This window comes from Macaca nemestrina, chromosome 8, assembly GCF_043159975.1.
Source record: "Macaca nemestrina isolate mMacNem1 chromosome 8, mMacNem.hap1, whole genome shotgun sequence".
Lineage (NCBI taxonomy): Eukaryota > Metazoa > Chordata > Mammalia > Primates > Cercopithecidae > Macaca > Macaca nemestrina.
Genome location: NC_092132.1, coordinates 137153259 through 137729974, shown reverse-complemented (window position 1 = coordinate 137729974; position 576716 = coordinate 137153259). Strand labels below are relative to the sequence as shown.

The window sequence follows — 576716 nt, the reverse complement described above, 5'->3', positions numbered from 1 at the left end:
CCATTGTGGGGAATCACTAGTTGGGTGACCTCAGGCAAGTCAGAGTCTAGGTTAATAACCGATGTTGTCAGAATACTGAAAGATTAATAAGATTATAGAGAGAATACCTAGAACATTACAGATTCTCAACAGTGTTTCAGTTTACTTACATTCCTAGCGAAAATAAGAGCAACAGCACTCTTCCTTACAAGATGAACATCACCCATCTACTCCCATCACTAAATGCTTTTATTAAGTGTCTGGGTGAGAAACAATGTGACACAATGTATAAGTATATTTCAGCAGGGTTATGCCTTCTTTAGGAATGCTGTAATCCAAGGTAGAGAAGACAGATGAACCCTAAAGCGCACGTATACAAAGCGGATACCCATTTCCATAAGAGTTTTTATGTGCTACCCTAAAAAATGGTATCCTGGCCTTCAATAATGAGAACTTGCCTAGTCAACTATTCATCCTTTGTTCAGTGAACATGGTAGAAAAACAAATGCCTTAGGACATAAATTACATGTTTATTGTGTATTATTATTATTATTATTTCAGACGGAGTTTCGCTCTTGTCAACGAGGCTGGAGAACAATGCTCAATCTCGGCTCACTACAATCTCCACTTCCCGGATTCAAGCAATTCTCCTGCCTCAGCCTCCGGAATAGCTGGGATTACAGGCGCATGCCACCATGCCCAGATAATTTTTGTATTTTTAGTAGAGATGGCGTTTCACCACATTGGCCAGGCTGATCTCGAACTTCTGACCTCAGGTGATCTGCCCGCCTTGGCCTCCCAAAGTGCTGGGATTACAAGTGTGAGCAACCACACCCGGCCTGTTATTAATTTTTTTAATGATAATTACTAAAATTAACAGATACCTAGGAAGAATATAATAGCATGCAACCTATTTTAAAGAAGTGTTTTATATAAATGTGTATGTGTTTGTTTATGCATCCACACAATCATATATTTTTCACAAATTCTGCAGAATATTTCATGTGACATATGGAAATACATATAATGCAAATGAATAAAAATATTTATAATCAGAGAAATAGACTGTAGGGGTAGAAAAGATCAAGAGAAAGTTTAAACAAATAAAAGCAGACCTCACTGTCCTTAAAGTCAGTTACTAAATTTCAATTGCTAATTTGGCTCGGACTTTACTAGTCGGCAACAGAGGGCAAAGCACAGGGAAAACACTGTAAGACACAGAAGCCAAATGATTGTAAGACTAAATATCCTGCTTGCACAGAGAAGCAATGCTTTTCCTTTCATAAAGATCTAACAGAAGTTTCTCCAGGGAGGTTTCTCATAAATGAGATATTAAAGGAGGAAGTGGACAATATTTACCACAGCAACCCCTAGTAAACAAAATAGATACTTTTTTTTTTTTTTTTTTGAGACGGAGTCTTGCTCTGTCACCCAGGCTGGAGTGCTGTGGCCGGATCTCAGCTCACTGCAAGCTCCGCCTCCCGGGTTCCCGCCATTCTCCTGCCTCAGCCTCCCGAGTAGCTGTTTTAAACTATATTCTGAAAATATTGTAACGCAAGACTCATGAACTGAAGTGAAATTGACTACATAAAAAAGATAAATCCTCTGAAAGAAATGTGACGGGTCAGACTATAAAATTCAGCATAAAAGAACAAGCGCTCCTGTGTCTCATTCTTCTCATTTATAAAATGAAGAAAGTAGACTAAATTTGTGCTAAAATTGTTGACTCAACAAAGCCCCTTAAAGTAGCTAACCTGGATTCTTGGACGCTATATGTTTCCATGCAATAAATAACAAGAATGTCATTAATGATGCTAACTGAGAGGGAAACGTTTGGAGAGGAAGGAAATATTATTCTGGGCTGATTGGCAACCTATCCACTTCTCTGGGTAAACCACATGAAAAGAAAAATAGGCCAAATTGCCACAAACTGGAGGCCTCTGGGTAAGTTTGCTTTATTTGACTCATTCTGGCAAGGATGGTGTTTTCACATTCTTAATTCATTGGGAATTTTTTAATATTGGAAGGTTTCACATACCAATGTGGATTTCTTGCTTCTAAAAGAGTCAGAAATAGTAAGAATCAACTGGAGCTGCTTATCCAGTGTCCCCTTTAGCCAGGCCGTATGCTCTCTACTGTGACACAGTCGCTGTCATTCTCTGCTGTGAAATTGTGTCAGCTGCCTTCTATCCTTGTGCCTGTGCTATTTTTCTTCCTGTTGTAGATTTCGAACAAAGCACTATCGTTTCTGTTACATCCAAATCTCCCTTTCAAAAGTAGGACGATGACAGACTGATGAAAAGAGTAATTAGTTTCAAGAAAAATTAGAGACTTTATTTCTTAGTGGAAGTCATGAAAATGCCTACATATTTAAATACGCTCAGTTAATATGCCCTGTTTTTATGCCTGGTATATAGAGAGGTGGGAGGATTGCTTTAGTCCGGGAGGTCAAGGCTGCAGTGAGCTGTAATTGCCCCACTGCACTTCAACCTGGACAACAGAGCGATACCTTGTCTCAAATAAACAAACAAAAAACTAAAACAAAAACAAACAACAACGGAAAAAAACTGGTGACATAATACCTGAAGGCACTTCCATTGTACCTTATATGTAGAAACATACATATAATGTTTTATATGTACTTGATGTATTTGATTTTATCAAAAAATGTAATGTATTTGATTTTATTGTATGTATTTGATTTAATGTAATGTATGTATTTGATTTTATTTATCAAAAAAGTATATACTTTGTATTAACATGTTGCCTTTACTTTAAATATCCTGGGACAATCAAGAAAAGAACAAATGATAATATTTCTAAGAGAAATATTTAAAAATAGGAGGGAAAAGAAATTATCTCAAAAACTCAAAATTCAACTAACTTCCAAAAAATGATGAGCATATAATTTTCTTTAAAGTTTACCTGAATGTGAAAACATATTATAGTTTTTTTAATCATATAAAACTATTACAGCTTCAAGTGGGGAAACACGTATATATATGTATGTTTATAAACACACTCACATTGGCTATTTAACAATTACAGCAGTAGAATGCACTAGAGGCTTAGCAATGTATTGTTTTCATTATAAAATTAAAATTTATTAATATAAGTTTGAGTACGAACTCTGTAACAAAGATAAAACCTGGCTAAATAGCTATAATAATTCATGTCAACAAAAGACAACTTTTAAAGTTAGAAAGAATTGCTTAACAGAGTGACCTGGATAGAGAAGTTACATGTTATCTTGAGAAGTTAATGTTTTTGTAACATGTATGTTAATCAGTTAACCTCACAGAATAGAAAAGATAGCCATACTGTGATGGACATAAAACAAAAGTAGAAAAATTGGCCGGGATGTAAATAAAGTAAGCTCCTGGCCAGAGGTGGTGGCTCACGCCTGTGATCTCAGCAGTTTGAGATGCCAAGGCTTGAGGATCCCTCGAGCTCAGGAGTTTAAGACATTCTGGCCAACATAACAAAACCTTACCTCTACTGAAAATCAGAAAAACTACCCAGGCATGGTGGCACAACCTGTAGTCACAGCTACTTGGGAGGCTGAGGAAGGAGGATAGCTTGAGCCAGGGAGATTGAGGCTGCAGTGAGCTGTGTTCATGCCACTGCCCTCCAGCCTGGGCAACAGAGTAAGACTCTTATCTCAAAAAAAAAAAAAAAGATCGGGTGCAGAGGCCTGTAATCCCAACACTTTGGGAGGCTGAGGAGGGCGGGTCATGAGGTCAAGAGATCGAGACCATCCTGGCCAACACGGTGAAACCCTGTCTCTACTAAAAATACAAAAATTAGCTGGATGTGGTGGTAGGTGCCTGTAATTCCAGCTACTTGAGAGGCTGAGGCAGGAGAATCGCTTAAACCTGGGAAGCAGAGGTTGCAGTGAGCCAAGATCACACTGCTGCACTCCAGCCTGGGTGACAGAGCAAGACTCCATCTCAAAAAAAAAAAAAAAAAAAAAAAAGAAAGAAAGAAAAAAAGTAAGCTTCAATTAAGAGGAAATTCTGTATTTAATTAAAAGTAGGAACCAAACATTTATGGAGTCCCTATTGTAAGCAAGACATTGAGCTTGTCACCCTACATTTATTAACTCATTTGAACTCCTCAATCCACCTGTGATTAGCTATTTTCTCCAAAATGCTCTCATACACTAAGAAGGAAGGATCAAAGTACTTAGAAAGAGGGTGAAAACAAAATAACCCTAAAATCTATAAGAAAGCGCGGCACACAGTAATGTTACTACAGAGAGTATAAACAACATCGGTTTCTCATTCTGTTCATCTCTGACCAAACTTGTACAAATACTTCTCCCCCGCTGACTGACTCCAGAGCAAGGGGCTGCTCAGGTGAAACAGGCAATATCTGAAGCACGAAGAACCATCCTTCCTGCCTCTATTCTTTTTACCAATATAATTTTCCAGTGGTGAGATTCAAAATGCAGTAAAACCTCAGAAATGACACTAGAGTCCTTAATTAACTGCTTTTTTCTTACAATTTTGGGAGACCGTGGCAAATCACACACACAAAAATAATGGTATGCTAGATTTAACTAAACAAATGCATACAACTTTTACATTATATCCTGAGTTCAGGATAAATTTAGCCTCAAACCGTGTGAACCCTGTACATCCAAATCTGTGCAGCAAAAAATTGAACTTCAGAGTAAGGCTAGCAGGCAATATAGCCTACGTCCTAGAATAAGAAAGGCCTGTGTTCAAATCCTGACTTTTCTGCTTGCTACATTGTCAGACTTCAGTGCATTCACTCGTGTAAAATGGGAACAATAACAACAACAGTATCTACTCCATAGGGTCATTGTGATAATTAAATGACAGGATCTATACCGAGCATGTAGGAGGTATGCATTATAATATCATCAATTTAGTTTTACTATATTAACTCTTTTAAAGCACTCACACAGTGTGTGTATGTACGTGTGTGTGTGTGTGTCTATGCGTGTGCTAGAAATCTTTTGGTAATAAAGTCAACCCAATGCAGATTTTGTGAATGAATATATTCTAACCTAAAAATGCAATTAATTCTAACACCGTGTTACACAATTCTTTCCTTTTAGCAGAGAATTTTTTTTTCTTTACTGAGAAGCACGTGCCATGATGAAAAAAGAAGCTATCTGAGCATTGATGAGTTCAGGTGAAAACTCTAGCTGTCACTCATTAGCTAGCAATTTCAAGTCACAACTTTCCTGTTCTCAGTTGTCTCATACTTTGCATAATCTTTGGTATGAAGATTAATGGAACTACTTGACACAGATTGGGCCCCAAAGAAACAGTAGTTTTTATCATTATCATTGTTGTTATTCAGTCTTCACCTTCTTATTTCAGTGCTCTATATTAAATTTGTATCATAACCAAGACTGAATATTAAAAATGTGTGAAGGACATTTTAAAGTCCTTTAATAGAATATGTCTTCATCTTATTACCAATTGCTGTGACATAAGAGATCAACTTAATTAGAGAGATAAATGCTGTATAATTTGCCAAATTATTGGTATTTGTTGAGCCACACGCCCTCTTCCCTCGCCTAATAGAAATGTTAACTGATTGTTTTCAAAAGGAACACAGGATATTGAAAATGTTTCAGAAAATCTCTGTGGTCACATGTTGACACTATGGAGTCTTGGAAAGCTTCCTGATACATTTCCATGAGATGCAAACACAAGAATTGTTTTTCCTTTTGGGTTATGCTCAGACATGAAGGTAATTCAAAGCATGATAGATACACTTTTCACCTGGATTTTTCAATGACAGTAACGTATTTGGGTATAAGGAATACAAAGTCAGTATTATATTAGTTTGGCTATTTCAGAAAAAAACAAAAAAGCCTGCAGTGACCTCCAGTAATAATAGATTTTTAAATCGACAGCTGGTTAACATTATCAGAATGAATCATGGAGCAGAAGTGACAGCTGGATTCAAGCCAGGGAGGCCAAAAGATACCAAAGGTAATTTCTGTGTTTTAAAAGGAGATTTTTTTTTTTTTTTTTTTTTTTTAGTGCCTCTGACCTGGTGCTACATACGTCTTAATTTAAGGCGACAGGTAGTGTGATAAAAAAACAAAGTACAATTATAGCTAAAACCCAAAGGATCTGAACAAATACAAGTGTCTTAAAAGCAGTATATTTTGCAACCAGAGCAAGGCCTCCAGTCTGCCCAAGAACTCTTGGCTAAATGCTGGAAATACCTAGTGTTCTATTTAGAGCGGTTTAATGTTTTTTTAAGATAAGGAATAAACTGTATCTGTTTTTATGGTCAAGTTAAAACAAGACTCCTACCTGTAAGCTTGACAGGTAAAGCCACACCAATCTTTTCAGCTTTAAAACCAGTTAAAAAAAAAAATCTGTTTTATGCTTCTCAGCGTAGACAACAAAGTTATGTAGGTTTTTTCCCTTCAGATTTAGTGTAAATGTCCCCACCTGACACACGCAAACCCAAACTATCAAACAGAATGATGATGCTGATGTGAAACACCTGTACTTTCAGGGCCTCCAACAAAGGAAGACAGAAACCTCTCCATACACACCTGCTGGATGGATGGACGCCTTTAACCTCTTCTTCTCCTGATGGGTCTCCACAAGGCAGAAATGGAAAAGAGGACTCGTCAGAGAGGCACTAAGAAGGACAGGCAAACAAAACTGCCCTTCATTACAAGATTTAAATATTTAATTATAGAATATATCTGGCAACATGCTGGGAAGGAAACTTTATATTAATCAAAAAAATAAATAAATAACAGAATTCACAATTGCTCCTAGCCAACCTGGAAAAAAGAAAGAAAAGTAGGTTCTTAAAAACACCAAAAGAAGACAAGTTATCATTTAAAGCAAACAAAACTTATGACATTTTGTAGCACGTATGGTGTATTAGTTCAGTCTCACACTGCTGTAAAGAACTGCCCAAGACTAGGTAATTTACAAAGGAAAGAAGTTGAATTGACTCACGGCTCCACAAGGCTGAGGAGACCTCAGGAAACTCACAATCATGGCCGAAGGGGAAGCAGGCGCCTCTTACATGGCAAGAGGTGAGAGAGCTTGTGAGAGAATGCAGGAAAAACTACCATTTATAAAACCATTAGATCTTGTGAGAATTCACTCACTACCATATACAAGCAAGCTCACACACCAAACCAGCATGAGGGAAACCAGGTCATCATCCAATGACCTCCCTCCCTCAACATGTGGGGATTACAATTCAGGTTGAGATTTGGGTGGGGACACAGAGCCTAATCAATTCGTTTGGTATGCAATTCTTATTATATAATTTCTAGATAGATCATTTCTAGATAATTAGATAATTCTAGAAAATTTATCAAGCATAAATGCAGCATATATGTCTCCGAAAAAAAATACTTTTGAAAGACGAAGACATGTCGTTTACAGAGCTTAAACATTTGCATACTTAATTTGGTATCTCATGTATTCAGACTATTTTTTAAATAATACATAATTGTTTTAATCTACTTTTTTTAAAAGTTGAATTGATAAATAGATGAATCATGACAAAACGAACAAATATACTATCTTTTTGGGAAAATGTTTAATCAAACTACTTAAAGTACAAGAAAAATTTTTAAATCTAATGATTGTACAACCTGAAGTACCACATTATAGAAAAAACAAAATTTTCCACTTTGCAACACCATTTGAAAGAACACTATGCGTAATAGGTAATATAGTACTGAGACTTTGTATATGTTAAGGCAATTGGAACTTAATTACACTTAAAAATAGTTTCAAACACTGGATTAAATTCCCACATCATCAAACAATAAGATGTCTTTTAAGTATCTTAATTTATAAAACAATTGTCTTCAATTACTACATATATGGTATAGCTAGCTGGTTTTTACAAAACAAGATTTTTGTCCAACATTAATAGTTTGTATACAGAGAAATCATTTATTTCACTGATAAAAAAAAAATAGGAATACTCAAATACACCACCCTCATTTGTTACACTGCAATCCGTTTCAAGGCTTGAGGGGGGAAAACTCAAAGGTTGTGTGTATTTCAAGTGTTAGATGTGGGCAGAAACAGAATCCCTTTGGAGTTTCTGGAAGATGAAAGAATGAACAACTTTCTTTCATGCTCTTTTCTCATCAGAGATAGAACAGATTTGCAAAGTTACCACCTAGCCAAATACTATTCTAAGCTCTGGAATTCTTCCCAAAAGTTGCAAGCGGGTAATTTTTTTAATCAAATAAAGTGACTTAGTTATTTGTGTGATATCATCATTTAAGAGAGCAAGTCCTCATACCAAACAAGAGCGTTATTTTAACAACCCCTATTTCAGTGGCCACCCTTCTAACCCACGACTGAACTTTGGCAGTAGTTAAAATTCAAATCGGACTGTCCACTACCTATAAATGAAGCTACAAAGGGTTGACAGTGTGAGGATCAGTTTGGAGCAAGCTAATAGGTTTTAGTGCCTGAAACTTTTGATAATCTGGCTTTAAGTGTCATGGGTCTTTCAAGGTGGATTCCATCTGTCCTATAAAGTTATGTATTGAAACATAATGCATCCCTTTGATCTCCTTTGTAAAAACCCTATGAAGTCAACAAAATGCCCCCATTGACTCAACAGCCAGATCCCCAACCTGTTGACATGAAAGATTTTAACAGTTGTAAGTGTTTGTAAACAGTAAGTGAGCTGTGTGTTGAAAGTCTCTCAATAAAAAGGCACAGAGATGGGCTGAGTCTTGCCATAGGTACAGGCTGTCCTACTAATATTTTGTACCACAATAAAACAAAAGAGCGCAGCTCACCCAAGGATTAGGCCTGATAATGTCCATTACATAAGTTTCCAAAGTCATTCTTCAATAACGTATTTATCTTGAAAAGCATAATAAATTTGATTTTCAAATCACTTATGTTAGTGAACAAAAATATTCCAACAACATAGGTATATACCATGGTAAATAACACAAATAAGATATACATGTGTATATTTATGTATGTATTTATATGTATATATGTTTATAGTACAAGTATTATAACACATGAAGATATATACAATGTATACCCAAGACAGACACATAGAGGAAACTACGTACAGTGAAAATGGCACTGATTTTTGTAGTCAGAAAGATGCAAGTCTAAATACTGGTTGTTACTACTGAGTAACCTTGAACATTTTTCTTATCTTTAGAAATGAATAGGTGCTAATACCCACTTAAACTGACTGTTTGGATTAGTTGAGATCAGTTATATTAAGCACTTTGCAAATAGTAACAATCAACATTACTGTTTCTCTTTTCCTTCTCCATATCAGCATCGTACCCATATGTAAGTTCCAGTTTTTATTCAATATTAGAATTTAATGAGTCTCCTGCATCAGTATTAACATATGTCCTCATGTACTTGCATCATGGAACACAGATTTGAGGGGCTGTCTTTGAATAGCAAGGAAATTGTGGTCTGTCTGAAGTCTGCAATTCCCTGTTGATGTATCTCCTAACAAGGGAAAATCTTGTCCATCCTTCAACACTCAGCTCAGGTGTCACCTTCTCTGTGATAACTCTGTGATAACTCTCGCAGCCCTGCTGGACAACAATAATGAACTGTTCTTTGCTCTCCAAAATCTTGGCTTATGCCATTATCATAATACTTTTAAATTGCATGTAATTTAATTTAACTAAATTATAATCAGTTCTTGTCCAGCCAGCTTCCTCTAAGAGAAATTGAGTTCCATGAGATCAGATCTGTATCTTAGTCTTCCTGAACCCCCTGGCATGCAGCTCAGAGCCTGGAAGATAGCAAACACACAACATAAAGAGAGAAGGAAGGGGAAAAGGAAGCCAGAAGTAGTATTTGCCCATTTTTCTTACATAGTGCCTATGATCACCTCCTCAACAATGAGTAAGACTTAAACATAAGTAAACAATGGCCATTAACCTAAAGAATCAAATAGTTTTAAGTCCTTCTCAAATCTTGGGATTATCACTCAATATTATTTCAGCATCTTACTCCTCAGCCACCTCAAAGATCTGCTGATTTTCTAACACCATCTAGCCAAGCATCTGACAGATGGCTCTGAGATCTGCACTGTCTTTATGTGTGTAAACCAACAAATGTTCCACCCAGTGGCATATGTGTTCACATATTATCAATGCTAGATGCTTTGAGCTTGCAAACAGAGCCCTGCTGAGGAAATGTACATCTCTCGTGGATTCATCTAAACACATAAGCCTTTTATTTAATTTGAAATTAGTAATCGTGTATAGCTGACCATTTACAGATTTATTCCCTGTACACATATTTTGCCTCATCTTCCACAGTGATTGCCACCAAAGTGATCTGCCTAAAGCTCATATCTGATTATGTCATTTTCATAACCAAAAATTCTATATCACCAATGATAAAATCTAAACTAAATATGAACCAATCATTAACAAACTACCTTCCACTTGCCAAATGTGCCATGCTTGCTTGTGTCTCTATTCCTTTTCAAATATTGTCCCACATCCTAAAATATCATTTTCATTGTTTTCCTATGAAAAAAATCATTTCCCTTCCTCTTGGTTCAGAAAAACTCTCAGCCACTCTGAAAACACCGTAACACTTTCTCCCCTTACCCACTGATGACCTCAGTACCCATCCACTCTGCTGCTGGGACAGGAAGGGCAGAATGTAGGTGTATATACCATGCCTCATAAGACTGCCCTGTAATTATTTTTATACGTACATGCGGGCATCGCAAGGTCATATGCTATTTAAGAATAGAAACTGAGTTTTGTTCATCAGTTATATACTCAGAGCCTGGAACACTGCATGTGCCTAATTATTTGTTAAGTAAGTGAATTATTATGGAGATCAGATCTTTATTGTCCATAAAGAATTTACAGTAACTTTGTATAGATAAGCATGTAATCACAAAGTTTAAATAAAACACTACAAGATATAATTGAAACTTTGGGGATCAGGACTAAGAAAGTTAGCAGAGTAGAGTGGGCTTAGTCACCTACAAAAGGATGCTTGAAATTATGTCAGGTTATTTCTTTCATTGAGATCAAGTCAATTTGAAACTTTTACACAACCCCCTTACTAGCCAAGAGTTCCTCGAGACTACCAGATCATATAAGAGTAGTCACAAGTACACATTTCAATGGAATGCATTTTTGACATCATAGCACTAGTAAAATTTCAGGGCCAGGCATAGTGAGTTACATCTGTAATCCTAGCACTTTGGGAGTCTGAGGCAGAAGGATTGCTGGAAGCCAGGAGTTTGAGACCAGCCTGGGCAACATAGCAAGACCTCATCTCTACAAAAAATACCCCATCTCTACAAAAAAAAAAAAAAAAAATTTAAATAGCCAGGCACAGTGGCACATGCCTGTAGTCCCAGCTACTCAGGAGGCTGAAGTGGGAGGATCACTTGAGCCCAAGAGTTCAAGGTTGCAGTGAGCTATGATAGTGCACTGCACTCCAGCCTGGGCACCAGAACAAAACCCTGTCTCAAAAATCAATCAATTCATTCATTCATTAAAATAAAAGTAAATTTTCTAAAGCCCAGAGCAGTAAGACACTGGAATAAGCGCAGGAGTAGACAACAAATGGTTCTTCCCCAAGAACGTGGGGCTCTGGGCTGCTACTGGCAGTGCCAGAAAAGCACATCCTCCTCTGACTCTCTGGAAAACCCAGAGCAGCAGCTTTCAGAACAGTGGGAGTGCGGGGATGCACAGGAACAAAGGCTGGCACATAAACCATTCCCCCCAGTTCTGCCTGAGAGGTGTTTTCTAAGCCTGGATCCGTGCCATCAAGCTACATCAACCAGCCTCAGAATTCCAAGATTAAATAATGCACTAGACTGTTATTTTGTCACAAATGAGATATGATAAATGCTTGACATTTTTGCCTCCCCAGAAACAGACCAGCTACCCCAGAAAGCAAGCAAGGCCTTGACTCTCTCTGTAGAAATGGAAAGAAAGACAGAGATTTCAGGTAGACAGGCCATGAGCAAGGAACTTGCACCTGCTTGATTTGTTACTCCTGAGACCTGGTATCTTTAGGGAGTAATGGAAGAAAACAAGTAGCTAGCTGAAGATTATTCAGAGAATAAAAAGCAGAGTATAAAGTCCAGCAGTGCACTTGCAGTATTGCTAACTGAAGTATTCTAATTATCCTAGTGGCTTGATTCTGGCATTGGGATTCTAGATTTTTCCTCCTATTTATACTTTTGTCATAGATAGATAGATAGATAGATAGATAGATAGATAGATAGATAGATAGACAGACAGACAGACAGATAGATATGATTCGTCATTTTCTAAGGGCTCATGTTTCTTGACTTTACATTTTTTATTGGGTGTCAAGATCTCTAGGGCAGCCACCATCTCTAGTTGTCTTCTATTCTTGCTAAAGAAAAGACAAATCTCTGTGTCCACAGTTATTGAAGAGTCTATGGCATAACAAAAACTGATAAATAGGAATAAACTATTCATCATCTAGCCAAGCCCCCTCATCTATCAAATGAAGGAATGGAAACTCATGGAAGCTAAGTTACTTGTTCAAGGTCTTTGTATTCACTAAATGGAATAGCTGGAGGTTGAGTCTTAACCAGTGATCACACTTTCCACGACACCTTGCTGATTCTGCTGCCTCCTGCCAGATTAGCAATTCTCTTACGGTGGGGATTATTTCTGTTCTAAATTGTTATAATTAAAGAAGCTGCATCCCCCATTAGCTCACCTTTAATGTGTTCCAGCCCTTGTTACTTCACACGTGTGTTCTTTTCTGACATGGTTGTATGGAAGCAGAAGAAGAGATCATATCTGAACATAAGCTGTGCTTATCACTGGAAATCAGACATGCCTAGTTACACTAAAGCATTTTCTGGCACAAATAAAAACTATGTCATCGGTTCTATTTATTCAACAATTATTTACTGAATATTTATTATGAGCTAAGAACTGTGTGATAGTCAATGAAGATGCAATAAGCAAAAAATACTTTGTTTCAGCTCTGTAAAATTTACGGTCTAATGTGAGAGAGCCACACACAAATAAGAACATGCAAAAAATCCTTATTTTGCTCAATAAGGTGACAAATGCCCAGAGTTGAAGATTAGGTTTTGAAGGAAGTTACATTTTAAGTCAAACACTAAAGAGAAATAGGCATTTTGCTGCAAGACAGGAGCATTTATAGAACTGTGCTAACGAGGAAGTCTATTGTTTGGAACAAAATTTTCCCTATTCCTTGGTAACTGGCCAATACCATTATTCTATGTTGGTGATTATGCACTGCCTAGAGCTAATTCTAGTTGTTGGTGATGAATTCAGTAGTATTCTGTTTCCTCATTAAACATATGGGTTATTTGTTCACTTTAGACTGCCTCTATGAAATTTGGCCTTTTAACCACATCTCGTCAATAAGGATTAGACCAACCCTGAGGTCCACAAGGCTGACCAAATTCTACAACTATTCTTTTTTCATGCTCTGGTTCAGAAATGGGTCACACATATTCAATGCTCTTTAATTATTTGCTGAAATCGGAAAGATTCAATTATCTTCTGACTCAGTCCTTTTTTGAGTTTACAGCAAGCATTCATAGTCACTCATGTTCTTGACAAGAGATGGTTCTCATCTATCTGGGAGGGTTAAACACTTCAACCAAATGAACAATTTGGGGAGGAATGAATAGAAGATTTGAACAGGGAAAAGGATGCCTGACAACATCTATAGTGAGTTTCTGCTTGTTTCGAGTTATCGCATACTCTAAAATATATGCTGGCATTGAAACAGAAAGAAGAAGTAGACTATCTGAAGGTAAATTTCACACGATCTGAAAAAGACAAAAATTTCTAACAGCAAAAGGTCACGAAAGATAATAAGCATCTATAACAACTTTTCACTTTGAATTGCACATTAATCACCTTGAGGAAACAATATAATACATAACTCACATTTTTCCAACATAAATGTCAACTGAGAAACTTCCAAAAAGCTATCAATAGATTGCTATTACTTCTGGGAATATAAAAATAAAATGGTTTTATTTTTTGTTTTCGTATTATAAAATGATGTAATTAGTATTTCATTCCAGAAACAAAGTCAAGACTAACAACATCATAAGAGACAACTCAGTTTATACAAGCAGAGTCTTTTAGGTTACTTAGATCAGTGTTTTTACCACTCATATAATACTGTAGATTATTATAATTCTCTAGTGTAGTCTTCAGGCATGAGACAGAAGAAGACAGGAAGAATAGAACTGAGCTTTAACCACTCAAGTAGGCAAAATGATTTATAGAGGAAGAAGAAACAGAGAGCAAAAATTTAGGTCAGTTGAAATACTGACCCAGAGGCTCCCTAAGGGTTTGTCATACTACAAGGGGTACCAATCAAAATATCAATGATCTGGAATTATATGCCAATGTTTTCTTGGTAAATTTATTTTTACATAGTTGATTTAAAAATAACTGGAAGACGCTGGGCATGGCAGCTTTCACCCGTAATCCTAACACTTTGGGAGGCCAAGGTGGAAGGATCACTTGAGCCCAGGAGTTTGAGACCAGTCTGGACAAGGTAGTGAGACCATGTCTCTACAAATATTTAAAAAATAGCAGGGTGTAGTGGTGCACACCTGTGGTCCCAGCTACTCAAGAGGCTGAAATGGTAGGATCGTTTGAGCCCAGGAAGTCAAAGTTGCAGTGAGCTATGATTGTTTCACTGCACTCCACCCTTAGCAACAGAGTGAGGCTCTGTATTAAAAAAAAATTAAAAAAAAAAACAAAAGAAAAGAAAAAAAATAGAAGAAGAAGAAAATCCCCAAAAAGAAAAAGAAAGAAAAAGAATAAAAAAGAAAAAGCATTGAAAGAGAATGGATTTATTAAACTGCAATTAAGTAGCAGTTTGGGTTTTGCATAGAATTTTAGCCAGGATGCTGATTTTCAACTTTGTATCTGATGCCATTCAATCACTAAAGGTCAGGGAATTTTCGATTAAATTAATTTGGAAGAATAAACAAGCCAAAGGCCTTAACATTATTATTTCGGATTTATTATTTCGGATTATCATAATAAATAATAATGACATGGTTTTGTGGTTTATAAATAAAGGTGACTTTTTAAGACATCAATTACTAATTCAAGATTACATATGTCCTACACAGTTTAAGTTAAAAAAAATCAAAAAGTAGAGAAAAGTCCTTTTTTAGCAATCATAAAAAACACCAGGAAAAATGAATTAAGGTGGTCTGTGAAATTACCGACATATTGTGGTTAATTTTTTAGCCTATGAGAGACTCTCATATATTCCCATAATACATTAAGTGATAGGCATTGGATCCATAGGAATAAGTATAATTGCTTTAATTTTTTAAATTTTTTAAGAGACAGATTCTCGCTCTGTTATGCAGGCTGCAGTGCAGTGGTACAATCATAACTTATTGCTGCCTCAAACTCCTGGGCTTAAGCAATCCTCCTGTCTTGATCTTCCAAAGTACCAGGATTACAGACATGAGCCACTGTGACTGGCCTAAATTTTTATATGATATTTTAAGTTATGAGCGAGTCTTATTTAGTTGATCCAGAATGTTGCTGCATACTCAATCAAGGTCATGAAATAGACTCTGCCCCGCTCAGTATCTTCCTTTGTCACAAGGTTCTCAAAGTTTAACCAAGTCCGTAGACCTGCAAGATATTTCATGCAAAGTTGGCTTCTGAATAAAATCAGTTGTGGTCTACTATCTCTAAAAGTCCAGCCCCAGGTGAGCTTTAGATTCCCAGGTGTAGAGAACAAAACACAGTACTTCACTTTCACTCTCTTACATCTCCTGCAAATCTTCCCTGGAGGCTCCACTTTACGGTTAAGAAATTCCCCGTGTTTCAGGTCAGTACAAGGTCAAACTAGAGGTTTATTTTGTAAACAAAAGTGTGACCCATAAAATGATTTGTTTCATTTTCTTGTGCAAATGTTATTTGAAGTAGAGATAATACATTTGTAATTGATATAATCTTTTACTCTGCATCAGCTTTGTACATTGGGTGCTTTCAGACTTCAAGAGAACTGTTTGCATGCTTCTACTTGCATGCATTCAAAGATCTGGATCTGATTTTGCTAGTTAACATTCCCTTCAAGGCTGTAGAAATAGCAGAAGGAAATGAAATTTATGTAATTTGTATTTACCTCATTAGATGGCAGCACACATCCAAAACTAAAGTTAACAACTTGATGGGAGATATGATATCTCCTAGAAGTTGCAAAAGAAAATCAGATATGCTAAAAATAGGGATTTGTGTGCAATTTCTCTGTGTTTTTAATGTATCCATCTAAACTCAGATGTAACTTTTGAAAACATTTAACATCACACGAAATTACATTCATGTTCATTTGTTCTTTCAAAAAAAATGTACTGAGCACTGACTCAGCGTGAGATGCTTCATTTCTAGATACTTCAGTTACACATCCGATCCAAACAAAGATCCCTGCCTGCCTGGAGCTTACATTCCAAAGGTAGAGGACATTTAAAATGCCATGGAAGTAATATATTAGTAAATGATCTAGTATGTTAGAAAGTAATGAATGCATATAGAGAAAATAATGTAGAATAGGACAAAGAGAGAATCAGGAGTGCTGAGGTAGGAAGTCAAAATGTAGCATTACATAGGAAAATCAGCATAGGTCTCAGTGAAAAAAAAAAAATGACATTGAGCAAAGACTGGAAGGAGGTGAGGGAATTTGTCAGGTAGAAAACTGGAGGAAGATTGCTCCAGGCAGAGGAAATAGCTAATGAAAAGGCTAGCATATTGCTGAAATAAAGTGAAAACAGCTGGATGAATAAGAAATGGAACCAAAGAGGGGAACATGTGACAAGAGAAAGCAGATAATATAAGGCTGATATGATTTGGCTGTGTCTCCACCCAAATCTCATCTTGAATTGTAGCTCCCGTAATTCCCATGTATCGTGGGAGGGACCCGATGGGAAGTAATTGAATCCAGGGGCGCTGGTCTTTCTCATGCAGTTCTTGCGATAATAAGTCTCACGAGATACGACGGCTTTATAAAGGGGAGTCCCCCTTCACATGCTCCTTGCCTGCCCCTATGCAAGACATGACTGACTTTGCTGTTCATTTACCTTCTACCATGATTGTGAGGCCTCCCCAACCATGTGGAACTGTGAGTCAATTAAACCTCTTTCCTTTATAAATTACCCAGTCATTATTAGCAGTGTGATAGCAGACTGATACAGGGGTCTTGACAGCTAACCTAAGAACCTTGGCTTTTACTATGAGTAAAATGGGAACACTTTGCAGGGTTTTGAACAGAGAAATCATCCTATCTGAAACAGGTTTTAAAAGCATCGCTCTGACAGCTGTATTGAGAATTGAGCAGCCAGTAATTGGGGGTAGCGGTAAAAGCAGAGAGACCAATTAGGAGACCACTGGACCATCCATGCAATGATGACAGTGGCTTGGACCAGAATTAGAGCAGTGGAGGTGATAATAAAAGGACAGCCTCCAGATATAATTTGAAGATAGAACTGACGGGGTTCTAGGCAGGTTGCATTGAAGATGTGAGAAAGTGACGGAAGTGAAAAATGAACCCAAGGTTTTTAGCCTGAGCAAGTGGCAGAGTGGAATTGTCATTAAATGAGATGGCAAAGCTATGGGTGAAATAAGTTTGAGAGGGAAGAGTAGTAGTTTTGAGACTGTCAAATTTAAGATTAAACATCAAAAAGGCATATGCAGAGGGCATTTGGATATTTTGGCCTGGGGTTCAGAGAGAAGATCCAGGTTAGGGATATGTGACTGGGAGTCACCAGCTTATCTGCGATATTTAAAGCCGTAAGACTGGATGAGGTCATCAAGGGTGGAGTGTAGAGAAAGAAAAGAAGATAATCAAGATCTGAGCACTAGAGCATTCAAAAATTAAAAAGTTAAGGAGGAGCTACCAGCAGAGATGAAGAGAGAAGCATAAGTGACGCTGGAGAAACCCGAGGGAGCATCGATGTCTAATGTTGATGCAAGAAAGAAAATGTCCTGGTAACTGGTCCAAGAAGTGGGATCAAGAGAAAGTTTACTATTTTTGTTATTAAGATGGGGAAATGACAGCATGCTTATGTGCCAGTTTGCATGATCCAGTAGAAAGAAAAATATATATGCAGGAGAGAGAGGGGAGAATTGCTGAAGCAATGCACTTGAGCAGATGAGAGAGAATAGGATCTAACACAGGAGCAAAGGGATTCATCTTAGATAGCAATGCAAACAGTTGAAAAAGCAAAAAAACAGAGTATCTAGGTAAACATGCTAACAGGTGAAAAAAGTGTCTAAGAGAGCGGTACAGTGAATGCACCAGGGAAATATAGTGTGATCGCCTAGCATTAAGGGACCACCTGAGGTTCGTGGTCATGACTCTAAAAGTAAGACGACAGTCAATGTGGTCAAATGTCTTTCTCCAGCCACATTCAGCTTCCAAGGTGCAGAGAGAGAATAGGCAGAGTTGAACTTAACCAAGACTGGGATTTTGGCAAGGGAGTACAAGTTCAACAAAGCAACAGGGGCAACGAAGTCATCATAATGATTGGCCATGAAGTGCAAGTCAAGTAAGAAGAGGAGTAAGGACATGAAGAGTATTAAAAGGATGGTAGGATGAATAGACTGCAGGCACCAATGGGGTGGGAAGATCATTGTGTACAGGACACTGACGGTGGAATGAAAAGATAGACAATGGTGGTCACCACATGGGATGCATGGAATTGAAATTATAGAGAGGTTACAGTTATTGTAAAGTGTTGCTGAGTATATGAGGCACAGAGGCAGGGTTTGATAACTATTAATATTATATGTCACTGTCTGTGGTCTTCATCATTTTGGAAACACTTTCCCTATTATCTGAAATGCCTCTAGACTGTTCATATATAACAGCGAGGATTAATATTTTATTCATTCTTCATAAAATCTCTTTCAATCTCACCTCAGTAGGTGGATTTTTAGTAACGAATTAACTAGGAAGAGAGAGTAAATTTCAACTGTGCTATTTTACCTACATTACCTACTTCTTTCCAGCATACTAGTTACATCACTGGTTTCTATCATCTCATTATTGTTCCACATTGTGTGGTCCACATGGAGTTAGGTGACTATCTTTAATTACAGCTGTCAATACTTCTCATCAACTTGTATCCTGATATTATTAATGAATGACATTTCAGCATGCTATGATACAGTATCTATTACTGGTTCTTGAAATTCCTGCTTTTCTAAGTTTACCTGTTGTTTGTTCTAAAACACACTATGGATCTGAGAAGCCACATACAACTTCATTTTGGGGGTTATTTTTGTAGGTGCTTCCTCTGATTTAAAGATTTCAGAACAGAGGGATTCTTTAAATGCTATTTTATTGACACAAAACACAAAGAGGCCTCCGATATTGGTATCTATTAATTATGTATTTTAAAAAGAAGATGCAGTTAATTAATCCATTATTGCTGACATTTTCATCTGAATGCAACCTGATTTTCATTCATGTAGACCTTATGGAAGCTTAGAGGGATGGTTCTTCTTCTCCCTAATTTCTTACAAAATTTACTTTATTTAGCAGAAGGAACCATTTTTTTACTTTTTCTGTTCTATGGTATATTTCAGAAAAGAGAATAGTTATTTTACAGAATCTAACTATATATGTGCCATTGTAGTTTCCTCTTACACCCATTACAATAAACTTATTTAGAGGAGATAGTTTATTGTCCACAGATAGAACTGCTGTTTCTAAATCTAAAACCTCATTTCTCTTACCAAATATAATTTGACCTGTTGCTATTTGACTGCACTTACATAGGCAAAGCAACTGCATTATTTAATTTCAATAAATTCTTGCATACTTGTATGTCTAAAAAATATACAAGTATTATACATTTTATAGAACTGTCCAAGCATAATTGAGTAACAGTATTAAAAATAGAACATTATTTATGCCATTCCCCCACTTCTGAAAAGGATTGCAAAGAAACTTTAGAGCGGCAAAACAAGTAACTCATTAACTTTTTTCATGTGCTTTTTATTTACTTATTTATTTTATTATACTTTAAGTTTGGTGTTACATGTGCAGAACGTGCAGTGTTGTTACATATGTATACACAAGCCCTGGTGTTTTGCTGCACTCATCAACCCGTCACCTACATTAGGTATTTCTCCTAATGTTATCCCTCCCCTAGGCCACCTCCCCCCAGGTAGGCCCCGGTGTGTGATGTTCCCCTCCCTGTGTCCATGTGTTCTCATTGTTCACCTCCCACTTATGAGTGAGAACATGCAGTGTTTGGTTTTCTAATCTTGTGATAGTTTGCTGAGAATGATGGTTTCCAACTTCATCCATGTCTCTGCAAAGGACATGAACTCATCCTTTTTTAAGGCTGCATAGTATTCCATGGTGTATATGTGCCACATTTTCTTAATCCAGTCTGTCATTGATGGATATTTGGGTTGGTTCCAAGTCTTTGTTATTGTGAATGCTGCCACAATAAACATATGTGTGCATGTGTCTTTATCATAGAATGATTTATAATCCTTTGGTTATATACCCAGCAATGGAAAGCGGGGTCAAATGGTATTTCCAGTTCTAGATCCTTGAGGAATTGCCACACTGTCTTCCACAGTGGTTGAACTAATTTACACTCCCACCAACCGTGTAAAAGTGTTCCTATTTCTCCACAACCTCTCCAGCATCTGTCGTTTCCTGGCTTTTTAATGATCGCCATTCTAACTGGCATGAGAGGGCATCTCATTGTGGTTTTGATTTGTATTTCTCTAATGACCAGTGATGATGAGCACTTTTTCATGTGTCTACTGGCTGCATAAATGTCTTCTTTTGAGAAGTGTGTGTTCATATCCTTTGTCCATTTTCTGATGGGGTTGTTTGTTTTCATCTTGTAAATTTGTTTTAAGTTCTTTCTAGATTCTGGATATTAGCCCTTTGTCAGGTGGATAGATTACAAAATTTTTCTCCCATTCTGTAGTTTGCCTCTTCACTCTGATGATAGTTTCCTTTGCTGTGCAGAAGCTCTTTGGTTTAATTAGATCCCATTTGTCAATTTTGGCTTTTGTTGTCAATGCTTTTGGTGTTTTAGACATGAAATCCTTGCCCATACCTATGTCCTCAATGGTATTTCCCAGGTTTCCTTGTAGGATTTTTATGGTCCTAGGTTTTACGTTTAAGTCTTAGATCCATCTTGAGTTGATTTTTGTAAAAGGTGTAAGGAACGGGTCCAGTTTCAGTTTTCTGCATTTGGCTAGCCAGTTTTCCCAACACCGCTTATTAAACAGGGAATCTTTTCCCCATTGCTTGTGTGTGTCAGGTCTGTCAAAGATCAGATGGTTGTAGCTGTATGGCATTATTTCTGAGACCTCCGTTCTGTTCTATTGGTCTATATATCTGTTTTGGTATCAATACCATGGTGTTTTGGTTGCTGTAGCCTTATAGCATAGTTTGAAGTCAGGTAGTGTGATGCCTCCAGCTTTGTTCTTTTTGCTTAGGATTGTTTTGACAATGCGGGCTCTTTTTTGGTTCCATATGAACTTGAAAGTAGTTTTTTCCAATTCTGTGAAGAAAATCAGTGGTAGCTTGATAAGGATAGCACTGAATCTATAAATTACTTTGGGCAGTATGGCCATTTTCATGATATTGATTCTTCTTATCCATAAGCATGGAATGTTTTTCCATTTGTTTGTGTCCTCTCTTATTTCCTTCAGCAGTGGTCTGTAGTTCTCCTTGAAGAGGTCCCTTACATCCCTTGTAAGTTGGATTCCTAGGTATTTTATTCTCTTAGTAGCAATTGTGAATGGGAGTTCATTCATGATTTGGCTCTCTGTTTAAAAAAATATATTCACAGACACTCAGAGATGGATTTCAGCATCCCACAAGCCTTATCCAGTAACTCACCTTGTTTTAATTGCCCACTAGGTATCCACTGTATTTGGCAAAGAGAAAACATAAGTAAAAGAAAACATTGCCCATGTTCCAAGGAGCTCATTATTTAGTGATGTAGACAATACTTACATAGCTCAGTTCAAAACAGAAAGATATGTGCTGAAATTGAGGCATCAATAAAATATGGGTAAATCAAGGAGCATTTAACCTGGCAAATCAATGGCATTTAACCCGGGTCTTGAAAATTGAGTTTATTTAGGTAAGAAGGAAAAACAGATTTTTTTCAGGCATAGAAAAGTGGTGGTCCCCAACATTTTTGGCACCAGGGACTGGTTTCGTGGAACCAACTTTTCCATAAACCCTGGGGATGGACGGTTTGGGGATGAAAACTGTTCCACCTCACACCATCAGGCATTAGTTAGATTCTCATTAGGAGCACACAGCCTAGATCCCTCACATGTGCAGTTCATGATAAATTTTGCGCTCCTATGATAATGTAATGCCATTGCTGATCTCACAGGAGGCGGAGTTCAGGCGGTAATGCTTGCCTGCCCGCTGCTCACCTCCTGCTGTGTGGCCCGGTTCCCAACAGGTCTCAGTGGCTGCTCAGGGGTGCACTAAAGAATGTTTTTAAAAACGCTTTTTCAGGAAACGGAAAGAGTTTTTATATACTTGGAGTCTCAGGTGTGTGAAAGAAAGGGGATTTTTTTTTTTTAAATAAGAAACAAAAAGCATAGTTCAAGCATGCATTCAACATACATTTGTCTGCCTCCAACTGTAGCCCTGATTTGTAGTGGGCACTAGAGTGAAGAGAACTGATGATGATGAAAATAGCTTATTACTATAGACAAGATGATTTAGTGAGTAAACCAACTGGTTGAATTAAAACTACTTGTGTTCAAACCCCACTTAGGCTCATTGCTAATTATATGATCTCAGCTCAGTGGCTTATCCTCCCTGAGTCTCAGCTCTTTGGTCTGGAAAATGGCGGTAGTAGGATGTTTGCCTTGCAGGGATGTCATTAAGAAATATGAGATACCCCACGTAAGGTGTTTGATATGCCATCATTGTGCTCAGTGCTGTATCAGGCGTTGTACCTAAGGCAAAAGCAACAGCAATTTAGAGGAAAAGCTAGAATCAAGAGTCACTTCTGTGGTGGAACTGCCTCTGCTTCTACCTACACCATGGTCCTTCCAATCTCCTGATAAAAACCAAAGAGCTGAGGTTGTCAAAAGAAGAGTGAAAGCAGGGGTGTGTCTTGGGGCTTGATCACACCACACAAACTTCAACTATTGCAGCTATTCCCACGCTTTGCACATGGCACTTGTGCCTCCCTCTTGCAGGGTTGCCTACAAGATCTGGTTCAAGGTGTCAAATGTTATTACTCTCTCTCTTCTGAGTATGGGATAATATCCACGGTCATGACTGGTAGGATGTGCTAATGTTCATAGTCAGGCAAAGCTTTCATTAAAAATCAGACAGCTTAGTACCTTGATACTGTATGAAAAATGTCTATATGTTAAGAGGAAATAATTGAGGTAGCAATTTGCTTAGATTTATATACCTTATCACTATCATTAGTGACAGTTTTAAATAGTAGCTTCATAGATTAATGATATTATAAAGTTTGCAAAATTATGTACTGATAAACGTGGCATCTCCTATAGGCCAAAAGTGTCTCCCTGCTAATTAAAGGCCTACTTAATTTGTAATATGATTTTTCCAATCTTGAATTATATCTGAACCATATTTTGGCCTGTTACTTTATATATGTCTTCTTTTTCCTGGAGACCTACAGCTTTTCTTTTAAAATATAGACTTAGAAAGGAGGATTTTTGCTCCTTTTTCCCTTTTTTTTTTTTTTTTTTTTTTTTTGCACTACATTACTTCCTTTTTAGAAGCCTTGAAGATTTTTATGTATTTCCTTTGGTTAGCAGCACAAGGTAACTCACTGTGTAATTTGTTGTGATTGATATGTTTTTAAACTTCAAATACTTTTTGAAAGTAAATAATCCTATGAATATGAATTAGTTGAGAAACAGTTTTTATCTTCATTTAAGATTGATCATGCCATGAATTATTTGAAACATGCATGAGAATGAGAATTTGCCTTTAATGAGAATGAAGCTGTTTGTCCCCAACTGACTCCTCCTCCTCACTATCTTCATGTTAGTTACTTCCATGGAGTGAACCATGGTCAGGAATTGCAATGTTGCAACAGGAGACTTTAAGTAACCTATAAGTAACCTATCAATGTTGAAGGATGGCAACTCCAATTTTCCAGTTACTTATGTTTTTCTTGGTAATTTTAGGTTGCCCTACAGGATCTGGTATCCCAAAGAAGACTTAGATTTCCTTGACCCTACGGGTCTATGACTGACTGAATCTCTGAATTTATTATCTTCTGGGGTTAGAACAATAGAATTTCTTTAGAAGGTTAACACTCCTCCCCTTTTTACTACCTTCTCCTTCTTTATTTTTCATGTCTCATCTTTCAGTTTTGTTTTCTCTCTGTGCTCTCTCTACCTCCCTGCAAGAAGTGTTTTCTGTGAGAGCTATGTGTTTGAACAAATCAAAGGGGGTCAACCTATTTGTCAGTCTGACTTAGAGCTCTGTTAGAATGTTGTGAAGGAAGAAACTAGTTGATACAGTTCTGTGCTTTGATGGTTTCCTAATTTACTCAGCAGTGATTCAGCCTGTAATCACCTGATTTCATCACTACCCAAAAACATTCCTCGAAAGCAGTACTCAGGTGAATTTTCTTTCAAATGGGTAATCTAAAATAGTAAAACAGCTTGGAAGATCTGGCAGTATGCACATAAAACATTCTTGTTTTGAGTTACAAGATTTGTAAAAATGAATTTCTTCATTTCATGATTTTTGTAATTAAAAATATATGAGGGGCCAGACGGTGGCTCATGCGTGTAATCCTAGCACTTTGGGAGGCTGAGGCGGGCCAATCACAAGGTCAGGAGTTCGAGACCAGCATGGCCAATATGGTGAAACCCCGTCTGTACTAAAAATACAAAAATTAGCTGGACGTGGTGATGAGCACCTGTGGTCCCAGCTACTCAGGAGGCTGAGGCAGGAGAATCGCCTGAACCTGGGAGGCAGAGGTTGCAGTGAGTCGAGATCCCACCACTGCACTCCAGCCTAGGTGACAGAGCGAGACTCTGTCTCAAGGAAAATAAATAAATAAATAAATATGTATATATATATATCTTATATATAAAATGACATTTCAATAACCTTTGTGATTCAAAGAACACTGAAATGTTTATATCAGCCCAAGTCAATTTGAGACTCAAGAACCAGAATGCGTTAAAAAATCATCAATGCCTTTGAGAATGGACTAGTAGTGTATGTGACAGTGATATCAATTTAAATACATGCCTAAAAATACAGCTAAGCAGCAATCTATCAGCTCTTCTAAGATTTATGTTATTGCCAAGCTTTAGCTTCTTATTTTCTTTCTCGATTTAACAATTATAGTAATTACAGTCATCATAGTCCTTAAAGAAAATGTGGAATACAGGAAAAAATTACATGAAGGATAAGAGGACATTATTGATTCATTCCTACTCACAAATACTATCTCTATAAATGTTTTAGCTTGCTTCTAAACTCTGTTCCTATGTTTCGGTGATTTATACGTTAGTTTACTGATTTTATATTTATCCAGTCTCTTTCATTTTTTAAAATGCATATTACTACACTTCGGCATAATTTTAAACATAATTGTAATGGTAATTAGTTAATCACCATTACATTAATAAGCATAATTAATAATGCTCATTCAGTGGATGTACAACCTCTCATTTAACCATTATTTGAACATTGAGGTTATTGCCAAGATCTTTTTCCCTATGAGAAACATTTTCATGATGGTCCTTTTTGTGCTCACATAGATTTGCCTCTCACATACACACACATTTCTGATTATTTCCTTAAGACAAAGCACAGAGAGGGAAATATTTTGAAAAGAGTTTAAGAACTTCTAGAGACTATACATTTATTACATATAATTAGTTATAAATTTATTATGTGTAATAAATACAAATTACATATGTATTTATATTTTATATTTATATATAAAGTATATTTATATTTTATACTTAATATATTTGTATTTTATATTTAATATACAAATATATATTTATATATAATATATCACATACAATTATATATAAATATATAATATATGATATAAATATATGGTTATATATTTATAACTTTCAAATATATAAATATTTCATATCTATGTGTATATGTATCTATATTTAAAAGAGTTGTTCCAGTTTATATTGCCATCATAAAAGTTTGAAGTACCCATTTCTGCTTGCTGTAAGAGTTAACTTAGGCTGGGCGGGGTGGCTCACGCCTGTAATCTCAGCACTTTGGGAGGCCGAGGTGGACAGATCACGAGGTCAGGAGATAGAGACCATCCTGGTTAACATGGTGAAACCCCGTCTCTACTAAAAAATACAAAAAATTAGCCGGGCTTGGTGGCAGGTGCCTGTAGTTCCAGCTACTCGGGAGGCTGAGGCAGGAGAATGGCATGAACCCGGGAGGTGGAGCTTGCAGTGAGCCACTGCATTCCAGCCTGGGCGACAGAGCAAGACTCCGTCTCAAAAAAAAAAAGGAGTTAACTTAGATGCTTCACGACACAGGACCATCCTCCAGATCTCTCATTTAAACATTGTCTCAATTTATACTCCCTCAATTCTGTTTAGTGCTGGTCTATTGTTGACCTTCCCTATATGCCAAGCACCACACTAAGAGTAGTAAAAAATACAAAAAAATTCTGCATCATCAAGGAATTCATAGTGTAGAAGAGAAGATGAGGTTTGTTTGCAAATAACATAACATCACAAACAACAGTGGCTTCAACAAGACAGAAATATATTTCTCAACCACAACGAGATAACAACTCACACCACTCAGAACAGCTATTATTAAAAAGTCAAAAAATAGCAGATCCTGGCAAGGTTGTGGAGAAAAGAGAATGCTTACACACTGTTGGTAGGAGTGAAAATTAGTTCAACCATTGAGGAAAACAGCGTGACAATTCCTCAAAGACCTAAAAATACAACTACCATTTGACCCAGGAATCTATTACTGGGTATATACCAAAAGGAATATAATCATTCTTTCATAAAGACACATGCACGTATATGCTCACTGCAGCACTATTCGCATCATCAAAGTTATGGAATCAAGCTAAATGCCCATGAATGGCCAATTAGATGAAGAAAATGTGGCACATAGACACCAGGAAATATTATGCATCCATATAAAACAACAACATTAAGTCTTGTGCGGGAACATGGATGAGCTGGAGGCCATTATCCTTAGCAAATTAATGCAGAAACACAAAAAAACAAAAACCACATGTTGTCACTTATAAATGGGAGCTAAGTGATGAGAACACATAGACACAAAGAAGAGAACAACAGACACTGGGGCCTACTTGAGGGTGGAGGGTCAGAAGAGGGAGAATATCATAAAAAATAACTATTGAGTACTGGGCTTAGTACCTGGGCGACAAAATATTCTGTACAACAAACCCCTGTGACATAAGTTTACCTATATAACAAATCTGCACATATACCCTTGAACCTAAAATGAAAGTTTTTCCAAAAGAAATCTATTTCTCACTTAAAAATAGAAAGAAGTCCAGAGTTAGGCAGCTAAGTACTAGCACAGGGCTCTGCAAAGTTGTTAGGGGTTCAAAGTGTTTGCAGTTCACTGTTCACTACCACTAAAGTGAGGTCCTCAGCTGCCTGATCCAAAAAGGCTCCAGAGTTCTAACCAACACCAAACTCCAGGGATAATGAAATAAAAGAATCATCTCTTTGAGGAAACACCCAGGAAATTGACTTAACTCCTCTACTCATGTTGGCCAAAATGTAGTTACATATCCATACCTGACTACACAGTAGACTATAGAATTTGGTCTTTTTTTGTCTTTTTTTTTTTTTTTTTGAGTCAGAGTCTCCCTCTCTGTCCCTCAGGACGGAATGCAGCGGCACAATCATAGCTCACTGCAACCTTGAACTGGGCTGAAGCAATCCTCCCACCTCAGCCTCCTCAGTAGCTAGGACTACAGGTGTGTGCTACCACATCTAGGTAAATTTAAAAAGAAAAAGAAACTTTTGTAGAGACAGAATCTTGCCACACTGCCCAAGCTGGTCTCAAACTCCTGGCCTCATGTGATCCTCCTACCTGATCTCCCAAAGTGCTGGGATTCCCAGCATAAACCACCACACCTGGCCAGAATTTGTATTTTTTGTTTGAAGAGAAGTAATATTTCCTCAACAGGTGAACTAATTTTCACTCCCACCAACAATGTGTAAGCATTCCCTTTTCTCCACAATCTCACCATCATCTGCTATTTTTTGACTTTTTAATAATAGCTATTCTGACTGGTATGAGATGGTATCTCATTATGGCTGAGAAATATGTTTCTGTCTTGTTGAAGCCACTGTTGTTTGTGGTGTTGTGTTAAAGAGACCAAGGTAGGAGGATCACATGAAGCCAGGACTTCAAGATCAACCTGGGCAACATAGCGAGACCTCATCTCTACAAAAAATACAAAAATTATCCAGGCATAGTGGTGCATGCCTGTAGCGCTAACTACTCAGGAGGCTGAAGAGGGAGGATTGTGTAAGCCTAGAAGGTCAAGGTTGCAGTGAGCCAAGATCATGCCACAGCACTCCAGCCTGGGCAACAGAGTGAGACCGTGTCTCTAAAAAGAAAAAAAGAAAGCTGCATGCAGTTTAGTGCCACTAGAGAAGGAGCAGAAGGAATGAATATCAAGAGATAAATATAAATATGTAGACAGAGCCAGATACTGAAGAACACTCCATATTTAGTACTTGCAAACGGATTGATTTCAGTGGGTTTTGTTACAGAGACTGATGCTACTGTATGAATTTATAAATAAGTGAGCTCTGTCTAATTTAACATTAAATCAGGCTTTCTCACTTGACTTCTCACTTGACTTACATCCCGGTTATTCACAGGGGAAAAACTTGGACCATTATATATATATAATTGCTTGAATATACTTTTATCTCAAAGAAATTTTTTTTGCTATACCAATAGGCATTCTATTTTTTTTTAACCTCTGTTCAAATCCTGGGAATATGTTAGTCATATGGACAATAAGCCACATTCTTTATACTTCTGTATTTAAATGCATTGTTCCACACAGTTAACTTTTTATCCGTTTTGCATTCATTTCACCTCCATAGCACTTGTATTCATAAGCAACCACAATGACTAAATATCACAATCCGTCTTATTTAGCACAATACATAAGCTAAAAGAGGTGTTTTCTAAGCAGGTTTAAAGTAGTAAAGTACCTATGATAGGACAAACATACTATTAATAAATTTTTTTCAAGGCTGAGGCAGGAGGATGACTTGAGCCCCAGTGTTTGAGGTCACAGTCAGCCATGACTGCCTACTGATCTCCAGCCTGGACAACAGAGCAAGACCCTGTCTCTAAAATAAATAAATAAAACTGTTACAACTGTCAATCTTAAAAAAAATAAAGTTTTTCTCATGTAATAGTTAATTTCATTTTTGTCATCTATACTGATTTGAAAAATTTCTCATATTGATTAAAAACTATTTACACCAATAAATGGCCCACAAGTAATTTACAATAATGCAAATATTAGTCCTTTACCTTTCCCCCTTTGTGTCTGCTCTACTATCCCTTGACAATATTGAGTCCTCTGACTTCTCAGTTTTCTCCCAATCCATCATTCTCTTTATGGCCTCTCTGGCTGCCCTCCAACCTAGACACCCAGATGCATCATTTCAATTTTTCTCTTACTAACAACATCAGCATTTTTTGACATCTTATCTTTTTACACTATGTCCTCAGATCATCTGGCTTTTCTGCTCATATACCTGAGATGGCAAATGCCCCTAAATATACTATACAATCATGCAAATATATGATCTTCTATATCAGTTTTTAAAATTTGGAATCACTTACGACTGTGTTCTATGTAACACCCGTAATACTTACTCTGAAGCTTCATTCCCATCCTCTCTTCACTAGCAAGTCAGCATATTTTATTGCCTCCTGCTTTAAAATGGAGTTACACCCAACCTCCTAAACCACCATCTCTGCACAGAAACCCACCCACACTGCTTTCTATAGGATTATAGTCTTTTCAAGCGCATTTGAAGATTCACCAAGATAAACCACATTCGGGATCACAAGACAAACTTTATTAAATTTGATAGAATTGAAATCACTCAAAGGAAAATTTCTGGCCATAAGAGAATTAAGCTGAAAAACAATAACAGAAGATAACAGGAAAAGCAGTGGTCTGCTGTTGTTGAGTGGAAGGCTCTATAAATGTCAATGAGATTCATATAATTGATGGCATCATTTCAATTCTTCTATGTCCTGACTGATTTTCTGTCTACTAGCTCTATTACTGAAATAGGAGTGTGGACTTCTACATATATAATTGTGAATTGTCAATTATTCTTTTCAATTCTATAAGGTTTTGCTTTGTGTATTTTGAAGTTCTGTTGTTAGATTCATACACACTTAAAATTCTTATTTTTTCTTGATGAGTTGATTCTTTTATCATTATATAATGTTCCTCTTTATCCCTGGTAACTTTGTTTGTTCTAAAGTCTACCTTTTGTGATATTGATCTAGCCACTCCAGGTTCTTTTGATTAGTTTGTATGGTATATCTTTCTCCATCTCTTTACTTTTAATCTTGAAGACAGCATATATTTGGATCATTTTTTTTTTTTTTTTGAGACAGAGTCTTGCTCTGTTGCCCAGGCTGGAGTGCAGTGGCACGATATTGGCTCACTGCAAGCTCCATCTCCCAGGTACACGCCATTCTCCTGCCTCAGCCTCCCGAGTAGCTGGGACTACAGGTGCCTGCCACCACACCCAGCTAATTTTTTTGTATTTTTTTTAGTAGAGACACGGTTCCACCGTGGTCTTGATCTCCTGACCTCGTGATCCGCCCACCTCGGCCTCCCAAAGTGCTGGGATTACAGGCATGAGCCACCACACCCAGCCACTTGGCTCATATGTTTTAATCCATTCTGACAATCTCTGTCTTTTAATTGGTATGTTTAGGCCATTTGCATATAATGCTATTGTTGATATCTTTTAATAGGTATTTCATTTATTCCTTGGTTTTTTTGTTCTGTGGGTTTTTTGTTGTTGTTGTTTTCCCTCCTATTCTCTTTTCCTGTCTCCTTTAGGGTTATGTAAATATTTTTATTATTCCATTGCAATTCATCGTTTTTTAATAGTATGAATTTGCATTGATTTGCTTTTCAGTGGTTGCTCCAGGGATTACAATGCACACAGTTAACTTTTTACCATCTACTTGGAATCAATATTTTACCACACAAAGTGAAATGCAGAAATTCTAGACACCGTCTAGATCCCTTTAGTCTCCTTCCTTTTTTGTTATAGTTGTCTTTTACATTACATTTACAGTTTGAATATCTTATTAGATAATGTTATAATTTTTGCCTTCAACTGAAAAACCTATACTAAAGAATTCAATAGTAGAATAGTCTACTATATTTACCCAGATAGCCATCATTTTCATCTCTTTCGTCACTTCTTATGTTTCAACTTTCTTCTGTTATTATTTCCCTTCTTTCTGAAGAATTCCCTTTAGCAATTGTTTCAGAATAGATCTACTCAGTTTTTCTTCATCTAGAAATGTCTTTATTTCACTTGGATTCCTGAAGAAGAGTTTGCTTTCAAGATTTTTATTTCTCTTTGTCTTTAGGTTCAACAGTTTGATTATGAAGTGCCAGGGCATGAATTTCTTGGGATTTATCATGTTTGGAGCTGATTTAATATTTAAATAACATTTTGGCCAGGTGCCGTGGCTCATACCTGTAATCCTAGCACTTTGGGAGGCTGAGGCGGGTGGATTGCCTGAACTCAGAAGTTCGAGCCCAGTCTGGGCAACATGGTGAAACCCTGTCTCTACTAAAGTACAAAAGCCATGCATGGTGGTGTGCACCTGTAATCCCAGCTACTTGAGATTATTATTAAATAAGAATACATTTAATAAATAATAAATATTAACAAACTTATTGTTAGATTAATAATAAATTAATACATAAATAATAAATTTATTGTGCTAGATTATTCTTTTGAATTGATATCTCTTTTTGATGGATCAGGTAAAACAAATAATCCTTAGTTAATTGATATGAAATTACTAAAATTTACTATTTCTTTTCCTAACTTTGCCAAAGGCTATTGCATTTTATGTATCTAAATACCTTTGTGGCCTTTTTTTAAAGTAGTTTATGATCACCTTTATTTTCAATTCTCTAGTTGTGACATAGTGGTTAAAGTGGTTAACCGTTTAGTCTCTGAAGTGTTGACAAACTGAAGCAGAAGGCAATTATCCAAGCTGTATCTGTATCAGCTTGGATAATTTAAATATCTTGGGCATGTTCTAGGCTTAGCTTCTTATCAGTAAGATAAGAATTCATCATTACTTTACAGCATTATAGTGAGGACTAAATATGACAATACTTAGGACAATACTTCAGGAAATTACCATGTACCTGAAACAGAGTAAGCACTCATTACAAAATAAGTGTGCATTGGGAGTTAGTTGGTTTATTACCACTGTAATCATGATCATTACCATCATCTTCCCTGTCATCTAGGCAATAAAGAACACAAAGCCTAGTTTAAGAAGAATGCTGGAATGCCGTGACATTACAACTACACCACTCATGAATGAAACTCAGCTTTTTGCCCCATTGTGAGACCATCAAGACTTGCCATTTCATTCATTATTTAAATCGACATTATCTGTAGAACTGTTTATCTCTCTGATATCCATATGTAATTTATGGTATTGAGTTCCATCACACATTTTTTGCTGATTTGCTCTCATAAGGCATTGAGCATAGTTAAGTCCAAGTCAGATTGCTACAAGTCTTCAAAAATGAGCTTTTTCTGTTTTCCACACCAGCATGTAAGGTGCTTAGAAGTGGCCAGTCCATCCTAACAACAAGAAAACACCTGAACTAACTGAAATATTAATACAATGAACTCTTCTAGTCTGAGAGTTAAAAACTCCAGGGGGACCCGGTCATAAGAGGGCTCCCACACTTTTGGAAGTTTTACTTCCAAGAGTTCTGCCAGGTCCTCGAGGTGAATATTAGAGAAAAATCCCCTCCTGCTTCTGGCTTGGAAACGGAGGCAGTGCTTGAGGGGCTGGAAGTAAACATTTTGAGATAGGACAGAGCTTTCTGTTCTTAACAAGGTCTGCCCTCAGGTAAAACTATTTTACCACAGCCTAACCTGCTGGAGTTTCATCAGAGCCTAACCAACCTGGAGGAAGGGAAATACCCGTCTCCAGCCCCCGCTAGCCATTTTGTTCTACCTTGGTGGGGTGGGGGAATATCAGAAGCACTGGTGAAGTTCACAGTCCAAGGGCACAGGCTCACCGAAAGACAGAGAAGTAATTATACAACCAACACTCCCTCTCCCCAACACCAGATCACCACACTAACAAAGAACTATAAACTGGAATTTCTTTCACCCAGTACATTACATCCACATTTCAACAAAAAAATTGCACGTCATACTAAAAGGCAAAAAAAAAAAAGAAAAAAAAAAGAAAAAAATGTTTTAAGACACTGAACAAGCCAGATCAAATGCGGCAGAAATGTCAGAACTATAGACGAGAAATTTACTACAACTATGATAACTCTGATATTCTAAGGGCTTGATAATGTTTGGCTGTGTCCCCACCCCCCATCTCATCTTGAATTGTAGCTCCATAATTCCCACGTGTTGTGGGAGGGACCATTGGGAGATAATTGAGTCATGGGGGCCGTTTCCCCCATACTGTCCTTGTGGTAGTGAATAAGTCTCATAAGATCTGATGGTTTTACAAGGGGTTTCCACTTTCACTTGACTCTTTCTCTCTTGCCTGCCACCGTGTAAGATTTGCCTTTTGCCTTGACCGTAATTGTGAGACCTCCCCAGCCAGGAGGAACTGTGAGTCTATCAAACCTCTTTTACTTCATAAATTATTCAGTCTCAAGTATGTCTTTATCAGCAGTGTGAAAATGGACTAATACAGGGCTCTAATGAAAAAGTAGGACAACATACAAGAACACATGGGTAATGTAGGCAGAGAGATGAAAATTATATGAATGAATTAAAAAAGCATCACTAATGACCAAAAACACTGTAACAGAGATTGAAGAATGCCTTCGATAGGCTCATTCTAGACTAGACACAGCTGAGAAAAAAATCTCGAGCTCGAGGAGATAATAATAGGAACTTCCAAAACTGCAAAGAAAAAAAAGAACAGAATATCCAAGAACTGTGGGACTACTGCAAAAGTGGAGCCATCCACATAATGAAAATAACAATGAAAAGGAGAGAAAGAAACAGAAGCAATATTTGACGCAAAAATGACAGACAATTTCCCCAAATCAATGTCAGATACCAAATCAAAAATCCAAGAGGCTCAGAGAATAGCAGGCAAGACAAATGCAAATACACACACACAGATACACACACACATGCACACTCCACCTGGATATATTATAGTCAAACTTCAGAAAATCAATGACAAACAAAAAGTTTTGAAAGAAGCCAGGAGAGAAAAAAAACACTTTGTATATACAGGAGCAAAAATAAAAATTATACCCACTCGACCTCTCCTCAGAAACCATGCAAGCAAAAAGAGAGTGGAGTGAAATATTCAAAGTATTAAGAGAAAGAAACCCACCAACCTAGAATTCTGTATCCTAAAAAGAATTATGCTTCAAAAGATACAGACTTTCTCGGATGAACAAACATTGAGAGAATTTGTTGATAGCACACATGCCTACAAGAAACGTTAAGAGGTCCTTTAGGACAGCAGTCCCCATCCTTTCTGGCACCAGGGACTGGTTTCATGGAAGACAATTTTTTCACTGACCAGGAATGATGAAGGGATAAAACTGCTCCACCTCAGATCATCAGGCATTCTATTTTCACAAGGATTGCACAACCTAGATCCCTCACATGCACACTTCACAATACTGTTCGTGCTTCTGTGAGAATCTGATGCTGCCACTGATCTGACAGGAGGTTGAGCTCAGGCGGTAATGCTCGCTCACCCACCACTCACCTCCTGCTATACAGCCCAGTTCCTAACAAGCCACAGACTGATTCCGGTCCGTGGCCTGGGAGTTGAAGACCCCTGCTTTAGAGAGAAGAAAAGTGATATAGGTCAAAAACTCAGAACTAAATAAAGAAAGAGCATCTGAGAGAAGGATTAAGTGAAGGTAAAAATTTAAAACTTTATGTTTCTTATTTTTAGTGTTCTAACAGATAAAAGACTGTTCAAAATAATAGCAACAGTGTATTTGATGCCGTAAGACATTATATATGCTATATACTATATGATATATTATATGTGCATATATGTTTATGTATGTTTTCACAGAAATAGTGTATAGTGAAATGAATGATATATTTTATATATATATGCACATATATGGTTATGTATGTTTGCATAGAAATAGTGTATAGTGAAATAAATGACAGCAATGGCACAAGGAAGGGAGGAAGAGATTAGAATTATCTTGTTATTATTCAATACCTGCATGACCCATGAAATGGGATAGAGTTATTTGAAACTTGGATTAGTTGTAAATATATATAGCAAACTTTAGGACAGCTGCTACAGAAAAGTACAAAAAAAGAAGTACAACAGATATGCTAAGAAAGGAGAGAAAATGGAATCATATAAAATGCTAAATTAAAACTACAAAAGGCAGAAAAAGAGAGGAAGACAAAAATAGGAAAATGGAACAAGAGTAACAAAGAAAACAATAGCAAATGTGGTTGATAGTATTCCAACTATATTAGTAATCACTTTAAAAGTATGCAGTGTAAATACACCAATTAAAAGACAAAATTCAGGTGTGGTGGTGCATACCTGTAGTCCAAGATACTCAGGAGGCCAAGGAGAGAGGATCCCCTGGACTCAGGGGTTTGAGTCCAGCCTAGGCAATATGGTGAGGCTATCTCTAAAAAAAAGGAAATAAAAAAACAGTAAAAACAGAGATTATCAGGGTAGATTAGAAATATAAGACCCAATTATATGTTGTTTATGGAAAACTAAAGCAAAGTAGAAGTAGCTATCTTAATTTCAGATACAGCAGACTTCAGAGCAAGGAAGATGCTCAAAGATAAAGAGAAGAATTACATAATGATGAAGAGGTCAGTACTCTAAGAGGAGATAGCAATCCTTAAAGTTCACGAAGAAAACATCACAGCATCAAAATACGTGAGCAAAAGCTGACAGAACTGCAAGGATAAACAGATGCATCCACTATTGTAGTTGAAGACTCTAAAAACGTTTTTTTATCATAAATGCACAGATCCAGCAGGCAGAAAAACAGTAAGAATAGAGTCAAACTCAACAGCACCATTAGTCAACTGGATATAATTAACATCTATAGATCACTTCATCTAATAAGATTAGATTACACATTCTTCTCAATATGACATGGAACTTTCAAAATGACCATATTCTGGGCCTTAAGTCACAACTTAAAATTCAAAAAATAGAAATCATACAGTGTCTGCTCTCTACCCACAAAAGGAATTATACTAGAAATCAATAACAAAAATATCTCGAGAAAATCCCAAAATGCTTGGAGATTAAACAAGACACTCCAAATAACACAAAAGTCAAATATGAACCTTCAAAAGAAATTTTATAATATTTTGAACTAAATGAAAATAAAAATACAACTTATGAAAACTTTTGGGATGCAGTAAAAGCAATTATTAGAAACGAACTTATAGCACCGAATGCATATATAAAAAAGGAAAAACCTAAAACCATTCATCTAAGCTTCCACCTGAGGAGACAAGGAAAACAAGAACAAATAAACCCAAATTAAACAGGAAAAAGAACACAAATTGGACCAGAAATCAATAAAATTTAAAAGAGAAAATCAATAGAGAACATCAACAAAATTAAAAGCTTGTTCTTTGAAAAGATCAACGAAATTAACAAGCACCTACTAAGACTAAGAAAAAAAGGAGGACACAAATTATTGATATTGGAAATGAATGAAGAGACATCACTCCAGATCCCACCAACTTTAAAAGGATAACAAGGAAATATTATACGTAACTCTATGCCAACAAATTTGGCAACATAGATGAAATAGGTTGCCAATTTCTTACAGGCACAATCTGTCTAAATTTACATAAGAAGAAATGAACAATTTAAATTGGACTATATCCATTTAAAAAATTAATCAATAATTAATAATCTCCCAAAACAAAAAGGACCAGGCCCAGGTGGGTTCATTGGTGAATTCTACCAAACATCTAAAAAAGAAATTAGGCCAGTGATCTACAATTTCTTTCAGAAGATAGAAACAAAGAGAATGCTTCCTAACTCATTCCATAAAGCAAGAATTACCCTAATAGTAAAACAGGTGAAGGCATTAAAAGAAAAGAAAACTATAGACCAATATATCTCACGAACATAGATGATGAAATCTTCAACAAAATATTCACAAATTAAATTCAACAACGTACAAAAAGAAATTGGGAATGGTGGCTTACACCTGTAATCTCAGCACTTAGGGAGGCCAAGGTGGGTGGATCACTTGAAATCAGGAGTTCCAGACCAGCCTGGCCAACATGGTGAAACCCCATCTCTACTAAAAATACAAAAATTAGCCAGGTGTGGTGGCATTTGCCTGTAGTCCCAGCTACTCAGGAGGCTGAGGCAGGAGAATTGCTTGAACCCAGGAGACAGAGGTTGCAGTGAGCCAAGATCGCACCACTGCACTCCAGCCTGGGTGACAAAGCAGAACTCTGTCTCTCAAAAAAAAAAAAAAAAAAAAATTGTATACCATGACCAAGTCAGATTTATCCCAGTTATGCAAGGCTGGTTTAACATTCAAAAATCAATTAATACAATCCATCATATCAACAATCTTAAGAAGAAAAATCGCATGCTTTTATCAATAGATGCAGAGAAAACATCTAACTCTTTCCAATAGTCATTCATGATAAAAACGCTCTACAAACTCAAAATAGAGGGAAGTTCTTCAACTAAATGAAGAACATCTACAAAAAGGCGTAGTTAAAATCATACTTAATAGTGAGAAACTCAAAGCTTTCCTAACATAAAGAATAAGGCAAGAATGTCTCCTCTCAGCCAGGTCCAGTGGCTCATGCCTCTATTCCCAGCACTTTGGGAGCCCTAGGCAGGCAGATCACAAGGTCAGGAGATTGAGACCATCCTGGCCAACATGGTGAAACCCTGTCTCTATTAAAAATACAAAAAATTAGCCAGGTGTGGTGGTGTGTGCCTGTAGTCCCAGTTACCTGGGAGGCTAAGGCAGGAGAATCACCTGAACCCAGAAGGCAGAGGTTGCAGTGAGCTGAGATCACGCCACTTTACTCCAGCCTGGGTGAGCAAGACTCCATCTCAAAAAAAAAAGAATGTCTCCTCTCACTACTGGTTTTTTAACATCATATTAAAAATTCTTGCTAATAGAAAATAAGAAAAAAGAGTATACAGACTGAGAAGGAAGAAATAAAACTGTCTTTATTTTCAGATAACATGATCATTCATGGAGAAAATCTCCCCAAATCAATAAAAATCTCTGGGAACTAATAAGTGATTACAGAAAGTTAATATACAAAAGGCAATCACTTTCAATGCCTCTTACATTATCACTCAAAAATATGAAATATTTAAGTATAAATCCAATAAAATATGTACAAGATCTATATGAAAAAACCCTATGAAACTCTTGAAAGAAATCAAAGAACTAGATAAATGGAAAGGTGTTCCATGTTCATGGATAGGAAGATTCAATATTATCAAGATTTTAGTTCTTTCCAAGTTGATCTACAAATTCAGTGCAATCTCAATAAAAATACCTTCAGATTATTTTGTGAATATCAACAAATTGTTTCCAAAGTTTATATGAAAAGTCCCAGAATAGCCAATTCAATATTGAAGGATGAGAACAAAGTTAAAGACTCACACTAACCAACTTCAAGACTTACTATAAAGCTACAAAATTAATGTAGTATTGGTGAAAGAACAGACAAGTACATCAATGAAACAGAATAGAAAGCCCACAAATACATATACATTAGTATAGCTATGTGATCCTTGGCAAATGAGCAAAGACAATAAATACAGTGTAGCAAAGACATTCTTTCCCACAAATGGTGCTGGAGCAATGGGATGCTCATGTGGGGGAAAAAAATGAATCTAGAAACAGGCTTTACATGCTTCATAAAAATTAGCTCAAAATGGATCATAGACCTAAATGTGAAATGCAGAACTCTAAAACTCTTAAAGATAACATACAAGACAACCTAGAAGACCTTGGGTATGGGTGATGACTTTTTAGATACAACACCAAATACATGATCAAGAAAAGAAATAATTTACAGGCTGGACTTTATTAAAATGTAAAACTTCTGCTCTGTGAAAGACAATGTCATGACATGAGAAGACATGCAACAGACTAGAAGAAATATTTGCAAAATACACATCTCATAAAAGACTGTTATTCAAAATATACAAAGATCTCTCAAAAATCAAGACTGAAGAAACAGAAAGCTTGATTTTAAAAACTGACAAAAGACATGATTTCACCAAAGAAGATATACAGATAATAAGTAAGCACATAGTAAGATGCTTAAAATCACATAACACTAGGGAATTGCAAATTAAAATAACAATGAGAGGGGACACAGCAAGATGGTAGAATAGAAGCATACATCATTCGCCCCACTCCATCACCCATAATACCAAATTTTAACAACTATCTGCACCTAGAAAGGCACCACAGCATCACAAGAACCAAAAATCAGATGCAGGATCACAGCACATAGTTTTAACCTGATATCACTGAAAGAGGCATTGAGAAGGGCAGGAGAGATCAACCCTCTCTCATCTTCCAGCAGCAGCCATGTGGCTCAAAGAAAGACTATGTGCACTTTAGGGAGTGAGAGCACAGCAACTGGGAGATTTTACATTGAATGCAGTGCCACCCGGTCACAGAGGAGAATAAAGCCATGCTAGGCTCAGCCAGCACCTGTGCATGGAGACAGCTATTGGCTAGCCCTAGCCAAAGGAGAATTGCCCATTTCAATGATCAGAACTTGAGTTCCTCAGCAAGCCTTGTTACTGTGGGCTGAACTGCTTTGGGGTCCTGGGTAAACTTGAAAGGCAGTCTAGGACACAAGGACTGTAATTCCTAGGCAACTCCTAGTGCTAGGCTTGGCTTAGAGCCAGTGGACCAAGGTGGCATGTGACCTAGGAAGACACTAGCTGGTGCAGCTAAGGAAACGCTTGTGCCATCCCTCCCCCAACTCCAGACAGTGCATCTCACAGCAATGAAAGTGACTTGTCCCTTCTGCTTAAGAAGAGGAGAGCAAAGAGTAAAGAGGACTTTGTCTTACATCTTGGATATCAGGGTAGAGTCATGAAACCCCAATTTCAGACCCCAGGTCCCAGACAACACTTCTAGACACACTGTTGAAAAAGGAAACCTACTGCCTTGAAGAGAAGGACCCAGTCCTGTGAGGATTTATCTCCTGCTGACTAAAGAGCCCTTGGGCCCAAATAAGCAGCAGTGATACCCAGTGAGTACACTGTGGGTCTTGGACTCTGAGATGTGCAGGCTTCAGGAATGATCCCGCTGTGGTAGCTAGGATGAAAGACTCCTTCAGTTTGAGAAAAGCAGAAGGAAAAGTGAAAAGGACGTTGTCTTGCACCTTGGTTCCAGCTTGGCCACAGAGGGGTAGAGCAACATTCCGGCTCTTGGGGTCCCCAAGTCCAGGCCTAGGCACTTGGACAGCTTTTCTGGACATGTCCTGGCCCAGAGGGGAGTCCACTGCCCTGAAGGGTGAGTCCTAGGCCTGGGAACATTAACCAAAAGCTGATACAAGAGCTCTTGGGCTTTAAGTGAATATTAGCAGTGGCCTGGGTAGAACTCCCCTTGGACCAGTGATGGTGGTGGCCACAGAGAGAGGCTCCTCTGCCTGTGGAAAGGAGAGGAAAGAGCAAGAAGGACTTCGTATTGTGGTTTGATTGCCAGCTTAGCTGCTGTAGAACAGAATATCAGATACATTGCTAAGATTTTGTTAGTTTAATCTCTGGCTCCCAGACAACATTTATGGACATTCCCAGGCTTGGGGGAGCTCGCTGACCTGAAGGGAAGGGCCTTGGGAAAAACCCAGTGCTGTGCTCTCTTCAGGTCTGACCCGGTACAGCCCCAGTAGTGGTGACCACAGGGGTGATTGCATCACCACATCCCCAGTTCCAGGTTACTCATCACAAAAATGGATACTCTGTTTGTTTGAGAGAAAGTTAGAGAAAAGAGCAAGAGTCTCTACTTGGTAATCTAAAGAATTCTTCCGGATCTTATCAAAGACTACCAAGGTGGTACTTCTCTTGAGTCTGCAAAAACCACAGCAATTTTGGCCTTGGGACCCAGTTTCCTTCAAATACCTGGAAAGCCTCCCCAAGAAGGACAGGCACAAACAAGCCTAGACTGAAGACTACAATAAATACCTAACTCTTCAATGCTCAAACACCAACAAATATCTATAAGCATCAACACCATCCAGGAAAACACAACCTCACTAAATGAACTAAATAAGTTACAAGGAACCAATCCTGGAGTAATGGAGATATACGACTTTTCAGAAAGAGAATTCAAAAATAGCTGTATTAAGCACTCAAAGAAATCCAAGATAACACAGAGAAGGAGTTTAGAATTCTATCAGATAAATTTAACAAAAAGGTTGAAATAATTAAAAAGAATCAAGAAGAAATTCTAGAGTTGAAATATGCAATTGACATGCTGAAGAATGCATCAGAGTCTATTAATTGCAGAATTGATCAAGCAGAAGAAAGTATTAGTGAGCTTGAAGACAGGCTATTTGAAAACACACAGAGGAGACAAAAGAAAAAAGAACAAAAGACAATGAAGGACATCTATAAGATCTAGAAAATCGCCTCAAAAGAGCAAGTCTAAGAGTTATGGGCCTTAAGGAGGAGGTAAAGAAACAGGGGTAGAAAGTTTATTCAAAGGGATAAATATCAGAGAACTTCCAAAACCTAGAGAAATATATTCACATTCAAGTACAAGAAAGTTATAGAACACCAAGTAGATTTAACCCGAAAAATACTTTCTCCAGGCATTTATTAACCAAACTCCCAAAGCTCAAGCATAAAGAAAAGACCCTAAAAGTGCCAAAAGAAAATAACAAATAACATACAATGGAGCTCCAATACATCTGGCAGCAGACCTTTCAGTGGAAACCCTACAGGCCAGGCAAGAGTGGCATGACATATTTAAAGTGCTAAAGGAAGAAAATTTTTACCCTAAAATAGTATATCCGGTGAAAATGTCCTTCATTTATGAAGAATAAATAAATATTTTCCCCAATGAAAAGGGCCTTCATCAATGCCAGACCTATCCTACAAGAAATGCTAAAGGGAGTTCTTCGATCTGAAAGTAAAGGATGTTAATGAGCAGGAAGAAATGATCTGAAGGTACAAAACTCACTGGTAATAGTAAGCACACAGAAAAATGCAGAATGGTGTAACACTGTAATTGTGGTATGTAAACTACTCTTGTCTTAAGTAGAAAGACTAAATGATGAGCCAACCAAAAATGGTAACTACAACTTTTCAGGACATTGACAGTATAATAAAACATAAAGAAAAATAATAAAAAGTTAAAAAGCAGGTGGACAAAGTTAAAGTGTAGAGTTTTTATGAGTTTACTTTTTGCATGTATGTCTGTTTATGCAATCAGTGTCATTATCAGTTTAAAATAATGTGTTGTAAGACAGTATTTGCAAGCCTCATGGTACCCTCAAATCAAAAAACATACAATAAGTACACAAAAAATAAAAAATGATAAATTAGAACACACCATCAGGGAAGATCATCTTCACTAAAGGGAAGATGAGAAGAAAGGAAAGAAGGAATCAAAGACAACAAAACACCAGAAAACAAATAGCAAAGTGCATAAGTTCATACTTATCAATAACACTGAATGTAAATGAACTGAATTATCCAATCAAAGGAAATAGTACAGCCGAATGGATGAAAAAACAAGACCCAGTGGTCTGGGGCCTACAAGAAACACATTCCACCTATAAAGATAAACATAGACTGAATATAAAGGGACAGGAAAAGATGGTCCATGCCAATGGAAACCAAAAAAGAGCAAGAATAGGTATATTCATATCAGACAAAATAGATTTAAAGACACAAGCTATGAGAAGAGGCAAAGAAGTTATTACATAACGATAAAGAGGCTGATTCAGCAAGAAGATACAACAAGTATAAATATATATGTACTCAACACTGGAGCACCCATATATATAAAATAAGTATTATCAGAGCTAAAGAGAAAGAGACCTCAGTACAATAATAGCTAGAGACTTTAACACCCCACCTTCAGGAATGGACATATCTGCCAGACAGAAAATCAACAAAGAACCCCGAATTTAATCTGCACTATAGAAAAAATGGAGCCAATAGATATTTACAGAACATATCCATGGCTGCAGAATACACATACTCCTCCTCAGCACAAGGATCATTCTCAATGTTAGATCATATGTTAAATCACAAAACAAGTCTTAAACCATTCAAAAAATTGAAATAATATCAAGCATTTTCTCCGAATACAATGGAATAAAACTAGAAATCAATAACAGGAGGAATTTTGGAAATTATATAAACACATGGAAATCAAACACTATGCTCCTGAATGGCCAGTGTGTCAATGAAGAAATTAAAGGGGAAATTGAAAATTACCTTGAAATAAATGGTAATGGAAACCCAACATACCAAAATCTACGGGATACAGTGAAAGCAGTACTAAGAGAGAAACTTATAGCCATAAATGCTTACATCAAAAAGAAAAAAAAACTTCAAATAAATGACCTAATGATGCATATTAAAGAACTATAAAGCAAGAGCAACCAAACCCAAAATTAGTAGAATAAAAGAAATAATAAAGATGAGTAGAAATAAATTATTTTAATATGAAGAGAACAATATAAGGATTAATGAAACAAAGCTGGGTTTTTTTGAGAAGATAAACAAAATTGAAAAACTCTTAGCCAGATTAAGCAAAAAGAGAGAAGACTCAAATAAAATCAAAGGTAAAGAAATAAACATTACAAATGATATGACAGAAATTCAAAGGACCATTAGCAGCTACTATGAGCAACTATCAGCCAAAAAATTGAGAAAATCTAGAAGAAATGAATAAATTTCTAGACACATACAACCTACCAAGATTAAACCATGAAGAAATTCAAAACATGAACAGACCAATTAAAAAGTCTCCCAGTAAAGAAAAGCCCAGGACCTGATAGCTTCACTGCTAAATTCTACCAAACATTTAAAAAAGTAATATCAATCCTACTCAAACTTTTCCAAAACATAGAGGAGGGAGTACTTTCAAACAAATTCTAGAAGGCCAGTGTTACCCTGTTATCAAAACCAAAGACACATAAAAAATTAAACCACGGGCCAATATCTCTGATGAACATTGATGCAAAAATCCTCATCAAAATACTAGCAAAGTGACTTCAACAAGACATTTAAAAAAAACACTCATCATGACCAATTTATCCCAGGTATGCAAGGATGGTTCAACATATGGAAATCAATTAATGTAATGTATCATGTCAACAGAATGAAAGACAAAAACCACATAATCCTTTCAACCGATGCTGAAAAACTATTTGATAAAGTTCAACACCCCTTTAACATCAAAACCCCCTAACATACCTCAACATAATAAAAGCCATAAATCACAGACACACAGCTAGTGTCATACTGAATGGGAAAAAAACTGAAAGTCTCTCCTGTGAGATCTGGAACACCACAAGGATATCTACGTTCACTGTTATTCAACATGGTATTGAAAGTCCTAGCTAGAGCAATCAATATAGAAAAATCAACAGCATATCTATATGCCAGAATCAACAATCTGATAAAGAAATCAAGAACGTAATCCCATTTACAATAGCCACAAATAAAACTAAATAACTTGGAATTAACCAAAGTGCATCCAAATTGGAAAGGAAGAAGTCAAATTATCTTTGTTTGCAGATGACTTGATTTTATATTTGGAAAAAAACCAAAGACTCCACCAAAAACGATGAGAACAGACAAACACATTCAGTAAAGTTGCAGGATATAAAATCAATATACAGAAATCAATAGCATATCTATATGCCAGAACCAACAATCTGAAAAAGAAATACAGAAAGTAATCCCATTTACAATAGCCACAAATAAAACTAAATACCTAGGAATTAACTTAACCAAAGAAGTGAAAGATCTCTACAATGAAAACTATAAAGTACTGATGAAAGAAATTGAAGAGGATACACCCATACACACAAAAAATTCCATGTTCATGAGTTGGAAGTTTCAATATTGTTAAAATGTCCATACTACCCAAAGCAAACCACAGATTTAGTGTAATCCTTATCAAAATACCAATGACATTCTTCACAAAATAGAAAAAAATACTAAAATTTATATGGAATCACAAAAGACCCAGAATAACCAATGCTATCCTGAGTAAAAAGAACAAAACTGGAGGAATCACATTACCTGACTTCAAATTGTGCTAAAAGTAATAGTACCAAAACAGCATGGTACTGGCATAAAAACCGACACATAGACCAATGACAGAATAGATAAGCCAGAAACAAATCCACATACCTAAAGTGAACTCATTTTCCACAAAGGTGCCCACAACATACATTGGGGAACCAATAGTCTCTTCAATGAATGGCGCTTTGAGAACTGGATATCCATATGCAGAAGAATGAAATGAGACTCATATATTTTGCCCTACACAAAAATCAAATGAAAATGGATTGATGACTTAAATCTAAGATCTCAAACGATGAAACTACTACAAGAAAACATTGGGGAAACTATCCAGGACATTAGTCTGGAGAAAAAATTCTTGAGTAATATCCCACAAGCATAGGCAACCAAGACGAAAATGGACAAATGGGATTACATCAAGTTAGAAAGCTTCTTCACAGCAAAGGAAACAACAAAGTGAAGAGACAACCCACAGAACGAGAGAAAATATTTGCAAACTACTCATCTGACAAAGAATTAATAACTAGAATGTATAAGGAGCTGAAATAACTCTATAGGGATCAACATAATTGAACTCATGGAGATTGAGAACAGAAGGATGGTTATTAGAGGCTGGCTGGTAAAGGTAGTGCAGGGGTGAAAAGAGGTGGGGATGATTAATGGTTACAAAAAATAGAAAGAATAAATAAGACCTAGTATTTGACAGCACAACAGGGGGACTATGGTCAATAATAATCTAATTGCACAGTTTTACAATAACTGAAAGAGTATAATTGGATTGTTTGTAACACAAAGGATAAATGCTTGAGGGGATGGATACCCCATTCTCCAGGATGTTATTATTACAAATTGCATGTCTGTATTGAAATACGTCACGTAACCCATAAACATATATACCTATTATTTACCCACAAAATTAAAGGTAAAAAGATTGTTAAAATAATAATAATAAAACAACAATGAGATGCCACTGCACACCTATCAGACTGGCCAAAATTCAAAACACTAACACCAAATGCTGGCAAAGATGTGGAACAACAGGAACCGTCTGTCATTCATCGCTAGTGGAAATGTAAAATGGGACAGGTACTGTCAAAGATGATTTGTCAGTTTCTTTTAAAAGTAAACATACTCTGGCCGGGCGGGGTGGCTCACGCCTGTAACTCCGGCACTTTGGGAGGCCGAGGCAGGCGGATCACGACGTCAGGAGATCGAGACCATCCTGGCTAACACGGTGAAACCCCGTCTCTAGTAGAAACACAAAAAAATTAGCCGGGCGAGGTGGCGGGCGCCTGTAGTCGCAGCTACTCGGGAGGCTGACGTGGGAGAATGGCGTGAACCCGGGAGGCGGAGCTTGTAGTGAGCCGAGTTCGCGCGACTGCACTCCAGCCTGGGCGACAGAGTAAGATTCCGTCTCAAAAAAAAAAAGTAAACATACTCTTACCATACAATCCAGCAAGTAAGCACCTTGTTATTTACCCAAGTGAGTTGAAAACTATGTCCACACAAAAACCTGCACACAGATGTTTATAGCAACTTTATTCATACTTGACAAACCTTGGAGCAACCAAGATACCCTTCTGTAGGTGAATGTACAAATAAACTGAGATATATCCAGACAGTGGAGTATTACAATGACTTAAAAGGAAAAGACTACAAAATGTGGGAGGGTGGGAGGGGGTTGAGGTTGAATAAATTACTTACTGGGTACCATGTTCACTATTTGTGTAATGGATGCACAAAAAGCCCAGACTTCACCAGCGGGCAATATGTGCATGTAAGAAATCTACACTTTCAGCCTCTCTATACATAAATTTTTTTTAAGAAAAATAAAAAGAAATGGCTATCAAACGTGCAAAGACACAAAGAAACTTAAATGGATATTACAAAGTAAAAGAAGTCAATCTGAAAATACTACATACTGTATGATTCCAACAATATGACATTCTGGAAGAGACAAAACTATGGAGACAGTAAAAACATCAGTGGTTGCCAGGAGATGGGGTTGGGGAAGAAAGTTGAATAAGCAGAACAGAGGGTTTTTAGGGCAGTGAAAATACTCTGTGTGATACTATAAGACGCATATATATCATATGTTTTTCAAAACCTAGAGAATGCACAGCATCAATAGTGAGTTATAACGTTAACTATATATTTGGGCTAACAGGCATATATCAATGTATGTATGTCAATGTCTCAATTGCATGTCAACAAATATACCCACTAGAATGAATGGTGTCCATAGTGGGAGAGATCGTGTGTGCTTGGGTACACAGGGTATGTGATAACTCTCTCTACTTTCTTTTTTTTTTTTTTTTTTTTTTGAGACAGAGTCTTGCTCTGCCGCCCAGGTTGGAGTACAGTGGCCGGATCTCAGCTCACTGCAAGCTCCGCCTCCCAGGTTTATGCCATTCTCCTGTCTCAGTCTCCCGAGTAGCTGGGACTACAGGCGCCCGCCACCTCGCCCGGCTAGTTTTTTGTATTTTTAGTAGAGACGGGGTTTCACCGTGTTAGCCAGGATGGTCTCGATCTCCTGACCTCGTGATCCGCCCGTCTCGGCCTCCCAAAGTGCTGGGATTACAGGCTTGAGCCACCGCGCCCGGCCAACTCTCTCTACTTTCTGCCCAATTTTTCTGTGAAGCTAAACCTTTTCTAAAAAATTAAGTTTATTAATTTTTAAAAGATGATACAAAAGGTTAAAACACTGTGTATTTAATTGCCTGGTAAAATCCATGTTTCCAAAATCACAGATAGTATTTAACAGCATTTGTTTAACTCTTTCATCTTACAGAAATCTAACAATCTTCACAATAAAGGAAAAAGTCAGATTTATTCTCATTTTTTAAATTAATAAACTAAAGCATGGAATAGCATTTGTAAAATTTTGAGATAATTTATCACCATTATTAAAAATTAATTTTGTTAAATAAAACAAGATGGAAATTATTATTTGGAGATTTGTAAAGGTATGCAGATTTGAGTTTCATTAATTCTAGACTCTCTTTCTCCTACATAGGAAGAATTATTAATATTATAATTAACGGTTGTTCTAAAGACGATTCTAAAACATAAAGCTCAAATACCCCAAAGTGATAAATGACACCCCATTTACAAATGCAAAATAATTTCATATACGTATATTACCACCCTTGATCCTCTCATTGACTGCATGAAACAAGCAAGATTATTACTATACCCCTTTCCATAATGAGAAAATTAATGCTAAGATTATTTATTTGCCTAAGATCATGCAGCTAATAAGCGGCAAAATCAGAACTCAGACTCATATTTTCTGACTCCAAGTCTATACCCTTTCTCCTACATCTATAGATGCACACAGATTACAGGACTTTTCATCTATGGCCTGATGTTTTTTGAAATAGGAAGTTTATCACATGTGCATAACTAACTTTTAAAAAATCAACATCTAAAACTCATGGGAATTTTAATCACATTGATAACTTGCTTCTGAGACTTTGGGAAGACAGTAGTATGTCTAGGTTCTAAAAGTTGTTTTGAGTTTCAATTGAACTGCAGGTATTTTAAGACTTACGGGGCATAGACAATTTTTAAATCTTAGACTTCTCTGATATTTCTCACGTGGATTAGTACCAGAAATCAAACTGCATGTCTCAGCTTTTTTGCATAAAACAATCATTAGAATCTCTTACCAGGAAGAGAAAACAAAGCACATGTCTTCCCTTTCCTTTAATATTCTACTGGGTGTTTTATTTTCTGTAATTAGTCCTACATTGTCTGGAATTATCTTTTCCTCTTTGTTCACTAGAGAACCTTGAATTTAAATTTTGACTCTGCTACTTATTATCTATATGTGCTAGGAAAGTTAACAAGAGATGAGGATAATATGGATATCGTAGAGGTTTTGTGATGAGTAAAGAAGTAATGTATTTTAAATGTCGAACCGAGGCTGGTGTATTGAAACTTTAATTAACCTTGATTTCCTCTTTCTCTCCTAATATTTGAGAACAGAAAAGAAAAAGGGTTTTCTATATGTATTTATTCTCAAATTAAGGAGCATAAGAATCACATCAAGTTTGTGAAAAAGACAAATTTCAGGGAAGAAATACTCCAAAATTTGGATGCAGTGAATCTAACTAGGAATCTAGCTAGGAAGTTTTCATTTACACCCAACAATTTAGGTGATTCTCATGAAGATGATTCTCAACCTAGGTGATTCTAAATGTAAGTTTAAAATACGTTAAATAATCCAGAAAACATAGTAAACCTAGGAAATGTCTATTTAGAATAAAAGAAATGAATAATTGAGATTAAAGAGGAACAGAGAAGATATAAAGTTTATAGAAAATAGTATAATGTCAGACACATATATTACCTTATCAATAATTGCATTAAACTTAAATGGATAAAACACTTCAACCAAAAGGCATATATTAGCAGAATGGATTTTTTAAAGGGATCCAACAACATGCATGTGTCTACAAGAGATACACTTAGACTTAAAAACACAAATGAGTTGAAAATAAAAGCATATAAAAAAGACCCATCCTGCAAACAGTAACTAAAAGAGAGCTGCAGTGGCTACACTAATATCAGATAAAATAGATTTTGAGACGACAATTTTTATTAGAGACATAAAGGACATTTTATAATAATAAAAGAATCAATCCATCCCAAAGACATCATAATTATAAACCTACATGTGCCTAACAACAGAGCCTCAAAATACGTGAAGCAAAAAAATCACAGAATAGATACGAGAAACAGACTATTCTACAATATTAACTGGAGACTAAAAGCAAGCTTCCAGACTCCGCAATCCCTCCCTCATGTAGCCAACATAAAATGACTCAGGAAATTAATTGTCTGAATCCAGGTCTGAATCAGACTCTGAGCTTTCATGCCAAGGTAGTGCCCATGCTTAAGTCCATAGTGTACGTGGGTTAGTCCTTTGATATCATGCAGTAGGTTGCATCATCTCATTCTCATCATTACCATTCACACATTTCTGCAGGGAAAAAGTTTAAAACTAAAGATTTAAATCATAGGCGTTTAAAAATTATTTTTTTAATTTTAGTAACTTTCCACCCCTCACTCAACAGCTATTCAGTGACTTTAACTGTTCCTTTGAATTTTCTATCAACACTGTTCAGTCAGATTCAGAAACAGTTTTATGCTATGGCTATATGCAGTTCAGAAAGTTATCGTGATTCATGTACTGTATCTTCTCAAGCAGATCAGTGTTAATTTTCAAATGACCTTTCCTGTTGTCCCAAGGGCTTTAAACTTTCTATTTCAGTACGAAATAATCAGTTATGAATTTATATCAAAAACTTTGTTTATCTCTTGACATTTTTTCCTTGAATCAAAAAATATCTTCAGGCGATAACATTGGAAAAACCCTTCTAGACATTGGCTTAGGCAAGGATTTCATGACCAAGAAGCCAGAAGCAAATATAATAAAAACAAAGATAAATAGCTGGGACCTAATAAAACTTCTCCTCACCCGAGTCATCCTTAATCTTCCCTCTTCCTATTTCCCACATCTCATTTTTCTCCCAATGCCATCAATTGTGCCTCTAAAATTCCCCAAAACATCTTTGATAGATTAAAAATAGATGCAAATTATTTGCCACTCCTCCCATCCTGAGGTGTAATCTAACTCTCCTCCTACTTTGACTGGATTTGACCGTGTGACTTGGTTTGGCCAGTGGGACATCAGCAAATGTGATACAGGTAGAGTTCTGATAAGCACATGGACCTTGGGGCTTGTGCTCTTGAAACTCTGCTGTGAGACCACATGATGACAGGAAGTTAGTCTAGCTTCCAGGAGAAAAGGTCACATGGAAGAAAGGAGAGATGCCTCAGCCCACAGTTAGCACCAACAACCAGGCACGTGAGTAAATCCATCTTGAACCATGCAGGCTTTCCAGCCATAATGTGATTGCAACCACAGGAATGAGCCCAAGAAAGATCAATGGTAGAATTATCTAGCCAATCCATAGACTGATAAGAAATAATAAATCATTCTTCGCGGCATCCACTCAGTTTGGCGTGGTTTACTAAGCAACAAAAATTAGCAGAGACACCATCCTTTCCTATCTATGTTGTCAAGCCTACCTGAGACTCACCAAGTCTCTTCTGGGTTTGGAAACAGCAAGGTAACTGATTTCTGTAACTCTCACACTTCCCCTTCGAATTTATCCAAAAGTCACCATCTTCATTACATTCATATACATTATTTCTATACTAAGGAACTTTTATTAAGAACATTGCTATGAATAACAGCCCAAATCATTCATACCTTTTATATTATCTGCTCAATTTACTATTCCAGCCTCATTCTCACTTCATCCACATCCCATATTCTATAGAACTTTACACATTTTCACTACGACATTTATCGTCTATTTGCATAATATTTATGTATTTGTTATATTTGTTCCACTATTTGTAGTAAACTATAGGTTACTACAGTACCTAAAACAAAGTAGAGATTAAATAAGTGCCTGTTGTATGAATGCTTTACTATGACCAGGATATTTTGTTTTATATTGTTTCATTTGAACTTCAGTCTTGAAAATAAGACAACTTTATGTCAATTTTACAGATGAGAAAACAGATTCAAAATAGTTATGAGCCCTACTTTGGTCTCAGAACACTAGAGCCTTAAATAAAAGTACTCTGATTCCTAGCAGAGTACACTTTGCCTTAATTAACTACTTTCCATTTTCAAAACACTATGTATCTGCATACTTTCCGAAAGAAAATTTAAATATTCCACCAAAATCCAACTTTGTCAGTGTTGTATAATTCTGTACAATATTTCTTTGATTTCAATTTATAATATTCACTTCTTTCCTTTAGTCTAATATAAATTTGCATGGTAACAAAATTGTTAATTTATGCTTCTTATGATGATCAGTCCTTAAATAGCCCAACTCCCTCTCCAGTATCTTCAGAGAAAGCTTATCATTACAGTAGGCTCTGCCTGGTAAAATCAACATATTTAATCTTCATGTGTAACAGTTGGCTGAAAGCCAGCGGAATCAAAAGGGCAAGTCTGAGCAAGGAAGAAAACAGGCAAGAGTAGATGAGCACAGGGGTAAAACATCCCTTTAATAGATGTAATAGTAAGTACATTTTATTTTGTAGGGAATGAGTGATTCTGATGAGTTGAGTAAGTCACCGATGGTTTCTCCCATTTACCTGATTATCACCTTGGGTATTTTACTTAACTTCTCTAAGTCTTAAATAACTTGTTTGGAAAAACAAGAGTAATGTTGTTTCACAAGGTAGTTGGGGGTTTGGCTGAAATATTGTATACACAGAGCACATTATACCATGTCTGGCATAGCAAGAAAGCAATACATTATAATAATTATAATTCTTTTTATGTTAGATAGTGAAAGATTTTTCAGGGTAGACTAATTGCTTATAAGTAGTACCAGAGTTTTGAAATTATACCCCCAAATTAAAAATGTTTTGTTAAATGTGACAATATTTTATTAGAATGTGGGTATTATCCTACGTTAAGACTGGGAGGAAGATATTGGCCAGATTGTGTAAAATGCTCATGGATATACCAATCATATAGCAAGATGAATGAGACTACTATGACTGATGTGGACAATACCAATTCGCTCCCTACAATTTGGAAGGTGCACAAGTTCTTTTAAGGAATCTGACCACTCTGATACCACTGAAAGAACAGGGGTTCCATTAGTATTGGGGAAATAGCAGTGGGTAAAAAAACAATAGTATTCACCCCACTTGTCTTACATCTTTTCTCCCCCTGCTCATCTTGCTTTCACTCTTCCACTCACTTCAAAATAACATCTGTCCCTCTTGTTCTTGAAGTCCTCCGCTGACTCCCATATAGCCAAATGTGATTAATAGTTTTTTAGCTCTCATCTTCTTTGACCTTCCAGTAGCACACAACACAGTTGATTACTCACTCCTAGAAATACTCTTTGATCTATGTGATGCAAAACTTTCCTGATTTTATTCTTATCTAGCATCTCCTTCCCTCTCTTTAAATTATCTTTCTCTTCCATCTGACATGATGTGACTCAGGACTTTCATTTTTTTCTGGCATCTATATGCCAATAACTCCAAAATTATATCTCTAGCCTACATTTCCAGATCCATATATATTCAATTGCTTACTTGACCAATTCACTTGATCATCTCACTCGCATCACAAAAAGAACACTTCAAAACTGAACTTATTATTTTCTCCCCAATATTTATCCTTCAGTCTTATATTATTTCAATAAATGAGACTCCCTCCCTCTCTCTCTCTCTCTCTCTCTCTCTCTCACACACACACACACACACACACACACACACGCACGCACACATCTATTTACTCAAGCCAAAAATCTGGGGATATCTTGGTACAGCTCTCTCTTATCCACACATGTAATATCTTACTGAGATCCACTAATTTTACCTTTAAAGTACCCCAAGTCCATCCATTACTCTCCCTTCTCATAGCCAGCATACCATTCCAAACTGTCCCAACTCTTTCACCTAGGCTAATGCAATTTTCTCCAAACAATTTCTATTTTCTTCCACTTTTACCTCAATCCAATTCAATGTTTATTTTGCAGCCAATGTGGTTTTTGGGATTTTTATTGTTGTTGTTGTTTATTGAGATAGGGTCTGGGTCTGTTGCCCAGGCTGAAACACAGTGACATGATCTCCACTCACTGCAACCCAAAACTTCTGACTTCAATGGGTTCTCCTGCCTCAGCCTCCCAAGTAGCTGGGACTACAGGCGTGCACCACCATGCCTAGCTAACCTTTGTATTTTTTTTTAAAGGGATGGGGTTTCACTATGTTGCCCAGGCTGGTTTTGAACTCCTGGGCTCAAGCAATCCTCCTGCCTCAGCCTCCCAAAGTGCTGGGTTTACAGGTGTGAGCCACAGATCCTGCACCAATGTGGTCTTTTAGGTGTATAGATGAAATGGTGTCACTCTCCTGCTTAAAATCCTTCTATGACCTTCCATTGCACGATAGAGACACTCAAATAACTCACTGTGGCCCATAGGGGTTGTCATGATATGGCCCATCCATGTCAATCGCTTCAATTTCATCTCATGCTATGCTGACCCCCTACCTACTTAGCCATCCTGGCCTTCTTTTAGTTTCTGGAAGATGTCACACTCTTTTCCAACTGCAAGATCTTTATCATGCTATTCTCTAGATTGCTGTCTATACACAGCCTGCCTCCCACATCCAAACTGCACAAACTGTTTTGAACTCCCATTCATCCTTCAGAAAGGTCTTTTCCGGTTGTCTCAACTAAAAGAGATGCCTCTGTGATCTTCCTTTCTGTCTTTCTTTCTTTTTTTTGGCGGGGGAGGACAGAGTTTTGCTCTTGTTGCCCAGGCTGGAGTGCAACAGTGCAGTCTCAGCTCACCGCAACCTCTGCCTCCTGGATTCCAATGATTCTCCTACCTCATCCTCCAGAGTAGCTGGGATTACAGGCATGCGCCACCATGCCCGGCTAATTTTTTGTATTTTAATAGAGATGGAGTTTCTCCATGTTGGTCAGGCTGGTCTCAAACTCCCGACCTCAGGTGAGCTGCCCACCTCGGCCTCCCAAAATGCTAGGATTAGAAGTGTTAGCCATCTCGCCCAGGTGATCTTTCTTACAGTCTTGTTCTTTTCTTTTGTAGCACTGACCACAAACTGTAATTTTAAAATTTATTTTAATTTTACAAATAAATTACAAATGTGTAATTATTAAAAACTTTTTCAGCCCAGTGCTGGTGGCCCATGCATGTAATCCCAGAAATTTGGGAAGCCGAGGCAAGAGGATCACTTAAAGCAACCCACAGCCCACGGGCCGCATGCATCCCAGGACGGCTTTGAATGAAGCCCTGGACAGCTTTGATTGCCCAACAGAAATTCGCAAACTTCCTTAAAACATTATGAGATTTTTTTTGCGATTTTCTGTTTTTAGCTCACCAGCTATCATTAGTTTATTTTATGAGTGACCCAAGACAATTCTTCCAATGTGGCCCAGGGAAGCCAAAAGATTGGACACCCTGGCTTAAAGCTAGGACTTCAAGACAAGCCTAGGCGACGAAACAGAGACCCCATTTCTACAAAAACACTTTTACAAATTAGCATCGTGGCGTGTGCCTGTAGTCCCAGCTATTCCCTACTCAGGAGGCTGAGGTGGAAGGATCGCTTGCACCCTGGAGATCAAGCCTGCAGTCAGCTATGATTTTCCCATTGCTCTCCAGCTTGAGTGAAAGCATGAGACTGTCTCTTAAAAAAAAAAAATTATGTTTTTGCTGTCGGGTTAAAACCAGGTGTAATTTAGAGTATTTGTTAATTTAATTACCTACATGTATTTATTCTTTACTAGATGCTTGAAACCCATCTCCCTTTGAAGTTATCATTGTAAGCACACACACACATATACATACACATACACATATACATATACATATACATACACATACACATACACATGTACACATACACATGTACACATACACATACACATATACATACACATACATATACACATGTACACATACACATACACATACACATATACATACACATACACATACACATATACATACACATACACATACACATGTACACATACACATACACATACACATGTACACATACACAGAAACACATGAGAATGCAGAAGGCTCCCTACAGTTTAGGGAACTCGTGAAATTATAACATTTCATATACATCACCATGGTATCATAAATGCCACTTTAATCCAACAACATTCAGTCCTTGCTAAAAGTTATTTCATTCTTATAAAAAATACAGATCTAAGAAAAGAAATATAAATTCGATTACATTCAGTTTCAAGTTTCACTGTCAATGGTGAATCAGAAATCTTTAATATAACTAAATCTGGTATATTTGACTAAGTATATGCCAGTAAAATACTTATAGATCTTTATGGATCTCTGTCTTGTTTTTGATTTTAATTTATTAGAATGTATCAATTGACCTACATCAATTATTTTATGGGAAATTGTATCAGTAAGATTTTTATCTTTAACATCCCAAATAGGAAATCCCCATCAGTGTAATAAATAATGTATTTGGCAGGGAATTGGCAAGCCATCTTAATCAGAAAACTTCCTGGCTGACAATCACACAAAATTGAGACCACAAAGCATATCTTAAATGTTTCAGCACTTGGATTTTCCTAAATACTTCTTTTAAGTTCTTTCTGAACAACTTGCACAGAGATCAAAACATGCTAATTTCATCATTGCTAGCCAAAATCATAAAATAACCCTATAAAGGCATATGGATACACTTACTAACTTATAAACAACAAACTGTTTGATGGTTTTATTGAAGAGTCAATAAAAGATTTTCCTCATTTGTAAAATGAAGAGATTGAACGAGATAATAGCTAAGATATCTTCAAGCTCGAAAAATTCTAATATTTGTGATTTTAGAATAAATAGTGCATATTTTTCTTTTCCCACAAGGAAAAGTAACAGTATCTATTATTCCCATGTTTTACCCTTTTTTGGGTGTAGTAGGAGAGCTGGGGTCATTTGTACCTCTCTGAGGAGTGGAAATACAAGAGAGTGACTCATTACCCCTTCTTAGCTTAAAAATGAAGCCAGTTTGAAGGACTTTTACTATCCCTCTATACTCTTCTTCTCCAGTTTCAGTAAACGTATATACACATACCCTACCACCACCCCTACCGCCACCACCAGGATGTCCTTTATGGGCATAAGCATTCCTAGTCTATTAAACACAGCAGATAGTATTCTCCAGAAACCACAGAGTAAACACAGCCATTCCCAGAATCCATATCAGGTGTCTCACCTGACAGCTCAACTAAAGCTTCTGTCCTGCGAAGTCACTTTGCTCAGATCCTTATTCATAGTCCTTGGAAATGGTGCCAAAAGAGTCACAGAGTTAAAATAAAATCAAGCCAAAGACATTCCAGGACTGTTTGTCAGAATCAAACTGTGCCCTGCCACTTGAGCCATCAGATCCTCTTATATTAGAGGTATAAGTGGTTGGGAAAGATACCATGTGGAATCTATGGGAAGTCTCAGTGGGAAAAATCACATCACAGGCTCCTGGGGTGCTAGAGCAAGGTCACATAGCTTGCAATGGAGAATGTACAACTTTCGAAATGCAACTCGTGGCATGTTACTGAGCCATCGCACAAATTGTCAGCCAGGCTATGTGACACCATGTGACCATGTGGCTAGAATTTCCCATCTTGACCTTAATCCTATCATATCCACCAGCTCAGCTAGGCTCAGCCCACATGTCATGCACCACTGTTGCACCAAGACCTCTTCCTCATCTCACTGCCATGGCCCAGAAGGGGAATCCCTGAGGACTAGCTGACAGATGATCAAAGTGCCCAAGACTAGTTGACAGACAGGTCAGTTCAGTATGTGGATGCAAGGCACTACAGTCTAACTCAGAGAGAGTTATTTCAATTGGCAAAGTTTGAGGCAGTACATTTGCCATCCACTTTGTGTAATAAAGTAGTAGTCTGAGATTAGAACATATAAGGACTCCTGCATAGTGGCAAATGGAATAGCTAGCTGGTCAAAATCCTAGAAAAAAAGAAAGATTGGAAGATCAAAGACAAAACGGTCTGGCAGAAAGGAATATAGTCAGCCATCTGTATCCCAGGGTTCTACATTTGTGGATTCAAACAACCATGGATGAAAAATGTTGAGGGGAAAAAAATCCCACAACTTTCCAAAAATCAAAATTTGAATTCTGTCATGCAGTTGAATCCACTCAAATGAAGTAAGGTATAGGTATTGTGTTAGGTATTGTAAATAATCTAGATATGTTTTAAAGCATACAGGAAAATGTGCCTAGGTTATATGTAAATATTATACTATTTTATAAAAGAGACTAGAGCATCCATAGATTTTGGTATCTATGGGGGTCCTGGAACAAATCTCCCATGGATATCAAGCATTACTATATATATGGATAAACAGGAATTGGCATAAAGTGGGAAAATCTTCGTATTAAAAGTTAACACCAATCCAAGAGCTCCCACCACGGAAGAGGCACTTAACAACAAAGTAGATAAAATGCCTCAGCCGGTTGACACTAGCCAGCCTGGCTTTGGCCATTCCAGTGCTGGAACAATGGACACATTAAAAAGTGGTCAAGGTGTTAGAGACAGAGGTTAGACACCAGCACAGCAGCATGGGCGGCCACTTTTCCTGATGAATCTCACTACTGCTGCCTCTGAATGTCCAGTCTGCTAGCAACACAAACCAATGCTAAGTCCATGATGTGAGATCATTCCTCAAGGACACTATCTAGCCACTTGAACGCAAATTGTCTACACTAGGCCCCTTCTATCCTAAAAAGATCTGTCATTGATTCTGATCAATCACAGAAGAAAGAGACCTTCTGGGTATGGATTTCCCTTTCTTGCCCACAGAGTGCTTCTTCCACCTACACAGGGTCCCACATACAGCAGAGTAGACGTGGGAACAGGCCCATAACACAGAAATGCATCAGTAATAACAAGTTCTAATCCATCTAGAAGCTGCCATCCTGACGGAATATTGCAATAACCTGGTGACAAGATCATGGACACACCAGCTCAGAGGTGATACTTTACACAAATGATGCAACATCCTCCAGAATGCAGCATACACCATGGTTCAAAGATTTCTACGCTGTGCAGTGTCCTCAGTAAGAAGGAAGTGAGAAAAGTAGAGAGACATATCCCTCTTTGCCATCACTCTAAATATCACTTGTGGAATTTATACATCCTGCCCCTTCAGTCCTGCAACATTGAAGGTCCTGGTACTCAAAGGGGAATACTTCTTCTAGTGGACACAGCAGAAGTTTCATTAAGCGGGACTTGGCACTATGGCTGCTCTTGGCACTTCATTTTCCTTGTGTCCAGGAACCAGAAAGTAAGAAGAGGAAATAGTCATTTTGACAGAGGCAATAAGTCTTGATCATCAGGGAGGAATGGGCTGCTGTTACATTGCTGGAATATGGAGAAATACACACAGAACCCGGGTGTGGATATCCTTAAAGACTCCCTGAAAATTGTGAAAGCAAATAGGCAAATGAAACAACCCCAGCCTGAGAAGGGCATGGTGACAAGGGTCTTCAAGTCCTTAATGTGAGGGTCTGATTCTCACCACCTAAAGTCCCCCAGAGCAGCAGAGGGCTGAGAAAGGGCTAGTCTGGATTGAGTAATGCTATGGGGAGGCAATGAGTGCCAGTTATGGCTCTGAGACCAGCTTTACCAACAAGGATTAACATTCGTCCCACCATTCCTCCTCTTCCAAGTTTCCCGCGGGAAAAGAAGCCTAATGGAATCCTGGAAGAGTGTTTTCCAAATATTTATGAGAATGTGGATCTGAGCAACAAGGGGTAGACTGTAATGGACATGGAGATGTGCTACCTACCTTCTTTGCAAGAAAGAGTTTATTGCCCCAACTGTCCAAGTGCTGTCAGCCCCTTCAGGAACTACCTGCCCTTTCTGGGGTGACCCACATCCAGCAATGGATGTAATCATGGGTAAAAGTTTTCAGCCAATTCAGCCCAGAGAGTTAGAGCCATTTCAGTCCAAGAGCTCGTTGTCAAGATTATCAAGCTTGATGTCATGTCCATATCACAAATCAACTTCTCCTGTCTCGTCTTATGTTTTTGCCTTTGCTTCCACAGTGGATCCCAAAGGCATTGCTTAATAAACATTGCCTACTTTTTATTATCTCAGAGTGTAAAAGAACTCAGCCAGGTGCAGTGGCTCACGCCTGTAATCCCAGCACTTTGGGAGGCCAAGATGGGTGAATCACCTTAGGTCAGGAGTTCGAGACTAGCCTGGCCAACATGGTGAAACCTCGTCTGTACTAAAAATACAAAAATTAACTTGGTGTGGTGCCGGGTGCTTGTAGTCCCCACTACTTGGGAGGCTGCGACAGGAGAATTGCTTGAACCCAGGAGGCAGAGGCTGCAGGGAGCTGAGATCGTGCCACTGCACTCCAGTCTGGGTGATGGAGTGAGACTCCGTCTCAAAAAGTAATAATAATAAAAAAAAGTGTAAAAGAACCCCACTTGGATTATTTTTTCTAAATGAGACTCATCACAGAGAGTGAGTCATGGGAGATCACAGAGTATAGCTCAGGACATTTTCACAACTCTATACAAACATTTCTAGTGTATGTTTTAAAATTACTCTTAGGTTTGTACTTTTAGCACTATGATAATTGAGGTGGCGTGTATATAAATTATCAAATATCTTTAGCTGATATGTATAGAAAATGTACATAATATATTTTAAAATTCTAAAAAGTTCCCAGGTAAAAATTATCTCAAAACGGATCATTGATCTAACTGTATGACTTAAAACTAGAAAAACTTCAAGAAGAAAGCACAGAAGAAATTCTTAGTGACTTTGGGTTTGACAAAGACTTCTTAAATACAAAAAAAAACAGCTTGAAAAAATCAATAAATTAGATTTCACCTAAATTTAACTTTTGCTCAGCAAAAGACACTTAATATTTTAAAAATAAACCGCAGATGAGGGGAAAATATTTTCAACATCTATATTCAAAAAGTATTTGAATATGTAAAGAATTCTCACAACTCAATGATAAAATAAATAGCCCAATAAATATGGGCTAGGCATCTGAACTGTTGCTTTACCAAAGGAGATGTACAGATGTCAAATACAAGCTCATGAAAATATGTTCAACACCATTAGTCACTAAGGAATTTAATTAATTAAATTAGAGTGCATTTTAAATGCAAATTAAAACTACATGAGATACTAGAATTTCTAAAACTAAAAAGACTGTTCATAGAAAGCATTGATGAGGATGCAACTAGAACTCTTATACAATGTTCTTTTAAATGTAAAATAAAACAATTGCTGTGGAAAACCAGCTGGGCGTTCATTATTAATACAACTCAGCAATTTTACTCCTGGATATTTATCCAAGAGAATTTAAAACATATGTTCATAACAGTTTTATTCATAATAGACCTAAACTGGAAACAACCAAATATTCATCAATGGTTGAATGGATAAACAAATTGTGGTACATCCTTACAACAGAACAGAACTCAGCAATAAAGAGGATGGTACATCTGATACATGCCACCATAAGGATGAATCTCAGAAACGTGAAGAGTTCATAGTGAATGATTCCATCTATACTAAATTTTAGAAAATAAAAGCTAATCTCCAGCGACAGTAAGTAGGTCAGTGGTTTCCTCTAGCTGTGGGTCAAGGTTGGGGTGGGCAAAATGGATAATGACCCACAATTAGGCAAGGGGAAACATTCTGGCTTGCAGAAAATATTCTACATGATGAATGTGGAGGTGGTTACACAGGTGTATATATTTTTCAAAAGTCATAAAACACTACCTTAAAATCTTTGAGTTATTCTATGTAGATCACAAAGTTTTTTAAGAAAAGAATGTTTAATTTTTTAAAAGAAGGAGTAGCAAACAAAATGCAAACAGAAACTTGAACAGATATTTATATATTCATGTCCATGGCAACTTTGCAAAATAGTCACACAGTGGAAACAATCCACATGTCCCTCAACAGATGAATTGATAAACCATGTGGTGCACAAATACAATGAAATATTTTTCAGCCTTAACAAAGGATGAAATTCTGACACTTGCAACAACATGGATGACCCTTGAAAACATTATGCTAAGTAAAATAAGCCAGGCACAAAAGGACAAATATTTTATGGTTCTATTTATATGAGTTTCCTAGAGTAGCCAAATTCATAGAACGATGTTTACCAGGGGCTAGGGAGAGAGGGAAATGGGGAGTTAGTAACTAATGGGTACAGAGTTTCAGCTAAGGAGTATGAAAACGTTCTAGAGATGGATGGTGATGATGGCTGCACAACAATGTGAGTGTATTTAATGCCATAGAACTGCTGATATGGTTTGGCCATGTCCCCACCCAAATCTTATCTTGAATTGTAGCTCCCACAATTCTGTGTTGTGGGAGAGACCTGGTGGAAGGTTATTGAATCATGGGAGTTGGTCTGTCCGGTGCTATTCTCATGATAGTAAGTCTCATGGGATATGATGGTTTTATAAAGGGGAGTTTCCCTGCACCAGTTCTCTTCTCTTGTCTGCTGCCATATGAGACGTGCCTTTCACCTTCCACCATGATTGTGAAGCCTCCCCAGCCACATAGAATTGTGAGTCTATTAAACCTATTTCTTTTGTAAATTGCCCAGTCTTGGGTATACCTTTTCAGCAGTGTGAAAATGGACTAATACAACTGTACGCTTAAAAATTGTTGAAATGGTAAATTTTATGCTACATGTATTTTACCACAATAAAAAAGGAAGGGTAGTGAATACAGTATGTGGGGGGTGGAGGACTGGAAGTCCCAATTAAATAAATGCTATGTTTCATGGGTAGGGAAAGCATGGAGACCAACACAAGCTGATTTGCAAGGAACAGTGAAGCAATCCTGGCCACGAAAACACAAAACATGTAAACAAAGGATCAAGGAGATTTGAAAGTAGGAACTTCAAATAGCTACTGTCCTGACGAACAGGATAGGTGAATCCAATGACCTGATTATCACCTTTAGAAACTCGCATCTTAAGTCCTCTCCCAGAGGGTTATGTTTCTATCTCCCCAAGGCTTTTAATGGAAGCATGAATTTCACGAGAGATTGCTGCAAAATTGGCTAAATGGAAATATTTGGGTTTGGATTTGGTCCCGTCTGCACAATAATTTCCCTGTGGCCTAAGACAAAAGGGTCATTAGATTTGGGCTAACATGACCCCAAATTCATAAGAGGAACACCGGCAAGTTGCTAAGATTCACAGGAGATCAACAGGACACAAGAATCAGCTAAACTTGCAGGCACTGCAGCTATGGCAACAACCTTGGCAAATCCTCCACACAGATAGTAACAAGCCACTTCAAAATCACTGGGAGTGGAGCCAAGAGAGGGAACACTGAGACAAGGACTTTGTAAATCTTAAGGATAAACTCCTCCCCAAACAAGAAAAACAAAGACATCATCTAAAGCATTTTCTTTGATTTTTTTCTGATCTCTCTAAATTTAAGAAGCCCGGCCTTAAAGTCTGGAGGATCAAGCCCAGCTTCCCAAAGGGAAAGACAAATTGTCCAAAAGTCCTTAACATTCAGGTCTATTAAACATCAGATCTGTCTGGAAAGACCCTAAACCTTATGACCTATTTTGAATGAAGGACGATATTCAACAATATCAGGAAATTTCAGATACAGGATCAAAGATAACATTAAATCTAGGAAGCTTGACTACAAGGAGAGAAATGCTTTTGACTATTGAAGGATGTGGAAAAAAAGTGGCTGAAGTTGCTGCATTATAATTGCTGGACATACAGAGCCAAAGAACTTTTCCTGGGGAGGTATCTCCTTTCCATGAATGTGTAATTGCAAGGAATTCATTGCAATTTTAGGAAAGGTAAGAACCTTCTTCTCAAAAAGTTAAAGAGTAAGAGCCTAACAATTGGCATTCCAAAAGGGAATCTCTAGAGCAGCCCAGTATCGCCACAATTGTAAATATGAAACAGTACCAAGTTTCATTAGAAGTTCACCAAACTATAAAATAGGAACAGATGTTGAAAAATTTTACCTTTATTGTACTACTACAGGAATAAACTCCCTAACACCGCCTTATAATCTAATAAGGTAAAGTTTAAACAGGAGCCTTGCCCTAATTCAAGAAGAAATTTCATCCTTTTCATAGATGTCATATTGATCAGCCGTCAGAAATAATCATAACTGAATCTCTGTCTTTCCTCATCAGTTTGACGACTAAAAATGCTAGAACAATTTAACAGGAAAAAAAAAATTCAAGGGCCCTTCACCAAGCAACAATGTTTGTGAGAGTAGCGTTATTTGGAGCAAATAAATTATGCATTGAATGAGACAAAAATTTTATCATTGAGATCCATATCACCAAACAGGAGGCAAAGAAATCGAGTGTCATGTGTGGATATTGACACATCTGGGTGTTAGGCTGCGGTCTCATCATTCGATTGCACAGCATCCTGAACAACAAAATGTCTTAAAGCTTGCACAAGAAACTTTCTGACGTCTCTGCCCTTGATGTGGAACCATCAGCACGTCCCAAATCAAATGACAAAGCTGTCAAGTCTGCCAAACAGTGTTCTCATTTTAAAAGTCAACTGCCAGTCACTTATTGTGCCACAGTTAAAACATCAATTCATAAAGAGAACATCAAATTCTTTTGCTACCCCCATTAATTGCATTATATCTGAAACCTCATTACTCTCAAGGAGAAATGAGCAAATGAGATTTCCATTGTTTAATGGGAACAGTACAATCAATAGAGAGTAATCTTCATCTCCAAAGAGATATGAAGCCATCACAGATTGCACTGCCCTGCTGGAGACCAGCGCTTGGCAAGGGCACCCTTAGTGATTCCAAAGGTACATTGCTTCTAAGAAACACTGTTCTTGATCTCTGCACTTTTTATTCTAATATGTCTCCAAGACCGTTATTTCAAACAGTATAAGTTATAATCACCCAAATCTCAGTTTCAGGGCAAACAAAATGATTGCAAGTAGAGTCTTACTCAAAAAACTATTCACCTTCTCAGTAATTGCTCCTTTCACAGTACCACATGTCATAACTCAGGCCCCATGGCAAATAAGATGAGGTAACAGTTAGCCTCAGACGTAGTTGACCATGTTCACCACCATGAAGAGATCCGATGTAGTAGAAAATGAATACTCCTGAGTTCTTCTTCATTAAAACACTAGAGAGAAAGTACTAGAGCTGACTTATTTACTGAATTGGGAAAGAGAGTAATGGTTCATTGGCAGAAAAATTAGTTGGTTAAAAAAGTAAAAGGAAAGGAATGGTTCTAAGGGTTTTTTTTATATTTTGACCATGTTGGGAAAAATTTTGTTGATGAAAGGACAGATATTGTTTCTAAGTGCCAGATGTGTTAAAATAAATACTAAAATACCCGTTGACAAAATGGCTGAGAAGGTACATGTTAACCACCCAGAAGCAGAAACGTAAAAGGGGCTTTATAGGCTGAGGAACCTGGAAACACTAAATATTTTGCCAAAAAGAGACAAAGGAACTTTAATTTTTTAATGTACTTTAAGTTCTAGGGTACATGTGCACAACATGCACGTTTGTTACATATGTATACATGTGCCATGTTGATGTGCTGCATCCATTAACTCATCATTTACGTTAGGTATATCTCCTAATGCTATCCCTTCCCACAGCCCCCGACAGACCCCAGGGTGTGATGTTCCCCTCCCTGTGCCCATATGTTCTCATTGTTCAGCTCCCATTTATGAGTGAGAACATGTGACGTTTGGTTTTCTGTTCCTGTGTTAGTTTACTGAAAATGATGGTTTCCAGCTTCATCCACATCCCTGCAAAGAACATGAACTCATTCTTTATTATGGCTGCATGGTATTCGTGGTGTATATGTGCCACATTTTCTTTATCCATTCTATCATTGATGGTCATTTCGGTTGGTTCCAAGTCTTTGCTATTGTGAATAGTGCTGCAATAAACACACATGTGTGTCTGTCTTTATAGTAAAATGATTTATAATCCTTTGGGTATATACCCAGTAATGGGATGGCTGGGTGAAATGGTATTTCTAGCTCTAGATCCTTGAGGAATCACCACCACATGTCTTCCACAAAGGTTAAACTAATTTACACTCCCACCAACAGTGTAAAAGCGTTCCTGTTTCTCCACATCCTCTCCAGCATCGATTGTTTCCTGACTTTTCATAATCCCTATTCTAACTGGTGTGAGATGGTATCTCATTGTGGCTTTGCATTGTATTTCTCTGATGGCCAGTGATGATGAGCTTTTTCTCATAAGTTTGTTGGCCGCACAAATGTCTTCTTTTGAAAAGTGTGTGTTCGGCAACCTACAGAATGGGAGAAAATTTTTGCAATCTACTCATCAGACAAAGGGCTTATATCCAGAACCTACAAAGAACTCAAACAAATTTACAAGAAAAAAACAAACAGCCCCATCAAAAAGTGGGCAAAGGATATGAACAGATATTTCTCAAAAGAAGACATTCATACAGCCAACAGACACATGAAAAAATGCTCATCATCACTGGCCATCAGAGAAATGCAAATCAAAACCACAATGAGATACCATCTCACACCAGTTAGAATGGCGATCATTAAAAAGTCAGGAAACAACAGGTGCTGGAGAGGATGTGGAGAAATAGGAACACTTTTACACTGTTGGTGGGACTGTAAACTAGTTCAACCATTATGGAAAACAGTATGGCGATTCCTCAAGGATCTAGAACTAGAAGTACCATATGACCCAGCCATCCCATAACTGGGTATATACCCAAAGGAGTATAAATCATGCTGCTATAAAGACACATGCACACGTATGTTTATTGCGGCACTATTCACAATAGCAGAGACTTGGAATCAACCCAAATGTCCATCAGTGACAGACTGGATTAAGAAAATGTGGCACATATACACCATGGAATACTATGCAGCCATCAAAAAGGATGAGTTTGTGTCCTTTGTAGGGACATGGATGCAGCTGGAAACCATCATTCTCAGCAAACTATCACAAGAACAGAAAACCAAACACTGCAAGTTCTCACTCATAGGTGGGAACTGAACAATGAGATCACTTGGACTCAGGAAGGGGAACATCACACACCGGGGCCTATCATGGGGAGGGGGGAGGGGGGAAGGATTGCATTGGGAGTTATACCTGATGTAAATGACGAGTTGATGGGTGCTGACGAGTTGATGGGTGCAGCACACCAACATGGCACAAGTATACATATGTAACAAACCTGCACGTTATGCACGTGTACCCTAGAACTTAAAGTATAACAAAAAATAAATAAATAAATAAATAAGGTTAAAAAAAAAAAAGAAAGAAAAGTGTGTGTTCATATCCTTCACCCAATTTTTGATGGGGTTGTTTGTTTGTTTTTCTTGTAAATTTGTTTAAGTTCTTTGTAGATTCTGGACATTAGACTTTTGTCAGATAGATAGATTGCAAAAATTTCCTCCCATTCAGTAGGTTGCCTCTTCACTCAGATGATAGTTTCTTTTGCTATGCAGAAGCTCTTTAATTTAATTATATCCCATTTGTCAATTTTGGCTTTTGTTGCAATTGCTTTTGGTGTTTTAGTAATTAAGTATTTGCCCATGCCTATGTCCAGAATGGTATTGCCTAGGTTTTCTTCTAGAGTTTTTATGGTTTTAGGTCTTACGCTTAAATCTTTAATCCATCTTGAGTTAATTTTTGTATAACGTGTGAGGAAGGGGTCCAGTTTCAGTTTTCTGCATATGGCTAGCCAGTTTTCCCAACACCATTTATTAAATAGGGAATCCTTTCCCCATTGCTTGTTTTTATCAGATTTGTCAAGAATCTGAAGGTTATAGATGTGTGTTGTTATTTCTGAGGCCTCTGTTCTGTTCCATTGATCTATATATCTGTTTTGGTACCAGTAACATGCTATTTTGGTTACTGTAGCCTTGTAGTATACTTCGAAGTCAGGTAGCAGGATGCCTCCAGCTTTTTCTTTTTGCGTAGGATTGTCTTGGCTATACAGGATCTTTTTTTGTTCCATTTGAAATTTAAAGTAGTTTTGTCTAATTCTGTGAAGAAAGTCTATGGTAGTTTGATGGGGATAGCATTGAATCTATACATTACTTTGGGCAGTATGGCCATTTTCACGATATTGATTCTTCCTATCCAGAACATAGCATGGAATGTTTTTCCATTTGTTTGTGTCCTCTCTTACTTCCTTGAGCAGTGGTTTGTAGTTCTCCCTTGAAGAGGTCCTTCACATCCCTTGTAAGTTGGATTCCTAGGTATCTTATGCTCTTTGTAGCAATTGTGAATGGCAGTTTGCTCATGATTTGGTTTTCTGTTTATTATTGATGTATAGGAATTCTTGTGATTTTTGCACATTGGTTTTGTATACTGAGACTTTGCTGAAGTTGCTTATCAGCGTAAGGAGGTTTTGGGCTAAGACGATGGGGTTTTCTAAATATACAATCATGTTATCTGCAAACAGAGATAATTTTACTTCTTCTTTTCCTATTTGAATCCCCTTTATTTCTTTCTCTGGCCTGATTGCCCTGGCCAGAACTTCCAATATTCTGTCAAACAGGAGTGGGAAGGGAGTGCATTCTTGTCTTGTGTCAGTTTTCAAAGGGAGTGCTTCCAGCTTTTGCCCATTAAGTATGATATTGGCTGTGGGTTTGTCATAAGTAGCTCTTATTATTTTGAGATATGTTCCATCAATACCTAGTTTATTGAGTGTTTTAATGTGAAGGGGTGTTGAATTTTATCAAAGGCCTTTTCTGCATCTATTGCGATAATCATGTAGTTTCTGTCATTGGCTCTGTTTTATGTGATGGATTACGTTTATTGATTTGCATATGTTGAATGACCTTGCATCCCAGGGATGAAGCCAACTTGGTCGTGGTGGATAAGCTTTTCTTTTTTCTTTTTTTTCTTTCTTTTTTTTTTTATTATTATTATACTTTAAGTTCTAGGGTACATGTGCATAATGTGCAGGTTTGTTACATATGTATACTTGTGCCATGTTGGTGTGCTGCACCCATCAACTTGTCAGCACCCATCAACTCGTCATTTACATCAGGTATAACTCCCAGTGCAATCCCTCCCCCCTCCCCCCGCCCCCCTCCTCATGATAGGCCCCGGTGTGTGATGTTCCCCTTCCTGAGTCCAAGTGATCTCATTGTTCAGTTCCCACCTATGAGTGAGAACATGCGGTGTTTGGTTTTCTGTTCTTGTGATAGTTTGCTGAGAATGATGGTTTCCAGCTGCATCCATATCCCTACAAAGGACACAAACTCATCCTTTTTGATGGCTGCATAGTATTCCATGGTGTATATGTGCCACATTTTCTTAATCCAGTCTGTCACTGATGGACATTTGGGTTGATTCCAAGTCTCTGCTATTGTGAATAGTGCCGCAATAAACATACGTGTGCATGTGTCTTTATAGCAGCATGATTTATACTCCTTTGGGTATATACCCAGTTATGGGATGGCTGGGTCATATGGTACTTCTAGTTCTAGATCCTTGAGGAATCGCCATACTGTTTTCCATAATGGTTGAACTAGTTTACAGTCCCACCAACAGTGTAAAAGTGTTCCTATTTCTCCACATCCTCTCCAGCACCTGTTGTTTCCTGACTTTTTAATGATCGCCATTCTAACTGGTGTGAGATGGTATCTCATTGTGGTTTTGATTTACATTTCTCTGATGGCCAGTGATGATGAGCATTTTTTCATGTGTCTGTTGGCTGTATGAATGTCTTCTTTTGAGAAATGTCTGTTCATATCCTTTGCCCACTTTTTGATGGGGCTGTTTGTTTTTTTCTTGTAAATTTGTTTGAGTTCTTTGTAGGTTCTGGATATTAGCCCTTTGTCAGATGAGTAGATTGCAAACATTTTCTCCCATTCTGTAGGTTGCCTGTTCACTCTGATGGTAGTTTCTTTTGCTGTGCAGAAGCTCTTTAGTTTAATGAGATCCCATTTGTCAATTTTGGCTTTTGCTGCCGTTGCTTTTGGTGTTTTAGACATGAAGTCTTTGCCCATGCCTATGTCCTGAATGGTACTACCTAGGTTTTCCTCTAGGGTTTTTATGGTATTAGGTCTAACAGTTAAGTCTCTAATCCATCTTGAATTAATTTTCGTATAAGGAGTAAGGAAAGGATCCAGTTTCAGCTTTCTACTTATGGCTAGCCAATTTTCCCAGCACCATTTATTAAATAGGGAATCCTTTCCCCATTTCTTGTTTCTCTCAGGTTTGTCAAAGATCAGATGGCTGTAGATGTGTGGTATTATTTCTGAGGACTCTGTTCTGTTCCATTGGTCTATATCTCTGTTTTGGTACCAGTACCATGCTGTTTTGGTTACTGTAGCCTTGTCGTAGAGTTTGAAGTCAGGTAGCGTGATGCCTCCAGCTTTTGACAAAATTCAGCAGCCCTTCATGCTAAAAACGCTCAATAAATTCGGTATTGATGGAACATACCTCAAAATAATAAGAGCTATTTATGACAAACCCACAGCCAATATCATACTGAATAGGCAAAAACTGGAAAAATTCACTTTGAAAACTGGCACAAGACAGGGATGCCCTCTCTCACCACTCCTATTCAACATAGTGTTGGAAGTTCTGGCTAGGGCAATCAGGCAAGAGAAAGAAATCAAGGGTATTCAGTTAGGAAAAGAAGGAGTCAAATTGTCCCTCTTTGCAGATGACATGATTGTATATTTAGAAAATCCCATTGTCTCAGCCCAAAATCTCCTTAAGCTGATAAGCAACTTCAGCAAAGTCTCAGGATACAAAATTAATGTGCAAAAATCACAAGCATTCGTATACACCAGTAACAGACAAACAGAGAGCCAAATCAGGAATGAACTTCCATTCACAATTGCTTCAAAGAGAATAAAATACCTAGGAATCCAACTTACAAGGGATGTAAAGGACCTCTTCAAGGAGAACTACAAACCACTGCTCAGTGAAATAAAAGAGGACACAAACAAATGGAAGAACATACCATGCTCATGGATAGGAAGAATCAATATCGTGAAAATGGCCATACTGCCCAAGGTTATTTATAGATTCAATGCCATCCCCATCAAGCTACCAATGAGTTTCTTCACAGAATTGGAAAAAACTGCTTTAAAGTTCATATGGAACCAAAAAAGAGCCCGCATCTCCAAGACAATCCTAAGTCAAAAGGATAAGCTTTTCAATGTGCTGCTGGATTTGGTTTGCCAGTATTTGACTGAGGATTTTTGCATTGATGTTCATCAGGGATATTGGCCTGAAATTTTCTTTTCTGTTGTGTCTCTGCCAGGTTTTGGTATCAGGATGATGGTGGCCTCATAAAATGAGTTAGGGAAGATTCCCTCTTTTTCTATTGTTTGGAATGATTCTAGAAGGAATGATACCAGGTTCTCTTTGTACCTCTGGTAGAATTTGGCTGTGAATTTGTCTGCTCCTGGTCTTTTGTTGATTGGTAGGCTATTAATTACTGCCTCTGTTTCAAATCTTGTTATTGGTCTATTCAGGGATTCAACTTCTTCCTGGTTTAGTCTTGGGAGAGTGTACATGCCCAGGAATTTATTCATTTCTTCTAGATTTCCTAGTTTATTTCTGTAGAGACGTTTATAGTATTCTCTGATGGTAGTTTGTATTTCTGTCAGATCAGCGGTGATATCCCCATTATCATTTTTTATTGTCCCTATTTACTCTTCTCCCTTTTCTTCTTTATTATTCTGGCTAGCAGTCTATCTGTTTTGTTAATCTTTTAAAAAAAAACAGCTCCTGGATTCATTGACTTTTTGAAGTGTTTTTTGTGTCTCTATCTCCTTCAGTTCTGCCCTGATCTTAGTTATTTCTTCTGTTCTGCTAGCTTTTGACTTTGTTTGCTCTTGCTTCTCTAGTTCTTTTCATTGTGATGTTAGGGTGTTGATTTCCTAGTTTCTTCTGTGAGCATTTAGTAGGATAAATTTCCCTCTAAACACTGCTTTAGCTGGATCCCAGAGATTCTGGTACATTGTGTCTTTGTTCTCATCAGTTTCAAAGAACTTATTTATTTCTGCTTTAATTTCATTATTTACCCAGCAGTCATTCAGGAGCAGGTTGCTCAGTTTCCATGTAGTTGTGCGGTTTTGAGTGAGTTTCTTAAACCTGACTTCTAATTTGATTGCACTGTGGTCTAAGAGACTGTTTGTTATGATTTCCGTTCTTTCGCATTTGCTGAGGAGTGTTTTACTTCCAATTATGTGGTCAATTTTAGAATAAGTGGCATGTGGTGCTGAGAAGAGTGTATATTCTGTTTATTTGGAGTGAAGAGTTCTGTAGATGTCTATTAAGTCTGCTTGGTCCAGAGCTGGGTTCGATTCCTGAATATCCTTGTTAATTTTCTGTCTCGTTCATCTAATACTGACAGTGGGGTGTTAAAGACTTCCACTATTACCGTGTGGCAGTCTAAGTCTCTTTGCAGGTCTCTAAGAACTTGCTTTGTGAATCTGGGTACTTCTGTATTGGGTGCATATATATTTAGGATAGTTAGCTCTTCTTGTTGCATTGATCCCTTTACCATTATGTAATGCCCTTCTTTGTCTTTTTTGATCTTTGGATTAAGATCAAACCAGGATTGCAACCCCTGGTTTGTTTGTTTGTTTGTTTGTTTTTCTTTCCATTTGCTTGGTAAATCTTCTTCCATCCTTTTATTTTGAGCCTATGTGTGTCTTTGCATGTGAGATGGGTCTCCTGAACACAACACACCAATGGGTCTTGACTCTTTATCCAATTTGCCAGTCTGTGTTTTTTAATTGGGGCATTTAGTCCATTCACATTTAAGTTTAATATTGTTATAGGTGAATTTGATTCTGTCATTATGATGCTAGCTGGTTATTTTGCCCATTCGTTGATGCGGTTTCTTCATAGTGTAGATGGTCTTTACATTTTGATATGTTTTTGCAGTGGCTGGTACCAGTTTTTCCTTTCCATATTTAGGGCTCCCTTCAGGAACTCTTGTAAGGCAGGCCTGGTGGTGACAAAAATCCCTCAGCATTTGCTTGTCTGTAAAGGATTTTATTTCTCCTTCATTTGTGAAGCTTAGTTCGGCTGGATATGAAATTCTGGGTTGAAAATTCTTTTCTTTAAGAATGTTGAATATTGGCTCCCATTTTCTTCTGGCTTGTAAGGTTTCTGCAGAGAGATTCGCTATTAGTCTGATGAGCTTCCCTTTCTGGTAACCCGAACTTTCTCTCTGGCTGCCCTTAACATTTTTTCCTTCATTTCATCCTTGGTGAATCTGACGATTATGTGTCTTGGGATTGCTCTTCTCGAGGAATATCTTTGGTGTTCTCTGTATTTCCTGAATTTGAATGTTGGCCTGTCTTGCCAGGTGGGGAAGTTCCCCTAGATAATATCCTGAAGTGTGTTTTCCAACTTGGTTCCATTCTCCCTGCCACTTTCAGGTATACCAATGAAACGTAGGTTTGCTCTTTTCACATAGTCCTATATTTCTTGGGGGCTTTGTTGATTCCTTTTCATTTTTTTTTCTCTAATTTGTCTTCTTGCTTTATTTCATTAAGTTGATCTTCAATCTCTGATATTCTTTCTTCTGCTTGATTGATTCAGCTATTGATACTTGTGTATGCTTTACAAAGTTCTTGTGCTGTGTTTTTCAGCTCCATCAGGTTATTTATGTTCTTCTCTAAACTGGTTATTCTAGTTAGCAGTTCCTGTAACCTTATATCAAGGTTCCTAGCTTCCTTGCATTGGGTTAGAACATGCTCCCTTAGCTCAGAGGAGTTTGTTATTACCCACCTTCTGAAGCCTACTTCTGTCAATTTGTCAAACTCATTCTCTTGCTGGCAAGGAGTTGTGATCCTTTGGAGGAGAAGAGGCATTCTGTTTTTTGGTATTTTCATCCTTTTTGCACTGGTGTTTCCTCATCTTTGTGGATTTATCTACCTTTGGTCTTTAATGTTGGTAACCTTCAGATGGGGTTTTTGCGTAGCCATCCTTGTTGTTGACGTTGATGATATTGCTTTCTGTTTGTTAGCTTTCCTTCTAACAGTCAGGACCCTCTGCTGCAGGTCTGCTGGAGTTTGCCAGAGATCCACTCCAGACCCTGTTTGCCTGAGTATCACTAGCGAAGGCTGCAGAACAGCAATGATTGCTGCCTGTTCATTCCTCTGGAAGCTTCATCCCAGAGGGCCACCTGCCAGATGCTAGCCAGAGCTCTCCTGTATGAGGTATCTGTCAACCCCTGCTGGGAGGTGTCTCCCCATCAGGGGGCACAGGGTTCAGGGACCCACTTGAGGAGGCAGTCTGTCCCTTAGCAGAGCAAGAGTGCTGTGCTGGAACATCCGCTGCTCTCTTCAGAGCCAATAGGCAGGAACATTTAAGTCTGCTGAAGCTGCACCCGCAGCCACCCCTTTCCCCAAGTGCTCTGTCCCAGGGAGATGGGAGTTTTATCTATAAACCCCTGACTGGGGCTGCTGCCTTTCTTTCAGAGATGCCGTGCCCAGAGATGAAGAGTCTAGAGAAGCAGTCTGGCTACAGTGGCTTTTCCAAGCTGCAGAGGGCTCTGCGCAGCCCAAACTTCCCAGAGGCTTTGTTTACACTGTGAGGGGAAAACCACCTACTCAAGCCTCAGTAATGGCAGATCCCCCTCCCTCCACCAAGGTCGAGCATCCTAGGTCGACTTCAGACTGCTATGCTGTCAGTGAACATTTCAAGCCAGTGGATCTTAGCTTGTTGGACTCTGTGGAGGTGGGATCTGCTGAGCAAGACCAGTAGGTTCCCTGACCTCAGCCTCCTTTCCAGGGGAGTGAATGGTTCTGTCTCACTGGCGTTCCAGGCACCACTGGGGTATGACAAAAAAAAACTCCTACAGCTAGCTCAGTGTCTGCTCAAATGCCCAGTTTTGTGCTTGAAACCCAGGGCCCTGATGGTATAGACATCCAAGGGAATCTCCAGGTCTGTGGGTTGTAAAGACCATGGGAACAGCATAGTATCTGGGCCAAATAGCACTGTCCCTCACAGGAGAGTCCCTCATGGCTTCCCTTGGCTAGGGGAGGGAGTTCCCTGAACCCTTGTGCTTCCTGGGTGAAGTGATGCCTCATTCTGCTTCTGCTCACCCTCTGTGGGCTGCATCCACTGTCTAACCAGTCCCAGTGAGATGAACCAGGTACCTCAGTTGGAAATACAGAAATCAGCCACCTTCTGCATTGGTCTCTGTGGGAGCTACAGACCAGAGCTGTTCCTATTTGGCCATCTTGTCTGGGAATCCAAAGGAACTTTAATTTAAAACCTAGAAATTTTCTAAAACTAGGAAGCCCTTGGCTATTTTTTTTCTAGCATAGTTCTCGAATACTTCTACTCCATTGATGGATATTACTATATAAGACGAAGATATAATTTCACTAGGCCCAACTTGTCCCAATCTACTGCACTTTGGGGGCCTGAATGTAAGGTTTCTGACTCTGATAAGCAAAGGCTACTTTCAGCATATATGGAAAACTTTAACAGTCCAGCCGTTATGGACTGTTTGATATGTTTCAGCCTCCCATGCCATAGGTTCTACATGGAGAAGAACCATGGTCTCAATACATTAATTATATCCAATCATATAATGAACAGCATCTATAGGCAATGACTGGGACATAGGAAATACACTCAACCAGTAAAGAGATCAATCTGTTTTATTACAGCAACTACAGAAGCTAATTAATGCTAATGAAAATTGAGTTGAAGACATTCTAGATAGTCTCTGGGAAATTAGTGTATCAACATGATCAAAAAGAATACTAGAATATTTTCAGCAATACTATAATGTAAATTGAATATTTCTATTTAGTGAGTAGAATATTCAGTAAGAACATCTTGCCACAAGTCTCAAGCAATGCAGGGGCTCCATATAACTGAAACATTACATTGCAATCTGATGGGGCATCTAGGGGAGCAATGTGAAAGCCATGAAATAGAACAGACCCTTTAGAGTCTCATTAGATTTAATTGGCTTTGGACTAATACCCAGATTACCCTGACACTATCCAAATGTTAAAAATCTTGTGGCATATGAAATTTTGGTTAAGCTGCAATAGAATTATGATAGCACACCTAACTTCTATGAGAAACAGTCAATTCTTCCAGAGACATGAGGATACTCTAACAATACTATAAGCCAGACTTACAATAAGCCCTCAACAGGATTCCCAAGAGAATTCAACCGTTTAAAAAAAAACCCATTATGTGTAATACATCAGCTTCTATACGTCTAAAATGGTATCAGATATGTTCCCTGGGAGAATTAAAAAACAGCCACTGTCATCATTTTCTATAGAGCTTAATTCTCTTATAGAACTGCAGTTAAGCAAAGCTAGTCAGTCAACATTTGACCACTTTTATGAGTCAGATCGTGCAAAATTTATTTGTGCCCTTAAACCAGAGTTATGTTGGGAAGAAAATAACCATAAGAGCAATGTAACTTACTCTAAACTGCTTTAGAAAAAAATAAAAAGCAATGTATCAAAATAAATCATATTGTACACTTTGTAAGTACATGCTGGGAGATGAATTGCTACTAGTGATAGGGAGAGGAGGCAGTGAAATTCTAGGCAGAAAAGGGTGAGTTTCCAACAAAATCCCACCCTTAATCCTGAAACTGCAACCCAAAGTAAGAACTTATATGACTGCAACTTGAATGTTGCCTTTTCCAAAACTACCCATGGTCCACCCTATCCCCCATTCTGCCAGGTTCAGCTGGCAGAGGGAGGAGAAGCATCCGGACTTTGGAGAGAAGCAGCTTGACTTCAGTGGGATGACCTGATGGTGTAACTTAGGAGAAGAATCTTGCCAGAGATGGCCGGACTTCAGGGAAGACTACCTTCCCACTCCATCCCCTTTTCAGGTCCCCTTCCCACTGAGAGCCACCACCATCGGCAATAAAATCCCCTGCATTTACCATCTTTCAACTCATTCATGTGACCTCATTTCTACTGGGCACCAGACAAGAACTTGAGATCCACAAGTGCTGATGCAGAAGGCTGTCACACTTGCCCTTTGCCCTTGCTGGCAGAAGGCAGCCTCCTCATGCAAAACAGCAGAGGGCCCACTGAGCTGTTGACACTGAAGCCATCCATGGATGGCAGAGCTAAAAGAGTACTGTAACACTCCCTCTGGGGCTTCAGGGGTTGCAAGCACCACCCACTCCAATACACTGCCACAGGGCTGGCACAGAGTTGGCTCTTACAGATGCCAGAAAGCATTTGTCCTGGCTCCTGTGCCCATTCACCTGCATGCTCCCTCCTGCAAGGGGTGGAATGCAGCAGGTCGAAAAGAGTAGAGTTCACTCCTGCTGGCGCCAGGATAGCCAGCTGTCTCCAGTGCTTGTGTACTGCAGTTCCCACCTGGTTCACTCGCGTGCTCCCTCCTGCGAGGAGTTGAGAGCTGTGGGCTGAGTAAACAGAGCAACCCCTTCACAAGTCCCACAAAGGTGTCAGGGAAATATCCTGGTTCACTAGGTGTAAACATTGTCGATCAAAACGGTTCCTTCATTTAGTACCATATTATGGTATTATTTATATATTTTCAGCCATTTAAAAGAAAAAAAACTGTTAAGGAGCTTGCAACATCCACGTGTGGCATGTAGAAGCATTCTGTTCAATAAGAAGTGAAACCGTTGAGCCCATTTAATTAATATGTAGCTACCTTGTCTACTTCAGCTTCTTCAGCCTTAACCCTGGACACACTACTCATACACTGTAGGCTTGGTAAATAGGCTCAGCTTCGAAATCTTAGAATAGTATTAGTTATAAGTTCCATAAAAAGATCTGGATTGGCCAGGTGCAGTGGTTCATGCCTGTAATCCCAGCACTTTGAGAGGCTAAGGCAGGAGGATCACTTGAGCTCAGGAGTTTGAGACCAGCTTGGGCAACATAACTAGACCTCATCTCTACTAAAAGTTTTAAAAGTTAGCTGGGCATGGTGGCACATACCTATGGTCCTGGCTGCTCATAAGGCTGAGGCAGAAAGGATAGCTTGAGCCCAGGAGATTAAGGCTTCAGTGGGCTATGATCATACCACTGCACTGAAGCCTGGGTGACAGAGCAAGACCTTGTCTCAAAAACAAATTTTGTAATCTCAACCTATTCTAAAGAACTAGAAGTGTCATACTGGATCCCTTCTCTGTCAGTAGGAAAAGGCTGTGCAATCTAACATCGGGACAAAGAATTACATGCATCAAATAAATTACATTAATAAACATTATAATATTCACCAAAATATCCTAATTTGGGTGGTATTTTGAATACAGGAAAGTGAAATATATCTACAGGGCCAAGATATCATCTCTGCTAATGTCTGAAACCAAAAGTCTGAAGTTAATTAGGCCCAACTTCTGGTTGTAGATCTTTGTTGGAAATGAACTGAAATAGAACCACCTTATAAAAACTGCATGCTAGATGAAAAGGCCATTAGAAATAAAAATAAATAAACTTGAAAACAAGAATATAACGCCCCAATAAATAACCAGTTCAGCACTTGTAAAGAATGATCTTCTAACTGCTTCAGTAGAAGTGTCCATCTTGGAAGTTTGTGCCCTTGTTATTGATGGGCCAGGTGTCATTATTTTGCCTCTTTTAGGCCGTTGTTAAATTAGAGAGACACAAATTCCCTTCATCCATCTTACTTTGGATAATGACCAAACGTAAAATAAAATGATGCCTCAAAGAATATTGCATTCATTCATTCCCAGTCAACAGGAAATTCGAGGGTGGAACGTGGTAGGACAAATCCTTCATTTGCAGGCTGGAGGGACTCTTGATCATTTGAAACATGATAAAACTGCCTTCATCTGGGAAAATATGGACCAATGTTCCATGAGAATGGTGCCAACAAGGCCTGGACCATTTAATCACCAAAAGATAATTTGAATAATATATAAAAGAGTTGGAAACAAACATGTGAGATCTCTGTATGTCGTGAAAGATCATACATGCCTGCTCCTTTGTAATATTTATGTTAAAAAGCAGAGGAAGCTGATACCTGAGTGCGCCAGATGAGAAAAACATAAATTTGATTTAATGTCATCATTATCAGCACTAGCAGTCACCTCAGTAAAAAAGGAAGAAGTTAAGTTACTTCATTCAGGCAGAGAAGTAAGCACACCACAATTATGGGGCATGTCCAAGAATGCATTTCGTTTGAGTAACAGTTCCAAGGCTAGGGTCAGAGATGAAGGCATATTGTCTTCATTGCTTAGAGTATAGAAATTTAAAAAAGAAAAACAGACACCAGCAAATAACTCAGAATGTTGGGGTCATATATGATTACAATAAATGTTCCATGCTTTGGAAGGCCAAGGCAGGCAGATCACCAGAGGTCAAGAGTTCAAGACCAGCCTGGCCAACATGGTGAAATCCCATCACTACTAAAAATACAAAAATTAGCCAGGCGTAGTGGTGCATGTCTGTAATCCCAGCTACTTGGGAGGCTGAGACAGGAGAATTGCTTGAACCTGGGAGGTGGAGGTTGCAGTGCGGCGAGATAGTGTCACTGCACTCCAGCGTGGGAGACAGAGAAAGACTCTGTCTCAAAACAAACAAACAAACAAACAAACAAAAAAGCCAGTAAATGTTCCCTTGAGTTAATAAATGCACGTGTTGCCTATTTCTGTGAAATACATTATTATAAACTTAGTGGCTTAAAATAATATGCATTGATTATCTCACCATTTCTGTGTGTCAGGAGTTCAAGCAGGGTTTAGTGGGACCCTCAGCTCAGGGTTTCACAAACCTGTAACCAGCAGACTGCATTTTTATCTTGAGGCTTGACTGGTGAAGAATCCACCCCCAAGCTCACTCAGCTTGTTGGCAGAATTTAATTTCTTGCTGTTGTAGGACTGAGGTCCCCAGCTTGTGGCTGGCTATTGACTGAAGGCTGCTCTCAGCTCCCAGAGGCCACCTGCAGTTTGTCACTACTCCTGCTTTTCCCAGCATGGCGGCTTTCTTCAACTCAGTGATGAGTGTCTAGAGCAAATCTACTAGCAAAGCAGAGTCTTATTCAGCATGATCATAGGCATGACAGCCCTCCCCTTTGCAATATTCTATTTGTAGAAGTAAGTTACAAGCGCATAACAGGGAATTACACAAAAGCACGAGTACCAGAAGGCAGGGATTGCAGGGAGGAGCACTTTAGAATCTGTCCACTACAGTCTACTCCTGGCTCCAAAGATTCATGTCCCTTTTGCACGAAAAGTACACTCACTGTCTGCCAAGTTTCTCCAAAGTATCAACCCATTGCAACATCCGAACATCCAAAATGTCATTATTTTAATGTGGTGTAGCATAGACATAGAGAATGAATAATAGACGGTGGAGACTTAGAAGGTGGAAGAGTGGGATGGGATGAGGGATGAAAATGGACACAATGTACACTACTAGGGTAATAGCTATACTAAACACCCAGACTTAACCACTACACAATACATCCATGTAATAAAATCCATAAGAACAAAAAATAAATAAATTTTAAATTTAAAAAAATAGATGTAGATTCAGAGGAGATTCCTGGAGCATAGGTAGTTAAGTACAAGAATTCTAGCACACTTCTCTCAATCTATGGCCCCATGAGACTACACGAGACTAAAAAGACAAGTTTTAATCCCCCAACACACCCAACACACCCGAGGGTAGAATAGGCTTAAAATTAACGCTATCAATATTTCTATTCAAAAAGAAAGAAATGGAAGCTAGAAAGGAGTTACTTGTTTATAGCAGTTCTCAAATCTGGTCAGAACAATGCTGGGAGTTCCTTGATGAGGTTTCAAGACCTGGGAATAATGTTCCATGACCCTGCCTATCTATCTGTCCTACTTTCTTTAGTTTTGGCTTTAACTTTGGTTAGGGTTTCCCTTCAAGGCAGCACAGATGGACCTAACGTTCTAAACTTTTAAGGTTCTAAATCCCTGCCATCTCAGGGGCGAACCTGACTTTCTTTAGAGTTTCAGCAGAAATACCAGGCAGGACTTTGCTTGGAATGTTTGGATCACATGCCAATCCTTAATGTAAATACTATGCCTACCCAAACACAGAGGCTCACTCCTGTAATCTCAGTACTTTGGGAGGCCGAGGTGGGTGGATCACTTCAGGTCAGGAGTTCAAGACCAGCCTGGCCAACATGGTGAAACCCCATCTCTACTAAAAATACAAAAGTTAGCCAAGTATGGTGGTGGGTGCTTGTAATCCCAGCAACTCAGGAGTCTGAGACAGTAGAATTGCTTGAACTCAGGAAATAAAGGATGCAGTGAGCCAAGATTGTGCCACTGCACTCCTGCCTGGGCTACAGAGCAAGACTTCATCCCATAAATAAATATATAAAATAAAATAAATATACTGTGGCCAAGATCATATGTAAGACTGGTCAACCTGGGCCATGTATTTATCTCTAGAACTTAGGGTTAAAATAACTGTCTCACTAGAACTGGACAAATTTTAAAATCCACCATCTGGCTGCTAAAATGTTTAGTGGTATTACGCAGAAAACATTATGGCCCTTCATTACAATGGAGAGATTTTCAGATTTGGCTCCAAGCAACCAAAATTCCATTTACATGCAACTGATCCTCTGACTTCTACTTCAGCTTCTCCATGCCGACTCCTTCACTGCCTCATAGATAATTAGTTCTCTCATTCCATCTTTACACATCTGCAATGGGTAGATGTAATTCCACCTGGTTCTCCAGCCCAACAGAAAGAGCAAAGACAGACTAGCAAGCCCACCAATCAAAACCATTGCATTTGGTTTTTAGACAAATGCAACTTCAAAACAAGGAATCTATTTTATTTTATTTTTTTATTTTACTTTAAGTTCTAGGATATATGTACAAAACATGTAGGTTTGTTACACAGGTATACATGTGCCATGGTTTGCTGCACCCATCAACCTGTTATCTAGGTTTTAAGCCCCACATGCATTAGGTATTTGTTCTAATGTTCTCCCTCCCCTTGCCCCCCACCCCCCAGGCATTCAATAGAAAGAATAGGAGGGACGTTCAATACAAAGAATATATTTGAAGGAAACAAAACTCCTGCAACCCCAGGCAGTGTGAACTTTAAATATCTTGAAGTGAACTTTAAATATTCATGGCTGCAAAAACATTGCCTGGTCATTAATATCTTTGAAGACATTAATGGGAGGTATTGAAAATGTACAAAATATGATTTCAGGAAACCTGAGCAGAGAACCCAAACAAGCCTTCTTGGCCGCTGACCAATAGAGCTGTGAGATAATACATGGATGTTGTTTTAAGCATCTGCATTTGCTGTAATGTGTTACATAGCAATGAAAAACTAATACAATCCTATATACCTACTCCTATAACTGTGAGTCTCTCAAACTGGTGCTTAACGCTAGAAAAGATTAAATCTCACCCAGAACCCTCCCTTTAAAAAAACACAATAAAGGGTCAACACTATTTTACAGTAATTGATAATCTAAAAGCTCCCACTTAAAATTTTAAAATATGATTTAGAATGCAAATATATGCCAAAGGATGCAGGAGCATCTCTTAGGAACAACAGAGCTCAGTCCTCTTTGAGGCCATACCTTTTTTTATTAATCTAACATACCTTTTTTTATTAATCTGACAGTGTTGACTGTCAGAATCTTGAAATCAGGATTAATTTGGACTAAATGTCTCTGGCTGCCCCCGATTATTTTTGCTAGTGGAAGCAATATGCACTGAACACATAAAGGTTACTTAATGGACTGATTTCTCACTTACCAAGAATATGTAATGGCTTTTAAAAGTTGTATTGTTGGAAATTAGAAAGCATGTGCAGCAGGTCCTCACATAAAATCATTTCATCCAATGTCGTTTTATTATAAAGTTGATGAGAAAACAACTGGTTCTGCAGCACAGCCACTGCCTGTGTGGAGTTGCCACGTTATCTCCATATTTGCCTGGGTTTTAGCCAGGTACTCTGGTTTTCTCCCACTTTCTTAAAATGTGTATGTTATGTTAATTAGTATGTGTCAATGGTCCCCGTCTGAGTGTGTGTGAGAGTGTGCGTGTGCATAAATGTGCCCTGTGGCGGCATGACATCCTATCCAGGCTGGTCTCTACCTTGTCCCTGGAGCTGCCGGAATAGATTCCAGCCACCTAGAACCCCGAACTTGAGTAAGAGAGTTGGAAAACAAATGAATGGACACAAATTATTGTAAAATGAAAATCTGTCAAGTATACAATAATCGTATCAGTGCAGGACAAGAGATGAGATAGGGAAGTGCTCAGAAAGTCCGCCACATTTATTGTTTGTTTGTAAACTGCATGGTGGTAAGAGGTGCTCCTAAAAATTTTTGCTTTGCAAACATTTATTCCTTGATTTAACCTACTACCACTAAAATCACCGTCATTTACTGATTCACCAAATATTGAGTAAATAATTATCGTCACATTACGTTTTTATTAATCTATCTTAAATGTACATGTGACTCACATTTATTTCAATGTTCAACATCAAAAGGAATTTGGGTCATTAGTGTGAAAGTTAAGCATATAAGCTGAGTCATTCTTGTCATGCCTAACTAAAACAGAGTCAAGAAACCAGAGGGAAGAAAGCACTCAGGGCATATAACATTGCCCCAAGAATGTAATTCTCTGCAAGCTTGGCTGCTGAAACTGCCTGCTATAACTTGAAACCAGTTTCGTCTAGTATCTATGGAAAAAACCTGTTAGAACTCTAAGACTAGTTTTATCCACTGCCTTCACTCACCAATCAGAACTTGCCAGCTCCCCACATTTTACTAGTGCCAATTGAACTTTCTTTCAAAACGATACAGAATATTTCTCCTTTCTGTAAAACCTCTAACCTTCTCTTTGTTCTTCGGACATACGAAAGACCCACATTGCTATTCTTGCTTCCCTGACAAAATGTTAAGCTTAAAGATGCATCTCTAAATTTGTATTTTGATTTCTACATTAGTCAGAGGTTTGGTGATATTTTTGTGATCAGAAATATGCCATAGGAATGTAACTCTTATTATATCAATTATCTCACAGTAAAATTGGTTTCATTATATGTTGTTTTGCTTAATATCATGGTTTCCAAGAATATATCAGCAACATTAAGTGAGGACTCATTGTATCTGTAGGCCTAACAACTTTTCTATTGAAGTCAGGCTTTTGGTATATATGAGATATTTCTGATGGTTAGCTAATTCACAAAACTGGAAATTGCCATAACTGCATTATAAATGTAAGTGATAGCCTGCATGGCTTTCTTACTTTCATACGTTAAGTTTATGATAGATCTATAATCTTACAAAGTGTTGGTGGCCTTAAATTCCTTGTTTTGTAACACAGGAACAGAAAACCAAACACTGCATGTTCTCACTCATAAGTGGGAGTTGAACAATGAGAACACGTGGACACAGGGAGGGGAGCATCACACACCAGGCCCTGTTGGGGGATGGGGAGCAAGGGGAGGGACAGCATTAGGACAAACACCTAATGAATGCGGGGCTTAAAACCTAGATAACAGGTTGATAGGCGCAGCAAACCATAGCATATATATACTTATGTAACAAACCTGCATGTTTTGCACATGTATCCTAGAACTTAAAGTAAAATAAAAAATAAATAAATAAAATAAATTCCTTGTTTTGACGTTGCATTTGTCTAAAAACCAAATCCTTTGGAATCGACAGACCAAGAGTTTTCTCCATCCCCATGTACTTAGATTTCTCTTATCATTACAGAAAATGTGGAGGAGTTTGGCAATTGGTTAATATTCCAAGAAAAAAAGAATAAAAACTGTAAGTTAATTTATAATTACTAATACAACATTTTTAAATGAAGAAAATAAGGAGACGAAAAGGATAACAGATGAAGTTTCTCACTAGCATCCTGAGAATATAATAAATTGGTTTCAAAATATCAATTTGATAATAAACCAAATTACTCTTATCTCTCCATGTATGAATTAATTAACATGTTGACATATCACTTCCATTAAGTAGTATCGAGTAAAATCTCTTTGGATACCCAATAATCGTTTCTTCAAATAGTGTCAGTTCAGCAAAGGTAAATTATTTTTCTGACATAGGAATGAATGCCAATATATAAACATAATAAGATTAAAAGATATAGTGACTTCCTAGTTTTCTACAAGTTTATAAAGCCATTGCTCTAATCACATTTCATTCCTCAAATTACTACAAGTGTCTGCCACAATAAAATGTTAGACATATATTCCTGTTATATCTCAAAAAATTTTTGATTGAAAAACAACATTTATTTGGGGTCATCTTTGATAAGTGGACTGTCTTTTTAAATGTATACAATTTCCCTCATAGTTACAAGTTTAGACACCAGAACCACTTTGCAAGAGACTTAAAATATTTGCTTAATGCTTGCTTTAGAGCATGTACTTTAAATATGGATGTCAAGCATTGAACCAAAAGTAGTTTTTTACTTTTTAGTTTATAAATAAAAGGAAAAATGAGGTTATTTTGAAGATTATTAAAGTACTACTGCTAAACTATTTTTACTATTTTTTACATTCATAAAACCAAGAGGTTTTGAGCTAAAACATTTCCTTCTCTCTCACATATACACACCCGAGTGCACACCTAACTCTTCACATACACCAACATTCACATGTAGCTTTATTAAAGTCATATGTTGATCTCTCTCCTCTCACCCTACACATCAGCACTAATTTACATAAGTAATGAGACAGTGAACGAATATAGAAATAAGATAGCATTAAAGCAATAGTCTTGTCACTCAAAGTATGCTTCAAGATCTAGCAGCATCAAGCATCACCCGGGAAGTTGTAGAAAGGCAAAATCCCAGAACACCCTCTAGTAAGAACCCCCAGGTGATTCATACGTACGTTAAGTGTTAGAAACATTGTTCCAGACTGGTGGCTCTCAAAGTGTGGTCAACATCACCTAGGAAACCAGGTGAAACTAGAAATGCAAATTTTTAGACCCCACCCCAGAACTACACATCAGAAACTCTGGGGGTAGAGGCCAGCAATCCGTGTCTTACCCAGGTCTCCGGGTTGGTAAAGAGTGGCAGCTGGTCCCATTATCATGACCACATGCCCAACCATGAGGGCAGCGGCATTGACAGCTGCTGGGCACCAGGAAATACAACCTCAGAAGAACTTTTACAAATCTAGCAGAATTTGTATCTGCTTAGCTTTCTAAACTCACCTCTGCCACTCTCCCAATAGCTCACTAAGCTCCAGCCACAAAGCTATTTTCTGCCTTAGGAACCCCACATTAACTGTTTCCTCTCCCTAGAAGGTTCTCATCCTTCTCTTTACCTGGATAGCCCCTTCATACCCTTTAGGGCCCATCAGAAATGTCATCTCCCTAGAAAAGCCTTCTCTGAGCCATCCTAAATTTGTTCTTTCTTTTTTTCTGTCTGAACCTTGTTTTCCTCATAGAGTAAATCATCATTCATAGTTATGGCATTTGTTAATTTACTTGTTTACTATCTTTCTTTCCCACCACCCATTAACCTCCATGGTGTAGGGCCCACCTCTATCTGGACCACCCCATTTCCCCTAGTGCCTAACACAGTGTCTGGTGTATAGTAGACTTTAATGAACATGTGCTGTGCCAGGCATGGTGGCTTACGCCTGTAATCCCAACACTTTGGGAGGCTGATGTCGGAACATCATTAGAGGACAGGAGTTTGAGAGAAGCGTGGGCAACATAGCAAGACTTCATCTCTACAAAAAAAAAAAAATTTAATTAAAAAAGAAAACAAAAAAATAAATGTTTGCTGAGTAAATGGCTAAATAAGAGAGATGATGAAAAGAACACCAGACTCAGGTAGATGTAAATGTTTGCTGAGTAAATCGCTAAATAAGAGAGATGATGAAAAGAACACCAGACTCAGGTAGATGGGGACTTACCATTGTTAATGGAGGTGGTACAAAGACTTATTCTTTCTACAATCGTATTGGGTGAAAGAAATGGTCTTTGCCACACTGAATTAAGAAAATAAGTAAACATAAGTTGACCGTAATGTTCAATACTTTTCTACATTAGAAGTTCTTTAAATACTAGAAGTTCTTTCTCTAGAGCATTTAATATTTTGTCATTTTTTAAATGTTATATAAATAAAAGAACTTTCACCTGAAAAGCAATGAAGCCAAAACGTTACATTACAATGTTTAATTCCCTTTTGAATGTGTGTTGAATTTAATACAAATCAATAAAGCACTTTTCTAGGCCAAAAGGAACCAATGTTACATTTAGAAGGCAATTGACTGCATAAAAATATAATCTACACTATATTTTTTAAAAGAAATTCAAAATCTGATTCTACGGTTAATGTGGTATAATAATGTCTTCTTTACAGAGCAAGACACCACAATAAAGTAATGGCACAATAAAGGAAGTTTTGTTTTTTTTACTCTTGGTATTATCTTCATATCCCAGTAAAAAATAAACTCTTTAATAAATAAATATATATAATAAATATTTTCAAATTGAAAATGTATAAATAGGTCCATTGTTTTAAAAAATGTTCTGTCTTGGTGTGGCACGTTTCATAGTTCATGTTTCACCCAGGTGTTGTTTAGTTTTTTGGTTTTTTTTTTTTAAACATATAATGCTATAACCTGTGAATTCTACAAGGTCCTCAGAGTTTATGTAGCAATGATCTTGGTTAAGTCAATCCATTTCTTCAACATGAATCCTCTAGTTTTAACATAAATTTTAAAGTAAACATAATCCAGAGAGGTGAGGCACCAGCAGCAACCATGTGAGGGTTCCCGTTATCCACAATTCAAGAGATTTTTGGAGTCAGTCTACTGGTAAGGGCGAATCCAACATATCTAAGGGAACTTAATTCACATATAAAGAGTGATCATGATCTATTTCTGGTCAAGACTTTTTTTTTGTTTTTTTCTCAATATTCTTTCCAAATCCAGTCTCCCAGTAGAAAATTGACTTTAACATTCTGAATGTCTTCCTGGGTCATTATTTTATGATGGGAACTATGATAAGAAAGAATGGTTGTGGTTTGACTCCTCCATAATGTCACGATCACACTTCAAGTGTACATCAGTAGGTCCTTGTACAATTCTGGAACTCTTTCTGGATCCACTGGTCTAGGTAAGAAATGTGTGAACTTCTGATGTCTTTTGGACCTGGCGCCATCTCTTGGAGTCCCGTCTTTGTTAAGTGCCACAAAATACCTGCGGCCAGTGTCTCCATGTTTATATGTATTAGAAGAATAGGTGTTATACCAGTTCTCTTCAAATTGCTCCCTAAAGATGCATTCAGAAGTAAGTTTCTCCTGAAAGAGAGAAGATAACTATTATTTTTTTAAAAATACCTTTGAGATAATTGCCTCACAAGTTTCAACTCTTTATTTTCATTTCTTTGCCTTATCCAAGAAAGAAAAAGGTTAAATTGGTTTTGCTTTATTTTGTTTTAGTTAATATGTCATCTCTGATTCTTAGTGCAAGTGACTTGATCTGGCAGTGTACTTTAAAGCAGCAGTCCCCAACTCTTTGGCACCAGTGACCAGTTTCATGGAAGACAATTTTTCCACGGACCAGGACGGGGAGAGGAGATGGTTTCAGGGTGATTCAAGTGCATTACATTTATCGTGCACTTCATTCCTATTATTATTATATTGTAATATACAATGAAATAATTATATGTAATATATAATGAAATAACTCATCATAATATAGAATCAGTGGGAGCTCTGAGCTTGTTTTCCTGCAACTAGACTGTCCCATCTGGGGGTGATGGGACACAGTGACAGATCATCAGGCATTAGATTCTCATAAGAAGCACGCAACCTAGATCCCTCACATGCACAGTTCACAAAAGGGCTCATGCTCCTTTGAAAATTGAATGCCACCACTGATCTGGCAGGAGGCAGAGCTTACGTGGTAATATGAACAACGGAGAGCAGCTGTAAAATCAGATGAAGCTTTGCTCACTTGCCTGCCGCTCACCTCCTGCTGTGCAGCCCAGTTTCTAACAGGCCACAGACCAGTACCAGTCCATGGCCCAGGGGTTGGGGACCCCTCCTTTAAAGAACTTGAAGTCAAATGTCAATTCCCAATTTTATTTTCAAATACCTAATAAATACCCTGAATTTTCTCATGTCCCATATTATCACCCTACTACTCCCATCACTACCAAGCAGACCTGTAGTTTATCTTTTTCCATCGTTAGATGCCACAGTCCTATCTATCGAGCCTCTACTCTCAGCTTGGAACATTTCAAGATCTTGCTAAGAACCAAATTCCAAATTCATGATCATCACTCCAAATCATATATCTTCTCTTTATGAATTTACTAATTGTTTGATGATACAGTCTCCATGATTTATATCTGGATCTCTTACGATTAAGATAAAAGCCCAATGATTTATTGTCTTTTCAAAATGGACTATATATTGTCCTAAGGGATAAACCACAGTTGCTTTTTTTAAAATCCAACATATACATGAAGACTGTGTGCATGTTTTTTTTCTGTTGTACTTCTATTAATTTTATTGTAATTCTACACTTATGATTATTACACATTGCATTGTTTTTCTTTGTTCTGAGCTGACAGGAAGCCTAGAAATAACAAGTTTTACCCTTACGAAGGACAAATATTCATCTGCTTCTGTATCATCACCAATTCTTCTCAGTGTATATTAAGATGCTAGCTGAATATTGTGGTTCCAGTTGAGATTTTAATAAAAAAAAGTTACCACATAGTGCCGTCTGCTTAATCATACAAAGTCAATTCTTGATGGAAATAATTATAGAGACTTGAACCTCAAGAAGAGAGTCCACGTAAGAAGAGGAGTGGGATACTGGCACACATTTTTATCTTACCAATTCTTGTAAAAGCATATAAGCAACTGTGAACAAATGAAAAATGTTAACAATGAAAGAGAGAAATCCATATTGTGCTGTAAGGTAGAGTGTGATATCATCCTGCTCTTTTAATTCTTGTGTTGCTACTGCAGCTTTGCTCTAAAAAAAAAAAAAAAAAAAGCAACAACAACAAAAAACTTATACTGATGAAATATTAACCTGAGAAGTATACCTTATGTGGCATATTTAAACATACATAGTAGACCCACAGATGTGCACTTATCCCTAGGAGCAACTTAAAAATTGCCCAATACAACTTTGAGTGAGCCCATGGCTACTGTAATTTTCAAGACTACAGGCATAAAAGAACAGTGTGTTTGCCATCTTCTCTTTTTACTTGTAGTATCCCACAACTTTATTCACTTATTTCTTACATAAAAAGGTCAGCAAGTGAGTGATGTATATTTAGCTGTGGAAGATGATAACAGGTAAACAAAGTTTACCTTAAATAAACATAAAGGTGAGAGAGTCTAACATGGCAAGAAAAAAATATTCTCCCATTTATCTCTGTCTCTGGAGGGAATTATTAAAATACAGAGAAAACTAGAAAGACTCAAGGTAATGAATAGGAAGAACTAGTGAGCTGAAGGCAATAATGGTTGGGGGTTTCAAAAATATAACTGAGTTACTATACTATTGCTCAGACACATGGAAATTTAGCAGGATATAGAATTCAATGTCTACGTAACTATGTTTTATACACTTCTAACAGACATTATTGGTAGACATTTTAATTGCATAATAGATAGTCATTATTTTAAGAACTACAATAATAATAAAAAATACACATAATACGTACTGATCCATAGAGCTCTCCTTTGTCATTCATTCCAAGATAGAGACCACTGTCCACACCTCTAATACTGACCAGTCCCACTGCCACACTGATGAATTCCAAGATACCTGCATATGTAAACAAATTCATAAAAACATCATGTTTTGTATTTATGAATGAACATATGACTAACAAAAATCTTCCGAATAGTAGCGGTAGTTGGCCATTATTGCTAAATATAATGATGTATGTGTAAAAGTCCTTTGTAAATTGAAAACAGCTATGCAATTGTTTTATGACAGATGAAAAAAAGACAAAAAAGGAAAAAATTGTTCATCATGGTGAGACAACCAAGTATAAAGGGGTTCCTGGAGAAACTCTGACCGGCCTGTGTGCCGGGATAACACGATGGCTCCTCGGGAAGTTGACGCCCTTTGCGGCGGGGAGGAGCCTGGCCTCTACTGTAATGGGACGGTAACCTGGGATTCAATCTGTGAGATGGGGGCCTGTTAATAGGAACCTCTCTTTGCTTAGTTTTTTTTCTTTATGCTCAATAAATTCAATTTTTCTCACCCTTCTATGGTCCATGAGCCTAATCTTTCCTGGTCATGTGACAAGGACCTTTGCTTTTAACTGAACTAAGGAGAAAGTCCTACAACAATGGTATAATGTGAAGGGTGTCAAATCTTACACCATACTGAGCTGGGTTTGAATTCCAGTTCAGGAACTTACTAACTAGGTTGAGTAGGGGAGTCATTTGTCTTCTTTGAACTTTAACCTCTCATATGCAAAATGGAGGAAATACCTCCCTTAAGGAGATGGGTGAGGACTGACACATTTAGGCATTCAACAAATGGAAGCTATGATTATCATAAATTAGTACATAATAGAGGTATTCTCAGTTTTCCATGATCCCATCAGTTAGTTATAACCATTTTCTATTCATTGTTTTGTTTTTATTTACAATAAATCAAGTCAATCTGTTTCTAGGAGCAGCAGCATCCCTTATTGGGTATAACAGTGTTTTACAGTTAATAAAGGGCATCTGTTGGTATTTTCTCACCAGGCCCTAAAAAACCAGCCCTTAAAATAAATAGGGAAGATGTTATTATCCCCATTTTGCATATAAAGAAACTGAAGATCAGAAAGGTTACTTGATTTGCCTAAGGGACATGATATTTATAATTGGTACAACTGATATTTAAACTTACATTCTTAGCCCTAATCCACTGTTTCTACTTCAGGACACTGTTTCTTGAGGAAAATACAGTAGTTTCAAGACTTTACAGATTATGTAATATGCTATGTTTCCTGCTATGTAATTTTAAAAATTAAATTGTATAGTTCAGAGAAGAAAAAGGACTTTATAATTCATTAACTATGATAGCAAAATATAATAAATTTAGCATGCAAGTAGATTTGCTATCAATAACTTTCCAGAATTATTTCCATTTATCAGTAAACTAGGATCAAAAACTCTTCCCTAAATACACCGATACACTATAGTTTAAAAAAGTAAAACTTAACGCCTCCCTCTGAATCACCCTTTTTTTTCTACACACACTAAACTTTGGACTAATGCCTTTGTCTCATTCTTCCCTCTTTGACTCTGCTGAAAAAGCATAGCTGTATTTTCTATGCTTGGAACTGCGTTCCTCAATAGCATTCTACCTTCACCCCTTCACCCCATCCTGAGCTCTACAAACAGTATAAATGTGTGCCATTTAGCCTGACTCTTGCTCTTAAGTCATTTCTTGATTTATTGTACAAGTTCCTGTTTAGACACGTGATACTCCCAAGGCCAAGGGAAAGTACAGAATCTAACTATTCGCTGATATGCAGGGCTCTATTCTATCCAAAGCCTAATTCACTCTTTGTCAGAAACAGAGATTCTTAGCCAGACAAATGAGCTCTTTCAAACTATTAGGAGATCATGTAGAACACTAGAGCTATCAAGGATCTTACAGCAACAATACACTGCTAAATAGTCTATAAGTGGCTTGAAAGAGCCAGGATCCCTCATTGAAAGCCTAAGGCAGAGAGAAGATAAGATATAGCAAGAAGGCTCAGACTCCATAGGACAGCCATCATAATGACAAATACAGAGGTGGGGAGTGAAGGAAAATCAAACTCACTGCCAAGTTCGTTAGCAAAAGAGTCCTGCCAGGAACAAAAACATAGGCCCAAAACATAATTGGTAGAAAATATATATAGTAATGTAATTTCATTCAGAATATAATTACAAATGTATAATTACTTTGTATTGACTGTTACATTCAAATTAAAATGTGTGCTGTGGCTGGAATGCAACTTAATTCCCTTTAAGTATCTGATTTACATTAAGATTCTCTTGTCTTTCAAAGAACAGGAACTGATTAAGTGATTAGAATGTAGAATAGAACAAGTTTTCAACTACAATAAAATATGGGTTTAATTTCCATATAAGCTAATTATATAACAGATCTCATAAAGTGTTCCTTTTTTCTCGGAAAACTCAGAGGTAAACCACCTATACTTTAATTCTTATCTTAATGCTGTCATCTTGCCAAAAAAATATGTAGCTGTAGAAAGACAAAAGATGACTTATATTCTTAGAATAATTATATGCAATAGTTTTAACTTTAGTAAACAACGTCCAAAACCTTATATATAACCAGGCATAAATAATTTTGCAATGGCTCATGGGACTGATGGGAAAGAGGTTATATGTTTTGTGTGTATGTTCCTCTTAAAGATTTTAGTCACACTTTTAAATTCTGATCCTTTTTCTCCTTGAGGAAATAGTATACCACGTAGTAATTTGTAATCATTTGATTCTTAAATGAGATTTGACAAGTCTTTCTTATTTATAATACGAGGTGGCAACTAAGCTAATTCCTTTACAAAGAGTAGACATGAAAAACTTTCCTTAAGAGGTAATCACAGATTTTAGATAGATTTTCTAATGCCCAGTGTCCCATAAAAAAGACTTGGAAGTACTTTGTCTTTCTGGTATCACTTTCAAAGCCAGTCTTTTTAATAATCATAATAAACAGGTGAGTCAACCCACAATGCAACCACATCAGACAAATCTATGGAGAATAGGGGAGAATAAAGGAAAAGCCTTTAAAGAAATATGTTTGATCTCAGGCTAAACTTTTTTTTCTTTTCAGAAATGATTCCATGTTTACGTATTAGGTAAGGTGTTCCTGCTGTACTACTGTGCAGGAAAACTCCATTATAAACACAGAGATACCTCATGGCCAAATTAGTATAAAATTGGCAGGAAAAAAAAAAAGTTATTCCCTTTAACATCTCAAATAGCCATCGTTGAGTTTTCAAAACTGTCACTCTGATAGCAAAGATAAGAGTTTAAAAAAATAAAATATAGGCCGGGCGCGGTGGCTCAAGCCTGTAATCCCAGCACTTTGGGAGGCCGAGGCGGGCGGATCACAAGGTCAGGAGATCAAGACCACAGTGAAACCCCGTCTCTACTAAAAATACAAAAAATTAGCCGGGCGCGGTGGCGGGCGCCTGTAGTCCCAGCTACTCAGGAGGCTGAGGCAGGAGAATGGCGGGAACCCGGGAGGCGGAGCTTGCAGTGAGCCGAGATCGTGCCCCACTGCACTCCAGCCTGGGCAACAGCGTGAGACTCAGTCTCAAAAAAAAAAAAAAAAAAAAAAAAAAAAATATATATATATATATATATATATATAATTTAATAATTAGTAACTGAAGCACTAGCAAAATAAGCCAAACATACAGAAACACATAATCTTATATAGGTTGAACATAAACTTTCTTCTTACCTACACTCCCTTAAAGTAAATTATGATGTCTAAGCTATCGAAGGCCACTAGTATGCACTATAATATATCATAAGGAGGCCATTCACTCCCAGACTAATCTGGGTTATCTTCCTTTTGTTTAACAGTGAGTATTTTGTTCCTATACATAGCCTCCCACTATAGAGTGACTTACACTGGCGCAAATTCAATCTGTCATTTTCTTTGCAGCTACTAAATCATTAACACAAATTTAGCAAAAACAAAATGTGCTAGCCAGATGACAATTCTGATATTCAACTTCCATTCCTAAAAAAATGCCATTAAATGCCATTAATGAATGTTATCGAGTCTACAAATATTTACTAATCTCTCCCCATTGGGTTAGTCTTATAAACAGACACAAAGCAGAAGAGGCCTTTTTTTTTTTTTTTTTTTCCTGTCACTAGGAAGATTACAGTGTAATTACAAGGTTTTTTGTTTGTTTGTTTGTTTGTTTTTTGAGACGGAGTCTTGGTCTGTCACCAAGGCTGGAGTGCAGTGGCGTGATCTTGGCTCACTACAATCTGTGCCTCCTGGGTTCAAGCAGTTCTCCTGTCTCAGCCTCCCGAGTAGCTGCGATTACAGGCGCCCGCCACCACGCCCGGTTAATTTTTTTTTTTTTTTTTTTTTTTTTTTTGGTATTTTTAGTAGAGACGGAGTTTCACCATCTTGACCGGGCTGGTCTTGAACTCCTGACCTCATGATCCACCCGCCTCGGCCTCCCAAAGTGCTGGGATTACAAGTGTGAGCCACTACGCCCGGCCACAAGTTTCTTAAAAGTAGAATTTCCAAGGCTACACTGTGTTTGGCAGGGTGAAATTCTGACTACTACCTAAGCTTAACTTCTACCTGCTATCTACCTATAAGTATTATCACATTTGTGTTTATTTCTAAATCTTTCTGGTAGTTGAAATATTTTTGTGCAGTGAGCGCAGTGAAGTCATCCTTAAAGGCAAGAGAACTGAGCCACCTGGTGTCGGTAAAGTTCTTTAGAACCGAAATCTCAGGGCCAGGCACAGTGGCTCACTCCTGTATTCCCAGTCCTTTGGGAGGCCAAGGCGGGAAGATTGCCGGAGGCCAGGAGTTAGAAAAATCTCAAGCCTCCCCAATTTAAAAACCACTTTCTAAAAGTGACCCCAGGTTGGCCACTAGGTCATGACACTCTTGACTGATAGTCAATGGGAATTTGGAAGAGATCAGTGGAAGCTGCAAACATGTGGGTTTTAAAAAGTTAATTTTCTAAGCCTTTAAGTGCTACCAAATGACCACCACATGCTTATTTCTACATCTAGGGTTACAAATGCCCCCTCAAACTGAGATTTACACTTCTCCAAAGTTTTAATGAGTCCTACAAGTCAAAAAGGGAATAATTATAAGAACAAGGGTGTGAGGACACGATAAGAGAGGGCCATTCAGAGATGGGGTGAATTCTCAAAGAACTCTATAGCGCTACAGATTGTGGCTGACAAATTAACAGTATCTTTTGTAAAAATATAACGAATTTTTCAAATAATGTCAAAAGTCTGATGATCAAAATCCTTTGAGATTGCTAGCAGGTTAACTAATAGAACGGAAACTTCAGCTATGGGGAAAGATCCTGAGCCATTAGAACGGGAGAGCACCCCATCTTTGTACAGAAAAGAAAACTAAGCCTCAGACTGATGAGGGGACTTGCTAGTTACACAGCTAGTTAGGAAGTCATTAACAGGAGAGACCCACCCGATCCAGTATCTCTTAACAGACACTGCCTTAACAATCATTCTCTTGTTTCTTTTAACCCCTTCTCTTCCCAGGTACTGCTGGAGGTATTCTGAAACCCGTCCCTCTGTGTTCCCACCCATATCTTCTTTCGCTTTTCCATTTCCTCTTTCCTAAGGTCAATACCAAGATCCTTGCTTTCAGGTTGCAGAATTTCTAAAGAGGAGCTTGGCTGAAGAACTAGGCATGCTCAGTAGCCGGGTGGTCGTCCCCCTCCCCGCCCCTCCCCCCTTTCCTTTTCTTTTCTCGCCCAGATAGAACTTAGGAGCTCAGGGAACCTCAGACAGGTGAGCCCTACAGTAGCGAAGGTGCCCACGGAAAGTTAATCTGCTAACTCTTCAGGTGAACATTTGCAGGTCTCTAGGTAGACACGTAAATGCTCGCAATCCATGTCAAGAGCAGCCCCGGGTGCAAATCAGCTGCATAAGTGTGGGGCATGTTTAAAGAAGCCCAGTGCTTCCTGTTGTTAATTTTTGTAAAGTGGACGGCATGAGGGAAAATGAGAAACGAAATCGGAGAAAAACATATAAGGATTTTTTTTTTTTGACTGCCTGCGAGGTAAGCAGTGCAAGAACTGTGTGATGCCCAGTGCACCAGGTCTTGGTGTGCCCGGCAGTGGGAAGGGCAATGGGGAAGGCAGGAAGGAGCTTGCGGAGCGCCCACCCTTTCTCCTCCCTCCCCCAGCGTCTGGAGCTGCTGCCCTGCTAGAGGCAGCGGCGACAAACTGGCAGGAAAATTTCTCCCCGCGCCTACTCTGGCCCGCCCTTCAGCCCCAGTCTGCCTCTCGCACCGGCTGGGTCCAGGGGAGCTCCGGGTTCCGCGCAGCGCCGACGTCCTTGGCAGGCAAAGAGGGAGGTGCACCGGCAGGGGACGAGGAGCGGAGCTGGGGCGCAGGTGGGGGTGGGGTCGGGATGCTAGTACATACCGAAGAGGCTGTGGTCCTGCCGGGTGCCCTGCACGCTGCCGTCGGGCAGGATCTGCAGGTGGAAGCCGGTGCGGCAATACAGCTGCCGGCGGCGCAGGATGCCGTGCAGGTGCGCCAGCTCCGCAGCCCCCGGCCCTCCGCGGGCGCTCCGCTCCGCCGCGCCCCTGCGCTCGCCCAGCAGGGGCGGCCGCTCCCCGGCAGGAGGCAACAGGAAATGCGAGCCCACCTGCTGGCCCAAGCCCTCCAGGCCGCCCAGAAAGCCCCCGACTTCGGCTAAGGGAGCCATGGAGGGGGAGATCCGGAACACAAAAGACTCCCCCAGTAAAGAGTGTTGCGGGGGTGAGATGGAGGTGGATAGAGAAAAATTATAGCAAAACGAGCGCAAAAAGTTAAGGCCCGATTACTCCTCTGAGGTCGCTCCGGAGGGACTTTGCACTGAAATGGCAGGGAAGCTCTCACTGTCTTGGAGCGATCTTCTCTCCTTGGGTAGGTGGGAGCCGGCTGCTGGCTTTGCAGAAATATCTATAGCTGCCGCTGCCAATACTAGGACTAGGGCTGGGGGCTGGGGCTCCAACTCCGCAAACTGATCAGATCAGAGTCCTGTGTACATACACACCGAGTATATAAGCTGGTCCTCTTGACATATGCTAATCAAGTCCTTTCATGCGCGCTGGGGAGGTTCTGTTTGAAATCTTAAACCGGTCTCCTCTCAACACGTTTTTGCTCTTCAGAAGTGACCAAAAGGGGCCCTTGGCACTTCTCCATCCATGCCCTCGCAAAAACCATTCCTGCACTTGGCCAAAGCCAGCCAGCAACTTCGAGGAGGTGCAGTCGAGGCCCCTCTTTGGGGTTGTCTTTGGGACAGCGGTGATGCTGTTCAGCTGCAGCCGTGCAACCGCCTTTGATGTGAGCTTTGCAGTGATAGATCGCCGCTAAAAGGAGCCCAACTTGGCAGGTATATAGAAGAAGAGGAAGGGAGGAGGGAGGGAAGGCGGGGAGAGAGAGAGAGAGAGAAAGAAGGAGGGCATTGGTAGGAGGAAGAAAGAGAGGAGAGGAGAATTGGATTCCTTGGGAGCCTGCAGTGGACAGGTGCAAAGAAAGGTAAGCGAGGGAGAAGGAAAAGGGCGTTACCTGAGGCTTACAGACCTGCCCAGACACACATGAAAGAAAAATCAAAGCTTTGACAGTTTAACTCACTAATTTTAAAACACTAATAAAATGTACAAGCATTACTCCTTTCTTTTATCATTTAGATGGGGGATTTTTCTTTACATAATCAAGGTTAGGTAAGGAACACCCTCCCTCCCTCCTTTACAATTTCTCTTTAATGTTTATCTTTACTCAGCACATAATATAACCAAAATTGCCGTATATATGCATATACACATATGTATTTTTAATTGTATGCTGAGGCCATGAACTTCTAATTAGTGTAAAATAATAACATAATATAATCACGAGTCGAAGGATTTAGAGTAAATCCAAATAGGCTGGAAAGAAATGGTTTACATTTCTGTATTTTGCCATGAATAGAAAATGAGTATCTGGAACATTGTCCTAAAGGATGAGTGGCCTTTTGGGCCCTTATACAGTCTAAGAGCACTTTCCTGTTTTTCTTAGTTGCGTTTTTGTAAAAGCTAGATTTTTTGTTTACATTTGAATTATAAAATCTAAAAATAACTCAATGGAAATAGTCTTGATGCTTGACGTGTTTTGACACTTCAAAAAGTTACTGGTAAAATTGAAGAGTGCTTGGGCATATTTGTAAAATCAAAAACCACGGAAGCGAAGGAATTAGATATATGTCCATTTAAACATTGAAACTGGTTTTGCACCACTGGTTAAATTCAAGGTCTTTCTGTTAAAATTTTTCAGCGGTAGAAGGGTTGAGAATCATTGGGCAGATTCACACTTCCTCTGAGTGAAAAGTTTTAGGGAATTGATGAAGATTACTTTCTCAGTCTTGTTTCATGGTCTGTTCAGAAAAAGCATCAACCTGGGAGCTCAGTTGGATTTGACTGGTTTATTTTATTTGCTCTGAGGAATTTTTTTCTAATTAATTAGCAGGTGCTTTAAAGTGGGTATAGTTACACATTTTCATCACTACAGGCCTAACTACTGACCCTTGTGTAACCAAGTTATAAAAGAGTCCTTAAAGCATGTGATTTACTGTCGATAGATATAAAATAAAACAAAAACACTGGCTAAAAACAATAAAGAGATAAATCACTTTAGAAACGTATATTGCTAAATCTGTTTTAAAGGTTGTACCAGGTAAAAGTTATATTATTTCACCTTTCAAATAACAGCAGTCTGTCTTGTGGTAGGACCCCAAATCCACCATAATCAAGATTTCAAAGCACATCTGTGTAAACATTATCACGTCAGTGTAAAACATCAACCAATGAGCTTTTACTTTGAACCAAATCTTCTTAATTGCAGTGTTAAATCAAAGAAAGTTAGATCAAAGTTGTGTGAATCTCATAGCAGGATAACTGAAGTAGCCAGTACATCCACTGATCACTTTTAAAGAGGAGATACTTAAGGGTTTTAAACTTAGATCAAGTGCCTTTTAATGAGGTTTGTTTCAAGGTCCAAGTTCTGTGCAACATGTAATGTTGTTAATTATTCCACAATGGAAATATATTATCATCGCCTGCTTCTAAAGCTACTAGTTCAGTCTATAAACTATTTTCCCACATGAACACTTTAGTCCTGCTGTGTGAGCTATAGCTCTTAGACTGTTCAAATCTCTTGTATTGCATATATATATACTAAAATATGGGGAATTTCTTATTCAGAGTCATGAAACTTTAAATACTTTCATAATAGAATTGCCTTCTCTTTGTACACCTTGGTATTTATATGTGTCTTACCTCATTTGATCACCACAATGACCATACAACATAGGTACATCCTGCTTTACAGAGAAAAAACGTGGTCCTAGATTCTAGTTTAGTCCAGAGTCCAACATCCCAGGCCAATTTCCTTAAATTGTCTAAATGCTTTTATTTTCTCTTTTGTAAAATAAGGATAATATAACTCCAGCCTAGCTACTATGCCTACAGTTGCTGTGAGACTTAAATGTAAAAACATATAGGAAAATGGTTTTAAAACTATAGTTTTCTATGCATAGAACATACTAGAAAACTTTAGTTGTTGTGAAAATTTTTGCTTTATAACTTAACAAATATAATTGGTCTGAAATACAAAATAAATCTTTTTTTCCCAAACCAAACCTTTAATGTGTAAGTTTTGAATGGTGCTTAATGCCGTTTTATAAAGGACCAGACTAGAAACAAAAAGATAAGGATTTCTTTTGTTTGCACTAGTCATGTGACAGGAAAAGATAACACTAAAGAATTTTTTTTTTTTTTTTTTGCACATGCCGTGATGATATCATGGGAAGTTAAATAATTTTGAAGAGTGTTTTACAAGAGTGCATTATTCAACTTTTAAGTATACACTGCAATCTAATCAACTTTACCTATGCTTCCTAGAGACCACACTTGCCTTGCTGTTATACAAATACGTGGTACAACTTCTACTTCCACAAAATGTAGTTAGAGTTTTCCAGACTATATAATCCCTATATAGGTTTTCGGATGATATATTCTCATGAACCTATGTTTTTACACATGAGGAGTTCATACCTTTTGATGCTGCTACATGTGTTCAATTTGAGAAAAAGAAATAGAGCTGATTTAATAGTCATGATTTACACCCCCAATAAAATAAGAGTATATTTACACATTATTCATTATTTATAATTACAAAATATTAGCAACCACATAAATTTCCATACATAGGAAACTGAATAAATTATGGTACATTCACACAGTGGAGCACTATACAGCTGAGAAAGAGCTCTATGAATGATCATGGAATATTCTCAGGATATACCGTTAAGTGAAAATAGCAAAGAATATATATTGTGTCTGCCTTTTCTGTAAGAAAGAAAAAAATGAGAAAAGTCTACATGTATATGATTATTTATTCTAAAAAATAAACACAGAATGGATAAACCAAAAACTAATGAACTTGATTACCTGGTTACTTGGTTACCAGGGGATGGATATGAATGGAGTGGAAGGGATGGATGGGTGACACTGGTCTGAGAACTTTTTATAGAGTTTTGACTTTTGGAGAAACGTTAATGTTTTACATTTTTAAAAAAGTAAAATAAAATAAAAAATGAGAGAGAAGTGGGGATGGAATAAAAGCAGGAACAAATGAACCTAACTATTAAAGTGAGTAATATAACCACAAAGAAGGGATGAATAACATATTTTAAAAAAAAAGAAAGAAAGAAATTCAAGTAACTATCAAATTCTGTCTTTTGATGATATAATCAAGGTCTAAAGAAAAACTACATAAACAAATCTCGAACTTCAATGAGAAAGATTGTTTTCCTCAGCAGCAGGGGTTAGAGTAGTGTATTGTAGGATTGAACAAATGAATAAATATATTGAAGATAATGAGAACTAGGGGTTTCATTATTAAACAATAGAGTTCTAATATGAAAAGAAGGAAGATTGGAATGAACCTTGTAGTGTGAAATTGGAATCGCTACTATCAGTATTAATACTTGGTGCCTGTGTGTGTGTATGTGCATGTGTATGTACATACCTTAGCCCTGTCCACTAAAAGGGCCTAGAAGCAAACATATCCCAAGTCAATGAGCATATGTGACATGTAAGCCTTGGTTTCTCAATTCAATCTCCTACTAAAATGATCAATGGAACCTTGGAGAAATGTCTGGTTCCAGGACTGGGGCATTATTTTATGTGCCAGAAGGCAAGGAAGTACTGAAAAAAAAAAAAGAATAAGGACATGTCCAGGGGACATAAGCCAAATCTGGGACAATTTGAGCATCAAAATAAATAATTATAGGAACAAGTTATTTATGAAATAAATAAGAACATTTGAGTGCCACTGTTTAAGTACACAAACTACCAATCAAACAATAAGGGAGAAGGGAAAACTTTTTCTCATGGCAGAATATCAACTAATATATAGTGAAAGAATGATGGAATTAGAAAAATGACCACTTTGCATCCATCCTAGGGTCATTGCTGGTCCAGACGAAAACATCAATGCATGCTAAAACTTGTGGATAAAAGTTTGATAAAGAAGAATATTACAAAGAGAAAAGAACAACTTTATAGTGAATTAATCTAGTGAGTACAGTACTATCTTAACCACGTGATAAAAGTGAGTAACAGTAACGGGACAAGCCAACCCCATATGCCTCTTCATACTCTAAGAAGAGTACAATGTCACTTACATGTTGTTACTATCAAAAACGCATAATCTGAATCCAATCATGAGGAAACATCAGATAAACCCCAAATGAGAGACATTCTTCAACTGGCTGTGCTCTTCCAAAATGTCAAAAGTCTCTTTAGGAGACTACAGGCCAGGCACGGTGGCTCATGCCCGTAATCCCAGCACTTTGGGAAGCCGAGGTGGGCAGATCACGTGAGGCCAGGAGTTCGAGAGCAGCCTGGCCAACATGGTGAAACCCCGTCTTTACTAAAAACACAAAAATTAGCCAGACATGATGGTGCACGCTTGTAATCTCAGCTACTCAAGAAGCCAAGGCAGGAGAATCGCTTGAATCTGGGAAGCAGAGGTTGCAGTGAGACAAGATGGAGTCACTGTACTCCAGCCTGGGTGACAGAGCGAGAGTCTGTCTCAAACAATTAAAAAATAAAAAAGCAACTAAAGAGACATGAAAACTCAATGTGACAGATGGTCTTGGTATGGAGCCTGAACCAAAAAATAACAGTAACAATGACAGAGAACATTATTGAAACAACTGGCAACATTTGAATGTGGAGTGTGAATTTGAAAATAGTACTAATAAATGGTGCTGCAATAATTCACTAGCCATATGCAGAAGATTAAAACTGGACTCCTTCCTTACATCATATACAAAAGTCAGCTCAAGATGGATCAAAGACTTAAATGTAAAACCTGAAACTATAAAAACCCTAGAGATAACCTAGGAAATACCATTCTAGACATAGGACCTGACAAAGATTTCATGATGAAGATGCCAAAAGCAATTGCAACAGAAGGAAAAACTGACAAATGAGACCTAATTCAAAAGCCTCTGTACAGGAAAAGAATCTACCAACAGAGTGGACGGACAACCTGGAGAACAAGATTAAACACTTGCAACCTATCCATCCCACAAAGGTCTAATATCCAGAATCTATAAGGAACTTAAATTAAGCAAAAAAACAAAAACCCCATTAAAAAGTGAGCAAAAAGGATGGGCACGGTGGCTCATGCCTGTAATCTAATCCCAGCACTTTGGGAGGCCCAGGTGGGCAGATCACGAGGTCAAGAGATCGAGACCATCCTGGCCAACATGGTGAAACCCCATCTCTACTAAAAATACAAAAATTAGCTGGGTGTGGTGGCATGTGCCTGTAATCCCAGCTACTCAGGAGGCTGAGGCAGGAGAATTGCTTGAACCTGGAAGGCGGAGGTTGTAGCGAGCCAAGATCACACCACTGCACTCCAACCTGTGTGACAGAGCAAGACTCCATCTCCAAAAAAAAAAAAAAAAGTGAGCAAAAGATATGAACACTTTTCAAAAGAAGACATACATGTGGCCAATAAACACGTGAAAAAATACTCAGCATCACTAATCATTAGAGAAATGCAACTCAAAACTACAATGAGATACCATCTCACACCAGTCACAATGGCTGTTATTGAAAGGTAAGAAAAATAACAGATGCTGGCAAGGTTGTGGAGGAAAGGGAATACTTATACATTGCTGGTGGGAATGTAAATTAGTTCAGCCATTGTAGAAAGCAGTGTGGCAATTTCTCAAAAACCTTAAAACAGAACTGCCATTAGACCCAGCAATCCCATTATTGGTTATATAGCCAAAGGAATATAAATATTTCTAACATAAAGACACATGCACGTGTATGTCCATTGTAGCACTATTCATAATAGCAAAGTAATGGAATCAACCTAAATGGCCATCAGTGATAGACTGAAAAAAGAAAAGATGGTATATACACACAATGGAATACTAGCAGCCATAAAACAGAATGAGATCATGTCTTTTGCAGCAACATTGATGGAGCAGAAAGCCTTAATCCTAAACTAGTGCAGGAACAGTAAACCAAATACTGAATGTTCCCACTTATAAGTGGGAGCTTACACAGGGACACAAAGAAGGGAAGAACAGACACAGGGACCTACTTGAGGGCGAAGATTAGGAGGAAGGAGAGGATCAAAAAACTACCTACTTGGGTGACAAAATAATCTGTACCTCAAATCCCCATGACATGCCATTTACCTGTATAACAAACTTGCACCTGTGCCCTTGAACCTAAAAGTCAAAAAAAAAGAAAATAGTATTATACCATTGTTAAAATTCCAAATTTTGATAATTGAACTGTGGTTACATAAGGCAAAGTCTTAAGAAATACAAAATAAGACTTATGGATAAAGAAGCATTATATCTGCAGAATTATTCTTGTATCATTCAGAAACTATATATACATATTTATTTAAATATAAATATATAAATATTTATAAATGTATATTTATTTGAATTTAAATAAATATATATATAAGCTTACAGAACAAGAGACAGAGAGAGCAAACGATCAAGCTGATGGAGTGAAATGTTAACAATCGGCTGAGTGTAGTGATTCATGCCTATAATTCCAGCAATTTGGGAGGCCAAGGTGTGAGGATCACTTGAGGCCTGGAATTTTAAACCAACCTGAGTGACATGGGTTGCCTTGTCTCTACAAAAGTTAATTTTAAAAAAATGTTAGCCAGGACTTGGAGGCTGAGGCGGAAGGATCACTTGAGCCCAGGGGTGCAAGCCTGCAGTGAGCTATGATTGTGCCACTGCACTCTCACCTGGGAGACATAGCAAGATCCTAACTTTAAAAAAGAAGAGAAGAGAAGAGAAGAGAAGAGAAGAGAAGAGAAGAGAAGAGAAGAGAAGAGGGAGGAGAGGAGAAGAGAGGAGAGGAGAGGAGAGGAGAGGAGAGGAGAGGAGAGGAGAGGAGAGAAGAGAAAAGAAAAGGTTAACAATTGAAGAATTTGAGTAAAGGGTATGTGGAGTTCTTTGTACTATTCTTGTAACTTTTCTGTAAATATGGAAGTATGTCAAAAGTTTTATGTACATTTTTAAAGTCATAACTTAGATATTAGATGCTCTTTCATATAGGAGAGAAAAATCTAACTTCAACAGGTATTATTTAAGATAATTGTGATAAATCAGAGTTCCTGAATTTGAACGACTTGCATAGAACATCTGCAATCCACACAAAATCCCACACCTTAACCAGAACAGGCTGGGTATTTTCCATGGGAAGTATTCAGTACACATGAAAAGAGGAATATTAATTGACCATGAGGTCACATAATTTGAGGGATCGCATTCAAGCAGAATGAAAATTTGGCACAAATTGAACATCTTGGTTATTATTTGCTTATTTTAGGAAAGGCAGCTACTGTAATCCAGAGCATTTTATCCCCCACAAAGAACAGGAAAGACTAATAACACATAATTCAATTTTGTTACCTTGTATTATTTTTCCCTTCTCACCTTGCTAAGTATAAGCAGAATATTGATACTCACTAGTTAAGAGACCTTGGGAAAATTGCACCACCTTCTTGGAAATCAGTTTTTTTCCTCTAAAATTAGGATAACAACACGTGGTCTATCCAACTTGCAAACGTGATATAGAAATTATATGGATAAATGGGTATGAAAATCCATTAGTGCTACAACATTTAAGTTATCATTTTAATGGTGATAGTCATTATCAATTTTCCCTGGGTTTTAACCCACTTAAAATTCCATTGTTCTGCTCCAGGAAGCAAAAAAGTAAAAATGATTTGTGGAATTATAGCATCATCAAAATTAACAATGCTCTTTATTTGGAGCACAAAAAAATAATTTTTATGCTTCCTACAGTGAAATGTTAAATGTTAAAATAGCATTTTGAGATGGTTATGAAGGAATTAAATATACTTCTAAAATAAACAAGCTATTTCGGAAGTGGCCTATTTTACAGCACCTGGCTAAATACATTCATTAGTGTTACATATTCCTATACATTCATTCATTAGTGTTACATACGATCTTCTGTTATTATCATTTAAATATATTATAAAATTATATGGTGTAAGTATTTTATATTTTTTTCACTGTATAAAAGAAACTTGCCAGATCACCTTAACCAAACACCTTCATTTTACAGATGAGGAAGATGGCTTTCAGATTAATCTCACCTAGTTAATGGGAAAATCATAATTGAAATTAAAATGTTTCACATCCAATTTCAATGCTGTTCTCACCAAATTATGCTGCAAATTTCCAAATAGTAATATACATTGATTCTCTAGAGCAAATGAAGTATACCTAAAAAAATGTGGTTCAAATTGACATCACTGTTCACATGCATTACTATACTTGATTGTTCCCAGAATCAACAACTGAACAATGGGGCAAGAAAAGTAATTATAGATGGCATTTTTCCATTCCTTTATTACTTACTTATTATGAATGTATCCACAAATGCTATTAAGCCTCTTTGTTCTTAGTTTTTCCATTTTCAAATAAACAGTATTTTAAATTAAATGTGCGGCATTATTGTAAAAGATAATGGCGATGTAAACGTGAGAGGAGTATTTTTATTATAAGAATTTAAAAATTAAATAATCAACATTCAGCTCTGGCAGTTTTGTGGAGGTTAAAAAACTTTTTTAATCAGGTAAATTGCCTTTCCAAGGGTATAAAATTGCCATCAAAATTCTGATTTTTTAAAATTGTACTCTTATAAAGAATCTATTCATGGTGAGGTATGGTTGCTCATGCCTGTAATCCCAATCCTTTGGGAGGCCGAGGTGGGAGGATCTCTTTAGCCCAGGAATTCAAGACAAGCCCGAGCAACAAGATGAAATCCCATCTCTACAAAATACAAAACTTACCTGGGCGTGGTGGCGCACGCCTGTGGTCCCAGCTACTTGGGTGGATGAGGTGGGAGGATAGCTTGAGCCCAGGAGGTTGAGGCTGCAGTGAGCAGAGATCATCGCACCACTGCACTCCAGCCTGGGCCACAGAGTGAGATTCTGTCTCAAAAAAAAAAAAAAAAAAAAAATATATATATATATATATATATATATATATACACACACACACACATATATATATACACACACACACATATATATATAAAATCATAAAATTTAAGAAGTCAGTAGATTTATGTAATTAATGTATTTGTTCATTGTCTCTCCTTAGAATTTGCTAGAAATAAAAAAAAAAAAAATACCATTACAGGAATGGAGATACAAATGTTTAATCTATGGTAAGATCAAAAATATAGATTAATTACATTCTCTTTAAAAGTCAGAAAATGGCATGATGATTTATTAAACTACATTGAAATTTCATTCTCTCAAGCAAAGTGATGGGAGCAACTAAAGCCTTGTTTACCCATTTCTGTGTCCTAACTAGAGGCCTGAGGTAATTAATCCTGTTTATACTGAACTGAAATCTAGCCTTAGGCAAGAACTGCCCCTCCAGAGTTTACCCAAATGACTGCTGGAGGAGCAGAAATAAACCTCCATCCCTTATAGGGAGGTGAACTGGGAGAAGAGAAATAGAGAAAGGACTAAAAAGGGCGTTTCTTAAATTTTGGCACACCATTTTAGAAGACATAAATAGATTTCTATAATGATCACTCTGGAGTAAGAAACACTAGTGGATGGGAGCTGAGTAACACTTCTGAACGACAAGGCATGATTGATATGTGATTAATACATGATTATTAATATGTGATTAATATGCAATGTGTTGTCACCAGCTTAATATGTGATGTGTTGCCAGTCACTTCCTACTTGCCCTGAAGGGGGTGTGGAGCAGGTAAGACAAAAACAATTACATTACTGAATATTCGGAATACGGTTTACAGAACACAGAATATGATTATTGAAATATGTCACATTTAGAAGAAGTCTGATTTGAGGATAGCCTGGGAGAAACTCACATTCATTCGTGAAGTCCTCATACTAGAATGAAGCTCCATGCAGGCAGGGATCTTTGTCTATTTTGTTTTTTAATGTACATCAAGCAGCTACAACAGTGCCTGGCATATTTTACATACCTGATAAGTATCTGTAGATTGATCAATATGCTCCTTAAGACTGTTTCAGATATCTGAAATATTTGCTTCGATTTCTTGAATTAATTTTTATGTTTCCTCCAACTAAGGATAGTTCTAAGTTATCGGATGTTTGTTTCAAGACATAAAATGTAACTTGATCGTTAGAAAACAGGTGCTTACTAAGAAAAATATCCTTTACCTTAAAAATAACAACCTCTAGTCATAAAGCCATGCCCTGAAAGGACATTCTCTGCCACAGAGCGGGAGTGGCCACCGGCCTCTCATGGGGTCAGCCACTAGAGGACGATGTGGTCACATACGCTGCCAAACCCTTGATAAAGCCAAGAGGAACCTTGATACGCAGGAATGAGTGCTTCCAAGTTTCACTTCTCCAGCTTCCAATCACACTGTTGGTAAAGTCTTCATTCAAGTCTCACTTCCAAAAATGAAAAAAAGAAAGAGCACAACTATCATGAGTAGGTCGTTAGTGAAGATAAAAATCACAGAAAAATTGTGAACATGTCAAAGTCTTGAGGAGGAATAAAAAGCGGCTCAGCAGATACTGTACAGCTGTCAGGATACCGCGAAAGTGTTGACGCTGAAAATATTTGACTCAAGCTCTTCCTGCGAACAAGGCTATAAGTTTCTAGCTGGCAATGAAATTGTGAAACGAGTTTAAGGACAAGGAGCTGAGTCAAGTAAATGAAATGGCAAGGAACTGGATTTGGAGTAGTTTGCTGTCATGCAAAACAAGTAAAAAGAGAAGCTCTGAGAACTGCATCACCTATAAAACTGCATTTTATCAGAATCAGCAACAAAAATACACAGTCACATCAGCAAATAACCTCTGAATTTTTTAAAATAAGAGATGAAAGATTCAGACAGCAGCCTTTTATGATTGACTTCAGTAAACTCAGATCTGCTATTATTTCCTTAAAGTTACACATATAATACATGGTAAGTATTTCTAATGAGGGATTACAATAGAGATGTATTTTTCAGGACAATCTTATTTTGATCTAATAGATGATTGACTTGGGTTTCTGAATTTTGAACAATGATTCAATCCACAGCTCTATTATCCTGAAGAAAGAACTTCTATTCAGGTTAAATTTGCATGGATTCTCAGTAATTTTACAAAAACAAATGCTGTATTTGTCATTCATCCAAAAAATATGTAAGTTCGTGCTACACAATAGGGAATGTTTGTGTTCGTTAAAAGGCAAATATGATTTCTGTCCTCCTGAAGCTTATAGTCCAGCTGGTGGAGACAAGCAAGTAAAGGAGCACATTACATTCTAGTTGTAGTGCTATGACTGGGGGAGTTCAAAGTGCTTTATTAAAAGTAGGTAGCAGCTATCGCGAATAATGCTGCAGTGAACTATTCATACACATGTGTTTATAATGAAACAGTTTCTATTCCTTTGGGTATATACCCAGTAATGAGCTTGCTGGGTCTAACAGTATTTCTGTTTTTATGTCTTTGAGGAATTGCCACACTGTCTTCCACAAACTAACTCACACTCACACCAACAGTGTATAAGTGTTCCTTTTTCTCCACAACCTCACCAGCATCTATTTTGACTTTTTAATAATAGCCATTCTGACTGGTGTGAGATGGTGTCTCACTGTGGTTTTGGTTCGCATTTCTCTAATGATCACTGACGTTGAGTTTTTTTTCGTATGGTTGTTGGTTGCATTTACGTCTTTGTCTTTTCTTTCTTTCTTTTCGTTTCTTTCTTTCTTTTTTTTTTTTTTTAATTTTTAAGTGGAGTTTCACTCTTGTTGCCCAGGCTGGAGTGCAATGGCGCGGTCTCGGCTCACCGCTACCTCTGCCTCCTGGGTTCAAGCGATTCTCCTGCCTCAGCCTCCCGATAGCTGGAATTACAGGAGCCCGCCATCACACCCGGCTAACTTTGGTATTTTCAGTAGAGACGGGATTTCGCCATGTTGGCCAAGCTGGTCCCGAACTCCTGACCTCAGGTCATCCACGAGCCTTGGACTCCCAAAATGCTGAGATTACAGGCATGAGCCACCGCACCTGGCCGTATGTCTTCTTTTTTATTTATTTATTTATTTATTATTTTAATTTAATTTTTTTTTTTTTTTTTTTGAGACGGAGTTTTGCTCTTGTCACCCAGGCTGGAGTGCCATGGCACTATCTCGGCTCACTGCAATCTCTGTCTCCCGGGTTCAAGCAATTCTCCTGCCCCAGCCTCCCGAGTAGCTGGGATAGCAGGCATGCACCACCAGGCCCAGGTAATTTTTGTATTTTTAGTAGAGACGGGGTTTCACCATGTTGGCCAGGGTGATCTCAAACTCCCGACCTCAGGTGATCCACCTGCCTGCGTCTCCCAAAGTGCTGGGATTACAGGTGTGAGCCACTGTGCCCGGCCCATGTCTTCTTTTTAATGTGGTTGTTTTTTTCTTGTAAATTGGCTTAAGTTCCTTATAAATGCTGTATATGAGGCCTTTGTTGGGTACACAGTTTGCAAAACTTTTCCCCCATCAATGATAGACTGGATAAAGAAAATGTGGTACATATACACCATGGAATACTATGCAGCCATAAAACCAATGAGATCATGTCCTTTGCAGAGGGGAACTGATGAAGGTGGAGGCCATTATCATTAGCAAACTAATGCAGGAACACAAAATCAAATACTACATGTTCTCACTTATAAGTAGGAGCTAAATAATGAGAACACATGGGCACATTGAGAGGAACAACACACACTGGGGCCTATCGAGGGAGAGGATCAGGAAAAATAACTAATGGGTACTAGGCTTAATACCTGGGTGATGAAATAATCTGCACAACAAACCTCCAAGACACAAATCTACCTATGTAACAAACCTGCACATGTGCCCCTGAACTTAAAATAAGGTAAATAAATAGATAAATAAAACATAGGCAGCAACATGTGCTAACCCAGTCTTGGGAAAGGTGAGGCATTTTGGAAGAAGTTCTGTTAGAGAGTGCCAGAAAAAGGATGGGAAACAGACAGGAAACAGATCAGGACATTTCCCCTGGTAAGATGTGATTCATTCTTGTTTCCTCCTCCCTAAAACACGGTCCTTAGATTCGATTATCTCTGTGGTTCCATTCAGTCTAACATTCTGTGAAGGGAATTTGAAGGCAAAATTTAATAGGAAGAGATAATTCAATAACTTTGCTTTGCAGACTAATTTTCACAAGCCTGTCCCTTCAAATTATTTAAATTCTCCTTCCCTTAAAATCAGAGCTTTAAAGAAGATAAGGAGGGTTCAAATTATGGGACTTCTATATTGATTTGATATTTGACCGATTTTATCACAACAAATATCCAGATAAAATACTTTTATAGATACCTGACTTTCCAATTTCCGAAGTTCCCTTAATCCTAACACGTATTTCTATAGATGTATCTGCAAGTTCCTACTCGTTGTGATATAAGCGCTATGTAATTTATAAATTTTTGACTGCAACATAATCCGTTTACTGCATATGTGAACTTTCAAAGCTTTTTTCCTTTTTACTAATCTCACATTTGAAACTCATTTAAATTCCAATACAGGGCTCCATGCAGTAGTCAGTTACCACCTTTAACACCTCTCTCCCAAGGCTATAGTTTCACATCTCCAACTGCCCGGTTGCCCTTTCCGGTTGACTGTCATCTCAGTCCTTCCTAATTATTGAAGAAAGATTAGAAGAAAAGTTAATTTTAATATACAGACTGGAAGTGAGAACAAAGGAGCCTTCACACCATATGCTGAAATTCATTTCTCGTGTGTTTCTACTTTCGTTGGACTTAAAGTGATGAAGTGTTCTGTTAGTACATCTTTCAGCTCTTCCTTCTTCATTTGGTTAATTCTCAGTTTTAAAAAGCACCTGATTTGGATAATAACCTCGAGTTTTATACACTGCTTTTATTATTGCTTGGTGTTCCTCTATATTTAAAATTCACTTTCAGAGACAAACTCTTCACAGGCAAATAGGTGTTTGTTTAATAAGTAAATCAGTGTAACATTTGTGTTTAGCCATAGACTTAGTTCACTGATTAATTCTAGATATCACGGAGTATAGGTCTTCATTACATAGATTTTGATCAAAGCCTATGCCCTGAAACAAATGCTACACACAATGAAATCCTAATGAAACCTGGTTTCCCAGTATAACACTGGAATGATGGAGGAACAGGCCATCTTACTCTGAAATACTTTGTTCAAGGAGACCCGTGCACCTGTGTGATGATGTTAGTGTAGCTAATTTAGTGGTTTTCTACAAAGTCTTGTCATCAAGTGAAAGTTTTACTTCATTTCCCTTGATGTGGTGGTCCGAGGTTTGCAGGTTCCTGAGCATAAGATTTGAGATCATCGTGAAAAAAGAATTGCAATCATTTTTGAAGAGCAAGGGTTTTGATACGCTTCAGTTGCCAAGGAATTTATGAACACCCATATTTTCAGACTCTGCTTTTAGATCAATATCTAGTGTTTGAGGCAAACTAATTTATTTTAACAGAAAAATATATTGCATAGTGACCTAAACACTCAGTAATTACTTTGGCTTTAGAATGAATACCTTCATGTGGACAAAATATGAAATTTAAGTATAATAAATTTAAGAATTGATTAGATGTATTTTATACTTGTGAATTTGAAATCATATATTTTGATCAAGCCTAAAAATTGACCTTAACCTAAAGCAAGACTTAATTACCTGGCAATATCAAATGAGAGCTGCTCCCTATTGGATATCAGCTGTTAAAAGCATACCTTTTTAACTGAATACCTACAAACTCAGCTCAAGAATAATTTCTACCTCATCTGAGTAGTTAGTTGTACCTGTCCAGTATCTACAGACTGAGATGATTCCTTAATTCCAAGTCTTTGGAACAACAAATATAATTAATTTGAGAGAATAGAAATAATTCCATAGTAGTATCTGCATATACATTGATTGAAACCAATTAACAATCATGGGAGGGTGAGAAGGATTGTTTCCCTCCTCTTCATTAAAGGATGGCTAAATTCATTTTGCCCTTTGTGGCTAGTGGTAAATTCTTTATTACTTTTATTTGTATTTATTTTTTATTTTTTAAGACAGGGTCTGGCTCTGTTGCCAACACTGGAGTGCATTGACACAATATTGGCTCACTGCAGGCTCTGCCTCCCAGGTTCAAGGGATCCTTTGGCCTTATCCTCTGGAGTAGCTAGGACTACAGGGACACACTACCATGCCCTGCAAATTTTTTTTTTTTTTTTTTTTTTTTTAAGAGACCAGGTTTCACCATGTTGCCCAGGCTGGTCTCAAACTCCTGGGCCCAAGCAATCTCCCTGCTTCGGCCTCCCCAAGTGCTGGGATTACAAGTGTGAGCCACTGTGTCTGGCGTATTTTTTTTTTTTCTTTACTCGTTTTTGGAGACAGAGTCTCACTCTGCCACTCAGGCTGGAGTGCAGTGATGTGAATGTAGCTCACCGTAACCTTGAACTCCTGGGTGCAAATGATCCTTCCATAAACGCAAATTCTTAATCCTAATCTTTTTTGGCTTAGTCATATGTCCCACTCACCCCGTCCTTTTCTTATGTCAGAAGCAGTCTTCAAGAGCCTCCAAACTCAGGTAGAGATGGTGATCTTTAAATACCGTATTGGTGGACTGGAGCCAACTTGCACTAACTCACTAGAGCTGATTGTTAAATTTTCGGGAGTTTTTGAGCCAGTTGTTAGAGACGTTATTAAAAATTAAATTATGTAAACTTACAATTAGATAATTATATTAAACTTAATATAATTTATATTTATTTGATAAATATATTATAAAATGTAATAAGTACCTAAAAACATCACTTTTACTTTACCATTATCTATTTTGTCTTTTATATGATGTAGATCGTGGAAATTATACATGATAATATGCTACCATGCATCTCTTCCCAACTGTGCAATCAGTAATGTCATACTGGTAGCCTGAAATCACCATGGTGGGAGTATTTATGCCATGGAAATCTGAAAACACTACAAGTTGGGACTCCCCACCTCTTCTAGCCCAGAACCCATTGTTAACACTTTACCAGCACACCACTGGTACCTGTCCACAGGGCCTTCTAAGGGAAGTTGTTCTCCCTTTCCCAGAAACTGCATCTCCGTATGACTCCACACCTTTCCTCCCAGACACAGCTGGCTGGCCTAGGAGTGAAAAACTAACAAAGGAAGAAAACGTTTATAGGCCAGACCAAGCTAATGCTTTCTCTTTAGAATTTGCATTAAGATTCATAGAGACTTGTGGAATTAGTAGCCAAGTCATGCTCACAGCAGTGTGCTAGAATGAATGGCCTTGAGCTCTTGTGATGTAGGTCCCTAGAGCTGACCTGGTTAACACGCCTCCTGACACCTCATAGTACCACTTTTCTCTGGATTCTATACAATTTTATCCTTAAAATATGTCTTTTACTCGAGCTAATGTAATTGCTTTTCTATTCCTTGCAAATTAGTGTGCCTTAAGAAAAACTGTTTTAAATTCTCTCAGTTTCTGATGATTCTAATACAGGAACTATCTAGATGTAGGGCAGAATATCTAGGCTCAATTTCTGGCAGTATAACTCAGAGAAAATTCTTTAACCTGGCAACCTCTCAGTTTCCTCGTCAGTAAAAATTGAAAGAGTGTATATTTTAGGGACATTTAAGCCCCAATAGTCTACAAAGGTACTTCAAGCTCCACTGTGGGAGCTGAAAAGTAGCCTTTAAATGGACAAGGTCCAGATTTCCCTCCTTTTCAACAAAAGACACTGTGCTGTTATCTACTTTGTATTTTGGGGTTTAAGAAATAAGATTTCTTTTGACAAACAGTTTTTACTAAGCACTCCCCTCCTCACCCCACGCCCACCACTCCCCAACAAAAACTTAGGAAGATTAGAAAATTCCCAGACTAAGCTATCTCTAAATTCTTTTCGGTCTTCTATAACATTACAGGGTAGATATTAAATGTTCCCGTGCATATTACAAAAACATTTGAATATTTTTTTGAGATTTTCCATTCCTGCTGTTGTTTGCATTATCTTCTCTTAGTAGAGCGTTTCCAAAGAACCGTGGTGGACTTAACAACTCAACTCAGTCCCAATCTGGTAGCCCAATCTTAGCAGAGATACCCACCTACTTTTTTCTGTGAATTCTGGGCCTGGCCTGATAATTTTGCTTAGCACAGTGTTCTGGATAACTAATACCAATCAACTGAAGTTGGCAGGGGATGAAACTGATCGGCCATCCCACTAAACTTCTGCAGGTATGTACACTGACTAACCTTAGGCTATTCTTGATGTCTCTAATGGCTCCCTCTTTATGCTGAGCTTTCCATCCATTCTGAAGACTGCACTTCTATTTGGTTATCTGCTCTTGAAGCAATTTCCCCATCCAGCACCTGACAGTCTGGGGTTAGAGCCAGAAACAAGCGTATGTACTGGTTGCACTAGGCCTTACGACCACATACCTACTGGGTCTGTCCATGTGGACATTTCAGAGGAGAAAATGCTTCAAGTTAAAGAAGATGAAACACTACACTGTTTGCTTAAAATACCAAGTTCCTTTGGGCCTTTTCCTTAATAAATAAGAAAAATCACTAATAGTGTCTTCTTAGTAGTCTTCAAGTAGTGAAAGAAATTTATTAAAATACTCCTTGGTTAAATCTCCTCAGGCTATATCAAGCTTATGTAACTTTTCCTTTAGTTTCCAATTCTTCAATCAATTTTATTGTTCTTAGTTGAACTCTTTTCAAGCTCTACACATTCCTTCTAAGTTGCAGAGTTCATAACTGAGCAAAGTCCTCTAGTAAATAACACATTAGTATAAGAGCATTAGGAAGAAAATCTATGTTTTCTTTTATATAAACTTTTTATTGAAGTGTTGCATATATAAAAATGTTATAAAAATTGTAAGTGGACAGCTCTATGAATAGTTATAGAGTAAATACACATATCATTGGCACCCATATCAAGACACAGAACTCCCAAAGCTCCTTTTTCTCCCTTCTGATCACTTCCCTGCACCTAGGGAAACCACCATCCTAATCGCTAACATTATTTATATCTATTTGTTGTTGTTGTTGAGCTTTTAAAATAGAATAATACAGTTGATTCTTCTGTGTCTGCCTTCTTTACCTCACTTTTGCTTTAAAATTTATCCCAGTGATTGCGTGTAGTTGCAATTCAGTAATGTTAATTGCTTTATATCATTTGATTATATGAATATGCCACATTTTTAAATAATCCAGGCCACTGTTGATGAATATATGAATAGTTTCTGGTTTGTTGCCAATTAGAAATGATGCTACTATGAATATTCCTCTATATGACTTTTTTTTTTTTTTTTGAGACGCAGTCTTGCTCTGTCGCCCAGGCTGGAGTACAGTGGCGTGATCTTGGCTCACTGCAAGCTTCACCTCCAGGGTTCACGCTGTTCTCCTGCCTCAGCCTCCCAAGTAGCTGGGACTACAGGCACCCGCCACCATGTCTGGCTAATTTTTTTAGTAGAGTTGGGGTTTCACCGTGTTAGCCAGGATGGTCTCGATCTCCTGACGTTGTGATCCTCCCGCCTCGGCCTCCCAAAGTGCTGGGATTACAAGAGTGAGCCACCATGCCTGGCCTTCTTTATAAGTCTTTTGACGGACGTAAGTACTCATTTTTTTTCATGAGTATTTCACCTAAAAAGTGAAATTGATGGGTCATAGATATGATATGCATATGCCCAGCTCTAGTAGATACTGCTTAGCCCAGCGGGCCCAAGCAAAACTCAGGCAAAGGCACCATTGGCCACAGAGGTTTCTGGACAGGAAAACGACACCCCAAAGATCCCATAACATTTTGCTACCAAAGTGTCATGCTTGTGTAATGGGTGATCATTATGTTAGTAGGAGGTTATTCTGCACCAGAAGACACCTTTTGATGAGCATAGAAACTTTAATCACCATCAGACTTGAAAATAGGACATGACAAATGAGAAAGAGCTTCCTTGTTTTGGGGTGGGAGGCTTTGCTGGTAGTAAGTCCGTTCCATTATTGCCTGTGTCCCAAGTACATAAGAAGTCACTACCACCAAATGGAGAAAAAAGACACAGGGGATTGCGGGACTTAAACAACAGGAATTGAACAGTGAGACACCATCAACAAAGTCCCTGGAAGTTATGTCAAACAGACTGGATAGATGTAGTAATCAAAGTGAGGGTGTTACTGGTCTGGAAGTTAGGTAGTTAAATGTGTACAACTGCCAGCTTGGTTATTGTCACTAGTGAAAGATCTAAGAACAAAAGGGGAGGTGTGGCCAGTCAAGTCAGTGACGTTTGGCTATGGATGATGCTGCACTTTCCTCGGAGAACCAAAAGAATGGACAGAGTCAGCTGGGCACAGTGGCTCACGCCTGTAATCCCAGCACTTTGGGAGGCTGAGGCGGGCAGATCACAGATCAAGAGATCGAGACCATCTTCATCAACATAGTGAAACCCCGTCTCTACTAAAAGTACAAAAATTAGCTGGATGTGGTGGTGCATGCCTGTAGTCCCAGTTACTAAGGAGGCTGAGGCAGGAGAATTGCTTGAACCCAAGAGGCGGAGGTTGCATTGAGCCGAGATCGTGCCAGTGACAGAGTGAGACTACATCTAAAAAAGAAAGAAAGAAAGAAAGAAAGAAAGAAAGAAAGAAAGAAAGAAAGAAAGAAAGAAAGAAAGAAAGAAAGAAAGAAAGAAAGAAAGAAAGAAAAGTAAAGAAAAAAAAAAGAATGGACAGAGTCAGAGTCTTGGGGGAAACCTATTGCTTTCAGGCTCTAGTTCAAGAGGATACCGCCAAACAATATGTAACAGGATAATTTCAGTGCTAGAATCTTGAAATCACAAAATTTGTTCTTGAATCAAGCCTTCTCCGTGATCATACTTTGTTCTCCCCCCACCTTTTTTCAGAGGGTCTTGCTTTGTCACCCAGGGGCTGGAGTGCAGTGGCGCGATCATAGCTCACTGCGCCTCGAACTCCTAGTGCAAGCAATCATCCCACCTCAGCCTCCTAAGTAGCTGGGACTACAGGCATGCACCACCACTCCTGGCTAATTTTAATTTTAATTTTTGTAGAGACAGGTTCTCACTATGGTGCTCTGGCTGGCCTTAAACTCCTGGCTTCAAATAATCCTCCTGCTTTGGCCTCCCAAAGTGCTGGGATTATAGGTGTGAGCCACTTTACCCAGCCCACACTCTGTCTCTGATTCTTCTTTGCCAATCCCTTGCTTTTTCCCTTTGGCCTCCCATCTGTGTTGATTGCATTTCCTGTTTGATGTGCTGCTTGCTTTGTCAGCTTCTTTAGTGTCTGATGCCCCACTGTGTTTTCTTGTCTCCTAACTTGCCTTCCTGTGTTGGCCTCTACCTTCCCCTCTTCTCAAGATGTTGCCTTTCATTTGGTAAATATAATTGAGGTCCTAATGTGTGCCAGGAACTGGGCTAAAAGATGCATGCCCTGGCCTCATGTTGCTTAGACTCAGCTTGGCTTTGCCTAATGGAAAAAGGGTGAGAGGCAGATCACAGTCGTTGGGAGTGAGAGCTCATCAAAACAGAAAACAGACCCTCAGTGTCTTGGGTAACTTGGTTTCCATAGCCCTGGATGCTGAGGAATTGAGTTCCAGATTGCTGGTGGCTAGCACTTTGAAGAAAACAGAACAAGAACATACCTTCCCCAACACTGTCTCCTTTGTTAATTGTCCCCTAAGGAAGACAGCATCGAAGGTGGGAGACAATTTGAGAAATTGATCACAACTTTCCCAAGAGGGACGAAGATGGTTGCAGCCTTGCTCTCTGCTGGTAGACTTGAGTGGACCTGGAGATGGGGCGGTTCATGTGCCCTAATATAGATCTCAGATATAACTGCTACTCTTTTAACTAGTCAAGAATCTGGAAGTCACAATGACCAAAATAAGGAAAGCAGTCTATTTCAATAGAAGTTTTGTTAAACAAGACATTCCTGCCTATTACACTTATATTTTACATTTTCAAACTTTTCAAAATTACTAATGTATTTTCAATTTTAAATGCAGTAGAACCTTAAAATAATTAGATAAGGGAATGAAAATTTTTTTTTTCTTTTTTTTTTTAAAGAGTTTTGCTCTGTCACCCAGGCTGGAATGCAGCGGCTCAATGATGGCTCACTGCAACCTCCTTTTCCCCGCTTCAAGCAATCCTCCCATTTCAGCCTGCCAAGTAGCCGGGACCATAGGCACGCACCACCATGCCTGGCTAATTTTTGTATTTTTTGTAGAGATGGAGTTTTGCCATGTTGCCCAGGTCGGTCTCGAACTCCTGAGTGATCCGCTCAGCTTGGCCACCCAAAGTGCTGGGATTACAGACGTTAGCCTGTGTGGTCAGGGGATGGAATTTTAAATTGAAAGAAGAAAGCAATCATAGGCCAATTGTAGATTTTCAGAAGAGAAATGATATATGAAAAATGCTATGAAGTATCTTTCTATGGTTTACTGATATACTTGGAGCATTTTACTTCATTAGAAAGATGCGTTCAGAGGTGATCACTGATTTCAACTCCACTATTTTAGAGACTGTGGCTTCCAAAGCATTATAATTAAAATGTAGCAAATCCAAGGCTAGAGTCCAGATTTCTTGACTTCTAATTTATTACTTATCCACCGAGGTATATGCTTTCCTAAAAAACGCTTTTTGGCTTAATCCCCGCTGTTTTAAACATTTTTAATGTTTCAGAATATTTCTTTTTATCTAGACCATAGTGAATGTTAAGGATATTTCTTTCAAGGTGTGGGCTCTCACTGTGGAGTAGGGGCATTTGGGGGGTTATTCTTAATGCCCAGTAGAAATGACATAAAAGGTAAGGGATATTGGGCTGACTCTATATTGCTCCAACAATATTATCTGAAATTTCAAAAAAAAAAAGATTCCAAATTCCTAATATTCCATTTTCTTAAAAATTTTCCTCTAGGAATTAAACTCAGAAAAATACCCACATAACAAGGGAATTTGGTTATTTTTGTGTAGCTATAGTTACAGAGCATCAAACGTGGGAAGAAAACAGTAACTATTCTTAAGGAAATTTGGCCTTTAGAGGGAAGGTACTGTTGAAAATTATTAGTAAAGTTACTTTTGCACATGAGAGATATTTTATCCAAAGCTCTCTGACTGCTTTACACACCTAAACTTAGCCCTTCTCACATCAGTACTTAGCTTCTAACCAGAGAAATTGTTTGCAGGAGCTCTATCAAATTTAGAAAACTGTAGAGAAACTACATAGAAATCTATACGTATGTGTATTTGTCACCTTAGATGAAGAACGCCATTTTCCTCATCTGTAATGTGATGTTATTGTATTACCTCCCTAATCCTGTTTAGAGCTACTTAGCTTTTTTTAAAATTTTTTTATTTTTTATTTATTTATTTATTTTTTAGACGGAGTCTCGCTCTTTCACCTAGAGCTACTCAGCTTTTAACATGCAACTAATAAAAATTGATCAGTCTGTCCAAGAATTCCGGCATTAGGCTACACCGAGAATTTATGAGAAAATCAGGAAATCATGTTCAGTTCAAGGTAAACAATGTCAGAACTATTATAATTTTTTTTTTTTTTTTTTTTTTTTTTTTTGAGACAGAGTTTCGCTCTGTCACCCAGGCTGGAGTGCAGCGGTGCAGTCTCAGCTCACTGCAACCTCCACCTCCCGGGTTCAAGCGATTCTCCCACCCCAGCCTCCTAAGTAGTGGGGACTACAAGTGCATGCCACCACGCCTGTCTTTTTATTTCTTATATTTTTAGTAGAGACGGGGTTTCACTGTGTTAGCCAGGATGGTCTCGATCTCCTGACCTCATGAGCTGCCCGCCTCGGCCTCCCAAAGTGCTGGGATTACAAGCGTGAGCCACCGCGCCCTGTCAATATAATTATTATATTACATATAATATATATAATTATTACCCAGAAAATAAATAATTTGGGGAAACTAACATTTTCCAGAATATAGAGAAAGCATAAATGGAGGAAAATTTGGTGATAAAGCAAGAAGCTATCACTGAGTCTTCCTTAGGCATTGATTACATAAAACCAACAGGCTGAAACTGAAAAAAACCCAGAGACGGGTTTTAAAATAGACACAATTTGTTCATCTGCTACAGAAGATTTTTCTTTTTACCACTTTTAGCAGCTTTAAGAGAGCAAAATGCTATTAACCTCTATTAAAACAAGAGGTAACGGGGTGTACCTGATGGGCTACTTACATGCAAGGTGTTAGGAACAGAAATTGCAGGACATGAGCCAGAAAAAAAACTCATTTAGTCGTCTCTGAAAGCCTCTAGTCTTTATAAGAATTGCCAGAATCAACTGATCTTGTATTCTCTTGTCACTGCAGCCCGACTGAGACCACTGTATTTAGTTGTCTATCCCCTTAGATCCACAATATTTTAGGGGCTCCCGGCACTATTCCATAGTATGAAGAAGAAAGCTAACATAATTCAAGTTACCGAAATCGGGGTCTGGGGAGAGAAACTGATAGGAACATCACCTACACTTTCTCATAAAAACTGATACTGACAATATAGCAAACAAAAAGTACAGCAAAAACAAAAAGATGACACAATACGCTTATCGTTTCTGTATTTTATATTTATACCAACAGCCCTTCCCTCAAAAATCAGGGTATCATTCAAGGTTTTATCTTATTCACAGAAGTTTTTAAATCCTTCGTTTTATAGACGCAAGACAGTTCCGATTTGTTGAATTAAGTGACCTCGGGTGTGCTAATGGCTTCTAAAAAACAGCATCAGCCTTCTCCCATCAAAAGTCCGGAAGCTGCCCTTGAGTCGTCAAAGTGTTTGCCTTAATTTGCAATCGTTATGACTTGAGCCAAATGCTTATACCTCATTTTTGTCATATATCTGAAGATACAATTGCAAATCGTTCACGACCTTGAGTCTGGAGATCAGGAGACCGTTAGAAGATGTGAGCGTCCCAGACGGGCGCTGACCCCTGCTCGGAGACCCACCCAGCCCGTAGCAGCGGCGCGGGCCCCAGACAGCCTGGGGCGCCCGGCAGCCCCGCAATCTGTCACGCCTCAGTTCCGCTGACTCGGCTGTGCCCGAGGTGTCGCGCTGCCACGTAGCCAGGTGTCGCCGGGGCCGGCGCGGTAATTTATGACTGCGTGGTTGGGCTGGGGGTTCGGGGCCGGGGAGCAGAGCCGGGATCCGCGGCCTCTTCTAGGCTCTCCCCGGGCCGATCCTGGAGTCCCCTGCGTTGACGGTGGCGTCGCGGGTCCCCGTGGCCGCGCGAGTATACGGGTAGCTCCCGGCCGGCCGCGAAGCTCGCGGAACCGACTTCTCGCGAGGCTTCGGCGCCCCCCTCCACCCCCGCCCGTCCGTTCTCCGCCCCCTCCCAGCTCTGAAGTGGGCAGTCACAGCGATGGCTGCGCTGCGAAGGCTCCTGTGGCCGCCACCCCGGCTGCCGCCTCCACTCTGCGCTCACCAGCCCCTCCTTGGGCCGTGGGGGCGGCCTGCGGGGGCGGCCCTGGGCCTTCCTGGCCGGCCCTTCTCCTCCCGGGAGGATGAGGAGAGGGCTGTGGCGGAGGCGGCGTGGAGGCGGCGGCGGCGCTGGGGGGAGCTGAGCGTGGCGGCGGCGGCCGGCGGGGGGCTGGTCGGCCTGGTGTGCTACCAGCTATACGGGGACCCCAGGGCCGGCTCGACGGCGACCGGGCGGCCCTCGGAGAGGGCGGTCGCGGAGCCCGAGGACCCGCCCCGCGGCCGGGGGATGCTGCCCATCCCGGTGGCGGCTGCCAAGGAGACGGTGAGTGCGCGGGCGCGCGTCACACCTTCGCGAGGGCTGTGACCTTCGTGCCGGGTGCTCAGGACCCCGGAGACTGTGGGGACTGTGCGGGCGCTGTGGCCGCGGGTGGGGAACTTTCCGTGAGCGAGGCTGACACCTAGGCCGGACAGCCTGGGATCCGGTCACCCACGTGTTGGGAAGACAGGTCATGCTGTCACTGATGCATCAGGACCTTAAAGGTGGCTGCAGCTACCAAGTATCATTACAAACCCAAAACCAACACCCCTCCCCCCTTACAAAAAAAGATTCAGAAATGAAGGCCATGACAGGCGAAAAGTGGACCGTTGTAGGTGTGGGGAAAAGGAACACCTAGATTGCGCAGGGCGACAGCAAATGACCCAGGAGGTCTGTTGCATTAGGATGAGGTTCGAAGCAGTGGTCTGAGATCTCAAAAGCCACTGCATTAGCATATGGGAATTTGTTAGTCCCAAGAAAGGAAATGCTAAACCTGCATGCTAACCTCCTTATACCCAAGGAACGATGATGTTACCAGGTTGGAAAATAAAAAAAAAAATTGTTCAAAAAGAGACATGTATTTCTCTCTTTTTCCCTCCCCGACTAAAGCCAGAATCCCATTAGTAGGTACAATAAAACACAAAATGGATAGGATAGCAAATGTAGGAGGCTGTGAATGACGCTAACTCCTTCAGAAGAAAGTCACATAAAAATGTTCAACTGTCATTATGTAGTTAATAATATAAGGTAAAGGTGTGTGAAAGGCAACAGTGAGTAAAGGAGCGTGATTTTTTTTTGTCACATCAGTATATTTAATAGTCATGTAAATGATTAGGAAAATTGTCTAGGGAGATTTTCCTTTCAAGACTCGAAGAGTGTGAAAGGCGTAGATGAAAATAATTTAGGAAACAGGGAGCTATGCTGTTTTTAACTTTAATGCAATTTATATAGCCTGTGTTCTTTTCGTAATACACAGTGGTGATCTGATGTAAGTTCGTCGTTCCTTTGGTGGAGGTTGTCAGTACAATTAGGTTACAGAATCTGCTTTATGGACCATCAGCAGATCACAAGCACATAATGTAAAGTCCTTTTATACATGAATATTCAAAATACTAGGAAATACCCTCAAACCTCCACCCCCACCCCCTTCACACATACACATACTCTTTTGTGGCTTGGCAAGGAACATAGCGTTATTCGTGATGACAGAACTTTTAATTAACCATAGTTGAACTGGGAACAGATCAGCAAGGTAGGGAATTCAAGTAGTATTTTCTTTTCTTTCTTAAAATTAATTTTACTTTTACAGTTGAGAGATGGTATCGCACAGTTTTTAAAAAGACCACGTTCGGAAAACTAGAACTTTGACTCCACCACTTGCTACTTGTGTCATTATGGAGAAATTACTTGACCTGTCAATGTCTGTTTCCTCACCTGTGAAATGAGGCTAATAGTCTCCTAGGGTGTTATGAGAGTTAAATGAGTTAACACAGTATATTTAAAACAATGGTACTACTAAAGAACGTTCAATACGTTTATTTTTTGGCTGGGCGCGGTGGCTCATGCCTGTAATCCCAGCACTTTGGGAGGTCGAGGCAGGTGGATCACCTGAGGTCAGGAGTTCGAGACAAGCCTGGCTAACATGGTGAAACCTCATCTCTACTAAAAATACAAAAATCAACTGGGCACGTGGTGGTGGGCGCTTGTAATCTCAGCTACTGGCGAGGCTGAGACAGGAGAATCCCTTGAACCTGGGAGGCGGAGGTTGCAGTGAGCCAAAATGACACCTCTGTTCTCCAGCCTGGGTGACAAGAGTGAAACTCCATCTCTCTCTCTCTCTCTCAATCTCCCTCTCTCTCTTTCTCTCTCTCTCTCTCTATATATATTTTTTATTCGTTTATTGTCTACTTTTGTGCACTTATGTTATTATTGCTTAGTGTTTATGAAAATTTCTGTTCATTGTTTTAGAAGTCAAATAATGCTAAAGTCCTGTGCCTTACCCTTCCCTAGTCTCTAGTCCTGCATTCTGATTGTCGTGTCTTTTGTATTTCCCTCTCCAAAAACTTTTATGATCTTCTCTTTATCTCTGGTACTTGAAATTTTCACAGTAATGAGCTTCGGTGTGGATATTTTTTCATTGATTGTGCTGGGTTCTTAAGAGGCCTTTCCATATGGAAATCCATGTCTAAAAAATTCTGTGTAATTTTCTTGTATTATTTCTTTAATGATTTTTCTCTTCTCCCTCTTTCTATTCTCTCTTTCTGGAACTGCTGTTTGTTTGAAGTTAAATTTCCTGACAGATCCTAATCTAATTCTAATCATTCTTATATTTCATTTTTTAAAAATCTTTTCGTCTGTTTGTTTTTATAGGAGATATCCTGGACTTTATCTTACAACCTTCCTACTGAATTTTTTTTATTTCTGCTATTCTACTTTTTTAATTCAAAGAACGATTTTGTGTTCTCTGATGTTCATGAGTTATAGCATTCTATTTTGCTTCATGGCTGCTATATTTTCTCTTTTTGCTGTAGGGATGTAAATTATATCTTTGTTTTGCCTTCTAAGGATATAAATTATAACTTCGTTTTGACTTCTAAGGATATAAATTATAACTTTGTTTGGCCTTCTCTGTGCATTGCTTTGTTTCTTCCAGGTTCCTTTTTATTTCTGTTTGATTCTATAAGCTCTTGCTTTCATTTTGGAGGTTTTCCTCACATATTTGTGGTTGGTACCCGTCTGTTACTTGAGAACCTCTCAGAAGGTCTCTGTGCATAACATGTCCTTTCGTTTGGTGATCTGGGCATTTTATTAATGTAGCATTGAAATGTCAGTATTTTATAGCTCTTTTTCTCTGATGCTGTTGAACTTCTACAAAAAATAGGAGAGATGGGAGGTGCAGTAGTCTTCTGGAAGCAGACACGTGTGCACATATATGTAAGAGCATGTATGTTGGTGAGTATCTAATGATATACTTAGGTATTGTTATCTCATTCTCTGCTTTTAGCCCCACTACTTACTCTGACTCCATAGCTCCATAGTTCCCAATAGCCTTGTCCATTTTGGGATTCTGTATAGCAAATATTAATACCTTACTTCCATTTGGTCTTCTCTGCAGAACTCAGGTAGTGCCTCTGTTCTCTTAAGTCAAGTATGACTCCTCCATCTCTTCAATTTTGTAAAAATTTTATAAATTCTCTTGAGTGTTTTAGTTTCCCCTCCTTTTCTCTATCTTAGCTCTTTTGTATTTTTACCTTTTTATACTCGTTTACTGTGAATTTAATGTGGTTAGGGGAAGAAGATGTTGGAAGAGAATCGTGCGGTCAGTCTGCCATTTTTCAGAAATATTATTTTAGTGGCATGTGCCTGTAGTCCCAGCTACTCAGTGGGGCTGAGATAGGAGGATCACGTGAGCCCAGGAATTCAAGGCTGCTGTGGCTATTTTTGTACCGTACCATTTCAGCCTAGGGGACAGAGCATGACTTGTCTCAAAAAAGAAGAAGAAATTTTATTTTAAACCTGTGCTGCCACTTCATTTATTATGATTATGATTATGATTATGATTATTTTGAGACATAGCATCGCCCCATCGCCCAAGCTGGAGTGCAGTGGCGTGATCTGGGTCGCTGGAACTTCTGCCTCCCAGGTTGAAGCAGTTCTTCCACCTTAGCCTCCCGAGTAGCTAGGATTACAGGCGCCTGCCACCGTGACCAGCTAAGTTTTTTGTATTTTTAGTAGAGACAGGGTTTCACTGTGTTAGCCAAGCTGGTCTCAAACTCCTGACCTCAAGTTCTGCCTGCCTGAGCTTCCCAAAGTGCTGGGAATACAGTCGTGAGCCACTACACCCAGCCCATTTATTATTTTTGATTTTCCTGAAGTGATAGAAATGATTCATTTTGATGTTTAAAACTATAGCTAAGAACTTCTGATTTATAAAATCTCTTTTAAGTATAATATGCTGCTGAGCATAAGCCTGGCATGTAAATTAACCTGTATGTGTTATCAGAATAATTTAACTGATGGAAGTGACCAGCAGTAATTTACAGAAATACGGTTCTCTTATATGATAGCCTTTGAAGATTTTTATGTCAAAGACATTGGCTCTGAACTCGGAAGGCCTTCCCTGACTCCATAGATTTGTTGAAATATCTCTCTCTACTTTCAGATAATGACTTTTTTTTGATTATTTAGTCATTGTTTGTCTTCTTTACTTGTCTTAGCCCCTTAAGGAGAGGCACTGTGTTCATCTTTGTCACCTTTATATCTTCATTGCCTGGTAAGCGTCGTAGCCTGATAGGCACAATATCTATTTGTTGAATAAATAAGCTCATGCTAAATATTTGTATGGAACATACACTGAGAATTGAGTTTAATATTTTGTTCAGCTAAAACAGTTATTTTTAGCATTTGAATTGGGATGACTTCAGTAAAGGTCAAAATTCTAGGCTTTGGGAGATCAGGTCACGTGGCACTGTATTTATTTTAATTGTGCAAGTTTGGGTTGCCAAATTTTTTAGTGAACTATGGTTTTGACCTTTATATATATTATAAAGAGATGATTCTGATTAGAACCTCAAAGTTTTAGCCTTAAAGCACTATTTTTATTAGTGGGAAAAATTTTTGTTCTAGAACTGCCTTGTTTTTCAGGCCCAAAATAAAAAAATGATTAGATTGCTTAACATACTTCAGTGTTTTACTTAATTGTACAGAAGACATGATCTTATTTTATGATTTGTTCACCTTAAGAAGCTTCAAGCAACATATTTGAGTATTACTCTGGAGTGGAAAACTAGTTAGACAAATTTTGTATCTCTTTCATATCTATAATAATCGCAAATAGTCATACATTATTATGTTTCTTTATATCTTTTCCAGCCTCTTTTCTCAAGGCAGCATATCTTGAGATGTGAGGATATGCTTGCTTTTACCCAGAATATTGAAGAATTTGCCAGATGCATATAGGCATATGTTTTGTTGTGCTTCATTTTCTTGTGCTTCACAGATACTGCATTTTTTACAAGTTCAAGGTTTGGGGCAACACTGAATTAAGCAAATCTGTTGGCACCATTTTTCCAACATTATATGCTTACTTAATGTTTCTGTGTCACATTTTGATATTTCTTTTAATATTTCAAAGTTTTTCATTACTATTGTATATTATGGTAATCTGTGATCAGTTATGTTTGACCTTGCTGTTGTAATTGTACCATGCATCATGAACCACACCCATATAAGACAGCAAAGAGTAAATGTTATGTGTGGTTTAGTCCATGGACCAGCTGTTCCCTAGTCTCTTTCCCTCTCCTAGGGCCTCCTTGTTCCCTGAGTCACAAAAATACTGAATTTGGGTCAGTTACTAACCCTAGAATGGCCTCTAAGTGTTCAGGTGGAAGGAAGAGTTGCACATCTCTCACTTTAAATCAAAAGCTACAAAGGATTAAGCTTAATGAGGAAGGCATGTTGAAATACCACATAAGCCAAAAGACAGGTCTCTTGTGCAAAGAGTTAGCCAAGTTGTGAATGCAGCAGAAGAGTTTTTGAAGGAAATTAAAAGTGCTCTTTGTGAACACACAGATTATGAGAAGACAAAACAGCCTTACTGCTGAGATGGAGCAAGTTTTAGTAGTCTGTATAGAAGACCAAACCACAACATTCCCTTAAGACAGAGTTTAATCCAGAGTAAGGCCTTAACTATCATCAATTCTTTTAAAGTTGAGAAAAGTAAGGAAGCTGTAGCAGAAAAGTTGGAAGTTAGCAGAGATTGGTTCAGGAGGTTTAAGGAAAGAAGCTGTCTCCATAACATAAAAGTGCAAGGTGAAGTGGGAAATGGTGATGTACAAGGTGTAGCAGGTGATCCCGAAGATCTAGCTAGGATAATTGATGAAGGTGGTTACACTGAACAACGGATTTTCAATAGAGATGAAATAGCCTTTTATTGGAATAAGATACCATCTAGGACTTTGATAGTTACAGAGAAGTCAATGTCTGGCTTCAAAACTTCAAAGGATAGGCTGGCCCTTTTGTTAGGTCTAATGCAGCTGGTGACTTGAAGTTGAAGGCAGTGCTCATTTACCATTCTGAAAACACTAGGGCCCTTAAGAATTATGCTAAATCTACTCTACCTGTGTTATGTAAGGGGAACAGCAAAGCCTAGATGACAACACATCTGTTTGTAGCATGGCTTACTGAATATTTTAAACTCACTATTGAGACCTACTGCTTAGAAAAAAACATTCATTTCAAAATATTACTGCTCATTGACAATGTACCGAGTCACCCAAGAGGTCTGATGGAGATTTACAAGGAGATGAATGTTTTTATGCCTGCTAACACAGCATCCATTCTGTAGTCCATGGATCAAGGACTAATTTTGACTTTTACATCTTATTATTTAAGAAATACATTTTATAAGGCTATGGCTGCCATAGATAGTGATTCCTCTGATGGATCTGGGCAAAGTGAATTGAAAACTTTCTGGAAAGGATATACCATTCTAGATGCCATTAAGAACATTTGTGATTCATGGGAGGAGGTAAAAATATCAACATTAGCAGGAGTTTGGAAAAGTTAATTCCAGCTTTCATGGATGACCTCAAGGTATTCAAGATTTCAGTGACAGAAGTAGCTGCAGAGGTGGTGAAATAGCAAGAAAACTGCAATTAGAAATGGAGCCTAAAGATAAGACTGAATTGCTGCAATTTCATGTTGAAACTTTAACAGACGAGGACTTGCCTCTGTGAATGAGCAAATTAAATGGTTTCTTGAGATGTAGTCTAATCCTGGTGAAGATGCTGTGAAAATTGTTGAAATGACAACAAAGATTTGGAATATTCTGTGAACTTTGTTATAGAGCAGTGGCAAGGTGATATAATTTGGCTCTGTGTCTCACCCAAATCTTACCTTGAAGTATAATAACCCCCACATGTCATGGGAGGGACCCAGTGGGAGGTAATTGAACCATGGGGGCTGGTTTTTCCTATGCGGTTGTTGTGATAGTGAATAAGTCTCACAAGATCTGATGTTTTATAAAGGGGAGTTCCTCTGCATGTACTGTCTTGCCTACCACTATATAAGACATGACTTTGCTCCTCATTCACCTTTTGCCATGATTGTGAGGCCTCCCCAGCCATGTGGAACTGTGAGTCAATTAAACATCTTTCCTTTATAAATTACCCATTCTTGGGTATGTTTTTGTTAGCAGTGTAAGAATAGACCAATAGAATAAATGAGTACTGGTAAGAGTGGGGTGCTGCTGTAAAGATACCCAAAAATGTGGAAGTGACTTTGGAACTGGGTAATAGGCAGAGGTTGGAACAGTTTGGAGAGCTTAGAAGAAAACAGGAAAATATGGGAAAGTTTGAAACTTCCTAGAGATTTGTTGAATGGCTTTGACCAAAATCCTGGATAGTGATGTAGACAGTAAAGTCCAGGGTGAGGTGATCTCTAATGGAGACGAGGAACTTGTTGGGAACTGGAGCAAAGGTGACTCTTGCTATGTTTTAGCAAAGAGACTAGTGGCATTTGGTCCCTGCCCTAGAGATCTGTGGAATTTTGAGCTTGAGAGAGAGAATTTAGGGTATCTGTTGGAAGAAATTTCTAAGCAGCAAATTGTTCAGGATGTGATTTGGGTGCTGTTAAAGGCATTCGGTTTTATGTATTCACAAATATATGGTTTAGAATTGGAACTTATGTTTAAAAGGGAAGCAGAGCATAAAAGTTCAGAAAATTTGCAACCTGATGATGTGATAGAAAAGAAAAACCCATTTTCTCTGGAGAAATTCAAGCCAACTGCAGAAATTTGCATAAGTAAGGAACCAAATGTTAATGGCCAAGACAATGGAAAGAATGTCTCTAGGCAAGGTCAGAGATCTTCACAGCATCCCCACCCATCACAGGCCTGGAAGCCTAGGAAGAAAAAATGGTACTATGGGCTGGGACTAGGACCTTGCTGCTTTGTACATTCCTGAAACTTGGTAGCCATGGCTAAAATGGGCCAATGTATAGTTCAGGCCATTGCTTCAGAAGGTGCAAACCCCAAGCCTTGGAGGCTTCCATGTGGTGTTGGACCTTTGGGTGCATAGAAGTAAGAATTGAGGTTTGGGAACCTCTGCCTGGACTTCAGAGGATGTATGGAAACGCCTGGATGTCCAGGTGGAAGTCTGCTGCAAGGACAGAGCCCTCATGGAGAACCTCTGCTAGGGTAGTGCAGCAGTGAAATGTGGGGTCAGAGCCCACACATGGAGTTCCCACTGGGGCACTGCCTAGTGGAGCTGTGACAAGAGGGCCACCATCCTCCAGACCCCAGAATGGTAAATCCACTGATAGCTTGCACCATGCACCTGGAAAAGTCACAGACACTCACCACCAGCCCATGAAAGCAGCCGGGAGTGGGGCTGTACCCTGCAAAGCCACAGGGGCAGAACTGCCCAAGGCTGTGGGAGCCTACCTCTTGGATCAGCGTGACCTGGATGTGAGACATGAAGTCAAAGGAGATCATTTTGGAGCTTTAAGATTTGACTGCCCTGTTGGATTTTAGACTGGCATTGGGCCTGTAGCCCCTTTGTTTTGTCCAGTTTCTCCCATTTGGAATGGTGTATTTACCCAATGTCTGTAGCCCCATTGTATCTAGGAAGTAACGAACTTGGTTTTGATTTTATAGGCTCATAGGCAGAAAGGACTTGCCTTGACTCAGATGAGATTTTGGACTGTGGACTTTTGAGTTAATGCTAAAATGAGTTAAGACTTCGGGGGACTGTTGGAAGGCATGATCAGTTTTGAAATGTGATTTGAGAGGTCCCAGAGGTGCAATAATGTGGTTTGGCTCTGTGTCCCACCCACATCTCACCTTGAATTGTAATAATCCCCACGTGTCATGGGAGGGACCTGGTGGGAGATAATTGAATCATGGCGGGGGACAGGTTTTTCCCATGCTGTTGTCATGATGGTGAATAAGTCTCACAAGATCTGCTGGTTTTATAAAGGAGAGTTCCTCTGCACATGCTCTCTTGACTGCTGCCATGTAAGACGTGACTTTGCTCCTCATTCGCCTTCTGACATGATTGTGAGACCTCCCCAGCCATGTGCAACTGTTAGTCAATTAAACCACTTTCCTTTATAAATTACTCACTCTCAGGTATGTGTTTATTAGCAGCATGAGAACATACTAATACACAAGGTTTGAGAGGATGGACTCCAGTTTTGGAGAAGTTCTACACCTGCTACAGAGAAATCTTTTTTTTGTGAAAGGAAGAGTCTGTCGATGTGGCAGACTTCATTGTTGTCTTATTTGTAATCCCAGTACTTTGGGAGGCTGAGGCAGGCAGATCACAAGGTCAAGAGATGGAGACCATCCTGGCTAACATGGTGAAACCCTGTCTCTACTAAAAATACAAAAAATTAGCCAGGGGTGGTGGTGGGTGCCTGTAGTCCCAGCTACTCGGGAGGCTGAGGCAGGAGAATGGCGTGAACATGGGAGGCGGAGCTTGCTGTGAGCTGAGATTGCGCCACTGCACTCCAGCCTGGGTGACAGAGTGAGACTCTGTCTCAAAATAAATAAATAAAAATGAAAATATATAAATAAGAAATTGACACAGCCACCTCAAATTTCAGCAACCACCATTCTGATCAGTTAGTAGCCATCAACATCAAGGCAAGACCCTTCAGTGTCAAAAAATTTTGATTTGCTGAAGGCTCAGATAATCATTAGCACTTTTCTAGCAATAAAGTATTTTTAAATTAAGATATGTACTGTTGTAGACATAATGCTGTTACATGCTTAATAGGCTAATTGTAGCATAAACACAACTTTTATTTGCCCTGGGAAACCAGAACATTTATGTGGCTCACTTTACTGCAATATTTGCTTTATTGTGGTGGTGTGGAACTGAACCTGCAGTATATGTATATACCTGTAAATGGAGAAAAGTCCCAGTTTTTTATAGTAAGGGAAGTTACATACACATGAAATTGAAGGTAAGCTAATTCTATGTGGAATAGCATTGTTGCATGAGAAGCTAAATAGCTGATCCCCTCTCTTAGTTTCTTTAATCACCTTGTCACAAGTCCACGAGAGTCCTGATGCCTTATAATGGCCTGACCATCTAATAGATTCACGTACAATGATTTGAGTAGAGATTACTTTTCAGTTCTATTAAATATTTGGGTTTAATGTGACTTCTTAATTGATTCTCACATATAGTCCTATTTTTAGGGTTATACATACATAATTTGGGGCAGGACTATTTTATAACTACTAAGTAATATGTAGCTGCCCTCTTACAGACTGAATATGTAATTTATCTCTAGTAATTTTTGAGATATGAATGCTGTTTTCTACCCAAAGATTAAAGAAAACATTTGAGATCATTAAACAATGACATTAACCCTATAAAATAATTTTATATATTTATGGCACAGTGTAATATTTTGATATGTGTATATATTGTAGAGTGATTAAATCAAGCTAATTAAGGTATACATCATCTTACATTGTTCCTTTTTTTTTTTTAGATGGAGTTTCGCTGTTGTTGCCCAGGCTGGAGTGCAATGGTGCTATCTCAGCTCACTGCATCTCTTGCCTCAGCCTCCTGAGTAGCTGCGATTACAGGCATGCACCAGCACACCCAGCTATTTTTTGTATTTTTAGTAGAGACGGGTTTTTTCCATGTTGGTCAGGCTGGTCTCGAACTCCTGACCTCAGGTGATCCGCCTGCCTCGGCCTCCCAAAGTGTTGGGATTACAGGCGTGAGCCACCGTGCCTGGCCCCATTATTGTATTTTTAACCTTAAACTTTTTCAGTGTTTTTTTTTTTTTTTTAATTATTATACTTTAAGTTCTAGGGTACATGTGCATAACGTGCATTTTTCAGTGTTTTGAGGAAGATTTTTTTCGTTACCCATGCTATAACGGATAAGTCTTGTATCTAAAAAGATTTTAATAAATCCTTATTTAATGACCGAATTAATTAAAAATCCAGAAATAAATTACAGTTTTTCTAATTACTACAGTTCTTTCGAAATCTTGCTTTTACAAAATCATTTCATTCATGTAGATTTGCGTTGGACTTTATGGAGATCAGAAGATCATCTAAATACTCTAGCAGAAGGGGAAAATAATAGATGTCTGTTACCTTGTGTTACCTATGAGGATTAATGATTGGATACTGAGTCATAGTAGCTTTAGCGGTAATGGTGAATTTAGTAACTAATTACAGTTTCATGAAATAGCAAATGCAGAGATTATATGTTTTTATTTTCTTCCCCATAAACAGATGAGAAAAAAAAATTCACTTTCTTTAGAGGCATCCTTAGACTTCAGTATTAGTGGCTTGTCAAATGCTTTAAGGTTTTTCTTATTTTTAGATAGTGGCATATGTAAAATTATATGTGGTAGTCCTACTGTATCTGCAGGTTAACTTTCTGTGATATCAATTACCAGCGACCAACCTCTGTCTGAAAATAATAAACGGAAAATTCTAGGGTTTTAGGGTCAGGGAAATGGAAGAATCAAGGGTGTTATTCAATAAGTTTTCGTCTTGGGCAACTGGGTGGATTTGCTGCAATTCACTGAGACTAGGCCCTCAGTAGAAAAAACAGGTTGGGAATGATGGGCATGGATGATAAGTTTGTAACTTGTACAATAGATCAAGGTGTCTTGAACAGCTGAAGGTAAATTTCCATTTGGATGCATAGGTCAAAAGCTCAGGAGAGAAACCCTTACTATAGAAATAGATTTGGGAATCATCACGTATTAAAATCTAAGAGTGGATGACATTGTTCAGAATATGTAGAATGAGAAGAGAAAAGCATCTAAGGAGAGAACTCTGGTGAGCATCCATGACTTAAAGTACTGGCAGAGAAAAGAAAGTCTGCAAAAGCTGAAAAGTTGAGTCCAGACAGGTAAAAAAAAAAAAAAAAAAAAAAAAAAAAAAGTCAGGGGGTGCCTAGGAAGTCGAAAAAAGATAGTACTGTACTTTCAGAAAGGAAGCAGTGAGTTATACTGAAAGCTACCCGAGGAGGTCGGCTGAGATAGAAATAGAAAGTGTGCATTGGATTTAGCAACAAGGGAGTCGTGGGTGATTTTGTGAAGACATTAGAGGTGAAAATCAGATTACAGTTGGATAAGCTGAGTAAACGTGAAGAAAAGGTAACGTGGACAAAGTGAGGTGTTGACAGCCATATCAATAATTTGGCTCTGAAGAAGAGAGAGGATAGTAGCCTGAGGGACATGGAATTGTTTTTTTTTTGTTTGTTTTTTTTTAAGATGGAAGACCCTCGATTGTGTTTAAATGCTGATGGAAAAAAGAAGATTAAATTTAAAGGAAAGAGAGAATAATTGATTTGATAAGGACCCAGGTGGGAGTAGGAGATAAAAATTAAAGCACAAGGAAAGAGTTTAATCTTAGATAATCGGAGGGATGCTGTTTCCATTGTGACAGGAGGATGGGATGCAAGGACACTGTATATATGCTTAGTGGTAAGTAGTTGAAGGTGTTCTTGCCTGACGGCTTCTATATTCTCTGTGAAATAGGAGGTGATGTCATCTTCTCAGAGCAAGATACAGAAATATGCAGAGTAACTATGATAGACGTTTGGGGGAAGTGGAGGATTGACTTAGCCACTGCAAAAAAAACTAGAAAACCATGAAATCTTTACATTTGTTCATTTTTTGTAACTGCAAGTCTCAATATGAGCTTTTTAACAAAGTGGTTTTTAACTTGCTCATGAAATGCAGTTTTTACCTGGTCACAAGTTTTACTGTTTTGATTTATAAGTTGTTGATGTTATCTCTTTTTTGATTTGTGTAACCCTTAGTAATCTGATCTAATTAGTACTTTTTTTTTTTAACTCATGATGCAATATTTAACTTACACAGCAAATGCACCAAACTTATAATACAATACAGATTTTGTTATTTTTGTTTAAACTTGATAGACAAGTTTAACTGGATAATATTAGATCTCACTGCTCTCCTGTAATTGTTGTGCCAAACACTGAGAATGTAACTTTATTTTATATAAACAGTCTTGTGATAAAGAAAAAATGTGTTTAAAAAATCAAACCATCTCAATTTATGGCATTATCTAGCATTAAAAAATATGCCTAGTCATTTGTGTTTAGACTAAACAGGATTTTCTAGATTTATTATTTTCTTCCCTTTCTTCTTTAAGTAAGTCCTTACCTCTTTATTCTCTGATGTATTAATATATTATGTAATCTAAGTAAAATATGGAACTTTAGTGCTGAATTGTTTAATTGGTTAGCATAGTAGTGCTACCATAGCGTAGTAGTGTTTTTGCTCATTAAAGTTATTTTTCTAAACTAGAAAAGTAGAATCTGTATTTTCTGCTTTTTTTCCTATTTACTAATTAATTGTCTTTTAACCATTTTAATACTCAAACTCTATCTCTAGAATTTAGAGTACAGGAAGTGTATATATAAGAATTTCAAAACAATCCTTTTTTCCTGTCTGATAAGGATGGTATCTGTCCAATTGACACTGTAAGTATTGACTAGGTGAGATATTTGGTTTGTCCCTTTTCCTCAAAAGGGTGTAATAGATGGTTTAAACTGCTTGTAGCAATTCAAAGTGAATTTTTCTAACTGGCTTCACATCGGATCAGAAAGGTCCAAGGTCCTTATAATTTAGGTACAGTTTAAGCTAGCTCCAACCTATTAAAATTAGTTATTTTAAAATAATATCATCTAAACCTCTTTCAACTGCTTTAAAATTATTCTTACTAATCTGACAATGAGAGGTTACTTGTAATTGTCCATATACGTACATTGTCCTCAGGAGATTGAGAAAGGTTTTGAGACATTACTACCATGAAGCTTAAAAATATAGTCATAAGGACAGTGATAGGCAGGTTTTGGACCAGGGCTTGGGGTGAATGAAGATCAGTGTGATTTAAACATTATTTCCTTTCTGGACTCAATCTTTGTTGTCACATGACCTCCTCCAGACTGCTTTCTATCCAAATAAATGGGTCACATTAGGATTTTATGTTCTCATACTAAAGAATACATTTAGTAACCTTTTGGTCCAGTACTGTGCAGATGTGCTATCAAATATGTCTGTCTGGTTCTCTCTACCTGCCAGCTTTGTTGATCTTCATAAAAGTCAGGTAAGAGTTTTGATTGAAGTCTTTTATAATATGGACTTAACAAATCAAAGTCAAGACATCCTATTTGGAGAGAAAGGTAAAATATATATTTCATACTTTGATTCAATATTCTAAATTTTGTGAGTTATAAGAACAAATATTGGGTTCTAATGTGCATTAAGTAGTGAACTATGAAAAATAGCCCACATATATGTCACCAAATAATTAAAATCCTGAAGTTCTTCTGAATTATAGTAGTTGTAAATATTTCTAAAACCTTAGGCAAGAAGGCACACTTAAGGTTCTTGCCTTTTGCTAGCAAGTGATAGGAGAACAACAGTTTGTGTCTTTGTTCCCGTACCCACACCTCTCACACAGCAGAATTTGGAACATGGTTAAAGCTGTAGATTGGATTGAACGTTGATGTTCAGTAGAGTGGTCAAAATGGGAAGGATATGAACCTGAAAGTTCATTATCTGAATGTCAGATACATAAGAGCAGAAGTTACTCAGGAGGGTATTGTTTGATTACAAGCTAATACAGAAGTCATGAAAACATATCTCATATATTTTGGTGATAGGTTTTACTCAGGAAGCAGCCTCTAGGATCTACAGAGAAAGTAGCATTCTTAGATGGTACTCTGTAATTCAAGTATCTTCTTCAGCAGTGTTTTCTTAATTTTAGGAGAGCAGAGTAGCTCCCTAGAATTGCCTAGGAATTTTAAATTTTTTTTTTTTTTTTGAAAAGCAAAGCTCTGGGAGACAGAGGGATCAGAGGAATGTAACCTAGAAAAATTGGTGAAAACATTGTGGTATGTTGATTGACTGATTCACAGTACTACATCCTAGTCCAAAAGCAGTGTGGATCGTCATGTAGTTGTTTCGCTTGTGCTTGGGAAAATATAGATCTTCCTCCTTTTCCCTTTCCACATGTCCTCACTTTACAGTGACCTCCTTGCCTATTTCTACTTACAATTGCCCTGTACAGCAGCTTGAGGCTCAGAGATTACAATGATTAAGGAAATAACATAGCCTGAAATAAGTGAAAGCTGGTGTAATAAAGAGCAGTTGGCTTGGGGTGGGTCAGAAGACCTGAATGAAAATCGTGATGCTGCCATTCCTTACCTATGCTCCTGGAGCTAAGGGAACACCTTTTAAGTGGCCTTCCAGAAATTCTCAAAAAACAATTTTATCTGTGCTTGGGGTGGGTCAGGAGACCTGAATAAAAATCATGATGCTGCCATTCCTTACCTGTGCTCCTGGAGCTAAGGGAACACCTTTTAATCGGTCCTCCAGAAATTCTCAAAAAACAATTTTGTCTGTACTTCACTGGCCAAAACTTGGTCAAATGGCCCTGTCTAACTGCAACACAGCCTGAAAAAGGTAACCTTTATTTCATATGTCTGGCTAAAAAGCAGGGCTCTTTTATTTTTTTTAACGGAAAATTGGAGAATGAATAATGGGAGATATCTGCTAGTCTTTGTTAGATGAAGCCTATTGTATTGAGAAAGTGGCTTTTAAACGAAATGAAAATGCTCAAAAATAAATTATGGGATACTTTGATGTTATAAGATAGATAGATAACATAAGTTTTTGTCCACAGTTCCTGGCTCATAACTACCATAGTCCTTGTTACAGTAAACAAACTCTCTCTCTGACTTTCTCCTGCCTTCCTTTCACCTTCCCACAGCAGGACTCTAATCTGATTGAGGATCATAAGACTCTCATTACAGGGAGCATCCTGCCCCATACTTTGGAGGAAGGAATGCTGCACAGAGAGTTCAAAAACAATCTGAACAGACAGGTCTGCTGGGTTTAGATCATACCTTTTTTATCCAGTCACATTTCAACATGGTTGTCCATGTTTCAGTCATGCCTATGAAGTCCCCATAAAAAGACCTCATAAGAAGTCACCAGTGAAGTCCTGATAAAAAGATCCAAGAGGGCAGAGTTTGGGAGTTTCCAGATAGCTGAACATGTTGAGGTTCCTGGAGGGTGGCATACCCAGGATAGCAGGGAAGCTGCTTGCCCCTTTCCCCATACTCTATCCTACACATATGTATTAGTCTGTTCTCTGCTGCTAATGAAGACATACCCGAGACTGGGTAATTTATAAAGGAAAGAGGTTTGATGGAGTCACAGTTCCACAATCATGGCAGAAGGCAAAGGAGAAGCAAAGTCACATCTTACATGGAGGCAGGCAAGAGGGCAAGTACAGGGGGACTCCTCTTTATAAAACCATCAGATCTCGTGAGACTTAGTCATTGTCATGAGAACAGCACAGGAAAGACCTGCCCCCGTGATTCAGTTACCTCCCATTGGGTCCTTCCTGTGACACATGGGAATTATGGTAGCTACAATTCAAGATGAGATTTCGGTGGGGACACAACCAAACCATAGCATCTCTTCATATTTATGCTTTGCAGTATCCTTTATAATAAATCCATAAATGTAAGTAAGTGTTTCCCTGAGTTCTGTGAGCTGCTTTAGCAAATTATTTGAATCCAAAGAGGGATCACGTGAACCCCATCTTGAAGCCAGTCAGAAGTTCTGGAACTGAGCCCTTAACCTGTGGGATCTAGCACTATCTCCAGGTACACAGTGTCAGAATTGATTGGAGGACACCCAGTTGGTGGCTGCTGCAGAACTGATTGACTGCTTGGTGATGGGGAGAACCTCCTCCCACCTCACATTTGGTCACAGAAGTCTTCTGTGATGATTGTGTTGGTCTGAGAGCAGAGGAAAAACATGGTTTAAGCGTTTACAAACACCTATCTGATAAAATAAATGGTTTATCCTTTTGGTTTTGGTAATACAGAATCAGTCATAAAAATCTTTTAAATATAACTAAATACCACACTGTACTTATAAGAAATTGAGGGAAATTGCCAGGGACAGAAATAAAGAAGGAACTAATAACTACAATGGTGTGTGAACTGTGACTTACTTAGGGGAGGAGAGGGGTCATGATTCATGGAATTCTAGGCTCTTGGACTTTAGTGCTCATGTGGAGACAGGAAACTAGACCTTGGGAAGTTGGAAGTGAGATGCCACCTACTGAAAGCCAGAATTCTCATCAAAAGGATGGAGAAGGAAAAAATGTTATGTCTGGTATAAGTTGATGACATGAAACCTGCAAATTTCCTCCTGCACTCAGAATAGGAAAGAAGAGTCTCCTGAGAATGTATACACATGGCTCCATACCACCTCATATAGGTTCAGAGTTAGAACTTACATTACCCAAGCAGAGAAGGAGCAGGCATAGCTGGCAGAAAGAAATGCAGAACTTCTTTGGAAGGAAAAGCCCTTAACACTGGCCATATGTGATTCCTATGGATAAAATCTAGATGAGAATGAGCTCGTAATCCAAAGTACAAAATATATGAAGTTCTGTGATCAAGAGTCAGTAAACTCAATGATTGGATTCCTAACATCTGGATAATAGGATAATTTGGTTGGGTCTGTAAATTAAGTATATGCAAAGTGATTGAAGATACAATTAAAAATTAGCATGAAAAAGCAGATTGCTATAAAGATTAAAATAGAACTTCTAGAAATGTAAATATAGCCATTGGAAGCCAAGTAGGCTAGACAGCATATAAGAACTATAGCAGCAGTTAATAATCTGAAAGATAATTTTGAAGAAACTGCACAGAATGTAACACAGAAATGAAGATATGTCAAATATTATGAAATACTTTTAAAATGTGGAAAATAGACTGAGACAGTCTAAAATTCATCTATTAGGGGTTACAGATGAGGAGGAGAGAGAATGAGAAAGGCAGTATCCCAAGAGATAATGGTTGAAAAGTTCCCAGAAAGGCACAAAGACATTAATCTTCAGATTCATAAGTCCTTAGCAGGATAAATAAAAATATTTAGTCACATCGAAGTGAAACTGTAAAATCAAAGATAAAAAGAGACAGACTTCCTACAAAGGGACTGCGGTTGGCCTGATTATAGACTAATGCACTGCAACAGACAGAAGCCAGAGGACAGTGGGCTATATCTTCAAAAGTGGGAGAAAATAATTGCCACTTAGACTTCTATACCTCAGAAAGTTATTTAGGAATGAGAACAAAATAAATTTATTTTCATAAGAGACTGAGAGTTTACCAGTATCAGATCATCATTGAAAGAACCATTGAAGAGTGAGTATCAGGAAGAAATGAAATGAATTAACATAAAAAGGGGTGAAATTCAAGAAGCAATGGAGAACAAAGAAAGTAGTAAAGATGAGAGCAGTTATTAACCATTAATTGTATATAGCAACAATAATTATTATTTTAAAAGAAGTTACAATGAAGTGGATTTCAAATAGTGAACAACTGATACACAAGACAGTGAGGCATGATGAGTTAAAGTGTTTAATGGGGGAAACCAAAATCCCTGCTTCATGTCATAATTATCCGGATGGATTAGAATCCTACATGTGATAAGTAAAACTTTGAGATATTTAGAGGAATATGTATGTTTTGGTGTTTGAAACAAAATAAAAAACAAAACCTAGAATGGAAAATATTACTATATTTACTTCATTTAAAATATTTAATAAAATAAAAAGAAGTCCTGGAATGGAAGAAGATATTTATAGTACATAGCCCTCACAAGGACTACATATCCTAAATGCGTAGATCTACAAATTAATAAGAAAAAGGAAACACAACAGAAAAATGAAATTCACTGGCCTTAAAGAAGGCAAAGGAGTAGCAAAGTCACATCATACATAGAGGCAGGAAAGAGAGCATGTGCGGGGGAACTCCGCTTTATAAAACCATCAGATCTTGTGTGACTTATTCGCTATCACAAGAACAGCATCGGAAAGACCCACCCTCATGATTCAGTTACCTACCATTGGGTCCCTCTCATGAAACTTGGGAATTATGGGAGCTACAATTCAAGATGAAATTTTGAATAGAATCTTCTCCACAACTACCACTTATGTATTTCATTTTGTTTTATTGAGACAGGGTCTTACTCTGTCATTCAGGCTGGAGTATGGTGGTGTGATCACCCCTCACTGCAGCCCCAACCTCCTGAGCTCAAGATATCCTCTTGCCTCTGCTTCCTGAGTAGTTGGCACTACCGCATACATCACCACACCCAGGCAATATATGTTTTAAAAAATTGTAGAGACAGGTTGCCACTGTGTTGCCCAGGCTGGTCTCAAACTCCTGGACCCAAGTGATCCTCCCACCCCAGCCTCCCAAAGTGCTGAGATTTTTAGACGTGAGCAGTGCACCCAACCTATGTCTTTGAACCTGGTCTAGGTGCGTATACTCCGTAATGTGCTGGAAATTTATGAGCTTATTATGGATCCATGCAAATAAACAGTACACAGTTCTGTATTTTGGGGATAGATAACTTAATTTCTTTGAACGTCAGTCGTTTTCTCTTCTTTCATAGGTAACTGAATATTTCAGACTGGGAACATTTCAGACTTTTAGATGATGAGACTAAATTTCTAAACAAGACTCTTTAAGTAAAAATTTTAGCCCATTTATGCCTAGTGTTCCGTTATATCCTGGGACACTGAACCACGAAGACTGAGGGAAGGGTGGTAGAGCATGAGGCAGTGAGACCCACAAGAAGCAGCCAGGCAGTTGGAATAGTTTTATCTCCTCTCACGTGTTTGGAGAATATCTAACTCATAGTGCTACAGAGGTTCTAGATATTTATAAACTTTGGGCCTGAAGTTGAGGAGCCAAACACTATTTCTGGACCTAGCTAGTTAATAGTACATCAAGAGGCAGATTCTCTCGATTCTGTGGGCCAAGGGAAGAGGCAGTATTTGCATGTAGTTTTCATTTAATCTTTACAGTCTGTGGGCTTAGTATTTATTTGTCCATTTTATAGTTGAAAATGCTAAAGTTTGCAGAAAGTAAATTATTTTTCCCAAGGTTACCTAACTAGGAAGGAATGAAGCTGGCATTTGAACATAGGCCGGAAGGATTGCAAAACCCGTATACTTTCATTCCAGTATACCAAGCTGTGTAATGTGAAAAAACACTGGGTTGTGTGTTGCAGTACTCAAGTTCTGGTCCCAGACCCATTTGCTGCCTGTGTGACCCTGTTGAAGGCCCTTGTAGATTAAGTTAACTCTTTTGTACAGTTGCACTAATAATATATGTTCTGTTTGCCTTTTAAAAAATAGTACTCCATTCCAAAATTTATCTACATCTTTACATACATATATTCCTATAAAATGTGAACTTTTGTTTTTTTACCCATTTTTCTACAACCTGTTTTTTTCACCCTAGTGTGCATCTTGTGACTGTTTCTATGGTAGTACCTCTAGATCTACCATACCCCTTTTCATAGTCACCAGCTATTCCATGGGTGTGCCATAATTTATTTGACCATTGTCCTGCTGCTGGAAAGTTTGATTGTTTCAATTTTTCACTATTGGAAACATGCTGCAATGACTATCCAAGGATCTTAAGTACCTGCAAATATTAAATTACTGGGTCTATAGCTATTAAATGTTAATAGAAACTTAAAATTATCTTTCAGAATGGTACACTAAGATTTACTTCTACATTTAATAAGTAATAAGCAGTTTTCTTACAAGTGCTGTATCCCTGAACAATATATACATATTTTTGTAAATTTTAAAAATAATATGTCCTTCTATAATGTATTTATTTTATTTAATATTATATTTAGGAAATTTATACAAATTGACATGTACTTGTAGTTAATTTACTTTTCACGACTGTAAAATATACTACTTTATTAATATTTCATTACACTGATGTAATTAACATTTTTATTGATATTTTTGTGAAGATTGATCAGTGATCAGTTTATGTAGTCCCTGTTTATTAAAAACAAAATTAACAAGCACCTTATTCTGTTACTCAGATCATTTTTCTTACTTGGCTTCTCTATTTGATCTGTCCATTTCTAGTTGAGATCTATTCAAGTCTCAGCCATGATTGTGAATTGATAAATTTTCATTGCCATTCTCTAACAGTTTTTGCATTATGTAATTTTAAGCTGTTTAGTTCATGTGTGTAATATCTTTTTGGTGATTGCTCTTTTTCATTGGGGGAGTTTAAACGTGTCCTATTTGTTGTGATTGAGAACATGTTTGCATTTATTTTTGCTGTATTATTATGAGCATGTGTTACTTCTTTATCACCTGGCATTAGAATGGTCCTGTTTCTTCTTATTTTTCTCCCTCTAGTAGTTTGAAAGTCATACATCCTGTTTCTGGTCTTCAATTGGTTACACATAACAAAGACTTGTTTATATACATCTGAAACTTGAGGAAAAATGAGTATCAGAAAATTTTTTATTCCAAAAAAGACAGTTCATTGAACATGTTTTATCACATGGCCCTCCCCACCTCATATTTTTCTGAAGTCGACTGCAGAATTAGTACCACATAGCTATTGGTTTTTTAATATTATGTTTTAATTTTTTTATATTTTAATTTTTAAAGGAACCACAATTTAACAATTATAGTAAGCTTTACACCCACTTTCACTCATTCATTTATTCAGCAAATATTTGAGAGCCTGCTAGAAGCTAAAAACTTTTGTAGGACTGGGGAAACTAAAGTGTACCAAGTAAACAAAAAATTGCTACATTCATGGAATTTATATTGTGGAATGCAGGAGATAAATTTTGTGTTTCTCAGCATATTTATAATATTTGAAGGCTAGATGAGATCATCAAGTGGGTAATTGTAGATTTAAAAGAGGAAAGGAGGTCCAAGGATGGGCCCTAGGGCAGTATGTAGTTGGGAAGTACCAGCAAAAATACCAAAAAGGAATACCCGGAGGGATAGGAGGAAAAGCAAGAGAGTGAAATCTTAGAAACAGAAAATAAATTATTTCAAGGGGAAAGGAGCCACCAACTGTGTCAAATGCTATAAGATGAAAACTGAGAAGTGACTTTTGGATTTAGCAACAAGGAGGTCATTGATGACCTTGACAAGCAGTTTTGGTGGCATGGTAGAGGAGAGAGCCTTGCTGGAGTAAGATAAAAAGAGAATGAGAGGAAATGTAAACAACACTCTCCAGTAGCCTTGCTGTAAAGGGAAGGAGAAAAATGGCTGGGAGGAGAACAAAAAGGTAGCTAAATAGAGACGTGGGACATGGTACTTTCTCAGGTGGGAGGAATAGGAACGTGTGTAAGCTGAAGAGAAGTATACAGTGGAAGAGGAAAAAATAGGTTGGCAGGGCCAGGGTAGTATTGCTGAACCAAAGTCTTTGAATAGGCAGGAAAAGAGGAGGTCTACACACTGAACCACTATGCTATACTGCCTCTAGAGAGAAAGACTTTCATTTATGTTACCTTTCAATTAAATAATGAGATGATGTATGTGAAAGTACTTTAAAAACTTCGAAATAATCCTATAATGTAAGCTACTATAATAATACAAGTAGAGAGTTAATTTTTTCTTGTTTTTTGACATAATACATGATATTTGTATGTATTTATGGGGTATGTGTGATATTTTGATACATGAATACAGCATGTAATGATCAAATCAAGGTATTTAGGTTATCCATCCCCTTGAACATTTATCATTTCTTTGTGTCAAGAACATTTCAAATCTTCTAGCTCTTTTTTAATATATGAATTTTATTATTAATTATAGTGACCCTACTGTGCTATTGAACTCTAGAATTTATTTCTTCTTACTATGTTTATACTCATTAACCAATCTGTCTTCATTTCCCCAACCCCCACTCACCCTTCCCATAGTCTAGTAACTATTGTTGTACAATTAGAGGCCTTAAAAATTATAAATGGTCAGTTGTTTTATCTAGCAACTTTTAAAATCTTTGATCTCAGCCAGGGAGATACTATTGGCTTGTCTTCAGCTGTGTGTATTTCCACACAGACACATTTACTAAGCATCAAAACATTTCACTTAGAGTACTTGGGATTTTCCCACACTGGGAATTTGAGGTTTAACCTTTCGACCACCCAGCAAGCAAAGAACATGCTACTACTTTTATCTTCAATATGCCTTTAAATAGGCCTGAAGCCATTTGGGAAAACCAAATGTAATACTTCCATGAAAATCTTTTTTAGCTACTTGAATAGAATCCCATGCAAGTCCATAAGATTCTTGCCCAGATAATATAGTGTAGAAATATAAATTTACAAGATTGTTTACTTTGATGTTTTATAAAAATGTTGGTACAGTTGCCAACATGAGGTAAATCCTAATAGCAGTGCACATTCCCTACATGAAATTAATACATTTTAAAATCATTCTTTATTTTTAAAATTTTTGATTTGATTTAGTATAAAACAAATGTGTCTTAAGAAACTAATAAGGATGAGTAATCTAAATAATTTTGGTGAATACAAATGGTTTTAGTTTTTTCTTCTTTCATTGTTCATTGTCATTTCTCTGTTTCGTGGTTGCTAAAAGGTAAGGTATTATGCAGAGTAAGGTATTATGCAGTTTAGATAATTGATATAATTGTTTTGAATTGCCTCTTTTAGGGTATTATCAGCTGGTAGGCGTAAGTTTCTCTAATTGTCAAGTAGTGAATCCTTTATCTGGCATTTAATCTTGCCTCCCTGGGAAAACTAGACCTTACCACCGAGTAAATTTTTGAATTGCTGACCTGAAGTAACGTGAGCCTGTGCCTTGGCAGTGAACCTTTGCTTTCTGTTTTCATAGGAAGGCTAATGATGTACTCTGTTGCCTGAAGGCCCTAGCCTCACTACTTTAACAAGTAACATCTAAGTACTTGTTGCAAAGGTCTGAGTTTGGAAATTCCAGAGAGGGTAATTGTATTGACACTGTATTTTTATTTCTCTTGGAAAGATGAGGTAACTTAAAAATGAAACTTTTGTCATTTTTTAAGCTTATCATCTTAGTTCTGTCAGCATGACTTACAGCATCCACACAGTTACCTAAAAAGAATTACTAGTTAATTTTTATGAAGCAATCATGTATATTTTTTATTATTTCCACATAAATTCTCATAAATAGCTCACAAGTTCTCAGTAAAACAGACGAAATAGAGCTTTCTAGAGGTAGAAAGAAGATTCCCTAAACGTTTTTAGCAAATGTGAAAAGGGTGTCAGACAATTCCCGTAAAATAATTTCCTAGAAGGTCTAAGGTGTAATTTTCTAGAAGGAGTAACATGAAATGGCAAATTTCATTTATCGTTTAGCTCTCGATTTCTGTGATTTCATGTTACTACTGTGTGGCCTCACACTTATAAATAAGATAAGTCATGTGCCAAATCTGTGGTCTGTGCTTGGGCAGTTTTCTGCAGGAGCTTTGCAAGGTCTTTTTGATAGAAAAAAAGTTCCATTTCAGGAAAATTTTCCACATCTAAAAACACTGCAGTGATACCTCACCTTGAACTTTACAATGTCTTTATTTTCCTATTTGGTGAAAAATAGCACTATAAAAAGTTTCACATATCTAGTTAGAATATTCCCATATGAAGCCAAGAAATTGTAATATTATTGCATTTAATAGGTAATGTTTGACAAAATCATACATGCCGTGATTTCATTACTTTGAAGTTTGATGATTATATTGTATTTTCAGAATGGATTTTACTATATGAATGAAAGAAGTGAAGTTGTTAGGATTTAAAACTTAAGTTTATGTACATATATGTATTTGCAGGGAGTTTTATATTTTGTTTCTGTTACTTAGATTTTAGATTTAGAATTTTTTGGTTATTTTTGTTAGATACTTTGAGTATAACAATCTGCTGCCAAGTTTAGGAATAATTCAGTTGTATAATTATAGAGCAAAATGTGAAGACCTATAGGTAGTTGAGTTGGTTTTTGTAAATTAAACTGTAGGTTAGTAATAATACTTACTGTTCAGTCTCCCTTAGATAACGTGGGTAGGTTTGTGGAGGAAGAGCAAAAAACATTTGTTTACATTCAACATCTGTCAACATTCAAGGACTGAGGACCAGACCCAAATGTTTTCTTTTTCTTTTTCTTTTCCTTTTTCTTTTCCTTTTTTTTTTTTTTTTTTGAGATGGAGTCTTGTTCTGTCGCCAGGCTGGAGTGCAGTGGCACGGTCTCAGCTCACTGCAGCCTCTGCCTCCCAGGTCCAAGCGATTCTCCTGCCTCAGCTTCCCAAGTAGCTGGGATTGCAGGCGCCCGCCAGCATGCCTGGCTAATTTTTGTATTTTTAGTAGAGACAGAGTTTCACCATATTGGCCAGGATGGTCTCGATCTCCTGACCTCATGATCCCTCCGCCTCAGCCTCCCAAAGTGCTGGGATTACAGGCATGAGCCACCGTGACCAGCCCCAAACGTTTTCTTAATCTCACTGCAGTGTTTTGAGAAAAGGTCAGAGTTACAGAAGCATTTTGCCAAATTTGGAAAACAAGACCAGGGAGCATACAAGTGCAAATATTAAATTTCAAGCCGATGGTGGCTATGTCTAAGAATTTGGGAAGAGAGATATAGTCTGCAGAGGCCAAAATGTATGAAACTGTCAACCTAAGTGAATCACAGCAGTTTAGTGTTTCCTGAAACATTGATGAAGGTGGTTTAGAAGTGTTACCTGCCATGAGGCTTTTAGTTCTACAGATGTAGTTGGTTTTGGAAGTGAGTCTCTCCAAGTCTTTCTTAAATTTACTCTAATGTTTTTATTTTTAGTCCTTTATATTCCATGAGTCCCTGATGTTGTTACCTGAAGTTGGTATGACAGAGACTGCAAACTGTTGGCCACAATTTCTTCTCCTTTTCCGTAATAGTTAGGGTATAGATGTCCAACTCTTCTTCATTTTCCATCATTCCTTGCACTTAAGTGTGGCTGTGTGGCTTACCTTCTCTTAAGTTGAAGGTGAGCAGAAGTGATTTATACCACTTCTAGGCCTGGCTTGTAAAAGCTTCTCACATGAACTTCTCCCATACTTTCTTTCCCTCTCCCTTGGTTGATAATGACAGAGACATCATCTGCCTCGGTCTCTGAATGACTATACAAAGCAGAGCTCCTTGATCCAACTCCCAGCCCCAGTCCTAGTATGTTCTCTCAGAACTCTTATATGACAAAGAGATACAAACACTTGTGTTGTGTTGGAGCCATTACATTTGAGAAATTAGCCTACACTGTCTAATACAGTAGAGAAGGGATTAATTGGTGAAGGTCTTGATCACTGAGAAGAGAGATGATTATTTCTGGATAGAGGTGAATTAACTGTCAGCTAGACGTGTCTTTTAAGTTCTCCTAGTACGAAAGTTCACCTAACTGCCTGCCTGTAGGTTCAACCTCACCACACACACTAAGAGCCACAGAATATAAGGAGCTTTAGATTAATAGCTAATTGGCCACTTGACATTATTAATGTAACTTATTGATCCCTGTGATTTAGCCCCAGTCTTCTATCCCAATCCCATGTTTCAGATTCCTACCTTAGAATGTCACTTAAAAAATCCCAGTCACCTTATGCCAGTTCCACAGGGACTACATTTCTTCTTCCTGAATCAAGGCTCCTCTTACCTAGTTATCTCTTCTTTGAGTAGTGGGCTTCAGTCAATTTGCCTGCTGCTTGAACCTCGTTGTAATCTCCTCTGTTCCTGGCTGAGGTCCGTAGTCTGGGTCTTGAAGGTGGTTTAGGATTGTGCCAAATGAATCATACACTGCATCTCCCATACCTTTCCTGTCTGGCTTCTTGTTCCCTCCACTGCTGCCTGCTCCTGCAGTCCTCCATGTAGTGCTCTCCTCAGTCTTGCTCATTTGAACCTCTTCCAAGTGATATTTATGTTTTTCTTTTTCTCGCAAGAACTTAGGGCTCAAGGAATTCATGATTGAATGGAAGAGACAAATAGATAAACAGATAATTGCAACCTGGTGTGAATGGAGGAAAGGAGTACAAGTGATATAATAGGGATATATAAAGGAAATCACTAAGATTTATCCAGATACTGTGTTGGCTTACAGGAAAGCTGTCAGGGTCTAAGGTGTGCTATTGCAAGGGATGTGATTAATTAGGAATCTATGTGGAGCAGTAGCTTATACAGTAGAGAGGGTGTGGCAGCACCAGTTTTCTGGAATGTGGCCTTCCTGAGAGTCTGAGTAAAAGAATCACATATTTCATTTGATATGGAACACCATGGATTCATTTCCTTGGCAATAACTGGAAAAGTATTGGAGTCATCGCCAGAGAAATTGCAAATTTAAGCAGGGAACTGAAGTAGATCTAAAATATTCTTGGAGCTGGCCATGGCGGAGACCATTATAGTTTCCAGAGTTTATCCTGTGCTCTGATGCAAATTAGACTCATTCTTGTTTCTGTCAACAGGTTAAGCCTAGAGTTTGGTTAGTATTAGCTTAGTTGATTTTATGAAGCTCTATCAGTAAATAACCGTTGAATGTGTTGATAACTAGCAGAGCTCTAAACAGACAGAGTTTAGAAAGAAGCATTAAGGAGATCTGGTAAGTAGCAGCCTAACAGCAAGTCCTGGGGTGGGTAGGTAAGCATGCACTGCAATTCCAGAGGGAACCTGTGGAGCAGGAGGAAGACGTCTCAGGCACAGGTTGACAGGAACCCAGGTACAGACACTGGGAAATCAGGGACGGGTTAGTTCTAAGGATAGGGAGCAAATCAGGAGCTCAGTTCTTGTTCCCAGAACATAACAGGCGACACCTTGATCTCTGGCCTGAGAGTATGTGGTTACCTCCAACTTGGAACAGGATTGGTTCCAAAACTCATATGAAAACAATAATTCAAGGTTCAAACAGTATTAATTATATTCAATCTCTAAGAATTTTTAATTAGAGCAAATTTTTAACATTGATAATCGGCTATAACTTAATATGTTGTAATTAATATAAGTTATAATCTACAGAAATTAAGAATTTTTCTCATATAATTCCTTTCTTCTCTAACTCCTCTCAGTCTCTTCCTTACCCATTTGCAAATGATCTCCTCCTACGTTACCAGTTTTGAAAGGCATATTTTAAAGTATATAACACTGAATTGATGATAATGATTTTCAGTTTAGCAGTATATGGTTTAACAAATGAATGAATATAATTCAGGTTTTCTTCGCTTTAAGGTTAGCTTTCTCTGTTGACCTTTTTTTCGTTTTTGTTGTTGTTGTTGTTGTTGAGACGGAGTTTCACTCTTGTTGCCCAGGCTGGAGTGCAATGGTGTGATCTCAGCTCACTGCAGCCTCCACCTCCCAGGTTCAAGTGATTCTCCTGCTTCAGCTTCCTAAGTGGCTGAGATGACAGGCACCTGCCACCACACCTGGCTAATTTTTTTGTATTTTTAGTAGAGACGGGGTTTCACCATGTTGGCCAGCCTGGTCTCGAACTCCTGACTGCAGGTGATCCCCCCGCCTCGGCTTCTAAAGTACCCTATTGACCTTTGACATACTATACTTACAAGTTTTTACTGCATTGGCAATTTGTGATGCCAAAAGTACCATTTACTGAAATAATGCATAGTAATGAAAGATGTTTCAGTTGATTTTAGTAGGATTTTTAAATTAGAAATAAACGTTTAAAAGATATATTGGATCTAGGTAAGCAAAACAGGTACTTAAAAATGAAGTAGATCAGCCAATGAAACCTATTCCTAGTAATATAAGGATATACCCCTAATCACAGAACCACAGATTCATTGAGCTCCAGTGAAATGGCTATGTGTGTTTTTTAAAAGGTCCAGAACATGAATGTGATACAAGATCATTGTCATTTGTAAGCAAGAAAGACTCACAAGAGGTTTAGTAAACTGCTTTAATGTCTTGTTCCGCTTTTATTATTTTTTTTTAATTGAATGTTTGTAATTGTGATGTTAAAACTTCAGAGAGTGTGGGTTTTTTTTTTGTTTTTGTTTTTGTTTTAACGTTGGAAAGTTCAGAAGCAAAGCTAAATCTCTGAAAGGTCTGAGTTCCTTGTGACACTTTGATAGTCTGCTGGCAAGCTGCTGCCTCTTTCTCAGAGGTTCCAGTAGATGGAGTATACTCAGCAGAACTTCATGGACTGCTCCAAGTCAGTCTCCTATGCACTCTGAAGTTTAACTTGGTCAGAACTGTATCATAGTAACAAACGATAAATTATTCATCTTATGCCATTAGATCATTCTCTAAGTAAACAGTCTATTGACAAACTACAGAGAAATAAGCATATGGATTCTTGAAGTGTTTGACAGTAGTTAGGTGTATGTAGGCAGAACATGATTAAACCAAGCTTATTTACTTGTTTTTGTCCTAAAACAGTTTTAGTTAATGTTGGTAATCTTCCAATTGACTATTTTATAATATTTCATTTGTATGTAATAGGCACACAGCAAGTACCTGTTGAATGAGTGAATGAATTTACATTAAGTCATTTGTTGACATTAAATATTCATCTTAGAAACTATACAGGCTTAAAAGAATGCAAATAATAGAGTTTTGTCCAATATAGTTTGAGTTTTTGTTTGAGGATTCCTATTTATGCTGCTACTCACCCAACACATTTTAAATATTTGCTTGGGGACTAGTATTTACGTTTCTATTCTGATAAAAAGGTGAAGAAACAGGACCAAATGATCTCTAAGGACCATTCTAACTCTAAACTCATTTTCAGAGAACAAAGGAGGCCAGATGAATACCAATTCCTGATAAAAGGTAGAAGATAATTATCAAAACTAACAGCAGACATTGCTTTTATTGGCAGTTCATTAGAAGCGTTCTCTTCAAAACAGAGAAAAAGTCAAGAGTGCTTAATATTACTGATAATATTCAACATCATTTTTATAGACCTACAACTCTAGCAATTAAGGCAATGAAAATGAGATATAAATGCTGAAAAGGACAAGCTACAACTGTCACCATTTTGAAAGAATTTGTGATTACCTACTTAGCAAATCTGAGAAAAAAGTTAAGATTAATGAAGGAATTTATTAAGATAGTTGGATATGAAGCAAATATACTAAAGTTAATAGCCTTTCCACACATAAAAAATAACCAACTGAAAGTACAATAGAATAAAAGATCCCATTCCCGATTCAGATTGCACAGAAATTATGAAATGCTCAGGAGTAAATCTACCAAAATATTTTAAATTTATATGAAGAAAACTACACAACTTTACTGAAAGACATAGTTGAAGACTTGACTAAATAGACATCTGTGTTCCTAGGTTGGAAAAATCAATATTGTGAGACTATCAATTTTCCCAAATTTCATGTCATCTCAAACAAAATACTAGTAGGATTTGTACAATAGGAATTTGATACATTGATTTCAAAGTTTACTTTGAATAGAAAATTACATATCTGTCATTACATATATTTTTAAAAAGATTGACAGTAAGGTACAGTCTTGTTTTAACGTCAAAACATATTCAAAAGATATAGTCATTAAAACAGTATGGTATTTGAGTAGAAAGAGACAAATAAGTCTGTAGAAGAGAATAGAGAACTTAAAAACCAACACAAGTATTGTATTCCTGTTCTGCTTTCCATCCCGTCTCATTCTCCCACCAGACGAGCTGAGTTCTCCTAGTTGATAAGTAGACTATTCTGGGATCAGACGAATTTACTGGGTTATCATGGGGAAATTGTTTACTTGTTGCTTTTTTTGAGACGGAGTCTCGCGTTCTCACCTAGGCTGGAGTGCAGTGGCATGATCTTGGTGCACTGCAGCCTCCGCCTTGCGGGTTTCAAATGATTTCAAGTGATTCTCCTGCCTCAGCCTCCCAAGTAGCTGGGATTACAGGCATGCACCACCACACCAGACCAATTTTTGTATTTTTAGTAGAGACAGGGTTTCACCATGTTGGCCAGGCTGGTCTCGAACTCCTGACCTCAAGTGATCCGCCTGCCTCGGCCTCTCGAAGTGCTGGGATTACAGGCGTGAGCCACTATGCCTGGCCGTTACTTACTTTTAACCAGTCCATTTTTCATCTGAGTGGTATTAATGTGTTTTATTAGACTATGTGCTTTATTACACTAAATTGAGCAGAGACAATGGAGGAAGCAATGAGTTGGTGGTACTGGCAAGCCCTTATAAGCACCAGGCCTCTGGTTATCTCTTTTATACATACTCTTTTTTTTTTTTCCTGGGGCACAAACCCGTTCCAAACTCCTTCCTGACCTTCCTTTAAAGTGGTGGTAGATATAAATGTGGGCACGGACCTAATACCATTGTCAAAAGCCCCACTTAATACTATTGCTAAGACAACAGGAGTGGATTCGTAAAGTGGAGTTTTAATGAAAACCTTCAGCTTTGCTGAGTGAGATTTCTTCTCATACCCTTGCTCAGGTGGTTAAAGAATGCAAACTTTTCTACAGTTCTGCATGTTTTCTCTCACTTCAGCATAGGATGGATTAGAGGTAACAATCACAGTTAGGGCATTACTATAAAACTGTAGGGAGGTAGTAATGAGTCCCTGAACAAAGGTGGTGGCAGTGGTTTTGATGTGTGAAATTAGAGGACTACAGACTTTGTTAGTTGACTGTTAGTAGAGGTAAAGGAGGAGGAGAAATTGTCAGCATTAGCTCATAGAAGGTGGATCACATTCCCAGCTGCAGTGGTCAGGCGGGTTTGGTAAGCTGGGGGATTGATAGACTATGCTTAAGGAAAGAAAGTTTGATGAGAAAACAGGCATCTCAGGAGCAGTAGTAGCACCAGGTAGAAACGGAAGCCACAGATCAAGTCTGTATTAGGTCAGAGCAAATAGAGATGTTATAGGCAGAAACTTGGGGTGCAGAATGGTAGACCGAAGCATGCTTCATCCAGATCATGGTGCAGAAACAGTGGGAGCTCCAGGCTGAGTGGTCTCCATGAAATTCACTGGTGATAAATCATGGTTGATTGATGTCACCTAGGCCCAGCGAAATGGGCCTAGCAAGAAAAAGGCAGAAAAGTAAGCTCTAGTCACAGACAAGATTGGTTTCCCACCTTGAGAGGAAGAAGAATCCCCTGGGATATGCGTGTACAAGGGGACTAAGATGGTAGTCTGATACCCAGGGACTATTCAGGGATATTATTGGTCGTTTTTACCTGTGAGCTGTTCAGTATCTCATGTCTCACGCTCGACAGAGCCAAAACAATTTTCCAATACCTTTGGATACCTGAGCAACTGTTATCAATGTACTGCTGAGCCAACTTGTCTTTGGTACCAGGTTGCTTTATCTTTCTAAAGCACCATTTTCTTTGAATCATTGCTTCACTTAAGAATCTCCTAAGACCATTTGTTTACTATCAGACTAAACTCCAGGGCTTTAGTCTGGCATTCAGAAATCATTAACTCACCATCCTTTTACTACACTTTTCCATGAATGTTAATCCTCTGCCCGGGAAGATTATGGCCATCTTTCAGATATGCTGTAGAAACCCCAAATGTTCATATCTTTTCTTGGCATTCAAATTTATAATTTTTCCTGAAGCCTTCTTTTTAAGCCCGACGTATAGCGCCTGTCTTGTATTTGCTTGCATTTAACCCATTCCATTTCTCTGTGCCTTTTGTCTCTCCAGCTAGTATTCTGTCTTTCCATATAGATTGATACTCATTCCTTAAAGACAGACACCACAAATTTCATTTCTTATGCCATTAAAAGTGGGGAGCGAAACTTTTTTCCAGTTTTTATTTGACTACAACTGTAATGTTTTGAGAAGTCTTAGTCTTCAGAATGATGGAAAAGATTAATCATTTGCCTGGCTTTTTGTTTAATAAGGTGTAACTTAGAAATAAAGTAGTGTTCTTGCCAAAAGTTTCTATGGGTTTTTCTGTTATGGCTTCTCAAGGTGCTAAATATTTAAACAGTTTTTTCTTGTAAGAAATAATTTTATGAAATATGGGAAAATACAATTTGTGTGTTACCGACAATCGTGTAAATTGCTATAAACTCCCCGAAGACAGTCTGACTAAAAGGTCTTCTTTGACCTATCAGTTTCACTCCTAAGGATTAAGGGAGGCTAGGCAGGAGAATCACTTGAACCCACGAGGTGGAGGTTGCAGTGAGCTGAGATCATGCCACTGCACTCCAGCCTGGGTGACAGAGTGAGACTCTGTCTGAAGAAAAAAAAAAAAAAATTTATCCTGAGGAACTATTTATGGATATTTCTAAATATTTTCAAGGTTGGTCATTATACCATTGTTTTGTAATATCTAAAGATTAGAAATCAACTGAATAACCTTGTAGAATTGTTTATGTTTCACTATAAACATTTACTATGGAATATTATGCAGTTAACAAAAATGGTCTTCTACAGGAATAGTGACATAGGAAAATTGCCCTAAAGTTTTAGTAAGTAAAAAGGTCAGATTACTGAACAATATATATGGTATAATCCCATTTTCTTTGCCTAAAGAAAACAAAAACAGTTCTATCTATAAATTTTTATATTCTGTCTTCCAATTTTATACAGTAACTACTAGAATATTTAGTGACATAGAAAAATGGCGCTGATAATTGATAAATGAAAAAGATCAGGTTATTGAACAGCATGTATGGTAAAATCCTACTTTTTTGCCAAAAAGAAAACAAAATTATACTTAACAATTTTTTAAAAATTCTGTCTTCTCAATTACATGTAAGAGCTTAGCATTTCTCTTGTAATTAGGAAAATAAATCCTTTTATTAAAAAAATAAATTTGCTTTAGTTACTTCAGAGAGAAAATAACAATGGGAAATTATCTACAAGGAAAGGTCTTGAAGGAAAAGAGACCCCTCACCCCATATACAAACACTTTCTAATTCTATTAATTTTCAGCAAACTGGAGTTCTAGGTAAAATTCAGACCAATGATGGTCACTATACTGTAGTGACCTAGAATTAGCAATTTCACTTCTAATCTAAATATTACCGCTAAATGGTTTCCTTAGTGGTAGTTACAAGTAGCCTATTGGGATTTTATTTTATTCTTTTAGAAAATTAATGGATGTTAGTGAATAGACTTGTAATTAACTACATTGGCCTATAAGAGTGCAGAGTAGGAATTCAGCAGGTGTTGGTGTTCCTTCTACAGGTACCACTGGCTCCATAATTTAATGCTCTGTAAGACTGAAGCTTAAGAAATAAACCAAAAACATCACAAATCACTTCTTCAAAGTGCCAGTTTAAAATCCTTAAGCTCTTAATGATATTTATTGTAGAATCTTTCGAATATTAATTAATTTTATTTATGTGAATAATTTATTTATAAAGTGATTAACGTTTTTCAAAAGATGTTATTTTCACACTTCCTCGTTTACTCTGTTAATTCACTTTCAAAATAATTAAAAGTGTCTTCTAGAGGGAGGTATTACTTCACATGATCCAAATTTATTTGCTTTCTTAACTTAGGTTGCTATTGGCAGAACAGACATTGAAGACTTAGACCTCTGTGCCACATCTCGGGAGAGGCGATTTCGTTTATTTGCTTCTATAGAATGTGAAGGGCAGTTATTCATGACTCCGTATGATTTTATTTTGGCAGTTACAACAGATGAGCCCAAAGGTAAGTATACCTCTGAAATTATCTTAATAATTGTATATTTTTTTATCACTAGCTTGTAAATGTATGGAACAGTATAAGTTTTTTAGAAGAACTGAGTAATGTGGTATTTCACATGATATTGTGCTATTCAGTGTTACAGACTGATATTTCTTACAGACTCTTACTCACGTCTCTTTTCAGAAACCTTCAATTGCTCTATCTTTCTCAGCTTAACACCACCTTACTTTTGATACTTTTTATAAAAGACTCATATTCTGCCTATTCATTCTTATATCAAACCTGAACAGAGTAGTTCAGAGGACTGGCTTTGAGGTTAGCACTGGGCAAGAATTCTACCTGTATCTCTTCTGCATTTGTCATCGCTCCTGCAGTGTAAATATATTAATAGTTTAATTGTTTCTCACCTTTTCATATATTAGAATAATAGTTCTCAAACTTTTTGGCAGTCTGTACATTCTTGCAAATCTCTTAATATCTAACTTAACAGAAGACAGCTGTATTCTCATATGTGCTTTTTTATTTGATCTGTTACAATATGTTATTTTCCATGAAGTATATGAAGAAAAGCTACCTCACAGATATAGACAGTAAAAAAAGAGTATTTTAATCGCCTTTTTAGATAATTATAGATACTGTCCTTTGATACTGTATCACAATTGACTGGTGATAGTTGAGGCTTCAGAAGTCTCTACAGATGGTGGTAAAAGAAGAATGAGAACTAAGGGTTTCTGACTGGCTTACCTGGATAGATGGGAGTAGGGACCAGGTTTGAGGAGAAAAATCACAATTTCAATTTTGGTCATGATCTATTTGAGATACCTTGGATATGTAAAAGGATACAGCTGGATTTTTTTTTAATAATTCATTTCAGTTCACTGAAAGATCACTCACGAAAAATCAGTATAACAAATAATCAGTCATTTGACCCATATCTGCTTTAAACTGTCACACAAATACTTTTAGACTAGAACAATTATAGCCATTTTTTTCTCCTGAGTCAGCAATATGGCAAAAACGAACCTTAAAATAAATACTCAGTAATTTGGCAAATTGGCTACCTGACATACTAACTTTTAATGAATTTTTGATTCTTTGGATTATTTCCACTGGATATCAAAGAAGAGATTCAGGTATATATTTAGGATTCATCTTTGCATTATTGCTAATTCATATGATGTGTATGAATGAAATTGCCTAGGGAAGCCGTATAGGATGAGAATATAGATAACCAAAGACCTGGCCTTGAGGAATTTCTGCTCTTCAAAAGATGAATGGACAAAAGGCTTTGAAAGGATGAGGAAAGGGGACATAAGAGTGGCCAGAGACATAGGAAGAAAATCGTAAGGGTATGTAGTCATAGAAGCCAAGTAAAATAGCTGGAATTGCCAATTGAGTGCAGTGTTACTGAGAATTCAAGTTAGATAGGACAGGAAAATGTCCCTTAGATTTAATAACATGAAGGTTATTGATGGTTTTTTAAAATGATGTTTCAGTGGAGTCGTTAGGGCAATTGCAGGAGTGAGTAGCAGATGAAGAAATGAAGACGATGAGTGTAAAGGACCCTCTTACAATAATATTTGGTTGCAAAAGAGAAAGGAACTGAAAGGTAGCTGGAATGGAATTTGAAGTAGACACTTTTGATCGTGCCAGATTTTAAATTAAAAAGAAAAGATTTTAACCAGAAACTATGAGAGTAGCATTTAAAGAAATGTAAGCTACATAAGCTAAAACATGAAATCAAGACAGTATATGGTATAGTAATAGTAGCCACTTTGGGAATATGTAGGACCATATAGTGATAGGAAAGGCGAAAACTTAATTAGAGTTCCTTTTTTTTTTTTTTTAATTTAGGATTTTAAGGCTATGATAAGGATTATATCCTTTTTATTTAATCCATTTGGTACAATGTAGATTCTTTATTTGTGAGTTAGTATAGATTTAATACTAATTTGCTAATAAATATAAAGAATCCATGTTGTACCAAATCGATTAAATAAAAATGTATGGAATATTTATACGACTACTTCTGTGTTAAGGTTCTTTTCTGTGTGCTGAGGGGGATGCAAAGTCTGTGCACTCAGGAAACTTACAATATTGTAAGATGACATAAGATACAGAAACAACCAACTCCAAGGTAGAATATGGTTACCTGGTACGATAGGTACACAATAAATATTTCTTGAAGGAAGGAATTTCTTAGATGCTAAATAGAATTTTATATCAAATTCTATAATTTTTTCAAACATACTTGAAACTGTTCTTTAAGTAATACTTAATAATCTATAATTTTTTTTTTTTTGAGGCAGGGTCTTGCCCTGTCCCCCAAGCTGGAGTGCAGTGACGCAATCACAACTCACTGTAACCTCAACCTCCGAGGCTCAAATGATCCTCCCACCTCAGCCTCCCAAGTGGCGGGGACTACAGGCATATGCCACCATGCCACCAGCTAATTTTTAAAATTTTTTGTAGAGACGGGGTTTTGCTATGTTTTCCCAGGCTTGTCTTGAACTCCTGGGCTCAAGCGGTCCGCCTGCCTCAGCCTCCCAAAGTGCTGGGATTACAGATGTGAGCCCCTGTGCCTGACCACAGTTTCATATTTTGAAAAAATTTTACTTCATTGTTTTCTAGAATTTTTTTCTTCACAATACATCCACTGGAAGCACACTGTTGGGTTTTGCTTTTTGGAAATAACTTTTGTGGTGATTCTTCTCATAGGTATTTTAAAACCATAACTTAAGAGTAAAAAACTGGTTTTTATTATTTAAAAAATTATACAGGGTATTTTACAACCACAACCTCAGTTAATTTCTGACCAGCACTTTTCAAACATAATTAAGAACAATCACAAAAGATCGAGATATTCATAAAGCCTGTTTTGAAAGTTGGGGTTTTAGAAAAGAAAAAGAACAGAAAAATGTTTCATGTACTGAGTATTAAATCAGAAACGTTAAAACTGTAGCATAATGAAATCTGACTTGTGTTTAAACCTTGGCACTTACTGGCTTTGAAAACTTGGTTAAGTTATTTAATCTTCTCTTTCCTCATTTTTAAAAATAACAGCCTCATGAAGTTTTTTTTTTTTTGAAGATTGAATGAATTAATTATGCTTAGTATAGTACCTGGCACACAGTAAACATTTAATATTGATAGGTCGTCATCATCATCATCATTTGAATTCATAGCCATGATTTTTTTTTTTTTCCCCCTGAGAGGAGTCTCGCTCTGTCAGCAAGGCTGGACCGCAAGGGGGTGATCTTGGCTCACTACAATCTCCGCTTCCTGGGTTCAAGCGATTCTCCTGCCTCAGCCTCCTGAGTAGCTGGGATTACGGGCAGCTGCTGTCATGCCCGGCTAATTTTTGTATTTTTGTAGTGCTGGGGTTTCACCATGTTCGCCAGGCTGGTCTCAAACTCCTGACCTCAGGTGATCCTTCTGCCTCGGCCTCCAAAGGAGTGCAATTATAGGCGTGAGCCACCATGCCCAGCCCATAGCTGTGACAATTTTTAAGCAAATATTTACATGGCATACCATTTTTTCCCTGTTTAAAATCATAGCCATGATTTTTAAAAGTCTTTGATATCATTTTATGATGACGTTCAGTAGGGAAAAAAATGGTATGCTGTGTAAATATTTGCTTAAAAATTATAGATCAAAGAAATGTTGACATATCTGATTATGATTTTGCATTATAATCTTATTTTGCATACTTAAATAGAACCTAAATGGTGACTTTCTTTTCTAGAACTAAAGTCAGTAATTATTTTCCAACATAGTATCAAGAATTATTGTAATTTAGATTTTTAAAAAAATTAAATTTTTCAGACATGCAAAAACATATTAAAAATATAATGAACATCAACCTACAGCTTAAGAAATAATATTTCCAATAGAATTGAAGTCCTTCTCCACCTAAGTTATATTTATATATGCAGTAACTTCATATGGAATAAGGAATTCAGAAAATCCTTTGAAGAACAATCTTAATGGCTCTTTAGTCTTTATTTAAAAAGCTAATCATATTGAACATGGTGACATTTCCGACAGAATGAATATGTCTTTTGTGAATAATTTACCATGGAAATCTCATAGACCCTGCAAAACTCAAGAGTACGTCTAACTTCCTCTTTTGATAAGTGTCTTCTGAGCATTGCATAAGAGCATGTGCATGTACTTTTCTACCATTTATTTTTCTTCTTTTCTTACTGCTATATTTTAAGAGCAACAGAATAATAAATACTATTTGCATTGTTCTGTTCATTGTTAAAAGGGAAGTGTCTTTGTAAAATAAACATAGACAGTATCATACTTAAGGTTATATGCTAAATTCTAATTTGTAGACCTGTTATTTGAATCACTTGATTATACATTTGTATAAACTATCTTGGATAGAGGAAGGATGTTGTTGCTGCTTAAAGAAGAAATCTATCATTAGAAACATATTTCTTCTTTTTTGATTTTAAATTGAGTTGTTTTGTTGCCTAATAAAGAAAAATTACATAGCAAAAATTGCTTTTTTTGTAATTTTGAATTTGATATATTGTTAATTATATAGAAATAGTCCCATTGCCAGGTAGAAAAAGATGTTGGTTGGCATTATTGTAATGTAGCTGAAGTAATTAATATTTACCAGTTTCCTAATATAGCTGTATTAGAGGACTTAGTCATATGTAAACCTGGTGCTAATTCTTAGGCAGGCATTAAATATTTACAGTGTTCAAATCTGAGCAAAGGAAATAGCAATACTGACTACACATTTTTCCCAACGTTATAAGTTTTACAGTGTTTGAGATCTTTGGGGGTGTGAGGAGGAATCACAAAAAGAAAGTGATCCCTGACATTTTATTCAGCTACAACACTCTTACTTTAGTGATGCTTCTTGAATAGTTGTAGGGAAGAACAGGACAAGTTTTCCATCACTTTACCTAGCCTCCCTTTCCTTTCTTTTTTTCTTTTCCCAATCCTTCTTCATTCTAGAGAGACCTGACCTGTGAATTATGTCATGGAGCACTAGTACAGCAAAGATCACAAGTAATACCTTAAAATTATAGTTTATCTATGTTAATATTATTTTATATTCTAGTTTGAATATTTTGTAAGTATCATTGTTTGTACTTTTAAGCCCGCATGATGTTTAACATGGAGAAAGTTAACTTACTTTATTAGTCCAGAAAGCCCAAATTTAAGATGATAGGGCTGTGGAGAAATATTTCCTGTGTCACTGATACTTACTATAAACGGTGCATAGTATATAAAACAAGTAGATAACATGTATAAGATCATATCACAGATCTAAATTTTGAGGTTAAAAAAAAACTTTGCCTTTTAGACATAAAAATTTTGTCATAAGTTATGGCTGTAGATGGTTAGCAAATATGGATAGATATTCCATGAAGTATTTATTATCTAATTATCTTACATTTGTTTATTTTAGTTGCCAAAACTTGGAAGTCACTTTCCAAACAGGTGAGTTAAAGCTCTTGGTGGATATACACAAATTTTATATGTGCATGCATATATGTATATATAATTATATATTTCATGAAATATATTACGTATTTTTATATATTTTATGATTTTTTTGCAAATCAAATCACATTAGGGTTCCCTTTTTTTTATCCTCCAGTTTGTCAGAAAATGAAAAGGTGGACGTTTCTAAGGGTTGGTGAAAATGTAGATTACTGGTAAATCTCATGTGTTGGTATACCCACTTTGGAAAACAATTTGGCATTGTCTGCTAAAATTGAAGATATGTCTACCCTATACCTAGTAAATGCATACCTGCCTTTAAATTCTGCAATAGTGCATGCACATGTACCTTGTAAAGTTGAGTTTGAATAGACTCTGTGATCTAGTAATTTCTATACTAAATACACTGGTATCTAGTTTACACCAGTGTATATACCTAGGGAAATTCTTGCTTATATGCCACAGAAGTTCATAAGAATGTTTATAGATTATATATCATGGCCCCAAAACTTTAATATATCAATACTATACCATAAATAAATTTTGATTTATTCATATAGTATACTACACAATAGTGAAAACAAATGAATTATAACAGTGCTTTAACTAAGCAAGTCTCAGAAACATAATGGTAAACAAAATAAGCAGTTCAAAAATACAAGGTATAATTCTATTTGTATAAAGTCCAAAACTGGGAAAATGAAATCATATTATTTAGGATACATTCATACGTGGAAAAACTAAGGAATAATTAACATTAAATTCAAGAAAGTATTCGTCTTCAGGATGATAGCAGGGAATATCATCAGTAATGGGCTCAAAGAGGCTTCTAAAGTACTGATAATTTTCTATTTTTTAACTTCACTATTTCTTAACTTTAAATTGCATGTATATTCCTTTTATACTTTTATAGGTATGATTTTATTATTTTTTTAAAAAAGAATATTAGAAATCCAGGGAATGTCCTTAACTAGTTAAAGGGAATCCTCCAAAAGTCTACAGCTCATGGTCATTTGTGGAACTTGAGAGACATTGTCTTTCAAGTTAGGTATATTAATCCCCGTTTATCAGTGGGTAATATGCTCTAAGACCCCTGGCAATGAATGCTGAACATGTGGAAAGTACTGAACCCTATATATACTATGTTTTTTCAATGTCGTAGACAAGAGAACTACTAAGTGCCTAATAGGTAGGTAACGTATACAGCGTGGATATACTGGGCGGAGGGATGATTCACGTCCTGTATAGGACAGAGCTGGACAGTGTGAGATTTCATCATGCTATACAGAACAGTGTGCAACTTAAAACTTATGGATTGTTTTTGGAACTTTCCATTTAATGTTTTTGGGCTGCAGTTGACTTAGGGTCACAGAAACTGTAGAAAACTAAGCCACAAATAAGGGGGAGCTACTGTACAATGCAAATATGCCTGCTATCACAACTGTTCCGTAGCATTTTACTGAAAGTCTGGGCTAGTATAGTATACTAGGGCTGCTATGACAATATATCACAGATTGAATGGGTTAAACACCAGACATTTATTTTCTCACGGTTCTGAGGGCTCGAAGTCTGAGATCCAGGTGTCAGCAGGTTAGTTTCTTCTGAGGCCTCTCTCCTTGGCTTTTAGGTGGCTATCTTCTTCCTCTGTCTTCACATGGTCTTTCCTCTGGGTATGTCTGTGTCCTAATCTCTTCCTATAAGGACATCAGTCATATTGGATTAGCGCTCATCCTGATGACCTTATATAAAAACCTAACTACCTCCTTAAAGAAAGGTCCTTTCTGCAAAACAGTCAGATTCTGAGGTACTGGGGCTTAGGACTTCAACATATGAATGAGGGAGAGGGGCACAATTGAGACCATAATATGTAGTATGAAAAAAAGAAGAGGCTCTAAGGATTAGAATAGAGGCATAGAATAGAATATGATTGGAAGAAAAATGTAAAAATATATACATTTTAGATTTGTTTAAATTTAATAAAAGTTTAGCAAGATTGCTACTGGATATAAGAGCAGTAAACCAAAGTTAATGAGATGCTCCACACCAGCGAGAGCAATTAGAAACTAGTATTGAATAAAATGCATTTCATCATAGAAACAAGAACTATTAGGTACTTAAAAGCAATTCATAACAGAAGATGTACAAAACATTATTAAATTATATTTTTAAAAGCACAAGTAAATGGAGAACCATATCATGTTCATACTGGTAATAAGCAATTTCCTTTTGATAATGATCCTCCAAATCTATCTATAAATGCACTGTAACTCCAATTAAAATCCCAACCAAATTGATTCGAAATTAACCTTTAAAATTAATCTGGATGAGTAAGGGGGGCCCCAAAATATTTAGAACAATTCCAAAAAGGAAAGAGGGAAAAAAAAACCATTGAGATGAGAATAATGGGGCTTATGACATATTAAGATTAGAAATAGAGCTATAATAAAGTAGTATTACATCATTGCAAAGATATTTTTTAAAACTAGATCAAGGTAATAGAATATAGAATCCAGAAACAGATCCAGGCATATATAGATAGATCTATAAATCATTGGTAAAAAGATTGACCTGTCAATCATAGATGTTTGAATAATAATTTTTCCATGGAGGGGGCAAATTAGGCCTCAGATTTACTACCATATACAAAACCTAATTTCAGATGGATTAAGTTCTTATTTGTGACAAAAATTCTATAAGAGTAAAATCAAAATGAGAGGCACGAGAGTTTTTTTTTTAGATAAGACTCAAAGCAAAACTTGAAATTATTAGCAATTTTTACTAAATTAAATATTTCAAAGTTTAGCATCAAAAGACAGTGTAAACAATGTTAAAAGATGTATGATGGTGGGAGGATATGCATGCAGCATATTAACAGAAGAGGGTGTCTTGCAGTCATGTAGAACCCCTTTTTTTATCTTTGTAAAAAAGATAATCAACTTAAATAGAAAAAAATAGACAAAAGTACCTACTATGGCCGCTGAATATATGTAAAGGAGGTCAACCTTACTAGTAGCTTAGGGTATGCAAATTAAACCAATGATATGATACTATTTCACACCCACCAGGTTGTTAGTTTCCAGAAATCTGACAATACCAATTATTAGCAAGGAGAACAAGAAGGAACCAGGTGAGAATGTAAATTGGTATATTTACTTTTTAAAAATTTTTTGAGATAGAGTCAGTCCCTGTCACCCAGGCTGGAGTGCAGTGGCACTATCTTGGCTCACTGCAACTTCTGCCTCCTGGGCTCAAGTGACCCCCCCACCTCAGCCTCCTGAGTAGCTGGGACTACAGGCACACACCACCATGCCCAGCTAATTTTTGTATTTTTAGTGGAGACAGGGTTTTGCTCTGTCACCCAGGCTGGGGTATATTTACTTTTGAGTGATATTTGGCAATACCTAATAATGTTGAAAATGCATATGAGAAATCTCTCTTCTAGAAATGCATACTAGAGAAATGTTTTCATGTTTGCCACAGAAATCCTATATATCAGATCCCCCCCTGACACTTCCCGTGAAGCTTCATCTGTATTTACAGCCACTCCCCATCACTCATTGCTCACATTACTGCCTGAGCTCCGCCTCCTGTTAGATCAGCGGCAGCATTAGATTCTCATAGGAGCCCAGACCCGATTGTGAACTGGCATGTGAGGGATCTAAGTTGCGTGCTCCTTATGAGAATCTACTGCCTGATGATCTGTCACTGTCTCCCATCACCCCCAGATGGGACCATCTAGTTGCAAGAAAACAAACTCAGGGCTCCCTCTGATTCTACATGATGATGAGATGTATAATTATTTCATCATATGTTAGATTGTAATAATAATAGAAATAAAGTGCACAATAAATGTAATGCACTTGAATCATCCCCAAAACATTTCCCCTTCCCTGCTCCTGGTCTGTGGAAAAATTGTCTTCCAAGAAACCAGTCCCTGGTGCCAAAAAGGATGGGGATTGCTGCTGTATGTGTTTCCTGAACCATCAATTGTAATAGCAAAAATTTGGGAATGATATAATGTCAATCATTAGGCAAGTGAATGAAAGATTTATGAAATAGAGAAACCCAGGATAAGTGTAGAAATACAGAGTTAAAATGAATAAAATACATTACAGCTATGTGCATTGACATGAGTAGAACTAGAAAACGAGGCTGAGTAAAAGAGCAAGTTGCAAAATAATATTAACTGACAGTCATTTAAACTGCAAAGACTTTTTCAAAGGTCCATGAAGTCAAAACTATTTTCATCATAATACTGAGAATATACTTGTTTTATTCACTGTCATTCTCTCATGAGTTTGTGGTGGAGTTTTCTAGAGGCTGTTTGGTAATGATGCCATTGCTCTACCAACTAATGGAATGTGTGTTTGTGTATTCTTGTGTTTTAAAAATTTGTTTTTATTTTCAAATAAATTAAATATTGATAGATATAACCCATAAAAACAGTATCTCTTTTGGGTCCCTAATATTTTTAAGAATGTGAAGAGTTGCCTTTCAGAACTGCTACTATAGACAACTTCTGTGTAGCCATTAAAATGAAAATGGAGAATATTTGACAGGAAAATATATATGCTCATGATAATATATTAAATGCAAAGGGTAAGTTATAAAACAGTATGCAGAGAATGATTTAATATTTGCAGCAACAAATATTAACAAAATACTATATAAATACCATATACTATATAAATATGCCTAGCTAGAGAATCAGACTAAAATGATGTTAAAATATGTGTGTGTCATCTACAGCCATCTGATCTTTGACAAACCTGAGAGAAACAAGAAATGGGGAAAGGATTCCCTATTTAATAAATGGTGCTGGGAAAATTGGCTAGCCATAAGTAGAAAGCTGAAACTGGATCCTTTCCTTACTCCTTATACGAAAATTAATTCAAGATGGATTAGAGACTTAAATGTTAGACCTAATACCATAAAAATCCTAGAGGAAAACCTAGGTAGTACCATTCAGGACATAGGCATGGGCAAAGACTTCATGTCTAAAACACCAAAAGCAACGGCAGCAAAAGCCAAAATTGACAAATGGGGTCTCATTAAACTAAAGAGCTTCTGCACAGCAAAAGAAACTACCATCAGAGTGAACAGGCAACCTACAGAATGGGAGACAATTTTTGCAATCTACTCATCTGACAAAGGGCTAATATCCAGAACCTACAAAGAACTCAAACAAATTTACAAGAAAAAAACAAACAACCCCATCAAAAAGTGGGCAAAGGACATGAACAGACATTTCTCAAAAGAAGACATTCATACAGCCAACAGACACATGAAAAAATGCTCATCATCACTGGCCATCAGAGAAATGCAAATCAAAACCACAATGAGATACCATCTCACACCAGTTAGAATGGCGGTCATTAAAAAGTCAGGAAACAACAGGTGCTGGAGAGGATGTGGAGAAATAGGAACACTTTTACACTGTTGGTGGGATTGTAAACTAGTTCAACCATTATGGAAAACAGTATGGCGATTCCTCAAGGATCTAGAACTAGATGTACCATATGACCCAGCCATCCCATTACTGGGTATATACCCAAAGGATTATAAATTATGCTGCTATAAAGACACATGCACATGTATGTTTATTGCAGCACTATTCACAATAGCAAAGACTTGGAATCAACCCAAACGTCCATCAGTGACAGATTGGATTAAGAAAATGTGGCACATATACACCATGGAATACTATGCAGCCATCAAAAAGGATGAGTTTGCGTCCTTTGTAGGGACACGGATGCAGCTGGAAACCATCATTCTTAGCAAACTATCACAAGAACAGAAAACCAAACACCGCATGTTCTCACTCATAGGTGGGAACTGAACAATGAGATCACTTGGACTCAGGAAGGGGAACATCACACACAGGGGCCTATCATGGGGAGGGGGGAGGGGGGAGGGATTGCATTGGGAGTTATACCTGATGTAAATGACGAGTTGATGGGTGCAGCACACCAACATGGCACAAGTATACATATGTAACAAACCTGCACGTTATGCACATGTACCCTACAACTTAAAGTATAATAATAATAAATAAATTAAAAAAAAAAAATGTGTGTGTGTGTGTGTGTGTGTATGTGTAACTTGCCACCCCTAGAGACTCAAATTAAGTTTGCTCTAAAACTTAAGTTTGTCATCCCTGGGTTACAATTAGTTTTTATTTTCTGTATTTACTAATTTTTCTATAATATATAGCTACTAACTGTATAATTTTTTTAAATAGTACTTATTTAAGAAAATTGTGTAACTCCTTTAAAAGGCAACTATAATTCTAGGAGACTGAATTTAATTCAGCAAATATTTATTTTCTACCTACAATATAATTCTAACACTAACCACTCTGAGTTTAAGCATAGTGCCTAACAAGACTGCCCTCATTTCAGATGCTTGTTGCAAGTTTGGGGGCTCCAGGCCACCCACACTCTGGTCTTACTGTCTACAAGTCTAGGAGGTTGCCACAGCTCCCCTCAGGTTTAATGATTTGCTAGAATGAATCATAGAACTCAAAAAATGCAGTACCTATGGTTATGGTTTTATTAGATAGAATACAGAATAAGACCAGCCAGTTGAAGAGAGAGGGCAAGGTCTGGGAAGGTCCTGAACACAGAGCTTCTATGCCTTCTTTGAGAACATGGAGTTGGGGTGTGTCACCCTCCTAGCACAACAGCGTGTTCAACAACCAGAAAGCGCCACTGAGCTTAGTGCTTAGAATTTTTGTTAGGGTTTCATTACATAGGCATGATTGATTGAATTATTGGCCATGTGATTGAACTTAATCTATAGCCTCTCTTTTCTCCCCAGAGGTCAGGCTCGCTAAAGCCCCAGCTCTCTAATCACAGTTATTGTTTCTGGTAAGCAGCTCCCCTCCTGAGTGATCTCCTTAGCACAAACTCAGGTATGAACGAAGGATTTAGAGTCTCCTTCCCAGGACCCAGGGGCAAAGACCAAATTCTTTGTAATATAGCGCTGCTACATATGAAACCAAGCTGGGAATTGGGAGTAGGGAGAGAGATTCCTGACATGAGTGGAAATATAAAGATTTTAAGAAATTTTAGAAGTCCTTAAAGTTAATAAGAGAAGACAAAATGAATGTGTTGATTGGATGATTTAGACCAGGAGAAACTAGATTATGACTAAAATAAGCTACTTGGAGTCAATAAGGATCTGGGCTTTGTCATTTAGTAGTTCTGTGACCTTGGGTGTTACTTATCCACTTTAAGTCTTGTTAAAATATGCATAATGAGGATTGTTTTTAGAATGAAGTTATTGTATGAGCCTATTGCCAAACACACAGAGGGCACACAATAAAAGGTAGCTATGATTTTTCAGTCTTACACTGTAGCTGAGTTTAAGCTAGAACAGATGAGGTTGGAAGACATGGAACCAGTTAAAATGGAGAAAGATTAGTTAATATTTATACAGTTACAATAGATATGGTATAAACTAAGCTGCATAAAGTTTATTCAGAATGTTGTTTTTAAAATTTTTTAATATTTTTTTGAGACAAGGTCTCGCTCTGTTGCCTAGGCTGGAGTGCAGTGGTGTGATGATGGCTCACTATAGCCCGACTTCCTGGGCTCAAGTGATTTTTCCACCTCAGCCTTCTGAGTAAGCTGAGACTATAGATGAACGCCACTATTTCCAGCTAATTGTTGTTTGTTTGTTTATTTGTGAGATGGGGTTTTGCCATGTTGCCCAGGCTGGTCTCAAACTCCTGGGCTCAAGGGATCTACCCGCCTCGGCCTCCCAAAGTGCTGAGATTATAGGCCTGAGCCACTGAGCCCAGCCCAGAATATTTTATTTAATCATATGTGAGTTTACTTTTGTCTAAACAATAAATATCCCAGTTTCTCATTACAATTTGGAGCTGAATTATTCTGTGCCATTGCTATTCTATAATCAGATGCACTGATTATTTAGTGGCATATTTTACCTGCAGTGCAGATATAGAAACATGAAGAAAACAAACACAAGAATCCGCATATGGGCTTCACGGTGTCCATAAATCCCCTAATTAATGCTGTTCCTGCCTTTGACATACTAAGAATTATACTTCTGCTAGCTCAGCTTTGCAGTTAAACAAATATGATTTATAAATGTCAGAAAGCATTTTTAGGTACAGCTGCATCGAGAATGGTTTGTCTGAAATGCCTTCCAGACTTGAATGTGTGTAAAAATTAGAAGATCTTGTTAAAAATGCAGGTTGTGGCTCGGTAGGTCTGGCATGGGCACTGAGATTCTGCGTTTCGCACCAACTCCCAGGTGTGATGCTCAAACTATTGGGGAACCACATGCTCTGAGGAGTGGGGATCAGATCTGAAAATAGAAGTGGGTTCTGTGTTTGTCTAATGTGTTTCTAAGCAGACTAATTTTATTATTTCAAATTATTTCAAGTTATCTCACCAAATCTTTTAATCATTTTTCTTCAAGATTAATCAAATTATAGTTTTCACTTAGTGTTTTTAACAGACTATACACAATAAATTCAAAATTGATTTAGCATATGAGTAATGATTCAAATGTCTAAGTTCTCCAATAGTTTCCGAGCAGCACTGATAGTTTTGACTTTTTTAAAAACGAAAAAGCTAAGCAGCAGTTGAAGTCTGTGTTAAGTTAAAACTAGAAACAAATTGAAACAGTGACGAAACAGTGACCACAATAATGCAGTACCTTTGTCTTTCTGTTTCATCCAATGTTATCATTCTCTAAGTCACTAACCATTAAATACTTTTCATTCCTTTGTAACATAATCCTTTGTTCATTTACTTCCTCTACACGAAGCTCTCTAAATCCAAATGTGTTACAAAGAAGAGACATTATGTGAAGCCAGGTGATGTGACCGTTTCTGATCTTGATATGGAAATTCACATTTTTCCATGGTTTTCCTAAAACGATTCCTTTATGATTGGCTCCAGAACTTAAACTCACTGTTTTATCTTGATTTGGTTGTCTTATGTATAACCTCCCATTATTCATCTTATCTGAAATTTTAGGTAGCTGTAATTAAATTTAATGTAGCCTCTTCATCATTTATTTTATGTTTGAACCATGGGCAAATACTGTGTTGTGTGCTTGAATGAACCACAGGCGTAACATAGGATAAATAATGCCATGTTTCAGGTCTTTTAAGTGGAGAATTTTGCATGGACATTTAAACGTGTTTTTGATCTATTTTATAAGCAAGTGGTTTACCAATTCATCAATAGTATAATAACTTCTGTCATAGGAATTAAATCAAATGCTCGCAGAAACACCACCAGTTTGGAAAGGCTCATCGAAGCTATTTCGAAATCTTAAAGAAAGAGGTGAGTTAACCTTAGTACGTGTCCGTTTTTTAAACTGTATTATGTATACTATTTGTATATGCATATTTTCCCGTACCTAAAATAATTTTTAAATTACATCTATGTGTATGCATAGAGAAAAAACTAAAGAAGAAAACAGCAAAATATTAACATTTCTGAGTATTAATGTTGTTCTCGGATAATTCCACTCTTCATTAAGGGTGGTTTTCCTGTTATTGTTTATATATTATTTGTATCTTCCAAATTTTTTTACAACAAAATGGACTTACATAGTTTAACAAATTGTTCTTTAACCATATTGAAAAGTTTATTCTCTATTTCCCCAAAGAAAACATTTTACAAAAATACTAGATCTTCAAAGGTATATTTTTCTTCCTTCCATTTCGCTCTGAGAGAATTACAGATGCTCCTAACCTAATCAACAGGAAAAATTTAGTGGATACGTCCTTTGACAGCCTAGTTTCGACATGTTTCCTTTAAAGGCCAATACTTACTGCAAATGTACCTGTTTCAACTTACTCTATTATCAGTATCAATATTAGGTTAATTCATTAATTTATACGTTTCCTGGCAATCACATTATATGGCTTTTATTGTAATTTTCTTTTACAGTGTACCTTTTTACACAGTTGTAGAAAAAATGTATTAGTCTTTTTAATCTTAAAAAGTAATGTTTCTTGGAAATATATTTTTTGTATCCTCAAATACAGGAATATGCAATATATTAAAGAAATTATCTAAGCAGTTATATTTTCCCTTTTCATCAGTTTTAACGAATATTGGTTTGAAAATAATGTACTTCAGCCTGAAGACAAATACGTTGAAGGAGTAGTTATAATTCATATATTTTATTTAAGTAGAATTAGAAAGTTTGTATTGCTTCCACATGGTTTACATATAATCTGAAAGGAAGAGACACCGTATCTTTTATTGTAGGTGTTTCATAAGTAAGATTTTTAAATCTTCAAGAAACCTAGGCCAAAGTGTCTTAAAAAAATCTTAGAAATTTTTTTCCTGGATATTGTCTTAAAGATTGCCATTCAGATCTTAGGGTGAGATAATAGGATGAGGAAAATTCAAAGCTCAGAAGGATCAAGTAAGTATGGTGAATTTCAAACATTTTTCTTAATATATATACCTCATGGGAAAATACAAATTGGATCAAATATAATCTGAGAAAAATAACGCATGGAAAAAAAAGCCTTCTTTTAGTTAAGGGGAAGGTTAAATCTAGAAGTCCTAGGTTTAGGCATATCCTAATCTTCTCATGTTATACACATGTTTGCATTTTTTTCCCCAGGGGATAGAATCTATTCTGCGCCACTATGACAGAAATACTCTGTTTCTGTGCTGTCTCTTATGGTAGCTACTAGCCACATACGACTGTTAAGCACTTGAAATGTGACTGGCATAACTGCGGAACTTAATTTTTAGTTGTATTTGATTTTAAGTATTTTAAATTTAAATAGCTACACCCTGTAGTACAGTGCGTATCTGTATCATATTAATTAGATCATCAGGGTAATACATGATCCCAGAAAGTTTTAGAATCATTAGAGAAGTTAGAATAAATAGAGAAGTTAGAAGAGCCTTGCTTTTTTAAAATAGTGATTAAGTGGCAGAGAAATTTTAAGACTAAACCTTTAGAGCTATTGAAGACATAATTTTATTTTTATCTTTGTTTTATTTTATTTATTTATTGAGTCAGGGTCTCGCTTTGTCACCCAGGTGGAAGTGCAGTGGTGCAGTCATGGCTCACTGCAGCCTCGACCTCCTGGGCTCGAGCAATTCTTCCCCCCTCATTTTTTGATTTTTTGTAGAGATAAAGTCTCACTTTGTTGCCCAGGCTGGTTTCGAACTCCTGGACTCAAACAGTCCTCTTGCCTTGGCCTCCCAAAGTGCTGGGATTATAGGTGTGAGCCACCATGCCTGGCTAAAGACTAATTTTAAAATTAAAAGTTTATCTATGTAAAGTATTACCTCTAGAGAAAATGTTATACATTTAAATAATAAAAAATTGATACGCATTCATGAAAACATGTATTATAGAGACTTAATTATAACAGCCAACTGCAATGTGTCATGTATAAGAATTAAACAATGTAATCCTTTTAAGGAACTTCCCTTAAAATTTGTTTTGATTGAATTTTCAAAAGAAACCTAGTTGGCATCTTTCTTATCCTCTGTTTCTAAAGATCACACCATTACTATATGCCTAGCTTTTTTTTTTTTTTGATCCTGGATGCCATAAGTAAATTGAAGAGTAAGTTTTATAGTATTCTGTTTTTATAATTGGAAAGCGTTAAAAATATACAGTTCATCTTCAGTAGTAGTTTCTCTTTTCCTTGACTATTTTTATTAAATTATAGTGTATCATGGGTTTCACTTCATTTTTCTTCCCTGTGGTTTAAGCCACCTCAATCACCATGTGGTCCTGCAAAGAACTGTCTACCATGATAGTCGTGGTCTGGACACTTGCTATGAAGTAGTGCTTACTTGAGGGAAGTCTTGAGTTAAAGATCAACTAAAAGATGCATAGCAGTTACTGAAGTTCTTTGTACCAACCAGCATCTCTTGTGTATTCTACCAGGTCAACTAGAACAACAGTCAGTGAGATAGGATTATGGCGACAGCATGCCCATTTCCCAACTCATTTCCTTTTTTTGCCCCTTCTTTTATGCTTTTCTTTCATTTTTTGAGGGATCCCTGTGGACTCTTAAGTATTGTATCTTTATATACATTGACCATTCCAGAATCTTTCTCCCATAACATTCATGGCAATCAACCAGAACTATCTGTCTATAGGTCACAATATTCTAGTATAAACAAAAGAAGGGAATGAATGCTTTCAGGGCTTCCTGGGTAGTGCCCTTCATGTCTCTGACAAACTGCCTGACAGTGACTCCTCTTCTCTTTGTTCTGTAACAAAGAAGGCAGCCTCAAAGAACATCATATAAAATGGAGTTTTAAAGTTCACAATCTGGTTATTTAAAGGATTTTTATACCCTTTTACCAAGCATCAGAACTATCTGATATCTAAATAAGTATTGTAGATACAGATTCCTGATGTCAGTCTTCTCAGTATCTGCTTGGAAGGTCAGTTCAAGCACTAAATCTGGTTTTGGGTTTTGTATTGCAAAAGCAAGAATTCAAGTAACAGAATGCACTTTTTAATTTACTTCAAATGGACTCCTTTTAAAATTTGTAAGTATGGAGTTACTGAGAACTCAGGATGTGATGTACAGAAAGTATAAGACGTTTAATTACAATAAAAACTCCTTAAGGTACATATAATAGAAGCGTTGAAGATAATTTGAAAGCAGAAAAGTGGTAACTATAGACCTTTATTCTTAAAATGCAAAACAAATATCAAATTTCTAAGTAACAATGTCTAAATGTTTTATCCAAGTGTTAATAAAAAGTAAGCACTTTGCAGTGTTCATTAACCATTTCCAACCTTTTTATTTTTACTTATTTTTTCCTTTAACCTCTGTTGTTGGACTTGACAACTTTTTTATGTTAAGAGTCATACATTAGAAACTAGCAACAAGTTTAAAAGTTACTGCTATGCATTATAATTTTGCTTTTTTTGCCAATGTATTTGACAGCATAATGATTTTATATGAGTATCTATGGAGGCATGTGGAACGAGTAAAGTAAAATTAAATTTGTTGCTTCTTTCGCTTTGATTTTATAATAATAATTGTCATTTAAAATAATATATAGCATCTATTTTTAAACTATAAGCTCATTATAGCATTTATTGCTTCTCAAACAACATTTTATACATATAACTGATACTATTTTTCTTGTAGGTGTGATTTCTTACACAGAATATCTTTTTCTTTTATGTATTTTAACAAGTAAGTATACTTATTAAATTTATTTCTGGATGCAGCTTTATTTTTTAAACAGAATCTTGGAAAGCAGATCTTAGATTCACTTACTCTTGAAAATCAATATCCATACTGTTCTGCAAAATTCATGTTTAATGCCACAGAAAAATGCTAAGCATAGCACTGTGAAGAGTCAAAAACGTTAAATGCTACAGCTTATGGTGTAGTAATAAATGCTAATAAATTATAAATTTACTATTATGTATCCATTCTTGTGGTTTTAATCTACCTCAGACTCGAAAGGTCATGACATGTAATAATTTGTAAATTTCCTACTGTACTCATTTGAGTCATATTTTCTGCAAGACTGATGTGAGAGAGTCTCTTAACTATCGAGTCTATCAGAATAGCTGACATTCACATCCAAAACTTTTATTTTCTTCCTCTCATGTGCAGCATTTCTTAGGAAATATATGAAGGGTTTACTACATTTTCAGTTAAATTTCTTTGCATTTAATGGAGACAATTTTGTTATAGTTTACTGGGTTCCAGCCACCTGGCCTTTCCGTTCCTTGAATTGCCGCCTCAGGAATTTATACCTTCTGCTTTCTGTGCCATCAGTACTTATCCTCAAGATCCCTATGATAATAAATATCATTCAAGTTTCCTTTCAAATGTGAAGACTTAGCAAATCCTTACTTGGCCAGCCTTTCTAAAATAGCTCCCTCTCTCTTTATATCTCTTTGCTGCATTTCATTTTCTTTATATCAGACTATTTGAAAGTATTATTGGTTTACATGTTCTTGTCTGTCTCCCCACACTTGAATGCAAGGTCCATTATGGCAAAGATTTTATCTTTTTTGTTCATCTCTGTATCAAGAACAATGTCTTGCACATGGTACCCTCCCAAAAAGTAGTGAGTGAATGAATGAAGAAAGGAATACATCAAAGAATATTGCTAGTGGAATTTCCAGTTGTGGAGATTTGGGAAGATGCATGGAAACAAGAACATCAATAAACCTCTGTCATTAGAAACAAGTCTAAAAATACTTTGTACTTCTTTGATTAAAAAATTCACACCACTGTGTTATTCTTAACTGTGTAACTTAATGAGGAATGATGTTAACATTGAGTTCAGTTACAGTAAGTTTTGAGAAGAAGGAATGTGTACATATACTCATATATCTTTATTTTTTTCTCTTGGACTTGTCACCTTCCTCACTGCCTAGACTGAACCAATTTTTCAAGACAGGAGAATTACAGCAGAGAAAGAGTAATTTACACAGAGCTGGCTATGCGGGAGACTGGAGTTTTATTATTACTCAAATTAGTTTCCTGAGCATTCAGGGATCAGAGTTCTTAAAGATAATTTGATGGGTAGGGGGTGGGTGAGTCAGGAGCACTGGTTGGTCAGGTCAAAGATGAAATCATAGGGAGTCAAAGCTTTTCTCTCATGCTGAGTCAGTTCCTAGTTGAGGACCACAAGACCAGATGAGCCAGTTTATCGCTCTGTGTAGTGCCAGCTGATCCATCAAGTGTGGGGTCTGCAAAATATCTCAAGCACAGGTCTTAGGTTTTACAATAGTAATGTTACCCCCAGGAGCAATTTAGGGAGGGTCAGAATCTTGTAGCTCCAGCTGCGTGACTCCTAAACCATAATTTCTAATCTTGTGGCTAATTTGTTAGTCCTACAAAGGCAATCTAGTCCCTAGTCAAGAAGGGGGTTTGTTACAGGAAAGAGCTCGTATCATCTTTCTTTTAAACTATAAGTTCCTCCCAAAGTTAGTTTGGCCTAACTAAACAAGAAGCAACTGAATGAGCAAACATAGCTTGGAGATTAAAGCAAGATGGAGTTGGTTAGTCAGATCTCTTTCACTGTCTCCATTATAATTTTGCAGTGGCAGTTTCAGACTTAAAATGAAATTAAAATGTTAGGGCTGGGGGTAGTATTGTACATTTTGTAATAGGGCTACCTGAGGTTGATCCACTCTGCAAAGCCATGGTAATGAAGCAAGTCCAGTCAATGATGCTACCCTGAGAATTAGAGTGGATGCAACTCATAGATGTGTTGAAAAGTTACCTTGTTTGCCAGAACAATCATGGTTGCAATATTAGAAGTTAAATTAAGTACCTAAACCAGCGGAGTGAAATTCAAGAATAGGAAGCGTTGACTAGGAAAGCTACTTGTTGAGACGGGACAAGGGTATAGTTTAGGAGTGTCAGAAAAAACATACATAGTGGGTTTTGGCACAGAAAGCTTAGGATCCTTGGGTGCTGTGAAACTTCTTTGGAATTCAGGACTCACCAACAGAAGCTTCTAAGGAGTTTGAATTGAAAAATTATGGGATGTTGTTTACATTAGAACTAAGAAAACTGTGAAAAGAGGGCTGGCAGGAAGTGGGCTACATAATCCTGGTTACCTGTCTGTAAGTGTCTCTCTCTTTACTTTGTACTGTGTTTTTCCCTCCAAACAATGCTTGTAAGGAAGACTTCTTTCCTGTATTTTCAGGATCTTTTTAAAGTGTAAAACTTGGTTATTAGAGATGGTGTAAATTTGTATTAGATTTCTAAAATACATGCAAGAAGTGAGCTTGCATAAAGGACTGGTTTCTGTTTCTGTTATTTTCAGAGACAACTGTTACCAGTTAAGAAAGTAGGACACTATCTGTGCCTCTTTTGCAGGTTCAAGATTTCACAACAGGTGGTAGCAAATGTATCTGTGGGGGGTCCTTTTTTCAACTTTGTGCCCCTCCCCCCAGTCATCTCAAAAGAAAAGATTCAGTGTTTTGAGAAAGGCAGGTCCACTGTGCCGCTCTTTGAAGGACACTTTCAAGTTTTCTTCTGTCCAAGTTTTCTCCTTTATGCTCTAGAAGTGAAAAGGAGAAAGAGATTGAACCTTATTATTTTAAGGTTCATGAAATTGAAGCACTTCATAGTATGTCAAAGTCTTTTTCAGAAAAGCAATTATTCCTTGTATTTTGGGGGAATTGGTGATTACATATTCAATCTTCTTTTGTTTTATATTTCTGTTGTTGAAGCCTCTAGAAGTTTTAACTCTAATCTCTTATGCTTAACATTTATTTTCATAGGTCATTTTAGTTATAATTTTCCCGAGAATCGGAACTAGCCCATTGTGTCATGTTTTTTTTTCTGCCGCACTAAGTAGCTGAACATACTGAATATATTTAAAATGTGATGAGTTGATATTTCCCTTTTAAACAAACTAACAGACTTTGGATAAAAAAGAGAAGTGTTTATTTTTAGAAATAAGGAAAGTATTCAAATTTTTTCTCAGTGCTATGCAACAAGTATCACAGAAGTGCTTGTAAAGTGTATTAGCAATTTTTATTAAGTGTACTAATGTATAAAGCAGAAATATAAATACTTTTATATGCTTTTTATTATCTTTAACCAATAATAACATGTTAACTTTTAATTTCTTGGTTAAAGAAACATTTTCTGTATAGAATATGAGTAACTTTACAACTAATATGGATTTTGTACTTTAAAATACATTTTTCCATTTTGTGAATATCTTCTCTGTTTTTTCTGGCAGAGCCACATGCAGGGTTCAGAATAGCTTTCAACATGTTTGACACCGATGGCAATGAGATGGTGGATAAAAAAGAGTTTTTGGTGGTATGTGTATTATATGCTGCGTTTTTATCAATAATTAAATATTGCTTACTTATATTTTTATGTTTTTGCCTTCTTGGGAATACTACTGTAGAGAAAAGAGTGAAAAATGTATACTTTTGCCTTTATTTAATAAAGTATATACTCAGGTACTTTGAACAATATTTACATTTTACAAATATAAATTACATTCAGTGTATGATAATGATTATCGTTGTTTTTACATAAAAGTGTGAAATGTATCAGGTGTTTTCTGTTGGGTGGATAACAGACAGTCCTCAGGTTATATATGCCCAGTTAATAATCAGTCCCCATTATGTCATCCACCTAGGCACAACTCCTTCCATAGGAACTTCTCTTCCTTCTCAATATAGGATTCATGATTTTTGTTTCTCTTTTCTCTTCCACTTACTCCTGCCTTGTATTCCAGTCTTGTCCCCACTTCCCTGTTCCTTTATGTTATGTTTGACCATAGGCTGATAGTTCTTAGGTATTTACCTTTTGACATTTCTTTGACTGGTCCAGCTCTGGCACTGGTCTGACAGGGAGGTCAGTTGCTCCCTCAACTTCGCACAATCTCCTTCCAGAATTTTTCTCTTTCTTTTTACCTATGTATTTTGCATCTCTTTTTGTGGCAAAATGCCTCGTGTGTTTTCTTCTCTGAAATAGAAAATACTATTAATTTATTCCTTAGAGTAACATGGTCTGCTCTTAGCATGTATGTTACACTCTGTCTTTACCTACACTTTCTGAGTAAAAAGGAAGGGAAATCAACAGCCATTTTCTTTTCCTTTTTTGTTTTCTTTTTAAATTATGGCCCTACCTCCTAAACAGCCATTTTATTTTCTACTTTTCCTTTGTAACGTAGCTGTTAAAAATTCCTCAGAAAACCTCTGAAAGAGCTTCATATTTACTTCAGAAGCTGAAACTCAGAGGAAGTCTGTGACATCATTCTTTTTCTTAGTAGGAAAGAGAAAATATAAAAATCCTCATCAGAAGCTAATTAGTAGCCATTCAAAGAGAAACAAGCAGACTAATTACTGGGATTTATCAGAAGGCTTAAATTCTCGCCCACGCAGCCCTTGCCCAGGTGTAGTCCCTGAGCCAAGCCGCTGGAGCTGGAGCCTTCATTCCAGTGCTTTGCAGCGTGATGGGGAGATGGCGGTTTTCAGTTTGATTACAATAGCTATAGATGTGTTTCTGCCATCCGAAAATGGCCAAGGTTAGTGTTGCTTTCTTATGATGGTGCACAACTGTATTTTAGGAACTTTCAGAATGGGCCTGTTTTTCTACAGAACGTTCTATGTCCACACTGCCAAGTTCCATCCCCCTGACTTAAAGTAGAAGATTAGGTTTTGGAATTCAGTCCTTTGGAAGTTGCCTGTGTGGATGTCTGCATTTTAGAGATAAAGTAAAACTGTAATATTAAGTACATTTAACTTAATTATGGGTTACCGATACCAAAGGATAGATTTTCTTGGGGGAAAAAAACTGATATCAGAAAATAAATCTATAGCAGTTTAAATGTTCTTGGTGGATGAAGCTGTTTTCTTTGTTTTTGGAATATACCTAGTCCAGAATAGGAGATAGGTGCCCAGAAACTCTTGTTGGATATTTGATTCTTGATTGATTTCTTCGTCAGCTTCAAGAGATATTCAGGAAAAAAAATGAAAAGAGAGAAACTAAAGGAGATGAAGAAAAGCGTGCAATGCTGGTAAGAATACTTTATAGTAGCTTTAGGTGGGTTTTCTAGGCAACAATTATTTTATTCATGTTAAGAAACAGTAATTAAAGTTTGTAACTTTGAAGCTGTCCCCTTCTTGAAAACTTTGTAAAGTTTTTATGTAGAAAAATTGCTTCAGTATTTATATGCATTGATATCAATATTTACTTCAAATATTGATATTAAACATCTGTATCCATAATCATTCATTAAATCATTGTCATCCATATCGTTATCTGTGAGATTTGAAGGGTATATCATACAATAGATTAATACAGATCATTATGCATGTAAAAATTTAAAGGTGAATTGCAAAGATTTAATTATAATGTGAGAGAATTTAGTGGTAATACAACAATGTGACTGTCGAAACAAATATAAGGAAATAATATGTTTTCTTGCATTCTTAGATGTGTATATTAGAGATTCTTCTTCTAGGATATATAATATTTTCGTCTTTTTCTGAAGTTAGAGTCAAGCAACATTACCCTCCATCTTCCTAACCAGTTTTATTTTTGTCTGAAGTATTTCAGCCTGACCATAGGCCAGGTTCACATAATAAAAATAACAAACAGGTACTAAGGCCTTACCATCAGGCACTATACTAGGTGCTTTCCATACATTTCTCATGTAATCTATCCAACAATTCTCTTATTATCCCTAATTATAGATGAGGAAACTGATCATTGGGAAGGTTAAGCATCTTGTCCAAAGTTACATAGTTATTAAATGGCAAAGCCAAAGATTTGAACCTGTGTCTGGCCAGCTCCAAAACTTCACTTTTATCCACTATGACATACTTCTTTGATACTTAGATAACCAGAAATATAGTGAATTTTGTTGGCATGTAAATGATACTTGTTTCATTTGCAAATTGATGTCCCTGTGCAGTAGTTTAATTGTCCTACATGGAATTCAGATGATTAACTTCAGAGAGCTAAAACTTTATTTTTGTTATTCTCATTTTTAAAAGAATATTAGGTTTTGCTTAACATAGATTATCTATAGCAGATGGGTGCTATATTCAATCCCAATATATTTATGAAGTATACATTTATATTTAGTTGAATAAAAGCAGATTTATCAGGATTGTGTAGCACATACTGCTTTGTAGGATATTTGACCATGCTATAATTCTCAGTAGTCATTGAACATCCCTCAGTATACTATTGATAAAGCTTATGGAAGACAGTCTTAAAAAAATCAAAGAGTTGATTGTAATGTTAGTTAAGTATTAAAAGGGGCAATAGTAGTTCTCTACTTAATTCAGGTCTCATGATTTTCAAATTATAATTAATAAATACTACATGAATAGTCCCATAATTGCAACTGTTTAGAGTGTTAGCAAAGAACACTAGAGAATTGAATGCTTTCTTAAATTTTATTTCTTGTAAATAATATACTAAATGAGTAAACAGTTATTTTAGTTTTGATATATTACCTCTAACTATAATTGACTGAATAGGCAAGTTGTTAATAAAATACTATTTAAGGAGGTTGAATAATGTTAATGAATCTATTGATATACTTTAATGATAAAGTAGATAGTATTTCAATGGATATAAATATAATTGTTTTATTTATTTGTTTATTTATACGACTTCCAGAGAGGACTTATGCATCCTCCAATAAAAACACAGTATTATTCTAATCATTAACATTTATTAATAAATCCATCAAGTAATAAAGGGAGATAAAAAAGAGAAAAATTATAGCAGGCAATGCACACTGAGAAAGCCTACAGTGTTAGTACAAAATTTGGCTCTGAGCATCACTGCAGCCAAGGTATAAGAAATTTAATATTGATTTAATGCAAATATTTTATGATAGTGATAGAGTAAAACCTCATTAACTTAATTAGGGAAAATCCATCTGAATTATAAAATCTAAATTATATCAGCATACCCTAAATTGTATTATTTTATGTTTATATGGGTTTATGAACCATTCCCTTTCAAATATGTGGGGAAGGAGATTTAAAGAACAGATTAAAATAACTTTTAAGTAATATAATATATAATTTGTTTATTTATAAATGAATGCTTACTAAAGTCTTTGATAGCCACAGGTATGTCAGAAGTATTCATTTTATATAACTTAAATAGCGCTTCTAAAATCTTACTTTCGTAATTTAGCTATCAGAACTCTTCCTTAAAGCAATTCAGAAATAATCTTTAATCTTTGGAACTTTAATCTTTGAAACTAACAGCACTTTACAATACAGCTCTCCAAATAGTCATTACCGTGTTTAGCGATAATGATAATTAGTGTTAACATTGTTAGTTAGTCACATTTTAAATAATGCAAATCTGAACCAGAGAGGTTTTATTTTATATTACTTTAGTTATCAAAGAATTTAGGTATAAAATTTTTTTTAGTTATACTACTTTACTTAGAAAAGAATATGTAAAGTGTAAGGTGATGTTATCAAGGTGATAGAAATGACAATATGATTCCACATATTCTTAGAATATTTTGGCTGAGTTTTGAGGTAGTTAAAATTTAGCTTATTGTGAAAATATATAAATTACCTAAGAGAGACAGTATAGCACAGGCTCAGGAACCAGATTTTTGGGGTTTGAATATTAGCCCTGCCACTCATTACCTGGGTGACCTTGGACAATGCCCTTAACCTCTCTGTTCCTCTGTTTTTTTCATTTGTACAGTGGGGGCATTAGGAGTGATGACCACATGTGATTGGTATGGAGGTTAAAGCACATAGCCACTTAACCATGTGAAATGTAATAAACACTCACAATGGTTAGCTAGTAGTAACACTTAAAGTTATTCTTTAATTAGTAGAACCATGCAGCTACTTTAAACTGAATCTTAACATACCTAAATAAAAATTAAATCAAAACTAAAGTTAAAAATTTTCATATGCCAAAATAAAACTGTGATTCAGAAGGGAAAAGGGAAATGAACATAACATTTCTTGGGACCCTTATGTGCTAAGCTCCATGCTGTGCTCATTGTAAATGTTACTCCCATTTAGTCCTCATGACAGTTCTACCAGGTAAGTAGTATACCTGCTTGGAGATGAGAAAACAGTCTTAGAGAGATTCATGTGCCTAATGTCACAGCACTGATCATAGCAGAGCAGGATTCCAGCACAGGTCTCTCTTACCATTTCCACTGCCATACTGCTGCATCTGGATTTCCCCCTATGCCATGTAGCATTGCGGAAACATGTCCAAATCAAACTGCATACTTCAGGGCAACGTGTTTTACTCAAAGCAGTAGTTCTATTCGAAGGTTATAATGAAATGGTTGAAATGAGCACAAATTCATTTAATGTTTAATTATCTGGATTTTTAAAACTTTGCTACTCATCTTTAACATTTATCCCACTTGTATTGTTCGTGTGTATATAAAATGTAGCATAATGATTTGCCCTTCCTAATTGATTATTTTGTCGTCTTTTTCCTTTTTTCTTTTGCTGTACTTGGGTTCATTCTGAAATATGACACTTCATTTGGCCCTTTGTGCTGTATGTCAGCGTCTTCAACTTTATGGATACCATTCTCCTACTAATAGTGTATGTACAATACTTTAAATGTTCTTTATGTATATAGCCCTCACCTGTTATACTTGATAATGTTATTTCTTTATATAAAGCTATAGCTGCTGTTTATTCGTAGAATGTTTTAGAATTTATTGAATACAATACGTGCAGTGAAGCCTTAATGTTACATTTCATTCCTAGATTTATGCAAAGACTAAAATATGCAGAATAATTATGTATCTTTAACTTTAGATTGAAATAAGGAAAAGGTAAGTGTACAACAACTAAAACATAATAATTGAAATTTTATATTTTTTAGCAGTATTTGAAGAGTTATGTAGAGAGAGCAGATTCTCAGGCTATGTTCCTGCAGAACACAGGTATTTTATGAACCAGATCTATCCATCTTATGTACAGTCTTTGTTCAGTTCTAATAAAGAAGTGTCTTAATGGATAGACTTTTTTTCATTTTCACTTTTGCTCACAATTTTTTTTCAAAGCCTTTGTTTCCTGCCGTTTCCTCTGCTCTGCACAAAAATCTGGTGTAAGCTGCTACTTGATATGTTTATATCAGTTTATCATATTATTTCTAAAGAGGATAATGACTTTCAGACTTGTCTTGAAAAAATTGTGAATTTCTGTAGATGAACTTCTAGTTGTACTCTTCTTCTTATGCTGAGCTTTCTTCTTTCTTTTCTCCTGAGAAAGTCAGCACTTTTGGTTAGCCCAGCTACTAAAGAAGAACAGGCCATGGCCCTTTTTGAATGTAAACATGTACAGTTCACTTGATTTCTCCAAGGATCCTTAAGCCTCCTACAAGGATCCCTCAATTTATACAGATTCCATCATAGGAGCCCTTGAATTCAGGGTCACTGATTTGATTTAATATTATCCAGCTAAAAGTATTCTAGTTGTAGTGTACAATTCTAAAAGTAGGTGTGTTGCCTCCTATATTGGATAGGTAATCAAAATTCCCAACTATAAAAACTAATTTTTGTTATAGATTTAAACAGCTACTGGAGGCTGATCACCATAAACTAAACCCAAGATGTTTTTCCTCGTTATACAAAATGGACCTGCAGTGGGTTGAGAAACAAGCCAAGTCCATAGGATCCATATAAATAATTTTGATTACTCGTAAGATACTTTAAATTTTTTTCTACAGAAATCACTACTCTTTTCCATTAAGTAAAGCCTGTCATTTCCTTTAAATTTTTAAAGGATTACTCTTAATGATTTCAAAAATTTCTAGAATGTGTAAGATGAAAGTCTCACAGATTATAATGCCATATGCCATACAATACCTAAGACTTTATGATTTTTTTTTTTTTAGACGGAGTTTCGCTCTGTCTCCCAGCTGGAGTGCAGTGGCACAATCTCAGCTCACTGCAACCTCCGACTCCCTGTTTCAAGTGATTCTCCTGCCTCAGCCTCCCAAGAAGCTGAGATTTACAGGCACACACCACCACGCCTAGCTAATTTTTGTATTTTTAGTAGAGACTGGGTTTCACCATTTTGGCCAGGATGGTCTCGATCTCCTGACCTTGTGATCCACCCACTTTGGCCTCCCCAAATGCTGGGATTACAGGCGTGAGCTACCATGCCTGACCTATGATTTATTTTTCTAATGTAATATGTCATCATTGTATGAACCATTTTTCTAACTTTGACAATTTTTATTTTTCCCTTAATCTCATAAGAAATTTTCATATAGGGTGATTATACATTAAAAAAAAAAACATCTTAGAATAATGTTGCTAAAAGAAAATGGATGCTAATATTGCTCTAGTTTAAACTACATATGCAAATTGCAGTCATTAATGAGAATAATATTGAGAAGCAGACTTAAATCACAAATTTTATTTATATTATACCTGTTCAATAAAAAAATTATGATTTTTACATTTTATTGTGGTAATATATTTTTTCTTTATTTCATTTTATAGAAGACAGCTTTTATGTAAAATGCACACGATAAACTGATGTAACAATGTCATTTTTACATACAGTCTTAAATGTTACAGGATTTTTCGACTCCCTTATGAGTTTACTTGGTTAGATAAACTATATTTCCTATACTAGAAAAATATTTGCTCAATAAGGAGTTATTTTCATAAACTACAAGCAAACAAGGGAAATTCATTTACAGTTAAAAAAATTCCAGCAGCCTGAAAGTGTATATGCAATATCATTGATACAAGTATTATACAAATCGATTAGTATGGTGTTATGAATTAACTAGCAATTATCTGCTAGTTTCCAGAGTTGTAAATTAACTCAAGTGTCTAATTTGAGTATAGATCACAGAGCTGGATTTAAACTAAGAAATTTATAAGAGCCAGTTTCTACCTTTAGGAAGAAGTTTCCTCAGGGAAAGCAGTGACCTGCTTGGCTTTTTACTATGGAGATAGAGATTCTGTGGTCCCTGTAGTGGACTGTTCTAAAATTTAATCACTCTTACAGTAGATTATGCCTATTTTCCATCACAGTATTTCCTGCTACAGTATAAAACTAAGCATACACTTTTGTATTCTTGAAGACAGCTGTTACCTTATAACCTTTTCTGTTCCAAATAACCCTGATTCTTTTCATATTTCTCATGTGGTCAACTCTTAATTTCATCATTGCACAGTGATGAAAAGAAGTACAAAAATTCAAAAGGATAAATAATGCCAAAAGTCAAGTACATTTGACTTTGGCATGCATTACTGGATTTTTTAAAAATAATATTCTTAATTCTCCTAGTTTCATTGCCGACAGAAAATATACCAGTTTTTATACTGATTCTTTGATGTATTTTGAGACTTTTTTATGGACTAAAACAATATCAATATTCTTAAATGATCTGTATTTGAAAACAATGTGTATTCTCCAATTTGGGATACAGGATTGTAATATATACAAATATATATTACCAAGCATGTTAGTTATGTGTTTTAAATCTTCTATGTCATTACTAATGTTTTTGTCTGCTTGATTTGTCAATTACTATGTTAAATTATACGTTACAATAGATTTGTTAACTTCTACTTACAATTTTCTTAATTTTTGTTTTATATATTTTGAATTGTTACCTGTATAAGATTATAGATTATTTATATCATCTTAGTGAATTGAGTCCTCTATTATATCCTATCCCTAGATCTCTAGAAATGTTTTTTGCCCTAAAATCTCTTTTAGTAATCAGAATAAATATACTACCTACCTCTATTTTAGTGTTTTATACCACTTTCTTTTTTTTCTGTAGTGATGATGAAACTTTCCCTGATTTTTAAAATATATTTTAGTTCAGGAATTTTCTATAATTAAAATGTAAATATACAATAAAATAAATAATGATAGAATTATAACCACCATATAGATGAAGAAGTAAAATACTGCCATATACCACGAATCCCCTTCATGTGTATCCCCACTCATAATCCCTCAATGTCTTTCAAAAGATAAACACAATCATGACTTTTATGTAAATCACTTACTTGCTTTGTTCTATGGTTTTAACACCTACTTATGCATCCTAAACAGTATAGTTTAGTTTTACCCCTTTTTGTAGTTTATGTAACTGGCATCATGTTATATGAATGTTTCTGTCTCTTGTTTCTTGGGCTCAACAAATCATGATTGCCAGTTTCATCTGTGTTGTATGTAGTCCTAGTTAATTCACTTTTTTTACTGTAAACAGTGGCTTTCAAGCATTGTGGTCTGTGATCCTATTACATGTCAAAAGTTGTTGAGGATCCAAAAGAGATTTTGTTTACATAGGTTATATATTGTATATTTACCGAATTAGAAGTTATAACTGAGATTTTTAAAAATATTAGTCTATTTTAAAACAATAATTTAAAAACTCATTATATGTTAACATAAACTTTTTAATTTAGAAAAATAACTTCAAAAATGTAGTGAGGAGAGTGGTATTGTTTTACATTTTTTGCCAATCTCTTTAATGTCTGGCTTACCAGAAGACAGCTGGTTTCTCATAGCTGTTTTGCATTCAATCTGTTGCAGTATGTTATTTTGGCAATAAATACTGTCAGTTGTTTACTTTGAAGTGACAGGCTCTTGCTTGGTTCATTTTCAAAAAAATGTCTGCCACATACTGAAATCTGAATAACCATGGTTTGTCTACTAGTTGTTCTTTCAAGTAAAAGTGGTGGCTCATGAAAAAAGTGGCTAGTTCAGCTTGCAACACAAATCATCACACAGGTGTTCTTTCTGAAGACAACCACCATGGTACTTGAGTATGCAGCAGTAGTGCTGTATGCACACTCACACCAAATATTTAAAAAAAATTCATTCTTCTGTGCCTCTTAATTTCTCCTTAACAGTTTGCCATATTTTTATCTTTTCATGCTGCATTCTTCATATTTATCTTCCGGTTCATGAATTCTACTAGAGATATATGTAATCTGATGTTAAATTTCAGTGGTTAAATTTCTGAGAGTTTTACTTGGCTATTTTTCTAAGAGTACAACAATTTTCGATTGTCAGTTTTTTCCTGAATAATCCTTTCAGATCTAGCTTCGTATTTTTCAAAGTTATCAAAGTTATTTTGCATTTCATATCTAACCATTTCGGTGTTGGAAGTCTGCACATCTGGTTCTGTTGTTTCTGCTGGCTCTCACTTAGGGTGGCTTATGTTCTTTTGTCTTCAGCAGTTTTGCGTTGTGAGCATACAATTGTTGTCTCTGTTCAGATTCTTTGAGGACTAGATTAAGGATATGTTCTTCCTGGGAGGATTGTGTTCCGTTTTCTTTTTCTTTTTTTCCTATGATATACCTGGGGTGCAGTCCCATGTCACTTTAAATAACAAGTCTCAGATTACAGTTTTTAGGGCCATGGTTGTCATGGTGACATGAAGTATAAAGATACAGTTTTAATTTGTGTGTGTGTGTTTGTGTTTAAATATCACTAATAGCAAAGACAGTGTACTTTACTGTCTGTTCCTATGGACTGTTACTTTATTTTCCCCTAGTTTGTTTAATCTCTGAATAGAACCTTCTTAGACCCTTTATTCAGACAGGGTATTTGGCTGTCTGAACACGGGAACTTTAGGGAGCCATTATTCTGCTTACCACAGTGATATATTAACCATCTCTAAATCAATCTTCTTTCCTCCTAACTTCCTTTTTCCCTCCTTTCCTCCTTCCCTCTTTATTTCCTTCTTTCCTTCCTCTTTTCCTTTTTTGTCTCTTCCTTTCTTGCTACCTTCCTCCCTTTCAGTCATATGTGGCATGGAATGCCTTGAAAGGGATCCTGCTTTGGCTCAGCCAAAAAGGCATTGGGCACTTTTGACCAAAACTACAAAGTTTAAGAAAGTTCTATCAATAACAGACTCTGAACTTAAGCAAAAAATGTGTCAGACTTACAGGACACACTACATCCAGGACATCATTTTGCCTATGCCTTTCATTTGTGAAGTTCTGGGCTTCCTATCTGTATATTCTTTTACCTCTTTTAATGAAGGTCTACACACTTAACATGACATCTGGTCAAGGGGCCAGTAGCTCAGATAGCAAACAAAGATAACAGAGAAAACTTCAGGAAGTCTTGGCATATTGGCCTATTTACATATCAAAGCATCATAGTGGTCTGTTTCACAGCCATCACAGTGCCCAGTTACACCTGGGCATTTTTCTGTATCAGCGTTTCCTTACTTAGCCTGTATGCATAGATATGTTCTGGTTTTATATTTGCTTTGCATTTCTTGCTATTAAAATCTAGTCTGACTTTCATTGCTACTTTAAGCTTATGTAAAATATCCTTATTGTATTATATTTTCCTGGTGATAAAAATTCCTACTAGTTTGCGTATTCTGAGAATTTACTCTGAACTTCGTCGTTCAAATTGTTGTTTAAAAAATTTAAAACTGTCTCCAGAACAGATACATACATAGGAATCAGTGAGAGTGCCAGGCATATCACTCATTTATTAGCTGTTTTTTCCTGCAGCAATAGTTGCTGTAAGGATATTGTTTCTGCCCTCCGAAACTTTGTAATTATTTAAAAGATGATGTAAGATAAAACAAAAACAAATATATCCAGTTACAGCAATTCAGTAGTATATTCTAGCATAATTTAATCCCTGAGGCCAAATGATGAACCAGAAAAGCTGTCTGCGGCAGGACACTTGTAAAACTGTTATGTTCTAAATAAGACTTTTTAAATTCGAAAAGTTGTATATTATCCTGATAGATAAATACACATTTTCAAAATATTTTCAAATATGGGAAAGCAAGACGAAAATTAAAAATATCCTAACCCCAACATTTGGAGATAATTAATATATTTACTTTTTTTTCTTGCCCACAAAATATATGATTGGTTAAACTAATTTTAGCTTTTAATATGTTATAAATATATTTGTGTGTGTGTGTGTGTGATGGTGGACAGTGTTTGGAAGTAAGGATGAGGCATGGCTTCACAAAGTGAATCGTTCCTGCTACTCTTCTAATAATAGTGCACAGTAAGCCGTATTTTCTAGTTTGGTGGGTTTAACAATCCCTTTCTTTATCACATATTAACCTTCTGAATTGAAGTTTTAAAATGCATCCACATTCAAAATGTGTAAATAATATTTTCAGATCAAGCATTTGATCTAGCTGGTATTTACTGAGGTTATTCCATATCTATGTAAAAGAAAATGAACTGTATTAGTTCTATATTTAGCTAGTTTTACCTGTTTAATTTATAACTGCTTAGTTAAAGCTTGTATCATTATAAAGGGAGTGATGCAGATTCTCTGTCAATTTGCTACATTTATAGTTACGGTAATATTTATGTCTGTGTTATGTAAATGGTTCCTGCTAAATAATACTTTATTAACATTTTATAAAGATTTTATTAAAATATAGGCAGTGGGCGGTGTTTCTAGTTAGTAATAGTGAATTAAAACTTAGAGGACCTTTGAAATAATTCCTAGATGCATACAATTTTTTTAGTAGCACTGGACTTTTAAAGATTAAGGCAAAATGAAAGAAAGAAAAGTTCTATTTTCATCCAGTCACTCTTGAGTACACCATGCAGCATTTCATCTCACATTAACCAAAAGATCACCTGAGAAACTGTGAAATCTTCCCTGATAAATCCTGACAGAAACTGGGTTTAATTATTTTTGTTTATGGGGATCCAAGTTAGGCTTGCAGTTTGACATCTTCCTAGAGTGATTTGACTACACTTCTTAATCTACACTTCCTGGTATCTCCTTCAGACTACCCTGTTCTCAGATAGAATTTAGTATCCTGTCCTTGTAAAAAAGAATAAGAAGTACCTTAACCATTCACAATAGAAACACCTGCCAAATCTCAAGTAGTTTTGAGTGCTTTGACTTAAAACAAGCCTATTTTATTTTTGACAAGCTTGGGATGAATTTAAACTTTGTTTCTGTAAAGTATAGATAAGGTTATTTTGAATCTTTGATATACCAGCAAGATGTATGATAGCCAACAATAATTTATCTTTTAATAGGTTGCTACAAAATTGCCAAAATTTTTCCCAAACAAATTTAGTTCACACAAAGTGTGAATAGAATTTTTTTCACCCTTTCTTAGAAGTTATACACGTTTCAGTAGAAGGGCAGAAGGAGAGATCGGAGAATTTGATTCTTTTCGACAAAGCTACATTGTACTTAGAAATAGTGGTTATATACCATTACACCTTTGAAAGTATGTGAGTTACCAGCAGTGTAATACAATACTGTTGTGCACAGCAGAAAACAAAACAAACAAGAAAAAAAGGTAAGCTAATGTGTTTCCTTTGCAAGGTTGGTTAGATTTAAAGTGTATAAATTATCATTCTTTGTGACTATTCTTTAGATTTCAGTTGTGCTTCTTAAAACTTCTACAGGTTCTTAAAACAGATGCTGAGGAACTTGTCTCCAGAAGCTATTGGGATACACTGAGACGTAACACAAGCCAAGCACTGTTTTCAGACCTCGCAGAGGTATAATTAAGCCTCAACAAGGTCCTTGTACTATTTGCCATCTTGTTAATCTAGTCCTCATTTCATTTTAGAGTCACAGTGATGAAACCCAACATGTATGTTACATTTTCCATTTTTTTAGTACAGCAAAAATTACTGTATATAAACTGTGTATTTGAATACGTCAGCTTTGACAGTTCAACTTAATTAAAAGGAAATGACATTTTTTTTTTTACGTAAGGATCTCTATGTAGAAATTAGAATATATGTATTTTAAAGTTTCACTGAATCTTTTAAGCTTACAATTTACCATGTTACATGAAGTGCTGAAATGTTTCCCCCAATAAAAGATACCTGACTCTTTAGAATTATGTTAGATTTAAACAAATTTCCCAGTATTGATAGTGAGTGGCTTACCAAGGGCCCGGGGTATGGGAGTTTGAGAAGGTATGGTAGTAGGAACAGCCAGTCAAGGAAGGGAGGAATATTTTACCTTGACATTAAGATTGCCAGTGCATAGTGAAAATAAAAAGCAGACCGACCTTATTTCAGTTTTATTCCCGTTTTTGAATTTCGTACAGATCTGTATCTTACTGCTGCATTGGAGTAGACTGCTTCCATTATCCCATTCTTACGACACTGTCAATAGGGATTTCTAGTTTTTCAAGATGGGCCGTATCTTAGAAACACTGTTTTGTGTTTCTTATTAAGAATTTTTCCTAAGAACTTTATTAGAGGCAGCTAGCAGTCTTACCAGAAAAGACTTTTCATAAATACTGAGATTTATTTTTCATTATCTCTTTCTCTTTAAAGTGGGCTTCTCATTTCTTTTTCTAGACTTTAACTTTTAAAAGTTATACCTAAAAATATCTGGAGAAGTAAACTGGAATCAGTTGTGACTTCTGTTATCCATGTATTACAGTGTTACTCTATTGACATATCTAGACTAGGGCAAACACTTCAAAATGTTAATTTTGTCACCCTTGCTCAATTTTAAAGTCCCAAAGCAAATAAAGTATTTTGTCCTATGTTTAATATGTCTGTGATATATAACTGTGATGTAATTATGACCAACAATTACCTTTTAAAATTACCTTTTAAAAGTGAACCATGTTTAGGTATGACATGGCAGATGTTCCATTTACAGATATTTTAGAAGCACTTTATTTTGTAATCATTTATATAGGTACATTGTAGTAGTCAGCGCTTAAAAATAAGAGCAACTGGGAACATTACCTCTTAGAGTCCCTACAAGTCAACTGTGTCCTAGCTTCCATGCTTCAAATCAACGGTCATATCATTGTCTCTCCCCATACTAGAGTATCCACCTTCCAGCCGCCAACCATCTTAATCCCATTTAACTCTGGTAGACATTCTCAGTTAGACAAAATCTGCTAATTAGAGATTGAATTTAACTTAAATCTTGGTAAGTTTAATATCAGAAAACCAGTCAGGTCCTGTGTACTCAGAGAATTATATGATTTGTTTAAGATCTTTGGAAAATGTATATGGTTCTATTGTAGATAGGCTGGAGCTGGTGGACTTTTACAGAGCTAATTAATTCTGCACACCTCTTCCCAACTCAACACTGTGTGACACCCCCTTTGGTACTTGAAAGTGGCTATAATAGGAATATGAATATCACAGAAACTGGCCAACATTACAAATCGGCCTTTTTTTTTTTTTTTATTCTGGACAGTTCAGTTTGACAGCACACTATTGGCTGTAATTAATCCATATACTGATTCTAAGCTGCTAAATTAATGAATGAATTGAATCAAATTCCCTGAAAGTAAATCTGATAGAGAGAAGAAAGAAAGGGAAAAGAGGAAAAGAAAACAAAACTTAAATATCGTGTTCCAAATAAAATAATTACTTGGGGCGTATCTGTTACTACCCTCCCACATTAGAATAATAATTGAGAATTAACTACAATTCAGTTACAACTAATTATATAAATCCTTATAGGTTACTGTGAATACCAGTGGAATACAGAACTGTTTACAGTATTAGTATTTCAGGATTCAAATTGGTTCAGAAAGAAGGCTTGGAAATGTATTTGTTATTTGTATTTATTTGTTATATATTTAATATGTAATTACTGAGATAAAATCTCTAAATAGTATAGGGAAATTGGATATTAGCCCCTCATATTCTAGTCTGGAGCTGTTTCTAACCATAGATTTTTAAAATTACAGTAAAACTCTGTGTCTCCAATTACTGTGAAACCATGTAATGAAAATTTGAGTATCATAGCTAAGACCACTTTCTAACCAAGATCATATATAATAAATTCTTAGTGCAGTATGATGAGTATATTATGCAACTGTTGAATACAGTCTGTCAGTGTCAAAATTGTAAATACTGTTTTGAGTTCTACAGATTAAATGTAAAATTTTGCTTTCAGTTTGCGTTCAATTACATATTCTTGGTAAATTTCAAAAACTTTATTAACCCAATGAAAAGTTTGAAGATTTCCTCCAGTCTTTGGATATTTCATAGGGTTGTTATCACATTATAATCAATAAAAACATGTTAAAAGAATATTTTTAAGCCCTTTAATAGTTTGATATATTTCATGCAAGTTTTGTTTATTTTATTTTTGATGAAATCATTTTAAATAGTTTTTAATCAAAGCAAAGTAAGATAATGTCCTTTGTATAAATGGTCCACGGGGTTCTTTTGTGGCTTTTTCTCCCTTTGTTATGAAAACACCTGAATTCAGTTTATTTTAACAATAAGCACAAGAATCACAGGATTAAAGTCTCTATTTTTGTCTCAATCCTTGGGTGATGTAAGTTATGTAACACTGTTAGGATACCAAGGACACTGGTATAGTTTTCAGTGACTGAGCAGTACTCTGTTTCTCTGAGTGGGGGAAAAGTTTTCCCCATTTTCATTTTCATCTCTCTGTTGTCACTGTTACTTATGCCTCACTGGATCTGGATTATCTGGATAAGTGCAACATACATCTCATAAGATTTTGATGCTGAAAGACTGTTAAGTGAAGATCTCTGCTCAGTGGGCATGACAAAAACTGGCTGAATGAGGTCATTATTTAAAACCTGTATAAGACAAAGCCATCTTATTTTAGTATACTGTGTCTTGAAAAGGACATCTCACACTGTAAGAAAACATTCCTTAATTATGTTATCTGAATTCACTAACTTTTGGTGTTCCTATAACCACTCATTTTAAGGCTTTTTTTCCAGATGTATATAATATGTAATTTCAACAGCAAAAAAGAAGTAAGAGTGTACGATGTAAAAATCTTTTTTTATTACGATTCAACATTCTTCTTTTCTTTCCTTTTTTTTTTTTTTTTTTTTGAGACAGAGTCTGGCTGTGTTGCCCAGGCTGGGGTGCAGTGGCGCTATCTCGGCTCACTGCAAGCTCAGGCTCACTGCAAGCTCTGCCTCCAGGGTTCGTGCCATTCTCCTGCCTCAGCCTCCCGAGTAGCTGGGACTACAGGCGCCCGGCTGATTTTTTGTATTTTTAGTAGAGACAGGGTTTCACTGTGTTAGCCAGGATGGTCTCGATCTCTGGACCTCGTGATCCACCCGCCTTGGCCTCCCAAAGTGCTGGGATTACAGGCGTGAGCCACCGCACCCGGCCTCAACGTTCTTATCTTTTCTGTCTTGTCTAGTCCCTTTTCAGTGTCCTGAAATATATTTGATAAAAATACATAATAACAGCTAACACTTAGTAAGCATTTACAGTACACTAGTCACGGGGCTAAATGATTTAAATGTGTTATCTCATCCTTACCGCAAGCCTTTGGGATAGATACTATTATTATTCCTTAAGATAGTGATATCCTCAACAGATTAACTTCTGTAAGGTCACTTAAATAATGAGAAGTGTCTGGATTCAAAGCCAGCAATCTGACTCTTAAACCATCTTATTTGCTCACCACAATACTGGCTATTTGTGAAGTAAGCAACTTTTTCAAAACCACCATTTCCCCCTTCTAATCTACTCTGTCTCCTTTCCTCTCACCCCATTCTTCTAGCTTCCGGACAGAGGCAAGAGCCTCTACTCTTACGCTGCACTCAGGGGTGGAATAACCTCTGAAATAGTTCCTCCTCCTACTAATTTAAACTGATAATAAATAAGATAATAAACTTATTAAGCTAGACTCTGTTAAATCACAAAAAGAGTGCCTATAATTAATATCAGATTTCTTTTTTCCCAAAAGTTATTTGCGTCTTATGACTACTAATAAGAACATTTGGTTGCTTATATTTTAACTTTATCCGCAAAATTGTTGTTATGGTTAGGATTGTTCCCATTTTATAGATAAGAAAGCTGAAGGTAAAAAAAAAGTCAGTGACCCAGGTCTTCTGATTTTAAATGTTGTTCTATTAGAGCAGGCTGCCTCTTCAACTTAAAGTTCTGGGGAAAGTAATGCCTTTTAGAGCTACTCCAGTTATACTAGTCTCCTCTCACTTATGGATCCCCAAAAGACTGGCGCCACTAATATTCCTCAACTTTCATAAGAAGCTTGTTCAAGAAGATGCATTTAAAACATAGTATGTGACACTTGGCTACCTGGCTGTATTTTTTTTCTCCTGGCAAACAGATCAAACCACTATCAAATCCTCAAAGAAGTTGGTTTTATTGTAGACAACTTCTCAGGTATCCCAGCTATGGAGGATACTTGGGATTTCTCAGCAGAGTAAACTGAGTAGTAGTAGTAGAGATCTACCAAACCAATGATAAGGAGGTTATATGCTGGAATGATTAGGAAAATCTAAACTAAATTACTTAAATGTAAGTAGAATATTTAAACGATTACTAAAGAATGTCAACAGTTTTAGATAATTTAAAGTATAGATACCCTACATGCTGGAGTTTTTAAGACAAATGTGAATAATTAGTCACTTTAGAAACATTTTAATGCATTAAAAGGGGACATGTGCAGGGGAAATCAGATGTGGTCTCTGTTACTCCATGTTAATCATTAAAAGAGAAGCAGATTTGGTCCATGGAGAAAGGAAATAAAGATTTAACAAATGTTATGAAGGATAAAATTGCCATCTTTATGAAAGATTAGGAAGAGGGGCTGTGAGGAATCAAAGGAATATGAAAGTTTAGTGTATGGATGAATGAGACTTTTGGTCAACAGCCACAGAAGACTGATCCTTTGTAGAGAAGTATTTGTTTTCTGTCTTATGTTTTCTGTGGAGTACTATCAGGGTTCTGGACAAAAAGTAATAAAACTATGTGCCTATCTACAGCTATTTTTCTTGAATTAAAAAATAGGATTATTTAAACTCTTTTTTTCACATTTCCTAGGATGATGTATAGGAAAGTTACAATCCTTTGAATTTTATGCTTTTTGTACCTAAGTTTATGAAATGAGTTAATGGCCAACTGGAGAAGGAAGGAAGGAAGGGAAGGAGAGAAAAGGAAGATCTATAAAGCTACATTAAAGGAAGGTGGATGATTTTCATAGGCCATTATACTTTATAAGGACTATAACCAAGCAGTTTTAAGAAAATATTTGGAACTTAGTTTATTAAGTTGAGTGGAAAAGGAAAAGTCTCTGGAATTAATTTTTTATCCATTTGACAAGTTATGTAAGACTTTGAAAAAATTGTAGATCATATAAATTTTTAAGATCATATTATTACTTTAGTTTTTCTGTTTCCAAATACAGTATCCATTAAAGTATCGTAATTACAGAATATAATGGTTAAAGGAAGCTGTTTTGTGAAGCTTGGGACCATTCTTGTGTCAGCCCCATTTATTCAATATCTCTTTGGAACATCATTTAAAAAAAATAATTTTTCAGATTGATTAGGAAAATCCAAACTGAATTACTTGAATAAAAATAGAATATTTAGATGATTATTAAAGGATTTCAATTATTTTAGATAATTTAAAAGATAGACTGCTATATGCATAATTTGAGGTTGAACATTTCTTATACCTTCAAAATTTTTTGAGTACAAAGATCAGTTTCATTCAAAGTTCGATTACTAAAATGTGAGCTTTATTTTAACTATAATTGCATGTATTAATGTGCCTGTGTTTTTCATTCCAATATTAATATATTTACATTCTTGATGTTTGTATGTCGATAACAAAATTATTTGAGAGATATTGGGTATCCCTATTCTGTTTCTTTTATTGAAGCTAACTTTCAAATTGTGATTTATTTTTAAGCGTGCTGATGACATCACAAGTTTAGTAACAGATACTACACTTCTTGTACACTTTTTTGGAAAGAAAGGAAAAGCTGAGCTCAACTTTGAAGATTTTTATAGGTGAGCTTATTTTTATATTTTTATTAAAAATTATTAGCCTACTGAAATCAGAAGGATCTTTAGACATTGTCTAGTACAGCAATACTCACCTCCTTTGTTACTTTAATCTTAAATAAGATCCTCTGTATAATAAATACCCACATTTATCAGTACCTCCATACCAGTGGTTATATTGATAATTATAACAGGAAGTTACTGAACGATTTTTTAAAATTCCAGATATCTGAATTGTTATCTTCTATATAGTCAGAAGAAAGTATGTTGCCAATTCCTTGTCTCAATAAGCTGCAGTGATAGTAACAAGTAGTTTAAGTATCATTACTACTCTGCAAGGTACTTTGTTATCCCCATGTTATAGATGAGGAAACTACACCCCTGAAAGGCTAGGTTATTTGCCCCAGGTGCTACCACCATTAAGTGGTAAAGCCTCATAGATCCTGTGCTCTTTTCATTCTCATTTACAGGGAGGAACTTTGTTAATCTTTGTGTCATCATACAATTATTTCCATGTAACCTTTTCTAGGACAGTGAGTATTTCATCATCTCCTGTTATCATAACTCTTTATGTATCTTTTTATTCTTTGTTACATTTTTTGTCATAGATTCATGGATAATCTCCAAACAGAAGTTCTAGAAATAGAATTCCTTTCCTACTCTAATGGAATGAATACCATCAGTGAAGAAGATTTTGCTCATATTCTTTTACGATATACAAATGTGGAAAATACGTCAGTATTTTTAGAAAATGTGCGTTACAGTATACCTGAAGAAAAGGTATCTCATCCTCATATTTAGTTGGTTATGTTACTGTTTTGTGATATGTGCCTATAAAACACATTGCCCTTTTGTTAGTTCTTTTGCTTCTCTGTGGATTAAAAGATATCTTGGATATATTTCATTCTGTGTCCTAAGTGCTGTGGCTACACTTTCAAAAATAAATTAATTGTAAATTCTGGGTACATATCCACATTTTTCTTAGGTATTTCGAAACTCCTTTAGGCTACTACCAATTGTTTTATTCAAATTAACAATATCATTTTTCAGGAGAATTCCACTTAGCTATATGCTTTGACTACTACCTAAACATCACCTCATAAAAAAGTTTATGTTGACATCATTTCTGTCACACTCTATTCCTTTCCATAACACCCTTAATAAAAGGTCATTTGAAGACCACCATTGATGAGTGAGTGATCTTATCATCAGCTGAAGTGAAGTTTTTCAAAGAGTTTGGATGGCAGGAATGGTTAGGAACCTGGGACAACTGATTGTCTATTTGTTTAGTAACAAATGTGTTGTCAGCGCTTCTGAACAGTTGCATTATCTAGTGGTATTTGAATGCATCACTGCAACCAAATAGAGCTAGTGTTACAAGTACCTCTTCAAGCTTGGGATGTTTTAGATATATTGCCTTCTATTTGTGTTTAGACAAGGATCAGGTTAATCATCCAAGAAAAACTTGCAAATAGTTTTACTTTGTTTAGAATGGATACACTGTGACAATGTTAACAGTTCTCCATTTCCTCTAAGGAATGGGAAAAAAAAAAAAAAGGACTTGTTACATTTGGCAATTAGTTTACGATATCTCTGAATTAGAGTACTTTTTATCTGTTTTCCATGTAAAACGGAATTTTTCCAATTCATAGGTACTTCCCTAAAAATAAATATTGAAAATCGTACTACCCTAGTAGTGCAATTTTTCCAGCTACTGGGGTATTACTTAGGGCCTTGAATCTGCATTTTTTTTTTGCTTTTATTAAATGGAAACATTAAAATCTGTAACTTAAAAGGTTAAGTTTTTTAAAGTTAAATTCAGTTTTTGAACAATTCCAATTTCTAGATGTATCTTAAGCACCACAAATGATTACTTGTAGAAATGGAAAATTTTGCACGTGAACCAAAATTAATTGATTCTCATTGATTTTGATTTTTTTTTTCTACATTATCTCATCAATGCTCAGAGCAGCCTTCTAGGCTTGACAGCATTCTTTGGCATCTTTCTTTTACAACAATGGAAGCTGAGGCTTTCAGATACTTAGACCCTTGTCCAAGGATTCAAATCCAAGGCTTTCTAAGCCAATGATATTCTTACCACGCTCCACTTATGTCTTTCCCTTCCTTCCACCTACTTAACTCTTCCCCTTCTTTCCATCTCTCATCTCCTTCTCTCCAGAAGAGTAACAGCTACAAATATTTGAATAGCACTTTACATTTCTAAATTACTTTCATTTTCATTTGTTTACCTAGCAGATATTTATTGAGCATCTACTATTTGCTTGGCTTTATTCCAACCACTGGGGCTAAAGTGGCAACATAAGCAAAGTCCTTCTCTCATAGAAATATATCTTAGTGGAGAGACAAAATAAACAAGTAAAAAAAGATATACTTTAAGTTCTGATAAATGTTATGAAAGGGAGCAAGAGTCATGGGGACCGGAAAAGAAAGTAGACTGTCAGGAAGGGCTTTGCTGAAGAGTGAAAAGGTAGCTTCTGGGGAGAGACTATGAAGAATGAGCTATGCAAAGTTCTGGTAAAGTCTTCCAGGTAGAGGTAACAGCAAATGCCAAGGACCTGAGGACAGAAAAGCTCAGTTTATTTGAGAAAATGCCAAAAGTTAAAGTAAGTGGACAGGAAAATTGGAGATGAGTAAGGAAAGGTGGATATGGGTCAAATCTTTTAAGATTCTGTAGGCTAAGGTAAGAAGTTTAGTCTTTATTCAAATAGTGATTCTAAAAGTGATGGGAAGCCATTATAATGTTTAAACTTTAAAGCAGGAAGTCAGCAAACTACCCGACTTCCTAATTTTGTAAGTAAAATTGTATTGGAACACAGCCATGCTCGTTCGTTTAATATACTGTCTGCAGCTGATTTTGCACCATGATGGTAAAGTTGAGGCAACAGAGACCATATAGCCAGTGAAAATGAAAATATTGACTCTCTGGCCCTTTACAGAAGAAGTTTGTGAACCTTGCTTTAGAGCATAGGCATGATACTCATTCAGCAAATATTCAACAAGTATTGACAATCAACTGTGACACTTAGATGTGGTCTAATTCATGCGCCAGATATCTGATTCATGTTTCAAAAGATATCTTGGCTGCTACATAACAGAATAGATTTTAGGTGGCCTGGGTTTGAAAGGAAGAGACAGGTTAAGATACTGTTATAGGTGCCCAGGCAATAGAAAAGCATGGCTTGGACCAGGGTAAGAGTAGGGAAAAGGGGTCAGATATTGATTGGATCATTTAAAAAGTAGAGCCGATAGTACCTGTTCATGGATTATATTTCATTATAAGAGAAAAAGGAATCAAGAACTCCTAGGGCTTTGGCTTGAACCACAAGCTGAAACAGTGCCATTTGCTGAGCTAAGCAAAACCATGAATTTAGGGTTAGGAGGGAATCAAGAGTTTTCTTAGGAACCAGTCATATTTTAGATTCCTAATAGTTATCCAAATGAAAAATTAAGCAGGCAGGTTGGATATGTGAATCTAGCAGTCAAGGGTACAGTCAGGATGACTGATTAGTAGTCATTAGTGTTTAAACCTCCACATTGTCTGCAGCTTAAACTTCTCCCCTGAATTTCAGGCTTTTACATTGTACTACCTACTCGGCATCTTCACTTGAAGATCCAATAGATATCTCAGGCTTAATGGTTACAAACCTGAACTACTGATCATTCCCATAAAACTTGTTCCACAAACCATCTTCCCTCTTTCAGTTCATACAAACTCGGTTCTTCTCAGTTCTTGTGGCCAAAATTTTGGACTCCCTCTTTTCACATTCTACATATAATCAGTCTATCAGCAAATCCTATTGATACTACCTGTATAAGAATTTAACCACTCCTAGCCACCTCCACTGCTATCATCCGAGTAATCATTCTGTCTTGCCTGGATTATTGGAATTTCCTCCCAGATCATCCTCCAACTTTGCCTCCCTGCAATCTGTTCAGCATTTAGCATTCACGGAAATGCTTTTGACTGTGATTTCGATCATACCACGGTAAGATCGCCACTCTTCTCAAAGTAAAAGCCAAAATCCTTACAGTGGCTCCTACACACACTGCTCCCTCATTACCTTTGACCTCACTTCCTATATTCTGATCCTGCTCGCTCACTCTGCACCAACCACAGAAACTCTTTACCGTTTCTCAAATCTTCTGTCTTGGGGCTTTGTATATGTTTTCCCCTCTGACAAGAATGTTCTTCCCTTAATAGCCACATGGCTCATTATGCTATTTCTCAATGATGCCTACCCTTTCTAATATATAAATAATAGCCTATTATATGAATAATATATAACCTATTGTATAAATGATACTCCCTCTCCTGGCATTCCTTATTCCTTCCTACCTTAATCTGTTTTTATTTCCATAGCATTTTCATATTCTAACATACTGTATAATTTGCTTATTTCATTATACAAATATATTTTATGTATATGTATGCAAATATATATATTATGTTGAACTCCTGTTAATTGATGGATAGATGGTATTTTAAAATGTAGAACTTGAAGCTTTTTTGTTTGTATGAATTTTACCTACAGATATATTCACTCATGATGAAGTGGCATATGTACAAGGTTATTCATTATAATGTTGTTTGTAATAGTAACCGGTTGGAAATGCCTAAATGTCTTTCAGTAAGTCGCTAATCAAATATATCATGATATATCTATAGAATGGAATATGGTGCAGCTGAAAAGAGATCAAAGAAATTCTTTACTAGCGTAGAACTATCTCCAAGATATACTAAGTGTGAAAAGGGCGTGATTTAGAGCCATTTGTAGAGTATAAAAACATGCTAACTCTAGAAGGATTCATGGGACTAGAAAATGGTTCCTCTAAGGAAAGAAACTACATGGCTAAGGGTGGAAGGGGGATTTTGTGCTATACAATCTTTGGGCCTTTTGAATTTTGAAGAAGTGAATATATTGTCATATTAAATAAATAATTTAAAAATTTTTTAAATGCCATGGGACTAGGTAAACTTATCTAGGAGATAATGTAGATAGTGACCAGAGGGATGGAAAGATGGCTTCTCATACTAACCATGTAATGCAAATGTTAACAAGAAAGTAGTATAATTATTGTTATTAAGCTTTAAGGAAATGGATATTCAGAAAGATTTAAGTGGCTTACCTTAGATCATTCAGCCAGTAAATTTCGGAGTTTGGATTTATTTCTCCTAACCTTTTAAACTCATATCTATTTCTGAAAGTTATTATATAGTTGCCATTTACATCAGTTACTAATTAACTTTGAACGGTATGTATTGTGGCATAATTTATGGGATCAGCATGAATTTTGTGCTGAAAACAAACATGGCTTATATACACTTGAAAGCCTCATAAGACCATGTTTTCTGAATGTGTTTGTATTTAGTCAATACTATATTGTAATGATTTGTTTGGATTTTTCGAGTTAGTCTTTTCCTAGTCTTTTGTTTTTTATTTTATTGAGGTAAAATTTATGTAACAAAAAATTAACTGTTTTAAACTGCATAATTCAGTGGGATTTAGTGAATTCACAATATTGTGCAACTGCCACCTCCTTCTACTTCTAAACCATATTCCTCATGCCAAAAGTAAGCCCCGTACCTATGATGCAGACCCTTCCCATTTCCTTCTCTCCTCAGTCCCTGGCAACCATCACTCTGCTTTCTGTCTCTGTGGATTTACTTATTCTAGATATTTCATATAAATGGAATCATACAGCACGTAGCCTTTTTGTTTGGCTTCTTTCATAGTATTTTTATTATTCACTTTTATTTGTTTCAAGAAATGGGGTCTTTCTCTGCCACCAGGCTGGAGTGCAGTGGTGCAACCATAGCTCACTGCAGCCTCAAACTCCTTGGCTTAAGTGATTCTACCACCTTAGCCTCGCGGGTAGCTGGGACTATAAGCATGTACCACTGTGCCTGGCTATTTTTTTTTTTTTTTTTTTTTTGCCTAGGCTTGTCTCAAACTCCTGACTTCAAGTGATCCTCCCATCTCAACCTCCCAAAGTAGTGGGATTACAGGGGTGAGCCACCATACCTGGTCTCATAGTGTTTTTGAGGTTCATCCACACTGTAGTATGTATCACTATTTCATTCTTTGCTATGGCTGAATAATAATAGTCCATTTTATGTACATACCACAATTTGTTTATCCATTCGTCCTTCCATAGACATTTGGGCTATTTCTGCCTTTGGCTATTGTGACTGGTACTGCTATGAATATATGTGTACATGTAGTTTTGATTTGTATTTTCCCGGGGAGTAATTATATTCAGCATCTTTTTATATGCTTATTGGCCATTTCTTTGGAGAAATGATTTTTCAAGTCCTTTGTCCATTTTAAAATTAGGTTGTTTATCTTTTTGTTACTGCTTTGTACATGTTCTTTACATAAACTGAATTCTAGAGTCTTATCAGATATATTATTTGCAAATATTTTCTCCCATTTTGTGGATTGTCTTTTCACTTTGTTTTTATTATTTATTTTTAATTGTTTTCTACAGACAGGGTCTCACTCTGTTGCCCAGGCAGGAGTGCAGTGGCACGATCATACTCACTGCAACCTCAAACTCCTTGGCTCAAGTGATCCTCTTGCCTCAGCTTCCCAAGTAGCTAGGAGTACAGTCCCGTGCTACCACACCCAGCTAATTTTGATAGTGTTCTTTAATGTACATGTTTTTAGTTTGATGAAATCTAATTTATCTATTTTTATATTGTTCCTTATGTGTTTGGTGTCATATTTAAGCAGTTGTTGGAAATTCAAGGCCATGAAGTTTTGTCTAGTTATTTTGTAAGTCTTATAGCTTTAACTATTAAATTTAGAACTTTGATCTGTTTTTAGTTAGTTTTCATAAATGGTTTGAAGTTAGGGTCTAGCTTCTTTCTTTTGCATGTGGATATCCACTTGTCATAGCACCATTTATTGAAGAAACAATTCCTTCCCCAATAAATGGTATTGACATCTATATTAGTTCATTTTCACACTGCTATAAAGAGATGCCTGAGACTGGCATCTTTTTATAAAGGAAAGAGCTTTAATTGACCCAGTTCTACATGGCTAGGGAGGCCTCAGAAAACGTATACTCATGGCAGAAGGCAAAGAAAAAGCAAGTATCTTCGTCACAAGGCAGCAGGAGAGAGAGAACACACAGGAAAAACTGACATTTATAAAACCATCAGATCTCATGAGAATTCACTCACTATCATGAGAACAGCACGGGGTGAACCGCCCCCATAATCCAGTCGCTTCCCTCCCTCAACATGTGGGGATTATAGGGCCCTCTCTCCCTGGACACATGGCGATTGCAATTTGAGATGAGATTTGGGTGGGGCACAGAGGCAAACCATACCCACATCTTTATTGAAAGTCAGTTGACCATAGATATTTATTTCTGTACTCTCAGTCCATGTGTTTTTTGATGCTTTCAGGTTTTCAGTTATCATTGTTAGAAATGGCCACACCCCTTTTGTCTGCCCTTCTCCCAGACTGTCTGTCCCTCTTGGCCATTAAGAAACATTGCTTTAAATTACCTCCATCAAAATAAATGTCCCATTTGTTATTTTATAATTTTATATTTCTAAACACAAAGTGTTTATACAAAAGAATGATGTATGTTCTGAATATGACCTCTTTCCAAACATGAGAACCATGTGTTGAAAAATCTGTTAAGTTCAGACATTGAACATTATAGTGTGTCATTTTTAAATTTATTTCTTAATTTCATGCCTGCCCCCCAATATATTGATATTTTTGTTTTCCCTTTATTTAAAAAGATCCCATCCTCGTGTGTTTTACTCCTACTAACAGTAGCCTGTCACCCAGAGACTGCTGTTATGGCAGCAGGTCGCAGCATAAACTGGTGCAGAACCACAGCAGTGACCAGTTTTTTTGGCAACAAGCTCTCCACATCAAGACACCCTTTCTGGTGCAGCTCTCCTAACTGATTCAAACAGCCTTCTGCAGAAAACATGACGAGTGGGATAGGGTCACAAAGCAGGATCCAAGATTGGAATGGTATTAAATGAATGTAAGGAAAGGAAAGTAAAAAATGTGAGGAGAAAAGACAGTAAGGATTCTCACGTTGCAAGTAAAAGATGAGTTGTAATTGAAGTAACATGTATCAAAAGCTGGGTGTTTAGGTAATAAACCATTTGATCTAATCAGTACCTGGCTTATATGGAACTAGACCCCTGTGGTTCTTTCCCCGGCCTTCCAACACAGCCTTGTTACTGTCCCTTCCCCTTTCACCTTCATATTAAATAGGAATTTGTTAGGTCTCAACTCGCGGCCTTCTGATCTTCTCTCTGTGCTCTTTCTTAATTATGTTAATTTGCTGAGGAGAACACATTACCTAAATGCATCTCCTCTTGTCCAAATGTGTATTCGCTGAGATACATGGTACTTATTTCAAAGACTTTCCCTATTCAACTGAAGTAACAGCAATGGCAATAATTGCAGTTTGTACACATGACATTCCAGAAGAGGCCACCCTGACCACCGGTCTTTTACATGATCCCACAGCAGCCCAGTGTGGAGGCACCCAGAACTGTATCTCTGAGGTCACTGCACTTCCTGCCGCTGCCCTGGCAGTGCTATAGTGACAGGGACAAGTGTGAATACACTGCGTTGGCATGGAGTCAGCACTTTGATTTTGCATTGTCATTATAAAGACATTCATAATCTAATGCTGATGCTGAATCACATTTGAGGAATACATGTGCAGGGCAAACTTTTTTATGGCTTTTTTTCTGTTTTTTTTTTTTTTTTTCTTGTATTTACCTTACAAGGTTAAAAAAAAATCAGGCCTAAAATAGAGAATTTTCAAAATTGAAACTTTCTAATTCTTTTTTATTGGAGCTTTTTTTTTTTTAATTTTGTGCTGATTGGACTGTGTTTAAAAAATATTTTTACCTATTATTGTAATGGTAGCAGGCAGCACTACCCAGTGTAACTAAGTCTGAGTGAATTTTACATTCCAGTTGGAGAACAACTCCAAAATGTGCCCTAGAAATGTTTACTTACAAGACAAATTGCAAATGCTTTATCTGTTTTTTTCTCTTACGTGTAGATACTTATTTTAATAAATTTGGCAATACTAAATGTATTTTCATTTCCTTTCCCAATACAGGGCATCACATTTGATGAATTCAGGTCATTTTTCCAGTTTTTAAACAACCTAGAAGATTTTGCAATAGCCTTGAATATGTATAACTTTGCAAGTCGTTCTATAGGGCAAGGTAAGTAATCATTTACAAAAATTAAAAGCAAGAAGTAATACTATGTTGTTTCTATAGATTTTGTCAACCAATTAATTAAATATGACATATCACCCATCAACTTGTGTGAAAGTCCGGTGTATACTTTCAATGACAAGTCAGTTCTGGTACTTGTCAGAAAACAGCCATGAGGAAGAAACCTCGTGGCCACTGGGTGACCTTGAGGGACTTGCGTCTACCTTTGGAAGAACCAGCTGGTCATGCCCTGTTCTCACAGGATGGTATTTATTTTACTAATTTAATGCCTGCCGACTCAGAAACTGGAATTTTCTCAGCAGAGGAACCTCTCAGCCATGGACTTACATTACCCAACTAACCTGTAAAACTGAGTATCAGTTTTGTGTAATTTTCAAAGAAATACAGTGGTCATAGAATTCAGAATGCTGGTGTCCGCAGAGCCAGCTGTCTTTGGCTGTAGGTGGACTAAGAAGCCAAGCCCTTTTCCTAGGATCCTGTGGCCATGATCACCTTCCCTCCCCTCATGGCCATGTCCTTTTTAAAACTTCCTGCCATATGGGGACTTTGTTTGTCTTTAAGGTGATTTTACCTGTCTCTCCCATAATCTAATGTATGTTAATGCACAAGCTTAAACCCCAGAGGACAGTCTTTTTTTTATTATGTTTTAGAGAGAAGCCAAACTGTAGTCCCTAAGTGCTGATGATAATTATCTCTTTCCCAAAACCATAGATACTGATTTCATTATGTGGCCTTATTCATTTATTCATTGAATAAGAGAAATGTGAAAAATTTTATATTTTACCCTTTCTGTAGTTTGGATGTTCAAATAACACATATGCTCAACCCATTTTAGTGTTTTAAAGCCAAAACCTTTGGGAACTCTGCCTCTATAGACTAACCTTTACTGCTGTGATAAACCTAATCAACCTGTGAAGAAACAAATCAGTATCTGGTTACTGGGTTCAGAATAGAAAAGATGTTTGTTTTTTAGAACCGGGAAATGAAATAATTGATGGTGTCGCCTGTCTTGCAGGCGCTAGAAATACATCCATCTCTTTTCGCCACCACAAGTATCTTTATTCAGGTTATTACTTTTTAAAAGGAATATTGCAGTAGCCACCAAAGTGACAATCCTGCTACTAATTACTTTCCTCTTTGATGTTTCCTACACACCTGACAGAATAATCTTCCTTAAAAAATTAACTTTTCTATGACACATCTGCATGGAAAACTTTTAAGTTTTCCGATTGCCTATTGAAGAACGTTCTGGTTCCCTGCCTCAAAGTGCCTGTGCAGAGCTTCTCCGTATCCTAGATGTCCCCGGCTCCACCCAGACCAGACTCCCTGTTTTCTGAAAGTGCTTTATGCCCTTCCACCTCCCCGCATGCCTTGGTTCATTCATGTTATCTCATCTGCCATTTCTGTCATCCCTATAAACTGAAATTGTCCTTTTGTGTTCAGCTCAAAGACAAAATCACAGCCTTTTCTTAACCACTGCCTTTCTCTCCCTTCTCCCTGCTCCACGCTACACACAGAAGCGATCACTCATCTCCAGATTCTCATAGCATTTTATTGGTACTTTTTGTGTGGCCCCGTGTAATGATTATTTGGGCAAGGGTCTCATTTCCCTTCTGAACCGTAAGTTTCTTGAAAACCTATTCGTCTTACTAACTTCTAAAGTATCTGTCACTGAGAGTAGGTGCTCATTAAACATTCATTGAATATGAATGCATTATTAACCTAAGATACAGCTGATGCTTGGCTCTTTTCATTTAAACCACAAAAATTTTTATTACCTGAAAGACAGCATGATTAATGGAAAGCCATGTTGCCTAAGATTGTGATTCACATTTAGAAAACAACTTCTTTTACAGCCTTTCTAGTAATTAACACATACTGTAAAAATAATGTCTATTCTTTTTCTATGTGACATTTATCTAGATGAATTTAAACGTGCCGTCTATGTAGCTACTGGACTCAAACTTTCACCACATTTAGTGAACACCGTCTTCAAGATTTTTGATGTTGACAAAGATGATCAATTAAGTTACAAAGAATTTATTGGAATTATGAAAGACAGACTCCATAGAGGATTCCGGGTAAACCTATGCGTTTTAAACCTATTGATATCCTTTTTAAAGTCTGAGGGAAATAAATCCATCTTAGGTGAAAAATAATTTGTCTTAATTTCTTAAGGATATAAACATGAATGCTTTATTTGAAAAGAAAAAAACGTAGGTCTTACTTCCCTTAAAAAACAATTTGAGGTGATAAAAGAGAATTCTTTTCTAAAAATACGAAATCAGTTTGACCTTATAATAATTTACTTTCATATTCAATCTAATGTCTTCATCCTAGTTTTTGGAAGAAAAATGTTACCAAATATTTTCAAAAAATTTAGTCTGCATATTAGCTTTTGGTACTATACAAATAAATATCATTATTTGTCATTTTGTTTTATTTTTATTTTATTTTATTTATTCTTTTAGAGACAGGGTCTCACTCTGCCACCCAAGCTGGAGTGCAGTGGCATGATCATAGCTCACTGCAGCCTTGAGCTCCTGGGCTTAAGTGAGCTTCCTGCCTCAGCCTCCCAAGTAGCTGGGACTATAGGTGCATGCCACCATGCCTGGCTAATTTATAATTTATTTTAGTAGCAACGAGGTCACTCTGTTGCCCAGCCTGGTGTTGAACTCCTGGGCTCAAGCAAAACTCCTGCCTCGACCTCCCAAAGTGCTAAGATTACAGGAATGAACCACCGCACCTGGCCACTATTTCTTATTTTAGATGAGACAGATTACCTCTAGGTAGCTTGACACTCTTATGTTACTGCATAATCAGTACTTTTTAATATGAAAAATAAGTTAAACATTTTTTGTCTATTGAAATCTTACAGTAAAAACTAATTACCAGAAATTCAGTGATTTTTTTCCCCAAGAAACAAGTTTTAAAGCTAGAAATATAGTATGAATCAGTAAATGTGTACACATGTAACATATTATGGATGTGCCCCAAATAGAAAAAGAGAAAAAATGTTCTATTAAAATTAAGAACTAGAATATTCAATCTTCCCTCTTTCTAAAATATCCCTAAGTTTTATACTTTTTTTTTTTTTTTTCTTGAGACAAAGTCTTGCTCTGTTGCCCGGGCTGGAGCGCAGCGGCGTGATCTTGGCTCACTGCAAGCTCTGCCTCCCAGGTTCAAGTGATTCCCTTGCCTCAGCCTCCTGAGTGGCTGGGACTACAGGTGTGCATCACCGCACCCGGGTAATATTTTAATAGAGACAGGGTTTTGCCATTTTGGCCAGGCTGGTCTCAAACTCCTGACCTCAAGTAATCCTTTCCCTTTGGCCTCCCAAGTGCTGGGATTACAGGCATGAGCCACCACACCTGGCCAGTATTATACATTTTAAAAGAGAAAAAGTTATATATCTAAAACCTCAAGATTCATCTTAGACAGTGTTTTTACAGATTTTTAATGACTTTTAAGTCCAAGCTACTTGAGTAAAGATGCTGTGTACTTAACTGCCACCTGGTGGTTAGTTGTTAACATTTTCGATGGTGCCAGAAGTACTTGAAACAACATACATTGAAATCATTTATTTTGCCTCAAAAATTTTAGAGTAGCAAAGTCAAATTAAATATAAAGTACGCTAGAAATGTTTGACACTGGCTCTCTTAAGTGTTACATTTTTATTTTTATTTATTACATATCTGTGGCCTTTATCATTTTATTTACATTTGCACTTTTTTTAATTTTTATTTTTAATCTACAAATAGTAGCATATAAATATGTATTTATGGGGTAAATGTGATATTTTGATTATATATAGTGGAATGATTATATCAAACTTATTAATAAATCCATCAGCTCACATACTTATTTTGTTGTGAGGACATTTTAAATGTACTTTTTAAAAACAGTTTTGAAATATGAAGTACATGATTACTAACTATTGTCACCTTACTGTACGATAGATCTCAAAAACATATTCCTCCTGTCTAACTGGAACTTTGAATCCTTTGGTCAACTTCTCCCCTTTCCTCCCCAATCCCCCAACCCTTTAGCCTCTGGTAGCTAACATTCTACTCTCCACTTCCATGAGTTTGACTTTTTAGATTCCACATATAAGTGAAATCACGCTGCATTTGTCTTTCTGTACATTTGCACACTTTGTCTTCTATTCTACAGGGTTATAAAACAGTCCAGAAGTATCCCACTTTCAAATCCTGCCTGAAGAAAGAACTTCATAGCAGATAAGTATGTTAGCTTCTATTTGTCTAAATTTGTTCAGTAACAGTAGGGATCATAATTTATTTTTCTGTTATAACATTTAGAAAGTAGCTGAAAGAAATACAATTATCTAATTTATTTTTAATTTTTAAGTGATTAGAGTATCTTGATGGAAAAATTTTACGTTAAACTTGAAGTTCTGTATGTGAGCAGACACAATGTAATAAATCCAAATTGGACTTGTATAATATAGGATAATTAGCACCCAAAGAATATTTGCAACTGTTTTATAGGATCATGATTCTGAGCATCCACAAAAAATAACAGCTTTTTTTTTTAGTTATTTTAGTTGTCTGGCATTATATTAAGTATTCTTCCACAGGTGGTATCTCATTTAATTCTCACAGATATCCCATTTAACAGCAGAGAAAAATCAATGTTTAACAAGTAACTCGCATAGGATAACTTGCTAGTCAGTGGAAAACCAGAATTTAAGCTTCATTCTATCCTATTCATTTATTATTTCCTATTTATTATATCTTATTATTCTTTACCACATTTTATGTATTATTTATGACCCAAAGAAATGCATCAAACTTGTTTCCAATCTCCAAGTGAGGGTTTTTTTTTTTCTTTTTTCTTTCAAAAGTCAACTGTAGCTATAAAATTTTGGTCAGTTGTGGGTTTTTATTAGTTAGATTTCTGCAATGGAGATTTTGCTGTTTGTTTAAAAATGTTTGCAAGTATATTCATGTATATGTTTCTTGCTGTTTTTCTCAAGCTTGAAGCATAGATAGATAGATAGATAGATAGATAGATAGATAGATAGATAGAGGTGTTTCCCGAAGAGGTTCTTCAGCACATCAATGTATACTTAAAAAGGAAAAAAAAAAAAAAGAGTTGCTTAGTCAAGTTTAAGAAATATAATAAAAATGGTTAAATAAGTTTCTTCCCCACAGAGTTTATTAGATTGTAATATGCTACTATTCATTTTGTCTTGCCAAAAGGAAATGGCAGTATTCGGCATTTTGCAAATTAGGTTTGGGATCTGTTGTTTTATGGAGCCCATTTTGGGAAATACTCATCTAAAATGTTTACAGGCAAGCAGGCTTACTTATTTGTCTAGGGTGGTAACCCTTGTAGCTGAGTTAACAAAAGAAGTCAGGTCTTCCTAATCTGCATTTTAAGGAATTTTAAACTGCCTTATAAATTCTTAAACGTTTAAAAAAAAGGAGGACCATTGACCATTGACTGCTATGTCCACACGGGTAGTGCCCCCGACCGACTTGTAGTAGTATCACACTGGCTTCACCGATTCTAAGTAATAGAGCATAGAGCCATACCTGGAAGTGGCTGCCTTTTTCTAAGCCTAAGACTGAGGATTGCACAAATTACTAAACAAAACACTCAGCTTTTAAGTCTTTGTGTCTTATACTTTATGTGGGGTGTTTCTGTTGAGTTCCTTACTGTTTCATATTATTATAAGAATATTTGATTAACACTATCACCTCAGAATTATGTCTTAAATAAATATTGCTTTTGTGTTACTATTTTTTTAATTAGATACTCCTAAAACAAAGTTTAAAGGATTACTATCGGTGTGACAAATAACAAGAAGCAAAATTTTCAGAGTGGAAGCAGGTCTGAGGTCAGAAGAAGTAGAGGATGAAGGAAAAGGTGAATGCTATGAAATTGATATTTTTTCTGGAACTGAATTCTTAAACATAAAACAGATAAAATGCATCTTGTTACTACAAATGTTATATATATAAAATCAAGCCGAGTTTTTGCCTTGATTTGCTGAACTCTGCACTTTTTCATTCCCTTCAGAAGTACATAAATACTTCCGGTGACTACATATGAATGTATTTTCAATATTTATTTATTAATTTATTCATTAGAAGTTTGCCTCATTTCAAAATAATTTATGACTCATGGAATGTTGATCGCCTAAAAATGAACATTGCATTTTCTCTGATTTTGGACTGTGAACTTATTTTTGGAGATGAATATTGCTTGAGATTTATAAGACCCTTAGAATTATTATTAAATTCCTGTTATTTTCCCAGTTTTTAATTACACTGAGATAATTTTGAAAACAAATAGAAATTAAGCTACTATATAAAACGATTGTTTACATGTACTTTTAACTTTTAAAAGTACTTAATTAACATATGTTGTTTGACTTGTATAAAGTTTTTAAAAATTTTTGTTCATTTGCCAAAGTCAACAGAATGTCTGTTATTCTTTTATGTATACAGTAAAGCAATTTAAAGTGTAGAATTTTTCTCCCCAAAAAAGTCATGTGTTGATCGTAGAAGCAGTGGTAGTTGTTGTAACAGTAATCATTGTCATTGTCATTATCTTCTTAAACATGAAGCTGCTCCTAATTGTAGGTGGTACACATTAATAACACTAGTGAAAATAATGTCTTACACTCTGTAACTTATTGCATATTGTTAATATATGTCTAGCATCAAATGAGTATTGTAAAAGACTAATATAAAATGGTTTATAAGACTGATGTATATATTAAGTAGAAGCTAATATTTTGTTTCTTGCAAAAGGACCACGTGCAAAAGTGATGCTAAACAGCCAGTAATAGTAATTTAAATATAATTATTATTTCAAAAGAATATGTCTTAAAAGGGAAAATAAAAACTTTCTGTTGAATCACAACAAAATTAGATTTGTACATAGAGAAACAATTTGATAATACTTAATAGACATCTGTTCAATTAAAAATGCTTAGTTTATACAAGAATACTACACAAAAATAGAACAACTAATCTAAATTAATATATTTACATATCACATATGGAAGATAAGTTCATTTATCTTCCTTTCTAAGACATATTTAATGTAGGTTACATATACTCCCAACTATTACTTTGCTTTTGCATATGAAAATAGAAAACACCGACTTTGTTTTTATAAGTTATTAAATGTGAAATTGATCTGCATCAGCTTATTTGTAAAAGTAATGTTATTTCCAAGAAAATGTTACTCTTAGCACTGATTTTGTATTTAGACTTTTTACATTCTTTATCCAATATTACTTATGACAGTAGCTTTAAAATATATTATTCATAAGTTCAAGGATCCCATATAGTATAATAATTTAATTTCACTTTCTTTGACAGTTGATTTAATTGACTAAATGAAAATGCCTGCCAACTAATATAACATACCTCAGGTCTATTGTACCTTACACTGAATGTTCTCAGTATGATTTGGTACCTAAAGTAATTGAAAAAGATGCAGTTTCCTTTAATCCTTGACTATAAGTTAGAGTATGTTGCATACATGGCAAATCCTGCAAATATAGATTAAAAATTAAATTAGCCCATTGAAATCCTTTATAATTCTGTCATTCTCCTAAGGAAGAATACCACTGTACATATGCAATCTTTATTTCGTTCTTTATTGCTTATCAGAGTGAGTGGATGAAAACATTTGTAGGGCTGCAACATAAATTAAAATGTGAATAAATAAATATCCTGATAAAATAGAAAAGAAAGTGGTAAATTACAGTGATTTCCTTCATGTTTTCACTCTTGAACTTTATCACCTTTAAGATGAGAGATAAAAATATCTCACTGAATTGTTGCTTATATCAATTTAAAATTTGCTAATGGTTTGGAAATAATGTACCAACTACATGTATGCTGTTATTGTCAGTGTTTCGTTCTATAGACTGTTCTTTGGAAAAATTTAGTTATACATAAAATTCACATTAAACTTTTTACAGAAAGCATACATGATAAAAAGTTTATGGTACTTCTCAGAATCATTTCATAATAATAAAGTTATTTAGCTTAAGTTCCAACTTACTGTTCTTATTATAAATTTCAAAGCAACCTGTCTTACGTTCTTATATTATCTTAAAATAAATATTCCTGCCCTTGAATCAAGAAACGTTGTACTTGGCTTTTATATGTATCTGTGGACTAATAATGACTTTCTGAAAATGTAACCTTCAAACTTTGGAAATCTTTATGGGTTACTAAACCTCTTTAGATTTTATTCCCTCTTCTGTGGCAACATATGCCAATGACATTTATCTCATCAACACCTTTATAGGTAAGTAAATCACAGAGCTATAAAGCCTCTCAAAGTATATTGCAGGAATTCCTAAATTATAGAACTATGGTCATTGGTACTGGAAAGCTTTTCAGAAAGTTTACATGTGACTTAATGGAATATTAATTTTGTAAGTATCATCTTACTAAGATAACACCTAGAAATGTTTCAGAATACAGTAGTTATTATCCTACTACTTATAGTCATACAGTAAATTAACACTTTTTAAAATATAGTGCTTTTACTTCCAAAAGATATAAAAATATTAATTCCATAATATTCAGAAAGTATAATACAAATTCTAAGTGATAAGAAATCACTGTGGTTTGTCAAAAAATTGGTAGCATTTTTACTTTCTTAGTAGTTCATAAAATAATAGTACACCTTGCAATGTTGTCTTAGATTCTGTGAAATACTTTATTTGTAATTCTCTATATAGCATAATCAGTATTTTTGGCACACATCTTAAAAATGGAGGAATATACCTATAATTGTGACTGTATGCACAGAGAAAGTTTTCTGGGAAAGATAAATTTTGTCCAACACTGTGAAGGAAGAGCAAGAGGTGTACTTATGAAAAATAGAAAAGATAAGAGAATGGAGAGGGATCTGAATGAGGATAGATTTTTTTTTTTAATGGACTGAGTAGACAGTTTTTGGAAAAATAAATGTAAAGAAATGCAAGTTAAAATGACAACATATCCTTTCACCTTGCAGATGGAAAGAATAGTTTTATAATGTATACTCTTGAGTGTCGGGGGCAATTTAGAACTCTCGAATGTTTCTGGTGAGCTGTAAGTTTGGGTGCAACATCTTTGGAGGGCAATCGAGAAATATCTCAAAATTTTACTTGTGGGACTATCATATCCCAAAACATGGGTTAGTAAATTTGCATGTCAATAAATATATTCATTCAATGAAATACTATATAACTATTAAAATAATAACTGAAAAAAGTAGGAGATCCATTTATGTTTATATGACATGATCTGTAAAATATTTTAATGGGAGCACAGTAAGGTATGAAAGAATGTGTACTGTACTACTAGTTTGTGTTTAGAATACACTTTGATTGCATAGAACTATATTTTAGTTTTATTAAAGTTATGTGTATATATTTTTAAAAGACAACTCTAAATAGTCTTTAAAAAAAAAAATACCATCCGTCTTTTGTGCTTCTCAGAGGCACTCTGAAATCTTTTGGCAGTTTCTTTTGGTGTCTGCCTTCATATTTCAAGATAATATGTTTATATCAACATTTTTTTCGATTGGTCTTATTTTTAGCCTATTAACTATTGACTTCCTACAATGGAAGATAAGGATTTGTCTCCCTTACTCAAGTCCCCCTCCAAGACACACAGACATGTTTCCCCTCCACTATCCTTTCAGTATAGAGTATAACTCGAGTTAATTATTATGTCATCTTCAGTTACTATATTTGCTTCCTTATACATCTTCTTACTTTCCCTAGAGTTAATAATTTTCTCCTCTTCAGTTTGCCTAATATTTTGTCTACCTTTTACTTAGTTATAATTAACTTCTCCCAGACTGGTCACCAGAACTATACATGCATGGTTAATATATTTGAATATATAAGGTAATAGGTAAGGTTTTATTATGTTAGAAATGCCTGCTAGAGCTTTCCATCCTACTGTCCCATCTAGAATGGTTGTCCTCTAGGCCTGGCCCAGAGCTGTTATTTTAGGATCTCCCCTCTCTCTCTCTTCAAGATTGTATTTAACCCTCTCTATTGCCTAGGTCATCCTGTTTCTTACCTTTTAGTTTTCGGAGTGGAACATAAGCCTCTGTATTTCCTGAGAAAGGTTGCACAGTAAATTTTGAGATCTCTTATGCTGAAAATGCCTTTATTGTACGCTCCTACTTGGGTGGCGGCTCGTCCAGGGATAGAAATAGAGAATGGTACACCTTTTCCCTCAGAATTGTGAAAGCATTGCCCCCCTGTCTTCCAGCTTCCAGTTTGTTCCCAAGAAATCAGATGCTATTCTGATCCATTACCTTTTTTTCTTCTTTCTAGGAGTTAGTAGAATCTTCCCTTTGTCCCTACTATTCCAAAATTTCAAATTAAGGTACCTCGATAAAGGTATTTTGTTTGATGTCTGTGCTGAGCACTCAATAGTCTTTTCAACCTAAAAACTCATGGCACTCAGTTCTGGAAAGAAATTGTAATTATTTATTTCAGAACTTCCTCCCCTCTTGTTTTCTCTGCTCAGTTTTCCTGGTATTTCTATTATTCAGATATTGAATCTCCTGTACTCAGCCTGTCATCTTTTTTTTCCGCTGTTCATGTCTTTGTCTTTTTATTGTACTTTTTAAAGATTTCCTCTTAATCTTCCATCTGTTTTCTTGAGGTTTTTTTATTTCATCATATTCTTTTTTCCTGAGTTTTCCTTTTTTATTTTCTCCCATTCTTGTTTCATCTATTATCTTTTAATCTCTCTGATTATTTTGGTTTATTTAAAGTTTCCTTGTACTCCCTTCATTGCCTTATTTGTTTTTTTCACATTTGTATTTTGGGTTTCTCTTATTAGAGATACTTCTCAAATATCAGGCAATCCTTTGCTATATGTTCATATTTACAAAGAAATTGGAAACTTTGTGACTGAGATGAACTTTTTGACTGATGGATTTTATTCTTTGCTATTTTAGCTGGGGCATTCCATATGAGGAATTTTGACTATCAGTATATATAGGTCTTTTCTTTTTGACTGACCAGATTTCTCCTGCCTGGTAGTTTAAAGGTTGGCTGCTATTTTGTTCAAAGTTGAGAGTGAAAAAGAAATCTTTAATCCCCTTTCTTATGTTACCCCCAACTTCCACTCCTCTCTTCTTCTTGTGCATACAGCGGCTCTCTGATGGCCATGCATGGTGGCTCATACCTGTAATCCCAGTACTTTGGGAGGCTGAGGTGGGTGGATCATGAGGTCAGGAGTTCGAGACCAGCCTGGCCAAGATGGTGAAACCCCATCTCTACTGAAAATACAAAAATTAGCTGGGTGTGGTGGTGCACACCTGTAGTCTCAGCTACTTGGGAGGCTGAGGTGGGAGAATAACTTGAACCTGGGAGGTAGAGGTTGCAGTGAGCCAAGATTACACCACTGCACTTAGCCTGGGTAACAGAGCAAGACTCTGTCTCAAACAACAACAACAACAACAACAATAAAAAACACCTCTCTGGTTTGAACACTGAAGGGTTTTCTGCTGATGTGTTTAGGAGGGGGGATCCAGGGGGAATGTGTTTCAGGCAGGGAGGAGTCTGGAATCTAAATGCTTTCTAAACAGTTTCAATCAATCCTTCTTATAGTACCACCTTCAGAGGCACCTGAATCCTTCACTTAAGACTTTGAGGAACTCTACAGGGTGAGTCTGCCACTTTCAAGGTGTCTCCCTATTGCAGGCATTTAAGTTCTCTATGGTCTATGAGTTTATTACCGTATGTTTCTGCAATTTAAAAGTTTTGGCTCTGTACTCTCTTCTAGTTTTCCTGTCCTTGAGAAAGAAAACTATACTTTAAAAAAAAATCCTTTTCTGTCCTTATAGTATGGTTTCAAGAGGGAGTGAGGAAAAATGGGCATCCAAAACAACGTATTTAACTCTATAGTTAGACATAGATATATCTGGAAGTACCCACAAGGAACTTAAGAATGGTTATCTTTGAAGATGGGGGCATGGTTATATTCAATGAGCTGTTATTGAACTATCAGAGTGTTTTTAGTATGGGTATGTTTACTTTTTAAGAAAAGCACTTTTTTTTAAATTTTATTTTTTGAGACGGAGTCTCGCTCCGTTGCCCAGGCTGGAGTGCAGTGGCGCAATCTCGGCCCACTGCAAGCTCCGCCTCCCGGGTTCACGCCATTCTCCTGCCTCAGCCTCCTAATTTTTTGTATTTTTAGTAGAGACGGGGTTTCACCGTGTTAGCCAGGACGGTCTCGATCTCCTGACCTCATGATCCGCCCGTTTCGACCTCCCAAAGTGCTGGGATTACAGGCGTAAGCCACCGCGCCCAGCAAGAAAAGCACATGTTTAAAACTTAGGATCTCAGTCTGGTAAAAGTGGGAATAAATTCTGAAGGCCATGTATTGGGTGAATTTATTCACCAAATCTAGAGTTAGACGACTACTTGAAGTGGGAAGAAATGGTTTGAAGAAAGAATAAAAGTATTATGGTGATTGTAAATTTGTGGAACTACCACACAGTTTAAGTTTGGATGGTAGGACTGGAGAAGGAAGGAATTGATCAGGGAACATCAGGGGGAATCAGTTACGGGGTTAAAAAAGGTCAAGATGGCAGCCAGACTCTCTGACACAGTATATTCTGGTCACATTTACCATCAGAGACAGCTGAGCTTGATTATTAATCTCATTCAGTTTGGCATTTCCTATATGCATATTTTTTAGGAATGAAGCAATTAGCTTAAAGGTAAGCACATTAGTCTGCTAGCAGATTTTAAACTGAGGTAAAATGAGAGTTTAGGACAGAATAAAAGACAGTAAAGATATTTTGAGTGTATGCCCTGTCATGCTTTTGCAAGCTCTAGGTGCTATAAGAGTTAAACGTTTAAGCTGAAAAATCTATAAAAAGCACCCTGAAAATCTATACTTTTTTGTGTCATTGCTGTTTGGTGCTAAGAGGTTCTCAAGAAAGTGAGTATCTTATGTACCATTTGTGCTGTAATATTTAATTACAGTGAGTGTACAGAAGATTAGCTGTCACAAATATTCTTTTGAAATCAGATTGCACATCAAAACTGCATTGTGCCCTGCTAAGTAGGCAAATTTAAGAAAGAGGGGAAGGTGATGTCAAGACGTATTGCAAAATGAACAAATAAAGAAATAGGATTTGCTTGGTGTTCAGCCTATTAAAGCATAGCCAAATGTCAGCCTTCATTTGTCAACTTAAATATGTTTTTCTAAAATTTACAAAGATTCAGTCTATGGAAAGTATCCTTCACTGTTTGGACTAAAAAGTAAATTAAGTAAAAGGAAATACTAAATAGGTTATGCTAATAATTCAGTTTCTCACAGTGGTAAATTGCCACATAAAGATGTATGTTAGTAATTCAGATAGAGATAGGCGTTGCCTTTTATTTTTGTTATTTGACTGCTTAGCAAATTAACACATGTGTTTTTGCTTCCAGATATGTGAGGTGTTAAAAGCTTAGGTTAATTTCTGCTCCACAATAGCTAAACCCCAAGTACAACATACACTGAACCATTTCTAGTGTCCAGTGATTTCTTCCCTTCAAAAACAAAAATCAAAAAGGAGGGAAAAATAATTTTTTAAAAAAATCTAAGAGCTGAGTCCCAAGTAGCCAGGAGTGGAAACTATCAGTTTAGAGCCTGAATTGGACTTGCTAGCAGTCACCAAGATCCAGACCATATAAGGGGAGTCTCCTCAGCTAGAGCAACAGAGCTCACAGGTGGTTGGAACTGGAATGGTTGGGAGCCTGCGGGCTTTATAGAGAGGAGAGATTGCCCTCAAGTGAGAGTTCTCTACTGACAGTATGTGAGCATATTGAGCTTCGAAACAGCAGTGAGGGAGAGGACCTGAATGGGACCCCCTCTTCCGAGTTGAAACTTTTAAGAGAATCCCAAAAGTTCCTGAGATTAGTGTACACACACACACACACACACACACACACCCACCCCAGACTGAAACAGAAGAAGCTATCCCAAAAGAGTCTTAGATGATAATCAAGCATAAACTTTTAAAGAATTCTACCAAATCCAGATAAAGCCATCCACTATGAGTGAAAATTAACAGCCAACAATAAATTTAGACTGCAAAGAATGCAGATGTTGGAACTGAATACAACATACAGAAAAGCTATGTGTGAAATTAACTTTGAAATTTCAAAAATGGTTATACAAAATGAGAAAACTGTAGGTATTAAACAGATAGGAGATAGAGTTTCTAGAAATAAGCAGTTGCTGAAATCAAAACCTCCATTGGAGAGCCATGACTATTAGACTTATCCTACCATAAACAACTACGACATTGTACAGTAAATAATTCAGGGCCTTGATCCTTGAAAGAAGGGAAAACTATGTGGTGGACCTCTACATTCACTGGCTTTCTTCCTGGGAGGGCTTTCCAAACGACAGCAGAAGTAAGTGGAGCCCAGACAGAAAAGAGTTGCATGCGATGGCAGAAATGGGACCAGAGTTAAGAATAGCTCAGGTAGCCGAAATGTATGGGACAGAGTACTAGGGAAGGGGAGCTGTGCAGAAAAGAAGCACCAAAAATCTGCATAGGGGTACTCTTAAGTCTGACTGAATACTGAGCTGTACATAAGCAAGGCAAGACTTCTTGGGGCACGGCAGAAAACAGCCACTGGAGGTCACATACTGCTGGGAGCCATCAGAGTTCAAATCAGCCAGCGTGCGAAGGTCTAACTCAACAACCCAAGCATGCGGTAAAGGTCACAGGTTAGGGGTAAGGCTACTGTACCTCTAAAGTAAAGACAACTCTTGACCTATCCTAAAATTGAGCCTTGACAGGATCAAGCTATCCTGTCAGTACTACAGCTACCTGCCAGAACAAAACTCAGTACTTGTACAGGAAGACAGCAAATTCCTGTTGTCAACAGTGTAGTATCCACAACATCCACTATAGAGTAAGCCAGTATTATATAGGCTAAGCAGGAAAATGTGACCCTTAACCAGGGGAGAAAGTCATTCATAGAAACAGGCCCAGAGGAGACCCACATATTTGAATTAGCAGATAAAAACTTTAACAACGATTATAAACATGTTCAAGGGTTTTTAAGTAAAAATAATAGCATAATAGGAAAGGAGACAGTAATTACAGACAGAAAAATGAAAACTATAAAAACCAAATGAGAATTTTAGAATTGAAAAATACAATACTTGAAATAAAAATTCATTCTATGAACCTAATAGAAGATTGGAGACAGAAGAAATGATCAGTAAACTTAAAGGCAGGGAAATACAAGCTATCCAAACTGATGCACAAAAAGGAAAAACTACCAAGGAAAAGAAAATAATTGCGCCTCAGTGAACTATGGAACCATACAAAACAGACTGCGTAAATGTAACTGGAGATCAACAAGAGGGGAAGAGGATGGGAGAGTAAAAGAAAAATTGAAAAAGTACTCACCAAAATTCTTCCCAAATTTGAAGAAATGTATAAGTCAGAGTTTCAAGAAGTTTAACCACAAACACACTCACATCTGTTCATATCCTAGTTAAATGGCTAGAAAGCAAAAGAAAAACTAAAATTTTTTTTCAGAGACAAAAGATATATACAAGGGTAATGATGTTTATTCCTCAGTAACAATGGAGAACAGAAGATAATTGTATAACATCTTTAAAGAGTGGAAAGAAAAAAGTGTCAAACTAGAATAGTATATTCAGTAAAACAGCCTTTTAAAATAATGGTTATATAAAGATATTCCAATAAATATTGTCAGAGAGAATGTAACCAGCGGACCTGCACACAAGAAAAGTTAAAAGAACTTCTTTAGGCAGTTGGGGAATGAAACTAGCCAGAGATTTTGATATATACAAAATAATAAAGTTCACCACATAAATGATAAATGTTTAGTAAAATATACAGTGTTTTCCCTTACATGTATAAAAAGGCAATTGAGACCAGGCGTGGTGGCTCACACCTGTAATCCCAGCACTTTGGGGGACCGAGGTGGTGGATCACCTGAGGTCAGGAATTCAAAACCAGCCTGGACAACATGGTGAAACCCCATCTCTACAAAAGTACAAAAATTAGCCAGGCGTGGTGGTACGTGCCTCTAATCCCGGCTACTCAGGAGGCCAAGGCACAAGAATCACCTCACTAAGGTGGAGGTTGCAGTGAGCCGAGATCTCACCATTGCACTGCAGCCTGAGAGCAAGACTCTGTCTCCAAAAAAAAAAAAAAAAAAAAGCAATTGACTCTGTAAAATGAAAATAATGCATTGCTAAGTTTATCATTAAAGTATTTGATAATATCGCAAAGGACAGAAAGGGGTAAGTAGTAGTATACTATTGTAAGATTGTATGTGCAGTAGCATAGTATTCAGTTAATATAGATTGTGACCCATAGAACCATAAGTGAGTTAAAATGCAATAATTTTTTTAAATGGCTAACCCATAAGGCAGAAAAGTGGGAAACAAAAAAATGGGTACAACAAATAGAATAAAATAGCAAAGTGATTACATAAATTCAACCAAATTAATAATTATGTTAAATGTAAGTTCACTAAACATTCCAACTAAAACTTAGATGTTACCAATTTTTAATGAAGATTATCTGCTGTCTAGAAAATATGTATTTTATATATAAAGACATGGATAGAGTACATGTAAAATGATAGAGAAAAAAGATGCCGTGTAAACAGTAGTAAACTGGAGTGGCTGTATTAACATCAGACAAAATGATGTCAAGGCAAGGAGTATTACCAGATGTAGTAGTTGGGGTCCAGTTACGAGACAAAAACCACCATTTAAACAGGGAAATTTTAATGTAAGAAATGACTGGAATAATGGCAAACTGACTAGTGAAAGTTAAGATAATTTTAACAAATATAAGATACCGGGAGCAACCATTATGGCTAAGATGGAGATAGAGTTCCCAATATAGAGCTTTCCCCCAACTAGGGCTGAAGTCCAGATGTCTTTGGAAAGGGCACACGTTTGATTCACTGGATAGTGGAGAAGTCACTAAGGTGCCTCGTAAGTGGGAGCATAACTGCGAGTTGCTAGAAGTTTCTGGGGTGCCAGGGAAGCCATCCACAGAAAGTAGAGTCTTAAATCATTAGAGTGAACTCACTGAGTGTCAGAGGGAGCGAGTGGTAGCTGGGGACTGCTGGAACCGAAATCTGGAGAAGCAGCCCTCTCTAAGAGCCCAGCATATTTGCAGGATGGCTCTGGGATTCTAGGGCTGAAAAGATGTGAGGAGCAGCGACTTGGTTTGGTGTGCAGGCCCATGCTATCTGGGAAATCCCAGATACCCTATCCCTATCTCCAGCAGCACACGTGAGAAAGTTGCAGCCTGCAGCATGGGAGAAATCACACGGAATTAGCATGCAGGGGAGGGCGGAGTGTACCCTACAAGAGCCCAGAGAGTGAGCCATACCAGAACCAGGAAAGGAAAATCCCTTCCTCCTCCAGCATCCCTCCAGAACCCTCTACTGAAAAGGTTTAACACTAGCCTGGCTAGCAAAGGAGAAATATTTACAAACTCTATCATATTCATTTATTACAAAGTAGGCCAAAATATGGTGAATTTGGAGCTAAAAGGAAATAAATCAAACAGCATAGTCTGCCCCTATGAGTGCTCACGGTCCATATATACCTTCTATACACAATTGAATGTCATACAATAATAACTCCACGTTTCACCTAACAGGATACTCATCATCTTCAAAATGAGGAGATGCAACAATCATTGCATACTGTGCTGTGGCTATATTAATTGCCCTTCAGAATCATCACAGTTCCACTGGATAGCCTGTTGCCCAAAGACTAATTGTGAACTTAACCTCTAGCAACTTGCATATAAAATTTTTTTTAATAAAAAGGAGCAAAAAGAGGAAAATGTGAGCATATATACTTAAGTACATACATATGAAAAGCAAAAAGGAAATACGCAAAATGACTACAGCCCTTTTTGCTGCAGTTGGTCACAAGGTCATAATTGTTACCTATGGCTTCCTTCTTCTACTATTGATTGATTTCGCCCACCTTCAGCCAGAGCGTGGTAGAGTAATTCAAATTCTCATTCCTGAAAGTTCCAAGTCCTCAATTATCCTGCCTTTTATTTTGGTTGCTGTACTTTTCTACTACACTTTTCTGTTGCATGTGGAGTACTAATATACACCCCAAACTGTGTCCTGGGTTACAGACATAGTCTTCCTTGCTCCTAATGTATAAAGGCAACCCAGTTTCCTCTTGGCAGTAGGGATCAATCACTCCACCTAGCAGAGCAATCCACCTTTCTGCCTGTTGATTCAGTAGCATGAAGAGTCCAAAATAGCCAAATGGAAATCTTTCTCCAATTCAGTGGAATCATGGTGTCTCATGGTGGAGCCATGTTCCCTTTAAGAACTCAGATCTCTGAAATGACAGAGCTCAAAGATGCCAGAAGAAGAAGGAAATATTCTGCAAGTGTGTTATTAGGTGTTGCTATGATTTGAATGTTGGTGACCTCCCAAAATTTATATGTTGAAATGTAATCACAAATGTGATAGTATTAAGAAGTGGGCCTTTAGGGAGTGATTAAGTCATGAGAGTGGAGCCCTCATGAATGAGATTAGTGCCTTGGTAAAAGAAGTACAAGGGAACTGTTCACCCCCTCCTCCAGGGAAAGAGCCACAAGAAGATGCCATATTGGAAGCAGAAAGCAAGCCCTTGCCAGACAGTGAATCTGCTTGATCTGGGACTTCCCAGTCTCTAAAACTGTGAGAAATAAGTTTCTGTTGTTTATGAATTACCCAGTATAAGGTATTTTGTTATAGCAGCAGAAACAGACTAAGACAAATACAATAGAGGAGCCATTCTTACATCCTACTTTTGATTCCTGAACCCATGTATTCCGGTTATGATGGGGAAAGTGCACTATCTAGTTGTTTGTTTGTTTTTAATTGGAGGATTAGTCCAATCAAACTGCTCCACTATTAACAGAAACTAGAAATAAACCCCTTTGTTATTGACATTTTTTGCTTACCATTAAGATTTTTGTTATTTATGGATTATCTATTTCTGTCTTTTGCCATATATATTTTTTAAATCTATTCATTCACTCTTTTTGTATATCAAATATATAGATCATTTGGCTGTCCTATAAGTTGCATGTATTCTTCCAATGTATTATTTCAGTTTTATTTATATATATATATATCTCTCTCTCTCTCTAAGGTTTTCATTTTTATGTATTTGGATGTGATCTTTTTAGTTCCCATTTCCTTACTGCTTTTAAGCTTAGAAATACCTCTTCCAATTTAATAAATATTCTGTCATATATTTTATTGTTTGTATTTTCTTTGCATATAACTAAAACAAATCCACCTAGGACTAATTTTGTTACATGGTAAAAAATGAGGACCTAGTTTGTTTGACCCACAAATATCTAACCAACCTATCCAGCACTATTTACGGAATAATTCTTCCTTTTTGCCACCTAATATCATGCAAATTATATTTTAAATATTTAAAAAGATTTTTACATACCTAAATCTATTTCAACATACTCCTTGTGGGGGGATGTAAATAAATAAACTATTCTCTTCATTTGGACTATCTGGCTGTTCTTGTAACCATTGTTTTAATTACTTTATAATATGTTAGACTATTTTGTAAGACTAGTGTGCCTGCGTCTTCAATAGCCACACTTAAATTCCTCTTCTTTATAATTTTTAAAAACCATTCGTATTGGCTTATCCTTTCAGATGAATACTAGAATTGTTTTATCTTCTCCAAATGGGATTTGTATTTAATCACTTTAAAATTATAAATTAATTTGGACTGATTGACAATTGTATTATGGTTCTCCAGAGAAACAGAACCAATGGGATGTACATAAAGAGATTTATTATAAGAAATCGGCACATGTGATTACGGAGGCTGACAAATCCCAGGATCTGCAGGGGGAGGTGGCAAGCTGGAGACTCAGGTGAGCAGACTTTATCTTTCCCGTTTCAATCCTAAAGCCTGAGAACCAGGAGAGCCCATGGTGTAGTTCTAGTCCAAAGGCTGGCAGGCTTAAGATCCAGCAAGAGCTCATGTTTCAGCGTGAAAGCAGTTGGGCAGAAGGAATTCTCTTAGAAGAAAGTCAGCCTCTTTGTTTGTTTGTTTGTTTGAGACGGAGCCTCCCTCTCTCTCTCTTGCCCAGGCTGCAGTACAGTGGCACAATCTCAGCTCACTGCAAGCTCCGCCTCCTGGGTTCACGCCATTCTCCTGCCTCAGCCTCCCGAGTAGCTGGGACTACAGGCGCCTGCCACCACCCCCGGCTAATTTTTTGTATTTTTTAGTAGAGACGGGGTTTCACTGTGTTTAACCAGGATGGTCTCAATCTCCTGACCTCATGATCTGCCCGCCTCTGCCTCCCAAAGTGCTGGGATTACAGGCATGAGCCACTGCGCCCGGCCGAAAGTCAGCCTTTTTGTTCTCTTCAGACTTTCAAATGATTGGATGTGGCCCATCCACATTAGGGAGAGCAGTCTGCTTTAGTCTACCAATTTAAATGTTAAACTCCTCCAAAAACACCCTCACAGACATACCCAGAATAATGTTTTACCAAATAAATATCTGGGCACAAAATGGCCCAGTCAGGTTGACACATAACGTTAACCATCACAACACCTTTATACTATACCATTTCATTCAATGGTAATTAATTGAGTTTAGTTATATATTCTTCTTGCAAGCCAAGATTTATGGGTTTCATTATCCAAGTCATGCCTGCTTCTTACAATTATGGTCTTTCCTAGAATATGCATACCTATTGTTGCTTTTAAGAATGGACAGTTGGCTGGGCGCGGTCGCTCATGCCTGTAATCCCAGAACTTTGAAAGGCCAAGGCGGGTGGATCACAAGGTCAGGAGTTTGAGACCAGCCTGGCCAAGATGGTGAAACCCCATCTCTACTAAAAATACAAAAATTAGCCAGGTGTGATGGAGGGCACGTGTAGTCCCGCTACTTGGGAGGCTGAGGCAGGAGAATTGCTTGAACCTGGGAGGTGGAAGTTGTAGTGAGCCAAGATTGTGCCACTGCACTCCAACCTGGGCAACAGAGCAAGACACTGTCTCAAAAAAAAGAATGGACATTTTTCTCACTAGATTTTCTGTCTTATTTTTGTTGGTATACAGAGAAGCAGCTGATTTTATTTGTTCAACACTTAACTCTTGGTAGTTCTGAAAGTTTTTCAGTGGATTCTCAGGTTTTCTGGTGGGCAGTCATATTACATGCAAACTAGGGCAAATGTGTCTTTTCCCTATCTACATTATTGCTTCTATTTCTATTTCCTGTATTATTGCATTGATCATAGCTTCCAGAAGAGTGTAAAATACTAATAGAGGTAGCAGAAATCTTTTGAATTCCCGTTTTAATAGGATGACCGCTATAATCCTTCAAATTAACATTTTGCTGTTGATCGGAAGAAAGTATCCTTTATTTCCTGGATTTGGAAGATAAAGGAATGAGTGTTTAATCATCTAAAATGCCTTTCAGCACTCAGTGATAAATTGATTATATCATTTTTCCAATTTGATCTCCAGATGTAATATATCTTTTTACAGGCTTGCTATATTAAATTATTCTACATTATTGTAATAAACTCAAATAGATCATTCTTTTCATTTTCTGGTCTTGGACAAGTTGACTTCTCTATGTTAGCTTCTTCATCTATGAAGTAGAGCTAAAAATTGTACTCACTGCATGTTACAGGACATAGTTGAGATAACTCACATAAAGTAAATTCATATAAAATGCCAAGCACAGTGTCCCACACAACACATAGGGTATGTTCAGCTAATATCATCATCATTATTATTAACCAGTAGGCTGCAATATGGTTACAGTAGGGAAAATTCTATTTCCCTAAGAGTTTTCTTATATTCATGAGAGGGACATTTCTCATATATTTTTAAAGAAAATAAAATAGGTATTTTTAAATTTCTATGTATGGACAGCAACAATAAAAAAGTTATTTTTCATAATTTCATTGTAAAGCGATGTTGTTTGCTTATACCTATCTCCTTGGGTTAAATACTAAGTCCCTCATACAGTTGGGTTGGGTTTATGGCCCTGTGACCAGTGCAGTTGCACAAAGCCCCATGTCAGAAGGGCCCCACACATGGGTTATAATCCTCCGCAGTCACCCTTTTGAAATTCGTAACGATTTTTAAGTCAGTGGGAAAATGGAGTTTGTGCAGGGGAATAGAGCCTCTGCTCACTCACAGCTCTCCTTCCCATTCCCTTCCCACCTTCCTAGGATTCTTGGCTACCCTCTGCCTTGCCAAGGGCCTCACCCTTGCCAAGGGCCTCACCCTCCCCACCCTGTCCAGCTACTGCCTTCAGTCTCCATCCCCTAACAGGGGCCTGGGTACAGGTATAGATAGGAGTCAGGTAGGACATACATGACCCAGAAAGTCTTCAGGCAGAGTATGGTGGAAGCCATTCTATCCTAGGCTGGCAGTGCCATGGTGCATAGGCTGTAGCGAACTGGGTACTACAACTCAGTGGAGATAAACCTCTTTTTTTTTGGTGGGGGGACTGAGTCTCACTCTGTTGCCAGGCTGGAGTGCAATGGCATAATCTCAGCTCACTGCAACCTCTGCCTCCTGGGTTCAAGCGATTCTCCTGCCTCAGCTTCCCAAGTAGCTGGGACTATAGGCATGTGCCACCACGCCCAGGTAATTTTTGTATTTTTGGTAGAGACGGGGTTTCACCATGTTGGCCAGGATGGTCTTGATCTCTTGACCTCGTGATCTGCCCGCATCGGCCTCCCAAAGTGCTGGGATTACAGGCATGAGCCACTGCGCCCATCCAAACCTTTCTTTCACTCATCTTCAATCCAAGTACTTAAGGGCTTCTAGCCCAAAGGTTGTAATACCCTTGGGGTTGCCCGTCTACTGTAGGTTGGGTTATCAGTGCCATGAGGTATCAGTTATGTAATTTCAGTGATTCCACATAGGAGTTAAATGTTCTGATATTTGCATTTAAAACTGGCATTGCCTAATATAAGCAATAAACATCATACTAATTTTTTTTCTCCCCAGTGCCTGTGAAAACATTGTATTAATTTTTTTTTAATTTGATTTACTTGGAATGACATTAAATAGCACATAAAAAACCCTATGACAAGTTGAGAAAAACCACAGAAGGAAGGAAAAAGGTTTATATTTAACACCTTAAACCACACTATTTCCTGCCTTTTTTTTTTTTTGAAACTAAGGGCCCTGTATTTTCATTTCACACTAGGCTTCAAAAACTATGTAGCCTATCTTTTCCTGGGATACGGAAATTTGGGCCAGTATGCAAGTATGTCTAAGTTTGGATAAATACAGGATGGTAAGAAACACATAAGGGAAAGAGTAATATTTTCTTTTCTTTTCTTTTTTTTTTTTTTTTTTGAGACAGAATCTCACTCTGTCGCCAGACTGGAGTGCAGTGGTATAGTCTCGGCTCACTGCAACCTCCAATTCTCAGATTCAAGCAATTCTCCTGCCTCAGCCTCCCAAGTAGCTGGGACTACAGGTGCACACAACCACACCCAGCTAATTTTTTGTATTTTTAGTAGAGACAGGGTTTCACCATGTTGGCCAGGATAGTCTTGATCTCTTGACCTTGTGATCTGCCCACCTTGGCCTTCCAAAGTGCTGGGATTATAGGCATGAGCCACGACGCCCAGCCAAGAGTAATGTTTTCTATTACATGGAAGTGGATTTTGATTTTTCTCAAAATTATAATGGAGGAAGGAATATTAAGATGGTAAAAAGGCTCATGATACCAAAGACGTCACCCACATAGTGATAAACTCTGAGAGAATTTGATGTTTAAAGAGTTATGATTAACTGTCTCATCGATTTCTTGACTTTCATCAGTAAGAATTAGGGACTCAACAACCAAATTCCAAATAGGTTTGCGTTAAAAAGGGTGTAACTCCAGCAGAATGTAAATGTATATAAAATAGATAATAGCAAGATATTATAATGTTTTTATTTTGCATGAGGCAGAAGCTATTTGGGGGAAAAAAATTGGGGCTTTAAAGAACACAGAACATACCTTCAGCTGTCATGGCAGAGTGGTGGAGCACGAGGAAACAACCGTGACAAGCCAGCTAGTCTTGGAACAAATTAGGGAAGGAAATGATGAACAACAGCTGCAAAGAAAAAAAATGCAAGAATTTGCAAAGGATGTCCACTTTGTCTTTAATTTACCCAATGCTGGAAAGAATACTGGTCACCTCACTTTTCGGTAATAAATATACATATCATCGTCTTCAGACACAGAAAAATGAGAAATAATTGTTTAGAAGTCACTGAAATGGCTCTCACCTCCCGTACTTCATTATCACACAATGTCTTGCTAGAGAGGCATTTTCATTCCAGATGAATATGTGGTTGATTAGAGCTTTTCCAAAAGCAAATTGTCTGAGGTTCTCTGTACTGGATTTCCTGGTACCAATTCCTCATTAAGGTGATTCATGAATTTTTTTTCAATTAGGTTCCTATGTCTTTTTAAAAATCAATTTGGTGTCTACCTTTCAACTAAATGAATGAGCCAGTGTATCATTCAGACAGGTGTGGACTTGCATAACTATAAAGTTAAATGAGCCTTGCATAGAATTGAGAAAATGGGCAAGGATTAAAAGTGGAATCCGAACAGGAATAACTATTTCAAAAAGAACAAATTAGAAAATATGAATAAACAGGTGAGCTACATGAGCCCTTCCATTAAGAATAGCATGTCGGGTAAGCGTGGGCTCTGAAGTCACACTTTTCCAAGCTCCAATCTTGGCTGTTTTGCTAACTTCCTTTGTAATTAAACAAGGTCGTAACACTTTCCACCCCTAGCTTTTTCATGTGTGAGATGAGATCATGATAGCAGCTGTGTCCTTGGGTGGTGGTGAGAATTAAATGGGAAATTGCCTTGAAAGCACCGAACTGAGCACATAGTAAACATTTAATAAACGTTAGTTACTATTATTCCTGAAATAATACTATTCATTTAGAATCAGCTTATTAGTAATCAATGCTAACTTGACCTTAACGATTAAAATAAAGATAAAAATTCATGGGCTATCAAAACATATAATGTGGTACTCATTATTTAAGTGGAATGAAGACAGTGAAAAGATGTTTTTTCAAAATTTCATCTGGCAAATGCTGCCAAATAGTTTACAGCAATCCTATATATTATTTTTATACCTCATTATCCTGTTCCATGAGGGGGAAGAAAGGATGTATTTTAATTGTTGTGACCATCTTCATCTATTGAGGTCTCGATTTTTCAGGCACCTCCTTCGTTTTATTAAATATTTTATGCTGTGCATGTAAAATATGTAGTCCATGTAACCAGGGATATTTCTGTCCACTAGTTTTCCTTGTTCCTAAAAACAGAAATGAGGAATGCCTACGGCTAAAAAGAAAAAAAAATGTCTTCCTGTCAGCAGCTCCTTCTGCTGATATATCACCGATGCCAAATTATATATTCACATAATTTGCATTTTCCCACTCTTAGGTTCCTCTGTTTTTTAAATCATTAGGTCAAAAGCTAAAATACATTCCTTTTTATAGCCGAAAATTGCTCCTGCTGTTCAAAGTCAATTTGAAAGATTTGATCATCAGAAAAACATGTGTGTGTGTATATATAATTTCTCAATTTGGCTTCAAATCCCTACTTAGTACTGCCACACAACAGCCTTTTTTTAATGTAAGATTTTCCTTTAAGAAATGGGAATCAAGCTTTAGGGTATTTATTTATTTTTTGAAAAGTGCTGTTTAATCCTGTGCTTAGCATAGTGCCTGGTATTTGAAAGATAACCAATATATATTTGTTAAAAAATAAGTGAATGAATGTGTAAGTGAATGAATGAATGAATAAGCAAAGTAAGGCATATCGAGCCTGAAGGGTTGATATTGTCTGCTTGACTTTTCCTTTACTGCTTGACACATTTCCTAACATTTTCTGCCTCCTAACATTAAAACAAATAAATACAATGACATACTTGAGAGTTTTCTAGTAAGGTACATGTCCCAACAACTAAAAATCATCTCCGGCCGGGCACGGTGGCTCACACCTGGAATTCCAGCACTTTGGGAGGCCAAGGCGGGCGGATCACAAGGTCAGGAGATCGAGGCCATCCTGGCTAATACGGTGAAACCCCATCTCTATTAAAAATACAAAAAATTATCCGGGCATGGTGGCACGCGCCTGTAGTCCCAGCTACTCAGGAGGCTGAGGCAGGAGAATTGCTTGAACCCATGAGGTGGAGGTTGCAGAGTGCCGAGATCACACCACTGCACTCCAGCCTGGGTGACAGAATAAGACTCTGTCTCAAAAACAACAACAACAAAAAGTATCTCCATGAGATGGATTTTTTTCTCGGGTACTAAATGCTGATAGTAGCTAACATATAGTCATCACATATATTATGCATATAAAATGCTTAGCATATGTATACATACATATATGCCAGACAGTATGCTGAGCATTTTATGTACATAATCTTATTAATATCCTCAACATTCCTATGAGAGAGTAGATAATATATGCCCCAGCTTATACCTGAGGCATAAAGAAGTGAAATAATTTCCCTAGGGTTATATAGCAATAAATATAAAACCAAGACTCAGACCCAGGTTTGCCTAATTCCTAAGCCAAGCTCTTCACCACCATGATGAATTCCTGACTGTGACGCAGGAATACTGGGAAGTAAACAGAGGTGGCTTCTAAGCCATGGAAGAGGTGCCAGTGAGACTGTGGTTTGCTGGGAAATTTAGGACTCTGAGCAAGTGCGGTGGAGCTGGAGCAGACTGGGCAAGAGGCATCAGGGAAAGACAGAGTATTAAAGCGAAGAACTGGGTTGGGGGAAGGCGTATTATTGACCTATATCTAGGGTCATATAATTTATCATCCAAACCAGGACACTTTTGAAAGTGAAAAGGGACTCTATTCAGAACCACATCAAGACAGTGCTACAAACTGGGACTATCCAAGCTAAACTAGGACACGTAGTCATCTTTCCCATGTCCCTCTCTTGCTAACTTATTTTTTCCTTTTTTTCCTCTCTTTTTCTCTTCTCCCTTTTCTCTCCCTCTTCACCCTTCATATGTCCCTCACTGGCTCTTTGCATGTCTCTTAAATGGCAGTAATTTGCTGTGATTAACTGGAGTTGGGATGCTCTTTAAGTGCCTCACATTTGAACTGAGTTAAACAAATGCTCCAAAACAATAGTTCCATTGTTGCTCTATTATTTATCTATTGATGCATTGCAAATTACCCCAAATTGCAGCAGCCGAAGAAAACAAGCTTTCAGGATTTCACACAGTTTCTGAGTCAGTCAGGAGCAGCTTTGCTGGGTGATTCAAGCTCAAGGTCTCTGGTGAGGATGCAGTCAAGCTGTTGGCTCACACTACAGGCATCAGAAGGAATGACTGCGGTTTGGAGGACTGACTTCCAGAACACTCACTCACATGGCGACCCCCATCCTCTGCTACACAGCCCTCTCCGTGGGTCTGCTCATGACAGGGCAGCTAACTTCTAACAGGGCAAGTGATGTGAAGCTGAGGAGGAAGCCACGGTGTCTTTTTATGAACCAGTCTTTGAAACTGCCCACTATTAATTCTGCTTTATGTTATTCATTAGAAGTGAGTCACTAAGTGCTATGGTCTGAATGTTTGTGTTCTGCCAAAATTCATATGTTGAAACCCTAACCCAGGTGATGGCAGTGTTCAGGGGTGGAGCCTGTGTTAGTCCATTTTCATGCTACTGATAAAGACATAAGACTGGATAATTTATAGAGAAAAAGAGGTTTAACGAACTCACAGTTCCACGTGGCTGGGAAGGCCTCATAATCATGGCAGAAGGCAAAAGGCATATCTTACATGATGGCAGGCAAAGAGAGAATAAAAGCCAAGTGGAAGGAAGTTTCCCTTATAAAGTCATCAGATCTCGTGAGACTTATTCACTACCATGAGAACTGTAAGGGGAAACCGTCCCCAGATTCAATTATCTCCCACTGGGCCCCTCCCACAATACGTGGGAATTATGGGAGCTACAATTCGTGATGAGATTTGAGTGGGGACACAGCTGAAACATATCAGAACCTTTGGGAGGTGATTAGGTCCTGAGGATGGAGTCCTCATGAAAGAAATTAGTGCCCTTATAAAAGAGGCCCCAGCAAGCATGTTGGCCTCTTCTACTATGTAAGAGTCCAGAGAAAAGGCATCTTTGAGGAACCAGAAAGCTGGCCTTCACCAGACATCAAATCTGCCAGTGGCTTGATCCTAGACTTCCCAGCCTCCAGAATTATCAGAAAGAAATTTCTGTTGTTTAGAAGCTACCTAGTTTGTGACACTTTATTATAGCAGCCAGAATGGACTAAGACACTAAGTCCACTCATCACTCAAGGGTAGGGGATTCGCCTTCTTGAAAGGCGAAGTATCAAAGAACTTGTGCACATATTTAAAATCATCACAGCTACATAGTTTTGCAAACTGTTTGGCTCTTTGATTTAATTTTACTTCTGGGGCCCTGTCCAAAGAAAACAACAAAATAGAAAGGGAATGTTAGATGAGCCAACTTATTTATGGTATGTTATACCAGTGAAAAATTAGAAAACACTTACATAATTAGCAATAGGGTAATGGTTTAATGAATTATAGTACTTCTACAGAATAGAATACTATGCAAACATTTAAAAGTATTCTAGACTGGGCATGGTGGTAATCCCAGCACTTTGGGAGGCTGAGGCAGGAGGATCACTTGAGCCCAGGAGTTGGAGGCTGCAGTGAGCTATGATCATGCCACTGCACTGCAGCCTGGACAACAGAGCAAGATCCTGTCTCAAAAAACTTTTTTTAAAAATTTTAATAAGATAATTCTGAAGCCTGTATAGTAGCACGAAAAAAATGTTTGTAATGAAATATTTATGAGAACACAAAATTGTGTGTAGGCTATCATTTCAGCTCTAAAAAGAAAACACACAAAAAGAGACCAGATGGAAACAAGCTAAAATAACAATGGTTGTGCTAATTGGTAAAATCATGGGAAGATTTTGTCTTTCTCTGTTTTCAAAGTTTCTACTCTATAACTGTTATGTATTGTTCTGCTATATATAATTTTGTTATTTTTTATTTTAAAAGAGATAATTAAAGATAATATTGACTTTCTAAATAAGGAATTTAGTAGGCTTTTTTTTTTTTTTTTTAGACAGAGTCTTGCTCTGTCGTCCAAGCTGGAGTACAGTGGTGCGATCTCTGCTCACTGCAGCCTCTGCCTCCTGGGTTTGAGTGATTCTCTTCCCTTAGCCTCCTGAGTAGCTGGGACTACAGGTGCCTCCCACCACACCCAGCTAATTTTTGTATTTTTAGTAGAGACTGGGTTTTGCCTTGTTGGCCAGGCTGGTCTGGAACTCCTGACCTGAAGTGATCTGCCTGCCTCAGCCTCCCAAAGTGCTAGGATTACAGGTGTGAGCCACCACGCCTGGCCAATGAGGTATATATTTTTTTCTATTCCGCAAAAATAGACTGTACTGCGATTGACAGGCTGTGGGGGTGTTATATTAGTAAGAGAAGAGATGATGCACTCAAGCGTGGCAACTGAGAAGAATTTAATTAAAGGAAACTGACAGAGTGTGGTTGAGCACCCTTGGGAGTTAGGTGCTCACCCCCACCCCAGGCCTGAGGGACAAAGAGAGACAGGTACTGTATCCCACAGAAGCTGTGATCTTCGGTGTCAGGCTGGGGGAGGTGGAACGAACGAACATCCTCATATTCTTGTCTGGCCTCTGATCCACTGCCTACCTTCCACTGGTTGAACCAACCAAAACCCAGAACACAAAGGAGCCCTAGATCTTAAGGGGTGAGCCTTCCATAACACAAAGAAGGGTGGAGAAGGCATCTAGAGGCGCAAATGCAAATATCCAATAACGGGACTGTGCTACGGAGCTGGACCATGTGCTGCTTTGATGAGAAGATTCCAGAGCTCTTACTTACAATCTGTACCTTTATACTAAAAATTTACATCAGCAGTATTTGAGGAATATATATTTTGGCATCAAAACATTCACAGAAACATGTCCAGGTAACCCGCTAATTAAGGATGATTGCGCTTTTAGACACAAACAGACTGCCTGTGGTTTAGGTCATGGCATTTCAAACTGATTCTTGTATCTGAATATATTAGGTTGGTGCAAAAGTAATTGCGGTGTTTGCCGTCAAAAGTACTGGGATGGGCCGGGCATGGTGGCTCACACCTGTAATCCGAGCACTTTGGGAGGCCAAGGAAAGTGGATCATGAGGTCAGGAGTTCCAGAACAGCCTGGCCAAGGTGGTGAAACCCCATCTCTACTAAAAATACAAAAATAAGCCAGGCGCGGTAACGGGTGCCTGTAATCCCAACTACTTGGGAGGCTGAGGCAAGAGAATCGCTTGAACCCGGGAGGCGGAGGTTGCAGTGAGCTGAGATCTTGCCATTGCGCTCCAGCCTGAGCAACAGAGCAAGACTCCATCTCAAAATAATAATAATAATAAAAATTCAAAAAGTACTAGGGTTACAGGTGTACGCCACCACTTTAAAAGTAATGGCAAAAACCACAATTACTTTTGCACCAACCTAATACACATCTCATAGCAAGTGTTATTTAAGCAGAGACAGTGTACAAACCAGTAGGACATCTTCAATGATACTCACACCAGTGGACCTCCTGACAGAATTATCCCCATTCAAATAAGAGCTGTAGAAGCAGACATTTTCTTTATCTGTACTATGAACTTCGCGAAGGCAAGCCCCTTGTTTTTGGTTTGGTTGGGCTTATTTTTTTGCACATCATATAACCATCGCCTAGCACAATACCTAGAACACAGGAAGTCATCCAAATGTGTTGAATGGATGAATGGATGGACCTGTTAAAAGACTTTCGCATGTTGCTTTCCCTGTTTTCTTGTTTGGGAAACAAGAAATGTCTCAGGAAATGTTGGAAAATTTAAGTAACTTGCTCAAGCTCAAACAGCTAGCAGGTGACAGAAGTATAATTCAAACACAGATGTTTCCGTTGCAACCCTCCGAGGAAAATCAGACTCTTACACCGGTAGTTCAGTTATATTTCTAAATATCTAGCCTGAAATATGACCATTCCTTTGCAGTGCAAACATGATAAAACTTTATCTTCTCTTCACTGTCTCTGGAAACCAATTTAATGTTCTTCCGAATGAGACCGTTTCATTATATAGTTGACATGAAAGCATTCTTTTTCTGTGTGAGAGAACATGATGGTAAAAATAACCCCACCCACCATTGCCTATTTAAGATGGAACTTCTGTACCATTTTTTTAGTCTATCAGCGGTTGTCTAGAAGCCGGTACTCTTTCCAAACCCCCTCCCACCTCCAATCCCCACTCAGTAGGAGGATGGTTTTGTTTGCCATACTGCCTAGGAAAGGGGGTGGCCCTGTATTTAGTTGTGCAGAGGAACCAGACGTGCTGAATGGCCTGCAGTGCTCAGGACAGCCCCACACAATGAATAACTGTCATGCCCCCAATGCCACAGCATTGTAGCCCCTGAGTGATTCTTCTGCTTTTTCTAGGTTAGATCTTTTACCCAAGAATATCAACTATCCTGGGTATACTTTATATATATATAATTTTTTATTTATTTATTTATTTATTTTTGAGATGTAGTCTGGCTCTGTCGCCCAGGCTGGAGTGCAGTGGCGCGATCTCAGCTCACTGCAAGCTCCGCCTCCCGGGTTCACGCCATTCTCCTGCCTCAGCCTCCCGAGTAGCTGGGACTACAGGTGCCCGCCACCATGCCCAGCTAATTTTTTGTATCTTTAGTAGAGACGGGGTTTCACCGTGTTAGCCAGGATGGTCTCGATCTCCTGACCTCGTGATCCGCCCGCCTCGGCCTCCCAAAGTGCTGGGATTACAGGCGTGAGCCACCATGCCCAGCCACTTAATATTCTTTTAATAAAACCTAACCATGACATTTTACTTGGTTCCCGCTGTGAATTTTAAATTCCTGGGCTTAGCTTCTTTGATGAAGCTTGCCACGCTTGGAGTCTAAGAGATAACAAGCTGATCCTCTTGTGCTCGTGGTGATGTGGGAGGAACAGCAGGCTGGACCTCAGGAGACCTGGGTTCTTGGCTTGTCCACATAGCTGTGTCACCTTGAGCAACTCGTCTAATTTCTTCGTGATCCTGTATTCTCATCTGTAGCATAAGAAAGGATGCACAGAATGAAATAATTTTTCAAAGCCGCAGCCCTAACCCTCTCCGATTAGCTGCAGGGCTAAGCAAACCAGAGCCAAACGAAAGAGTTGCTGTTAAACACTCAAAGGAATGATAGAAGGATCAAATCCCCAAAGAAAACTTCAGATGTGACCTCAGTTAACACCCAAATGGGCTGGGCTTATGTACACTCCGCTGAAGCAGAAATAACCATTCCTACTTCCCAAATCTGTGTCTCTTTTCTGCATCTCACTTGGAGGTCACAGTCTCATGAAGGTTGTAGTTAACGGTAGATGTGGTGGCCAAAGACTTTTTTCTTCCTTAGTTGATGGTGAGCCCCATGGAGTGTGATGGACCCATTTACCTTGAAAGCCTTTCCTCTGGATTTCCTTTCTGCAGATTTTTCCTTTCCAGAATCTAGAACACCTGCTCCTTCCTGTCTTTCACATCTGTTAGCTAACTGGTCTCTGGGCCTTTCCTAGAATCTGTTTCTTCCTCTCCATCCCTCTTGCCATTGTCCCAATTCAAGATTTCATTTTTTTTCTATTCTTTTTTTTTTTTTTTTCTTATCAAGACAGAGTCTCCCTCTGTCTCAGAGTGGAGTGCTCAGAGTGGAGTGGCTCACTGCAACCTCCGCCTCCCAGGTTCAAGCAATTCTCCTCCCTCAGCCTCCTGAGTCGCTGGGACTAACGGCACCCACCACCACACCTGGCTAATCTTCATATTTTTAGTGGAGACAGGGTTTTGCCATGTTGGCCAGGCCGGTCTGGAATTCCTGACCTCAAGTGATCCGCCCGCCTCAGCCTCCCAAAACCAAAGTGCTGGTGTTCCAGGCGGGGATTTCTAAGCTCGCTTGTTCTAGTCGGTTGTCTGTTTGGTCTTAGATTGTTTATTTTTCTTTTGCTTCACTTTATACACAGGGCACTGACCCCTGCAAACAACACTTCCCATGCTCTCATACTATCTGGCTTTCAGGTAAACTTGCATTCTCTCTCTCCTCTTTCTCTCGTCTTTCTCTCTTCTCTCTCCTCTCTTCTCTCCTCTGTCTCTCTCTCTCTCTCTCACTCTCTCTCTCTCTCTCTTTCTCTTTCTCCTCTCTCTCTCTGTGTCTCAGGCTACATCTGTAGTAGTGGCTAAATCACCTCCATGGTCCTCAGCAACCACCAGGCGACCCATCATTCATCTTGGGCTGCAGTGACACCACCTTCCCTTTGTCCTTCCAGCCCTGGAGGTGGCAGTGACTTTCTACAATTGGTCATCTTTGTGTTTGTTTCCCCTCCTCCTAATTGTTCATTCAACTGCTCCAACATCTTTGAATTTTATTTCCTATTTTAAATTCCTCCCATTGAAATCCCTAGTGTGATATTTTCTTCTAGTTCTCAAAATGCGCCTCTCAGGAAGAGAAGGCATTCCCTGCACAGGGAAACCATCCTTCCTCTCTCCATGATGCAAACTCCTACATGTTTTTTAAGCTTTAGCACAAATTCTACTTTTCTCTCCAGGCTTTCCTGACTATTCCAGGCACATTGAGTCACTTCTCCTTTGCTGCCAATGTACTTATTATTGCAGTGTGCATTTATCTTATTATAGAAAATGTTTGCACATTGATCTCCTTACTAGACCAGAAGCTCCTTGAAGCTAAAGACCAAATTTTTAATTTGTGTGTGTGTGTGTGTGTGTGTGTGTGTGTGTGTGTGTGTGAGAGAGAGAGAGAGAGAGAGAGAGAGAGAGAGTTTCACTCTTGTCGCCCAGGCTGGAGTGCAATGGTGCAATCTTGGCTCACTGCAACCTCTGCCTTCTGGGTTCAAGTGAGTCTCCTGCCTCAGCCTCTCAAGTAGGTGGAATTACAGGCGCCCACCACCAGGCCCAGCTAATTTTTTGTATTTTTAATAGAGACGGGGTTTCACTGTGTTGGCTAGGATGGTCTTGAGCTCCTGACCTTGTGATCTGCCTGCCTCAGTCTCCCAAAGTGCTGGGATTACAGGTGTGAGCCACCACACCTGTAATTTTTAATTTTTAAATTTGAATATCACCAATATCTGGACACATGGCAGGCAATTAGTAAATATTTGTCAAATAATACACTACAAAATTTTGAAAAATTTCTAGTCATATTTAAGCAGCCTCAATAGGGTCATGATTCTGAAATTTTGTAAACATCAGATACTTTAGCTGTTTTACAATGAAAACAGTTATAACTGACCTCTTTATAAAGAAAATAAATTAATAACTTTAACTGAGCTAGATATTTTATTCCAGTGTTGGTAGCATCATACAATTCATTGCAGTGCTTACTGATTTTTAACCAAATAGTGGAATACTAATGTTTTAACTTTAGTTTCAGTCATTGGAATTTGCATTCAGGTTTGTGTATTCATATTCCAAAACGCTGCTTATTAAACAGTCATCATAAATTTCTATAATTAGGAATAGGTCACTGTTGTTACCACTGGAAACACACACAGACATATATATATGTCACGTCATATATATAGTCCAATTTACCTTTTCTCCTCATTAAAAAATATTTTAGAACTGTGTAATTTCTACACCATAATTAAATCAACATATTCTTTCAACAATTCGCAAAGTGATTATGCCAAGTTGTCAAATCTTTTATGATTCCTGAAAGTTAAAAAATGTCATCTTTGACATTTTATTGAATTAAAAAGAAAGCTTAAAGGAATAAAAATGTATTACCCAAACCTCTTATTTTTATGAAAACATAAAATCCCAAATCTCTAATCATTGGTATTCAGATCCCTCAACATCTATACTGAATGTTTGAAAAACAAAAACAGATCCGGTCTCATACTCCAGATATAAAGGTTATTGATATTCCACTAGCAACCTAGCATTTCACATGACATGGCCCATTATCAAAAAGACTGAAATATGAGCAAATAGAGAAAGGTTTTATCAACCAGTGAAATAATCCAAATAAATTCAGAATACACACTGCCTATCACTTGAAAATAATAACTCAAAGTCTTATAGGACATGATTACACTGGATAAATTCTAGTGATGGAAGAATCCCTGATGATAAAACTTTTCTCCTACAAATCCAAAGCCAACATGCCTTTTTTTGTTAAATGCCGTCATTAAATATTTATTCTTTATTTTGCCTGCTCTTTTTGAAGGCCAGAGAAAACTGTGGTTAGACTTTTTTCCTTGTACAGTTACAAATTGTAATTAAACTTCATGTCCAACTTACATTTAAAGTCTTTGACAATACTTGGACATACTTATTAAAATTAAATATTAAAACTTATTTGATGTATTTTCTTTTCTTGCTTTTTTTTTTTTTTTTCCTCCTGGGGAGCGTGTCTTGAACCAGAGCCAATGTGGGTTTCCATAGACCGCTGGGCAAGACACGTTGACTCCACCTCCACTCACATCTGCGGTACAGAAAACGCGACATGACTTATCTAGCGTACAATTTGACAGAGACAGAACTGAATATAACCAGTTATTCTTCAGGTGCCCCCAGTGATTACCTGCTCAACCAACAGAACAGAAAGGGTCTTAATGGCCACTGGATAAAGAGACCATTCTGTGTTTCAAGGCTGGAGTTATCCAGGAATAAAGCTATATCTTCAAGCACTGTTGGTTTAAAATCTAAATTTAATATTTAGCTTTATGTAGAGAAATTTGGACCGAACATTCTAAGTTTCTCCGTGCATGTACTTTTAAAGTAATCACGTGTATATAAGCCTTGGGTTGAAGAAATCTATGTATAGTGTTTTTTCTATGATCCAACTGGTACCTTATTCTTCTTTTTTTCCCCCAAATCAATAGGTCTTTTATTGCATCATTTAAATATCACAAATAGGTCTTAGGAATCATCCGGCATCTTGTTTCTGTAGCTGGAGAACTCTTAGGTCTTATTCAGCAGCCTTCTTAACTGTTCCTTTTTCAGAGACATAAATACAATCCACGCATTTTCCGATATCCTTGTTTTTATTTAATTGTCGTGGCTGGCTGAATCAAAGCAGCCGAATTTGCAACAAGATCAATGTCATTTCCTTCAAGGGTGAATTCATCTTTCTGGGCTTGAAATACTGAACAAGCAACACCCGGCCTCCTCCAAACCCTGTAGATTTATTTTTCAACCAGGAAATTTCGGATCTCAACCAGAGACCGATTCTTCTCGATAACGACATTGATGGAGAAGTGAGTACACACAGAGCTCATCTTGTAACGGAAGCCCAGCGCAACATCCTTGACCATGTCCTGTGCATGACTACAAATAGTGCAGACAGCAGCCCATTCCTTTCTGTTCCCCCTCCATTTTTTGTCAATCCCGGAGCCTCATTTTTTTCTTTCCAAGGAGACTGAGGTCTACACTGATGTGATTGAAGTCCCTCTACAGGGTTCCTCTAGGGCCCTTCGCAATTACTGGGCATCCCTTCGAAGTGATATCTACATTTTCTCGAATATGGACAGTCTGGTTGCAGAGAATGGTCTTCATTCTCACAGTAGACACAGCGAAAAGGTGGTTCTTTACTCTTTAGATTCATCTTCAAAGGAAGAAATCTAGTACCAAAAACGTAAAATTGTGTTCAACTTCCTGTTACCTCTCATTTTTGTTTCTATACAACAGTGAAGGGATTATTACATAGGGGACTTTTTGTTCCTTACATTTACAAATATAAAGCCTTACGAATATTCAGACAAGATAAAACGTCTAACCAATTCTGTCCAACAGAACTTTCTTCAGTGATGGAACGTTCTAGATCTGCAGCATCCAGTACAGTAGCCACTAGACACATGTGGCTACTGAGCATTTGAAATGTGGCTATTGCAACTAAGAAATTTTTAATTTCATTTCATGTTAATTTCAACAAATTTGAATAGTGGCAACAAATGTTGCTAGTGGGTACTTATTGGACAATGCAGGTCAAGAGAGTGATTTGAATGGCAACAAGTAAGCTTCTTCACTCCCAAATTCCTGTATCCCTATTTCTCTTGGTGCCTTTGTCTCCTTGAGCTGAAACTGACTCTTTAAGCAATGAGATGCAGAGTGAAATTAAAACTACGTGCCAGTCAGAGTTCTTGGTTGTAAACACAAGTCAACTCTAGTTGACTTACATAAAAAATGTTTTGCAATTATATGGGCACTCCTCCAAAATCAAAAGGAAGCCTGGCAAGTCAAGCTTGAGCTGGAACAAAGGAAGCTGGTGCATGGCCAAGATCTTGCCACCAAGAACAGTCAGCCCACGATGCCATTGCTGGTCTTACCATCCCTGGACACTTGCCACTACACTGCAGAATTCTGCTGCCCTTGGTCACTCTCTGCTGGCTGTTCAGCTTTCAATTCCACAATGGCCACTTCTAATAATCTGCAGTTGAACTTGGGTCATTGTATCACCCCTTAGAGATCCACGGTATAGCTGTGTCAGTCCATTGGAAGGACATGTCTGCTTACCTTTTGGGTTCACAAACAGTGCCCCTCCGCATTTAGGGGCAAAGAAGGGAATTGGTGTAAGCAAAAGTATTTATTTCAATGAAAATTTCCTGTTTTATTTCCAGAGAGATTGACTTTAGTGCAAATTCTAAAGAAGTGGGCGCAGAATCAGAATGATTTGCTATATAGAAAAATGTTTTAAGTTTTTAAAATTTTTTGAATATGGTTGGCATTTTTATTAATCGTTAGCCATTAAATTATAATATAAAAATTGTATAATTATAACGTAACTTTTTGTTGTCTTGAGGAGTTTCGCTCTTGTTACCCAGGCTGGAGTGCAGTGGTGTGATCTCGGCTCACTGCAGCCTCCGCCTCCCAGGTTCAAGTAATTCTCCTGCCTCAGCCTTCTGAGTAGCTGAGATTACAGGTGCCCGCCACCACACCTGGCTAATTTTCTGTATTTTTAGTAGAAATGGGGTTTCACCATGTTGGCCAGGCCGGTCTCAAACTCCTGACCTTAGGTGATCTGCCCCGCTTGGCCTCCCAAAGTGCTGGGATTACAGGCGTGAGCCACCGGGCCTGGCCAATTACAACATAATTATAATTAGTTACAATGATTTATAATTGGTCATGAAGTTATAATTCACATTTATAATTGCCTTGCTTAAGCTAACGGTTGATACTATTGAAATCTATGGAGCATAGGTGAAGAGTGCGGCACTGCTTAGTGTGTGCCTGCCATCTAGTGGCAGGACACATTAATGCTACCGTGGAAGCCCCAGTGTGCCTGAAAGGCAGGTTTGCCAGGAACAGTTTGCTCCACTTTACATTTTCCCAATGTTTCGACCCAATCAACTGTATACAGAGACATCCTTAGGCTTTTGAAATTATCTCCCATTTTATTCAGTATAATTACAGCTGAATTGCAAACATAAATCTCTGAGAGCCAAAATATATCTAAGCATTACTTCATTCCTACATTCCCTAAGCACGATTCCTTTTATTTTACATTATCTCCAGAAACACAATGTGGTTTAGTCATGCTATTATTCTCCCATAGAGAATGTTTTGACCACTATTATAAACATGCACATTGACACTGGAGTCACTGATGTCATGGATTGCTGGCTTCTAAAGAGCTCTTCTCCCCTAAAAGAGTGATAAGATTAAGTTTGAGAAAATAATGAAAGAGAATCTATCAGTATTTATGCAGACCACTCTAGTAAGGATGGGAGAGCCATGAATAAATAAGACATAGATCCAGACCTCAGCTTCATTGCTTCCAATCCTTGTAAGATTTAGAACTCCTTGAAGTGTTTGTGAAGTATCATACCCTCTTAGCAAAATCAAGACAATCAACGTCTCATATACATGAGACTAATACGACTGACCTCATATTTAAAAGATAAATTCTTGTTGCAATGTTGCCTTCTAAGAACCCTCCCAAAAGGAAGGAGTAAATATCAAGCAGTGTCCTAATAAAGTTTCTGGTAGGTGGTTTGGCTGAAAAGCTTGAGATGAGGTTGGTGTAGGCGACATTCAGGGGGATCTGTGCTCTCTAGAAGCGGGTGCGTCCATGCCTTCTTGGGCTTGGCTAGCATGCTATGTTTGATTCATACTATGCAAGGAACTATGTTAAAATGTTCATCTGGATCTGGAAGCAGAAGGAAGATTAACAGTGTTAATCATGAAAGTAAGGTAGACTTGAGGTTTGGGAACTCAAGAATTTGGGGGACTGGGCTGCAGGGAGAGAGGGACGTTTAAGATTCCTGGGCTGGGCACGGTGGCTCATGCCTGTAATTCCAACGCTTTGAGATGCCGAGGCGGGCAGATCACAAGGTCAGGAGTTGGAGACCAGTCTGACCAACATAGTGAAAATCCGTCTCTACTAAAAATACAAAAAATTAGCTGGGCATGGTGGCAGGCACCTCTAATCCCAGCTACTTGGGAGGCTGAGGCAGGAGAATTGCTTGAACCCGGGAGGCGGAGGTTGCAATAAGTTGAGATCGCGCCATTGCCCTCCAGCCCAGGCAACAGTGCAAGACTCCGTCTCAAAAAAAAAAAAAACAAAAAAAACCAAAAAAAGATTCCTTCATGGGGCAGGATCAGTTCTGGAATTTTGAGAGTTGAATGACGTTGCTAGACCTCTGAGTGCAAGGAGCATACAGGCAGAGGCCTAGTGAGGATGGAGTCATGGTCATTAGGGACTGGGTGAACCCAGCAAGAGTCTTTCTCCCGTTCTCAGTCACTCCCCTCACCCTCCTTCTTGCCTGGCTGTCCGCTCGCCTCTTCTTTTCCTTAGCGTTGCCTTCTTCCTCCTTTGCTGTGGCTGGCTTTATTTTTCATAAATGGTCGTATCAGTTTAATCACAGTTATACATGAAACGTACAATTTCTTATGCTTATTAAACATCTAAATTAAAATTTGTGAGTTGAATCTTCTGTATTTCTAAAGAGTAAGTCTCTAGCGAAGTTTCTTCTTGTCTACGACCTTCAAATTATTTTTTTTTGTTGTTGTTGTTGATGTAAAGTCCTAAAGAAAAAGAAAATAAATCAAAGGCTCTCTATACCTCAAGATAAAAGTTACCTTTCCACTCTCATCAAAGCCCAGTATCTAGAGACTGGCTACTCACCAAAGAGCTTACATTTGTGCATGCGTGCTTACGCCTAATTAGAGACTACGCAGAGATCAATCCTGCTATCTTGTGGCTTTGGAGATGTTTCTTCCTACTCCATCCTTTTTTTGTTGTTTTAAGATAAGAGAGCTTGAAAAACCCAGTAAAAGTAGTATCCTTAAAATGGCAATAACAGAAAAGGTTGAAAATATTTCCCAAATATTTATTACAAATAGGAACAATTAAACAACATCTTAGATGAGTAATAAAAATGTAGCTCCTTCAAACATATGGTATCTGCATACTTTTCCAAAAGGGTAGAAGATGTGAAAACTGGGCAGAATGCTATTCCGTTTCCGATTTCAAAAGCCTGTAAGACTGTGAGAGGAGGAAGAGCACAGGGCATTGTCGCATTCAGGATCTACAGAGGCACTATTTGCAATTTCTCCACTGCTTCCAGTATGAAAAATCCGACCCCTTCCTTTTCGTTCCTTGATCGTCTCTATTGACCTTCAATCACTGATTTGCTTCTCTTTGTGAGGGTCTTTCAGTCCCAGGAGGAACTTTTAATTCCTGTTTTTTACTCTCTTTTGACTTGGGGGAACACAGGATTCATATCCATGAAAAACATTAAGGCATCCAGAGAAGTTATATTTTCATATTAATATACAGAATACCCAAAGAGAATATCAAATGCTAAAGCAAAATCAAGTGATTCACTGGGACATAATGTCTCTCAATTATTTAAAGTCCCATAGAAACTTGACTGGCATTTTCTATGCATTTTTGAAGAGAAATGGAAAGAGATGTGGAGTGTGTGTGTAACGTAGTAGCTATTTCAGGAGAGATTAGCTTGTTGTGTAATCCAGTCACAGAAAGATAATCGCAGACACCAGAGCTAAATTTCTTTGACTGAATTCATGTAAATCAGTTTTTTTTTTTAACTTCTATACATGAATAAGAAGTAATTTCATTCACTATGGTTGCTGTGTGGTGTAAATACACATATTCACTAATGTTAAGAAAAATTGTGCCTATTATGTATAGTAGTGATGCACATAATTTACATACACTCATTGATTGAAGTGTTTCCCTGTGGGATCAGGTGCGTTCATAATCAGATGAAGGAAAAGCAAAGTAGGCATTTGTCTATTTTCCATTTCATGAATCGTAAAATCAGAGGTTTGGGCTACCTTTAGGTTCCCTTACGGTGTTTTTTGGGAACCGCTTTGGAATAAGCTATCTGCTAAGTTTGGAATTGCCACCACGAAAGTAGTGACGAGCGGGTTGAGGAAAAGAATAAATACTTGGTGGAAGGAACCACCGTACTCCAGGGAGGGGACAGTGGGAACGGCCCCTGTCACAGTCACTCAATCACTTATCCAAAGAATCAACATTCTCAGAGCAAAGAACTTGTGTTTCTAACTCCAGAGGTGCCTGGATTCACAACCAAATATGCTTCTTCCTCGCTCTCCACAGCCCCTCCCATGCCAGACGCCGGCTCGGCACCCCCTCTTCGCTGTGCATTTCTGCTTCCCCCCAAAGCCCGAGTAGTAAAGGGAGGCTCCTCGCGGCCCCCGCGGGCTCCCAGGGACCCGCAAGTTGAAGCGCGAGGTTTCCAAGCCGGCTGCGGGGACGCGGGCCTCCGCGCTGCAGACTTTCTCAGGGCGCCTGGGTCGCGGCAGGTCCCGCGCGCAGCAGCTGCTCCGCCGGCCTCGCCTCCGACCCCAGCCCTGCGCCAAGCGCAGCAGCGCCCGCGACCCAACTGCCCCGAGTGCCAGGCGCCTGGGGAGGGGCCGCCGCTGCCCCTTCCGCCCCGGGGGCCAGCGCCGAGCAGCCGCCGCCTCCCCGGAATCCAGAGGCCGAGCCGGAGGCGGCGGGGCCACGGTGGGAGCCCCCGAGGTGGCTCGAGCGAGGGCCCCGGATCCCCGCAGAGCCCGCCCGAGGGCGCAGCCGGCCACGCCAGGGGAGGCGGCCGGGCGGCGGGGAACGGCGGGGGCGGAGCACAGCCTCCCGACGCCGCCGCCTCGCCGCCCCCCTCCGCCTCCTCGTCCTCCGCTCGCAGCCGCCGCCTCCGCCGGGCTGAGGAGCCGGGAGTCCGCGGCGCCGGCTCGGGGCTGCGGGATGGGGAGTTAGCGCCACGGCGGCGGCAGTGGCCGCAGCGCACCCCGCCGCCGCCCAGGAGCCCGTCCAGGCAGGGGTGCCGGGCGCGCCCAGCCCGCCCCGGAGCCAGGCCCGCGGGCGGCGGCGGAGCTGGGCAGGTGGATGCGGCTGGAAGATGGCGCCCTCGGGCCCGGGCAGCAGCGCCAGGCGGCGGTGCCGGCGGGTGCTGTACTGGATCCCGGTGGTGTTCATCACCCTCCTGCTCGGCTGGTCCTACTACGCCTACGCCATCCAGCTGTGCATCGGTGAGTGTGCCCCCCGCCGCGGCGCCCTCAGCTCAGCCCACCCCGACGGTCCCGGGACGCTCAGCCGCGCCTCCGCTCTCGCCCCCCGGATGCGCCCCTGGCGCCGCCAACCTGCCGCGTCCCGCCGGCTCCGCTGCCGAAAGCAGCCTCGGGCAGCTTCTTCCACGCGCACGCCCCTCGCCCTCCCCCCCGCCCCGACTCTCGGGTTACGGTGTCGCCTCCGCCCCGCACTCGCCGCCGAGCCTCCCGCCGCCTTCCGCTCACCGCCGCCGCCCCGGCCACACCCCCTAGAGGGGCGGACGGTCCTCAGGACCGCGGTGGACAGGGGAGGCCGAGGCCGGCGAGGTGAGCCGGGGGCCGAAGGGCTCCGAGCTGGGCCCGGCCCCGAGCTGCGCCAGACCCGCGCGGGGGTGCTGGCCTCGGCGGCGGAGCTGGATCCCTTGCTGGTTGGCGTCAATCCACTCGTTAAAAATTTGTGACAGCGCTCGGGCGTTTTTGCTGCTTTTATGATTTGAGGATTGCCAGTTGGACACTTTTCTAGTTAAAAAGGATGTGGAGGAGGTGAGCTACTAGAAAGTATTTTTGAGGACATGTGCATCACACTAAACCATAATTTAGTTGTTTGAACAGTAGGGAGAGAAAAAAAGAGGTGATCGTCTGAGGTTTTTTACATCCAGAGAGCCAGGTGGCTCCAGTCCGAGTTCTAGGTTCCTGAATTGGTGGGTAGGATACTTCTAGTGCTGAAGATTAAATTTTTTTAAAAAGTTGATTATTATGCACAAGTAGGGAGTACAATGATGTCACTTAATGTAAGCTGGTTTCTACCTACAGAGGTTTTATGAAAACTGGTCTGGGTTATCAGAAAAAGATGTTAAAGCAGAGAATGACGTTTCTGACAGTGACTTGTGAATGCTTTCTGTGTTTGGTGCTCCACCTAACCAAGTGTCTATGTTTTTGCCCTACCAAGCGCTAGCTTTGGGTGGGACAAGGGAAAAGATTAAATATTGGCCTATTATATTGAATCTTCACAACCTCAGCATTTTCAAAGCCTCAAGATTCAGACATAAAATCTTGTCTGAAGCTATCTGACCTCAAAATGTTGCTCCTTGTGAGAAAGTGTCATAATGATACATCAAAATAATCACTGATGTAAGTTTTAAGAGAACCGAGACTAACTTTTATTTTATATGGTTTTGATAGCTTTGCAATTTGCTATTATTACTTTAAGGGATTTAGAAACAAGCTTAATAATCCAAAAAAACCTTGAGTCTGTTAGGAAAAGATGAGGCTGTACAGGCATCATCATGAGAATGCATTTAGGTATGTGGTCGTCAAGTCATCTAAAATATATAGGAAAGGACGTGTGGTAAATTTTGTATTGACTGTTAATATTGAAATAGCTTGCCTTATTGAGATAGACTGTATATGTTACATAACTGTTGGGAACCTTGTTGTATTTCATTCCTTCATCCTCTTAAAGACAGTGAACAGTATCATTATAACCTGCAAAGAAGGGACATGCTAGAAGGGCTTCATTATCAAAATAGCTTATTCTCCTGTATTATCACATTAAGCTAAGACGCTTATCTTGGCAGTGTCTCATGTCCATTTAGAGGAAGCATTTGAAGGGAGAGAGAGCTTTTCTGCCCGTTAGAAGGATGTCTGCTCCTAGCTGAGGTGCTGCATGGCAGGCCTTACTATTATATTGGGTAGACAGGTGATGGAGAAGGAAAGAAATGGAAAATTGCTATTATATATGAATCATGTGTTTATATGTACTTTCCGTGAATATAAGACAAATCTCGAGTGTCCATAAAATCCACATCACTATTTCAGTAAGTGACGATTTGACTAAGAGGAAGAATGCTTCTTTTAAAACTGCCTAATTGTCATGGCCTATTATTGATACCTTACCTATCACTTCTTGTCCCTGCCTGCCTGGCGCAGTGCCTGTCTGCCTGGCCTGGCGCAATGCCTGCGACATTGAAAGCAACAGTAAGTGGTCTTGAATAAACAAATAAATGATTCAGAGGCAATAGCTCCTAGGTTTTCAGAAAGTAGCTTTTATATGTTTATTGCTGTAGAAACAAAAAGTAATTGTTATGAAAGATCCAGATCCTAGAGTCTAAGAAGGAAGAACAAGTTGAAGCTGAATTTGATTCTAGAGACCATGGCGGTTTATGAGTGGCAAGCTTTGCATAGCCTTGGTTGAGTGGGAAGTTGAAATTAACTGTACAGTTTCCTCATAGGCACTGGGAAAGATGGCGACTAGTGTGACTGACACACAAAACCAGACTCCTTTCCTTTTCACAGACAAAGCAAATGGAAATACCAGCCCCCACCCCACCCCCAGCATTAATCACATCTCGGACTGCCCTGCCTTTTGAAGATTCTTTTCCTCTTGGAAGTTGCCATTTACAAGCAGATTTTCCAAATGTCTTGCATAAAACATTGGCCAAGGTTGGGACCAGAGTGTGGGGGTCGGGTGCTGGGAGCTGGATGAGGTAGCAAATGGAATAGAAGAAACAAGGTGATTTACCCTGGTCCTCCTTCCACATCTGCTCTCAGCTAGGGATGACCCTGAATATAAATTATTCTGTGCCCTTTGCTGAATGAACTGCAATTTAGGAGTAGTGCTTATCCTGGTATCCTTGGAAACTGGAGATAATGATTCTCATTACAGTTAGTTTCTATATTTAACAACGTGGATGTATGTGGCTCTCTAGGCACTTTTTCAGTTAGCATAATTTTTGCTTAGTGTTTGTATTTCATAAAAATAACCGCTCTTTGTGGAATATGTGTATATGTAAAATATATGGGATGTACATATATTGTGTGAGAGTCAAGTATTTTTGGTTAAGTCAGCTTCCTATTCTGCCAAAGAAAAGATCACAAAAGACAGTTCTACTGCTAATCCTTTGGACCACGTTTATCTTGTTTGTTGATTAACAAGGCTCTTCTATTTGTACTCCTCCCCCTCCATCCTTTCCTTCCCTTACCACTCCTTTTCCCTCTCCCCTGTCCCTCTAGTCCCTCTCTCCACTGCTGGCTTCTTTTGTGTCTTAACTGTCTTTGCTCTCTTTAGCTAGGAGGTTGATTTCCATCAAGTAAGATAAACTCGAAGGTAACATTTGTAAGGGGAACTTCAGGATGCGCTATGGGAGGGAGTGAGGGTGATCTGCATCTTTCCCAGTGCCATTCAGTCAGCACACGACATGGTTTGGGTATGTTTTCACAGATCCCTTAGGGCTGCCGCTGTGTTAACTTTACTTGAAGAAGGGCACTGAAGTTTCCCCTTTTAAGTGCTAACGTTTAAATTGTTTTAAGTATTTCATACCATTTTCTTTATTTCAAATTTACTGAGAAGTGTCAGTAGTACACAAGAAACTTCCACATACCCTTGTGTAACCAGTTCAATTCCCATTTTTCTAAAATGTATTACTTTCCTGCTCCTTAGGCAGGTGCTATGGGACATTTATTATGATGTTGCACTCACATGGTTCTGAGTTTGCGTATGGTTTTAGTTACATCATTTTAAACAATCATGAAGATTGAAAAGCTTAAAGGTCATCCAGGCTAATCCCTCCTTTATTTTTAAATGAAAGAGTTAAAACTAAATTCCACAGTTGCCACAAGTTCAATGTTCTTCCTCCAAGTTACCTAGCGGCGGTGTCAACTATGACTTTAGCTGCTGTGATGTGGATATCCAGATGTCTCCTTTTCCCAACAAACCCCTCTCCAAATCTCTCAGCCCAATGAAGTCATTCAGCATCTCTTTTTAACTTTATTATTGTTTACAAAGAGTTGACAGAGCTCTGCAAATAAGCCAGCAGTCTTTACACAATTTCAGAGTTTTAAAGGGCTTTGTAGTTTGGGGCTATATAGTAAATATTTTTGGCTTTGCAAGCCATATGTTCTCTGTTCCAGTCACTCAGCTCTACTATTGTAGAGAGCGGCCATAGAACAGACTTTAACAAATGGGCGTGGCTTTTATTCAACAAAAATATTTGGCCAACCTTGGCCCTTGGGCAACAGTTTGCTGAGCTTTGGAGTACGTTGGAAGTTAGACCACTGGGCTGTTGAGGTTTTACTCACAGTTTTGCTGTCTTTATTAATAAACATCCCTCAGCAATGATTGCAGCCTATTATATTCCACAGTAATTATAATACCTAGGGATCAGTTTGAGAGATACGCAGCCATGTTTTCATTCCTTTAAACAAACAAGCAAACAAACATCCCTAAAAACAAAATACATAAAGCCTCCCACTTGGATTCTGTGAAGTTATGACCTTCCATTCATTCAAGGCCACTGCAGGCTCCAGGATAGAGTCTGCTGGGGCTCTCGATTGTTTTCCACCATGAAATGAATTTGAGTTGCACAGAAGAAGGTATGTATTCTTGTTATTGATTTAAACTGTCACTTTATATTATTAATATCTTGATATTCCTGATACTTAAACTATTACTTTAAAAACTGTGTAGGACAGTGAAGCATTTTTTACAAAAAAGGACAGGCAGTAGATCTTGGGAATACAGATGTTCTATTAGGTTGATGCAAAAGTAATCGTAGTTTTTGCCATTACTTGGTTTTGCCAACTGTTTTAAATGTTAAAATAGTGTAAAGGGGAATATAAGGCACATCCATAGAAAACTGATGCATGTAAAACATTTAATGCCCAAATCACCTTAGAAGTGATTACTGGTTGGCCAGCACGGTGGCTCACACTTGTAAACCCAGCACTTTGGGAGGCTGAGGTGGGAGGATCACTTGAGATCAGGAGTTTGAGGCCAGCCTGGCCAACATAGTGAAACCCTTTCTCTACCAAAAAATACAAATATTAGCCGGGTGTGGTGGTGCCTGCCTGTAGTCCCAGCTGCTTGGGAAGCTGAGGCAGAAGAAATTGCTTGAACCCGGGAGGCAGAGGCTGCAGTGAGCTGTGGTCACGCCACTACGCTTTAGCCTGGGTGACAGAGCGAGACCGTCTCAAAAAAAATTAAAAAAAAAAAAAAAGAAATTATTACCTTGGGCATGATGATTCTAAATATATTAGTTCTGTGACTTTTCTTGATATTGTTGAATATTTTAAAGGTTTGAATTTATGTGAATAGGGTGATAAAAACTCAACATTTCTTCAAATTAAAAATTCAAATGGATAAAATATGATGTATTCCAAACCCTTGATCTGTGCTGCCGTTTTAATTTAATATAAATGGTCAGGTCGGAAGGGGAGTCAGAGAAAAGACTCTGCTTAATGCTTTCTTGGCTCCATTTAGTGTGTCAGAGACTTCCTTTTCTTTTGATGTACTGGACGATGCGGCATTACTATTTGCTATTAAACCCTATTAGAGAGAAACATGTAAGGCAATTAGCACAGTCTTAGCATGTACAGATGCGCAATAAATGTTGAATGAATTAATCTCGTGGTTTCTACCTAGTCTTATTCAGTTGTATAATGCAAATAAGTGAGAGGACAGGATCTAGGGGTCAAACCTCAGTTTAAACTGAGGCTTATTGTAGAAAAGTTTGCTTGCAATTGCTTACTAAGAATGTCATCCCTGCCGTTAAATTGGTGCTTGCAGGAATGTTTCCAGTAATTAAACAGGAGCTGACGGGATGGTTTCTTAAATCAAGATAATTAACTGTCTCTAGAGAAGGTGTGTTTCCATGAGCTTAGAAAGAAGGCAGCTGCTTAAGGGCTTGAGTAGGGTTCATTCAAAAGCATTTACTTCCCAGGCATTTCCCGCCACAGAAATGATTTAAAAGAGAACTTAATAGAGATCTTTTCCTAATAGCCAAGAAAAAAAAAAACACAACCTCTGGGAAAAAACCCAAAACCAAAGCTTTCTAGCTGGCTTGGGCATGAGGAGAGGGGTTGCCCCCTTTCCGGATGCCGTTTCCGCAGCAGAGTGGTAGGAAAGCGGAAATGGAAAGCAAAACGTCTCACTCTAGACATGTAAGTGGGCTGCCGAGCCAGTGGAGAAGGATAAACAATGAGGGAGGTATAAAGAGCTTTTGGGGAGCACCTAAGTAGAAGTGAATTTTAAGTCAAGTTACAGATCTGACCACATATATTTAGTGGTTGACGTAGCCTCAGAGTAAGATTATAAGCAGCAGTGTTTGCCTCTGCTATGAAGTAGGAGGTTGTTTTAGCTCCCTCGCTTCTTACCCAATGCTCGGGCCACTTTTACTCTGCTCTCAGCCCAGGGCCTGTGACCTGGCAGGTTAAACTGGGCGTGAATGCAACTCTCTGACTCCACGGCGAGCCTGGAGAGCTTAGCTTAGAAATGGACAGAAACCTAGGGCAGGTGGGTGAAGTGGAGCTGACGTTACACCCGAGGAACGGCCTTTGGAAAGAGCTGCTTCCCTGGCAGGGTCACCACAGAGCACTGGAACCACCACTGCTCCCCCAACCTAGTAACAGCGGGTGCAGTGTTCCAGCCTGGGCAGTGTCCAGCTGGCAGGGCTGAGGTGGTTGCGCCCACATCTCAGGCTGCATGGTCCAGCGAGCTCAGGTGTTTGATCTTTATTCGTTACCGTGGTGAGAAGTGTGCTAGCCAGAGAAAAAAGACAAATGTATCCCAGAGATGAGTATATATGGGGACGAGGGGTTCTCCATGAGATGAGTATATATGGGGGCGAGGGGTTCTCCATGAGATGAGTATATGTGGGGGCAAGGGGTTCTCCATGAGATGGTCCTCATTGATTTTCTTGTTTCATTTGTTTTTATTTTTTATCTTGATGGAGAATTTGTGATTTTCCTTCTCAGAAAAATAGAAGCATACTTACATTTCATAATTTATACTGCTGATTTATACCACGGCGTTTTGACAGATGTATCACATCACCCAGCCTTCTCTTCTCCAGGAAGCGATGGATTCATGGGCCCCCTGAGACTCCAGCACTGTTCGTGATGAATGTAGAAATTCTGTCTTGTCTAACTTGCAGAATGACAGATTAGAATATGGCATAGATTCTTAATGCTGTCTGTTGGGAAAACAATATTCCAAAGATCATTAGAAAGACAGTTTTAATATTATGTGGAATTCTGTTACTACATATTGCCATTTAGAAATACTACAGAGAATTTATAATGAAAGCATAAAATAATTGAATGAGGTTTTTAATAGTCCATTAGAAAATTGTTGAAAATTTTTTCCTAATTCCTTTAAGGGAATTTTTTTATAATTGTCTTGATTGTTGTTTCAATCAAATGCCAAAAGCGAAAAGAGTGAAATTATCAAGGCAGGGGGTAGGAGGAGGGGTGCTAAGGAGGAGGTAGATGCTCTGATTTCTTAAGAAGAATAGGATAGCTGTAAAGAAACCAGACGTGATTGCTTGAGAATTTTCCTTTCAAAATGATAATATCACACTTTGTATCATTTATGTAGCATTTTTCCTAATTTGACGTTTTGTCTGGCTATGACTTTTAAATTCAGTTATAAATATTAGTTGCCTGAAGTGTTATAAAATCCATTTTTGTTTGAGAGATACTCGTAAGTGAAAATATATGCTGCATTTGTCACCTTAGCACTTGACTCTAAAGTGCATCCTTAATGGTAGTTCATTCGAGGTATGTTATTGATTGGATTACATTTTAAAAATGCAAATGAATAAGTGCTTTTATAGTTGGCTGGGTTTTATTTCTTTGCCAGTACTTCTTTCTGGTATCCTGAAGTTTCTCCTCATGTGAAGTGTACAATTAAGCATTCCTGCCATATTTAAATTAATTAGACCTTTTATTCCCTAGCATTGCCGCCCCAGAGGAACAGAATGGTACAGAGGAGTTCATCAGCAAAATGTACACCAAACAATAATAAAAAAAACTTTAATTCTTTTAAAACCAAACATTCAAATGATAAAATAGTTTCAAGGTAGTTGTCTATCTCCATGATCATGTTATAAAAGATATAATCCTTATAAAACTAAGGTCATATAGTGTCAAGAATTTTATGTGATTATAACTCAGAGAAATTTGGGAAACCAGAATGGCTTTGTCATGATTACCTATTTTCTTATGTACAGATAACATTAAATTCTGCCCCTGTGTTTATTGCATTATGTGAATGGATTTTCATCATATTTGAAGGGTGTGTATGGAGTAGGGTGACTTAAAATTCAGACTGAACTGTATCCCTCATCCCTTTGGATCCCATGAGTCCTCTCAGAGAGGTAGTAGCTGAATTGAAGTATGGCTTTTCACTAGATTTGTAGGGGTGTGAGGAATGGTGTGATTTGGCATTGTGTTTGTAATGTACATAGCCCGTTGGCAGTATTTTAGTGGGAAGGACAGTCCAGTCCAGAACAGCCGAGCTGGAGCTGTGATGAGGGACACCTGAGGCCAATTGCAGAGCATGAAAAAGATTTCAATTATGAGCCTCAAACTGAAAGTCATAAGCTTGCTCCAAATTCCAGGGGCTAATTTGTGATCAAGTTATTTCTAAGTGGGCAACTCCATGTGACCTGTTTTAGGAAGAAAGGCAGTCAGGGATTTATGTACTTAACTATGACTAGTGATTAGCCAGGGCATCTCCAGGGAGGTCAGTAAATGGGAAAAGATATAGGGCAGGGACCAGTTTGACTTAATCAAGGTCTTAATTATAGCATATTTTAATAAAATGCAACTTATTCCAGAACTGGTACCTACTGAAAATTAAGATATGCACAACAAAGAACTGTATGCCAGTCAAAGAGAGAGGAGGGTAGTGATTCACCGTAGCCTCCCATAAACTTGCCCTTTAACAAATCCAAGAACTGAATGCATTTTAACCATCCGTAATTCATTGGACACCCTATTAATTTATTCGTTCAAAAAATATCTATTGACAGATGTTGGAGCTTACATTTCTTATTAGGGGACAGAAAACGAATAAAAAACGTAAGTACATTAGATAATTTGTTAGAGGATCATCAGTGGCATGACACAAAGCAAAAAGTAGGGCAAGAAGGACTGAGAATGCCAGAGGAAGATTTCAATTTTAAATACGGTGACCAGAGAAGGAGAAGGACTCATGAAATTTAAGCAGAGAACTGAAGGAGCTGAAAGATTTAACCATGCGGGTATTGTGGAGAAATGTATCTCAGGCCAAGGGACTTTGATTTACAAGCATAGAGGCAGGGGTCAGCCCAGCATGTTTGAGGAAGAGCAAGGAGGTCATTTTGGCTGAAGTGTAGTAAGCAAGGGAAAGGGAAGTAGGTGATAGGTCAGAGATGTGGGGAGAAAGCAGAGATCTTGGAGGGCCTCAGGCCAGAGGCCACTGTGAGAACTTTGGGTTTACTTGGAGTGACATGAGAATCCACTGCAGGGTGTTGAGTACAGGGGTGATATGCGGCGACTTAGATTTGAAAAGATCTTTCTGGCCGCTGTGGACCTAGGCTACTGCATCAATCCAGGTGAGCGATGATCGTGTCAAACCATGGCATGGGCATTGGAAATGGTGAGAGGTGATCAGATTCTGGACGTATTTTTACAGTAGCAACAGCAGAAGTTACAGATTTGAGTTGTGTAAGAAAGAAAGGAGTCAAAAAATTATTCCATTGTTTTTGACCCAAAAAACCGAAAGGGTGATATGCAGAAGGCATCAGTTAGGTGGTGTGGAGGGTTGCATTAGATCTGGAATGGAAGTGCTGTCGTGAAATAGAGATGCTGAGTGAGCGGTTGCACACGTGAAGTTGGCATTTGGGAGAGAGGTATAGAATGCGGGAATAAATTCGGGAGTCTTCGGCATATAAGTGGATTTAAAGACTTGGCACTGGGTACATTTGTTCTACTACATGTGAGAATGCAAATGAGCAGAGAAATGGACCAAAGATGACCAACACTGAGAGTTCAGGAGATGAGTAGGAATCAGCAAAGAAGACTGAGAAGGAGCGCCCAGTGAAGGAAAGGAAAACTGAGAGAGTGTGGTGTCCTGAAGCCTGGGGAGGAAAGGGTATCAAGGAGGAGGGAGGAATCAACATTGCCACATGTACTGGCCCATCAAGTGGGGGAGGACTGAGAATTTAACAGTGTGCACATTGAACCCTTGTTTTGAACTTATTACTGACTCTGATGACTTTCAGTGTAACTTACAAGGTTACCAAAAAGAATCTCGTATACCAGTGTACGAGTTGCTGGGATATCTGAATTAATTCAATCCAAATTTAAAAGGCTTTACTCTGTTAGGCAAGCTTAACTTTTCTTATTATCTGAAAATAATTTACAGAAAATTTCATGAGCGGTAACCATATCTGGTTTATGCACCCTTATAGCCCGGGTGCCTAACATAAATATTAACACGTAGTAACATTTGGGACGTATGTTTCTTGGATGAATCAAAGGATGAGTGCCAGCTGAACTTGTTCAGTTCGAACTGAGCAGGGTGGACATCTCAAGCAACAAAGAATGTTGAATCCTACATGAGGGGATTATCTATTTTGGCTTTTTACTGTTTGATCATCCAGATGTTTATAAACAAGCTGGTAATATTTGTATGGTTTCACATATAACAATAAAAAACCTTTATTTCTTTCTGGACATTAAAATGTTATCTGTAATGAGAATTTAGACGATAAAATTAATTGTAGAACTCACTTGAAAATTTAAAAGATAAATTATCTTTATAAGTGTAATAGAATAAGTAATATCCTCATATATCTATAGTTAAAAAAAAAAATAAGAACAATTTAGAATGTAAAATTTTTGCCCCAGTGTACTTATAAAATAACCACAAAAAAAAGTGAAATGCATTTGCAGGAAACACTCCAACAGCATTTCCTAGAGATAACTGTAGTCCATTTTAGTAGTTTTCAGATAATTAACCCCCACCCGCCCTTAATGTGCTAAAATTGTTACCCTTTTTAGATTTAAAAAGACCTTCTAACATATGTTTCAATTTTTTTTTTCCTTGTCTCAGCTTTCTTAGAGTATACCTAATATAATTTAACTCTGATTTAAGGCAATATATCCAAGATAGATACACGTATCAAGCTACTATCCAAGACCCTTGGAGTTTGAGGATTTTACATTCTCTTTCATCTATTTCCTATTGACTGGAAAAGGTCAAGGAAGACTGGAATTTTGGCTGGGCATTCTTTTGAATCTCAAGCACTGATAATCTGGGGAGACTCATGAATGAGCCACTTAGCACGCAGAAATGCCTAGCTAGGCATACACAGCTCAACAAAGCTTTGTTTTTCTCTGCTTATCACTTCGGTTATTTTTTTGAGATATTAAACAACAATGAAAACTTTTCAGCATGGAAATGACCAGAGGTGAGAAAACTTTAGATAATGTTGATTTTTAACTTAATTTGTGGTTTGAGAATAAGCTCTAGAGCAGATGATTATTTTATTTTTTATTGTGGTAAAATATCGATAACATAAAAAATTTCCATTTTAACCATTTTTAAGTATACAGGTTAGTGTCATTAAGTACATTCAAAATGCTGTGTGATCATCACTACCGTCCGTTTTCCAACTTTGTCATCTTCCCAAACTGCATTGCTGTGCGGTTAACACTAACCCTCATTCTCCCAGTTAACACTAACCCTCATTCTGCCCTCCCTGACCCCTGGTAGCCACCATTCTACTTTCTGCCTCCATGAGTCCGACTGTTCCAGGTCACTCCTACGAGTGGAATCATACAATATTTATCCTTTTGAGTCTAGTTTATTTCACTTATATAATATCTTCAGAGTAGCATATGTGAGAATTTCATTTTTTCAAAGGCTGAATAATATTTCATGGTATGTGTATATCAGATATTGTTTATCCATTAATGGTGGTTTGAGTTGTGTCTACCTTTTTGGCTATTGTGAATAATGCTGCTATGAACAATGTATAGAAATACCTGTTGGAGTCCCTGCTTTAAATTCTTTTGGTAGATACCTAAGAGTGGAATTGGTCAGTCATCTGGTAATTCTGCGTTTAATTTTTTGAGGACACCATACTGTTTTTCTGGAGCAGGTGATTTTTGATGGAAGTGTCATTCCAGAGAAACCTATATATGCCCTTGTAAACATGTCCAAATTTGAAGGTCTCTAGAGGTATCCATGAGATGTATCAATGTCACTGCAGCAGGTTTTTGGTTTGTTTTGATTTTTTGTGTTTTTGTTTTTACCATCTTGCCATTTCGTGGTTCAGCAGAAAAGCTGATGGGCAGGGGATTGTGAAGAATCCCGTGTTGCCCATATGGTGGCCTTCATTACTGGGTAGTGTGTTCCTTATGAGACTGCTGGTCGTCAGGCATGCCCAGGGCAGAAAACTCGAGAGCCTGTGGCTTACTGTACATAGGCAGGAATTCAACAACAGTTTTTGAGTAGCCAGAGAGTCCAGAGCACATAAATGACAGATGGAAATTTAATCTTGAAAGAACATATTAGCAAGTGGAAATGGTATGCAAACTGGTAAACAGGAGCGGGTGAGGAGGAGGGGGAAATATGACGTGAATGCATCGTGAATGCATCGTGAATGTATGGTGTTAATCATGAACTGGATTCTGATCCACAGCACAGGGACTGAACATGGTTTATAAATGAAGAGCGAGGTTTTTGTTTTGCCCAAAGACCCAGAGTAAGTGAAATGATTTTAGTGAGAGAAAGCATAAATCCATACGTAAAATTAGGGGAGAGATACAGGCGGGAAACCTGAGATGCTGCTTACACATTGAGCAGAGGAAGAGACTCATTCCAAATACTGATGACTGGATTCTTCAATTCCTTGCATAATTTTTTTAGAACTTCTCACTTATGTTAATGAATACATCTCGTATGTAAGCAGGTGGTACTTATATAACATTACACTATTACAATATGTTGTGTCTTTAAGCAGTAGTCTTGGAAATCTTTCAACTGTGGGTAGCCAGATAATGACAATGTCAAATTTATTTTGGCTGTGACTGAATATACATACTGTTTCAGCAATTGCTGTCAGAGAGATTGGGCTCATGCTGTAGGTGAAGGCAGTGTTGGGCGAGAGTATGATTTGCTGCAAATAAGAAGGGAAAGGCATTTTATAATTCCAGCTGGGATCAAAGAAAAATTGTGTATGTTTACTTTATGAATGTATGACAGTGAAGTTACAGAAGAAAATGGTGCTTCTCGATGACCCGATACTGAAGAGTGAGCTAGTGAATAGCTGGATACTCTTGAATATTTTAATGGATATTGTGACCTAGTGCTATCGTGCAGCAGTTACTGCTGGTGCTAGTGTTGGTTTAAATCTTTGAATTCATCTCTTCAGGTGTGCTACTGGAAATTTTATTCCAATGAACTCATAAATACAAAGGTTGGAATTACATCCTTACGTAGTCTCTTTCTCTGGAGAGTTGTAAAGTACTCATAAGTGTCAAATAGTTTTATGAACCTAGAAATAATTGGTTTAATTTTTAAATGTGTTATGTGTGCGTGTACTCTGGTCGTATAGCACTCAACATATAGCTCCTAACCCTGTGAGATGGTTTTAGAACGTTGCCTGTTTCCTTGGAGATGCAGAAAAGACGCATTGGTTTTTCTGCTTAATAAATCAAATAGCTAACGTTTGATCATGAAAAATAAAGAACTCTCAACATTGTCCTCTATGATACTTCTGAGTATACCAGATAATAAGAAACTGATCTAAGGACATTAAAAAATACTCTATAAAAATTATTTCTACTTGATTGTATATATTTTTTAAATGATGAAATAACCAATATACATGTGAAAATATACATATACCATGGCAGCCACCATTCTACTTTCGGTCTCCATGAGTCCGAGTGTTCCAGGTCGCTCCTATGAGTGGAATCATGTGGGACTTTTTGCATACTACCAATAAATAAATACATCCACACATGTATAAGAAAGCTGACTGTTACATTGGACAAAATAATCATTGAGGCACTTCCAAGTCTAAAATTTTGGTTCTGACTAATAAGGGGAGTATTTCAGGACATGAATCTCTAGTTGCCATTCGCCTTGATCATAGACAACCATTATGTGGAAAGTAGGCAGATCTTTGTTGAGGGTGTTGATCCACTGTAGACTTACATGGTTCTAAGGAGTCAGTCATGGCCTTGCTGGTCTTTCCTCAAGAAGGGCATCTGGAATTGGAAAGGAAGGGGGTGGGAGCTGAAAAGATTCAGTGACTATAGGAACTTGGAGTTAAGTTGTAGCCATGTGTAGAAAAGGAAGGACCCATACAACTGTATCTAAACAGGAGAAGTAAACTTAAACCTGCTCTCAGATCTGCACAGCTTGCTGGCACTGGGAGCCTCTTCTATTTTAATCTGAGACAGGGATTATAGGATTCCATTGAGTAAGCTTTGAAATGAGGACACTAAGATCAGGGGACCAGCCCTGAGATCAGATTTCCGTATTTATCTACATTGCTTAGTGCTAGTCAGTGATTCCGAAATTGTCCTTCCCTTTGCCAAGATGAAAGTGGCAGTGAGTTTTTCAAGGCCATCATTATGAGGTGATGTCTTTATTCCTTTTTCAGAACCGATAGATTGAAAGACCCACACATTGCTAATGATTTAAATACAAACTTTCAGTAAATGTTTACCCAGCCTTCAATTAGATAAGTTAGATTTTGCACCATCTGTTTCTGTTGGGTGGAGCTGCTTAGCTATTTAGAGCAATGATTTGGTCATCAAATTGCTACAGAAATGATGTTGAATGCCACCACGTGTGACAACATGGATGAACCTGGAAGACATTGGGCTAAATGAGAAAAAGCCAGTCACAGAAGGACAGATGCTGCATTATTCTACTTGTATGAGGTATCTAAAAAAGTCAGCTAAAAGAAACAGACCGTCTGGTGGTTGCCAGGGGCTGGAGGGAGAAGGAGATGGGGGTGGGCTGCGGTTCAGTAGGTATAAAGTTTCAGTTGTGTTAGGTGAATAAGTTCTAGAGATCTGCTGTACATCCTTGTGCCTATACTCAACAATACGATATTATGCACTTACAATTATTTAAGAGAGTAGATCTCAAGTCTTCTCAACGCAATAAATTATAACAATAAAGAAATGATGTTGCTGATTGGGTGGGGAGAGAAACACTTATAACCTGGAGACTTTCATAAATGTAAGGATTAAGAGTTACCATCCAGGACAGATCCATGTTCTGTCTCCCTTAATGTCATTGTCTCCATGTGAGGTATGTGTTTTAGGAGTGTGCCTGTGTAGTACAAACTGGAGTAATTATCATTCCTCCTCTCTTCTGCTGAGGATGGAGGTCAGGAAGCCCCTATTCCATCTCTTATTCCATCTCTTAACTCTTTCTAGTATCATCATTTTGCTGTTCCTCTAGGAACCCAGAGCCCTGTTCCTCCCCAAATTCTTGAAGTGGGATGCTTAGGCAAGTCCGTATTCAGGTACTATCCTGAAATATGGCCAAATATTTGAATTTTTTGTATCCAAAGTTTGTAAAATTATATGTTTGCAGAGGTTTTAAGTTGATTGGTGGAGCAAGGGTGACAAGAAGAGGACATTTTAAACCCTACTTTCTAGAGTGACCCAGATCAGAAGTAGCAGGGAGTGGCAAGAGTATCAAACACAGACCAAGAACTGGGAGCAAGCAAGGAAGGGAACGGCTGCCCAGGACAAAGCAACCCAGTGGCTGGGAGGCATCCGATGTCACAGATCCTGGGAGGCCACACAGAATCCTTGCATGAGTTTTGCGGCCAAACAGGACCATCTGTAGATCCTGTCATGAGTTGGGTGACTTTAGAAGTCATACCGCTGTGAGACTGTCTTCTCAGCATTTGAAATGATAATAATACCAACCTCACAGATTGTTGGAAGGTTTAAATGAGATCAACATTGAAAGAATTGAGCACAAGGCCGGGTGCGGTGGCTCATGCCTGTCATGCCAGCACTTTGGGAGGCTGACGCCGGAGAATCACTTGAGCCCGGGAGCTGGAGAACAGCCTAGACAACGTAGGGAGACCCTATCTCTACAAAAAATAAATAAAATTATAAATTAGCAAGGTATGGTGGCATGCACCTGTGGTCCCAGCTACTCAGGAGGCTGAGGCAGAAAGATTGATTAAATCTGGGTGGTCGAGGCAGCGCAAATTCCTGGCATAGAGCGCGTTCAGCAAATGCTCCTGTAAAGCTGCAGTCTGATTTTGGAGGATGCTGCAAGCTGTATTCCGTGCCTCCAAAATTCTTAGGTGAAAGTACTGAACTCCAGGACTTCAGAATGTATTTGGATAAAGGGTCCTTAAAGAAATAATTAAATTAAAACGAGGTCATCAGAGTAAGCCCTTACCCAACATGACTTGCCGTCTTTAAAAGAAGAAATTTGGATACAGAGAGGCATCGAGGGAAAATGACGTGAACATGCAGAGAGTAGGTGGTCATTGCAAGTGAAGGAGAGAGACCTAGGAAGAAACCAACCCTGCCGACACCTCAATTTGAGCTCAATTCTTTTTCTTCTTTTTTTTTTTTTTTTTTTTTAACAGGGTTTTGCTCTGTCTCCCAAGCTGGAATGCAGTGGCGTAATCACGGCTCATGCTGCCTCGACCACCTAGATTTAATCGATCTTTCTGCCTCAGCCTCCTGAGTAGCTGGGACCACAGGTGCATGCCACCATGCCCTGCTAATTTATAATTTAAAACATTTTTTTAAATTTCCGTCTTCTAGAGTCCAGAAATGTGAGAACAGAGATTTCTGTTTAGGGCACACAGTCTGTGATACTTTGTTATGACAGCTGTAGCAAATACAGGTATTATCACCAAAGACTTGGAATGGGAGGAACACCTGATCTCATAGCCCAGCAGGTAAGGGAGGAAAATCAGGGCAGCCTCGGGTCTGCTGTGCTGGAAGGGAGATGTGTTTGGATGTTGCACTCAGTAGGCTTCCCTTAACACAGAGTCACTAGTTTTTGTTATATTGTTAATGATGTTATGCAGAAGCTTTTGATGGCTGATCTAGAGGCCAAACCACAGAAAACGAATATTTTGGATCATAACCTACCCTTAAGAGACTTCCCATACCTTGGTTTATATGATTTAACTTAGTATTGTTCATTTTTGTGTTTGGTATTGTGCGATTCCTTTTTTTTTTTTTTTTTTTTTTTTTTTTTTTTTTTTGAGACATAGTCTGGCTCTGTTGCCCAGGCTGGAATGCAGTGGCATTATCGCAGCTCACTGTAGCCTCTGCCTCCTGGGCTGAAGGGATCTTCCCACCTCAGCCTCCTGACTAGCTGGCTTCACAGGCGAGCGCCACTGCACTCAGCTAATTGTGGGAGTTTTTTTTGTTTGTTTGTTTGTTTTGGTAGAGACAGAGTTTCACCATGTTGCCAAGGCTGGTCTCAAACTCCTGGGCTCAAGTGATCCAGCTGCCTTAGCCTCCCAAAGTGCTGCGATTACAGCTGTGAGCCACCGCGCCCAGCCACATTGTGCTAGTCTTCAGGAAAAGGTTGCCAGTAATTTCTGGGCCATTTTCCATAGTTCTTTGATAATTTCTAGCACATAGTTTAGCTCCGTATAACTGTTTAGATATGTGTTCTGAGGTAGAGGCTGGGGAAATTATCAAACGCCATAGGGTGTTGGCATAGGACCAATGCATGCCAGACCCTATTACAATCTAGACGGGGAGTAGTGGGTTGCGGGTATGGGTGGGGTTGACAGTAAAGGAGTTCTGGGAGAGGTAGGGCAAAAGTTTACAAATTTACTGGTTTAGTTTTTTCTCATTCTACTAATTCGCCCACATTGTAATTTATTTGCATTTTTCTGCTTATTCACCCTTAAAAGGTCTTCCAGCAGTTTATTCCTAACAACCTGGCATTTCACGATGCAGAAAATGTTAGCATTACTACATGCTAATTATTCTCTATGTACTTCTTCCCTTAGATTGTTAATAAACTGTTAGCACTAAACTTTAGGGAACTCCTACTCTTAACATGTCACAGTTTAGTGATGAATTTATCCTCCATATTTGATGAACAGTCCTAAATAATGTGCCAAATTCTATTCTAGGTACTTTTACCTTCTAGTTTAATTCTCAAAAGAGCTGGGTGAGATAAACATTGCGATAATGTTCAGAGAGTCTAAATAATTTGTTCAAGGTAAAACATCAGACAGGATCAAACCTCAGTGTGGGGCATGGAAAAGAAACAAATAGATGAAAATACAGGTTATGTGAGATGCTAAGGGAGAAACAATGTATTGCCGTAGCGATTGCAGGGTCTAACCAGACAGGAAAAGCTGGTATTTAAACTGCAACCTGAAGGATGATAAAGAATGAGCCAGGCGTGGAGTCAGGTGTGGAGCTTTTCAGACTGGGCAAAGACGCTAAGGTTTCGTGTGTTTTCGAAACAGGAGCTCAGTGTGGCTGCAGCTTAGTGAGCAAAGGGACTAGTGACCAGAAGTGGTCTTGGAGGACAGGGAGGAAGAGCCAGATCATGCTTGACCACTGAGGCTGCAGTAAGGAGATTGGACTTTATTTTACTGTAAATTGAGTGCAAAGCCATTGGGAGGGTTTTTAGTGAGATGATGTCATTGAATTGCGTTTTAAATTAGATCATGATTTTCTTACTGCAAAATGAGTTTTCAAGGAACTGTGTGGGGATCCAGTGAAGAACTCAATTGCCTCGCCCCTTGTTTGTGGTTAGACTGTTAGGAATATCGGGACTGGCTTATATGTTAACTGAGAAGGTACAAACTGAAAACCATGTGTTTGAGATTCAAGTTTTGCACCATTGAAGCCTTTATCCTTAACTGTTGCTTCTATTCTGAAGCTGCTTGTCTTGTCCTTGACAAAGCAGTTCCTGCTAATTTACTGATCAATTTATTGTTAGAATGACTTTTGCCTTAGGCCTTTAAAAGTCAAGATTTTTTCCCCAAGAATACATCAGGGTAGGATTTAAGATAATTTTGTAGCCAGAGAAACCTTCAAGATAAAGTGAAAATTTTTGTTGAAACAATAAAATTAAAGCACCACTCAGCTGAGTGCCGTGATCAAGATCACACACATTGGGAGGATTGGGCTGGAGTCCACGTCTCCCACCACCCAGTTCACTGCCAGTGCAGAGGATCAAGGCAGGGTACAATGTTAGCTTGGTTAAGATGTAAAAAAGCCCAGAGTGACAGAAGCATCATGCACAAGAGGAAAGAGGTGTGAGGTGAGACTGGAGAGAAAGGCAGGTGCTTAAAATCACAATGACATATGAGGACGGCAAAGAAAAAAAAAAAGAAACAGTTTGATAAAGACTTTTAAAACTATAAGTAGATAGGTTATAGAGAAAATAAATTCAAAAAACGTATTAGGAAGAAAAGGGTATGGTCGCAATTAAACGGAAAATGTTAACGTGAATACCATTTGTCTTGCATGTCATTAAATAAGGTCTGGAAGCAGTGTCATTTTTGATCTCTAATACACTAAAAATGAACCAGAGATTTTTGGAAAGTAGCTAAAAGGACAAAGGATTTGGCTTCAAGGGGTTCCCCTGGCCAATTTTGTCGAAGAATTCACTATGAATTTGACAGACTGTTTCCAAAAGAAGAGCATAATTAATTCTGTTAGAGTAATTTGAGTACAGAAAATTAGCTTAGGGAGGGTGTTGGTGACCTTGACACGAGTGATTGCAGTGGAATGCTGAGGAATTAGACCAGTTGGAGTTGAACGAGGAGGTAAAAGGAGGTTGGGGGTAGGGACAGTGATTTTGGATGATTGTTAAATTTTCCTGTGAAAAGGTCAGAAAGTGGGATGGGCAGCTAGAGACATGAAGTCAAGGGACAGATTTTGTTGGGAAAGGAGATGTTAAAGCATGTTATAAAGATATTAAAGCAGAAAGTATTTTTGTCATAATGTTTTAAATATGAGCTACTTATGTGAATTAACTGAAAATGTTTTCATAAACATGTTTTTTCAGTTAGTTTTTATTTCTAACTAAAATATCACAAATGCTAAGCTTCAGCATAGAGGTAAAATCTTATTTACCATTTTGTTCTCAACAGTGTAAGCATGGTATAGTCAATTAATGTTCCTCAGTAAATGAGTTAAAGATAAACAGAAAAAAAGTGGAGCTTGGCTATAAAATTATCCTTAAGATTCATTCGTTAGAACCAAGTCTCTGTTTTGGGATGTGTGTGTATGTGTGTGTATGGTATTCTTCATTATCAGATATCTTAGCTGAAGGTAGGGTGTACCTGTGTTAGAATGAATCTGGAAACTGCATAGCAGTTTTATATTGAAAAGTTACTGTGTGAGCAATAAAGGTAAATTATTCTTTCAAAGGAGAGAGATTGAATTTGAAGACAAGAAAAAGAAAATTCAGATTAAGAAAATAAATTTTAAAATCACAGCAATATAAATTTGCAATAAAATATGCCAAAATCACATGTTTAAAAACATTTACGTAACTGTTCTTTGCTAATTCAAAGGGGGGAGTACACTTTTTTGTCTGTTATGAAGATGTAGTTTGGTATCTGAAAGCTTTAATTTTGGATGTATTTGTGAATAAAAGTTCAACTACATTTAAGTTACCATCAGTTTACTGGGCTGCTGCATCTCAATAGATACCATTTAGGACAGTAACACTTTATATCATAATACATAATCTTTGAGATGATCCCCTGCTTTTAATCCAGGTTGAGTTTGAATCACTCTAGACTAAATCAGTTCTAATACAGTATATACATACACATGCACACATATCCTATTAAATGTTTTTCTGTGGAGAACCCTAATACATAGAGGCTGGACTACTTTCTTTATAAAGGGCTAGACAGTAAATATTTTAGGCTTTGCAGTCCATACTGTCCCTGTCTCAGCTACCTAACTCTGCTATTGTAGCACACAGGTAGCCATGTGAGTGAATGGATGCATACATGTTTCAATAAAAGTCTACATATAGAAACAGGCATCTAGCTGTATTTGGACCAAGGGTTCTAGTTTACCGACACCTGGATTAAATGATTGCTTGATAGTTCAGTCAAAAGAGATAAGGGAGGTATACATTTGAAAGGATGTTTCATTTAAGCCAGGTTGTATTAAGAAGCAGTTTGTCATCCTTTTCTATATTATTGGTTATTACTTTGACAGTCTCACTCTTTAACTTCAGTTTTACCTGTTTTATTTTTACATAAGCATTTCTTAAAGAACAATTAATGCTGTAACAAAAAAAAACTATCACTCTTATCAGTCTTACCGATTCTAAACTGAGGACTGACTAGTTCAGCCTTTTTATCAAACAGAGTTGTCCTACTCTGTTTCTTTCTCTCTTTTTTTGAGACAGGGTCACACTCTGTTGCCCAGGCTTGAATGCAGTGGCAGGATCACAGCTCACTGCAGCCTCAACCTCCTGGGCTCAAGTGATCCTCCCACCTCAGCCTCCTGAGTAGCTGGGACCGTGGGTGGCCACCACTTTGCCTGGCTAATTTTTAAAGTTTTTGTGGAGATGGTGTCTCACTGTGTTGCCCAGGCCAGTCTCAAACTCCTGGCCTCAAACTGTGTTCTCACCTTGGCTTCCCAAAGTGCTGAGATTACAGGTTTAAGCCACTGTGCCTGGCTCTCCTCTGTTTCTTGTAGGAATGATTAGTGGCGGTGGAGGAGGTAAGCATAAAGCGCAGCCAGAGAATACAACTGGTGACCCAAACTACAAGCTGTGTGGTATTGATGATGTTTCTACATTTTAAGATGAAATTCTTTTTTCTTTTCTTTTTTCTTTTCTTTTCTTTTCCTTTCCTTTCCTTTCCTTTCCTTTCCTGTCCTGTCCTTTCCTTTCCTTTCTTTGCTTTTCTTTATTTCTTCTTCTTTTTTGTTTTGAGAGACAGGGTCTCGCTCTGTCGCACAGGCTGGAGTGCAGTGATGTGATCATAGCTTACTGCAGCCTTGAACTACTGGGCTCAATCAGTTCTCCTGCCCCAGTCTCCCAAGTAGCTGGGACCACAGGCAGTGCTGCCACACCCAGCAAATTAAAAAAATTTTTTTTTTGTAGAGACACAGTCTCAATGTGTTGTCCAGGCTGATCTCCAACTCTTGGCCTTAAGTGAGCCTCCCAATTTGGCCTCCCGAAGTACTGGGATTACATGCATGGGCTGCCCAGCCCAAAATGTGATTCCTGAAGGCCATAATTTTACTTTGGGCAAACAGGAACATTATTGGTAACTACAGTAGTAATTTACCTTTTTCACTTTGTCTCTTCCTATATACCATCAGGGCCAAGAAAGTGCTGTAATTCCCACAATTAATCACAGAGGAACTTGAAGTTCTGGAGGTATATTAGAAGATTAGAAATTGCTGAAGCAAAATATTATCATTGTAGGACATGGACCAAAAAGAAATTAGGCTAATCCAAGATAAAACCAGGCAAATAAGTGTTTGAAATTAAAATTAAAATTGTGATTCACAGTGTTATGATTGTGTGTATTTAGATGATGTGAATGATACTATCCACAGATGTAGGATTGGTAAATATTTTAGTGTAATAATAGTAATGCTCTTAATTCCCAGGAATAAACTGCACCTGACTTCTTTGGGGTGAATATAAGATTTAGGTTTTTATTTTTATTTTTTTAAAAAGTAATTGTTTTTATTCATTAAGTTAAACAGTGCTTATCCAAAATAGATTCACATTTAAGTTCTCAAAAGGACTAACTGGCACATGAAGATCGAAGTTTTAATGTCTCATCATTACTCTGTTAAGAATGAATACCACCTTTTTGGTTTAAACAGGTTTCTGAAATGATACATCCGTATAAAAAGGCAATTGACTTATAAGATGATTCAGATTTACATTATTTTTCACCTCTTATGTTCACTCGCAAAGTCTATTTTTCAACATTTTGCAATTAATTATTTCAGGAGCCTGTACAAATATTACTTTTCTCTTTGTAATTTTTCTTCATTTTTTAGCCCCCTTTCCTATATGTTATACATTACCGTTAATATTATCGAAATGAAAGATTATATATTATAATGGTACATTCATGGGGGCTTACTATACACCGGGCACTATGTTAAGTATATTCTTTTTTTTTCCCTTTGAATCCTCACTGCAGCCCTAATGCTATTGCTGCGGCGATCACCCTCGCTTTGTAGTGGAGTAAGTGGGATAGCTTGTGTGAGCAAGCAAGTGGCAGAGGCAGGGGTGGACCTTGCCTTCTTTATCCCGAGCCGTTGCTCTTTGGCGCTGTTAGGCTTAGTAATAGTCTCTTTTCCAATTTGACAAATTCAACTATAAAAAAGTACAGTACTGAGGAAGAGCCAAAACCAAGGTGGGGGTGGAGGGAACCCTGTAAAGTTACAGACCCTTTCTGTTTTCAAAGTTGCTTGAAGCCCAGTTGAAGCGAGTATCTCCCTCAACCTTTTCCTTTTAAAAGGGACAGGAACTATTTTGTCTTCTCCCTCTCTGTCTCTTTAGAGAGGCATTTTCTTCATCTCACGGAAGAGATTACTTTCGCTTTTGTCAACTATGAGTTGAGTTCTACAGTGTGCTAAGCTAACATGGTAATAGAGATAACTTTTCTCTTGAGTTTTCCATGCCCACACACACACACACAAAAATACATATGTCCGCTTTGATATACCACTTTTATGTGATTCAGATTAGTTGTCATGGTCTGTTTGTCTAAGTCAGTCTCTTACTCACATTTATGGGGCAGATGCTATGTGTTTCAAAGAGGAATTAATTTTAATATGATCCAGCAGAGCTCGAAGTTGTAACATATTTGTGACATGCAGGAAATGTTTAAATTGAAAATAAAAGAATTTCTAAGGTAGAATTAATGTACTACTCATTGTGACTTTGAGAATAAAGCTCGTTTGCTTTAGTAAGAACTGAGTAAACCTCACTTTTCTGTTGACTAAAATTGAAATAACTATTAATTTATCTCAATATGTGATTTAAAGGAAATGGGATAAAGGAGGCTATGCAACACTTGAAATTTCTGCATGGTAAAATTGGAGAATAAATATCAGCATCACTGTTAACCAAACTGAAATTCTGTCTGTGAAGTAAGAAAATTAAATAATCCTGAATTAAAACTCAAAATCCACATAAAAACCAATAGTTATTTTTAGAAGATCTGTCCCAATTATGTTCAGTATTGCTATTTAGTTTTTGTATTGTTATAAATAAATGTATTATATTTGATTACTATCTATATTGTTTCAAAAATGAGTCTCTATTTTTCATATATTATCTTTATATACATATGTATTAGAAAAGTGTTTGAGGCTAAATTTGAGCAATCTTAAACAGTAACTTTTGAACAAAAATATTTGCATTTGACAATAACTTTGTATGTGTTTTTACACTGTGAGAAAGGAAACTTTGAACTTGACAACTCTGCCATTAAACTGAAAATTACAAGGTAAATCACTAATTTACTAACTAAGTAAACATGGTTGAGAGAACATTCATTTCCTGAGTATCACAAAGCAAAACCTTGTATAGTCTATATCTGTTAATGAAATAAGTTAATTTGCAAACTTTGATAATGTTACTTAACCAGTGGCAAGTGATAAAAATGTTGCTAGTACTTATTAAATCATTTAAAATAGCTATATGCAACTTTATTTGTAGTATATATAACAGATATGAGATTTCTGTCCAGAATACATAAAAGGCTCTCAATAACTAAGTAAGCCAACAGAAAAATAATCATTCACTTAGAAGAGAAAGGAAATCCCAGTCATCATATTTTAAAAATAATGCCAAACTGCACTAATAATAATGGTAATGAACGCTAAAATAATGATTTTTATTTTGGCCTATGATGTTGACAAATATCAAGCAGGCTTATGTTTACAGGAAATTGAACAGGCTCATAATCTTGGCGAAAGTGTAATTGGATACAGCCTTTTGAACTGTTCCATTCCATTCTACAAATGTTACAGAATTATTTACTATAAGCATGTATTTATGTATAAGTTGTGTACTTTTTTAAAAATAGAACTTCTGTGGATTTTGAATTACATTTAGGGAAAAGCAAGCTGTGAATGGCAAAAAAAAAAAAAAAAACCTTAAAAACAAAGTCTTTGAATGCATATCAAGCTAATAAAGTATTGGTCCAGGTCAAAAAGATTAGCAACTCATACCAACTACACCTTTCCTTCTGTTTTTTTTCGAGACAGAGTCTCGCTGTGTCGCCCAGACTGGATTGCAGTGGTGCAATGTTGGCTTACTGCAACCTTCGCCTCCCAGGTTCAAGCGATTCTCCTGCCTCAGCCTCTGAATAGCTGGGATTACAGGTGCATGTCACCACACCCAACTAATTTTTTGTATTTTTAGTAGAGATGGGGTTTTTGCCATGTTGGCCAGGCTGGTCTCAAACTCTTGACCTCAGGTGATCCATGTGCTGGCCTTGGCCTCCCAAAATGCTGGGATTACAGGTGGGAGCCACTGTGCGCAGCCCCCAACTATACCTTTTTTAAAATGTCATTTTGTTTTACAGTTTTCAGTTCTCTCAACTCGAGTCAGTGGAGTAGCAAACACATTTTTATGAAAGCACCAGCACCTCTGGAATGGTTAATAAGGGTTGTTTGTATATAAATGCACAAATGGAGTCAAATTGCTTTTCCTTTCCTTGGATTAGCTCCCCTGAAGGATTGGAACTTTTGATCCGGAAAAGAGTTGTCAATTTTGGAGCGCTTTTGAAAACAGGGTAGTCCGAGTCTAGAGGGAAATGCGTAGCTGTGGCGGTAGGTTCAGATATTAAAAAACAGACTTGTCTCAAGCCTTTCCTGTGCCCTCAGCTGAGCCGCTTCAGGGATTCGATGGGAAAGCAAACTCTGACTAGCCTCTGATTTACAAGCGGACTTGTAGAACAGGCCATTTGTGAGTCAAAGATCATCCACGCCTGCCTGTCCCATTCTGGAGATCAGAAATGTTAAAGGGAGTGGAGAAGCTAGGAAGCATTTACAGATGCCACATCTAGGTTGGTAAGAGATCTGGAAACCATATATTAGTTGGTTTAAACTAGAACGTTTAAGGGGGACACAATAACGTCAAGTATGTGAAGATTTGTCATTTAGATTTTCTGTTTATTGCTATGGTTTGGAAGCCTTGATATCACAGGAAAAAGTCACAAAGCAGCAAATTTCAAAACACTGGAAGGATGAATTTTCTTATTCTTAGGGCAATCCAATAATGGAACGGGCTGCCCTCCAAAAAACTACAGGCTCCTGCTAGCTCTAGAAATGCCTGAACTTATATTCAATAGCTGTCTTGGGCAGGAGATTGGTTGGACTGTGCAATCTTCAAAACTTCTCACACTACCCTCTGGTTCCAGACTTCAGAAGGCGGTGGCATTTCATTCCAGCACCAAGTCCTGAGATCCTGTGCCATTTTGAAAGCTGAATAAGGACAAAAATATACAGAGTCAGACTTGGTACAGCTGAGATAGGGCAAAACTTCCAAAGACTCTTGTACAAAGAGAGAGACCAAATGGGAAAACACACAGACAATACAAAAGGCATACAAATGTCTCGATTACTAAATACAGCTTCTTGTTGCAGCTTGCTTTAGCACTTGAGGCCCCTGTCCTAATCCATAATACCTGCTAGCTTGGAATATTTACAACAACCCCTGAGGAACGGCAGTTTCCCAGCACTGCCTGGCCTCTCTCTCATTGTGCAATAGGGAGCACGTAAAATCACTGTGCATAAGCATTTGTACTTTTAGAAATTAGGGGGGGAGAAAGAGTATCTGCTGCGGACACAACATTTTATTCTTTGTGGAAAGCTCACCAGGTGGTTGCCAATGTATCAAGAGCAATAAATGCCTGTGGAAATGTAATGACCTGGAGAGCACTGCTTTTATCTGAACTCTATAGTTGGAAGGAAAACCAATCAACCAAATGATACAGAAGAAAGACCCCCAAGGGGCACACTTGACAAGTTTTGTTCCGCAGCGCAGGAGCGAGGGCTGAAGTGTGCAATGGAGGCATGGCTGATTGCAGCCTCCAGCCTTTTCCTCCACCCTCTCTCCAATCTGTGCTTACCTCTCCTCCAAATAAAATTGAGTAAATGTTTAGAGAATGTTGGTTTGAAGGGAAGCCAAATTATTAAGCTAGTTAAATGCCTTATGTCTGTGTCAAGCCCTGTTTGCTATAAGCTTCATATAACCTATTACATTTTTTCTATTTCCAGTGTCCATGGAAAACACTGGTGAACAAGGTAAGCTAGATGACATTAATGTTATAGATTTTTAAAATAATTTGAAAGAAACAATTGTATTCACTTAGATTTGGTTGGGATTAATAAATTATTCTTTGAGAATGTGAAGACAAGCTAGAGTTAAAGATATCTCATTTCTCTTAAGTTTGCAGATTGAATTCTGTCAGACACTTGGCAAATTCTATCCTGAAATGGCTGTCATTGTGCCAGAGATTCTTAAGGCTTTGAGGTATAGGGATATCAACAATTTCCTTTCGTAATTTGGACTATTAACGTGTAACTGACTCACCTACATAATTTATGAAAAGTATCGTGGGCTTTAGTCATCTCACACTGATTTAAGTGCCTTATTGAATAATTTAAAATTTTTAATGATTCTGTAAGTATCATCATTCTTTAGAAAAATTAAAAATTGCTATTAAAGTTTTAAAATGCCAAATATGCTATATTTAAATTAGCATATTTTGTTCAATGATGTCTTATAGAATTAAATTGTGTATTAATGTATTACCCAGAAGGAATCATTATCACCATATACAAAATTAATATTTAAAATTTGGGCTGGGCACAGTGGCTCACGCCTGTAATGTCAACACTTTGAGAGGCCAAAGAAGGCAGATCATTTGAGGTCAGGAGTTCAAGACCAGCCTGGCTAACATGGTAAAACCCTGTCGCTGCTTAAAAAAAAAAAAAAAGAAAAATACAAAAAGTAGCCAGGTGTGATGGAGCATACCTGTAATTCCAGCCACTCAGGAGGCTGAGGTAGGAGGATTGCTTGAGCCCCAGGGTGCTCTCCAGCCTGGGCGACAGAGTAAGACCCTATCTCAAAAAAAAAAGGACAGAAAAGAAAAGAAAATTTTGCATAGTATTTGAAGACTTTCTAACACCACCCAGAATGTGTTTATATGCATTACTGAAAAAAAGTATTCAGAACACTTTTTTAAAACAATTGTCCCGTGTGATAAATAAGACACTTGAACTCCCGCTTATCCAGAGGTTCTCCGTTTAAATATGTTATCATTACACCAGCTTTGACTAGAGCCAAGGAAATAAGCAAACAGCTTCTCAAGTAGGAACTGCCTTTGTTATCTATGTCATTAAAGCAAAGTTCTTAAAGCCTGAGTGCTTTAACACTTGTTTTTAATGCAGTGTTTGCTAATTAAAGTTGCAGGCGTAACTGCCTTATATTTACAATTTAGAAAAGGTCCTTGTCAGTGATTTTGCCAATAGATGGTCTGTCTACAGATGGGAGGCTTTTATTCATGGGCATAGATCTCATTATGCATTTAGGAATTTTTTTTAAAAACTCTTGGCTTTGGAAATCGTTGAGTTGTGTTTATTCTAGTGTGAAGTAAAGGAACTTTCATAATTTATTATAATTGGTAATTTGGTTATTTTAAAACAAGCAGATCTTTTGTGAATACCATAATTTTAGTCTGTATTTGCATATTATAATGATAATTATGTTTCTCTCATTTTAGTTGTGTGCCTGATGGCCTATCATCTACTTTTTGGAATGTTTGTCTGGTCATACTGGAAAACTATCTTTACATTACCAATGAATCCTTCAAAAGAAGTAAGTTAAAATATTAACAAAATTATTCTAAAGATAGAAATCAATAATACTGATGTATTATTGAAGAATGAATTTTATTTTTAATGTTGCACACTTATTGAGTGTAGTGACTTTTTAGATTAAAAAATTAGTATGTCTTAATAAATACTTGAATTTTCACTTGGAAATACTATTTTTCACCCGATGAGCACTGCATTCTCTGTATTAAATCTGTTATGAATTCCATTTCCGCTTTACAGTCATACATCAGGATGGATGGATAGGTAGACAAAGATAGATAATAAAATAGAGCTGGAAGGTAGACATAATTCTGTGATAATTATCATATTAAAGGTGTATTAGTTGGTTCTTAGCCACCAGAAAAACAATAACAACAAAATAATGGCTTAGTTAGTTTTCTCTGCATTGAAAAAGTCCGTAGCTAGTCCACAGCTTCCAGGTGCCCACACTCCTTCTGTCTTGTTTCTCTGCCACGTGTAGCCTCCATTTCCAAGGCCCCCTCTTGGTCTAAGACGGATGCTGCAGTTCCAGCCATCACATCTACATTGCAGCCAGCAGACTAAAGAAAGTAGGAAAGAGGAGAAGTAAATGTCCTTCTCTTCAAGAACACTTTCTAGACATTCCTGATGTCATTTCCGCTTACATTTAGAAGTTAGTTATATGGCCACATCTACCCACACAGAAGATGGGAGTGCAGACTTTCTTCTCGATGGCCATGTTAAACATGAGAGAAGAAGAGAAAGCTGGTTACTGAGAGACAGCTAGCAATCTCTGCTCCAGAGGGTTTTAAGTAGAGTGATGGATCAGATTTACGTGTTGAAAAGATCATTCTGTCTGTCTGTGGATCATTCATCCTGGCTAAACATTCTCGGGGCAAAGAATTGTGTCTCACTAATTTTTGTGTCCTTGGCAGATAGCCCAGTACATTGATGAATAAAAATATACTTTGCTAACAGTGGTATTGGTGTAGTTTTAGTAAGCCAAGGTAAAAAGAAAAAAAAGAAAGAAAAAGCATCACTGTAGACAGTTTCCTGAAGTAATCAGTTTGAAATGAAACTTTGGTCAAAAAAAGCCAATAAATATGCTATTTGGCTTGGGAGAGGATAGTAAAAACCAGATATTTGCACAGAATTAATAGTATGCCTGGCTTAGAATGCTCTATCTATCTATCTATCTATCTATCGCCTGTTTTTCTTCTATTCTCCACTTCTTTTTCTTTCCCAGTCTGTTTTTTTTCTTTCCTCCTACCACATTTGCTTCTTTTCCATCATCTCTCTTACCTTCATCCTGTCCTTAGTAGTAGGTTGGAAAAAAAATACTGACTTCTATCATAGGTAATCTCATCCACTCTGGTAGTTTACATACAACCTCCCTATTGATAACTCCCAAATCTATTTTGAGTTCTAAACTGCCCCTTAAATTTCAAACTTATGTGCCCCCTGCCAAGCATAGCTTCTTAATAATTCCACTGACATCTCAAATACAAAACATCAAAAACAGGAGTCATCACCTTCTCCTTCCCCAGACTGTGACTCATCTCTTGCTTGTGTCAGTTAATGGTCAGTTTATCACTGCTCTAATTCTGGGTCTTCATCGTCTCCCTTGTCTGAGACATTGTATTCTTCTCCTGGTAATTTGGTTATTTTAAAACAGATCGTTTGTGAATACCGTAATTTTAGTCTGTATTTGCATATTATAATGATAATTATGTTTCTCTCGTTTTAGATCTGTGCCTGATGGCCTGTCATCTACTTTTGGCCATGTTTGTCTGGTTATACTGGAAAACTATCTTAAGGTTTTCTGTGTACAGCCTTGCCTACCTTTCCTCCCCAGAACCCCGCATAACTTCATCCAATACCCTGAAGCTGGAGTGGTCCACCTAAAAACCGATGTACCGCCTTCCCTCTACTGCTTGTGTCTATTGCAATTCCACATATCCCACAGGGGAAAGCTCAGTCTGTCCTGCCTAGCAATAGCAGCTCTTATCTCAGTTTCTGACTTTCAACTTTATACTCTAGTAGTTCTTAACTGCACGTAGTTTCCTGTGTACAACATGGCATTATTTCCTTTCCAAAATATTCTTACCCCTTTCTCACTGAAATAATACATTTTTTTTCCATTCCTGCTGGCAGCTCCTTCTTGGTCTCCTTTGCTGGTTCCTCTTCAGCTCCTAGACTGCCAAAGCATGGGAATGTTCCAGAGCTTAATCCCTGGACCTCTTTTCTTCTATACCTGCATTTATTCCCTTGTAGATTTCGTTTATTTCTCTGACTTACTGTGTCACCCCAGTACTGCAACTCTCAGATTAATATGTTAGCCTGGTGCTTGCTAATAAACACCTGACACATTTCCAGCTACCTATTTTCACATCTAATAGAAATTTCAGGGTCAACAAAACTGAAAACAAACTTCTCATTTCTCGTTTAATTCCCCAGTTCTCCTAGTCCTAAAGTTTTCTTATCTCCGTAATGACGATTTCACTCTTCTGTTCAGGCCTGAAACATTGGTGTCATCCTTGGCTATGTTTTTTCTCTCAGATGCCACATCTAGTCAATCAGAACATTCTATACCGTCACCCTCAGGGTATGGCCACAGTGTGAACTCATGTCCCGCACTAGTCCCTGCTCCCACCCTGGTCCAAGCCACCGTCCTCTCTCGTTTATACATTTGCAGTAGCCTCTTAACAGGTTTTTGTTTCTGTTTTTGTTTTTGTTTTTGGCCTCCTCTTGTGTATTTTCAACACAGTAGCCAAAGTAATCCTTTCAAAAGACAAGGCAAATCTCTCACTTTTTGGATGTCTTTTTACAAATGATACCTTATCATTGAGGCTATCTGTGATGACTCAGCATAGAATAGCAACCCCCCAACCCTCGGTATTCCCTGCACCTTACCTTCCTGGATTTTTCTCCTTACCATTTACCATCATGCAACACGCTCCATATTTATTTGTTGAATACTTTTAAAAATACACCATCACTAGAATGTAAGTTCCATGAGGGCGTGAAATTTATCTTTGTTCACTGCTTCATCACCGGGGCCTAAAGCAGTGTCTGACCTGTAGAAGGTACTCAGGAGATATTTCTTAAGTGACTGAAAGTGGGGAAGAAGTTATGCATACAGAGGCAGGTTTATTTTTATGGCTTTGGCAGGAAGTTGAAGTGACTTCTAACTTCTCTCTAACATTATATATGACATCACTGGCTAACAATGAAGAGGTAAGTGGGTTAATTAAGGGTTGGGAGAGTAGAGAAGGTTTGAAATAGTGGATTGGACAGAGTGTCAAAAGGAAATGAAACAAACACAGAAGAGAGCACACAGCATTGAAGGAGCAGTCAAAACTGATGACAGTCAGTGACATTATAACAGCATCAGGCTTTGTTGCATGATTTTTCTACAAAAGATATACCTTATTCATACAACTGTGTGAGATAGATATTATTTTTTACTATTTTACAGATGGAGCCATTGGCTTTGAGCAGGAAATAATTAAGGTATCTAGTGCTACTGTGTGGGAGAGCTGAGTTTCAGACAAAAGTCCTTTCAACCCTCAGGGACACTTTCTTTCCACTACACCATGCTCTAGTATGGAGAGTAAGCACAATGGGGTGTGAGTGCCCAGGACTTCAGTTGCAGCATGGGGGAAAATATAGCAAAAAATTTTGTACATATGATTTAATATTTGTATTTTTAAAGTTTTGTATATGAGGTACATAAGATATTAGCTGATGAAGTATATACCAATACACGAACCTGGGAGGCGGAGGTTGCAGTGAGCTGAGATCGCACCATTGCACTCCAGCCTGGGCGACAGATCGAGACTCCGTCTCAAAAAACAAAAAGAAAAAAAGAATATTACCAATAAATACTCATCTGTTAGCAGTGTGATCTCGCATAATTTTTTAATTTTTTGCAGTTAGGGGAACATGATCAAAGGAGTTTGGAGACTACTGTTAGGAAGAAAGAGCCCTTGTTTGGTGGTTAAGAACCTTAGAATATTGCCTTTATAAAATGCAAGGTCTTGGGCTATTCTTTTAATTGATCAGCTGTTAGAGACCTCTCGCTTGTAAAATGAGGGTCCTGAACTTAGAACATGTGAATTAAAATTTGCCCTTTTCATAGCAAGATTGTTAAAGTGATAATAGTTTTTCATTGGTAAGGTTTTCTCCATGTAAAAGTAATATAACTGCACTAAATTATATTTTGAAAATAGAGACCAGGCAAAAAGAAAAAAAAGAGAACAATCCATTACACCAATTCAAGCACTTTACATTCTAAATTTCTTTGTAATTAAAAAAAAATCGTGAGTACCTAATAGGTATATATATTTATGGGGTACATGAGGTATTTTGATACAGGCATGCAATGTGTAATGATCACATCAGGGTAAATGGGGTATCGATCACCACAAGCATTTATATTTTGTGTTAACAAATCCCATTATACTCAGTTATTTTAAAAAGTACAATTAAATTATTATTGACTGTAGCCACCCTATTGTGCTATCAAATACTAGGTCTCATTCTTTCTTTTTTTCTTTTTTTCTTTTTTTTTTTTTTTGAGATGGAATTTCACTCTGTCACCCAGGCTGGAGTGCAGTGGCACAATCTCAGCTCACTGCAACCTCCGCCTTCCGGTTTCAAGCGATTCTCTTGCCTCAGCCTCCCGAGTAGCTGGGATTACAGGTGTATGTCACCACGCCCAGCTAACTTTTGTATTTTTAGTATTTTAGTAGAGACGAACTTTCACCATGTTGGCTAGGCTGGTCTCAAAACTCCTGACCTTGTGATCTGCCCACCTCGACCTCCCAAAGTGCTGGGATTACTGGCGTGAACCATGGCGCCTGGCCCTAATTTTTGTATTTTTAATAGAGATGGGGTTTCGCCATGTTGACCAGGCTGGGTCTCGAACTCCTTACGTCAAATGATCCGCTGGCCTCGGCCTCCCAAAGTGCTGGGATTACAGGTGTGAGCCTCTGTGCCCAGCCTTATTCATTCTTTCTAACTTTTTTGGTTTTGGTACCATTAACCATCTCCACTTCTGTCCCAGTTCCTCACTACCCTTCCCAGCCTCTGGTTGCCATCCTTTTATTCTCTATCTCTATGAGTTTAGTTGTTTTTATTTTTAGCTCCCACAAGTAAGTGAGAACTTGCTAAGTTTGTATTTCTCTGCCCTGCTTATTTTACTTAACGTAATGACCTCGAGTTCCATTCATGTTGTTGCAAATGATGGGATCTCATTCTTTTTTTTGTGACTGAATATATTCCATTGTGTAAGTAAACACCACATTTTCATTATCCATTCATCCATTGATGGACACTGAGGTTCCTTTCAAATCTTGGCTATTGGAAATAGTGCTACAATAAACATGGGTGTGCAGATTATCTCTTAACATACTTGTTTCCTTTCTTTTAGGTATACACTAACAGTAGGATTGCTGGTCATATGGTAGCTCTATTTTTGGCTTTTTGAGAAACCCATTGTAGTAGTTCTAATTTACATTGCCACCAACAGTATACAAGGGTTCCCGTTTCTCCACTACCTCACCAGCGTTCGTTATTGCCTTTATTTTATTTTATTATTATTTTTTGAGACAAGGTCTTGCTCTATTGTCCAGGCTGGAGTGCAGTGCTGCAATCACAGCTCACTGCAGCTTTGACTTCCTGGGTTCGAGCAGTAGTCCCGCCTCAGCCCCCTAAGTAGCTGTGACTATAGGCATACATCACCATGCCTATCTTTTTTTTTTTATTATTTATTTTTTGTAGAGACGAGATTTTGCTATGTTGCCTAGGCTGGCCTCAAACTCCTGGGCTCAAATGATCCTCCCGCCTTGGCCTCCCAAAGTGCTGCGATTATAGGCATGAGCCGCTGCACCTCCCCTTTGCCTGTCTTTTGGATAAAAGCTATTTTAACTGGGGTGCGATATCTCATTGTAGTTTTGATTCGCATTTCTCTGATGGCCATGGATATTGAGCATATCTTCATATTACCTGTTTGCCCTCTGTGTATCTTCTTTTGAGAAATGTCTATTCAGATCTTTTGCTCATTTGTAAATTGGACTATTAGATTTTTTCCTATAGGGTTGTTTGAGCTCCTTATACATTCTGGATATTAATCCTTTATCAGATGGGGAGTTGACAAGTATTTTCTCCCATTCTGTGGGTTGTCTTTTCACTTGGTTGATTGTTTCCTTTGCTGTACAAAAGCCTTTTAACTTGATGCGATCCCATTTGTCCGCTTTTGCTTTGGTTGCCTGTGCTTGTGGGATATGACTCAAGAAATCCTTGCCCACGCCAATGCGTTGGAGAGTTTCCCCAATATTTTCTTTTACTGGTTTCGTAATTTGAGGTCTTAGATGTAAGTCTTTAATCCATTTTGATTTTTGTGTAGGGCAAGAGAGATGGCTCTCATTTCATTCTTCTACATATGGAGATCTGGTTTCCCCAGCGGCGCTTATTGAAGAGACTGCCTTTTCCCCACTGTGTGTTCTTGGCAGCTTTGTTGAAAACGAGTTTACTGTAGATGTGTGGATTTGTTTCTGGGTTCTCTCTTCTTTTCCATTGGTCTACCAATACCGTGCTATTTTGGTTACTCTGTGCAAATGCTAGTCTTATGCCAGTACCATGCTATTCAGGTTATTCCCTTACACTAAACTCTGTAGTGTAATTTGAAGTCAGGTAATGTGATCTTCCAGTTTTGTTCTTTTTACTCAGGATAGTTTTGGCTGTTCTGGGTCTTTTGTGATTCCATATAAATTTTAGTATTTCTCCTCCTTGGGAAGGCTTTCCAGGTTAGGTGTTGTGATCTAAGCTGTATCTGCATTAGGAGGTACCCCAGTCCTAGTAATACTGTGGTTCTTACAGACTGGTAGATGTGTACTGCCTTGGTGGTCTTGGAGAAGATTTAGAAGAAGTCTCTGGATTACCAGACAGAGACTCTTGTTCTTCTGCCTTACATTCTTTTAAATAAACAGAGCCTCTCTCTCTCTCTCTGCTCAGCTGCCAGGAGCTGGTGGAGGGGTGACATGGCATCTCTGTGGCCAACACCACTGGGACTGTGCTCAGTCAGACCCAAAGTCAGAATAGCATTGGGTCTCGCCCAAGGCCCGCTGTGTCCACTACCTGGCTCCTCCATCTATGTTCACTCAAGGCTGAAGGGCTCTGCAGTCAGTAGGTGGCAAAGTCAGTTAGGCTTGTGTCCTTCCCTTCAGGGTGGAGAGTTTCCTCAGGCCCTGGGCGGGTCCAGAGCTGCTATCAGTGATACAGATACTGCAGACAAAAACCTTTCTAGTTTTATTTTGATATTCAGAGTGTACCTGTTCCCCATTTTTTAAATTTAATAGTCCGTCAGTGGCTTATTAGCATTTTTTATTATTCTTTAAGTTCTGGGGTACATGTGCAGAACATGGAGGTTTGCCATGGTGGTTTGTGGCACCCATCAACCCATCGTCTACATTAGGTATTTATCGTAGTTCTATCCCTCTCCTAGGCCCCTACCCACTGACAGGCCCTGGTGTGTGATGTTCCCCTCCCGGTGTCCATGTGTTCTTATTGTTCAGCTCCCACTTATGAATGAGAACATGTGGTGTTTGGTTTTCTGTTCCTGTGTTAGTTTGCTGAAAATGATGGCTTCCAGCTTCATCCATGTCCCTGCAAAGTACATTAACTCATCCTTTTTAATGGCTGCATAGTATTCCATGGTATGTATGTGCCACATGTTCTTTATCCAGTCTATTATTGATGGGCATTTGGGTTGGTTCCAAGTCTTTGCTATTGTGAATAGTGCCGCAGTAAACATACGTGTGCATCTGTCTTTATAGTAGATTATTTCACTGACATATCACTTTTTAAAAGTTTTTTAAATTGTAAAATATTTCATGCATATTATTGCATATATACAAAAACATATATATAATGCACTTCTTAAAGAATAATCAAGTGAAAACATGTAAGCAGTCACCGAGCCAGTATGTCAAACACTGTTCACATTTTCCATCTCTGCTGTGCGTCTGTCAGCTGTTTCCCTTTATTCCTCAAAATGTAACAACTATCCTGCATTTTCTATTCCTTTTTCTTTATAATTTTTTCACATGTATATGTATCTCTGAACAACAATGTATATGTTCTTTAGCTTGCTGGTTTTAAAATTAGATGAATGGAATCATTGTATATATGTTCTGGAAGATTGTTTAATGTTCATTATATTGAGGTTCTTTGCTTTGCTATACACAACTATAGTTTATTAACTGTTAAATGCCGGTACTATTCCATTATTTGAATATATCATACCCCAGTTTATCGATCATCCTTTTGATGGATGGACATTTGAGTTGTGTTTAGGTTTTTTATATTTCAAGCAATGATACTGAGATTTTTCTTGTACATGTCTCCTGACACACATTTATAGAAATTTATACAGGTGTGTGTGTGTGTGTGTGTGTGTGTGTGTGTGTGTGTGTAAGATATATATTTATATGTATATTATTAAACAGGAGCCAAAATTTTATTTTTCTCAAATATTTTAAAATTAGCTGGACCAAATTGTCAGTATAAGAAGTAAAATAAATAATTAGACCCTTTAGAAGTGCTGTGGGAGATTTCATGTAAGGATTATCGCTAAGTTAAAACTCACTTAAATAAGAAAATATGCTTAATGGATTTTCTACATTTGTTCTTAATGATCTAAATGAAAAATTTATTCATTGAGTTTTATTTATTCATTGGGCCATTTTATCTATCAGTATAACTAATATTTTGTTGGAACTCTGTGGTTTATAAGCATTTTTATGTACTCTGTTCCTTTTGAGTTACACAAACACCAGAGGAAGTAGGTATAATGGTATTATGATTACTAGTATTATACCCTTTTACTAGATGCATAAGTGAATGACCTGTAAGGTGAACAGACTTGCCCAGATTTCAAACTCTGTTGTCTCTTTGAATGTACAATATACCATTAATATTTTATAAATACCCTTTTCCGGGTATGGTAGAGAAAACCAATATGTTATTTCTTTGAAAATACTGATTAAAATTTAAATGTATTCCACAGTTCCATCTCTCTTATGCAGAGAAAGAATTGTTGGAGAGAGAGCCAAGAGGAGAAGCCCATCAGGAAGTTCTTAGGCGAGCAGCCAAGGATCTTCCCATCTATACCAGGACCATGTCTGGAGGTAAATGTCAATAATGGGTGCTTTGCAATGGTATGCAAATAACATCATTAAGGTGACTGTAAGAAAATGTGTTTATATACTTGAAATGGTAAAACACTCATTTCAGAATACTGTGTTATTTCTTGCACTGCTGTTAAATCTTTCCTGAATGATTCCATAAAATAGAATGGAAACCTGAATAACACTGTGGGCAAAGAGATCTCAAGGAAATCAGAACTGACTTTAATCCTGTTCTGCCTACTTAGTTATGACTCAGTGAAGATGTGAGAACTGCTGAAATCTTGATTTATAGTAGTATTCATGTTTAAGGTTTTAATTGTAGACTTTCCTATACGTATTTAATTTAAGGCAGCAGTGTCTGTAATGAATATAAAATGAATACTTTTACAAGTATTTTTTCATAAATTTAGAACAGTCATATAGGTGATGTAAAATTTCATTTAGGTATTGGTATAATTTTTTATCTCTCTTTAAAATTTTCTTACAAATGTAGTAAATTAACAAATCTCTTACTTGGGACATACTTTAAGGTAATTTGACAACTATCCAATTAAATAATTGTCTTACAACTGATGTCCATGGACTATTGATGCTTACCCACCAAGACTTGCCCAGAACTTCTGTGGCTTCAGACCTGTGCTGCCCATTATGGTAGCTGCTAGCCCCATGTGGCTGTTGAGCACTTAAAATATGGCCAGTTCAAATTGAGATGTGCTCTAAGTATAAAATACACACTGGTTTCAAAGACTTACTATGAAAAAAATATGTAAAATATCTCTTTAATGGACAGATACAGTGGCTTGTGCCTATAATCCCAGCAACTTGGGAACCTGAGGTGGAGGATTGCTTGAGCCCAGGAGTTAGAAGTTGCAATGAGCTGTGATTGCACCACTGCACTGCTGCCTGGGTGACAGAATGAGACCCTGTCCCTAAAAAATAAAATACATAAAAATGTAAAAAAGAAAGAAAGAAAGAAAAACTCATTAAGATTTGTGACTCTGTGTGGTGACTCATACACCTATACTCCCAGCACTGTGGGAGGCTGAGGCAGGTGGATCACCTGAGGTCAGGAGTTCGAGACCAGCCTGACCAACATGGTGAAACCCCGTCTCTACTAAAAATACAAAAAAATTAGCTTGGGCATGGTGGTGCACACCTGTAGTCCCAGCTACTCAGCTCAGGAGGCTGAGGTGGGAGAATTGCTTGAACCCAGGAGGCAGAGGCTGCAGTGAGCTGAGATGACACCGCTGCACTCCAGCATGGGCGACAGTGAGACTCCATCTCAAAAAAAAAAGATTTTTATATTACTTATATTTGTTTCTGACTCACTTATTATAACTACTGACAATTGAAAAAACATCAGAAAAATTTCCTTAGGACATTCTCTGTTCTTGTGAAACCTCCAGAGAACTGTGGCTGTAGGCAAGTCATTCCATTTTTGTGTTTAAACAGCATCAGATATCTTATTTTTTACCAGATTTAAATTTTATATGCTTTTTAAAATTTAAATTTGAAGAGATGATAAAAGCCATTTAATTGTATATTCAATTCAGTGTTAACTCTAAGTGGAGCTTTTTGTCCCTAGCCATCCGATACTGTGACAGATGCCAACTTATAAAACCAGATCGCTGCCATCACTGCTCCGTCTGTGATAAGTAAGAGAACCTTTAACTTCTAAAATATCTACATGCTGGTGGTCTTTTTCTTCATTATGTTTCTTTTCTCACTGTTTTCCTGATTATCTTCTCCATATTCTCGCTTCTCAGCCCTTGATTTAGGAAATACAGTTGGGATAACCCGCTGGCATTCATGCCAGTGAGGCCTGAGGCCACAGTCAAGTGTCAGTTTGCCCCCAGATTCACGGTGCCCTGAAGTATGTGATTTTTAGCAGTTCTGACTTGGCTAGTTCAATTTAGGAAATACTTCTATGAGTGTTTTCCATTTTTAAAAAGATAACTCAGTTGACTTCATGACAGTCAGATGTTGTTATATATTTAATATACTCCAAGAACAGTATGACTTGGTGTCAGGATTGATATTGAAGAAGTTTTATCCAGACTTTCTGTAAATCCATTGCAGTTTTGTTCTTTCTTTAGCATAAGATAGTTGTATATTAATACATTATATTGTTTTTAGAAAATGAGTTGCTTTGCATCTTAAGCATGTATATTTCAAATTCAAGTTACCTTATTATAAGAATTGGCTATAGTGTTTATTTTAGTTGAGAACTTCTGATATTATTCAATTTTTAGATAAGTAAATAATTTTGCAATATTTTACTTGCCACAGCTCTTTGAACTAACCATAATTTATATTTTTATAATGTAATATGATTAAAATTTCATGGGGTATTGGGTTTTGTGTTTTGCTTTGTTTTTTAGATGTATTTTGAAGATGGATCATCATTGCCCATGGTGAGTTGACTGTATATTTAAACAAGTTTGTGTCCCTTATAAATGTTAATAAATTGAATCACCCATGTAAATCTTTTCACAAATGAAATATTACTTGAGTTGACATAGCAGGAACTTTCAGATTTAGTTTCTGATATTTGTTTGATTAACTTAAAAGAGCCTTTATTTAAGGGAGTTTCCATGAAATACTTTTAAAACCAGTGGTTAACAATATAAAAGTTAATATCACATGTTAGCTCAGAACAAAGGATTTTCTTTGTATGCATGTGCATAAACATAGAGATTCCAGAATACTCCACAGAAATATACACAAAGATGTACACATAAATTAGACCTAGTACCTCACTGGAAGGTTTTTATAAAGAATTACGTCATCTAAAGCTTTTTAACAATTTGTTTTACGCAAAAGTTGACATTAAGGAGTAGAATACCAACTACACAGATATACAAATGCACACATACATTTAAACAAGATTTTCCACATAGGATTCATTAATATTTGTTAATATTTCTCAGTCACGAAATTAGGTAATTTAATAGAGGATTATTTGAAAGATCTGATTAGTAAGGTTAATTTTCCTTCCTTTTCCTATAATTTTTCATCTCAGTGTACACATGTCTTTGATAGTCATGCCCAAGTTGCTGGCCAGGTTGGATTTGGGCATGAGTATTACTTACTCTTCAAGCCTTCTTTCAGGGATGGCTCTACAGAAAGGTAGACATGCCCACAAGTCCACAGTAGGTATAGGGGGAAATATATGTAGGGAACAGTTCTCTTAGCAGTAGGAAAGAGTCCCAGGGGAATGTAGGGATTATGGTATCTCGTATCTTTCACCATTGTACCTCTTTCTTTTCTCCACCTCGATTTTCTCCTTTAAAGTATTCAGGCTAGTCAATCCATACAAGAATGGCATTCTTCTTACAGGTCTCGATAAATAACCCCCCTTTGTACTAACTGAAACTTGCATTCATTCTTTTGCACTCGCCCCCCGCCCACTTTTCTTTTCTGTTTTTTTTTTTCTTCTTCCAACAAGTGTTCCCCCTCCCCCCGTGTCTTTAATTAGACGCCTTCTTCTTCTTTTTTTTTTTTTTTTTTTTTGAGACAGAGTCTCGCTCTGTCTCCCAGGCCCGAGTGCAGTGGCGTGATCTCGGCTCACTGCAACCTCTGCCTCCTGGGTTTAAGCGATTCTCCTGCCTCAGCCTCCCGAGTAGCCGGATTACAGGCGCCCGCTACCTCCCCTGGCTAATTTTTGTATTTTTGGTAGAGACGGTTTCACCATATTGGCCAGGCTAGTCTCGAACTCTTGACCTTGTGATCCGCCCACCTCAGCTTCCCAAAGTGCTGGGATTACAGGCACGAGCCACCACGCCCAGCCAACGTCTTCTTCATTCTCCTTACATTCATATGTTGACTTCCCCTGCAGTTGCTGTCAATGCCCCACCTGTATCCCCATGACTCACCTGTTGAGTTCATGGCATCTTGGTGAACAGCTCCCATACTCACTGGCAGCTCCCCATTCAGGCACCTGTGTTTCTTTTCTTCTCTGCCTGAGGGGTCTCTTCTACCTGGGTAGTTTTGTTCAGCTCTACAAGCCAGGCAGTCCAGAAGTGCCAAGGCATTCATACCTCCAGGAGCAACCCTCATCCAGTGACAGCCTGGCCAGTAAAAAATGCTTTATCCTTCTGTCTCAAATGAACTGTATCCAAGTTCTTGTCTCAGGGTCTGCTTTGGGGTAAACCATATTAAGCACCCTCCTCTCTGGATAACTGTATACTCCAGATATATTCAGCAGAGTGCTAGTCATCAGAGGCATAGCGTTGATTTTGATTTTTCTGACCTTTATAAGGGATTGTGATGACAAGGAGTGGAGAGGCGGGAAAAAATCAGGTCAGTACATACCTATAAAGCTTCCCATGCCCACGCTGTACTCATAAAATTACAAAAAGAGAAAATAATAATTTACCATTTTAGTAATCTTTCTAAATCAACAGTTCATTTGGCCTCGTGAGAAACTTACAATTTGATAGCCTTTCCAGTTTTCACAGGTCCTGTTAAATAAGTGAAGGAGAACAACAGAAATGGGACCCTAGTATTTTTAAAAATAGGTTCACGTGGCATACCTACACACCACCTGCTGTTGCTCCACCCTTAGCTGGCAGTGCGGGAAGGTGAATGGACTGACTGCGGTACCTTTTAACCCGTGTCATCGTTCTCTTCCCCATCACTTCCCTTGCTGCATCCACTGTCCCCGCCATGGTTGTAGCTCTGGGTACTCCCTTGCAGAAAGCAGCAGCCATGTTGACTTGTGAAGGATTTGATGCCAAGGGTCTAATACTCACTTGGTGCCAGCTGAATGGAGCAGCCATTGTATGTAATTTTAAAATTTCAAATTAAAATTTTAAATTAGGCCAGGCGCGGTGGCTCAAGCCTGAAATCCCAGCACTTTGGGAGGCCGAGACGGGCGGATCACGAGGTCAGGAAATCGAGACCAGCCTGGCTAACACGGTGAAACCCCGTCTCTACTAAAAATACAAAAAACTAGCCGGTGAGGTGGCGGGCGCCTGTAGTCCCAGCTACTTGGGAGGCTGAGGCAGGAGAATGGCGTGAACCCGGGAGGCGGAGCTTGCAGTGAGCCGAGATTGCACCACTGCACTCCAGCCTGGGTGACAGCGTGAGACTCCGTCTCAAAAAAAATAAAAAATAAAAAATAAAATAAAATAAAATAAAATTTTAAATTAAAAAGTCTATAGCTGATAACATGCTTTTGGTTCCAAATTCAGAAATAAAACAGGTGGCCATGTTCTTTCCAGTCCCTCTCCCACCTTCTTCCACTACACACAGAGAATCAGGGTCGTCAATGTCATGGCACTTTTCAGATCTCAATGTATGTGTGCGTATGTGTGCGTATGTGTGCGTATGTGTGCGTAGCCTGCCAACCCCCTCTCTCTTTTTTTTTTTTTTTTTTTTTTTTTTAGTACAAGTGACTACATTATTGACTGAATCTGTTTCTTTTTATTTTCTTCACTTAATATATTCTGGAAATATTTCTATATGAATACATAAAAAGTCTTTTTCTACAGGCTTTGTGTGAATGTATTCGTCTAATGACAGTTACTTATAGTACTTTTAGGATGTTTTCAGACCCAGGCGCAGCCTTTCTTTTTTTTTTTTTTTTTTTTTTTTTTTTGGAGACAGAGTCTCGCTGTTCTCCCAGGCTGAAGTGCAGTGGCATGATCTTGGCTCACTGCAAGCTCTGCCTCCTGGGTTCCCGCCATTCTCCTGCCTCAGCCTCCAACTAGCTGGGACTACAGGCGTCCACCACCACGCCTGGCTATTTTTTTTTTTTTTTTTTTTTTGTATTTTTGGTTTTCACTGTGTTGGCCAGGGTGGTCTCGATCTCCTGACCTCGTGATCTGCCCGCCTCAGCCTCACAAAGTGCTGGGATTACAGGCGTGATCCACCACGCCCGGCTGGGGCAGCCTTTTTATACAGGTGTTTTAAACAGGTCTTTTGACCTTAATATCTGTCAGCTTTGAACATTTGACGCATTGAATCAATAATACCTCTCCATTTTGCAATGATTTCTTAGTCTCTGCTCTGGCCACTGAAGATTACCCACCAGAATTCCGGGGATCAATCTCATACTTGTGTTTTAACTGAAACAGATTCCATAGTATTTGCTTTATTGGATTTTCTATCAAAGTATTTTTTCCTTTAGTGTAAAATTTTGGTTAATTAATTATATCGTATTAATAATACTTTCACATGCTTGCCAAAGGTTAAGTAACACAAAAACAAATTATTTGAGCTTGCATTTATTGAGTGCCAATTATGTTCTAGAGGCCATATGTATAGTCTGTAATACTTGAAACAGTGAAGAAAGAAGTAGAAATTATTTGTCTCATTTTATTTTATCTTTTTTTTTTTTTTTTGAGATGGAGTCTCGCTCTGTCTCCCAGGCTGGAGTGCAGTGGCGCGATCTCAGCTCACTGCAAGCTCCGCCTCCTGTATATTTCTCTCATTTTACAGGGGGAAGAAAATGAGGCTCAGAAAAGAGAAGGAGTGGGCTCAAAGTTTCATAGGAAATTTTTTTTTTTACTTCGAAGGCCACGCTCCTTCCAGTGTATTATGTTCTTTTTCCAATTTAAAGTCAGAAAGCAATTGCCTGGAAACAGGACCAACAGGTGTGTTTTACGCTGAACTTAACGTAAGAAGGATATTTACCTAGAACGCGTTTTGTTTCTCCATGTGAAGTCATTCCTTTTCTAGATGGAGAAGTAGATTCAGAAGAAGTCTTCTTCCTTTTCAAATTGAGTCTATAAAGCAATCGGCAGTTAAAATGTCTAGCCCAAAAGTTGTCTGTTACGAAGACAGTAAGGTATTATTCAAAATAAATGTCACTATATTTCTTCTAGTTTTATATATACACACACACACATATACACATACACATGCACATACTCTAGGTATATACGTATTAAACTGTAAAATACATGGTCTTTACTTACTGACCTCCTGTGTCCCTAGCTCTAACGTGGCAAATTGTACCATCCTCTTAAGCAAAGTTAAATTAGTTGTTATAAAATCTGTGATCAAAATCATTTTCTTTCTATAAAAATACTCTTTCTTATTTAATACAAAAGCTACTTCTATTCCTTCAGGAAGAGAAACAATCTTTTCTATCCCTTCCAATCTCTTCCTAGTCCACAAGTCATTATTTACACCTATGTTGTCCGAAGTCTTTTTTTTTTTTTTTTTTTTTGAGATGGAATTTCACTCTGTCACCCAGACTGGAGTGCAGTGGTGAAAACTTGGCTCACTGCAACCTCTGCTTCCCGAGTTCAAGCAGTTCTTCTACCTCAGCCTCCTGAGTAGCTGGGATTACAAATGCGCACCACCACGCCCAGCTAGTTTTTATATTTTTATTTTATTTTATTATTTAATTTTTGAGATGGAGTTTTGCTCGTCATCCAGGCTGGAGTGCAGTGGCGTTATCTCAGCCTCCTGGGTTCAAGCACTTCTCCTGCCTCTGCCTCTCGAGTAGCTGGAACTACAAGCACACGCCACCATGCCCAGCTAATTTTTTGTATTTTTAGTAGAGACAGAGTTTCACCAAGACCATGCCAGGCTGGTCTTGAACTGCTGACCTCAGGTGATCTGCCTGCCTCAACCTCCCAAAGTGCTGGGATTACAGGTGTGAGCCACCGTGCCCACCCATGTTGTCCAAAGTGTTAAAGCACCCCAGCTTTTGCCTACACATTCTTTCCCCCTGAAACCAACATAAGTATGCAAAGGGAATATCCTGTATCCTTTTGAGACAGGATACAATTAGACTAGACTCATTGTTTACAATATTATTTCCTGCCAGATTCCATTCAAACACCATAAAAGGCAACCTCAGCAATTGGCTTGCATCCCCCCACTGGAACCTCTAGAGATGCAGATGTAACTGTTTCCATACAATGTGCACCCACAATTTGTGGCTTCTTTTTTTTCTTTCTTTTCTTTTTTTTTTTTTTTTTTTTTTTTTTTTGAGAGGGAGTCTCACTTTGTTGCCAGGCTGGAGTGCAGTGGCGCTCTCTCGGCTCACTGCAGCCTCTGCCTCCTGGGTTAAGTGATTGTCCTTCCTCAGCCTCCGGAGTAGCTGGGACTACAGGCGCATGCCACCATGCCCACCTAATTTTTGTATTTTTAGTAGAGACAGAGTTTCACCATGTTGGCCAGGATGGTTTTGATTTCTTGACCTTGTGATCTGCCTGCCTCGGCCTCCCGAAGTGCTGGGATTACAGGCATGAGCCACCGCGCCCAAAAGACCTTTAAGTTTAAAAATTACTAAATCTAATGCTATTCCCTTTACCTCATATTTTTTGAGGGAGATGATGTAAAAACATTTTTTCACATGAACATGGTTTCATTTTTACAAATCTAGAGAGAAAAGTGTTTCATCTTAGTAGCTAAGTCAGTGGAGAGTGAGGTGATTTTTACCTACATTAGAACAGGAACAAGGACATTTGAGAAAAGGAAACAATATGTGTGTGTTCTATGCAATAGGCTGAACACTGGAAAAGGAAACGTGTATGTTCTATTTAATAGGTTCATTATACCGGTTAACCAAGAAGTTACTCAACCCATGAAGCTATTAGCCAATTCCACATGGGTGTTGTATCACATTGACACAAGGTCATCCAGTAATGCCCTTGTCTTTAAGAAAAGGAAACCAAAAATTTGATAGAAAGAGAGTGAGCCTATAAGCCTATAAGCCTGTAAGTGGGAGCTAAATGATGAGAACACATGGACGCAGATGAGGGAACAACACACACTGGGGCCTTTTGGAGGGAGGAGGGTGGAAGGAGGAAGAGGGCTAAGCAAAACAACTAATGGGTACTAGGCTTAATACCTGGGTGATGAAATAATCTATACACCAAACCCGCACGACTCACGTTTACCTATGTAACAAACCTGCACTTGTATCCCAAAACTTAAAGTAAAATAAAATAAAATATAATTTTTTAAAAAAGGAAAATCTTAACAAAAAGAAAGTGAGCCTATAAAAATGAATTGTAGTTGTACTTATGTTTATTGATACAGTAGTTTGAGTTATCCCCCCTCAGATAACGACTTTGGAGTGAGAACTGAGATTTGTAAATTTCCATGTTTGGAATTATAGCATATTTAGAGCCGACTTTTGGAAATGACCTCAGAGTGTTTAACTTACAGATAAAGAAATGAAATTCTAATTGATGATTTCCTCAGGGCCGCATCATTACTTAGTGTTACATGGGCATTCTGACCCAGCTGTCTAACTCTCTGGCCTACTTCTTTTCTTAAAGCTCCAATTTAATATGCTTTGACAGTCCTCTTGCTTCAGTGATGGCATGCAAAGAGTAATCTGTGAAGCTATTCCATCTAATCTGGGAACACTTGAAAAATGTTGACTTAATTAATCATAGTTGGAAATCAAACCCAAAGATAGCATAGAGGAAGGGTTTAGTAAATTCACCTAAACTGCCTGGCCTGATGAGGTTTCTCACGGGCTCTGTGCTTTGAGGGATGTGCACACTTGCGTAATTTGACATGACATGCAGTTACACTGTTTATGATTGGCTAAACAATATTAAATATCATGTTTTAAAAATGGAAGCAAATTTCTCTTTAGTGAAATGGATTTTTAACTGATTGTATGCATGAAGAAATATTGGGAGTTATATTTAAAGAAATGCCAATAAATTAAAACCGAGAGGAAGCTGAACACTTGCTTGAGCATATGCACACGTAGGTTGAAGATGTAAAACTCACTGGAAATGTTTTTGTTTTGTTAACAGGGTGAACAATTGTGTTGGATTTTCAAATTATAAGTTCTTTCTCCTTTTCTTGGCTTATTCTCTGCTCTACTGCCTTTTTATTGCGGCAACCGATTTACAGTATTTTATCAAATTTTGGACAGTAAGTCATTAACTCAGTAACTCTTTTTTTGGTATACAATAATGATGTAGGCTTTGCAGGACAGAATTATTTCAGACAGACATTTTATAGACTAGAGCTCATTGACATGCAGTCAGTCCTCATTATTCGCAGATTCTATATTTGTTAATGCACTAAAATGTAATTGTAACCCCCACATCAATACTGACAGCTTTCGTCATCTGCAGACATGTGCAGAGTGGCAAAAACATTGAGTTGCCCCCGTGCCCGTTCCCAGCTGAGGTTGAACAAGACGACGCTTTTGCCTTCTTGCTTCAGCTCTCATACTGTAAACAAGTGTGCTTTCCACAGTCTAGTGCCATGCTTTTTTCCATTTTTGTGCTTTTTGTTGGTGATTTTGCTGTCAAAAAAAGGTCTTCAAGTGTAGTGCTGAAGTGTGGTCTAAATGTTTCTAAGCAAAAGAAAACTGATGTGTCTTATGGAGAAAATACATGTATTAGATAAGCTTAATTCAGGCATGAGTTATAGTGCTGTTAGCTATGAGTTCTATATTAACAAATCAATAGTATATATTAAATAAGGTTCATTTAAGCAGAAACACACATAAAACAAGGTTACGCATTGATCAGTTGTCAAAGATGTTGTGACCAGAAGTTCATAGAAACTTAACCTTGTATTTTCCCTAGGAGCAGTTTTTCAGTATTCACAAATTCAATGTTTGTGGAAACTTTATAAAACAAAAGTACTGCGAATAACGAGAATTGATGACTATATAAGATTTTTTCAGGATTTAAAAATAGAAGTATTTTCTTTATGTTTAAGAAGATTATTTTTTAAACTATTATGCCTATAATGTCCTGAGTTTTTATTCAGTATTTCTTGATTAGGCTTTATACACTATATATTTTAAATGTAGGCAAAAAGAAATTAACATTGAGGATTTAGGATATCCAGAGGTCCTCCTTGTGAACACCAAATGACAGTAAAAAATCAGTTTATCTGCTGCCACGATTGATTTATTATTTTCATTAAATTAACTCTATTATGGTAAGAATTTCTAAATTGCTAGATTACTTATGTGAGATCTGAACCAAATTAAATACCAAAGAGTTATGGAATGCCTCCTATGTGCCAGTTCTGTTGCTAAGCATAGAAAGACATGAGTGAAGAGGCCTGCTGCTAGTGTTCAAGGAGTCTTTCAGTGTCCAGCTTGAAAAATGATCCCTACTGAATGTCTGGGAGAACATTACCTCACTGCTTCTCCTTCCTGCGGATGACTTTAGTTTCAAACCACAAATACATTTGAAAAGGAATGATCAGAATTTTCACTGTTTGTCAAAACAAACAAACAAACAAACAAAAAAACAAAACAACTGCTGCTGTTGAAAACTGTCAGTGAGGTCTTGTGACCTGTGTCAATCGGTCAGGTACTCCAGGGTATTGAAACGTGAGGAAAAGCCACCTCCTGGCAGCCATGGTGCTTCACTATGTGTCCATAGCCCCATCCCCTCCATTCTAGAGCCATTCCAGGTCTCTTTGGATTTATAAACAAGGAGAGTCTAACTGGTTTTCTTTGAGATGGACTGTTTCAGCCCATGGATATTAAGATTTATTTTAGACAGGTGTTATGCACTGGTGTTGATCTTTTCTGTGGTCCTATTATTTAAGATAGCTTGAAGCATTATTGTGAATGTGTTGTTACATGTATTCATTTAGGTGATGCTGTTGTTTGTAGTAACGTAAAACATTAATAAGGATAGTAACCAAATTGTGCCAGTTAGCCTTCATTCTCTGGCATTATAATGAAACTTTTTAAACATTGGTGATTCTGTAGTATGTTAACAAAACATACTCTGTTAATAAATTTAAAACTACATTTTATAGTTCCATTTATCTTGCTTCTTACTATTACAGTTTATACATATACTACCATAAATTTTCTATGATTTGGTTATGAAAAAAAGTTAATATTCCAAATTTTAATATCATTTTCATATACATATTCTGGTAAACATTTAGTCTGACAAAATGTATACATATTTTTCCTAAACTTTTAACAATAAAGCCACATATTTTTTCATGTTAAATTTAAGAAAAATTTTAAGAAAAAATCTTACTAATTTACTTATAAAAGTAGGGGAATACATATCCCTTTGACAAAACATTTTATTTTCTTCCTTTCTTTGTAGAATGGCCTACCTGATACTCAAGCCAAGTTCCATATTATGTTTTTATTCTTTGCTGCAGCTATGTTTTCTGTCAGCTTGTCTTCTCTGTTTGGCTATCATTGTTGGCTAGTCAGCAAAAATAAATCTACATTAGGTGAGTATCCAATTATTGTAGCTGACAGAACTTTAAGTACATATACCAACATTCATTGACAGTTGCTATGTGATTAAATGCCAACCTGCCCTGAAGTGGTAAAAATCATTCTTATTTTCCTCATTATTTTTTTGATATATCACTTAGACACATACAGGTTTGTTCATTCCATATATTGATTGTCTCTTATATGTATATATGCATATATATATACACACACACACACGCACGCACACACACACAGTGGTGAGCAGGGGCAAAACAGTCTAGTGAGGGGCACAAAAATTAATAGCCAAACATAAAAGTGATTACAAAATGCAAATGCTTTGAAGAAAATAAAAGGATGCTGAGGTATGAATAAAAGGATGGGGATGGTGGAAGGAAGCCTATGTAGAATGAGTGGTCAGGGGAGAGCTTATCACAACAAAAAGTACTTAACCTAAGAAGTCAGCTATAGAAAAAGCCAGAACATGTATGTTTAAAAGCCATACAGATATCGGAGGCAGCAAAAGCAGTGCTTACAGGGAAATGTATAGCTGTAAATAACTATATTTAAAAATGAAATACCTCTATTAATAACTTTATACCTTAAGGAACTAGAAGAAGAGCAAAGTAAAACCAAAGTCAGCAGAAGGAAGGAAATAATAAAGACAGGAGATAATAGAAATAGAGTATTAAAAAATAGAAAAACAATAAAATCAATAGTTGGTTCTTTTTTAAAAAGTCAACAAATATGACATCCCTTGGCTAGCAAGAGAAAAAGAGAAGACTCATCACAGAAATCAGAAATGGAGGTGAGGACATTACTACTGACTTTATGGAAATAAAAAGGCCAAGAAAATACCGTGAACTATTGTCTGTCAAAAAATTAGGCAACCTAGATAAAGTGGACACATTTCCAGAAACACACAGACTACCAAATTGACTCAAGAAGAAGTAGAAAATCAGAGCAGACCTGTAAGAAGTAAAGTGATTGAATCAGTAATCAAAAAAACTCACAACAAAGAGAAAAGCCCAGAACAAAATGGCTTAACTGATAAGTTCTGCCAAACACTTAATGAAGAATTAACTTCTTCTCAAACTCTGCTAAAAATTAGAAGAGAAGGGGACACTCTCTGACTCATTCTATGAGGCCAACATTGCCCTGATACCAAAACCAGAGACACAAACATCACAAGAAAACTATAGACCAATATGAATATAGATGAAACGATTGTTAACAAAATATTAGCATACCAAATCCAACAACATATTAAAAGGCTTACACAACCATGATCAAGAGGGATTTATCCCAGGAATGCAAGTAGGGTTTAATATATGAAAATCAATCAGTGGTAATATACCACATTAATAGAATGAAGGAAATAAAAATGGAAAATCTTAAGGAATTCACAATAAAAATGATTAGCTAATAAGCAAAATATGAAATTTGCGTGATTTAAGATCAGTATGGAAAAAATTAATGCAGAAAAAGTACTTGACAAAATCCAACATCCTTTCAAGATTAAGAAAAATTGTACTTAGACTAGGAAAAATAAGGAACTCCTTCAACCTGATGAGGAGATAAAGGGCATTTGTGAGAAATCTACACCTAACATCATACACAACAGTGTAAAACTGAAAGCCTTGTTTCTAAGATCAGAAACAAAACAAGGATGCTCCTCTTCACTACTTCTGTTCTACATTGTACATAAGTTCTAGCCAGAGTAATTAGTCAAGGAAAAGAAACAAAGGCATTGAAAAGAAATAAGTAAAACTATTTTAATTTGCAGATAACATGATCTTATGTATAGAAAACCTTAAGGAATTCACAATTAAAATGCTTAGCTAATAAGCAAAATATGAAATTTGCTTGATTTAAGATCAGTATGAAAAAAATCAGTTATATTGCTGTGCACTAGCAATAAACCACCCAAAAAGGAAATCTAGAAAATTCCATTTGAAAAGGCATCTAAACAAATAAAATAGGAATAAATTTACCAAGGAGGTGCATATAACACTACTAGCACACTGAAAACTACAAAACATTGCTGAAACAAATTAAAGAAGACATCCCATGTTCATGGACTTGGAAGACCTTATATTGTTAAGATGGCAGTATTACCCACCCAAAGTGATTTACAGATTCATTGCAATTTTAATGGCTTTTTTTTTTGCATCAATGGAAAGGCCAATTCTCAAATTCATGTGGAATGGCAAGAAGCCCCACATAGTCAAAACAGTATTCACCAAAAAAAGAACAAACCTGGAAGACTCACATTCTTGATTTCAAAACTTACTATAAAACATACAGTAATCCAAACAGTGTGGTGTTGGCATAAGGATGGACATATAGACAAATAGAATTGAGAGTCCAGAAATAAACCCATACATCTTTAGCAAATTGATTTTCGACAGGGGTGCCAAAACCATCCAGTGAAGAAAGAATAATATATTTGAGTTGCACAAGGACAACTCAGTATCCACATGGCAAAAAATAAACTTGTATCCCTACCTCACATCATACAAAAAATTAAGTCAAAATGGATCAATGACCTAAATGAAAGAGCTAAAACTGTAAACTCTTAGAAGAAAATAGAGGGATAAATCTTCAGGACTTTGAATATGACAGTGAATTCTTAGATATAACATCAAAAGCATGAGCAACAAAGAAAAAATAGGAAACTTACACTATCAAAATTAAAAACTTACATGCATTAAAAAACACAAGAAAGTAAAAAAACAAACTGCAGAAGGAGAATAGTATTTCCAATTCATTATCTGATAAGGGCCCTACTATCCAGAATATGCAAAGAAATCTTGTAACTCAACGACAAAAAGATACAAACACCTCTGTTAAAATATTGGCAAAAAATTTGAATAGACATTTAAACAAACATTCCTCCAAAGAAAATATACAAATGGGGAAAATAAAACTTTAGGTTTTTCATTTCAGCATTATGCAAGAAGAATATGTAGTATTATGAAAGGAATGTTGATGACCTCGTTCACATCTCACTCCATCATTTATTTGTTGTTTGAGAAATCCCAGCACAGAAAAATATGCTCAACATCATTAGTCATTAGGAAAATGCAAATCAAAATCACATTGGGGTACCACTTTACACTCACTAGGATGGCTACAATTTTTTTTAAAAAAGTCTTGGTGAGGATGTAGAGAAATTGAAACCTTCCTACTTTGCTTGTGGGAATATAAAATGGTGCCACCACTGTGAAAAACAGTTTGGCAATTCTTTTAAAAGTTAAACATAGAATTACCATATGAACCAGCAGCTCCACTCCTAGGTATATACCCAAGAGAATTGAAAACAGGGACTGAAAGAGATACTTGTATACCATTGTTCATAGCAGCACTACCCACAATAATCAAAAGGTTGAAACAACCTAAATGCCCATCCAAGGATGGAGGAAATGTGGCATATCTATACAATGGAATATTAACCATAAAAAGGAATGAAGTCCTGATACACATGGATGAACCTTGAAAACATGCTAAGTGAAAGAAGTCCATCACAAAAGATTACATATTATGATTCCCTTTTTTATGAAATATCCAGAATAGGTAGATCTGTAGAGGAAAATCACATTAGTGATTACTAGGGAATAAGGAAATAGGGGAGTAGGGAGTGACAGCTTAATGGATATGGAGTTTCTTTTGGAGTGATGAAAATATTTAGAAATTTGATATAGGTGGGAAGTGCACAAAATTGTGAATATATTACATTCTGTTGAACACTTTAAAAAGTCTAATTTTACACTCTGTGAATTTCACCTCAATTGAAAATAAAAGACCCTACAGGAAAAGAGAAAAAAAACTAGGAATATTTGAGAAACACTCCATGTGGCTGAAGCATAGAACGCTAAAGATTGAGAAATACATTAATGAGATTTGAGAGGCAATCAAGGACTAAGCTATGTAGAGTTTCTAGGCCAAAGTTAGGAGTTTGAGAATGCAACCAGGACCACAAATGCTTATGATCATAAAGGACACTCCAAGCTGTGAGCTTCGGTTATTATAATATGCAATGAGGATTAATTACAGTGCGTAGTCAATTAGTGTTCATTTTCAGTATTCTGAAATGAAACATTACAGAATTCTGAAATTAAATCATTACACCAAATACTATTAGGGTGAAACTACTGATAAAATAAAGTAATTTCTAAGCCCAGGAATTTTATTTCAAATTATGTGTTAGGCAGTTAAATTATAATTCGTCAAAAGTAAATTTATTGTTTCTAGAGGTTTTTAACTTCTGGAAACTTCTAGATTTAACTTGTAGCACTGAAAGGACTTCCCCTGGATAATATGGTCCTATGAAATGTTTTAGAAAAAACTGTATATCCTGGGATGAAGAATGCTAAGGATCTTGCAAATGACCACATTTTTTCATAGTGCCTAATTCTGCTGGTTAGATTTTCCTTTTTAACATAATGGAGAAAAATCATTATACCTCCATGTTCATATTCCAAAAATAAAATGTTAGATTTTGCATTTCAGCATGATTCAAGAAGAAAATGTAGTATTTTTGAAGGAATGTTGATGACCTGTATTCAAGTCTCACTCTGTGTGTGTTTGTTGTGTGACCTTAGGCAAGTCCCAGAGCCTCTTTGAACCAGCTTTCGTATGCAGAATGAGCATCACCAGATGCAATACATGGTTCTGGACTGGATCGTGGTTTGGACAGACTAGTTCAAAAGTACATTTTATAGTCAGCTGGAAAAATTGTATTAGATGAGAACCAGTTTCAACGAAATTGTAAAATGCTTAGCCAGACATGGTGGCATGGCACCTGTTACTCCAGCTACTTGGAAGGGTGAGGCAGAAGAATTACTTGAGCCTGGGCATTCAAGGCTACAGTGAGCTATGATCATACCACTGTACTCCACTCTGGGCAACAGAGTGAAACCCTGACTCAAAAAAAAAAAAAAAAGGATTTACTGAAAAACAAGTGGAATGTATGTAAAACATTGTCTCATTTTGGTTTTCTTAAAAAATACACCTGTAGATTTGTATATCTATATCTGTGGATCCATCCATTTATCTATCGTTCAAAAGATTCAGAAGATGCAGTTTTAATTTATTTGCTAGTTTGTATTTTCTGATTTTCTACAATGCATATGTACTGTTATAATAAAAAGGCATATTTTACAATTAAAATAGATACATCTTATGATATTTTAAAACAGAATGGACACCCTGTATTTCAGGGGTGTTGATAGGCACATAAGCACTCACAGTCAGCTAGCCATTGATTTGCAGTTTCTTCATTTACTTAAGTTGTTGCTAAATATTCAGGATTACTAGTAAATACGTTCTTTACTCATGTGATTCCTTTACCATCTTTTTTAGAGGCATTCAGAAGTCCAGTATTTCGACATGGAACAGATAAGAATGGATTCAGCTTGGGTTTCAGTAAAAACATGCGACAAGTTTTTGGTGATGAGAAGAAGTACTGGTTGCTACCCATTTTTTCAAGGTACTCTTTTGTGAAAATTTTCAGGATCTAACTAATGAAAATAATATAGCAAAAGATAGTTTCAGGAAAAGCCTCTAGTTCCATAGACTTGCAATTCTGTGTAGGAACTCTTATTTTTTAAAAGTATTGTTCTGTGATTCACTGTAATATCACGTAGAAGTCAGTTAATTCATCATCTTCCTAAACACTATGTTGAACTCAATGTCTAATACACAATTTTTTTTTTTTTTTTTGCCTATAGTATAGCATGTTCTACTCTCAGACATCAGCATTTTGGCAGGGTTTCACTCTGTTGTCTTTCTTATGGTTCAGTTCTAAATTTTTGTTTTAATTCTAGTCTAGGTGATGGCTGCTCCTTTCCAACTTGCCTTGTTAACCAGGATCCTGAACAACCATCTACTCCTGCAGGGCTGAGTTCCACAGCTAAAAAGTAATCTCATATATTTTTTTTTCATTTTACTTTCAAATAATGCATTTTACCATATTGTGTCTTTTGGTTACATGTTCCTTTGAAAAAAAATTAAGACCATAAGAGAATTTCCTGCAATGGTTTCCACTTGAAATGAGGGAAAAAAGAAAGTATCATTGAGGAGGGATACATTAGAAGCTTCAATTATACTTGTAAAATGGTATTATTAATCTAAGTGTGAGTAAAAAGGTGTTAATTCTCTATACATTTTGGTTGACTGAAATCTTATTTTATAAATGTAGTGCTTAAAAGAAAAAAAAATGTAAGTCAAAGTTAGCTACCCACTGCTCAGTTAGGCAGACAGGGTAAAATTGCCCCTGACCCGCCCTGTCTTTCCTCTCTGTGGTAACTGGTAAAGAAACTTGAGGCTTTTGGAGATCAAATGGATCCCCAGACACCTTCTTGACAATTCCATTTTAATGTATATTATGGGCTTAGTGCCCTTGAGAGACCTCTAAAGATTATCTGAGCCATTTCTGTGGAGAGAGGAGCCAGAGTCTTGGAAATTCATTGTCTGGAGGATTTTGCTCCAGCTTTAAGTTTGTTTTGATTCCAGACTATCAAGAATTTGAGGTTGGCCTCGGAAAGACCTTACATTTGATTCTGAATGTGCTACTAACTGGCAAAAGGAAAAATTACTTAAACTTTTAAAATGCTATGTATGAATTTCCAATGGTTTGAAACACCAATTTTTATATCTTTGTGACAGATTTGAGTATAACCATTCCTCTAATTTTTAAATGAAAGCCAGTAGCAAAAGCATAACCATAATATAATTCTTCATTAAATGTTAGAGCTTTTTTTAGTTGCTTCAGTGCCACATACACAGTAATCCACACCAACACTCCATATTGAACATTTCTTATTGATCACAGTACCTTTTCCTAGGGAGCCTGGAGTGACCCCATAAACCTCAAGGCGGTGTTCCTGGTAGCCATTCTAAAGTACTTGTTGTTGTTGTTTGTTGGTTTGTTTTAGTTTTAGTTTTGAGACAGGGTCTCACTTGTCACCGAGGCTGGAGAGCAGTGGAGTGATCATGGCTCACTGTAGCATGACCGCCCAGGATCAAGTGATCCTCCTGCCTCTGCCCTTTGAAATTGGGAATTAAATTTAAAAGGAATTTATATTTAAAATCCTTTTAAATTGTCAAAAGAGATGAAAGGTATTTGTCACCCCATCCCTAGAGTGAGCTATGTACAGCCAGACCCTACCAGTTAGTGAAGGTGCCCGGTGTATGTATTTCACAGGGACATTCAAGGGCATCAGAGTTTTTTACTAGATCATGCCTTGTGCATTTGGGCTTGAAAATCCCACAGAGCTAAATGTTTATGGTTTTTCATATACCTCAGTGCAGAAAAATCGAGTTTTAATAAATTATTCAGAATATGTTTCAAGCTTTTACAAAATTCAGTAGTAGTTTATAATACTTTTTTGCCCTTTGTGTTTTTTAAATAATTTAAGAAATTATTTTGGTTTTAGAGATAATATTTCTCCTTCCACTAAGGGTACCATGAGATTTGGGAGAAATCTTAGTTCTGACACTGTTACCCAACTAGGTGATCTTGAAGAAGTAATCTTTTGAGGGCTCTGTTTCCTTTGAATGTTGAGGTCAGATTTAGACAGCTAAAGTCTCTTTTCTTCTGTAGGATTGTACTATCTCCCATGTTTAGCCCATATAAAATTTTTGTGGCAAGTTCTGTTCTCTTCTGTACTCCAGAGTTGAATATCTTGCTGTCTACTTGACATATGCACTTGGACACCTAAAAATCATCTCCAAATAAACAGGTTCAGAGCAGAACTTTGAATTTGATTCCCAGCCATGTGTACCCTCATCACCACCCTAAACCGGAATCTCCTCCATGCTTCCATATATTAGTGACCTCCATTTTCCCATGTGTTCATGCTAGAAACTGTGGGGTCATCCTGGATTCCTCTCTTTCAATTACTTTGTATTTACTGCATTTGCAAATCCTATCAGATGTCTCTTTAAAGTATATCTATAATCTGAATACTTTCTAACGACCTACAAGGCGTCTTTCCTGGTCCTAGCCGTCATCCCTGCTCCCATGGATTACTTCAGTAGTTTTCTAACTGGTCTAACATTTTTGCCCCACTCCAATCTATTTTCCCTTCAGAATATAAGTCAGATTGTGTCACTCTTCTACTGAAAGCTCTGTTAGTTTCCCATGTTACTCAGAATAAAAGCTAATGAATGTCCGTTCCATCACTTAACAAGACTGTCTGATCTGACCCCAAACAGTCATTCTTTTTTTTTTTTTTTTTAATGGAGACAGAGTCTTCCTGTCTCTATTAACAGCCTGTTGCCCAGGCCGGAGTGCAGTTCTGTGATCATAGCTCACTGCAGCCTCAAACTCCTGGGCTCAAGCAATCCTCTCCCCTTCGCCTTCTGGATGTCATTGTTTTTTACTTTCCTTTCACTCACAATCCTCAGACACACAGATCTTGCTGTTTCTCACATGGACCAAGCATGTTCCTTATATAGTGCCTTGTCCTTGCTAATTCCCTTTCCTTGCCATTCTTCCTCCAGATCTGAGTGAGCTGTGTCTTCTCTTCATTTATATTCTGTTCAGGCGTAACTTCAGAATAGAGGCAGTCTTTGATAACCCTTTGTAAAATAGTAACTTTCTCTGCCACTTCCTGTTACACTAATTTTTTTTTTTCTTTCTTTTTTTTGAGACAGAGTCTCACTCTGTCACCCCGTCTGGAGTGCAGTGATGCAATCTCGGCTCACTGTAACCTCTGTCTCCCAGGTTCAAGCAATTCTATTGCCTCAACCTCCCCAGTAGCTGGAATTACATGTATACCACAATGCCCGGCTAACTTTTGTATTTTTAGTAGAGATGGGGTTTCACCATGTTGGCCAGGCTGGTCTCAAACTTCCTGACCTCAAGTGATCCACCTGCCTCAGCCTCCCAAAGTGCTGGGATTACAGGCATGAGCCACTGTGGCCAGCCTGATTTTTTCAGTTGTTATAGCTCTTATTATCACCTGACTTATTTCATTTGTGTATATGTATATATGTGTATATATAGATATATACACACACACACACAAGATTTATTTTTCTTCCTCAATAACAGTGAAATTTCCATGGAACAGTGATTTTGTTTGTTAAAGTGACAGGTACTCAATAAATATTGTTGAATGAATGGATTCTTGCCCTTTGCTAGAGTCCTGTTAGCAGTAATGAATCTTCAGAGTCCCTAAACCAGGATCTAGTTAGTCTTCTGTACCTGTTATATGGTCCCTTTCTTGAAGAGTAATAATTAAAGTAAGATATTTTGTATAATATATTTAAACCTGTATGGAGATAGGCTGTTTTCTATTTTTTAAGATTTACCTCCAAAATTTTAATAAGGAGTTGTTAAAGCTACACAAAATTGAAATATTCTAAAATTTTAGATATGAGGTAATTAAGAAGAAAAAGCATACCCATATATCCTTTAAAAACATAATAGTTACTATATATAGTTGAACTCAAATATGTGAAATTATTCTTGAAAGAATTTTAAGTAGCTTTTTCTTTTGAATACTATACAATTACTATTTCAGAACATTCTGAAACATCACTAATAGTTTCTATGCCAATAATGTTTCCTAAGTGAAATATTTTTATGTATATTTTTTCATGCCATCCAATATGTTGATGTATGGCATTTCCACCTAAATTTTAAAGAAAATACTTCTTACAAGACTCCTCACTCCCCAGACTGAACATTGGGTTTGTAAGACCTGATAATTTCAGATGTGTTTTATATTCCTACAAGATAGTTTGCTCAAATTTTTTGTTTCAGTTTTACAGAAGAAGATAGAGAAAATCGTGTTCAAGACCATTTAGGCCACTTTAGAAGCTGTAGGCCAGTTTTTCTTCAACTTTGTCTTCCTACCATGACATTCATATTTTCTTCCATATCCACATATCACTTACAAAATTAATAGTTTTCTGTATTTAAATTGGCACTTATGCTTATTTTTAAACCAAAGTTTATACCACTCTCATAAATGAGAAACTGGCATAGCTTTCTATAAATAGAATATAACTTTAAAAATAGGGCAGGCGTGGTGGCCCATGCATGTAATCCTTGCACTTTGGGAGGCTAAGGCAGGAAGATCACTTGAGACCAGGCGTTTGTGATCAGACTGGACAACATAGGGAGACCACTCTACAAAAAAAAAATAATAATAATTAGCTGAGGGTGGTGGTGTGGTCCCAGCTACTCAGGAGGCTGATAGGGGAGGATTGATTGAGCCAAGGAGGTTGAGGCTATGACTGCACCTCTGCACTCCAGCCTGGGGAACAGAGTGAGAATCTGCCTCAAACATAAATACATACATAAAATTGATAATAAAATAATATTATTAAGTTCTAACTACCTGCTAAAGCCTGGGGCTGAGGACTATTCTCTGGAGGTTTGCCACTGTTAGAGATTGTCATCTTACCGTAAGCAGAAGGAGGAAAAGAGACTGAAGAGAGAACACTTTTCTCACCACTAGTCAGTGCTATTTAATGTCTTCTTCTTGTATTCCCCACATTATTTTGTGTACCTCCTGCAATCATCTTGCATTGCAAGTGGTTTTGGTTCCATACATTGAGAAACCATCAACTTTACTATCAAAAATTAGCTTATGATGATTTTGATGATTATTCAATTATTATTCAGTTCCGAAAACCATCAGTTTCCTGCAAAGCCACTGAGAGAGTCCCAGAGCCACCTTCTTACTGATTCTCAGTCTTGGACGGAGAGCAGCACAAACCCAGGAAAATGCAAAGCAGGTAAGGGTGTGCTTGTTTGGCTATCTTTTGATATATTTTATTTTTAGAAGGTAAACATGGTTTTTAAAAAATCCATTATATTACCCACAGACTTTTTCTTAATTTGGAGTCAGATTCCCATTCTAAATTCAGAATTATTTTCAGAGAACTATTCATGAGGTTCGTTAATACCTGTTAGCAGCAGAAAATCATTTTGTGAAAGATGGATCTGCATTGCCTTTTTTCTGTTTAAAGAACCAAATCTTTATCACATTCCTCAAGTAAAATGATAGAAGTAAATTCAAAATATAAAGTATAAAAGTGAAAAAAACTACAATCAAATCAGATAGTAGAAAAATATCTACTGAAAAGGACCTTAAATTATTCAGTTCTTTTACTCTAAGATTTCTGTCCAATTTCAAAATGTCTGAGTAAAGTTATTGCGTAATTACCATAACTTCAGCTGCCTGAGATTTCTTCATATCTCACTCACATTCCTCTTGTTACTGTTGTTGATTTTAATCTTTTGTTTTCTTCAGTCAGTGTAGTTTATTAGCAAGGAACAAGCAAGGCTTCAAAGTCAGACCTGATTTAAAAATCCTAATTTAGGCTCCCAGTAGTGTGTGATATTTGTTACGTTACCCAACATCTTTTAGACTTAGCTTCCTTCTTTTCCAAAGACTACCTATTTCTCAGTGTTGGTAAGGAGTAGACAAAATAGGGTGATCATACATGCATATGTGTGTACGTATGTGTGGTGTCCACATAAAGGAGTTAAAGCCATACATCTATGATTAAGGTGTTATTAGCCAGAAAATCTTCAGACTGACTACTAACCTTTTCTCCTTCATTTCTAGTCTTTTCAAATAAACCGGTCAATGTTTTAAAATGTAGTGAACCAAAGTCAGACAACATGAGAGTTTGAAGAAACCTTTGGGATTTAGTGGTAGTGAAAAACAAATGGATGATCCCAAGTAAATATTCTAGTCATTTCATATATTATCAGTCGTCTTCTCCTAAAATACAAGCTTTCTTTAAATAGCCTTATTTTTAACAAATATATTTTCCTCCCAGAGAGTCCCATGATTTGACTATTCATAATTTGGTCACTCTCTCGACCTTCAAATATGCCATTTCACTTTCTAATCTATGGCAAGGACTAGGCATTGCCTAAACAAACTTTGATGACACCAATTTGTTCTTTGAATCCATCAGTTTCCTTAGAGGCAGAGAGGTGAGAAATAGTTGGGGGTCAATTGTTGAGAAGTGGAAAAAAAGCAACTCCTCTTCATCCAGAAGGGATTCACGTTTCATCTTATATAATTTGTATTAACGTAGCAGTGGTTTCTTAATTTTCACATGCTGTTATAATTCTTCGGCATGTTTGATTAATTTTTTTGTTAGTTGGATGGGTGAAATGAAGAACTACTTAAAGTTTAAAAGATGGTGTATAGGAAGGAAAAGAAACAAGAAAAATGAGGTGAGAAAGCGCTCAAAGATTGGTTTGACTAGAATGAGGTTGGTAGAGGAAGAATTTGGAAATGTCGATGTAACCTGATGTGAGCAGTGTGGGTCAATATATCTTTCATTATTATGTTCCTCTACTTCCTCAGATGTATATTTGTTTTTAGTGTTTTGTGTGTGTGGTAGAAAGAGATAGTGGTTGTAACTGACACTGTGTAAGGGGTGTGTGTGTTTCTGTATAACCATCTTATATATACCCTTATTGTGTACAAGGCACCTTTGGAAGTCTACCAAGGGATTCATAATTCTTAGATGAATAACAAGTTTTTGCTTATTTGTTCAAAAGCAACCAAAAATGCTAACTTATGTTCTTTCATTAAGGTATGAGCAATCCTGCGTTAACCATGGAGAATGAGACTTAACTCTTCAAGCAAGATAAATTCATACTTTACAAAAGTACGATAATTTTCCCTTTATTTTGTATTTTTAACAGTCTTCTAATTTTCTTAGGGTAAATAGTTTCCATAAACATTTTTATTAATTTATGAGTGACTTATATAGAAGATCTTTTACCTGACTTGTGAGATTGCATTAGCCATGCTGAGGCTTCTGAGCACAGACCTAGCTTCAGTATTAGCTGGTATTTAGGTTAACTTGATGAATTATAGAAATAAGTTGATGAACAAAAGTCATTTTATAGTAATGCATTAAGTGGCAGGGATCAATCCTAAAATCCTGAACTATACGTAAAAATTATCTTGTCACTTATAAAGTGAAATTAGAAATTAGAGTAATTATTTTTAATTTTTCTTCATTTTTCAGAATATATACAGTGGTCATATCCTTGACCATCCATTAGGAAACTCTCACTGAGTCTAAGTGCAATATAATTATATCTCATTAAAGTACTCATTAGCACACTGTCATTCCCATTTTTGGGTCACAGTAGGGCCTTATAGCATATGTTAACCTTAAAATGATAGGTGTTCCAAATCATTTTCTTTAAACCTTATTTTTTTTAAAAAACCCAGCAGTTCCAAATCAGTTTCTTTAACATATGATCTGTTTGTAAGCCTGCAGTCAATAAAAAGCTATAGTAAGGAACCCCTTTGGAACAAACAGCTATATAATAAACAATTTACAGAGCTGAATATTAAAGGTAGCAAGATAACTCTCTATTTACAAAACTGCAATCTAGAATCCTAAAGTCTATGAAAAGCAAGAGATTCATTTGTAAAACAAAATGATTTGCATCAAAGTTCATGGATATCTGTTTTTATTTGCTCTGGTTTTGATAAATTAGTCATGTATTGTAATAGCAAAATGCTGATCTGGCAATTTGCCAGCTGACTAGTATCTGATTTTGGGAAGACCAGGATCAGCTCTGAATATCTGATGCTACAATAAGTCAGACTGACCATAACTGCTAAAATAGTAAATTTAATCTGAATTTGATTAAATGGCAAAGACACATTATTATATTTCTGAAAATAATTTTAGAATGGAACTATAGCAAATATTTCTGTGTGTTAAGCGTTTTACATAGTTACATGGTAATATATAAAAGCCATCGAGAGTTCCCAGTATTTTGACATAATACCAGCATTGTGTTTATCTCCAACACCTTGCACAATGCCAGACACATAGTAGGTTCTCAACATTTGACGGATAAGTGACAAAATAAAAACATTGAAATTAAAAATCTGACAGAAACTTGATTTTATTAATTCAAATATGACATTAGCAGTCATAATCACAAAATGGCAGCATGAATCAGTGCTATAGATCTAAAAATGCACCCCTGATTTTCTGATGTAATGTTTCTATTCTATTGATATAACCAGTTGCAGTAACATGTTTTGTTTTCTTAATTTTCCCTAAAGTAGCTAATAGACACTGGAGTTTTAAAAATAATTTTTTTCCTGCGTTGCATCTCAGATTTGCAATTCATTCAAATTGTATTTATATCAAATAATAGTCTGATATTGATATGCCTAACTTATATTAAATATCTTCATATTGGCTGGGCACGGTGGCTCATGCCTAGTAATCCCAGCACTTTGGGAAGCTGAGACGGGTGGATCACAAGGTCAGGAGCTCAAGACCAGCCTGACCAACATGGTGAAACCCTATATCTACTAAAAATACAAAAATTAGCCGGGTGTGGTGTGGCATGCCTGTAATCCCCGCTACTCAGGAGGCTGAGGCAGGAGAATCAACTGAACCCGGCAGGCGGAGGCTGCAGTGAGCCGAGATCACGCCATTGCACTCCAGCCTGGGAGCCTGGGTGACAGAGCAAGACTCTTAAAAAACAAACAAACAAAAAACAAACAAAAAAACTTCATATTTTCTCTCCTATTTTTGAACTACATTAGTAAATGATACCACTTTTTATAAAATATTTGTTTGTTCAGCAGTTTCCAGATGGTTATAATGTGCCTAAACCCATAGTTAGTACTGAAAAGTAAATTAAATTTAGCTTACCAACCTTTCCTATCATATGGTATAAATAAAAAAATGCTGGCCGGGCATGGTGGCTCACACTTGTAATTTCAGCACTTTGGGAGGCCAAGGCAAGCAGATTGCTTGAGCTAAGGAGTTCAAGACCAGCCTGAGCAACATGGTGAAATCCCATCTCTACCAAAAATACAAAAAGAAAAAAAATTAGCTGGGTGTGGTGGCATGTGCCTCCAGAGGCTGAGGTGGGAGGATGAGAGGATGGCTTGAGCCAGGGAGGCGGAATTTGCAGTAAGCTGAGATCAAAATCACATCACTGCACTCCAGCCGGGGCGACAGAGTGAGGCCCCGTCTCGAAAAACAACAAAACAAAAAGTTGTGCTTCTATGCACATGAAATTTCAAAATCATTTCGCTAGATGTCCTTCCCGACTCAGTTGCCACTCCTCAACTCCATTCAGCCTCAGATGAATGCAGAGCTAACAACATAGAACCCTGCCACTCACATTGTAGCCCCAAACCAGCAACATTGTCATGCCCTGGAAGACTGATAGAAATGCAGAATCTTAGGCCTTACCCTAGACCTACTGAATCAGAGTCTGCATTTTTTTTTTTTTTTTTTGCATTTTAATAGGATCCTCTCTTGTATATGCATATTAAAGTTTGAGCAGTATTGATGTAGAGGTGTGTATTCAAGAACACATCTACTGAGCCTGCTAGCATGGTCAACAGTTTTGAATGAGGGATGCTATTGAAACAGATTATGAAATGAGTTGGTTCATTTTGCATGTTTATGGTTAACACAGTAGTTTCATGTTTTCTGTTTCATTTCAAGGTATCAATGCTGCAGATGATGGAAGAGGCTACCCACAGGAAGGTGCCACTGGTCAGTTATGCCTATATCCCTTTGGCTGGAAATGCAGAATATGAATTGATCAGTTATCTCCAAGCCATTGCTTAAAATATAACATGTTTTGGACCCAATACACACATTGTTACAACTAATGCAAATTCCTATTAAATATTAAAAGTAGTTCTGGTTTATTAATCAACAGGGAAAACATCTTCTCCGAAAAACTTGGAATAAATTCAAGGACCAGTTTTTACCCAAATACATGGGTAGCACAGTTTATGACATAGAAAGTCCATTAATGATCTGATCTTCTGAATCTGAAAATGGAGACTATTAAGATATTAAGATTTCAGAGATTTCAAGTCACATTATAATGATAAGCGTTATTCATAAAACTTACCTTTAAGAAGGTGGAAGTGGCAAAGCATACTTCTTTTTGTTCCTCTGGTGTGAATCCAGCCTCAGACTGAGTGAACTGTGATAATTATGAAAATTCATTACAGAGTCCAGGTGGCCTGCAGTTGAAGATCTTCAGCCATTTTTGCCTCAGTTAAATCCAGCCCTTGTTTTCTGCTGGAAAATGTGTGGACATTGAAGCTTGAGCTCCCTCTTAAAGCAGTTGGCTGGAATACTTTTGTCAGAATACAGTACATTTCTATTACATCAGAAATATATTTTCATCTCTTCTAATCTTCTTAAATTGGGAAATTTACAATAGCAATTATGAAGATTGTTTTATGACATTCTTTTGTCAGTTTGGCTTTTTAAAAATCTCTTTTTAGATTATTTCTCCTGTTGAATATAGTAAAAATATTGAATTTCTCTTAAGAATCCCTAATAGGTCAATAGATTTACCCTCCAGTTATATCTGTATTATTTGTTTCTCATCTCATCAAAATTATGACAGGTAAACTATATTTTTCCTTAAACACCTATTAAGATTAAATTATGCAAATCATCAAATAAAAATCATACAACTTTTGGAAAGTTAGTTCAACATGAACTAAAATGGATGCTGTTTGGAAATTTAGTTTGAGATAAACTAAAATGGTGTGTTTGTTGATGCCAGAATGTTCAGCTTCAGTCAATATAATAAGCTCTTGTGCCTTGTATGCACTATTTTTAAAAAGTTTTCTTGAGTCCAGTATAATTTATGTAAATGTTAACAATTAGAATAATACTCTGTATGTTTTTTTGGTACTGATTTTGAGAATTTAAAGCAGATTACCTTTTAAAACTGGACCAACTAAGTAATTGGTATTTAATCCAAGAGAAAATGGTGATAAACTTTTCAAAATCTTTGTTAAACCAAACATTCAACACAAAATAAACTAGAAGGCCAGAGGATAATGGAATAAAGGATCATTGCAATTACTTATCCTTCCTAAAAGTATAGTTTTATATTAATTGTGGAGGAAACAATGTCAGCCAAGTCCATTTTATAGTCAGAGTGCAATTCTTCGAACAGTAGAAAAATCTGCAGTCTTTTACAGATTTGTTTTAAGCTAACGAGTTTCATCTGACAATCTGCTTCAAGAAATCTCAGAAAATATGATAACATTTTAACTTTCGTTTTAGAGCACGTTTTGGTCATTTAAAAAAATACCTGAAGTGCCAGACTGGAACCTATAGCTACTGCTAGAAGTCTTAAAACCAACAGCAGCACAGGATGTATTAAGAATTATATGAAGTCAGGTTTTTTTTTCAAAGCACAGTACTATTAGCTGTTTTGGTGGACAGGATTCGATTAAGTATTCCCTCTTGTCAAACTGGAAGCTAGGGGAAAAAGAGGGATTTTTATCCTTTACTCTGCTAGAGTACTGTTACGCCCCTTTCCCCCAGTCTTTTCTACAATTAAATATATGTCAATGCACATTAGAATCAGATTTGAAAAAGTTAAAACAATTTCATTGTTGTAATTGTTCCCTTTCTGTTTTCATACAGTGAATAACCTTTAAAGGGTTGTTTTGTTTTGTTTTGAATTATAGGAGTTATAATTTTTGGAGATACTTGCATATCTTATTAGATATGCAATATAAATTTATCTGAGAGAACAAAGTGCTAAATAAATAGATCTACATTTTGTACATATTTATATAAAATTTACCTTTAAGTATTTGCTTTAAAAAATTTAATGGCTTAACTCGAACTTGAAGACACATACTTCAACTGTCCTTATTGTCCATTAAACTGGTAATTTTTATTTTTCTTGTTTTTATAGATTTTACTATATAGGAATCAAGATTTAAGAAATTTTGCATTAAAAATAATGTACCAATGCTTCATATACATTAGTTATTTGCTATTATGTAAGGAAGAGGATTGTTATTTCAAAGATATATTAACTTGCATCTGAATACAATCATGATGCATTCAAGGAAGTTCATATCCATGAATTCACTCCTAATATACCCTAATAAAGTGGTTGATCACCTTCATTACCTGTCTATAAGAAATTGCCTTTGCACTGACAATATAAATTATTTTAAGCATACATTTCCCTAATAGTTTATTAGAGCTACTAATGGCAAAATTCATGTCTTCAGTGTGGTCATAACATAGGTCTTTGGGGGAGGGGTAGTGAGAAGATAAGGTGTTTACTTCGTAGTAGTTCAGTGATTCTGAGGACAATTAGACTGTAAAACTCAAGTACACTGTAATCAATAGACAACTATTGGAAATATGGCATACGTTGACAAAAAAAACTAGGGAAATCAAAGATATAAATCATATTTATAAAAAATTAGGCACGTAATCGTGATTCATGCTTCAAGAAAACATGAAAAACGTGTTACTCCATTATGTTATAAACTAGCAGATTTTCCCTATTTTGAAATACATGTAAACTTGCTCGGCTGATTCTGAACTGTATCCTTTAGTATATACTTATATTGTCAGATACTTGTTTGTAAAAGTGATGGTTCTGATACCTTTGATCAAACATAGATACAAACCTCAGAAAATGGTAAATGCAAAGCAGTTTACATTGTAAATCATGATGAAGGTATACTCCAGCACAACCATTCCACCCACACAGTCAGATTACAGATTCTGATCTGCAAATATTTTGACCAAAGTGACATTTCAACAAGTGGATTTTTCACAAATAACACGTTTAATATCTTTCTGCAGAAATGTGTTCTTCCTAAGCAGACGACCACCTGGCTTAATCCCAAATGTTTTATACTTCTTTTCCACATACTTAGCCAGTTCAGCACCGATTTCCTCTTATATGTGGAAGGAGACTATGTTACACACCTGAAGTATTTGTTACTGTTTTACAAAGATACCACTAGGATTTTCTCACTTTGTCTTGGTAAAAATTGCTAGATTCTACTTTTTATTGTGAGTTTTAGCAATTTGATCTTGTAACGCCATGAAAAGCATTAAGTAGAAGCCAACATTAACCTAGATTTCACAACTGAGCAATCTGTTCCCCACCAGATTTCCTCTGGAATTTATTATCAAAGGATCTTATTGTGTTACAGAACACAGGAAATTGTATTATACTTTATAATGTTGCAAACCATGCATTTTCCTTTTCTCTTTTCCATAAGATTTATTTTTTTTATTATGGTAGTGCCCTGGGTTGTAAACAGTGGACATCACCAAAAGGATGAAATCAAGTAGGCTTGTTTCAAAGAAACTCCTGTGAATCAAGAACTATGAACATGAAGTATCTCCCAGAATAATGTTCAGTGTTGCAGGAGACTCTGAAACAGGGCACCCATTTCTTTTTCCTTCCTCAAATAGTCCCCTTGAAATGTGAGCAAACAACTACGATGATGCAGTCCAGGTATCTAATAGCTCAATCACCAACACCCTGTGAGAATTGTTCCTATACCAGCAAAAAGTTCAAATACAATAATCTGGGCAATGCCAATAGAAGACACTTAATCATTTGCAGACCTTTCTTGTTGCAGGAAAGTGACGGCAAAAAACAAACTGGTGAAAAATGTTCAAAAATAGATCGTTTTGATGTTCTTGTTCATAGCCAGCATTCAGTATTTCTGTATTGTTTACATTTGGGGGAAAATGTCTGTTAAGACTAATCTTCTGAGTGGTTTGAGTACCAATTAAACCAAAGGGAAACTTGTTATAAGTTATTTTAAGCCCTGGTTTATGGCTAGTTCCCTATTGCTCAGGAAAAATACTACTACTTTATGGTTTATGAAAACAACCTATGATTTATGTTGCATCTTCCAGGTAAGGTTTAACAGTACCAGGAGCTGAATCCTACCTGAAATTATTAATACTTAATAGCTTCTGTTTGATGGATAAAGGTGCTTAATTGAAAAAAAAAAAAAGCATAATATACTTCAAGTAATTACTTCAAACACAAAATTCTGTTGATGCTGAATTTAAAGATAATACAGAATGTGTCAGTTCTCCTGTTGTATTTTACTCAGTTATGAGAGCAAGGCTATTTTGTCAGTTCAGATTTCGTGTCTTTTTTCTGTCAGTATGTATGGCTCCCTAAAGTGTACTATTAAAAACATCTTAAATGAACTAATCAAACACTTACTGTGTGAAAGCTGAGTACTTTAAAAAGCGACCTTAATTATAAAGTAATCTTGGAGTAGCATGCAAATGTGCTAAAGTTATTTTAAAAACATATACTTAGGCAAGAAGTAGAGGACAGCCCCAGAATGGCTACAATGAATGGAAGGAAAGCCTATGTACACACATATAGCTCAAGAACAAGTTGTTATGATGCATGGGTTTTGCAGTGATACAAGATACCTGCTAACAACTTACAGTATTAGTTTTTTAGAAAAACAAAACAGGTATATGGCATGAGTGAAACAGTTCCCCGTCAAAAACACTTAAAACCTATGACATGACTAGTAAGATATAAAATATTAAGTCCCCTTGGAGTCTTGCAAACTTGTATTTCCTAACAATTTGGGGGCCATGATGATATTGTCTGAAGCTAAAGGAACTCCAATTTCTTGGTATGGTACCAAATATAGATTCTTATCTTTTGGGAGAAAGAGCCAAAAAAGAAGAGTGTGAAAGCAGTGAATTTCCCCTCCTTTGACAATAAAGCAAGAGGGCAGATTATATTCATGAATGCTTCTCATGTACAAAAAATTCCTCCATACCAGGAAGGAGAGTATTGACCAGTTTATCTTTAAAAAGAAAATGTAGAGTAATTTTGGAGAAGGGTAGCTTGTTCATTCACCTACAGACTATGACTATACAAAGCAATGAAATGGACTTCTAAAGAGAAATTGCTCAATTGCTTTTATACTAAATGTTAAATTGACTAATGCTATAGAAAATCATATAATACAAGTTAGAACAAATGGAAGTTATCTAGTGATAATGTAAATGAATCTTGTTTTTTGGAATTTTCACTCTATGGTGACTTTTTTTTTTAACTTTTAAAACCTGAAATGAAAATTCTGCAGGACTTGGATGTGTACAGTCCTACATTTCTATAATGTCTTAACAGAAAAATAAATGACAGGTAACATTGTTATAAATGAAGCTCTCATATAAATTACACCAACGTAGCAAATGGCATGTGTGAACTGGCCTTCACTACAAAGCACTGACACACAATAATCAGTATGTTTCCTATCCCTTTATTTATAAATTCTGACACATTTATTTTATAGACATGAGATAACATGCATTCATAATTTGATTCCACCTCAGGTTGTCTACCCAGAGGAGCCACTGCATTTGGCAATGTGGATGAAACAGCAAACAGGACAGATACAGACCCTTGAGTTTCTTCTAGTAGAGAGGTGGACAAGCCTTTTTTTTTAATTTTTATTTTTTTAAAAAGGCCAGGTAGCAAATATTAGAGGCTTTGCAAGCTAAGATAACGTGAAGGACATTACTAAGGTACTCAAACAAGGAAACTTTTTACAAAATTTTTATTCTAAAAATTGAAAACTCAAAATATCGAGTACAGTTTTTTTTTTTTTTTTTAGTAATAGAGGTCTACTAATGGGAATAATGGGATTTTTTGGCAGGGGAGGGGAGGTAACACTTTGTTCAACTTGGGCTAAAAGTTGGTATTCCCTCATCGGAATAAATTGAAAATGTTAATCTGTTAATGCCGATGTGTAATGAGATTTCATGTATTTCATCTTTGGAAGTGTCTTTTCACACAAATAGGTCGAGATACTAAATACTGACACATCCACCCATGAGCATGTGATTTTACTTAAGCATATTCATCACTTGTAAGGCATTTGTAGAATTCATCTTTTTGGTATTTGCCCTTTAGCATGTCATTCATTCAAGATGATTCATTTCCAACAGAAGATTAAGAGGAAAGTCTTCAACTGCAATTAAATGCTTTTAAAATTTAAAAATTTTCTTTGCACTGCATCAAGGTCCAAAAAACTGCTACAGGAAAATATATCCACTAAAAATGGATTTGGCAATAGAGCACTGTTTTGACTTCTGATAGCACAGAAAGTATATAAAGCAGCTTGACAATCTTGTTATTTAAATTTTAGTTTTTATTGAAATGAATTTACCATATTATATTGTTTTACCTTGTAATTTCAGGTCAAATCCATTAAGAAACATTTTCAAGTCTGTGGCAAAAGCTAATTTCCAAAGCTACTCAGTGTTAAAAAACAGTGTTTGAGGATGGTTCTTCTCACTCAGAAAAATTTCAATGTCAGCCAAGAACCCAAAAAATAAAAATAAATCTTTAGCACTGCTAAGCCACTGAATGCCTGTGTGGCAAATCAAATCAGGATATTCAGTTTCTGTTTCTCACAAAAAATTTATAGAACTGAAGATGGTTAGGTCCACAAGAGCAAATGAAGTTCACTGTTGACCAGTTCAATAACACCAATATTTCCTGCAAACTACCTGCTGATGCATAATCAAGTGAAAGAGCTATAGGCTTTAAACAACTTACATTTTCACAAGCTTTATAAATTTGACCAAATAAACTTTTTTCCTGCTCCATGCATTTTTTTCCCAGCATCAGTTGCATCACATCTTAGTAGATTCCACTTCAGGTCGTACTGTTTCTCAACTTTTTTGAAAATATTCCCACTTGTAGTTCCATAAATTCTTCAGTCACTTCAAATCCAGCAATGGTTTCTCATAAAATAAAGCTAGGCAGTACTGACTAGTAAGAGGCAAAGAATTAATGGTATCATTTGATGTTGTGTCCAAAATCCTCATTCTTCAAATGACTGTTATCAAAAGGCTGATATCTTAATTTTCTCTGGACACATTTCTTTGGGTTGGTTAGTCTTCAAGCATGATATAATTCAGCATTAGTAAATGGTTTTCTTTGCTTGGCTAACAAATTGGCCACTTGTAAACATTTTGGTTGCAGCCTCATTTTTATTTTGTGAAATTCTATGATGTTTCATTTACATTTTCTAATTCTTCTGACTCTTGTTTTCCACGAGTTGGGAATATTGTGATGTTAGTCTGATACTGTCAATCTTCTTTTACCAGTTACAGTGTCATTGCATTATAAACGTAACATACCACCATATAATAAAATAGTCCATATTCTAGTGTGCCTTGAAAACATATCAAAGTGTACTTTTCTTGTTCTGAGATACAGGGCATGAACTGGTAGCAGAAAAAGTAACAAATCTAGCAATACACAGGGCATTCTAAATGCTTTCAGGTTATATCTGCATCACCATGATTCTGTAGCTTGCCAAGCAGCAATGTGAAACAAGACAGACTTAAACAGGTTCTGTAGCAGCTACTCAACTTTTCCATTATAGCAAAAAAGTATCCATAGATAATATGTAAATGATTGTGGCTGCATTCCCATAAAAACTTATAGACACTAAAAATTGAATTTCATGTAATTGTCTGATGTCAGGAAATAATCTTTTGAATATTTTTCCCAACCATTTAAAACTAAAAGCCATTTTCAGTTCATGGGCCACACAAAAACAGGCAGCAAGCTGATTCTGGCTGCGGGCCATAGTTTGACAACCCTTGCTCTAGTAGACTTAACAGACTGTATGAGTCTGTAATTAATGGTTCAGGAACACTAAAAAAATTATCCAAATATCTTACATCTAAAACCTAGACTCTACAAACATTCAGACTGTCTGGAACAAAATAAAGTAAAGCTTAGACCCAGTAAAAGTCAAAATGTTCCTCTACAGAAGTTATAAAATACTATACAGGTACTCAACCTACAATGAGGTTACATCTGAAAAAATACTAACATTCATTTAATGCAGACAACAGCATACAGTCCCCCAATTTACAATGGTTCAACTTACAAACTTTGACTTTGCAATGGTGCAAAAGCAATACACATTCAGTAGAAACTGTAACCCCATCATAGGTCCTAAGGAGCTCCTAAACTTTTGATGGGGTTACAATACACCCACTGTAAAGTTGAAAAATCATTAAGTTGAAAGATAGTTAAGTTAGGGATTATCTATACTTTTTAGGGACAGAGCCAGAACTGATACAAGTTATGAGATTGAGCAACGATGTGGCTACTAAAAAGGTTTCACATTGATTTCTCAAAGAATAGGTAACTATAAATGTTAGTTTTCTCAATAAAAACTAACACTGAAATCACAAGCGAAAAGAAGTTTCACTTCCTTTTTAGCAAAGACAAAATGAAAAGCAGCCAGTCAGAAACTTGCTACATTGTGTTAGATTTTTTAAAGAGCCACAGTTACACCAGATGTATTTCCTTTTAAGTATATCCTTATGAATAAATGCATTCCTGGAAAGGAGAAATAGAAATCCTTACTTAGCTAGTTGAGGTACTCATAAAGAACAAGAATAAGCCAACACTTGAAATGCAGAAAACTCAGACTGATTTTTCAATTAATGGACTAATAATCATCTAGGGTTAATGAACGAAGTTACTGAATTCTGTTGAGTTGCCCAAATAAAAATGAACAATATTCCCCAAATGAGTATTTCCAAAAGAAAATCACCAGTCATCAACATTTATAAGAAAACATTTTGAAGCCTTTATTTACAAAAGCTTTAAAAACAAATAATACCCTCTGTTTTGCAAATAATGTTTTGTTTAAAAAGGACCACCCAGTTACAGCACTGTAATATCATGAATAAAGAATGTACAAGGGAGACAAACCAATGTGACTAACATTTGAAGATTTGCTAATATTACTGATTGAAGTGTAGGTAACACACATTATAACTTGTAGTCCATCATTTCAGGGTACAGTTAATGATTACCAAAGTCTTCCTACACATGCTCTGGTCTGGTCACATATTCTGCATGGCTAAATATTTCACAGTCTCTTTTGTCAATATATATAAAATAGATTGCAAAGATATACACAAAAAAATAAACAAGCATTACACTCCTCAGGTAATTTTATTAGCTATATATATATATGAGAATATATATATATATAATTTGTTGTTTTGTACCAAATCTCTCCATTATTTACCTTTGTAGCAACTATGAAAGCGCAATTTTTGTCTTCTAATTTAATCTGGTACAAAATATACCTAAAGACTTGTTATCTTTGGATTTTAATAAAATTGATTTGTGTAACCAACAAATCAAAAGCATCATAAGTATGGCTACAAAATAAAATTTTAAAAAAAGACAAGGGTAAATGGTGATGGAATAAAAATAAGCAGATCAAGGGAAGTGTGCTATCATAAAATAACTGTAGCTTCAACATCTTGAGTACCAGTTTCCTGGCAGATACTAAACATCCAATCACAAGGGATTTTTCCTGAAGGGTGTAAAGCTGGTTTGAAAATTCTTCAGTCACAGAGCAGCCTACACATGCCAATTAGAAACTGACAGACACTAGATGTGCTTGGAAGATTAAACACTACGTACAGAAACAGCAGTTACTAAGCTCCTCAGTAGTTTCTTGTCTTTTTTTTTTTAGTTTCGCTGAATCGACAGTTTGCACAATGAATATGCTATATTCTGTGAGTCAAAACCAAGTAAATACTGTGTCAAGTTGGCAGATGGTCATTTTTCCAGCTAAGATCAAGAAAAAACAAAATTTTTGATAAAACAGAGGTTTTGAGTCAGAAACACTCTCTAAAGTGCAAAACTGATGGTCCACAATCTCAAATAGCTAAAACTCCTGCAGAATGGAAGAGAGAGACATGAAACAGGGAAATAAATTACAGTCAGTGCTAGTCAATTTAGGAAAAGGGAAAAATAAACCAAACTCAAGTAGGTAAAGTTTATCAAAATATTCAGTGATGTAGCTTTCCCCACTCTCTGTCACACACGCTTGCTAACAAGTATATTAAATTAAGGCCAAATTTAACCTGAATGAGTTTTTGTTTTGGTTTTTTGTTTTGTTTTGTTTTTTATTAAGATCTGAGATAGGAACGGTCATACTTAGTAGTGAAAGGTAGACAATAAAATGGGCCATGAAAGGGGGGGGGAAAGGTACTGTCTATTGTTCAAGGGATTCAACCAGAGATAAAACCTATATACAAGCATGTGTGTAGCTCAAAATAAAATAAAAAGACTATTTCATGTCATGACTGCTTGTTGGCTTCCTCTTCATATGCATTCCCTGTGCCATTCTGTACATAGGATGAACCAGAACCAAGGCCATACAAATGACCACAATATTTGGCATCATCAATATGATCTTCAAAGAACATCTAAAAAGGAATTTTGAAGAAAAAAAAAGATAATTTTAACCAAAGGGAACCACTTGTAATTTATATTTCAGCAATGTAAGTACTGACTGTTCACTGAGATAATGATGGCTCTTTTCTATGGTGTTCCTTTGAGGCTACACATTTCAGTTCAATGAGTAAAACTAATGTCCTCAAAAGTACAGAGCTCAGAAACCAAAGTAAGAGACTATGAAAAAAATGTACAAATGCATGTCTTTTCCATTTAGACCATTTTTATAAGAATTTGTCATCGTGGATAAATAAATATTTATTCCATTAATTTAACAATACTCGAGTAAGAATGAAGAAAGCCAATGATGGTGGGGAAAAAAAAGTTTAGGTTCATAAGCTGTCTTAAATCTACAGGCAAGGCTGAGCTGGCTATAAATAAACTGTAAAGTCATGGACAGTGAAATCCAAACATTCACACTCTATTACTGTCATTGAAGAAGCCAAGAAAAATACAAATAAATTAGTGCCAGAAATCCACCTTTAGTTAAATAAACCATTAAGACATTTTTAAAATGCAAAGCTAAAAAATCTAAAAGGTTATTTCAATTATCTAATGAAACAATGGGAAGGACTCCAAAACAAAATGTTTACGTGTCATGAATGGATAGTCCAAATCACTTCTGAATCAACACTACTTAGCAAAACAGCTTTAATGCTTTCTATTATCAATACATTGCTCCAAAAGTTTTTAAATTCTCAGTCTCAGTCAATTCTTTCATGTCTAAGAGAAAATATACTCAAATCCACAGAGAATTTTTGCAAAAAGGAAAACTTAGAGCCAAGAAAAACCTCACTTGTTTTTGCACAATTTTCCTGTTTACCTATAGCTAGGTGTATCTGTGCATATCACTTAATTACTTAAGAGTGAATAATGGGTTCATTAAGTTCCATTCTTCCATACCTAACATGCCTTTTGCCATTTAAGGAGGGTTTTCCTAATGGGGTTTCTGATTCAACTAGGACGTTGGATTTATTTTATCCCTTCAGAATTCAACTCCCCTCTTAAGACTCAATCCAGTAAAAAGCCTGAGTCCTTCTCTATAAAATCTTCAAAGCACTGAAGAATGACATGAGCAAATAACATATTTATCACCAATTTAAAGCCTAAAAGAGGGCCATGCTAGAAGAAACCTAATACAAAGATTCCTTGCCTTGTAGAAGCAGCACCAATGGGAGTTAGAACTCCGGAGTTTTCCCACTAGTAATGTGTTTGATCATGGAAGTTATTAGCCTGTTTTCTCACCTGAGAAATAATATGGTTGGACCTACATGATTTCTCAGGTAGTTTATGTTTTAAAATTTTTGGTTCTATGATGCACATGTTCTCCCAGTTCCTTCTGAACTACATTTCAAGATGACTTATTTTTGAATACTTTTAAGTGTAGTGGATGTGACTCATATGGTATCTCTAAATATATCTTTACTTAGTAGGTACTTGTTGCCCAAAATCTTTGGCCATAAGATTTTTAATGTTCTCAACCTAACAACCAACTGAGAAAAAGGCAGTGATGTCTTCATACTTCTCTCATTTTGAAAAAGGCCATTCCTGTGAGCAATGAATCAGATCCTGCCTGATGTTGTGGTCCTATCCGTTCCAGCTCTAACTGTTCTGCCACCTCCTGTAATCCACCCTAGAAGAAATAAAAATTGCTTGTCAAAGAGGAAAATACTGCAACGCCTACTTTCACAAATTACAAACTTAGACAATGACCAAAACAAAAATAAACTTTAGTATGTAAAGGTGAATTTTATAAAGATTGGGGGGAAGAAACAGAGAATGTGAATTACTAATGTATTTGTCGAATGTGGAAACAGTATCATTTAATAGAAAACAAGATCCTAATTGGGAAAATGTATCTTCATTATGTTTCAAGGTGTATGACAAGTAAATAACTTTCCTAGATATGGGAGGGAAGCAGACCATATATAGGGTAATATTTATCAAGTACACTCATGGTCTATCAATCCAGTAATAATTGTAAAACTGCATAGCTAGTATAACACCATTGTTTCCATATTTTCTTAAACTTCCCACCATCCATTTGTAGTTTTCACTTAATTTTTACAAAACAAAGCCATTATGAATAACCAAATCATTAAGAATATGCTAAATGCTTAACTATGGTTTTGTTTGTTAAGATGCGTATATGCACACAACTCCTTAGAGTGGTCTGCTATAATGCACCTATGTTAATACTGCTAAGATTAAAAAAGAAAGATGAGAGTGAAAAGAAAGGAAGGGAAAGACAGTAACAGAAGGAAAGAAAGTGGGAGGAGAGGGAAGGAGAGTAAAGGGAGGGGAGAATGAGGATAGAGAGTGAAGTAAAGAAACACCAACAACAAAACAAAAATTCTTCTCTAAATTGTTAAGGCCTCCACCAGCAAAATGGCCCTTCTGTGCATCACAGCTTGAAACAATGCTTTACACAGCAGTTGCTTCTGTGCTAAAAATAGCACGAGGATTAGGTATCATTAGCAGCTGCTCAGGAGAACACAGAATAGAACTGAATAGAACAGCATGGCTGACTATAGGTCAAAAAGCACCTTTGTTGTTAACCTGAATTTTAACATAGCAGCTTACTCAGGACACATTGAGAATATCTGTACTTAGAAACTTCCCAGTAACCACCACGTAACGAGCAATAATTTGGTCCCCTGTTCCTGAAAACTGTCATTATACAGACGTCAATAAAAAAAAAAGTCAAGTGAAAACATGTAGGCCTCAGCATGCAGTGTGCTTTCACAGGGTGGACTGTTTCTCAAGTAAGGGACACCCTACTGCAAGTTCACTTACTGGAAGTCCCCTCAAATTACACAGAAGTCTACTGCTACAAACATAAAGTAACCTTTCTTGAAAATTTCTCTAGTCATATGCTGACCATATCCCTTGTTAAAGGTAAACACTGGCCAAAAGAAAGCTTCTCATCTTATCTGTTAAGACCAGTGTAAACAACGTGGTGAAACCCTATCTCTACTAAAAATACAATAATTAGCTGGGCGTGGTCATGGGCAGTTGTAATTCCAGCTACACAGGAGGCTGAGGCAGGAGAATCACTTGAACCTAGGAGGCAGAGGTTGCAGTGAGCTGAGATCACGCCACTGCACTCCAGCCTGGGTGACAGAGCGAGACTCCATCTCAAAAACAAAAAAATTAATGTTTAGAGTTTAAAAATACACATTATGCAGCGTCAGACTGTTACTACTATCTAGGCAGGACCTACACATTTCCCATCATACTTAACTGTAAGAAGCTGACATCTTTTGGCCAGAAAAAGAACCTTTTAGCTATGTAGTTTTATCCTAGGAACATTATCCTATCACTAGAACTGACACAATAATTTCTAGCCAAGATAAGCCAAAAGGAAAGAAAAACTCTTTTGCCACATTACTGAATACATCTGCACATCTCTGGCCACCTTAGATTCTATCTTGTAAGAAGAGATTCTATGCATGCTGGGAGAAAGAAAGAACTCACACTGGTGTGCATATGAGAGCCTCACTGTCCTCTGATGTTTGTTTTTGTTTGTGATTTTCAATCTGGCAAGCAATGACAAGAATCTGACCTAAGCTAGAAATCTGTTGAATATTCTGCCTTCTGCCAAGACATACTGAAGCTCTGAAAAAACAATTCCCTATAAATTACCATGTATGCAAGAAAAAAAAAAATCACATGACCAGATAATATAATTGCATTTAATGTAATACTGTAAAATATGGTTTAAAACAACATCCCAGCCGAGGCTCTCATGACAGTCCCTTGGTCTGAACAGCATGCTGCTATAGATAATGCCACCTGAAGCCTTACTTTGAGATTTTTGCAGCTCTTCATGAGGTACTTCACATCATAAATTACAGGAAAAAACAATCGAAGGATCTCAAAGAAGTCAAGTTCTTCTTCAGGCAAGTTAGAGTTGGTTAGGATTTTGATTAAGTAGCCAAAGTCGTAACCACTATAAAAGGGTTAAAAGAATAGAGAAGAGGGACACATAAATACCATAAAGATTAAAAAAAAAAAGTTTATCTGATTCAAATTTAAGCAAGTCACACTATAGTCCTTCCAAAAACATTAAAGAGAAGTGCACACAAGAACAGAGAAAACAAACATTGAGAACTATAATGGGAAAATGCTGTCATTTTACAGTATTAAGAACTTTATCACTTTATTATTCAGAGATATCAACACAGATCTACACTATCAAACCAAGCCTGTGGTCACGAAAATACTAGTTTGTTGATATTTGAATTGAGAACACCAAAAGAGCATCAAGCTGCCCATAGATGTCTCAAAATACTTTTTTAAATAACTATGGAAATGGAGAAATAAAGATGTATGGAAACTTGGCCAGAGGAGTTAGCAAATGTAGCAAGACAACTGGCATTCGATAGGCAAAAGTAATGCAAGACATCCCATCTTTTTCATAAGGTGGTCACATATATTATCCAAAGAATAAGACTGTAACAAGGTATTTTCACTTCTCTTAAATGACTATGTCATTAAGTCGTCTCTCCCTCTCTTCCGTCACAATTCTCTTCCTCTCAGTGCGGCTCCCTAAGAGTCATTATTAATGGAAATGCTGCACATGGAAGAAGTGAAGGGTAGTGAAAAAATAACTACTCTCCTCATCATAAAATGCAAACTCCTACATTCTCAAATCCAGACCTCTTCTCCCTTTGTCTGGCCTTTTTTCACAGCTTTCTGTCTCCCTACACTTCCAGGCCACGTAGACACATCCATCCCTTGTCTACTTTTCCTTACAGGACCTCTGACAGGAAGCCTATAAGGCATCTGCTTACTAACATTAAAAGTTTAAGATCATATTAGCACTTAGGATTTATAAACTTCCTAAAAACTATTCCTTATTACTTGAAATAGATTAGAACATGAGGAAAACAGCTAATGATATTTAATGGAATAAAATCTTGTATCTTAATAAATATTTAAATATATCAGTCTAACTTAGATTCTAAACTCCAAGAAGACATGAATGAAACCTGTTTGCTTTCATTCATCTTAATACCCCAGTGCCTAGTGCACTGTATTTTGTCGGAGTATTTTTTAAATGAAAAAGTATGTCATATATAGTAAAAGGATAGGACAATACTTTCCAGTTCTTTTACATCTTCATATCTAGGGAAGAAAAAATGACTAAAAAACAGTTATTTGTATCAAGAGTCTTAAGTTGTGTCTCCTAAGGTACGGGTTCAAGTAGAAAAGAGACAAAAAAAGATGATAGGTAAGAATCAGTGTGTTCAGTATCTACAACTCAACAGTTTCTGCTTAGTACACATCAAAGTTGCCCACATGAAATCCTTCACTATAAACATCCCACAGATCAGAGATACAAACTAAACCAAGGAGACTCAGATTTAAAATAAATGTGTGAAGTGGATCAAGTGTAAGAGTATTAACATCTATGTAACATAAAGCTTTTTCAAAACCTAACGAAAGTAACCATTCTGAAGGTTACTTTTAGTCCCTGGGTGGTCAGTTTAGTCTACTTAGATGGGAAAACTCTTTCTCATACCTGGAAGTCTATTTCACAAAATCGGAACTAGTTTCCTTACCAGAAACACTCTTAAAAAATCTAGTTTCATAACCATAAAGAACTTAAAACCACCAGTTATTGAGAATTTACTGTTTATAAAGTTATCTTAGTGACCATTAAAACAAGTCTTCAACGTATTTCTTCAAAGGGATGCCTTATCACTTTATTTTTTAAAAAATTAAAATCTACCTCCACAGCCATCCCTAGCATTTTCTATGCTGTTTTGTGATAGCACTTATCACTATCTAACAAATCAATGTGAACTCCATTTTTAAAAACCGTCTGCCCACCCCCATGAGAATATAAACTCCATGAGGAAAATAATTGTTGTCTGTTTTATTCACAGCTTAATTCCTAGAATCTCATCTCAGTGCCTGCCATATGGTAAATACTCAATAAATTTTTGTAAATGTAAATAAATGGTTTCCCCTGTAGAACATTAAAAACTAAGGTGTAGAAACAGTAAAAGAAAACCCTGGGTAACACCAATTCCAAAGGCACTGCTGGATTTAAACCGGGGTCTTTCACTTTGTAGAGAACCCGTACTGTTTCCACTATGCAACATGCTTCTCACAGGCAAAAATGGATCCCATAGTTTAAATTAACCTTTAAGTAGACCAACACTAGCCTCCTCAGAGTTAGGAGACAACTCTATATGGCAGTCAACTCTTTCTAGAATTAAACCTGAAATTCCTAACACAGTGCCCCAGGTAAGTGTGGAGCAAGTATGAGATGGAAAAACAAAAAGCATTTTCAATGTAGTCGTTTTACCTATGAAATGACAACCATTTGACCCCTTCACAGAGGACCACTCCAGAAGTCATAAGAAGTTCTGCAAAGTACTGGGTCTCAATTCCTTCCTCCTCATGTTTTTTAAACTGGATACCAGATGTTGTTAGTAGCTCTATAGAGTCCTGGGCATACATATCCTCCCTGGCAGAAGAAAGAGAAAGACAACATTCAAACATGCCATTACTTCAAACAAGCTGTTCTTCTGCTTACATCTGTAACTACAGTGCCGGAAAAGAGACAGAGGACTGGCTTGAGTCCAGCTGTTCCAATGCTTTACATATATGCAAGAAAAATGCAATTTAAATACAAGGGTCATTATTTCAGAAAAGTGTTTCAAATAATAAAAAATCATTCAAAGAGTCCAAAGGTACAATTTTAATCTTTACTATTAACTCTATTAGCCTTTCATACTTAAATACATTTAACTGGGTTTGGAAAAGGGTCTTCTACTCACCAGGGGCTACCATCACAAAGTAACAGACAAGTTTTCTCAGAGACTCTCAGTCTCAGCAGCCACTGTAAGGCTGCCACATGGAGCTGCAGCCATAGCTGCGGGGCACATGCCCATCTCCCATGCTCTCAGCAGCACCAGGAAGGAGACCCGGTAGAAAACGTCTCATGTGGACGAGTTAAACTACACTTCATCTTAAAGAAGGAGATGCCTCCTTTCACAAATGATGAGCCTTGCAAATGGCTCCAATAAGTAACACTGTTTAAAGTTAAGGACTGTGCTGTAACAGCAATAATTTCTTCTGCCAACAATCCGATTCCTAAATGACTGCCTTATAAAATCAAGCCAGGCAATCTAAATATAAACCAATTCTTCAAGACTTCACTTAAGCCAAAAAGAAAGCCATCTCCAACCACAAATATATTTCCAACCACAAATATATGTGTATCTGAAATATTAAATCAAAAGTTCCCAAAATACAGTATATCTGTATCTGAAATATTAAAACAAAAAAGCTACCAAAATACAGATATATTTTTGAGAATATGGGAAAAAGTATTTTTTTACTTACTTTTCAAATTGTAAGAATACCGGATTCTACCTCTTGGCAAAAGGAATTCCTATTAAACACTTTTGACAAAACTAAACCATAGGGTATATTTCACTTGGGCCAAAAAGTATCCTTATGGTTAGTCCTTTGGAAATCAACTTATTTCTAGGTCTGAAAAATTACAAAGCTAACAATGGAAATACTTTAAAACAGAAGGAAACCACATCACTTAAAAGTCAATCTCCCCTGGAATATCCTTTAGGAAGAGTAACAGAATAAACCCAATGAAGTAGTTTTTTGATTTTTGGTTTTTTTCTAGTGACACCATAGCTTTCCTATGCTAAAAATATGTACCTCAAAAAATTAGAATCTCACTCATCAGGTCCCAATGCTCACACTGAGGCATGCCTTAGCAACTATAAGCAACCAATAAAAAACAGATTCTTCTCCAGGCTCACATCATTCTTGGCCACTTGCCAAGGTATAGGTATGCAAGTGGTTTAGCCCTTTTTCTCCAAGTTTCTAGTAACACCCTTCACCGGTTTCCTTGCAGCATATGGCTTCACCCCACACTTGCTTTACAAAGAAATATCAGACCAATATTCCTGTCTTTCTTTACATCTACCTATGTGAAGATTGTTCTCCTTTAGACTCCAAAGACAGCTTGCCTCATCGCCGAAGCTAACTGCTACCAATGCCTTAGATGCTATTCCATGCCATTCCTCAAAGGACTTCTCAAGTGCCTATCTTTATCCTAACATACAACTCCTTAACTCGTGAACACTCAACTGTGTCTGTGTATTATCTGTAAAACAAAATAAAAACCACTATTCTGTTGATTCTGCTTTCCATTCTTGAGACAGGGTCTGGCCATCATCCTGGAAGCAGTGGCTTGAACACGGCTCACTGCAGCCTTGACCTCCCAGACGCAAGCAATCCTCCTTCTGCAGCCTCCCAAGTAGCTGGGATTACAGATATGCATCACCATGCCTGGCTAATTTTTCTATTTTTGTAGAGACAAGGGTTTGCCATGTTGCCCAAGCTGGTTTTGAACTTCTGAGCTCAAGTGACCTGTCCGCCTTGGCTTCCAACTGGCCTCCCAAAGTGCTGGGATTACAGGAATGGGCTACTGCATCCAGCCTCCCTTCTTATGGCACTCTCCATCTCCTTCTTTACACTGCCACTTTCCTTAAATGAAGCATCAGCATCCTTTCTGTTACCACTGAACCCAAGATGCCCTGTAATTTCTACTATGCTATTAAATAATTCTCTCAAATATCAAGAAATACTGCAATCACCAAAAGTGATTACTTTTTATTTATTTAGAGACGGAGTCTCACTCTATCGCCCAGGCTGGAGTCAATGGCATGATCTCGGCTCACTGTAAGCTCCGCCTCCCGGGTTCATGCCATTCTCCTGCCTCAGTCTCCCAAGTAGCTGGGACTTCAGGCGCCCACCACCACGCCCAGCTAATTTTTTTTTGTATTTTTAGTAGAGACAGGGTTTCACCGTGTTAGCCAGGATGGTCTCAATCTCCTGACCTCGTGATCCGCCCGCCTCGGCCTCCCAAAGTGCTGAGATTACAGGCGTGAGCCACCGTGCCCAGCCTCAAAGTGATTTTTTAAAAATTTATTTTTAACCCTCTTTGACTCATCAGTGACATTATTTCCACGGGTTGCTTTTCTTCTTCACAGCTCATCAGTATTCCACTTCAATTTTCATAGATATATCAACTCCAAATTCAGTTTGGAGAGAATTCCCATACATTGATCAGTATTAATAATTCTAATTCTTAGACTTTGGCAATAGAGAGAAAACAGAAGAGTTACAAAACACTGAGTTATAAAGGCCATGACCAACTTTCCTCAGTACTAAATCCCTAGTGTCTTAGCACTGTAACTGACACACATTCTAGCCACCCCATTAAGAAGCCAATTTTCTCTTTCTTCAAAATTTCCAAGAATCTCTTCATGGTGCTCTCTCTGTATTAGGCACTACTGGTTTATCTTCCAAATGACTTCTTCTACCTACTGTTTTTCACTGTATCCTTCTCCGTAAACATCTCCTAACATCAGTGTAAATCAAGCCTGTCCAACCTGCAGCCAATGGGTGCCCAGCGTGGCTGTGAACGCAGCCCAATACAAATTCGTAAAGTCTCTTAAAACATTCTGAGAATTTTCTTTTTTGTGTTTCTTTTTTTTAGCTCATCAGCTATTGTTAGCATTAGTGTATTTTACGTGTGGCCCAAGACAATTCTTCCTCCAATGTGGGCCAGGGAAACCAAAACATTAGACACCCCTGGTGTAAATGGTAGCAAAACTTGGCAGTAAACTTTAGCAGTCCTTTCTGAGTAAGAAAGAAAAAATGTCACTTAGATGCTGTACTAAGAAAGCAGTTGTTACCAGAACAAAGGTGTTTCTAGAAAAGGAAACTCAATTTTACTCAAACTGAGAAGCTGATGGGTTACCTCCTTCTCATGTACTGAGATCACAATAGTATCTAATTTAAAAACAATGTACTAATTCATTTGAAAAAAAAGTAACATGGAGCAAATGAAATGGTAAAGAACTAATTTTAATAAAGGTTTATCATTTGAGAAAAAGGAGAGCAGGCAATTTTCAGTGTTTCAGAGCCGTAGTTCTTATAAAAGGTTATCAGTCTGAGTGGAGTACTTTTCACCCTTTATAACCAGGGTGTCCAATCTTTTGGCTTCCCTTGGGCCACACTGAAATAACTGTCTTAGGCCACATATTAAATAAAGTAACAACAACAAAAAATCTCGTAATGTTTTAAGAAAGTTTATGAATTTGTGTTGGGCTACATTCAAAGCCATCCTGGGCCACGGGTTGGAAAAGTTTACTTTATAAGGTTCTGTAGTCTGTACGTGTGTAAAGATAGATATAGATATTTTTAAAGACAAAGTATCACCCTGTTGCCCAGGCTGGAGTGCAGTGGTGCAATCTAGCTCACTACAGCCTTGAACTCCTCAGTTCAAGCAATCCACTTGGTTCAGCCTCCCTACTGCTACAACGACAGATACACAGCCACCATGCCTGGCTAATTTTTTTTTTGTAGAGACAGAGTCTATGTTGACCAGGCTGGTCTAGAACTCTTGGCCTCAAGCAATCCTCCTGCCTTGGTCTCCGAACAGAGAGTATATTATTAAACCCAAAAGAATGAAATGGAGAGTCAGGCTAAACACAGTGTAATTATAAGCCATACTACTATAACACAGACATCATTACTCTGCTTTTCCTAAGCCCTACTTTCGTAAAATTGTGTATATTAAATATCTTTGTTTATTCGACAAAGAACAGGAAGAAAGAATTCATATATTGGCACTACCATTAATTGCCTACAGCTTCTTTTACTATTTTTCCTATCAGATATTATGATATATGGCACAAATGTGGGATGTCAAATAGAAGAACAATGCAACATTGCAACATACAGTTAAGTACTCACTTAACGTTATCAGTAAGTTCTTGGAAACTGCAACTTTAAGCCAAAAGATGGATAACGAAACCAATTTTTACCACAGGCTAATTGATAAAAACAAAAGTTAAGTTCCTATGGCCTATTGCTGGTCACAAAAAAAATCACCAAACTTCTAGATAAAGACCAAAATACTTCTAATATTAAATACTGAAATAAATGTGAGCTGTATGTAAATTTAAGAACAATAAATAAAAACAAGTAAGATAATTATTTGCTCCATTATTCAGCTGAGTGGTGAAGAAAGCCAGAGCCTATTCTGGCAGCTCAGGGCGCAATGTGGGAACCAACGTTGGTCAACATATCATTCCGTGGCACGGTGCACTCACAAAGATACACCTACTCACTCACACTGGGACAACTTAGCCACACCACTTCACCTAACGTGCACAGCCTTGGGATGTGGGAGGAAATCAGAGGACCCGGGAGAAAATCCATATACATACGAGAACGTGGAAAACTCCACACAGGTAGTGGCCCGGGTCAGAAATCAATTTTATTTTTTCTGAATGTTACCATGAAACAATGTTGAAAAAAATGACATTTGAGGTCCTGCTATACTGAGAATGTATTAAATATTTTATTCACCCAACTTACAGTTTGCAAATAATCTGCCCTTCTCCAAAAACACTCTTAAAACTTCCCTCAGCTATCAAGACTACTTCTAATAATAATATAGAAATATTAAAACTAAGGAAACTGGGTGGAGACCCAGGGCTTGAGTTAGAATGCAGATTCTGACATACGATAAACACCAGGTCAAGGACACTACTATTTCTACTATATGTAAATTAAGAGAGCTTTTGTGGGCTGAAGTGGCAACATAATGATTATATAGTACTGACTTGAAAGGAAAACGTACCCAAGGTTCCAAAAAACGTCTTACTGCATTTGACATGTAATCTACTCATAAACTGGAATATGACTGCAATAAAAATCTTTACAAGAAGGATAAATATTATAAAAGGCTATATTTCAAACTGCACACAAAATTTTTCAAAGTAAAACTAAACTAATGTGGTAAGATTATTTTTTCTATCAGAAGTACTTTCAATACCCAAAGTTTTCCAAATACAAAAAAAGTTGCAGTCATATTTTAAATGTAAAATCTTTAACATCAAAAGTATTTTTTGTTCCCATAGTAAAAAAGAAAACCATGCTTTTGAAATGTTAAGTTTTACATATTTTCAGTACAACTACACCAAATTCACCTAGCATGTCACCATACTTGAGGAAAATCAATTCCTAAGATTAAAGAAAAAAAAAGTTTGGGTTATACAGTTATTTCCCACTTACGTCAAATTAAATTTAAAATTAAACTGCCAAGTTGAAGTTCCTGGAGGGTATTCTCCTTGCTCATTCATAAATGTCAGTCCTAGCTGAATTATCTTTAATAAGTCTACATTACACCGCAATAGTTGGTATTGATAGTCAGCATTGCTCCTGAATTCTCCAATGGGTCTTGCAACCACACCTGGAAACTCGGTGTCCTGTAAAATAGTTTTAAGATTCATTATGTACTGAACAGTCAAAACTACAGTGCACACATTCTTTTGATGCAAATCAAAGAATCCTACAGATGATATTCTACACATTTATATTCAATTACAAAGTATCTTTTAACTAGAAAGAACCTCACTTTTTAGAACCATAAAACTCTATAGACTTAATAACCTTTTCTTAAATGTATCAAAAAAATTACTACGTATGAGATACATGTGATAAACGTAACCAAATACTTACTCTATACCCAAGAAAGGGGGGAAAATCATAAATGCCTATCTCCCAAAAGATACGTGAAATGATGCTCACAGTATTCCAATGCTAAAACCAAGTTTCTTGAATAACTGGTTCAAAAGAATGGAAAACGCCCTGTACTTTCCAATTGCTTCTCTGAGACAAGGTTTTTCTCAACACCAAAATCCTAAGAAAAACATCATTAGCTTCCTAATTTCTCCGGCTGAAACAATATTCTCTCTATAGTCCACAGAAAGCATGTTGTCAAGAATAGCATGCTACCCACTCACTCTTGTAGGATGTTATCACTTCTCTATGTTGCCACTCTTTATTATCTGAGAAATCAATGATCACTATGAATTTCCACTGGTTAAGAAAACAATTTTAGTTCTAATCATGGCTAAGTATACCTTTATTAAACAGTATGTTACCTACAAACATTCATGTTTTAACCAATCAACCTGCTCCTCCCCAAAGTAATCCATTTGTTTATTTTTATTAAAAATACTGAGACAAAGATACATCAGTTTAGTATTAGAATTCAAACTAGGGCTAAGAATAAAAACTACCTATCAAGTCACTATGAAACAGTAAAGAAATCACTATTTCTCTAAATTCAGTGCAATTCAACAGTCACTTTATTGGATACTATATGTGTTATGCTAGGTGCTGGGAGAGAAAGGACGATTAAAGCACTTGCTTTATGGAGCTAATAATAATCTAGTGGATGCAGAAAACAGGTAGCTAACAGAAATAGTGTAAAGGTAAAGAAGAAAAATCATTAACTGGTTAGACAATCTAGGCAGACTAAACAGCACGTGCAAAAGCAGAGTTGCTTAGTAACACAGTATATTCACGGAACTCCAGTGTTAATTATGAAAACAAATTGCAGACCAACAACATTTCACTGGCACATTTGATTTTTTTTGTTTGAGAAAGAGCTCCCTAGCTTCTGGGAGCTCATGTGGTACTACCAGCTAGGCTTTGGTGTTGCTTGGAGCAGATCTGGCACTCACAGCTAGGCCCTAATGTTCTCCTGTTGAACATAATTTCACAGAAGGTCAACCTCAAATAAGGCTACTCTGTAATCATGTCCAAACAAGGACAAAAAAATAAACAATGTCAAACCACAAAATGACCAAGTATCTCCATCCTGGCTAAATGAATGACTGTTCCTTCTCTGCAGCTTTAACCTCATTCTAGTCTCTCATTTAAGACTTAGTAAGATATCCAATCACAGAATTACCCTGGCTTCCTGACCACATCCAATCCACAGTAAAGCCCTGCTTCCCTTACCTTCCCCAAGACCACCTGACACAAGCCCAAATCCTTTCTAACGCCCTCTTATTCAAATGGCCCATGGTTCCCAGGAATTCCAGTGCGTTTTCCCTCACTGCAGTGAGGGATAAACCCAACCTGTCAAATCACAGGTGTATTCCTGATGGTTTTTGGCTAGAGGGCAGTGACAAATTTTTCTTTTCACGGTGAAATTAATCCCTAAAAATATCAACCAAAAGGGCTGAACTCAAGACTTTAAAATTTCCTTTTCCTCCTTTATATGAAGCGTTTTAAAGACCTGCTTGTGGGCATACCATAGCAACGTAATTATATTTTCGGATAACTTGACGAATTTTCTTCATCTCTTCATCCAAGTTGCAAGCCCAAACTTCACAAATTCTTTGGCTATGATCTACAGTTGCCGCTGGCATAGTGAGGGTACAAGGGAGTCTAGATGCCAAGCATCAAAATGTTATACTTGATTGAAGATTTGTTTCATAAAATATTTTATCCTTTATTTATGTACCTGTCAAAACAAAACAAAACAAAAAAACAATATAAAGACCAGATATATCAAATCTGAATCACAGAATGATCTGACAGGAACCTAAGAGATTATTTATTCAAAGTTCTTGACTCATAAAAAAAAATCAAAGTTTAGAAAGTAACTTAAGGTCACACAGCTAGCCTGTAGGAAAAAAAGGACTACAGCACAGATTTCCTGGTCCTGATTTCAGCTATTTTAAAATAACTTTTTTATGCATACATACTAATCATATTTTTATAACTTTCCGCTGAAGATAATTATGAGTTCAGCTCCTCTGCATAAAACTTTATAAAGCCATCCATTTCCAGACAAAAATGAAAAATTACTTATACACATGTGACAAGATCAGATGCTACCATGCCAAAGGTGGTATTTACTTTTATTCCTCATTAACAATACAACCAAAATCCGACTTGATTACAAGATCTACTTTACTGCCATTTATTCAAACTAGACTAGAGGGGTCAAAAATGTTTGTAAATGCTCTCAGAAAAAGTAACAGCCACAGAAAACTATCTGAATGTTCGCAGTTGCAGAAGGGAAAAAGAACACAATAGAACGTCTAAAACTCAGAGCATATTCCCTGGTTACCAAAGATACAGCTCACATTGCTCTATAAACAGAGTTCGTGTTGATTCTTGGGCAGGGAAATTTCAAATTCTTCTGCATTTTCCACATAAATTTGAAAAAAAAAAAAAGGTAAAAAGAGGGTTTTATGGCTGTCTTCTAAACTCTGAAGAATCAGAAATGTAACTTCGAATTCTCCAAATGAAAGTAACGAAAGGAAATCCAGGACACCCCTCCTTCATAACTCTCCCACCCCGATACACACACACATAAGCACACACACACACAGATTTGGAAACACCCTGTAGTTTAACATTGCTTTCCTCCACCTCTCTCTCTACTGCAGTCCCAGAAGCCCCGAAGAGGCACCAAAGGCCTTCTCATTACTGGAGATAGCATCTCCGTACTGCAGGTTCCCAGAGAAACGAGAGGACGGCACCGACGCATTCAAGTCATAGATAACTCTCTTCCCTGGCAGAGCGCCAGGGCGAAGGTGCTGATAACACTGACTGGAGCTACACTGACTCCCAAGCACTGCTGCGTGAAAGAATACGAAGAGCTGAGGATCTAGGCCACCGCCCTCCACTCCCAATTTCCGTCCCACTTCGAAGCCCCAGGTACAAAGCCTTTGCGTCATCACCACGCGCCAACCCCTTGACAAACTCCCCCAGCCCCAGTTACCCAGCCCCCCACCCGCCGCCAGACTCCTTCCTCCGCCAGCCGCACTCCAGCTGGCGCCATCGCGCACCCTCTCAGGTTCATCGTCCCCGCCCCCTTTCTACTTCCCTAACCCGCCCCTCCCCCCGCAAGGCGGCGGCGGATGCAAGATCTACTTGTGTCGCTGAGCTCGCGCTCCTCCTCCTCCTCCTCGCCATAGAGACAGCACCCGGCGGCGGTGGCGGTGGCGGTAGCGGCGGCGGCAGCGGGTGCCCCATAGACACCTCTCGCCCAGCAAGGGGAAAGGCGAGCAAGAGCTGCGCCGTACCGTGCTGCGCCGTCGCTTTTCGCACGTCCTGGCGGGGGCGCTAGATGATGACGCGACACGCAGAGGGGGCGGAGCACGCAGCTGACGGCGGGGTGGGTTGTGGAGCGCTGAGTGGCCAGGCTGCCTGACTGGCCGGCTTGGGCGTCTGGGCCGTGAAGGTGGGACCGCCGGTTGTGGGCGGCAAGTTCCCCTCTCCAGCCTTCCGCCGTTTGTAGCATGTCCCCCAGAACCCGGGGAGCGCAGGTAGGACTGGCTTAGAGAAGACGCGGTCCCTAGCGCTTGGACCACGGACGTGCCACCCCGCTCCTCTGTCGCTGGAGAACCGCCGGGCCGAGCCGCTGGGAGAAGCAGGCCAGAGCCTTCCAGGGCCTCCGGCCCGGGGACCCGAGGAGAATGAGCTGGCTCTTTCCCCTGAGCAAGAGCGCCTCCTCGTCCGCAGCTGGGTCCCCCGGTGGCCTCACCAGCCTCCAGCAGCAGAAACAGCGCCTGATCGAGTCCCTCCGGAACTCACACTCCAGGTGACTGGTCGCTGCCTCTCCACCGGAGGAAAAAGTAGGGTGGGAGGGCGGGCTTGTCCTAACCACCTCGCAGCGCCTTAGGTCTGCTCCCCACCGGCTCCTCATGTGGTTTACCTCCCTTGGTTCTGGGTCTCACGTTTGCTCTGCCACTCCTGCCCCCTTTTACTGTTTTCCTCCGGACCCTCCCTGCCTCCCGCCGCACCACTGCTCAGCGCTTCTAACTCGGATTTCTTCATCCCTCCTGACACATCGGTGCTGACTGTAATCTCTCTGATAGTCTATTTCCAGTATCCCTGCTGCCCCGGCTTCCCCACTAATCTTTCCTGTTGCCCACCTGATTGCCGCGTCGGCAGAATTGTTAAAATACGATTGTGAAGAGTAATCTCCAGGTTTCACAAAGAATGGGAAATAGAACTCTTGCAACATCAAAGGAAAGGGAAGCCAGAGTTTTCTTCAGTGAATACTTCTCGTCTGAGAGTCACGTATCACGTAGTCAGTCTTCTTGAGTCTCTTAAGATTTACCCAGTTCCAGCAGCCTCTCCCCATCTCACAGCTGCCGGTGCCTGTACATTTCTCACTTCTTTCATAGTGCAGTCCCCACGCTCAAGAATTACCGTATGTTCGTCTTGATTGTTCTGTTGTCTTCCTATGAGTTTTTCATTTTATCGTGGTCAGTTTAGAAATGTTTTTACAATTCATATTATTTCAACTCTTACTGTATATTGGTTTGCTGCAGCCTTTTACATTGCCTATGTCTATGGCCTCTAATGGTTTTAAAAAATGAGAACTACTTCTTTATATGCATTTTGCAAGTATATTTACTGAACAGTTTCACACTGTTTTAAATAAAGATTTAAATAAAGATTTAAAACTTAACATTGTTAAGTGTTAACATTGTTAAGTCCCTAACCCTTTTTTTTTTTTTTTTTTGAGGGTGGAGGGACGGGACGGACTCTCGTTCTGTTGCCCAGGCTGGAGTGCAGTGGTGTGATCTCGGCTCACTGCAACCTCCGTTTCCTGGGTTCAAGCAGCCCTCCTGCCTCAGCCCCCGGAGTAGCTGGGGTTTCAGGTGCACACCACCATGCCCCGCTAATTTTTTGTATTTTTAGTAGAGACGGGGTTTCACCATGTTAGTCAGGCTGGTCTCGACCTCCTGACGACCTCAGGTTATCCACCCGCTTCGGCCTCCCAAAGGGATGGAATTACAGGAATGAGCCCCCTCATCGGGCCCCTAACGCTTTTGAAAACATTATTTTCGTAGTTAAAAAATATATATCCTGAGATAATAAAATCGAATAATTCCTATCTAAAATGGAATACTTTTAAATTAGATGGTCTTGTTAATAGAAAAATTCACTGCAAAATCAGTTTGACTGAAATAAGGCCTGATGCTGACTGAACTTTAGGTGTTTATTGGTTCCTTGTCTCAATTGTTGTTTATTCAGAACTTTCAAAAGGTGAAATTTTATGCTATTTAATAGAAAAGAATGGCAGACTATTATTGGTGGCTTTCGTATTGGAAAATTAACTTCACAAAGTTCTTACAAGTCAGTCTTACTCCAAGTCATATTCTGCACTGACCTTTAAGAGCTACTCTCACAAGGTATGCCTATAAAATAAGGTGACTCATTTTTGACATGTTTGTTCCCCTAGAAGTTGTTACCTTGATAAACTATGTATATGCTATACCAGTCCTGCTATGGCAGAATGACTTTTTTAGAATCACACTTTTGGAATTAATTGGTTTTAAACCTTAGTATGTAGTATTATGTTAAATATTTTCATTGCTGACTAATTTTTTTCTTCGAGGTTGGAGTTTAATTTTTTAAATACTCCAGAGTCTCTTGCTGCTAAGGCTGGTAAGTAAGGGAAGTAATTGATCTGAAATTTATAATTTTGGCCTCCCAAATAAAGTGAGATTCTATAGCAGGAATTGTTAATTAAAAAGTTCTGAAATTGACTTAAGAGGATCAGTAAATACCCTGAATTGGATACAGATTCATTTTGTGTATTATTTTTTGAACCAGAAATTATGAACATATGATTGGATATGGTTACATTAGATAATGTAATATATTTTGTAGTGTTACGAACAAATAACTTTATTGTTTTAAGTTCTTCTATAAAAACACTGGAAGTTTTATTTAATTGAGATGTTTCACATTTACAGATTATACTTGAGTAACTCTGGAGACGTTTAAGTAGGTCATATGCTTCCAGTTTTCAAAGAATGGCCCAATCCTGGAAAATGCCATTCACCTATTCTTGTTAGTCCACCCTTTTAAATAATGACATATATTTTTAAGCTAGGAGGTAAAAAATAATCTATCTGTATGGAATCTGATGTTAAAGATGGAAAAGGTGTGATAACTTTCCTCATCAGTCATAAGGGGCACAGCTGACACTCCTATAACAAAAGACAGGTTAACAAGATAAAAGCATAACAGATTTATTTAATCAAAGTTTTACCCTCCATGGGAGCCTTCAGAAATGAAGTCCCAAAGACCCAAGGAAAACTGTCTATATTTGTGATTAGGTTCAATGAAGAATGGACAGCCTTGTAGAAATGTGATTGGACAAAAAGAGTATGGTAATGGTAATAGCTAAGTGGGGAAAACCCAGCAAGGCCTGTTTGTTCAGATTTTTCTTGGCTTCTCTGTATAACCTCCTCCTCTAGTGTACCAGCCTGGAGTCCTATGGAATGAGGGTCTTCAGGGCGGAAGGGAAAGGGACCTTTCTAGATTTATGTCTCTTTGTAGGGAAGAAAGGTTCTAGTTTGTAACATACTGCCCAGGGGAAAAGGAATTCTCGTTTCTATGACTTCTTCAAGGGAGAAAGAGGAGCAGGAGGTGGTCAGACCAGAGAGCTTTACTTCTGAGGTCCTCCAGACTCTTTTAATTCAAAGTAATCAGCCTGCCAAAGTGCGATATTTTGGGGTATTGTATTCTGAGCCCCAATACTGGCAATATGTTGCCTGATTTACCTAAATTAGTGGTACAACTTACACTGAAAAGATTTTTGTGCAGACACTGATTGGTTATTCTAGAGGTGTGGTGTGTAAAAGTTGGAAATTTCCAGTGTTTTTTTTTTTTTTTAATAGTGCAAAAACTTGTTACATGAGGAATATCAATATCTTAAGGTGTGGTGTGTAAAAGTTGAAGGAGTTTCCAGTGGTTTTTTTTTTTTTTTTTTTATCAACAGTACAAAAACTTGTTACATGAGGAATATCAATATCTTAAGGTGTGGTGTGTAAAAGTTGAAGGAGTTTCCAGTGGGTTTTTTTTTTTTTTATCAACAGTACAAAAACTTGTTACATGAGGAATATCAATATCTTGTTACATGCTGCCCACCTCCCTCATGTTTCATTTTATGTCTCTTCTCCAAATGTAAGGACATTAGATAAATATCTTTTTTTGGCAATGAAAGTATGTTTTCTTCTGCTCTACTGAGTAACCTTTCTTTACGCCATTCTCATCTCCCTTCCAACTCTTACCATTTTTAACCCCTTATAATTCTGAAAATTTCATTTCAGCAGTCTTTTTAAGTCCCTTTCTCTAATGATTGTGAACTTTTTAGTTGCCTTAAATTCTTATCTCCTCATCTTCCTCAGCCCTCTATAAAAAAATAGGTGAATTCTATGTAAATTTCTTCGTCTAAGTCTCACCAATATGCAGGGCAAATGAGATAACTGTCGTAGGTGACAAAAAAAGTGTTTAACCAAAGTGTTTAAGTCAGCTGTGAAAACAGAAACTAGAAATTATGTAGGCTGGGCTCAAGTAACATGTTCTCTCTTCTGAGTAACAGTTATCACAGTATTAGGTTTATCACCAAAATTCCTGACTTTATGGACAGGAGTAGAACTAATTCTTCTGTTTCTTATATTTCCCAAGGAAGCTGACTTTATGGACACTGTTGGTTTTTCCCTTTGTAGGGCCCATACTTTGTGAAGGCTGGGATCTTTCAACCCAGCCTCCACTGGAGGTGAATAAGGATCATTTCCACCAATAATGGTGGTCTCATCACCCTTCCCCCCAAGTTACTGTGGAAGCGGGACTCTTGGTCAGTGGGAGTTGGAGGCGAAGTCTGCTGGGGAGCTGCTCAAAATGTTTTCTCAGTAATAGTAAGAAATGTCTGGGAGGAAGAAAATGTCTCATGTTTTGGATATTGTTACATGAAACAACCCTGATCCTCCAATTCCTATCTGTAAGATCAAGAATTGTGATTGCTGTCATGCAGGATTTTTGATAACTAATATATGTAAGACATTTGGAAGAGTATCCAACACGTAGTAGGCATATGACAAATTACATTCCTTCTTTCCACTGCATAGAATCAGTGTGCTTGAAATATTTGCCTCTTAGCCTATAAGCTTCTAGCCAGCATATTGTTTATGGATCTCTCATAAGCCTACCTACAACTCATTTGTCTCTGGCAGGACTACTTCTGACTTTCCATTTAGAAAGCAAGTCCATTCCAGAGAGTTAGTTTCTTCATAAAATTAGGCATGATGCGGGTAAATAACCTAAAATATTATCTTGCACACAGGAGATGTAAACAGCAATTGTTACTGTATTTTGTTCTTGTCCATATCTTTAAAATAATAGTGCTATTCTCCATAGTCTTTAAAATTTGTTTAGTATTTTCTTTTGCTGCCTGTCTCCGGATTCCATTGTTCTTTCTAATTGCCTAAATGTTTAGCCTTAAAACTTTTTGTAGAGTCAGGTCTTGGATAGTTCTCCCCTACAGTTGCTAAGCTTAACCTCTTGATCACAGCTATAAGACTTTGTCCCCCCCATCTCATGAGATTCTGAGTAAACTCAAATTCCATGCTCTTGTTTTTATATAATTGACTCTCAGCTCATAATAACTCATATACAAACTTGGTAACACAAGAGATATTGTGATGAGAGGATATGTATGTGTGTGTTTTAACCCGTCTCATGTTATATATTTTTATTAAAAGGATTATCAACAGTCAAAATTTGAGATTTTTATATTAAGATTTCCAAGTTTCCTTTTTTATTTATTTATTTTTTGAGACAGGGTCTCACTCTGTCACCAGGCTACAGTGCAGTGGCACAGTCAGAGCTCATTTCAGCAATCCTCCCACCTCAACTTCCCAAGTAGCTGGAACTACAGGCACACACCATCATGCTCAGCTAATAATTTTTTTTTTTTTTTTTTTTTTTTGATAGAGATGGGGTTTTGCCGTGTTACCCAGGCTTGTCTCTCAAACTCCTGGGCTCAATCACTCTGCCTGGCTTGGCCTCCCAAAGTACTAGGATGACAGGCATGAGCTGCCACACTCAGCCCAATTTTTCTTTATTTAATAGACGTTATTTTTGCTGTAGTTTTATGTTCACAGCAAAATTAAAAGGCAGAAGATTTCCCCTATACCCCCTGTCCTCTCCAACTCTTCTTTTAAAATGGAAAATCTGGAGAGATTGGTTTCCACATAGCAACATTTGCTTCAAGCTGAAGAGTAGCTGTCTCCTTTGCTGGGCTGCCCACTACCCATTTCACTGGTTTGCAATTCACTCCCTGTTAGACTACAAGCAGCTGCCTTCCTTAATGTGTATTACCTAGTTCGTGTACTTATTTGGTACTAAAACTTCTTTATGGAAGGAAATAACATTAACTTTTTGCAATAAAAGATTCTACAAGCATCTATTATGCCTTAGCCCATTGAAGCTACAGAAATCGACAAAATATCAACATTTTGACTCTGTAAATGCACTTTGACCTCTATATAGTGAACTTTAAAATGATGTGTATCAAACAATCCTGTAATTAAGTGAAAACTTTAATTTGACACATTAAATTATATTGTCTATTTGTAACCAGTGATTAAGAGGTATAATTGCAGAGCGTATGATGCAATAAAACATGGTACCATTTAAGAAATATCACACAGCTCAAGTGCTATCTTCAGTTAATTTTCTCATTAGAAATATTAGTCCGTAACTGCTTTAAAAAAAAGTTATGATGAGGCAGTCATTTCTGCATTGCTAGTTAAATCAGCCACATCTGCCCCTCCCCCCAATCTGAACTCCTTCCAAACCATTTCTACTGTTTGCTCACCTAAGCCGAAAACCTGTGCCCTCTTCCATTTCCATTCGGTCTTCCATGTCTACTACCAGGAGGTTCTAACAGTTTTCTCTGCCTCCAGCCTTGTTCCCTCTATCTTTTCTTCCACGTTGCTGCTAGAGTCATCTTTCTAAAATTCAAATTTGACCGTGTCACTCCTTTCAGTAGTTTCCTAACTCTTGTCAAAAAAAGGCCAGCCACCTTAACTTGATTCCTGGTTGTCACAGAAGATGGTGATGTGACTAGTGGAAACATATCAACAAACAAAGTAACGTTTTATGTATGGCAAAGGCTGTGGAGACTTTTAGAGAACTGTATCTGAAGCTTTTCTGATAGTGTTTCTCCATTTAAAATGTACACTTTATTTCCCTGATTCACTTTTCTGAGTATTAACACTTTTAAATGTAACCCAGATATTATTTTTCTCCAGAAAACCCCACTGCCACTAGGTTAGGTTCTTTCTTCTGTGTTTTCATAGCTCTTTGTACATCTCAGTCATTATCAAGTATTCTATTAAAAAAATATAAAGTAAGTGGTCCGTGTCACACAGATTTAGAAAACAAACGCAATTTATTTTGGAATTTCTCAAAGTCTTTAATGTAATGCTAAAGTGGATCAGCATTCTCCAAAGGACAGCTGTAGTATGAAGGATTTTCCAAATAACACTGAACGATTTTTAAAGCTGTTTGTTTTAAATTTCCAGTTTCTAATTTTTTCATTCTTATATCAACTGTGTATGTATGTGTGTGTGTGCAAGTGCTATTTTCTTTTGTTGTTCTGAGGATATTAATTACATACATTTACAGTCGTCTTTGCTCTGTTAACTGTTTCCTTGAGTTTTTATGTTTTAGTTTCTTGAATTTGGTGCATAGTTTGCATGGTTTTGTTTTATTCAAACCTTTATGACATTCTTATTTCTGTATTTGAGGTTCCCTGTTGACTTGTTTGTGAATACTTACTCTGTTTACCATAGTCTACTTCTGGTGATGAAGAATAAGAATGAGTCCTTAGGCAGGGCAAGCTGATAGTTATCTTCTGGAAAAGGGGGCTTCCTGGGGAGTCAATAGCTTCCATGGGGTTAGTAACTTCCTGAGGAGTCTTGGAATAGTTATCTTATGTTAAAGGAGGCTTCCTGGGGAGTCAGTTGCTAGTAACTTCCTGAGGAGTCTGGTCTAGCTTAGAGGCTATCTCTGTGTTAATCTGAGTGCAAATATTACTGCTGTTTACCAGTAACAAGCTGGGAACAAGCTAGGAAAAGAGGCTGGTTCCCTAGCCTACCTGCTGCTCCACAGATGTCACCCTGTTCATTCATTATTCTGAGAAATGCTCCTGATCTGCCCTCTTCCCTGCAAACTCTTGGTTTGCATTGACTTGGTTCAAGGGCTTAGAGGACCCTCAAACTGCTCCAGACTTTATATTGGTCTTATGTTTTGGATTGTGATTGTTTTCCTTGTTTACTTTCTTTTTCTTTTCTTCTTTTTTAATGTTCACTTGTTTCCTTACATTTAATCCTTTTTGTTTGTCAGTTTCCTCAAAATTTATCTGTATGTGGTAGCTTTTGCTTTTCAGCACTGTTTCGGATTTGCTTTTTAAAAATCTGTTTTGTACTTCTGTCAAAACATCACAAGTACCCCATAAATATGTATAACTATTATGTATCCATAATAATTAAAAACAAAAAAATCTGGTTTTTTTTAATCTAAATCATGGAGATTTAGATAGGATGTTTGTCTGTTCTCCATCTATTCTAAGCACTTGAATCTTTTATTTGCAAGATTCACCTATAAACATCACTTGAGTTACCCAACACTAAGGGAAATGCATGACATCATTATCTTGATGTCTTTTTAGTAGCTTGAGTTTCTCGTCACACTGTATGCTCATTCAGAGCACAAACCACCCTATATTCACTCTGTATTTCCATTTCCTTGCAAGATGCTGGATATATGGTTGGTGTTCAATTAAACTGAGTCTTATGAAATCAAAGTTTATACAAAATGTAAACTAAGTGGGCTGGGCGCAGTAGCTCACTGAGTGCCTATAATCCGAGCACTTTGGGAGACTGAGGCGGGTGGATCGCCTGAGGTCAGGAGTTTGAGACCAGCCTGGCCAAGATGGTGAAACCCTGTCCCTACCAAAAATAAAATATTAAGCAGCCGTGGTGGCAGGCGCCTGTAATCCCAGCTACTCAAGAGGCTGAGACAGGAGGCGGAGGTTGCAGTGAGCTGAGATTGCAACATTGCACTCCAGCCTGGGCAACAAGAGTGAGACTTTGTCTTAAATATATGTGTGTGTGTGTGTGTGTATATGTGTATATGTATATGTGTGTATGTGTATAGATATGAACAAAGTGATAAATTACTGTTTATTCTGTAAAAGGAAGCTTAACCATAACTAATGCCTCGATTGCATTTTTAAATCTTTTAAAATTGATACATGATAGGTGTACAAACACTAGGTCTTATTTCTTTTATCAACTGTATATTTAAACTCACTCATTTCATTTCCCCTCCTGTTTACCCTTCCTGGCGTCTGTAATCATCAGGCTACTTTCTTTCTTTGTGGATCTATCTCCTTTTTTAGCTTTCACGTATGCAATGTTTGTCTTTTTGTGTTTGGTTTATGTCACCTAACATAATGACTTCCAGTTCCACTCATGTTGCTGCATGTGACAGGATTTCATCCCTTTTTATGGTGGGATAATATTCTGTTGTGTATTATGCCATATTTTCTTTATCAATTCATTTGTTGATGTGTACTTAAGTTTATTACATATTTTGGCTGTTGTGAATAGTGCTGCAATAAACGTGGGAGTTCAGCTATCTCTTTGATTTTTTTTTTCTTTATTTTGGCAATATACCCAGTAGCAGTATTGCTGAATCATATGGTAGTTTCATTTTTTTTTTTTTAAGATTCTAAAGTTGCAGAGATATTGTTAGTCTTTTGAGGAACCTCCATACTGTTCTCCATAGCAAACTCCAAATTAGTTGTACTAATTTACATTCCCACCAGCAGTGTATCAAGGTTCCTCTTTCTCCATATCCTTGCCAACATTCGCTATTGCCTGGCTTTTTGGTAAAAGCCATTTTAACTGGGGTAAAATGATTTTTTTTTTCTTTTTTGGAGACAGTCTCACTGTGTTGCCCAGACTGATCTGGAACTCCTGGGCTCAAGCAGTCCCACTTCAGTCTTGCATGTAACTGGGTTTATAGGCGCACGCCACCACACCCTGGATGCTGCGTTTGAGGAATGTTTGTTGAGATCTTTTGCCAATTTTTAAATCACATTATTTGTTTTTCTGCTTTTGAGTTGTTTGAACCTCTCATGTATTCTGCTTATTAATTCCTCATCAGATGGATAGTTTACAAATGTTTTCTCCCATTTTTAGGGTTGTCTCTTCACTTTGTTGATTGTTCCTTTGCTGTGTAGGTTTTATTTACTTACTTATTTATTTATTTATTTATTTATTTGAAATGGAGGTTCGCTTTTGTTGCCCAGGCTCACCACAGCCTACACCTCCCGGGTTCAAGTGATTTTCCTGCCTCCACCTTCTGAGTAGCTGGGATTACAGGCATGCACCACCACGCCCAGGTAATTTTGTATTTTTAGTAGAGACAGGGTTTCACCATGTTGGTCAGGCTGGTCTCAAACTCCGGACCTCAGGTGATCTACCTGCCTTGGCCTCACTCTGTAGGTTTTTAGCTTGATGTAATCCCATTTATCTGTTTCTGCTTTAGATGCCTGTGCTTTTGAGGTCTTACACAAAAATTATTTGCCTAGAACAATGTCCTGAAGCGTTTCCTCAATGTTTTCTTCTGGTAGTTTCATAGTTTAAGGTCTTAGATATAAGTCGTTAATCGATTCTTACTTGATTTTGTGTATGGTAGGAGATAGGGTCTAGTTTCATTCTTCAGCATACAGTTACCTGGTTTTCCCAGCACCATTTATCAAAAACATCATCCTTTCTCCATTGTATGTTCTTGGTGTTTTTGTTGAGATGAGTTGGCTGTAAATTATATTCGGGTTCCTTGTTTTGTTCCATTGGTCTGTGTGTTTGTTTTTAGGCCAGTACCATGTGATTTGGTTACTATAACTTTGCAGTAAATTTTGAAGCCAGGTAGTGTGATGCCTCCAGCCTTGTTCTTTTTGCTCAGAGTTGCTTCAGCTATTCAGAATTTTATGGGTCCATATAAAGATTAGGATTTTGAACAGTGAAAACACATGGATACAGGGAGGGGAACATCACACACCAGGGCCTGGGGTCTAGGGGAGGGAGAGCATTAGGAGAAATACCTAATGTAGGTGACGGGTTGATGGGTGCAGCAGACCACCATGGCACGTGTATACCTATGTAACAAAACTGCACGTTCTGCACATGTACCCCTTAACCTAAAATATAATTTTAAAAACATTAGGATTGTTTCTATTTCTGTGATTAATGTCATTGGTATTTTGTTAGGGATTGCACCAAATCTGTAATTTGCTTTGGGTAGTATTGTCGTTTTAATAGTACTTATTCCTTCAGCCACAAGCATGGAATATCTTTCCATTTTTTTTGTACATGTTCTCTTCAATTTCTTTCATCAGTGTTCTATAGTTTTCCTTGTTTAGATCTTTCACTTCTTAGGTAAAATTGTTTCCTAGGTATTTTATATTCTTTGTAACTATTGTAACTAGAATTACTTTTTTTTAGATTGTTCATTGTTAGCGTATGTAAATGCCACTGATTTTTATATATTAATTTTGTATTCTGCGACTTTACTGAATTGGTTTATCAGTTCTAACAGGGTTTTTTGTTTGTCTGTTTTTTTGGTGGAGTGTTTGGGTTTTTCCAATCAAAACATTATGTCATCTGCAAACAAGGCAAATTTAACTTCTGTTTTCCGTTTTAGATGCCCTTTATTTCTGTCTCTTGCCTAACTGCTCTGGCCAGGACTTCCACTATTATATTGGATAAAAATTTGAAAGTGGGCGTGCTTGTCTTGTTCTAGATCTTAGAGGAAAGGCCTTCAGTTTTTCCCCATTCACTATGATGTCAACTATGGTTTGTCATATATAGCCTTTATTATTTTGATGTATGTTCCTTCCATACCCAGTTTGATGAGGGTTGTAATCACAAAGGATTTTCTCGAGTGCTTTTTCATCAACTGTTGAAACAATTATATGGTTTTTGTTCTTGGTTCTATTAATGGATATATCACATTTATTGATTTGCGTATATATTGCACTGTCCTTGTATTCCTAGGGTAATCTCGCCTGATAATGGTGAATGATCTTTTTAATGTTTTGTTGAATTTGATTTGCTAGTATTTTGTTCAGGAGTTTTGCATGTATGTTAATTTGTAATATTGGCCGGTAGTTTTCTTTTTTCTTGTTTCTTTGGGTAATGCTGCTCTTGTAGAATGAGTTTGGAAGTAGTCCCTCTTCAGTTTTTTTGAAGCATGAGTAGAATTGTTATTATTTCTTTACATGTTTGGTAGAATTCACCAGTGAAGCTATCAGGTCCTCAGCTTTTCTTTGATGGAGACTTTTTGTTATAGCTTTAATCTCATTATTATTGGCTTATTGAAGTTTTCTATTTTGTCATGGTTTAATCTTGGCAGGTTGTATATGTCCAGCAGTGTATTCCTTTTAGGTTTTCCAGTTTTTTAGCATATAATTCATAGTAGTGTCTAGTGATTATAGTTCTGTGGTCTCAGTTGTCGCATCTCCTTTTTCATTCTGACTTCATTAATTTGGGTCTTCTCTCTTGGTTCATCTAGCTAAAGGCTTGATGATTTTGTTTATCTTTTCATATAATCAACTTTTCATTTTCTTGATCTTTTGTATTACTTTTTTTTTTTTTTTTTTTTTTGAGGCGGAGTCTCGCTCTGTCGCCCAGGCTGGAGTGCAGTGGCGCGATCTCGGCTCACTGCAAGCTCCGCCTCCCGGGTTCCCGCCATTCTCCTGCCTCAGCCTCCCGAGTAGCTGGGACTACAGGCGCCGCCACCACGCCCGGCTAATTTTTTTGTATTTTTAGTGGAGACGGGGTTTCATTGTGTTAGCCAGGATGGTCTCGATCTCCTGACCTCGTGATCCGCCCGTCTCGGCCTCCCAAAGTGCTGGGATTACAGGCTTGAGCCACCGCGCCCGGCCTACTTTTTTTTTTTTTTTTTTAAGAAAAATTTTGAATATTTTTATTCAATTCCAATATAGTTACTCTGCAAAAACAAATTAGACAGATATCCTAAATTGAAAATCATGATGTACAAAACCCACTATCATTACCAATAAAAAGTTTAAAATAAAGTGTCAAGATTGATTTTTATAAGAACAGCATTCATACATCAAAAACCTCTTTTATACCAAACGATTAAGGTATACTGAAAATTACTATACCTCAAAATATATCAATAGATGAAATATTATCACTGAAGATTAGTCACATAAAGCATGATTAGTTTTAAGAAATTTAAATAAAATATTAAAGTTCCTTCACTATTTCTGTCAAATGCATGTCCACAGAAAAAAAAAAAAAGTAAGTCAAAACTAAACAGGCAGACAAATGATAAAGTTGGGAATATACAGTGATATGTCAGGAATTTTTTTTTTTGAGACAAGGTCTCCATCTGTTGCCCAGGGTAGAATGCAGTGGCATGACTGTGGCTCAAATTACTTTTTAGTCTCAACTTGATTGATTTCTGCTCTGCTATTTATATTTTTTCTTCTTTTAGGTTTGGTTCTTGCTTCTCTAGTTCATTGAAGTGCATAGTTAGGTTGTTTATTTGAAGTCTTTCTGCTTTTTTGATATAGTCATTTATTGATGTAAACGTTCCTCTTTGTACCACTTTTGCTTTATCCCATATATTTTGGTATGTTCTATTTGCATTTTCATTTGTTTGAAGAATTTTAAAAATTTCCTTCTTAATTTCTTTGTCGACCCATTGGTTGTTCAGCAGCATGGTTAATTTCCATGTGGTTGTGTAGTTTCTGAAGTTCCTCTTGTTATTCATTTCTAGATTTATTCCATTGTGGTCAGAAAACATACTTGATATGATTTCTGATTTCTTTGAATTTGTTCAGACTTGTTTTGTGGCCTAAGATATGTTCTGTTCTGGAGAATGTTCCATGTGCTGATGAAAAGAACATACTCTGCAGCAAGTGAGTGCAGTGTTCTGTAAATGCCAATTAGGCCTATTAGGTCCAACGTGAAGTTTAACTTTGGTGTTTCTTTATTGATTTTCTGTCTGGATGATCTTTGCATTACTCATAGTAGGGTGAAAGTCCCCTATTGTTATTGTATTGCAATCTATCTTTCTCTTTAGGTTCATTAATGATTGCTTAATGTACTTTGGAGCTCTGGTTTTGGGTGCATAGATATTTGTAATTGTTATATCTGTTTGCTGAATTAACCCCTTTATCATTTTGTATAGTGACCTTTGATTCTTTTTATAGTCTTTGATTTGTAGTCTCTTTTATTTGATATTAGCATAGCTACTCCTGCTCCTTTTGGTTTCCAGTTGCATGAAGTATCTTTTTCTACTCCTTCGCTTTCAGTCTACATGTATCTTTGTATATGAAGTGGGTTTTCTTGTAGGCAACATATTCTTGGGTCTTGTTGCTTTATCCATTCAGCCACTTCATGCCTTTTAATTGGAGAATTTAGTCTATTACGTTAATTATTGGTACGTAAGGACTTCTTCCATTTTGTTGCTTGTTTTCTGGTTGTTTTTAATCTCCCCTCTTCCTTTCTTACTGTCTTCCTTTGTAGTTAAGTGACTTTCTTTGGTAGTATGTTTTAATTTGTTGCTTTTTTATTTTTCGTGGATCTACAATAGGTTTTTGCATTGTGGTTTTTATGAGGCTTATAAAAAACATATATGTAACAAGTTATTTCAAAGAGACGATAGCTTAGATCACAAAAAAAAGAATAGAAACAAAAACTATTTATGCTTTAACTCCTTCTCCCCAACATTTTGACTTTTAATTGTCTCAATGTACAGATCTTTATGTTATCTGTCTCCTAACAGGTTGTCGTAGCTATTGTTGTTTTTGATAGATTTGTGTTTTGGGCCTCATACTGGAGTTACAAGTGGATTGCACACCATAATTACAGTATTAGAGAATTCTGGGTTTCTCTGTGTACTTAATTTTACCAGTGGATTTCATGCCTCCAAATGCACCTTTCTCTTTGCACGTTAATGTGTTTTTCTTTCAGACTGATGAACTCCCTTTAGCATTTCTTATAAGATGGGTCGTGGGGTGAATTCTCCATGCTTTTGTTTGTATGGGAAAGACTTTGACTCTCCTTCATAGTTGAAAGATAACTTTACTGGATACAGTATTTTTGGATGGCAAGTTTTTGTTTGCTTGTTCGTTTGTTTTTTCCTTTCAGCATTTGGAAAATGTTGTTCCACTCCCTTCTGGCCTATATGGTTTTCATTGAGAAGTCTGTTGCCATACAAATTAGAGCTCCTTTTTATGTTATTTGTTTCTTTTCTCTTGCTGCTTTTAGGATTCTCTCTTTGTGCTTCACCATTGAGAGTTGATGGTTACGTGCCTGGGAGTAGGCTTGTTTGTGTCAGATTTGTTTAGTGTATCTGACCTTCTGGTACCTAGATATTTATGTCTTTCTCAAGCTTTGGAAGTTTTTCTGTGACTATTTCTTGTAATAAGCTTTCTACCCATTGTTCTGGCTCAACTTCCTTTTGAATACCAGTAATTTTTAGGTTCGGTCTTCTGAGGCAGCTTTCTCTATTTTGTAGGTGGTCTTCATTTCTTTTCAGTCTTTTTTCTTCTTTCTCTGTGTGTTTTCTAATAACCTGTCTTCAGGCTTACTGATTCTTCTGCCTAATCCATTCTGCCCTGGAGAGCCTCTAATATATTTCAGTTCAACAAACGTATTTCTCAGTTCCAACATTTCATTTAATTTTTTATTATTACTTAAATCTCTTTGTTAAATTTCTCTGGTAAATTTCTGAATTTTTTGTTTTATCTTGAAGATCACTGAGTTTGCTTAAAACTCATTTTAAATTCTTTTTCAGAGAGCTCACATATGATTATCTCATTAAGGTCAGTCATTTGTTCTTTGCTTTGTCCACTTAGGGAAGTCAGGCTCCCTCTTAGCTCTTGTTTCCTGTGGATGTGCATCTATGTATTTACTTTGAAGAATTAGTTGTTTATTCTGGTCTGCTCTCTCTGACTTGTTTTGGCTTTATTTAATATATTTGCTTAAAGACTCTTTACTGTTAGGTTGCTGCCTCCTTTTTGGTTCTCAGTGGCACTTTAAACCCAGATTTGCCTTGGCTCTAGTAAATACTTGGAGCACTGCCCATCTCTAATGGGGTAGCTCCCAAAGGGGATATCCCAACAGTGTGGGAAGGCTGGCAAAGGGTTCCTGCCCAGGGGATCTGTGGAACATATCTCCTACAACATGGAGCTGCGGAATAGGCACTCTGATTTGGTGTTTTCTTTGGCTGCCGACAGAGCAGTTTTCAGGGTTGAGGATGGTAGTCTTGCCTCTCCCCTTTGTCTCTGACTGTCCTCAGGAATATTTCTCCCTTCAGTCCTATGATGCTTCCAGTGAGTTGAGGCAGGGATGAGTCTCCTGCCAGGGAACCAAAACGGTGGGGAAGCTGATTGTCCACCTCGGTCTTACTTTTTCCGCTGTAGAAACTGCGAGTTGAGGGGAAATTTTTCGCATGCTTGGTGCTGGGAAGATTATGGGGAGAGTCATCACAGATATGGAAGTCCAGTTCTCTTACCATCTGCTCAGAGTTTTTTCACTTCTCTGTGGCCCTGAGAAGTGACTGACCCTCATATTTGAGTTCTGGGATGCTGGTGTTAATCTTAGTGTTACGTATTTGTTGTTTTCTGTGACATCAAGTGAAGCCAGCTTGCTTCTATGACACCATTTTGGAAATTGAAATCTCTATTGCATATTAAGATCTATTTGTTTCTATTTGGGGGACTATCAAAGAAATGAGGATGCCAATTAATCTATATTCTTATTAACAAAGTTATATATTATTACAGCTTTATTTAGCCCCAACAAATTCAGAGCCACTGAGGTAAAACCATAGTAATTCTCTTCTCCCAGAGAAACTAGCAAATGAAATTATTAATTTATAGGTCATTTAAATTTTCTCTTGTGGTGTGATTAAAATATTACTTTAAAATATATGTGTGTGTGTATTTACATTGTAAATAGTACCACTGTCAGCATAAAGATATGGCTTTAAGAATGTTTATCAAAGCATGTTTTATAAGAATAAAAACTGCAAACAAGCTAAATATCTCATAGTAGAAAATAGCTTAAATAATAGTATGACCATATACTAGAAAATTATGCGGCCATTAAAAATAATATTGTAGGCCAGGTGCGATGGCTCATGCCTGTAATCCTAGCACTTTGGGAGGCCGAGGCGGGCGGATCACGAGGTCAAGAGATCGAGACCATCCTGGCCAACATGGTGAAACCTCGTCTCGACTAAAAATACAAAGATTAGCTGGGTATGGTGGCTCGCACCTGTAGTCCCAGCTACTCGGGAGACTGAGGCAGGAGAATCTCTTGAACCTGGGAGGCAGAGGTTGCAGTGAGCCGAGATCTCACCATTGCACTGCAGCCTGATGACTGGGTGAAACCATGTCTCAAAAAAAAAAAAAAAAGAAAAGATATTGTAAAATAATATTTACTGATTTGGAAAGATAATCACAATTGAGTGACAAAAGAGTAACTTATAAAATTGATGGACCGTGTAATTATGTTTTTATTTTAAATAAGGCTATGAATGTACAAAGAAGTTTAGAAGATTATACAGCAATATGTTAACAGTGGTTTTTTGGTGATAACTTTAATGAGAATGAATGTTTTGGAATAAGTTTTTAAAAAGTTATTAAAGTAGCAACATATTCAAAATCACATTTGTGATGAATATTTAGGGAATTATTCCTGTTTTAATTAGGTAAAACAATTACATATCTGTTGTTTTATCTAATGCAGCTAATCAAAATGCATTTCTAGATTATGTGATTAACTTGTTTTGGAATTTGATGGTTCAACTCTCATTAATATTATAAGTATTACCTTCTGTTATTTGTGATACCTAGTTTGTGAAGAAAAACTCATAAAAAATTTTTAGTAACTGTCAACATAACTGGAGAAAATGAATTGGACATTTTTAACCAATTATTTAAGTAAAAATTATTTAAATCAAATTAATTTTAATATGTTTTCAGTGAAAAATTTCTGTAAAAATCTAAACAGCATCTAAAAAACTGAGGAGTTAAAACTTCAATGGAAGGCCAACGCAGGCGGATCACTTGAGGTCAGGAGTTCGAGACCTCGAACTCCATGCCTAGCCAGCATGGCAAAACCCCTTGTCTGAAAAAAAAAAAAAAAATATATATATATATATATATATATATAAATAAAAATAACTGGCCGTGGTGGCATGCACCTGTAGTCCCAGCTACTCACGATGCTGAGGCAAGAGAATTGCTTGAACCCAGGAGGCAGAGATTACAGTGAGCCAAGATCATGCCACCACACTCCAGCCTGGGCAACAGAGCAAGACTCTCTGTCAAAAAACAAACAAAAGGGCCGGGCGCGGTGGCTCAAGCCTGTAATCCCAGCACTTTGGGAGGCCGAGACGGGCGGATCACAAGGTCAGGAGATCGAGACCATCCTGGCTAACACGGTGAAACCCCGTCTCTACTAAAAAATACAAAAACCTAGCCGGGCGAGGTGGCGGGCGCCTGTAGTCCCAGCTACTCAGGAGGCTGAGGCAGGAGAATGGCGTGAACCCGGGAGGCGGAGCTTGCAGTGAGCTGAGATCCGGCCACTGCACTCCAGGCTGGGCGACAAAGCAAGACTCTGTCTCAACAACAGCAACAACAAAAAAAAATTTTAACACTGTAAATCTAGAGAGGGACCAACTTGCATGTTCTAAATTCCTGTTTAATAATAGCTAACATTTATTGAACGCTTGTTTGCCCGGTACTATGTTGGGGAATTTACATGCATTATTTTGCATAATCTAACAAATCTTTTAGGTAGACAGATTTTTTTTTAACATCTCCCTTTCCCATTTGAGAGAAAAGGCTTAACTTACCCTTGACAGTAAATAAATGGCAAAGACACGATTGGAACCCAGGAAGCCTGACTTGAGAGGCAATGCACTTAATCACTAAGATGCTCTACTTGGCTTTGAACTGGTGGATGCTTTTGTGACCATTATTTATTTCCTTGAGCAATAACCTCTTCAGGTTCTAAAATAATGTAGAGGAATAAAAAACTTAGCCCATTCTATTGATTATGTGGTTTTCATACAAGGGAGGAGGCTTTTCAGTCCAAATCTAATTCCCAAAGAAAAACTTCCAGAAAAATTGTTCAAGTCCTAATACTGAGTATCCACTTGAGTCTTTTCTTAATTGTTTCTTCTAAATGATAACTCCATTCCTTAGGATATCAAAGAGGAAAGCTTATCTACATCTGCAGTTTTTCTGTAGCTCCATCCCAACATTTTTGAATCTTTGAAGCTATCTTAAGATTTGTATATCCCGGCCGGGCGCGGTGGCTCAAGCCTGGAATCCCAGCACTTTGGGAGGCCGAGACGGGCGGATCACGAGGTCAGGAGATCGAGACAATCCTGGCTAACACGGTGAAACCCCGTCTCTACTAAAAAAAATACAAAAAACTAGCCGGGCGCGGTGGCGGGCGTCTGTAGTCCCAACTACTCGGGAGGCTGAGGCAGGAGAATGGCGTGAACCCGGGAGGCGGAGCTTGCAGTGAGCTGAGATCCGGCCACTGCACTCCAGCCTGGGCGGCAGAGCGAGACTCCGTCTCAAAAAAAAAAAAAAAAAAGATTTGTATATCCTAGAGGCTGGGTTTTTATCAAAGGACCAAAAACGGAGGGAAATAGAGGTTTTATAAAGTTGTTAGAGGAATCATCCAAAAGAACAAAAGGCAAATCGTTTTTCATACGCTAAGCCTTTGAAGAGTATTCATGCTTGAAGAAGTTTCATGTCCATTTCAGTATTAAGCTTCCTCTGCATCCTCACCTCATTGATAATACTTAGCATTTTCCCCCTTGGAAATATCCTGAATATTGGTTAGAATTTCAAGTGAGTCCCCAAAAGACTTGCCTAGTGTATTATAGTTGTAATAATGTATGCCTGCAAATAACAATAAAACAAAATTATAAATGTAGAATGTTAAAGTATCAGGGACTTACAAGCCAAGAATTATATTAGCTGCCAATACCAAAGACCCAAGAATGGTGGCTAAGACAAGATAAAAGTTTATTTTTCTCGCACTTAAAAGAAATTCATAGTTTGACAATTTCATCTTCATCAAGGACCCAAGCTACTTCTTTCTTTCTGTCTAACTTTCCTTAGTGTGTGGCTTCAATTCTCACGGTCACTCATGGTACAGAATGGCTATTAGAAGTCTAGTTCCTAGATCCAAGGAGGAAGTAGAAGGAAAACAGGAAGGGCAAAATGGGCTCGTATCAGTTGTCTATTATTTTGTTCTCTTTAAGATATTTTCCTATAATTTCTCCCTGCAAGTTTCCTGTACATTCTTTTGGCTGGGATTTAAGTCTATAGCAACAACTAGCTATAAGAACTAACTAGAATATTGCTACCCAGAATAAAATCAGGCTTCTCTACTTAGAAAAAAGGGGATATTTGTTTTTGGAAAGCAGCCATCATCCTCTGTCATAAGATTGTAGGACGCATCTCATCTAGACTTTTAAGTTCAAGCTGTTAAGACCCAGACTTCCCCAGCTGCCGATGTTGCTGGATGGTGGCAGTTAAAACCCATATGGCTTCCTGACCTGTAATAACCAGAGAGCACACAATTGCTTCTGCTAATGGTAAATTGGATAGAGTGATAATAAAGGAATCTAGCATTAATGAAGAGTTTTTTCTTTCCTCTTTACCTCATCATCCCCCTCCCCCTGGATGGTTCAGAATATTACTGTGTGCTTAGTTGATGGGCCTTTTTAACTATGATCATTTTCCTTCCCCTCAAGATACAAGTTATGCTGGCTATCCAGATTCTGTGATTAAAAATAAAGGTAGTGGCCGGGCGCGGTGGCTCAAGCCTGTAATTCCAGCACTTTGGGAGGCCGAGACGGGCGGATCACGAGGTCAGGAGATCGAGACCATCCTGGCTAACACGGTGAAACCCCGTCTCTACTAAAAATACAAAAAAAAAAAAAAAAAAATAGCCGGGCGACGTGGCGGGCGCCTATAGTCCCAGCTACTTGGGAGGCTGAGGCAGGAGAATGGCGTAAACCCAGGAGGCGGAGCTTGCAGTGAGCTGAGATCCGGCCACTGCACTCCAGCCTGGGTGGCAGAGCGAGACTCCGTCTCAAAAAAAAAAAAAATAAAAATAAAGGTAGTTTTAGTAGATACTAGCACTTAACATTCGTTTTTAACAATAATGTTTTCATGACTTTGGGTAAATTTTTTTTAATTTTCTCCTGCAGTATAGCCGAAATACAGAAAGATGTGGAATACAGATTGCCATTCACCATAAACAACCTGACAATTAACATTAATATGTGAGTAGAATTGTATCCTACTTTTTCATGTAAAAGGAGTTAACAGTTTTTTATTGTTTTGTTTCTTAATTATTAGAAATAAGTTTTTAAGGTGAACTTATTTCAAGTAACTATAATTTATAAAATAGTGCACAATTCAATGAAATAAAAATATTCGAAAGCTATCACTATAAGTTATAGTGCTTTAAGAAAGAACCTAGAAAAGAGAAAATGCAATAGAAATGTGCAATACTAGTTCTTAGTACTGTAATTGTTTTTATTGATTAGCACTAAAATCTTAGCTGGAGGTATGCTGAAAAATGATAATAAAAAACAAAGGGGTTATATATATAAAGCCATTAGAGATAGATTCATCTTTAAATCAGAAACAAGTTAAAATATTCCAAATTTCAGCAACAGATGCACTACATCAACCAGAAAGTTCAAAGCTAGATTTGATTTGCTGATCATTTTTAAGAAAAAGAAAAAAAGTTAAAAATATGAGATTTTTACTTAAGTTACAGAAGTTGGACAAAGTGATTGCTGAAGTAGCAATTTAGCCTTAAACGCAGCTATGAGGCGCTGTAGTATGAAAAGATTGTGATTACTTCAGGTTGCATTAAGTGGCTGCTGCTAGATCAAGTGTTTGAGCCACGTAAGAAGGCACCTAACTTGAAGACAGGAGCCTTATCTTACTCACCTTCACATTCTCCTGGCCTCACATAGTGCCTGTCTGTAGGAGGCCTTATTAAATACTAATTGAATGAGTGAATTAAAGCATGAGTATATAAGTGCTACTTTAATTTGATATTTATGAGCTTTTTTTTTTTTGAGACAGAGTCTCCCTCTGTCACCTAGACTGGAGCTCAGTGGCACAATCTTGGCTCACTGCAACCTCTGCCTCCCAGATTCAAGCGATTCTCCTGCCTCAGCCTCTGGAGAAGCTGGGATTGCAGGCATGTGCCATCACGCCTGGCTAATTTTTGAATTTTTAGTAGAGATGAGGTTTCACCATATTGTTCAGGCTAGTCTTGAACTCCTGACCTCGTGATCTGCCCACCTCGGCTTCCCAAAGTACTGGGATTACAAGCGTATGTGAGCTTTTTGAATCCTCACAGCAGCCCTGCAAATTAGGGCAAATTACGGAAACATGGTTAGTAAGTAGCATAGTCAAGATACAAACTGGACTCCCAAGGCCATTTAATGCCCTTTTTACCAAACTAGTTTTAAAATCTTCAGCTTTGTAAATGAAGTAGTTTTATCTCTCATCAAATGCCCAGGTAGAGCTAAGCAGGAGAGGCGAACAAGGACCCAGTTTTCTTTTCAAAAGTACCACCAACAAATAGTTTTCTGAACCAACAGGGGAACAAAGAGGCAATTCAAAGTAAAATATTCTTGAGTTTTAGAGATTTGGAAACAGGGTTTCATGTCTAGTAAACTCTCCTTTTTAAGATTTCACTCAATATTCTTGGTTTTGTGGGTAGTTCAAAAGTTAAATTTTCTGCTTTTTTTTTTTTTGTATTGAAAATTTACTGTTCTTTGCTTGAAACCATGTGATTGACCTCTAACTTGGGAGAGATATGTCATTTTGGGCATTTAGAAGGGAGCCTTATAGAATCAAGTCTTGATGACAGCTAGAATGTTTCAATCCTCCTACTTTCCATTTTAACCTCTTACTCTTTAGAAATACAGTAAATAGTGAAATAATGCTTCTTTAGTTTTTTAAAGATGGGGTCTCACTGTGTTGCCCAGGCTGGACTTGAACTCCTGTGCTCGAGTGGCTTTCCTGCCTCAGCCTCCCAAGGAGCTGGGACTACAGGCATGCACCACCACGCCCAGACGTGACAGCATTCTCAAAGTAGAAAAACCACAGAAAATTGTACGGCTAGAACCTGTGGTCCAATAAATAGCCAGACTGGACTAGTATGGTTCACCTGATAAAAATGCCTTATTTAATTTTTACCTAAGATTTTGTGTAGCTTGGTACATCGTGTTTGAAAGCAGCTAACTGGCATGATATGAAGAATATTCTATAATTCATGTCCATGTTTCACTTGAAAATTTTACTGTGTTGAATGACTAGTCTTGTTACCAAATTTTATTCTTATATATATTTTCAGACAACACCATAAAAGAGCACTTATTACAAATAACCCATATCGAAGTGTGAAAATTTAATTTACTTTTAAATAGCTTTATTTTAAGATTTTGACTTTATAATATACCTTTGTTATCTTTGTTTTTGTTTTTCATCTGCTCTACCAGATTGCTTCCTCCACAATTTCCTCAGGAAAAACCAGTGATCAGTGTTTATCCACCGATACGACATCACTTAATGGATAAACAAGGAGTGTATGTTACCTCTCCATTAGTAAACAATGTATGTATATGGGATAATTTATTTCAGGGTAATATAATAGGTGTATTACTTTTCTACTAAATATTTTAGAAATCTGAAATGCATTTAAAGTTTCACTTTGTCATGAGTAATTTTTTAAAAAGTTGAATATTTAAGGCATACCTTAAAGTTCTTACAATATGATATGGTTGATTGTGAGATTGTAACTTACATATACTCTATTATTTACCTTTGAACCCTCAAATTATTGTAAATAGTCAAACAAGGAAATATTTTGGCTCCATTTTTGATTCAATGGACTTTTAACCTGTTTACTAATTACCAGATATTTATGTTATCGATTTTATGAGAAAATGTTATAACTTGTGAATTGCTAATATCCTTTTTCATTTAATTCTTGACCTGCAAAAGTAAGTTACTATTTAGAGTGACATTATCCTAAGGAGACTTTATAATCTTTTTCTGAAAGTGATTTTAAGCATCATGTATTATTACTTTCAGTTTACCATGCACTCAGATCTTGGAAAAATTATTCAAAGTCTGTTGGATGAGTTTTGGAAGAACCCTCCAGTTTTAGCTCCTACTTCAACAGCATTTCCTTAGTAAGTATATTTCTAATAAATAAAAAAGTCTGCATGTATTTTAACATTAAAGTAATCAAAATATAGTTTAAAAATTCAAATGATGTTAAAAATCAGTCCTCTGATTTCTACATCCCCACAAATACATTCACACTTTCAGAGGCAACTGTTTTACTCTTTTAGCTGTTTCTTTTAATGTTTACCTACATCTTTCTGAATAATGTGTGCATACTTCTATCTCTTGATTCTTTCATTTTAGATATTCTATTGGCCTCCTATTGTAATAGATGAAGATTTCAGCTGTTTATCACTGAACTTCCTTTCTCCTCATTGTCTCAGTGAAATTATATCATGATTTTTAATGTAATTCCATATTTGGCATATTTGTTATTGTGACTCTAAATACTGTCCATTCCTGAGCCAAGTATGTTACCATGTTTATATTTCCCTTATGGTGTAATTTTTTGCCTTTTTTCTGGAGTTAATAATTACCTACATTTTGTATTTGGTTTGGTTTTGTTTTAGATCATCTTCATTTTCCACATCATCTTAAATTTTAAGATCTTACTAAATTTCCACAGAGCTTTTAGCAACTCTGAAAAATATGCTTTAAACGTTTTTTTCACATAATCAAACCAGTAAGGTAATATCTAGGTTTCATTTTTTCCTTCATATTCAGTGCTCCACTTCTTCCCTCATTCTGAGTTACTCTCTCTGACGTTTGCATAACTCTCAGCAAGGAATTTCCTTTGTTGTCATCCTGGGATTTTCCCTTTCTTGTATTGGATTCTCCGTTTCTTAGATTTTGTTTTTCCCTTTCTTAGGCCATTTCCTAGTTTCTTGATTTACTGCCTTCTAGTAGCTTCCTTAATAAAGTCACGTTCTCGTACTGAGGATGCTGTTTTAGTCTTGTTCTTGCATTGCTATAAAGGAATACCTGAGACTAGGTAATATATAAAGAAAAGAAGTTTAATTGGCTCAGGGTTCTGCAGGCTATACAGGAAGCATGGCATTGTCATCTGCTTGGCATATGAGGAGCGTTTACTCCTGGTAGAAGGTAAAACGGGTAGAGGCACATTACATGATGAGAGCAAGAGTGAGGAGGCGGTAGGTACCATATCCTTTTAAACAGTCAGATCTCATGAGAACTCAGTATGGCAAGGACAGCACCAAGAGCATGGCATTAAAGTATTCATGAGAAATACACCCGCATGATCCTGTCACCTCCCAGCAGGCGCCACCTCCAGCATTGGGGATTACAGTTCAGTATGTGATTTAGAGGGGACAACATCCAAACTGTATCACATGAATAACAGATTACCCTAAGAACTTGTGGTTGAAATAATGACATTTATGTTTTTTTAAGAATCTACCATTTGGTTAGGGACCAGTGGCAATCGCTTATTTTTGCTCCACTTTTTGCATTAGCTGGTGTCGTCTGGCCGTTAATGTTGGCTTAATGCTTAGACTTTAGTGCTGATACATCTATATGTGGCGTCTCCATGTGACCTGCGCTTCCTCATTGCGTGGCAAGAGTGAGTTCTGAGGGTCAGGATCCCGAGAGAGAGAGTATTCCAGCCAAACAGAAGCTGTATTGTCTTTTTTGGTTTAGTCCTGAATGTTATTCAGCATCATTTCTGCTGCGTTTTGTAAAGTTAGTCATCTAGACCTGCCCAGATTGAAAGGGGAGGGAAAGTAGACTTCAGCTCTCAGTGGGGTAGCAAAGTTCAAGAAGTGCATATGGGACTGGAAATCTGGTTGTGGCCATTTTGGAAAATACAATCTGTCACATTCTTCCTCCTAGCCATAATAATTCACCTCTTTCCTATATGTGAATAGGCACTCTCCTCTTTCCCCCAAGAACTTGCAGAGTTCATCATATTACAAAATCAGGCTTGTGTTCTTTCATCTAAGATTCAAGTACAGATGAGGTTTCTCACTTGTGTTCCTGAAGAACAATTCCTCTTGATCTGAAGACAAGAGAATTAAAGAGACAAGGTAGCTGCCCCTCACACACCCGTTCTACAGTGGTAGAACAAGCCTCAGGTAACCACTATAGATTCCAAAAGAGAGAAAGTAGAAAGCACACAGGAGCCACTGGTTCGTAGCAGTACTAAAATCCAACTGGGCACATTTTTTTTTATTAAGACTTAGTTCGTGGAAATGATTCTGCACAGAATAATTCTTGGTTCTGCCATCTGTGTCATTCTTCCTTTCTGTAAAATGTAGCCCTTGTTTCCAAGTGCGTAGTTTTTTTCAGCCTGCTTCCTGCCTATAGAAATTAAGGGTCTGATAGCCTCTTTTTCATTTGGTACTCTCTCTGTCCCTTTTAGACCCAAGATGACACAATTCCTTTAAAATCCTTATGATTTTCTTATGAATCCATTTTTCATTCATTTCATTAAACAAAAGCAACACCCACTAAGCTCTGCCAAATATGCTATTGGGCTTCCAGTGAGGCTGCTGAGAGACAATGTCTTTAAGAATCTTTGAAGCCCTAAATGGCTGTTTTTCTTACTCGACAGTTCTCTGAGGCACTGCCTTGGCTCTTTCAGAGGTGTTAACAAAGGATCTTCTAGCCCATGCTGGGTTTGAACTTTGCTTTAGAGATGTTTCTTAATTTGAGAATCTTAGGGAAGCTAGGAATGAGAGAGAAATTTATTTTCAAATCCAGGAAATCTCATCTTTTATATTTCGCAGTTCTTTACTTTCTGTCTTCTCACATTTTATACTACAGGCAGCTAGAAATCAGGTGGCACCTTCAGCATGGCCCGGAAATCTCCTTAGCTGGATCATCCATTTCACTAGGTACATTTTCTGTTTTCCATATTATTGCGGGCAACAGTATTGGTAAACTTTCCACTAATATAAAGTTCTCCTTGCAATGACAATCTGCTCAAAGGCCCACCAGGCTCCTCCTAACAGCCTCTTTGAGGCCCATTAGTCCTCCGTAATCTTCTGAGGGAACTTCCAGCCTAGACCTCTGCTTGGTCCAAAAGCTCCTCCCACATTTTAGATTTTTGTTGTTGTTGTTGTCATAGCAGCATTCCACTTCCAGGTACCTCAGCTCTCTCCCTTCATCTTTGTCTTTCTGTTATCTATGTTCTAGAGTCCTCAGTCCTTATTTTCAGATAAAAAGTATATTCAAAAACCATACTTCCTATCTTCTGTAGTGATAGGGTTGGATATAAACTCATTCACCTTATTTGAAAATACAAACCAACACGTTTACTTGTTTTCATTTCAGATAAGTTCCGGGATATAGTACACATTATTAAAAATCAAGTTTGATGCATTTCTTATTTTGTGGGTTGTACCTGCTACTGAGTTCAAAACAAAGCAGATTGGTTCAGAATTATTGATTTAAATTCACAGATATTATAAATACTCTCTCATGTAGGTTATATTGTTTCTAAATAGCTTGTTATATTCACATACATATCACTGATTTCTTTAGATAAAAGTAATTTTAAGATAAAAATGAGCCATCTTTTAAAATGAACAAGTCGATCAGAAAACTTAATTTTTTGTATGGGTCATACATTTACCTGGCTCAAAAAGTATAAAGGAGTATACAGTGAAAATCTCCATGCCACTTCTTTTTCCCTTGCAGCTCAGTATTTTTCCTCATTAACATCTCAAGTTATTTGTTTGGGTTTGTGTATATATAATTCCTGAGCTGTTGTATTCATCTACAAGAAAATATGTGTAATATTTTATTTTCCCCCTTTTTTTGTATGAATGGTAGCATATTATGCCCTTGTCTTTTTTTTTTTTTTTTTTTTTGCAGGGGGGGTGGTCACTAAATGATAAGGCTTTGGAAAGTTTTTCATGTTAGTACTAAGGCACTTCCTCATTATTCCTTATGGCCACAAAGTATTTGTTTTATGGATGTATTATAATTTCTTTAGCAAGTCTTTGACAGATATTTTCATTTTTTCTAATCTTCCCTAAAAAACCCATCCTTCTTCATTGCTGTCAGTGCTGCTCCAGTAAATAATCTTTAATATAATATTTTGCCTAAATGTGAGCTTACTTGTTGGATAAATTCTAGAAGTGTAATGCACGTTTGTAGTTTTGACAAATACTGCAAACTTGCCCTCCAGAGTAGTTGTACCAGTTTCTGTTCCTATACAATCCCTATTTCCCAATACCCTTTGCCAAAATAGTATGTTATCAAATGGATCTTTGCCAATTGATAGGCAGAAAACAATACATTAGTATAATTTTAGTTCTATTTATCTTACTAGTAATAGCTAAACTGAACATTTTTTCCTGTACTTCAGAGATTTTTTCTTTTACTTTTCTGTAATCTGTATATACTATCCTAGTCTCTATTTTGCTCTTGGGTTTTTTGTCTTTTTATCAATTTATAGGAATTCTTTATGTATTAGAGAAATTATACCTCTCTCTGTGATAGAAGTTTTCCCCCAAATTTGCTATTTGTTTCATAAAGGACTTTGTCATGTACATTTTTTTCGGTGTTGTCAGATTTATTATTTTCTCTTTTTTGTGTGTGTGTGTGTGACAGAGTCTTGCTGTCTCGCCAGGCTGGAGTGCAGTGACACAGCCTCAGCTCACTGCACCCCCTTCCTCCCAGGTTTAAGCAATTCTCCTGCCCTAGCCTCCCGAGTAGCTGGGACTACAGGCACTTGCCACCATGCGCAGCTAATTTTTGTATTTTTAGTAGAGACGGAGTTTCACCATGTTGGCCAGGATTCTCATTCTCTTGACCTCATGATCCACCCACCTCAGCCTCCCAAAGTGTTGGGATTACAGGCATGAGCCACCGCGCCCGGCCAGATTTATCATTATTTATGTAATGGCTTCTGAATTTGGGTTCACAGAAAGTCCTTTCCTGCCTCAAGGTTATAATTTTTTGATGATGTCTTCTAGTTCTTCTGAGGTTCTTTAAAAAAAACTTAAACTGTGATCCATTAGATTGTTACACTATTGTAAAAATGAGGATCTGACTCCAACCTCTTTTTGGCAGATGTCTCAATACTACCTTTTGACTGTTCTATTTTTCATTTATTTGAGATTCTATCTTTATTATATCCCAATTCCTATAGGTGTTTGAGCTTTTTCTGGATTTTATATCTGGTTCTATTGATCTACCTGTCCATTCAGTAGTACTATGCTTTAAATTTTGTTGTGTTATTAGGGTTTTATGATTTGTTTTGCTTTATTACAGGGCTAATATTTCTGTACCTTCCTTTTTCAGGCTTTTTTCTTTCTACTCTGGCTTATTTTTCCATATACACTTCAGTGTCATTCATGTACATTTCAAAAAAAAAAAATGTTTTCTTCCCACAAAATTTCCAACTCAGGTTTTATCATTAAATGAAATAATAGTACTCTCATAAAAAATTTTACATTTTGAAACATGTTTCAACATAAAGGGAAACATTTTAGTAGTAGTATATTAATATTTAAAACATAACTGTAAGGCCCTTATCCTTTACACTAGAGTGCCTGATCCATATAAACTCACTGTATGATGCATATATTGTATTTAGATGATTTTCAGTCTGCATCTAGGTCTGAATTACTCTAATGCTTTTATGATCTGGTTCTCTAAACTTTGCTAAGGGGAAAAATATTTTAAATGTAAAATATTTGTTATCTTGCAAAAATAAACATTGACTACATTGTTCTACGATTGAATCCCAAGTACATAATGCTATGTAACTCTAATATACATGCATGTTTATATATCCATCTGTTTTTAATATTTCAACATTTTAAAAGCTCATCTGCATACTTAATTTTACTTTAAAATGTTCTAGAAAAGCAGTCTTGACTTTCAGTCAGATTTTGACAAATACGGAGAAAGCTGTTAGCCTCTACTTCAATAAATGTCCTGGATTAAATATTGCTCTCCATTCCCTCTATGGAGATACTGATTGATACCACTGGAATGCTGAAAACTCAAAAATGGCCTGTCTATCCATTTCTACTCTCACAAGTTGAATTGCTTGCTTTCTAAAGCATTCATCATCTTTTTTGTAGAAACCACAATTCTACAATTCTTTTTTTTGGAAGGGGGTCATACTTTATCACTTTTTATATATATATCACTTTATATATTAAATATTATATAATATTTAATTCCATTATATAATTTAATAAATATCACCTGCCATTATAAGATTTCATCTATATAGTGCTTGACCTTTGTTATTTAGAGCAATTTAGAAATAATTTGACATGTTGTATCCATAAAATCTAATCTAATGATCTTCTCTTTTTCTCTTCAGTCTATACAGTAACCCAAGTGGGATGCCTCCTTATGCTTCTCAGGGTTTTCCATTTCTTCCTCCATATCCTCCACAAGAAGCAAACAGGAATATCACTTCTTTATCTGTTGCTGACACTGTTTCTTCTTCAACAACAAGTTATACCACAGCCAAGCCTGCCGCTCCTTCATTTGGTGTCCTTTCAAATCTGCCATTACCCATTCCCACAATGGATGCTTCAATACCGGTTGGTATCGTCAGTTATCTATATTTTGTGCCACTGAAACATTCATTCAGTCAACACACATTACATGCCTCCGTGTGCCAGACAATAAGTTAGACAAAATATGAAAAGATTAAATCACGTTTTTCAATTCAAGTAACAGAGAGGTAACCAACAAATAATAATTTTAAGTGTGGAGCTTATAATTCTAGTGTAGTAGAAGACACAGCTAGAGTTTTGGTAGAGACACAGTTAGGGGAATGGTCAGTGCTCCTAGGGACCAAGGTAGAACTAGTAGGTTACCTTTACAAAAAATGTGATTCTGGGTTTTTTCACCACTTTCTTAGTGCCTCAAACGTACTGATAAATATATTGGGTACTCAGTAAAAATGAGGCAGCTAAACAAATGCATGCATTTATTATGCTCGAGGCCAGATTTTGAAAGATCATTATTAATTTGCCAGAATAACAAGGGGATACATAAGGCATTCTTTGAGAGGCCGTAACATTGTCAAAGGCATTGAGGTATAAAGCAGATGGCATTTTTGTGAAGCTGCCTATAGTAGATCTCTCTGGCTGACATATAGAGTGTGGGCAAAGGCAGAAGAATGATCATGTGGGAGCAGCAGATGTCACATGATGGGTCTGCTAATGTATGCTGAGGACTTCAAGTGTTCCATTGGCTTAAAAACTTGTATGTTCTTAAGCTGTTCTTAACTGTTGCTATGTGGAATGTTACTGAGGAAGAGACTAATACTTTCGGCATAAAACATTTAAAGGAGTATAAAGCCTTTCAATTACAACCCTCAGTAAATATCACCCATAGCATTACTCAAGTATAAAACCATACTATATCCAACATTACTAATTTCAGAGTTTATAATCATTTAGAATACATAGACCCAAGTGGACTTGGTTTTTTCCAAAACCTTTCATTTATTGTGTTAATGAATGTTATGAACAAATTACAGTTAGTAGTATGAACAGAATTACAAGAGGGCTTTTCAAGGGTCCTCAAGGATAAAAAGTCATATATATCAAACATGGCTCAGTTACTCATCTACCCTACCGTCTCATCTGACTGAGGCATGTAACTATTCAGACTGTTGCCAAATTATTGCTTTTCTATATTTAATGCCTTTCACTTGAGAGAAATATTCATATATACCAGTGAAATCTACAGCCATATACTTAGACAAGAAAGAGAACTACAAGTTCTCTACCTAACACAGGTACTCACATGGCCCTCAACAGCAACAAAAAAAAGTAATCCTATGTATACCACACTGAAAAAAAGATAGACTGCAGGAAGAAGGGGAGACTAAGGCAGTGTGAGATGTGAAGATGAAAATATGATAATGCAAACAGTTATGCGATATAGTACATTAAAGATTACATTTATTAGTAATTGAGAGCAGTCAAAAAATGGCTGAAATTTAATATCATTTAAAACTTTTCTTTAGACAAGCCAAAATGGTTTTGGTTACAAGATGCCAGATGTCCCTGATGCATTTCCAGAACTTTCAGAACTAAGGTAAACCTGGAGAGTAAAGTTGGTGACATTGTCTGTTTTATTTGTAAGCATACACCAGATCATTATTTCATATCCATATTAAATTAAATTTTAAAATCTTCACTATTCCTAGACAGTACTGTAGTTGTCTTAGTGGGAAAGTTTTAAAAATCAATTTTAGGTCCTATAGGTTGTATTTATTGAGTAACTAGTACATACTCGGATTTTTATAGGATTTTTATAATGATGTAAATAGTTACCAAGATAACAAGATCCTTTCTCTCATGTGGCCTGCATTCTTTGAAAAGTATTTTTGAATACATTATTCCTGATAGTTTCAAAATATATCTTGGCCTGTTTTAGACCTCCCATTGTTCCTTTAGTAGATAAACTTTACATATAGAGAAATAAAGTTATAAAGTATTAGATGTTTTTACAGAGCCAAACTTTTTTTCAATTAAGGTGCCATTTTTCATGGAACTTTGCTTCTCTAAAATGCTTCATGAAGAAAATGGTTTTTGGCCAGTTTTGGGAAGCATTGCACCCTTTATACCCCCATTGAGAGTTCATGATACTCATAAGGCTCTTATTAATAAGACTACTGAATGCAGTTAAACTTTTTTTTTCTTTTTTTGCAGTTCTTTTTTTCTTTAGGATATATCTCATCAAAGGTGTATAGCCAGGTACCCATGAGAAATCCTATAGTTTAAAAAGTTTAAATTTATTTGCACCAGTGTTTTACAGTCATTTTAAGGAAATAGTGATTTATTATCTTCTGTTATAATAAATTAATGAATATTTGCAATATACTGCATGCGTGTTAAAGGTTAATATGCATTGTAATGGTTACAATAACCCATAAGGTAGTTCTAATTTATTAAAGTTATCTTTTTTGCTTTAAATTTTTTTAAATAATTGTTATGAAAACATCAAAAATACAAAAAAGGTGAAGAAACTAGTATAATGAGCCACCATGTATCCATCATGTGGCAACAGTAGCCATGAACCCTTTTGCTCACCGTGCTTCATGCCTCCTCCTGTCCAGCTTTCTTGGAGGGCTATAGGTATGAGTCACCGTTATTTAAAGCAAATCCCAGATAATACATCCTTTTTACCCATCAATTCTTCAGTAAATTTTTCTACCAGGTAAGGATTTTCTTTCCTTTTTTTAAACCATAACCTCAGTCACCATCATCATCATACCTAACACAATGGTAATTCTTTAATATTACCTTCTTTCTCCAGTGTCTCAGTAATTAATCTTTTTGTTGGTAGTTTCTTTGAATCAGGATTCAAAACAGGTTCCACCTATTGCATTTGGATAGTGGATCTCTTAAGTTTCTTTTAATAATGAACCATTTCTCCCCAACTTTTCTCTTTTATACACACATACACACACACACACACACACACTTCGACATATACATATTTGTATTTACATATGCTCATATATATGTACACAAATATGGAAATAAATACATATCCATGTATATATATGCATACATATATATTAGACATAGTGTGTGTTTATTAAATTGGTTATTTGTCCTATGAAATCTTCCATATCCTGTTTTTTCCTTATTCCCTCCTTGTGGTACCATTGAAGGGCGTTTCACTATTTCCCATAGTCTATGCTGCTGGTGGCTAGAAGTAGACAAGGTTCAATTCTTTTGCCAATACATATGTCATAATTAGTGCATGCTTCCTATTACATCCCATGAGGCAGCAGTGAGGTCTGGTTGCCCTTTTTTTAGTGACATTAAGATTATATCAGGTTAAAGCACCTGAAATCATTGACCATCATTAATTCAGCAAGGGTCGTAAATATGATTTAATAATTTTATCATTACCACCAGAATTTATTAACCAGAATTACTCTATGAAGAACCTGACTTAATCAATTACATATTTAGTTATACTAAAATAGGCTTCATACAGGACCAAGAAAAATGCTTAATTTTTCCCCTTATAGTATCAGCTTTCACAATAATGAGTTGATGTGCTATCCATCTCCAAAAGTTGCTCTGATGGGTGAGAAACTCAAGTTGCCTTCTGTATTGTTTCTGGCAAAGTTGAAGATGCAATGGGCTCATCATGAACATTTCTTCTCCCAGACCTAGAGTCAGCCATTTCTCTGAAGGGCCCTTGTTCTTTTCCAAAATAACAATACCAGTATTGTTCCTAAGATTATTGAATGCAGGTTAAATTTTTGTTTTTGTTTTTTACAGTTCTGTCATCTTTAGGATTATGACATGCCAGAATATACTGTTGTTGTTGTTTTTTTAATCTCTTCAAATAATTTTTCTCTGGGTGTTGATATAACTTAGAATATACAGGTTTACTTATTTTCAAAGCAGTCCATTTTCTCGGAATTTTAAAGACTGCTTTTTCTTTTCTTCTTTATTTTTAAATTATCCAACGTTTTTATATGGCTCCATAGTCAAAACTAAGATACGTTCAGAAAAGTTTTTGCTTCCATCCATATCCGCTCCACCTAGTTCTTTCACCCTACAGATAACTATTTTTGTTTTTGGTTTAGCCCTCCATTATTTCTCTTCTTTAAATATTTTATGAATATCTATACACACATATACATAAACACACATAAACGTATCTATAACTCTTATTGTGATAGCCACACATCTGTAAGCTAAGTAGGCAGAGAGGTTAAAACGGAGTTGTGACTGCTTATGCACCCTATCTTACTGGTCCTACAGTAATTGACATTATGCACTAGCAGAGACTATGTAACTTGTAGAGTCTTGGGAGATTTTACTGACTGCATTTTGGCCAACACATCCTTGGAATCATGCACTGACCTGGTCTAAAGCTGACTAGATAGAATAGTTTCCCATAAAAGTTTTTCACAAGCCAAAATGTTACAGTAACTACTCTGGCCTCTTTTCAGTTCTGTTTACCTCTCCTCAATACATACAATGAAATGACTAGGAAGATTTTCTTCTAATGCTAGCTTGTCTGTGAACTTTTACTCATCTGAATTTACTATAGTACTAGCATGTTCAACATTATGCTTGGAAGAAATAAATAGCTTAAATTTTATATATCAGTCAGTCTGGTTCCTATCAGGGAAATTTAAGAAATAAGTGATATTCTCAAGCAATTAAGTTAAACAGAATTAAGAACAAGAAAAAAATACTGAACTGTATTACTGCTGTCCTATTTTAAGAAACCTAAGCTGAATAAGCTCTTAGTTTCATACATTTTTCTTTACCTGAGTTAAGTTGACTTTATTTTTAATTTCAGGTCACTGGATAACTGTGAACACTTCCCCACAGTTGTGATTTTTAAAGAGAGGAGATATATCAACATATCCATTGGACCAGAATTTACTTTTACAGATTCTGTTGAGAATATATTACAGACTGCTTTATGTTCCATTGTGGTTGATGTTTTATATGATTTTAAGGTTAAAATTGGCAGCCTTAGGTGTATATGTAAAAATTATTTAGAACCCTATCAACCAAAATAAAGCTGAAAAATTGTAAATAGTTGTCAGGGAGAAAAACTTGATGTCTGATATTTATTAACATTTTTTCTTTTGTGTTTCTAGTGTGACACAACTCACAGATATGAATGAACAAGAGGAGGTATTACTAGAACAGTTTCTGACTTTGCCTCAACTAAAACAAATTATTACTGACAAAGATGACTTAGTAAAAAGTATTGAGGAACTAGCAAGTATGTTTTCCCTCTCCTCAGCTCACATTTCCTGAAAAAAATCTGATCTTTACCTAGAAGTAATCTAGAGATTTATCTTACAGGAAAAAATCTCCTTTTGGAGCCCAGCTTGGAAGCCAAAAGGCAAACTGTTTTAGATAAGGTGAGTTAGTGATCATTTTGTAGAAATGTATATAATTTAAAAATAGAATAAAACATCCTTTTCATTTTCTCTTTTAGTATGAATTGCTTACACAAATGAAGTCTACTTTCGAAAAGAAGATGCAAAGGCAGCATGAACTTAGTGAGGTAAGACTGTTTAGTTTTTTTCCTTTGCCATAGATTTTTTTAATCTTATGTGCATGAGTCATGATCTTATTTTCATTATCATCAGAAACCATTTATGAGGTATCTGACCTTTTAAGACATGATACCGTTAAACGTAGATGAACTGCTCTCGATGAGGCATCATACATTATTTGTGCTCATGTAAGAGCGTCTTTGTTTCCAAAAGAAAATTATGACAGGCCCAGACAAATAACTTTTCTGAGTAAGTTATGAAACCATTGCAACCCCTGTAGTGAAACCTAGCAACAACAACAACAACAAAAACTTTTGACTCACTTGTAAACTTATCTACAAATACCTTAAATGAAAAGTTTGCAAATTAAAAAGAATAATATAGGAAAAATATATAGTATTATCTGCTACAAATAAGTTTTGTTAGAAATCCAGTTATGTGAAAATCGAAAGAATTTTATAAAATTCAACCTATATTTCTGAAAAAAAGGAATCTTTAAAAATGAAAAGGAAACAGAGGACATAATCTTTGTATTATACCAGTAACCTCATAGTTAATACTCTGTTTCCTATAACATCAGGAACTTTGGATAAAGTCAGTGAAATAAAACATAAAATAGATATAAACCAACAACAGCAAAAAAGATGGTAAAGGAGAATATAAATTTATAATGATTTCAGATAATATGGTCATTTGTCAGAATAAGGAAATAATAGCTAACATTGAGCAATTAATATGTCTTGTGCTGCATGAAGCTATTTACATATATGGCCTGTTATTACACCAAGTCCTGTGAAATAGGTATTGTTACTTTTTCCCATTTTACAGATAGGGAAACAGGCACAGTGAGATTAAATAACTTCCTTGAGGTCATACAAGTAGAAACATTAGTTAGGAGTCTAACCTAAGCAGTCCTCCTTCACAGAAAATCTGTGAGACTCAACTGAAGTACTGTTAGATATATACTGGACCTTGTAAATGTTGAAGAAGCTTTCATAGTACTCAACATCATTCTTTATATAAACTCATAGTAAACTAAAACTAGAAATTTCTTATTTGAAAAAGAATACTAGAAACCAGCAGTAAACATCACACTTAATGACTAAACATGTCTAGGATCCTATTAATGTGAGGAATAAGAGAGTAATGCCTCATGATCACTGCTGTTTAACATTGCTTGGGAGGTTCTGAGTACTGCAACAAGACCACAAAAAGTGGTATAGTATAAAATAAGAAATGAAACAGTTGTTTACCAAAAATAAACAATCAAAAATTCTAGAGAACTGAGAAACTTTTTCCTGTTTGCTGCAGCAATTACTGCAAAATGAAGTACAGAAAACAACTCATTAAACAAAACTGTAAAGTACTTAGAAGTGAACCCAATGAAGTAAGTTAGGAACCTTTATTGAATTGGCATTCAATAAAAGAAGAGTTGAGTTTTCTGTTTTCTAAGACTGTTTAGAGCAGCATAGAATATATTCATTGAATGAAAGATCCAGTATTAAAAAGATTTCATTCTCCCCAAAATAACTTAGAAACTTAATACAGTTCTAATCAAAATGCCAAGAGGTTTTTTGTTTTTTTGTTTTGTTTTGTTTTGTTTTAAATCTTAACAGATTTATTCAAAAGTTCATCTGAAACTTTATTTTTTCAGCTGGGTAAAAGTAAAAGTAGTCAGGAAGAGCTTGAACAAAAAGAAAAAATGAACAAAACTCCCTTTCCCAGTGTCAGAATACACTGTAAATCCTCATTATTTAAAACAGTATAGTAATTTTATAGGAAGAGAAAATTATTTCTATGGAATAGAATAATTTATTCTATAAATCAGTTGGAAAAAATTGAGGATTCAGTAAATTATAAAACTGGCTATTTAGTATCCATTTAGAAAAAGGCTAGATCATCGTATCATACAATACACAGAAAGGTATTACAGATAAACAACTTCAGTGGAAACCATAAAAAGTCAACTAGCTTCTAGGATTTTTTCTTTAAGATTATGGTGGGAAAAGTCTTTCTAAGCATAATAAAACAGATATGAGTATAAAGGAAAAACTCGACATATTTAGCTATACAGATTGAAAATTTGGATATATTAAAAAATCATGAAATCAAAAGTGAAGTTAAAAAAGGTACAGATATCTTTAGCATATACAACAAATACTAATGCCAGTGGTCTATTAGAAAAGGAAAAAAACAGGAAACTGACAAAAGGAGAAAGATAAATGTCCAATAAAGATTCTGCTTTAACAGTTACTCTGATCCTTAAACATTCATATAAGAATTGCTGGAAGCAATTCTTGAAACACTTAAAAAAGACAAACACACACCAAACACTGATTCCTAGGTTTCTTTCTAGATGTTCTCAGTCAATTTTTGGGGGGATGATGAATCTTCTACACTCTAACATATGGAATCCACTTTCAGTAGACCGTTGTTCCGTGATGGAGGAATCTGTTCTGTTTCATTCCTAAAATAAAATAATAGCCATCCTAATGCATGTGGGGTAGTATCTCTTTGTGACACATCATACACAAAAATGAACTGTAATGCACCATTTTCTTATTGCCCTCGCCAAAACTGGTTATCTATCTTTACAAGTATGGCTCATGTGGATGTTTTATTTGGCTTTTAAAAAAATTATGGTAAAGCTGAACATATTTTCAAAAGTTTCCAGTTACTTATTCATTAAATATTTATTGAGTACCTATTATGTACCTGGTTCGGTGGTTGGCACATAATAGCCAAATAAAACATCCACGTGAGCCATACTTGTAAAGATAGATAACCAGTTTTGGCGAGGGCAATAAGAAAATGGTGCATTACAGTTCATTTTTGTGTATGATGTGTCACAAAGAGATACTACCCCACATGCATTAGGATGGCCATTATTTTATTTTATTTTTTTCTTATTCTGTCATCCAGGCTGCAGTGCAGTGCCGCAGTTACAGCTCACTGCAGCCTTGACCTCTCAGGCTCAAGTGATCCTCCTGACTCAGCCTCCCAAGTAGCCAAGGCTACAGGTGTGTGCCACCACACCTGGCTAATTTTTGTATTTTTTGTAGAGATGGGATCTTGCTATGTTGCCCAGCCTGGTCATGAACTGCCAGGCTCAAGCCATATGCCTGCCTCAGCCTCCCACAGTGCTGGCATTACAGGCATGAGCCACCACACTGAGCAGGATGGCCATTAGTTTTAGTACCTACATTTAGGTCTGTGATCCATTTGGATCAATTTTTGTATTTAAGTAAGGTAAGGGGCCAACTTTGTTCCTTTGCCTGTCGATATATCCAGTTTTTTCAAGCACCATTTGTTGAAAAGACTCCTTTCTCCATTAACTGGACTGGGCCCCCTTGTTGAAAATCATTTGGCCATTTATGTGAGGGTTTATTTCTGCATTCTCTATTCTGTTCCATTGTTCTTTATATTTTTATGCCAGTACCACAGTTTTGATTACTGTAACTTTGTAGTAACTTGAAATCAGGAAATATTAGTCATCTTTGTTTAAGATTGTTTTGGCTATTTGGGATCTCTTGAGATTCCGTATGAATTCTAGGATGGGTTTTTCTATTTTTGCAAAAAATACCATTGAGATTTTGATAGGGATTGCATCGAGTCTGTAGGTTGCTTTGATTAGTAATGTCTTCTCAAGAATATTAAATCTTTCAACCCATAAACATGGGATGTCTTCCAGTAATTTATGTCTTCAGTTTCTTATAGCAGTATCTTACAGTTTTCTGTGTACCAGTCTTTCATTGCTTTAGTGAAATTTAATCCCATCATTTTTGCCTTATTCCATTGAAATGAGTCATCAAGTTCAGCCCACACTCAAGGGTGGGATTATGCAAGGGCAGGAATGCCAGGAGGTGAGGTCATTAGTGGAGAGTCTCCTTAGCAGATATCTACCACAGTGATTTAATTTGTAAATCCTTAGGAGAGAACAATGATTTTCTCCGTTTCTCTCATTTAATAGTTTGCAGCCAGTAGCTAAGGACCTGGGTGGGTCATTATAAGATAGCAGATTTTCTCAAAAAGAGGCTATATAGGGCACATAATAAATTGCCTCTCCATACCACTACTTTCCTTCCATTCCCTGTGAGGAGTTCTTGTGAGTATCATAAATTAAAGTAGTGCCTGATTTTCTTTTTCAGAGCTGTAGTGCAAGTGCCCTACAGGCAAGATTGAAAGTAGCTGCACATGAAGCTGAGGAAGAATCTGATAATATTGCAGAAGACTTCTTGGAGGGAAAGATGGAAATAGATGATTTTCTCAGTAGCTTCATGGAAAAGAGAACAGTATGTAATACTCGTCAATTGAGGACAAGTATTGGATAAAGTTTGGTATTTTTATAGGGAGGAGAAGCACTGGGTCTTAGCTATTTCTCTATTATGCTGTCATCTCCCTTTTTTTGTACAATATATTATTTACCCCAAAGGAAGGTTTCTATTTCTTGGGTGTGGACTTGGGCAAAAACCAGGTACCTGGAACTTAAAACTTTGAAGGTCTGTCATAGAACTCTGGACAGCCACACACCTTAGCTATTCCCAGGGAACCCCATGGGGGGCAAGTGCCATTGCTCTAAGATGTCCTTTTGATGTGACTTGAGAAGTAAATGAGAGTGAGGGCCTGTATGTGTGGCTGTTCCCTGTCTGGTATGTCAGAGGAACAGTCCTGGTCAGAAAGGGGCTCGTCTGAGCAGAAATTGCTAATAAACTTTGTGCTGATCTGGAAAAAAAAAATTTTTTTGACAGCATAATATCAAATTACTTTAGCAGACTCATGAGTGAAAAACATTAGCACGTTACTGAAGTGGAGTTTTGAGTGCTGTGAGACGAACCTGAAAAGCCTCGTAAGAATAATAGCATCATCCTCCTATCACTTTAGACTTGATTTATCTGAGTATACAAGCAGGTAAATAAAATAGTTGTTTCAGAAATGGTAATATCTATATCATTGTGTAATACAGCTGGTAAATCTAGTCCGAATAGTTGAAACATACTCCTTAATGACTTGTTTTACCACTTGTTGAAAGAGAGAATGATCTATAGGGATTATAAAATAATTTTTAAAAATTGAGACACAGTTCCTGTTCTGTTCTGATATTTGTTATATTTAAAGAAAAATCCAAAACAGTCTGCTTAATAGTTTGTTGCCTTTTAATACAGTCCAAAATATTTACGTAAGTTGTCTGAAATAATCACATTTTAAAAATATTTCATTAGTAAACTTTATGAAACATCTGTGAGACACACACACACAAACACACACTCCTGTTAAGGCAGATGGGGTGGATTTTATCATTCCCATTTTTCATGAGGCGAAATTGAAGTTCAGAGATGTTAGTGACTGACATGGTTATAGTGTTAGTAAGGCATTGATTTCTGGTCCGTTACTCTTTAATGATATATAACTGTGCCTTGAAGCTTGTATCTGTTAATCTTCCTGGTTAACAGCAGAATTTACATCCATATTTTTAAAACACAGATATTTAAAGTTACATAGTCAGATAATTGATATCAAGGATCAGTGTTTGTTTTACATTCTAGAAGCTTGCAGGCAAAGGCTGTCTCCCAAGCAAGAGGTTTTTTTGATTCTTAAAGTCTTAGCTGTCTTCAACATTAGCTATCTTCAACATTCAATTATTAGATTACTAGCTAATTCAGAATGAATTGGTGTCATGTGGTCCTCTGCTCAGTCGACTGGGCTGAGGGAGTGGATTATGAGAAGGGAGCATGAGAGGTTCCCTAAAACAGAGACTGGCGTGCAGGAAACAAAATGACAGGCACTTCTGTCCCATTCAAACTATTATCTGCGCCTTGTAACATTAGTGCTAATGAAATGAATTTGCTCATAATCTAATAATTTTAGCTATTGAATTATTAGCTATCTTCAACATTCAAAACATAAAATAGTGCCAACAAGTTAAAAGGTTCCTGTCATACTGTAGGAAGTAAAGTAATAGGCATATCTTTGTAAAAGTGACTGGTATTTTTAAAAATTTATTTTCTAGATTTGCCACTGTAGAAGAGCCAAGGAAGAGAAACTTCAGCAGGCAATAGCAATGCACAGCCAATTTCATGCTCCACTATAGGTAAATTGTATTTCAGGTTTGAGTTTCAAGGTTATTGCATCAGTATTCTTTAAATAAACATGTTGTTAATGGTGCCTGTTCATCAGCCTTAAGCATAATTCTCTCATTATAGCTATTGTGCTATGTAACATAGAATGCTTTGTATTATATAATAAGCATAATATAAACATACAACTAGTAGAAATCTTTTGGATATTTTCTATGATCTTGGCATGAGTGAAATTTTTTTAACATTACCTCCTAATATAGAATTGTAAGTTATAGTCAGTTCCTTTCTCTCACCTGGTGTGTAGAGTATACCTTATCACGTGGCTAACATTTCTCAGAAGGCTCCTTTGTCATTTCTTCCTCTAAAGTGAACTTCCAGCCAGTCTCTATTTCCATCCCACACCATGATTACTCTAATAATTTGCCCGTCCCCATGACTTGAGGGTTCTCTTCCTATGCAGCACTGACAGAATGATCTTCCTAAAATACCACTTTTATGATAAAATTGGCTCTACTCCAGAACCTATAATGAATCCCTAGTAATGACAGTATCCATGGCAAATTCCTCTGGTTTTAAGATTTCCATAATCTTGCATATATTTCAGATCATCCATTTTAACTCTGCATTTTCCCCTTACATTGCATTGTCTTACAGGGCACATTCTTCTTCTACCACAGTATCTTTGGTTGTGCTCTTACCTGATGTCAAGATGCCTTTCCTTTTCCTCTGCATCTGTTTTGTTTTAGGAATCATTTGTTTGCAAGAATAGTTCCCACCCCAACAAACTTAAGTAAAAGCTTATGTTACTGGATAGGACAGGGATTTATTATAGGGTTAAAATGAAGGAAAGTACAGTCACCTGAGAGTGAAAACAGCCACTTAGTGACCGAAACAGCTCTTCTCACACCTTTTTTGAGACTGCTTGTTGGCTTATATCTTATTTCTGCATCTCTGTTCTTTTTTAAAATTTTTTCTGGCTGGGCGCGGTGGCTCACGCCTGTAATCCCAGCACTTTGGGAGGCCAAGGCGGGCAGATCACAAGGTCAGGGGATAGGCACCATCCTGGCTAACACGGTGAAACCCCGTCTCTACTAAAAATACAAAACAATATTAGCCAGGCATGGTGGCGGGCACCTGTCGTCCCAGCTACTTGGGAGGCTGAGGCAAGAGAATGGCATAAACCCGGGAGCCAGAGCTTGCAGTGAGCCGAGATCGCACCACTGCACTCCAGCCTGGGCGAGAGAGCAAGACTCCATCTCAAAAAAAAGATTTTTTTTCTTACTTGTCCTTCACCCATTCCTAATTATATCATCTGACAGTTCAAGCAGCAAATGGAGATAAACAAGAGTCCCTGGAGTTCCAGAACATTCTCTGGGAAAGTAACTGAACCAGTATGGGCAAGCTATCCATCCTAGTGTAGTCAATTTGGCCTGGCAACTGGTATCCTATGGTCCTCTGCCCAGTCGACTGGGCTGAGGGAGTGGATTATGAGAAGGGGGCATGAGAGGTTCCCTAAAACAAGGACTGGGGTATAGGAAAAGAAATGACAGGCATTTCTTATGTCCAGTTAAACTACTGCTCCTTGTAACATTAGTGCTCACAATGAATTGTTTTATATGTTACTTTCCAAATCATAATATAAATTCCTTAAGGGTAGGGGCTGATTTTTGATACCAACTTTGCGTATCTGCCAGCTTAGGAAGAAGTAGACACAGAGTAGTTGCTCATTTATATGAACATACTAGAATCCATTCCTTACCTCTATTCCCTCATAGTCAAGTTATTTTATAGGCAAATCTTTTTTATTATTATTATGCTTTAAGTTCTGGGATACATGTGCAGAACGTACAGGTTTGTTACATAGCCATGGTGATTTGCTGCACCCATCAGCCTGTCATCTACATTAGGTATTTCTTCTAATGCTATTCCTCTCCTTGTCCCCGACTCCCCGACAGACCCCAGTATGTGATGTTCCCCTCCCTGTGCCCATATGTTCTCATTACAACTGCCACTTATGAGTGAGAACATGGGTTATTTGGTTTTCTGTTACTGTGTTAGTTTCCCGAGAATTGTGGTTTCCAGCCTCGTCTGTGTCCCTGCAAAGGACATGAACTCATTCTTTTTTATGGCTGCATAGTATTCCATGGTGTATATGTGCCACATTTTCTTTATCCAGTCTATCATTGACAGCCATGTGGGTTGGTTCCAAGTCTTTGCTATTGTGAATAGTGCTGCAATAAAGATACTTGTGCATGTGCCTTTATAATAGAATGATTTATAATAATTTGAGTATATACCCAGTAATGGAATCTGGGTCAAATGGCATTTCTAGTTCTAGATTCTTGAGGAATCGCCACAGTGTCTTCCACAATGGTTGAACTAATTTACACTCCCACCAACAGTGTAAAGGTGTTCCTATTTCTCCACATCCTCTCTAGCATCTGTTGTTTCCTGACTTTAATAATTGCCATTCTAACTGGCGTGAGATGGTATCTCATTGTGGTTTTGATTGCATGTCTCTAGTGACCAGTGATGATGAGCTTTTTTTCATGTTGGTTGGCCACATAAATGTCTTCTTTTGAAAGTGTTCATATCCTTTGCCCACTTTTTGATGGGGTTGTGTTTTTCTTGTAAATTTAAGTTCCATGTAGATTCTGGATATTAGCCCTTTGTCAGATGGATAGATTCCAAAAATTTTCCCATTCTGTAGGTGGCCTGTTTACTCTGATGATAGTTTATTTGCTGTGCAGAACGTCTAGTTTAATTAGATCCCATTTGTCTATTTTGGCTTTTGTTGCCATTGCTTTTGGTGTTTTAGACATGAAGTCTTTGCCCATGCCTATGTCCTGAATGGTGTTGCCTAGGTTTTTTTCTAGGGTTTTTAAGGTTTTAGGTCTTAACGTTTAAATCTTTAATCCATCTTGAGTTAATTTTTGTATAAGGTTAGGTAGGGGTCCATTTTTAGTTTTCTGCATATGGCTAGACAGTTTTCCCAACACCATTTATTAAGTAGGGAATCGTTTCCCCATTGCTTTCGTCAGATTTGTCAAAGATCAGATGGTTGTAGATGTGTGGTGTTATTTCTGAGACCTCTGTTCTGTTCCATTGGTCTGTATGTCTGTTTTGGTACCAGTACCATACTGTTTTAGTTACTGTAGCCTTGTAGTATAGTTTGAAGTCAGGTAGTGTGATGCCTGCCACCAGCTTTGTTCTTTTTGCTTAGGATTGTCTTGGCTATATGGGCTGTTTTTGGTTCCATATGAAATTTAAAGTATTTTTTCTAATTCTGTGAAGAAAGTCAATGGTAGCTGGATGGAAACAGCGTAGAATCTATAAATTACTTTGGTCAGTATGGCCATTATCACAATATTGTTTTTTCCTATCCATGAGCATGGAATGTTTTTCCATTTGTTTGTGTCCTCTCTTATTTCCTTGAGCAGTTGGTTTGTAGTTCTCCTTGAAGAGGTCCTTCACATCCCTTGTTAGTTGGATTCCTAGATATTTTATTCTCTTTGCAGCAATTATGAATGGGAGTTGACTCATGATTTGGTTCTCTGTTTGTCTGTTATTGGTGTATAGGAATGCTTGTGATTTTTGCACATTGATTTTGTATCCTGAGGCTGCTGAAGTTGCTTATCAGCTTAAGGAGATTCGGGGCTGAGTCAGTGGGGTTTCCTAAATATACAATCAGGTCATCTCCAAACAGAGAAAATTTGACTTCCTCTCTTCCTATTTGAATACTTTTATTTATTTTTCTTGCCTGATTGCACTGGCCAGAACTTCCAATACTACGTTGAATAGGAGTTGTCTTGTGCCAGTTTTCAAAGGGAATGCTTCCAGCTTTTGCCCATTCAGTATGATACTGGCTGTGGGTTTGTCATAAATAGCTCTTATTATTTTGAGATACCTTCCATCAGTACCTAGTTTATTCAGTGTTTTTAGCATGAAGGGGTGTTGAGTTTTATCAAAGGCCTTTTCTGCATCTATTGAGATAATCGTGGTTTTTGTCATTGGTTCTGTTTATGTGATGATTACATGTATTGATTTGCATATGTTGAACCAGCCTTGCATCCCAGGAATGAAGCCACCTTAATTGTCATGGATAAGCTTTTTAATGTGCTGCTGGATTTGGTTTGCCAGTATGTTAATGAGGATTTTTGCATCGGTGTTCATCAGGGATATTGGCCTGAAATTTTCATTTTTTGTTGTGTCTCTGCCAGGTTTTGGTATCAGGATGATGCTGGCCTTATAAAATGAGTTAGGGAGGAGTCCCTCTTTTTCTGTTGTTTGGAATAGTTTCAGAAGTAATGGTACCAGCTCCTCTTTGTATCTCTGGTAGAATGTGGCTATGAATCGGTCTAGTACTGGGCTTTTTTTTTTGTTGGTTGGCTATTACTGCCTCAATTTCAGAACTTATTACTGGTCTATTCAGGGATTTGACTTCTTCCTGGTTGGGAGGATGTATGTGTTCAAGAATTTATCCATTTCTTCTAGATTTTCTAGTTTATTTGCATAGAGGTGTTTATAGTATTCTCTGATGGTAGTTTGTATTTCTGTGGGATCAGTGGTGATTTTTTTTTTTTTTTTGAGATAGACTCTCACTCTGTTGCCCAGGCTGGACTTCAGTGGCTCACTGTAGCCTCTGCCTCCCGGTTTTAAGCAGTTCTCTGCCTCAGCCTCCCAAGTAGCTGGGATTACAGGCATGCACCACCGCACCCAGCTAATTTTTGTATTTTTCGTAGAGATGGGGTTTCACCATGTTGGCCAGGCTAGTCTTGAACTCCTGACCTCAGGTAATTTACCCACCTCGGCCTCCCAAAGTACTGGGATTACAGGTGTGACCTACCACGCCTGTACAATCTCCCCTTTATCATTTTTTATTGTGTCTATTTGATTCTTCTCTCTTTTCTTCTTTATTAGTCTGGCTAGCAGTCTATCTATTTTGCTAATCTTTTCAAAACAGCTCCTGGATTCATTGATTTTTTTGAAGGGTTTTTCATGTCTCTATCTCCTTAAGTTCTGCTCTGATCTTGGTTATTTCTTGTCTTCTGCTAGCTTTTGAATTTGTTTGCTCCTCCTTCTCTAGTTCTTTTAACTGTGATGTTAAGAGTGTTGATTTTAGATCTTTCCTGCTTCTCCTGAGGGCATTTAGTGCTATAAATTTACCTCTAAACACAGCTTTAGCTCTGTTCCAGAGATTCTGGTACAATGTGTCTTTGTTCTTGTTGGTTTTAAAGAACTTACTTATTTCTGTCCTAATTTCGTTATTTACCAAGTAGTCATTGAGGAGCAGGTTATTCAGTTTCCATGTAGTTGTGTGGTTTTGAGTGAGTTTCTTAATCCTGAATTGTAATTTGATTGCACTGTGGTCTGGGAGACTATTCCGATTTCCATTCTTTTGCATTTGCTGAGGGGTGTTTTACTTCCAATTATGTGGTCAATTTTAGAATAAGTGCTATGTCATGCTGAGAAGAATGTATATTGATTTTTGGTGGATAGTTCTGTAGATGTCTGTTAGGTCCGTTTGGTCCAGAGCTGAAGCTGAGTTCAAGTCCTGAATATCCTTGTTAATTTTCTGTCTCATTGATCTAATATTGACAGTGGGGTGTTAAAGTCTACCACTATTGTGTGGGAGTCTAAGTCTCTTTGAGGTCTCTAGGAACTTGCTTTATGAATCTGGGTGCTCCTGTATTGGGTACATATAAGGATAGTTAGCTCTTCTTGTTGCATTGATCCCTTTTCCATTATGTAATGCCCTTCTTTGTCTTTTTTGATTTTTCTTGGTTTAACATCTGTTTTATCAGAGACTAGGATTGCAACCCTGCTTTTTTTCACTTTCCATTTGCTTGTTAAATCTTCCTCCATCCCTTTACTTTGAGCCTATGTGTGTCTTTGCACATGAAATGGGTCTCCTGAATACAGCATACTGATGGGTCTTGACTCTGTATCCAATTTGCCAGTCTGTGCCTTTTACTTGGGGCATTTAGCCCATTTCAGGTTAATATTGTTACGTGTGAATTTGATCCCGTCATTATGATGCTAGCTGGTTATTCTGCCCATTAGTTGACGCAGTTTCTTCATAGTGTTGATGGTCTTTACATTTTGGTTTGTTTTTGCAGTGGCTAGCCCCGGTTGTTCTTTTCCATAGTTAATGCTTCCTTCAGGAATTCTTGTAAGGCAGGCCTGGTGGTGACAAAATCCCTCGGCATTTGCTTGTCTGTAAAGGATTTTATTTCTCCTTCACTTATTAAGCTTAGTTTGGTTGGATATGAAATTCTGGGTTGAAAATTCTTTTCTTTAAGAATGTTGAATACTGGCCCCCACTCTTTTCTGGCTTGTAGGGTTTCTGCAGAGAGATCTGCTGTTAGTCTGATGGGCTTCCCTTTGTGGGTAACCCAACCTTTCTCTCTGGCTGCCCTTAACATGTTTTCCTTCATTTCAGCCTAGGTGAATCTGACAATTATGTGTCTTGGGTTTGCTCTTCTCAAGGAGTATCTTTGTGCTGTTATCTATGTTTCCTGAATTTGAATATTAGGCCGTCTTGCTAGGTTGAGGAAGTTCTCCTGGATATCCTGAAGTGTGTTTTCCAACTTGGTTCCAGTCTCTCTGTCACTTCCACGTACACCAATCAAACATAGGTTTTGTCTTTTCACATAGTCCCATGTTTCTTGGAGGCTTTGTTTATTCCTTTTCATTCTTTTTTCTCTAATCTTGTCTTCACGCTTTTTTCCATAAAGTTGATCTTCAGTCTCTGATATCCTTTCTTCCACTTGATCGATTTGGCTGTTGATACTATGTATGCTTCATGAAGTTCTTGTGCTGTGTTTTTCAGCTCCATCAGGTAGGTCGTTTATGTCCTCCTCTAAACTGGTTATTCCAGTTAGCAGCTCCTCTAACCTTTTATAGGTTCTTAGCTTCCTTGCATTGGGTTAGAACATGCTCCTTGAGCTCTGAGGAGTTTTATTTTGAAGCCTACTTCTGTCAGTGCATCAAACTCATTCTCAGTCCAGTTTTTTTCCCTTGCTGGCGAGGAGTTGTGATCCTTTGGAGAAGAAGAGGCATTCTGGTTTTTTGAATTTTCAGCCTTTTTGCACTGGTTTTTCCTCATCTTCATGGATTTATCTACCTTTGGTCTTTACTGTTGGTGACCTTCAGACGGAATTTTTGCGTGGTCATCTTTTTTGTTGATGTTGATGCTATTGCTTTCTTTTTGTTAGTTTTCTTTCTAACAGGCCCCTCTTCTGCAGGTCTGCTGGAGTTTGCTGGGGGTCTACTCCAGATCCTGTTTGCCTGGGTATCACCAGTGGAGGCTGCAGAACAGCAAAGATTGCTGCCTGCTCCTTCCTCTGGAAGCTTTGTCCCAGAGGGGCACCTGCAAAGTGCCAGCCAGAGCTCTTCTGTATGAGGTGTCTGTCGACCCCTGCTGGGAGGTGTCTCCCCATCAGGAGGCACGGTGGACAGGGACCCACTTGAGGAGGCAGTCTGTCCCTTAACAGAGCTAGAACTCGGTGCTGGGTGATCTGCTGCTCTCTTCAGAGCCAGCAGGCAGGAACGTTTGAGTGTGCAGAAGCTGTGCCCACAGTAGCCCCTTCCCCCAGGTGCTCTGTTGCAGGGAGATGGGAGTTTTATCTATAAGCCCCTGACTGGGGCTTCTGCCTTTCTTTCAGAGATGCCCTGTCCAGAGAGGAGGAATGTAGAGAGGCAGTCTGGCTACAGTGACTTTGTGGAGCTGAGGTGGGCTCTACCCAGTCCGAACTTCCCGGAGGCTTTGTTTACACTGTGAGGGGAAAACGGACTACTCAAACCTCAGTAATGGCAGATGCCCCTTCCCCCACCAAGCTCGAATGTTCTAGGTCAACTTCAGACTGCTATGCTGGCAGTGAAAATTTCAAGCCAGTGGATCTTAGCTTGCTAGACTCCATGGGGGTGGGATCCGCTGAGCAAGACCATTTGGCTCCCTGGCGTCAGCCCCCTTTACAGGGGAGTGAAAGGTTCTCTCTGGCTGGCGTTCCAGGCACCACTGGGGTATGAAAAAAAATTCCTGCAGCTAGCTCAGTGTCTGGCCAAACGGCCACCTAGTTTTGTGGTTGAAACCCAGGGCCCTGGTGGTGTAGGCACCTGAGGGAATCGGCTGGTCTGCGGGTTGCGAAGACCATGGGAAAAGCGTAGTATCTGGGCTGGATAGCGCAATCCCTCACTGCATGGTCCCTCAAGGCTTCCCTTGGCTAGGGGAGGCAGTTCCCTAACCCCATGCGCTTACCAGGCGAGGCAACGCCCCACCCTGCTTCTGCTCACCCTCTGTGGGCTACACCCGCTGTCTAACCAGTCCCAATGAGATGAACCAGGTACCTTAGTTGGAAATGCAGAAATGCCTGCCTTCTGTGTTGGTCTCCCTGGGAGCTGCAGACTGGAGCTGTTCCTATTCGGCCATCTTGCCTGGGAGCCACTATGGGCAAATCTTAATTGGAAGATAACTTAAAGAGATACGTATTTATCTTCTTAAATCTTAAGGCTTTTTTTTATTGTTTTATTTCTAGATTTTCCTGGAAACATGAACTGCCAAGAGAGGAATGGGACACAAAACTAAACACCATTTTATATTTATGGTTTGCAAACTGGCATTTCATCAGTGGCTAAATTCACAGATATCCTGTATAGATTGTATACAGAACTGAGACTGATTTTGTACAGATTAGAATGATTGCTATGATCTTTACTTTGAGAAATTTTTCTGCACTATTTGCACTGAAATGTTTATTTATTGTTGATAAATCCTATCATATTTAAGTTCCACTGCTGTTCCTCTTACCTTGATTAAATGCCTATGCATGTAATTTTAGCTAGTTTTTAATATTTTATAAAACTTCATTTAAATTTGTATTTTTAACTTGAAGCTCCATTTCTTTATCAAGAGTGGTATTTAGATTTTTTTCCTCTTAACCTTTTTTGAAAAACTATTTTCAACTGTGAGGAAACCCTTATTTTTCTTTCTTTCTGGATAAAACTTTCAAAAGCAATTTAAGATATTCATAGTATTAGGAAACACCAAACCTGCCTATGTGCCATCTCACAAAAGAAACTTTTAATACCTACAATAAATCAAAAGAATAAACCAGCTATTCTTATATATTGTTTCATTTTTAAAACTAAAGATGCATTTAAGAAGCAATACAAGTAAATATTTTATCTAATAGAAAAAAAAAAGTTGCCTTTCATTTAAACCAGTCCAACACAAACTCTCATGCTAATTTTTAAAAAAATAAGTACCTGGTAGGTTTGTGGCTGGATAGGTTTCCTAAATTCCTAATGTTAATAAACAGTAAATCTATACACAAAAAAGTCAATGAACTTTTCTGACCTTTACTGTGAGTTAGCTTTTCCTAAGAGAAAAGCTATAGTAATAAATAAAATTTAATTTTTAGGCAATCCTGATTTTTAATGAATTTAATTGAGTGTTCTTGTGTACTATGTTCAGCAATTTGCTTCTATACCGTGTCACAAAATTAACATATTTCTTGAGTAGTCCTAAAAGCTCATACAGGAAAATGCCGTGAACTGTGTAGCTCCGGCTTGGTAAGGTACCATCTAAAGTACACAACAGACTAATGCATAATTTCGCTTAAATGTCATCCCAGTATGATTTGTCTTCCCACCACCAGCATACAATATAGATTTTCTTTTTTATATTTTTCAGTTCTTCCTGTACATGTTTTTGGCAATAAAGTTATAGGAAAAACAAAATTATTTTGTTGGAATTAAAACATGCTTAATATTTAGTCTGTTTGTGGAGGACAAGTATTCACGTGGACTAAGATATAATGTTGGATACAGAAAATAACTCTCCTTGTCTCCCTGGCACTGTGCTAAGGGCATGCTGTTAAATCTTCAAAATGACCAGATGAGGAAGGAATAATTATTACTCCTGATTTATAGATAACTGAGGCAAGAGTGTTTCAAATTTATGATAGTCTTTTGGGTATTCAGAAACCTTTCCTTACTGCACTGGCCACCACAGCTTAATTTTCCCAGCAATTACAGCAATGGAATAATAGTCTCAATCTTTTGCCAACAATCAGGTTCCTAGAAATCAGGTGTATCGCATAACAAGGGAGGAGCATACCACAGCCCTTCATTTGATTAATTCATTTGATCTATCTATTTGATTAAGTACCTACTAAGAATAAGGCACTGTGGAAATACTATACAAAGATAAATATTGCTTAGATGCTTATCTGCTTTCCTTTTCACCAAAAACAAACAAAAAAAACCCGAAACATTTTCTTACGGAGTAAATATCTTCTACATAATCACATGAGTAGTTCATCTCTGTGTTTTTTTTTAAGTTGAACTATTATGCCAGTTTCATTCTATACCAGTTAACACAGCTTAGGTTCTCCTTCAAAATTCATTCATTAGATAACCTTGTTACAACCCAGTCATTAAACAGTTAGATTACAATTATCTGCATTTAACAAATAGATAAATCAGTTCACATAAAGGTTATATATGTCACCCAGGATGAAAAGAATCTGCATTTGAATATGCCCGTATGAATGTGGGTTCTGTTTTTGCAACAGAGATTAAGTGACCATTTTTTCTAATTTTATGGCTATATATTTTTTCTTATGAATTGGCCACATTGGAGAAGCAGTGCCACAGGAAAAATGAGATGGAAATCAGAATTAGAGAGGAATACTTAGGAGTTACTAATCAGTGTAGGAATTTGTCATAGGAGGAAATTTAATGGTTAATATCTCAAAATAGAAGAAAATTCTAAATCAGTGAGATATAAATTAAAGAGACCCACTTCAAAGTTGAAAGAAATTTCTAGGCATAAATTGAGATATTGGAATAGAGGGTGCATGACACATATATATGCTTAAATTGAAGGACAGCTCAGATTCATTTTTAGAAGAAAGTAAACTAATGTGCTCTTAAAGAATAAAAATTTATTCTACGGTTTCTGTCTCTATCGTCACCTTCCATTCTATAAAAAGTTCAGTTACTGATTTTCTGGGTCATAGTCAAAATTCTTACTCATTTAATATCAAATTTAAAAAATATTTGCGTTCTAAATATTACTAAATGGGAAGTAATATGCCTCAAATCAATTTTATACTGGATTATTCCCTATGCTTTAAACCACTGCTCTCAATAAAACACTTCCTGATAAATGTTTGATTATTAGATATTTTAGTCTCGTTGGGTTAGCCATGCTCTTTGAAGCATCTGAAAGTAAAGTTTTAATAAGCAATAAATGCAACATTTTATATAAATCTCAGTGCTAGGTTAACTTCTAATAAGTAGACAAACATGTTACATAAATTATAATGTCTTGTAAAAAAGTTGAGGGGACTAAAAGTTTATGACTGATGTGGAAGATGTCATATTAAAAACTGCATTTTAAAACATCAAATATTTATACTATTTGCTTTTCAAATAAATGCATAGTGCTGTTTGGCATACTCTGTCATTTTTTTAAAATTTTTTATTGTTTTTATAGACATACATTGCCACATGGAAGAAATTAAAGCCGCATCCTCAATATTAGGCAACAGAGTTTCTAAGAGTGGACAGCTCCAAAAAGGTTGTGAAGTGAGTTATGTTATAAAAATGTGAAAGCCATTACCAATATATCCTAAGTTTCCTTTTAGCAAGGTATTCCCTACTACATACAGTATACTGCAGAAAATGAATAAACATTCCTTGTACTTAATTTGGGAACTGCTCAGCAGAGAATGCCCAAATTTTATATTCTAAAAGGATTCACTTGCTTTATTTTTTACATTAACAGTACTTTTATATCACAGTTCTCTAATAGATTCTATTTTTAAATATGATGAACACAATTACATTTTTTCATTTATATATATTGCAGCACTCCCTCCAAATCTTTCATACTAGAGAGATTAGCAGTGTTGCTTTCTTGCCCTCTTTACTTTGTCGTCATTTCAGTGAAATGTAATACATTCTCCCATAAAAAAATTCACGTATTCAAAATATTGATGTAAAGTTTAAATTAATCCTTTACATTCTAGAATGTACTAATATATTAAAACCATACAGTGTGAATACCATTTATTTCTGTCCAAACATGGCCACTTTTCTCCACTAAGTTTCATTTTGGTCGCCTAGTGAAGTTTTTTTTTACTCATAAGACAGGGGAGGAACTCTCCCTCAAATGTGCAGTTTTACAAAAAAAAAAAAAATTATTTTCAGAACTTTCAGCAGTCAGTGGTCATGAGATGTTACTAATGTTAATTAAACCATGTTAGCGAGTTACATAATTTCTAAAATAATAGATTACAAAACCTATTCCCTTCATTAAACAGACATGACAACCCAATTCTCTAGTTCTTTGAAACTGGATTTTCCCTCACGTATGTTTTACCCTACTAACTTTATAATGTTATACTTTGAGATCAGGCTGGCGGCTGGCCCACACTGTCGATAGTGTAGTCTCTACAATAGTAATAAAAGGTTATTATGAGAAAGCTAATATTTAAATTCATATACAAGACCAAGAGAATGAATGTTGCTTCTACCTTGTTAGCTATTAAATTAGTGTTAGAGAAAAAGTGAGATACAAGGTTTAACATTTTATGAGGAGAAACAGACTCTAGATCTCAGAGAAAGGCAACACAATTATTCTAACAATTCAAAATATATGATCTCAGGAAAAGTTAAAGTGATGATTATTCCTGAAAGATAAGCAATTAAAAGCTCCTTAGGAATATATCTATTAACCAAAAAGGGTCCATCTCAACCATGTGCCTGTTTTTAGAAATATGTGTAAGAGGGTCAAAAAGGAAGATAACGTCAGATGCTTTAGAAAACACAAAATATGCATCTGGAAGTGAATCATAAGATTGATGATGATCACAGATGTGAGGGAAAGGAGTGGAGGCTTTTTGAGGGATGCATGCTATGACAAGGAAGATATATACTGATCACTTCAGGTAATGACAGAAGTAATTGCTCTGCAGTGAATAAAATTTTCATAGTCTAGGATGAGCTTCAAAATGGTGAATAATTTTCCTTATATTTGATAAATAAAATTCTACATCCTCTTCAGTATCTAAGAAATCAAGAACTGGGCACTTTTTTCCCTTTTCATAGCTGCATTAAAATAGTTGTCAATGACATGTACCATTTCTTGTTTTTATGATAAACTACCTTGTTCCCTTCTTTTTGTAAGTGTTGCTTGTGTGTCCTTTACTTTGGGACTCCAAAGGGAAACTTCAGGCAGTGAGAAACACGGCTTCATCAGAATCGCGGTCCTTGCCACTGTCTTCACTTGGTGCATGCTCACCACCACTTGGAGACCGACAGCTCAAGTCCTCCACCCCGGACTCTTGGTCACTGTTGGCTGACAGATCTGGATCTGAACTTTTCAAATTATCTTGGGTTAGAATCAGAGCAGAATCTTCATCGCCTTGTGAAGGGCTCCGGGATGGAAATGATTTCATATTCCCACTGTAATCCTGGGGAGTGTTGGCTATGCTGTTGTCTGAGGTAGAAAACCCTGAGTGCTTGCTGGGCTCACTTTGCTTACTCTTCACCTTAGTGCAATTTAACTGGACCTTCTGAATTTTTTCCAGCCTCTAAGAAAGAAATAACAATTTCAGGGGAAAAAATCATGAATAATTTATCTTTTTCTATATATGCATGCCTTTAGCATTTGTTACCTCCCAAGTGGGTATAATGTTAAGAACATGGGACTCAGAGGGATGTGAGTTCAAACCTGGGCTTTACGACCTTGGACAAAACCTGTGGGGCCTGCTTTCTTTATCTCTAATGTAAGGATAATACCTGCCTTGACATAGGTTTTCTATAATCTTAAACAATAGAGCACAGTTGAAGCACCCAGTGAGCCCTAGTCTCCCTCCTTTCTATACCTACATGGTTTCACGTGGTGATTCTCATCCCATGAACTCAAAAAACATTTTTTAGAAATCAAGAATGAAGTGTTTATCATCTGACTTTTACACTTTTACAATTCACTTACCATGAAACTCACCCTTTCAAAGTATACAGTTCAGTGGTTTTTATATTCACAAGGTTGTGCAACGAGCACTAGTAATTGTAAAATACTGTCATCACCTACCCTGCCAGAAGAAAACCCCATACTCATTACAGTCATTCCCCATTCCTATCTCCCCACAGCCCCTGGCTACTACTAATCAACATTCTATCTCTATGGATTTGCCTAGTTTAGATGTTTTATATAAATTGAGAATGGAATAATACAATATGTGGCTTTTTGTATCTGGCTTCTTTCACTTAGCCTATGTTCTCAAAGTTCATTCATGGTATAGCATGTATCAGTACTTCATTCCTTTTTCTGGCTGAAGAGTATTCCATTACATGGATATACCACATTTTGTTTTTCCATTCATGTCATGAACACCTGGGTTCAGAGTACATTTCACCAGATTTCGTGTTTTGAAGTTAGAGGAGGTGTTAGAAGATCAAGTATTATGTAGTCATTCAAAAAGCATTCATTTGGGTTATGTGCAAAAGCGCTGTGCTGGGCAGTGTGAGGAACAGAGATAAATACAGACCCAGCCCTAAGAAACATGGAGTAGTGGAGCAGAGAGAGGCAGAGTTCATGCAATGTAAGAATTTCAGAAAGGCAAAAGTTCTTGAAGAGGGATGGAGTGGTAAAGTTAGAAGTAAGAGAACAGACTAAGTTTCAGGGAGGAAGGAACATTTTAACAGGACTGTGAAAGATTTAAACTTGGACATTCTGCTCATGGCTAGTAAGCATTCCTGGCAGGTGGAGGGACAGTGAGAGGAAAAAACACAAACGTAGGAAGGTCTAAATTGTATATAAGCAGCAGAAACCGTTAAATGTTAGCATGGAAAATAAAGTTGAAAAGAGAAAATCTCAAATGCTAGCCTAAGGAATTTTGACTTTGTAATAATGAAGAGCCAGTTTTAAAGAGCCAGACTGCTGGAATAGACTAACAGAATCCTAAGATTTTCATAAACTACAGTAGTACCGCTGGAAACAAAGTTATCCAATTAGGAAAAGCATTTTATTATAACCTCCCTGTCCAAGTATAGGGAAGTTATTAGAAGCCAAAGGATAGACTTTATAGTCAGTCTCCCCTATTACCAATTATAGATTAATATAATAGTTACATAATTTTTAAAAGTGGAGAAAGATCTTTATAAGTACATATATTTGATTTTATTCTTTTACTTTTTCACTTTGCCAGAAAGATTTAATTTTACTACTCCCAAATAACAGTAATCAAAAAAGTTAACCTAAAAATAAGGCACAACCAAAAATTTGTGGAACTGAGCCACAAGCCAGATGTGTGAAATGCATTAAATGCCTAGGTTTGGGCTTCGGTTATCTGAGTCCTCACCTGGATGGGGTTGTGTTTCAGGTGTTCTACTGGCTAAACATGAGAAATGGTTGTGTTGCACTGAATCTTAAGAGGCTTTCATGAAGCCTTGCTCTTCTAGAAATAAGCACAGAAAATAGATTAACAAAGCAAGTATGTCTTACTTCTTCCAGGGCCTCTAGTTCTTCCTCTAGCTGCTGAGTTTCCTCCTTCACTGCCATCAGGTAATCTGTGACTGACTGTCGGGGCTGCATCCCTTTTTCAAAGCGGTTATACATTCCACTCCAAAACCTGGAAAGGACGGCAAAGCGTCATTACCACCTTATCACAATCTGAAAATTCACATTTCAAATCTTCTAAGTTATCTGTGATACCACAGTCTTAATAATAACCGAATGCAAATTTCAGCCTCAAAAAAGCCACTGCTTAAGGTAATAGTTTCATGTTGATGTTTTTTTCCTTGGGTCAGCAAATGCCTTTGGGGAGAGTAAGTTTATGAAAAGTCTACTTGTATATATGAATTAGAAAACACAGAATACATTTTTCTGAAATTGAAATAGCACATGTAACCATTTTCTTTTAAGAAAATGGCTGTTAGTTTTGAACTTTGAAATTGTGTATTTATGGGTGCAGCACACCAACATGGCACAAGTATACACATGTAACAAACCTGCACGTTATGCACATGTACCCTAGAACTTAAAGTATAATAATAATAATAATAATACATTTTTAAAAAAAAAAGAAATTGTATATTTAGAATCTTTCAGCTACAAAGGGAATCTTCAACTTGCAGCTTTTATCTTTTTTATCACTACCACTAAAAGTTGACATCTACATTTGTAATAAACCCCTCTTTTTATTTTATGGCAGAGTTTCACTCTTGTCACCCAAACCAGAGTACAGTGGTGTGATATTGGCTCACTGCAACCTCTACCTCCCGGGTTCAAGCGATTCTCCTGCCTCAGCCTCCCAAGTAGCTGGGATTACAGGCATGCACCACCACACCCGGCTAAGTTTATATATTTTTTAGTAGAGACGGGGTTTCACCATGTTGATCAGGTTGGTCACGAACTCTTGACCTCAGGTGATCCACCTGCCTCAGCCTCCCAAAGTGCTAGGATTACGGGTGGTAGCCACCACGCCCGACCAATAAATCCCTTTTTATCCTACACAGAAAAGCATACTGGAGTGCAAATGAGAAAAATGGTGTTATCATAGAGTTATCCTTAGACCCACTATTTATGTAGAAAAGTACTTTGAGGCCAAGAACTTGGTGTCATTGTTTTATCTGCAGTGCCCAGAACAGTGTTTGCTCCTCAGTAAAATATGTGTTGACTAGCTGTTAATAATAAATCAGTTGCAATCCAATTGTTCATATCTCAACAGCTCTTAACACTTGTTTTACGTGCACTATGGAGGCTTTTGTTTAGTATGATGGAATATTCTGCTATAAATTCTGAGGAAATAATTAGATTGAAATAATTGAGGGAAAAAAACCTTGAGAAATGAAATCTATACAGGAAGAAAAGCCATCAAGTCTGTGTTGGGAGTGAGTAGGAAGAAAGAGATGGGGTTTCTGTTTATTCTGCGTGAGTTTTTTTGTTGTTGTTGACCTTTGAGTTTTTTCATATTATACAAGCCTAGCAAGGAAGCCAAGGGAAAAAACATATTTATCTAGCACATACCTAGTAGAACCTGTAGGATGCCACCCTGCTCTCCCCATCATGATACATACACTCTTAACGTAATTTCCACAAGGGAAGTATTTCCACTAGGACTTAATTCAGTGGAGACAAAAAGGCAAGGTATTATGTTGGTGCAAAAGTAACTGCAGTTTTTGCCTTTTTGTTGTTTAAACTAATGGCAAAAACCACAGTTACTTTTGCTCCAACCTTAATAAGTCATGATCACTGTTGAAACTTGTGATTCCACATTTGACTTAAGGCATGTGCGTTATTCTCTTTCATTTGCTTTTTAAAAAATTGGAACTTACCTTTTTTTTTTTTTTTTTTTTTTTGAGACGGAGTCTCGCTCTGTGGGCGCGGTGGCTCCAGCCTGTAATCCCAGCACTTTGGGAGGCCGAGACGGGCGGATCACGAGGTCAGGAGATCGAGACCATCCTGGCTAATATGGTGGAACTTACCTTTTATGATATCATTATTATAAAACATCCACTCCTGAAGAAAATTCCACAATTAGGAGGAATAAAGAGGCAGAGGAGACACTGGCAAAAATACCAGATCAGATGCTTGAGTAAGCATCTCCCTCTGGTATCTTCTGTGTCCAACAAAAGCCTCAAAGATCAGTGTTTCATAAATTTTGACCTCTGATTGTTAAACGGTACCAAAATCCAAGTTCATACCATAGCTACAAAGTTCTCAAGGGTTTACATACTTGTACATGAAGTTGCATGGTGCTGTAGGGAGATGAAGGGTTCCCTGAGTCTGGCTGTGATCAGCTCTAAACAGAGGATTCAGGTAGTCTGCCCGATTCTTCCACAGGTGAGCCCATAATGAATATGTTCTTTCTTGAATCCTGTTTTATAAAGAAAATAAGTCTCTAAATGACCTATTTTGGTGTTTACACAGAGTAGATATGTTATATTAAAGCTGGAAAGGAACTAATAATTGTAACCTGAAAACCACGTGTCTGTTCGACAGCAGGTAAATGTATCATCTTGGTGGCTTCATGGTACAGAGGGAGAACACTGTAATAATCTCAACTTCACCACCATCTGTACTGGCCTTGACAAGGTGTTCGATTCGTTTAAGTGGTTTGTTTGTTTGTTCCTTTTGTGTGTGTGTGTTTTAAGCTGTTCTTTTGGGGGAAGTTTTTCCCCCAAATAGTCATTGGACATTTATAATTTGTCAGACACAATTCTAAGTGTTTCACATGTTTTCTCTCATTTAATCCTCACTGAATTGCTGTGAGATATGTCTTAATTTACAGATGAGGAAACTGAGGAATAGAGAAAGTGGTTTCCCAAAGTCCTATAGCTAGTAAGTGGAAAAGCCATATTCAGACCCAAGCAGATACTCTTAGAATTGGCTAGTCAGATACAAGAAACCACAAAACTGTATAGGAAAACAGGTGACCCTAAATGATACACTCTGCTCCTTCTAAAATCGTCTCCATTTGCCAGGAATCACACTTGAGCTTCCTTAGAGAAAACAAACTAGTATCCACTACAAAAACTAATTTTCTTTATGTTCAACTCAGTATAAAACCACTGGAGTCCATTTCATTTGAACTGATCATTCCCCAGATTAAATCTGATAATGTTGTATACACCAGAGTTAAAATCATTTCATTTTATGAAAATTTAAAAAATGTTCTCTCATTTATACTGCCTAAATCGCTTTATTGTTAAGTTTTTTACTATCACTTATTTTAAAGTCCACATTTTAGCTACTTTTACCCTTGGATAAAGCAATACAGTTTTAATCTGAATAAGTGATGGCTTTAGTTTTATATTTGCTTTCCCAATTAAATTTGCAGTTTTTATTATGGTAGCATAGCCACCAAAGGTATCTAACCTTTTCCTTTCAAATGCAAAAACCACTTTTTCTGACTCCAGAAAATTCCTCTTCGGTATTCGTGCATCAAGTCTATCAAGCTGTCTGTGTATATCAGGCAGAAACTGAGGGGAAAAATGAAACTGTATGTATCTGTCAGTTGATGACATTTAAACCATTTCTGAAATGATGCCAGGAAAAAGAAAATAACCTTAATCTGTCAGTATAGATATGTGACTAAATGAAAAAAGTCTTCAAAATTATGAAAGACCATCTAAAATTCTCAGTCACCAAAATCTTTAAATAAAAGTTAAACACCAAAACACTTACTTGAGTTCTCGTCTCTCCTTTTGGCTGTTACATAGGAAGTTTCCAAACTGGCAGGAATAAATATGATGTTGAATGTGAATCAGAAACCTCTCATTGAACTCAAAGGCACAGGGAAATTGTTCCATTAACTGCCAGACACACTCAATGAACTGGTCAATAACTGGAGAGATTTCTTTGGGATCACCATCTAGATTGCCATACCTATAAAACAAAGCATTAGAGCCTTTTTAAGGCAGATTTATTTTTAAATTAGAAAGCCATAAATGCAAGAACAATCATAAAAGCAGCCCTAGTTACTAAATAAATCTTACCTTACAAACTTGCAATAACAAAAAAAAGTAGAAACGTAAGTTTTTAAATTCAAATTTCCAGAGCCACTTTGTAGTGAAGGTCTAGATAGAAGGGATGTGTTCATGTTATAGTTACAAAAGAAAGTGTTAGTGTAAGAAATAAAATCCGAAAACACTTCCCACAGAAAAGGCATTTTTAAATTGATTCCTTAAAAGTACATTAGAACTTCTAAAATAAATGTTGCACTTTATCAGTCCACACAACTTTAGGGCTCTTCATTTTTTGCACTGTCTAGTTGGGAAGGGATGAGGAAGAAAGACAACTTGAAAAAAATAGTGGTTTCCCAAGTTGCCAGGAATGTTCCCATTTTGAAAGCAGTTAAAGCTTGTCACATGATTTATCTCCATGTGACCACAGATTCCACATGTATATTTATCTCCTTTGCTTTGCTTTTCAAGAGCACATCAGAATCTTCTTCCTCAAATGTGTATTGATTTTAAAATGACTCCTTAGCCCTTTACACTATTGTGCGAGTTTTACAGAGAATCCAATAGGATGTTTTGGTGTCATCAAAGACAAAATAACAATATAGAACCTCATGTTAGTAAGGGATCATCACCTTGAGGAAGAGAAATAAGCAATGATCAGTTGCAGAGTTTTCCCAAGAGAGGGAACATTGGAAATTGTCTAGAAACTTCTCAGATGTTACAGTTTCTCACGTTTAGTAGCTTTAAAAAGGGTTGCCTAATATTAATATTTTTTTGTCATCAATTATCTAACTGATCTTCAGTCATTTCCATATTCTCTCTGTCATCTGTCTCCTATCTTGAAGATCCTAACTGCCTAGCATATAATATTAATAGAACCCCAAACTGAAAATAATGCCATGTTAAGAAGTTTATCTAATAATTGAGTGCTTTAATTTTCTCATTTGTAAATGGAGTTCCTATGCTTTCCTGGAAAAAATTATAAAAATAGACTTCCTGAAAATCACAGAATTAGTGATCGATTCATGCTAAAAGCAAAAAACTACAAAAATATACTTGAGCAGTTGCATGCATTTAGAATTTTACCAAAACACAGTAAAACATCTGAAAATATGTATCAAACTATCTAATGAAACTTGCTGCCTAAATTTAAATTTTATCACCAAAGACTAAACTAAGTACAGCTATACCATTTAAGATTCAAAGAGTAGAGAACGCCAGAGCACAGTACAGGCATCATCAACACTGACAAAAGGAGGCTGGTGGCTCCAAAAGCAATAGCTTGTAGTTATTGAAAGCCTACTACACAGGTCAGTCCTGCAGCTGGCCTAGTTACATTTTTTAAATATCCATGCTACAACCCTGTGAAAAGAAGGCATCCCCATTCCACAGATGAGAGACCAAAGGTCAGACAGTGAATACCACGGCCTAGATCTAGACTTGGACATATCTGGCTCTGAAGCCTTCATCACCTCTCCAGAGACATCTGGGACAAAATGCACTCTGATACAAATGCCTTAGGATTATAGAAGATCAAAGAGAAACTCTTCCACAGGCAGTTCACAACTTGCAGCTTAAAGTGAATCTCTGGACTTCTAAAATGGAATAATTTAGTAAGTCACATGCGAATGGCAGGAGGAAGGGAGGGCTGATCCTCACTAGGACAACTAATGAACAAGCATTCTCTATCTGTTCTAGAACAATTTAACGTTAGTTCTGCCCAAATGTTACCAAGAGGAATCAGAGTTATAACTTCATTTATCTATGATATGACATATACAACAAAATTTTAGCTTTCTGAATAAGACACAAACTTCAAAAGCAAGAATATTTTCCCCTAAATATTCAATTGAAAATTTCAGAAATAGTGCTTTTATTCTAAACATTCAAAACAACAGTCTTAAATATTACTTACCGGTGATTAAACTTATGACCAAAGGAAATCCAGTCCTTTTCAATTAATACCTACACAAGAAAGAATATAAATATCATGGAGAGAAGCAAACAAAAAATAAGAGACCACATACCAATAATGTTGAGGAATTCAGAGGCACTTGCAGAAAGTCCCCATCCTCGAGCAACCTGCAAATGCGTGAACAGGCATTATCCACCGATATAGAGATGCACGTGGCAAGGGCAAAGTTGAAGGTCATCCATAGGAACAGTAAGTGTAAACGGATGTATAAAAATGCAGGAACCCCACCCACTGAATGCTTCCTATGTGCCAGGCACTGTTCACATTGCTTTACGTATGATCTCATTTAACTGTGGGATGGTATTCTCACTCTTTTAGAAAGGGAAACTGAAGGAAAGAGATTTCATATTCACCCAAGATCATGCTACTAGGAAGCAGACACCACTTCACAGCCCAGCTCTCTCCACTCCAAACCCCATCTCAGCCAATGTGTGATGCTGCTTCTCAGTATAATGTAAATTACCAACCTCTTTACAAAAAAACAGTTGGTTTTTCAGTGATCTTCTCTACACATTAGAAGAATTCTAAAATGATGGGGTTTGGCATATATTTGGAGCTTCAGCCCTGCTTTGAAATTAGGGTTAACATGAATTTCTAAGTCTGAAGCAGTCCAGATTATTTTTTTTTAAATTTTGTTTTGGTTTTGTATTTTACATTTTATATTGTCTTATATTTTAAAATTTATTTTTGAGACAGGATGTCACTCAGTCACATAGGCTGGAGTGTACTGACGCAATCATGGCTCACTACACCCTTGACCTCCCGAGCTCAAGCGATCCTCCCACCTCAGCCTAAGTAGCTGGGACCACAGGTGGGCTCTACCTGGCTAATTTTTTAAAAATTTTTGTAGAGATGAGGTCTCGCCATATTGCCCAGGCTGATCTCGAACTCTGGGGCTCTAGCAATCCTCCTTCCTCAACCACCCAAAATGCTGGGATTACACACCGCACCCAGCCTGGATTTTAAAAAATGTTTAGTCAAGTAATATGGATAGTCTGATCAATATCCCCAGTGCTCTAAAGTGACCAGAGATTTCCCCCTACAAAGAAATATGGACTGGCTGAAGTCTGTTCTTGACAACTCGAGACATTTTCTTTGGGTTGTAAGTTTAATGGGGCACAATGAGAATGAGTTGATGGTGGAAAAGGATGTGTGCAAGAGAAGAGCCTGAGGGCAGTGTGTGACTGGCAACCTCTTCACTCTCCAAATGCAGATGAAGGAATCCAGCCCTCCTGACCTCAGTCCAGCAGGGGTCTGAAGCAGGAGTATGACTTCAAGGTGTCAATGCTATCACAGGTCACTGGAAGTTCTCAGACACTTCCAAAAAAAGAAAGACGTCCCAGAGAGGGAGGCCGCCTCTTCGCTCTTGTCCGAGGGTGTTGCTGATACTACTCAATAATGGAGACCCAGCAGTAAAGACGTCCCATTAGGACTCCTTTGTCAGCATCTTCGGTAGCACAGATTCATGATTCACTGAAGCACTTTCTACCAAATCATGGTTAAGAGGTTAATTCATTTTAAGGAACTTACACCAGATTAGCGAAAACATCACCATCCCAGGCAACTATACAATACTCTGTAGGTGAAAGCAACTTGTTAGGTTTTGATGTCCACCTAAAAAGTTCAAACTCTAGCCGGGCGCGGTGGCTCAAGCCTGTAATCCCAGCACTTTGGGAGGCTGAGACGGGCGGATCACAAGGTCAGGAGATCGAGACCATCCTGGCTAACACGGTGAAACCCCGTCTCTACTAAAAAATACAAAAAGCTAGCCGGGCGAGGTGGCGGGCGCCTGTAGTCCCAGCTACTCGGGAGGCTGAGGCAGGAGAATGGCGTGAACCCGGGAGGCAGAGCTTGCAGTGAGCTGAGATCCGGCCACTGCACTCCAGCCCGGGTGACAGAGCGAGACTCCGTCTCAAAAAAAAAAAAAAAAAAAAAAAAAAAAAAGTTCAAACTCTACAGGATACACTCATCATTTTGCAAAGAACAACAACAACAAAAGGCTGTGAAATTTTCAGTATTCTCATCCAGGGGTGTGAAGGACTACTTAAAAAACAAACCCTGGAAGTGAAAACAGTTTTGCCTACCAAGGACTTCTGGCATACACAATATAGAAAAATTTTTCCGCAGATATTTTTTCTAAAAAGTTTTCTGTTATGTATTCACAGTACCTCAAACTTGAAATACTTATGAGCAAATGATGTATAAAATTGTCTTACAAACTACCAAATTTATATTTGTCCCAAAAGTCATTCAGTAGCATTGACTTGAAATGATTTCAATGTCCCAGAAATTCATCTCTTTATTCCAAGCCTATTTGATCTCTTCCCCTTTAATCTTGCTGAGCTACTAAAAGAAAAATAATGCTGGCAAAAAAAAGAGCAGCTGCCAGTAGTTGCAAAAACAGGGGTCCATGGTCAAGGCACCGCCTGTGGGAATGGCCCAGTGGCCACACTCACCATGAAGCCCTTCAGAGTCCGGTAGTGCGGGTCCAGCAGCAGGCTTGCCACCGAGCACACCTGAGCAGTCCTGTCCCAGCCATCTGAACAGTGAACAAGCACACTTGCCCCTTCCTCTGAAACTGCCTAGAAAACACACAATCCGCAAAGAGTCACAAAGAATGGCTGTAAAAAGGCAGAACCTCTCATCAGAGCCAGGTTTGACTGTATATCTACAGAAAGAAACAGCCAAAACGAAACACTTGTTCGTTCATGTATTTAGGGCCCTACCTAATTAGGGCAGAGCCAGAGTGGCCTGGTGCTGGCAGCTAAAGCTTTCCCTTCCCATTCTATCCAGAAGCCACCACTCAAGTCATCTCCAATAAGCATATGTACTTACTAAATGTAAGCATTCGTCCTATGCAAACGGACCTTCAACTTCTTCCCTCCACTCTGAGTTTCCACATTAAGCCTTACTGAAATTCTGGAGTTGCTACTGGCCCCAACCATTTCCAAAAAGGAAAAGGCAAAAAAATTGTAAGTTACAAATCTATGAAGTTATAGATAAAAGGTAAGAGTCAAGTAATGGATCCAAGGTTGAGGAAAGGAAGAAAAAACAAAAGTAAAAATGACACCAGAAAATCTCCACTAAGAAGAGTATCTATTTGCTATTGCAAATGCACATCATTTTTTGCTAAATATCTTGGCAGGAAACATACGCTGCGAAACATGGGAGAGATTTCATCATAGCATTTATCACTACCTAAAATTCTAGTTTTATTAATTTATTAATACTCTGTCTCAGCTGGGGGCAGTGGCTCACACATGTAATCCCAGCACTTTGGGAGGCCGAGGCAGGTGGATCACCTGAGGTCAGAAGTTTGTGACCAGTCTGACCAATACGGTGAAACCCCATCTCTAGTAAAAATACAAAAATTAGCTGGGCATAGCGGCGCATGCCAGTAATCCCAGCTGCTTGGGAGGCTGAGACAGAAGAATCGCTTCAACCCGGGAGGCAGAGGTTGCAGTGAGCTGAGATCGCGCCATTGCACTCCAGCCTGGGTGACAGAGCAAGACTCCCTCTCAAAATAACAACAACAACTCTGTCTCCCACAGCAGAATGTAAGCTCTGTGAGGGAAGAGACTTAATCTGCCTCATTCATGTCGCATCTGTAAAATCTAGAATAGTACCTGGCACTAAATAAAGATTTCTTCAATAAATGATTACCTCAAAATGGGGAACATACCATGGCATCAGGGAAGATACGGTTCTCTTTAGGCATAAATCCGAGGAGTTTATTTTTTTAAAAAAACCTAACAGCACAAAAGACACTGCATTGCAAAACAGCTTGTATGAAAGTTGCAGCAACATTTTCCTATGGCAGAATGGACTCTACCTTCCAGCTACAGGAATGTGACTTTTGCTTATGCCATGACTAAAAAGAAGGATCTATTGGATGTAAGCCCTAAGCCCCACCACTGAAGTAACTCACATTTGGTTGTATTCTACAGAAAAGTCTTTTCTCCATCCAGGATTAAGCTTAATGGAAGAGAATACTCTGGAAATATTCTACCATTTGATCACAGTGCTGACATACTATCAGCTAAGCTATATTCTTTAGCAAAATCGCATCTTCAGTGCACAGATTATATGGAGCTCTACAAAGCTGGCTACCCAGTCAATGCAGTGCAGCTTAGGACAGGGAAGCCCATGGCAGAGGGATACCCATTTTGAAGTCAGTGGTTTTCTCATCTGTCCCTTAATTTATTTTCTCTGCAATTGCATACCTTTGCAATGAAGATTCCTGCATCCATGATGGCTTTAATGTGCCTTAACCAGCCAGAGTTCTCCAGACCCCACAGGAAATCACTCATGGAGGGAGATTTAAGTTCACACACTGCAAGATAAATCATGTTATAAAAGCAAAATTAAGGTACTCTCTCATTTTACATATGATCATGTTTTATAGGTAGTTTGCTAATGATTTCTTTGTTGTAATGGGTATTTTCTGGAAGACTTAAGTCAAAATAAATACCCATGTTTACTAAACTTGATTCTATGGAACCATTTCAAGTAAGACTTTTCTACCTTCTTCGGTCACAGGGAATACAGCACTTGTTTACAACTATTATATATGTAAAGTTTAAATCCTAATATTAATGAAAATCATTAAGAGTTCTGGCAGAAAACATGTATTTGCCTTTCCAGCAAAGTAATTAAAAATGGGCTACTAAGGAATAATTGAATTAGGAGTGCAATGGGGAAAAAAATCATGTAATTGTAGCACCTACCCACTTAGAAGTTTCCATCACCCAACCACTTCAGATTAGGACTGTTGTAAAAACACAAGACAGAGCAATCCTAAATTTCTTAAATGGAAATGATCAAACGCCTCTTGCCAGTAACCCCCACCCAATGGGAGTAAGGCCTGTAAGCTTAGAAATAACATATACCTCTGATCCAATTCTAGAGCATCAGGGTAGGGACTTTCCCATTGAGTGAAAATGAAGAAAACCTAGGATCCCAATGAAATATATATTTACACAACTAAGGCAGGTGTATAAACACCTCTATAATATTATAAACCATCAACTTTCACCTCAGGAGCTTCTTTTATTTAATGTAAAGCATTAAAAAGCTTTAGAGCTAGTGTGCTGAGTACATATCACAAATACTGCAATCCAAAGTGGAGGTTTAGACGTAGAAAACCCTATTCAGGAGTCTTATCAATCAACCAATGAAATTCAGTCATGATCTATAGATTTCTGTTTATTTTATTGTTCTCTGTGATGCAGTAAACACACATAGGGAACAGGGAGCCCTTTTTCCTACCCCCAACTCCATGAGCAATGAGCTGTGTAGTCTTGCACATGTTATTCCACTATCTGAACCTCAATTTCTTCATTTTTTAAAATGGGGAAGGTGTACTAAATTATATCCTTCCAACTGTAAACCCCCAGATTCAACTTTGTGAACTCTTTGAAATTTCTGTGCATATGGGACACATAGCAGCATTAACAAAAATACTAATTTATCAGATGCCCTGCCTCCAAGAATGCAGATAAGAGGATTCACTGTGATTTCCTGCAACATAAAAGCCACACACAAAAAAGCACAAGTAGTTAAATTCTGAGTCATAGATGACAACAATGTTGAAGAAAATAACACTGAAATTCCCAGAAAAAACCCAACCTAAGAAAACCGTATTATGAATATGTTCAGGCAAGATTCCAAAATCTTCCTTCCAAATGCCTGCCCTGAGCTGGAAGCATAGCTCTGAAGACCTAATATGCAGTTGGTAAAGTGACAGCCCTCTGAATTTGCTCTGGTTCGAAGCACTGCCTGTCTAAGGTCACAGTGTTGCCCCTTCCGCACCCCAGGCCAAGCGTCACAGGCAGGAAGACGCTATGTGTCTGATAAAGTACATGCAGAATGGTAAAGGAGAGGGTACTTAGTGGAAGGCCAGTGAAGAATACACAGACTGAGTCACAGCATCTATGGCTCTATTAGCCCTGTAGCCCTGAGTAGTCAGCCATGGGCTGAGAGTGCCCAAGCTTACAGTTTTAATCATTAAATTATAAAATATTTAAACATATAAAGAATAAAATGTAATATAACCTGACAATGAAATACTATTCAGTGATAAAATGAGATGAGCTATGAAAAGACACAGAGGGAAGTTAAATGCACAGTGCTAAGGGAAAGAAGCCAACTTTTCCTTGAAAAGGCTACATATTATATGATGTCAACTATATGACCTAGAAAATGGAAAACGATGGAGACAGCAAAAAAATCAGTGGCTGCCAGAGGTTAGGGTTGTGAGAGGAATAAATAGGTGGGCACAAGAATGTTTACGGCAGAAAACTATTCTGTCCACTGTGACAGTGGTTACATTCATTATTAAACATTTGTCAAAACCCACAGAATGTCCAACAGCAAGAGGAAACCATACGGTGGACTTTGAGTGATGCTGATGTGCCAATGTAGGTGCACTGATCGCAACAATGTACCACTCTGTAGGGGATGTTAATAATGGAGGTGGCTGTGCATGTGTGCAGGCAGGGCTACTTGGGACGCTCTGTACCTTCTGCTCAATTTTGCTGTGAATCTAAAACTGGTCTTAAAAAAAAAAGAGTCTTTAAAAACATGATAATGTAACAGACATCCAGATTGGCCACAACTGCTCCAGATGTCTCTTAAGAAAACAAAATAGAAAAAAGCCTGGGCACAGTGCCTCACACCTGCAGTCCCAGCACTTTGAGACGCCAAGGCAGAAGGATCGTTTGAGCCAAGGAGTCCAAGACCAGCCTGCATCAAGTAGTGAGATTCAGTCTCTACAAAAAAGAGAAAACATCAGTGAGACTTGGTGGCACATGCCTGTTGTCCCAGCTACTTGGGAGGCTGAGTCGAGAGATCACTTGAACCCAGGAGTTTGAGGCTGCAGTGAGCCAGGATCTTGCCACTGCACTCCATCCTGGGTGATGACAGAGCCAGATCCTCTCTCTCAAAAAATAAAGTTACAAATAAAGCCTCATGTTTTCATGTCATCCTGCTTCTTTCCTTTGAAGACTGTTAATATTCCCAAGAACTTTTTGTCCTTTCACTACTTACATACTAGGTGTGTGGGCTTGGGCAGATTACTTAGCCTCTCTGTGCCTCAGTTTCCTCAACTGTAAAATGGTAATAATAGCCTCTGTATCAAAGTGTTATTATTTAAGTTAGCCCTTATTGCTATTATTATCCTCAAATAGCATATATTTTATAGGTATTAAAATTTACATATATATCAGTCTTTGCAATTTTTATCCAACTTTTAGATATCCATATTATGTAAATAAACTTCATTAATTTTAACAGCTATATAATATTCCACTCTATATTGCAAATTATTTATCCATCCCCCTACTGTTGACAATTGTTTCCTCTTTTTCAATAGTTATAAATAGTACAGTAAAAAAAAAAAAAAAAAAAATCTTTCTACAGTCTCCTTGTGGAAAGTCTCCCTGTACCTGGATTTCTATAAGTGAAATGGGCTGGGTCACAGAGTTCCTGAATCTTCAGCTCTATCATGCATAGTTGGCCCTCTGTATTCTTGGGTTCCACATCCTTGGAATCAACCAACCACAGAGTACAAATATTTGAAAAAAATAAAAATAACAGTACAACAAAAAATAATGGTAATAGAAAAACAATACAGTGTAACAACTATTTACAGAGCATTTACATTGTATTAAGTATTGCAAGTAATGTAGAGATGATTTTAAATATATGGGAGGATGTGCATAGGTTATATGCAAATACACCATGTTACTATGTAAGGGACTTGGGCGTGTGTGGATTTGGGAATCTGTGGGGGCCGGGCTGGGGGTGCTAGAAACAATTCCCCTTGGATACTGAGGGATGACTTTACTGCCAAATTGCTCTTGAAAAGGGCTGCAGTGGTTTATGCTCCCACCAGCAGGGGAGGAAAGTTCCTGTCCCCATATCCCAACTAATACTTGGTATTGCTGATGCTTTACGTTTTGCCAATCTTACAATATTTCTCTAAAAATATTAATGGCAGTTTTTGTTTTCCTCTCTGAATGGAATGTTGTTTTCTAGACTTTTTAAAATTTGCTTGCTCGTGTGTGTGTGTTAGGGGGGTGTGGTCTCTGTCATGCATGTTGAGCTTTCCTCAATTTTCTGCTAATTTTTGCCTATCCATTCACATGTAAGAGCAAGACACAGGAGGCTGGTTGACAGTGCCGTGTGCTGTGTGCACAGGCAGGCTTTCTTAGCTGCTGGGCTTTGCTGTGGGGGATTTGGCCGATGTGACATCTGCAAGTCCTTTGTCTTGGATGTTTGCAGGCCCCAGCATGGAATCTTCTGAACACCTGAGTGCATCACGTTGGATGCCAGTGTCCTAAGAGGACAGCTGGGGCAGTAACCATGGGTCTCATTCTTCCATACTTACACTTTCACTTAACCCCTGTCTTTGGCCTGGCATTCCCCATCCCCTCTTCCAGCTTTGTCGGGTACTCCTGATCCCAGAGTCCCTGTAGTAAACGTTTCCAGAAAGGTTGACTTTCCAGAAAGTGCATCACCATCTTCTCTTGTGGAAGTGTGGAAAGAAGCTTCACTAGGCAGTGCAGGGGAGGAAGGAGGCTGGGATCCAATCAACTTCTTGTGCAAATGTTCGGCTAGTACTCTTCTTTCAGAGACACCTGATGGCTCGAATTCCAGAGACTGTCAAAGGATCTGTACTTCTGTTTGGCTTCCTTTGGGGTTTCTCATACTTCTGCCATAAATTGCAGCTTTTTTTTTTTCTAGTCTGTGTCATTACTTATCACTCATCCATTTATTTTGCAGCTTTTATATTTTTGTTTCCATCACCTCCTCTTTCAATCTCTCATCCTTTTGTATTTTTGCTTTTTTTTTTTCCACTTCATTCTCATTTTAGTGGGAAGTCAGGAGGAAGTGGGTAAGTTATTATATATTGTATTTAACTGGAACAGAAACAAGAAATTACTTTGGGCCTGTGCAAGGCAGAAGCTGGAACTAAGATTCCCTACAGCAAACTGAGCTGTTAAAAAAAATCCACTCATGCGTCAGGATGATGATGGGAAGCCAATCTCTGCCTGGACCCTGCATGAGGAGAACAAAAATCTCTCCTGAGATGCTGACACCCTGGGCCTAGTCTCACACATATTTGGGATCCAAACACATCTTCCTTATGCACGGAAGCCCCCAAGATAAGGAATTATCATGTTTGGGCTGGGAATCTCACGGACACCCAGCAGACTTACACCAAACGCTGCTTAGGAGCAACACTTCCACAATTCTGTGGAATCCCACAGAAATAGCGGGGCTGAAGACAAGTTTACAACACACCAGGGAACAGCGCTCATGATAATGGCTAGCAGGCAGAGGAAAAAAGATTACAGGATGAGTGCCCCAAGAACCCGATATGATAGAACAGTCATGTGAAACAGGCTTTAGGTTACTGGAACTGGAGCAGGAGGAAGGAAGGCTCCCACAAGCATAACAGATGGTGTTCCTGATGTGTCTGGACTCACTCTTCCCGTGGTTCCAGGAGGAATCACTGTTGGCCACTGCAGTAAGGTCCTACAGCCAGGCTTCCTGAGATCCTCTTGTCTGGATGGTTCCCGGTTAGGGTCTGCTACAGGTATTTTGCATGTTTGGAAGGTGACAGGCAGTGGAAGGTGACGTGAAGTGGCAGCTGATGAAGCTATCCCTGCCTACTCCAATCTGTCCTCACTCCCCCGCCTCTGATGGCCAGTTCTGTGCCCCACAGGGACACCTGACACAGAAGCAGCAGCCTCCATAGGCGTCCCCTCCAGCCCCTGCTGCAGGCCTTCACAAGTGACTTGTCCTCTGCTCTTCCAGGCACCCAGCTCTGCACCTTTACATCCCCAACGTCTCCTGAAAACAAGGCTCCTTTTCCAAAGCCCTGCTCACTGGCCCGCTTCCCTGATCAAACTCGCTGACACTTCCACATGTTTTCATCAGCAGGGATTTCACATTAGCTTACTCTGCCCTCTTGGGGAAACAGGAAGGCCTCTTTGTTTAACTTAGGTTTTAAACAGTGTAAAATTATTACTCAGATGTACAGTTTAGTAATGTACTGTACATCTGAGTAATAATCATGACATATGCATGGGCAATAGCATGTAGCAATGTTTAAGGGCTTCAGAGGCAGACACAGCTGCACTGAAACTCCAGCTCTACCCACGCTCAACATGGTAACCAGGGTTAGTTACTGAGCCTCGCTGCCTTCAAATATAAAATGGGAATAAAACACCTTCCTCAAACAGTTGTTGTAAAGCTGAAATAATACAAATAAGCATTACACTGGCATAAAGAAGATTCCCGAAAATGGTAGCTATGATACACATTTTATTATCTGTTTCTCCAGCACAGGTGTCCTTGGAGGAAGGAGGTGTTAGACTCACTCAAACATGTCAACGCTGAAGCTCCGAACAGTTAAGGCATGAAGTGATCAATGGTAGAAAGACATCCCAAATGCAAGTCTTCTGAGAGACAAACCTAGAGTTTTTGCCACCACAGCATGGCTACCTTGGTAGGTTTTACCAGAAATAATAATAATAGTAACACTTACATACCAGGTACCAGACACTAAGTGCTTTATATAGATTAGCTTTAGCTTTTCAATCCTCAGTCATTCTGAGGAAGGCACTTACTATTCTCATTCTTGATTGTGGAAACCAGTGCAAACAGAGGCTAAGTGCTTGTCCAGCGTCTCCCAGCTGATGGATACGTGGTGAGACGAGGCTCCAGTCTGGCTCCAGAGTTCATGCTCTTAATGCCTCTCAACCTCAGGTTGTTTTTTTTTCATAATTCAACATGAACCAATCTTGGTTCCCAAGTATCATCAGCTTCAAGGTTATGCTTTCTAACACTTACAACAGTGCTGCCCTGTTATAGTAATCACTAGTCACACGTGGCTACGAAACACTTGAAATATGTCCAATCGGAATTGAGATAGATACGCTGTAAGTGTCAAATATGAATCAAATTTTAAAGGCATGGTACACACAAAAAATGCAAAAACACCCCATTACCAGCTTTTTATACTGGTAACATTGAAATAACATTTGGGATATACTGGGTTAAATAAAATACGTTATTAAAATTAATATACATATACATATGTATATAACATATGAAATTTTCTTTTTACTTTTAATGTGGCCACCAGAAAGTTTAAAATTCCAAATATTTTCTGCACTTGTGTCCTGCATTTTACTTCTATGCACAGTATTAACTTAGATTGCTCAAGGAAGCTTAATCTGATCAGAAGTCTTCAAACATTTTTGCACATGTACCTCTAAAATAAAATATAAAACTACATATTCCCTCATACACCCTGAGATGATGCATCATTGCAAGACTGAGGAGGTGGTAATGTTTTTTTTTTTGTAAGGTGGCAACAAGGCAATTAGGAAGGGAGCTGGGAAGGGAGAGATGGCTTAAAGCTGGCCCCAGGAGCATTCTGAGAGGCAGGTCATATAATCGTAAGGAGGACATACAGAAGTTGATGATCTAGAAGCCAGTTTCCATAAAGAAATGTACCCAGGGTGTACTTAAAAAGTCTTTCTGTGAACTCGGTGCATGGACCCAACTGGAAGACAGACAGCACAATCTGATACAAAGGCCAAATGCCAGCCCTGAGGTAACACTGAGCAAGCCCGGCCCTTCTGGAGATGTGTCGCCTTATGACAGTGCCCAGCAATACCGACGGGCCCTCCAAGCATCAGGCTCACTTCTGCCTGTGCACACGGCCCTGAAACACGGCCCAGTGGGAAGCATGGCAAATTCCAGCACCGTCCATGAGCTCTCACCACTCCCTGGGCGCGTGCCGCTTGGGCTTTCTGTTCAACTCCAGGCCATGCCCCAAAGTGTTCGAGTTAATCCTAAAATACACACATTCCACTGCGTGAAGTCTGAGGATGCAACTGATTCCTCCAAGCCTTCCACAGATAACATTCTCTTGCAGTCTTTTTTTCACTGAACAGGCCAAACTTTCCAGTCATTTCAGGGCTTAGGGCTAGTTAGCATTTTTGTTGATTATTAAGTTCAGGGGGCCTGAAGAATATCTTGGCATCCAAGCTCTGACGCTTAGCCCGGGAACAAAAGATCCTTTTCACCACCTTCTCTTCCCACAAGGCATGGAAATGACTGCAAGTTTAAAAATAAAGACACCGGGCTTGCCAGCTAACCTGGAGATGGCCTGCGCCAAAAGCGAGAGAGGAATGGATGGCCACGGGACCAGGCCTAGAATGTCCTGCCAGAGAGAACGTCCCCACGCTTCTGTGTCCAGTTAGCTCTCAGCAACGGGACAGGCTGCTGTGGCTCTCACCACGTCAGCACTAAGAAGGCTCCTCGTTTAACATTTCTGCTTTCAGGAGCATTAGCATTGCGTGCGCTAAGTGAAATAACCTCACCAGGTTCTCAAGCAAAGTTAACCACTGAGCGGGTGTTTTCTTCCCCGTGCGCTGAGTGGCAGCGTGAAAAGCAAAGAGGTCTGCTGATGATTAATAGACGTGGGCAGATGGGGGTACACTCGAGACCAAAACGATTAGCGCCTGGATTTTTAAATATAAAACTGTTGGGTTTGTTTGGATAAACTCAGGATAAGGTAGAAATACTTATTTGTTCACTCTTGTTGCCAAACCCAAACCAATATTTACAAACCATTTTGCTGAACAAAGTTCATTTCGGCTGACATCAGAGACATATGCCACAAACTGCAGAGAACGGGACTCACTAATCAGAGTTTCATGCCCAGGTCTAGTGATATTTGCTTTATATAACAGGACTACTATATGTCACAAATATATATAAACTACAGGAAAAAAATTAAAAAGCAAAGACAACAGATATAATTTTAGGACCTCTGCACATGTGGAATTTACTTAGAAGAAAATCAGCCTCAGATAATCTGCCTTAGGTATCTCCTATATCACTCTTATTTTCTCCTATACAATTGCTGGGTGGGGTCAGTGAGGGTGCGAAAAAAGTCTCCATTTGAACCCAGTGGAGTTGGTCTTTCCTGTATCCTGAGATCTAAAGTTGAAATGGTACACAGCCCTCCCTTGATTACCAGCCCAACACTGGTCTGAGTTCCGCCAATGTTGGCTGTGTCCTTTTCCCATTTTGGAGTCATGAAGCCAAGATCTGTAAGAGTCTTCAGAGAACTGGCAAAATGATGATAATGTCCCTCCACTGAACATCCACCAGGTGAAGCCATTCAAAGAGGACTTAATTATGGCCTGTACAATCAAAGTGTTTAGCCTACACGAGCCCATCACCATATGTTCCAAAATACTAACTACCACTGGCCTAAAGAAAATCAAGCAGCAAGTTCACAGGATAATGTGCTATTAGTATTTATGAATGTGAATTTTGTGTCTAACGACAGATTCACAGTATATGGTGGTAACCGGTACTATCTTAGGTTTAACACGTGCTAAGGACAGTAAGATGTGAATATTAACTGCAGAGGTGTGTAAAACTTTGCAGCAAATAAAAAACATGTGGCTGGGTGCAGTGGGTTGTGCCTGTAATGCCAGAAGTTTGGGAGGCCAAGGCAGTAGGATTGCTTGAGACCAGGAGTTCAACACCAACCTGGGCAATGTAGCAAGACCCCATCTCTACAAAAATAAAAATAAAAAATTAGCTAGGTGTGGAGGTGCACGCCTGTAGTCTCAGATACTCAGGAGGCTGAGGTAGGAGGATCACTTGAACCCAGGGGTCGGAGGCTGCTGTGAGCTACAATTGCACCACTGCACTTCAACCTGGGCAACATAAGGAGACCCTCTCTCTTATTTAAAAAATATATGTGTGTGCCCATTTCTGTTACATCTGCCATATGTAATGGGGCTTGGTGCTTTCCTCTCAATGAACCTTCACGACTTCCCATCTAGAGTGGATAGAATTATCTATTTTTTATTTTATTTTATTTATGTATTTATTTATTTTGAGACAGAGTCTTGCTCAGTCGCCAAGGCTGGAGTGCAATGGTGTGATCTCGGCTCACTGTAACCTCCACCTCCTGGATTCAAGCAATTCTCCTGCTTCAGCTTCCTGAGTAGCCGGGACTACAGGCACACACCACCACGCCAGGCTAATTTTTGTATTTTCAGTAGAGACGGGGTTTCGCCATGTTGGCCAGGCAGGTCTCAAACTCCTGACCTCAGGTGATCCGCCTGCCTCAGCCTCCCAAAGTGCTGGGATTACAGGCGTGAGCCACCACGCCCAGCTGACAGAATTATCTTGATTTATTAAGGAGTAATGGGCTCATTTATGAGCTAATGCTCATGAGTAATGCTAGCAATGCAGCAAATACACTGGGATAGAAATCTAAATCCCTCGACTCTACTTTCCATATTATTTTCACTAAAAAAATTGAGAATAATTAAAAGAAAATATACAAACTGAGCCAGGATGAACAGGAATTGAACTGAAGGTAGGGTTTAAGGGATGCTAAAATCTAAATAGGGAACTCCAAGCAAATGGCACAAGAGAAGTCGAGACTGGGAAAAGATGGGGGTTGACAGGCTGGAAAGTCTGGCATGCATGTAAAGCAGTAGGCACTAGAGAGAAGGCCAGGAATCCCGGAAGACTGAGATGGTGGCTGCCAATAACTCAAGTGGTAAAATGAGCAGCACATGCAGTAGAGGATGCAGGGGTGGGGGTCGTTCCGCACGCCTCATGCCAGCTGAGAAAGCTTCCAGGACCAACACTCTTAGGAACTTCAAGACTGTATTGTCACTGGCAAGCAAACTGAACTGCCAAACCCCACCTAGAGCCTTATAGAAAAACAGCTCCTCTTATCACTAACATTAGCCACATCTGTCTTGAGTTTGATGGGCTACGCTTTCTTCTACAAGCACTCATTTTGAAACTCTCCTAGTTCTCTGAAAATCTGCCATCACAGTTAACAGAACAATAATTCTGAGGGTGAACATTTTAAAATTAATCTTTGAATTGTCTCAGTGAACTGCAAAATAAAGCATCGCTTGGAGAAATATAACTACTATTCTCTCCTTAAATAAAACCTTCTTTTCTTTTGTCCCTTTGATAATGTCAAATGCTTTGGCTTTGACATCCAGTTAAAACACTCAACCATGACTTACCCAGGGAAGGCCCTCAGTGAGATCACTAATAAACAAGCATGATCTTTTCTTCCTGCCATGATTTCTGTTCTAGGTCAAAACTGGTTACTTCTTTCAGAATGAATGAATGAAGCATTTGCCTATCCCATGCCTGGCATAGAGAACACTCCAACACTGATGAATAGATGAGCGTCTGTGATAACCATCCCGGCTCCTGTGTGTTAAGTACTTACTACAAGCAGGTATTGTGCCTGAGGCTCTGCATAATCTGCCTACTGGGTAGATTCACTCTCGATTTTCAGATTGAAAAGAGTGGCTTCAAGAGGTTTACCAGGCCATCATGGTTACATAGCCAGTAAACCACTGAGCTGGAATCCATTCCGCCGCACATGCATCCATACTCTCGCTGTAGCCTATGTCTCTGTGCTTAGTGTATGATGGTCCAGATGGGCAGATCCCATCCAGCACTTGAGCAGCTGTGTTTGAAATCCTCATACAACACCAGAGAGGCAAAGCACACATGCTCGATCCACTTCTTTCCTCTAAATGACCGCGCCGATAGCCAGTGAAGCCTGCCAGGCTGCTGGTCTAGCAGAACACTTGTTAAAAAGCCGTACAAACTGCTCTTTCCCTGTAGAGCGACCTGTTTCCACTTTAATGGGAAAATGATTTTTCTATGTGGAAACCTAGTCCAGGGTGCCAAGTTCCGAGAAAAAAATGACTAGATTTTCAGGTTATTAGTGGTTATCTCCTCCAACAGCTAAGTAATCTGAGGAAATTAATAATGGTTAAAAACTGAGACTATAGAAAGCTGGAGAAGAACCAACCTTTACAGCTTTTTCATTAGCTCACATCTGGTAGAATGTCACAGCATAAATTTGCAGGTAATGTGATAAAGGAAATACTTCAAAATGAAAAGCTTAAATTTGCAATATCTACAAAGGGCTGAATCCATCATCCGTTTCCTCAAGGTTGAATTAGCCAGCACTCCTAAAGACATGAGGTACGGTAGAACGTGTCGAGCATAAGGGACAATGGGACCGAGAGCCACCACCTCTCCTCTCCGAGCAGAGAGAACTATCAGAGAAACCCTGGAGCTGGGTGTGTCCGGGGCCGTTCCTTTTAGACTGCCTCCAAGGCAACCTGGCAGGGAGACCAGAGCAGGCATCCAACACGTGACTGTCGTACCCACCATGGTGCCTCCCACGACAACTCCAAGTGCTCTGCCTCCGACCACCCTTTCCACACTGAACGAAGATTCCAATCAATCAGGACTCAAAAACCTTTGCATGAAAGAACAGATCGGGTATCATCTCTAGAGCCACCTGACTTTGCCACAAAACATCCTCCACTGTCAATGCTCATCATGTCAGGGAATATTTTTTTAAGTGGTTCTATTTTGAGGCCTGCTAAAAAGATTCCAGTCTTTTAGAATGGATCTGCCTGGCCCCCTTTCATACAGTCCCTGACTGCACGATTGCCCACAGAACTGAGCTGACATGGGGCCTGCGTCCCACATGCTCTGGGCTCGCTTCCCCTGCTCCGCTGTCAGGCTAAGATTTGCAAGTCCGTAGAACAACTTGCTGAGAAAATGCCTGAAGGCCTGATGTGCTGTTTATTAAATCATTTTTGGTGAGCGTGCGTGATTGCACACAGGCCCTATCACGAGACAAACGCTTCTGTGCTTCTGAAAACTGTGCTCTTACTCCGTGACTTCTGAATAAAGAAATTGAGAAAATGCACCCACAGGAAGGCATGGGGCCTACCAAATACTTGCCTGGCTGACTGAATTCACCTAAACCCATCAACGTATCCATTTCATTGAGTGCTTATTTTCAAATACATGACTGCTTCCCAAGAGAAAGTATACCCACCTTACAATGGAAAGCACTTTATAGTTTGCAAGAAATCCTTTTAATGATCATGAGTTAAAGTGGGCAAGATATGTTGCTTATTGCTTTACAAATACAGAAAATGAGATTTGTTCAAGTTTACCCAGAAACTAAATCAAGAACCCAAACCTAGGACTTCACACACTGAGGCCAGGGCACCTTCCACACTAACCCACTATCTCGAGAGGCAGAAAAGCCTAGGGGTTAAGAGTGAGGCATCTGAACTCACACTAAGTAGGTAAAAATGGTGATTCTACCACTTACTATTTTGAGCCGAAACAAGTTTCTCAGGCTCTGTGCCTCAATTTCCTCATCTGTAAAATGAAGGTAAAAGTAGCAACAATAAGTGCAATAAGGTTTACTTGAGTAAATACAGCTTAAAAATTTTGAACAGTGTCCAATACATAGTAAACCTTCCATAAATGTATCTTCATTACTATGTGAAGTGGTTATAATGATCCTTGCGGTTCATATAATGATCCTTGTGGTCACAAGCTGTGAGCTTGTCTTACACCAGAACCACTACTCAACAAGGATCACTGTGATGTGATAAAAAGTGCTAGGTTAAAATACTGCTTTGTAATGTGACACTGGAAAGGATGTTTTAAAAAACAATTTAAAAGTGTAATACACCAGACTCTGTAACTGGAGAGAGGCACTCCTGCTGGCCTTGAAGAAACAGGATGCCATGCTGTGAACAGCCCACATGTGGGGCCCTCAGCTGAATTCTGCCAGCAACCATAAGTGCTTACAAGTAGATTCTTCCCCGTTCAAACTTCCTGAAGAGAACGCAGCCCAGCTGCCACTTTGACTGCAGCCTTGAAAGATGCTAAGAGGGTCCCTGGGTTCTCATTTATGCTTGAGACACATCCACCTGCCCTACAGAAACCATGAGATAATAAATATCGTTTTTTAAAAAAGGAATATACCAACCATAGCACACAGTTTGTAAATACAGAGGGAAAAAGGGAAAAACATCACTCTTATCTTTCCTTGCTAATCCAATGATCATTCCGGACATGCTCTCCTAGTCTTTCTTCAGACATGTGATTTACTGTAGAGTGAATAAGAATATGCAAACAATTTTACGACCTGAATTTTTCACTTACATTGTACACATTCTCCCGTGTTAGTACATATAGTCTTCACATTTAGTATTTTTCATGGATGCAAACTTTTCTATCAAGAAGGTGAAGTAAAATTAATCAGTACTACTGTTAGACATTCATTCGGCTTCCAATATTCTATTATTATAAATAAACACCACTATTAACACGGGCATGTCTGTATCTTATTTTTATTTCTGAGACAGGACCTCAGTCTTTGTCACCCAGGCTGGAGGGCAGTGGCACGATCATGGATCACTGCAGCCTCAACCTCCCAGGCCCAAGTGATCCTCCCACATCAGCTTCCTGAGCAGGTGGGACTACAGGCACACACCACCACACCTGGTTGACTTTTTTTCATTTTCTAAATTTTCTGTAGAGACAGGGTCTCACTGTGTTGCCCAGGCTGGTCTCAAACTCCTGCGGCTCAAGTGATCCTCAATGTCTCAGCCTCCCAAAGTGCTGGAATTACAGGCATGAGTCTCCATGCCCTTCCTGTCTTTTTATTTTTTGAAAACATATTTTGGATTACTCCCTAAGCAGCAGCAACCTGGTAAAAAACTATCTCTAAACAAAACACATTATGTCTATCTAAGCCAATTTAAATAATACTATAAATATTTAGGTACTAGTTTTACCACATTCTTTTGAGTAGTGAATATCTTAATTTGTAAAAACTTGGGTGACAAATGGTACTTTGAGGTTTTAACTTACATTTCTCTAATTACCAGAGCAAGTTTACATGTTTATCTACATGTTCATTTCAACTTACTGTTTACTCTTTTAAAAATTATGCTACTTCATCCATAGACTACAGATAATACCACATACTGCACACAACTGTTGTGAAAATGAGATACAATCATTTAAATGAAAATATTTATGAAGTATGGCAAAGGGCAGTTGCTCAATTTTTAGTTTAATGAATACATTGATGAATAAGTGGTCAGTGACACTGCGGCCAACAGTATTAATCTAACAGTCATGTGGAAGGTAGGCAGGCACAAAGCTACTCGTAGGGAGAAAGTGATATTTTCTAGGTGACCTCCGAAAGATGGCAAGTTGATTGGAAGAGGAGGAAGATGTCCCAGCTGTGTCTTTCCTATCAGTGCCTGCCGACCTTCAGAGCAGATATGAAGAGGTGTCCCAATGGCGCACAACCTCAACAAGTGGAGACATGCAGGTAACTCCATGCACCTTTCCACCTTCCTCTTCACCGCTTCCTCCCCAACACCCAGGATGCCGAAGAGGTAAAAGCTCCACCTCTGCTGATAACAATACCCTGGCCTTGGAAAGCGACTATTCCAGGCTCTTCTATGGACTGTTTTAATGGATGGAGCCGGAAGCCATTATCCTCAGTAAACTAACTCAGGAACAGAAAACCAAGCACCATGTGTTGTCACTTAAAAGTGGGAGCTGAACAATGAGAACACATGGACACAGGGAGGGGAATAACACACACTGGGGCCTGTCAGTGGAAGTTGGGAGTTGGGGGGTGGGGGTAAAAGGGGAGGTGGGGGGTAGGGGTGACGGATGGGGCTTGGGAGGAGGTGGGGGACAGAGGGAGAGCATTAGGAAAAATAGCTAATGCCTGCTGGACTTAATACTTAGGTGATGGGTTGACAGGTGCAGCAAAACACCATGGCACACATTTACCTATGGAACAAACCTGTACATCCTGCACACGTACCCCAGAACTTAAAAATTTAAAATAAAAAAAGAAAAGAAAATACAGGGTATCTTCTTATTACTTGAGGGAAAAGCCATCATCTATATTATCAAAAGGCAAACTATTGTGAAAATCATTTCATGAAATTACAAAACTGCTTGCTATGTGACTGAAAGGCATCATTTTCTCTCCTTAGGAAGTACAGATCCCACAAAAATAGTTTGGTTGAAACCTACAAATCGAAGTTAAAATTAAATCATCTCTATAGCAGACCTACACAGGATGTGAACTTGGTCCTAGATTTCAGTTTCTGATGAAATATCTTCCAGGTCTTGCTCACAGAGAGCTGTTTGAAACCAGAATGCAAACAATTTTACTTTTCTGTTATTCAGAATCTATTCTGATTATATCCATAACAATGGTAAAAAAAAATAATTCAGAAAATAATAATCATGAATGAAATGCATCATTCATTCCTCTGCCTACCAAGTGACCAGCAGTACGAACCTTCATATCTCTCTGATGCCAAGGATAGCTGTTTGAAGGAGGGAAAGCCTTAGAAGGTGGGTCTGATTGCAACACTTCCTCATTGGCTCAGCCTCCGCAGTGGTTTATAATTTACTCGGTAAAAACAGATAGTCAAACATTGGTCAAGACCACGTACAGGCATCCAGAAAGATATCCTTGCCTACTGCACTGCACGTAGCTGGAAAAGTTATGTGAAAGCACCATGTTCCCTTATGAAACAGACAGCTGCCCCCTGGAACTTGGTCAGTTTGCATGTCCTTTAGAAAACAGTAGTGAGTCAGACCACAGGCGTAAAGGCAGGAGAAATGGCTCCTAACAAGAAACCATAGAATTACCCATTTAAAAACAAAAGCCAAATGTATATGCTGTCAGCACTGGTAGGAGCAACTCCCTGTATAGGAGAATATTTATGTTCTCCAAGTCATCCTATGAAATGACTAAATAAAAACTTTAAAGCGTAACTTTATGATCCTGATAAATGATGAACAGTCTTCAGACTAAAGTCAGACTACCTTTCCTATCATAGTACCAAGCTAGTCCAGTTTTTCAACACATAAAAAACATAGTTTATAGCAGGAACAGCCAAACTGTGCATGATAATCTCTAAAAGTTTAAGTTGCTCAAATAATCATGCCCAGGATATGATCACTGTGACCTGAGACAATATCCAGGTATTGTCACTGTGACCTGAGAGACTGACTGCCAACTATGTACAGAAGATGGAAATGGCTCTGGGGCTGAGATGTTTTCAGATGTAGGAAGGGATTTCTGCTGAAGAGGGGCATCAAATTGTCACAGCTGCAAGACCCATAGAAAGTATTGGCCTAATCCTGTCATTCTGCAGCAGGTGATGGAGCCCCAAACAAGTTAAATGATGTGTTCAAAGTTTCATAATGACTGAGATGAACCAGAAAGTCCAGGAAACAGAATGGAAATTAGGCCTGTTTGTGACACTCAGATTTCTCCCACCCCAACGTTAGGGTGTTCTCATTAAACGAAGAACAGCATAGGTAACTGAGAGCAAACGTGGACTCCTGGAAAAAATAATTCAGCACCTCCTTTGTCCCTCTTCATTCCAGAGCCTGCATTTCCAATCAAGACAGCCCACTTCCCTGGCTCCCAGCTCCAGCTCTCCAGGGCTTCCCCCAGAAGCGCAGACACTGCATGGACAGCCAAGGCACAAGGCCATGGTTTCTGCATCCTCTGTCTTTTCCCAGTTCACAGAGCCAGAAGTGGTAGACTACAGTGACAGATTCCTATCGGGGTCACTGCGATCACAAGGAGCAGAAGCAGCAGACTAAGCTGGTTTTGCTTGAAATGCAGAATTTCTGCTCATCAGCATATGGCTGGCTTGGCTACATGAATAACTCTTCTCTATTACATAATCCATCTCTTTAACTTCCTGTCCACACGAGTATATAAGTCTGTGGGTACGTGTCTTATAGTGTTTGCCGTACATGTCGAAGTGTGTGTGGAGGTATCAGGAGGTTACATGCATGTGTATTGTGGTGGCTGCTGTTTAGAAATGAGGGTCCCTTCGGATGGCCATTCAGCAAGGATACAGTTTTTGAACCTGATCTCCATACAAGGTTATTGCTTTAAATGTAGGAGTATCTTATTCCTAAATGGCCTTGAATGTGGATCACACTAACATTATGAAGAAGAAACAAAAACATCCCTGTGCACTTTGACCTTAGATGTTAAGTATCATTGTAGAGTCCTGACTGCCAACCACCAAATGACAAAGCCACCTCACAGTGATGCTTACAAAATAACAGAAAGGTTCTTCAGTGTTTACAAAGCCATTGTAACATGGTATTCTTCCCAAATTATCACACCTATGTGAAAAAAACAAAAAAACATTTGAAAATCAAGACTATCTTATTCCCTTTTGGCATCAAAATACTTAACTGCATTTTAATGCTGTGCATAAGGAAATGGTTTACCTTCCAGCATTTTCTGCAGACTGTTCCTCATGACATGGATGTTCTCTATCCCGATAAACTGAAACTTGATATTGGAATAATTGTCTTCATTCTCATAGCCTTTCCCTGCAGCGCGATTTGCCATTGCATTAAGCTGCAGTGGTCAGCAAAACAGAACAGTCATCAATTACATTGATGAAACAATGAAGAAACAACCAAAACATTTCATGGATACCCAATCAAAGCATTCAGAATGATGTGCGGAAACGTAATATGCTTATTTGAATCACTGCAACCTTGCACTGAGCTACATAGCTTCAGGCACTCCTGCTGAGCTTATATTCAACAGCATGAATTTGTCAGTGTTGGTCACATTTTCTTAGCTGGAAAGCAGTCTACTGATAAACCCTTCTGGAGGTGTCTCTTGCAGTCCCCGTCAGAGATGCCAAACTGAATGTGGAATTCTGTGATGGAACCACGTAGTCCATTTTAATACCACATATAACCCGTAGGTTGGCAGAAGAATATCAGCAGAAACAGCTGTCAGAATAAGGCTCTATATATTGTTATATCCTCTTGTATTATATGACCAATAAACATGTTATCAAATAGGAATGGCTGCATCATTCTAATCAGCCCACAAGATCCCTCAGATGCCCAATTAAACCTTGAGCAGGAATTACTGAATAAAATGAAGAGAAGGAATGCAACCACGTCTCCAGAGACGTTTCCACCAGCCACCTTATTTAAATCTAGAGATCTTTTGGGCTTTTTGATCACTTTATTATAATTTTGCATATGGGAAGGTGGGGTCTCCAAGTGCAAACTAGGTTAAGTCATAGTGGTCTTAGAAGAAATGTATTAAATGCAAACACTGTCCTAGCCCTGTGTGGCTAAAATCAAGAAGGGGACAAGTCCTACTTTAGCTGGGAAATACATCGGTTTCTAGAATGGGTGAACATTCTTGCTATTTTATTAAGCAGGTCATCACATCCTAGCAAACAGTACTCACTGACCACTCTCCTGCACCCACCAAGGACAGGAGAGCTGTGCCAGGCACAGAACCTAAGCTAGGAACTCACCACCGGAAAAAAATGTCTGCTTTTGAAACCACAATGCACCATAGTACTTTTTAAAAAGCCAAAAGACCTAAGTTTAAAGTTAAAGACACTTATGTTCTTTGACACAAATCTTCTAAACATCTCACAAAATTAAAAGTACCAGCACATAAAAATAGATGCCCAAGAATATTTATTGAAAAAAGCTGAAAACCCATGACTATCTCAATAGGGCAATAGCAGTATACACGAAGGTTTATCACGCCCTGGACTGCGAGCAGTGACCAAGAAGGAGGGTACAGATCACACAGCAGACACATAGAAGCTCTGAGGCTTATGATGAGGTTATGTCATGATGTAAGTTGAAAATGCCGTTAAGTCAAAAGTGCGTGGCAAACTGGGAGCTGCGCCCGCTGCTGCTGCCCAGCATCACAAGAGAAGTACAGTTTCTGAATGTCTGTTGCTTTTGCACCATTGTAAAAAGTCAGAAAATCATGTAGGTTGAACCATTAAGTCAGGGACCCTCTGTGCATAGACTTGGCACTGGCCCATGACAACTGAAAAGAGTAAGCTACAGAATAATATTCATACAGTCATCCATTTTTATAAAACCAACTTACAAATATGTCTTTAAGTTTTTGCATGTTAATCAAGCAGGATTAAAATGTATAGAAAACAGTAGCAATTTGGCAGCAATCACAGCAGAAAGACAGCGTGGCAGGTGACAGGGGAATGCCATCAGTACTACTTTGGACGCCCCCGTAATCTTTCATTGATACCGAGAGCATATATGAAGTTTGTAATTGAATAGAAATGAAGTGCATTAGAAGTGAAAACAGCAGAGGACAAGCCGCTGCCATAGGGGCCCAGGCTGGCAGACACCTCACATTTCAGTAGTAGCCCTGCTCCATGACTTGGCTCATGTGACATCAGCTGGGGCACATCAGCCCCTCAGGACACTGCTCCCATCTACAAAAGGGCGTCATCTTTCTCCCAGGCATGCTGTGAGAATAAAGAGCCTGGCCTTAATCAAGAAAAAATATTAAAATAATGCATTTCAAAACAACTTATGTTCACACTTTAAAAAGTATAAATAGTTTGTAGGGAAAACTTTTCTAAAATTACCTGTAGACATTGTTCTTCCAAAACTATTATAAAATATCACTGCTTTGTATAATTTTTCAAAGATGTTGGTTTATCTTTTATAACAAGCATCATAAATAGAATTAATAGGATACTTGCAAGTATCCTTATGTGACATGAACTTTACATTTATGCTGTATCTTGACTAATTCAGGTTAAGCCTTTTCACCACATACCACAGAGATACTTTTTTTTTTTGAGATGGAGTCTCGCTCTGTAGCCCAGGCTGGAGTGCAGTGGCCGGATCTCAGCTCACTGCAAGCTCCGCCTCCCGGGTTCACGCCATTCTCCGGCCTCCGCCTCCCCAGTAGCTGGGACTACAGGCGCCCGCCACCTCGCCCGGCTAGTTTTTTGTATTTCTTAGTAGAGACGGGGTTTCACCGTGTTAGCCAGGATGGTCTCGATCGCCTGACCTCGTGATCCACCCGTCTTGGCCTCCCAAAGTGCTGGGATTACAGGCTTAAGCCACCGCGCCCGGCCCAGAGATACTCTTTTTTAAAACCATAACAAACAAAAACCAGCCAGGCACAGTGTCTCATGCCTGGAATTCCAGCATTCTGGGAGGCGGAGGTGGGCAGATGTCTTGAGCTCAGGAGTTCAAGATCAGCCTGCGCAACATGGCAAAACTCCATTTCTACAAAAAATGCAACAATTAGCCAGATGTGGTGGCATGTGACTAGTCCCAGCTACTTGGGAGGCAGAGGTGGGAGGACTGCTTGAGCCTGGGAGGTCAAGGCTGCAGTGAGCTGTGATCGTGCCACTGAACTCCAGCCTAGGTGACAGAGCGAGACCCCATGTTACTGACCATTCTCCTCCTCTACCCACAAAGACACGAGGGCTATCCCAAGCAGAGATTAAAAAAAAAAAAAAAAAAAAAAAAAAATACATAGTCTACAAAAGTTAGAATGTGGAATCGATTTTTTAAAAACAAACAAATATTAAAGTATTATTATTTTAATCTATAATTAAGACTCCATGTACACATTATGAAATAGCTGATTATCTCTGATCTGGGAGAATTGATTGGTAGTCTTCCTTAAAAGCAAAGGAGCTCCTGAACATCAATGTGCACTTCTCAGAATGAACAGAAGGTGGCAATATTTATCTACCATCTAAAGTGTAATTTCTTAGGATTTCCACCTCTTTTACAGGACCTATCATATAGTGCAGCAAAAGCTGGACCCTTAAAGCAGGAGATACGGTTTTACAATTAATAAAAATTCAGTAAGTTATCTTGCACATTTTATGCGTATGTGTGTGCGGTAAGATATAGCATCCCTTACATAAACAAATCGCTATTACTACAGTAAATACGGCCCTCTGTCCCTTTGACTGAGAACTCCATTTCACAACTAAAGAAAAACTATTCATTTCAGGTCCTAAAAGTTCTCAAGTAGATAAAGCAATAAAGGAAGCCACTTCAGTTTCAATGTATGTTTAAGAAACACAAGGGACAGGTGAAAAGTAGGACTGGAAAAGTACCGTTTCCTAACACAAGGTTCTTTTGCTGTTTGATAGTATCAGTGTCTTTGGGTGCAGAGAAGTTAATAAATGAAGCAAAGTCAACACTCTGTGGACACCTACTAAGGCCAGGCGTTAAGTGGAATCAAAAGAAGCTGTTCCTGCGGCCTTCAGCTTAGAACTGGCAATGGAAGGGAAAGCACATGGCACCCAGTGGTCACAGATGACTTCCACCAGGACTGGGCAAGAGCTGAGCAAAAGGTAGACACAGTGACAGCGACAGGAGTTGGAATCTAAGGCAACTGTCTGGCCCGGGGATCAGGGGTAACGTTTTGTGACAGAGAGAAAGCTAGAGCTGGACTTGAACATAATCCGGAAGGATGGAGAGAGGGGGGAGGGCATTCTAGATGACCAGTGAGCTAACCACTCCAAGTGAAGACGAAGGTTCCTGTGTGGCAGCTACAGCAAGAGGGAAGGCTAGAAAGCACTGAGGGTCCACTACAACAGGCCCAGCAAGGAACTGAGGCTTCGCCTGTGGCAGCGGAGAGCAACTCCAAGAGTTTGAACAAGTCTAACTGAAAAACTGGAGGCTGATTTAGTGTCCACAACAGAGAAGATGCACAGGAATAAGGAGCGAGCAGAGAGGGGTGGGCGCTGAAAACCTCGGCGCTGAAAGAGAGGAGGGATGGAGAATGCAGGCTCCACGAGAGGCCCTGAGCCTCTCATTTATGGCCATATCCCTATCCTTCAAACTGGCACAGAACAGGCACTCAAGGAAGATTTACTGACCGGCTGAGCAACTGCATAAATGACCGGATAACAGAATGAGGTCAGGGGAGAGCAGGCCAAGACTGAAGAAACAGCATCAGATTCTCACCCTAACCCTGAATCAATCAAACATAGGAAAACTCAGTCTGTGTTCATTGTGTTATCAGCGTGGTCACTGCCTTAGTCCTGGAGTCTGCCATTTCCACAGCTACATTTTATGCCTGAATAATGACAGTGCCTAAGCTGACATGGTTGGGAAATGACCATAAAAGCTGATCTTGGCAGGAGGGGGACTTGGTCTTGCCCTAACACAGGCTGTCAAATGATGGTCTTTCTCTCTCCCTCCTATATAACTGGTTAAAGGAAAAAACTTCACTTGTGGTGCAAATACAAACTTGTGAGTTGATTTTATTCCTTGCAACTATTCTCTACAACTGTGCTAGTCAAAATCCTCCTTTCTACCCGCTAAGGACCTCTTGGGCAGATTCAATAGCATCAGGCGTATATTCAGATGGAAAATCTCTATCCAGCCTAACTTAGAATTCCAGTCCCGTGTATGATGCAAAATTAGTTCCTCCCCCCCACCGCCTTACAGGCTGTTTGGACTGGTGAGGGGTTTGCTCTGGCCCTCCCTCCCTCTCGTCTTTCTTGTAGGCCCTATCTGTGTACTGGGAGGATGGGTGCAGAGAAGGGATAAGAGAAGAGGTAAATTTCTCTTTGGAAAGCTAGGCAGGGTTGCAGTTCTCTTCATTGGCTGACGTGAGTTGGTCACCACTTCCCTCTCTGGCATAGTGTCCAAGCACTAAATCTCCCCAGGTATAGATGCAGGTTTTTGGAGGTGGAGAGTACACATCTCACTGACATGGGAGATCCACCTTGGCTTGATCCTATTCCAATCCGCTCAACTTCCCTCACCAGCATACCCACCCCAAGTCACCCAGAGCTGAAGATGCCTGGCGGCTGAGCCCTTTTAAGAACGTTGAAGCAAGATGGTTCATGCTCAACTTCCTTCCTCAGGGTCCACTTGACCCACAGGAAACTTCTCCACCCTTGCCCTGCCAAAAGAAGGGAGCACAGACTGCTCCACGGCCACTGGACACTGCCCTCGCCTCAGTTCTCTTCACTCTGGTTGCTGCCATGACGGCCATCAGCAAGTGTGAGACCCCAGATTCCCCTCTCTCAGGCACCCTCATCTCTACCACTGACCCCTCCCAGGACTCAGCAAGTAGGAACCACCCACTCACTAATTCCAGAGAAAAAGAAAAACATCCCACATGACATCCTGTTACACAACTACAAACTCACTGACCTGGTGAAATCAGGGGGCAGAACCACAGCGCAGTCTCTGGAGAAGAAGCAAGGACAAAAGGCTGGGCGTCACGGAGGCAAGTGCCTTCTCTTCATGCCTCAGCACCCCCTCCGCTGGCCCTGGCTACTTCAGAGGAGCTGTTGGGGCTTTCTCCGGCCTCATCAGGTGTGTGCTCAGAGGTGGTAACCCCCACAGAGCCTCCACGTGGTAATGAGGCTCTGCTGGAGAATTTTCGTAAACAGAAAAAACACCTTGGGTCAAACGGAGCAAGCGTGGGCTCTGGGGTTAGATAAGCCTGGATGTGAATCTGGGTTCTGCCCTGAACTGAGAGACCCTGGGCAAATTACTGAACCTCTTTAAGTTCTAGCCCTTATCCATGAAAAGAAACAAAACAAAACAAAACCCTCACAACTTGCCAGGATTCTTGAAAGAACTAAATGAGAAAGTGTCTTGGCCGGGCGCCGTGGCTCACGCCTGTAATCCTAGCACTTTGGGAGGCCCAGACGGTGGATCACCTGAGGTCAGGAGTTTCAGACCAGCCTGACCAACATGGTGAAACCCCGTCTCTACTAAAATTACAAAAAAAATCAGCCGGGCATGGTGGCAGGTGCCTGTAATCTCAGCTACTAGGGATGCTGAGGCAGGAGAATTGCTTGAACCTGTGAGGTGGAGGTTGCAGTGATCCAAGATCATGCCACTACACTCCAGCCTGGGCAAAAGTAAAACTGTCTCAAAAAAAAAAAAAAAAGAAAGAAAGAAAGAGAAAAAAAAGAAAGTGCCTGGCATTTTTGCAAGCTCAGCAAAGTCCCAGAACAAATTAATCATAAAGTAATGAACAAGGATGCAATAAAATGAGTTAGCCCTCATTTGAAAATTCAACGAATACTGCATCAACACTTTCATATGTTCTTAAAGCACCAGACCCTAGCAGTAATATGTGCCCTGCAGAGCATACTTTTTTTTTGAATTGCCATTCAATACATGCTTGAAGACTTCACTAACTTTGTCTCCCAATTTTTTCTTTTTCTTTCAAGACAGGGTCTCACTCTGTACCCCAAGCTGGAGTGCAGTGGTACAATCACAGGTCAGTACAGACTCCCACTCCTGGGCTTAAGCAATCCTCCCACCTCAGCCTCCCAAGCAGCTGGGACTACAGGCCCATGACACCACATCCAGCTATTCTTTTTCTGTTTTTTGTAGAGATGGGGATCTCACTATGTTGCCCAGGCTGGTGTCTCCCCAAATCTTAATGTCAACAAGCAGTTCAGAGGCTTTCATCTGAACAGGCAGCTCTGGAAGTTCCCATGTGGGGCTAGCCTTGCCTCAAAGGCCAAGAACGATCCAGATCACCTCCTAATCCTTTTTCTTTTTAACGGAACCTGTGAGCAAACCTGGAAGTGCCTGCTTGCCATGGTCCACACCTTCTAGAGCAAACTCAGTCTCCTGGCTACCAAGGAGGCCTAACACACTCTGGAACAAAAATCAACAAACACAATCTTTAAAAGAATAAAAGCTCTAAGCAAACAGTTTAAAACTCACATGAAGTATGCATGCATGGATAAACATGAGAAGAGGGCATGGCTTGTACGAAACCCCACTTTTCTTTAATGGATCAGTGTCAAACTCATCGCGGAGAGTAAACACACTTAGCACTAAATATATCCTTCGAATCAAATCCTTTGGATTAATTTATTTTAAATCTGGAATATGCCTGGCTCTACAGCTGCCACGTTTCCTAGAAGGTTTACACAACACAGTACATATCTGGATCACTGCTCCTAAAATTAGTAGGTGAATCTGTCTGGCTTTATTTAAATCTGAAAAAAAAAACCAGGATAAGAAACGGGCTTCTCAATCTCTCCTCAGTAGAGCCCCTGTCTTTTCTCTTCCTTTTCTTATCTTGTCTTCAGTATATCTAAGTGGCTAATCATTAAATCATCTGTAACTATCAGGAGATTCCAAACGCCCCACCTTGCTTAAACAAAGGGTACGAAGAACAGGTGGGAAGGCAGTCACATTAGAAGGAAGGGTTTCAACACAATGAGCCAGAGAGAAAGGCACAAATTGAAAGAGCACAGTAAAAGCCACAGATTTTCTGGTATGTTTCAGTGAAAATCTTCCAGCAAAGGAACTTTTTTTTTCCCCCAGTTTGAAACTTTTATCTGTGTGTCACACTCTAAGAATCTAAAAGGAAAGGATCCTTTACTTATAATCTAGTAGAATGTGAGTGTGATCTAGCTGTGATGTCAGTTTCATCACTCATCTCCGTGAAGGATTCGCTCATCTGGCACCCGTGAGCAGGAACTCCATCCTCACTACTCCACACACATCTCTCCCGCTGTGTGCTTTGCTCCGAAGAAGACAGGATGGTTCTGAGGTGAGGGGAGGAGTAGGGCACTGATCTCATTCTAGGAAAACATCACATTCTATTATCCTGGACACAAATCATAACACTTGGTGGCATGAGGTTCAGAGAATCCGTGAAAATCACCAAGGCCTGAGTACCCACACAAAGGACAGGATTCAGTTCTCATGATTTCTCGTATCACCAATGAGTGTAGACCGTGTCTATAATTACCTCTTCCCAATGGTGTACACTTTTAAATGATGTGAGCTGCTGGTTCTATTTTACCCTTCCTGTTGTAACGTTTAGTTCCTATGTTCTTTTTTAAATACCTTCACTGACATGTAATACCATTCACCCATTTAAAGCATATGACTCAATGGTGTTTGTTATAGCCATAGAGTTGTGCAACCATCACCATGATCTCATTTTTAGAACATTTCCATCACCCCAAAGAGAAATCCACTACCCACCATTTCTCTCCCTTCTCACAGCCCTAGGCAACCATCAGTTTACTTTCAATAGCTCTGAATTTGCCTGTTTAAAGCATTTCATGATTCCTTTGTGACTGACTTCTTCCTCTTAGTATAACACTTTCAAAGTTCATCCATGTTGCAGTATATATCCATAGTCCATTCCTTTTTATAGCTGAATAATATTCCATTGAATGGACATACCATATTTTATAAATCTATTCTCCATTGATGAACATTTGGTTATTTACATTTTAGGCTATCACTAATAATGAAGAAGTATTCACATACAAGTTTTTATGTGGATATAAGTTTTCATTTCTCTTGGTTATATACCTAGGAAGGAGATGCTGATTCATATAGTAACTCTATGTTTAACTAAATTTAAGGTCCTTATGCTCTTTTACCTTTTTTTATTGAAAAAAAATTTCAAACTCTGACTTAGGAAGTGAAAAGTTTCTTAAAATGAACTTCTCACCCCACAGGAGAAACCACTGTAAACAGTGTGTGGTATAAAGTCTCCAAATTTTTTTTCTTTTTTTTTTTTTTTTTTTTGAGATGGAGTTTCGCTCTTGTTGCCCAAGCTGGAGTGCAATGGCACGATCTCAGCTCACCATAACCTCTGCCTCCCGGGTTCAAGTAATTCTCCTGCCTCAGCCTCCCCAGTAGCTAGGATTACAGGCATGCACCACCACACCCAGCTAATTTTTGTAATTTTAGTAGAGACGAGGTTTCACCATGTTGGTCAGGCTGGTCTCAAACTCCCGACCTCAGGTGATCCAACTGCCTTGGCCTCCCAAAGTGCTGGGATTACAGGTGTGAGCCACCACACCCAGCCCCAATTTTTTTAATGGGATTACATTAAACATAATTTCCCTATCCCCTCTTGTTGCTTAACAGGACATCCTGGACTCCTCCGCTTACCATATGAGGAGAAAGAACTGGACGTTCATCTTTCTCATCAGTCATAGGTCCAGGCACATTTTCATTACTGTCTAGAAAAGTGCAATGCCAAACAAGCTGACTAAGGGATGTTTCATTCTGTCATCTCCCTCTGTCCACTGTAGTCAATGCACTTGTAGGTGATTTTGTGTCCATCCCTCTGGGGACTTCACTTGTTGATGAGTTTTAGAAGACTTGGGTCTAAGGAGAAAAACTAGAAATTTTACTGGACTTAACACTGATTCTCCTTAAAAAAAAAAAAAAAAAAAAAAAAAAGGCTGAATAGGAGGTAAGTGTAAGATCAACATGGGTCACCCCTTTATGTCTAGATCTATTATTTCCTAGTGGTTTTCTTAAATTAGAAAATCAATATATTAATACATATGTAATTGTAAAATAATAATTTTCTAACAATCAACAAGTAGAAAGCCTTCTACCTCCCCAAATCCTACTCCCTTCTCCGTGGAATTTTACAAGTTCAGAGTTTAACTTTTCAGATCTTTTTCTACACCCACCTTTTTACACACCTGGAACTTTTTATGAAAAAAATACATTTTTTAATTTACCTTTTCTTTTATAAATCTTTCCAAGTCATACGTCTAGATTACTACAAGTTGAATTTGAAAAATAATAGGTGAGTACTTTGCAACAATTGAACTGCTGGAGCTCCAAACTGAATTGTATTGTCAGAGCAGAGAGGGTTGTTTTAGAAAGAAACCAAGTACTAATACGGTATACTTAGGAGCACAATCTCCAAAATGAAGCCACATTCATTTGGGTGCCCCTGTGTGCCCAGCACAACGCTAGGGGCAGGAGAAATATAAAATGGACTTGCATAGTCAGAGGCTCCAGGAGCACTAGACCACCAGGCAGCAGCCAGCAGGGTGCCCAGACACTGACTATGCCCAGAGGAACCGCTCCTTTGCACAAGAGATGGCAGTCAGCTAGCCTTTGCCCGTCTCCAGTTTCACAACTCAGGTGCAAAGACATGCATCGCAATGGTGACACTTACTTTAGGCCGGGTGTCCACGACATAAACGAAGTCACTTCCTGGATTGGCTTTCCTAATGGCCTGGAGCATCTGCTCGTCCTCTAGGCACCGAGCACTGAAGCCGGACAGGGGCTGGCTGCTCCGGCAGATGGAGGCCTAGGGGGAGAGGTCACAGCAACACAGCACCATCAGGTAACTGTACCCATGAGAGATGCTCTATGTGTGTCTCCAGAACAAAGAGCCCTTGGCTCACTGATAGTCCACCTCGGGTTATGAAAACGTGATACAGCTTTCTGGAAATCAAGCATTGTTTATTTTTAATTCAAGTCAAAGAAACCACTATGGGCCAACAATACAAAGGGTCTCTCTGTGCAAAATATTAGGAATGTGTAGAGATGTTTAGATAGGATCTAAGTTATGACATTCAAAACCATTTAAATAACCTACTTTCCTTTTCACTGGTATTGTTTCATTTTCCTGCTGAAAGAAGAAATACAAAATAAATAACCATTCTCCTCAAATGTACAGGATACTATTAATGGCGAGATTAGTAGAATAAAAATTATTTTTTAATGCTTTCCAACCTTTTATTTTTTTTTTTTGTTTTACTAGCCCATCTAGAAACATCACAAACACCAAAAACCAATTCTACTTCTAAACAGGAAACTTTCACGGTGACGAGAGCCCAGGTTGCTTCTAGGTTTGATACCGAAGGACAGCAGGCACATACATACCTATGCTGACTCAAGTCTATTTAGAATGAGGGGGATTTTTTTTGGAATCAGTCTGCATTCTCTGCTGCAAGTCCCCTACCCTGCAATTCTGAAGAGTATATTGCACTGTCAGATGGTATCTAGAAGAGCAGAAACATTTCCCTGAGTTATGAACAGGTGTACAAATCTGACCTTGCAGCTATAAAACTTAGGCTTTTGTGGCAAAGTACTTTTACGGATCTAGGTTTTTTGTTTGTTTGTTTGTTTGTTTGTTTTTTGAGATGGAGTCTTGCACTGTCACCCAGGCTGGAGTGCTGTGGCGTGATCTCGGTTCACTGCAAGCTCCGCCTCCTGGATTCACGCCATTCTCCTGCCTCAGCCTCCCGAGTAGCTGGGACTACAGGCGCCCGCCACCATGCCCGGCTAATTTTTTGTATTTTTAGTATAGAAGGGGTTTCACCGTGTTAGCCAGGATGGTCTCGATCTTCTAACTTTGTGATCCGCCCACCTCGGCCTCCCAAGGTGCTGGGATTACAGGCGTGAGCCACTGCGCCCGGCCAAATCTAGGTTTTAACATTTAAATTAAACACAAAACACCCAATAAAATGCATGAATGACTCAAAGCATCTACACTGAGACTGTAAGTCCACAGTGTGAAAGAATGCAGGCAGTGACAGAACCCCTCCACGCAAGATAATACGGAGGGGAAAGTTTCACTGCAAATAGTCCTGTCACGTCACAGCCTGTTCAGGGTGCTTGCACTGCAGGGTTCCATCCGTGAAGGGGCACCCCAACTCTTAGTCCAACCATAGCTTAATTGTCTTTAAAGCCCAACCCAGGACAACTTAACATGGGTTTGGATCTCTCCAAAGGGCTTGGGTGCTCCTTGTTGGAAAAGGTGGGGACATTTCTCACTAGCTCTGAAGCTGGAGAACCACAGAATGGCTGGACATATTACAGGGCCATTGTCTGAGGGCGCCAGCACCATTCTGCAGAGACGGACAATCACTGAGCGGGTTAAAGGAAGCCTGAGGCCTACAGCCAGGTTCAGAATTCAGGGGGACAAGGTGTGGGAGTGGGAAGCAAAGCAAAGGAGCAGCAGAGTCACTCCAGGGTGGCTCACTCCTGACTGGTGGGGAGGAGAAAAAGATGAGAGGGTGTAAGCACGGCAGAGAGAACAGCAAGCAACAGCGAGGCCAGGAGCAAGGGGAAGTGAAGGTGGGGATCAAGAGGGACTTGGCGAGCAGAAGGCAAGCTATGTCCGAGGACCAGAAAGCAAGTGACACACATGGCTTTCACGGGGGTCCTGTTTGCTTTGATCTTTAAGGGGTCAGGGTCTGCCACCTGCTCAGAGGGAATTCTGCCTGGAAAGAGAATAATTCTGAGTTGGCTTTAGATGATACTTTATCCAGGTTAAAGAAATATTAGTTGGCCCGGTGTGGTGGCTCACGCCTGTAATCCCAGCACTTTGGGAGGCCGAGGCAGGCGGAGAACTTGAGGGCAGGAGTTTGAGACCAGCCTGGCCAACATGTTGCTACTAAAAATACAAACATTAGCTGGGTGTGGTGATGCACACACGCAATCTCAGCTACCCAGGAGGCTGAGGCAGGGGAATCGCTTGAACCCGAGAGGTGGAGTTTGCAGTGCGCCGAGATCGCACCACTGCACTCCAGCCTCGGCGACAGTGAAACTGCATCTCAAAAATTAAAATAAAAAAAATTAAAAAGAGAGGAAGAGGCTGGGCGCGGTGGCTCAAGCCTGTAATCCCAGCACTTTGGGAGGCCGAGACGGGCGGATCACGAGGTCAGGAGATCGAGACCATCCTGGCTAACACGGTGAAACCCCATCTCTACTAAAAAATACAAAAAACTAGCCAGGCGAGGTGGCAGGCGCCTGTAGTCCCAGTTACTCAGGAGGCTGAGGCAGGGGAATCACTTGAACCCGAGAGGTGGAGTTTGCAGTGCACCGAGATCACACCACTGTACTCCAGCCTGGGCGACAGTGAAACTTCATCTCAAAAATTAAAATAAAAAAAATAAAAAAGAAAGAAAGAAAAAAAAAGAAATATCAGTTAAGGACAGCTGCCACCAGACAATCTTAGATTCCATCAGAAGGGTTAGATGGGGATGGGGACATATTTAAATGGTGAGAATCTGAGAACGCACACACCACAACTCACTAAAGTAGTGAGACACCAATTATGAAATGAAGCAATTTAGGGACAACAACTATTTCAAATTATCTTCTGGTTTAGAACAGCTACTTTTAAATGAGGAACTATATTGGAACTGTTATACTATGGAATGTGGTCGATTAATTAAAACACGCATATTAAACAGACTACATTTTTGGTATTTTGTAGTTAGATTTTCTTAATAAAGATATGCTCTAAATGGAATTTTTCATTGACTCAGTCATTGCTAACATGTGGTTTTCAATTTTGTGCAAAACGGTAAGCAGTCTCAATGCTTTTGTGCACCTATACACACCCTACACAGATTATCCAACGAGTATTACTACTGCTCAGCAGCATTTCTTACTGATGTTGGAGCCCAGATTAAAAACTCTTCAGATGTAAACCGTAAAGGATAGTACTCATTTACAATGCTACTAATGATTAAAATATTCAACATTTTTGATGGCTTACTACTGCTCTTGAGTGTTTATATGATAGGCACTATTATAAGAACTTTGCATATTTTTATTTAATTAGCCTAATTATCATATACAGTAAGACCTATTATTTGCTCCACTTTACACATGAAGTTACCACGGCATGGAAAGGTTAAGTAACATATTCAAGGTCACGCAGTTAATAAATAGGGAAGCCAAGATTTGAATCCAGAGTATTTCCTGATTCTGAATTCTTAACAAAGTAACATAAGCCCCGATGGGGGGAAATAGGTCAGGCAGCACAATACAACATTAAGATACAGCATAAAGCCGGGCGCAGTGGCTCATGCCTGTAATCCCAGCACTTCTGGAGGCCGAGGCAGGTGAATCACCAGAGGTCAGCAGTTCGAGACCAGCCTGGCCAACATGGTGAAACCCATCTCTACTGAAAATACAAAAATTAGCCAGACAGCTGGTGCACGCCTGTAATCCCAGCTGCTTGGGAGGCTGAGGCAGGAGAATCGCTTGAACCTGGGAGGTCGAGGCTGCAGTGAGCTGAGATCGCAACACTGCACTCCAGCCTGGATGACAAGAGTGAGACTCCATCTCAAAACACAAAGATGCAGCATGAAGACCTGGCTTTCAGTCCCAGTTGTGCTCTCACTCACTGTATGATCTTGGGTAATTTATGTCTTCTCTGATCCTCAGTTTTCTCATCTATAAAACGGGTCAAATATTAAAACTACAGGGTGTGATAAGGGGCATAACACTGTAAAACTCCTGGCACTGTGCCTAACACATAGGAAGTTTCAATAAGCATTCAGTATAAAAAGAGACCAAGAAAGTCTGTATTTTTCCTAAGGAAAGTTGCCTCACTGGAAATCTTCTAGAGTTTTGTTTCCTAGAAATGCGTACTGTAAATTTGGGAGACCATGCTGCGTACCATGTTAAAGCAAAACTTAAAAAAAAAAAATCGTAACATAATAAAGAACAAAGGATATAGCAATTCTAGGAACTATCATAGAAAGATACACAGAATTCTGAACACACATGACTAAGCATCTCTAACCATGATCTGTAAAGCTATTAATAACTGGACATTCAAAGGGAGCCCACATGGCTCTACATAACCTGTGCGGTAAGGCCTAAAATGAGTATTATGGGTTGCTTCGACATCTGGTAAAACTGAGAGGGTCTCAAATGGCTTCACTGCAAGTTCCCTGCCACGCTCTGCTCCTGCAGATAAGGTTCTCGAGTGAAACAATTCTTATCTAGCAGACCAGGTGCAGCTCCTGCCCGTCCCTCGGTAGCAGGTTTCAGTTCCCCACCAGCCATGGAATGATGCACACAAGCTAATTGCATCCTCCTGCAGGAACCAAGGGTGACCCCATGCTCCTGATACTACCCAGCCTGCCTCTCACAGCCCCTGGCTGTCACTCTGCTCCTCAGTGCAACCTCATGTGCCCCTTCATGGACTGTGGTGTCCTCCTCCCCTTGGCAGTGAGTATATGTGACCAGTAAAATTGCTGTTCATCTCATCTGCCCAGTGTCAAGTGCTGTGTCTGGCTGTCCCTATAACCTAGAGCAGGAATCCCTCCCCCACCACGGGGGTGAAAGAATGTGATCATATCCATTAAAAATAATGGCAAAAACTGCAATTACTTTTGCACCAACCTCACACTATGTATGGTAACAGCTGATGCTAAGGGAAAGATGGACCCTCAGCAGGGGCCTTTATATCAAACAGAACTTCAGGTTCATAAAATCATGTAAACTTCAACTTCTCCTAATCTAGTCAATTCCCAGTGGCCAACATTAGGCACGTCATCTCACCACCACAATCAAAAGGGTACCTTTGGTAACGTACGCGGGAAACAGTATCTTCACTATAAAATGTAGCATCCTTATTCATAAGCATAAATTCTTTCGGGGTAGGAATACATACTCATCAGCCTAAATTGTCTCAAATAACCAAAGAGAAGAAAGAAAGATCAGCAAATGTGTGGAATATGCACCTGTTCACTGTTTCTGGGAGACTATCTGTTTTCTATTCGGCCATCCCTGAGCAATGGCAGCACAGATAACTACTCTGGTGTTTCAGTGTCTTCCATGAGTGCAGAAATCCACACCTTTGGTAATAAAACTTCCCTTTAGGAAAAGCCCTAGTCAAGTCAGAAGCATTTATATAAGTAACCTTGATATTAAAATGTAAACATTGTTACAAAACACAAATTTGATCATTATTCTACCTGCAAAATAGATTTCAGTTCACGGGGTAGGAGAGTGGGTGGGCAAGTGTGTGCTCACTCAGGACTTCCCTGGGGTAACCCGATCACGCAGCACTGCTACGAAACACATCTCTGTTCTGTACCTTGGAAGAAGTACAGAAGAAGTACTTGAAGCTAGAGCTTCAAGTCGTTTCTGCTTTAAAATCTTAAATATGGGAAATGAATACTCATAAGCTCTAACTATGCTGTGTGAGTTCATTTTCAGGCCTGGAGGTTCAGTAAAGAATAGCACTTGGGGGAGAAGGCATGGAGCTATGTGAGTCTGAGGTCACCGGGGAAGAAGCCGCTTCTGAGGTCTAATTGCTAAAAACTCTGTCCTTTCCCAGACAATACACGTTTAATCCTGATGCTACTCACACTGACAAAAAGCAAAAGGTCCCTTGTCTCAAGAATACAAAAAGGGAGGTGCTACGCACACTGTGCTCACTTTTTAAATATTCTACAGACAACAATAAAACACCTCTGAAACAACAATAAAAGATCCTTTCTCCCTCTCCTGGATTTGTCTTCTCTCTTACTTCTATAATCAATGCATGCTACAAAAAAAAAAAAAAAAGTGCATGTTACTAGTATCCTAATTTCAAGTGCAACATCATGAAATTTCATATCTCTATTTATTCTATCTTAAAAAAAAAAGCCAGGCGTAGTGGCTCACGCCTGTAATCCCAGGACTTTGGGAGGCCGAGGCAGGTAGATCACTTGAGCACAGGAGCTTGAGACCAGTCTGGGCAACATGGCTTTCCTTGTCTCTACAAAAAAATGCAAAAAAAATTATCTGGGCAGGGGGGCACACACGTGGTCCCAGTGACTCGGGAGCCTGAGATGGGAAGATCACTTGAGCCTAGGGAGGTCAAGGCTGCAGTGAGCCAAGATTGTGCCACGGCACTCCAGCCTGGGAGACAGAGTGAGACCTTGTCTCAAAAAATAAAATAAAATATAATATAAAAAAGCCAGCCCAGGCAACACAGCAAGACCCTGTCTCTACAAAAAATTATCTTCTCCACAAAAAAAATTATCTTCTCCACAAAAACATTTTTTTAAACTTAGCAGGTGTGGTGGTATGTACCTACAGTTCCAACTGCTTGTGGGGATGAGGCACGAGGAGCCCTTGAGCTCTCAAGAGTTTGCTATGATCGTGCCACTGCACTCCAGCCTGGGTGACAGTGAGACCTTGTCTCAAAAAAAAAAAAAAAAATCACATCTTCCTTTGCCTCTAACCAGTGCTCCAGCTCTGTGCAGGCTGAAATATATTTGGAGTTAATAAAATACTTTAAACCCTAATTCGGGGCTAGAAAAAGAAGAAGAGCAATGAATGTAACTAAAAATAAGATAATTTTTATCCTACCAATTCACAGAACTTTCGCCACTAAATGAATATTTTCCTTCAAAGTAGCCAACAGAGAAGGCTATGTGCTCACTCTAATGAAGCTGGCATGGCTCAAGATATTTTTGGAAGCCTGTAGAATCTGACTGAGACCCTGCTCTACCCCCTGACTGTAGGTGCAGGCGCGTGGATACACACTCACATGCTCCCCTCTCTTTGTTTACAGCCTCACTTGGCTTTGAATCCAGAACGGTATTATCTAGCTTAAAAACTGAAGTTTCTCTCTCACCTGGCCAGAGCCAAATAACATTTTGTTTTTTAAAACCACCTTTTTTAAAGGTAGTTTTTTGCTACCTTTTAAAAGTGGGTGGCAAAGAGCATTCTTGCTCGTCCAAATCTGTTTTCCTATCCTCCGCAGTAATGGAACTCTGAGTTTTAGCTGTTTTAATGGCCATCCAAAACGCTGTACTTTCATACCTGTCCTGTGCAGTTCTGACGAAAGGGAGGTGTCATGTGGCAGTTTCTGGAAGCCTTCCTCAAAAAGCTGGACACACACCATTAGCCCTCCGTCACCTGCCACCTGCAATGTGTGGGTGGTGACTGTACTGAAGCAACCTCTTGCACCAGGCAGGCCATGTCCAAATCCAGGGGATGGCAGAGTAGAAAGGTAGAAGGAGCTTGAGTACCTGAAGGCTAAGTGGGGTGGGGCCAGGCTACCAGGCCAGGACTGCCCACCCTGGGAATTTTATGCAAGAGAAAAAACTTCTATACTATTAGAGCCACTGTTACTTAGAGTCCCTATTACAGACAAACCCAATTCTGGCTTTTATAAATAATATTTAAAAAGTAAAACCCATGCTCTCTATAATCAAAGATTTTTTATACTGAAGATACTCAAAAGAACACAGGTAAAAACAGGTAATAAGGCCATGCACAGTGGCTCATGCCTGTAATCCCAGCACTTTGTGAGGCTGAGGCAGGCCGGGTCACCTGTGGTCGGGAGTTCGAGACCAGCCTGGCCAACGTGGTGAAACCCCTTCTTTACTAAAAATACAAAAAAACACACACAAAAATTAGCTAGGCATGTTGGCAAGTGCCTGTAATGCCAGCTACTCAGGAGGCTGAGGCAGGAGAATTGCTTGAACCTGGGAGGCAGAGGTTGCAGGGAACTGAGACTGCACCACTGCACTCCAGCCTGGGCAACAGAGTGAGACTCTGCCTCAGGAAAAAAAAAAAAAAAAAAAAAGAGAGAGAGAGAGAAAAAGAATGGGCAGTGGACTTCAGGGGCTTTTCTAAAATAGGCCTGCCACAGATCTCCAGAACTGAATTATAAGCAATGAGCCTCCCAAGGTGCCCACTTAGAAGAGGACAGTATTCACTTGGATGATTAGCTTTAGGGGTTTTCTGAATCTATTGAGTCATTTTCTGAATCATTACGTTACTGTCAAATAAACATGGGAGGGCTACACGAGATAAGGACTTAGCATAGCTGTGTCATGTCATACCACGCACAGGAATATCCACATACCTTCTGAAGAATTCAAACACACACACACGCACAGCAGAAGGCAGCTAGAAAATGCCTGCTTATGATCAAACAAGAAAAGCAAAGCGTCAAACAAAAACATGCCTCGAGACTTACGTGGTTATCTTTATAATAGTAAGAAAGGACAGGAAATCGCCGTCTGCTCCGGAATTTGGAACTCCCCACTATGATGTGTGCTGTGGCCGATTTGGGAACGTACAGTTCAGTAGGATAAGAGTCACAAACCTGTCACCAGAAAATACAAAGGGATTTTTAGGCCATCTAGTAATGCCCTGCGAACTGCCCCCAGAAATTCCACTTCACCACGCTTATAGGTACATCCTTAAGTTCTCTTAACCATGTTACAGAGGAGGTTATTTCGAGGAACGTCAAAGCCACTTTAGAGGAATGAAGTGCTGCTGATTCCATGTAATCATTCTGAAGGAATGCAAGATACCCTTAGTGTTGTCCCCATGCACTGTCCCCTCTCGCCAAGGGCTCTTTGTGCAAGACCAGTGACAATGAAGCCTTCTTTTCATCAACAAGAGACAAATTGCGATGCTGCATCCTGGCTGAGAAAACCTGAGCTGCCAGGATTTGGTTGAAAGAATGACCCCGGGAGACAGTTTTCCTAACACATAAGCACACTGGTTAAGCCAGCAGGTTACCTCTGTGGCTCCGACACGCCCAGTGTGCATTCCTGGCCCTGACACACCACGCAAGCTGATGCCTCCCCAGACACTCCTGCCCCCGACCTTCCCAAATCCCATCTGTTCTTCAAGGACCAATCCAGGTTCCACCTCCTTCGGGAAGCTTCTTCCTTGACCTTTCGATCCATGCAGATTTCCTAATGTGCCGCACGTTACCACGCAATGTAGCAGCTGGATTTTTGTTTCTTATGTGTTGATTTGATAAGTGGTAAGAATAGATGTACTCTTTCTACGCAACCCTGAGATTGATTACCACAGTGGAATGGTGCCTTGGAAGGATCTTGCAATTCAGAACCAGAAATCAGCAGTTTAGAACCTGGCTCTGATTGAGCAACTTCATGACCCTGGGGAAGCCAAACTACACGATGCACTGTGGTCTGCTAATCTCTAGAAGTGATACTGCAGCAACAATATCTCATGGGGTTGACAGATGGATCAAATCCCGTAACACCAATGGCAAAGCACTTTATAAACCACTAAATCCAAAACAAATGTTAGTGGTAGCAACAGTGATAGCAGTTGAGCCTACTGTTGCTCAAAACATTTTGCTTTCACATCAGTCCATCCATCTTTTCGCAATGTGAAGATCACCCACATGGCAGTTTCCTGGGATATGTCAAGCACCTCTTTACTTCCTGGATGTCAAACATCTTCCTAGGCATATCAAGGGAGTCCTCAAGTAGGTGTAACAACAAGGATGTACCAGTCCATTTTCATACTATTATAAAGAAATACCTGAGACTGGGTAATTTATATTGTTTAATGGCCTCACAGTTCCACATGGCTGGGAGGCCTCACGAGCATGGCAAAAGGTGAAGGAGGAGCAGAGGCACGTCTTACATAGTGGCAGGCAAGAAAGCGTGTGCAGGGGAACTGCCCTTTGTAAAGCCATTAGATCTCGTGAGACTTATTCACTATCATGAGAACAGCATGGGAAAGACCGGTCCCCATGATGCAATTACCTCCTACCGGGTCCCTCCCATGACACGTCGGGATTATGGGAGCTACCATTCAAGATGAGATTTGGGTAGGGACACAGCAACCCATATCAAGGGGAAATACTTTAGCTGCAGGTCCTGTGTCCATCTCCACTCACCTTTATCACTCTGGAAGATGGGGTTGCAGGGATTGAAAACCCACAACTGAAATCCGAGCCTCTTATAAAGTCTTCTGTGATGATGCCTCCCTTGCTGGCCTCCACTGTCTTTGTTACCAGAATGGGGAACAACATAGAGCAGGAAATAAAAGGGCCACAGAAGAGATGTTCACAGGCCTGAAGTGTAATTTCAGGGTTCTACCAGACATTTTAGGAAACAAGATTACCAAAGAGTTTAACATGGGCTGTGGCACTGACACTCTGAAGGAAAATCTGCCAAGAACAGAAGGCTCAACCAACTTGGACCCAGAGAGCTTTAGCTGGGAGTACTGCCATAAAACACTGCACTCCCTCCCCCCTGCCAATCTGGTGTCTGAACCTCCATGAAGTCAGCCAGCTAGAACACTATGACATGGACCACACCTGTTTGTCTGAGGTTCCAGAGACATGTAGTCATTGCACCAGACCAACAACATTTTCCTAAAACAACAGTTTTTAAAAGGAAATAAGTAGGTTTTCAGTAAGTTGGAAATTACCTACATTCTTCCTTGTAACAACACTAAGGAATTGCAAAGTTTCATGATTAAGTAAGAGTAAGCAACATGCAAGATTTGTCAACATGCTTATTTCACACAGCCTCTTTGAAGAGCAAGAGGTAAGCTGGGAACTTAGGAGCTCCTGCCAGGCCCTTTTATGGCCTTCTAAGGCTAAATAAACACCTAGGTTCACTGGCATCGTGGCCCTGTGTGCACCATAGCTGGAATGAGACCAAATAGAGAAAATCAACACCCAGAGCCCGCTCTCCTTGGCCCCAATTCATGGCCCTCTTGATTCACAAAGGAGCAAGGAAGACCACCTCCTGACCTCTAAGAGCACCAGAGCTCTCACTCTACAGGGTAGAGATTTGTAGATTTTGATGGCTTGGCATGTGCCAGGACCAAGAGCTCAACAACCTGCGCCCAGTCACCAGTGGCCAGGCTTGCATCAGGGGTGGAGGCCTCCCCTCTAAGAACACAATACCAGTTATGAGGATTTCTGCCTTCCCCAGAGCACTGGGTTTAGCGGAAAAAGTTCCATGGGTCAGGGCTTAAGTTATGAGGCATTCTGACGCACACTTGCTTGGAAAACTCTAAGAAGCTAAAATGCCTTTGGGAAGAGCAGATTCAGGATGTCAGTTAACACATGAAGATACAACCTCTTACCAAGCTAGAAGCATGGATATTTGTCCTGATTTCATCAAAGTAGACAGCACTCTCAAGTGGAAATTAACATAACAATCCTACTTTGAAAATATAAAACACCACTGAAAGGAATTAAATACACAAGTAAATGGTAAGATACCTTGTGTTCATGCACTGGAAGACTTAAGATTGTGAAGATGTCCATCCTATGCAAAGCAACCTACAGACACAAGGCAATCCTTCTCAAAATCTCAATGGCATTTTTTTGCAGTAGAAAAATTCATCCTAAAATTCATGTGGATTCTCCAGGGACCCCAAATAGCAAAAAACAATTTTGAAAAAGAACAAAGTTAGAGGACTTACACTTCATAACTTCAAAATATAGTACAAAGCCATATTGTTTTGCAGCAATCAAACACTGTGGTACTGGAATAAAGACAGACTAATAGGCCAATGGAATAGAGAATCCAGAAGTAAACCTTCACGTGTATGTTCAAATGTTCCTCAACATGGGTGCCAAGACTACTCAATGGGGAAAGGTTAGTCTCTTCAACAAATGGTACTGGGAAAACTGGATATCCACACGCAAAAATGAAATAAAATAAAGATGGGTCATATCTTGTACTACATAAAAAAATTAACTCAAAATGGACTAAAGACCTAAACGTAAGACCCAAAAGTATTAAACTCCTAGAAAAGAACATAAGGGACAAGCTTTATGATACTGGAGTTGGCACTGATTTCTTATGCATGACAGCAAAAGCAGAGGAAACAAAATACTAGACAAATGGAACTATATCAAACTTAAATACTTTTATACATCAAAGGACACAATCGAAAGTGAAAAAGCAACCTATAGAATGGGAGAAACTATTAGTAAATTGCTTATCTTAGGAAAATCAAAATCAAAACCATGAAATACTAACTCACAGTTGTTAGGATGGCCACTATTAAAAAATGAAAGAATGAAAACATAATAACACAAGTATTGGTGAGCATGCAGATAAAATGAAACCCTAGTGCACTGCGGGTGGGGATGTAAAATTATGCAGCCACTATGGAAAATAGTACGGAGGCTCTTCAGAAATTGAAAAATACAATTCCTACATGATCTAGCAATCCCACTTCTGGATGTATGTCCAAAAGACTTGAAAGCAGAATCTCAAGGAAATATTTGCACAACCATGTTCACAGAGCATTATTCAGAGCCAAGAGGTGGAAGCAACCCAAATGTCCATCAAGTGATGAACAGATAAGCAAAATGTGGTATGTCAATACAATGAAATACTCTTCAGCCCTAAAAAGGAAGGAAATCCTATTACGTGCTACAACACAGATGAACCTTGAGGATATTAAGTGACATAAGCCTGTCACAAAAAGAAAATACTGTATGATTCCACTTATATGAGGAATCTAAAGTAGTAAAATTCATAGAAACAAGAAGTAGAATGATGGTTGCCAGGGGCTGTGGGAAGTGGGAATGGGGAGTTGTTTAATGCGTACAGAGTTTCAGTTCTGGAGATGAAAAGTTCCAGATATCTATAGTACAGCAATGTCAATATACTTACCACTCCTAAACTATACCTTAAAAATGACTAAGATGGCAAACTTTATGTTATGCATTTTTTAATCACAATGAAAAAAGTAAAACAATCTTAACATTGCCTGCTGTCATTTTTGCAACAAGCTCACAGAGTTGTAGTCAAAATTCTGACAATAAATAATGCACACAATGATGCAACATATGTCACTAATTGTCAAACACCTCAGTATGCCTCTCAAGATTTTGTCTAGTTTGGAAAACCACCTGACAAAATTCGGAGAGAAAATGAGAAGTTCAGAGGAATGGAAAATGTTTTTCTCCTGAATTTTCTTCACATGGACTCTGCCTTAGTTAATGAAAGTGGATTAGTAAGTTTTAATCATTTCACCATTTTTTAAAATGAATAAGCAAACCAATTTTCTTTGTGCTCCACTAAATTAATTGACCCTCCTGGAGTGCCCACATCCCTTGGTACTGTCCTGGCAAGAGGAATCTTTTGGTAATTCTTTCACTTATTCGACAAGCTTTTACTGAGTACTTACTATATGCCAGGCATTACTCTTAGTTGCAAGGGCAGAAATGAAGAAGAGTTTTTGGCCTTGAAGATTTCACACGCCCAGGACAGCTGATCTTTGTTAACCTGGATAGAATCTTCCAGTATCATTGCAGGCTACTAGCCATCTAAGATGCAATCCAAAAGTTTCACGCAGACCTCCAAGGACCAATCACTCGACTGAGAGCTTTGGGGTAAGAGTTGTCAGAAACTGAAAGATATCTACGCAGACAATCTTCTTAAACATTTCAGTGCTAAAATTTACTTCAAGGAATTTATGATGAACAGGGAGGAGGAGGACGTTATGAACAGGATAAAATGACGTATATGTGAACAAAACAAAATAATGCACGATACATAAAATACAGCTGTGGATAACTGAAATAAATGAGCTTTAATAAAATCACTGGTTTGGGTTGTATTTTATATTTTATTCCAAGATAGTTAGATTAAAACTTTAACCTAGCAATGAATACCAATTACTTTATTTAAATAAAGACCATTTCACAAGGGTTAGGTATAAAAAGAAATCTGAGCTTAGAGACTTAGACTACCATAAGAAAGTATCTGATAAATAGCGATGGTAGTAAGATGATACAGATAATAATAATAATTAGCCTGCCCAAGGCCACACTTAAAAAAAACAGCAGAATTGGTTCTAGAATCTAAGTTTTGTATTCTGCGTCTGCTGCGATTTCCACCGTGGGCAATGGTTTCTTTTCCACCAAATGACACTTCTTGACCCACCAACCTCAAAGGATTTGTGAGAAGAAATAAGATAACTTGTAAAATAAGGGAGGAAAAAGTAAACATTTTCTCAGCCATGAGGTCAAAAGCAAAAGGAATGGATTTGGATATCTCTCTCTCCACGGATTATCAGTCAAAAATTTTCTGAAATAAGACAACTTCTATTCTCTTACTAAGTTAGTGACAAATCAGGGTACATCATCTTCCCCCCATTTCAGTGACATTTGCAAAATCAGAAAATCCCGCAGGATTTTACCTTTTCTGCTTCAAAACAGTTTGTTCCTTGTTAGTTTTGTTTTGCTGTGTGTTGCTTCCGAAAAGAAAAGCTGAGTAACTCATGTTTTGCAGTCTGTGCAATGTAGGACTTCAGTGACTGAATATGAGTCATGTTTATGCCCTAATTCTACAAGGAAATCTCATCAAAAATAGGAAGAACCTGTATTTCCAAGGAGACGTTATTCCACAAGATGTGGTTCAGCCTCATTTTCTTCCTTGCCCAAGGATGTGTCATATTAACAAAAAGGGTATCCAATTTTCTTTACTCAACTTGGATTTTCCTTTCTTTCATTTCAAGGCTAAAAATTCACTGCAAAAGTTAGCTTTAGTATGCGAACAAATTAGTCTGATTACATGAGCCCGATACTTTATAATGATTAACGCTATGGTTGTTAAATTTAAGTGTAATTATGAAGAAGATTCAGCATCATGAAAGTGTCCATTCTGGCCCAAATAATCTATAAATTCAAGATATCCTGAGGAATTATGTCAAAGGAACTGACTTTTAAGATATCAAGATTATAAAGCCATAATAATCACAACTGGTAAAAATGTAATTGTAGGATTTATACAGTGTCGAATTGGGACAAAGTTTAGCAAACAGACCAGGATTAAAAAAAAAAAAAACAGAATGCTAAAAAACAAAACATAGTAAGAAAGACTGACAACTCAAAACTTCTGAAGACACTGGAACGGTGTATCAGAATCTCCTGAGAGATGATATCTGCAAGAGCTATAAATTATAACAAATTATTGGCTACATTATAGAAAGAACTACAAATCAACAAGAAAAAGACAAATAATCTTATAGAAAAAAAAGAGCAAAAATGTGAGTAGATAATTCACAGAAGAGTCAACATGAATGGCCAAGAAACACAAGCTCAACCTCCCTAGCTGATCAGGTCAGTGCAAAAACCACATTAAGATCCAATTCATACAAATCAGTTTGGCTCAAAGTTAAGATCAGTTAATAAATCCACATGGTTATATAAATGAAACAATACAAAAAGGTGCATAAAATGCTATAAATAAAAGCAAAGGAACAACAATGCCAAATCGCATCCAGTGGCACTGAAGAAGAAGAAATCCCACTTTCATCCTAGTGTCCTATCCACTCCATTACCAACACCAGTCTAGGTTATCACTTTTGGGCAAATGTGTTATTATTCTCCCTCCTTTGTTAAGCCAAAAGGTATTATACTATATTCACCATATTGTGCCTTGCTTTTTCTAACCTAGCAATGTATTTTAGCAGTCTTTATCAGCACATAGGAATCTTCCACATTTCCTTTAATGGTTATACACTAACTTAATCACATGGATAGAGCAAAAATTATTTAGCTGACTCCCATTAAAGATATTTGGGTTTCTTCTAATATTTGCTATTACAAACAATGCTTCAAAAAAATAACCTTGGGGGCCAGGCATGGTGGCTCGCCTGTAATCCCAACATTTTGGGAGGCAGAGGCAGGCAGATCACTTAAGGTCAGGAGTTCAAGACCAACCTGGCCAACATGGTGAAACCCCATCTCTACAAATAATAATAATAATAATAATAATAATAATAATACAAACAATAGCCGGTTGTGGTGGTGGGTGTCTGTAATCCCAGCTACTTGGGAGGAAAACTGCTTGAACCCAGGAGGCAGAGGTTACAGTGAGCTGAGATCGCCCCACTGTACTCTAGCTTGGGCAACAGAGTGAGGCCCTGTCTCAATAAAACTAAAAAAAACTAAACAAAATAAAATAAAATAACCTTGGGTATCAGTGTGTGTGTATGCTATTAAATCCATAGAGTAAATACTCAGAAGTGCAATGTGGGGTCAACAAAGAAGAGTACCAGCGCATATCACATCACTACCAACTGTTGGGGAGTCTGTGGAGTAACGAGAACTCATATCTTGCAAGCAGGTCAATATGTCCATGCAAACACTTTAGAAAAGAATTTTCCAGAATCTAGTAAAATTCAAATCTATATACTCTTTACCTCATAAACTCTACTCCTAAGTAGAAACACAATATAGTACAAGACATATACAGCCACTTAACAGCTTTATTCATGACAACAAAATACACCAAATAAAAGAAAAAAAGAAAGAGGGAAGGATGAGTAATTTTTAAAACTATGGTATATTTGTGAAATGGAATACAACCCACTAGTGAAGAACGAAGGAATCTGAGCTGTTGGTATCAATAGTTATTAATCTCTCTGTGCTTTAGGCAATTACTTAATCTCTCTGTCATACTTTCTCCATTTGTAAAGTAGAAATAATAATAATACTATTCATAGAATTAATATTTGCTAATATTTATCAAGTTTTTAGAACAGCACCTGGCATGTAGTAACTATGTACATATTTGTCAAATGAAATGGATCACAAATACAAATGTTACCATGTTGAGTGAAAAGCCAAGTTTCAGAGAACTCTATACAGTATATGCAGACCAAGTACAGACAGTATAAAAACATGCAAAACAATACCACATACTACTACAGTAAGTCCTTGCTCAACAATGCTCACAGGCTGTTGGCAATTGCAACTTTAAGCAAAGGAACATAAAACAACACCTTTTTTCCCTCATAGATATCACAAAATGATGTCGAGCAAAATGATGTTATTTGAGGATCTGCTGTACATCGTTTCACTCAAAGTCATGGTTTCCAAGAACCTGCTGACATTAAGTGAGAACTTTCTATATTTAGAAATGTAGAAATGCTATAATAAAGGCAAGGGAATGGCAATGCCAAATTGCAGACATTGATGCTGGAGCGAGAGACAATTTGGAAGGAACATCTGGGAAATTAACTAGCACTGGCAATGTTCATTCTTATACAGCACACAGGTCCCAAGCATTCATTCCATTATTCTTCAAAGTCCTGTGTGTGTCATAAGTGTGCCATAATAAATAACTTTTTTTCTTTTTTTCCTTCTCTACTTTGTGGGATGATTTAAGTAACTTTTTTTCTAAATGAAAGATACACAGTGGAGGAAAAGCAATATGATATATACTTCTGAAATAATTATAAGCAAATACAGGGAAAAACCATCCAGTGATAGACATGAAAAAGGAAAAAGCATAATTGACAGAACACACAATACATGATATCTAGAACAATATCACAGATAATATTTCACCACAAAAAAAGATTTTCAGGTTGAGTAAAAAACAATCTAACCAAACTCAGCTTAAAAAGATAAAACATTTACATAGGAAGGTTAAAAAGAAGGGGTTAAACAAAGCTCCACCAAGCAAATTCTGACAAAGAGAAAGAAACAGTGGAAATATAATCATATAAAATAGAATTAAATGCCGGCACGGTGGCTCACGCCTGTAATCCTAGCACTTTGGGAGGCCGAGGCAGATGGATCACGAGGTCAGGAGATCAAGATCATCCTGGCTAACATGGTGAAACCCCGTTTCTACTAAAAATACAAAAAATTAGCCAGGCATGGCGGTGGGCGCCTGTAGTCCCAGCTACTGGGGAGGCTGAGGCAGGAGAATGGCATGAACCTGGGAGGAGGAGCTTGCAGTGAGCTGAGATTGCGCCACTGCACTCCAGCCTGGGCGACAGAGCGAGACTCCGTCTCAAAAAAAAAAAAAAAAAAATAGAATTAAAAGTTTAAATAATTCACAGGAAAAGGGGATATGTGAAATTGACATAAAGAACACACTAAGATGTCCTTAATCATTACGTACTAAACCATGTAACTTTAAAATATATAATGCAAACATGTTAGAACTTAAGGAGAAAATGTCCAATCACAATCATAACAGGAATTTTTTCACATACCTCTATCAGAAATCAACTGAGCAAAGGGACCAAAATAATAAGAAATTCAATTTAGATAAAAGGAAAATTTCACGCCTAAATAGAGAATACACATTTTCTCCAGACTCAAAATATTTATTAAAAATTAATAGAATACTGTGTTTTATGAAGATATAAGTCTTCAAAACATTCCCCAAATATGAATTCCATACGCCATGTGTTCTGAATGCAATATAAGGCACTAGAAACTAACAAATACTGATCAAAAACTAAAACATCAATGTCCCACCTGCCTGAAATTTTTAAAACAATTTAGGCCCTTTATGCCTTTTGGTAGATTCTGGAAAGATTTTTCTTATAAAATAATTTAAAATTGGGGGAAATTATACGCATAAAGATATTACATCAAGAATTATTCATATGGCAAAAAAAAAAAAGTCTAAGTAATAATCTAAATGCCCTTTTTTAAAAATTTGAGACAAAGTATTTTGTCGCCCAAGCTAGAGTGCATGGCGCAATCATGGCTCACTGCTGCCTCAACCTCCCAGGCTCAAGCAATCCTCCAGCCTCGGCCTCCCAGGTAGCTGGGACTACAGGTGCACACCTCCATGCCTAGCTAATTTTTTTAAATGTTTTTGTGGGAATGAGGTTCTCCCTATGTTGTCCAGGCTGGTCTCAAACTCCTGGGCTCAAGCAATCCTCTCGCCGTGGCTTCACAAATTGTTGGGATTACAGGCATGAGTCACCATGCCTGGCCTAAATGCGTATTAATAAAGAAATACTTTAGTACCTTACAGTACATTCATTTGATGGACTACTGTACAATCATTTCATTGACTGTTATAAGTACCATATAGCAATGTAGCAAATCCTCATGAGACCGGGCATAATGACTCACACTTATAATTATAGCACTTTGGGAGGCCAAGGCAGAAGGATTGCTTCAGCCCAGGAATTCGAGACCAGCCTGGGCAACATAGGGAGAACTTGTTCCTATAAAAATTTTGAAAAAGTAAGCAATTATGGCAGCAGATGCCTGTAATCTTAGCTACTCAGGAGGACTGCTTGGGATCCGGAGTTTGAGACTGCAGTGAGCTATACCGTACGGTACTCTAGCCTGGGTAACAGAGTGAAACCCTGTTTCTTTAAAAAAACAAACAAACAAACCAACAAAAAAAGAACCGCAAGAAAATCCCTGTAACAAGGTCAAGAAAATAATCAGAATTCAAAATATGCAACTGGAAATGGTCATTTATCAGGACATAAAATACAAATTGTCAATCAATATATAAAAAGCTACAACTCAAGAAATCAAGATACAAAGATTAAATTAAAATTAAGAAATCACTCATCCCACCATCAAGGTATCAAAAGATTCTTAAAAACTTTAACTCTTTGCTGGTGAGGGTATAAGGAACCAAGCATTCACAACTGAGAATTTATAGAAATTGGTGCAACCTTTCCACAATTATTTTTGACAACAGGTACAAAACTTTGTGTAGGTGTTTTGACATAAAAATTATATTAAAATTCTATCTTTTAAAAAATTAAAATATGGGCAAAGGTATAGTTACCAGGATGTTCTCCATTATTTAAAATAGTAATAAGTAATGACAATCTAAATGTCTAAAAATTAGAGTGCAGGTAGATATTAGTTGATACAGCCATATTTAGATAATACTATGCAGTGTTTTAAATATATTATAAAATATAATTACTGACAGAAAAATGTCGCAATATGTATGTGAAGAAAAGCAGAATATAAGGCACATGTAATGATTCCATTTTTGTTATGTATGTTTAAGCAGGTTTGTGTGTGCATACATAAAAAATGTATATATACATTAAAATCCCAGAAGCCTATTGGCCAGATATAATAACAGTGGCTATCTCTGAATGATGGCAGTTTTAGGTGATTTAATATCCTTTTGCTCTATGTTTTCCAATTTTTAATAAATGAATATGCATTACTTACATAAGAAAAAAGTTATCAAATTATACAGAAGAGAAAACAACTGAAGGAAATTTTAAAACATAAGAATGTTGTGAAAATGGGATGGTGGGGTTTTTTTTGTTTTTTTTTTTGTTTGTTTTTTGCCTTTTGGAAACTCTCTAGGATGTTCTCACAATACTTTTGTTACTTAAATATCTTAAAATTTTATTAATAGTGAAACCACCCCTGATCTGTAAGCCTGTCATTAAGGAGGATTAATTCTGCCACTGTAGCTTCCCTGCCTCTCCGTATTCCTTCCTGTGAGTGTAGCCATATTGCTCTAGGGAAGCCTCTTGCTGACCTTGTGTACCAAGCAAGGGTTCAGTGAGCACACAGAGGAGCTGGTGCCAAACTGCCATCAGAGTCTCCCTGACTTGCCCACTAATCACTCACTACACTATAAAAAGACCTGATGGGAGAATGAGATCCTGGCCAGCTCTCCCACCAACTGCCTGTCCACAAGGGCTGCCCCCTGGCCTCTCTGGGTTTCAAGTTCTGCAACCATGCGATGAACGGTCTAGAAGCGGTGATCTCTATGCTTCTCTGGTTCAAACGTTTTAATTCTAGGTCCAGGTTGGACATACAGCTGGCACTAACCAAGAGACACCTGGAAATCCACACATGGATATCTACAAAGAGCTCTAAAACCTAAAGGAGATAAAAATAAAGGTATGCTAAGCTAGCTGAAATCCTAATTTCATGTGGCTTCAGTGTTTGGGTTTCACGCACTCACTCTGTAGTCTCTATTCACATCGCTGAGCTGCCAGTGATGATTAGGGAGGCCCATCCGCTTGTATTCTTCACTAAGATCAATCAGCACCCAGCCTTGCTCTCTTTCTTCTTTATCCAGCATGGGGTTGAATGAAAAGCAGTATAATTCCTCATATTTCACTGCAAGAAAAGGGAGGATAAAGTTAAATCAAGCTTAGTCAAAACCAGAGCAAATCTCCCCAAAAACATTCTGTCCCATCTGGAGTGCCCTGAGAGGCCATCCCAACCCCCACCTCCAGCACACTCCTGGGAGCAACCTGTGTGCAGTGGACAGGGCCCCCCACCTCCTCCCAGCAATGACGAGATGACCTTGGGGTATGTGAACTCGGCAGTACCTTCTTTCCTTTTAGAACACAGGGACATCACCGTTTTGTGCTTTTGCTGTTGTTGTTGCTTTAAAAGCAAATATATTTTCCAGACCACACAAAATATGGAACATGAAAATTCAGAACACATGCATTTATTAGGCATCAAGATTCTATTTTTGTAATGCCTATCAAGCTTGGATTTGGGGTGGCCTCTCAGAGGCAGGCCCGGGCCCAGGCCAACTGCACATTTTCATGCTCACAGTGTTAAAAAAGAAAAAATAACCAAGTTGAAAAAACTCTGGAATATATTAAACATTTGCGTCAGAAACATCTGAACTTTAAACAACTACATAAATATCATAATTGTGCTGCTCATTTGCATAGGAGTCATTAAAAAAAAACAATTCATAGTGCACAGCGCTGTGCTCATGGGATGCGAATTGAAGGCCGCATCATGATGCGGCTTCTTTCAATCATGCCATGTTATCTCTGTCTTTATAGATTGCCTTTGATGCTTGTGAAGCCCAATAGCCCCACTGTTTCCCTTTCGCCAGTAAAATCTAGGATTTGATTTTCTTGCTCCGGTCTGGCCATTTAAGGGAAGTGTAGAGACCAGCGCTATCCAACAGAAACATAATGTGAACTATCTATATCATTTTAAATGTCCTTGTAGCCGCATTAAAAAAGAGTTAAATTAATTTAACCATCTATTTTATTCAACCCAATATACCCCAAATCATTATCACTTTAACATCTGCATGATATAAAACTTATTAATATTTGATACATTTTGTTTTGTACTGTCTTTGAAATTTCATGTGTATTTCACACTTAACCGCCTATCTCAGTTCGGAGTAGCGCTGAACAGCTATCTGTGGCCAGTGGCTACCATCTTGGACAGTGCAGATCTAAGCATTTCTAATGATAATAAAGGATAGCTGATACTCAGACCTTGTTTTGTTCCAGATTCTGCTGCAATTAAGGGCATTAATCCAGTTAGCAGGCAATACTGATGGTCCTCATTTTACCTACGAGAAATCTGAGGCAAACGAGAGGCACATTCCCTCACTCAGAGTCACACAGCTAGTAACTGGGAAGTCCAGGTTTAAATGAGACATCTGGCTGCGGAAGGCCTGCTCCTAATTGTAACACACCCTCCTCAAAGGCAGATCCTTCTCTCTTCTTCTTCTTCCTTCCTTGTTCCTGTCCCTTCATCTTCCTGTTTTTTCTCCAATACATTTCTTTCTCATAGCTTTCCTATGTCCTCCTATGTCCTTAGCATACTGATAGCAGTCACAGTGAAGAGTGTAAGTTTCCTAAACACATGTATGTGCAGCCCATTATAGGATCTCACCACCAGCAAGAGGCTGCAGCAACACACAGGCAGCCTGACATGAAAACTCAGGTTTCAAACTTGTTTTGATTACTTTTGAGATGACTCATCCACATGGAAGAGGAAAGATAAGGGTCATATTTTAAGCACCAGATTTCTTCATGTTTCTTGTAAGAAGCAACTGTGGTATGTCAGTGAGATAAATTATGTTCTATTTCAGTCTTTCTCCATGTCATGTTTCTAAACTTCAAAACTTAGAATACAGACTATTTGGACAACTAACAAAATACGCGCATCCAGGTACGCTCACACACAAACCAGAGCAGATGCTTTCTGTCAGATCAATTTCTTATCATCTTAGCTATGTTGCAGACAGCATGTGAAACTTCAGATCCTGTTCTGGGAACAGCTGGCTCGACACTGACATGTCTTTTCCATCTCTAAGTACCATTTTCATGACTCAGGCTTCTGCTACCATAATGTTAACCACAAATGCTAGTTGTTTAGGATGCCAGAAGAGTCTCTTGAGAAAGCCTCAGTTCCCTCAGTCAAAGAAGCGCTACTGAATACGGGGTAATAATGGCAGTTAAGATCTCTTTGTTAAATATTTACAAATAGCTTTAAAGGCAGAAGAAGAAAAACATCCTGTGACTATGACAGTGTTCTGTGTGTGGGCTGATACCTGCTTCCACTGGGAAGAGGCAATGAAATTATCCATAAATTACAGCAAGAATAATTTATAACAGACATTAAGCAGATCACTCTTGAACTAGGAGACAACAGGATGGGTTGACACTGAAATTATGAAATTTTCTCTTTTTTAAGGAAAAGGGTGATCAACCAATCCTCATGCCCAATTTAAGGAAAATTCTACATGAGGGCCAGGAAAAACCCATTTTTGTCAGTCAACACTGAGTCATGTGAGCTTCTTACCCACAGGCAAGCCCAGAAGCAGCCTGCAGACTGTGCCTACTCTAAGAAATCAAAAAGGGCCACTAGCACAGATGAAAATTTTACTGAATTGTTCCCATGCCATAATTTTCTGTTCCTTTCACTCTGTACTTTCGCCAAATACATAGCAGAATGTTCAGCAATTAGCTGGGAGGTAAGTTTAAAAAAAAAAAAAAAACTAGGACTTGAGAATCTTTATTTTTTTGCTTACAGACTTTTACATAATACTTTGACAAATGATAGTTGTGTATGTTTCTGGGGTAAAAAGTAATGGTATGATTTTTGACTACAATGTAGAATGATTAACTCAAGCTAATTAACATATACATTGCCTCAAGTGTTTCACATTTTTTGTAACGAGAACATCTGAAATTTACTCTCAGCGTTTTGAAATTTACACTTCTGAACTATTACCTATACTCAACACACTGTGCAACAGATCTCAAAATAATAAGACTTATACCTCCTTCCTGAGGCTTTTGCACCCTTTGACCATCATCTCCCCATTTCCCCCACCCCCAGCCTCTGGTAACCACCATTCTACTCTCTGCGTCTGGGAGTTTAACTGTCATAGATCCCACATGTAAGTGAGAACATGTGGTATTTGTTATGTTGGGCTTTTTTCACTCAGCATAATGCTCTCTAATTCCATCCATGTTGTCACAAATAACAAAATGTCTTGCTTTTTAAGGCTGAATAGCATTCCATTATTTGTATATCCCATGTTTTCTTTATCTCTTCATCCAATGACGGATACTTAAGTGGATTCCACAACTTGGCTACTGCGAATAGTGCTGCAATGAACATGTGAAAACACGTGAGAGCAGATGTTTCTTTGACTTATAGATTTCAATCTTTCCAGTAAGCACTCAGAAGTGGGATTATCGAATCATATAATTCTATTTTTTATTTTTTGTGGAACCTCCATCTGTTTTCTGTACTAATTTACATTCCCACCAACAGTGCACAAGCATTCTCTTTCCTCCGCGCCCTTGCCAAAGCGTGTTATCTTCCATCTTTTTGGTAAAGACCATTCTAACAGTTGCGAGGCGATATCTCACCGTGGTTTTAATTTGCATCTTCCTAACGATTATTGAGGTTGAGCATTTGCTCATGTATCTGTTAGCTATCTACGTCTTCTTTTGTGTACTCTCTTGAGGTCCCTTGTCCTTTTCTTAATCAGAGTACTTGGTTTTTTTTTTTTTTCCTATAGAGTTGTCGGAGTTCCTGATGTATTTTGGGTATTAATCCCTTATCAGGTATATGGTTTCCAAATATTTTCTCCCATTTCCTTTGTTATGCAGAAGTTTTTTATATTTTAGACAAATCTTTAATATTTACAGAATCTGAACAGAGAGAAAGTATTTGCCTACTCTAGGAAGGTCATATCCCTCAGCTGATTTTCTACCCACTCTTAAAACAGGCATGTTAAAAGTTCCACTGGCTTTTCCCATCACAGTCTGAGCCAACAGACCCAACATAAAACATCTTTTGCTATTAGTGACCAGCAGCTTTCAGCAGGAAGTGCACCGAAGGCCTCACCCTAAGGGGCCCCATTACACAAGAGCTCCTCCAATAAGAAGCAAATACTCAAAATGCCTTTGGATTGTGGGAGTAAACTGAATGTGCATGTTTAATTTTTTAAAAAATTCAGAAAAAGTTAATGTGGAAATCTTGGTATTTACAGTATCGTATATTATCTACTTAAATCCTATAACTAATGAAACAGGAGTCCAGCTTTAATGTTTCTCTACCCAGAAAGCAAAATGGTAATTTCTAAAACACTACACGAAATTAAGGATGAGTAACATTTTGGCTGTTTCTAGGAAGACCAAATCAGTGTTTCAGTTGAAAGCAGAGCTCAATCCAAGCATAGAGATCCATGTTTTTGCTGATTTTATTCTAGCACCGGTGTTCACTGTGCTCCCCTTAACCTAGGGAAGCCTGTGGCACTACAGTGCAGCTCAGTCTCTACTGCCGTCCCTGGCTCCTTTACTCTCAGAAAACCCCACTTCCTACTTCCCACAGAAAATGCAAGACATCAGGTGGAAACTCCCAACTTGGAACCACCAGGCGAATAAATGGGGCTGCGTCCGTACACAACCTTTGCTCCTTCTCTCCCATATAAAGGAAAGGGTGCTCCTTCTGCCAAAATAAGGGAGAGATGTGGGTACAACAAAACATTAGGGAAGGAAGGAAAATAACCTAGCTTGTTCCCTAGGTACCGGGTTAAAGGTTATAAAAACAGAATATTTAGGATAAATATATGGAGGAATTGCCTCTCATTATAGACTAACTGGGAGAAGCAACAAATAATGTAACATTAAAATCAAAAGTATTTTAAAAATGAAGAGAAAAAACAAACATGAATCAGCATCAGCAGAATGTGAAGGGTGGGAAAGGGAAGGGAAAACTTACCAATAGTCATCAGGACACAGAGATGTGAGCGTTTTTTTAATAACCAAAGTAACTACTGAAAGCTAACTTGCATCAAACATTATGCTGAATTCAGGCAACTTAAAATAACTGTAGTTGAAAAACCATTTAGAGTGGGGTGAGAAGATAATACAGCCATTATTGGATTTTGCATATTTAAAATAAAAATGAGGGTGCCTCACCTTATCTGTCTATTGTAAACAAACAAGTGTTGAAATTAAATATTAGGACTGTTACAGCTAACAGCGGAAAAAGGTGCTACACTCTGATAAAAAAGAAATTACCACTGCAAAAATTGCTTAAACATCAATGACTTAGATAAGGAATATAAAAAGTTACCAATTAAGCACATGAGACTACTTCAATCATGAGATTTTTTTAAAATAAAAAATATCCAAAAGAATTGAGGAGTGAGATTCTAAAAAGATACTAGTTTAGGAAAAGGGGGAAAATAAACAAAAGAAATTATTTAAGTGTTGAAGCGCCCACAAACACTAAAGAAGGAAAGATAATTGATACAAAAAATAAACAGCAGGAGGCAAATTGGAGGGAAGAGAGGAGAGAGGACATGGGAAAAGCTGAAGCCCCCTGAGAAACAGGGGTCTTTTCATCAGAAAAGCTGAGATCCTTATTAATACATGCGATCTACAAGGTTAACTGATCTCATTTGAGCCACAACCCTTATTTTAACCTAAGTTAGTTCTTTACCAAGAATGAAAGAGCTTCCTGCATTTGGACATGTTATGTTTTGCCTGAGATCTTCTATAGTCCGTGACCAAATTCTTATCAATCTTTATTCACATAAAGAGCAAACCAATAAAATCTCTAATTTTTTTAATAATTTGATTTACCCTTATACCAGAAATCCTAACTCAGTAAAGAGAGAATCTCGACATTCACTTTAAGTTGCCTGAATTCAGCAGAATGTCTGAAGCAATTTCGCTTTCAATAATTACATGGGTTCTAAAACACCTCACACCTCTGTGTCCCTCTGCTAACAACTGGAAACTTTTCTCTTCCCTTCCCCACCCTTTGCATTCTGCTGATGCTAAGGTTCAGGGTTTTTTCTTTTTTTTTCTATTTTTAAAGTACTTTTGATTTTAATATTAAATAACAGCAGCTTTGAAAATATCTCCTTCAGAAACCTGGACTTAAATGAATTCCCAAACATTTCTTCTTATGTAAAAACAACTGTTTTGTCCTCTACAGCAGCAGTCTACAACCTTTTTGGTACCAGGGACCAGTTTTGTGGAAGACAATTTTTCCGTGGATGGGGGTGTGGTTGGGGGATGGTTTCAGGATGAAACTTCCACCTCAGATCATCAGGCATTAGATTCTCATTAGGAGCACACAACCTAGATCCCTCGCATGTACGGTTCACAATAGAGTTCATGCTCCTAAAAGAACTAATGCCACCGCTGATCTGACAGGAGGTGGAGCTCATGCTTGCATGCCCGCCACTCACCTCCTGCTGTGCTGTGCTGCCCGCTTCCTAACCGGCCATAGACTGGTACCTGTCTGCGGCCCAGGGGTCGGGGACCCCTGCTCTATAGAACCTTACAGTTAGCTGGGTGTCCATAAAGAAACTGAAAATATGTGAACTTTGTTGGTGACTAACCAGAATATCGACAGAGCTACATTGTATGACTAGAATTCAAAGTATACCTCCCTCACCAACCACACACATACACCCTTATTCTCATATCCTTAGAGGCAGTGGAGGGTGTATTTTATAAAATAGCTTCAGATGGTTCTGAAAGGCCACCCCATTCCCCAGCTGAAGGCCACTGTTTCATGTCAAACCCCTTCCACATTTCCCCATCTCCCTCTAGAGTCAAAGTCCTGCTTCCAAAGTTACAGCCTATAATATGCCCTAATTTTAGCATTGCCTTTAACATGGCACTGTGAACTGCTTGTGTTCTATTTTGCCTTCCCTCACTTACTAAAGCACTACATTTTAGGCAAACTGGCGTTTCTAATGCCCATGTTTCAAAATGCTGGCGATTCTTTTTAACTCCTCTTAGGTGATGGCTTTGATTCAATGAATTACTATGATTTCTTTTAGAAAAGGTAGCCAGTCAGATCTCTGGCTGCATCTAACACCTAACTCCCAAAACTTCATCTTTTAAGGAAAAAGTATCCCTTTCGAAAATGGGGGAACATAGTAATTTCCCCCTCAGGGATCCTCACAGCAAGAGTCCTGGCACTCGCTGCCTCTGGGCCGTGACCCTCCTGGTCCCTGTGATTCACTCTTCCAGCTGCTCAGCCCTTTCCTGGTTCGCCGGGCTATCCCTAAATCCCATTAATCTGCTCAGAGCACATTTATCGCTCAGTACTTCCATTAATCAGTGACACAGAAACTGTTGCACAGAATTCTCCTCACATCCTCTGCTGCGTGCAACCTAGTGTACATCTTCCCAGAACTTCTGTTCCAATTTTAGTGCACCCTCCAAAAAGTTCAACTGCTTTTCTGGCTTACTCTGCCATTCCTGTAGTGCACTTGGATGAAAAAGCCTCAACCAACTGCCTTTAGAGGGAAACAGTGTAAAGTAAAAATTACCAGATTTTGACAGCTCCCTGGCATCATTTCCATTCAGTAACTTTAGCTCTTAGCTACCTACAAAGAATATGGACAAATCATGATCCAACCAAATGCCTTGAAAAGTTTATAATTGAACTTCTTGTCCTGAATCAAAACATCAATTTGGCAAAGCAGTTATCAGCACATATCTTATTTCCTTTATTAACTACTTCTGTGTAACACAACTGTTATATAAATGATCTCTTTTCACTGTATTCTTCCAAGAAACTTAGAGTATATTTCTTTTAAGGAAAACAACACCACAACTCACACAAGCCACACAGAGAGGCAAGAAACACTTCTTTTGAAGCGAACAGTAAGCTATAAATCTGAAGAGCCCAAGATGATGGCTAGAACAAGATAGCAATGGCGAGAACATATTTTTCAAATCCAAATGTTCTTCTACTACATCAAGTCTTGTTTTTCTTTTTTCAGGAGAATCAGCAGATCCACACTCTGAATAGGCACTGATGCTAGTCTAGTTGTACCAACCTTGGAAAAAACAAATTATTATCAAAAAGCAATGGAGGGGCAGGCATGGTAGTTCATGCCTGTAATCCCAGCACTTGAGGCTGAGGCAGGTGGATCACTTGAGGCCACGAGTTCAAGACCAGCCTGGCCAACATGGCAAAATCCCATCTCTACTAAAAATGCTAAAATTAGCAGGGTGTGGTGGCGGGCACCTGTAGTCCAGCCACTTGGGAGGCTGAGGCATGAGAATCGCTTGAACCTGGCAGGCAGAGGTTGCAGTGGGCTGAGATCGTGCCACTGCACTCCAGTCTGGGCAATGGAGCAATAGTGTCTGGAAAAAAAAAACAAACAAACCCCAAGAAACAAAAAAGCAATGGAGACTAAGCCTTAAAAGCCTCAAGAGGGAGATAACTGCACTAGAACTGTCTAATAACATTTCCCACACAAAACAACTGGTCAGTTCTGTCACTGGCCCCATTCAAGGTGGCTTGAGTACCACAACATAAGGGTATAACTTAAACGCAATTTCACCCCAAAAGGAAAACATCCTATAACCCCCACCAAGATTAAGCGAATACTGGCCGGGCGCGGTGGCTCAAGCCTGTAATCCCAGCACTTTGGGAGGCCGAGGCGGGCGGATCACAAGGTCAGGAGATCGAGACCACAGTGAAACCCCGTCTCTACTAAAAATACAAAAAATTAGCCGGGCGCGGTGGCGGGCACCTGTAGTCCCAGCTACTCAGGAGGCTGAGGCAGGAGAATGGCGGGAACCCGGGAGGCGGAGCTGCACTGGGAGCTCCGAGATCGCGCCACTGCACTCCAGCCTGGGCAACAGCGTGAGACTCCGTCTCAAAAAAAAAAAAAAAAAAAAAAAAAAAAGATTAAGCGAATACTAAGATTCATGAAAGAGACCCACATAGTAAATAACTCGAGGGAGACTCTAAAAAACAAGCAACTCTGTATCAGATGATTATTCAGGCTTGTCCTCATCTAAGAACCAGACTGACACAATCCCTAAACCCCTATCATTCCTAAGCACCAAACAAATTCTTGAATGGGATTTGCGAATTTTTAAGAGAGGTTCCGTATTAAACGCCGAGTTCCTCTACCCTACCTGGCCTTGCAAGGCGTATCAGGGAGATGTACACGTCGTGGCAATCTCTTTCCTGAGGTATGATGAGCTGTATTATCTGAAAGTTCTTGCAGCGAATCAGCAGAGGGCATCCGGTAGCAGTCGTTGCCTGTTTCTCAATGGTGGAAATCTGACTGTGAAGAATCTAGAACCAAATGTTAATTTGCATAAGCTAAGCACAAATAACTAATGAATATGACAAGGACTAACATTTCGTTGTGGCTCAAACAATGACAAGACGCACTCCCCAACCTCTAGCTAGCTCAACCCTTGCATTCAGATGACAAGTACTGAGATGTTCCAGGTAACAACCAACTTCCTAAATTTATAATTTTATTTTTCAATACCAAGCTTCCTGATATCCAGGATAGTTATTTTGAAGCAAACCATTCAGCATATAAATCTGCACACGTCCAGGTAAGGAAACATTTTGGTGGTCAGATGTGGAATGCACTTTATAGCTAAAATCAAACAAGGTCATGAGAAGTCAGTAAAATAAACTTCTGCAGTCAATACAAGTTAGAGATGGCTCCGCTGGGAGGTGCCACCATGCTCCTTAATTCCACATGGAATGTTCGAGTTCTGTATCAACATGGGACTGTTGTTTTCTAAGCTGTTGGTGGTCGGGCAGGCTGCAAAAGAAGGAATTTATTTATCTTTTTATTTTTTAAATTAGTATTTTTATTGCAAATCATAGCTGTACACATTTATGGGCTAAAACGTGATGCTGTGATATATGAACATCATGTGGATGATTAAATCAAGCCAATTAACATAGCCATCACTTACCTATAGTTGTTTTTTCTTTTTAAACAATGAGACCCTTGAAATTTACTCTCATAATGATTTTGAAATATACATTGAGTATGGACACCTTGCTGTGCAACACATTTTCCAGACTATTCCTACTGTTCATTGGAAACTTTGTGCCCTTTGATCAGTATCTCCTCATTCCCGCCCTCTCCTCTGCACTCCCAGTGTCTAGTAAAACCATCATTCTACTCTCTAAAGAGGAGATTTACTTTAAAGGAAATCATACTGAAGTGCATCTCTGGTGTTACAGGAGGCTCTCTGCTCAGTCTTCAATGGCAGCATTTTATTTTGTAAGTTTCCCCTCCACTAATAAGTGCCTGCCACCTTCTGCTTAAAATGTACCACTGTGCACAGAATATAGAAAAGGGAAATCTACAATTCAGGGATATCACCATTGGGTTGCTGAAAAAATAATAAGGCCAGGCACAGTGGCTCATGCCTGTAATCCCAGCACTTTGGAAGGCCAAGGTGGGCAGATCACTTGAGGTCAGGAGTTTGAGACCAGCCTGGACAACATGGTGAAACGCTGTCTCTACTAAAAATACAAAAAGTCAGCCAGGCATGGTGGCACGTGACTGTAGTCCCAGCTATTCAGGAGGCTGAGGCAGGCAAATCGCTTGAACCCAAGAGGTCGAGGTTGCAGTGAGCCAAGATCGATCGCACCACTGCACTCCAGCCTGGGTAACAGAGTGAAACTCCATCTCAATAATAATAATAATAAATATCTAATGGTTTCATTAATAAGTAGCAGAAATACCTGATGATGAAACTCCTCTAGCTTTTCTTTCTTTTTAAAATTACCAGAAAAGTTGAGACAACATAATAAAATGACCAAATGGCTGCATCATACAACCGTACAAATAGAGAACATTGCAAATGGAGCACCAGAGGATGGCAATGCTGAATCTGGCCTACTGACATTATTCAATCTCTCCTTGACAGCTGTGACAGGAAGCACTTGTATCTTCTGGCTATTTCTAAGTCTCTCTTTAGTGATGTTCAAATAATTCGGGTTTAAAATGAGTAAGTAGATCAAGTAGATATGACTATACAGAAAAAGGCCAAACACACATTCCAGAAACAGTTCCCTAACACCCAATCACCAAAAGCCCACTCATCTCACCCCGAGGAAAAACGAATGGAGGGCAAAAACTTTTTACTTCAAACAATGCAAAACGAGGAAAGCTAAAAATAAAGAAAGCATACCCATGTTTCTTTTCTTGTGTCAGGTGAATTTTCCACGAATATGACGTGAGTAGCCGTCAAATACAAAGTACCTAGAGCTGCTTTTTTAGGAGACACTCGATCTACCAAGCGGACATTTTCAACCTAGAGAAATCGGCAAGATGAAAAGAGTTACCATAAAGCAGAAGAGCAAATCACGAAATAAATAAGAGGGTAAACCCATACTTACTCCAAAATACAATTTTTTGAGAATTCCCCCAATAATAAAAGCCAAAAAATGTTCCCTTAAGTTAACTGGATCTCAGAGTATCATTCTGTATATTAAAAGATGAAAATTTACCAATTATGAAAATATGACTTTAAAGGTACCACAAAAGATTTGTAGACCCTATTAAAAAAACCCTGTCTGAGTTTTACAATGGCCAACACTTTCATTCCATTGTAATTGTATAACATTTTTAATTTAAAGCAGAAAGCGTATGTGTTAAAGTTCTGAGTTTACACTATGTATGAATGACATTCTATGAAAAAGAGAACAGCACATGTTCCTATGTGTTTCTAAGTTGTAGAAATGGCCTTAAGGCTGTTTGCTTCCATATAAACTAGTAGGAAGTATAAACATATGGGAGAAAAAAGTATCAGAGAAGTGTATATAAGGAAAACATACCATTTCAAGATCCTTACAATCTTTCTAATGAATGGCATTATCACCACTCAGCTAAAATCCAAACTGCTAGAAGAGATTTCTAGAAACAATTTTTATCAAGCATACATCTCTTATATGCAGAGTAATTTCAAGGATATGTGCACCGAGATCATCCTAACATGAAATGCAATGGAAATGACAAGACAATCTCTACCCGGCCAGAGAAAACTGAAGCAATGATGACTCTAGTAAGACACATCCACCATAACCACCGCAGGAACATTCCTGTAATGACCACAGGGCACAGCAGTCCTACCACTGCTAAGGATCAACCACCTGCAGAGAAACACTGACTCATCCCTCAAGTCAAAATGGTATTTGCTTCCATGAGGCAGCTTAGGAACTAATACATTGTTTTCGCTCCATTCTTCAGTTTAAATAGAAGCTGTGGGCTGGTGCGGTGGCTCATGCCTATAATCCTAGCACTTTGGGAGGCCGAGGCAAGTGGATCACTAGAGGTGAGGAGCTCAAGACCAGCCTGGCCAACATGGTGAAACCCCATGTCTCTACTAAAAATACATATATTAGCCTGGGGTGGTGGCGGGCACCTGCAATTCCAGCTACTCGGGAGGCTGAGGCAGGAAAATCACTTGAACTCTGGAGGCAGAGGTTGCAGTGAGCCGAGATTGTGCCACTGAACTCCAGCCTGGGTGACAGAGCGAGACTCCATCTCAAAAAAAATAAATAGGCCAGGCACAGTGGCTCACGCCTGTAATCCCAGCACTTTGATCACGAGGTCAGGAGTTCAAGACCAGCCTGGCCAACATGGCGAAACACTGTCTCTACTAAAAATACAAAATTTAGCTGGGCGTGGTGGCGGGCACCTGTAATCCCGGCTACTCGGGGGTCTGCGGCAGGAGAATCGCTTGAAACCGGAAGGCGGAAGCTGCAGTGAGCCAAGATGGCGCCACTACATCACAGCCTGGGCAACAAGAGGGAAACTCCGTCTCAAAAATAAATAAATAAATAATAGAAGCTGTGGTCCTGATCTAGTTTAGGAGTCTCAGACTTCCCATCTACTCCAGGGGAGAGCCAGGGGAGACCCAGGGGAGTAGCAGACCTCGTGAACATTCCTGGGAACACGAAGAGCAAACAGGACCCAAGACCTCCCATTGCCTCAGTCTCCTTTAAGCCCTTAGAGCCAAGCCAGCCCTCTAGGCGTAACTCTAGAGGGTCCCATCTCACTTCCTCCCAATTTTCAGAGATCTACTGAGGTCAATAAAGAATTAGGTATTATAAATATTTGCAGTCATGCAATTTACTCCAGAGCATTGTGAAATTCCTGAAGACTTGTGAAAGTCTATGTATGTTAAAGACATTCATTCAACAACAGTGCCCCTCACCTACGAGCTTATGATTATTTTTTTTACAAGTATTCTTTTGTTACAGATATGCTGCACGTTCTTTTGTATGGTTATCCATCACAGTGTATTTTTTGCAAATGGTGTTCATATCACTGGTTTACTTTCCTACCGAATGATCAGCATTTCTTACATATTTATAAGAACTGTTTATATAGTAAGGATAGTAGCCCAAGGCCCAACGAGTTTTTATAACTGCCTCCTTAGCAAACTTTTTTTTTTATTAATTCTAGTATAAATCTGTTGAATGTTCTGAGTAGACAAATATTTTCTGTAATAATTTGTTGCTTCCTTTCCAGTATTTATCTTTTTTCCTTGTATAATAGCATTAATTAGAAACTTCAGAGTAACTATAAATAGCTGGGAGACCACAGTCACTCTTGCATTGTTTTTCACTTGTTTAATAACAGCTTTGTTGAGATACAACTCATATACCATATAATTCCCCCATTTAAATGTACTAGTCAATGGTTTTCAGCATATTCACAGCACTGTACACACCATCATTGTGCAAACAACACACCTATTTTAAAACATTTCCATCACCGCAAACAGAAACCCTGCACCCATTACCAGTCACATCCCAGTTATTCCCCCTAGCACTCCAGCCCTAAAAAATCAATTTACCCTCTGTCTCTTTAGATTTGCCTATTCTGAACATTTCGTACAAACGGAATCATGCAACCTGTCATACTTTGATACTGGTTTCTTTCACTTAGCAATCATGTTCTCAATCTATGTTTCAATCCAAGTTCATCTATTTGTAGAATGTATTAGTGCTTTAGTTTTTGTTGCCCAATGATATACTATTATATGGATATATCATATTTCATTTACCCATTCATCAGTTGATAGACATTTTGGTTGCATCTACCTTTTGACTACCATGAATAATGCTGCTATGTACTTTTGAGCGTAAGTTCTCATGTGGACATATGTTTTCATTTATTTTGGCCATACTTAGGAGTGGAATTGCTGGGTCATTTGGTAACTCATATAGTAAGGCTTTTGAAGAGCTTCTGGACTATTTCCCAAAGCAGCTGTGCCATTTAATATTCCCCACCAATATACAAGGGTTCCAATTTCTCCACATCCTTGCTAACACTATTACAATCTCTCTTTTTGATGACAGTCATCCTAGCATGTGATCTCATAGTGGTTTTGATTTTCATTTCCCTGATAGCTAACAATACTGAGCATCTCTTTATGTGCACCCATTTTTAATGGAACACTTATCATCTTTTACCGTTGAGTTTGATGCTGATATTTATTATTGCATTGTGAAAGTGACCTGATCCTAGTTTACTAAGAATTTTGATTTTTAAAAATCAGAAGTGAATGTTATGCCTTTTTGATATGTACTTGGATAAATATTTGCTTTTTTAACTCTAGTCCTAAATTATCAATAATAGTAATAGATTTCTTAATCTTTCAAGGAGTCTTGTGTTCCTGGTATATGGCCAACTTGGAATCACAACTATGTAATTTATACATAGTCATTATGTATTGATATTTTAATATTACTTTTATTTTCCCTGCCATAGTTGTTATTTTGATCTGTTTTTTTTTTCTGTTGCATCTATACTTTTAAGAGAGAACCTGCATGCCCTAGCCTATTCACGCTGCTTTTATCAAGTGAATTAACCATGGTTATGATTACTTCAATTAATCAGGAAGCTTTCAAGATACAAAGTATTTATTAGTTGAAACAAGTATAGTACTTCTTTATACAGAAATAATTATTTAGTAATGCTTTCCAAAATTTGGCAATAGTTCCTACAGGTCCCAGAGCTGTCAAAAGCAATTTTCAAGATATAGAGGAAGAAAAAAGAAATGAGGAGGGGAACAGCAGTGGTATGAGTTCCCAGAGACACTAACAATTAAAAATGAGTTACAAAAATTAAAATTCAGTTGTCTTAGACACGTTATGAAGTCAGAAAGCACTGTTCAGGGACTACCTCACAGTTTATACTAAGACGATGAAAATGATCTAAAATGAAATAAATTCAGAGTTTGGGCACCATCTCGAAGACCCACTGACTCATTAATTCAGCCTTACCATTGGGCTAACTTAATTCTATCTCATCTATACATATAATATGCTGTACACAGTACAAAGTAATAAGGCCAGTTTTATACTTAGGGGGAGCTAAGACTTAGGAAACCACCGGCTTCTCAAAACAAAACTGTTGCAACTCATTTGCATGCTCCCAGGAGCACTATGCTTAAGACACAGGAGGTATCTGTACTCTGAAAAAGGCTATGCAAATCTATGCAAAAGATATTACAATATATTATTAATTCTTGGATGTACTTTTTTACATTCTGGTATTTCTAAAAATGGGACACATCTGATGATTGATGTGTAAGAAGCTATTGTGTCACTTCGTTGGCAGTGCTTCTTTCTTCTTTTGTGGTACATAAAATCTTGCTGCCTCTCAGCATCACTGATGTCTTAGATTTGCTGAAATATGATAAATTTTAGTCTTTAGCACATAAAAGAGAATAATTGAAGCCATGGACTAAAAAAGGTTACCCAGGGCGAGCAGGCAGAGTGAGAAGAGATCTGAGGAAAACCCAGTGTTTAAAGGTCTAAATAAAGAAAAGGAATCAGCAAAGGACAGAAACAAAGAAATGGACAGGTAGCAGGAAAATCAGGAGATTCTGTTGTCAAGAGGAAAGCAGAGGGAATATTTTAAGAGAGAGGGAGTGTCCATGTCAAATGCTGCTGAGAGACAGAGTAGCGCAAGAACTTTAAGTTGCCCACTGGATTCAGGAACATGGGGGTCACTGGTGGTCTTAGCAGGAGGGGTCCTGGAAGCACGAGGATCAGAAGCCATGAAAGAGCAGCTTGAGGTGCCAACTCCCAGGCACTGAGAAAGTAGACACCACTCTTTGCCAAAGTGGGGTTTGAGTGGGCAGAAGCAGATAGTCTGACCACTCGAACCCCACCCCGGAGCAGCAAGAGCCATGTTAGCTTTTCAGAAGCAACTGGCATGTCAAGACATTTTAAGGAAAGATGCCTATGAGTGCTACCAACCAGGCCATCTGCACTTGTGATACACACAGGAAATAAAATCACTCCATTAGGCGGGATTGAGAAATACATTTTAACGGATTAGAAGGAGATGGGGATCACTGAGCAAAGATTTATCCTGCTTATGTTGTCTCTCCAGTCCTAACAAACTTTCAACCCCAGCTTTTAGAACTTGCCTTTTTAAAAATTAGGAAACATGTACTTACTTATTTAATGTTTAAAGATTCGGAAATGTAACAGGAAGAAAAGAAAATGACCCCTAGGACCATAATCCAACACGAGCACGGTTCGTCTTTTGGGAAAAAAGCCTATACCTCATTTTAAGTGTTTTTTTTTGGTTTTGTTTTGTTTTGTTTTAATTAGGTAGTGAAGCACCACAGGAAATAATCCCCAAGGATGGAGTGAATAAAACTAATCTAAATTGTCTGATGGCACCGTTTCATTGCAGTATCCACCCTTCCTTTGCCAAAATCTTCAGAACAGTTGGCCATATACCATAATGCACTGACGGTTTGGAGGAGGGGAGAGTAATTAAGGAAGAGGTAGGTAATTAAGGAAGAGCTGTGCCACAAGCCAAGGACACATAAATGGATGGTGACTTGATCTGCAACCTGAACTAATTCAGAAGCAAATGATTATGCCAGAGGGGACTGTGAAAATGCAAACCTCCATGGGAACTGGCAGAAATTCTGGGGAAAGCTTTGGACTTCTAAAGAAAAGAGAACTGAGGCATTTCAAAGAACTATGTCAAAGAACTCCACCAATATCTCATGAATCGGGCCAACCCCAGTTGTCAGTTTGTTTATGAAAAAATCACCAAATAACAATAAAAACAATAACAAATATTTTTCGATATTTGATATCCATACGCTGTACAATTACTTTATATACCTGAGCTGAAGTTAATCCCCATAGTAACCTCCTGAATTACAGGTTCTTGCATAATCCCCATTTCATAGTTCTGTTGAACTTGAGATTTGATAAACTCTCCCAGGTCTTGCAGGGAACAGGTGGCGTGGCCTAGCCAGCATGGGTCTCCAACCTTTTGGCTTCCCTGGGCTACAATGGAAGAAGATGAATTGTCTTGGGCCGTACCATACACATAAAATACACTAACAACAGCTGATGAGCTTAAGAGAAAAAAAGGTCCATGCATAATTTTCATGATATCTGCCACCACAGATAGGCAAAAACATCCTCACATTCAAAGGGCAGGACACCCGGACTAGAACCAAAGTCTGTCTAACTTCAAAGCCATGTTCATCCTTCACCATGGCTGCTGTGGGCACTTGTAAATGCCTTTGAGGTCATTCTAGAATTGTTATTCAAAATTAATATGTTTAGCACAGTCAGTTAATAATTATTGTAAGAAATCTTATACATGAAATCAGTATTTGATAATAGAATGTTGTAAGACAAAATTATACTGTAAAACTATATTCACAAATCACTATCACAATATTATTCTTTTAGATAAACCCAAAGACAAAAAGCTTGGTAATGGATATAAGAGCCCAAAGATTGGCACTAGCAGACTTTGGGGATTCTCAGAACTAGTAAAAGAGAGAGAACACTAAACATCTAATTCCATTCAAAAAGATGCCTACGTGTGGCACTGTGTCAGGTTCTGCAAAAAAAAAAAAAAAAAAAAAAAGCAAAAGGGTAAATAAGGTAGAGTCTTTGTCTATCTTCAAGAATCTTATGGATTCAATGGAAAAGACTGTGCCCCAGTTTAACGGCTTTTTTGAATTCCCATCCCTCCTCTGTTGGGGTTAGACTGAGAGGAAACAAAGGTTTCATCATCTTTTCTAGGCCAAGGCTGAAAATGTTCAGTCAAAACCCTGGGCGCCACCAGCACACGGCCAGGTCTGAAGAGGCCACCCCAGCCACCCAACACAGGTCCTTCTTGGCCTTCCCTTCACTGCCTGGGCATCAGCAACACCTCATAAATCACCGAGAGACACAGCCTTTCTTCAGTGGTCCTCTATTGTGCCACCTTCGAATTTCAATCTTAGTAGAATGTGGGTCTTTCTATCCTGCAGGTCAAATATTGAAGTGATGAACATTGAGGGTTCCAGAATCATCTCAGACTATTTGGGTAAGTAAAGTTGCTCTGTAGGACGAGGAATCCAAAGTGCAGGGCCGGGGTGCCCGTCATTGAAAAGGACACAAAGCAGTGGCACTGGCTACCGGCTTCTCTCAGGCCGAAGACCAAGTCCTCAAAACCATATAAATTAGGCTCCAGATCAATGTCAATCATCTGGGGGAAGAGATCCAGGGACTGTTTAACATAGAGAAATCAAAATCTCTGCAGCAGCCAAAACCAAAGACAAGTTTATGTTCTAATCTAAGAAAAGCAGCTAGATAAATAGTTTGTTGTGCTAAATTTGGTATCATGACATTTTCTAACTCTACCAACATGAAAAGAAAAGTATTTGTGAGTCAAAAGGCCTGGGCTCTGGTTCTGGTTCTGAAATGGAACTGCTGGGAGTAGGCAGTTTAGACATTATCCTTGCATTTTGACTTCTATAAGGGACCTAAAAGGTCTTTAATGTCTCTCTCCATTCCAGCAGACTGCAGTTGTGACCCAGTGGTACTTTACAGACTACCTACAAGGATACAAAATGGCAACAGTGAAAATGCACACAATAATGACTCAATATTAAATTTTCTGGAAATTAAGCCACTCAGTAACCTGGGTGGCCAAGACGACTTTTGTGATTTACTGAGGAAAGGAAGCATCAGCCACAGCAGCAATGATGCTATAACAGCCTCTGAAGCTGGTCCAGAGGCTGCACTGATATCCAGTGTTCTGGTCCCAAAGGACTGAGATAAGCATCCCAAGGCCAAGGGTACCCAGTCCACCAGCCTGGAGGAACAAGCTGCCCGGCCACGGTGGCTCTTTTTCATTCTCCAGATTCCTTCCCCATCTCCAGCTCTTCTTCTTTTTTGCTTTTGTTGGAGAGTTAGGAAATCACTGGCTAGAAACCCCAGAGCACTTGGGAAGATTTCCTGTGTTATTTCTATCTCTCATAATTAAGTATCATTTGGATTTAAAACTGAATTGATGAAGTGTCTTGCTGTACTCTTAAAAATAAAGACTTTCATTTGACTTTATTTTAAAATCTATATATTTAGCACATCCATCCACCCATCTTCTTTTCTTTTTGCAGTCTTTAATGTTGATATTCAGGCTACATGGCATGTGGAACAATCTTAGTGTCTCACATGAAATACCCAATCCTTGGTCAGAAAGTGCCTGAGTGATAAGGAGAGCTTGTGTGGAAACAAAATTTGAGACCACTACAGTAATGAGAAGCTAAAAATGCAGGCAAAGTCCTTTTGTTCTCAATGTTCTTCCATTGTGAGCAGAACATGTTATATGAGCCACAAAATGTGCAGGTGTAAAGCACAAAAATGTACATTAATATTGCACTTTAAAATACACAGCAGGTAAAATACACAGTAGTTCTAGTACATTGTGCAATAATTAGCACAGTGATTAGGAGAATGTAACGAGGGCGCAGCGCATTGACTGTAAGAAGCACTCACAGGGCACCAAACTGTTAGGACAGAACGATGTGCAAGCGGCTGGTGTTGTTCCGAGATATGGGGACCGGGATCCAGGGCCTATTGGCAGCTCAGATAAGACACATCCACTGCCCAGAGGATGTGGAAACTCCCAGGGAAGGGAGTCGCCCTTAGATACCAAGGTTGGGAGGATGGTTCTGGGCATGGAGGCTGTTTTACCTTTAAACAGTGCCTACCCCCTCAGTCCCTACTTAACTAAGTGCTGATGCCAAATCCAGGCAATCCAGGATGAGTTTTTCAGAAAAGCTTATGGCAAAGGAGGCAGCAGAACTGGGGTGCGTTCCTTTTAACCTTTCCCTCGAGCAGAGGGAGCAAGAGGAAGAAGGGTAATAACAACAACGAAAATACTTTTACCACTGACCACACAACTACTGAGCATCAGATACTGTGCTACATATTATCCATATGCTATTTCTAACCTTAACTGAGACAAAGACATGGTTACTCCATTTCACAGGTGCTAAAATTGAAGTGCATGAAAAGTCAATCAACTGCCCAAGCCTCGCAGCTAGAAAGTGGCACAGCCAGATTTCAAACCAGAAGTGTCCACTTCCCTGGATCTCTCCCATACCTGACCTCTTCAGTCTGGGTCTAATACTGCAAATGAAGGAAAAATATCCTGGTTCAAAAGTCTCTCCTCCGTCGTCCCTGAGATTTCAGTTAGAGAGTAGTATGTTTAACAAGTTAAATGCTCTGGCTACAGCCAAAAGATTTGATCATCTGGTACAGAGCAGCGTGGTTGGCCATTTGACCTCCCTGCTTGCTCATATCTCTTGTCTGCAGGGGCAAACCCCCATGCTCAACCTGAAAGGCCTGGTTCTCCCAGTGGTCCAGGGATTCTTTGGGCGGAGATTTGAGGTGTGCACCAGCATGTTTCACATCAAAAGGTGCAATGGCCTCCTGCAGCTTTGGAGGAACCATTCAGGAACCAAGTCCCACTGCTAACCAGCCATGCAGTAATTATAGAAACATCTACCATATAGAAATTCTCCAGCCGCTTTTATTTATGACAGGTGTCACTGTCTGTATAATGGTTGCTAAAAAAAGATGTTTCAAGTCTGAGTTCAGAGTTCCTGGACAAATGATCCCATCTATAAGGAACGGCACGTGTGAGAGAGGGGAAAAAAGCATACATCTCAGTAGTTAATAAAAAATAATTGTTATTGGCTGGGCACAGTGGCTCATAGCCATAATCCCAGAACTTTAGGAGGCTGAGGCAGGAAGATCACTTGAGGCCAGCAGTTCGAGACCGGCCTGGGAAACAAGATGAGAGTCCCATCTCCACAAAAAACAAAAAATAAAAAAATATCTAGGCATAGTGGCAGGCACCTGTAGTCCCAGCTACTTAGGAGGCTGAAGTGGGCAGATGGTTTGAGCCCAGGAGTTTGAGGTTATAGTCAGACATGATCATGCCATGCCTTCCAGCCTGGATGACAGAGTAAGACTCTATCTCTAAAAATTAATAAATAAATAAAATAATTATTAGCAAACATATCCATAACACAGACTTCAGAGTTTTACTTCTTGCTCCCACCTCATGTCCACGACTTCATTTCTCCTGTGTTAAACTCATAGAAACAACAGAGTATGCAAAAAACATAAACTACCCAATTACAGCTGGCAAAGTACTCTGACATACAAGAAGAAAAACTGAAGCTATAGCAAATTCTCCAAACAATGTAGAATTGCCACAATCTCTTATAATTACAGAAAAAAAGCATTCTGTTTTTCCAATTTAAAAATAAAGCACTTTTTTCCTATTTACATAAAGTTACTGAAACAAGAGGTGGTAACCATGAAGCTTCAGGAGTTTTTAAATTCAGCCTTTTGGTAGAGAAATAAAGAACATCAACTGTTTTTCCAAAAGGAGTATTTAATCTGTCTACAACTATAAAACCATTGAAAGTCTTTTCCCAGAACTATTTTATTCAGAGGTCAGAGATTAGAGAAGAATTGAGCATAATCCAAGAAAATACATGACACATAACCAGAAGAAACAGAGACTCTACCTTTCATGAAATCCTTAGATACCTCTAGTAAAATGAAGAAAAATGCTGGTGGGATGCACACACAGGAATATTCTATTCTCCAGCTGCCTAAAACAATTAACTCTTTAAAAAATGCATTCTGCTGCGAAATTAAGTTCTTTCAAAAACACAGTTAATATAGTCGATATAGTTTGGATGTGTGTCCCCATCCAAATTTCATGTCAAATTGTAATCCCCAATGTTGGAGGTAGGGCCTGGTGGGAGGTGACTCGATCATGGGGTGGTTTCTCCTGAATGGCTCAGCACCATCCCTCTTGGTACTTGATATGGTCTGGCTGTGTCCCCACCCAAATCTCATCTTGAATTGTAGCTCTCCCACTTCCCACATGTCGTGGGAGGGACCTGGTGGGAGGTAACTGTATCATGGGGGTGGGTCATTTCTGTGCTGTTCTCGTGAGAGTGAATATGCCTCATGCGATCTGACGGTTTTATAAAGGGAGTTTCCCTGCAGAAGCCTTCTCTCTTGCCCACCACCATGTAAGCAGTCTCTTTTGCTCTTCCTTCGTCTTCTGTCATGATTGTGAGGCTTTCTCAGCCATGTAGAACTGTGAGTCCATTAAGCCTCTTCCCTTTATAAATTACCCAGTCTCGGGTATGTCTTAATTAGGAGCATGAGAAAACACTCATAGAGTACTGTCCTCACGACAGTGAGTTCATTCTCATGAGATCTGGTTGTTTAAAAGTATACGGCACCTACCCTGTCTCTGTCTTGCTCCTGCTCCTACCATGTAAGAAGTATCTGCTCCCTCTTAGCCTTTCGCCATGATTGTGTTTCCTGTGGCCTCCCAGCAGCAGATGCCACCATGTTTCCTGTACAAACTGTGGAACCATGAGTCAATTAAACCTCTTTTCTTTGTAAATTACCCAGTCTCAGATATTTCTTTATACCAATGTGAGAATGGCCTAATAGTCAAATACAATACAAGGCAAGCTACTTGTGAAAGAACCTTGTGAAAATTAGAGAGCTGCTGCCCACCAGTTTAGGCCCTTTTAATTTAATTAATTAAAACTAATTTAATTAATTAAATAATTTAAATCTGCTAAATTGTGGAATGCCTGCTCTGTGCCAGGAACCCAGACTATTTATCAGACTCTCCTGGCCAGGAGCAGTAGCTCACACCTGTATTTTGGGAGCCTGAGACAGGAGGACTGCTTGAGCCCAGGAGTCAGAGACCAGCTCAGACCATGCAGTGAGACCCTGTCTCTACCAAAAATTTTTAAAACTTAGCCAAGCATGGTGGCACAGGCCTGTAGTGCCAGCTACTCAGAGAGCTAAGGTGGGCAGATCATTTGAGCCGGGGAGGTCAAGGGTGCAGTGCCACTGTATTGCAGCCTGGGCAGCAGAGTGAGACCTTGTCTCAAAAATAAAACAAAAACTTCCTAACTGGTAATACTGCCCACAGATGACCTGATTCCACCTCTATCTCCTAGCACTCTTCTAGGAGCAAGAGACAGAAATCTCAACCTCATATGGCTTGAGCCAAAAGGGTTTTTATTGGATCATATGTCTATAAAGGTCAGTGATAGGGCTGGCTTCAGAAGGGCAGGGGGCCTGAAAACACTTAGCTCCTCACCCTCAAATTCTTGGCTGGGCCCTCAGTGCTGGCTTTCAGCAGGCTCTGCTCATGATGGCTCCAGCTACCCCTGTCCCATCTCCTGCCACATTCATGGCCATGAAGAAAAGCACCAGTTGCCCTCCTTGGAGTCCAAGCCAAGTCTCATTGCATCTCACTTGGTCATACATTTATCCTGAAACCATTCAGTGTGGTCATGAAACGACATGATTTGGGTAGCTGGATTGGCAGTACGCCACGCACCAAAAAAACATACAAACTGAGCATAGAGCAGGCATGGCTCCTCAGAGGGAGCCCGGGAGAGTAGATGATGGGTAGCCAAAGCCCAGCACATCCTGCCACACAGTCTGGTCCCCAGGTTGGCACTCAAACAGTCACTCTCTGTTCAGCGCTACAGGGTCTCCCCCTGCTGCTGACGGGGCCTTCCACAACCTGGCCCCACCTTACCTGCTAAACAGGTTCCTCCTTTCATTCCCAAAGCAGTCACCAGTCTCATATGATAGACATCACTGATCATTCTTCCAAGGTATTCTGATGTACCAGCATCTGTGCATGTGAAGATATCCCAGGTATTCTGATATCCCAGATATCCCAGGTATTCTGATGTACCAGCATCTGTTTCTTCCTCTACCAATATCTATTTAGCCTGGAGAGCCCATATCATCATACTTCAAACTCTGGACAGAGCCAGTTTCAGCCAGGTTAAGTGAAGTACGAAGGTATAGATTTGAAGACTAAGACCCAGTTTCAAATAGACTCACATTCCAAGAAGTTTAGACAGACCCAGGTGGAGCTACTGGTAGAAAAGTTCATCCCAGTAATCTTGACACAACTTTGAAAAGGGGGAAAGCATAAATGAATAAATCTAGACTGTTTTGTTATGCTGGTTGCACAAAAAGACATTAAAGATGAATAAAGATCTTGTAATTCTATGCATGTCAGAAGGATTGTTAGTATATCAGTGTCCAAAGTGAAGAATCTATGTATTTCCCAATTTGACGGAAAATTTAAGTCCTTCCTCCACATGGGAAATGGGGTACTTGATACACACATTTCTATCGATTTTTGAGCCACTTAAAATCTCTAATTCTATATGTAAAATTATACTCATCAGAGAAAAATATGGGCTTTGAGAAATTTGCATTTAAAAGGAGAAAAATAAATCATCCGAACTTCCTATACAGATAAGGATTATTGTATCTAGTTTAGGTAAAAGTAAAGAAAGTATCTTGATGATTTTGGATAACCCTGAGTGGTTATAAATGGGCAGGTTGTTGAGTTCCATCTACCTATACAATTGTTAAAACAGTAGATTTGACTGACGTTTAAGGAAATTTTAAACATTCTACTAGGGGAATAATTAAGCTAAAACAGTAACACAGCCATAGCTACATAAGAAGTAAGAGTGAAAGAAATTCTTAGAAAAGGCAGAACAAAGCAAAAAGCGCCGATTTTTGCTCAGGGGAAATTACAAATGTTATGCTAGCAGCCAACGCTCATAAATAAAAATTCAGGCACTTGAGAATTTTGCAAAGGGCCCATATAATTTATTTTGATAGGATGACCCTGGATATGTAGGCTTAAAAGAACATGCACTGTTGAACAAGAGCAAAGTCCCAGGATTTATTTCAACACCACCTTAAAATAACCCCAACCAAAAATACCATTTTCAACAAGCACAAAGAAGAGAAAAAGAAGAAAAAAGAGGTTAAAAGAAAAATAAATTCAGAACAGATGCTGGTTCTTTGTAACTCGGTGAATACACGATGCTTTGTATCTCAAAGAGTAAATGTATGGAATGACCTACCAAAGATAGTTGGGTTCAAAACAATAAAGTCATTTTAAAAACATATACTAGTATTGGGAGAATAAGACCTTGCTTTGAAGCAATACAGGAAGTCAAAGGCTTATTTGATTATGATTTTCCTTTAACAATATTTCTAAAATTCTAAAATGATTCTGAATTTGACTTATTTTTGACAAAGGCACTAACAGAAAGGACGAAACCATCTACTTATATAGCTCTTTGGGAACTATGGGGAAACATTTTTCCAAGGGCAAGCTGTGCCAAATAGAACTAACTAACTACTGGTCCAAAGGGAGGAGACAGCCCAGGCACAGAGAGACCCAAGTCTCATGCTCTCCCTCCCACCAACCCCTGGCAAGTGCCAGTGCCAGAAGACGAAGGGGTACACTCCGTCCACCCAGGCCAAGGACAGGTTCCAGCTCATTTACACATTCCCATGCCTCCCTCCTCGGCTTCGAAGCCCCCAAGGACAGACTGCATAATTGGCATCATATTTTTCTCTTTCTCCTCTTACAGTCCGGCCCTAAAGTGTCCCTCATTCCCACTCTGGGAAATGAGTATAAAGCAGAATGCCTCGCAGACCCAATGATGTGGAGGCCTCTTCTGAGGCCCAATAAGCAAAGCTGCACGACTGCCTGTCACAGTGCACTCTGAGGTCAGCAAGAACAGTAAGAAAAGGACACTGTCACCTACCTAGCGCAACATACTCCCCTCCAGCCTGACACCCAAGATCCACCTCCTTAGCAACACCTTTCCTCAACTACCCCAGTCCACTGGGATCATTCACTGCCCTCTGAATCGCTGTGACATCTCTGATCACTACTTGGTTTCTACTTATCCTACACTACTTCATTACATACTATCTTTATTGTACACTCTAATCATTACCAAAATCATATTCTCATGGGAACCCAAGTTATTTTATTCCTAATATTCCCTGCAGCACAATGAACAATGCTAGGCAAACACTCATACTAGAACTGTGGGAAGAAAGGAAAGGGACACACGGTCCTTGGCTTACTGGTTTCCTGAAACAACAATGATCACATTTCAGAACATCACAGTAACCCTTGATGGCAGGATCCTTAAAGATTGGCACTAAGGTTTTTGTCCATCTTTGTAGCGTGACACCAAGCACAGATGCTAAGTATTTGTCCAATGAATGAAAATTAACAGTACTATGGTAAAAATAAATTATGTGATGGCTTGTAGGTAGAATCAAGTATGATTAACCCAGAATGCTTTATTATTGAATTTGACTTTTCAGACAGGAAGTTAAGATTCAGCTGTGAAAGATGTTGCACATACAGGAAACAGAGCAGAGACAAGAAAAAAAATAAAACAAAACTTCATCTGCAAATGTGAAAAGTAGGGCCATATAACTAAAATGGAGAATACTGGAGGAGAAGAAAAAACATGGCTGTTGAAAGATATTGAAAGATACTGAAGCGTCGACACCAAGTCACATTAAACCGTTTCCTTTATTCATTCATACAACAAATATTTATTGTGCACCTTTACTCTGTACCAGACATAGAGTGTTCTGAGTGCTAGGGACACATGAATTGGGAAGATAAAGTCACTGCTCACATGGAGTTTGTATTCTACTTGAAGGTGGGAAAGCAGGGAAACAGGGAATAAATATGTAAAAAAAGAAAAAAAGAAAAGAAAAGAAATCCCTCATGTATTAGTCTGTTCTTACATTGCTATAAAGAAATACCTAAGGCTGGGTAATTTATAAAGAGAAGAGGTTGAATCAGCTCATGGTTCTGCAGGCTGTACAGGAAGCAGAGTGGCTTTTGCTTCTGGGAAGGCCTCAGGAAGCTTCCAACCATGGTGGAAGGCAAAGGGGGAGTAAGGCTTCTCACATGGTGGGAGCAGGGACAAGAAAGAGGGAGGGAGGAGGTGCCACGCTCTTTTAAACAACCAGATCTCAAAAGAACTCACTATCACAAGAGCAGCACCAAGGCGATGGTGCTAAACCATTCATATGAAATCCACCCCCATAATGCAACCATCTCCCACCAGGCCTCACCTCTAACATTGGGGATTACAACTTGGCATAAGATACGGTGGAACCACATCACCACGGATGTGTGCCAGAAGATTCCTAGAGAGGAAATTAAAGCAGGATAAGCAGTTGGGTGAGGAGGGTCAGCAGGATGCTGTATTAGTCCCTTCTCACACTACTATAAGATAGTACCCAAGATTGGGTAATTTATAAAGGAAAGAGGTTTAATTGCCTCACAGTTCTGCATGGCTGGGGAGGCCTCAGGAAACTTACAATCATGGCAGGTGAGGAAGCAAACACATCCTTCTTCACAAGGCAGCAACAGAGAGAAGTACAGAAGGAAAGGGAAGAGCCCCTTATAAAATCATCAGCTCTTACAAGAACTCACTATCACTTACGAGAAAAGTAAGGGGAAACCACCCCTATGATCCAATCACCTCCCATGAGGTCCCTCCTCCAACATGTGAGGATTACAATTCAGATTACAATCCAAGATGGGATTTGAGTGGGGACATGGAGCCAGACCATATCAGGTGCCCAGGGAAGTCTTCTCTTACGAGAACTCACTATCACTTAGGAGAAAAGGGGAAACCATCCTATGATCCAATCACCTCCCATGAGGTCCCTCCCCCAACATGTGAGGATTACAATTCAGATTACAATCCAAGATGGGATTTGGGTGGGGACATGGAGCCAGACCATATCAGATGCCCAAGGAAGTCTTCTCTTATGAGAACTCACTATCACTTAGGAGAAAAGGGGAAACCATCCTATGATCCAATCACCTCCCATGAGGTCACTCCCCCAACATGTGAGGATTACAATTCAGATTACAATCCAAGATGGGATTTGGGTGGGGACATGGAGCCAGACCATATCAGGTGCCCAGGGAAGTCTTCTCTTACGAGAACTCACTATCACTTAGGAGAAAAGTAAGGGGAAACCATCCCTATGATCCAATCACCTCCCATGAGGTCCCTCCCCCAACATGTGAGGATTACAATGCAGATTACATCCAAGATGGGATTTGGGTGGGGACATGGAGCCATATCAGGTGCCCAGGGAAGTCTTCTCTAATAACATAATTAGATACTTCAGTAGGGACCAGAGTGAGCGAGAGAGCCAGCAATGGGGATATCTGGGGAGAGCATCCCAGGCAGAGGGAACAACAAATGACAAGACCCTGGGCAGGAACAGGTGGATATGGTCAAGGGTCTACAAGGAGGTGTGGACTTCTGGATCAGCATCTGTGAGGGGAAAGGAGTAGGAAATGAGGTGCCTACTAAATGGATAAACTTTGTAGGGCCTTCTGGGACAATGTTACGACTTTGACTTTCACTCCAAGTAGGGTGGGAGCAACTGGAAGGTTTATAGGGGGAGGATGGCAGGATCTGGGGAAAATCTTCTAAAAATGGGAGACTTTCCAAAATCTTGGCTTACAGTTATGACATGTATATTGTTTTAAAGAACTGCAATATTATTTTTGTTTAATTCTTTACTACACTGTAAGTTCCATGAAACTAGGGCCCCTGTCTGTCTTATTCACCATTGGATCTCCAGGGCCTAAAACAGTATCTGGCATATAGAAACCACTCAAGGAATACTTGCTGAATGTACAAGTGAATGAATATACACATCAATAGTTTCTTTAAATTTATCTGTTTAGCTTAAAAGGCAGAATCCCTTCCTTAAACTACCACTACTCAAACTGGGTGAATGGTTCACTGCAACTTGCACAGTTCAACTGTACCTTGAATGTTCTAAATAATGTGTGCTTTGTTACGTGAGGAATAAAATTTACTTTCACAGCTTGGCAATAAATTTATTTCTCCGGGAATCTATGATAAGCAGTGTTTTAATAAATGAAAAAGTGGAGAAAAGTAAACATACAATTTTTATAAAGTTGTCATAGCCTGCCACAAAACATTAAGTGGGGGTTATTTTTAAACCATTTTAAATGGTTGTGGGAGGAAGGGTTGGGTTTATGTCCTGGGAAGTACTTTTACTCCCAGAGGCTTCAACTAGCTGTCCACCAGGGGAAAGGGCATTACGAAAAATAGTTTAGACTTTTCCTGGCCTAAGAAATATGGTACAAAATGAGCTTCTTGGACTCCCTCTGAGTGCAGTATGAGAATATAAAACTGAACCATCACACGGACAAAGTCACGGAATCTTGGGTGTCTGGTCAAGAGGTTTAATTTCAAGCATACTTCACAGCTTGTCCTGTTCAGAATGGAAAAAAAGAGCAATAAAAATAAGCTTTAAATAAGGATGAGAAAATATATGTACATCTGTGAAAACAAGCACTCCAAATGCTGTTTTGCCTCCAGACGTAAGACAGAAGTGATAACCAAACCTAATCAGTTAATAACGTGAGTTCAACAGGGAAATGTCGAAATTTACTAATAAATAAATAATGGCTCAAGTAGACTTACATAGGAGGTTACGGTTTCATGTCTTTATCATTCCTTGCAAGCCTATAAATGTTTCAAGGTGAATAGTGCCTTAATTGCATCCCTTTTTAAAGCTTTCATGGCAGCACAAATGTTACCCTCTTACTTTCCTCCACTAAAAAGTCAAAGTGTGTTTCCCAGTTTCTTCTCCATACTTCCATTCCAAAAAAACCCTCCTTCAGGAATCTAGGGCGATGTCACTGAGGCTTTGTCTCATAGGCCACTGCAGAGGCTTCCTGAGTGAAACCTGACACCTTTCCTAAAATCCATGTGTTTGATGAGATCAATGTTTTTATTACAGAACAATGTGCTCCAAAGTCTGGGTGTGAACTAGAGTTGGGTTACAGGGAGGCATTCTTTACAGAGAACCTCCAGAGGAAAAAATATTCAAACTCATTGTGCAGCGGGCAGTGAATGAGTAGGTCAAATGAAATGTTTGGATTTAGAAAATTCTTTTTATTCTCAAATTTCATGGAAGTTCTTTCAGCATACAAACTTGTGGCCACATCCTTTTGCAATGATGATGATTATAAAAATAACTTAAAAACAGCTAAAATGTACTATGTGCCATTTTATTTAGTGCTTTAAATGTATTCTGTTTAGTCTCTAACAAGCTATACATGAGAAAACCAAAGCTTTCAAGATCATATACCTAGCTATAATAATCAAGATTATGTGGTATTGCCTAAGGATAGACATAGATATTAAAGGAATAGAACTGAGAGTCCAGAAATAAATCCATGCATCTACAGAGAATCAATTTTCAACAAAGGTACGAAGACAATTAAATGGAATAGGAAAATTATTTTCAAAAAATGCTGCTGCGACAACTGGAATTCCACATGCAAAAGAATGCATCTGGACCTCTATCTCACACCATATACAAAAATTAACTCAACACAGATCAAAGACCTAAACAGTGTAAATCTTTGTGACCTTGGATTAGGTAATTTCTTAGACATGACACCTAAAGTATGAGCAACCAAAGAAAAATAGATAAATTGTAGTTCATTAGGATTAAAAACCTGTATTTCAAAGATAACAATGAGAAAGACACCCTACAGAATGAAAGAAAACATTTGTAAGCCATATATCTAATTATTTAGTACCCAAAATGTATAAAGAACATTTACAACTCAACATTAAAAAGATAGATAACCCAATTTACAAAACGAACAGGAGCTAGAAGCTGTCATCCTCAGCAAACTAATGCAGGAACAGAAAACCAAACATTCCACGTCTTCACTTATAAGCGGAAGCTGAACAATGAGAACACGTGGACACATCATTGGGAACAACACACACTGGGGCCTGTCAGAGGGGTGGTAAGGGGAGGGAGAATATCAGGAATAAAAGCTAATGGATGCTGGACTTCATACCTAGATGATGAGATGATCTTTACAACAAACCACTCTGACACGTTTATTAATGTAACAAACCTGCACATTTTACACATGTAACCCGGAACTTAACACAAAAGTTGAAGATAATGAAATAAAAATGAACAAAGGATCTTAATAGACATTTCTCCAAAGAAGACATATGAATAGCTAATAAGCACATAAAAAGATGCTCAACATAATTAGCCACCAGGGACATACAACTCAAACTACCATGAGATACCGCTTCACACCCATTAGGATAGCTATAATCAGAAGAGATAATAACAAGTGTTGTTGAGGATATGGAGATACTGGAACCTTCACACAACACTGTTGGGAATATAAAATGGTGCAGTCTCTTTGGAAAAACTGTTAGCCTCTCAAAAGGTTAAGCATACATTCATATATGATGTAACAATTTCCTGAGTATATACCCAAGAGAACTGAAAACATATTTTCACACACAAAAAAACTTATACATAAATGTTCATAGCAGCACTATTCCTAATAAAAAGTAGAAACAACTCGAATATCCATCAACTGATGAATGCATAAACAAATGTGGGGTATATCCATGCAATGGAATATTATTCAGCAATAAAAAGTAATGAACTACTGATACATGCTACAACATGGATGAACCCTGAAAACCTTAAGTTATGCTTAACTGAAAGAAACCAGTCACAACGGACCATAAATTGTATGATTCCATTTATATAAAATGTCCTGGATAAGCAAATCTCTAGAGATTGTCCACGGTGTAGGGAGAGAGAAAGGAGGGATGACTGCTAGTAAACACCAGATTTCTTTTTTGGGGTGATGAAAATGTTCAGAAATTACATAGATAGTAGTGACGGTTACATAATGTTGTGAATATATCAAAAACTACTTAACTATATACTTTTAAATGAATTTTATAATATGTAAATGTTAGTGTTTTAATTATGTCAAAATCAAAAATATACATATGTGGCAGAGTAAGAATTTTAACTGAGTATCTGACTTCAGACCCACAATGCCACCCACTATCAGGCTAATAGTTGATATACATTTGCCAAATTAAGTATTAGTTCATTTGACAAATTTATTCAGTTAATAAGTATTTACTGAGCACTGGTTATGTGCCAGGAAATGTTTTTGGTTTTTTTTTTTGGTTTTTTTTTTTGAGACGGAGTCTTGCTCTGTAGCCCGGGCTGGAGTGCAGTGGCCGGATCTCAGCTCACTGCAAGCTCCGCCTCCCGGGTTTACGCCATTCTCCTGCCTCAGCCTCCGGAGTAGCTGGGACTACAGGCGCCTGCCACCTCGCCCGGCTAGTTTTTTTTTTGTATTTTTAGTAGAGACGGGGTTTCACGGTGTTAGCCAGGATGGTCTCGATCTCCTGACCTCGTGATCCGCCCGTCTCGGCCTCCCAAAGTGCTGGGATTACAGGCTTGAGCCACCGCGCCCGGCCAGGAAATGTATTTTTTTAATGTCACAAAATACACATAAAAGATATCCTATACACCATTTTGAGTGTATAATTCTGTGGGGAAAAGAAAGAAAGATCAGACTATTACTGTGTCTACATAGAAAGAAGTAGACATAAGAGACTCCATTTTGTTCTGTATTTGAGATGCTGTTAATCTGTGACCCTACCCCCAACCTTGTCCTTGCAAGAGACATGTGCTGTGGTGACTCAAAGTTTAAAGGATTTTGGGCTATGCAGGGTGTGCTTTGTTAAACAAGTGCCTGAAGGCAGCTTGCTGTTAAAAGTGGGGACTTGCTAGCGCAATGTTGCTCTTTATGCACTAAAAAGGTTTATGGAGATGTTTACATATGCATATCAAGGCACAGCACTTTTCCTTAAACTTATGTCACAGAGATCTTTATTCATATGTCTTACTGCTGACTTTCTCCCTATAATGATCCTATTATCCTGCCACTTCCTTTTCTTTAAGATGGTAAAGATAATTATCAATAAATACTAGGGGAACTCAGAGAGCGGTGCCGGCGTGGGTCCTCTGTATGCTGAGCGCCGGTCGCCTGGGCCCACTTTTTCTTTATACTTTGTCTCTGTGTCTCATTTCTTTTCTCAAGTCTCTCGTTCCACCTAATGAGAAACGCCCACAGGTGTGGAGGGGCAGGCCACCCCTTCATAATTCGGTGGCATTAAGTACATTCACTGTTGTGTAACCATCACCACTATCAATTTCCAAAACTTTCTCAATCCCTGAAACAAAAACTCTGTAACTATTAAGCAAAAACGCTTATTTTCTCCTACTCTCACTTCCTCATAACTTTTATTTTACTTTTTATTTCTAAGAATTCTATATACCTCATATAAGTAGAATCATATATTATCTGTCCTTTTTTTGTCTGGCTTATTTCACTTAGCATCATGTCTTCAAGGTTCACCCATATTGTAGCATGTATCACAATTTCATTCCTTTTCATGGCTGAATAATATTCCATTGCACGTACATATCACATTCTGTTTATTCATCTGTTGATGTACTTATTGGCCATTTGTATATTTTCTTTGGAGAAATGTCTATTCAAGTCCTTTGCCCATTGTTTAAATTGGGTTGGTTGTGGTGCTGTACGTAAGTATACAAATATATATTTGTTTGCTTTTTTAAACAGATGCAAACACCTAAACATAGAAACCAGAAAAAGCAAAGCAGAATCTTCATATTACAAAGGAGCCATCCAGTATACTCTTAAATACAACACTCTTCTCATACTGGGAAACGTATTTAGACTCTATGACTTCAATCTTAATAGATGATAGGGGAAGATGACAAAGACCAACGATTAAACTACTGGAAATAAGTATATTTATGTACATGATATAGAATAAAATATTCAATGTTAAATAATATAATAATATCCATCAGGAGATATGGCTGATCATACCATAAAAAAAAAATTCCAGAGAAACTATGGGGATGGAAGGAGAGATGGCCAAATAGAAGCCTCCACAGATCATCCTGCTTGCAGGAACACCAAGTTTTAACAACTACACACACACACACAAAAGCACTGTCATATGAACCAAAAATCAGGTGAGCTATTAAAGTACCTGGTTTTAACTTCGTATTGCTGAAAGAGGCACTGACAAGGGCAAGAAAGACAGTCTTGAATTGCCAAGGCAACCTGTCCCCCATCCCCTGGCAGTGACCAAGTCCACAGATCGTTTCTCCTATGTGGAAAAAGAATCTGTGCACTTGCAGGGAGGAGAGCACAGCTACTTGGGGACTCGGCATTCAATTCAGTGCCACCCTATCATAGCAGAGCAAAGCTGTGTTGGGCTCAGTGAGCATGTGGACCAGCCTTAGTTACAGGGAAATCGCCTGTCCCAGTGGTTAGAACTTGAATTCTGGCAAGCCTCACTACTGCAGGCTAAAGTGCTCCCAGGTCCTCAGTAAATTTGAAAGGCAATCCAGGACACAAGGACCGCAACTCCTAGGCAAGTCCTAGTGCTGGGCTGGTTTTAGAGTCAGTGGATTGGGGTAGCATGTAGCCTAGGGAGACACAAGCTGGGGTGGCTAAGGGAATGCTTGTGCCACCCCTCTCACAACCCCAGGCAGTGCCTCATGGAAGTGACTCCTTCCTTCCGCTTGAGGAGAAGAGAGCAAAGAGTAAAAAGGATGGTTTTGCATCTTGGATAACAACTCAGCTACAAAAGGATCAGGCACGACGCAGAGTTAGTTGTGAGGCCCCCATTCCAGGCCTTAGCTCCCAGATGACATTTCTAGACACACCTTGGGACAGAAGGAAACCTGCTCAATGGAAGAGCAGAACTCAGTCCTAGCAGGATTCATCATCTGCTGACAAAAGAGCTCTTGGGCCCTGAATAATGAGCAGTGATACCCAGGTAGTACGCAGTGGGCCTTGGGTGAGACTGAGGTGTGCTGGCTTCAGGTGAGCCCAGCATATATTTGCAGCTGTGGGGGCTATGGGGAGAGACTCCTTGTGCTTGAAAAAAACAGAGGGAAAAGTAAAGGGGACTTTGTCTTGCACCTTAGGTACCAGCTCAGCCATAGCGGGATACAGCACTACGTGGGCCCTTGGGTTCCCTGATTCCAGGCCAAGGCTCTTGACATCCTTTCTGGACCTGCCCTGGGCCGGGGGGGCACACTGCCCTGAAGGGTGGGTTCCAAGCCTGGCAGCATTCACCACAAGCTGACTGAAGAGCCCCTGGGCTTTAAGTGAACACTGGTGGTGGCCAGCAGAAACTCCACGGACCAATGGTGGTGGTGGCTACCGGAAGAGGCTCCTCTGCCTGCAGAAAGGAGAGGGAAGAGCAGGAAAGACTTCATCTTGGGTTTTGAAGGCCACCTTTCCTGCAGTACAATATAACATGAGGTAGGTTTTTAAGGTTTCTGACTCCAATCCTTGGCTCCCAGACAACATCTCTGGACCTGCCCAGGGCCTGAGGGAACTCATCACCCTGAAGGGAACGACACACGCCTAACTGGCTTCCCCACCTGCTAATGGTGGAGCCCTCGGGCCTTAACTGAACATTGGAAGTAGCCAGGTAGTGGTTACAATGGGTCCTGGGCAAGACCCAGTACTGTGCTGGCTTCAAGTCTAACCCAGTGCAGTCCCAGTAGTGGTGGCCACAGGGGTACTTGTGTCACCCCATTCCCAGCTCCAGATAGTTCAGCACAGAGAGACTCCATCTGTTTGGGAAAAAATAAAGGAAGAGAAAAAGACTCTCTCTCTCTCTCTCTGATAATCCAGATAATTCTTCAGGATCTTATCTAAAACCACCAAAGCAGTACCTCTGTGAGTCTGCAAAAACCACAGCATTATTGGGCTTTGGTACCAAGTCCCTTTGAATACCTGGAAAGTTCCAATAAATATGACAACAAACAAGCCCAGAGTGTAAAGACTACAATAGATACCTAACTCTTCACTGCCCAGATACCAGCAAACATCCACAAGCATCAAGACCATCCAGGAAAACATGACCTCACCAAATGAACTAAGGCACCAGGAAACAATCCTGGAGAAACAGACGTATGTGACCTTTCAGACAGAAAATTCAAAATTGCAGTGTTGAGGAAACTCAAAGAAATTCAAATTAACAGGGAAGGGATTCAAAATTCTACCAGATGAATTTAACAAATAGATTGAAATAATTAAAAAGCATCAAGCAGAAATTCTGGAGTTGAAAAATGCAATTGCTATATTGAAGAATGCATCAGAACTCTTAATATCAGAATGGATCAAGTAGAAGAAAAAAATTAATGGCCGGGCGCAGTGGCTCAAGCCTGTAATCCCAGCACTTTGGGAGGCCGAGATGGGCGGATCACGAGGTCAGGAGATCGAGACCATCCTGGCTAACCCGGTGAAACCCCGTCTCTACTAAAAAAAATACAAAAAACTAGCCGGGCGAGGTGGCGGGCGCCTGTAGTCCCACCTACTCGGGAGGCTGAGGCAGGAGAATGGCGTAAACCCGGGAGGCGGAGCTTGCAGTGAGCTGAGATCCGGCCACTGCACTCCAGCCTAGGCGACAGAGCGAGACTCCAACTCAAAAAAAAAAATTAGTGGGCTTGAAGACAAGCTATTTGAAAATACACAGTCAGAGGGGATAAAAGAAAAAAGGGTAAAAAACAATGAAGCATGCCTACAAGATCTAGAAAGCCTCAAAAGGGTAAATCTAAGAGTTACTGGTCTCAGAGGAGGCAGAGAAAGAAATGGGAATATAAAGTGTATTCAAAGGGATAACAACAAAGAACGTCCCAACCTAAAGAACTATGGTATGTGAACTACTCTTAAGTAGAAAGATTAAATGATGAACCAATCAAAAATGGTAACTACAACTTTTCAAGACATAGTACAATAAGACATCAAGAGATTCAACAAAAAGTTAAAAAGAGGGGAGTATGAAGTGAAAGTGTAGAGTTTTTATTAGTTTTCTTTTTGCACATCTGTTTGCTCAAGCAGTCAGTGCTAGTGTGCCCATTGTCAAGCATGCCCATTGTCACTACTATTATTCAACATAGTACTATAAGTCCTAGCTAGAGCAATCAGACAACAGAAAAAAAAATAAAGAGCATTCAAACTGGAAAAGAAAAAGTCAAATTATCCTTGTTTGCAGATGATATTATCTTATATTTGGAAAAACGTAAAGACTCCACCAGAAAACTATTGGAACTGACAAAGAATTCTGTCAAGTTGCAAGATACGAAATCAAAATACAAAAAACAGTAGCATTCACGTATGCCAACAGTGAACAATGTGAAAACGAAATCAAGAAAGCAATCCTATTTATAATAGCTACAAATAATATAAAATTTGTAGGAAACAATTTAACCTAAGAAGTAAAAGATCTCTAAAAGGCAAACTATAAAACACTGATGAAAGAAATTGAAGAGGACACACAAAAAATGGAAAGATATTCCCTGTTCATGGATTGGAAGAATATTGTCAAAATGTCCACACAATCCAAAGCAATCTACAAATTCAATACAATCCCTATCAAAATGCCAATGCCATTATTGACAGAAATAGAAAAAAATCCTAAAAGTTATATAGAATAACAAAAGACCCAGAATAACCAAATGTATTCTGTGAGAAAAGAACAAAACTGGAGGAATCACATTAACTGACTTCAAATTATACTACAGAGCTACAGTAACCAAAACAGTATGGTATTGGCATAAAAACAGACATGTAGATCACTGGAACGGAGTAAGAAACCAGAAACAAATCCACACATCTACAGTGGATTTGTTTTTGAAAATGGTGCCAATGACATATACTGGGAAAAAGACAGTCTCTTCAATAAATGGTGCTGGGAAAACTGGATATCCATATGCAGAAGAATGAAACTAGACCATATCTCTTGCCCTACCAAGTTAAAAAGCTTCTTCACAGCAAAGGAAACAACCAACAAAGCAAAAAGACAACCCACAGAATGGGAAAAAATATTTGTAAACTACCCATCTGACAAGGGAGTAATAACCAGAATGTATAAGGAGCTCAAACAACTCTATAGGAAAAAATCTAATAATCTGATTTAAAAATAGACAAAATTTCTGAATAGACATTTCTCAGAGGAAGACATACAAATGGCAAGCAGGTATATGAAAAGGTGCTCAACATCAGGAATCACTAGAGAAGTGCAAATCAAAACTACAATGAGATACTATCTCACCCCAGTTAAAATGGCTTTTATCCAAAAGACAGGCAATAACAAATGCTGGCAAGGTTAAGAAGAAAAGGGAACTCTCATACACTGTTGGTGGGAATGTAAATTAGTATAATCACTATGGAGAACCGTTTGGAGGTTCCTCAAAAAACTAAAATTAGAGCTAGGCTACAATCCAGCAAGCCCACTGCTGGTTATATATCAGTATGTCCAAGAGATAACGGCACTCCCATGTTTATGGCAGCATTATTCACAGTAGTCAAGATTTGGAAGCAAACTAAGTGGCCATCAACAGACGAATGTATAAAGAAAACGTAGTACACATAAACAATGCAGTACTATTCAGCCATTAAAAAAGGAGGAGATCCTGTCATTTGCAATAACATGGATGGGAGTGAAGGTCATTATGCTAAGTGAAATAAGCCAGCTAAAGAAAGACAAACTTCACATATTCTCACTTATTAGTGGGAGCTAAAAATTAAAACAAGCGAACTCATGGAGACAGAGAGTAGAAGGATGGTTACCAGAGGCTGGGGAAGGGAGTGGGGTCTGGGGCAGGTGAGGGCAGAGAGTGGCAAATGTTAACAGGTACAGAAAGTAGTTAGAAAGAATGAGTAAGACCTAGTATTTGATAGCACAACAGGGTGAATAATAATTTACTAAATAATAATAATTTAGCATTTTAAAGTAACTAAAAGAGTATAACTGGATTGTTTGTAACACAAAGGATAAATGTTTGAGGAGCTAGATACCCCATTTACCATGATGTGATTATTACACAATGCATTCCTGTATCTAAGTATCTCATGTACTCCATAAATATACAGATCTACTATGTGCTCACAAAAGTTTTTTAAAAAATTTTTAAAGAATTTTCCAGAATTTTATTGGTTGACTGAATTTATTATGACTTATTTATATCAGACTACTTTCAAAAGAATTTGAGACCTTTGTAAAGTATACATGATTTTGAAAATAATCCTATAAAATATGTCTTGTATTGTCATTCCATAGTTCCTTAAGATAAGGAAGTTATCCATAAGATCCGTAAGATTCGTAGTACCTGGATCTTATTAAGAAAATAATTTGTATATCTAATAAGTACCTCAATTTCACTATGTCCCAAACTGAGCTGATTCTGTCTGGCCTCACACCCAATTTTCTCCTCTTGTACTCTTTCCAATCTCGGCGATCCACTCTTCCAGTGCTGGAGCCAATAACTTTAGAGTTATCCTTCACTCTTCTTTTTCTCTCTTCCCATATCTATTCCAACAGTAAATCCTCAGTACTCTACTTTTAAAATATATCCAGGTTATCCTACCTCCATTCCTACCACCCTGTTCTGAAATACTGTCAGCTCTTGCCTGGTCCCCTTTCCATTTTTGCTGCTCCCCCACCAGTTTATTTTTGCCAGAGATACTGTTAAACATAATTTGGAACTTGGACTTCTTTTGTGGGTCTCCTCACACCCAGAGGGAAATTCTGTACATGATCTGCCCTTTCTCCCTCTCCAATCTCATTTCCCACAACTACCCCACTCCCTGCTCCTGGACCTCACTGCGTGACCACTACTCCCTGGATACCCAGGCACACTCTTTTTTCAACACCTTTGCATGAGATGTTTCCCGTGCCTGGAACTTGCTTTCCTTAGATATGCAGATGGTTTGTTCCCACACTTTTTTAGGTCTTTGCTCAAAAGTTATTTTATCAAGAAAGCCAAGTTATCATCACATATAAAATAACAATCCTAACTCACCCCAACCACCATACTTTATCTCTTTATATTTTTCTCCATAGCATTTTCTCTGTAACATACATACACATACCACATACATGGAAACAGTCCATATCCTCCGAATTAGAAAGGTAACTGACAGCTAGCTGCATTTATATATAATACTGAACGAATGAATGAATGAATGAGAATTATTAAGTTCTATAACAGACCGTGTGTTCTGTACACCCAAGCCTCCACGCAAGACAACCAGACTTCAACTTTTGCTAGACTTGTTAGAAGTGAGGATTTCATGAAATGTGGGTGATTTTGGAGGAATGTTTAATCACAACTTCTGTGATTACTTGGCTTAGACAATCTATTCTTACCTGGAAAACTTTAAAAAAAAAAAATACTGCCACAGCTACACTTTTAAGTGGATGGCTTCATTCCAACAAACGTATCAGCCTTGTCTTTGGAGTAAGAGCATATTTGATTACAGTGACCACCTCCTCAACAGCTGTTAAATATTGTGCAATAAAAGTCTGACAATTAGATAATAATCCATCTTTAAACAGATCTAAATCAAAACAATACTGAGGTTTGTTCTTTTGATAAAATCAAATTGCAACGACAAGAAAAACCAAGGGTAATGCTTGATAATATAGAGGCAGCCCATTACTCTAGAGACAAGGATGCAAACAGGACTCCAGAGGGCCTGGAAATAGCATTTTAAGGCCACTGGGAACCTAAACTGCATTTTCTTTCCTGTTCTCAACATCAAAATGCAAAATGGTAGAGTTGTTAAGAATACACACTCTGGGGCCACACTGCCTGGTTTTGAATCCTCACTCTGCCTCTTACAGCTCACTAACTTATTTAACTTTGGTTTCCTCATCTGTGAAATGGGGATAACAACAGCACTCAACTCTTAGGGTGATTGTGAGGTCTAAGCGTCTTAATGTAAATCTATAGAATGGTGCCTATCACAATAGCTATAGTGTTATTTCAGGATTTTCTTCTATCAGTGCTATCAGTACTATTGTTGTATTGCTCTTGTTATAAATAATTGCAAAAAATAAATTCAATCTCAAAGGTAAACAAATAAACATAAATTGATGAGAAACCACACGTCATCTATAATTCTCAATAATTTTTTAAAGGGTATTCCTTTGCCATACTAGCAGACACAATCCTAGAGGAAGACATATAAACATCATCAAAAATCTTTAAAATATATATAGAAATGGAACCAGAAAATATACCTGAGAACTTTAATTGGAGGTAATAGAGATTTACACAACAATTTAAATACATTGATGTTTATCAGGGTTTTTTTTTTTTTTTTTTGGTTTTTTTTTTTTGAGACAGAGTCTTGCTCCATTGTATATATGTACTATGTTTTCTTTATACATTCTTTATACATGTTGATGGCCACTTAGTTACTTCCAAATCTCGACTACTGTGAATAATGCTGCCATAGGCATGGGAGTGCAGGTATCTCTTGGACATATTGATTTCCTTTTAGGTAATGTGATTCCTCCAGTTTTGTTCTTTTCTCACATAATACATTTGGCTATTCTGGGTCTTTTGTTATTCTATATAACTTTTAGGTTTTTTTTCTATTTCTGTCAAGAATAGCATTGGCATTTTGATAGGGGTTGTACTGAATTTGTAGACTGCTTTGGGTAGTATGGACATTTTAACAATATTTATTCTTCCAATCCATGAACAGGGAATATCTTTCCATTTTTGTGTGTCCTCTTCAATTTCTTTCATCAGTGTTTTATAGTTTGCCTTTTAGAGATCTTTTACTTCTTAGGTTAAATTGTTTCCTAGGTATTTTATATTATTTGTAGCTATTATAAATAGGATTGCTGTCTTGATTTCTTCACATTGTTCACTGTTGGCACACATGAACGCTACTGTTTTTTGTATTTTGATTTCGTATCTTGCAACTTGACAGAATTCTTTGTCAGTTCCAATAGTTTTCTGGTGGAGTCTTTAGGTTTTTCCAAATATAAGATCCTATCATCTGCAAATAAGGATAATTTGACTTTTTCCTTTCCAGTTTGGATGCTCTCGGTGTAAGGAGACTCACGAAAGAAGTCCAAGCTCCAAATTATATTTAACAGTATCTCTGGCAAAAATAAACTGGTGGGGGAGCGGCAAAAATGGAAAGGGGACCAGGCAAGAGTTGACAGTATTTCAGAACAGGGTGGTAGGAATGGAGGTAGGATAACCTGGATATATTTTGAAAGTAGAGTGCTGAGGATTTACTATTAGAATAGATACGGGAGGAGAGAAAAAGAGGAGTGAAGGATAACTCCAAAGTTACTGGCTCCAGCACTGGAAGGGTGGATCACCGAGACTGGAAAGAGTACAAGAGGAGAAAATTGGGTGTGAGGCGAGAGGGAATCAGGTCAGTTTGGGACATAGTGAAACTGAGGTACCTATTAGATAAATTATTTTCTTAATAAGATCCAGGTACTATGAATCTTATGGATATTATGGATCTTATCCGTATTATCAGTGCTACTGTTGTATTGCTCTTGTTATAAATAATTGCAAAAAATAAATTCAATCTCAACAGTAAATAAATAAACATAAATTGATGAGAAACCATACTTCATCTATAATTCTCAAGAATGTTTTAAAGGGTATTCCTCTGCCATACTAGCAGACACAATCCTAGAGGAAAACATACAAACAGCATCAAAAATCCTTAAAATATATATAGAAATGGAACCAGAAAATATACCTGAGAAATTTAATCTGAGGTAATAGAGATTTACACAACAATTCAAATACACTGATGTTTATCAGGTTTTTAGTTTTGTTTTGTTTTTTTCTGAGACAGAGTCTTGCTCTCTGGCCCAGGCTGCAGTGTAGCAGCGTGATCTCGGCTCAGTGCTACCTCTGCCTCCCAGGTTAAAGTGATTCTCCTGCCTCAGCCTCTCAAGTAGCTAGGATTACAGGCACCTGCCACTATGACTGGCTAATTTTTGTATTTTATATTAGTAGAGACAGGTTTGTATATTAGTAGAGACAGGGTTTCGCCATGTTGGCCAGGCTGGCCTTGAACTTCTGACCTCAAATGATCCTCTCGCCTTGGCCTCCCAAAATGTTGGGATTACAGGCGTGAGTCACGGCGTCCGGCCTATCAGTTATTTATTATAGTGACAATATAGAGATAAATTAAGTATCAAATACTAGGGGATTAACTGTCAAGAACTAGGAAGTGTTTGAAATTTTAGCCTGCTTACAACCTAACAAATAGCCTCCCAGTGTTTCATTGCTGGCAGAAGACACAAGACTTCTGGGTCAGAGTCAAAGGACATTAGCATTCTGTGCACCAGGAGGGATAAGCTTTATCTTCATATTACGTCTCCATGTTCCTCCTCCCTAGTCTAAGGGGCAATATGGAGCAGTCCATATGGATGCTGCACACAGCAGGGCTCTGCATCCTAGATAAGGAACCTTAGAGACTCAGAGTTAAGAAATGCCCATCACATAAACAGGATGCAAGTAATCCTTTGTCCCTGAGGATAACATTATCTTTATTACCCTGGACAGCAAATAAACCTGCCCTCCGCTACTAAGGGAGAAGCTATTCCTCTCTTTCAAGGCTGTTCACTCTAAAGTCATCCTTGAAAAGATAGTTCAGAACAAAAGTGCAAAACTGCAAAAGGCCATGGAGAATTGCCTCCAGACACTAAATAACGTATGGTCATCATTACAATGTGGACTATGTGGTTACAAAAAAAATTACTTTTCAGAAGGGTTAATAACATGAGAAAAATATTTTGACATACTAAAAACCAAGCTCTCATTCCCCAAAACTATGCACACACACACCCCTCACAGAGAAAATGGACATGATTTTCTTTTAAGTTGCACTGCTTTATATATATAAAGAAAAACGCCAATATATACACAGTAATTTTTTCCAGATTTTGAAATTATGCAGAATTGCTATTTTCTTTCTGCTCCTTTGAACTAAATTTCCTGTAATGTATGACTTTTATAATCAGAAAAAGGCTTTCTAGAAAATATACATAGATATGACACCAAAAGCACAAGTGACAAAAGAAAAAATAAGTTGGACTTGATCAAACTTAAAAACTTTTTGTGCTTCAAGGAACATAAAAACAGTGAAAAGAAAACCCACAGAATGGGAGGAAACATTTACAAGTCATATAACTAAGGATTTGTATCCAGATTATATAATTTTGCAACCCAATAATTTAAGACAAAAAACTCAATTAAGAAGGAAACAAAGGAATTGAATAAGCAGTTCTCCAAAAAAGACAGGAAAATGGTTGATGAGCACATGAAAACATGCTCAATATCATTAGTCATTAGAAAAACACAAATCAAAACCAGGACGAGATACCACTTCACACCCACCTGAATGGCTAAAATAAAAAACAATGACAAGAGCTGGTGATGACATGGAAAAACTGGAACCCTTACACATTATTCTCAGGGTTCTAAAATGGTGCAGCCACTTCAGAAAATAATTTGGCAGTGCCTTAAAATGATAAGCACAAAGTTGCTATACGATTCAACAATTCTGTTCTTAGAGAAATGAAATTCTATCCAAGAGAAATACAAACATATGTCCACACAAAAACTTATCACCGAAGTTCACAGCAGCATTATTCATAATTGCCAAAAAACAGTTACACGAATCTCCCTCAACTGATAAATGTATAAACAAAATGCAGTATTGGCCACAGAACAGATCAAACGAAATGAAGTACTGGTACATGCTACAACTTAGACAAACCTTAAAAACATTAAGTGAAAATAAGAGGTCACAAAAGGCCACATATTATATGATTAAATTTAAAATGTCCAGAAGAACAAGCATATATAGAGACAGAATGTATATTTAGTGGTTACCTTGGGTGGGGAGAGGGAGAAATGGAGACTGATTGCTAATAGGGATAGGGTTTCTTTTTGGAGTAATGAAAATGTTCTGAAATTAGATAATGATGACAGTGATACAACTCTGTGAATATACAAAAAAATCACAGAATTGCATACCTTAGAAAGGTAAATTTTATGCTACATAAATTATATTATACTTCAATAAAACTATTGAAATACATACACTATACATATACACTAAATCACCCATTATTAAAATGGGGAAAATATAGACAATTCAAAAAGTAACAAAAGGGTCAGTAAACATATTTTTGGAAAAGCTTCAACCTCACTAGTAAAAAAAAAAAAAATACACTAAAAGAATGAAGTGCTATTCTCCCCTTTAAATTAGCGAAAAATAACCTTAAATAATAAAGCAATGGTATAGTAAGAAAGACAGTCTATATTCTATTACTGAAAGTGGTAAATGACATAACATTTTTGGAAAGTCATTTGGTAATATATAACTACGATAAAACCATTCATCTTATTTGACACAGTAATTCCATCTAGGGTTCTATTCTAGGGAAGAAATCACATGCTGATAACAATCAGATGTTCATCATGACAGTATTATAGTAGCCTTAAAATGGGGAAACAGTAAATATGATGAAATTTCCATAGGATTAAAAAAAGAGCCCCACATAATCTTCTAAAAGTAAGTTTTGAACACTGCAATATGGTACGTTTAAAGAAGCAAACTGCAAAATTGAATGGGTGGTCCTAAATTTCTAAGCAAACAATGTTTAGTGTATGCAAAGAAAAAAACACCAGAAGAAAATGTACCCAAATATTAACAGCGGTTAATTTCCACATGCAGTCCATATTACCTTTATAACCAGAAAATTATTATTTGCTAAAGGAAGAGAAAAGAAGAGCTAGCCCTTGGAGCTGATGGTATACTGACAGTGAATGATCAAGAAAAAGCAAGCCTCATGGATCTACTGATGTCCCTCCATCACAGACAGAACTTGAAAATGAGACCACTATTTTCCCATGGTGAATACAGCATTGTATAATTGTAAGTCAGTGAGTTCAACATTAATTCTGGCAGGGTTCTAAAATGAGTTATTTACTGGAACTTTGTACGAACCTAAAAACTGGAAACCATCCATCAGCAAGAATATCATGGATTCGCTGTCATCATTTCAGAAGACTTCCTTTCTTTCTTGGATGAGCTCTTTGGCGACATGATGAAGGACAAACTTATCAACTGCTAGATGACATCAAACTGAGAGAACTAGTGAATCTGCTATCAGGATCAAGACTCTGAGAGATGGGGGCAAGTGGCTTAAGAAGTCACTTCTGCTCTTGGATAAGATAATGAATGAGGTAATAGAAAGCAAGTTGATTAAATAGTGGACGGTACCAAACTGACAGGAACAGCAGACGTGTATCAGCAACCAAAAAAGACTAAGAGATAAGCAAAAGTCTAAATTCAGTGAGATAATATTCAACACAGATAAGTATAAGATATTATCATCAAGTCTAACTACTAATGGGTAATTCGATGGACATCATCAGTTTAACTACTAATGGGCTAACTACTAATGGATTTCTTTTGGGGGTGATGACAGTGTTCTAGAAGTAGACGGTGGTGATGGTTGCATAATATGTAAATATACTAAAACCACTGAATTGTGCACTTTAATAAAAATTGTGAATTTTGCATTTCAATTTTACCTCATTAAAATATATATAATTGCAAAATATGTTTCATATATATCTCACATGTCAGATACACTGACATCCACAAATATTTAACACTAATACTATAAGATTCACTATACTGTCAAGTAAAATTGTATACAACTGTACAATGCACAAGAGGCCTGGATCAACAAAGCAAATTCTTAAAAATAAAGTAATGAGGCTGGGCACTAGTGGCTCACACCTGTAATCCCAACACTTTGGGAGGCTGAGGCAAGTGGATCACCTGAGGTCAGGAGTTCAAGACCAGTCTGACCAACATAGTGAAATCCCCGTCTCTACTAACAATATAAAAATTACCTGGGTGGGCCCGGCGCGGTGGCTCACGCCTGTAATCCCAGCACTTTGGGAGGCCGAGGTGGGTGGATCACAAGGTCAGGAGATCGAGACCACGGTGAAACTCCATCTCTACTAAAAATACAAAAAATGAGCCGGGCGCGGTGGCGGGCACCTGTAGTCCCAGCTACTCGGGAGGCTGAGGCAGGAGAATGGCGTGAACCCGGGAGGCGGAGCTTGCAGTGAGCCCAGATCACGTCACTGCACTCCAGCCTGGGCGACAAAGCGAGACTCCATCTCAAAAAAAAAAAAAAATTAGCTGGGTGTAGTGGCACGTGCCTGTAGTCCCAGCTACTCGGGAGGATGAGGCAGGAGAATCACTTGAACCCAGGAGGTGGAGGTTTCAGTGAGCCAAAATCACACTACTGCACTCCAGCCTGGGCAACACAGCAAGACTCCGTCTCAAAAACAAACAAACAAAAAGTAATGAATTAATTATGCATTCTTCACTAATTCAATTAATTTATTTACTGCATGCTTAGTTGGTCCCAAGCACTGTGTTAGGTGCTATAGCTACAAAGGGCGAACAAGATATAATCCCTACCATCGTAGGACTTCCATCAAGCAGGGGAGGTTGACATTAAATGAACATAACTCAAATAAATGTAACAATTGTAATGAGGATCCTAAGGGGAAAACACAAGGTCTTATGATAAAACACAACAGGCAGATCTGACTTAGATGGGGAGCTGGACAATAGCCTGAGAAATCACAATTTGAAACTAGAAAGATGATGTATTTAGCCAGGTGAAGAGTGAGAACTAATGTCCCCCCAGATGGAACAGCAGTGCAAAAGTCCTGAGGCAGGAAAGAATCGGTCCCACTGGAGAACTCTGTGAAGACAAGCTGTGGTCAGAGGGTTGTGGATGAGAAGACTCACAAAACGAGGCTGGAGAAGTAGGAAGGACTCAGTCTACACAGGGCACTACAAGCCATTCTGGGGATTCTGACCTTACATCCTGGGTAAAAAGGGAAGCCACTCAAGAATTTTAGAAGGGAAGTAGCATGATCAATTTGAGACATAAAAGCATCATCCAGGCCCCTCTGTGAGAAAGGGATTAGAGAAGGGCAAAAAAAATAAATCAGGAGGTCAGTGTCAGACTAGCGGGTAGGCGTAGAAAGGAAGAGAAGACACTTGCAAGGTCTGTTTTGGAGGTTATCACATATTCTATTTCATAATTCAAATTTACACATGTGGGAAAAACACCTTCCAGAAAGACCAAAGCATATAAAGTAGAGATCATTTACCAGGTCCTGGAAACTTTTGCCTCAATCTAGTACCAAACTAAATCCTACAAACACTTCAAGCTACTTCCAGGAGCCCTGAAGTCTTTTCATTTAATTAAGCAGTACTTGAACCCAAATTATGCCCAAGCTTCCAGCAAGTTTTCAGAGCGGTAAATAAAGCCAGATAGTGAAGTAGAAACCTAGAAGTTCACTGGGATGAGCACAGGTAATACTTGGTGTCCCCCGTTTAACCCAACTGCAAACCAGCTTGTCCTTGGAACTTTTTTTTCCCTCTAAAGGAACCATTCTGGAAGAGAGGCACTCTGCTTAGCATATGCTCTGTTAAAGGCTTCAGTTAAACACACATGCACCCCCAGAAAGAAATATGTGCAAAGCATTCCAGATTATGCACGTGCATCTGTCTCCTTAAACTGCACTCCAGAGACTCAAGCAGATCACAGAGGCTGTCATGGATATTACACAGTCTACAGCGAGTGAATGACTTCCATTGTAACAGAAAAGCAACTGTACATTATACACGCATACAATTCTTTTCCTCTTAAAACTCTACCTACCCACATGGTAAATATTGCTTTAAATCCACAATGGGCCAGATAATCAAACTTTGTATATACTCCTGGCAAAACCAAGACATGAAACCATGAAATCGAAGGAAATTTACATATAGTTTCACCAGGTACGATGTAAGCAAATAATAAAGATGGATATGACCGGTAACAACTATGTATTTAACTCCGCATGCTCTGGAAGTAATCTTGTTCTCTTTTTCTTTTAGACTGTGAAAATTAATATTGCCCTTAAAAATATAAAACAAAAGAAGGATGCTATTTAACCTCAAGGAATCATTTATCTTTGACCGCTGTTATTCTTTTCAGCTTCTTTAGGGTTGTCATTATTTATTACAATATATATTTATACAACTACATGACCACTGTTGAAAATGCTCCTAGGCCGGGCGCGGTGGCTCAAGCCTGTAATCCCAGCACTTTGGGAGGCTGAGACGGGCGGATCACGAGGTCAGGAGATCGAGACCATCCTGGCTAACACGGTGAAACCCCATCTCTACTACAAAATACAAAAAAAAACTAGCCGGGCGAGGTGGCGGGCGCCTGTAGTCCCACCTACTCGGGAGGCTGAGGCAGGAGAATGGCATAAACCTGGGAGACAGAGCTTGCAGTGAGCTGAGATCCGGCCACTGTACTCCAGCCTGGGTGACAGAGCGAGACTCCGTCTCAAAAAAAAAAAAAAAAGAAAATGCTCCTAGTCCTTCTTAAGTCCTTCCAGGTTAAGAGGGCTCTTCCAAGAAGACTTCCCTTGACCTTGAGAGCAAAGCTGATCCTCTATCCAGTCTCCCTCTCTACCCACCACACCTGGCACATGTCTCTATCATACACTGACATATTTACAACTGCCTCCCCTTCCAGACTGTGAGTTCCTGGATGCTCCCAGCACTTAACACAGAGCCTGGCACATGAAAGGCTCTAAATGCTTGTGGAATAAAATAAATGAATAAATGAATCTGATCCATCCAACCTCTGTAATTTCTTATTTTTTTCACCGGCATTATCCCAAATGTGAATGACCCACTCAATTCAATAACACTTCTGACAATTTTCCATTTTCCCCCAATTTCTTCCCACTTTCAGATAAATAACGATTTCTGACTTCGAGTACTGCACTGCTTAGAGGGTATCTATAAATGCCAATTTTAAGAGTAAGAACATTGCTTGAGACTCAGGTTTACATGTGACTTTGTACCAGGTGTCTTTGTATACAGAACAGAAATGGCCTTGACTCCCCCAAATTCATATTCTATAACAAAGTGGCATCCACTGCCATATCACCCTATCATTCTTGCTATCGACATCCACATCAGATATCACTTTTACAAAGGGCCCCCTTTATTATGGAAGGAGGAAGAATGCCCTTGGTAAGGGCAGAGTCCATGAGTTAAATTCATCCGTCTGGAATAAATTATTTAGTATCACTTAAACTCTGAAAGCTTTGAGTTACCTATCCTGTGGTTTACAGCACTGTCTTCTAAGTTTCCAATTTCCTGATTGTGAAGCGACAATTTAATTCCCTAGTGCAAAATCAATACAGTTTAAATTTACTGTCGGAACTGACATTCTCCAGCAAACTAAAAGATTTCTTCTTCCAATGACAAGAGATCATTTTAATCTGCTTTTACAAAAAGGTACTCAGGAACCAGTCCAAAATCTTGGAATGAATTCTTTCTGGACATAAAGCAACTGACTCCACCCCTCTTAAATGTGTGGGATCCCTGGAGCCACCTGAGCTATGGCCACTCTGACCTAGCTTTGACCTGTCAGGGGCCTACATTTTGAATGGAAGTTCATCCTGCAAAAACGCAAGGAGCTGTGGTGGTAGTAACAACAGACAGCCAATAGGGTTTGTAAAGATATTCTTTCACTCGTTTAGGGTTATCAGGCAGTAACGTCGATCATCATTTTCGTTCTAAATTAGATTATTAGTACAACTGAGTAGGAAGATTTGGTACAGCGGTCAACGTTTCCAATGTTAATTTACTGGAGTGATCAGGGACCATTTGCTTTTGTTGATTAGCAAAAGCTCGTGTTGTTTAAAACACACCAGTGCGTGACGAATCCATAAGCTGCATCCTTTTCTCTAACGAACAAAACAGACTGGAAAAGGCAAGAACACACCATCATTCAATCTACAATGAATATTGATCATCCGTTCTGTATAAGGCCCCTTGCAGCTGCTACGCTAAGGATGGGGATGGGGACTGGGAAGGCCGAATCGGGTGGGCCTGACACCCTAGATTTAAGAAGCCTCCAAGCGCAGGAGCCCATCTGCATTCAGCTCGTTTTCCTTGCACCTGTCACCGAACGGCTTATTTCCCTTTCAACTACTCTGAGCGGCCAACAGCTAAAACAGAAAGCCTCGTGCCAGGAGAAAGAAGCGATGATCTACACCCAGTTATTAGCAGACAACTGAGGTTCCCTCCCGTCCACCCCTGTGTCCACTGTGCACCCCCAAAACCAAGAGGGCAGGCCCAGCAGGAGCTAACGCTAGGCCTGGGAGGTAGCAAGAGAACAACCGGGCTCGCAGAGACCCCGGGATGCTCAGGCACTGCCTGCTCCTCCCTAGCCCGCGGTCCAGGCTCCGCCGGCACCCCGCAGAGCAGTCGGCCTCCCGCGCGCTCAGCATCCCTCCTCCTTCCCCGTCTCCTCCCGTGCCTCCTCCGCCCGGGCTGGTGCCACCAACCTTGGGCGTGCGGATGTGCTCCATGGCGGGCCCACGTCTGCAGGGTCCCCGGCGGGCGCGGCCTCACGCACCTGCGCGCGTCTGCGGCGCTACAGGAGGGGCGCGGGGAGGGGGCTTCGCGCCCGGGCGTGGGCGGGACGCGGGCTTGGCTCCGCCCCCAGGTGCCTCGCGCGCGGCGTGCGGAGCCTGGGCTCCCGCGCGGCCCTAGAGAGCGCACCTCTGCGCCTGCGCCCACCTGCGCCGCCGCCGCGACTGGCCTCTGCCTGGGGTTGCCGGGGCGAGGGCTGGTAGCTCTCTCTTAAGAGGGGCAGTCGGCGAAGCACTATACGGCTACTGTTCCCCAAGACACAAAGAGGGCCTTGTTTTGGGTGTGGCCTCCTGGAAGAGAGATGGGGAGTACACGCTGCTCCACACCGCCCTTAGGCTTCCTTCCAGGGCGTCCCAGGATAGGTAGGATTTCAGGGTGGGGCGGAAAAGGCTGCCACAGACACTCCAGACCCAGGACGGTCTCGTGAGCTCGATGTGTGTGTTTCATCCCAGGCGCGGCCGGCATAGCACGGGGGGTGCGGGTGGAAATAATAGCAGCAGTGTTAGCACCCTGGTAAGTGCGCTACTAAGTCAGGCATCTCACATCCACCTGCGACTTCACTGTTGGAGGCGACACTTTTCCCTTGGCACGGTGTTGGGTGCGCATTTGCCATCTTTAGCTCCAACTGAACTGAGAGAGAGAGATACAAAACATCCATTATGCGGTACCATTTCCCTATTTATGATATTAACAGTAGTTGGTGCCATTGTTAGTGTTAGGCGCCTTGGTAAAAGCCAAAGAGAAGAACACCCTCCAGTTTTTTGTTTTGTTTTGTTTTGTTTCTTTTTTCTCTTGCAGCCCTAAGAGTCCAATGATCCACCATAAGTAAAATTTTGTAGAACTCTCCATAGTTCTGTTAAATTTTTTCCTCGCTCTTGCTCATCTTTCAGGCTGGATTGTGATTTTTGTTTGTTTGTTTGACCATAGAGACTCTGCTTACCTCTTTTTATCCAATGCCTGAACACATTACAGCCTTCCAACAAATAATTAATACAGTGTTGAACCTATTTTAAAAATTCCAGATCCCTCTTTTACATGTCTTCTACCATTTCATCCTCCTACTGCTTTGGGAGGCAATTAGAATAAGTACCATAAACCACCATTTGCATATGTCATGATTGACCCAGGGCATAATTTCTTGTTTACCGAAGAAGACCAGGAATAGAGTCAAGAACGCTCTGTTGCCAACTCACACACCGGCCTCAGCCTCCTCATTTATAAAACGAGAAAGTCGCCTGCTTAGATGATCTCAAAGTTAGCCGTCATTTCCAAATTCCATTAATACAAAGAATTACATAGTTTTGTGGAGGGGAACATTCTAAATAGGCAAATGATATTGAAATTATGTGCTTTCAGGGTTCTATTCTACTGGTGAGCTCATTAAAAGTCTACTTGGTAATTTTTGCATGAAAGTGTTTCTGACCTGTGGCTTTTACTAGGTTTAAAAAAAAACACTAATTGGTGGCTGAAGGGAGGTAAGTCTGAACAATTTAAGTAGCCTAATGTTAAGATATTAGATCACAAACTGTGTTGATCCCTAACAACCACAAAGAATTTTCTGGTACTTACCGTGTCATATAGCCCCCTAAGCTTCACTGCTGTTCCAGCACCACCTAGCAGAGCAGAAGAGACTGAAAAAGTAGCAAGAATTGGAGGGGAGTAAGGTGAGGGAACCGAGAGTATGTTGTTGAAACGTCTGGCTATATTAATCCTAACTAGAGAGAAAAGGAAAACTAGCCATTCATTTACTCAGAAAATATTGCTGTGATTTAACTATTGGTCATACTCAAGGTATCATGGCAAATGCTGGAAGATATAGGGGAGTCCCAGGTAAGAAGGACACTAGATCCTGTCATTGTGATATGGCCAACACCAAGGAAATAAAAGGTAGACCAACTAAGGTGGTGACAGAGTATGTGGCAATGCTAAAGGAAGCCTCAAGAAGAATGATCTACTTACTGCATTTTCCCTGTTACTTCGAGAAAAATTAGTGAATAGACTTACAATCAGGTACTTCTTGAAGTTTGGTATTTGATGTGTCTGGAGTGAACCGTAGTCCAGTAGGATGAATATTGCATCTGTGAGTCTGAGTCTTCACAGAGCAGAAATCTCTCCATCTGGCCCCAGGCCAAGAAATAAGAAGGGAAGGGGGGAAAAAAAGCTTATTCTTCCAACACTATGTAATTTGCAGATGGAGCCACACTCAAATTTACACTAAATCAGCCTATGTCCACAGAATTGGAAAATGGCTATTTTTTTCTCTACTATTTGTGACTCTTGGATGGAAAATAAGTGTATTCAACAAAACTATGTTTACCATCAACCAAATGTCAGACAATAGAGTTAAGATCTAGTTATCTGCATGCACCAAACTGCTTTTTCCCTTGCCAGGGCACATTGTAGTTGTCCTCATTTTATCATCAGTGTCTGGGATTTTTTGCCTTGTGAAATGGTAGATATTACTGTGCACATCAATATTTAACTCTCCTATGCTACCTGGGAACACAGGGACTACACTTCTCAATCCCATTGCTATTAAATGGGGCCATGTGACTGGTTCTGGCCAATGGACTGTGGAAGCGGTTTATGTCACTTCTGGGCCAAACCCCTACGAAGCCCCTGCGTGGCCCTTCAGTTCTCTCATCTCCTGTCTTGATGACATGGAGGTCACATGTTGAGATTAAAGAGAAAAGACCGGGTGTGGTGGCTCCTGCCTGTAACCCTAGCACTTTGGAAGGCCGAGGCGGACAGATCACCTGAGCTCACGAGTTCGAGATCAGCGTGGCCAATGTGGTGAAACCCCGTCTCTACTAAAAATATGAAAATTAGCCGAGTGTGGTGGTGGGCATCTGTAATACCAGCTGCTCAGGAGACTGAGGCGGGAGAATCACTTGAACGAGGAGGCGGATGTTGCAGTGAGCCAATATCATGCCACTGTGCTCCAGCCTGGGTGATAGCACAAAACTCTGTCAAAAACAAAAACAAAAAAACAAAAAAAAATGAAAAAATAAAGAATTTGCTCTTCATGTTTGAAGTAACTGTGGCCCCAAACTATTCAGTATTCGAATGAAGTGAGACAAGAGAGAAACAGCCTGTATCTCTATTACCATTAGCTTACATTATTGCAAGAACTACTATGGAAAGCCACAGCTGATTCTTTTGTGAGTGAAAAGAACACTTTTGTTGTTGTTGTCACATAAAGCCACTGAACTTTAACGCTCAATTTAGCCTATACTTTGTTGAAGTGGAAAGGGAATTTGACAGTCAAAATAATACACTGTCTCTACCTTTGTGTTTCTGATTTTTTTAAAGAGGGAGTTGATAATGCCTTTAAAGATCTCTAAGGACACCTAACCAGATGCAAGACCTAAACGACTTGATTGCATGTTACAAAACGTCTTCTAGAGAATTCTTCTTATGCAACTTTTATCACATAGATAATTCAGTTGCAAATACTATTGCTAAAAGAATTTTAAAATAAAAACTTGATTTCAACTGGGCACTTTCCCAAAATCCTGTGATCTTCAATGGCCTGAGGAGATTTGAATTCTTATCAAAAACACTCGTAAGACTTTTTCCAAAATACTTCCATTTCTCCTGAGGCAACTCAAACTTCTGATTTGGCAGTGAAACCACAACTTGTTTCCTTCGGGATGGTGTTGCCGATGATTACAAACTCAAAACGATCCTATTCGGCGTAATCAAACCCAAACGGACCATATTAAAAGTGGAGGAGGGAACACATCTCTGAACAAACTCAGCCTCATCTGAAGTCACTCAGTGTGACAGGGCCAGAGCTGCATGTGGCGTTCTGCCTGGCAAAAAGTAAAAGCAGCATCTCTTCCTTCAGGATTTTTATGAACTCGATGATGCAGTGTATCAGTGTCTCTGTTGGTCTTGCCCTATAACAAAGATGTGGAGGAAAAACACTCAGTGGATTGCAGTCAGCTCTGCCCTTTTTCTAGGAGCCAAAAGGGAAATTCTAGGGCAGCATGAAAAGAGTATTTACTCTGTGAACAGTCAAGGCTTTAAAATAGCCTCCTCCCAAAACTGTGAAACTGCTGGAATAAAACACAGGGGAAACTCTTCAAAACATTGGTCTGGTCGAAGATTTTTGGGATAAGAACTCAAAAGCATAGGCAACAAACGCAGAAAGAGACAAATGGGATTACATTAAATTTAAAAGCTTCTCTACAACAAAGGAAACGACAGAGTAAAGAGGCAACCTACAGAAGGGGAGAAAATATTTGCAAACTACGCATTTGCCACAGGGTTAACATCCAGAATATAAAAGGAATTCAAACAACTCAACAGCAGAAAAACCAAATAGTCTGATTTAAAAAATGGGCAAAAAACCTGAACAGAGAATTCTCAAAATGAGATCTACAAACAGGTCTATGAAAAAAATTAAAAATTAAAAATTAAAAATAGAACTACCGTATGATCCAGCAATCTCACTAGTGGGTATTTATCCAAAGGAAATGAAATCACTATGTTGAAGAGATATCTGCACTCCCATGTTTATTGCAGCACTATTCACAATAGCCAAATATGAAATCAACCTAAGTATCCATCAATGGATGAGTAGATAAAGAAAATGTTGTAGAGCTACTTAGTGAAATACTATCCAGCCTTAAAGAATGAAACCCTGTCATTTGTGACAATATGGACAAACCTTGAGGACATTATAAGTGAAATAAGCAGGACACAGAAAGACGCATACCATGTGATCCCATTCATTTGTGGAATCTTGGAAAGCTGATCTCATGGACGTCCCGAGTGAAATACTGGCTACCAGAGGCTAGGGAAAATAGGGGAGAAGTGGGTATGTGAAGAGATTGGTCAGTGAGTACAAAGTTACAGTTAGATGGAAGGAATAAGTTCTGGTGTTTCATTCCATAGTATGGTGACTGTAGTTAACAATATTGTATTGTATGTCTGAAAATAACTAGAAAAGAGGTCTTTGAATGTTCTCACCACAAAGAAATGATCAATGTTTGAGGTGATGGATATGCTAATTACCCTGATATGCTCATTACATAGTATATACGTGTATCAAAATATCACACTGTATCCCATAAATATGTGCAATTATATGTTGATTAAATATAAGAATAAAACCTTTAATAATAAAATATTTTAACATTTAAAAATAATTAAAATAGCAATAAAATAGTCTCCTGTATTTTGTTCTCCCTCCAGGAAGGCACACCACTCAAGTTCAAGTCTGTGTCTTCAGGACACGTATTTTCCTTTTTTTTTTTTTTTTTTTTTTTTGAGATGAGTCTCACTGTTTTCCAGGCTAGAGTGCAGTAACACAATGTAGGCTTACTGCAACCTCCGCCTCCCAGGTTCAAGCAATTCTCATGCCTCAGCTTCCCAAGTAGCTGGGTTACAGGCACCTGCCACCACGCCCAGCTAATTTTTGTATTTTTTAGTAGAGACAGGTTTACACCATGTTGGCCAGGCTGCTCTCAAACTGCTGACCTCAAGTTATCCACCCACCTGGGCCTCCCAAAGTGCTGGGATTGCAGGTATAAGTCACCGCACCCACCCAAGACACTTATTTTCTTAATCCCTTCCCACTTCTATTCTTCAATCATCACTTGGATGCAGATAACTCCCGTATCAGTATTTCCAGTCCTGGATTCTCTTCCTACATGCCATATTATATTTCCATCTACCTGCTGAGTACCTCTACTTGGATGTCCCATCAATAACTCTAATGTTACAAACCAGATAAAATGAAGAACATAGGCTCTGAAGGCAGAAAGACCTATATTCAAATCACCACTCTGGCATGTATTAGCTGTGTGACCTGAACCAAGTTATTTAACCACTCTCAGTTTTAGGCTTCTTGCCTATAAGATGGAATAATGATAATGCTATGTTTGTGTCTCCCCAAAATGCACATGTTGAAATCGTAACAACCAAGGGGATGGTATCAGGAGATGGGACCTTTGGGAAGTGGAACCTTCAGGAGGGATGGGGACAAGAAAAATGCTGTGGTCTGAATGTTTCTGTTTCCCCAAAATGCAAATGTTAAAATGTTAAGTGCCAAGGTGATGATATTAAGAGATGAGATCTTTGGGAGGTGGGGTCTTTGGGATTCACTAATCTTCCCTCATGAATGAGATTAGTGCCCTTTTAAAAAGTGGCCTGAGAAAAACCTCTTACATATTCCACCATGTGAAGCTACAGTGAAAAGACCGCCATCTATGAATCCAGAAGCAGGCTCTCATCAGACACTGAATTGGCCAGCACCTTGATTTTGGACTTCCCAGCCTCCAGAACCATGAGAAATAAATTTCTATTCTTTATAAGCCATTTTGTGTATGATATTTTGTTACAGCAGCCTGAATGGACTAAGATAATATCTGTAATGATAATATCTGTAAAAATAATAATAATCTGTTCCTCAGGTTGAATAGTTGGCTTATATATGGGTATTCATCATAGTATTTCCTATATTTTTATACATGCCTTATGTAGGTCAAAATGAAAATAGATTAGCCAAAATGAGGGATCATTATACTTCCTTATTAAGGGTAGACATGTCAATTTACTGAAATTGAGCATATGACATATTGCATGACAAATATTTATTGAGTGTTCATCTTATGCCAAGCACTGGAGACAAAAGTATGAACAAAACAATTACAGTCCCTGCCCTCAAGGTTTTTCAGTGTAATAATGTCAGCCTTATTATTATCTCCTGCCTATTACTAGCTCCTCCTCTTGATTTCATTATTTCTTTTATTGATCTCGATTACTCAAGCTCAAAGCCTGGGAGTTGTTTTGGCTCCTCTCTCCTACTGGCCCCCGTATCAGGACAGATGTAGTCTCCTCTTCTACAGCATTTCTCTATCCCATTCTTCTCTTCCTTTTTCACTGTCAGGACTCTAGTTCAGATCCTCTAGTTCAGCTCTAGTTCAGACTCTAGGTCATAACCTACTGCTTCTTCCTGGCTGAAATATTAGCCTCTGCTGCCAGATTAATCTTCATGAAAAACCACCCTAACCATATCACTCTTCAGCTTAAAAACCTTCAAGTGGTTTATAATTGCCTTGTGAATTATTTCCTTATTCTGTCACTTAAGGCTCAGACTACTGTCTTTTACAAACTCAGCCAAGTAAGTCACTGGCATTTAGTAGGTGCTCAATACATTTTTTATTTTTTATTTAATTTTTTGGTGGGGAACGGCATCTCACTTTGTCGCCCAGGCTGGAGTGCAGTGGTGTGATCTCGGCTCACTGCAAGCTCCACCTCCTGGGTTCACACCATTCTCCTGCCTTAGCCTCCTGAGTAGCTGGGACTACAGGTGCCCGGTACCACACCCCGCTAATTTTTTTTTTTTTTTTTTTTTTTTGTATTTTTAGGAGACACAGGGTTTCACCATGTTAGCCAGGATGATCTTGATCTCCTGATCTCGTGATCTGCCCACCTTGGCCTCCCAAAATGCTGGGATTACAGGCGTGAGCCACCGCACCCTGCCTCCATACATATTTTTAAATGTATCAATTAGTCAACCAATCCCTTTCTATAACCTGCGCTTACAAATTATTTCTATGTCTTCACTCATGCTGTTCCACCTCTATCAAATTCTCTGAGGTTCATGTTAAAATTCATTTGAACATTGCCACCAGATGCGGTTCTTCCAAAGTAACTCTTGTCTGTTCATTTCAATGAGCAGAGATTATCAAAAGCAGTTCATTTTCATCTGTCACAACTCATCCACAAGGACCTTGATCAGTACGTTACGCTAAGAATACTACACCGTCCACTACGTTGATAATAACGTGCTGATTAGACCTGTTGTACTGAAAGTGGCAGATGTCTAACTAAGGCACATGCATATCAGAGGGTGGGAGATGCACTCTGGGAAAATTCAGGGTCATGACATCTCAGTGAATTTCTAGAGATCTGCAGTAGTCTGGAGCATGTTAAAATAGCCTCTCCAATGTGAAAGGCAAGTTGCTTCGCTTTGCACCCCTACTAATACATGATGTAACCTATTCCTGAGCTATCCAGAAAGGCTACCAGCTCTGCACACAGCCAAGAGCACAAAAAGGCTCTCCAGCTGGTTTGGGTTGTAGTGGATACATATCTACCACAGTGGCCTTTTGACCTCAGCAGATCCAGATAAACTCAAGATGACTGCAGCAGATGGAGGTTGATATGGAGCCTCTTGTAAGCTCTGATTGAAGACTCAGAGTTGGTTACTGCATGGCCCACCACCAACCATACAGTGCCCTTGTGCTAACCTTTAAGATATTTCAAAATATGGTAAAATATACATAAAATTTACCATTTCAACCATTTTAAGTGTATAGTTCAGTGGTGTTAAGCATATTTACATTGTTCTGCAATCATCACCACTATCCATCTCCAGAACGCTTTTCATCTTGCAAAACTGAAACTCTTTACCCACACAACAATAACTCCTGATTTTTCCCTACCCTTGGCCCCTGGCGATCATCATTCTACATTCTAATGCTATGAATATGACAACTCTAGGTACCTCACATAAATACCATATGATCATATAGTGTTTGTCCTTTCGTGAACGGCTTATGTCACTTGGCATAATTTTCTTCAGGTGCATCCATGTTGTAGCATATGTCAGAATTTTTTGCCTCTTGAAGGCTGAATAATATTCCATTGTATGGATAGACCACATTTTGTTTATCCATTCATTCTCCAGTGGACAGTTGGGTTGCTCATACATTTTGGCTATTGTGAATAATGCTGCTTTGAACATGAGTGTGCAAAAATCTCCTTGACACCTGCTTTCAATTCTTTTGAATACACACCCCGAGATGGAATTGCTGGGTCATATGGTAATTCCATTTTTAATTTTTTGAGGAAACCTTATACTGTTTTTAATGGTGGTTGCAGCGTTTTACATTCCCACTAACAGTGCAAAAGTGTTCCAATTTCTCTGCATCATCACAAATACATGATTTTTCTGGAGGAATTTTTTAGTTTTTTTTTTTTTAATATAGCAGTCATCTTAATGGGTATGAGGTGGTTCACTGTGCTCATGTTAAAAAGATGCAGAGGATGCATCTTCTGCATAGCCCAGAAGCACTCAAACATCAGAAGTGGGACATAAGAGATCCCCCTGGAAAGTCGAGGCTGCAGTGAGCCATGGTCACACCACTGCACTTCAGCCTTGGTGACAGAGGCAACCCTGTCCCAAAAACAATAAAGAGAGAGAGAGCTCCCACTGAAGCATATGCTAAAGGTCCAACTGAGTTGCATGAGAAGTTGGTTCAGATTCCCATGTCTTCTTCCAGTGTTGATCAATGCCACCTCTCCCTCGATTCATACTTAGTGTTATAGGGCATTTAATGCACCTAGTTCACAAAAGAAGAAAAAGTTCCAGCCTGGTTTACATATGTTCTGCAAAATAAACTCAAAGCAGCCAGAAGTGGAATGCTGCAGCATTACAGCTCTGCTCAGGAGTAGCCACCAAGGATGGAGGGGGCGGAACTTCTCCAGGTGGGCAGAACTGTGCAGTTTTTCTAGAAACTTCAATACCTTGAAGGATAGATGGTCACATATACAGATTGATGCCAATTAGAAGTGGGTGACCAGCATTTTGTTCAATGCCCGGGACTTGGAAGGAACAAAATTTGAGATTGGCAATGAGAAATAAGGAAAATATTTAGGGATGGATCTTTCAAAAGAGCCCAGAGTATGAAAATACTTGTGTCCCATGTAAAGACTCACCATACGGCATTGCTTCAGTGATGTAGTGACATTCTCAATAACTATAGAGACAGATGATCCATTTTATGGCACTTCTTACTATTAAGCTTTCTTCTTCTTCTTCTTGCCCTCTCATTAATTTTGTAAGCTAATCTCTTACAATAAATTCTGTTGGTTTAAAATACTGTTATGGATATTCCCCCAAAATTCATTTTTTGAAACTCTAACCTCCAGTATGACTGTATTGGGAGATAGGACCTGCTAGGAGGTGATAGAGGTTAAATAATGTCATAAGGGTCAGGTCTTAATCCCATAGGATTGGTACCCTTATAAGATGAGGAAGGGACAACAGAGCTCTCTCTCTCGGTCATGTGAGCAGACAGCAAGAAGGTGGCTGTCTGCAAGCCAGGAAGGGAGCTTGCCAGAAACTGAACTCTGCCAGACCTTGATCTTGGACTTCCCAGCCTCCAGAACTGTGAGAAATAAATTGTTGTTGTTTAAGCCACTCAGTCTGTGGCATTTTGTTATGGCAGCCCTAGGTGACTAATATAAATACTTAGAGTGGATTTTCTTCCTTGTACTGATTTTGACCTGACACAGATACATATCACAATATAGCTTTTATGAAATCTAAATACCTTAGATTTCATGAATTTATGAGTACAAAGACAGTCACATGAATATTAACACCTAAAATCTCACCAGCCCGAAGCCTCCGTCTTCATGACAAAGTCCTGTTCTTCCTAATATTCCCTAATAAATATCTCCAACATGTATACACAAGCCAATCCTGGTGGGTTCCTGCAGTTTTGTCAGCTGGCTCAGGATTCCATTGCAGTAGTCACAGAAAGACCTAAAATATGCTGCTCCTCTCTACTGCCTCTGTAGCTGTGGGGAATTTGCAGGACGTAATGTCAGGGAAGCTAAAAGGCTGTCTCAGCTCATGACTCAAGAATCAAACTCACACTCATTTTGGAGAATTCCCCATCCAATGATGTTCACTTCCTAAAGTATAAGAGTTTTTTCTTTTCCCATCATGGTGATCCAAGCTGGGCCCACCATGACAGCTCTATTCTGTGCAAACTCTTGACTGGGACTTAGCTTCCATTGTGGTTAGTCACTGCCATTGCCAATATTGTTGCTTTCACTGTGGTTATAGTCATTAATAGTGCTGAAAACATGCTCTCCTCAATGCCTGTGAAATCGCAAAGCTACCACTGTACCCCAGTGCCAGAGATATGCCCACTGCAGATATTCTTGAGAAGCGAAAGTTAGGACATTCTTAAGTAAGGGTTTGCCCCACAGCAGAGTTTCTGGGTCACCAAAGTGTCAGAGTCCGTAGGCCTTCCATTCATGCACATAGTGATTCCCCATGAGGTGCATCAGTGGGATGCATTCTAAAATCAGTAAGCCCATTGTACTAGAGCCTCCACTCTCCCTCTGACATCAAAACTTGATGCTAGAATTTGCTTTTCATGGTTATCCTATTTGCAGTTGTGATGAGTTTATCACATTCTTTGGGTGGAGTCAGGACCTTTGTGGGGCAGATGATATGCAGCCTGCACTACAGACTGTCTAGTTCTTCAGATAATTGCAAATATCTGTTCAGCGTCAAGTTTTATAAATTCAGAAAGTTCTTCAGCTCCTGTAAAAATAATTGTATTCCAATAGGCCCATGGTGGGGTGGTGGGGGAGGCAGGATTTTTCCTAACATTCCGGAAGCATCTGAATCCCAGCTCTAGTCCAGTTAAGACTTCCTGTCACATTTTGAATAGTGAAAGATTAGAAACAATAGCAAAAATAAATGGAATTATTAAATAAAGCGTGGTGTGGCCATATACACAATATTATATAGCCGTTACAATTTTTTCAAAGAATACTCAATGACTGGCCGGGCTTGGTGGCTCATGCCTGTAATCCCAGGACTTTGGGAGGCCAAGGTGGGCAGATCACGAGGTCAGGAGATCGAGACCATTCTGGCTAACAAGATGAAATCCCGTCTCTACAAAAAATACAAAAAATTAGCTGGGAGTGGTGGTGGGTGCCTGTAGTCCCAGCTACTCAGGAGGCTGAGACAGGAAAATGGCGTGAACCCGGGAGGTGGAGCTTGCAGTGAGCGGAGATGGCACCATTGCACTTCAGCCTGGGTGAGAGAGCAAGACTCTGTGTCAAAAAAAAAAAAAAAAAAAAGTACATAATGACTTAGAAAAATGCTCATAGCAAAATTTTAAGCCAAAAACCTGGATACAACAGTGTATATACAATATGACCTAAGTTCTGTTTCAAAATGTGTGTGCATGTGTGTGTATGTGTAAAGAGAGAAAATAGAAAAAGGAATAAACAGATACAACAATTACATCTGGGTGGTGGGTTTATGGTTGATTTTAATTTTAAGTTTTAAAAAATATTTTACAAATATTCACATTGCATATTTTAATAATTATAAAGAACAAGTATTTTTAAAAAGTAATTTCAAGCCGGGCACAGTGGCTCATGCCTGTAATCCTAGCATTTTGGGAGGCTGAGGTGCGCAAATTATTTGAGATCAGGAGTTCAAGATCAGCCCGGGCAACATGGTGAAACCCCATCTCTACCAAAAATACAAAAATAGCTGGTGGTGGCAGGCGCCTGTAATCCCAGCTACTAGGGAGGCTGAGGCAGGAGAATCGCTTGAACCCGGGAGGCAGAGGTTGCAGTGAGCCAAGATACTGCCACTGCACTCCAGCCTGGGCACCAGAGCGAGGCGAGACTTCATCTCAAAAAAAATATATTAAAAAAGGCATCTCAAAATAAAAACCAATCATATTAATCACAACATAATGTCATGAGTCAAAACAAAAATTTTTGTAGAGAATACTGTTTTTAGCAAATCACAAATTAGACACTGATTAGTTGATAGCCCCTCCGAAAATTTCAATTCAAAAATAATCTTTCTGAGCAGTTATTTTTCAAGAACAAAATCAGGCATATTTGCCATGAGGAAACAATAAAAGCAAATATCCCAAATGTATAACAATAGCTGGAAAAAGAAAAGAGGAGGGCGTTTCCTCCTGATTTGTCAAGTTCTTGGCAAGGCTGTTTTTATAACACCACAATAAAAAAAAAAAAGAAAGATTTTTCTATGAGTCCAATTGGATTTAAAGGAATGTTTTATGGTGCTTTAAAGACAATATTCTATTAAAATTACTCAAATTAACTTTTAGTAATACATCTGAAATGCATCTTTGGTATTTGGGTAACGAATATATATTTGATATTTAAGAAAATAGAATTTATGTAATTAACAAAGCCTTACCTTAACCCCACCATCTTTTTAATTTTGATATAGATTCTAAGTATTGGGAAAATGTATATGAATATGGATCTTTTCACCAGGAGAAGCTCAGATTTTTAATAAACAGATGTTTAAAGTTATTCTTGGGTTGTATTAGGGTTTTCTTGTAGAGATAATGAGTAATTTCAAATGCTGGCTCTGCAAAAATATTCTTTCTTCTCTTATTTGGCAGAGAGAATATTTCTGTAAACAAAAGCAGTGAAGAAGATTTGTTCAAAATGGTGAAATAACATAACTATTTTATTTGGATCTAACTTACTGAGAACCAGCAAATGTTTGCATTTGGATTAGGCGGTAGCTACTGACTATTGCCACTGCAAAGACATTCTTAAAGCACTTAACATGGCACAAATCCCATTATTTTTTGGTAGGGCAGATCAAGTTTATTTTCAGTGTTTTGTTCCTCATGATTCAGCCATTTTGCAAGGATAATCGATACTGTGGTTTGAATGTATCCCCAAAATTCAGGTGTTAGAAACATAATCCTCAATGCAACAGTGTTGAGAGATGGGGCCTAATGATGATGTTTAGGTCATGAGGCTTCCCCTCTCATGAATGGATCAATGCTGCTATTAAAGGGGCTTGTGGGAGTAGGTTCTCTCTCTCTTCTGCTCTTCTGCCATGTAAGGACACATCATTCCTCCCCTATGGAGGACACAGCATTCAAGGCAATATTTTAGAAATGGAGAGACTAGGTCCCAATCTGCCGGCATCTTGATCTTGGACTTCCCAGCCTCCAGAACTGTGAGATAATAAATTTCTGTTCTTTATGAATTACCAAGTCTGAGGCATTCTATTATAGCAGCACAAAATGGACTTATAACAATAAGAAGGAGAAATAATTAACTTATAAATGAATTATATTGCAAAAGTTATGTTGTAAAAAGCTTGTTCACTGCTCCAGCTTCACAAACGATGGCTGTTCCTAGGTCCTCCCGCAAACAATGGTACTAATCCTGCTACTACTTACACTGTGTCTAACTCCAATTTATAATATGTCTACAGCAAAATGCATAGGAACTGGCATGACCTTGCATTTTAGGAACAGACTTCCTCCCTCTATCTTTGAAACAAGAGGAGGCACTTCTGCAAACTCCAGAGTGGTGGTGGACTGGGCAGCTCTCAAGTGGGAGGGGTGCCATCAGAGGTGGCTTCTCTTGAAGACCTACAACAACTCTTTATCTTTACATTGTAGGCTAACAGAGTCATAAAGCTCTTTAGATTCCATGGTCTGTGCAGACTGTGAAACACTATCCTACCAGGATATGGGGTTATGTATATATATAAGAAGTGGCTCCTCTTATTTCTAAGGTAGAAGGAGGAGGTCTGTTCCTAAAATGCAAGATCAAGCCAGTTCCTATGCATATATATGTAACCCTATATTCATATACATACCTATATATGTATATCCATATCCATATATATATCTCCATATATGTATATCCATATTCATATATATACACACATACACATAACCCTGTATCCATATATATATCAAATATAAATACATGTATCTCACTGTTTCTATAGTTATATATAGAATATAATCATGTCAACACAATAATGTGTCAATGAAGGATCCATTTCCTTAGCTTACTGCTCCTGATTTTCATGGTCATGTTTGTCAGCATTTTTGTATTCATTTTGGTCTTGGAAACAGCGAACACAAAAGATTTTAAGAAAATTTACAAGAGTAAAATATTAAATAGAGATAATTATATGAACTTTTTTAGAATATTGAGAAAAATGGATCTTACTGTAGTTTAACTGATAATATTCTTGTCCACTTTTGAAATCATTGTTTTAAACTTTAAAAGTTTTGAATTAAAGAATAAAAGAGAAGAGAAATGAGAAGGGACTCACTCAACAATGATTTCCCCATGACCTTATATTTAGAGACTCGCCTTTGTATGTCCAGAAGCCCTGAAAACCAAAGTAGGACAATGGAATGGACAATAAACTGGGCAATAGAACTTCCATTACTAGAAAAGTTTTCAAATTACAATATCCTTAATAGTGGTATAATGAATAGTATTTGTCTCTTTGCAGGACACATAATGCTTATAAATCCCAAAAAGTAAGTTAAATGTATAAAGAAAAATAGTTTTCTACAGTAATTTCTTACCTTGATTCTCATTCACTTGGGTTACTAATGACCCTGACATAAAATAAAAGCAATTTGTTTTAATGTTAGGAAGAGACGCTTGCTAGGGAAGAAAATGCCTAGGTTTGAACAGAAGACTGTGACAATGCTCAGTGACTGTATTAAGATATTTATCAATGACATCAAACACCTGACTCTTTCGGGCTTTGAAAGAGGAAGCTTCTGCTAGCCAACTTATTGGCAGTGGCTCTGTGAGCTTCCCTATAGCTTCCGATTTCTGGAGTGTCTTCAGTGCTAGTTCCCAATCCTTAATTTTAAATATTTTTCCATTCCCATCATCAGCACACTTCAACTATGATTCTTAAACATCAACAGTCTATTTTTAGAATTGTGCACATTTTATTGTTTTCTTTTTCCTCACTATTTAATACACAGTTGAAAAATGGAAATTCAAAAAAGTGTGTGATTGAAACTAAAGCTAAATGCCTTATCATGTTTAATTATTTATATCTGCTATAATTGTCATATCACTAGTGATATGGTTTGGCTGTGTCCCCGCCCAAATCTCATCTTCAATACCCATGTGTTGTGGGAGGGACCCAGTGGGAGGAAATTGAATCACGGAGGCAGATCTTTCCCATGCTGTTCTCGTGATAGCAGATAAGTCTCACGAGATCTGACGGTATCATAAGGGGGAGTTTCCCTGCTTAATCTCTCTCTTTTTGCCTCCTGCCATCCATGTAAGACCTGACATGCTCCTCCTTGCCTTCCACCATGACTGTGAGACCTCCCCAGCCATGTGGAATTATAAGTCATTGTATTAGTCCATTTTCGCATTGCTGATAAGGACATACCCGAGACTAGGCAATTTACAAAAGAAGGAGGTTCCTTTTTTTTTCTCTTTTGAGATGGAGTCTTGCTCTGTCTCCCAGGCTGGAGTGCAGTGGTGCAATCTTGGCTCACTGCAAGCTCCACCTACTGGATTCATACCATTCTCTTGCCTCAGCCTCCCGATTACCTGGAACTACAGGTGCCCCCCACCACGCCTGGCTAAGTTTTGGTATTTTTAGTAGAGACGGAGTTTCACCCTGTTAGCTAGGATGGTCTCAATCTCCTGACCTCCGGATCTGACCACCTCGGTCTCCCAAAGTGCTGGGATTACAGGCATGAGCCACCGCACCCAGCCAAAAGAAGGAGGTTCTTGCAAAAGAAAGAAGGAAGCTCACAGTTCCACATGGCTGGGAGGCCTCACGATCATGGCAGAAGGCAAGGAGGAGCAAGTCATGTCTTACATGGATGGCAGCAGGCAAAGAGAGAGCTTGTGCAGGGAAACTCTGATTTTTAAAACCATCAGATCTTGTGAGACCCATTCACTATCATGAGAACAGCATGGGAAAGGGGCACCCCCATGATTCAATTATCTCCCACCAGGTCCCTCCCACAACATGTGGAAATTATGGGAGCTACAAGATGAGATCTGAGTGGGGATATAGAGACAAACCATATCAGTCATTTAAACCTCTTTCATTTGTAAATTGCCCAGTCTCAGCTATGTCTTTGTTAGCAGCATGAAAATGGACTAATAAAAGTAGTCTCATTTTTCTATTACTAATTATTAAGAATAATTGCAAAATGCAAAAATATATTCAATATTCAAGTATTGCATGAACACTTCTGAACAAACCAAGGAAGCAATATAGTTTAAGGTAGTATGTCAATTGGCCAGCAAGATCACCATGGGACAACTCTAAATGTGTGTTTATCAGTTGATAAGTAAAAGTCCAAAGTCTGCAAATTGAGGTCATCATAGAATGTAATAAAAGTGCAGATTGCTTTAAGTCCATTATTACCTTTACTCTTTTGTCTTATCCTTCAATCAATAAAGTGTACTTTTATTTTCTGCTTCAATCAATAATGTATATTTTTATTTTCTAAAAAAATTAATACCAAACTTTTCGTTAGAATGCTATGTAGAATGAATACTCCTTCAATATAAATTTATCTTTATAGAGTATATAAAAATACATGTTCACATACACATACCCAAACACACACACACACACACACACACACACACACACACACACACACACAGTGTTCACTGCACTGAGAGGAGGAGACATCTCTTGCAAATTGTAGCAAAGTGCATATGTTACCACTAAGATTACTAATGACTTCCTCAAATTGCTTTCTCTATAGCAGTTCAGAGCAAAAGAAATTATTATACAAAAAGACACCTGCATGTTTGTCACAAAACTATTTAAAAAATAAGCACCTGAATGTTTATCACAAAACTATTCATGATAGGAAAAATATGGAATCAACCTAAGTATCCATTCATGGATGAACGGATAAAGAATATGTGATGTATATACACAGTGGAATACTATTCAGCCATAGAAAGAGTGAAACAACATCTTTTGCCGCAAAACAAATGGAACTGGAGGCCATTATCTTAAATGAAGCAACTCAGAAACAGGAAGGCAAATACCACATGTTCTCACTTATAACTAGGAGCTAAATAATGTGTGCACATGCCATAGCATGTGAAATGATAGACATTGGAGACTCAGGAGGGTGGGAGGGGTGGCAGGTGAGTGGATGGTAAGAAATTAATGGGTGCAATGTACATTATTCGGGAGATGGACACCATAAAAGCCCAGACTTCACCGCTAAATAAAATACCCATGTAATAAAATTGAACTTGTACCCCTTAAATTTATACACACACACACACACACACACAGAGAGAGAGAGAGAGAGAGAGAAATGGGAGGCACTACCAAGGAAAATAATTTTATTTTAATCTTTTTGGGCTTTAAAAAAAAGAATTTTCATTTATCATTGGAAACTCTAAAACTATTTATACCCACAGTGAGTGTTTTATGTCATTTATCTTTGCTTTTTATTTTGCTTTATTTCACTAACTCTTGATAGCACAGAGGCTCCGGAGCCAGACTGCCTGGGCTTGAATACTGGCTCCCCCATTTCAGTTGTGCAGGCCTGGAACGTGCTTAACCTCTGTGCCTCAGTTTCCTCACTTGTAAAGTGGGAATTAATAACTGAGTTGTGAGGAATCAAAGAGTAATGCATCCTAAGCAGATAGAAGAGTGCCTGCCACATACTGTAAGCTCTCACACACCCTTCTTGCTGGGCTCAGCTCCTCTTCCATTTCATTTCTCTTTTCTAGCTCAAAATAGCCAGAAACAAAAACACAGCATTTCTCATTAATGGTCCCTAGCGGTATGATGGGTGAGACAGTTAATTCATTATGCAAAACTGACCGACAAATTGCAGACTGTGTCTCATCCTTGATTTCTGGGCACTATTATTATTATTATATTATTGCCAGCAGAAATCCCCAATCTTTTTGACAGTCAAAAACAGCAACCCACCCCCTGCCCTGTCCCTTGGTTCCAAATGCCCACCCAGGTTAAGAACCACAGCAGATATTTAATCCTCCTTTTTATTGATGGTAACTAAAGTTTAAGGGAAAGTAATGGAAATTGTAGTGGATGAAGTAGGCAATGATATTAACAACTGCTATTTATTGAGTCCTTACTGTAGTCCAGGGCTCATAATAGACTCATAAGGAGAGAAAGAAACTGAGATGAAAAAAGTAATTAACTAATCCAAGTCACAAAGGTGTCAAGGTGGTACAAGAATTCAAATTCATGGTTATCTTACTCCAAATCACATGCTCTTGTTCATAAAAACTAAATCACTTACTGCTTTAAGTTAAACTAGGACAGCTCCATCAGTTTGACCGAAGAACAGATTTTGGGCAAGTATAAAGTTAATACAATTATGCAGTATACCTGCAATTATGGGCAAGTGTAAAGTTGGGCAAGTATAAAGTTATACAATTATGCGGTATACCTGAACAGAGCTGGTTTTGTTCACCCTGTACCCTGGACTCTTGACTTTAATTATTAGGTGGAATTCAATTTGTAGATGGTGTATTAGTCTGTTTTTACACTGCTATAAAGATACTGCCAGAGACCGGGTAATTTATAAGGAAGGAGGTCTAATTGACTCACAGTTCCACATAGCTGGAGAGGCCTGTTACAATCATGGCCGAGGGTGAGGGGGAAGCAAGGATCTTCTTCACATGGCAGCAGGAGAAAGAAGTGCGAGCAAGGGGGCCAGATGCTTATAAAACCATCAGATCTCGTCCGGGCGCAGTGGCTCACGCCTGTAATCCCAGCACTTTGGGAGGCCGAGTCACGCAGATCACAACGTCAGGAGATTGAGACCTGGCTAACACAGTGAAACCCCATCACCACCAAAAATACAAAAAAATTAGCCGGGCGAGGTGGTGGGCGTCTGTAGTCCCAGCTACTCGGGAGGCTGAGGCAGGAGAATGGCGTGGACCCGGGAGGCGGAGCTTGCAGTGAGCTGAGATCGCACCACCGCACTCCAGCCTGGGCGACAGGGCAAGACTCAGTCTCAAAAACAAACAAACAAACAAAACAAAACAAAACAAAACCATCAGCTCTCATGAGAACTCACTATCATGAGAAGAGCATGGGGGAAATCGTCCCCATGATCCAATTCCCTCCCTCCCTTGACAGGTGGGGATTACAATTGGAGATGAGATTTGGGTGCGGACACAGAACCAAAGCATATCAGACAGATACAGATAACAAGATTTGTAAGAATTCTTATGAAATCCACAAAACTTTTACTGATCCCAATTGAATTCATAGTCTGTAAAGGAGAGTATAACCCAAAAGTCTTGAGGTCTTTCTAACCTGTGGATATGGCTTCCACTGGCCCACTGTTTCCACTTGCTCATTCAGAAATTCCTGTCTCTGGCCAGGCAAGGTGGTTCAGCCTGTAATCCCAGCACTTTGGGAGGCCAAGGCGGGCAGATCGCTTGAGCTCAGGAGTTCAAGACCAGCCTGGGCAAAATGCTGAAACCCCATTTCTACCAAAAATACAAAAAATTAGCCAGGTATAGTGGCATGCACCTGTAGTCCCAGCTACTCAGGAAGGCTGAAGGGGGAGGATCGCTTGAGCCCAGGAGACAAAGATTGCAGTGAGCCAAGATGGCACTACTGCATTCCAGCCCAGGTGACAGAGTGAAACACTGTCTCAAAACAAAACAAAACAAAACAAAGCAAAACAAAAACACACAAATTCCTGTCTCCAGAAAAACTCCTCACAGGCATATCTAGGCATTCCTAGAAGCTTGCTCAGACAGGCCCGGGAACACCTGTTATCCTCACGCTCCACTCTAGATTCTGCCATATGGAAACTCCTACTGGGGGATACCTCATCTTTGCCAGTGCAACTGGGCCCTTCAGTGAGAAGATTAACATCCATGCCAAGAGTGTAGTTTTCTGGAACTTTCAGACTGACCACTTTGAAGGGCCAGTGCCATGCTGGGTTTTCTATAGAAGTGAGGAGGATGCCTCTCTTCCCGACTTTAGGTCGCATCTTAATCTCTCAGCCTCAGTGCAGCTCTGCCTGAGCCCAGAGTCCACAGAATTTCTCAGGAAGCTCTCCTAGTTTGGGGCTCACCCATGTTTCCATTGCTGCTGAAACCCGAGTAACCAGAGGGGGACAAACACTAGGCCATGTTAGCCCTGTCCTCATCTTCCCAGTCTGCCCTACTCAGACGTTTCTATTCTAAAGAAAATAAAAACCTTTATTGTGGTGGTTAATTTTATGTGTCAACTTGGGCAAGGTATGGTGCCCTGTTGCTGGGTCAAACACCAGTCTAGATGTTGCTGTGAAGGTATTTTTATAGATGTGTTTAACATTTAAATCAGTGAGAAAAACAGATTACCCTCTATAACATGGGTGGGCCTCTTTCAATCAGTTGAAAGGCTTTAGAGAAAAGCTTGAGGATCCCTAAAAACGAAAGAATTCAGCCTCAAAACTGCCTTAGGAGGAAAGAATGCAGCACCAACTTTTGCCAGAATTGCAGCAAGCCTGCCTTATAGATTTCATACTTGCCAGCCCCTACAATCGTGTGCGCTAATTACTTAAAATAAATTTCATTTATATATATGAAACTAATATATCCTATTGGTTCTGTTTCTCTGGAGAACCCTGTTTAATACACTTATCCTATCCTTTTTCAGACAACCCCGAAGTATTCATTCATAGCAACACATCTACCCAGATGCCCAGTGATATCACTTGCCTGGAAGGTCAGCAAACCAGACATTGATTGGTTACCAACTGAGGCCCTTGAGAGCACTAATTTCTGTTGAAGATAATGAGTTACAGGTGGCATTAGGCGAGTTAGGGTATCAGGTCCCATTTCTCTTGTCTAGGTCCCTACACCAGCCTTGCTGAAGAGATGCCTCCTGTCCTGATCTTGTTTCACGTTGTTCTTTCCCCAGCCAGTCCACATTGGAGTGTCTGATTCTTCAGGAACATTCCTACCACCACAATTCCTACTTCTGCTATGACTACTACAGTTACCTAACATTTTTTGGCCATTTCTTATTTAACCCAGATGTCAGCGAGGAAATCTTCACTCTGAGGTAGAATGAGCTTGAGTCCACAGTCCATACCACTGGAAAGTCCACACGTCTGCAGATTTTGAGATGGGTGTGGGGGAGCTTATATGCTCAAGGTCAGTGTGGGCTCCAGGTTTCCATCGCTGCTCTTCTGTACAATATCATCTCAGACTTACACCCGAGCTTTTTTCTAGATTTCCAATAAAAAACAATTCGAACCAAATATTTGCAAAAATATAGACTATACCGAAGATGTTTAGCTTCCATAGAAGGGTCACTTCATCCCACACAGTACTACCAACCTAAAAACACATATTAGTGTAGTGAATAATGTTTGAAACGCCAGTGGAAGTTTTCTTTCCTTACATCTCCTTTGATCTTCCCCTTTCTTCTCACTGGTCCAGCACCTGTAGCATCTTTCATCTACGCTGCAGAGGGAGTCAGAGAGAAGCTACAGACAAAAAGCCTTGGAGTAGCAGAGACTTGAGCTGAGAGCCACGGCACCTGAAGACGAAAATGTTTTCTGAATTCCAAAAACATGGCTTTTATTATCAAGAGCCAATGCCTGAAGGCAGAAAACACGGTGTTTACCCATAAACAATCCTTGCGAAGGAGAAAGATGAAGAGCCCATTTCCAGCCACACAAGAAGATAAAATACTTTTGCTTGAATTGGGGAAAGAACTTCAAAGAGGAGAGGAGAACAAAAGAGTGAGTTTGCCTGTGTCTCTGACCCCTGGCTTCACCTCCCCCCAGGCCATGTTGAAGTGGGGAAGAAAACTGAAAATCTAAGATGGGTTTATGGGAGCCAACACGAGAAAGGACTTGGCCTTCCTTCTCAGTGGATAAACCTGGGAAGACTGTGAATTTCAGAGAGAAACTCAGCATCCATCCCAGCCAGCAAATTCTGAGGGAGACACCCTGACAGTTGGCCTCATGGACCTCCAGGGTGACAAGGGGACAGTGGCAGAAAGTTGCTTGTGGCCCCCGAGAGGAGGATGGGGATGACACCTAGACTAGTGGACACTGATAGGACTTGGATGTGTGTTCCCTCTAATTCTCATGTTGAAATCATGTGAAACACATGATTTCCAGTGTTAGAGGTGGGCCATGAGGATGCATTCCTCAAGAATGGCCTCCCCATGGTCATGAATGAGTTCTTGCTTTCTTAGCTCATGCAACGGCTGGTGTTTTAAAGGAGCCTGACACCTCCTGCTCTCTCTATTGCTTCCTCTCTTTCTATAGGACATGCCAGCTCCCCCTTCACCTTGTGCCCTGAGCAAAAGCTTCCTGTGGCCTCACCAGAAGCTGAGCAAATGTCAGTGCCATGCTTTCTGTACAGCTTTCAGAACCATGATCTAAATAAACCTCTTTTCTTTATAAAGTATCCAGCCTCGGGAATTCCTTTATAGCAATGCAAAATAGACTAATACAGATGTGAACGAATCTGATTTCTATGTCCCAGTGAGGAGGACACAGGTGGTTTGCATGGAACAGGTAATCAGAGTCCTTGGGAGAACAGTGGTCATTTTGGCATAAGCAGTGGGTCATGCGCCCAGCGGCCTGGGGGGATACGTTTCAGCTCAGTAGCAGCCAGAGAAGGATAAAAGATGACTGGGGATAAAGCGTTCTCTTCCCTTACCTGGATGACAGTTAAAATCCTTTCCTTCTGGAATTTATATCACCTCCTGGGCAGAAGGGAGAGAAGAGCTGAGGAAGAAGTGGACTTGATTGGGAAGACAGCAATTATTCACTGAGTTTTAAATCCTAAGTGTCTGAACTGACCTTGACTCAGATTACTTTTTTCACTACCAGGTGGAAAGGGGCACTCAAATTCTAGTTCAATTGCAGAGAAATGAACACTTGCCATTTTGCATACCTCTGCAACATATGGGGAAAGTCTATGACATTTTCACCCACAACATGTGGCATTTGGCTGTTAAAGGTGTTCTTGCCCTAACCCTTGAGGGTTTGTCACTCACTGGCCTTCCCTCTCACTGGCTTTCCTTTCTCTCTCTCTCTTTTTTTTTTTTTTTTCTTTTTTTGAGATGGAGTCTCACACTGTCGCCCAGGCTGGAGCGCAATGGTGTGATCTTGGCTCACTGCAACCTCTGCCTCCCAGGTTCACGCAATTCTCCTGCCTCAGCCTCCTGAGTAGCTGGAATTACAGGCGCCCACCACCACACCCAGCTAATTTTTTTGTATTGTAGTAGAGACGGGGTTTCCTATGTTGCCCAGGCTGGTCTCTGAACTCCTGACCTTGAGATCCACCCAACTTAGCCTCCCAAAGTGCTGGGATTACAGGCGTGAGCCACTATGCCCAGCCTCACTGCGTTTTTCTACTCATACTCACTTCTCTGCTCCTTTCCCACCAAGACTGCCTTGGGAACTCCACATTCTGCTTCTTTAATGTGCAAAGCAAGTCAACACTTCCCAGCTCATGCTCTCAGCACACACAAACCTGTTAAGCCTACAGCAGCATGAAGCGGCCTTCTATTGAACAGAATCCTTTCTAGAAGCCAGTCGGGGTTATGAATGGCATCTTTATTCTATTACATGTGAAGTACCAGTAGCGCGCGAGTTGCTTTACTTACTTCATCTCACAACAACACAAATAAGAAAACTGGGATGGCCCAGAAAGAAAATGAAAGGAGAGACAGGTAAGAAATTGTGCAGTCCCCACTCAACCCTGGTCTCCCTGTTCCCAAATCCTGCACCACCAGCCACCAGGCAAAAATTCCTGGCTTTGCTTATGTACTTGCTTAACAACCTTGAGGATTAAGTCTTGATCATCTTCCTTCTTCTGAAGGCTTGAATTCCTTCCAATCTGCTTCACCTGATTGACTGGTTAATGAAAGAGCTGATGTCTGCTTGGCTCTGTCCCCACATCTGAAGAGCTCATTATCTGCCTTCTCACTTTGGCAACTTTCTCGGTAGTACAAACAGCCTCGCTGTCTTCTGAGGCCCGAGGGAATCTTTTAATTCCCTTTTGATGAGGATAGTCACTTCCTGCCCTGAGTTTAAAGTGAAATTTGATCATGTATATTTCCTGTCCGTCTCTCTTATGAGCAGTAGCTAACGGGTGGTATTAGTGCTTAAGCATTGATGTTCACGTCCCTCCGTGGGCTACCAAGATCACCCAAGGCAGTAATCCTGCAACCTCCTTTGTAGAAGATACCTCATAAAAGGAGTTGATTTAGGCTAGTTCTCAACTAATAGTTTCATAAAATATAGGGAAAAGAGAGGGTTGTGTAAACAGGTAGAACCACACAAAATACTTTGCCCTAGACTAAAAACTTACGTATTTGGAAATGCCTAAGATCTCATGAAAAGCAGACACTTCAGTTATTTTCTAATATCTAAATAGATTGAAGAGAAGAATATATTGCATTTTACCTTGGTAAACTAATGATTACTACAAATTTCACATATTTTAATATAACTTCACTGAAAAGTTAAGAAATTTTTTGAGATTTATTGAAAACAGTCATAACTAGAAAAATAACTCATCTTACATGATTTAATACATTGTGCTGCAATAACCAAACTGTCAGATTAATTTAACTTAAATCCAACCCGATGAATTTCTGTTTTTTTTTTTTTTTTTTTTTTTTTTTTTGAGACGGAGTATTGCTCTGTCGCCCAGGCTGGAGTGCAGTGGTGCGATCTCGGCTCACTGCAAGCTCCACCTCCCGGGTTTACGCCATTCTCATGCCTCAGCCTCCCAAGTAGCTGGGACTACAGGTGCCCGCCACCAAGCCTGGCTAGTTTTTTTGTATTTTTTAGTAGAGACGGGATTTCGTCATATTAGCCAGGATGTTGTCATCTCCTGACCTCGTGATCCGCCCGCCTCAGCCTCCCAAAGTGTTAGGATTATAAGTGTGAGCCACCACGCCCAGCCAGATTTTTCTGTTTTAAAAAACATTTTGTTTATCCCAGAAATGCAGGTTGATTTAAAAATAGCAAATTAACGTAATTCATCATATTAGCAGACTAATGAAACCTCCACATTGTCATCTCAAAAGATACAGAAAAATTATTTTACAACAATTGGCATTCATTCCTGATTTAAAAAAAAAAAAACCAACTCTCAGCTAATGCGGAACAGAAGGGAACTTCCTCTATCTGATAAAGCAATCCACAAGGAAACTACAGTTAACATACTCAATGATGAAAGACTGAACGCTTTCCCAAGATCAGAAACAAGTCAAGGACGTCCAATGCCACTACTACTATTTGACACTGTACTGGAGGGTCTAGCCAATGCAGTAGCAAGTATAAAAATTTAAAGATGTCCAAATTGAAAAGGAAGGCATAAATCTCTCTTTATTTCAGACAGACATGATTCCATACACAGAAAATCTGATGGACTCTACAAATGCTATTAGAACTAGTAAGTAAGCTTAGCATGGATGTAGGATGCAATATCAACACAAAAAAATAAGTTATGTTTCTGTATGCTAGCAAATAACAACTGGAAATTGAAAATTTAAAAATGCCTTAATAATAACGTTAAAAATATGAAATAGAGATAAATCTAACAAAAAAGTACAGCCCTTGTACACTACAAACTATAAACATCGCTGAGAGAAATTAAAGAAAACCAAAATAAATAGAGTTGTACTATTTTCATGGATTGAAGGATCCAATATTATTATGATGTATTCCACATATAGGAGATACAGTGCAATCCTAGTCAAAATTCTAGCAGGCTGTTTTTGTGGAATTGACAAACTGAATTTATAATATGGAAATGCAAAGAACCTAGAATAGCAAAATAATTTTGAAAAATAAGAACCACTTTATAATAAGTCTTGTGGTTAGGTAGAACAACACACTACCAAACTGTAAGACTTACAAAGTTGCAGTAACCTACACAATGTAGTTTTGACCTGAGATCAGTTATTTGAGAGTAACTAAACAAAACAGAGTCTAGAAACAGACCTGTGCATATATGGTCAGTTGGTTTTCAACAAAGGTGCAGGAACAATTCAGTGGTAAAAAGAGAGTCATTCCAACTACAGTGTTAGAAAAGTTAATTTTTGGATGAAAAAAAAAAAAAGCCTGTGATCTGTACTTCACACCACTCAAAAATCAACTCAGATAATAGATGTAATTGTGAAACCTAAAACTATAAAGCTTCGAGAAGTAAACACAGGAGAAAATCTATATGGCCTTGGACTAAGTGAACTTTTCTTATCTAGAACACCAGAAGTACAATGCACTAAAACATCATAAACTGGGCTTCATCAAAGTCAAGAAATTCTACTCTTTCAAAAACATCTTAAGAGATTAAAAAGACAAGCCACTGACTGGAAGAAAATATTTACAGATCACACATCTGTTAAAAGACTCATGTCCAGAACTTGTATATAAAGTACTCTCAAAACTCAATAATATGAAAACAAACACCTACTTTTAAAGATGGTCAAATCTGAACAGAAACTTCACCAAAGAATACATATGAGCTAGCTTGCAGTGGCTCATGCCTGTTATCCCAGCACTTTGACAGGACGAGGTGGGAGGATCACTATAGCCCAAGAGTTCAAGACCAGCCTGGGCAACACAGCAAGACCCCATCTCTACTGAAAATGGAAGAAAAAAAAAAAGCCAGACATGGTGGCATATGCCTGTAATCCCACCTACATGGGAGGCCAAGGCGGGAGGATCGCTTGAGCCCAGAAGTTTGAGGCTGCAGTGAGCCGTGATTGCACCACTGCAGCATGGCAATTCATTATCTTGATTATGGCAAAGGTTTCCTATATGTCCAAACCTATCAAATTCATACTTTGAACATGGCAGTAGTGTATGTCAATTACACTTCAGTAAAGCTGTTATGCAAAAACCTTTTTATGATTTTAATTTATTCAATTGAGAAAGACCTGGATTATTTCTTTTTTGCTTTTTTTTTTTTTTTTTTTTTTTTTTTTGAGATGGAGTCTTGCTCTATTGCCCAGGCTGGAGTGCAGTGGTGTGATCTCAGCTCACCTCAAGCTCCACCTCCTGGGTTCAAGTGATTCTCGTGCTTCAGCCTCCCAAGTAGCTGGGATTACAGGCACCCACTACCACGCCCAGCTAATGTGGTTTTTTTTTTAAATTTTAGTAGAGATGGGGTTTCACCATGTTGGTCAGGCTGGTCTCGAACTCCTGACCTCAGGTGATCCGCCCGCCTCTGCCTCCCAAAGTGCTAGGATTAGAGGCGTGAGCCACCGCACGGGCCTATTTGTATTTCCTATATTTTAAAATCCAAAATTGAGTTATTTTTGGAAGTGCTTTAAGCAGCAATTTCACAAGAACATTTACACATTTTAAATTTATTTATTTTTTATTTTTATTTTTTTGTGGAGACAGAGTCTCACTCTGTCTCCCAGGCTGGAGTGCAGTGGCGCAATCTCGGCTCACTGCAACCTCTATCTCCTGGGTTCAAGCGATTCTCATGCCTCACCCTCCAGAGTAGCTGGGACTACAGGCGCACACCGCCACGCCCAGCTAATTTCTTTTGTATTTTAGTACACACGGGGTTTCACCATGTTGCCCAGGCTGGTCTTGAACTCCTGAGCTAGAGCAATCCCCCTGCCTTGGCCTCCCAAAGTGCTCAGATTACAGGCATGAGGAACATTTACACATTTAATGGTCTGACTAAAGAAGTAAAACTGTACAGTAAGGTCTCTAGATGGCAAATCTCTGTCAACAACGATCTGCTATCATTCAGTGTAACCTGGTGCTATGTAGAGGTCCGTGGGTGAAATGTGCAAAGGCATTGTCTCTAGGGGCTCAGGAGATTTACATATTCCAGAGAGGATGGGATCTTAAGGAAAAGCTCAGATAGGAGAACGTGGTGCTGGTAGCTTGGAATATTGGAATGGAAATAGTGCCTTGGCAGTATTCTCTCCGAGTCTTCCGGGAGTTGACGACACTCCTCATCCCATCCACTTACGCAGAGTGAGGGGCGCTGTCCGACCAACTGCATGTTTGCTTGGCTCTTCTAATTTGTGGGAAGACAACCAGAAAGCCCTGTACTAGGGCATGCAAAGACCACAACAGTGAGACCCTTGGTGTCCTCTGTCTGCTTGAGAAGCTGAGAAGAGCAAAAGGGATCAAGGTGATCCAAGCATGTGTTGTGTTGATTTTTGTGTTTCTGCCAATTTCAATAAAAGATTCAATGTGCTGGTTGAACTGGCAATGTTGGCATGCAAAGGGCCATGTGGATCTGTGGTGACAGCAGCTGTGACCAGGAGCAAATGTCTTTTGCTCCACTTTAGGGAGCACTTTGGGGCTCTGTCTACAGTAAGCGACGACCTCACAAATGAACTTACCAAGGGATAGAGCATGAAGTAAGAAAGGGAACTAGCGATAATCACTGCTTGCTAGACAGAGATACTCTGGGGTCTAGCCACCAAGGACTCTAATGCCACATCGGGATGGACAGTTAACAGTAACCACTGAAGGGCATCCAGCTAACCTCATAAGAGTGGAGTCATCTGAATATTCAGGAGATGAAGGTAACTGTGCATCTTTCTTTGTTTTTATCTGCCTAATAAAATTGTCGTATGTGAGATGCTTTCAAGAACCTGATGTCTGAGAAAACTCTAGAAATAAATATAACAGGGCCGGGCATGATAGTTCATACCTGTAAATCCCAGAGCCAGGCTGAGGTGGGAGGATAGCTTGAAGCCAAGAGTTTGAGAACAACCTGGGCAACAAAGTGAGGCCCTGTCTCCACAAAAAATAAAATAAAATAAAATAAAATAAAATAAAATAAAATAAAATAAAATAAAATAAAATAAAATAAAATAGCTGAGTGTGGCAGCTTGCACCCATAGTCCCAGTTACTTGGGAGGCGGAGGCAGGAGGATCGCTTGAACCCGCTTGAGTTTGAGGCTGCAGAGAGCTATTGTGCCACTGCCCTCCAGCCTTATCTCTAAAAAAATGAATGAATGAATGAGTAAATAAAAAATAAAATAGTTTAAACTGTTGCTGTTCAATAGTGGAATTTTTTTTTCATGATGGAAATATTCTTTGTTACACATTAGCCACTAGTCCCATGTGACCACTGAACACTGAAAACTGTGACTAACACAACTAAGTTACTGAATTTTAAATTGCATTTCACTGTAACTAATTTCAATTTGTATTTGAATAGTGACCTGTGGCCAATGGCTGCAATAGTGAACAGTTGTATCCTGTCATGAAACAGTCTGCATTTTAGTTGGCGGTATATCATGTTTCCCCGCCTGAGTAAAGTTAGAAATCAATTAAATTGCTACAAAGAAAAAGCACCAGTACTTTTGTATACTGTATTTCAGAGTATCTCAAAAGGGGTACAATTTTTTTTTCTATTCCTGTTGGTTTTTCTTTTTTTCTGTTGCATACCAAGAGAAAAATTTAGAAATACAGCATAAATATTTATTTATTTTTTTTTAAGGGAAACCCATTCATTTCATTAAGTTAAGATTCGTTTCTTTTGAGTTCTACATACCTACCAAGAAAGGGTAGATAAATATTATTGTGCTACTCAGCATTAACTCACATTTTTCCTGTTAGCAGAACTATGGGTTTTGTTTATTTCTTTGTTTGTCATCTGAGTAACTATCAATGCCACACAAACCTATCCACCCCTCCCACCCCTATCCTATTACACAAACTTGGGAGGAGTTTGGTTTAGAAAGTTTCTAATCATCCAATCAGAACTTGCACCTGTAGTCCAGCTACTCCGGAGACTGAGGTGGGAGGATCGCTTGATTCTAGGAGTTTGAGACCAGCCCGAGCAACATAGCAAGATCCCTCACTTCAAAAAATAAAAAATAAAGTGAAATGAGATTTTTGTTGGGACTGTAGGTAGAAAGACATGCTCATGCCACCAGAATGTTGAGAAGTGAATACAATTTGAGCCTGAAGGGGCCATGTGGAGCTGAGGGGTCACCAACATAAAGGAAGGTAGAACCAAGAAATGCAGAAAAATCAAGTTTAGGTCTAATGATGTTGTTTGAACTTCAACATCCAGTCACAGAAAAAACCTGCCCAGGAGAATTTGTTCTAAAAACAGCTTTATTGAGGTATAATTCACATATCATATCATTCATCTCTTTAAACTTTACAATTCAATGATTTTTAGGATATTCATATTTAAATATGAACCATAACCACCATCGATTTTTGGACATTTTCATCACTCTCTGAAAAACCTGCACCCATTAGTGGTGACTCCCCTTCCTCTTCTCCCTCCAGCCCTAGGCAACCACTAATCTATTTTCTGTCTCTAGAGATTTGCCTGTTTCAGACAAACGGATGGTTCCATTTCATATGAATGGAAACTTCATATGTAATACAGGGTAGTTTTTGACTCACTTTTTTCACTTAACATAATGTTTTCAAGATTTATCCAAATTGTAGCATGTATCAGTACCTCATTTTTTTATTGCCAAAATGAAAAAAATTTTGAAATAAACTTTTTATTTTGTAATACTTTCAGGTTGCAAATATAATATTCATACTCTTCACCCAGTTTCTCCTAATATTAACATCTTACTTGACCATGGTACATTTGACAAAACTAAGGAATAGTACTGTTTAACTAAACTATAGACATTATTTGTGTTTTTTAAAATAAAATGTATTTTTTTCTGTTTCAGAGTGTAATCCAGGAAACCACATTGCTTTTAGCAGTCATGTCTCCTTAGTTTCTCTTCTAGTGTATAACATTTTCTTATTTTTCCTTGTTTTTCATGATCCAGAAATTTTGAAGGGTATAGGCCAGGTATTTTATAGAATTTCCCCCAATTTGGGTTAGTTCCATGTTTTTTCTTCATTATTGCCCCCAGGGGCCCAGGTGCGGTGGCTCACACCTGTAATCCCAGCTTGGGGAGGCCAAGGCAGGCAGATCACCTAAGGTCAGGAGTTCGAGACCAGCCTGGCCAACATGGCGAAACCCTGTCTCTACTAAAAATACAAAAATCAGCTGGGCATTGTGGTGTGAGCCTGTAGTCCCAGCTACTCAGGAGGCTGAGGCAGGAGAATCGCTTGAACCCGGGAGGTGGAGGTTACACTGAGCCGAGATTTCATCACTGCACTCCAGCCTGGGAGACAGAATGAGACTGTCTCAAGAAAAAAAAAAGATTGCTCCCAGGGTTTGTTTTTCATAAGAATACCTCAGAGATGAGGTTTGTAGCTCTCTTCACATCATATTAGGGGGTAGGTGATATTCACATGACTTACCGCTTGGTTAAGATGGTATCTTCCAAGTTTCTACTCTGTAAAGTTATGTCTTTCCTTTCCATTCTCTGTGCTTGGCACTGAGTCCCTAAGTTGATCCCTCACTCAAGGATAAGGAAATTAAGTTCTACCTCCTGGAGCGGGGAGTATCTACATATACTGTTTGGAATTCTTCTGTAAAAAAGAGATGCCCCTTCTCACTCCTTCATTCATTCATTTATACCAGTATGGACTCATCAATACTTATTTTATTGTTTGTGTTATAATCCAATGCTATCATTATTTATTTGGTTGCTCAAATTATTCCAGGTTTGTCAATAGGGAGCCCTTCCAGGTTGGCTTTTTGGTCCTTTTAATATGGCTCTTTCTCTTCCTCTTTCTCCTCTTCCTTTTCCTCCTCTTCTTCTTCCTTCTAGTCCTAGTCCTCCTCCCCCTAATCCTTTCCCTCATCTTCCTGCCCCTCACTCCTCCTCCTTCCCCTCTTTACCCTTCTTCCTCCGCCTCCTCTTTCTCCTCCTCTTCCTCCTGATTCTTCCCCTTCTCCTTCTGCTTCTGGTCCTTCCATCCTTCCTTTTCCCCCTTTCTCCTCTTCCTCCCACCCGTCCACTCCTCCTTCTGCTTCTCATTAGTACTTCCTTACTTTCTGGCACTACAAAATGCTCCACAACTGTCTTGTATTTTCCTTGCCCCAGCTCTAGAATCAGCCATTTCTCCAAAGAGCCTTGCTTCCTTTTACTGGAGAATGATATGTGGAAACCAAAATCTGGGCACTGAGTGTGCTTATTGCCATTGGGGTGCAACTGCTGCTGAGTCAACATACGTATGCATACTAACTCATACATATGCACATCTAAGATTATTTCTTTTTCTATCTATTTGCATATATATAAACATAAACAGGAGCTTATATTGATATCTCTGACTCTAATCTAGAGCCACAGGGTTCATTCTGAGCTTCACCTCTTCCTTATTTTTAACTTCATATCTGACAGTGAGAAATCTGGTTCCTCATATGTACCCATTTGTTCACACCTGGGACACATGCAAAGTAGTTTCAGAAGCGCTAATTTCCACTCCCTATTAGAAAGAAATTTACCAACTTGGGTACAGTGTTTAGTCACAATTCTTTTTGTTCATAGCCTTCTATTACCAGATAAATAAACTCCTTTTTGTGGTTTTGCAGATATAAACAGCATGATCCAATACTTTTATCTCTTATAGCATAGCTTACATGCATTAAAACTCCTTGTTTTTTAAAAAAGTGCTGCCCTCTGTTTTATAATTTTTTGCAATATATTTAATGCTGTGATTTGACATCAATTATGAGGAACCTAAGTCTATTATTAAGTCCTTGGAACTTACCTAAAATACAGGGAAATGAAAGAGACAGAGCTGTCCTCCATATAAAGAAAAACACGTTCCTCTAAGAAAAAACGTTCATCTAGAAGGAACAAAACAAGATTATGTGGCGATATTGTTATTGAGTGCCATAATTAAGCAAGTTTCAAAATCCGTGGTGGCTGGATCATAACATGGGACAATAATATTTTTTGAATGATTGCAGAGGACTGATGGGCCAATGTGAAATTTGTTAGCCTAACTACTTTTTCAAAGGCTATCAAATACTTTTTCTTGCATACTCATGTTCTTTTTTTCTATATCAACCCTATGAAGATAACTTTATTATAATTATCATGATAATAATTTTCCCTGATTTTCCAAGAAGTGAAGCTGAGTGCCTAAGCTAAGCAATACAGCTAGATTAAAAAATGGGTTCTTGAACTCAAATTCCCCTGCCCTGTCATTTCCACTAGGTTATTGATAAGGTCATTTTCTATGGTTTGGATGTTTTTTCCCCTCCAAACTTAATTTTGAAATTTGATCCCCCATGTTGGACTTAGGGCCCAGTGAAAAGTGTTTGGGTCCTGGAGGGCGTGGATCCTTGATGAATAAATTAACACTCTCCATAGGTCAGTGAGTGAATTGTCACTCTATTACTTCCTTCCACAGCTGGTTGTGTAACAGAGCCTGCCACAGCTCTCCTTACTCTCTTGCTTCCTCTCTCACCATGTGATCTCTGCACATGGCTGGCTCCTCTTCCACTTTCTGCAGTGAATTGAAACAGCCGAGACCCTCGTCAGTTGCAGGTGCTTAATCTTGAATTTTCCAGTCACCAGAATTGTAGGCCAAATAAACCTCTGTTCTTTATAAACCACCCAGTCTCAGATATTCTGTTACAGCAACACCAAATGAACAAAGACAGTCATCATGCCACTGAGGATGCTGACATATTGACATCACATAGGTTATTGGACGTTTTTGGAAGGAGGCTCACAACTCTTTCAAGAGAGCCATGGAAGGTCCCTGAGTTCAGAAAGATAGCATATATTCCTTTTCTCATCACACCATTAGCCATAAACCTATGACATAAATAGTAATGCTGTGAAATAAACATACAGAAAATAAACACTTGGATTTGTAAAAGCCCCATAAATGTTTCCATTTCTTTTCCTTCTCTTTCTCCTCCTCCTCCTTCTCTTCTTCCTCCTTCTCCTTCTTCCTCTTTTTTGCCAAATAAAAAATTTCAATCATTAACTTACATAAATAACTCATCTATAAGAGATACAGATTTTTACATTTAAATTTCTTTGAGTTTGCTGGCAGCCTTTAATGACAAACCTGGAAAAAGATACAGGGCCTATGCTAGTTTCACATGGTAGCTGCCTGGCAAATGTTTGTTGAATTAACCAGTTATTCAAAATCAACAAATATTTACTGAGGTAAACTCTGTGGAGGTGCCAAAAAGAAAAGGTCTGTGTCCCCAAGCATCAATGACCTTATTGAGTAGGCTGAGGCGTTAACACCAGAACCTACTTAGAGTCACCAATGAAAGAGCCGAGGATAATTATTAAAAAGCCAGCATGGGTCTAATTACCAGTTAAGTGATGGGGAATAGGTAATGAAGAACTTCTGAGCAGAAGGTAGTGGTTATTCAAGCAGAGATGACCAAGCTGATGTTTTACAGGGGAGATTGTTCGAATCTGATGTTAAAGGGTGGATATGCTTTGGGCAGGTGGGCCAGTTGCTATGAGAGCGTTGGAACAGGGAAACGCAAAGGTTTCCTATATAACACACATTTTTCCATTTCAGAGAGGGTAAAAAAGGTGTTTGGGGTGAAGTTGCTTATGTCAGAGCAATCAGTGGTCTTTAATCACAGATCTCAAAGAAGCAAAAACTCTCAAGTACTCTTTAAAACTTTGGAGATGAAAATAAAACAAATTATGGCCAGGTGCAGTGGCTCATGCCTGTAATCTTAGCCCTTTGGGAGGCCGAGGCGGGCAGATCACTGGAACTCATGAGGTCAAGACAAGCCTGGGCAACATGTCAAAACCCCATCTCTACTAAAAATCCAAAAATTAGCCAGGGATGGTGGCACATGCTTGTAGTATCAGCTACTTGGGAGGCTGAGGCACGAGAATCACTTGAACCCAGGAGGTGGAGGTTGCAGTGAGCCAAGATCGTGCCACTGCACTCCAGCTTGGGCAACAGAGCAAGACGCAGTCTCAAAAAATAAAAAAATTAAAAATTAAAAAATTAAAATTTTTAAACAGCAGATAATTGCTTTTTTCTGATTTTTTAAAAAATGACTTTGTAATACTAGCAGTTATCTTTTCCTGGAGTTTTGTGTATGAGTTAAAATTTAAAGTTTAGCTAATCTCTGTATTTATGAGTTAAAGTGAAATTACTTAAATAATCAAGTCATAATAATTTTCAATATTAAGTATTGAAAAAAAATCCCAAATGTCAGACTATCTTTTATAAACTAACCTTATTTTTCCAACTTTTATGTTTTTAATTGAGATTATATGTTATGTGTGGAATAGATGTTTTCTGTTTATTTCTCTTTCATTAATTAGCAGCTCAATTTTACAGGTCATTCCTTTCATCTCAATAACTTGAGGTCCACTGTGGTTTCTGAAGTCTGCAAAGAACTTGTGATCAGAAAGTTCCACCCAGAACTTGGAGCCTCAGTTTCCTGCATTTGTACATATCTATAGTTAAATGACAATAAATATGTATTCATCTTGCTCTTAGAAGTAGGTTGGCTGTTTTTAAAACACACACTTTTTCATCTAATGATACCAGGATGAAAACTTTCCATTTGCTGAGGGAGTCTAATTAAAGAAACTGAAAAGAAACTTATTCATTATTGGAGGAAAAATCATTTGCCTTCTGAATAGTGCTAGAAGCACATGTCAAGAAGATGTGCTAAAAATAAAAAAAAAAAAGTCTTGTTGTTCTTTTTTGTTTAATGTAGCTGTGTGAGGCAGCTGCAAACCTTCATTTTCATGGAAACAATCCCACACCCTTGTTCACCCCAAAGAGTTCTTTTCATCCAACTAGGAACAGATTTTTTTCCCCAAATTTGATAGGATCATAAAATTTTGAAACTTAGAGATCCTTCTGTCTAACTTTATAAACTAAGTAAGGAGACAAGGATAATGCAGGGAAACAGTGGGAAAATCTATCCACAGAGCTCAACTCTTACCTTGTACTTACCTACAAGCAAATTACACTCCAGCAGCATTAAGCTTCTCTAAAAGATCTGGTGATTTTAGGACTCCATATCTTGGCATTGGGAACACCTCTTGCCTGGAAGGACTGGCTCTTCTGTCATCGTGAACATGCCTGCTCTTCCTTCAAGACCCAGTTCAAAGATCACATCTGGTCAAATGTAGTGGCTCACGCCTGTAATCCCAGTGCTTTGGGGAGGTGAACCTGGGAAGAATACTTGAGCCCAGGAGTCTGAGACTGCAGTGATGGTGCCACTGCAATACAGCCTGGGCAACAGAGCAGGATCCCATCTCTTTAAAAAAAAAAAGAAAAGAAAAGAAAAAAAAATCTTTCCCAGCTCTGAGGCCAGTAGTATCTTGTGACTCTGTGTTCCCCTAGAGTACTTTGCTGCCATCTCTACCATGGCACTTGGCATGGTGCCTTACAACAATGTGTTCCATGTCTACTCACTAGCTTATGAGTGTTTGAGTTCTTTATTTGTATATATCCATTGCCTAGCACAGTACTTGCCACATAAATAATTAATAACTGATAATTGAATGATTGGCCAGAACTCGTCTCCTGGCCTCCAAAAGATTGGCTACACGTTCTCATATCTTCTCTAAATTAAAATCATTACCTTAATAATCATTCTCAGTCTCACACCTTTTGAAAAGTAAACTAAATATTAGCTTGTTTTCTCATATCCAAGCCTCTTTAATATGTTTGCTGAATAAATTATTCACCGCAACCTACTATTTGTTAAATTCAAGGCATACAGGGCCATTCAGACTTCACCTTCGAAAAATTTAATCACTGGGCTCGGCAAGTTTAAAGTAAAATAAAATTAGAGTTTGATTACTTTTGTCTTTTTGTTAGAAGTTTGTCCTTTATTAACGAGATATAATTAGGCATCATAATTGGGGTGTTGCTTTTTGTAATTGTTTTATCCACACGTTTGGCCCAGAAGAGTACTCCTTCACTTATAAAATCTCCCATCACATATTTTACGGACTAGGAAGGATAGAGTCTAAGATTGTATACACACACACACACACACACATATATATATCTCTGTCAAAGGTACTACCAAGTACAAGAGGTTAAAATTTTAAAACTTAATTTCAATAAATCATCTCTCTCTTTGTCTTCCAGTCCAATGGTGAAATGGAAGTTATTTGCCCTGGGAACGTTGACTATATTGCTAATGAATCATTTCTGCTGTCACAGGAGGCCCCAGCACTGGGTTCCTGGGTGTTCTCTCCATTGCCGTCACTGGTTTTATATGTTTGTTTCAAATGAGCCAACCTGGTGCATTCAGCCTCTATGGAAAGGTCACTAACCTGTCAGAGCGGAGAATTCCTGAGGAGCGTTGGACAGATCTTTTGGGAAAAAAATCAAAGGCTGCATAGAACTTGGGGTATAAGCAAACTGTAAGCACACACGGAGCCAAAAATAAATGTAGTGTATTGGCAAAGGCTCAGGGCTCAGAAGTCAGTCTTTGAAATTTCTGGTATAACTTTCAAGCTTTCCCTATAAATAGAAAATACTAACATTTGCAATTCTTTAGAGTACTAAGCAGTTGCTCCCTAGAGAAAAGTACAGAAATTCTAAGTGTTATTCTTACCTATTTTTTCTCTTCATTAAGCCAGTTGCCGTAATTGATTTTTAGATATACAAAAAAAAAAGTCTTTAAATTTTACCGTATACTTTCCTATAAAGAGTTTGACATGAGTTAAAATCATGTCTTTTCATATATGGGGCTACCATATTCTTTTTCCTGAAACACAAAACGATTTTAGCATTTTTGTATCTGTGTTTCTGCACACAAGAATGTTTTGCTCTCTTCCTTTCTTTTTCCTTTTTCTTTCTTTTTTCGTTTTTCTTTTTTTTTTTTTTTTTTGAGAGAGTCTCACTCTGTTTGCCCAGGCTGGAGTGCAGTAGCACCATCTCGGCTCACTGCAACCTCTGCCTCCTGAGTTCTAGTGATTCCCCTCCCTCAGCCTCCCGAGTACCTGAGGTTACAGACGCCTGCTACCATGCCCAGCTAATTTTTGTGTTTTTAGTAGAGATGGAGGTTCACCATGTTGGCCAAACTGGTCTCGAACTCCTGACCCCAGGTAATCCACCCACTTCAGCCTCCCAAAGTGCTGGGATTACAGATGTGAGTCACTGTGCCCTGCCTCTTCCTTATTTTTTTAAATATATGTGCATACATTACACATGTATATTATATATGATATATATAATACACATATATTAAACACACATATAATATGTAGTGTATATATATTACATATGTGTGTAAGATACACATACATATATATGTACAAATATATGAAAAATGGAGCTCTATTAAAATTACACTTTAAGTAAATTACCAGACAGATCTTATTGACTAGGGGAGGCCTATAGAAATAATCATCTAATAATAATGTAGGAAATGTGTTTTCTCATTCCACATTCCAGTCATACTTACATATACCATTTCCCCTGGAAATGAAAGTAGAGACATACTGGGAAAAGATATTCACACATGCGTGTCCTGATTAGGGCAGGAAGTAACTGACAAATCTCAGGAGAGCCTTTCTTGCAACCCCGCCAGGCCAGTTGCATGGATTCCAGATGTTTATGGGCTTGTTAGAAACTTTGAATTGTTATCTGAACCAGAACGGTTACACTAAGCACTGACTCCCCATTGCTTCATTCCTCACATCCCCCTAGATTTGACTTGCTGTGTCTTTATACCAGAGACTGAAAGAAGAAAAGAAAAATCTAAGCCCACCCATTACCCTGGCAAAACTTTTAATCAAAACACTCCCACCGGTTTCCTAGCTTTCTCCTTCAACCAACAAAGAAAGGTAAGAGATCACTTTTCCAAAGTCATCGAAATATCAATTCTAGTTTTCAAATCTTATTCTGCTCAGAAGCCCATTCTCTGGAGAATGGTTGTTAATATTTGAGCATGGATGTACTTTCTCCCCGAGACAGAACATGAGGCTGGGTGATACCCCAGGCGGAGGAGCCATGCTCTATGGACTCCTCCAGGCTTCCCAGTCTCCTGCCTCTCCTCTCCCTCAATCCACTCTATCACAGTGTGGACAGCAGTGAAATATGTTTCACATTATCCAAGTAAGAGAAGGGCTTTTCTTTTCTTCTGTATTGCAAATAAAAGAGAAATTCCCTTTCCATGACGTATTCTCTGGGTACATTTTTTTAACTTTTATTTTAGGTTCAGGGGTACAAGTGCAGGTTTCTTATATACAACTCACGTCATGGGGGTTTGCTCTACAGATTATTTCAGCACCCAGGTACCAAGCATAGGCCCTAATAGTTATTTTTTTCTGTTCCTTTCCCTCCTCCCTCCTTCCACCCCAAGAAGGCCCCAGTGTCTGTCGTTCCCTTGTATGTGTCTGTGAATTCTCATTGTTTAGCTCCCACTTGTAAGTGAGAACATGTGGCGTTAGTTCTATAATGAAAGACAAACAGTTACAGGTGAGGAAAACAGTTGAACCAAATTTGGTAATTTGCATAAGCCAGTCCCCTTCTTCTGAGGCAGGGTGACTGGATATGGCCTGACCCTTCTCTTCCTTTGAAATGTTACCCCCTGCACTGGTATATCATCCCCGTGACTGGAGTTGGTCCCTTAACCACGCATAGAACCTTGTCTGGTGGCCGGTGCTTCTGTTCCAGGGTGAGGTTCGCTTTCAGTCTAAGGGCTAGGTTTTGCTCATTGCTCTCTGCATGCAGGGCCGCTGAAAGTGCATCACGTAGCAAAGCTTTTCAGGAAATTTGTGTCACAGGATGTTTAAGTCTGTTAAGGAGAGTCGGTAATAGTCAGTTGAGCCCAGTTACATGGAAAATCAGCACGGTTATCCATCCATTACTCAGTTTTCTGGGGGGAAGTGTTAGGGAAAATAATTGCTTAGTAAGACTAAAACTTGTATTAGAGAAGCAAACAGTGAACTTCATTAATAACATTTAATAGGAAATATGTAGTCTTTCATGTTCAGAAATGGCCATTTTCTAATTATCCTTTGCTAATAATGAGTCACTCTTTCCAGTCTTGGGGACAAGATGGTTGTTTGTAGGACGAATCAGTAGATTGCAGTGGTGTTTTTTTCCCCCTCACCAATGATTTCCACAAAATCTAGGGTTTTTTTAACCTCTGGAAAGCTATTTAAAAACATTAAGGAATTATTTTTGATCTCCTACTATATTATGTCTCTTGTTACATAAAGTCAAGCAAAAACACATTAAAGACCAGTTTATTGCAGAAGTGAAGTATCTTACTTTCTAGACATGTCTAGTAAAATCGTCTAAACTCTGGAGTAGGAGAAACCTGGTTACCACTAGCAGAGTCAGCAGCAATCTGAAGTCATACGAAAAAACGAGTCTGAAAATAGGAAAGAAATTCCTACCTGCGTCTCAAAGTGGCTAAAACCACAAGCACTTCCAGGCATTCACTGTTTCAGAAGGCAGGGATTGAGGGGGAACATGCAATGTAGATTCAAAAGAAAACTCTAACAAAATATTCGAAGAAAGGGGCAGCAGTGTTTCAATCACAGTGGAAGACCCACAGGCAAACCTAAAGTGATGTTCATTTCGTTTTGCTTTGAGTCTCAATTTTGCCCTTTCTCTGGTGTCTCATTTCTCTAAGCTTTCAGTCAGAGACCACCTTGTGAAATGTGTTGGACTCAGACACAACAATATCCGAGTCAGAGAGCTAAATAAATAAATTGCAAACAATTTCTTGGAGAGCTGAACCTGAGTAGCCCCCATGGAGCCTCACTGTTTTGTAGGTATCCAAAACTGTTTGTTCTGTCCCACGGGAAGGAAGCCAGTGTGTCCTGAAGCCATGTCCCTGGCACTTATTGGACAAAGCTGAATACTGTGGGTGGATAAGGGTTAATCAGGTGGTGAAAAGTCAGGGAGGTGGGGAGGAAAAGCTACAAAGGGAATCAATGGTTGGAAAACAATGCAGCAGGTATAAGATGAAATATCAAAGGAGATGAGGTTCAGGGACCTTGCAAACTGTAGAGAATAGAGACAAACTTTGAAATCACCTGCAGTAGGACTGGAGCATAAGGAACAGAATCCAGGACAGTGTGGAAATTAAGAGGAAACTGAGGGAGACGTAGCTTCTGCATTGACATAGAAGTGCAGTTAGGAGGAGTGGTCATTGGCCTCCGGTAGTGACAGTCACAGTTGGGGTCTATGTGTTTCTTATAAGTAGGCTCCAGGTCTAATGGTATTAGGAATTGGTAGCGTGCCTTTTGGCCCAAGGGATTGAGCGTCCATGGACTCTGGTTTTTCAGGTCGTACTATTAGAGCACTAGAGTCCCAGGTCCTTTCTAATTTCTGTTCAGTGCCACCTGCAACTTCTTCTTCTTTTTTTTTTTTTTTTTTTGAGATGGAGTTTCATCCATCGCCCAGGTTGGAGTGCAATGGCGTGATCTCAACTCACTGCAACCTCCACCTCCGGGTTCAAGCCTGCAACTTCTGATGAGGATTGAAAAGTCCACAAAGCTTAGGGATGAAAAGAATATGAAGTCATGTCTGTCAAAGAGATTGCTACTTAAAGGCTTTGGATTTCACAGTGGCTCATGCCTGTAATCCCAGGACTTTGGGAGGCAGAGGTGAGCGGATCACCTGAGGTCAGGAGTTTGAGATCAGCCTGGTCAACCTGGTGAAACCCCATCTCTACCAAAAATACAAAAAAAATTAAATGGGTGTGGTGGTGGGTGCCTGTAATCCCAGCTACTCGGGGGACTAAGGCAGGACAATTGCTTGAATTCAGGAGGCAGATGTTGCAGCGAGCTGAGATCGTGCCACTGCACTGCAGCCTGGGTGATGGAGCGAGACTCTGTCACAAAATAAAATAAATAAATAAATAAATTTTTAAAAAAAAGACTTTGGATCTAAGCACTTGGTGGTTCTCCAACTTTTATACGTATGAGAGTCACAGTGGTGGGGAGTGGCAGGAGATGGTTTAAAATACAACCAATCCAGAGATGGTGTTTCGACAGATCTGGGGTCAGAACCCAGGAATCTGTGCACATAACCAGAGCTGTAGGCCATTCTGATCAGGCCAGCAGCTGACACACACGCAGAGTGGTGCCATTGAGAAAAACGTGCCTCCAGTGGGTGGACCAATGTAAAAGGCCTTGTTTCTCAGGTTCCCCCACAGCCTTGCCAGTGAGAACGTTTTGGCCATCAGGGCTGGTAAAATTTCAGTCCAGCTCCTCCCTACTTGGCTAGGCAGAGTACAACCTCCACAGCCTCCCTCAGTGGTCCTGATCCTTTAAAGATGTTCTTTGAACCTACTTTAATTCACCCTAAACTGCCCTGATGATAACAACGTCCCAGTAGCTTAATAAATGAGGGGTCCAGCTGGGCGCTGTGGCTTATACATGCAATTTCAGTACTTTGGGGAGCCGAGGTGGGAGGATTGCTTGAGGCCAGGAGTTCAAGACCAACCTGGGCAATATAGCAAGACTACATCTCTAAAAATAAAAATAAAAATAAAAAATAAAAAATAATTAGCCAGATTTAGTGGCACATACCTCCAATCCCAGCTACTCAGGAAGCTGAGGCCAGAGGATTGCTTGAGCTGGTGAGGCCAAGGCTGCAGTGCGTTATGATTGCGTCACCGAACTCTCGCCTGGGTGACAGAGCTCGACCTCATCTCAAAAAAAAAAAAAAGAGAGAGAGAGAAGTCCCTGGGTACCACCTTAAGCCTATCAAATCAGACTCTTCAAAGGCCCAGATTGAGAATTAGTATTTTTAACAAGTGTCTCGATCAGGCATTTGGGAAGCATCGATTTTAAAGGGTGGTAAAACACTAACGCAACCTTTCTCCTTGGTGTGTTCTCTCCGCCTGGGCATATCAGAGGCATCTTTCTACTCCAGATCTTATTGCTTCCCAGAATGGAATAGAAAGACATAATAATATGGGCAGAAAGAGCAGACTTGAAAAATATTTATGGGCCGGGCGCGGTGGCTCAAGCCTGTAATCCCAGCACTTTGGGAGGCCGAGACGGGCGGATCACAAGGTCAGGAGATCGAGACCATCCTGGCTAACATGGTGAAACCCCGTCTCTATTAAAAATACAAAAAACTAGCCGGGCGAGGTGGCGGGCGCCTGTAGTCCCAGCTACTCCGGAGGCTGAGGCAGGAGAATGGCGTGAACCCGGGAGGCGGAGCTTGCAGTGAGCTGAGACCCGGCCACTGCACTCCAGCCTGGGCGACAGAGCGAGACTCCGTCTCAAAAAAAAAAAAAAAAAAAGAAAAAAAGAAAAATATTTATGAAGGTCAAAATGCAGTGGAAAAATATAATCCAAAACAAGATACATGTGTTCCTAGAAGAAGAAACTGGGAATATTGTCTTGTAGTTTTAGGCTTAAGCAGCTATAATTGTTGGGTTTGCACCTACAGTGCCTCTTTTCACTTGTCATACTGTGCAAGGTGATAGATGAAATAAATTTAAACTTTTTCATGTCATCATACCTACAGATATTATACACTTTCAGTTGCTGTAAGCTTATCTGTTAATAAACTTATTAATTAAAGAGTAGGTGTCTCACCATTTTGCCTTTCACTTTATAAAATAATACCAAAAAGATCTACCAGGAAAGAGCAAAAGTAAGTCTGAAAAAAAATGTTAGAGGGCCTGGCCCAGTGGCTCACACCTGTAATCCCAGCAGTCTGGGAGGCCGAGGTGGATGGATTGCATGAGGTCAGGAGTTTGAGACCAGCTTGGCCAACATGGTGAAACTCCATCTCTACCAAAAAATACAAAAATTAGCCAGGATGGTGACACGTGCCTGTAGTCCCAGCTACGGGGGAGGCTAACGTGGAAGGATTACTTGAACCCGGGAAGTGAAGGTTGCAGTGAGCCAAGATCAAGCCACTGCACTCCATCCTGGGTGACACAGTGAGACCCTGTCTCAAAAAAAAAAAAAAAAAGAAAAAGTTAGAAGTGGATCCCTGATTTAAATATTCTTATTTTGTAAATGTCTTAAACACAATAGCAAACAGGTAAATAAAATACAAGCTTCAGATTCTGGTAATTATCTGGCATTATAGTGATCTAATTTCTATAATGTTTAACATTATAGGATCAAACCCCTACAATGCGTGATGTTTGGAATTACAATAGTCACCACTGTCTTATTCTTCTAAAACTAAAAATAAAATCTCTAATATGGTGGCCTATAAAAGCTAGATTCTATTTTTAAAGGGATTCTGGTCAAGAACTGGCTTAGTAATGTGTAAGTAGTTGTAAAATGAGACAGGATAACTTTGGATACTCCTGGCTGGTATTTATGACCAGCTAGGGTCCTTGATCACTTGATGGTCTAATGACCACTCACAACCAAGCGTGAGCATGGTTGACAGCCTTAGGTCCTGTGTTCTTCCAGCAGGCTTAACAAAATTGATTCCTCATGAATGTGGATGGTCATATTCACTTCTGGAGGGGAGCACCTACGCTGTGAATACTTGCTAAGACATGTTACACATGAAACCCCAACAGGAAAAGACCTTTCTAAATCTACAGGTGTGCTTTTCACAAAGACAGGATTCTTTGTGAGCAACAAATAGCAACCTTGCCAGCTATCTGATTAAAAAGCCAAAGGTTTCAGCAAACAAACTCTTGTTTCTGGAATACGGGTGCCACAGAGGCTGGAAACATTGGAAAAGCCTCTGACCATGGTTCCAAGGGTGTGGCACTGAGAAACTCTTGGCCAGAATGCTCTGATGCTGCTGAAAGAGGGACATGGAACATGGATCTGCCCTTCCAAAAACCAGCAACAGTTTTCTCAACATTTAGATCAGGTTCCTGAGAAAGAAATTTCAGCCTTTTTTTTTTTTCTTTTTGTAATCAGTATTTTTTTTCCTTTGGAAACAAGGTCTTCTTCTGTCACCCAGGCTGAACTGCAGTAGTGTGACTATGGCTCACTGCAGCCTTGACTTCCTAGACTCAAGTGATCCTCTCACCTCAGCCTCCTGAGTAGCTAGGACTACAAGTGTGTGCCATCACACCCAGTTAATTTTGTTTATTTTTTATAGAGACGGGTTCTCATCATGTTTCCTAGGCTGGTCTCGAACTCCTGGGCTCAAGTGATCTTCCTGCATCAGCCTCCCAAAGTGCTGGGATTAAAGGTGTGAGAGATTATATCCAGCCTGTAATCAGTATTCTTAAATTAAAATGAAGAGCAAATTTCCTAGAGTTGCCTTTTAAAGTGCTTATTGGGTTTTAAAGGATGTTTAATTTTTCCTCCTTAGTCTATTGTGTGGCAGATGCTTGGCTACTCTGTCACTGTCCAGTATTTGTACATGAGTCAGTTTATGTGCACCTTGGAGGGGGTAGTGCAATAAAACTGGGAGTTTTGCAGTGCGTCAGATTCCCATCGGTGGAGCGCTTGTATCAGCACACATTAAAATTATAAAACCAGATATTGACTTCCAGACTACACTTATAGACTGATAGCTACTGCCACAGTTACCCACTCTCAGCTGTCTGCAGTCACATGTACTGTTGAAAAAGAAACACAGGAATAAAAATAGATCCGTCAGGGCCAGGCGCGGTGGCTCATGCCTATAATCCCACCACTTTGGGAGACCAAGGCGGTTGGATCACGAGAAGATCAAGACCATACTGGCTAACACAGTGAAACCCTGTCTCTACTAAAAATACAAAAAATTAGCCGGGCGCGGTGGCGGGCGCCCATAGTCCCAGCTACTCGGGAGGCTGAGGCAGGAGAATGGTGTGAACCCGGGAGGCGGAGCTTGCAGTGAGCCCAGATTGCGCCACTGCACTCCAGCCTGGGCGACAGAGGGAGACTCCGTCTCAAAAAAAAAAAAAAAAAAAAAAAAAGATAATTCAGAAAATCTGTGAGTTTGGAAACTCTATTGGTGAAAAACGTAACAAGTGGAATCTGGTCCTGAGTGTTTAACCTGGGGCTGATTTCTTTTTTTTTTTTTTTTTTTTTTTTGAGACGGAGTCTCGCTCTGCTGCCCAGGCTGGAGTGCAGTGGCCAGATCTCGGCTCACTGCAAGCTCTGCCTCCCGGGTTCACGCCATTCTCCTGCCTCAGCCTCCTGAGTAGCTGGGACTACAGGCGCCCGCCACCTCGCCCGGCTACTTTTTTGTATTTTTTAGTAGAGATGGGGTTTCACCGTGTTAGCCAGGATGGTCTCGATCTCCTGACCTCGTGATCCGCCCGTCTCGGCCTCCCAAAGTGCTGGGATTACAGGCTTGAGCCACCGCGCCCGGCCCTGGGGCTGATTTCTAAGTGTAGTTTGCCTACCACTGTAGTAATATCACCTTCACCCAAAGACTTTTTCCTTCCTCGCTTTCCCACACTCCAAAAACTACCAATACTCAAAAACAATGAAATAGAGAACACAAATAGTCCTATAACCATAAAGAAATTGAATTTGTATTTTAAAATCTTTCACTTGAGAATTTTATCAGATGTTTAAATAATTAACTTCAATTTTACACAATCTCTTCCAGAAAGAGGAAGGAGTATTTCCTAATTCCTTTTACAAGGCCATACTTACCCTGATAGCAAAACCAGAGTAAGACAATATGGAGAAGAAAACTGTAGACCAATAACTCTCACGAACTTAGATGAAAAAATCTTCAGCAAAATTTCAGCAATTCAACAATGTATAAAAAGAATAAAACACCTTGACAGAGTAGAATTTATACCAGACATGCAAAGTGGGTTCAATATTCAAAAATCCATCAATGTAACCCACCACATCAACAGGCTAAAGAAGAAAATTTACGTAATTATATCAATTGATGCAACAAAAGTATTTGAAGAAAAATTCAACAACAATTCATGATTTTAAAAAAACTCTTGGCCACGTGCAGTGGCTCACGCCTGTAATCCCAGCACTTTGGGAGGCCCAGGTGGGCGGATCACTTGAGGTCAGGAGTTTGAGAACAGCCTGGACAACATGGAGAAACGTCATCGCTACTAAAAATACAAAAATTAGTCAGTCGTGGTGGCAGGCGCCTGTAGTCCCAGCTACTCGGGAAGCTGAGGCAGGAGAATCACTTGAACCTAGGAGGTGGAGGTTGCAGTGAGCCGAGATCACACCGCGGCACTCCAACCTGGGCGACAGAGTGAAACTCTGCCTCAAAAAAAAAGGAAAAAAATAAAAAACACTTTTCTATACAATGGTAATACAGGGAAATGTCCTCAACCTTATAAAGAGCATCTCTGAAAAATCTATAGCTAACGTAATACTTATTGGTGAAAGACTAATTGCTTTCTCTGTAAGATTGGGAACAAGGCAAGGATATACGCTCTCACCATTCTTACTCAGCATTTTACTAAAAGTTCTAGCCGTGACAATAAGGTAAGAGAAATAAAAGGCATGCAGCTTAAAAAGGAAGAAATTAAGCTGTCTCTATTTGCAGATGAGGGGATTGTCTATAAAGGAGATACCAGGGAATTTACAAAAAATTGTAGAATTTATGAGTTAAGTAGGGTAACAGATTACAAAATCACCCCACAAAAATCAATTGCATTTCTATATACAAACCAAATTAAAAATGCAACACCACTTACAATTACTCCAAAGAAAACAAAATACTTGGGTATAAAGTTAACAAAACACATACTAGATCTAAATAATACAATTCCAGTGCTCATTAAAGAAATCAAAGAAGACTTCAATACTTGGAGAGACATGCTGTGTTTAAGTATTAGAAAACTCAACATAGTAATGAATCTATAGGTTTAACACAATTCCTATCAAAATCTAGCAAGGCTTTTTGTACACAAAGACAAGCTGATTCTAAAATTTATATGTAAAAGGGAAAGCCCTAGAATAGCCAAAACAATTTTGAGAAAGAAGGATAAATTGAAAGTAATCACTCTTCCTGAACCTACGGCTTACTACATAGCTAAATCGACGAAGACTGTGATTCTGGCAGAAGGATAAACATATATCAGTGGGACAGAATAAAAATTCAGAAACAGATCCACACAAATATGGATCCAATTTATTTTTAACAAAGGAAAAAAATCAATTCAATAGAAGGGACAGAGCATTTTAAATAAATGGTACTGGAAGAATTGGACGTTCACAGAAAGAAAACTACAACCTGAACTTCACACCTTATACAACATGTAACTCAATATAGGTCATGAAGTTAAAAGTAAGATATAAAACTATAAAACTGGGCCGGGCACAGTGGCTCACGCCTGTAATCCCAGTACTTTGGGAGGCTGAGGCAGGCGGATCATGAGGTCAAGAGTTCAAGACCAGCCCGGCCAACATGGTGAAACCACTTCTCTACTAAGAATACAAAAATTACCTGGGCATGGTGGCACGTGCTTGTAATCCCAGCTACTCGGGAGGCTGAAGTAGAAGAATTGCTTGAACCCAGGAGGCAGAGGTTGCAGTGAGCTGAGATCATGCCCCGTTGCACTCCAACCTGGGCGACAGAGCAACACACCATCTCGGGGAAAAAACAAAACAAAACAAACTGTAAAACTTCTAGAAAATATGCGAGACAACCTTTGAGAACTAGGACTACACAAAGATTTTTAGACTTGACAATAAAAACATAATTCATTAATTTAAAACTGTAAAATGAAGTCTAGTAAAATTAAAAACTCTTCTTCTGTGAAAGACCCTGTTAAAAATATGAAAATAAAAATTATAAAAACTGGGAGAAAATATTTACAAATCACGTGTCCAACAAAGGACCTATATCTATAATATATAAAGAATTCTCAAAACTGAATGTTTAAAAATATCCATTAGAAAATGGAGAAAAGGCTTGAATAGATATTTCATAAAGAACATCTACAGATGCCAAATAAGCACATGAAAAGATATTCAACATCATTAGTCATTAGAAATATGCAAATTGAAATCATGAGATATTACTATATACCTATGAGAATGGCTAAAATAAAAAACAGTGATAACACAAACTGCTGGCAAGAATGCAGAAAAACTGGATCACTCATAGGTTGCTGGTAGAAGTGTTTAATGCCACGACCACTTTGGAAACCAGTTTGGCCGTGTTTTATAAAGCATATCACACAACATACCCTATGATCCAGCAATTGCACCCTTCAGCATTTATCCCACGGAAATGAAAACTTATTTGTAGAAAGAACTTGTAAATAAATGTTTACAGAGGCTTTATTCATTGTAGCCTGAAACTGGAAATTAACCAGTGTTCTTTACGAGGTGATTGGCTAAACACACTGTGGTACATGCACGCCATAGAACACTACTCATTAACAAAAGGTACAAACTACTGATTCATGCAACCAATTGGGTGAACTTCCAGGAAATTATGTTGGAGTGAAAAAAAGGCCAATTCAAAGGATATATATTGCTATGTCCCATTATGTAATATTGTTTTGATCTTTCTGCTCCTTAGCTCAGCTAGGTCCTAGCTCTTGTCTTGCAACCAGGAAGAATTAGATGTGCAGACAGTGGAGGAGAATGAGGGGAGTAGAATGTATTAAGTGAAAGGAAAGCTCTCAGCAAAGAGAGCATACAGGGAGTGAGGGGGCTTCCCCTACCTGATGGTGGGAAACTTCCCTGTGGGGCTGGGTCCAGGGCCTTTTATGGACTCTAAATGGGGAGTGTGTGCTGATTGGTTTGTGAGTATGGAAAAAAGGTTGAAGCAAAGACACCACTCAAAGGTGGGCACAACAGAATAGAAAACCAATTAGGAAAGGGTAGGTATATGTAAAATAGGTGAAGGGTAGGGATCGATCAGGAAAGCACCCCAAACAGGAAGACAATTTCTCAATCTGGTCCGAGGATTTAGCTTGTAGCTTGGCTTTCAGGCTTTAAACTGTCTTCAGTTTGGGAGCGGTGTTTCACTGGGGACCCACGCCATCTACCTAGGCATTTGGCTGCCCCCTGCCACTCGCAACATTTCTGAAATGACATAATTATAGACATGGAAAACAGGTTAATGGTTGCCAGGGATTAGGGATGCGAACAGAGGTGTGGGTGTGGCCAGTAAGGGGTAATAGGAAGGAGCCTCTGGTGACGGTAAAGCATCTTGATTGTGGTATTGGATATGTGAAGCTACACACGTGATAAATTTGCATAGAGATGTGGGTACAAACACACACACAGAGTTACATGTTTGGTGAAATCTAAAGCTCTGTGAATTATAGCCAGTCAATTTCCTGGTTTTAATACTATGGTTATAACAAAATGTGCTATAGTTATGAAGATGTTAACATTTGGTGAGGTTAGCTGAAGGTTGAATGGTATCTCCCTGTCCATTTCTTTGCAACTTCTTGAGACTCTATCTACTATTTCAAAGTAGAAAGCTAATAAAATAAAATAACAAGGTAATAAGCAAGGGGAGAAAGAAAGAAGTGTAGCTGATGCTCTCAAATCTTTCTCAAGTCAGCTGAAAGAAACATAATCTTTGGAAAACAACGTGGCATCATATTTTTGCCCAAACTTTTCCCCTGGAAGTCTCCCTTTTGGGACCTCTAAGGATATTATCCTAAATAAGAAAAACAAGCTACATACAAGAGGAATTTTTATGGTGTTATTTGTAGTAACAAAAAACATTGGATCCAATCTAATTTTCCAGCACAAGTGGAAGGATTAACGACATCAAGATGCACATCTAGCCAGTGAAATACCAGCTGCCATTAAATGTGATGTTGAAAAATACAAAATTGCAAGAGGAGAAATGCCTCAGTCAGTAAAATGGTATAAGATCAGGAGACCAAATAGCATGTATTATCTTTACGTAATATGGGAAGAGGGAAAAGGAAATATATAAGAACGACATGTATGTTGGTATAATGAAAATCTGGGACTTTTTTCTTTTTTGTATGTTCTACATTTTTAAAATATGAGTTTATTTTTACAACTATAAATAACAAAATTAAATCCTCCTTCACTTGCTTTAGAACATTTATCACTTTGAGCAGGCTCAGGTGTGTAACTTTAAATAATATCCTGGCTCTGGGAGCTTGGGGAAAAGACACAGAGGGCAAGCTGAAAAGTACACAGATCATTCTTACCTGTTTTTAAATTTGGCCTGTGATCACCCCTATATTGGAGAAAGGGTGGGTATTCTCTGTCTTCTACGTTCTATTTCACATGGCCCAGAACCAAGCTGAGCACATTATTTACAATCGTGATTCAGCTATGTGATGGAAACTCTATGCCTTGGCTGGTCTGGGTCCCTGATCACCACTCATGACATTGTTTCCGAATTCCAAATCTTTGTTAACAAAATTGACAGGACCACAATCATTCCAGTGCAGCAAAATATGAAGGCTACTATCCACTTTCTACTGATAACAAAAATATTGTGCATAGGATATCCCTAGTGCAAACAGATGCATCACACAGCCTTCTAGACGTGAACTTAGTAATAATTCAACAGTTTTGTAATAAATAAATACTAATGATAATGTTAGTCTCTCTTTACACTGATGTTTTAATATGGATCCCACACTCTTTTGTATGTGGCATGTATTGTTGATAAACACAAATATTGCTCCCTCCTCACTTCATAAAAATCAGATAGGATTTCAAAGCATCCCATGTGACTGTAGCCAGGACGATGAAAATTTACTGGATGTTATGAATCCTGATATTTGCCAGGAAAAACCTGGCTGAGCAGGAGGTATGTGTCTGGGAGTAACAATGCTCATAGTACTCTACTTTTCCTTTATAGTTAGTGATAATTTGTAAATGTTTATTTATTTGTGCGATTGTTTCGTGTCTCTCTCCTCCACTCCATTTGAAAAGAAAGTGATCGTGTCTCTTTTCTTCGCTGAAATGTCTGAGTCGCCTAATATACTACTTTGCTCATACCTGACAAAAATGCACTGAAAGAATAAAAATGACAGTGCAGGTAGATGAGATAGTCTTCAGGCTGTCAGAGTAGAGAGAAAACATTAATATTTATGAGAATCAATTATGTGTTAGGCACTGTGGGTTTTTTCTCATTTAATTTGTACTCCAATCTTTACTTATTTTTCATTTTTTTGTTTGTTTGTTTTGTTTTGAGACAGAGTCTCACTTTGTCACCTAGGCTGGAGTGCAACTGCGTGAACACAGCTCACTGCAGCCTTGACCTTCCAGACTCAAGCTACCTTCCCCTCAGCCTCCCAAGTAGCTGCGAGCGCTGGTGTGCACCACCATGCCTGGCTTTTTAAAAAATTTTTTGTGGAAACAGGGTCTCCCCATGCTGCCCAGACTGGTCTCAAACTCCTGGGCTCAAGAAATTCTCCTGCCTCAGCCTCCCAATGTGCTGCGATTACAGGCATGAGCCACGTGCCCAGCCTGTGTTACAATCTTTTAACTAGGGTTTTTTTTTTTGTTTTGTTTTTTTTTTATGATAAACAGCCTTGCTTTGTTGCCCAGGCTGGAGTGCAATGGCATCATCTTAGCTCACTGCAATCTTCACCTCCAGGGTTCAAACAATTCTCATGCCTCAGCCTCCCGAGTAGCTGGGATTACAGGTATGTGCCACCACGCCTGGCCAATATTTGTATTTTTAGTAGAGAGGGGGTTTCGCCATGTTGGCCAGGCTGGTCTTGAACTCCTTGCTGCAAGTGATCCACCCACCTCAGCCTCCCAAAGTGCTAAGATTCCAGGCATGAGCCACTGTGCACGGCAGCTAAACTAGCTATTTGGATCGCTTTTGAAATAACTAAATCAAAGTTCAGAGGGGTTGAGCTATTTATCCAAGGTTGCACAGCTTATCTTATCAGGTATATCTAACCTTAAGTACTTATGGTGTTTTGTTTTGTTTTGTTTTCTATATCTTACTGCCAACTTAAGCCCTGCTGGAAGAAAATTAATAATAAAATATCCTTTAGAAGGGACTGGAAAATAATTGTGGGGTCATCTGTGGAATAAGTATAATGGAGAAAAAGAGCCTAATGCGGTAAATATATATTTTATAAAGTCCTTACTTCAAAGATTCACGTACTAGGAGACGGCTGACTGTATGGGGCTGAATTCCAGCCACCAGTGATGGAAGAAAGGACAGAGAAAGCCCTGATCTTAGAAACACTGTCTTTGAGAAAGAAACTTATTTCAGGGGGCAGTTTGGAATGTTCCTGATGCCACAGTAAACATGTGCAGTGGATTTTTCATTTGGTAACTCTCCCGAATCCCATTTGGGTTATAATACAGCAGCTTTGAAAGACTGAAGAACTTTTATGTTATAATGACTGGAGTAGTTAAAATGTTTTAAATCTGCAAAACCCACTGTCAGATTTAGTGTTACATCTTTATTTTATCCCCAAACATGCCTGCTTCAAAGAAATGGATGGTAAAACCCACTCGCACTCCATTGAGTAACAAAGAACACTGGGCAGGGTGCCAGCCACCTTGAAAGGACCAGCCAGGTGTCGTGCCAGATGTGACAATGCAAAACTGAACAACACAGTCGCTATTTTCATGCTGTTACCATTACAGCTAAGTGATTATAGACAGTAATCGAGCTCTCACCAAAATCCTCTGAATAAAAGTCTGACCAAGAACTAGACATGAGAATGACTCTGCTCCATTGCCGACTAGCATTGTTATTTACATGAAGACTGAGGGAGGAAAGTAATCACATACGTTTTGTTCCTTGAGGAAAGAACAGGTTTTTCTTTGCAAGTCTAATTCCTTTTGTTTTTCTTGAAAAACAATGGAAACAAAAAGGCAACAGGCAAAAAGGACAGTGAGGATTTATTTAGCTAAACATTTTGTACCCCTTGCCTATATCCGAGAGGAGGATAATAATGCATATTAAAACACGTGAGTTCAGTGGCATTCCTCTGATAGCATAAAAATTAATTATAGAGTTAAACATAAGTCAGTTCTGTCTTTGAGCTCTATTTAGGAAGGATGAAATATGGTTTAGAAGCTGCCCAACTTCAAGAACTCCTACAGCACACATTTGATGAGTTGAGTGTAAGTGAATTAGAAACATATGGATTTCATTTTCTTTGCAATGCATAAGAGCTTAAAAATCAAATGGAACAGTGATTGTCAAACATTTTCTGGGAAAAACCTGGCACAGTATTTCTCTCAATCAAACCCAATGAAATTACTTTCATTTGTTTCCTAGTGAATTCCAGTAATAACTTGGCATGGCGTTGAATTTTACTCTTTCCTATTTTAAAGTTTCATTTGAGGATTACCCCTCACTTTAAAATGGACATTTTGTAGGTGACCACTGCATTGCTTATTATTTTCTATTGAATACATGAGACTTAAAAAATTCTGTGCTCAGATTTATTGATTTAAATGGAAATGAGGTTGTTTATGCTTGCTTTCTTTAGGGGTAAGTGGATGGGTGGGAATAAAACATTTTATTTATATTAAACCAATTACTGTGTTTGAAAGGAGATTCAAGAGCGTGGATCTTGCGTGTTTTTCCTATGTCTGCGATAGAGTTTCATATCCAAATTTTGTCCTACATGTTGATTTAATTGATAACAATCTTCAAATGAAAGCTTTTGGAGAGCAGAGACTGTGTAAGTTTTATCTGTCAGTACGGTGTTTAGAAAACCCATCGTTCTCTATGGATTGAGTAATGACCAATGCAATTACATTAAGATTATTTTCTAAGCATAAGGTCTCATATTTATTTTTTAAAACCCCAAAACTCCAATAATTCATTATTCCTTTTTTACAAAGTTTAATTTTTAAGCGCCAGGCGTATGTCAGCTTCTTTCAGAATCCAATAGCGTTTCTTTCACTCTCATAAAATCAAGTTACCGCCAGTAAGATTTATTTTAAGGAAAGTGGTTTAGGTCTTACAGATTTTCCTGGAGACATTATTTATTATTAGCCTGACATTTATTTGCAGGATGGCATCAAACTACTCTTAACTGCCTAAAGCAGAGAATTTGTCACTGGTGGGTCTCTTAATAAGAGTACATATCCCATCCTGCACTACTTCATCTCAACCATCTGATGGGATGCAGTGCATATAGGACATGGAGCAGGAACTGACTAGCCTTCAGGCATTCCAGCTAGTGGATATTTACAGTGTTTTTCACTTAGGTGTTTGCTAAGAGCAGAAACTTGAACTAAGTTATCAAAAGAATTGCCCAACACACATCACTTGTCAACTGGTTTTTGACACCCGCGTCAACACCAGATAGAAAGCAATGATTGCAATTCACCAGTCACACCCCTCCACACGCCCCTCGGTATCACTAATCACAGGGCTGCCAGATGGGGCAAACAGTTCAAATTTACTTTATTTTTTCTTAAATTTTGTTTGAATCTTTGCCCCCTTTGTATTATATTCTCTTTTAAACTAACCATAAGGAAATCAATTTTTCCCTTTGGAGAAAAAATTAGGCAACATATTAGGAATACATAAAGCAAAGTTAGAAAATCTGTCTTTTAAAATATTTACTTTATTTTACAAATTAAAAGAAATTTTGCCTTTTAAAGTAAGTACCTCAAGTATTTTACCTTCTCTATTTTTGCAGGCTTGTAACACATTTCATCTCATTGACAAATAGTTTTGACAAATGCCTAATGATTGTCTTACTGTGTTTCCACCTACATTTCCACTAACATCTCTGAAATCACAAAGTTAAGGACAAGTTGTCCTAAATACTGAAATAGTGTATTTATCTAGTGGGAAGCATATTTGAGGCAGGTGCTAATCTCCTGCCAAGTGCTTCAGCCTTGACCCACAGGATATCTGCCATCTTCATTATGAGAGTAGTGATGTCATCAAGGGACTCCCTTGAATGTAGTATGTTTCTTTCTTTCTTTCTTTCTTCCTTTTTTTTTGAGACAGAGTCTCGCTCTGTCACCCAGACTGGAGTGCAATGGCGTGATTTTGGCTCATCACAACCTCTGCCTCCCTGATTCAAGTGATTCTCCTGCCTCAGCCTCCTGAGTAGCTGGGATTACAGGCCCGTGCCACCACACCTGGCTAATTTTTGTATTTAGTACAGACAAGGTTTCACCATGTTGGTCAGGCTGGTCGTGAACTCCTGACCTCGTGATCCATCCACCTCAGCCTCCCAAAGTGCTGGGATACAGGTGTTAGCCAGCACACCTGGCCTTATGTTTCTTATGTCTTGGTGTTTTCAGTATTCTTTCCTTGTCTTTTGATTTTTGATAATTTGATTATGATATGTCTCGGTGAATTCCTCTTTGGGTTGAATTTAAAGGAAGACCTCTGAGTTTCCTGTACCTGAAAGTTGTCATCTTTCCCCAGGTTTGGAAACTTTTAAGTCATTATTCTCTTTTTTGTTGCTGCTGGTTTTTTTTTTTTTTTTTTTGGAGACGGAGTCTTGCTCTGTCGCCCAGGCTGGAGTGCATTGGTGCAATCTCGGCTCACTGCAAGCTCTGCCTCCCGGATTCACGCCATTCTCCTGCCTCAGCCTCCTGAGTAGCTGGGACTACAGGCGCCCACCATCATGCCCAGCTAATTTTTTGTATTTTTAGTAGAGATGGGGTTTCACTATGTTAGCCAGGATGGTCTCAATCTCCTGACCTCGTGATCCGCCTGCCTCGGCCTCCCAAAGTGCTGGGATTACAGGCGTGAGCCACTGCGCCTGGCCACCATTATTGTCTTAAACATGCTTTCTGGGGCGTTCTCTCTCTCTTCTCCTTCAGGAATTCCTATTGTACATAGGTTAGTTCTCTTGATAGTTTCCCATAATCCCATAGGCCTGCTCCTTTTTTTTCATTCTTTTTTTCTTTTCACTCCTCTGACTAGAAAATTTCAAATGTCTTATCTTCAAGTTCACTGATTCTTTCTCCTTCTTGAGTAACCCTGCTGTTGAAGCTTTTTATTGAAAAAACTCAGTTTACTGCATTTTTTTATGCCTGGGATTTTTTTCTTTCTGCTTCTTTATCAAACTTTTCATTTTGCCAATAAGCTATTTTCCAAATTTTATTTAATTTTCTATCTTTATTTTCTTGTAGTTCTCTGAATTTAAGAGGACTGTTGTGAATTCTTTGTCATTTCATAGATCTCTGCTTTTTCAGGGTCTAATATTGGAACTTTATTAATTTCTTTTGGTGTTGTTATTTCACTCTGATTTTTCATAGTCTTTATGTCTTGCATTGGTGCCTGTGCATTTGAGGAAATGGCCATCCCTTCCAGCTTTTGCTGGTGTTCTCTGGTGGTGGAAAAACCTTCATTATTTAATCCAGTCTTTGATTCTGGTGGGGCCAGGTGGTGGCAACCTCGGAGAGGTGGACTTTACTACTGTGTTCTCTAGTTGGGCTGGGATGTTACTTACTCTCTGGGGTTCAGTGGAACTGCTCTGGGGTACAGTGAGACCTGCTCATAGGTTAGTTCTGAGGTCTGTTGTTTGGTGAGACCACTGGCTGAACTCAGTAGCAAGGCAGATCTGGGCTCTGAGTGCCTCTGATTGGGCAGTGGTGGAGGTTGTCCTTCCTGGCTGGCCAGAATGTAGTTTGGGACCTGTAGTTGGGCAGGGCCACGTGCTGGTCTCTGAGGTTGGGCAAGGTATCTAGGATGGCTACTGAACAACTCAGGGTAGGTAGGGCCAGAGGCTAAACTCCACAGATATGGATAGACATGGATTTACCTGCCTTTCCAGGGTAGCCTTAAGCAGATCACCAAGAATTGGAGCTGCTGGGCCTGGGTGGAGCCAGACACTCCCTCTGCAGTTAATCACTGCCCCGCCTCTGATTTTCAGTTTGAGAAAGGATTAATGAGCGTATCAAGGACTTGGCCGGGTCAAAACTCAGCAGCTTGGACCAGGCAGGGCCAGATACTCCCTTTGCAGATAATCGCCAACCTGCTCCTACCTCACAGGCTGGGAAAGTTTCAAGGAGAGCACTGGGACTGGAGGTGGAAGCTGGCCAGGGATCCGAGCCTGGGTGACCTGTCCACCATGCTTCCCACACAGTGCTGCTGTTGGCTAGCTTTTCTGGAAGTGTGCCTCCACTGGTCAGAATGCAGAGCAATTGCCAAGATCCTTGAGCTGGTTGATGTGAAACAAAGAACCTGTTGCATCCAGAATGGTCAGGAAGATGAATGTTCACTTCCAGCTCTGTCCTCCCTCTGTAATCCTGGGAAATCCACTGTGTGCGGCACTGTGCCAGCTTGGGAGCAGGGTAGGGAATGAAGGAAAAGTGAAGCCACTCCTCTCACATTTTGTGCGCTTCTGTTCTCAGTTCTGTGGTTCAAGGGGGTGTCTCAGCCTCACTTCTGCACTCTGTGATACTCATGGGGGCATTGTTGTCTGCAGGGAGTTGCTGGTGGATTTGTATGGAGGGAGTGAAGCTGGAGGATTCCTATTCTGCCATCTTGCTTGAATACAAAATCTTAATCTCCTAATTCCAGAGTTAGTGCTAGTATTATTTGCAGGCACTTTATAACAAATAAAGGCTATACACAAAATAATATTAAGAGTTTTACCTATGGAATACCTTACTAAAGGGAAGAACATGCAAAGTGTGAGAACAGGCTGATTGATATTGCAATATTATCTGTCCTCTTTCTTTGGAAAAAACTATGTACGCTTTTCTTTGTATGTTTAAGACATTCAGGCATTATAAACTATTGATAAATTTCATGGATATCATTCCCTTTGACTTAACTGAGGGATGTGTCTGTGACTGAGCAAGTGAGGAAGGCTGATATGCAGCTAGAAAACATTTATTCAGCCATAGACTGAAGAACATGAGCAAATCTGTGTTCTGCAAATCAGCTAAGAGGAGAACATGATTTCATGTGTTGCAGAGTCCAAAGAGAACACTGACTTTGAAATCAGAGAAAACAGCAAGAGGGTTTTAAATGTAGGGCTTTAGAGAAAACCTACCTATTCACACCAACCTATAATTGGGGTCACAGGATCACAAATCAGAACTCTGGATTGGGAAAAAGGAAAAGATACTTTGCCACCTAATTGTGTGTGACCTCATTTTGGAACTGTAGTTTTCCTGTAAAACTTTTCAAATGTTAGTCATCAACCCTATAATAGGATTTTGAGAACGATGGGCAGGGAAGGTGCTCGGAAATCCAATAAGAACTACACATTACAAGACTTTGACAAGCCACTTAAAATTGCAGAGCAGGCCGGGCGCGGTGGCTCAAGCCTGTAATCCCAGCACTTTGGGAGGCCGAGGCGGGCGGATCACGAGGTCAGGAGATCGAGACCATCCTGGCTAACACAATGAAACCCCGTCTCCACTAAAAATACAAAAAAATTAGCTGGGCGTGGTGGCGGCGCCTGTAGTCCCAGCTACTCGGGAGGCTGAGGCAGGAGAATGGCGGGAACCCGGGAGGCGGAACTTGCAGTGAGCCGAGATCGCGCCACCGCGCTCCAGACTGGGCGACAGAGCGAGACTCCGCCTCAAAAAAAAAAAAAAAAAAAAAAATTGCAGAGCAGGGTTGACTATTTCTTCCATATGCTCTCTTTGGCTCTTGAGGTGTCACTCAAAGTCAGTGTCTTATATTCACACTTCAGCATATGCTATGAGGTCAGACTATACACTTTTTATTTTAATATTCTCAGGTTGTTAAAGGTACTAGGAAACTTAATTATCACAATTAGTCTGTTTAAAAAAATAGGACATAAAACCCCATTGTTCTACAGATAGTCATTTTGGAGGTACTCATAGCTAAAATACAACATGTAGGAAAAAGATTAAGTGAAAGTTAAATTTAGGCTACAAAAAAAATATGAGTTACAGTTCATTGGTACATTGTGTTGCTACAAAATGAAAGCAGTATCACAAACATCAGTATATTTTGTTTATTAGCATAATTGTTCTGTACTCTAAATATTCCTCAAAGAACATTTTCCCCACCGATAGTATCTTTGGAAAGTAATTCAATATTGACTTGCTGCTTGGCTTGTCACAAAACACAACCAAACACAAGAAAGTACCAATCATTAAGCAACAGGTAGGGCTTCTAGACAGGATCAACTGGTTTTAGGTCGTCTTGGTTTAGGATGGTGGACCTACTTTAACTTATTTTTTTGAGACGAAGTTTTGCTCTTTCACCCAGGCTAGAGTGAAGTGGCACAATCTCAGCTAACCGCAACGTCAGCCCCCAGGGTTCAAGTGATTCTCCTGCTTCATCCTCCCAAGTAGCTGGGATTATAGGTGCCCTTCACCACGCCCAGCTAATTTTTGTATTTTTAGTAGGGATGGGGTTTCGCCATGTTGGCCAGGCTGGTCTCAAACTCCTGACCTCAGGTGATTCACCTGCCTCAGCTTCCCAAAGTGCTGGGATTACAGGAATAAGCTACTGCGCCCAGTCCTACTTTACTTTTGAACTATTACAAAAGACGTCTGAGTGGGAATGTAGAGTTAAGGTATTCATGGTATCCATCAACATATTCAGATTAGTTATTTGACTTGAACAAAATTAGAGGTAAATTTTCATAAGAAATAGTATAATGAAGTTAAGATAGTAAAAGTTTATTATTCATGCATTTCTTATCATTGCAATAATATTTGGAGAATTTTACTTTTTTCCAGTTTGTGTTCCTTTTGTTTTTCTTGACTTCTTCCAATGTTTGATACAAGTGACAAGAGTGGACATCTTTGTTTTGTATTGGATCGTGGGACTAAACCATTCAACCTTTCACTTTTAAGCACGATATTGTGTGTTCTTGTAGATGTCACATTTGTTTGAAGAAATTCCCTTCTGTTTCTTGTTTGCTGATCATTAAAAGATCTTACATTTTCTCAAATGCATTCTATCATATGGCTTTCCTTTCTTAGTCTGTCCACATGCTGAATTACATTGATTGATTTTCAAACTTAAAGCTCCTTTTATTCCTGGGATTATTTATACTTGGTCATAATGTATTTTTCTTTTTTCCCTCTCTCTTCCTTCCCTTCTTTCTTTCTTTATTCTTTCTTTATTTTTATTTTTATTTTTATTTTTTTTATGGAGTCTCGCTCTGTCGCCCAGGCTGGAGTGCAGTGATGCAATCTCCTCACTGCAAGCTCCAAGCTCCACCTCCTGGTTTCACGCCATTCTCTTGCCTCAGCCTCCGGAGTAGCTGGGACTGCAGCCGCCCGCCACCATGCCCGGCTAATTTTTTTGTATTTTTAGTAGAGACGGGGTTTCACCATGTTAGCTAGGATGGTCTTGATCTCCTGACCTTGTGATCCGCCCGCCTTGGCCTCCCAAAGTGCTGGGATTACAGGCGTGAGCCACCGCGCCTGGCCGCATTTTTCTTTTTATACATTGCTGGATTTGATTAGCTAATATTTTGTTAAGGAGTTTTAGGTCAATGTCCAGGAAAGGTATGGGTTGGGAGGTTATTTGTTGGTTTGCTTTTATGCTTTCATTTTATTTTCTGTACAAGTTAGTGTAGACCCGATAAAGAGAACTGGATGGTGTTTTCTCTTCTTTCTCATGAGTTTCTGGAAGAATTTGTGTGGAATTAGAATTATTGGCATCTTGAATGTTTGATAGAATTTACAAGTGAAACCATTTGGGTCTTTGTAACCTTTGACCATCACCACCTCAGCTCCTGGCTACTTGCTTTCTATTATCTTCATCTATGAGTTTGACTGTTACAGATTTCACATAAAAGTGAGATGAGGCTGGGTGTGGTGGCTCACGCCTGTAATCCCAACACTTTGGGAGGCTAAGGCAGATGGATCATTTGAGGTCCGGAGTTCAAAACCAGCTTGGTCAACATGGTGAAACCCTATCTCTACTAAAAATACAAAAATTAGCCGGGTGTGGCGGTGCATGCTATTTGGAGGCTGAGGCTTGAGAATTGCTTGCACCCAGGAGGCGGAGGTTGCAGTAAGCCAAGATCGCACCACTGCACTCCAGCATGGGTGATGAAGCGAGATTCTGTCCAAAAAAAAAAAAAAAAAGTGCAATTTCACTTAGTATAATGTCCTCTGGGTTCATCTTTATGGCTTGTATTAAAATGTCCTTCTTTCTTAAGGCTGAATAATAGTGTGTGTTTATGTGTGTGTGCATGTGTGTGTTTACATTTTCTTTTCTTTATTCATTTGTTGACAGACATTTAGGTTGTTTCTATGTCTTGACTTTTGTGAATATGCTGCAGTAACAAGGGAGTGCAGATAGATCCTTGGAACAGTGATTTTTTTCCTTTGGAGCTATGTACTCAGACATGGGATTGCTGGATCGTATGGTATTTCTATTTTTAATTTTTGAGGAAACTGCATCCTGGTTTTCCATAATGGCCGCACCAATTTATATTCCCATAATACTGTGCAAGTGTCCCTTTTCTCCACATCCTCTGCCAACACTTATCTCTTATTTTTTGGTAATAGCCATCCTAACAGATATGAGGTGATATCTTATTGTGGTTTTGATTTACAATTCCCTGATGATTCATGATGCTGAGCACCTTTTCATATACCCAATGGCTGTTTATATGTCTTCTTTGGAGAAATGTCTATTCAGGGATTTTGCCCATTTTTTGAGTTATTTGGGTTTTTTTGCTATTGAGTTGTGTGAGTTCTTTATATGTTTTGGATATTAACCTCTTATCAGGTAAACCGTTTGCAAATATTTTCACCCATTCCTTAGTACAATGTACTAATATTTGTGTTCTCTCAGAATTTATATTTTGAAATCCTAACCCTTGATGTGATGTTATTAGGAGGTATTGCCTTTGAAGGACAATTTAGGTTGTGACAGTGAAGCCCACACAAATGGGATTAGAACCACATGAAAGAGACCCCAGAGAGCTCTACAGCCCTCTTTCTACTTTGTGAGGATAAAGGAAAAAACAGAAGTCTGCAACCTGGAAGAGGATTCTCAGTAGGACCCAAACATGCTGACATCCTGATCTCTGACTTCCATTAACCAGATTGTGAAAAGTGAATCTTTGCAACTTATAATCATCCTGTCTATGGTACTTTGTAATAGCAGCTCAAAGTGACTAAGAAACCTAAGTTTCATTGTCATCTGTTGATTGTTTCCTTTGCTGTGCAGAAGCTTTTAACTTTGATGCAATGTCACTTCTCTATTTTTGCTTTTGTGCCTGTGTTTTTGGCGTCATATCCAAAAATCATTGCCAAGACCGATGTTAAGAAGTTTTTCTGTACGTTTTCTTCCAGTAATTTCAAAGTTTCTGGTTTTACATTTAAGTCGTTAGTCAACTTTGAATTGATTTTTCTGTATGTGGTGTGAGATCAGGGTCCAATTTCAATATTTAGCATGTGAATATCCAGATTTCCCAAAACCGTTTATTGAAGAGATTATCCTTTCCCCATAATATATTCTTGGTACCTCTATCTAAGGTCATTGATCATAAATGCATGGGTTTATTTCTAGTCTCTCTATTATGTTCCATTGTTCTATATATCTGCTTATATGCTTGTATCATATCTTTTGATTACTGCAACTTTGTAATATATTTTAAAATTAGGAAGTGTGATGCCTCCAGGTTTGCTCTTCTTGTTCAAGAATACTTTGGCTATTTGGAGTCTTTTGTGGCTACCTACAAATTTTAGGATTTTTTTCAATTTTTTTCAATAATAAATGACATTGAGATTTTTAATGGACTTCACATTGAATCCATAGATTACTTTGGGTAGCATGGACATTTTAACAGTATTAAATCTTCTCATCCATTAACATGGTATATCTTTCCATTTATCTGTGTCTTTTTTAATGTCCTTCTTGAGTGCTTTATAATTTTCTATGTAAAATTCTTTCACCCTTTTGGTTAAGTTTAATCCTAAGAATTCAGTTCTTTTTATTGCTATTATGATTGGGTTTGTTTTAATTTCATTTTAAGAATTTACTTGTTAGTGTATAGAAATATAACTGAATTTTGTATGTTGATTTTGTATCCTGCCCCCTACTGAACTTTTTAGTTCTAACAGGTTTCTTTTTGTGGAGTCTTTAGGGTTTTCTACATATATGGTCACATGATCATGTTATCTGAAAAGAGAGATCATTTAAATTCTTCCTTTCCAATTCAGAAGGCTTTTATTTCTTTTTCTTGTCTAATTGCACTGGCTGAGACTTCTAGT

The 576716-nt window shown here is 38.4% G+C and overlaps 6 protein-coding genes, 1 long non-coding RNA gene and 1 pseudogene across 21 annotated transcripts; 3 read left to right on the top strand and 5 right to left on the bottom strand.

Annotated features, from left to right (window-relative positions):
- Window positions 1-87011: 87011 nt before the first annotated feature.
- LOC105463744 (fibroblast growth factor 20) lies at window positions 87012-98460 on the bottom strand. The gene is made up of 3 exons (XM_011711023.2): window positions 97308-98460; window positions 90843-90946; window positions 87012-88452 (listed from the first exon to the last, which is right to left on the bottom strand). Exons 1-3 carry the CDS (start codon window positions 97591-97593, stop codon window positions 88207-88209), a joined length of 636 nt encoding a protein of 211 aa, XP_011709325.1. The 5' UTR covers window positions 97594-98460; the 3' UTR covers window positions 87012-88206.
- A 24094-nt stretch (window positions 98461-122554) lies between these two features.
- On the top strand, window positions 122555-214570 carry LOC105463742 (mitochondrial calcium uptake family member 3). The gene is given in 16 exon segments (XM_011711018.2): window positions 122555-122958; window positions 122960-123256; window positions 157592-157745; window positions 163177-163208; window positions 172456-172534; window positions 176350-176397; window positions 179927-180009; window positions 181649-181720; window positions 185229-185267; window positions 193079-193174; window positions 199325-199425; window positions 200028-200199; window positions 208555-208663; window positions 210602-210759; window positions 212852-212920; window positions 214457-214570. Coding segments are annotated over 15 exon segments (1857 nt in total). The 5' UTR covers window positions 122555-122610; the 3' UTR covers window positions 214457-214570.
- On the bottom strand, window positions 177761-178640 carry LOC139355909 (uncharacterized). The gene is made up of 3 exons (XR_011607201.1): window positions 178502-178640; window positions 178344-178404; window positions 177761-177914 (listed from the first exon to the last, which is right to left on the bottom strand). It is a non-coding gene; the product is annotated as an uncharacterized lncRNA (long non-coding RNA).
- LOC105463741 (zinc finger DHHC-type palmitoyltransferase 2) lies at window positions 214481-326427 on the top strand. 6 transcript variants are annotated; one of them, XM_011711017.2, is made up of 14 exons: window positions 214481-214570; window positions 228505-228622; window positions 278397-278423; window positions 279905-279999; window positions 289048-289168; window positions 290754-290823; window positions 291550-291582; window positions 298906-299026; window positions 301195-301327; window positions 306678-306804; window positions 307142-307234; window positions 311956-312068; window positions 313893-313967; window positions 316803-326427. In XM_011711017.2, exons 3-13 carry the CDS (start codon window positions 278402-278404, stop codon window positions 313931-313933), a joined length of 969 nt encoding a protein of 322 aa, XP_011709319.1. In that variant the 5' UTR covers window positions 214481-214570; window positions 228505-228622; window positions 278397-278401; the 3' UTR covers window positions 313934-313967; window positions 316803-326427. The 6 variants fall into 6 exon arrangements, with proteins under 6 accessions (XP_011709319.1, XP_070924691.1, XP_011709315.1 ...); XM_011711013.3 differs by lacking the exons at window positions 214481-214570; window positions 228505-228622 and adding an exon at window positions 250968-251333; XM_071068592.1 differs by lacking the exons at window positions 214481-214570; window positions 228505-228622 and adding an exon at window positions 266054-266075.
- Window positions 244789-245375, bottom strand: LOC112423488 (large ribosomal subunit protein uL6 pseudogene; annotated as a pseudogene).
- On the bottom strand, window positions 325748-343416 carry LOC105463738 (CCR4-NOT transcription complex subunit 7). Of its 4 annotated transcripts, none has more exons than XM_011711007.3 (7): window positions 343240-343416; window positions 341607-341818; window positions 339574-339767; window positions 333761-333922; window positions 331249-331393; window positions 328964-329074; window positions 325748-327413 (listed from the first exon to the last, which is right to left on the bottom strand). In XM_011711007.3, exons 2-7 carry the CDS (start codon window positions 341721-341723, stop codon window positions 327285-327287), a joined length of 858 nt encoding a protein of 285 aa, XP_011709309.1. In that variant the 5' UTR covers window positions 341724-341818; window positions 343240-343416; the 3' UTR covers window positions 325748-327284. The 4 variants fall into 4 exon arrangements, with proteins under 4 accessions (XP_011709309.1, XP_070924695.1, XP_070924694.1 ...); XM_071068594.1 differs by having other exon boundaries at window positions 343392-343407; XM_071068593.1 differs by lacking the exon at window positions 343240-343416 and adding an exon at window positions 342794-343005.
- Window positions 343417-343476: 60 nt separating this feature from the next.
- LOC105463739 (VPS37A subunit of ESCRT-I) lies at window positions 343477-396958 on the top strand. Of its 6 annotated transcripts, XR_976488.3 has the most exons (13): window positions 343477-343909; window positions 364471-364545; window positions 366790-366904; window positions 367385-367485; window positions 373725-373950; window positions 375390-375460; window positions 379011-379138; window positions 379222-379280; window positions 379358-379426; window positions 383567-383710; window positions 384188-384326; window positions 385426-385506; window positions 394033-396958. XR_976488.3 is itself a non-coding variant. In XM_071068588.1 (12 exons), the coding sequence occupies exons 1-11, from the start codon at window positions 343785-343787 to the stop codon at window positions 385504-385506; spliced, it is 1194 nt and encodes a 397-aa protein (XP_070924689.1). In that variant the 5' UTR covers window positions 343478-343784; the 3' UTR covers window positions 393163-394017. The 6 variants fall into 6 exon arrangements, 5 of the variants coding, with proteins under 5 accessions (XP_070924689.1, XP_011709312.1, XP_011709311.1 ...); XM_071068588.1 differs by lacking the exons at window positions 384188-384326; window positions 394033-396958 and adding an exon at window positions 393163-394017 and having other exon boundaries at window positions 343478-343909; XM_011711009.3 differs by lacking the exon at window positions 384188-384326 and having other exon boundaries at window positions 343479-343909.
- On the bottom strand, window positions 396947-512400 carry LOC105463740 (myotubularin related protein 7). 2 transcript variants are annotated; one of them, XM_011711012.3, is made up of 14 exons: window positions 512257-512400; window positions 471972-472094; window positions 469935-470097; window positions 460703-460860; window positions 448216-448344; window positions 439657-439791; window positions 429168-429300; window positions 411176-411285; window positions 409409-409534; window positions 406893-406942; window positions 404700-404900; window positions 403249-403389; window positions 401016-401142; window positions 396947-399099 (listed from the first exon to the last, which is right to left on the bottom strand). In XM_011711012.3, the coding sequence occupies exons 1-14, from the start codon at window positions 512278-512280 to the stop codon at window positions 398737-398739; spliced, it is 1983 nt and encodes a 660-aa protein (XP_011709314.1). In that variant the 5' UTR covers window positions 512281-512400; the 3' UTR covers window positions 396947-398736. The 2 variants fall into 2 exon arrangements, with proteins under 2 accessions (XP_011709314.1, XP_070924688.1); XM_071068587.1 differs by lacking the exon at window positions 512257-512400 and adding an exon at window positions 470469-470584 and having other exon boundaries at window positions 471972-472063.
- Between the last annotated feature and the right edge of the window lie 64316 nt (window positions 512401-576716).

Coding starts and splice junctions, on each gene's coding strand:
- LOC105463739 (XM_011711009.3), top strand. CDS start 343,785: ATGAGCTGGCTCTTTCCCCTGAGCAAGAGCGCCTCCTCGTCCGCAGCT. Junction 364,546..366,789: donor CTGACAATTAACATTAATAT/GTGAGTAGAATT, acceptor CTGCTCTACCAG/ATTGCTTCCTCCACAATTTC. Junction 379,281..379,357: donor GGCAAACTGTTTTAGATAAG/GTGAGTTAGTGA, acceptor TTTCTCTTTTAG/TATGAATTGCTTACACAAAT.
- LOC105463740 (XM_011711012.3), bottom strand. CDS start 512,280: ATGGAGCACATCCGCACGCCCAAG. Junction 439,792..448,215: donor ACTATTATAAAGATAACCAC/GTAAGTCTCGAG, acceptor CTCTCCCCCTAG/GCCTCCATCTGCCGGAGCAG. Junction 399,100..401,015: donor AACTAGAGGCCCTGGAAGAA/GTAAGACATACT, acceptor TTTCTTTCTTAG/AGGCTGGAAAAAATTCAGAA.
- LOC105463738 (XM_011711007.3), bottom strand. CDS start 341,723: ATGCCAGCGGCAACTGTAGATCATAGCCAAAGAATTTGTGAAGTTTGG. Junction 331,394..333,760: donor AAATGGTTGTCATTTCATAG/GTAAAACGACTA, acceptor ACCCTTTTATAG/TGGTTACGACTTTGGCTACT. Junction 329,075..331,248: donor AGAGCTGCAAAAATCTCAAA/GTAAGGCTTCAG, acceptor TATTTCTTCTAG/GGTGGATTACAGGAGGTGGC.
- LOC105463744 (XM_011711023.2), bottom strand. CDS start 97,593: ATGGCTCCCTTAGCCGAAGTCGGGGGCTTTCTGGGCGGCCTGGAGGGC. Junction 90,947..97,307: donor GCAGGACCACAGCCTCTTCG/GTATGTACTAGC, acceptor TTACATATGCAG/GTATCTTGGAATTCATCAGT. Junction 88,453..90,842: donor AAGGAGAGCTCTATGGATCA/GTACGTATTATG, acceptor TCTCTCTTTCAG/GAGAAACTTACTTCTGAATG.
- LOC105463741 (XM_011711013.3), top strand. CDS start 251,204: ATGGCGCCCTCGGGCCCGGGCAGCAGCGCCAGGCGGCGGTGCCGGCGG. Junction 280,000..289,047: donor CAATGAATCCTTCAAAAGAA/GTAAGTTAAAAT, acceptor TGTATTCCACAG/TTCCATCTCTCTTATGCAGA. Junction 290,824..291,549: donor CACTGCTCCGTCTGTGATAA/GTAAGAGAACCT, acceptor TTTGTTTTTTAG/ATGTATTTTGAAGATGGATC.